We start from the raw sequence: 576716 nt of genomic DNA on the forward strand, positions 1-576716 counted from the left end.
CAGGACCCTGAGACTGATAGTCCCCAGGAACAATGGGGAGAGGCCAGTGCTCCAGGTCAGCCTGAATGACAGGGCGAGCAGGCTAATCAGGGAGTCAGGAGGCCAGGGAGGTCCTGTCCTCCATGTGAGCTGGATTTTGCCTGGGTCAGACAGAGTGGGGGCCAAGCTAAGCAGAAAGCAGGGGCCCAAGCTGAGCTGGGGAGCAGAGCTGTGCCAGATCCAGAGGGACTATAAAAGCAGGCCAGAGAGAGCAGACCCTGTGCTGGGAGCAGAGCTGCATCCCCAAAGCCAGAGGCACAGCCCAGAGAGAGCAGACTTGCCCTGGGAGCAGAGCTGCAGCAACCAGAGTTGCAGTGCTGAGACAGAGTGGTGCAGCTGGGTGCAGTGAGCAGCTGGGGAGACCAAGGGGGACCCTGGGCAGCAGGCCCAGCACAGGGAGATGCCACAGCCAAGAGGCTCTGCAGGCCAGGCTTGGATCATAACCCTGACAGGGCGGGGGCAACACTGGGAAGAAGGGTCCTACCACTTAGAGCCTGAGAGCGTGTGGCCACCACCAGAGCAAGTGTCCAACCCGCAGCATCCCTGCAGCAAAGCCAGGGTCTGAGAAGAAGGCCTGGGACTTGCAAGGAACAGACTGTGAACTGCCCCGACATTCCAGAAACACTGTTTGTGATGTTCCCTGCCACAGAGCGGGTTGATGTGTTTCCTTTAACCTTTCCCATTTTTCCTTATTCTTTTTAAAAATGAATTGTTATTTAAATAACTTGCATTTGCTTTAATTTGTATGTAATGGTTAGTGGGTCAGAGAAGTGCCCATTGCAGAGAGAGTACCCCAGAGTGGGGACACCCTAGCCCTTGTCCTAGGTGACCACAGCAGGGTTGGTGGTCGAGCCCACCTGGAATCCTGAGCCCAGCCTTGTTGGGGTTATGAGAGGACTCTGCCAGACAGGAGAGTGGAAGGGGAGTTCTCAAGGGCAGGGAGGCCACTGGGTAAAGGAAGTGGGAGCGAGGACTCGGATCCTTTCGCTAACCCACTTCACCGGGGTAGTGCAGAAACCAGGAAAATTCCCCACAATAATGGGACTATTCCCCCGCTTACATATGTACACATTTATTTTGAGGTTTTGGCAATTAGAGAAAGAAATATAGAACTGTCCTTGACAATATTCTGGAAAGATCTTACAATTTATTCCACAAATCTCTATATATCTTTTATTAAGGTCTGTTGTTATTTATCAGGGCAAGTTGGACTCTATATAATTTATATTATGTATAATTTGTTGCAGTTAGAGTTCCAGAATCATCCAACATGGGGCAGCAGTTGCCAAATCATGGCATAGGAGAGTCACTTATTTCCGTCATTACAAAAACATTGCATTTTGTATGTAGGTAGAGAGAAATTACTAAAATGGATCAGTGGGAAGATGGAGGGGGAGATGGTGGTGGGACTTATTTTCCAGATTATATTTTATTCTTTGTTTTATTTTTTGGAAGAGCAGACTTGATGTGGAGCTGGAATGTTTTACAGATTCTACTTTCTTGGTTATCTTGCAATCTAAACATTAATCTTTTTGGTAGGCTGCAACTTCTGATTACAGCAGAGATTCATTCTCTAATTATTGGAGGGGTTTTCAACACCTGTGGATCATTTTGTTGGTTGTTTTAATATCAAATACCATATTGAAATGTTCTCCTAAGGAAAATAGATTAAAACTCACTGCATTCATTTGTTTAATGAAATAAAATGGTGTTTGGTATTAGAACTCTCACAAATTCTGTGTTTTAGTCCCCAAGTTACCTAGATTCCATGCAAGCTTGGAGCCCCCTTAATATTTATTAATAACAATTATTTACATCCGAAATACAAAAGTATGTCAGTGAGATTACAGAGAGAGTTATTTACGCTAAAAGCATGAATCCCAATACATTTTAAATTTCCTGCATATATAATTTTTCTGTCTCTCTCGTGTGCTCTCTCTTGTTTTGGATCTTTTCACACATTGTGTCCCACATTTGGGCCCTGGAAGGTTGATAGATATGCTCGAGGTACACAAAGTTTGGAGGTGAATAATACATTTCCTTGAAAGTAGCATATAACTGTGGCTTTTTTGTACATATTGGAATATTAATAAAACAAGCAAATGATTTATGGCTCATTGAACTTTCTACAGTTTTGAATGGACTTTCTCTACCCTGTATCAGTTGGCTGTTTGCTTCAACCCCCTTCAGCTCCCTCCTTCGCAGTCTATTTACCTCAGCCCCCCTTCCTTTCTGTATCCCCTTTCCCTTCTTTCTATTTAGCTAATCCGCTCCTGATTAAAACCTATTCCCTTAAAAAGAATTGTGGAATATGTTTGCCACCATCACATTGTGCTTGTGTGCCCAGTTCTGTTAGCCAGCAGTATGTTGCCTATTACTGTTATTTGTCTATTGACATCTTTACAGTGTGCTCAGCATAGAAGCAAAATATGGCCAGGTTAGAAAGAAAAATAAGTTATTGAAAAATAGTGAGTAACACACATTCAAATCACAACCACAGAGTTAAACTTTATTAAACTTCAGCTGTTTCAGTGTTGCATAAGGAACCTTCTAATATTGGTTTGGATTTGTCTCTCTGTGTGTTGAGGGAAGAAGACTAATAAAGTGGTCTATGCCTTGTAAATATGCCAACATTTTTTTCATTTTGGGAAAGTAATCTGGTATCAACTAGATCTAAGGGAATGATTCATAGCAAATAAATTAGCTAATTAATTTTTTGCTATTTTTCTGTATTCAGAATATCCAAAGAGATATTGTGATTTTTTTAAATCAAATTTATTCATTTCATGAAATTTTAAAATCAAATCAAATCTGTATTTGTCTATGTAAAATTGAAGCTACGTGTTGCTTATTTGTGACTGGCAAAAGAGTCGCAAAGTGTTAAAGAGGTGCAGGAGTGCCACTATAATTAGGGTTGTGTCATGACATGTTTAAATGTCGACATTTATACGTCATCTAAATTTGACGTGCTTAGTTGGATTTCTCCAAAATTTGGTTCTGCCTCATAAGGTGTGCAGAGTAGAGTTAGGGACTCAAATCTGGAGTCATTTGAGTCAGGGTTCCGGAGACAGAAGCCCCAGAAAAAACAAAATAAAATAAAAGTTTCTAGGGTTTTTTATTTATTTGTTTGTTTTTGGTTTGATTTTTTCTGTAGTATGGTTTGGTGGTTTTGCTCAGCTCTAGAGATCAAACTATTGATGAATTATGGATCAAAATTGACTCACTCAAGTGTTGCCCAAGGTACTGGAAGGGAGTTGCTAAATCTTTGGGTGATCCAAAATGAGAACAGTATTTAACACAAGTGTACATTTTTACACTGAATATGCAGAAAAACATCTAGAATGTTTCCATTTCTGCCCTTTTGTATGCATTAAATTTTTGTAAGTGCTCTAGAATCCAAATGCTTAATTGGATTGCTTTAATGTGATGCATGGGAGTTTAGGGTATCCATTTGTGATCCAAATTCGGGGTCATTTGACTGAGGGGCTACTGAGGTACAGGCCCCCCTCCAAAAACCAGTTTCCTTCCTTGCTTTGTAGTATTAAACTGAAAGGTACTAATGATTGGCTAAGTCATAGATTTTGGATTGCTGTGAACTCGCCCTTCTATTAGCATAACTAAAGATAAATTAATCACATCCCCTTACCTAAAATGAAAGGACTAAGTGACTGGGGTTGCTATAATTTGTGAGTCAGGAGCAGCAATTTTATTCTTGGGAAATGTAATTAAGTATTTTTTGTGTGCAGAAACAGACAAGTGAATGTCTGGGAGGGGACAGGAGGTTATTCAGAGGGAGAAGTGTGGGGAAATAGGCAGAGAGGGATTTGGAGCTGCAGCAAGACAAGGGGGGATTGGGGAGGAGGATAAATGAGGGAAGATGGTTGGGGAGGTGAGAGAGGTTGGGGCCTCAAGTGAAGGAGGTATAGCATCCCCAGCTCTGCCAGTGCACCTCAGCCACTTTGCACTCCAACCCTTCTGCAACCCAATACTATTTCACTGTAACCTAGTTGTCCTTTGCTTGAGGCATAGCATATCATAGAATCATAGAATATCAGGGTTGGAAGGGACCTCAGGAGGTCATCTAGTCCAACCCCCTGCTCAAAGCAGGGCCAGTCCCCAATTTTTGCCCCAGATAACTAAATGGCCCCCTAAAGGATTGAGCTCACAACCCTGGGTTTAGCAGGCCAATGCTCAAACCACTGAGCTATCCCTCCCCCCGAGCGATAATATGAGTCAGGTTATAGGAAGGGGAAGTAATGGCAACAGAAACATTTGTATATCAGGGAGTCAAGTCTTCAGGGCGGTGAGTTCCCTGCTTGTGATGGGGAGACCTAGGTACAGTAATAGGGAGGGGGCTAGGTTTGAAAGGGGAATGCAGTGAATGGGTCAGGCGTTCCAAAGCAGGACTGGGGAAGCTGGTGTCGGGAATGGGGATGGGAGTGGCTGACTCTGTATGCTAATTGCAGACTTGATGTGTAAAACTACCAAAATAACTACCAACACCTAACAATATTATAAAAAAAATATAAAATTCAGTCACAAAAAAACTACGTTAATCTAGAGTTAAGTTTGTTTGGTGGTAGGTCATCGCCTTGCAGAATGCTGAGTTAAGCAAAATTCAATAGTCTGAAAACCAGGAAATGCACAGTTAAGGTTTGTAACGGGGTCCCTACAGGGCCCTCCTGGCTCCTGCCCCCACTGGGCTGAGAAAGTCACACAGAGACCTTGATGCAGTGTTCACCTAGTGCTTTTATTCACAGGTTGTGTTCTCACCACCTTTCCACCATACACTTAGTTCCCTTCTTACAGTCCAACAGCAGGAGAGAGGGGGCAAGCTATCTCTCGCTGCTTCCCCTCACTGCCTTTCCTCTAGTACAGCTTACAGCCTATCCAGCTCTTCCCCGGCTTCCTCCCCCTGGGGCTTTTATCCAGCCCCAGCCTGATGAGGCAGCAGCTGTTCCAGCTTTCCCAATCAGGGACAGGTGATCTACCCAGCTCCAATTCACCTCCCTTTATTGGAGTTGGAGTGACAGAGGGTTGGCTAAGCAGTTTTCTGCTTAACACCCTGTCAGAAGGTTGCTCAAGCAACCTTAACTCTGCCCTCTTTCAGCAGTGTGCCAATACACCCCGTTAACACACATACCTTTAGTCTACCAACTCCAAAGTTGCTGAAATGCACAAGCTCTTGACCTCTTTTTACAACCCATTCACTTTCACCACAGGATTCCATCTAACACCTTGAAAGGATAAAGAGGAAATAAACCAACAAACAAAAAAGGTTCCCCAAACCACCTTCCGTCTTTTCCCCAGGAGCTATCAGTAGCTAATGGAAGTAATTTGCATATGCTCCAGATGTTGTCAGTGTGTGAGGTGTTAGGTCGTCGTTGATCCCTCAATGTCGAGGATGACCTCTTTCACGGGTTTTATTTTTCATGGGTCCTTTGGTGACTGAGGCTCATTGGCAGACTTAGCAGGTAGTGTTGGATGACAGGTTTGGGTCATGATTGCTGCATGACCATTGTCTTTCCTTTCTTTTATGGTGTTTTTCTGCGACCAGGGCAAGGCGATTTTCCTCTCTGGATGTTCTCTCTCTGACAAGTCTTTGCCAGTTATCCCTATCCTGGGCTGCTGTCTCCCAGTGTGTGGTGTCGATGTCACATCTCTTGATGTTTATCTTGTGGGTGTCTTTAAAGTGATTCTTTTGGCCTCCTTGTTTCCTTTCTCCTTTGGTGAGTTGGGCACACAGCAATTGTTTTGGTAAGCATACATCAGGCATGCGCCCACAGTGCCTGCTCCACCTCAGCTGGTGCTGGATAATCAGGGCCTCAACACTGAAGATGTTGGCCTCTGTGAGGACACTGATATTAGTGCGATGATCCTCCCACTCTTGCTGAGGATCTTCCGAAGAAAGTGCTAGTGCTGGCATTGCAGGTTTTTCTGGTGTTTTCTGTAGGTCATCCAAGTCTCACAGCCATAGAGGAGAGTTGGGATTATCACCACTTTATAAACTAAAAGTCTAGTATATGTTCCGATGTTGTTATTGTTGAACATCCGGCGAGACAATCTGCCAAAGGCAAGGCTAGCAAAGCGAATTCTGTGCTGAATCTCAATGTCTAGGTCTGCCCTCTGTGAGAGATGGCTGCCAAGATAGAGGTGTTAGGTGTACCTGCACTAAATGGTGGTGGCAGTAATTAGGCCTGCTTGGTAAATGTGTGTGATATGAGATGTATAGATTACTTTGAAGTGTGTGACAGAGCTATGACTGTGATATGAGGAGATATGTTCTCCACCCTCACGTTTTTGAGGAAAGGGAAGAGGTGCATATGTGCCTTCACGATGCAGTAGCTATCATTTTAAATCAGAATTGTGTAGGTTATGTCAACAGCAGGGCATAGGGCTTTTATTATGAAGGGTATTGTCAGCAGTGAGGTAGAATATGAGAAGATCTAATGCTTTAAAGTGGTTAAATGAAAGTGAGATGGTATCTGTGAGTAAGTGTAAGGAAGTTGTAAAAGGCTGTGAAATGTTTCTTATATTGTACACATGTGGTATTCTTTCTGGAGAGTTGGCTGAGTATGTGTGTACACCAGAATCTGGAATCTCATGAATCTTAAACTGCCGAGGACCAGTCATGTACATGTCTAGGCATTGCTCAAAGATGTGGAGGAAAGGTGACAAGGGCAATCTTTCTTTTTTCTTCTCCTTTTTGTGTTTTAATAGTATTAGATGGAATCCTGTGGGTGACAGTGACTGGTTTGTAAAAGGAGGTGAAGAGCTTGTACATTTCAGCAACTATGGGATTGGCAGAGTAAAGGTACATGTGTTAATGGGTCATTGGGTCATTGCTGAAAGAGGGCAGAGTTAATGTTGAATGGGCAACCTTAACTGACCATTTCCTTGTATTCAGAAATTTGAGTTTTGCTCAACTCAGCATTCTGTAGGAGCATGACATACCACCAAGCAAACTTAACTCTACATCAATATAGTTTTTGGCCATTGAATTATTTCTATACTCTGATTAGATGATTTTTATGGTTTACAGTCAGGATTTGGACATGAATGCTCTCAGGTTGAAAGAAAAGGAGTACTTGTGGCACCTTAGAGACTAACAAATTTATTTGAGCATAAGCTTTCGTGAGCTACAGCTCACTTCATCGGATGAAGTGAGGTCTAGCTCACGAAAGCTTATGCGCAAATAAATTTGTTAGTCTCTAAGGTGCCACAAGTACTCCTTTTCTTTTTGTGAATACAGACTAACACGGCTGCTACTCTAAAAGCTCTCAGGATGGAATTTTTAAATTGTCTACCTCAGGTATCTGAATGTGCAAATTTAATATCCTTTTTATGAGTGTTTTGGCTAATAAAAATTGCAAACACAAGTGTGGCTTGAATATGGGTAAAGCAAACCGCTAAAACAAATCTGAAAAAATATTTATGCAAAATATTTTCTAAAAAATTATGTTTAACTCTTATATAGAATTTTCATCTGCAGATCTAAAAGTGTTTTACAAATGTGGGTTAATAGTAAGGCTACGAGTCTGTCGTTGAGGTCATGGATTCTGTGACCTCCATGACTTGTGAAGCTGACCCCAGGGCCACTTGAACAGCTGGGACGCCACTGGGGCCAGGCGCAGTGCTGCCCCAGAACAGCAGCAGAGGTGCCCTGGTCTGCCTCCCACCCAGAGCAGCAGTGGGAGGGGCCCTGGGCCGCCCCCTCCAGCATCAGCAGTGGTGCACTAGAGCCGCCCCACCCCCCTGAGCAGCAGCAGCAGTAGCAGCAGCGTGCACCAGAGCACCTCCCCCACATTCCCTCCAGAGTACCTGCAGCACCCTGAAGCATCTAAGATTTAGTCAGGGTATTTATAGTACAAGTCATGGACAGGTCATGGGCCCGTAAATTTTTGTTTATTGCCTGTGACCTGTCCATGACTTTTACTAAAAATACCCATGACTAAATCATAGACTTAGTTAATAGCATTTTTCAGATGGGGAAATTGAGGCCCAGAGCTGTTATATAACAACTTGCCCAAGACCAGACAGTGAATCGGTAACAGAGCCAAGAATTGAACACAGGCCTCTTACACATAACTGCACAAAACAATCAAAATATATTGCTTCCATGACACTAGGACCAATGATCAGCAAAAGTCATGTCTGGAGACAAGTAAAATTCTTAGTGTGTTTTATTGTTAAATTAAGAATAAAGCATCATCCTAGCTGGGAAAATAAAGAAACCAGTGTTTATTTGGGCAAAGTACAAACATTACAATGCTACCATAGAAACAGATCATTTGTAAAACTCCAGTGAAATTCCGTTTGCACAAGAACACATAATGAAGAGTGTTTAAAACTTGTATTTGGGTGCAAATTAACTTCTCCAAAACAATCTAAGTGCAGTAGCAAAAATTTAATACTCATTAAGAGCAATGATTATATTTAAGTAATTAAATTGTTATTGTATTTAAATAATTAAGTGCTTTTATACAAAGGGAGTGATCCAGGAAATAAATTTAAAGCTGAAGTTCTGTTCTGAAATCTCAGGATTGTTCCTTTTATTTTTTTCAACAGCATGGGTTCAGGATGGAGTTGTCAGTCTTAAGTTAAAATTTCCTGGCTTTTTTTAAATTTTGGTTTATGTTTAAATATCAATATTTAAACATAGCTTTACAAGCAAATCAACCCTATAAACCCTTTTGTCAAAGGTTGTATTGTGCATAATCCATCGTTTATCAGATACCATATAACAACTTGAAACAAGCCCTTCCAGGCTATTGGTTCCAAACTAACATAATGCAGTCTCTCTCACCAATAGAAGTTGGTCCAATATAAGATATTACCTCACCCACATTGTTTCTATGATGCAGTTTTAAGAAGCTCTTTTTCAATTGCCCTTCCAAAATTCTTTATTTTCCCCTGTTGTTCAAACAGCATTGCCTCTCTGAAAGGGCTCAGAACTGCTTTCTCAGTGCACTCTGAGAGATTCAGCTCCGGGCTGAGACTTACAGATAAGTGACATGAATCCGATGAAGTGAGCTGTAGCTCACGAAAGCTTATGCTCAAATAAATTTGTTAGTCTCTAAGGTGCCACAAGTGCTCCTTTTCTTTTTGCGGACACAGACTAACACAGCTGCTACTCTGAAACCTGAGATAAGTGAGAGCGAATGATTTCTCTTTGCTACTACCCATACTCTAACATTGTGTTGTAGTGGGCCTCACTTTCAGTGGCAGAAAGCAGCAACTGGCTCAGGCTATGTCTACACTACCATTTATGTCAATATAACTTATATCGCTCAGGGGTGTAAATAAGTCACTCCCGGAGTGACATAAGTTAACCCACCTAAGTGCCAGTGTGAACAGTGCTATGTCATTGTGAGGGCTCATTAGGGATGGATTAATTAAATAGACAGGATTGCTGAGTGGCTCCACTAGAGAGCTTACACCAGTGCAGCTGCAAGCTCCATAGTGTAGCCATAACCACAGTTTTCTTTTTGGGTCTGATGTAATCAATATAACTGATCAAAAAAGTTGTTTGAAACATTTTCCTGGTGGAAAATTGTGTTCTGTCAAAATTGGGAAACGATTGATTCTGCTAGTATTTTCTATTAGGAAAATCAAACTGAAATGTTTTATTTAGAAATGTTGACCTGACACATATTAAACATTTTTGTTTCACCTGAGCCACTGTGCTGCATCATCGGTGTTATAGTTCCATGTCCTTCCTACCCCCAGGTCCACTATGGGCTATCTCCCATGATGCACTATGCTTTCTACAAGGCTTAATTTGTAATCAAAGTGGTGCTGGTGCTCAATTTTTTTACTTTCAGAACTGATGCAGCAAGCCCAGATGTACTGGGGCTATGAACTGCCAAGCCTAGACATATCGGGGCTCAGCCCTGGCAAGCCCTGGCACAAATTAAACACTGGCTTTCTCCCTGTGGTTGAACCACTAGGATTCCTCATTAGAGTTGTGGATTCTGAATCAAAACTCTTGAGAATTTTTCATTCCATGGAAAGTGGCCATCTCAACTTTCCATTCCAAATTGGGACAAATATAAATGTCAAAATATCGGAATTTCCTGTGGAATGGAAATTCTGTTTTTTGTTTTTTTTAATCAGCTTTAGTAATCACATACAGTGACTCAAGATCTAGAAACAAAGCCTCCTTTCCTGGAATCTGGTTCTTTAACATACAAAATATATTCTAACACTTGTACCAGAACCCCCACCTGCCCATGCTTACTCCTTGGACTTTCACAGTCTTCTCCTTTAATCAGGGTTTCTCTAGCCCTACCCATAGCTTGGAGAGATTAATCTATGTATGTGTAAAACTTCAGACAAACAGAAAGGCTGAGATTATTCCCAATTCCCATTAATTTAAAGAGAAGTGGGCACCTACATCCTTTTGGCAGTTTGAAAATCTCAGCCAAAATGGGTCTCAATTGTAATTTTTTTTTATGAACATGAGAAGACCTGGGCAAGATCCTCATCTAGTATAAATTGGCACAGGTCCACTGACTTCAGCTATGCTGATTTATGCTGACTGATGATCCCATCCTAAATACTAAATATATCAAGCATATGATGAAAAAGATATTTGATCATGTGTTTCCTGGACAGCTCAAAATATGGAGGAGAGGGCACTTTAGCTTTGTGAACAAGTTCAACATTTTAAGTGATGATTGACTGCAATGGAGCTCTGCTGATTTACACCAGCTAAGCGTCTGACCTTGTATCGTAATGAATGCTATTGAGATCATCTGGGTGATTGTTTACTTTTTTATAACACAAGCAAAGGGACATCTAACAAAATGAAACAGCAGCACATTTATAATAGATAAAAAGGAAGACTCTTTTACAGAGCACATAATTAACGTGTGGAAAATACTGCCACAAAATATTTTGGATGGAAAGAGAGTTGGATTCAAAAAAGGATTTTACATTTCTCTGGATATTAAAAATAACTTCAGTTATACAGTCTATGATAAAAATATACAACTGGCATCAATCTTCATGCTTCAGGACATGAGTTGACATAAACTGCCCCAAGTTTTGTAGAAAGTTTCCCATAGGTTTAGTATTGCTTCATTACCCATTATGCAGCAGGGTGGGGGTGGGAGGAAGAAGTTTCCTCTAAAGTATATGACACTGGACACTGTCCAATTAAATGGATTATTGGTCTGATCTGAGATGGTAATTCTTAAACCATTAGGACAATAAAGGGTTTTGCCAGATACCAATTCTTAGGATTTTTAGGCAGTTTAAACAGAGCTCTCTTTTCGATTATTTTCAAATCCTGTGTTGTGCCTGAAATTTCAGCCTACAGCCTTTCGCTCCAGTTCACTGGAATGCACCCAGTGATCATTTGATGCTGATGTTTTACTCTGACACTGTGCTAACATGATGTACTTAGGATGGAGAAAATAGAGTGCAAAAAACTCTTCTGTTGTTTAAAAATATTTGAATCCAAATCTAAACTTTGCTGATAGCTGAATCTTTTCTTTTTGTGATTGTTGGATCAGATAGGCTTTTTATCCAAACTATTTATCCTAATCAGCAGTTGGAGGAGAGGAATGTTAAATAAACTATTTTAGTCTGATTCTTTCTCTGGATGTTTACCAGGCTGTTGACAAAGACCAGAGGATGTTTAATGACTTGGTGCGGAGAGCTGAAACAGAATTGGGGATCACATTGGATGCCTCTTATTTGCTTTCTTTCACAGTGCAACAAAAGGAAAATTATGACAGACCACCTCTTGATACCCACTTTGATTAAGAAAATGTATCCTGTTCCTTGTCAAGAGTTCAAGTCTCCCACATTGAATAGTATAAACAGTCTCAAATGAAGCAAAAAAAAAAAAGGCAGATAAGACTCAGATGTCTCTAACAGAGAATCTTATGCAGTCAACAGAAGAAACTGACGAGAAACTGACCTCAAAGTAACTCTCATGTAGATCTGGGAAAGTTTTAAAACTTTCTTGGAAGCCCTTTCTTTTACCACCAATTTCAAACTTCCAGTTTGGTGAAGGGAGCAGTGTTCTCCACATCTGACTTCTGGAAATCCCTTGAGCTGATGGCTTTTAGACACACAATCAGGAACTCATTACTTTCTTGGAGCTGTAAGTCTATTTAATTCTGCCAGCTGTCATATAGAAATTCATCACAAAAAGAAACCGTAGAGCTCGATGAGATTTTTTTGGAGAATGGTAAGTTTGCCAAAAAATTCATTTTCCAGGACACCGAAACTATTTGCGTTTCAAATTCTAGTTTCAGCTGAAAAAACTTGAATACACAATTTTCAGAAATGTCAGAACGATTCTTTTAGAAAAAATAGAAATGCAGTCTCAAAAATGTTGAGTTGAAATTAACCATTTTGAAACCATTTTAATTTACATATTTAATTTACAGTATGTTCACTGTAACTTCTTTATCAACATTTACACCAGCAATAGCACGGAACTTACAGCCCAGGGTGAATGGTTAACATGTATAAGACACTTTGTATCGTCTGAGCTTGCGCTTCTCTGGGGCCCACAATGTAATTTAAACTGCCGCAGGGGCCTAAACTATGGCAGCCTCACTGGCCGTCTATCGGCCTCAGGGCCTTCTGGAAGCTCAGCAGCACTGTGTGCTACAGATTTGCCCGAAACGTGTCCTCACCCCCAGCATTACCCCTTCCCTGAAGTTTGCGAGAGAGTTCTCAGAGGGCAGCCTTATTGGTGTCTTCATCAGTTCCTGCACCAGAGTAATCTTCCCCCAGCTGGATTTGAGGGTTTTAGATCCCCTAAAGGGCCAACGCACCATAATGCAGGTGTAAAGGGAAGCAGAGTGAGAGTGTGATCTCACCCACAGTCTTCTCATGGATAACTAGTCAAGAGAAAGAAGGGCTAAATAAATTGTTCACCGCAAATAGCTTTCCCTGCTCAAATCTTATGGTTTAGTGCACTAGTCTGTTCACCAATTTCTTAGAACCTTAATGTGTTTCCTGAAATTTCAAAGGCTGGACATCTTGAGTTTACAGTAAACCTCCAGACAGAATTTCCAGCACGCTTTTGTTGCTGAGTAGTCTTTATTATAGATGCATGGTGGAAAAATAACTATTAATTTTATGCAATACATGTGGTAGACATGTGGCTGAAAATGACAGGGGATTTAAAACACTACAATAGAAAATCAAAGGAATAAGTCAAATTAAGCAGGTGGGCTTATGCTGTTAGTGAGAGAGATGAATCTTAATGTGGTAGTGATATAATAATTTCGCCTGTTAAATCCGTTCCAATTCAGGTGTAAGATTTTGTAATTTCCAATAAAGGGGGTGAGAGAGGCAAGGTAGGTGAGGTAATATTTTATTGAACCAACTTCTGTTATTACCTCACCTACCTCGTCTCTCTGATATTCTGGGACCAACACAGCTACAACAATATTGAAAACAATAAAGGGTTTTAAACTCCACATCCAGTAAGAAAAATATCATGCAATGATTGTATAGATAAAAGGGTAAGAAATAATAGTTTCATCCCAGGGAATATGAATGGCTAGTATATTGACTGGGAGTGCATCAGTGCGAAAACCAGGACCGGCTCTATGCACCAGCAAAGCAAGCACGTGCTTGGGGCGGCACAATTCCATTGCCGGCATTCCGACCATCCTTTTTTTTTCGCTTGGCAGTTGCACTCTCAGAGCTTGGGGTGGCAAAAAATCTAGAGCCAGCCCTGGCAAAAACTAAGGGGAATGTATTTCCATATGTGCAACAAGGAAGCTGGCTGATTAAATGAAATTGGGCTCAGCACTCCTGTTCCAGTTCAGGTGCTCACACTTGGGCCTATTAAGCGGCATGAGGCAACATGTAGGGGGCTATCAGAAGCCTGGTAAGAAGGAAAGGGTAGGCAGGAGAAGCAGATGATGTCAGATGCTACAGAGAGAAGATTAGTCCTGGGAGAAGGCTGATGGCAGGAGAGAAATGATTTTGCTAAGCTAGACAGTGAGGGCTGAAAGTGGAAAGGGAGATACCTGCTGGGTCTGAGCTGCAGCCTAGGGCCAGATAGGGCTGAAAGAAGGCAGAGCAATGGAGGGGCTTACCTGCTAGTATCACCTTACTGGAGAGCTGTATCTTGAGGAACAGTGAGAGGGCCAGGGAGAGTGAGGGAAGCTTCCAGCAGAGATGCTGGGGGAGTCCCTGCTGGGAAGAGCAGGGTTGTACCCTAAAAGCAAAGGTTGTCCTAGCAGAGGAACGGAGACGGATTGACAAAGTCCAGGTGTGGTGGAAGATGCCAGAACGTGGTATGTGACCAAGAGGCGCTGGGTTTTTCTGGGGTTTTTAAGGACTGCTTGCACTGGGTGATAGAGATTATGCTGAGGGACTTTTGCACTGTTTTGTTAATAAATTGTTGATGAACTGGAGGATGAGATTCCATGGAGTTACTGGGGACCTAAAAGAGAAACCGAGGTGAGGGGCCACTTGCAAGACTGTCCTGAGGCCATGAGGTGGCGCCCAGGAGGAGGCCACTTGTTTACAATCTGTAATGTGGAATTGCTTTCTTTGGAAACTTGTAAAACAGACTATTCAGAACTTTGATTTAGAGGTGAAAGGTCAAACATTATAAATGTGATTAAAGATAGGATCACTTCAGACGTACTGATGATTCCCTATATGGGCCACTATTCTTATATTGATACTTAACGATGGGAACACTCCTGATTACCCTATGAATACTATTGCTGAATCCAAGGTGGGTTTGAAATCATTGGGAATTCTGCAGGAGTAAGGTAATCAAGACTTGTTCCATACCCAACAGGGTCGCATACAGTGTCTCAAAGGCCCAGAATCTGCTGACTTCATTTTTGGTGCCAAGATAGTACACTCTTTGAGACAAGGAATATATGTTGTTATGCTTGTACAGCAGTGAGCACATTTTTCTATATTCAGCACATAAAATTAGCTTTTTTGATTACATTTAAGTGTAACCCCCCTTTCCTTCCTGGATTACTTAGGAGCCGGCAACACTCACCTGTGTGCCTGATGTTGTTGATACCCTGAGTATCTCAGTGGTGTTGTTGGATAGGTGGAAATCCTCTATTCACCCTCTTGCTGCAGTCCGTTTACTCCTAAAGGAAGTTAAAATTGGTAGTGCCTCCACCTGGCTGGCCCCTGTGCACACTCAACTGTTGCCTTGGGAACCTCCAGGAATAAAGCTATTCTAATAATAAATTATATATAATCTGTGGTATGGGTGTAACTCAAAAACAGCAGTTATAAATAATATACATCCAGTATACTTAAATTAGAGTTAACACACCTTTACTTAATAACTTAAAAAAATCAGGGTATAACAGTCTAAGATTAAATGTCACTACCAACTTAAATCCACAGGGGACAGTTGAATAAAATCAATTAGCAAATATAGTATACAATAATAAATGAAACTTATCTAACTGGCATTTACACTGCCACCATTTACCCCACCCTGGAGTGTACATTCCTCTGAATTTCAGAGTCCTAGACGCTTGCGTGGGCACGCTTGAAGATCCACAGCTGGAGACAACACTCTGTTGGTTCTGTGTATCAGTCCAGCCAAGGCAACAAGCTGCACAACTTCTCTGAAGATTGGAGTTCGCCCTACCAAATGTCAGCAGCTCTGGTTTCTGGTTTGATGGGATGATCACTCTGCCTCTCCTCAGACTCAGTCTCTCTGCTGTGCCCCTTCCCTTGCAAGTACTTTCCCAAACGATAATCACAGGTTTCAGAGTAGCAGCCGTGTTAGTCTGTATTCGCAAAAAGAAAAGGAGTACTTGTGGCACCTTAGAGACTAACAAATTTATTAGAGCATAAGCTTTCGTGAGCTACAGCTCACTTCATCGGATGCATCCGATGAAGTGAGCTGTAGCTCACGAAAGCTTATGCTCTAATAAATTTGTTAGTCTCTAAGGTGCCACAAGTACTCCTTTTCTTTTTCCCAAACGAGTGGGGGTTACTCACAGTTCCTTCACTGCAGGCCCCCCTCAGTCAGCTCTAGGCACAGCATTAGTCTCTGCCCTGGCTCCAGTGAAGCCACCAGCAGCTTCTGAGGCTCCCTGCTCGATCAGAGTCCCTGCAGACTCCCAGCAGCAGCTCCCGGTATGGGCAGAGCTCCACACCAGCAATCTCACTCCCTTTTCCCCAAAATGGAATCCACTGCCTGCTCCCCCTGCAGGAGGAAGAATCTCCCTCTTTCCCCAAGGTATCATGGGAGTTGTAGTCATAAAGGCTAGATTGTGGCACACAGGCTTTTCCCCTGGAACATTCCCAATAAAGCTCAGAGGCCCCTCAAGTAAAGGGTGCCAACATAAGGAGAAAAGATTTTGGAGGTTTTTTTAATTTAGAAAAGAGAAAAGTAAGGAAACATTACAAATACGAAGACATTTTTGATCAGGATACAGCAAAACTGTTGCTCCAGAATCATTTAAACTCATTCAAGGGTCAGTAACTGAAATTCATCCTAGTTAAATCTAACTGTGGAAAAGGGCAATGGAGGCCAATGTAGTTAAATGGGGATGTAAAGATTAGTATAGACAACAAGCACAACATGTTTTTAAAATACAAACAGCCTCTAACAGAGGTGGATTGGGCAACCTCTACAAATACATAGAAGCAAGTTAGAAGGGTTAACAGAAGAGGAGAAAACCACTGGGACATTGAATTGCAGAGGACATTTCAATTGAAGACTTAGTCTATCCTTCCAAATACACTGTTTGCAATAATAAGTAAATTAGTCCACTTAAAGTAGTAGTGTTAAATAAGAGAGACATGATATGAAATGACAAATTGACAGACATTAAACTAAAATGAATAACTTGAAAGAGTGGAAGGATCATATCTGCTATGGCAGTGACCAGAGGACAGTGTAAATAGGGTTCAGGGTACCAGGTCCTGCGAACATTCAGTGCAAAGACAGAACAGATTAAATGTTTAAATTGCGAGGTGAGGGTCTGTGCAATTTAATACCAATTTAGGTAGTTGGGTAACTAACTGCCTGACTGTGTGTGCACAACTACCAGATTTGCCACCCAACTGTGGCAAATGCAGTTTGTACTTAAAAAATGGTGAGTGGGCGAATGCTGCCATGTTTCTTTAACCATTTATGAAGGTTTAAAGTGTGGCTAAAGTCAAGCACAAATCCAAGGCAGTGTTTCAAATTAAATAAGGGATCATGAGTATAGGTTGTGTTGAGCAAAGTGATCTGAGTGGTTACAGGGTGTTTTACATCAGCTGCTTGGGGCTTGTGAGGGGATAATGAGGAGAAAGCTTTCAGGGAAATATTCAAAGGCAAAATGGACAATTAGTCCTCCAACTCCATTAAAAGTAAATAGGATCTGAATGCCTAACTGCCTTTTGGGCTTCTAAAAACTTCTTACTTTACCTTGAATTGGCTAATGAGATTTTATTATATAACCGGTAGCAGCGGCGTTAAAAGGCATTCCAATGATATTGAAGTTTGCAGTAAGTCTTGTCAGATGTTCACTCTTACAAACACAGCACATTCACCTTCTAATTAGTACAAAATATGGAACAGGGCTTCTTTCCTTAAAGGTAGTTAATTAAACTTCATAACACCCCTGTGAGGTTCTCCTGTTAGGTAGACTATGTATTGCTATATCTATTTTAAAGATGAAGAAATTGAGGGCCAGAGAGATTAAATGACTTGTCCAAAGTGACGTGGAGAGTCAGTTGCTGTGTTGTAGTAGCTGTCAGTCCTAGCATAGGAGAGACAAGGTAGGTGAAGGTAATATCTTTTATTGGACCAATTTCTGTTGGTGGAAGGTACAATCTTTTGAGCTTCAGAGTTCTTCAGGCCTGGGGAAGGAAACCAGTCAGTAGTGACCTAAGTCATTATCACATGAAAGATGTTCAGTGGCCTACACAAAATGTCCAGTTCCTATAGACCAGGTGTTTACATCAGAAAAGCCCCTTGAGCAACTTATACTAATTTGCATTATTCTTGACTGTTTCACTAGCGGGGCCAAACACTGAATGAACTTTGAGCCTGACTCTCCTGCCAATAAAGAGGCATTTTGAGGAAGCCTATACTGTTCTTATTGTTAGGGTTGCCAACGTCCTAACTGCACAAAGCCGAACACCCTTGTGTAAGGAGGGAATAGTCCCGCTATTGTGGGGAACTTTCCTGGCTTCTGTACTACGCCGGTGAAGTGGGCTAGCGAAAGGATCTGAGTCCTCGCTCCCACTTTACCCAGTGGCCTCCCTGCCCTTGAGGACTCCCCTTCCACTCTCCTGTCTGGCAGAGTCCTCGTAACCCCAACAAGGCTGGGCTCAGGATTCCTGGGGGGCTCGAGCCCCAACCCTGCTGTGGTCACCTAGGACAGGGGCTAGGGTGTCCCCACTCCTGGGTATTCTCTCTCTAATGGGCACTTCTCTGACCCACTGACCATTACATACAAGTTAAAGCAAATGCAAGTTATTTAATCAACAATTAATTTTAGAAAAGAATAAGGAATAATGGGAAAGGTTAAAGGAAACACATCAAGGAAACACTCTGTGGCAGGGAACATCACAAACAGCGTCTCTGGAATGTCAGGGAGTTCACAGTCTGTTCCTTGTAAGTCCCAGGCCGCCTTCTCAGGCCCTGGCTGTGCTGTAGGGATGCTGTGGGTTGGACACTTGCTCTGGTGGTGGCCACACGCTCTCAGGCTCTAAGTGGTAGGACCCTTCTTCCCAGTGTTGCCCCCGCCCTGTCGGGGTTACGATCCACGCCTGGCCTGCAGAGCCTCTTGGCTGAGGCATCTCCCTGTGCTGGGCCCGCTGCCCAGGGTCCCCCTCGCTCTCCCCAGCAGCTCACCGCACCTAGCTCCGGACTGCTCCAGCTGCACCACTCTGTCTCTGTACTGCTGCTGCTGCTCTGCCTCCAGCTCCCTGGGCTGCTTCTTTGGCCCCTCTGGCTCTGGTTGCTGCAGCTCTGCTCCCAGGACAGGTCTGCTCTGCAGGCTGCTTCTGGGACTCTGCTCCCAGCACTGACCTGCGTCCTGGGCTACTTTTTGGCCCCTCTGGCTCTGGTTGCTGCAGCTCTGCTCCCAGGGCAAGTCTGCTCTGTCTGGGCTGTGCCTCTGGCTTTGGGGCTGCAGCTCTGCTCCCAGCACAGGGTCTTCTCTCTGTGGTGTGCCTCTGGTCCCTCTGGATCTGGCACAACTCTGCTCCCCAGCTCAGCTTGGGCCCTGCTTTCTCCTTAGCTCAGCCCCACTCTGTCTGACCCAGGCAAATCCAGTTCATACGGAGGACAGGACTGATTAGCCTGCCCGCCCTGTCATTCAGGCTGACCTGGAGCATTGGCCTCTCCCCATTGTTCCTGGGGGCTGTCAGTCTCAGGGTCCTGATTCCCCATCGACCCTTCCCCCTTATTAGTACTGGGAGCTAGCAACTAAAACACCCCCCACTGAATGTTAGTAAGGGGGCAACAGTCCCCTCACACTTGCCCTGCCCCCTGCTCTGGCCCTTCCCCAAGCTCCCACCCCTGCCCCACCCCTTCTCTGAAGCCATGCCCACTCCAGCCCCCATCCCTCCATTGCTCACTCTCCCCTACCCTCACTCACTTTCAATGGGCTGGGGCAGAGGGTTGGGGTGCAGGTGGGGGTGAGGGCTCCAGCTAGGTGTGCAGTCTCCAGGGTGAGGCCAGAAATGAGAGGTTCAGAGTGCAGAAGGGGGCTCCAGGCTGGGGCAGAGGGTTGCAGGCTAGGGCCTGCAGGGTAGGGCCAGAAATAAGAGGTTCAGGGTGTGGATGGGGCCTCCAGACTGGAACCAAGGGATTTGGAGTGCAGGAGCGGGCTCAAGGCTGGGACAAGGGGATGAGGTGTGGGCTCTGGCTGGGGGTATAGGCTTTGGGGTGGGGCCAGGGATGAGGGGTTTGGAATGCGGGAAGGGGCTCAGGGCTGGGGCAGGAGGTTGGGATATGAGAGGGAATGCGAACTCTGGGAGGGGGCTTGGGGCTTAGACAGGAGGTTGGGGTGCAGGCTCCAGGATGGAGTTTGGTTGCAGGAGGGGGCTCAAGGCTGGGACAGGTGGTTAGGGTGCAGGCTCTGAGAGGGAGTTAGGGTATGGGAGGGGGTTCCGACCTGGGGCAGGAGGTTTGGGGTGCAGGCTCCTGGTGGGTGGTGCTTATCTGAGGCGGCTCCCAGTCAGCAGCGCAGCGGAGCTAAGGCAGGCTCCCTGCCTGCCCTGGCTCTGCACTGCTCCCAGAAGCAGCCAGCATGTCCAGCCCCTAGTCAGAGGCATGGCCAGGTGTGTGCTGCCCGCACTCACAGGAGCCGCCCCTAGGGGCAGTGCGCAGAGCTTCCCTGGCAGCCCCTCTGCCTAGGCACTGGACATGCCAGCTTTCCGTGGAGTTTCACAGAGCCAGGGCAGGCAGGGAGCCTGCCTTAGCCCCGCTTCGCCGCTGACTGGCCTTTTAACAGCCCGGTCAGCAGTGCTGACCGGAGCCACCAGGGTCTCTTTTTGACTTGGCATTCCGGTTGAAAACCAGACGCCTGGCGACTCTACTTGTATGGAAAATTAGACGATTTTAACCTTCAGTCTTGTTTGATTAAGCAACATTCATAGTCATTACATTCCCTTTGAAAACTAAATAATTAAAAAAAAATCTGGTTTGATTCCACATCTGTTTAGCTGCCTTTTTCTCCTTGACACCCTGGTATGCCTGGATTGGTGCCAACTCTCTGCATTTTATTTTTTGCTTTTTTTAAGCATTATGTCACAATGAAACCAGAGAGATCATGTAATAGATTCACTCCTCTGTTACCTGTTATCTTGCTAGTTCCACAGCTTGCAAATCCTCCATATGAGATTCACATATCAACACTGCAGTAGTCTTCAAAGTCAGTTTGACACAATATAACAAGCCTTCTGAAACTAAAATTAATAGTGATCTTCATAACAGCAATGGTACAAACTTTATTTCATTTCTTTAAGATCTGCATAACTTTCCTTCTGAATATTTTAAGACTTATTCTACTCTTTTTTTGAGAATTGGACTGACCTGTATATCAATGTATGGTACCTCACACAGGAGAGAATGCATGTAAATTTAAGTGTGCAATCAATTCCAGAGCCCCCTTTGAGCTCACTACAGCATATACACCTCAATTTATGTATTGTGTAATTAAAGACTATATCACAATGTGTACACACAATATTCTTTTAAAAGAACATTAAGGTTGAAAAGGCAACCACACAAAAGTTAGGAAATGCTAGAATTTAAGTTGCCTTGTTCTGTGTACGCTTTGTGACAGTCTTTAATTACAATATCACATATTGCTTTTTCCAAGGAACGCAGGAGGGACAGTTCACAGGGAATGAGGCAGCTGCTGAATATTTCTCTTCATCATTCGGTGTGTGGTCCCATACTTTATTTACTGCACATCATTCAAACCCTGCATTAAATATGGAATTATTAACTTTATTACAGTCTCTTCTATGGCACTTGTTAGCATACTATATGAGCCTCATAAACATGAATGAATGAATGAATTTATCTTTTGAACACCTCTGAGGTAGGAAGGGATTTGTATGGATGAGGAGGCGAGGCCCCACAAGTTTAAACCCATAATTTACAAAAGTCACCACTAATTTTAGGTGCCCAACTTGAGACAGTTGTGGCCTGACTTTGCAGAGCCCTGAAAATGAGACCCAGAGATCTCAAGCTGGGCACCCAGAAAATGAGAAACACAGTTAGGAGCCACCTGTGAAAATGTTGTTTTAAGTAATTTTCCCAGAATCACATAGGAATTCTGTGGAAGAAGCAAGGATAGAATCCAGTTCTCTAAGTACCATTTAACTGCATAAGCTATGTGACCACTCTTTCTCTTCCTGCAATCCCCAGCCTAATTCACTAAACCACTTGCAACTTCTGTAATGAGTGACGCTGAAGTTATTAATTATGGAATACTGTTCCATTTCCAGAGTACCTTCCACCCTAAGTACTGAATAATTCTAACAAATTTATTTGAGCATAAGCTTTCATAAGCTACAGCTCACTTTATCGGATGCATAGCTCACGAAAGCTTATGCTCAAATAAATTTGTTAGTCTCTAAGGTGCCACAAGTACTCCTTTTCTTTTTTGCGAATACAGACTAACATGGCTGCTACTCTGAAACCTGAATAATTCTAGGCATCCTGTAGAAAAAATTATAGGTGATCATGGAAGTAAATACTGTATCATAACACATTCCCAGGGGATGGGGGGTATTAAGTAAGGTTGACCTTAATACTGGCATTTCCTAAATTTTGAGTGCTTGACTTTGAATCCTTAATGTTTTAAATGTATATAAATTTTATTGTATGTTGTGTATATATACAAAAACATATTGGGTGCTTATTTATATTGACATAGGGTAAGCAGTGCTTTTAATTGATGGGTTGGCAGGGATGGTCTAACTTCAAACAAAACTTTCTCCCCATTTTTTTGTTTTGTTGAAATAGGAGGGGAGGGGAAAACTCCACCAAAATAAATCTTTTCGTTGGGGGTGGGAATAAAAATAACATTTTATTTCATGTTGTATGTTGCATTAATCTTTGTATCTCCCTGAGCCACCACATTGCCTCCTGGGAGATGCAGTTCTGGATCCTTCATGCCTCTGTTCTCTCCCATGGGCTCTGTTCCCTGTCTGGACTATATCTCCCATGATGAATCACAGTCTGTCCCTGAAAAGAAAAGGAGTACTTGTGGCACCTTAGAGACTAACAAATTTATTAGAGCATAAGCTTTCATCGAAGTGAGCTATAGCTCACGAAAGCTTATGCTCTAATAAATTTGTTAGTCGCTAAGGTGCCACAAGTACTCCTTTTCTTTTTGCGAATACAGACTAACACGGCTGCTACTCTGAAGTCTGTCCCTGGAAGATGTAGTCCTCATGGTACATCTTAGGAGATGGCCTTGCTTCCTGGCAGGACTCCAATAGAATATGTTTTCTTATTTCATTACAAATTGACAAACATGACACAACCATGATTCAGGAACTCTGAAATATATAATTTGGAAATGTTTGTTCTAATTTTTAAATGATTTTTGTCCCAATTCCTGATGAAAACAAATGTTGAAATATCAGAATTTCCTATAAGATGGAATTTCCATTTTTTTCAATCAACTCTGTCCTATACAGATGGCAGAACAACCAACTACATTGAAAGATCTCCAGACCACATTTAGACATACCATCTTTTTTATTGTTATTCCTTTTTATTTTTTAACAATTTGTTCTCTAATTCAAGCTCTGTGTGTGGACTGGACTGGGTCTCAGTAGAGTAAAGACTTCAAGAGTTGTGCAACATTGTGGGGGTCCAATATGGATTGCTGCTATTCTCTATTTTAATAACAACTGTTTTCCCTTAGCATTTTAAAGATGGCAGTTGTCAGTCTTTTTAATTGACCTGCCCATGAAGTGAGAATGCTAGGTGCAGTTGATACAAAGGATGCAACAGAATGAACTCATAACATTAATTATATGACTGGAGTCTATTTCATTTACAGAAAATCATTTCTCTGTGATTAGCCAATAGTCCCTAAATTTGTATATGTTTTTCCATCACCACCACAAGCCTTAGTCTTTTCTATAGCCTGTTTCCCTTTAAATGCAACTTCAGGCTCGAGTTCACACATCTTTCCATAGCTCATACTATTCTTGTAGTCGTGCCAATTGCCTGACAACACTTTTGAAAAGAATTAATGGGGTAAAGTATGCACAATAATGATACAAAATTCAGTGTTTTTGTGGTTCCTCACAATAGGTTTGATTGCTGTGCATTCACCTACCAATAATGCAGAATAAGTACCAAATGATTTTTAGTGTAATTATCTTTTTAAAACCATATCGTTACAATTGTATTAGCCTAACAGTTACATATTCTTATACAATTCTCTCATCATAATGTCCTTTTTAAGATGAAGACTCTTACAAGTGCATCCTCAAGAAATCTGAGTTCTTTGCTATGGCTTTGGCATTGCGTTGCTGTCTTCCCTCAATGCATTATTTTACTTAGGTTAGACTTGTTGCAAACATACAAATGTGCACTCTGAGCTTTTCTGTGCCAACTGGCATAGCAGCAGCTCTCTGGGTTGGCAAGAGACTTGGAAACCTGGTCCAGGACAGGCTTTTGGGGTCTCCTTTTTCAGCCATTTAGAACCCAAATTATTGATGTCACATGTACAGCAAAGAATACTCCTCAGATAACTGTTATGAGATCAGCTTTTCTTTAGTTTGGGATGCAGAACTTGGAATTCAATATCTTTCTTCATCCACAATAAACATACCGCTCTGCATTCCCTATTTACTGTATAACCCCACATGCTACCCTTTTAACACCCTGTTTAGCTTCACTGCAATGTTTCTTTTAATCCTCTGTGACCCAATTACAATATGCTTGATCTATATGAGGAAGGTTATTGGTTCCACTTCTATCTTCTATTGTCCATTCCTACTCGCTAGCTCTGATGGTGTTTACATTGTCCCAGGAATATGCTTTCTTTCTCTGTCTTCTTTCTATATAGGTGCCATGATAGGAGTAACACTTGACAGCTCAAGAATGGAAAAGCAATTCTGTATGATCATATACGCAGGCCTTTTAGGCTTTTATATTTATATTTTACATTAAAGGAAAAATGTTTATTACTAGCATGAAATGAGAAATGAATCCTTTGAGCACAAACATGTGACAACCTAGGACAAGTGTATGAGGCAAACGTTCAAATGGAGCAATTATTTCTACAAACCAGTACAAAGTCAGAGAACCTTTTCTGGGGTTTTTGCAGGGCAGAAATGCTGTTCTTATATATTCTCTAAGCACAGGGTCCCTCTTTGAACTTATATTGAAAGACAGGACTTCCAATGGTGGCAAGTTAATATAAATAAAACCCAACATTCATGGCTTGCTCCTGAACCCCAGCTCTGCCTTTTGGGATGAGGGAGGAAGAGGTCATCATTTCTTTATTTCATTCCCCAAAACATTGCCACTTGCAAGCATAGATTTCTTAGTGGGCTCCACAGTATAACTACTAGCAAGTGATTTGGTTACCATGTGAAAGCAATCCATTACTCTGAGGAGAGTGAATTTATTCTATAATTTTAATTATGTATAAGGTCATATGCCATGGGATTTATGGCATCCTGAAACAGTCACTGGATCTGTTATTGAATCTCCTGTCCTTGGCCCCTAGTTTGTTCTCTAGAATAAACACCCTTTGCTGCTTGCAACAACACTTTCTCCCTGAAGGCTTTTTTTTACTGACTCATAGCTCCTATTCTTTCTGACTCTGTGTCCTTTTGACTTTGCCATAATACTTTTTCAGTTAATGTGTTCTAGGTAGCTTCTTGGACCCTCTTCCACTCTGGTTCAATACTGATTGGTGTGGATTCCCCTTCTCTTCTGACCTGTTTACAACCTTCCCATGTTGTGTCATGTTAGACTTAGTCCCTATAGTCTCTGGGACAGAAATCGTGTCTTTACTCATTTATTAGGTGCTTAGCGCATTTCTTGGTGCTTGAACAATAATAATCATGTGGCTCCCCCCAAGGTCAGTTAGCAGCAGTTTCTTTCTAACATTGCTAATTATCCTGCCTGGTGGGAAACTTCTATACCTGTTTCTACTTTTAGGTGTCAACTGACAGTTCAGATCCCTTACAGTTCAGTCTTCTCATGCAATGTTCAGAGTTCTTGTGGCACCTTAGAGACTAACAAATTTATTTGAGCATAAGCGTTCAGAGTGGTTTTTTTTTTCCCTGTGGACAACTCGGCAATTTCACATGGATCATCTCCAGGTCCGTCCCTAGGTCTTGCTGCTTTTCAGCCTCCAGTTAACAAAGATTACAAAAAAGAGGGTCATTGTTGCCTCTGTTCCCTCTTGTTCAATTTGGAGGATGTTCTGGCAGGCAGTCAGCTTCAGTGAGTCCTGGTGATTTGGCACTGGTCTGAGTTCTGCTTACTTCCCCTCTCAGGCACACAGGCCAGGAAAATGTTGTAATGCAGTTTCTTCCCTCTAGTTAGTCCTTGGAGATTCCTCCTCTTCAGCCTCAAGTGCAGACATTCAAATATTGCCTTTCTTTGCTGTTTTTTAGCTCAGAGTTCTTGTAACTTCCTGCCTGACTAACAGGTCCGTCCCCTCCTTTTCACTCCTTATAGGAGCATGAGGTCATGATGAAGTTGTTTACTCATAAGTCTGCTTCCAGAAACCCTTGTCCTTTCAGTTTGTAACCTTTTAAACCCTTTCAGGGCTCTCAAAGTTTTCAGTACAGTTATTTTTCTTTTGAGTTTTCAGTTTACATTATAAATCTTTTTATTTTTCTATCTGCGTACTTGAGTGCAACAGGATTTTTATGCAAACATGAAAGACCGAGAAAACAAATATTATACAAGAGACAAATATACAGGAAAAAGGAGACTAACCTTCATTTAGTTTAACAAAAAATGTAAGTGGATGGGGTGGGTGGGAAGCTTCCAAAGAGCAGCTATAGTGCCACAAGCTAGTTATAAGGGCTAAATTTGTAAGAGTCTTCCAAGTTTGCAGGTGCAATTAATAACTGGTACAAATGATGGCATTTGGAAGCCCATCTACCTTGTTTGCAGTTAGACATGCAAATATTCTCCTTTGCATCTGTAAATCTGTGCTCACAACTAACTCTAGGTACAAAATAGCAATTATAAACATGGAAGTTGTTACAGAATTTGACCCTAAAATCTCTTCTTTGCCCTTTTTGTATGTTCACATAGGTCTGGAACCAAAATGGAAAATCAAAACTCTCTGACTCTAGAAGAGTGGGAATGATGTTGGGAGCATGTAAACAGAGACATTGTAATGATCCATGGGTCTTTACCTGCAGTAGACTGTTTACCCTCTTCTACTGGGAAGAGAGCAACCAGTATACAATCCTAGCTTAGTCAGAACACAGAAACTTAGTCTCTCAAGGCATGTCCACAGATCAGAGAGAGAGCGAACAGTTGCTAGATATGGAAATGCGATAAGGAAAAAAGAGAGATCTTTTGAATAATATAAGCCAAAACAAAAAGGTTTCCCTGAGAGTAAACTTGAAGTTTCTTCCAAGCCTGTATGAGACTGGAAAACCTGATAAAGCAAATAATTTGTTTGAGCTTAAAACCTATAATCAATTTTGCATCCTTTACAGCATGGCATCTGAGGCCTTGTCGTCCCTTCAAAAACAGGTATGTCCTTAACTCAAGTTAGCTAATGCAATTTAACTAACTCAAGGTAAAATCCTAATGAAGACAAAGTAGTCTGTACTTTTCGTAAGAGTTAACAAGTCAAGTTAAATCAGTGGGGGAGCCTTTGAGTTAGGATTGCAACTTTTTTTTTTTTTAAGTGAAGACAAGGCCTTAGAGCCAATCTGAAGGTCACTACATGTATATCAAAAATTTGGCTACATCTCCAGGCATATGGTTGTGGAATTTGATTCCCCCTCCCCCGCTTCTAATGCCACAGGAAAGAAATCAGCTGTGCAAAATTCTGCTCTCAATTTCCTCAGGCAAGTGCAATGAATTTTGATGGCCAAGAAAGATAGTTATTCATTTTCATCAAGCATCATACTAAAGTCTGGGAGGAAAGGTTTTTATGCTGGTAAACTTTCATGGTATCTTTCAGTTGAAACCTGTTTTAACTGAAGAATATGTTGAATAGTTTCTCACTCGAAGCTTTTAGAAGCTTCAAAATGTTTCCTGAAACAATTTTAATGCTATGGTCTCACCTTCACTCCATGCTAGCAAAATGCTATTGGCTTGGTTCTAACATGTTTCTCCTGAACATTTTGGACAGCACTTCCCTCCATTCCACCACCCAGTGAACATATTATTAACACATTCTAAAACCATACTGGCAGAGGTGAAGAAAGTGGGTCATCCCTGGAACTTGCCTTCCTTTTTCTGAGAGGTCTTAGATTATCGTCCCGAAAGCTCTTATGCACTCGCAGACCCTGCCATGGACACAGGGTTCCATTCTGTCACTCCTCCTGCCCAATGTACTATACAGGCCAATAGGGGAGACTGAGGTGTTTGGGCTGCAGTATGTTAACATTCAGTTCTGTACCTCCTTTTTGTCAGATCTTGGGATGCAGCTTCTTTTCTTTCTCACTACCCACAGGCCTCTGCAGACAGGAAGGAAGAGAAACTGGTCTGAATGTGCTCAGCTCTTCATCTCATATATAAGGGTGAGCTGCTGAGTCTTGGGGTGGAGCCAAAGCCTACTAGGCCCATGAAGCATGCAGCATAGGTCCTTAGCAGGAGAGTAAGCACTGTGAATACCCCCTCTCACTTGGGGGTCTGTGAGAGAATAGGATTTGTTGGGGTAATAACACTCTTTAGAGGGGCTTCCTGGGAGCATCATGTGTGATGGTGTACCTGAAACAGGATTCTAGGTGGCTTCCCACTCACATGGATGATGGTACTCCCAAAGGGGACACTTCCAATGGGCTTCCCTTCAGATTATGCATGAGCCAAGGAGAGTTTCAGGGCCACTCTTGGGAGATGATGGCAAGTGGGTGGGCTTTCTGAGGCTTCCCACATCCTGTGGGTGGTGGTGTCTGGGCTCAAGTTACATGGGGTGGGGGCCTAATCAAACTGGCATGTAAGGAGCCATTGATGTGTTTTGACTGGCCCTACCTTCCAATAACCAAGTGAGGAACCTTGATAAGAACAAGTTAGCTGGAATACATTCTAGATAAAATAGAGTTGATTCTAGTTGGAAGAGGAAGGAACTAATTACACTGACATGGTTTGTGACTGCTCTGTCTATTGAGACCTTATGATGAACCTTTTTAATAAGAGCTACAGTCTCAGGATGCTTTTGGACTTGACAGCACTTAGCGAAATGGTCACTTGTCCCACTCTTCCTCCTCCCCCCCCACCAGCGGTTAGTGATGCGTTTGTGGCCTTTCCTTGCTGATGAGGCCCTCGCTACATCATTTAGGTTGGACTACAGTAACATGTTGCAATTGGGGACTACTAAAAAGGTTCAGCTAGTACAGCTTAGTGGATTTGTAACTAGCACATATATGCATAGCAGTAGTTGCACATTTTAGTTGTATATTTTTAAAGGAGTCATGTGACCAAAAGAATTTATATTTTATGTGGAGGTTCCACAAACTCCTTCTAAATCTCTCTAACTATTAAATTTAATTTTGACAATACCATTATGATATAAAAGAGTTTCCAGCATGCATTCCTTCCCCAATCTGATTTATATATACTGCCATGCAAAGTGTCAGCCACGCCATCTGTCTCCCACTTGGTAATGCAGTATCTAAGATCTATTTGATATCCTTTTTTAATGATATTTTGATAGGTCTTTATATCACTAGCCAAATATAGTGAATCAGATCCTGAACTCTTCACTCTAGTCTTCCATGGGACATTTGCCTGACTAAAGACTTCAGGATTGAACCCAATTTGAGAATAAAGTTTTTTACGACCTTGTCCCCAAACATTTTTGTTTCTTGTGTGGCAAACAACATTAATAGGATTTAAGGATTTTACTGTAGTAACTTGAATGCCAGGTAGACCCAGTTTTGCAAGTGTAACAGGTGATGGGTGCAAGTTTTTACACTTCTTATAATGTTTGTTACTCTTGGTTTAGGGACCAGCCATGATCAAGGTCCAATTGTATCCCACAACCACAAAGTAGTACAGTCTTTGTCATAAAGAGTTTATAATCTAATAGGATAGACAAAGGATAGAGGAAACTGGTGTAACATACAAGCAAAAGTGATTGATGTGATTGGCCATCACTTCAGTTTGATGAGATTTGGGACGGGGGCAGGGGAGTTAGTTGGATGAGGTTATAGCTAAATGGGAAGGGAAGGGAGAGGGCTATTGAAGGGAGGGGTTTTGAGGGGAGTTAACAGGGGAGTAAGGGCACAGGCAGATATGAAGTGAGACTGAGGTGAAGAGGATGGAGAGAGGGGGTGGGAGGGGTTGGCAGAAATAGCCAGTCAGCTCTGGGGAGAGAATATCCTATCAAAGCTGTAGAAAATAATCTGATTATATCATCCATGTTCACTGGTCCCTCCCTTAGTCTCTGCCTGACTCCTTCCACAGCTTTTCTCCAACCTCTCATTGTGGGCGGGAAGATAGACTCCATGAATCTATGGCTTTCCCCTGCACAGTCCTGTGGCGTGAAGCGGGGCTGGAGGCGAAGTGTGACCAGCAGGGCTATCACTGTTGTCACATGCTGCTTTCCTGCACCTCAGTTTAACTTTTTGATGTCTTTCTGTCTTTTTTGAAATTTTTGGAAAGCATTACACCATCAAAAAGGGGTTGAGAATTCTGATTGTAGGTGCTAATAACAGTTTCCAAGCACCTTCAAAGACAGAGAACCACACCGCTGCATAGTAAACAAACATGCACATACAATATACTCAAACTGTAAACAGTATTTGGAATATTTCTTAAGTCTTTACCTAAATAGCTTTTGTTTTAAATCTATATGGTTTTTCTCCCAAAACAGACGAGCACCACTCTGCTGTTGTTACCATATACATTCATGGATTGAAAGTTTTACTTGTGCCATCTTAGAGACTAACAAATTTATTAGAGCATAAGCTTTCGTGAGCTACACCTCACTTCATCGGATGCATTTGGTGGAAAAAACAGAGGAGAGATTTATATACACACACAGAGAACATGAAACAATGGGTTTATCACACACACTGTAAGGAGAGTGATCACTTAAGATAAGCCATCACCAGCAGCAGGGGGGGGGAAAGGAGGAAAACCTTTCATGGTGACAAGCAAGGTAGGCTATTTCCAGGAGTTAACAAGAATATCAGAGGAACAGTGGGGGGTGGGGTGGGAGGGAGAAATACCATGGGGAAATAGTTTTACTTTGTGTAATGACTCATCCATTCCCAGTCTCTATTCAAGCCTAAGTTAATTGTATCCAGTTTGCAAATTAATTCCAATTCAGCAGTCTCTCGTTGGAGTCTGTTTTTGAGCTTTTTTGTTGAAGTATAGCCACTCTTAGGTCTGTAATCGAGTGACCAGAGAGATTGAAGTGTTCTCCAACTGGTTTTTGAATGTTATAATTCTTGACGTCTGATTTGTGTCCATTCATTCTTTTACGTAGAGACTGTCCAGTTTGGCCAATGTACATGGCAGAGGGGCATTGCTGGCACATGATGGCATATATCACATTGGTAGATGCACAGGTGAACGAGCCTCTGATAGTGTGGCTGATGTGATTAGGCCCTATGATGGTATCCCCTGAATAGATATGTGGACAGAGTTGGCAACGGGCTTTGTTGCAAGGATAGGTTCCTGGGTTAGTGGTTCTGTTGTGTGGTGTGTGGTTGCTGGTGAGTATTTGCTTCAGATTGGGGGGCTGTCTGTAAGCAAGGACTGGCCTGTCTCCCAAGATCTGTGAGAGTGATGGGACGTCCTTCAGGATAGGTTGTAGATCCTTGATGATGCGTTGGAGAGGTTTTAGTTGGGGGCTGAAGGTGATGGCTAGTGGCATTCTGTTATTTTCTTTGTTGGGCCTGTCCTGTAGTAGGTGACTTCTGAGTACTCTTCTGGCTCTGTCAATCTGTTTCTTCACTTCAGCAGGTGGGTATTGTAGTTGTAGGAATGCATGATAGAGATCTTGTAGGTGTTTGTCTCTGTCTGAGGGGTTGGAGCAAATGCGGTTATATCGTAGAGCTTGGCTGTAAACAATGGATCGAGTGGTATGATCTGGATGAAAGCTAGAGGCATGTAGGTAGGAATAGCGGTCAGTAGATTTCCGATATCGGGTGGTGTTTATGTGACCATCGCTTATTAGCACCGTAGTGTCCAGGAAGTAGATCTCTTGTGTGGACTGGTCCAGGCTGAGGTTGATGGTGGGGATGGAAATTGTTGAAATCATGGTGGAATTCCTGAAGAGCTTCTTTTTCATGGGTCCAGATGATGAAGATGTCATCAATGTAGCGCAAGTAGAGTAGGGGCATTAGGGGACGAGAGCTGAGGAAGCGTTGTTCTAAGTCAGCCATAAAAATGTTGGCATACTGTGGGGCCATGCGGGTACCCATCGCAGTGCCTCTGATTTGAAGGTATACATTGTCACCAAATGTGAAATAGTTATGGGTCAGGACAAAGTCACAAAGTTCAGCCACCAGGTTAGCCGTGACAGTATCGGGGATACTGTTCCTGACGGCTTGTAGCCCATCTTTGTGTAGAATGTTGGTGTAGAGGGCTTCTACATCCATAGTGGCTAGGATGGTGTTTTTAGGAAGATCACCAATGGACTGTAGTTTCCTCAGGAAGTCAGGGGAGTCTCGAAGATAGCTGGGAGTGCTGGTAACGAAGGGCCTGAGGAGGGAGTCTACATAGCCAGACAATCCTGCTGTCAGGGTGCCAATGCCTGAGATGATGGGGCGTGCAGGATTTCCAGGTTTATGGATCTTGGGTAGCAGATAGAATACCCCAGGTCGGTGTTCTAGGGGTGTGTCTGTGCGGATTTGTTCTTGTGCTTTTTCAGGGAGTTTCTTGAGCAAATGCTGTAGTTTCTTTTGGTAACTCTCAGTGGGATCAGAGGGTAATGGCTTGTAGAAAGTGGTGTTGGAGAGCTGCCTAGTAGCCTCTTGTTCATACTCCGACCTATTCATGATGACATCATCAAGGATCTACAACCTATCCTGAAGGACGACCCATCACTCTCACAGATCTTGGGAGACAGGCCAGTCCTTGCTTACAGACAGCCCCCCAATCTGAAGCAAATATTCACCAGCAACCATACACCACGCAACAGAACCACTAACCCAGGACCCTATCCGTTGCCAACTCTGTCCACATATCTATTCAGGGGATACCATCATAGGGCCTAATCACATCAGCCACACTATCAGAGGCTTGTTCACCGGCGCATCTACCAATGTGATATATGCCATCATGTGCCAGCAATGCCTCTCTGCCATGTACATTGGCCAAACTGGACAGTCTCTACGTAAAAGAATGAATGGACACAAATTAGACGTCAAGAATTATAATATTTAAAAACCAGTTGGAGAACACTTCAATCTCTCTGGTCACTCGATTACAGACCTAAGAGTGGCTATCCTTCAACAAAAAAGCTTCAAAAACAGACTCCAATGAGAGACTGCTGAATTGGAATTAATTTGCAAACTGGATACAATTAACTTAGGCTTGAATAGAGACTGGGAATGGATGAGTCATTACACAAAGTAAAACTATTTCCCCATGGTATTTCTCCCCCCACCCCACCCCCCACTGTTCCTCTGATATTCTTGTTAACTGCTGGAATTAGCCTACCTTGCTTGTCACCATGAAAGGTTTTCCTCCTTTCCCCCCCCCTGCTGCTGGTGATGGCTTATCTTAAGTGATCATTTTCCTTACAGTATGTATGATAAACCCATTGTTTCATGTTCTCTGTGTGTGTATATAAATCTCTCCTCTGTTTTTCCACCAAATGCATCCAATGAAGTGAGCTGTAGCTCACGAAAGCTTATGCTCTAATAAATTTGTTAGTCTCTAAGGTGCCACAAGTACTCCTTTTCTTTTTGCGAATACAGATTAACACGGCTGCTACTCTGAAAAGTTTTACTTGTAACACTTGCATTACAATGTAAAGTTTCAGTATTACATTCTATGCTTTAACAAATGCATATGAGTATATTCTTCCTCCCCGGTCTTATTTCAGAGATGATTTCAGGCTATCATGTACCCTAAAAAATATTGTGTGTCACTCAGCTTTCTTCACAGTTTGGGGGGAGGGGGAAATAAACTGCAGTGTCAGTCATTAAGCTCAATGGTTTAAGCATTGGCCTCGTAAACCCAGGGTTGTGAGTTCAATCCTTGAGGGGGCCATTTAGGGATCTGGGGCAAAAATTGGGGTTTATTCCTGCTTTGAGCAGGGGATTGAACTAGATGACCTCCTGAGGTCCCTTCCGATCCTGATATTCTATGATTATCTAAATACTCATCCCAGTAGCAAACAAAAGTCCAGTGGCTGCTAACAGCATTCAGTCCTTCATTTAATAAGTGACTGGCTTTTGTCAGCTTGTGTATACTGGCAACAGTGACTGTATTCAAAAATCATGTAAGGCCCCCCAAAATTCATGAAATATTTTTTAAATCTCATGAGTTAAGGCAAATAAATAAGGGTTTCTTTTGATTTATTGTCTGCTGTATGTGCCTTTAGGGTTCATATTTTTAACCCTTTCCTCTGCAAGTATGAGGGCTTAAAACTTTAGAAAAAATGAAAGCTGGGATTCTCATGTCTGCCTAGGACTCCAAGAGGCTGGCGCTTTAACAGGACCACTAAACTCTCAGGACTCAAAATAAAATGGCAAGAGTTGGTTAAATTGAAAATACATAGCCTATAGCCAAAGGTTACAGCTTTTGAGACCCAGCGACACCAACACCTTTCATGAGGCAGGTCTTATTCTTCTGTCAAGTCCATTGATCTCCCGATAACTCCTGTATTTGTGACTATAGCTGAGGAGAGTACAGTAATACTGTTTTGCAGAGGATTTTGAGATTTCAAAATATGGCTTAATTCCGATTTGGAACAAAAATAAAAAAATTAGGAAATTCTCCATGAAATAGAATTATTATTATCCTTCCAGCTCTGTTGGGAGCCCTGGCTCCAAGGCAGCTGCCTAGGCTCCTGGCTTCCTGGAATGTAGACCCGGGCAAAACATTTTTGCCTGAATGGAATTTCTGTGCAATATGCTGTTCTGTCAAAGCTGAAATCTTTCATGGAGACAGAACAGTTTCCACAAAAATTGCATGAGGAGGGATTTTGGGGGGGAATGAGAGGTGAGACAGATTTTAGCCTGGCAGGCTGCCCACCAAGGAGCTGGGAGCAGGGACTCCTAGGACTTCCAAACTGTCAGCTCCCCATCAGCCCTCCAAATGGGCTGCTGAGGAGTGAGGTGAGCAAGCTAGTAGGAAACCCAGTAAAGTTTCAATACCTGCCTAGCAGGCAGGGGTCTATCAGAAACTGGCCTGGCTTCCAGCAGAATGTTGTTAAAATCAATGCAGGCCCACAGAATGTTTCAATTTCAAAGAATTGGCAAATTTTGATTAGAAAAAAAATGTTTCATTGAGATTTTTCCAACCAGCTGCATTTATAACCACTTACATGCATGAGCTGTGAATATGTCAGACATCACTAAATGATGGCTTTCTATAAAGAGACTCAAAGAATACTACTGAGCATACCTACTAATCACCACACCCTTCTTCTAGATGTTTCCGGGCCCTTCTAGTTGAATTCAACTATCTGCATATGTGCAAAGACAAGAGATTCAACCAATGTCTCCAGCCCGCTGCTGCTCCTCCCTTTCTTTGGATTTAAAAATAATACAGTGTTGCATTATCAGGCTTTGGGCTACAGTAGCAGCAATGAGTCATTTTCTAATTTTCTAACATTTGCTAATGTGGATATTTCAAAAACTCCATCTGGGATTTTCCCTTTTCTGGTGGAATCCCCTACAGCTCTGACCTCTCTGGGAAGTTTCATATATTCCACTGTCTCCAGCAATTACACCTATGATATAATTCCCAAATCTACCTCTTCATCTCCTCGGTACAATACTCTAGCTCCATTGGTCTCTCTGATACCTCTTCATGGATGCCTTACCATCTATGGATAGTAATTCTATGCTTGAAAAATAAAGAATATAGCAGTAGGGATATATTACCGACCACCTGACCATGATAGTGATAGTGACTGTGAAATGCTCAGGGGGAGTAGAGAAACTATTAAAATTAAAAGGAGTACTTGTGGCACCTTAGAGACTAACAAATTTATAATAAATTTGTTAGTCTCTAAGGTGCCACAAGTACTCCTTTTCTTTTTGCGAATACAGACTAACACGGCTGCTACTCTGAAACCTATTAAAATTAAAAAATTTCAATAATAATGGGGGATTTCAACTATCCCAACATTGACGGGGGACATGTCACCACAGGATAGGATGCAGAGATAAAGTTTCTTGACACCTTCAATAACTGCTTCTTGGAACAGCTAGTCCTGGAACCCACAAGAGGAGAGGCACTTCTTGATTTAGTCCTAAGTGGAGCACAGGATCAGGTCCAAGAGGTAAATATAACTGAACTGCTTAGTAATACTGACCATAACATAATAAAATTTAATGCCCTGTGGGGAGGAGGTAAAGTAGCTCACCCCAGTAGCGTTTAATTACAGAAAGGGGAACTACACAAATATGAGGAAGTTAGTTAAACAGAAATTAAAAGGTATAGGGCCTTAAAGTGAAGTCCCTGTAAACTGCATGGAAACTTTTTAAAGACACCATAATAGAGGCTCAGTTTAAATGTATACCCCAAAATTAACAAAAACATAGTAAGAGGACCAAAAAAGTGCCACCGTGGCTAAACAACACAGTAAAAGGAGCAGATAGAAGCAAAAAGGCATCCTTTAAAAAGTGAAAGTTAAATCCTATTTAGGAAAATAGAAGCACAAACTCTGTCAAGTGAAGTGCAAAAATATAATTAGGAAGGCCAAAAAGGAATTTTGAAGAACAGCTTGCCAAAGACTCAAAAAGTAACAGCAAAAAATATTTTAAATTCATCAGAAGCAGGAAACCTGCTTAAAAAAAAAACAGTGGGGCCCCTTGATGATCGAGATGCTAAAGGAGCACTCAAGGATGATCATGCCATTGTGGAGAAAGTAAATGAATTCTTTCTATCGGTCTTCACAGCTGAGGATGTGAGGGAAATTCTCAAACCTGAGCCATTCTTTTTAGGTGACAAATCTAGGAACTGTCCCAGATTGAGGTGTCATTAGAGGAGGTTTTGGAACAAATTGATAAATTAAGCCACAATAAGTCACCAGGACCAAATGGCATTCACCCAAGAATTCTAAAGGAACTCAAATGTGAAATTGCAGAACTTCTAAGTGTGGTATGTAGTAACCCATGACTTAAATCAGCTTCTGTACCAGATGACTGGAGAATAGCTAATGTGACGCCAATTTTTAAAAAAGGCTGCAGAGGTGATCGCAGCAATTACAGGCTGGTAAGTCTAACTTCAGTACCAGGCAAATTGGTTGAAACTATAGTAAATAACAGAATTATCAGACACATAAATAAGGGATCTCACAAAACTGGGTGCTGGGAACAAAATAGCAGATGAAATTCCAATGTTGATAAATGCAAAGTAATGCACATTGGAAGACATAATCCCAACTATACATATAAAATGGAGTCTAAATTAGCTGTTACTACTCAAGAAAGAGATCTTGGAGTCATTGTGGATAGTTCTCTGAAAATATGCACTCAATCTGCAGCTGCAGTCAAAAAGATTAACCATGTTGGGAATCATTAGGAAAGGTATAGATAATAAGACAGAAAATATCATATTGCCTTATTTAAATCCATGGTAAACCCGCATCTTGAATAGTGCGTGCAGATCTGGTCGCCCCCTCGCAAAAAAGATATATTGGAAATTGAAAAGGTGCAGAAAAGGGCAACAAAAATGATTAGGGGTATGGAACAGCTTCCATATGATGAGAGATTAATAAGACTGGGACTTTTCATCTTGGAAAACCGATGACTAAGGTGTAATATGATAGAGATCTATAAAATCCTGACGGGTGTTGAGAAAGTAAATAAGGCAGTGTTATTTACTCCTCATAACACACGAACTAGGGGTCACCAAACGAAATTAATAGTCACAAGGTTGAAAACAAATGAAAGGAAGTATTTTTTCACACAACACGCAGTCAACCTGTGGAACTCCTTGCCAGATGATGATGTGAAGGCCAAGAGTATAAAAGGGTTCAAAAAAGAACTAGATAAGTTCATGAAGGATAGGCTATTAGCCAAGATGGGCAGGGGATGCAAACCCATGCTCTGAAGTGTCCCTGTCCTCTGTTTGCCAGAAGCAGGGAATGGGTGACAGGAAATGAATCACTTGATGATTACCTGTTCTGTTCATTCCCTCTGAAGCACCATTGACCCTGTCAGAAGACGGGATACTGACCTAGATGGACCATTGCTCTCACGCTGTATGGACATTCTTATGTACCACCACAAACTCAACATTTCCAAAATAAAATTAGTCTCCCTTTGCTGCACCTACCCCACACTCTCACCTCTTCCTCATTTTCTGTTACTGGCAAGAGCACCAGCAGCCTTCCCATCTCTCAAGTTTGCAAGTGAATCATCATTTATAATTACTACACACATCCAGTAAATACTCTCATTTCTCTCACTGCTCCATGTCCAAAATGCCCCCGTCCTTTTTTTCCTCCACTGCCAAAATTCTGGTTCTCCTACTTTGACTATTTGTAATTTCCATTCCAGTCCTCCTCTCAAGTCCATCTGCTGCAAAAATTATCTTGTCCTTTCTCTTGACCACATTTCTATGCTGGCTTCTACTGAATTCAAGTGAAGTTCAAGTTTTTCTTTTTCCTCTAAATTTTTGCTATTTTATTTTCTCCTATACCATATACCAGTGCATTTTCTCCACTAAAGCTTCTGCTGAGTACCTCTTTTTGGTACTTTGTTTCATTTCAGCATCTTTCATTCTTCCACTTCATCCTATATTCATGGATCCACCTCCCAATCAGCATACATCAAGCATCCTCTCCTTCCTCTTCACAAATATTTGACAGATTCACCCATGTAGTCAACCTGAGAAGAGCACTTGCTGTTGTTTATCTGCATATGGTGCTGTTCTAACTCAAACCTGAAGGCTGTTAGATCTTCAAGATGGAAGGTTTGAACTGTGTTTTGCACAGCCAATCCTATCTCAGCCACGTACACTGACTTTTATATAAATAATAATAAAATGTATAGTTTTAAAAATTTCAAATCATATCCACAAAGTAATGCAACAGAGAGCCATAAGCCCTTACTGAACAGGAAACAATAGCTCTCTCTCCTTTTACTTTGAAGGTTCCTAAGGGCTAATAATGTATTAGCTATACTACCTAGGTTTTTTTTTAATTGCAATAATATTGTTTTGTAAATATTATACCATCTGGTAAAATGACATATTAGACTGTCATTTCATCTCTGCAAAGTGATAATGTTTGTGTATGCTCAGATCTGTTAAGCTTAGCAGCCCAAATTCCCAAACAGAGCTTCTGGAATCTGCTTTCTGAGATTAGCAGTGCCCTCTCCCCTGATTTAAACAAAAATAATTGGAAAGGCACATGTACCAGCTTCCAGTTTATAAGAGTTCATTTATTTGAAATCCCCTGAGTTCCTCCAATTAGAAAACAACTTTTTGACTTAATATCCTTCAATTGTTAAAAACTTGCGTCACTGAGAGATCACAGTGAAACGTAAAGGTCCCAGCACATTGGAATTTGATTGTGAGGGGATGTGATTGTTCCACATTTAGACTGGAAAGGGTTAGGAACTCCGCTTCCCAATGTGCTTAATGAATGAAAGGAAAATTGGACCCTTGAGCCAGAGTCAATGACCTAACTGAGTGAAAAATGTTTGCAGGTTAACAAGGGCAACTGTTCCTTGCTATAATTCCCACTGGAGGTGAATGACAAAAAAGGCCAATAAACCTCAGACTTGATATTATTTATTAACCTGTTTTCTTCCTAGAAAAAGACCTTACTGTAGATCTTGGAAGACAGCAGAAAAAAGGGTTATTTGGTGAAGGAAAAAATGACCAAACAAATGCTCACTGTGTAGAAAGATTAAACAATGTAATACTTTGAACTCTTTGTGATTAGTTAGATTACAAGGGATCATCTTTGCCAGCATTCTTAGGCTATCATATTATAAATAAGGTTGTGGGGGAAGTATGCTAATTTAAACAATATAAATACAAAATGTAACTGGATGTGACAGGTTATATTGTTGATGCTCTAAGTCGGAAAATACAAGGAAGTGGCATGCTTTCATGTTATGTCTTGTTAAAAGCATTGCTTCATGATGTGCTGATGCAGCACATCTGTTGCTTTCTTTCCAAACACTCAGGAAGTAAAGTGTGGGCGGTAATAAAATGCACTCACATGGATTTGAACCTATAAGGCATCAGATGATATAATTTACTTCATGGACCTATGAAAAAGAATACTATCTATATTTTGTTGTCTAAAAGGGAATAATCTTGAGGTACTCTAAGGGCTTGATCGTACTTCCATTAAAATCAATGGAGAGATTACTACTGATTGCAGTGAATACAGGCCTGGCTGGGGTTTAACAAAAAAATGAGTTAAACAAAATAGCAGGGCAAAAACAGAGGATCCAGAAGAAGCATTCACATAAGAGTTCAATAGTATAGCAGTGCTAAAGCTATCTTTTGAAACTTTCTAGATAAAGTACTATTGCAGATCTAGAGACAAGGTAGACCAGTCAGGAGAGAGTTTAAGATCCTGACCCAATGCCAATTGACTTCAGTGGGCTTTGCGTTGGGCTCTAACAGAATAGACAAAGAACATATTACTTCCTGCATTTGAAGTGTCCAAACTGGAGCAGTTGCAGGCATTCTGCAAACCATATGTCAGTAACAGTTGAGGACCTGATGTAGGAGAAAGGAAAAGATATTTGCACCCTGAACTCTATATAACATACAGACAAATATGACATTAATGCACTGCTAAGATTCTAGTGATAGTAGTTGCATTTGATTTGTGGTGAAAACCTTCATTGATTCCTTCCCTAGCTTGCTGAATAACCAAATATAAAAAAGAAGAAACACCATGAAGTCACTTTGCATTCTGGGTTAGAGAGTGCCACCTTCAGACTCATTCCCAGAAAAGTATAATGGCCCAATTTCTGTCCTTAGTTACATGTGTGCAATTCTCATTGTGTTCACTGGGAACTGGGCATATGTATATGAGGACAGAATTTGTCCTTTACCTCTTAGATCAAATAAATAATTGTGATAACGATAGAACTCTGCTTTTTAGCTCAGGGAGTATTAATAAAAGGGAACATGAGAATAATACAACTTCACTTTGAATTTTTATCTTCTTTCCTTTTGCGTAGTGTAGAAGTTAGAAAAATTATATTTTAAACATTGATGTTAGTGCACATTATAGTTTAGAGGAATACTCTAAAACACAGTGAACTGTAGTACTAAAAGTGCTTCAAATTGTTGGGTTTTTTTAAACATAAATTGTTTCTTTTGGGTCAATTTTTAAAGGAACCTCACCTCACTCTTCAGTGTTGTTTGTGCAAAGGCTGGCAGTTAGAACCAAAATTTTCAAAGGTATCTGCTACTTTTAGGAACCTCTGTTTCTGGCTGCCCACTTGAGACACCTTGAATCTTACTTTGTTCACACATGCTGAACCCTCCAGGTCTCAATGCCTTCAGCTGAAATCTCAGTATGCTCAGCATCTGTGATAATCAAGCCTTAGGTATGTCAAATTGGGCAACCAAAATTAGTGGACACTGGAAAATGTGGCTGTAAATATCTAATTACCTGATCAGAGGGTGCAGAGATAGGCAGTACACCTGGAAAAATATGGAGGAATAAGGGCTGAAAAAATAAATAGGTAAGACCATAAGCATGTCCGGAAAACTAATATTCAGATATGGATGTGATAGTGGGCTGCAGCATCAGAAAGGGAGAGATGAGTTGGCAGCCATTTCAGGACCTTTGTGGCTATGTTTGGCCCTGAACACCAAAAACTAGTGTTTTCATGGCTGATGATGCCCTCCATCAGTAAACAAAATGAGGTGATGATAATTCTGTTCTGTTTTGCAAGTTTCACCTACAGTTTTATTTTCTCTTCTGCTGTATTTTTCTTGCCAGGGGGTATAAAAGTTAATAGCCTCTACTATAAATACTACTATAAATACTACACATTGTCTTAGTACAATATCTAAGCTTTGTTATATTTAACCTTTAAAAATTAAACTTCCAAAAAGCATATTATAGCTAGTTTTTGTCATCCATGATAAACATTGTTTTCCTTGCAACATTTTGAGAATTTCTCAAATGATACCAGGTTAATAGCCTTTGTTCCCACATTAACAGGAACCAATGTGATATACATACACAAAAACAACACCAAAAAATAGTTTCCTTCTTTTCTTCCCTTTATTTTTTTTTCAGCAGGGCAACTGGCCCCTTTAAGAGGGAGTGGGGTCTAGTACATCACCCGTTTTATTGAGTCTGCTGTAGTGTTTGACTACTCATACTCAACAATGAGCCAGATGCCCCGGGGGTGTAAGCAGAAATCGTTTCATTGACCTAGAAGAGCTACACTGATTTACGCTCTGAATCTGGCCCAATATAGCTGGTGTCCAGCTCAGATGCATTTCTCACTTCAAGGGAAAATTAAGAGAAAATGCTCTCGATTCACTTTCACCTGTTTCACATAGAGTCACCATTACCGCTGGATACTAAGTCCCACCTTTACCTTTTCCTTCTGTTTTCTTATTGGCAATTTAAATTGACTGTGAATGTATGTGCTCATTTTTGTTAGTTTCCAAATAAAGTGGGTGTTAAGATGAACAACACATTTAGCAAGAGGAGCAGCTGATGGATAATATGGTTTGAGGTAGAGAAACACCTCTTTGGGAAAGTATCCTAGTTACTAACTGTAAAAGGACGGAAAGGGTAACTTTTGCTGTGGAGAAAAAGTCATAAATAAGTGAGAGGTCAGAGTATCAGCTATTTGTATTTTAGCTGAATTGTTATTAAATCTAGCTCTGAATTTGATCTTCCACAGCATCTTTCTCATTTTTGAATGCTGGGAATAAATTACTCATGGGGAACTGACATTTTACCAGTTTTGCTCTGAGTATAATAGTGAGTGGACTATCGAAACTACTATTTAGCCTGTTTGTTGATGTGAAAAGCCTGCTGATCTTCTACTCTATGGATTACCAGGAGCCTACACAGAGGTTTGCTAACCTGCTTGTGGAACACATCCCTTTAAGGTGGTAGGGTTATTATTTCAGAGTTCTAAATATTGGATGTAATTGTTGGATGTAATTTTAAGGGATTGTAGCAATTTTTTTCTTCCTTTTAAATTTTGTACCAACACTTCTAGGAGAAAAAGTTAGAAAACAAAAAGTTAGAGAGACAAGGTGGATGAGGTAATATCTTTTCTTCTGTTTGGTCAGACAGAGCTCTTCTTTAGGTCTGGGAAAGTTACTCTGAGTGTCACAGCTTGTCAAAAGCTTGTATCTTTCACCAACAGAAGTTGGTCCAATACAAGATATTACCTCACCCACCTTGTCTAATATCCTGGGACTGACGTGGCTTCAACAACACTGCATACAACAATTAAAAAGTTAGTGATTGTGGACATATTATTTCATTCCTCCATCAATTCAGTTCTGTTTTTAATCTGGATTGTTGTAGGCAACTATTCTATCATTTGAATAATGCCATTGGATATTTTGGAGGAAAATTAAAATAAAACTGAACAGATAATATAGTTCTGAAACATAATCCATGTGCAGTAAACATACTCTTTTGTCACGTTTTTTTCCAACGAAAGTGCCATATTACTTCCTAGAACCTGGACAGGGTACTTTTCCCAGGCAAATAGTGTGTAAACTGAAGAGTCCCTGAAAGTTCATTGACACAATGTTCCATAAAAGTGTTATAATGACTCTAAATATATACCTATACAATAATTGTTAGGTTTCCCAAATATCATATGAAACAAATATCACTACATATGTTTGCAGTCTTACTGCCATAGACTGTGATATTGTTTCATAAGGGTCTTGTCAATTCTTGGATAGGAGGCCACTAAAGAAAACCCAAATACTGCAGGAAATTATACTGATTCTGGACTCAGTACATGGTATTTTTTGGAGGGGGGGGTCTTACTGTTATTGTGAGATTTAAAGTCAAGATCCTGACTACACATGGTCATTAAAAAAAATCCTATGGCACCTGGCACAAAAATTGAGGTGGGAACCCTAGTTTTCTGTTCAAACTGGAATCAGGTGCTTATTAGAGACGGTCTGAAATATTTTGTTTCCCACTCAAATTTTCAATGAAAACTTTCATCTTGAGTTTTTGATGTAAACTTGAAATTGAAAGATTCTAGCTAGAAAACAAATGATTTTGGCTGAATATGGGAGTTTTAATCCCTCATGAGAGTTGCAGTTTGCTCCTCGCGTCCCTGATCTCCTATGGGCCAGATCCCTCATTGGACTACATCTCCCATGAAGCACTATGGGTTCCCCTTTGATAAGGCAAGTTGTACTATAGGGGGTCCCCAGCCATGGTTCATTGGGGGAGGTGTAGTCCAGAACACAGCCCATAGAGAAAAATGGGGACACAAGGAGCAAACTACAATATGAAACACCAAAACTCCTATTTTTGGTTGAAATCTTTCAGCTTTCATCTGAAACACTTGACAAAAACTGAAATTTTCTATAGGAAGCAGACACTCGTCAGAAATCAATTTCCCCTTGGAAAAACAGTTTTGACCGAAAATTTTCAGCCAGCCCTAGTACAAAATTGCCCTTTGGACGGGCTCAGGACAGAAAGTGAAGAAAGCTTTGCATAATAAAGCTGTGCACTGTGCTGTCAACCTCAGGTAGGGTTCCTATTAGAGTCATAGACTTTAAGGCCAGAAAGGACCACTAGATCATCCAGTCTGACCTGCTGTACATCACAGTCCACCAACACCACCCAGCACCCGCACACTAAACCCAGCAATGGAAATGAGATCCACAGGAGACTAGACTATTATGTGCCTCAGGCAGAGACTAGGAGGGACTAAGGTGCACCAGTGCAATGGCCGAGAAATGATTAAATGAGAGAGACCCATTCAGGGCTGGGTAAAGGGAGCCTTGTGTGTATGAATATTGCCACAACCTTCCATCCAACTGTGTGCTAAACTCAGTGACATAAATGTGAATTTCACATGCAGACTGACAAGGTATGAACTCTGTTTTATGAAGTGTGTTGAGTCCTCAGGATCTCAGCATGAAGGAAGTACGTATTCCCCAGAAACCTTAACAGTTTCAGAATAATTACTTTCAATATTCATGGGTTGTTTAGTATTCTCCAGTTCATAGATACCAGAATCTTTCTGTCCCCCGGTGCTTGGTTTTTCTGACAGACTGCATATGCTTTTGCCTTGTTCCAAGCCTGCTCTTGTTTCTGATTCCTGCTTTGACCTTGGCTCTGGTCCCCAGCCCAACAACTGGGCATGACTGCCACTGCTCCAACCACCAGGTTTGACTGCTGCTGCTTCAACCATGATTTAGTTGAAGGATGATTTAGTTGGGAATTGGTCCTGCTTTGAGCAGGGGTTTGGACTAGATGACCTCCTAAGGTCCCTTCCAACCCTGATATTCTATGATAAATAGTTGTGGCTGTTACAGTGAGCCATACAAACTGCCTCTTATCCTGTTTGCCAACAGTTACTAGCATGCTGTGTCAGAGTATATTTTTCATTTTTAAGGATATATGTGGGGTGGTGCAGTATCTCTAGTATGTTATTTCTGAAATACTGATTGTCCTGAAAGAAAAGGAGTACTTGTGGCACCTTAGAGACTAACAAATTTATTAGAGCATAAGCTTTCGTGAGCTACAGCTCAGAGCTGTAGCTCATGAAAGCTTATGCTCTAATAAATTTGTTAGTCTCTAAGGTGCCACAAGTACTCCTTTTCTTTTTGCGAATACAGACTAACACGGCTGCTACTCTGAAACCTGTGATTGTCCTGAGTATCTTTTGCTGCTTGTAGCTCTTGTGTGTGCAACCTTAATTCAGCCCCTCCTTTCTCTCTCACCCCCACGCATGCATTATGATTAGAGCAGGTTGGAAATTTTCTGATGGGATGTTTTTCTGTTGGAAAATTCAGATTCATCAAAAGCAAAACCTTTAGTGCAAACATGTAAATGGCGATGAAATTTTGTTTTGGGTGGAAAAATGAAAAAAGTGTCCAATTATGTAAAAATGGAACTATTTTATTTTTTATTTTGAAATTACTCTCTATTTAAAATTTTCTTTGTTTATACCATACATTTTTATTTGCCAAAATTTAAACTAAATGTTTTGATTGTATCAAAACAAAACAGCTTGATTGACCTGAAATGAATATTTTTCATGTTAAACAGAAAACTCAGTTCCTGCCCAGTTCCACTTATACTTGTGATCATGAAATTAAAGACTTTTTTTTAAAGTCTTTTAAACCACTGCCTCATTCGGTGCATAGAATGGACCTGCTCTTGGAATGAATCAGCCTTCTGAAGGAGATTCTCTGTAGGACCCATGTTTCATTTGTTGCTGAAGTTAGAAGGTGCATAATGAATGAGGCAGGGGGCTACAGGAAGAGAGGACAGTCTCACAGTTCAGGGAGTTGAATATTGTCTTAGAGAATTTTATTCTATCCCTGCCTCAGAATTTCTATGTGATCCTAGTCAAATCGCTTAAACCAAGCTTTTTATAGGTGTATTTGTCATTTTCTCACTTGAGATCCTCAGGTCTGGTTGGCAGACCTACTGAGCACTCACACAGCTACAGTTGAAGTCAATGATATGTGCTTTGAGCATATAAATGCTATATAATGCTAAGTATTATGAAAAAGCAGGTCCTAGATGTCTAAAATTGGATACCCAAAACTAGTAGCTACTTTTGATCTTAATCTCTCTCTGTCTCAGATCCTCACTGTAAAATGGAGCTACCCCCCCCCCCGCACCACCACACATGCACACACACACCGATCCCATGAGGGTACTGAGAAGATCAATTAGTAATCTTTATGAAGCATGAAGAATTGGAGATGAGCACCATAGAAAAAGTCCATGAGTAAATTAACAATTCTGTCTTCAGAACAACAGCAAATACGGCACATAGCCACACATTGAACAGCAAAGAGAAAACAAAATACTGAATTAAGTGAGCATTGTCCATTCATAGCACTCAATGAGGCAGCGGTCCTGTGGAAAAATATCATGTTATTATCTAACTTGCTTTGTAGACTAGACCTGAGTGAAGGAGTTCTAGACAGTATTGCTGTCACTCCTGTGGTTTACTAGATGGAACCTTGGGATTTGGCAAATTGGTGTATTCCCCCACCTCCATTGGGCATATGGACACTTGCATGCACATACACATGCATGCTAGTGATTAAAACCATTTCAGTTCCCCCTTGCTTGGGAACATAGACATGATTTTAACTGTTCATTGTCACCTGATTCAGACCAGGCTGAGCAGTACCTCTCAGCGCATCCCTTATTCTCAATTGAATGCTCCCTACCGGGTCCTGTGGTTCCCTTTTTGCAAAAGCACTAGTGCATACTACTGCTGCTATTGTGAACTTTCTTGTAGATAGTCTATCATCTGAGGTGACAGCTACGTTGGTCCCCCGTATATTGAGAAAAGGTGAATGATTTCTGATGCTACAAAATAAGTGGTGAATATTTGAAGAGTAGGACATGGACATGGTATTTGCATAAATCTCACTTCCAATCTTCACATCAGTCTTGCCATACTTATCGGTGTACCAGCCTTACTATTAGTCCCAGAATACTACTTCCAGAAAGTAACTCATCGCTTCTGGCAATCACTATTGTTTGACAGTGACGTAATGCTCAGGAACATACCTTTATTTGCAGGCAGGGCTCTGGGAAATGACATGAAGTTATTGGCCAAATAGTTTTGAAAGGCACAGGTAGTTTCTTCCCCAATGAATTACTGCCATATTGACCAGAGTCAATTCCATTCTACACATACATGTTCAACTTCACACACAGTATCAAGGCCAAAGTATAGGCCCAGCTGCTGCAAAGACTGAAGCATGTATTTTCATAGAATCATAGAATCATAGAATATCAGGGTTGGAAGGGACCCCAGAAGGTCATCTAGTCCAACCCCCTGCTCAAAGCAGGACCAAGTCCCAGTTAAATCATCCCAGCTAGGGCTTTGTCAAGCCTGACCTTAAAAACCTCTAAGGAAGGAGATTCTACCACCTCCCTAGGTAACGCATTCCAGTGTTTCACCACCCTCTTAGTGAAAAAGTTTTTCCTAATATCCAATCTAAACCTCCCCCATTGCAACTTGAGACCATTACTCCTCGTTCTGTCATCTGCTACCATTGAGAACAGTCTAGAGCCATCCTCTTTGAAACCCCCTTTCAGGTAGTTGAAAGCAGCTATCAAATCCCCCCTCATTCTTCTCTTCTGCAGACTAAACAATCCCAGCTCCCTCAGCCTCTCCTCATAAGTCATGTGCTCTAGACCCCTAATCATTTTCGTTGCCCTTCGTTGTACTCTTTCCAATTTATCCACATCCTTCCTGTAGTGTGGGGCCCAAAACTGGACACAGTACTCCAGATGAGGCCTCACCAGTGTCGAATAGAGGGGAACGATCACGTCCCTCGATCTGCTCGCTATGCCCCTACTTATACAACCCAAAATGCCATTGGCCTTCTTGGCAACAAGGGCACACTGCTGACTCATATCCAGCTTCTCGTCCACTGTCACCCCTAGGTCCTTTTCCGCAGAACTGCTGCCGAGCCATTCGGTCCCTAGTCTGTAGCGGTGCATTGGATTCTTCCATCCTAAGTGCAGGACCCTGCATTTATCCTTATTGAACCTCATTAGATTTCTTTTGGCCCAATCCTCCAATTTGTCTAGGTCCTTCTGTATCCTATCCCTCCCCTCCAGCGTATCTACCACTCCTCCCAGTTTAGTATCATCCGCAAATTTGCTGAGAGTGCAATCCACACCATCCTCCAGATCATTTATGAAGATATTGAACAAAACGGGCCCCAGGACCGACCCCTGGGGCACTCCACTTGACACCGGCTGCCAACTAGACATGGAGCCATTGATCACTACCCGTTGAGCCCGACAATCTAGCCAGCTTTCTACCCACCTTATAGTGCATTCATCCAGCCCATACTTCCTTAACTTGCTGACAAGAATGCTGTGGGAGACCGTGTCAAAAGCTTTGCTAAAGTCAAGAAACAATACATCCACTGCTTTCCCTTCATCCACAGAACCAGTAATCTCATCATAAAAGGCGATTAGATTAGTCAGGCATGACCTTCCCTTGGTGAATCCATGCTGACTGTTCCTGATCACTTTCCTCTCCTCTAAGTGCTTCAGGATTGATTCTTTGAGGACCTGCTCCATGATTTTTCCAGGGACTGAGGTGAGGCTGACCGGCCTGTAGTTCCCAGGATCCTCCTTCTTCCCTTTTTTAAAGATGGGCACTACATTAGCCTTTTTCCAGTCATCCGGGACTTCCCCCGTTCGCCACGAGTTTTCAAAGATAATGGCCAAGGGCTCTGCAATCACAGCCGCCAATTCCTTCAGCACTCTCGGATGCAATTCGTCCGGCCCCATGGACTTGTGCACGTCCAGCTTTTCTAAATAGTCCCTAACCACCTCTATCTCTACAGAGGGCTGGCCATCTCTTCCCCATTTTGTGTTGCCCAGCACAGCAGTCTGGGAGCTGACCTTGTTAGTGAAAACAGAGGCAAAAAAAGCATTGAGTACATTAGCTTTTTCCACATCCTCTGTCACTAGCTTGCCTCCCTCATTCAGTAAGGGGCCCACACTTTCCTTGGCTTTCTTCTTGTTGCCAACATACCTGAAGAAACCCTTCTTGTTACTCTTGACATCTCTTGCTAGCTGCAGCTCCAGGTGCGATTTGGCCCTCCTGATATCTTTCCTACATGCCCGAGCAAAATTTTTATACTCTTCCCTGGTCATATGTCCAAGCTTCCACTTCTTGTAAGCTTCTTTTTTATGTTTAAGATCCGCTAGGATTTCACCATTAAGCCAAGCTGGTCGCCTGCCATATTTACTATTCTTTCGACTCATCGGGATGGTTTGTCCCTGTAACCTCAACAGGGATTCCTTGAAATACAGCCAGCTCTCCTGGACTCCCTTCCCTTTCATGTTAGTCCCCCAGGGGATCCTGGCCATCTGTTCCCTGAGGGAGTCAAAGTCTGCTTTCCTGAAGTCCAGGGTCCGTATCCTGCTGCTTACCTTTCTTCCCTGCGTCAGGATCCTGAACTCAACCAACTCATGGTCACTGCCTCCCAGATTCCCATCCACTTTTGCTTCCCCCACTAATTCTACCCGGTTTGTGAGCAGCAGGTCAAGAAAAGCGCTCCCCCTAGTTGGCTCCCCTAGCACTTGCACCAGGAAATTGTCCCCTACGCTTTCCAAAAACTTCCTGGATTGTCTATGCACCGCTGTATTGCTCTCCCAGCAGATATCAGGAAAATTAAAGTCACCCATGAGAATCAGGGCATGCGATCTAGTAGCTTCCGTGAGTTGCCGGAAGAAAGCCTCATCCACCTCATCCCCCTGGTCCGGTGGTCTATAGCAGACTCCCACCATGACATCACTCTTGTTGCACACACTTCTAAACTTAATCCAGAGACACTCAGGTTTTTCCACAGTTTCGTACCGGAGCTCTGAGCAGTCATACTGCTCCCTTACACACAGTGCTACTCCCCCACCTTTTCTGCCCTGCCTGTCCTTCCTGAACAGTTTATAACCATCCATGACTGTACTCCAGTCATGTGAGTTATCCCACCAAGTCTCTGTTATTCCAATCACGTCATAATTCCTTGACATCACCAGGACCTCCAGTTCTCCCTGCTTGTTTCCAAGGCTTTGTGCATTTGTATATAAGCACTTGAGATAACCTGTTGATCGCCCCTCATTCCCAGTATGAGGCAGGAGCCCTCCCCTCACAGACATTCCTGCCTGTGCTTCCTCCCGGTATCCCGCTTTCCCACTTACCTCAGGGCTTTGGTCTCCTTCCCCCGGTGAACCTAGTTTAAAGCCCTCCTCACTAGGTTAGCCAGCCTGCTGGCAAAGATGTTCTTCCCTCTCTTCGTAAGATGGAGCCCGTCTCTGCCCAGCACTCCTCCTTCATGGAACACCATCCCATGGTCAAAGAATCCAAAGCCTTCTCTCCGACACCACCTGCGTAGCCATTCGTTGACCTCCACGATTCGACGGTCCCTACCCAGGCCTTTTCCTTCCACGGGGAGGATGGACGAGAACACCACTTGCGCCTCCAACTCCTTTATCCTTCTTCCCAGAGCCATTTTCTTTAAGTGCATAAAGTTATGCCCAATGTGTGTGTCTTTGCAGAATTGTAGCCTTAGTTTCAGATCCCCATGTGCGTCTCCCAGCACTTCAGTTTGCTGCTGCCTTTTTTCTTTTCTTCTTTCAAGTTTCATAGTTTTAAATCAATACTTTAAAATAGGTTTGTACACAAGGTTTGAGCCGTTCTTCTGACTTATTAAAAATACAGTAGTACCAGAAAGTATAATGTGACAACAAATACTTAATGTGATTTTTTTCAAGCCCTACAAGGAATAGAATTTAATATTGTTTTAAAATGTAGATGGGGAGGAAGCTCAAAATCAAAGTGTTCTCCTGGCACATAAATTACTACTTTTTTGCCATACATCAAGACAGACATTAAAAACAACTTTATGAGATTTTAATTTACCACGATTATTCTCTCTAGTTCTTAGAGCCTCTGAATAGTATCCTAATGCTAGATCATATTTTTGACAACAGAACACCAGATATACTGTAATGACTTGGCATTCAGTCTTTTGGAACGAAGGCCAAAACTGGCCAAATAAATCATTCCTCACTAGCAAGCAGCAATGATTGTATTGTAAACTTTGGATAAATCTGTGATATTACAGAAAGCAACTGTTTTTCAATCAACTGACTTTAAAAAATGTTAAAAATCTATGGAAAAATGTCCTATGCTGGAAAAACACCAGTATGGCATAATGCTACCAGACTCTTCTGTATTGTTACAGAATAATGTTTAACAAACCGAGATAACAAATTTTCTCTTCATTATGATGATCAAGTTAAGGTGAGTATGCCTTATGGGTAACCTGTACATATTTTAATAGAAAATGTTAACTTAAACATTTTAAACATCCTATAGAACATAGTAGGGAGTTCCTGCTGTAGAAATCAATACGATGGTTCAAAAAAGACACATGCTTTAATAGGTAGCTACGGAAGGCTTTAAATATCATGGCTAAACCCTTGAAGCTGGCTTTGTAGTCAACAGGAGACAGTAGTCGAATACTAGCTGATATACTTATATTATTATTTATTTAGTGATCATTTGTATTACTATAGTGCCTAGAGGCCTCAGCCAAGATCTGACTCCATTGTGCTAGACACTGTACATAGATAGATATAGTCCGTTCACTGAGGAACGTACAGTTTAAATAGCAAATCGCTTGAGCAGCAACCAGTAAGCAGACAGTCTGCTATTGCTCTTTTCCTTTAGTTGGGGAACATGGTGAGTTGCCAGAAGAAGGGATTCTGGGGCAATTGGAAGGAGTGGTTTACAGTGGCCATGTGCCTGGGGCCCTGGGAGAAGCGTGGGATTTGAAGGCAGTCAGCGACTGCACATTGGAATGTACCAGCTGCTGAAGTTTTAGAGCAGTAGTTCTCAAATTTTTGCATTGGTGACCCCTTTCACACAGCAAGCCTCTGAGTGTGACTCCCTCCCGTAAATTAAAGATAAATGTTTTATATTTAACATTATTATAAATGTTGAAGGCGAAGCAGGGTTTTGGGGGTGGAAGCTGATGGCTCACTACCCCCCATGTAATAACCTCACGATCCCCGAGGGGTCATGACCCCCCCCCCCCAGTTTGAGAACCCCTGTCTTAGAGCCTTAGCATCTGAAGCACCTACAGTGCTTCAGCTGTGATGCACCTAGAGTGTTGCCAAGGACTGTGTTGAGACAAGGTTTGTTACCACAGCACTTCAGAGACACTGCAAAAGATCTACAATTACAGCTGTAATGTGGCCTCTTTCTGAGTTACTGCTGCATTCAGTCTTGGGCCTCAAGCCTAACAATCCAGCTGAGTTGCAGTGCCATGCTAGTATGATAAACAGTTGCATGTGACAGAATGTGGAATTGTCAACCATCCCTCCACATATGTAGACTCATACTTTCATCTGTTCTTGTGGTGCCTTCAATGTCAATGCAGGAGACACCAGGACCACAGCTAATCTTGTATCTTCTTCCCTTTCATATGAAGTTTTCTCTCAAAGCATAGATGGTGTCCCTTCTGAGCACTATTCTGTGCTTTGCTAAATATAAATTCATAAACAAATAAACCATGCAACGTGTATGTATTATATTTAGTTGAATGTTTGTAAACTCCTTTTGAAAGTGAAAAGTGCCCTCTCAATGCTAGATATTTATAGAGAAGCCATCCTGGAATAAGATCCATTGTTTGCCAGAGGAAAGTAATTACATTTAATAGAAACTGGCCTTGTTTTGAAGCCTCCCTTGATTTAAAGCCACAGTGGAAGTAATTAAATGCTGCAGTGATGGCTGCTGAATGAATATATATGGTATAGAGCAGCACAGGTGTTCTTCACAAAGAGAGTCAGAAAGCGGTCTTAACTGTCCTATGTCAAGAACATACCTCCTCAGAGCACAGCAGAGTGTTTTTAATTTTTAAAAACTGATTTTAAATTATTACAATGTAGACAGATTAGTAAGAGTTGGTGTGGAGGAAGCAGCAGGACCAGAAAAATGCTGGTGGAAGAAACCATTGAGGCAAGCAGCCAACAGACCCCAAGACAATTACTGACTGACTGATTGCAAACAACTTTGCAGGTGAATAGAAAATAAGGAATCCCTAATATAAGACATAGTAACACTTCCATGACCAGGGCAGTTATTGTGTATATTAATTATAATAACTGGCCTCTGATCAAAACAAAAATAGACAGACTGATTGAATGATGTCACAGAGAAAGGGGAATGAGTGAGGGATGTGCCTTTGGTTGCTGTTAAGGTCTGTTCCTTGTCATTTGGATCTTATCAACCACTTACAAAAGCAGCTGCTTTCTTTGTGGGTTTCCTGTCCTGGTACCTTGCATAAGCATGTTGGCATTATTAAGTTCAGAGAAGCTCACTTTCTCCTGCTGAAGGCAGGACATTGCTGTTCTGTGCTGGTTGTGCTTGAGGCTGTGACTATAGGATGGTCAAGGTTCAGGATAGAATCTGGAGATTCAGTTAAAGGTGGGAAACAATGGTGCCGGGGTGGGTCATTAGCTAATTACTTGGGGGTTGATGCAACAAGTAAGGTGTTGATTCAACAAACCATTTGTGGTGGTGGTAGATCCTGGAGGAAAGTGTCATTCCAAACAATAGTGTCTGCAGTGGTGTGGGGATGAGTGATGAGGACAGAGTGTTGTTTCAATGGTTTGGCCTAGCAAATGCCTGACAATGTCCATAAAGGATGCTACAGATTCTGCAAGCATGCTTTTAGAGCAGGGGTGGGCAAACTGGCCTGTGGGCCGCATCCGGCCCACCAGCCATTTTAATCTGGCCCTTGAGCTCCCGCTGGGGAGTGGGGTCTGGGGCTTGCCCTGCTCCAGTGCTCCAGCCAGGGAACAGGGCCAATGGGAGCTGCAGGGGAGGTGCCGGCAGATGGGGCAACGCGCAGCAGAGCTTCCTGGCCGCACCTCTGCGTAGGAGCCGGAGAGGGGACATGCCACTGCTTCCAGGAGCTGCTTGATGTAAGCGCTGCCTGGAGCCCATCCCTGAGCCACACACCCCCTAGTGTTCCAACCCCATGCCACAGCCCTGAACACCTCCTGCCCTCCGAACCTCTCAGTCCCAGCCAAGAGTCCCCTCCTGCACCTCAAACCCCTCATCCCAAACCCCACCCCAGAGCTTGCTCCCCCAGCTGGAGCCTTCATTACCCCCCACCACCGTTGTGCCCCTGCTTCAGCCCAGAACCCCATCCTGCACTCCGAACACCTCAGCTCCAGCCCGGAGCCTCCTCCTGGACCCCAAATCCCTCAGCCCCACCCCAGAGCCTGCAGCTGGAGCCCTCAACCTCTCATCCACACCTCACCTTCCCTGCCTCAGCCCAGAGCCCCCTCCCTCACCCTGAACTCCTAATTTCTGGCCCCACCCCGCAGACCGCACCCCCAGCCAGAGCCCTCACCCCCTCCCACACACCAACCCCAATTTTGTGAGCATTCATGGCCCGCCATACAATTTCCATACCCAGATGTGGCCCTTGGGCCAAAAAGTTCGCCCACAGCTGGGTTAGAGGGAGATAGTATGGACAGGGCACTGGACTAGGACTCAGGAGAGCTGGGTTCTATTTCTGGCTCTGTCACTAGCCTGCAGGGTGACCTTAGACAAGTCAACACTTTCCCCTGTTTCCATTTCCTTACCAACACAATGGAGGTAATGATACTTGCCCTCCTTTGTAATGTGCTGTGAGATCTATAGTGAAAAATGCTATACAGTAGATATTTGTTATGCTTTGCGATGTTGCTCTGGAAGAGAATGCATGAAGGTATCGCTCACATGGTCATGCTGCAAACCATACACAAGCTACGGCCAGGTTAGACCAGGGATTGGCTCTGTGTTCCAGGGCTCATATGGAGTTCTCCCTCCCCTTAGTGTTCCCTTAACACTTCATAAGACAAACAATTCCCTCAGTAAATTCACCAAGAGGAGTCTGGTATCCTATGTGCCCCTAAAAATCACCAGATGGAAACTATGCTGCAGTAGTGGGGCCTGTGAAGAAGTTCAAGAGCTGTTTTGACAGCATGGGACTAGGAGTGTGCTTGTACTTGCAGCGGACGGCACGAGAAAAGAGAGATTACAAATGAGGGGATGTGTATCAGGTGGAAAGGATGCTAACGCCAAGACAGGATGGGATGAAGGGTCTTGTAGAGGAGTTAGAGGTGGAGAGCAGGTGAGATATCTAAGAGTTGCCTGCAGTGAGACATGAGGTGATTGGAAAGCTTTTCAGACCTTGCATTAAACACACGGCATTATGCAGCTGCCTATTATAGTGACCAGAAAACAGTAGGCCCTTTGCTGGCACTTAAAAAGCACACACGCCAAGCAGATTTCAGTCTCTTTGCATATTCATAATGTGCCACCTTATTCTCACATAATATCCTTTCAACTGAATAAGCATGTCAAGACACACCAGGAACATCCAGCCACAGGATAATCATGTTTACTGGATGTTTCTAATTTGACAATAAGCAGTGAATTGGTTAACTGTGTTTGCACTTAATTGTTCATATTTTATGCTTCAAAGCTGACACCCTTTTGAGATGAATGGGGGAAGTTAATTTCTCTTGATGCTATTGTTTTTAGCCGGTAAGGATGAGGACTCCACATGATGAAAGTACGTTGGTTTATATTGTCAAGGTTATCTTCCCAACCAGAAGCTAGAAACTTCCTTTATTATAAGAAAACAAAAGCATAAATTCTGGGAAATAGAATAGAACCCTTGACTATTCCACATGAAGATCCTAAATCTTTAGGATTCATGAATTTGCCACCCCTGCAGTTTTTCATTGTCCCAGGTTCTGAGGTATTGTGGCCAGACCACAGCATGATTTCCACTGATTGGCTGATAAAGACATCACATACCCTCCTAAGAAAAGAAAAAAGAAAAGAAAAATAAAGTAGGCATTTTTCCTTCGAAGTGTAATCTTCAGAAAAAAGTAGCAGTGGTGGTTATTAGTAGCAGTGTTTTTATAGTGAAGTTGGCACAGCATAAAAAGGAGAGGGCTTTGGTTCTGTTCTTGGATCTGTCTCTTACTGGCTATGCAACATAGGATAAATCACTTAACCTAACTGTGCCTCAGTTTGACCCCTGGAAATGAGGAGGATGAGGCTCACCCACTTTTTGTGAAGTGTTCTGTGAGCTAGGCATGAAGAATTGTAATGTAATTGCTAACTAAGGGCCAAATTCTGGTACCTTTACCCACACTGAATAGTACCGTATTCCCCAAGTTGTCCCATTGAGCTCAATAGGACTCCTTGAATGAGGTACTCTTCAATGTAAGTGTGGCAGAATCAAGCCTTAGTATGATTTTTGGATTGGCAAAAAACAAAAGTGAACAAATTCCTAAAGTTCTAGCTTTTACTTTTTTAACAAGACTAAAGTGATCTGAGAATGAATGAACCTGCAGGATAGTGGCTATGTCACTGTATCTTTGAAGATATCCACACTCTATCTTAATCATCGTATACATCTCCACTTACCTGTATCTCATCTGTAATATTACCTCTGGGATGTCAGGAAAATAGCATGCAATGTCAGCTCTGTACTTAAACTGTAACCAAAAAACCCTGGGGAGCTATCAAGTCATCAGACTTTAGTACTGAAAACATAACACCAGTTTAAGTAGAGCTACTCAAACTAGGTCAAATTACAGTTGGATAAGGTTTTAGCGAGCCAGAATTCAGAGAGATTTTTCAGGCAAATTCACAATTGTCTCTGTTTGTGACCCAGCTCTATAACATGTAAACTCTTTATAAGTTGTGTAATTAAAAGTTAGATACACCCACAAGAAACCCTCAGATCTGAACTTCTCAGTTCTCTGCTATGCAGAACTCATATTAGTGGACCTGAAAACAAGGACTGGGGGATTCAAAATCTGGGTCTGACTTTACAGTCAGGGATGTTTGGATTTGGTGTCTTGAATTCTGTGCACTGTAGAGAGAGAGAGGTTTGAATGCATCTCTGACCTGTGCCTAGATCTGTGGTATTGGGTCAGCTCCATCACCAGTAAAAATCCTCCCTTTCAAAACTGAAACACTCACATTTCAGAGGTCTCTACAACTGTAAATTTTTATCCAAGGTACTAATATGGTTCCCACTACCATAGTTTCTGAACAGCTCACACTTTTTAATATATTTATCTTTACAACAGCCCTGTAAAGTAGGGAATTTTGATTTCTAATTTACAGATTGGGAGCTGAGGTACATGGTCAGTAAGGGACTTACCCCAAGGTCACACAGAAACTCTGTAGCAGAGCATAAGTCCCAGACTGGTTCCCTGACCATTGCCCTAAACCTCCTCATGAAGAACTGCTCTAAATTTATGAATTAAATACTGTTAATTGCCTAGGTGCAACTGATCATGGTCTAATTTCACTTGCTATGTACAAACAGAATATTGTCCAACTAGTAATATATATATTATTCTCTGTGTGTGTATTGTGACAAAGTTCCTCCTCTACCTTGGTGGGTCTTGCGCTTATTGGAGGATTTGCTTGCCTTGGAGCTTCACGGCAGCCCTCAGTTTGGCCGTTTTCATGAGCCCACAGTCCAGGTCAACTCCTCCTGTGTCTGACCAGGAGTTGGGAGGTTTGGGGGGAACCCGGGCCCACCCTCTACTCTGAGTTCCAGCCCAGGGCCCTGTGTAATGCAGCTGTTTATGCCTCCTTGAACAGTTGTGTTACAGCAACAACTCCCTGGGCTACTTTCCCATGGCCTCCTCCCAACACCTTCTTTATCCTCACCATATAATCTTCCTCCTGGGGTCTGATAATACTTGTACTCCTCAGTCCTCCAACAGTATGTGTTCTCACTCTCAGCTCCTAGCACCTCTTGCTCCCAGCCCCTTACACACGCATCACAAACTGAAGTGAGCTCCTTTTTAAACCCAGGAGCCCTGATTAGCTTGCCTTAATTGATTCTAGCAGCTTCTTGATTGGCTGTAGGTGTTCTAATCAGCCTGTCTGTCTTAATTGTCTCCAGAAGGTTCCTGATTGTTCTGGAACCTTCCCTGTTACCTTACCCAGGGAAAAGGGACCTACTTAACCTGGGGCTAATATATCTGCCTTCTATTACTCTCCTGTAGCCATCTGGCCCAACCCTGTCACTATATATATATATATATATATATATATATATATATATATATAGGAGAAGCTTTGTTATCTGGCATGTTGGGGGAATGGGGATGCCGATTAGTCAAAAATTCTGGTTAAGTAAGAGTTATACTTACAAATGGAGGGAAGGAGTTTGGGTAAAGGAGAGTTTGGGGGCTGGGACATGGGAGGGAGTGCGAGGTACAGGCTCTGGGAGGGAGTCTGGGTATGGGCATGGGCTCAGAGCAGGGGGTTGGGGCATGGGAGGGGTTTCAGGGTGCCGGATCTGGGCGGCGCTCAGCTCGGGTGGCTCTCTGCAAGCAGGAACATGTCCCTACTGCTCCTAGGTGGAGGCGCGGCCTGGCAACTCTGTGCATTGCCTCCGCTCGCAGGTGCCACCTGCATAGCTCCCATTGGCCGGGAACCGCGGCTAATGGGAGCTGCGGAGCCAGCACTCGGGGCAGGGCTGAGGCAGCAAATGGATCCCCTGTGGCTGTTCCTCTGCCTATGAGCAGCAGGGACATGTTGCCACTTCCGGAGAGCCATGCAGAACCAGGTAGGAAGCCTTCTGGCCCTGCACCAACTGGACTTTTAATGGAGATATCAGAAATGCTGGTTTCTAGAGCTTTATGGTTGGTAAAGTGCCAGATAACACAGCTTTTTCTGTACGTGGTGCTTTTAAAAAGGACAGTTTCCCAAACCTGTAAACAATTGTATAAAATTGTGTAGAAGGAAACATAACATAAAATGTGAATTATAATTGAGAATTGTTTAAGTATGCTTTGTTAGGTGCCCAAAAAGAAACAATTCCACAATCACAAAATAAGTTGGCTTTGGTTTAAAAAATATATATATCCTAAGAAAGTGAAGGCAGCAATAATAAATAACAAAAGGAAAAATGGGGAAGCAGCAGTTAGGAAATGCAGACAATTGATAAGGGAAGCTAAAAGGATCAATGAAAAAAATCTGTGACAGCTAGGGTTAAGAACAATAAGAAGGAATTATCTAAATATATTGGGAACAATCAAAATCCTATCAATATATAGGTCTGATACTAGACAGAGTGTGAAATTATCAGTTATGATGCAGAAAAGGCAAATATTCAATAAATATTTCTGTTCTGCATTCAGAAAGGAGGAGGAAGCTTGGTTGTATAAGCAGGGGAATATCAAGTGCGATTAGGGAAGTGGTATTACCTCTGTATACATAATTAGCTAGACTATTACTGGAGTACTGTACGTGTGCAGTTCTGGTGTCCTTCATAAAAGATGTTGCCAAATTGGAAGGGGTTTAGAAAAGAACTATAAGAATGATTTGAGGTCTGGAAAGCTTGCCTTATACTGAGAGACTAAAAAAGCTCAAAAAGAAAAGGAGTACTTGTGGCACCTTAGAGACTAACAAATTTATTTGAGCATAAGCTTTTGTGAGCTACCACTCACTTCATCGGATGCATTCAGTGGAAAATACAGTGGGGAGATTTATATTCATAGACAACATGAAGCAATGGGTGTTACCATACACACTGTAACGAGAGTGATCACTTAAGGTGAGATATTACCAGCAGGAGAGCGGGGGGGGGACCTTCTGTAGTGATAATCAAGGTGGGCCATTTCCAGCAGTTGACAAGAATGTCTGAGGAACAGTGGGGGGTGGGGGATGGAATAAACATGGGGAAATAGTTTTACTTTGTGTAATGACCCATCCACTCCCAGTCTCTATTCAAGCCTAAGTTAATTACATCCAATTTGCAAATTAATTCCAATTCATCCGATGAAGTGAGCTGTAGCTCACGAAAGCTTATGCTCAAAGAAATTTGTTAGTCTCTAAGGTGCCACAAGTACTCCTTTTCTTTTTGCGAATACAGACTAACACGGCTGCTACTCTGAAACTTAAAAAAGCTCAGACTGTTTAGTTCGGGTTAAAAGGTGACTTGATTGTGGTCCACAAGTGCCTATATGGGAAAGAATTCTGATTGTACACAGCTCAATAACCTAGCAGAAAAAAGCATAGCAAGAGCTAGTGGTTGGAAGCTAAACCTAGACATATTCAGACTAGAAATAAAACATTAATTTTAAATGAGACAACTTACCTAGAGATGTGGTGGATTTGCCATACTAACAGTCTGTAAATCAAAATGGGGTGTCTTTCTAAAAGGTATGCTATAGCCCAAAGAGAAGTTGTGGGATGATGTAGAAGTTATTGGATGAGGTTCTGTAGCCTATATTGTACAGGTATCAGATCAGATGATCATAATGACCCCGTTTGGCTTTAAAATTGATAAATATATGAAAGACGTAATGGTGGCCTTTACAGTATAAACTAACACAATCAGAAGGACTAGAATGTTTTTTAAAAGAAAGACAGAAGGAAGGTTAAGACACAGGACTGACAATGAGAAGATCTCATCTGCTACAGACTTCTTATGTTATCTTCGTGACGTTGCTTGGGACTGTGCATAGTTGAGTCTACCCTGCTATATGGTACTGTAAAAATCAGACACGTTTATACACAGGTCAAACACCTAACTGGCCAATTGTGTACACAAATACAGGATTTGCATGTGCAACTGGATTAATTGTATGTGCAAATTAGGCACATAAATTATTATAATTTTTCAAGAATCCTAAAAGGTCCAAGACCCACTATAGAAACAAATTAGTGAATGAACTCAGCTGAGAAGAGTGACAGAAAATACTATGTAAGTGCAAAGAACATATTTATTCATTAAGAAAACTAAGGCTACATCTACATTTGGAACTAGGGGTGTGGTTCCCAGCTCGAGTCGACATACTTGTGCTAGCTCCCATTGAGCTAGTGTCCTAAAAATAGTAGCTTAGCCATAGCAGTATGGGCAGAGGAGAGTGGTGGCACAGGCTAGTCAGCCCGAGTACTTACCCATCGGCTCATGCCACCACCCATGGTATCACAGCTACACTACTATTTTTAGCACAGTAGTTAGATGAGAGCTAGCACAAGTATGTCTACTCAAGTTGGGAATCATCCCCCATTCCAATTGTGGACATCACCTTAGTTTCTCATGTAATAATATTTTGGAATTCCTATTATGAAACTTAGTATTAATAGTATTTTATGTTCTGTAGAAAGGGGTCAAAAATGTAAACTTGAACCCAGACCTGATTACCAGAATGTCAGTGGAAAAACTAGAAATAGATGCAAAAATGCATAGATTTGATCTGTCTGCAATACGGTGCAGGACTCATATCCATCTATAATGTAATTTAATACACTGTTTTGTCATTATTGCAGCCACAGGCAGGCCTCTGCCTTTTTAGTTATAATACATAGATAAATACATTTAGTTTTTTGCTCATCTTTATTATAAGAATATGCCTCTGTTATATTTCAACCCTTCTTATTAACACATCCTCACCCTTCTAGAGGCTTTTACCAAGGAACTAAACTCTTCAGCTCGCTGGTTACAGATACTTCATGTCATCTATTTTTATGTCCTTAAGACAGCTTCTTCAACTAGTTTCAGAGTAGAAGCCGTGTTAGTCTGTATCCGCAAAAAGAAAAGGAGGACTTGTGGCACCTTAGAGACTAACAAATTTATTTGAGCATAAGTGAGCTGTAGCTCATGAAAGCTTATGCTCAAATAAATTTGTTAGTGTTTAAGGTGCCACAAGTACTCCTTTTCTTTCTTCAACTAGGTATCCCATCTCTCAGGGCTGTTCCTGAAAGCTTTTATTATTTACATCTCTTGATCTCCTCTATGCTTCCTTCCAATCCTCTCTTGTCAATACTTTGCTGGATTTAGGATACTCCTGGAGCTTGGAACTTTTCAGGAAACAATGATTTTCTGCGATCATGGCTTGAACTACCTTTTCCTGCTATGTTAGTTTTATTAGCATGAAAACTGTTTGGTTATTCTAGTGCTTGGTTAATTGGGAATATGGAGCATATAAACTGCTAATTTAATTGAGAGAATTTGGGTACTTACTTCCAAGTAAACTGCTCCACATCAGCCTTGACTATCTCTGAACAGACTGGGCCTGGCACAGAAAGCTCTCCAAGCCCTGCATAGCACAGTTTTGAGGGCAATGCAGTCTTGACAATAAATCATCCAAGCAGCTGCCTGTAGTACTGCTCCTCTCCTCCCAATGGGAGGTCTGTGGATGTTATGGAATTGCCATGAGGGAGTATTTTTCTGGATCTGGATTCTGAACTGACTTTTCTCCCCCCTTTCCCCCCCCAGAAAAATTTAGTACCTTTTGGCGATCTGGAAGGGGATTGTGGAGAGTGTTCCAGCTTCTCCTGTTCTACATTGGAGGATTCTTTTGCCTATTACAGCCCTTAATTTCTCCTGGCAACTTTTTCTGTTTCAGAGCTGTCAGTCAGCTGTGCAGTTCAAGGGACATGGCCCCCTTTATGGCTGTTACCTATCAACCAGAAGGAACCTGCTCCTTTGCCTCACCAGCAAGGGGGTCAGGAAGGTAAGAAGTATCTTGTTCTCACCTACTTCCATATGGTAGATAACAATCTATGCTGAATAATTCATGTGTGTGGCAGGTTCATGCATAGCTTAGTGAGTGAAGGAGTGAACTAATAAATGAACATGGCTAGCGGAAGCAGGCATATAAATCTTTCAAGATGTATTCCTTCATTTTAATGGCATACCTCAGCGCATTGGTCCAGTCCAAAGTAAATCCATAACAAGTCATAGCTGGACAAGATTCTGTGAGATTCTGTTAGCAATCTGTTATGTCATGTTGTTCGAAGTCTCTAACACAGAAGTCCCTTGTTTAAATGACTGTGCTTTATTTGGCCCACTGTGTCAAGACACAGGGGAGTGTGGCCTCTCACTACCAGATCATGAACATCATTCCAACATTGTGTAAATGTTCATAAACACTGTACTACTGCTTGTTGTAATGTAGTGAAGATAATTCTGCTCCCGTTTATAGTAACTCATGTAATTAAAAATTAATATAGGTTTAATTCATAATTTTATTGTGATGAAATTGCTTTCCACTATATAGCAATATGTATTGGGTCCTTTTTTTTCATGGCAGCTTTGTGCGTTAGGACAGGCCATTTAGGGGAAGCATTTGCAGCAGCCCTGGCTGTAACTTGTAAGGCAATAACTTTAGTGATGCTGTGCCATGTTCATTACCACTGGTGCAGACCCTGGAGGAGGCCCAGGTCTGCTTGGAAGGGGAGTGTGGTGCAAGTCACTTACAGAGTGTCCTTTCCTCAGAGGGAGACCTATAAGCAACAAGCACTGCCCCCAAAGGGAGGCCAAAGGATGCACTGATTCAAACACATGCTCGCTGTACTGCCTGCTAACTAACTGCTCTTGAGATCTCAGTGGAAGCCAAAGCATCCCTCCTGAAGAGGAACCATAGAAGAATGTGGCGTGGAAACACAGATCTTAGCATCTCCTAAACTAGTGGGCTGAATCTAGCTCTTTATGCTTAAGAACAGCTGAGCAACTGTAAATCTTAATGCACCATGAGATCTTTCTCAGAAAATAATTGTTTTTTAAGATTCCACTTCTCTCTCTTCCTGACCTTCCAGCTCTTTTATCCTTTGTGAGTAACCAGAGTGCCATATACACATAGGACTAAAGCAAATTAAGAGTGACTCAGAAAATGGGAATTATCTGGAAAAAGCACATTCCTCAGGAACACAGTGTCATAGAGACTTGATTATTTCTTCTTGTGGAAGGAGCCAAGGTGTTTTATGATACCATGCAGTTGCAGCTAAGATTGGCTTGTAGCCCAATCAACTAGTCATTGCTTTCCGGTGTATTTCTGTATTGGACTTTTGCTGAAATGCCCACAAGAGATTTAGGTAACTCTGCAAATGCTTTTGCCGGTAGTGAGTGTTAATATAATTTAAAAAATCTGTTCTTCTCCCACCCTTCACCTCTCTTTGTAAAAAAGTAAATCATTTGAAGGCCATTTTCAGCAAACACCAGCTTGTTGAATTTCTAGAAACGTCTATAGTTTCTCTATTTTTGCAATGCTTTATAACATATCACAGGAATTCAAAAAACAACCCAGAATGCTTGGTAGTTTAGTATATTACAATGCTATAAATCCAAGTATATCAACTGCAAGCCCTTCAGAGTACACTAAAATACTTTAAGGGCCAAAATATGCCCGCTCCAGTGAAGATAGTGAAGTTGGAAAGGGTGGGATAGGAGTCTTTTTACCCTGCTCCAGAACCCAACTGCAAGGGCAGCCACAGTTTATTTGGTCCTGCTGCAGCACAGGGGGATGGACTTGATGAATTCTCAAGGTCCCTTCCTGCCCCACATTTCTATGATTGTTGGGCTGTTGCTGCTGCATAAGGGAAGTACCCCAAGGGGGTGTATCTGAGTTGGGTGAGCAGAGCCAAACTCGGGGGGGGGGAGGATGTTGCATCTTTTAAAAGCACCCACAGTGCAACTCCTCTCTCCCTCTCCAGCATGCATCTGACTCTCAAGAGGCATAATTTAGCCCAGGGTTGGCAACCTTTCAGAAGTGGTGTGCCGAGTCTTCATTTATTCACTCTAATTTAAGGTTTCGTGTGCCAGTAATACATTTTAAGGACTCTTTCTATAAGTCTATAATATATAACTAAACTATTGTTGTATGTAAAGTAAATAAGGTTTTTAAAGTATTTAAGGAGCTTCATTTAAAATTAAATTTAAATTAAAATGCAGAGCCCCCCAGACCAGTGGCCAGGACCCGGGCAATGTGAGTGCCACTGAAAATCAGCTCTCAGACCGCCTTTGGCATGTGTGCCAGAGGTTGCCTACCCCTGATTTAGCCCAACTTTAATTATCAAAACCCAGAAAACTCATTGTTAAATCTTCTCACTCTATTCATTACCAAGGCTACTGTACCTGGGTACTATAGAGCATAACATTTAAAATATTATTCTGGTGTGTTCCTGTTATACTCACAATGGGTACAGTGGTCTAAGTTAAGAATGGAGCGTCACTGGCCATTAGAAAAACATTTAGAATTTGTGACAGTCTGTATCCCTTTTTACAAGACTACGATAACTTTGTACAATATATGTCTTGTGAGGTATTATTTGAAAACTCATGATTTGCGGATCTTTATTGTCCTGGTAAAATATGTGTGGCAATATTGTATTCAAAGTTATAAGATTCTACTATATGATGTTACTAAGCACTTGGCTACACTTGCAAGTTACAGCGCAATAAAGGAGCCCCAGGCGCACTAGTTCACTACCCGTCCACACTGGCAAGGCACGTAGAGCGCTCTGACTCCACGGCTACAGCGATGCTGGTACTCCATCTCGGCGAGTGAAATAACGTTTGCTGCACCCTCACTGGAGTGCCACGGCACCAGCGTGAACGAGGTGTTGCTTTACTGTGCTCTGATCAGTCTCCAGAAACATCCCCTAATCCCCTTAAGTCAAGTAGCCACTATTGTCATTGTTTGGAATCGGCTGTAGGAATGCGGCTATGCCATTTGAAAGCTCTGTTTCTGTCAGCTGGCTGCTTTTCTGCTCCAAGAAAAAGCAACCATTAGTGTGGAATGCTGTGTGTGAGAGAGAGAGGTGGGAGGGTGAGGGGGGGTCTGCTGCTGTCTGAACTTACAAGACAGCATGCTGACATGCTCTCAGCCCTCCAAAAACCCACTCTCTCTCTCCCCACATACACATAACACACTCCCTGTCACACTCCACCACACCCACATCTCCCATTTGAAAAGCATGTTGCAGCTACTTGCATGCTGGGATAGCTGTCCATAATGCACCACTCCCAATGCCGCTGCAAGTGCCACAAAAGTGCCACTCCAGAGCACTCGAAGCTGTCAGTGTGGACAGACTGCAGCGCTTTCCCTACTGCGCTCTAGGAAGGCTGCTTTAACTCAAAGTGCTCTACATCTGCAAGTGTAGCTATGTCCTAAGACTTATTCCAAATCTGGGGAAGCAACCACAAACCACTTCCTCAGAGACAAAAAGGCAAACTGACACCTCAGTCAGGTGTCAATGAAATAAAATGGACTATCTCCTGGTGAAGTGGCCATTCTTTGGCAGGAAAAAGGGTGTGAATGAGAAAGCTCCATTTTGGCAAAGAAACAGCTGGAGGATCCCATCCCCACAGACTTGCTGTCTCCTGAACATTAACTGGAGATGATTTTCAAATAAAAAGAGAACTATAAGAAAGGAGAACAGATGTCCCAAAAGATCTCTCCCCTCAGCTTTACTCACCGCATCAACAATGCTTGATCCTGGCAGAAAGAAATTCAGCCAGTTATACTGCTAGAACATGTGGTGAGAGAGAATTTGCTTAGAATTCACTTAGCTTGTTAAGTTAGGTATTAGTTTGCATTTCACCTTTTATTTCGTTGTAAACAATTCTGACTTTTATGCCTCATTACTTGTAATCACTTAAAATCTATCTTTCTGTAGTTAATCAACTTGTTTTATTGCTTTACCTAAACCAGTGTGCCTGGATTGAAATGTTTAGGAAACTATATTTAAGATAACAGGATTTGTGCATACCATTTTCTATTAATAAAATGACAGACTTTATATGAGCTTGTGTTGTCCAGGAGAGGACAAGACACACATTTTGGGGGGGAAAGTCTGGGAATGAGAATTTGCTGGTATTTCTCTGCAGTTTATTTCATGAGTGGCTAGCTATAGCACTCATACAGTACAGCTGGGAGTGATTTACATGCTGGAGGTTGGGTGTGAGCAGACCAGGAATGGTTGATCTTACAGCGAAACAGTGTAAAAGGCAATCCAGATTGGAGACTTCAGAGGACAAAACTGATCAACAGTCCAGATTGTACCTTGGGAAATGTCACACAGTTATTTAGGAATCCTGACTCAATGGGTATCCAAAAAGTTTGCCTCAAAACCTTTGCACTCTCCATTCCATACATAAAATGATGTTGTACCAAGTACTGACTTAGCAGCAGCCAGAGCCATTGGCATGGAAACTCAGATGTGGAGAAAAGAAAAGGAGAGCAGTGAGAAGAAACATGTGCGAAGTCAGGTCCAATTCTTGAGAAACTTACCATCCGCATTCCTGTGTAGGAAAGGAGGAAAACAGTAATAAAAGATAACTGGTTAGAGCAGTGTTATTTCCCAGGAAGTAGGCTATTTCATTTGTTCCTTTTCTGAACTTTATGAGAGGGATGTTTGAAACACAGGCAGAGGGGCAATGTGAAATAAGTTGCAAGAAAAAAAGATAAAGCCATGAGGTTACATTCACCCAAAGTGGTACCTGAAGTACAAATTGTACTGGTGTCAACTTTCTATAGACAAGAGAGTCCCCTCCCACACTACCTGAAATAGACTGGCATGTCCTGCAGATATTCTGGTATTGCATATGGTTATATAGTAGTAGAGAGGATCCATTTCCATTGCCTAGGAAGCAGGTAGAAGAGAGTAAGGGCCATTTAAGTATTAACCTGTGGTCTGAGTACTTTACACACTTGTTACAGGGAGAGAAAGGATTTTGTTTTCTGGGAGTCCCTAATGAAAGTGGAGCTCCTAGAGCAGGGTGGATGGTCTTCAATTACTTTTCTGTCCCTAGGCACTAGTTGAGACAGTCAAGACTTTTTCTTTTAGCATCCTAAACGGGTTGTATGTGACACTTACTTTTCAGTTAAATTATCATATTTTTCACAATCTAAACTAACCATTTAAATTATAATTATTGCAATGCCCTCCAACAGCTTTTAATAGAGTCTCTTGCTTGCAGCTTGTTTAGAATGCAGAGGCACAATGTTCACTGAGTTGGATACTATTTTGATCCAACTTTTATGACCATCACATGGCCCTTAACCCTGGCTGCATATTAAGTAGTGTATTGGATTTAACGTGACACAGCCTGGGCTGTTGGTTGCATCTGAAGCTAATTGTCATTTGGCATGGCATGGCATTAGGATGTGGAGGCTTACTGTACTGTGGAATCCATCTCATTTCCTCTCTTCCACTTTTTGTAACACCCTAAACCCTTTGTTTTTCCTCAAAGGTGTAAAGTCAGGATTGGGAGAAGGAGTTGCAGAGCAGCATACATAGTAAGAAATGAGAGCAGAGAGGTAAGGGAGGGTGAATTATTGTAGTGTGTCAAAGGTGAGGAGAAGGAACTTCAAAGTGATGTAGTAAGAGAAAGACTAAGCCAGTAATGGGACTCCAGGCAATTGGACAACAATGGGACAATATAGAGCACTGGGGCAGAAGAATAGCACTGGTTTAGAGGGATTTTGGATGAACAAGAAGGGATAGGGTTGACAAACAGGTGGTAAGGATACAGACTCCATTTAAAGAAGATAATACATAAATGTCAGGAATGTAGTCAGTTAGAAAGACTCTTAACCCACTTTCCATTTATGCTGGATTTAATAGCGACTAAGTCAAAAAGAAAATTTTGGCCCCTAGTTATTCTTTACAAGGAAAATGTTTAATCAAACAATTTAAATCAATGATCCCAGGCAACATTTATTTACATTATGTACAGTTTCTGCAAAATATACCTTTGAACATGACAATGCAGAGCAAGCTCAGCACATTTTGGATCTGTGCATCCAAAAATGGGAGCCAGCACACTTGGAATACGGCAAAAGTCAGTTGCACTATTGCTCCAACAATTCAGAATTTAACCATGTTCCCAACACATTGAGAATGTCTATATGTCCATGTATTGTAGGGGTCAACTGAAGTTGGAGACCACCCCAATTGGGCTGGTGTCAGGTGTCTTGCTGCAAATATGGACTCAACTAGTAATTTGTTTGTGTGTAAACTCCCCATCAGGTATTAAAGCACCCATTTTGCAGACACCTGTTTGAAGACTGTTGATTCCCTTCTCTCCTACACCACTTTTTCACCTGTGTAACTCCATTAAATCCAATGAAGAACCTCCTGATTTACAGCACTAAGTTATGTCATGTTAATTCCCAACGGTGGATGGGGTTCTATGTATTCTACATTTTGATGATGTAGAATAATTTTACAATGTAAAAGAAAACAGGGATTGTTCTCCAGAATATTAGGCCTTGTCTACATGCAGGAGTTACACTGGTTTAACTATAATCAGTTTTTAAACTGCTTTTGGTTAAACTAGTATAAACCCCCTTGTCTTGGTAGACAGTTATTTCAGTGGCTTATTTTGGTTTAGCTTAATTTATTGCTGTTTGACTTGGCTTATACTGGAATAAGCCTAGTGAAAACCCAGAAAGGAGTGTCAGACAGCCTTTTGCATCAGAGATATTTTGCTTGTTGTGTAAACAAGCCCTCAGTTTTCATTTAAAAAAAAACATGTTTCTAGCTTTTATGATTGTTGAAATAACCTTGAAAATGTTACCTGAATTCAAACCAACGCAGGAATGTCTGCCTGAGTTTGCAGACAGCCAGATACAATAACTCTAAGAGAGATGAACCTATAGTAATTCCATCTAGTTCAGCCAACTTCACAGCTGGAATGGTCTGCAATGATTTTAACTTTGTTAGAAGATTCCTTGTCATCTCACAAAACTTATTAACTCTATACCCCTATTTTTTTCCTCAATTGTGTATACTCCCAGGAATATGAGAACTGCCATACCTGATCAGACCAGTAGTCCAGCTAGGCAGGGTATCCTGGCTCCAAATGCTTCAGAGGAAGGTGTAAGAAAACTCATAATATCCTGCTGGTAGGGGAAGTTTCATCTTAGTTTCATGCAGTTTTTTGGCTAGCTAATGCACTATGTGTTTATATCCCTTTTATCTTTTTATCCTATCTGTCATCTATCATGTATATCTATTGTTTGAACTATTCTCTACAGGTTCAGCCATAAAGGTCACAATAGGACTTAGGTCATAAGTCAAACCAGATCAAAAGCTATAGTGTGCCAAATGTTGTAATATAATTCATGCTAGTGTATATAGCACATACATAAAGTGATAGCTCATGTTAGGACATTGCCTCATATTGCTCTTATAGTGCTACAGCTCCCCTAAGATTGTTACAATATCCTTTTAACTTTCTCATGGATTTGCCTAGCTGTGAGTTATTTCTGGCCAGTGGAATGTACAGAGTTACCTTTTGGGTATTATTTAAGCAGGCGTTTTGTGATTTTGCCAGAGATCTTTTTTGCAGGAGTCAAGGTGTATATTGTTTCCCTAGTTTAAAAGGAGAGAAGGGGGGGGGGGGAACTGAAGATTTACACTTTGGCGTAAAGACATATTGGGTATATGATCCCTTGGTCACAGCAGGGATATGCAGGAGAAGCCATATTCAATCAACTTTAGGTGCCACAATTTTTTGTACTCCACCTTAAAACAAAAAATAAACAACTTGCAACCTAATACTTCTGTTTCTGGTGTTGAGGGATGCTGTTTTTTATTTTATTTTCTAAATTCTGCCACTTATGTTTTTGCTCATTGTTCTGTTACTCTTGGATCAGAAAGAGATAAAGAATGGAAGAAAAACCCTCTGAAAATGATCCTTTTCTTATTGACTCTTCACCCTCCTCTCACTCTTTTGACTTTTCTCCCTTTGGGTGCATAGTGGAAAAGTCATTACTTGCATGTGGAGGAAAAAGCATTTAATGAATCACAAAATCATTCAATTATTCTTAAAAACACTTCATATCACACATTTTTTCCCAAGTAAAGTGTGCATTTTTCACATTTAAATGGTACATAACTACCTTACACAATGAGTCCCTGGAGTTAGAGACATTTTTACAGAAGGGTTCCAGAAGTATATACAGCATTTTGATATATGTCAGCTTTAAAGACCCTATATTTAAGATGCAGAGTTTCCTTCTCTCTCTCTGCTGTCTTTCAACAATATTTATGCAAAGGTGCCTTAGTGTTGTAGTGAAACTACCTAGCTTGTACCGTAGTTAGATTCATGTGCTTTGCTTAGCTCAGAGTGCTGTATTACCATATGATAAATTTCTAGTGATCCTTAGCAGCTGATGTGGTAGCCATAGTATTTAGAATTTTTGTAATGAAATATCTGTTTATGAAGGACTGTAGGACTAGAAGTGAGAGACTTCCACTACAAGTCAAATTATTCTCAGTTGTTTGTTGGGTCTGATTCTACTCTCATATCAACTATTCACAAGTTTAATTCCACTGATTCTATAGGAGTTACTCTGGGTTTATGCACAGTGTAACTGAGACAAAATCCATCCTAATCTGTTTTTATTTTCTGGTCCTCTTCTGCTCCTTTTTACTCTCTTCCCCCGCCTCCCGCCGCCCCACCCTTGAGTTTTTGTACAGACTTTAGCTGGAAAAACCTCACTTTCTAAATGTTATGAAGATGTGTGCTCTGTGTACAGCAGGGCCAGGTAAAATTCAAGGAGTTTGAGAATTTTGCAAAATTCTCAAACTGTTGGGTTTGCAAAATTAGTATGAGGGCCAGATCCTCAGCTGGTGTAACTGGGGATAGTTTCATTCACTTCAGTGATGCTATGCTGATTTATACCAACTGAGCATCTGGCCTTGCATTTGTAAAACCTTTTTTCTCCCTGTGATTTAAACACACTTTTTCCTTAGTGATTCAGTTTTTAAAACAATCCTTGTTTTACTAGCAGATTGGAATTATTGGACTATAATAGGGATAGCAGAAAACTGCCACCCTCAGAAAAGGTAGACTGACATAGTGAGTGCTATAAACATGATATATTTAGACGAGTTACAAGGGAAAGAGAAAAATTCTAAAGAAAAAAATGTATCATTTTTTTCAGTCTTTCCTATCCAAAATGTGAATGCAGAAACTTTCATGGTTGCAGTCAAGTTTTCAGACTCATGGTTTTCTTGGAAGGTACAAAAATTGGGCAAAATGAGTTACCTATCCCTATACTACTCTGTTTCAGTTAAACAGTAGGGTGTATTAGAAAATTATGCACTATTTCCTTTCATTTCTCTGGAGTCCAGAGGGAGTTTTAAATTTACTTAGCTGTAAAATTTACAATATTTCACATCGCAAGACAAGTCTTTTAAATTCACTCACATATCACTAGTCTGCAATACTAATGCCAGAGGCATAATGATAGACATACATTTAGACTGTATTAGTTCCCATAGTGTGGGAAAAATCCTGGTCATATGCAAGGTGACATTAAAGGGAGAAACTTCTTTATGCAGCAAAACCAGACTCCACATGCAGTTGATTAATCCTGAACTGGTTGAGTCTGCCCTAGAAGGCCAGAAAGGAGGCCTGCAATTGAAGTTGTCATGGTTTAGAAGGCCAAAAGGGACCATCCTCTAGTCCGTCCTCCTGTGTAACACAGGCCAAAGGACTTCCCTGAATTAATTTCTCTCTGAACTGGAGGATATCTTAGAGAGAGCATCCAATCTTGATATAAAATGTTCCAGTGATGAAGACACCACAGTTAGTAAGACATTCAAATGATTAATCACCCTCTTTTTTTTTTTTTTAAATAGCACCTTATTTACTTTCTAGTCTGAATTCATCTAGCTTCAACTTCCAGCCATTGCATCTTGTTATACTTTTCTCTGCCACACTGAAGTGCCTTCTACTATCACACTTCTATTCCTCATGTAGGTACTTCTAGACTGTGATCAAATCATTAACTTTCTGTTTGATAAATTTAATGGATTGAACTCCTTGAGTCTATCACTATAAGGCATGTTTTCTAATCTTTCAGTCAGTCTCATCACTTTTCTCTGAACCCTCTCCAATTTACTTCAGTTCTGGACACCAGAACTGGACATATTGTTCCAGTAGCAATTATGCCAGTGCCAAGCAGAGAGTAATACAATCTCCCTACTACTTGATATTCTCTTTTATAATCCAAGGATCACTTTAGCCCTTTTGGCTGTAGTGTCGCACTGGTTGCTCATGTTCAGCTCACCACCCACCATGATCATTTAATTTTTTTTTTTTTAAATTTCCTGAGTCCCTGCTTCCCAGGATTGTGTCCCTATCATGTAAGGTAGTATGGCCTACATTTTTGTTACTAGAGGTGTAACTTTACGTTTAGCCATATTGAAATGCATATTGTTTGCATGGGCCCAGCTTACCAAGCGAACCAGATTGCTCTATATCAGTGACCTGTCCTGTTAATTATTTACCACTTTCCCCACTGTTCATGTAATCTGCAAATTTTATCTGTAATAATTTTATTTTCTTCCTGGCCATTGATGAAAATGTTAAATAGAGCAGGGCAAGGACCTAGATCATTTGCTTCGGAGCTATCAATGACTCAAACTACTAAGGCCATTTTAGATTGTCCTACTTCCCCTTCTCCCCTTTTGCCTCTGTGATCCTTCCTAAATAGGTTAGCGCCATTGTTAGTCTCTAAGGTGCCACAAGTACTACTTTTCTTTTTGCGAATACAGACTAACATGGCTGCTACTCTGAAACCTAACCCAGTTATGCAAATCTTCCCAACAGGTTTCAGTAATATCAACCACATAGAATTTGTGCTCATGAATGGTTGATTCTAATGCCTCTTATTTATTAGTCACATTCCTAGCATGGGTGTAAAGACAATTAAATAATTTCTTTTTATGCCTCTTGGTGCTTTGATTAATTTTGTTCTTTACCTTGACTTTTTTTGTCAATGAGTGATCATTTGTTTCCCCTTTCATCCTCATGTTTTTTGTTTAAGTCAGTGAAGCTAGGACAATTTACATCAGCTCAGGATCAGCCTTAGCATCTTTCTCTTGACTTTAATGGGAGCTGGATGAGGCCCTATACACGCAAATAATCTTCCTATTAACCTTTAAAGTAAAATGTCTAGATCCTTGGAATCATGTGTACAGCATAAGATTATTAAATACATAAACAGTATTCAGATTTACTGTAATACATTTGCATTTACAGGAGTAAAAATATTTCACAGCAAAACTCCCAGTGAAATCATTAGGGTCAGGATTTGACCTCAAGTATGTTCAAATCTTCAGCCACCCAGCAACTTCTCTGACAAAGGCTAGTCCAATATAGTGACTTTACTCCACATCAGACTCATTACAGAATTCAGTTCCTGGGCCACAACTCCAAGTTATCTCCCCCTGCATTTAATCATGTCCTTGGAGAGATCGTAAACAACTGAAAAACTGACTTACACTGAAATACCTCTGTTCATCTTTATCAACTTTTGCTACAATACTTGACAGAAAATAATCCCTAAATATGGTTTGAAACAAATATTTGTATTTGCATAACAAATCATTCTAATTAGGGCTGTCAAGCGATTAAAAAAATTAACCACGAGTAATCGCATGATTTAAAAAATTAATCACGTTTAATTGCACTGTTAATAATGAATACCATTTATTTAAATATTTTTGGATGTTTTCAAATATATTGATTTCAATTACAACACAGAACAAAGTGTACAGTGCTCACTTTATATTTATTATAAATATTTGTGCTGTAAAAAATAGTATTTTTCAGTTCAACTCATACAAGTACTTTATCATCTCTCTTTATCATGAAAGTTGAACTTACAAATGTAGAATTATCTAGAAAAATATAACTGCATTCAAAAATAAAAATGTAAAACTTTAGAGCCTACTAATCCATTCAGTCCTACTTCTTGTTCAGCCAGTCATTCAGACAAACAAGTTTGTTTACATTTGCAGGAGATACTGCTGCCCGCTTCTTGTTAACAGTGTCACCTGAACGTGATAACAGGCATTCGCATGGCACTGTTGTAGCCAGCGTCGCAATATATTTATGCGACAGATGTGCTAAAGAGTCATATGTCCCTTCATCTTCATACCACCATTGCAGAGGACATATGTCCATGCTCATGATGGGGTGTGCTCATTAGATCCAAAGCAGTGCAGACCGATGCATGTTCACTTTAATCATCTGAGTCAGATGCCACCAGTAGAAGGTTGGTTTTCTCTTTTGGTGGTTGGGATTTTGTAGTTTCCACATTGGAGTGTAGCTCTTTTAAGACTTCTGAAAGTATGCTCCACACCTTGTCCCTCTCAGATTTTGGAAGATGCTTCAGATTATTAAACCTTGGATCAAGTGCTGTAGTTATCTTTAGAAATCTCACATTGGTACCTTCTTTGTATTTTGCCAAATCTGCAGTGAAAGTGTTCTTAAAATGAACAACATGTGCTGGGTCATCATCCGAGACTGCTAAAATATGAAATACATGGCAGAATGTGGGTAAAACAGAGCAGGAGACATACTACCTCTCCAAGGAGTTCAGACAAAATTTAGTTAACGCATTATGTTTTTTAACAAATGTCATCAGCATGGAAGCATGTCCTCTGGAGTGGTGGCCAAAACATGAAGGGGCATATGAATGTTTAGCATATCTAGCACATAAATACCTTGCAATGCCTGCTACAAAAGTGCCATGTGAATGCCTGTTCTCACTTTCAGGTGACATTGTAAATAAGAAGCGGGTAGCATAATCTCCTGCAAATATAAACAAACTTGTTTGTCTGAATGACTGGCTGAACAAGAAGTAGGACTTAGTGGACTTGTAGGTGTTAAAGTTTTACATTATTTTGTTTTTGAGTGTAGTTATGTAACATTTATAAGTTGCACTTTCATGATAAAGAGATTGCATTATGGTACTTGTATGAGGTGAATTGAAAAATAAGATTTCTTTTATCATTTTTACAGTGCAAATATTTGTAATAAAAATAATATAAGGTGACCACTGTACACTTTGTATTCTGTGTTGTAACTGAAATCAATATATTAGAAAAATGTAGAAAAAACATCCAAAATATTTAATAAATTTCAATTGGTATTATATTGTTTAACATTGTGATTAAAACTGTGATTAATTTTTTTAATAACTATTAATTTTGAATTAATCATGCGAGTTCAGTGATTAATCGACAGCCCTATTAATATAATCTGAATTGAACGTTTTAGGGTACACAATTATGCTTACCATCTTTATGTACAGTCACATTATAAAATGCTAATGAAAGAGAAAGGACTTTACAGGAGAGAGGGTAAAAAATGTATATATTTTGACTGAAAGCTCATTGTGATGGGAACTGTCTTACTGTACACACATATAGCACAATTTCAATACTACAAATAATAAATATTAAATCTCTAAAATAAATGAATAAGAATACAGGTGTTAATCTGCCAGTGTATGGTATATTGCCCACTCATACAGATCCTATGCCAAGCACCTTATTTTTTTTAGTAATCAATTGTGTATAAAGCAATAGGTATGCATGGCACTTTTGAAAGGGAGTAAAGACATGTTGGGACACTCCAATCAACATTAATGAATTAACAATATATTTGGCTTTAACATGATAAAGCGAGAGGGAGCCTGAGTGGACAGAAACTAGTTGCATTTTGTAAACAGACATTTCCTACCATTTAATGTGCATGAAACACATTGGTTGCATTTCTTATCGGGTCCTGGAATTACTCATACTAGAAGAGAGATGGAAAAATCAGCACAATGGTGCCAAAATGTAAACAGCAAAAACACTTACAGAGAACATTCATACTAGTAGGAACACTTTGAGAAACCCAGAATTGAATAGACATGGGCCCACATCCACAGAGGGGTTTAGGCACCTAAATCTGAAATTTAGGTGCCTATATTCCAGTTTTAGGCACCACGGTGATCCACAAAACCCCCTGTCAGCTACCACCTAACCCTGTAGGTACCTAAACTCACTCAGTTTTTAAATTTCGATGGTAAAGGTTCCAAAGTGCCTAAGTCAGATTGGCAGTGACCTTGGGAGGTTTTTTGCCTTCCTTTATAGGATGGATGTTTGAGCGACTTGCCAGGATTATCTGGGTGTATCTCACTTAAATCAGTTCCCTGCCTTTGCGGGGGCCTTGGGCACTGGTACACTTCGATCCCTCCTCTTCTGTGCCTGTGGCACATAATAGTCTAGTCTCCTGTATATGGGAATACTTTGTCTCATTTGGCTTGTTAGATTAGTGTGCAGGTGTGAGATGGTGTTGATTGCCTGATGGGGAGAAAGGATTTGAACAGTGGTCTCCCACCTCCCAGATGTGGGCCCTAACTGCCATGCTATAGAATCATTCTCTCTCTTGTTCAATGATTTAATTAAGTATATATACAGAGCGAAACAGCTTGAACAAGAAAGACTGAGGGAAACCCATATCAGAATATCCCAATATCTCCTGAGAGATAAGAGACCTCTGTTCAAATCCCTTCTTCCCATCAGGTAGAGGGGAGAATTGAATCCAGGTCTCCCATATCAAAGTGCTCTAGCCACTGGTCTTAACCATTGTAATGTAGGCACCACCACCAGATCCCATTTTGTGTGAGGTGAGATGAGGAGATGAGGCAAGGCAGGCACATAACACATTATTGTCTAAGCTCCCCGACTCCAGGAAAGAGGTGCCCAACTGCATGAGAGGGGCGGGGCTTAGGACCCATCCCTCGTTATCTGCCATTGGTTAGCATAGGTAGGAAGCCACCTAGCATGCAGTCTTTTGTGGAGCCTATTCTCAGGCATCGGTCTCTCCCCATGCATTGTATATGGAACCTAGGTGCCTAATTCAGGATTTGTGGATCCCAATATTGTTCCAATGATTTTCTAGGGGTCTAAAATTTAGCCAATGCCTAAGTCCCTTTGTGGTTCAGGGCCATGGATAGTAAAATACCCTCTCACCAGTGAAGACGGTCCTTGAGACATTGACTGAGACATATTGGATCTGTGCTGAACAATTTAGGCGTAATCTTTGTTCTTTCTTTCCTCATGAGCCAACTGAAGGGAAGCTGACTAGGACCCAGAGCCAGCAAAGGACTGAAGTAAGTAAGTTAAAAATGTGCTCAAGTCTTTTTCTGGCTCTAGGCATTTATCACTACACATTAAGTAGAACAAATCGCAGGCCACAAATTACCTCTCTTGAGAATAATGTAGAAAGACTCTTGGCCAGGTTCAATGGCTGACAGATGCAGGAGCGGTGCAGAATGAGGTTGTGGAATGGCATCTCTAGGTATACGAGATGAAAGATCTCTTGTGATGCATGTTGATAAGTACTATGACAATGGAGAATTTGGAGAGAAAAATCAGATGCAATCCTAAAGCCTAACGTGATCATCTCCTAGCACTGAAAGGTGGACATAGTGGCTTTTGTTACTAGAACCTTTGCTGATCATCTAATAATCAACCTTAAAAAAAAGCAGCTTTGTTTATTTATAGAAAGGGGCTGTGGAATGTCTATTTGGAGAGCACAGTACACATTTATAGAATCCATGTCTGATATAAGAAGGGGAACAGCAAGGAAAGCATCAAGGAAAAAGCAAGATATGCAGTATTAGGAGAAAAAAATCCTTTTTTCGAGCCTCTCCAATCTCATGCAAGCCAAGAAAAGAGATCTAGAGTTTCCAAAAATTTTTTTTTTGATAATTAACACCAAAGCTGCACTATCTAATCAGAAAAAATTAAAGATCCTGCACCAGAAGATAGCTTCTAGAACAGGGCATTCTTGGGGTCAAAGTAAAAACCCCAATTCTCTGAAAACAGTAAAGTTAATGGTGACTGAACTCTTAAGTCATTCTTTGAAACCTTGACAACAATCCAGGCTTCTTCCTAACCCTTTGTTTTCAATCAGAAAGTCTAGGAAACGTTGCTGTAATATGAATAATATTAATATTTCCAGTACCTGTAATGGGGATACTACTAGCTCAGCATATGACATACTAATCCTTTCATGCAAGCTATTTGTTTTGAATGTGGCCATTTGATGAGGATTCTTCAAACTCAAAGATAGTGTATATGATTTTTTATTTAGTCTGCGATCTCCCCACCCCCACCCCCAATATACGTCAACATACAAACATTGCAAGAACTAGAGAGCAAATTCAACCCTCCAATAATCTTTATAAATCAACTGTTCTCTTAATAATCCCTCATTCTATAAATGCCTAAACTAGAGAAAAATTACTGGCAATACTAACAGACTCAATATCTTTGAAGATGATGCTGAGCTGGTTTAACAACAATAGTTAACTAGTTATATAGGAAACCTGAGAATCAGGAATAGAGTTAGTTCCTTTAAAATTGAAATTTTACCCTTTCCTTTCTTCCCCATCCTTAACCTAAGAGTAAAATTTCCCTCACAAATCTGCCTTGCATGGTAGACCTTGTTTCTGATATTCCATTCTCCCTTCTTTATGTGTGTGGAACTGCCTTTGATACCAAAGAGATACTGGCACATCATGCTCTCTTGGTAGACACTTGCAAAATGTTGCTAGATTAAATAGCCAGGGACAGCAGAATTTTAGTTGTGATCCACCAAACAGATCTGAGAGAAGCATATTGCTCTAAGAGAAGATAGACTTTCAAGATATGTGGTGCTATAATGGGGGATGAGGACTTTTCAATTCTAATCCACCCATTCCGGATGAGAGAGACTGAGCTAATACCCTCGTGTATGGTGCATTGCATCTAGCTACGGAAGTAGTGTTAGGGTGGAATTTATGGACTCTAAATTGTTTGCCAGGAAATGTTTACTAGCTTTACACAATAAATGACTGTGAAAGCATATCCCTGAGTTTAATGTGATATGGCTATTTCCTTACACTTGGTACAAAGTATTATGAATACCAATAAAGGAAACTTTAAAAAAATATAAAACAAACAAATAATTCATGTTCATATTTATGGGACCTAGTTTGGAAAGGTTTGGTTGACTACAGATTGTACAGGGTAAATTTATTGCACTCACCTCTGAATCCATGCCATGCCCAACATATCAGAAATGATATGTACAACTTATTTTTAGAGCCAAATACTCTCATCATCAAGGTATATTTTAAAAAAAGAAGCTTGTTGCCATAGCTGCAGTGTGTCATATACAATGAAGAAGTCTACATGCATAAGAGAAGGCTAGATATAAACTCCAGAAAACAAGTGCAAAACTCCACATTTAGCAGGATAAAATGTCAAACAGTTTTGGACTTCTCTTCGTTACAGTTTGGAATCTGGAACTCTGTTGCACCTTATCTGTAATCTTTTATCTTCTACAGTTCAATGCTATGCTAGGAACCAGTGTACAGTTTTACAGGATATGTTACATTAGATACTTTGGAAAATGCTTCACAGAGTGAGAGTTGCTTTTCCTGGGTAACGTGTATACAGTGCTTACTCTGACAATTCCCATACATAAAGATACAGAGTAACAGTTTTAATTTCAGAGGGTTTTTTTCTTTCTGCACAGTGTGCCTATGTAACAACTCATTACTATTGAGAAGAGAATAGACCCAACAGAGTTTGTTTTGATCATACAATAGGTTTTGAGGAGAGTAAGATGCTGGCATATTTTTTGCCTGTGTGAACACGTGTGTGTGTGTGTGAGATTTTATATAAACAATTTAACAATGTAATTTTCAAAGATTAATTAGGCATTTGCATTTTCTGTAAATAGAAATCAGTAGCATACCTGGTTACTCCCTTCCATAATGCTCTGCTCTATAGACTCATAGAATTGAGTTGATTTATAAAGGTAACTTTAAAGAAATGTCAAAATTAGAGGTCTAATCCTGCAAACCTTTGCACATCCATAAATCTGATATCAGCAATAAGACCTCATTGGGATTTTGGGGTGTGCAGGAAATTCAGGATCACTCCTTTAATGTATTAATAAAAGCAGTTTAGCTGCTGGACTTTTTATTAACATTTTCATGTTAAAATGCAGTTTTCATTGTATGTCTTCAAATCACTCTGAAATAGTAATTATGTTTAGTTGATGTTTTTTATTTCCATTACACTTTAACTATGGGGCTGACCCAGTAAAGGGCTGAGGGTCTCCTGTGGAGTGAATGTGAGTAAAAAGGGCTCAGCATTTTGCAGGGTCAAGCTTAAGACATTTTATAATAGAAGATATTGGGAGGATGAATTATTTTAGATTTTATTCATAGTATACACTAGGCTAGTAATGGAGATTTAGTAGAATTTTGAGAAGAAATAATTCTAGGATACAGTAGGATCCAAAGAACTTAACCCAGTGAAGGATTAGCAAATATACAGCGCAAATTTTATCTGAAAAGTTTTGGTGACAGCAAAAGTTATTTGTACACATGGGAGTTTGCATAATTGGATGCATTATTATTATTTGACATTTTAATTCAAATTCTTGTTTCAAATTAAGAGGTTAGATAAACAAGATTTTACTGTAAATAATAATTTACCACCATATCACAGCCAGTTCCTGCTGCCTATAACAAGTTTTGTGGTGGGGAAATCCCAAATGCACGCAAAGCAATTTACTTGACTAGTGTGCTATATTACTTTTAGAAAGAGCTGCAGTATTTGGTGACATGAAGCAAATGCCACAGCATTCAGTATAACATAGCCAAAACACTGGTGTTTCTCATGCCTTTTCCTTTCATTAGAGGCATGTTATGCACCACCAGATGCTGCAATCTAGATTTAGGGGCATATACTAATCTTGCACACACAGGAGTTGCATATGTTATGAGTTAATTCCTTTTTGTTGTTCTCTCTTGCACATGGCATTTTGAAACAGTTAAATACATGGAAAATATTTTTAGTTTGCTGTATTTTAATGCTTGTATTGAAATATTCTGATTACTTATTAATGAAAAATTAAATCCATTATATATGCGCTACAACAAAATGTATGAATGACCCCAGGGACAAACAGTGCTCGAGGGAATTACACAAATCTGGATAATATCCCTGAGTGTTGGGTTTTGCATTCGAGTCCCAAAGTATCTGAAATGTGTGTAGAATCGTGTTTTGTTATTTGTATTACAGTTGTGCCAAAAGGCCCCAAATATGATCATTATACCTTAGTGTTAGGCACTGTACCTATATCTAGTAATAAACAGTGCCTGATCCAAATAGCTTACATAAACCAGAGTCATGCCTGTTGATGTTCCCACTGAGGATGTCCAAGTGCATTGCCTTTTAAAGCAAAAGAAGTGACACAGATATCATAGTGTGTCTGTTTCAGGTGCTAGTAGAGTATATGCATAACTATATATTCAAATATTTGAGTGAACAATAGTCTATTTAGGGACCATGTGGGAACACTGTAAAAGATACATTTCTGGAGAATATAGGTACTCCTCCAAAGGATCAACAATTTTAGGACTAAAACTTGACTAAAGTCAAGACACAAAAGCACATGCCTAACTCCAACATAAGAATGGCCATACTGGGTCAGACCGAAGGTCCATATAGCCCAGTATCCTTTCTTCCAACAGAAGCCAATGCAAGGTACCCCAGAGGGAATGAACAGAACAGGCAATCAAGTGATTCATTCCTTTTTGCCCATTCCCAACTTCTGGCAAACAGCCTAGGGACACCATCCCTGCCCATTCTGGGCATTCATTTATCTAGTTCTTTTTTTAATCCTGTTATAATCTTGATCTTCACAACATCCTCTGGCAAGGAGTTCCATGAGTTGATTATGCATTGTGTGAAAAACATACTACTACTTTTTTTTTTAACTGCTGCCTATTAATTTCATTTGGTGACCCCTAGTTCTTGTGTTGTGAGAAGGAGTAAATAACACTTCCTTATTTACTTTCTCCACACCAGTCATGATTTTATAGACTTCAATCATATTCCCCCCCTTAGTCCTCTCTTTTCCAAGCTCAAAAGTCTGAGTCTTATTAATCTCTCCTCATATGGCAGCCATTCCATACCCCTAATAATTTGTTGCCATTTTCTGAACCTTTTCCAATTCCAATATATCTTTTTTGAGATGGGGCAACACATCTGCACACAATGTTCAAAATGTGGGCATATCATGGATTTATATGGAGGCAATATGATATTTTCTGTTTGCTTTTTTGACTGCCGCTGCACATTGAGTGGATGTTTTAAGAGAACTATCCACAGTGATGCCAAGATCTCTTTCCTGAGTGGTAAGAACTAATTTAGACCCCCCTCATTTTATATGTATAGTTGGGATTGTGTTTTCCAATGTGCATTACTTTGCATTTATCAACATTGAATTTCATCTGCCATTTTGTTGCCCAGTCACCCAGTTTTGTGAGATCCTTTTGTAGCTCTTCACAGTCTGCCTGGGACTTAACTATCTTGAGTAGTTTTTTATCATCTGCAAATTTTGCCACCTCACTGTTTACCCCCTTTTTTCCAGATCATTTATGAATATGTTAAATAGGACTGGTACAGACCCCTGGGAAACACCACTATTTACCTCTCTCCATTCTGAAAAAGGACAACTTATTCCTACCCTTTCTTTCCTATCTTTTAGCCAGTTACCAATCCAGGAGAAGACCTTCCCTCTGATCCCATGACCGCTTACTTTGCTTAATAGCCTTTGGTGAGGAACCTTATCAAAGTCTTTCTGAAAATCTAAATACACTATATCCACTGGATTCCCCTCATCCACATGCTTGTTGACCCCCTCAAAGAATTCTAGTAGATTGGTGAGGCATTGATTTCCCTTTACAAAAAACCATGCTGACTCTTCTCCAACAAATTATGTTCATTTGTGTGTCTGACAATTTTGTTCTTTACTATAGCTTCAACCAGTTTGCCCGGTACTGAAGTCAGAACTTAAGTACAGCAGAAGTCTCTTTGGTTCCAATGGGACACCTCACGTGCTTAAAGAACTTTGCTGAATTAGAAACTCCAAAATGCAGAGATGATTTAGTATTCTGGCATTTGCAGATTGAGCTCTTTTTGCACATCTCATACTAGATGTCCTAGAAACAGAAGAAAGTTCTGCCATGCATTTCTTAGTGAAATGGCATCCAGCTCTACCTCTTTATCTTAGCAAACCACCACTAGAGCTAAACTAAACTAAAAACAACATTAAAAAAAAATAAAAGGAGGACTTGTGGCACCTTAGAGACTAACAAATTGATTTGAGCATAAGCTTTCGTGAGCTACGAAGCTTATGCTCAAATAAATTTGTTAGTCTCTAAGGTGCCACAAGTACTCCTTTTCTTTTTGCAAATACAGACTAACATGGCTGCTACTCTGAAACCATTAAAAAATGTAATGTAATGTAATTAGGCTCATGCTACTGGCTCCTTAGTTAATGAGATAATGAGCAATTAGTGCTCAAGACAATAAGAATCTTGCATGCACTTGAGCATAGGCCGCATCTTCTTCAAAAGTTAATGTTTAAACAAACTATTCCTTCATACTGCGTTTCCCGCATCCAGTGTCTGCTGTTAACCTAGAGACATTTGTGTTTGGAATAGATGAAGCAGGTATGTGTAAAAAAAAAAAAAAACAAACCACACACCACACATACCCTTGTTAGGACTTTATTCCCTGTAATGATTATTAGCTTTGGTTCCAATCCCACAATTGACTCCACTTAGTAAAAACTGCAGTGGACATAAGTGGGGCTACAGGAAGCCCCAGGGCTCTGCCCATGCAGAGCAGATTGCAGGATCAGAGTCTAAGCTCTTATGGGCAAAAACAGTCTTTGTCCTGTGCTTGTACAGCACCTAGCACAGTGGCGTACTGGTCCATGACTAGGGCTCTTGGATTCTACAGTAATACAAATAATAAAATAGTCCTGTGGAGCTAGTGATAATTGTATTTGAAGAGTTCACAATCAAACCAATAGCTGGTAACATTTAGGTATTTTACTTATTTATTCTTGGTCCGTATTTCTCCTTTCTCAAACTCCTGCAATTAACAGTCTGAATGGGTTGGAAGACACTAAGCAGGGGCTACAGTACTTGTCTTTAGCCTGTAAATGATGGATCAGATTAGTGGCCATAGGGTCATTACACATTGCCCTGCTAAATTCCCTTAACTGAGAGAAGCAAGTTATTAAGTGTGCCCCCTGTCCTTGGTCCCACAACCCCTGGAAAAAAAAGTCACCTGAACAACAGCACCAAAAAAATTTTACAAAAAGGAAAAAGGAGGACTTGTGGCACCTTAGAGACTAAAATTTATTTGCGCATAAGCTTTCGTGAGCTACAGCTCACTTCATCGGATGCATATGATTCCGATGAAGTGAGCTGTAGCTCACGAAAGCTTATGCTCAAATAAATTTGTTAGTCTCTAAGGTACCACAAGTACTCTTTTTGTGTGTGTGTGTGTGAATACAGACTAACACGGCTGCTACTCTGAAAAAATTTTTAGGTACTGATAATGTTCCTCTGTAGTTAAACTTATATATGTAACTTGGGTAAACTGCATATTTTATCCATTAAAGAGATATAAATCTTCTGTCAAAATATTTGACATACAAATATTTATCATAAAAGCCATCTGTAATTTAGATTTTTGTTGATAATTTCTCATGATACAAAATATACACCAATTGCTCAATGCAATTAAAACATAAGTACTGTTTCACATACAATGTGTTCAAAATACATTGTTAGCCACCATGATTCAATAATTTTTTTAAATGAGGGCTCCAATAAAATGTCTTTTTCAAAAGCGATAAAAACTGAAATCCAATACCCAAGCAGACAAAAAAACCCCTGCATAATATGCAAAATTACATACTTTGAGTTCCTCAGTAATATAGTTTCAGTAAAAGCATTAAATGTGTATATACTGTGTCAAAATACGCAGTTATCAAATAAATTGTTTTAAATGAATCATTCACTTGCCTATACATGCATATTGAATATATGTCTAAATATTAACAAGGGCTGTATAGTATTATACAAACAAAAATAGGCATAGATATTTTGATAGCCATTTCTCAGTTCAAAATTTACAGACCTGACATGATGCTAAAGAGAAAAATCAAGCAGTAAATTGCAATATAATGTATAGATCTGGAAATAAAAGGATATTGTACAAGACAATAATGCTTGGCACCAATAAATTATTCACTTAAAAAGCAAAAACAAAACCAAAAACTCCCAAACCTTGTTTTAAAAACAAAAACAAAACAAACAAAACAAAAAAACTAGTTTTGAGGTTTTTGAGCATCCTATGTGTGACAAAAGGCGATGATTTAAACTCCAAAGAAATGACAAACTTCAAAGTGAAGATGTGAAGCATCAGATATCATGAACATTTGAAAAAAAAGTAGGAAATTTATTTTAAATTAAAAAATAAGACATTTTGCTTTACTGAATGGATTGTGCTGGTAATAAACTTTAAAGATTTAATACAAACTTGTAAATCACTTTCCGTGAGGGCCTTACAGTTTAGCACAGCTTTTATGAAAAATACTAAGTGTTGTCATAAAAAATTTTAAATGCTTGGAGATCATGAAAATTAGAACAAAATTCAAGTTTATCTGGGAGATGGAGCAGTAACTACAGATCCATTCTCCATACTTTTATAGATATTTTGTAGGGGATGTTTATTTGCTTTTCCCCAAAAAAATTATGTCTGACAAGTGTTATACTATGGCATATGCAAATATTAATGGTAATACATCCCACTAATACTTCCCACAAATGCAGTGTTCAGATTGTGTGCTATGGTTTATGGAGATGGCATTTTCTTACCCAAAAATTGCTTTTACAATTAGGTACAATGAAAATTTTAAAGCATAGTCTAGATTTATGAATGCTAACTGTGATCTTTATCCCCTTTTAACTCTACACAGGGATTCACTGGTTCTCAAATCAACTAATTATTCATTTTATGGGCAAAGATTCAGTTATAGGCAACACAGCATCTTTATGTTTTAATCAATGGCAATATTACTTTATCAGTTATATCTGCTGCTCTTTGTTGCACGACAGGGATCAATATAAGCAAATAAATGTTGCTTCTGGGGGAATTAGGCAGAACCCCCCCACCTGAAAATAAACATCTGTTGTGAATCTGTATTAGCTGTAATTTTAAAATAATGGTGCCTGCCTTGACCAAGTTGCTGTGAAAAAATACACTGATGATAGTTAAAAATATGCAACACAATAAAAAGTCATTTCACTTTTATAACCCTTGGGTACAATGAAACCTATTCCTAAAACAAACAAATAATTGTTAAGCTTTACATTTATTGTTAAGCTTTATATTTAGACATTAAGGGTCAGATCCTCAGCCAATGAAAATTGTCATAGCTCCATTGACTTTAATGAAGCCAGGACAAGTTACACCAAGTGAGGATCTGGCCCTATAATGTTTCCATTTATCTAATTTTACTGTAATACAGATGTATGAATAGTCTGCAGCCCTGCACAAATGTGAAACTTTCCCAATTAATAGCAGAGCTATCATCATTAAAAAAGTTATCAGTGTAGCCTAAATATACAGGGAGATAATGGATACAACCTTTGATATGAGAGGCTGAACTGCTGTTGATGCAAAAGAAATTTTACATTTACTCATTTTTCATATAATCTATTTTATTTTATTTTTTTACAATAAATCAAACTAAAATTAAAAAACCAGATGCAAGCATTAACCTTCTTAGAAGAGCAGAAATGACATCTAAAACGGTGTTGGGTCCAACTGTTTTATGAGCTAGATGGTTTGCAGTTTTCATATATCTAAAATATTCTATTTGTTTCCCTTGGCATTAGAAGCTTTGGGCAAATTTGGTGGCACTGACTTAACTCATGATTTTCTCAGATATGTAGCGATCAAAGTGAAATGACTTTTTATTGTGCTGTATATGTTTAATCATCATCAATAATAACTAGGTATTATAGAAAACTATAACATTAATCCAACCAATAATGTAGAAGTCCAATGACCATGCACATTTTTCTTTGCAGAATTATTTCAATAAAAAGTTTTGTATTAGAATGCTCTTGATTGAAAACTATGTTTTCTTAATTAACTGAAGCTGGGAGATTGATTACACAGTCACTGGCACAATCTATACAGTATTTATCAAATCTGGGAATGCCTTACTTCTGGTAAATTTCAGTAAATGTTGTAAATGACTAATTTGTTTTAAAAGTTGGTTACATATATTTGTGTTTACTTTCATTGTTTAAAACTGAAGCATAATGGCCTTGAAAATATTTTCATATGGAGCAAGCACATTCTTGTTTGCTTCCATTAAGAACTTGAAAAAATTATAATGCTCTGTTTTAGAACTTGTGTATTTATTAGGAGAGGTAGAACCAACTATAATTTACTCACCAATAATCATAATTGGTTATGAAATAAAGCATGAGTAATTGTATGACAACTAAAGAGTTTTCAGTTTTTCCCTCTCTTCTTTTCGCCCTTTGGATCCTTCTCTTCTCCCCCCCCCCCCCCCCCCCGAAATGCTATTTGACTCTGACTTCTATTTCTTTTGGAAATTTAATCTTCCTTTTTCCCCACACTTCCTCTCATTGTGCTTCATTTATTTGCTTTTTATTGTAGAGAAATTGTACCAGTGTCCCTCAAATGTCTAGAATTAAAAACCCATTTTTCATATTGCATTTGATCTGGAACAATAATTTTTCTAACCCCCTTTCAACTGTTTAGATATTTTATGGCTCAACTGTGTCGGTCTCCCTCTCTGCATTTCTATTTTTCCCCTTCAAGACTCCTCGTTCCACTTTTCCAGAGACTGATTGACAGGAACAGGTTGGTAAGAAACTTCAGGACATGTTGTTAACATCTGACATTGTGGAAGAGAACTCAGCCCAATCGCTGGGCACGTAAAGGGAAGTGGGAAGTTGCACCTATTAGAGATGAAAGGAACTGTGTTTGGTCGTTATTTACAAGTTACCTGAAACAAAAAACTCAGCTGTTTATTTCAGGAGAGACCATTTTAATGTAAAAAACAAAGTCTGCGGTTTCTGTTTCTATCAATAAAGTGACGATTCTAGCGTAACTTGGATTTACCTCGCAAAACAATCGAAAACCCAAAGCACAATATCTCAGTTATTGTTTAATGAGTCTATCTGAGGATATTCTTTATGGACAACACGTCTGTTTTCACAGCACTGGGAGCTAACAAAACAAATAATAGCGTAGCCATTGCATTTTCTTTGTACTCTTCCTTTAATATTCGGTTTCAGAGTAGCAGCCGTGTTAGTCTGTAAATGCATCCGATGAAGTGAGCTGTAGCTCACGAAAGCTTACGCTCTAATAAATTTGTTAGTCTCTAAGTTGCCACAAGTACTCCTTTTCTTTTTAATATTAGAGCACACATTGAAACGATAAGCACAATGAAGAGCACAAAATGTTTCATCAGTGTGGTAACTGTAGATTTCCTTCCCCGCCGAAGAAATATGAAGTTTTGGACAGTCACAGCCGCAGCAACACTCACGGTCTGGACACCACAAGTTTAAAAGAGCACTGTTACAGAGAAAACTTACTTAAGAATAATTTTTTAAAACATTTGATTAAAGAAAAGGGGAGGGGGGAAATCTTACCGTTTAAAGACTGCTGCAGGTTCTCGCTCACTCTGAAACTGCAGGGAAAAGTGGAGCAGCTGCTGAACAAAAGTTTTAGATTTTTTTTTTTAAAGAAAGTCTGCAAAACTAATTTCCCACAAAATAGGGCTCAATTTCCGTTTAAGAAACTAGGTCTTGCAAATCTCATTCAATTCCTGATTTTTTCCAATCGCAATTGACATTCATTTTATCTTTCACACGTGGACCTAAGAATTTAGACTTAAATTGCAGGAACCAAGTGGTCTCGGAATTCAGGGGGGAAAGAACGAGGATTTAAGAAAGGGAAAATATTTATGGTACTGATCATCACTTGATTGTTGATCAATAACACTTTAATTTAAACCAACTGACTGTCATGTTCGCTGTCACCATTAATTCCATGAACCATTTCAAAAGCATATTTAAAATTTTCCAGACACCTGAGACAACGAAAACAACAACCAAGTGAAACAAAACAAACTTCCAGATGCAGAGACTCGAAAGCGGTTTGAGATCCTGTTTTGAAAGAGCAGAAAGCAGGGAACTGTTGTCTTTCATTGACCTGTTTCTGCAGCTCATTAACCGCCGGTCATTTCATTTTAAAACAAACGCCCTAACATTTCAGATCTAGTTGCACCCAAGCGCAAGTGCAGAAGTATCTGTGCTTAATACAGTTAATATTTTAAGACATAATCTTTGCAGCGGAAGACGCGCCCTGTGAGCGGAACAAATGAGTGACACGTCTGTTGCTGTAATTTATTAATCAGAGGGAATTGAAGTGGCAGGAGCCAGTGTGGCTATTTGCAGCAGTTTCAATTTATCAATGATAACCTGGCTGCCATTCCCATCTGCGCTTAGTTCCTTGTGGGGGACTGATCATTGCTCTATTACCGAGACAAGATTATTTCTAATCGCTTTAGGGAAACATTCCTGTTAACAGAGGAACGGCCAAAGGAAGTCAAGGGGGATGTTTGTTGACAATACACCTGGGACTGCAGGTGAGGATGCCCGGAGGTTTGGATTTGAAGCTGCCTCCTCCTTCACCTCTGGCCCTGCTCCTCTTCCCCCCCCCCCCCCCCCGCTTTCCTCTGGAGAAGGACAATCCCCTGCAGGTCCTGAACTCCACCTGCCCTTCCCCGTAAACACCACGGCTCGCCAGGAAACACTTATTGAAGAGAGCGACTGCCCGTGAGCAGGATCAGCGGGGGACCAAATCTGGCTGCGAAGGGCAATTGACGGGGAGGAGGGAGTGAGACAGCGCTGGAGCGCCAGCCCTGCATGGAGCCTACATCAGCCTGCGGCCCCCCTGCCTGTTTGAAAGGGGGCCGCGTGTTCACAGAGGTATGTAGAAAGCGACGGGGACGGTGCGGTGCAACGAAGCGCCACTGTTACTTCTCCGGAGCTGCAGCTTGTCACGTGCTGCCCGCCCCAGGGCCCCCCGGGGAAAATCATCTCCCGCCTGTGCCAGACGGGGATGAGCTGCCCTTCAGGGCTGCAGCGTGTTGATGCAAAGGGCTCGGCTCCCTCACTGTGCCGGAGTTTTGGAGGGAGTTTTTGCATGTGGTCAGTCGCTGTGTTGCTAAGCCAGCCCCCAGCTCACATTACACACTACTGTATTTATAACCTCTCCGAGCCGTTTCCCCCTTCAAGCAATTCTCTGGGACCACCTTCTATTGGCTTTAACCTCTCCCACTTCTTGACATCTGAGTAGCTCTGAGAAAGCTCATCGAGGTCGAGCGTGTGTGTGTGTGTGTTTGTTTTTTTTTGTTGTTGTGTTTTTTTTTTTTTAATGCAACGGAGACTGGCCACTAGGGCTAAAGACCTGGATTATCTGAGCTCTGCTGCTGAAAAGTGTGTCGTTGCCGTTTTGGAAAAAAAAAAAAAAAAAAAATCCCCAACCAAGCCCTATCTGTTTACAGTGCAAGTTGACAAAGGGTGGTGGAGTTGGATCCTTCCTAAACTCTCCTGCCTGGAACCTGAGACTTGCATGCCATGGATCACACGCTCTTTGGCTGCCTGCGCAGCCCTCATGCCACCGCGCAGGGCTTGCACCCGTTCTCCCAGTCTTCTCTCGCCCTGCATGGAAGAGCTGACCACATGTCCTACCCCGAGCTGTCTACTTCTTCCTCCTCGTGCATCATAGCGGGATACCCCAATGAAGAGGGCATGTTTGCCAGCCAGCATCACAGAGGGCACCACCATCACCACCACCACCACCACCATCACCAGCAGCAGCCGCACCACCAGGCTTTGCAGACGAACTGGCACATTCCTCAGATGTCTTCTCCCCCCGCCGCTGCCAGGCACAGCCTCTGCCTGCAGCCCGACTCGGGAGGTCCCCCGGAGCTGGGCAGCAGCCCCCCAGTCCTGTGTTCAAACTCCTCCAGCCTGGGCACGAATACCCCGACGGGGGCTGCATGTGCTCCCGGGGACTATGGCAGGCAGGCGCTGTCCCCAGTGGAAACGGAGAAGAGGTGCGGCAAAAGGAAAAGCGACAGCTCAGGTAAAGGCTCGTCCTTTGCTAGCCTTGCGGGTGGGGGGCGCGCGCTTGTGGGGCGGATTTTCCTAGAGAGAGGGGGGTCTAGAGAGAAGCCAGGGGCTTGATGGAGGGACTGCCCTTCCCGGCCTTAAGGCCCCCCTTTATCCCAAGCCTTTCTCTGAAGACAGCAGGCTTCAGAGAGTCACTAAAGCCGCGCTCGATGCCTCCATCCTAAAGCAAGTTTATCGGGAGCATGGAAAAGAGAGAGCACGTGATAGACCGTGAAATCAATTGTGAGCAGTTGCCTACGGTCAGGAGGGGAAATGTTTGTAGGTTTGATTAGTATTTAGCATCTGGTATTGCGGTTCCTCCCTCCTTCCCCTCTGTTTCAAGATTCACAAGATAGCGCTTTCCCACCCACATTCCCCTTTTGAGCCAGTGAAACACATTTCTGAACGCTTGCACAATCTTTGGAAACTTTTTCTTAGAACTGGAACTTTTCTCATGAATGCTAAGTATGTGTTGCATTCTAGGGTGCGTGTCTGTATAGAGCTAGTGTATTACACAGAGTATAATTCGTTATGGGGCATGAATTGGAATTTATAAATCACCATGCGGTAAATCCTATTTCTACAACGCTTAGTATTTCATTTCATGTGCTTGGGCTTTGAGGAAGACTTTGCTGGACTTTTGATACACTGTTTTTGTTTTTGTTTTTGTTTTTTTTTTAAGAAGGTGACTTGGGATGTGCATATTTGCAGCCTATACAGAACGGTGAAGCTTTATAATACTTTGAGTTTTATATGCCACAACCGAACAGATTTGGGTTTCCAAAGTGGGGAAAGAAACTGTCAAAAAATCCCATACTAACAAAAGACAATGATCAAGGGGCAATACGGTAGTTGCAATTGATGGCATTTTTATTGTACATTCAAAATATTGAAAATGCAAGAGCAGACATACAACAAAGCTGTTTTCTACTAGTGAAAAGAAAATGAAAGGATTTTCCAGATATTTACTAAAGTTCACAATGGGAACCATGACCTTGATTCACTTGAAATGTCATTAATCAGGTTTTTAAAAGCTACAGAAAGCTTGCTCATTTTTAAACTGCTTTTTGCAGTTACATTATATTTTCTTCTTTGCAGTTCTCCATGTCAGTTACATTAGGGAAGTTTTACAACAAAACAGGATAGGTTTGTAGGATTTTACTTACTGTTATTATATAGGCTGGAAAAAAGTTCTTCGAAGTATAAAAATCTGTCATTCACAGATCCTTGCAAGTTTGCTTAAAAAAAAAAAAACAAACCACACAGTGAAGGTATAATTGCAAATAAAACTGCATCATTGATCATGTGAGGTCTGAAGAATATTTGATTTTTTTTAACCTGAGTTTTTAAAGGGAAGTAATTTTATGCTGGGTTGTCGGTTGGATCAGTAAATTTGTCAATCATTTACAAATGTAGAAAATTAGAAGAAAGCACAACTGTGCTTCACAATACTAGGGAATGTTGATGTTGCTTTCTGCATTTTTGCAATGCAAACACACAAATCCATGGGCCTTAGGTGGGACTCTGTTGAAGTCAATGGAATCCTTCCATTGACTTTCATGAGCATTGGACTGAGCCTTTAATCATGATCATGATGATATAACAACTTAGTCTGGAGTTAACTTTCTAAGACAATGTCTGAACACAGCCCCAAAATCATAGTACAGTATACAATCCTCACTCCTCCCTCCTCCCAAAAAAATCAACTATGTTCATGTATTCTGAATGGCTTGATCTAACAAGTCTCCTTAGACAATGATGCAATAGTCAGAATATTTTCATTATTTTAGAAGAATATTGTTTTTAGACCACATATTTTACCATCCCATTATTTTGTTTTAATCTGAACTTCTGTGCTGAATATTTGATATCAGTGTAATTTATGGCAGCAGATCTCATTTTTAGGTCAGTCAGTGTATTTCTGCAGTTACTGGCGGCAATTGCAGTTTGTTTTTCTATATTTAACAAGGAATGTATGTGATGGATCCTTCTTTTTGTTTCCCGAATCAAATTGCCATATGCCATAATTGACTTTTTTTATTTAATACTGATCATTTAGAGAACTTTTGGCCCCCTTCCCCACTTTTAAACTTCTTTAGTAAATGTTTACAATTAATTATCAATTTAGAGTAAATAACTAATAAGTAAACAAAGAGGCTGTTCAGATATAGCATCAGCAGTATCAGAAACTAATTAATTAAGCACTAGTGCATATTTAGCGAGATACTTCCATGCCTCTAGTTACCATTTAAGACAACAGAATATTTTGGGGATATGCCTATGTTCTGAACATGTCCCCAGTTTTTAAACTAAATTAGCCTTGGGGCCACCCCAGTTTTGCGGAATCTGGCTTTCATTAATATAAACTGTTGACATCAGAAATGTTAACTCATAAAGTCAGGTTTTGACAGTTGTCTATTCTAAAGGAACCAACACAACGTCAATTAAAGCTACATGCATTATTTTTATTTCCAAAAAATGCTATATTTATTCGCCCTCATAAAATTGTCATGAAAATTTCCCAGCGAAGACGCGCATTTTTTCATGTTTATCTTTATCATGATGACAATGGGGGAGAAAAAGACTAATGCTATTTTATACCTTTTTTTTTTATTATTTTTTTGTATACTTTTGTCATAATTTTGTTCCTTGCTTAGAAACCAAGGTGAAATGTGCCTTAGAAATTATTTAGGTAGAATGACTGACTGACTGATTTTTGGATCCCACACTGGGGCCTGAGCTGGCTGGGAAATAACTTCTGAAGATAATGTTCAATAAACTGCTGCATAAACATGGAGAAACTGTCAACTCTGTATAAAAGATTTGTGAATTATATGATGAGTGGGAAATGCCTCTTAGTCATCTCTTCCTGAATGCAGCAGGCCAACCTGCCTGAGCCCAAATGTGGGACCGTAAACCAGCATGAGGGGATATACACACAGCCCTTTAAACATTGTGAGCTCATTTCTTTCAAATAAACATTTCTGATGTCAATAACTGTAGTAAAAATAAGATGCCACAACATTATGATGTATGCTGCAAACAAATTTAGTTCTTTTAAAATGCAGTAACAGCCAAGATATTTGAGTACTAATGCGAGGTAAATAAAAAATGAATAAGAAATGTATCCCTAAAATGTGTTGTTGCTTTATATGGTATGAGTTCTTCCATGAGGTATAATTTGGATTTTTTTCCCTCTCATAAATGACCTGCGACTTCTGAAGCCATTTAATTTCACCAATGTAAAATAACAGGTGTTGTTTACAGAGGATATAAAACAAGTAACAAATGCAAAACTATTATAGTGGTTGTGTAAGTCAGTTTATTTGTGTCTAAACTTTCTTAAAACATCCATGATTTTAGGAAAGACGTGAGCCCAGATGCACCTTGGAAACACAGTGTAATCTGGATTTCATGTGAAAGCAATTAACTTTCTGAGTATTTTAGGAAGTCTAAATTTCAATAGGAAAAATCTGAAAAGCTCCTACTATTCGGGGGAGAACTTTACAGTATAACTATTAAATATGCAACAATCTACATGGATTGGGATATCTATTAGGCTACATTAATATATATTACAATTGAATATATGAAGATGTGCTACTGTGTACTGAAGCCCAATGCCATTTTAAAATGCCATTAAGTATGAAAGATATTTTTACATCTGACACACAAAGATGCAGTATAGAGTGCCGAGATTTACAGAGAGGTTGATGTATGTACCTATAGCTATAGGTTCATTTACATTTTTTAAAATGAATATAAAATGCCATCATACAAATATAGTCTATGATGTGCCTTCGAAGAAACTGTTTTTAAAATCGAAATACCATAAATGTACTGTCTAAAATCACATCAAAGCAAGTCATTTTGATAAATGACTGTAAATAGTGTGAATTCATTGGTTTCAATGACTTCTGATTGCTCTCTAAAACATTTCAGAAAGAAAAATGAGCTGCACCCGCATAATCAAAAGGATTGTGTAACTGATTCATCAATGTGTCCATACTTTTCAGCAAGGTTCTAACGGAAGCAAGAGAAATACATGCTATTGGCTGAAAACTTTCTCTGGAAAGAGTTAATTTACTAATTATGTTTGGGATGTAATATCAAAACATCACTTATCATGAAGGGAAAATGTCAAAATATGTAGGTTATACAAATCAGAGGGGTATGTACCAAATGTGCTGAAGTCAAATTGAATGATCATGCTATTTTAAAGAGAAATATAATACAGATGATTCCTTATCAGAGACTAGTGTTGCATAGTGCATTACTTAGTGGATAGTTTTATTGGACAAAATTTACAGTAATATGTTCACTTTGCTCTCAGGAAGTATAATTAACAAAACAGAACTGTATCTTTCATAGATACTAAAGTATATTTAATTCATACAATCTAAAACTCCTTGCTCTTAGCAAAATTACAGGTTTACTATATTTTAGCACATCTCTTTGCATTAACTATGAATGGAAAATAGCATACGGTCATACCATCTCATTTGAATTGCTATCTGTATGGATGTAATGAGATTAATTTGTAGCTACAAACATTTATGTCCTCCCTATTCCCCTATTTAAAAAAAACAAACAAAGATATCAAGGCCTCAATCCAGAAAAACATTTAAGTATGTGCCTAACTTTTTGAGTTGTTCCATTGCTTATAGTTAAGCACATACTTAAATGCATTGCTGGATCAGGCCCAGTTTTTCTTTAATACACCAACAGAACTATGTCATTTTGTCTTGCTTTATATTAGCCAGTACCCAGTCTTACAAGTAAAGTCACTGAACATTTTGTCTCCTAATATTGCACTCCTTATGTATCCATCGTAGAGGCAGAGAGAGATGCACATACACACAAAGAGATACAGGAAGTGTGAAAATATATAAAGAACTGGAAATTTTACAAAAAACAAACCATTTAAAATTCCATTTTAAAAATCACAACAATACATAATTTTTAGGATTTTAAATTTATTGGAAAGTGGAAGGGCAGAGGGGAGGGGAAAGAGTACCAGTTGCATAACTGAAACACAAATTCCAGCAATAGCAACAGAGTAGATATCAATTTAGGTATCACCTAATAGTTTGAAATCACCTAAAATTGTATTTAATGTTGTGATTTTTAGCACTAGAGAATAAGACTCAAACTAACAGATCCTATTTAGAGAGTAATTCTAATGTTCATAGTTCTTACGATAGCACCTGAGAAGCGAACATATGCCTTGGGATTTTTTCTTTTTGTTCTTATTAGACATAAAATAACAACTAGTTTGTAATCTCCAGAGTGTTTTAAGTGCGCTCATTCATCTGAATTCAGTTAGCCATTTTGGAATCTTCATGCTTTACATTTTTATAATGCATTGGTCTTCATGCACTTGATTCTGCCCATTTGAAATCAATGGGAGTGGGATCAGGCCATTCATCTTGAAATTCAAGGCAAGGTGATCACATTCACTTTTATACTGGCCTTTAATAATCATGCATTTTATACTGCCCTTTAATAGTCATTGAGCATTTTTCCGTATTATCTCTTATAAACTTAGCCGTGGGTCTCGAACAAATTTTTGCTGTGGCTCAAAAGTCATGGTGGCCAGACTTGAAGTCCACGATGGTCATACTTGAGAATCACTGGTTTTACGTACAATGTGAGTGTTTCCTGTATAGTTTTTTCTCCTTTGGTAAGATGTCCTGTACAAGCAGTTTTCCATGTCCAGATGTGGCACATTAACAGAATGCCTTAGTTTGTTAGAGTGAGGAAAGCTAAGAATTCATCAATGAGTCATCAACTTAATGAGGGGTTTTTTTGCGGGAATAGTTTTCCACATGCCTGCATCTTTGTTCTACTGCTCAACGTTTTTATTTATTTACGCAAATCAGTGGTACTGCTCCTAACCATAAAGTTGTTTTGTGCATGTTTGTAGTATTGGGGACCAACATCTTTGATTATTCAAACAGAATGAATTTTTAAAATCTAATTTATGTGTTTCTTTATATGTTGTGGGTAAAATCCTCCCTTCACTGAAGTCAATGACAAAACTCTCATTGACTTCAGTAGTGGCAAGATTTCACCCTATGTGTTTACTTTATACACATGACTCAGGTCAGGCAAGGAAAATAGACTGATTATTCTCTCTTATGGCTGTAGTTCTGGTCATTTTCTGATTCTTGCATGCTAGTACTACACACCTTTTGACAAATGTTACAGAGGCATGTTTATTTCACAAAAGAAAAACTGGATTGTTTTAATTTTATAGAAACATTTATATACTTAGAATTTATAAATACCTATTACATCATCTACATTTTGGGACAAATTTGACTTGATCATATCCCTTTAAAAATATTGCTTTCATAGCCAAGATGTGAATCGTATACATACTTTTCATTCGTTGCTGTTTTTTTAAAAAAAATATCTAAAATGTCCCTGGTATTGTATAGACAGCTGCATAATAGTATATTAAGATTCACAGACTGATGCAGTAGAGTGAAAAACAGTTCATAATAAATTCTTTATAATAATTTTGTGAAAATTACCGTGCTGTTTATCCTTTACTCTTATGAATGTAGATTGCTTCTAAATTGTACGCTGACATAATGGTCAAAGTCCTCCTAATTTTAAAGCTAGGACATTAACATAATACTCATTACAGATCAAAAAATAGGACCTGAGGGTAAAATGTTGGTCTCATTACAGTCAACAGCAAAACCTTCATTGACTTTAATGGTCATGATTTTGCTCTGAGTTTTGGAAGGGCCTCAGACTTTGTGCCAGAAAATAATTTTGGATGTATTTTATAGCACTTATACAACGTGATTTGAAGGTGCAAGTGTTGTACAGCTGCAATTATGTGCAGGTGCAAGAAAATCAGAAGCTTCTGAAAATCAGAAGCTAAATGTTTTAGTTCTTAACAACTGAGTAAACTTAATGATCCAATCCTACATGCATTGAAGTGCAAGTCCCACTGACTTCAGTACGACTTTCACTTCAATTTCACAGGGAGCAAGTCCCGCTTCGATATCTTATTGATAACTACTTATACATAAGCCTTAGAGTATTGGGAAAAGGGACCCTTAAGTATATGAAAAATAACAAGAAGCTAAGAATATTTATTCAGTTGAAAGAAAAGTTCTTTTGTAGGTTAACCTACATTACAGTTTACATTTCTCTTTAACTGATGAAACAAAATAGTTGGCCCAACAGAGGATGAAATAAGTCTCAGAGGAATGATTCAAATAATTCAATTACTATGGAAGAGCATCATTTTACTAAACCAATAAAATCCAGTGGATTATGAAACTCCGAAGGACAGCCAAAGAAACTTTTTAAAAAAAAAAAAAAAAAAAGCTGCTTCTTGGACAGGAGAAAAAAAAATTGGTTCACTAATATTATTTATGGCAAGTAAAGTATGAAAAATTAGATTTGACACCCATTACCGCAGGTTGTGCTGCAATGTAGGTGCAATGTTCGTTTTTACTGTCCCCACTATTTGATCTACAATAGCTATTTTTAATTTTAGCAACTGAGCTTTAATAAATACTGCCACACAGCATCTCTGTTACGTGCTCTTGGAAATTTATCCATCACCACTGTATCTAATATTTCTACTGCTGAAGGCCTTCATCCTACAAAGATTTAAGTAAATGCTGAACTTCACACATTGCAAGTGAAATCCTGGCCCCTTTGAATTAAATGGAAGTTTAGCTATTGACTTCAATGGGACCAGGATTTCTTCCTGGTAGCAGCTGCACTGACTTTGATAGCTCTACTTACATGCCTGGAATTAAGCATGTGCTTAAATATTTTGGTGAATAGGGGCTTTAGTCTCTGTCTTACATATCCAAAAAGCAACAGTTTTATTCTTTGGCCTTTCTGAAAATAAATACTAAAATCTGTTGGACATGTGATCTGACTGTACAGATGAAAACCTAAAGAAAGTTGAAGAAACAGTGGTGGGATTTTTGTCCTGTCTTTCAAGAGGGAACCAAAACCAAACCAATCCAAAACAACAACTCTGGAAAGGTTCCCTATACTCGGGAAAATTCCACGAGGTTCCCTTAATGAGATTCCCACAAATGTTTCTTTCGAGGATGGGACTCTAATGGATGCTGCAGGGAATCCTGTACAACCAGCTGTCTCTGCCCTTAAACGGGATTCCATTTCCCTAGCACAGCGATGCTCCATGCAGGAGATAACCTAGCTTGGGGCTCTACTACATTTTCATGCATTCTTGGGGTGTTGGTATGGAATGATGCATATTCCCCACCCTCACAAGCTCCCAATCCCTTGCCCTGCCCAAACGTGGATACCAGATCTCTCCGAGATCTCTGCATAAGGTGTTGGGAGAGGGGACACTGTTGAGGAGGTGGCAGATGTCACTGCTCCTGCCGCTTCCCTGTGGGCTCAGAGAGTGTGTCATGGTGGAACCCCCTTTTCATACAGATTGGGGGAACAATTTGGCCCATTTTGTGCAGGCAAAATATCCAAGATGGATAAATAATTATCTATGGCTCTGACCCAGCAAAACCCTCAAGCAGATATTTAGATGTGTTTAGGCCTGATACAGTTTGAATAACTCCTTGTGTTGATTCCTAATTCTTCTGTAAGCTTTGAGCATTTCTCCTATCTGTCTACATAACTATTAGGCCCCATGACTCTAGTGACTGAGAATGTGCACATCATTCCTTACACACTTATTAAACATATATGTTTTTTTTCTTTCTCAGCTAACATGCAGTGCATACTACTGAAATTAAATTACAAATAAAGAAATATAATCAGCTTGTCCTAAATTTTATTTTTAAAAAGACTGTTCATTAGAAAGGAAAAAGACAAGGGAAAAAATTCTTTAGGTAAAATATATAAAGCTCAAAGTGACTGTTAAATAAGAGGTTGAGAACAACTATTCTGGGCTAAAAGAAAAGGAGTACTTGTGGCACCTTAGAGACTAACAAATTTATTAGAGCATAAGCTTTCGTGAGCTACAGCTTGAAGTGAGCTGTAGTTCACGAAAGCTGATGCTCTAATAAATTTGTTAGTCTCTAAGGTGCCACAAGTACTCCTTTTCTTTTTGCGAATACAGACTAACGCGGCTGCTACTCTGAAACCTGTTGTTCTGGGCTAGATTCTCAGCGCATGTAAATTGTCACACCTCCATTGGACTCAATATTGCTACACTGACTTACCCCTGCTGTGTGACAACTTCTTAGTGATGAACTGTACAAAAACCTTTTCCACTGAAAGAAAACAGCAGTACCACAACTATATAATTAAAATATGTTAATATGAGCTAAGGGTCCTTAGCCCTCAGCTCACTGAAACGTATGTCTTTGAAAATCAATCTTCAAAAAACCCCAATTGAAATTCTTCAAGCTGCTCTTGCTGAAGTAAGTGGGAACCAAGAGCACTGCAAGCTCTAGTCTATAATTAGTAATAATGTCTTGCTGCTACAACAAAGTTTAAAGTAACATGTTGATGCAGTTATATTATTGACTATATTCTTGTTTCAGAAAAATTTTGGATTTGTGCTGCAGTTAAGGCCTAATCCTGCAGGAAGTTAATTTAGCCTTCTCAAGGACTTCAGGAATCAGGTCCTTACTGTGTGTTTTCTATTTTAAAAAAAAAAATCTTTGAGGTAGATTGTTTGTTTGGTTTTATGCCTTAGAGAACGTAGCACCTTTTTCATCCACTCAGAGAGGGAACTGTGTTTTTACATTACAATTTGTCTTAAAGGGTAATGTTTATGTGATACTGACCTAAAATCAATAAAGAAATGGAGAGACCAAAGACTATGTAGGACTATGTAAATGTTTGTCAATGAATGCAAGGTGAAACAAAATTAACTATGTATAGGCAGCATAAGAGAGGAAAATAGGAGGGTTAATTAGCGCTCGCAAGTTCTTTGAACGCTATAAATACAAAGTATTATCTCTTTTTAAAGTTAGCATTTTGTATGCTAATGGTAACGTGGAATTTAGTAATAATTCCTATAATTGGTCTTTAAAAAGACTCTCTATATTAAGTCATCCACATTTATGGAATTATTATTTTAAAATGTTAGTAGATCAAATATCTTTAAATGTAATTAAAATATTGGTGTGAAAAAACACAGAAGAAAAGCTGGAGATCAATGCTTAAATATTCAGATTTGGTTTAAATTATGAAGGACTAATCTGCCAAACTTCCCTGTAGGTTTTGTATTTTGAATTTTACTTCCCTTGTTTCCCCCACCCTCAACCCTTTTTATATTTTAATATGTTACTACAGTTTTATAAGAACAAACATCTTTATTGCTTTAATATGAGTGAATGCAGAGAAATCTAATACTATTAAACCTCATATTTCATGGGTTCCAAACTGAAATTTAGATGTAAGCAAGGTCTCATTTGAGAGGGAGATTTTCCATGCCAACAGGAATTTAACATTTTGGTTTTTGCAAACATATCACCAGGGCTTTGCCAGACACAACACCCAAACAAACACATCTTTTTGATGGAGCTAATATGTTTCAAGTACAGTGGCTAAACGTGTTCAACAGCTTGACTATGTTTACTGAAATATCATTTATAGACAGCTCTGATCCTACAGGGTTTTCGGAGATGGTGGGGCCTTCAGCAAGGGGCTGAGTGATTTCAGTAGGACTTGGATTGGGCCTTTTGTAAACTGAACTACACACCTGCTCCTGTAAAGCCCTAAACCTGAAAACACTTAATAGTGCACTTAGCTTTACTATCATGCACATGTAACCAACATAGAAGGGAGATAAGTCTAAGATTGTATTGGATGCGATTTACTTACCAATTCTGTGCTACAGAAATCCTCTCTCTGACTTGCAGAGACCATGAATTCATATCCTTGCGAGAGACTACAGATGGGTTTTCTATAGGAACCATCTAAAAAGTGGAAATTATAATAGGATTCACTTTTTTCTTCTCAGGAATCCAATACCAGTCTTTAACACACCCCCCCCCCCCCACACACACACAATGAACAGTGTGAACTTTTTTCCTTTTTTTAATTGAATAACTCTTCAAAAATAAATCATTACTCACAGACTGCTAGACTAGCATCACTAACTAGAAATTTGTTGTTTTCTTTTAAAATGAAGAGTCTGAAGCAGAGCCAAACCCTAAAATATATATATTTAAACCTCACAAAATAAATAAATGGATTGGGACTTTTGCCAATCAGAGATCTTCTGCTTTCACTTAGGTCATGACAACTAGGTATAGACAGAACCAATTTTTTCAGCATGTATGATACTAAGCACAAACACAATGTCAAATATACACACGCGCGCACACACACACCTGACAATTGCTGCAGCTGTTAGGTTCAGTGGAGTGATACGACTCACAAAGACATTAAGCCTGTAGCCTATGATTTTTCATTTGTGGTATTTTCCCAGTCTCAATCCCAGTGACTTCTGTAAAATTACTGGAAACTATATTGAGATCCAAGCTACAGATTCAGTCTGGGTTATCCCCACAGTTCTGTCTTTTCCATGCTGGGCTGGGCTGTATCTGGCTAGTGCGCAAATCAAAATGACTGCCAGTTATGTACCCCGACAGAGCTTGCTACTGACTGGTCAGGAGCTTCCAGTTTCTAACTAAGAGTATAATGTGTGTACTGGAACGTCTGCCCTTATTGAAAACTTCCATGCCAATTTCAGAGCATGATTAGCTTTCTGCACTCCCTCTAGTGTGCTTAAATAGCAACTTTTTGTTTGCAGTGACTCAAGCCTCTAAACTGCCATTTTGTCTGAGAATGTTTCCATCTCCACTCGGAACAAGTAGAAACAGCAGCTGTGATTACAGCAATAAGACTTTTGTGGCTGAAGACCAGAAAAAGGATGGAGGCAAGAAGAGATAAGGGGGTTACACATAGTCTCAATGGTACTACTCACAGTAATAAAGTTAAGCACGTGTGTAAGTGGTTGCAGGATTTGAGCCTGTATCTGTGGCTGTTCTGTCATTGACTTTAACTTTTTGGCTAAGAAATTTTTCCAGTTATACTACCTGTATGGATGGATCTCAGACAAAAATATTCATTATGCAGGACCTTATTTCATTTTGTGTTTTTCAAGTCTGCCTCAAGAACTAATTTGAAGTCTTAATTCACAAAATATATAAACATGGAGGCTGCATTCATGTTACCACTGAAACATGATTGACTTTATTATATACAGAGAAGTGAAAAGCATACAGCTAAACATGTAGCAAGGGGGGTAGTTTTAATGCTGCCCATGATGCCTGCCCTGTGCCCATATCTGACAATAGCACCTTGTTCATATACCAGTAAGCACCTAAAATGGATTGAGGTGAAATCATCTGGGTCCAAAAGGCACAGACCCTATGAGGACTATATGGGAGTCTGCTGGATGAGTAGCGTCCTGGGGCACTTGTGCATTTCCTATGTTCTGCAGGAAAGATCTCTGTGCAAGATCTCCATAGGCCCCGTGGATGACCCCATTGGGACAGGCCAGGGGAGAAGCTGCAGTATCTTGTGTAACTGTCATGGTGGAATGCTGCCACTAGTTTGCCTTCAGCCCTGAGTAGGAGAGGGTTGAATTTAACCTGCCCAATTTTTCCATCCTCTACAGAGCTCAAATAGTCAGGCTTTATGTGGGTAGAGTTGAATATGAAATAAATACAGAATTTCATCCCTTCCTGTGGAAAAACTTACAGAAGGAAGAAGTACTCACAAAACAATCCAAAATGGATGTGTGGGGAAACCTAAAGCATTCTCCTTACAAGAGAAAGAAGAATTAACTGTATGGCAAGGGCATGACTTCATGGTTAGAGGATCTATGCCGATACTGCAGATCTCCTGACCTCCAGCTGTGTAGCTGCTTTGCCATTGGTTCCCTAGTCAAAGGCTATGTAATACCTCATACTTTGAACAGGGTTGAAGCTGTGGATTGGAAGATATTATCCGCCACTCGGGTTTGCGATGTGGGGTCATCTTTGACTTCTTTTCTCCTCCCATACACATCCAGGCTGTTTTGCTGCTTCTTCCTTCATGTGATATAAAAAATCCAACCCTTCTTTTCTGTCCCCATGTCCATGCTCCGGTCATCTCTGTCTTGATTACTGTAACTTCCTCCCTGACTCCAGTGCTGCCAACAGCACATAGTAGGAAGTTATCCAAGAAACCCTGAAAAGTTGCTATTTAAGCTTTCAAAGTGTGTCAAAAATCTCACTAAACAAAATTTCCACAAAATTCAGCAGCAAACTATATGTATATACATGGGATGGTAAAATTTTCATTACAAACACAATACTGAAATAATGTATTATAGAATTTCTGTACATACTAATCCCTGAAAATGCTTTTAGACTGTAAGTCATATTCTAATAGGAGTTTGTCATAGAGATTTTAAGTGCATAACTGGGTATGTCCTCAGGAGGAAGCACATTCCAGGGCTTGGGCTGAGAGGCTGTGAATGAAAGGAAGGGTTTGACTCAAACTCCTGGTGGCAGAATAAATGCTTAGCAAGTAACTGGAGTTTAGCTTCGTTCCTTGCTGGTGGGGAGGGGGTAAAAAGACCGATCTAATGGGGAGGAGAGGTGGAAGAGAGGAGGAGACAACTGCCCCAAGAGGAAAAGTTATGATCTTCTGCTTAGTAAAAACAGTTAGTGACCAGGGCGGGCGCTACTCCCTGGGCGAGGGTGATGCAGGAAAAAACAGTTGACAACAGATCTTTGAATCTTTTGCCGCTGAAATTATTAAAATCTCCTCCAAGAAGCAGGGAGCCGGCTTGTCTAGCTGGGTGATTCCTTGTGACTCTGATGAACCTGCCCCATTAGCATTCTGCGCTCACCCTGCCTGGGTGAGAGGACACTCCCAGCTGCTGAACAGAAAGCAGCAGCAATGCTGGGCGCTTCCTCCTCGGCTGGATAGTCTTGGCAGCTGGGTTTATTTTGGTATAATTTACCAGCTCCATTGGTGTGTCTCAGTTGGCAGGGGGCTGGCAAGGGGTTTCATGGCTGTCCTGGTTACGTGGGGCAGGGCTGGGGTCCCCCATACTTCTTAACTTGGTATTTGGCTGCCCCTTCAAACCTCCCTTTGCTTTTTGCACATTATTTTCCATAATTGCCACTGCTGCCTACAAGCAACTACAACAGTACACTGCCCTCATCAGGTGGGTGCTGCTCACGTCACATCTGGTTAAGGTTGTGTAGATGTAATGACATTGACTTGGTGTGCAACAGAATGTGGTAAGAAGAGCATTGAATGGATTTTATTAACACTATTGAGCTGCTTGTGAATGATTTTTGTTACCATATAAATTGGCGACTTTCTCTGAATATCACTGTAATCGGCAGTGAGAGTCGCTGGTCGCTTTGACGCTTATTTGCTCGCAAGGTAAACTAAAAAGTCACTAAATCGAGCAACAAAATCGCTAAGTTGGCAACACAGCACTGAATTCCACATTGTTCCTGCTAAAATGATCCCATCTGTTGATCAGACCAGATTACTTCCCCCATCATTCTTCCACCGGCTCCCACTTGCTTATCTATTCAACTGTAAATGTTACATCCTCACCTTTAGGACTCTGCACTATTTTACCTCAGCCTACATCTCTGATATTGTTTCTCATCTAATCCTACCTTACCTTCTTTGCTTCACCTTGTATGCTCACTTCCTTTTCCCACTCACCTTCTTATACCTTCTTCTGTACTGTCCGTATGCTTGAAATGAACTCCCAATTCCAGTGTACCATGCTCTCTCATTCAGTCCTTCCTAATGCTCATATCTTTCATGGGGTTTTACAATCCCAGGTTAGTCAAATGCCTCCTGCACCTCAACATTATATAAGAAAGAGAAAGTAACCCCCCGCCCAAAAGTCAACATTTGTACATCTGCCATTTGTGTTGTCTTGGCTCTCTCCTATATTTCAAGCTCTTCAGGCTAGAGACAGTTTATCTTGTATAGCGCTAAGCAAGGTGTTAATTGTGGAAGTAGCTACAGGTGGACTATGGGTCAGAGACAATGAGGATGATTAATATTTAGTGCTGATAATGTGCTTAGAGATGTACAATGTGCAGAAGAAAAGTGTTTGCAACTTCTTTTCTCATTCTTTACAGAGCCAATGGTGCAAAAATGGAAGTTATTTCCCTGAAATTCAGCCTTTAACTCCAGCCTGTTAGATGATAATTCCTGCATCCTAAGAGTAGGAAGGGGGGACCTGCATGGAGAAGAATGAAGCTTCACTATAGGTGGAATGAGAATTTGCTTAACTAATAGTCTTCTTCTCCATTACTCTGTAGGTGGAGTTTCACAACTTGAATAAAGTAAATAATTTCACAACTCCACTTATGTACTGTGGTGATGCGCACATTACAAATGCACAGACAACTTTGGTCAGTCTGTCCACCTTATCTAATTGGGCAATAATCGGGTTCCACTATAGTATTCCATTTTTGTATGGTTGCAGAGCAATTTAATTTTGGGGAAACTTGCTCATGATATTTTGAATGCTTAGGATTGGCAATTCTGCAATTGCATTAAATGTTCAGAAAGTTTCATTGCAATATCACTTAAGTGGGTGTAAGGTGGCATTATAGGAAAAAATATATTAGACTTGAAACTCTGGAGACCTAAATTCACAGGGGAGTAGTTCACGGGCAAAAATTGGGGATTGGTCCTGCTTTGAGCAGGGGGTTTGACTAGATGACCTCCCGAGGTCCCTTCCAATCCTGATATTCTATAAGATTGGTAGAACAAGAACACAAAATAGACTGTGGTCCAGCTAGTCCACAATGTGCTTTTTTCCAAGTCCCAAAACCACCATACAATTTAACATAACTTTCAGGCTCAGTCAAGAGGATTCTGTTCCAGGACTGAAATAACCAGTGTGCTGCACACCAGGATTGAGGTGCATTTGCAGAGCAGTATGAAGACACATTTACAGGTTTTGTCTGAACTTTACTGGCCTCTGGGTAATGATGCATCTAATAATTTTGATGAGTGGTAATTTCATCCATTGAAAAAGCATAGAAAGCAACATCATTGCCTAATTTGATGTAGACACAGCTGCAAAATGAAGATGGAATTAAGCATCAGGCTGCAAGATGTATTAAACCTTAACACAAGGGAGGGGCACTACCTGCACATCATTCATACAAGGCATTTAATTGGTTCCAGTATGGTAGTTACAGGGCTCCTTACCATATAACTCATAATGCAAAGTATGATCTCTTCAGTTACCCCCCCCCCCCCGCCCCAGACTCAGCTCACTGAACTCACCTCACTCAACTCACCATTGTGGGGTGAGGGGGACAGAGGGTGCAGCAGGGTGGGAATCTCAGCCTGCAAGGGCCACAAGGTCTGACCTCAGCCCATGAAGGCCACAATCCTATATGCTTAAGGCCCAACACACAAATCTCAGCTCTTTTACCTCTGGAACTGTTCATTTGATTCTCTTAACCACATTGCAAACCTTCCGCAAGTTGCAACAAATAAACAACTCAACCCCTGTACCTCTATTGGGTACTCAGTGCATTCCTACTTAGCCCACCTGAAGGTTCTGTGAGGAAGGCAAAAAAATTCCCTGATCCTCTGCCAATTGGCCTATGGGAGAAAAAAAAATCCTTCCTGACTCCCTAAACAGGTGATTTGGCTAGACCTGCAGCATCTGCTAGGCCAGATTCCCATTCTTAGTTCAGGTGGGTAGGGTGGGCTGCTGGAATGGAGTTAAAAGAGGCTCCACACAGCCCCTGAGCTGGGCTAAATTCTGGGAGCTGAGGAATCCTAGTCAATCAGCACTCTCTGCTTCATCTGGCCAATGGGTACTAGAGACCCAGGGAGAAGCTACCCTTGATGAGTGTCTCCCTCCCTTGCTACTGGGACTGTCCACCTTTCACTGCTGACCCCATCAAGTTCCCTGACCTGTTGATGAAGGTGGTTGGCATATTTTATGAAATGGTGAGTAAAACAAACACAGGAGCACGTCATATGAATAACTGGCATTTCCCATTATGCATCTTGGATAGTCAAAACATTTCAAAAGCCAAAAAATCAAAGATTTTGTACCTTTTTTTTTTTAAGGCTGACCATAGAGATTCTTCTGGGCATATTGAGCGTATTCATTGCTGGGAAATAGAAAGCTAGAAATAGTTTTCTGGGACAATTAAGTAATTTAATGCTAATAAAATTGTGGGTAACACTATTATAGCAATTAAAAAAGAAATTTCCAGATTTCTGAAAAAGGTGACGGACAAAATTTAAAAAAAAAAAAAAAAAAGCCACAGGAAACGTTTTGAAGTCACTGGAAAAAGAAGATATACCTTACTCCTCTCTAATCCCAAATATACATAAGGAAGAGATTAGGACCCTGACTCAAGAAAGCACTTAAGCGAGTGCTTAAAATCCATTGACTTCAGTGGGAATTAAGCATTTCCTTAAACAACCTTCCTGAACAGGGCTGCTTTCCTGAATCAAGGCCTAGGTGAGATAATTTGCAGGATCAAGGTTCTGCCCACCTTTAGGAAATGCTGCAAAGACTCTCTTGTTGCTAAAGCTTTTCTGTCATACCAGAGTGATATCCGAACACCAACCTTCTTCCCCATTCTTTAACCAAAAAAACCCCACTGTAGTCCAAGCAAAGCTTTCTATAAACCAAAAAGGGAGAAGAGCCAGAGCCTCCATGAGGTCCACTAGGGATTTCATTATTTACAGTCTAATTAACATGGAAGGTACTCAGATATTATTGTGATAACAGGCAACGGGACAAAACCTAAGATAGCTAAGTGAAAATAGAACAGGAGAAGAACTCTAGCTACTGTATAAATATGAAGGTCTGGTTTTCACAATAGGCTTGATTCAAGTGTCACTGATCAAGGAAAATAGAAAACATTTTCATGAGTACAAAATGGTTTGGAAAAGCCATAGCACCCCTTTACACAAGGATTTTAATACTTAACAAACTTGAATAATTTATTTAAATAAGTGACAGGCAGGAATGAAGCAGTGTTTTAAAGGACAGAGCTCAGGGTGGTTTTCAGTACAGTACTACAGAAAGGATAATGTATCCGGTTAAGCAGTATGGTTCCGATTATGAAATATTCGTTTTGATTTTTTAAAATAGCTTGCATTGATGAATATCCATTGGAAACTGTTCCACAGTGCAATAGATCTTGCTTTCAGGAATTTTTTCCTCATGTTAATCTTGTTGTTCCTGATTTTATCTCATTTCTGCTAGTTTTATGCTCTAGGACTATCCTAAATAATTACTCCTCTGTGTGCACCCTCTAGATATTTGCAGACAGTTGACATGTGCTCCCTTCACTAACCTCACTTAGTTAATTGGTGGCTATTGATTCCTACCTTTTTAGTTTTTCCTACTGCGTCAGTCATCCAGCTGCCTAATAATTTTTGTTCCTTTTTAACTGAACGCTATCTAATTTGTCTCAGGATGAAGCTAAGAAAGGACTTGGCGCTAAGGCAATTCAGAAAAAAAAAATCCTTTAAATAGGTTAATTTATATATATGGAACAAAGACCAATAGAAGCGGAAACTGTGAATATTTAAAAAAAAAACAAAAAAACAAAAAAAACCCCTGTAACTAGAAGGGGAAAGTATTGCATGGTACAAATGCTAAAAGGATATATATGAAGAGCTCTAGGTTGGCTATCTGCCTCTTTACATCCCCAAAATGTTGCTAAATTACTATATATGAATTAGTTAAAGAATTTTCTGCCAGTAATATTTATTCATTTCTCAAAGCAGCTTTCTTTCCTTCCAGTCTGAAAATCTTCCACCAGTTGTCTAGATCCTTGATTTTCACTGATTACTGAACTATAAATCATCTGCAGCTTTATTGGTCTTTAGGCTTTCTGAAATGAAAGTCAAGTTGTTTTCTTACAGGTTTCTCCAAATTACATAGTTTGATTTGTCGCTAACCTGCTAAAAGGTGCTTATCCTAGGAGACTTTAATATTCACTATGGTAACTTTGCATATTTACCCTGCAGGAATTCTTAACAATTTTGAACTTGTTTCTCTTTCACTGCTTCTTCTCTACCCATTTCAGGCTATAACTACGCAAAGGGGTGGATAGCACAAGAAATCTCTGTTCTTCTTTGCAGCCCCATGCATGGTCTAGCACAATTACAGTCTGTGTTCTCTTGAGCTCAGGAACTGAGCCCTGTTACTGCCCTCAGGTGTCATAGTCCTGCACGCAGACCCAGCCAGAAGGAACCTTCTGCAGCCTTCCAGGAGGAGTAAACACATAGTGGTATTCTATGCACCAGAGAACTCTGGGCAGCACTGTGTTTCTCTTGGGCACAGTGCCTCAAAAACCTCCTGTTAGGGTGGTGTGGCTTCACACCACCCTAACAACACTGGTCTATGTCCTAATGGCAGGATCTGGTCTTAAAGGTTCGCATGTTCTTGGTTTCATTTATTCATTTGTTGTGCAGCCTTCTGGTTTCTCTGCATTTTCACCGCTATTGATTTTCAGTCTACTCTCTTCATCCTCTAAGCTGTGAGTATGACTTCTTCAGTGCCAAATAAGGTGGGTTCATACTTCTTTATATGTTAGCCCAAATATGATCGGAAAAATTAGTTATCGCTTTTCTTTTTATAATGACTAATTTGTCTTTGTCTGCTAATAATCAAGTTACAGAAAATGTTGTAAATAGTCTCTGAATGGACATTTTGTTTAATTAGTACTTTATTCACCGTAGTAGTAGTATTGTTATTAGTACTTTTATTAAGGATTTGAAAAGGTAGGAAGAGCTGGCAGTAAACTGAAGGAGCATTGGAAAGTTGGTAGCTGAAATATTGTTTAGATTCATATGGAAGGAAAGAATTTGGGCAGATGATCAAAAAAAAAAAGCACGACTCTGCAGCTACAATTGTTCTTCATTGTAGGTGCCTAAATGGGTACTTCTGGGTGTTGAGTTCTCTCGTGTTAAGGCAGCTTTTGGACTCCAACGTTTCTGTTCAAGACTATAGGTTTATGATCCATAAGTACTTTTCTCATTGTCTCATTTTCCAGTTGCCTCGCTCCTATATCCTTTATGCATTTGCTCTTGTAATGGCCTGAAATTTTTAATATATATTTAGTGCAACCCCAAGAGCTTGCCTTGAATTTAAAGCAAGAACACCCCTTAGGCAGTTTAAAAACACTCCAGTTTAATGCCAGTCCTGGTTAATGAGGACCAACAACTCCATCCTTTAATGTGCCTTCAAGAAGTTCCCTTAAGAGCGCAGTGTGGTCAAAAGATTTGACATAACATATTTTGCACTAACTACCAGACCAAAAGACATTACAGAAAACATGTCTATTTATGTGATCTCTGGTGTTGCTGATTTATAAATGACTCTTTCCTATGTCATTAATGGTTATGCTAAGGCCCCTGTCCTCCAAAGACTAAGCACATGCTTAACTTTACATTCTGTTCTTACTGAGGTCAGAACTCAATGGGACTACACATAGTGCATAAACTTTAGCATGTGTTAATGTTTGTAAGGTTGGGGTTAAATCAAGATCATATAAAAATATAGTACACACTCAGATGACATCTGACTCTTAGTTTTCACATATACTGTTAGATGTGTTTAGCATTGCAAACATTTATGTGACAGTAATGCTAAAGGTCCCAATTGCAATTGGTGTTCCATTGTGCTAAAATGTTGTACAAACACATAGGAAAGCCTGGTGCTTGGACCAAAAGGCTTGCTTATAAAATTGTATTTATATTATTTATATTCATTATTGTAATAATGAAAGATAACCATTCAGAAATTGAAACTATTTATTTAGCTCCGGTAGTTTTGTGGGGGGGTGGCTGTAAGAAATACTCTTTCCATTTATTCTAAAATAGGCCTATAATTATCTACATATTGTCCTTTTGATAATTTTGAGCCCATTATTGGCAGGCTGGGTCTAACCAACCAGATGTATAGAGGTGAGGCAAAGATATATTTCTCTGCCTTTACAAATATTACAGCTTCTCTCCAAATGGTCAGTTTGTTTGGCTGGTGCACAGTCCCCGCCACACATTTTTTCTAAAATTGAATCCAGATCAAGTAGCACTCCTCATTGATTGGATCTCCTTGACTGGCTTGATCACCATTCTTCACTCCTATTGAAAGTGGGCAGTTGCCAGTTTGCCCACGAGCCTGTCTTGAAAATCTCCTGATGTTCTCCTTAGCTCTTCGATGCCTTTTTCAAGTGACGTAAACATGATTGATCTGTTGTCGTTAGAAGATTATAGCAAAATGCTATCAGTAGTATCTGGATTTAGAACTGTGGACTTTCTTTGGCTAACTTTTTTTTTTCCAATTTAGAATGTGCACTTCTGTTTCAATGGGTCTTAATACATTCAGAACCTCCCCACTGTTGAAAACTCTGCTGCTTGCCTTCTCTTTGGACTAAGTTTGATTAGCCATATTGTACAATTTACATTGGCTCCCACTGAAGTTTAATATTTATATTCATGTTTTATTGCTCCTATGTAAAATTCTCCACTGTCTAGTTTCCTAGCTATGGGAACTATTGAGCCATATTGTGAAATCTCTCCCCAAGAACTAAGAATCTCTCTTGTATCCTAAGATTTAATTGGAAGGGATCAGACACCCAGGTGTCTTTTGTCTTCATCACGGACTGACCCTTTGCCAGGAGATATTCAGCAACTGAATTCTCTTGCTGTGATTTCAAGTCTAGATGTATTGATGTAGCTTGGTACAGTGGTTATTGCGTTTCTGTATAGCACATTGGGAAAATGTGTGAAGGGGCTATATGGGGGTGGCCAAACTTGGCTCGTGAGCTGCATGCAGCTTTTTTACAGTTAAATTGGGGCTCCCGGAGGGCTCCCCCATCCCATTCTCCACCTACCAGTCTAAGGGGGGGGAACTTGGGGCTTCTGCCCTGTGGCAGAGTGTTGGGGCTAGCGGTTTCTGCCAGAAATGACTGGTGCCTGCTGACAGTGGGGGAGGGGGCACAATTTAAAGGTTCGCACCCCCCTATAGCTTGAGTCATGCCCACTCCCCCCTAGTCACACCCCTCTTCTTTCCTTCAGCTCCCAGGTGTTAGCTCTGCATGGAGAGGTAGCTTTAGCTCCATGGGGAGAGGCAGCAGAAAAAGTAGCAGCCCTCCCTACATATCCCAGCTGTTTGCTGCTGCCTCTACCCAAGGCACAACCCCCAGCTTGCTGGCTCCAGCAGCTGCTGTGCAGGGAAGGGGCCCAACAGCATCATGTGACTGAGCGGGGCCCAGCAAACCCTGGCAAAAATGGGGTGGGGGGGCATGTGACTCCATGTGTCCCCCTCACACATCGCCTCTGACTTCAGCTCTTCAGGGTGGGAGGCACCTGCCAGGACTTCAGCCCTGCGGGGTGGAAGGAATGCCCCAGCTTTGGAACTTCTGGAGCTGTCGTATGTGGCTCGGAGTGTTAGTAAATTTGGCCACCCCTGGGCTATATTAATGTACAGATTAGAGGGGAGTGGATTAAATGGGATTGAATTTCTGGAATGCACAGCATCACCTCGTACTGTGAGCTCCTGTACTGTGGTTAGAGCCCAGGCTGTATAGCATGAAAATTTTTTTGTGATGTCCATTTAACCAATAAATCTGTCATCACTGACTGGTCTCCATTTCCTCTGAAATAAACAAATCACTTTTAGGTTCTTTGAAGTAGTAGACTACCAGGAAACCCAAAAGTCACTTTTGCTTCATCCAGTGAGATAAAGTAGTTAGTAAGTGGAAATGAGCTGCAACTGAAGGAGCCTCAGTGTGCTCACACCTGCTAGAATGTACAGTGGGTTTTCCACACAGCAGGAATTCAAACAAACCTCAGATTATTGCATTCAGTGAAAGTGAGTTTGCCCAGCCAAAAAAATGAATTGCTGGGCTCTTGGAAACTACTTTAAAGAGCTAATTTCAGAGGAACATAGGAAATTTGAAAATGGGAGGAATCCAGGGAGCTCATCTAGGTCTGTCTCATCTATTGAGTCACTGTATTTCTGTCTTCCAAATATTTCTGATTTCCATTTTAAACCAAATAGTTGCTCCTATTTCTTCTCTTGGTATTTCCTTCCAAATAGTACTTCTCTCTGTAATAATAATTTCCGTTGGTGGCAGCTACTTTCACATATAAGTTTGTCCAAGCATTTTGAAACTAGTTAAGATAGCTGTATTTCATTTGCAGTCTCCGTTCACCAAAAATTTGTGCAACTAACTAAAGGTTTCCTCTTTTATCACTTCTCTAGTCAAGAATATTGATTTCTGAATGCCTCTTAAATCCTTATGTCTGGTTTCTCTCTGATGTACCTTCTCCATTTCTTATAATATCCTTTTGAAAATAAACTAATCAGACCCTTGCACAATATTCTTAGGAAGATTCTTATTGCTGGACCTGTGTGACGCATTTTGCTGATGAAGTGAAATTCATCTTTTCCCTGGTTTGCCTAAAAGTGAATGAACAACGTCTGTGTTGACGTTTCACAAGATTTTCCACTACATGATAGCCAGAGTTTTTTTTTTTATTAGTGAAAGCTGATGTTTGATTTGTACAAATATCTGTGAACATGAAAAATGACTAAAATTTCTCCTGGTAAAATCTCACTTAAACGTAAAAATCAGTAATAATAATAAAAGAAAACTAGATTTTCATTGCAAATGACTTATGAGTGGCATTGAGGCCCCTAAAGTTCTGGCTTGCAAAGAGCCTCTCCCATGGCTGGGAAGCTTCTTCTTAAACCAGAAAGAAGCACAGGAAGTTGTCTGAGGAGCTAGAGGAATGTTTGGTTGTTTGCTACTATGTACCCTGCCTACTTGCATGATTCCTGAGCCCCATCTTCCTGTCTGGTCCCAGTTCCTGCTTTCCTGCCTCACCCCAGGTCCAGTTCCTATGCCTCATTGCTGACTCCACCTTTTACCCCTGGCTTGGCACCTTTGTCTCTGACTTTCAGCTTGGCACCTGACCCTGGCTCTGGTTCCAGGCTCCTGACTATTAGGTTGGACTCCCATGCTCCAGTCCATACACACACTTGCCTATTAAATGTACCCATTTCCCACCCCTACTAACCAGTTCAATGCTCCTCAACTGTGCATAGGTGATAAATATCTGCTGCTACTGTCCTGGGCCAGTTGGTATGAGTATGGATGCTAAACGTGTGCTGGCAGACTAGCTGTTCCTCAGGAATTCTTTGACTGTGTGGCTATTTTCTCCTCAAATGTCACCCCAGATTCTTTGTCCTTTAGGTTTTGGCCATTTGTACCTGTTACTAAGGTCCTGATGATTCTCCAGACAACAAATACAAGAATAATTTTGTGCTTTATAATAAAAAGAGACTAGATTTTCTTTCCTTCTTTATGGATAAACTAGAATCATAGAATATCAGGGTTGGAAGAGACCTCAGGAGGTCATCTAGTCCACCCCCCCTGCTCAAAGCAGGACCAATCCCCAATTTTTGCCCCAGTTCCTTAAATGACCCCCTCCAGGATTGGACTCACAACCCTGGGTTTAGCAGGCCAAAGCTCAAAGCATTGAGCTATTTCTCCCCGCCAATGTGCCACCACATTTCATAGTAGTGAATTCCATGTTCTCTAGGTATAAAATTGGTGTACTCTTGAAGGGGGAATAAAACACATTAGAAGTAAAAGTAGATCCAGGGTAAGATGATATAAAACCAACTCAAAGAGTGCTGCAAAAGCTGAGGAATGTTCTACAGTGCTCAGACCAAGCTCAGAAAATTTTTGTAAAAGCTTGAAATAACTTGGGGCTCCAGTCAACAATATATATTGCTTGGCTCTCATTTAACCATCTTTAATAGTGTTTTTTTCAATAGAGAGCAAAAATGAGAAAAAGCAAGACGTGCCTCTCTATCCATATACATGGCATTTTAGTACCTACAGAATACACCACTTGCCCACTGACCAATCAGAACGTTTGGACTACTTCCCAGTTGTAATATTCACCCAAGAATCCTTTCTCAAAATGAATATTCACATGCTTTGAATAAGCTCCAAGTGGTGTAGAGGTAATTTTGGAAGTACAGTGGCTCCAAGCTCACCTGCTGAAATATTTTTAAAAGGACAGTGAGGAGTGACATTGTTTGGGTGGAGGTTCAGGCTTGCATGAGCCCTAATGGATCCAGAGCCATAACCTGGGCATCGAAAGAGCCTAGTAATTCAGTTTATACAGAATGAAATAGTGGGAGTAAGGAGAGAGAAGAAGAGAGAGTTTTAAATTTAAAATCCAGGTGAATGGAATGTAAGTGGGAAGACTTGAGGAAACGAATGACAACAGGGACAATCTGATAACACATGATGCCTTTCTCTTGCTGCTTTCTGTTTGACATTTATTTTTTTATTCTTTTCTTTTTTTCCCTACCTTAGGTCAAATGATTCAGCTCTTCTCTGTCATATTTGCACTGCCCACTACCTAAACCAGCTCTTTCCATGTAAAACATTAGCCAGCAATTAATAAATGATCGCTGAGTAGTGTACCTATGAGAAAGTATCTTTGCTCAGTCATGTGAATTTTCCCACTATTTCATTCCTTGGCATCTGTGTGGCCTTCCGAATCAATTGGTAGGGTTTTCAAAAGCTATTTTGACTACTTTTAAATGTGCTAAAAATAAATGTGGACGGAACAAAGAAATCTAAATAAGCACAGGTGTACCTTTCAGGAAGTCTGAAAAAAATCTCTTCAGGGATCTTGAGCTATGTCCTTAGATGATTTATTTTTGTAACTGCTAAATCACCTCATTACAGGAAGGAAGAAAATGTGAAGGCTATTAAACACTTAGCCCTACATTTTACGAACTTTGTGGGGTTTTAGCCATATGATGACGGTTAGTATATAGGTCTGTTTGTCAGCCTGGGTTAGAATTTTCTGTTTGACTTTTTGATATTCTTATATCTTATATGAATATGTGTAAACAAAGGACAAAGACTGAGTATGTTGTTTCTGTGTAGTCAAATGGATTTGTTAGTATAATGGGAACAGATAAAAGCGGTTAAAGTGTTACTTGGTAAGATTGCCTCAACCCTATCTCAAGACAAGGTCAAGCAACCGGTTGGGAGGAGCAAAGGAGGCTTGGGGGAAGGTATAAAACACTAAAAGACCAGAGAAATGCCTGTCTCTGACTGCAGCACAACTTCACTCCTTACCCCTCCCAGGAGATACGAAAGAGGTGGGATGAAGATCCCAATTCACGACCCTCCCAAACGGAACATGACCATAAATTGTAAGGGGTGTGACTAGGGGCATGCATTGCAGGTATATCTGGGTCTGCTAAGAAGGGGGCGGGAAATGGGAAATGAGAATAGCGAATGGGGAACGGGGACATAGGCAAGGCTCTGTGGCGTCAGAGCTGGGAAGGCGGACACGGGTAAACACTCTGCAGTGTCAGAGCTGGGAACGGAACAGTGGGAAACAGACTCTGCCGGTGTGTAGAGCTATGAATGTGTTTTGTTCGGAACTAACCCCCAATAAACACTGCACTGCCTGCACTTCGGACTTCTGGTCTTCTGCTTTCTGTCTGCATGACAAGAACCAGAGGAGGAGGTGAAGACAAAGCCCTCTAACAATGACTACAAGAAACTTTCACAATTTTAAATCTTGAATAACACTGAACATCCAAGGGTTTGTTTTAACCACTGATCGACTTAGCTGAGTAGCTCTAAAGTTGTATGCAGTGTTGTTGTAGGTGTGTTGGTCCCAGGATATTAGAGAGACTGGGTGGGTAAGGCAATATCTTTTATTGGACCAACTTTGGTTGGTGAGAGAGACAAGCTTTCTAGCTTACACTGAAGGAGAGCTTTGTGTAAGCTTGAAAGCTTTTCTTTATCACCAACCAAAGTTGGTCCAATAAAAGATATTACCTCACCCACCTTGTATCTGTAAAATTTCTGAAGTTATAAACAGTGCACCAGGGGAAAATTCACTTAATTTTCAGATCAAACATCTATCTATGTAGTGTGGTGTGGACTAGTGCTGAGGAGGGATCAGCAAACCAGTTCAAATAATACTAGAACTTCCATCCTTGTACCTTGAACCATATTTAGAAATAACAATAACAATTTCTTTCTCTGATTGTGTTCTTTCACAGCCTGCAGAAACAATGCTTTAACTAGTTTATAAACTCTTTTTTTTCTTGTTTGTGGTGTGTGTATAAAACTTACTGAGGGCAAGTTAAGTTGGAGAAATTAGTTTTTCATTTAGTTCGGAAAGTGTTGAGCTCTGTGGTGCTCTAAATGCAGATTGTGTGAAAGTTCTGTCTTCTGCATTCATGAGCCTCATGTGTTATTCAATAGTTTAATTGTTATAATGGAACATTGTTGTTGTGGGAGGGCATGATCTTGGAGGGAGAGACTATTTGTCAGGTAGATAGGGCTAGGTCTGTGGAGCGTTTTAAGATACCAGGACAGAGACCGTGAATAGATGCATTCACTGGGGAGCCAATTCAGGGAGCAGAATGGTAATATGTTCATGGTGATCTTTGTTGCTAGATGGACTACTTCTGTGCTTTGTTCTAGGTAGTTTTTTGAGGCTTCATTCCTAGCTACGAGTTGCAGTAAGTCGTACCTAGAGGTCACGAATGTGTGGACTACCAATGCCAGGTCTGTGCCCAATAAAATGGGGAACAATATTCTGGCCAGTCATTCATGAGAGTGGGAGTTTACCACCATGGGTATTTCGGCAACCAATAATGCCGAGGAGTCTAAAAGGATCCCAAGGGCTGTACTCTGACTTAACTATCTGAGGGCAGATACCTTTGATAGTGGGGGAAGTTATAGGGGAGGCAGGTTCTTTAAAATGCTTCCTTCTTCCTGCCAGCAACATTCATTTGTGCCTAGGTTCAACTTTCACCAGCTGCTCTGTCTCCAGGTGCTGATTTCTGCTTGGCAGAAAAAGCTGGAAGATGGCACTGCTTGCTTCATATTGATGAAAGCAGCTGAAGAGCTAAGTATTATTTGTGGTGCTCCAGCCCGTGTGGTCTCATCAGCAATCCCAATGGCTTCACAGAAATATTAAATGATATGTGGGAGATGGGGTGGGTGTTGTGGGAATCAACAACTGAGGGCTTTGGAGGTGGAGAAACACTTATTTAAAATGACCCACAGGTTTGATCTGAGTAGGACCTGAGCCATTTCAGAGTGTTTCCATTTAACCAGCAGCTTCTTGGAGACAGGTCAGGTACATTTGATCAAGGGTATCAAATGTTACAGAGAGGTCCAGCAGGATGAACGTGGATATTTTTTCTTGTCAGTGGAAAAGAGATCGTCAGAATAACAAATGCACTCTCAGTGTGCCCAGAACTGAATCCAGACTGAGAAGGATCCAGAATACTGGCAGATAACAGGCGACTGGAGAATGCTTCTTATTAGAAAAAGGAGGTTATGAACTGTGTGGGAGTTCTCTGAGCTCTCCTTGTCCCTCTGTTCTCTTCCCCCTCCCGCTATGCAGAGCGAGCGAACGCTGCATGGCTGTGCAAGGGCTACACACAATCTAGCCTATATAAGAGGAAAGTATTATTAATTGTAACTGGGTTTTAGAAATATGGTTAAAATATATAAAATACCACTAAGAAGAAAAATAAGGAAAAAATGGTTTATAAAATACTCAGTACAATTTCTTTTCTGCCTCAGTTTTTAAAATAATTTGCTTGCTAAATATCTCCTGTTCACCCTGGGGGGCTTCAACAGGGGTCATTTTTTGAATCTGCTCCGAGGAAAAGAGTAACCTAAACATTGATAAACAATTTTATTAGTAAAAAAAAAAATAAACATTTGTCTAAAAATAAATGCCTAATAATAACAATTATATTAATGATCAGTTATAGCCCTGTACTTTCTGTTATGCTTATATGATTTGAGAAAGTGTTTCCATTCTAAGCCCCAATTTTTGATGACTTGGCACTTCTGCCCCTTCCCCCAGTAAATGCACTTTTTTTGGTTAATCAAATTTTGAAGTAGGAAAAAGATCTTTTCACCACTTTTGAGTTCTCTTTATTAAAATGAGCTTCTATAAATCAGTTTATCACTATTGACTTTATTAGATCTATGCTAATTTATGCCAACTGGACTGGTGTTGTCAGATTTTGCAAGAAATGTAAGACATTTTGGATGATCCTCAATTGATGTAAATTGTTGTTGCACTTCTAAAATCAATGTAGTCACTGATTTACACCAGTTGGATCTGGCCCCAACGTGTTTTTTTGTTTTGTTTCTGTTTTGTCTTTCTTGCCTTTTCTTCCCCATCTTTTTCCAGACTACAAATGAAAACACATCTTCTCACCCCTGCTTATTACTCTTCTTCTCTTCTCTACTTGTGGGCTAAACTGTACTTCTTAGGCGTAACTCTTCCTGGAGGATTTCAGAGTCTCAGCACGCCAGCAGAAATACCCGGAAACATTTTGCCTAGGAGAGACAGAATGCTTCCCCAGCATATAGAACGACTGCAGCTGCTGCTTCAATTCTTTGTGATATGCAGCTTGCTGCAGGCCTGATCCATGGGCCAGTACAGAGCAGGGATGTTGGTCATGTCACTACGTTGGCCTCCCATCTACTTCCTTCTTTGTACAAGTGAAGAAAGTTCCTAGCATCCCATGTCATCTCTTTGCACAGCCACAGATGGGCTATGCACAACATCGCCTTCCATTATTATTTCTGTAACTTCATTATTTAAATATGAAAAGCATTTTGTGATACAGTTTGTATGCAAAACAACATATACAGTTGTGTTGTATTTAGAGTCTTTGGCCCATTCCTGCAAACCTTACTTAAAGTTAAAGTGAGAATTTCCATTGTCTCCAATGGGATAAATTACAAGAGTGTGACTACTCGCATGAGTGAGGGTTTGAAGGACTGGACACTTTGCTATCCTTCAAATCTTTCCTTAAAACCCGACTTCTGCTGTGAGGGCTATACTGCATACAACAGTGACAAGGCAGATGGTAAGCCATGAACCCAATACATTTCACCTATTATAATCCTCTGATTGTTATCTTTTGCACCCCCTGTCTGTCTCCAGCTCTTTCCTCTCATTTTTTTATTCGTGTCTAAGCTCTCTTAGGCAGGGACCATCTTTTGTTGTATGTATGTATATATGTGCCTAGTATAATGGGCTGGGGCCTCTAGACAATATTACTATATAAATGTATTATTATGCAGCTGAGCCACATTCCATTTAAGAATAGCTCTCGCCATTTCAATGGAAGGGTTGTTTGTTTGTTTTTTACTATTGGGTACAGGCACTAAATGTTGCCTAATTTATATATTTTTGTACTTACTCAAGCTACTTAGCTACTCAAGGCTGCTTGTCAATAGTCAGTCAATGTAGATATTTTAGTCCCAGCCTATCTCTAGTTAATATTATTATTCCTATTTAGGATAAAAAGAGTATAAGGTCCAATCCTGCTTGCCTTACTCATAGGAGTAAGTTGAGCCATTGAGTTTAATGCCATTGAGTTTAATGGGCCTGTTTGCCTGAGAAGGATGATCAGAACTTGAGCTATAAATTGTATGCTGTATTATTTTATATTTTAGACTCTTTTTTCCGTCCTTTCATATCCCTTGATATGAAAGGATATTCTAATCTAATATGATATTCTAATCTTACTTTTTCAGATCAAATGCTTATCCCAGCACTTTTGAAAAGAGCACTCTATAAAACCCCACCATTAGTCCACTAATCTAAATGAACCATTCTATCCCGAAGTGGGTTAGCACCAGATGTCTTTAAAATAAACAAACAAACCCTCTCCCCCGCGCAAAAACACTGCCAAATCCATGATATTTTTTTATTTCCCGAAGCAAGGTGGTGAAACACCATGAAGAAAAAATCTTTGCAGATATGAGTGGATTCAGGGTGTTGGGAAATCTGCTTCCTACATAGTTACATGTAGGTTGCTTAGAGCTTTAGATAACTGATTACACCCACAAATTGGCTACTTTTCTTTTTAAGGGGCTGATCTTGCATCATCAAAGTGAATAAGAATCAATTTAATTTTTTTATTTTCATATAGAACAAAATAAGATTAGAACATTTGCAGTTATCACTGCATAACCTTACACTAATTTTACTCTTTCACTCCAGAGCTAGACAACCAGCAGGCTCAGAGAGTATTGGTCTTGCAACAAATTTTAATCCCAAAACAGTTCTGCCCACTGACTTGACCAATGACATGATTCTCAGCATTGGTAGACATGCATCTACCTTGAAAAGGGACACAAGTTAATGTTTGTCTACACACACTCACTCACTCTCACTCTTACTTTTTTTACGTGTTGTGTCAATGATCAGAAATAAACTGAGTTCAATATTTGTTTTAAATTGGAGATTTGAGGCTATGGAAATATCTAGTGTTCTTTTAAAAAAGAATGGGGAACACTTCCTTTACTGATGATCTCAGTCATAAATGCTATAATACCAGAAGAGATTAACTGTTTACTCGGACGCATGTTTACAACTGAAGAGATGTTGCTACATATTTTCAGTGCCCCAGAGGCCTATAATTCCTGTGAAAAACACTGTAACAATGTAAAAGAACTGAGTACAATCTTTCAACAAGTACCATTTTTTTTAGAAAGAGTAAGCTATATCAGAGTCAAACTATGTTCAATCCAAGGTCTAAAAGAAACCTAAACCCCAGTTGCTTTTGTTTTACTTCCTTGGGTGTCTCTGGGGACTGAACAAATGAAAGAAATAGACACAGGTTTTGCTAGTTGTACAAGTAATATAATGTGAAGTGTCTAGTACCGAGCAGCTGAATCTAAGGAGAATTCTATGTTTTTCTTAAGTAACATTCCTAATTTTGATCATTAATACCAGGCACTGGCAGTAATTCATCATCACTTCCCCACTTATCTTTATGTCCATCTCAAGGTGCACCAATAATATTAATGAGGACCATTTCCAGTGGTAGCCTAATGCAGGGTGGATTTGATTTAAATCACTACTCAGGAAGACTCGATTTAATCCTGGTTTTCTACATAAAAGTGCATTCTTGTTCGTTGTTATAACCTTAATACATATTCTTCACAACCCAGAGATAGATACAGGTTTCATTTTTAGAAGGTACACACGATACATTTTTGAGTGATTTATTTTGAAAACTTTTCAGATTAGTTTTACAGCTATTTCAGAAAATGAATGATTGTTTGGTTATTTCATTTACCAAAGGTAATTGAAGCAGCTATTTACAAAGTCATTGGGAGGTGAACTATCTCCAGTTCAACAGGTTAATATGTGGAGGATTTTCTTCCCATGCTGTATTGGGAGGAGAATATCACCAGACAGACATTTCAATTGTTTGTTTTATTTAACTAAAACAACAACGTTATGTGTTGTGGATTTTTTTCTTCAACAGTGAACATATATTATTTTTACCAAAACAAGCATATGTCCCTCGCTTCTCACATTTATCTCCAGACTTCTTCTCCTTGTCCAGATTTATTCCACCCATAACAATCTTCTTTTCATTGAACTGTCTGAAACTTTGCACTTTTAGAGAGAGGTAAGGGATTGACTCTGTGTACACAAATTTGCAGAGGGACAATAGGGTTGAAGTCTATTATTTCTCACCTTTATATATTATTTATTTTTGTATTTAAAAACATTTTTTGCTGTTAACAAGCATGTTGCCCCTGGAGACACAAATCCACAGTTTGAGAACTGCAAAACTAATCATCTCTGATGGTATCTTCTAGACTGAGCACTGAATCCCATTGGGTAGATAGAAAGATTAACCTAAATAATTTATACAGAAGCCTGTGGAACCCCATAAGATTGGGTCCCTAATCCATGAACTATTGGAACTCATTTACAATTTTTTTTAAACATTACATGAATATATTGTGTCATATTATAGAATTAGAATTTATAATCTCTATTCCATGATGAGATATCTTTGAGCTATAATGTATCTTAATTAAAATCTTTAGATAGGTTTTTTCCTCAAAAAGCATTTTATCAAAAAATCAGTTTTAAATTAAAAAAATCTGATTTTTTTTCATTTTTTTTAAAATAATTGATTTTTATTGACCCTGGCCTAATATGATACCACCAGCTAGTCTCAGATTTGGTTTGGACTCATGACTGTTTCATCCTATACCAGTGCAATATGCCAGTGTTATAAGGCTGGGCAACCAGGAGAGAGAGAGTGCACCATTCTCAGATTTATCCTTTACTTTGAATGAAGGTATTGTAGATTAGGAAGTAGAGAGTACTGGCCAATGAACTGCATTATTCTTTCAGGTTAGCTTTGTTCTTCTGTGGATGAAAATTTTGGGGTGAAGATCTTAAACAGTTCCTAAATTACCACGAAGATAAATCAAAGCCACAAAGCTTAAAAATAAATAAGACATACATAAACAGGAAAATATTATACAATCAACTGTTTTAATTGGGTGGAAGCTTCATTGCTGTGGTGATTTAAAAGTGGGCTGGACAAAGCTCTATATTATAAGAAACAATCCTATTAAATCTTTCATCTCTAACCTGTATGATTCATTGTGTTTCCAAGATAGTAAGTTGTATACCCCTGTCTCACCAACTACCATGCTGTGATAGTATTTTCCCATAGCGCTGAATCCTCATGCTTTTGACTTTTGAATCTTTAGTTTTAGCTACTGTATACTCTGTTTCAGAGCAGGATGCAACTTAAAAGCTAAAGGACCATAGACTTGCTAATAACATTTGGTAAGTTTTCACAGCATCCTCAGTTTTATGTCCTTTAGGGACCAATATCCTACATTGTCAACAGATGAGCTGGATGATCATATAGGTCTTTGTCTCTAATTTCTCAAAAAGAAAAGGAGTACTTGTGGCACCTTAGAGACTAACAAATTTATTTGAGCATAAGCTTTTGTGAGCTACAGCCAAGTGAGCTGTAGCTCACGAAAGCTTATGCTCAAATAAATTTGTTAGTCTCTAAGGTGCCACAAGTACTCCTTCTCTAATTTCTGTGATTTTATGTACTAAGGTAAAAAGTCTTCCTTTTTTTGCAAAGCAAGGGAGCCCCAGATTTTTAAAAAAATATAGATTTTTTTTTTTCCCATATGAAAGGAGAGCAAAGAAATAAAATACAGTTGTTGTTTTCTCTCACAGAAAGTCACAAGCGGTGCTGAACTTCAGAGTCAAATTTGAATGCAGATTTGTTCCTAACTTGCCAGCCATCCCTGCAGGGAGCCCCTCAGAAATTAGAATTTTGGGTGTTGAAACTGGATTGTTTTTAGTGAAGAATTAAATTACCCTTGTGCTTTTGTTTTCAATATTAAAGTCTAATATGGAGAGAAATCAAAGAATGCCTTCACAACTCATGTATTACATAATGTAACCTTTCATTTCAGTGGTAGCAGGATATGTACAGAACATTCTAGGCAGGGCAGTTTTCTTATACAAACTTAACAATTTACTTCTGCTAGACTTCTGAATTTAAAATGAACACATTTAAAGGAAGAATAGCAAATTCTGTCCAGGATTGTTAAATTATATAGGATTTACTATATTTGACATGTGTTGTCAGGATACATCACTAACACATTACATTACCAGGAATATTGGCCTTTCTGCTGCAACCTAGATACTGTATGCTGTAAGAATGGTACAGAGGAAGTGTCAGACTATCTTACTTAACATTCACATGCCATGTAGAATCTATTGGATAAATAAATATCTTTGAGAAAAGAGAGTTAGATTTTACTTTCATATTAATGTGAGACCATGGAAAGACTTTGTTACTGCAAAAGAGCTGGAAATAAAGCTGTGGATGAAACAGCCTTTCTATTTGATTTAAAGACTTCAGATGTAGTCTAATTGTTACACATTCTCAGGTTTTTGGTTCCAAAACATGTTCGATATCTAAGGGTCCTTTTGAGAACTGATCCTGCAAAACTGTTATACAAGTGCCTTTGTTTGTAAAGAATCAGGTCCTTATTATTGTACTTTCTCTTTTTTATAAATATTTTAAAATTAGGAACACCTATTAAATAGTAATAAAGGTGGAAGTCTCTTTCTGCCCATGACCTATTTTAGATTACTGAAGACAATCTCGGCCCCTGAGTCAGTACATCTGTTAGATGACCGATACTGTGTAAATGCAAATACATATGGTATAAATACTGTGCCGAGAAGATCAAATAATTATCAAATTATCATTAGATATACTTGAATTTTGTTAGCATGAGCCTTCTCTCTCTGAGATGTATTGTGAACATTTTATTGTGTTATATCCTTAAAACAATAGGAAGTACCCTGAACAATTAAGCTGTGGCTTTTACTCAGATCAGAGTTGAAAGGTTTTTTTTAATTGCATGCTGCGGGTGATTTCAGTTGTGACAAATTATGAGCATTCCTTATATTGCTAATCAAGGAGAAAAATTCACATAAAAATGAACTTCTGATTGTGAAGGTAATAAAATAGGTTTATTTTAGGTAAATAGAAAATTTTAAGTTTCTTTTGAATGAGCACTATTAGTTTGAGTTCTTATCTTCTTTACCCAATGTCTTTAGGAGAACTACATTTTTTTTAATGCCATAAGCATTTTTTTTTCCAGCCTACACATTTGTATTTTTCAAACATCTGAAAAATTCTCTGGATTTCTTTTCTAATGGATTCTGGTATTTAGACTAATCATTAAAGAAAAAGAAAATGTGACCAGTCTTAAAGTATCAAGACATACAACTTAGCGTCAAACAACTGACAATCAGGACATCCTGAAGTATGCATTTGATATCCATCAAATACTAATAGCTATTTTTAGTAGTTTTAAGTGAAAAACAAATGCCTTAATACTTAATAGGAAAACATTTTTTTCAGATGTTTAAACTATTGATATTTTATAACCCTTTTTATTTTGGGTTCCCCTAAAAAACGGGTAATTCCATTTATTTACATGTGGGAAAGTACTTTTCACTGTTCCTTTTTTTTTTAAATTATTTTTATGGTTAGTGTTACACTTCAGCACAATGCTGTAAAAGTAAACTGTGAATGAAATAGTAGAATACACACATACGGGTAACCCCCATTGATTTTAAAAAAGAAAAACAGATAACGTCTGGGCATTTACTGAAGTACATTTATGAGCACAGCTGGCCTTTTTGGCTACATTTTATGCCTTCTGAGGGATAGTAAGATTTACAAAACACGTGAACGAAACACAGACGTGCACATACACATATGCGCACAAATATAGGGCATTCTGTGATAAACCAGAGAGGGATTTCATTTTTGTCTAATGCCAAAATATGCTATTTCAATAGGTAGCCCACATTTAACAAATGAAATCAGCAAGGCAGAAGATTAACGTGTGCTATTCACAAAGGGAGAAACAAGAGACTGGAGTCTAGACGATGAAACAGAACATGATTTGTGAATGCAGGATTAAGTTAGATACCATATATACTTCTGAGGCAAGTTATGAGCCTTTTAAAAAATGCTTTAAAAAACTCACTTTAGGCAAACTGCTTACAACAAGAAAGGGGAATCAGCAGGCTAATGTCAAGTAGAAAGGTTGGATTCTAGATTCACTACAACAGCCGTTTTATTCTGTCACATGCTTGGCATATATAAAATTTTCATTACATCATTAAGAAGTTCCAACAAAATCTGTTCCATGATAAGTGGAAAATTTCTTTTTAGCTAGTTTCAGACATGGGGGAAAATTATATTTAAAAATGTCACCGTGAAATAGTTTCTGGTTTCCTGTGGCTGCAAAGTAATTCTTAGAGAGAGTTAAACAAAGTGGAATTGTTGATACAAATTTCTGTTGTCCTTTGTATAATATCTCAAGGACAGGCTTTTGCAAGAGAGCAAGTAAGGCAATATGGAGCCCTAAAGAAACTAACCATGTTGAACTTTGCAAGTGTTTCAAATTTTATTGCTAAGTGTAGAAAAATTAAAGCCTGAATTCTTTGGCGTACGTACAAGTTATTTATTTTTTGATCAAACAGGAGCTAATCAGTTTACAATAAAAAATAATAATAAAAAAGCAAACTTGAAATTCAACAAGATCTAAGCCTGTTAGAAATGTATGTTTTTGAGGAAAACACTGTTAATAAGAGCCTAAGAAAATACCTATTTTACTCAACTCAAGACCACACTTATAGTCCTACAGAAAGCAAACCAGGATTTGTAACAGAGGACCAAATTTTACCTCTTACACTGGTGCAATTCAGGAATAGTTTCACTGAAGTTATTGGAATTGCTCCAGATTTACATCAGTGCAACTGAGAGCAGAATTTGGTCCATTTTCTGGAATTAGCAAAAAATTATATTGTTTCAAGTCTGCTTATTATGGTGTTTATGCATTCTGTAGTACAATCTGGTGTATGAATGTGATCTAAAATTATTACAATAGGTATTCGCTTTCTTACTATCTTGTTATGTACCATACATTTATATACAGCACCTTACGATAAGAGAGGGCACTATGCTTTCAGTCTTGTTCTAAAGCTATTGACATTAGTTAGCTTAGAATCAGGTTAAGGAGGCCAAACTTCCCCCCAACTTCTAAAAGCTAGAAGTCCAATTGTATGTGGAAAAGTGAAACTATGGATAAATTTGCCACTTTGGCATTTGGAAACTGAATAACTGGGGTGAATGCATATATAAAGGATAGGTTACGTGCACAGTTACCCAATTTGCACACACAATGGCACTGAAGATAAATGTGTTTTGCTCTTGGACCATGAAAATCCCACCCATAAGATCTGATAGTTCCCAACTTACAGGGTTCAGCGTGAGAGCTTTATGCCATTGGAAAGCGGAGGTTCCTGGATTTTCAATGAATTACGCAACACTTGCTTAATGCCCTTTTATTTTCCAAGATACTGGAGTTTAAACTTTTGGCCAGTTATATACAGCAAAAGGGCAGGTTAGCTAATTTTTTAGAGGTTTCTAAAATGGATTGGTCATAACTTCTCCCTTTTTCCAACTATACTTTTGGACTCTTAATAGTAAGGCAACCTGACTTGGCAGAAAAATATGAAAAATAGTTCCAATAAAACTTTAAAAATATGTCAGATTTTTTTTAATGTAAAATATATGGAATATGTGATGGGATGGTGGTGTATAAATTTTTACTGGCACTCATTTGGAATAACCTACATAATTCATTTGTGATTTCACCATTTGTGAGCATACAATGCCTATTCAAAGGGCCTGCTGACAAAATCTTTTCTTTTCACTGCACTGCCATGTATTTGGTCTATACCTAATATCATGCCATCAGGTGGGAGTCTGTACAACATTTTTTTTTCCTACTCCCTGTCTTAAGCTCTGTAATTGTTGCTGACAATATATTAACTAATTGACGCTACAAGAGAAATTCAGATTGCTAGAGTTTATATAAAATGAAATGATCTGAACTGTGTTTTTTTTTGGCTAGTACACAGACGCTAATCTACCTGACTCTTGTGGGTGGAAAAAGGTACACTATTATGTAGCTCACTGACTGAAGTTATAAAATTTATAGAATATACTTTCTATTATGTGAACAGTTTAGGTCCCTTCCCAATGAAAAAAAATATATGTGGTCTTTTGTCAAACGCAAGTCCCAGACCACAGCATATGTTGGCTGCTCAGTAGGATTTTTATCAGGACAAAGGTCTGTCTGCTGTGTGAGCCCAAAATGGAAAAAAATAAAACCCAGCTTTCCATCAGGGAGATGTGGAATTGCTGAGAGGAAGGAGCGATCTTGTAAACAAGTTCTATGCAGCGTACACTTTGTTCTCTTTCTAAACTGGGACCAGACCTCTCCCTATGGTTCATAGTACCCTAGAGTCTCCACAAGCCATGCTGGAGAAAAGTCTGACTCCCTAAATATACAGAGAGTGAGACAGGATCCTTAGAGTGCTGGTATGGCTCCTGCAAAGAGAGATCTCACCAGATTTTTTTGCTCTGAAGACTAAAGGGGATCACTCTTTCATCGATCCATCTCCATTTCTGCACCTGCTGCATTTGTCTAGAGAGATGTGGCTAATCTTTGGGGTCATTGTACCCCTCTTCATTTCCGATCTCCTTTCAAGGTGGAATGGGAGTATTCCCTTTGGATAGCAAACAGTCTCTTGTATACTCACTGTTTCTGCTGTTTAGTGATTTCCTAGATACCAGCTGTCAAAGCGATGCACACACTAGAAGCCTCTGATCCTGCAGATAGTGAATTTCCTTATGCCCCACGGAGTCTCACTGATTTCAGTGGGACTTGATGGAGGGGCATAAGGATTTGCTCACACAGATCCCTTTGCAGAGAGAGAGAGAGAATGTGTAAAATAAATAAAAACAATAAGAAATGCAAGATTTGAACTGGTTCCAGAAATTCACCATAAGGGAAAATACTTCTTCATACTTTGCATAATGTAAACCTTAGATTCTCAATAAATATAACTGAAAAATGCATGTGTTGGTACAAAGAAGTATAAAACAGGATACAGTTATCATGTTTGTATAGTTTACATCTTCCTTCATTCCCTTATGTTTTGGTTCTTTAAATAATTGAAAATACTATTTTAACTATAATTTTCTCCCTTTAGAAATCTTTTTTGTTTATTCAGAGGAAGCATCAGTAAAATACACTGTAATTTTGTTTTTAAGTAGGAAGCTGTTCCTAATAGAAAATGGAAAAGGGTTTGTATACTTAAAATTATTGTTTAAATCTTTCTACTTCATATACATTTTGTAGAACTGAGATATGTTATGTCATGTCTGTCTTGTGGAAGTCTTCCATGTGCAGCCTTTCATATGCACCTAAGTAAACCTTTCTGATTTCACGTACGCTGCTAGACCAATCTTTACTCATTAGGACTTGCTGGTTCTCGGTGGAGAGATGGTTTGTCACATAGTACTAGCTTTCCTTATTTCCAGCTGCTAAAATGACTTTAAAGACAACTAACACTAAAAATAAATATGATCTTAATATCAACAATCTCCACAGAGACTCAGACATTATACAATGGTCAATGGGAGGAATGTTGTCCCCACAATCCCAAATGGCGGTTAGAGGTTCCATTATACAATCTCCCTATTAAGATGAAGTCCACACTGTGTTTAAAAGAGAGGGAGAGAGCAAAGAGAACCTTTAGAATCAAACTACATTTGTTTCCATTAATTTACAAGACTTCTCAAATATCAACGTCCTGCACACAGTTAAGCTTGTGTAATGTCACGCGTGTGAGTAATCCAATTGACTTCAATGGAGCTCCTCACATGAGTTAAGTCATGTGTAATGCCGACAGACCCTGGTCCTCAGTGGGCGGGATTGAATCTGGGACCTCTGGAGTTAAATGCATGAGCCTTTACTGCATGAGCTAAAAGTCACATGGCTCTTAGCCAAGGCTGTAGCAGACTCATCAACCACTAGCTGGGCTAGATGCCAGTGGAGGGGGACAGAGTGCCACACCAAGCAGGCCTGGGTTATGCATGCACAGGCTTAAGTGTTTGCAGGATTGAAGCAATAGATAAAAAGATATATGTCAAGGGTAGCCAAATTTACTGACCCTCCGAACCACATACTTCAGAAGTTGGAGAGCTGAAAGACGCACACACAACCCGCCCTGCGGGGCGGCCCCTATCGGGACTCAGGGCTAAAGCCCCAAGACCACCCCCCTCCCCGTGTGGCAGAAGCCTCTAATTCCACCATCCTGTCACAGGACAGAAACCTCAAGCTCCCCCACCCCCAAGTCTGGTAGGTGGAGAATAGGGGGGAGTTTGTGTGGGGCTCCACGAGCCACACTATAACTGTAAAAGAGCCGCATGTAACTCACAAGCAACAGTTTGGCCACACCTGATATATGTGATATACAGATGTTGTTGGGTGGATAACTTGAACTTACAGAAATACACCCATTCCACATAGGTACTGCAGGTACTCCTAAAAGCCTAGACATCACAATGGTAGTGAATCAGTGTTTCCAACACTGTAACGTAATTCCTGGACTGCCACTTTCAGGAGGCAGTAATAACGAAAAAAGTTGGCAGCCGTGGAAGGTAGGTAATGGCATAGGACAGTTTATAGTATGTTTCCAAATATCCATGTTTTGCTGAGTCAATCTACAGTTTTATTGAGAGGGGATATGAGGCTGTCTTTTAAATTGTAAATTGTCACAGGCTGATTTAGAAAGCATTAACTCAATAAGCCAATCAGTGTTTGCTTTCATTAGTATGAAAATAAGATTTCGTGTAATTTTGACATCCTACAAATGCTACTGTGCAGATCTGCCTATTTTCACATGTAGGGTTGTTAATTATGGTAATGAAGGAGGAGTTGTTTTTTCAAATATTTCAAAGAAGAATTCGGTAAATGTCTGTAGTAAATTGCTGCTCCAGCAACATCTTCAGTATTATTGACCAGTTTAAGACTCTATTCTTTTTATGATGCTCTCGGATAAGCTAATCTGTACTGCCTGTACACAGCAATATAAATCAGTGCAACTCCATTAATTTCAGTGAAGTCACACTGTTTTACGCCAGGTTAGAGTATGAGTTATTATATCTATAGAGTGGACGTATTCAAAAAGAATGCAAGTTGCTTGCTTGTTTTTAAATTAGTATCTCAAGATGCAGAGATATAGCAGGATTTAGTAATCCTGCTTGCAATAGGAAAGTGGGAAAGTTTGCTGGGCAACTAATGGTTTACCCGTCAGCTTTTGCATGGTTTAGCCCTTTATTTAAAACTCATACAAGAACTCAGTCTGCCTCCTAAGCTTTCCATCCTACACTTTTGCATGCTGTCCCATATGGTGTAAATAATGCAACCAGCAACTGTCAGCCCAGTTCCGTTCCTATTGTAGTCACTGGCAAAACAATAGGGTCTAAACTGGGACTATATGCCAATGTTTTGCTTGTACACTGAAAAATTAGGGCATTTCATATTATCGTGTAGACAGGGACTATACAAAGCTAAAATATCAGAAATGGTCAGGCCATGCAGTGTGTGGTTAAAAAACCAAAAAAAAAAAAACCCAAAAAAACCCCTGCCACTAAAATATGCAGTCCTTTGTTAGGGGAAGAAAAATGTATTTCAATTTTATAATTTTTGAAGCTATTTATCAAGGAGACAAACTAAATTTTCATTAAGTTTTATGCAATTAATGTCTTAGAAAAAAGTAATAGGTATTTGGCACTGAACGACATACCACTGTAGAATCCTGTTGATGTTTAGAATCTATAAAGCTTTTGTTTACAAGATAGTGGTTTAAGTTACTGTGGAGGAATTAAACTAGAAAGAAACACTCCTTCATGCAATGTTAAGTCACTATGAAGTAACAAGATTGTCATGATAAGATATTTGTATAGATTGCTCCATTTTAAAGTAAACAGTGTGTAGTAGTTGTACTCTACAAGCACTTGAAGACCATTATAAGAAAGTATGCAATTAAAAGTATTTGGTTTATACAACATCACAATAAAGTTACAATGAAATATACATGTGGGAATAGATTGTGCAACTTTTGTGTTGGCAAGTGCTTTGTCACATCAGAGAGCTCACAAATTTCGATGAGACTAGTTGCTGGAGTAGATGCTTATCAATATGAATAAGAGTTACACAATCCAGCCCTTAAAAAGAAAATTTTAGGGGCAAAATTCTGATGGGCCTTTTTCCTGTAGAATAGTAAGTACATTTCTCCTTGAGTTGTCCCATTGAAGTCAATGGGACTATTCATGAAATAACACACTGCTCAGTGTGAGTATCGGTATCGCAATCTGACCCTAGCTAACCAGACAAGTATCTATGAAACCTCTAATTAAAAACCAGCAGTTTTATTTATTTTGATTATTCTTGCATGCAGAATTTTTTTGTATTGCAAATACTAACTGAAAGTCCACTTCCATTCATAAAGCCAGGGTTTGGCCAGTTGCTGAAAGAAGCCAAGCAAAGGGTGCACACTTTTCATGTTTTTACATATGATTTTGACTTTGTTCTCTTTAGAGCAGGATTTTTTTACATTACTGCTGGGTTGAGCATGCTGGTGGAGTGCAGTAATTAAATAATGTGGCACAAAGTAAATATTTGTTCTTGTTAGTGGCCTTCTTTCAGTTACGCTTCAAAAGCAAAGATATCAAGGTGGGTGCTATTCATGAAGAATTGCCAACAGGGAATTCATATGCTTTCTACATACTGTGGGGCAGATTTACCACTGCATTACTACATTTTTATCAGGGTCTAAAGTATATGTGGCATGACTATTTATTTCACTATGTAATGGTGCTGGGAAGAGATGCAGGAATTTTGGTAGTACCGTAAGAATGAGGTTGACAACAATAAGAAAAGGAGTACTTGTGTATTCTTTAGAGTAAAATAGAAAGCTAACTTTTGTGTCAGAGTAGCACAGATAGAGATGGTCTTTCATAACCTTTTTTCCAGTCTTTGTTAAACAATATACTAATAATTTAACCAAGGTAACATTCCTACCCTCAGATAACCCTCTGTACAATCAGTCACACCTTAATGATATTTTTCCAGATAGTACATTCTGCCATCAGTGAACCAGCACCATCTTAATGTACTGGGTGAAATTATGGACCTGGAGTTCTAAAAAGCAGACAGAACAATCCTTAGAGGGTGATTTGTATGTTTCACAATAGTGTCAGGCTATTTGTATTAGCATAGTCCCAAAGAGCAAAGGTTTACAAAAGAGAGACTGTCAACCAACCAGTATCTGAATACTGGCCTACCTTTTCTGAAAGTATGTCTGAGTTTGAGGGTGGGGACAATACACAATGTAGATTACTGTGTTTGACGTAACGTGTTATGGACCCAGATGTAAATATGTTGTGTATTTTGGGGGGAAAGGAGTGTAATTTAAGTTCCCACTAGACTTTGTTCTCTGCCTTTACACCTACCATTTGGCATAGGCTCTAGCCAGTAAAAGAAAACTGAGGGTGGGTTGTGTGTGGTTGTGTGTGTGTGTGGTTTTTTTTTTTTTTGCCTCAATTGCAACAGCTGCAAAACAGATGTAAGCTGACATGAAATCTGCCAAAAATCTCTTCCAACTTTCCCACCCATTTTCCACCAAGAGAGAAACCAGTCAGGTGATATGAACATAGTCCTTAAGGTAACAAAAAAGATGGGATCTCCCAATCTTGCCTTTTTAGAGACTGTTAAAAAAGAAGCATTCCAGAAAAAAACACCCCTAGATTTACTATTATGGAAATTAAAACAACCAAAGTTTATATTGGTAACAAGTCCAAAAAACATAATTCTGTTTAGCCTGAAATTAATAGGGAGAAAAAGAGAGATTTGTGCATAAACCACAATAAAAAGCACTGAAGCAGAGAGAAAATCAAAGGTCTGTAGGAGTTTATAATTGACATGACACCTTCTAAATCCACCACATTTTCAATGCCTGATTTTTGAGTATTTATTTTTTTAGATGCCTTAAAATGCTACGTAGAACCCCATTGACTCAGTCTTTGCCAGCATAATTACTATGCTGTGTAATTATCTTAAACTACTTTTAAATAAACACACCGATATACACCTTTTGGGTATTTAACTAACTAAATTTCAGAATCAAACAATACAGTTAGTTGATGTTGGATTTGAAACTTGAGTGATGTCCAAACCTTTGTTTCAACACAGTCCCTAGAAGTTTAATCATTCTGTTGTGTAAACGTAGTTACTAAGAGGAGTGTGCTTGGTGTCTAACGTTTCTGTGTACTTTTCCAATTTTAGCATTTAGTTGTATTTGTATTTATCATGTGTTTTTTCTCAAGGTTCTTTGAACATCACATGGTGCTATAGAAGATATAAATGTTTAAAATAACTTTGAACACAATTTAACATTTTTCTCATGCCTTGTTTATGAAATCAGAGATTCATCAGGAAATATACAAAAGATGAACTAATTCAGTCAGATTGTTGATAACAAATTATTACTTAGTCTGAGTTTTCTCAGCATTTCCAGTGACATGAAGAGAGTAAATGTTGGCACAATGAAAAGACTAGCAACTAGAATTCATGATGGGGTCCTTCCTTGTATTCACTGAACATTCTTAAGGCTACTAGCAATAAATACAAAGAAAAATTAATTTAATCTCTCACCTCTAGAATGTATGACTCTAGCACCTAAAGATTACTGTGATGAGCACCATAGGAAACCCTAAGCAGCCAAAGCCCTCAGTAGCTGTAGGAGCTGTGGCAAAAGTGATTTGAATTATCCCTTAAGATGCAATGGTTTTGCTGCTGGTACTGCAGCCAAGCAAATTAATTTAAACTGCCCTACTGGTAGATAACTATAACTATCATTATATGAAATTGTAAAGAGGCTTAGGCTGTGCTCTAGCAATCAGTGTGTGCATGAAGAGTCACCAAATAAGACAGTACACACTCTAGAGTGCTGTGCCCAGCCAAAGAAAGGGGTGCATGACAATCTTTGAAACATATTCATTGGAAGCATCCAACATGGCTTGCAAATCAATGTGAAGGCCAGTTAAAGCATGCTTTACCAAACACTGAACCCTCAATGACATCAGCTGTCTGTGAGAGGCCAAAAAAAAACCAAAACAAAAAAAACCCTCACAAAAATGCAGACTTTACCAATGTGCCAATCTGCCAATGAAAACATACTGCTGACAGAACTACTGCTGCCAAAAATGTACAGTGTGACATTTACTAGTATCCAGTAATGGTAGGAACATCTAAATAACAAATTGCCCCAGCAACTTTAGTTTTACACATGATCTGCGTGGGCTAATGTTACTGGCTGTTCTAAACCCACCATTCAGCCTGCATGCTAGCAAGCATGATTAGGAGAAATACTTCTTATGTGCTTGTGTGATAGTTACATTTGCCTCTTTGTGCACAGTATCCTAGGGGCTTTGGATTTAGATTCCGAATTGCTGACTTTCACAGGTTTAAAACCTAAAGTTTTGACTTTGACCTACAAATACCGTTATCCAAAGGATGACTTGTCTCACTGAGATGTATTTTTTTTTATCATTAAGGTTGTACTGCATTCTTAGTTCATTTACTGTTCTCGGTGAGCATCCATATGCTTGCAGTAAAGAATTGCCATCAGTGTCTTTCCCAATTGCCATGGCACCAAGAATTACTTTCTGCTTAACTGTAGGTGCTACTCTGAAGCATACTTCTCAGAAAAAAAAAGTCTTAGAGACTTTGACAGAACGATGAATGTGTCCAATCTTAGAGCTCATGCCATGCAGAAGGGGAGGGATTTTTTTTCCACAGGAACTCAGTGTTATGCAAAAGATTTTTAATCAAAATGATTCTTCTACTGATTAATACGTGTGCATACCTGGAGTTGTCTCCTCTCTCTCTCTCTCTCTCTCTCAGAATATTCCTTTTATCATAATTGGGAGACATACTGCATGAATCAAGATGAAAAGACCCCCTTGTTTATGGCCTTTACGTCCTGAGCATTTCCCCTTTTGCAGGAAGTCACTATTAACTGCCTTGAATTAGGGCTTCTCTATATTGGAAATTTTGCCATTTTAACTATACTGGTAGAGTTAAAGTACCAAAACCCACCTACTGTGGACATACTCATACCAGTGTAAAAGTGCATATACCTGTATAACTTATTCTAGTTCAAGACTGAAATAAGCTATACTGGTATAAGCCCTAGTATCACCACAGTTATATGGATATAAAGGTGCCTTATAACTGCATCTGTAAAAACATGACACCCTGCCACTGATATAGTTATATCAGTATAAATTTTCTAGTATAGACCAATCCTCAGTGTTTAATACTAAAGAATGAAGCAGTGCTTAAATACTCCACAATCAAACTACCATTGTGGTTATCAACCTTATGAACAACATTGCTGCAGTTCATGTAGGATCAATGTATGTTCAGAGATATATAAGGAAAGAGTTCATGCTTGTGCAAGATGTCTTCAAGTCACCAAGGCCTGATGAAATTCATCTTAGCATACTCAAGGAGCTGATTGAGAAGGCATCTGAGATATTAGCGATTATTTTCTAAAAGTCATGGAAGACGGGAGAGATTCCAGAGGACTGGAAAAAAGCAAATATAGTGCCAATCTATAAAAAGGGAAATAAGGACAAGCCGGTGAATTACAGACCAGTCAGCTTAACTTCCATACCTGCAAAGATAATGGAACAAATAATTAAGCAATCAATTTGCAAATACCTAGAAGAGAATAAGGTTATAAGTAACAGTCAGCATGGATTTGCCAAGAACAAATCATGTTAAACCAACACAATAGCTTTCTTTGGCAGGGTAACAAGCCTTCTGGATAGAGGGGAAGTGGTAGATGTTGCATATCTTGACTTCAGTAAGGATTTTGATACTGCCTCTCATGACCTTCTCATAAACAAACTAGGGAAATACAACCTTGATGGAGCTACTATAAGCTGGGTGCATAACTAGTTGCAAAACTGTTCCCAGAGTAGTTATCAGTGGTTCAGAATCAAGCTGGAAGGGCATATCAAGTGGGCTTGTTTAGGGATTAGTTCTGGGTCCAGTTCTGTTCAATATCTCATCAATGATTTAGATAATGGCATAGAGAATACACTTACAAAGTTTGTGGACAATATCAAGCTGGGAGGGGCTGCAAGTGCTTTGTAGGGTATGATTAAAATTCAAAGTGATCTGGACAAACTGGAGAAATGGCCTGAAGTAAATAGGATGAAATTCAATAAAGACAAATGCAAAGTACTCCACTTAGGAAGGAAAAATCAGTTGCATACCTGCAAAATGGGAAATGACTGCCTAGGAAGGAGTAGTGCAGAAAGGGATCTGAAGGTCATAGTGAATCACAAGCTAAATATGAGTAAATAGCGTAACACTGTTGCAAAAAAAGCAATCATCAGTCTGGGATGTATTAGCAGGAGCGTTGTAAGCAAGACACGAGAAGTAATCCTTCTGCTCTACTCCAGGCTGATTAGGCCTCAACTGGAGAATTGTGTCCAGTTCTGGGTGCCACATTTCAGAAAATTTGAGAAAGTCCAGAGAAGAACAACAAAAATGATTAAGGGTCTAGAAAACATGACCTATGAGGGAAGATTGGAAAAAATTGGGCCTGAAGAAGAGAAAACTGAGAGGGACATAACAGTTTTCAAGTACATAAAAGGTTGTTACAAGGAAGAGGGAGAATTTTTTTCTCCTTAACCTCTGAGGATAGGACAAGAAACAATGGGCTTAAATTGCACCAAGGGCAGTTTAGGTTGGATATTAGGAAAAACTTCCTAACTATCAGGGTGGTTAAGCACTGGAAAAATTGGAGGTTGTGGAATCTCCATTATTGGAAATCTTTAAAAGCAGGTTAGGCAAAAACCTGTTAAGGATAGTCTAGGAAATACTTAGTCCTGCCATGAGTGCAGGGGACTGGACTAAGTGACTTCTTGAGGTCCCTTCCAGTCATACGTTTCTATGATTCTAAGTGTAACTATCACTTATAATCCTAAAAAGATGGTTTAGGCTTCCATCTAAAGGGATGCATGGAGAATGCTCAGATAAGGATTCAAGCATATGGAATGAGATTTGTAAATTACACATGGACCTGAATTGGGGTGTGGCAGAGCTGCAAAGTTGAGGAGCAATTCCAAGAAGGAAATGCAGTGTGCATGCCAGCATGCTGAAAATTTGGGGGAGAATTATGCTTCCTGGTGGCGCCTCCAATTGGCTGATGCAACACACTCTGCAGGCTAGTACAGAAGGAAGAGGGGAGCATGACTCAGGTTCCTTCCTGCCATTTTTGAGGTAATTTGCACCCTAGGTTATTAGGAAGGAGCTGTGCTCCCCTGAGAACAGGGGACTTAAGTTTTGTTCAGCTCTTTTGCTTTCAGTGGAGCAGTGGGAAAAGGCTGTTTTTTACCTCTCTCCATTCTACTCTCACCTTCTCAGCTGTACAGGGACAGGACACAGTCTCATCCATAATGAGGTACTGGAAATTTATATTTTGCATCAAATAAAAACATTTCCCCTTATTCGGTTTACATTCTTATATCCTGGCCACCACCATGATATCACTGATATTGGGTTTAGTTTTGTTCTTTAAATTACTCCATTAGGATTTGAACCTATAGCCTGTGGCAGCATAAACCTGTGACTGTAGCATTGAAACATTCATTAAGATTTCTCACTAATTTGCACAAAAGCCACTGATTGGGTTTTTTTTTTTTTCCAAGCAACAGGGTAATACTGACCCTAAACCCACTCGCATTCTACTCTTATAAACCTGCATAATTGTTAATAGTTTTGTTATTGGGCTCAGTGGTCTGGTAGGCTATTTCAAGCATGCTAATGACTCATCTGACCTAGAACGTCATAGAGAGACTCCTTATGCGTCTGCCCATTTGGAAATTGATGCAGGTTTCTATTTAAATCAGCAGCTGAAGTGTGAATGTATCTGTGACATTTTTGAGATGGTTCATGAGGCCAGGAGTTGACAAATGATTCTTATGCTGCACGCCTATTAATGTTGAACTTACAGGTATTGTGACATGCCCAGATTTGAAAAAGATAGAGCAAAAGACATGTTATGGGACAAAACTTTAGGAACATCAACAATCAGATCATAGCATTTATTCAAATGGGGCCTGGTTCAAAGCCTATTGATGATAATGGAAAGACTCATTGACTTAGTAGCTTTGTATCAGACCCCTGATATTTTTCTGTGAGAGTAACTGAAACTCTGAGGGTTGTGAGAGGATTTTCATTGTTGTGATCATGGCAGAGATAATTTCCCTGCATCTGCAGCAAGAATAGTTTAGGGTATGGGCTATGGTGGCAGCACTACTTTTTATTGTGTATCTAAAAGTTTGGGGGTTCATGGAATGTCTACTTCTGGGCATGCTAGGGGGAAGCACCTTATGATTCTTCAGTCGTGCTCATCCATTTCATCATCATGCTTTTGACTGGATTTCACATGTTCTTCTCTTATTTATTTTATTTCTATAAAGCTGTAATTGGATAAAATTGAAAGTATGCCCTCTGATAGGTATAGCTTTGCTTGACATGTTAGTGAAATAATAGAATAGAGCCAACCCTTGACATGCCATCCAGTAGATCACTAGCTAGAAGCTTCAGCCTGTTCAGTGCTAGTTCTTTAGTTACATTCAGGATTCTTGGGAAAACGCCTGCCACTCTGCTCTGTGGCAGTGGAGGGTCCATTAGTATCAAAGCCAGTGTGCTTCTGCTATTCTAGGGCAGGGAAGTTTTTGAGGTGCTCATGTAGAGGATGAGCACAGGGGTTTAGTGCCTGTCTGTGGGGTTTAGTTCCTAATAAATCAAACCCTTGTCATAACTTTCACTTTTATCTCTCCTTTGTTTCAGATTCCCAGGAAGGAAATTACAAATCAGAGGTCAACAGTAAGCCTAGGAAGGAAAGGACAGCCTTTACCAAGGAGCAAATCAGAGAGCTAGAAGCAGAATTTGCCCATCATAACTACCTGACCAGGCTGAGGAGATATGAGATAGCAGTAAATCTGGATCTCACTGAAAGACAGGTACTGATGGAAAGTAATAGATTTTGAAGTGTTTGTTTAATATTTAAAACTAACAGCAGCAGTCACTCTCCCCATTTGATTTACCCATAGATATGTTAAAGTGTAAAATGAAAAAAATTAGAGGTAATGCTAAAATGACACACATGTATACTGCAAAACAGTGTTGCTGTGAAACAGATATTTATAAATTCAGTTAACCCATTGAAACAGACAATTAACATCAAGGAATCAAGTAGTGTATCTGCCAGAATGGAATAAATGGGTTTTCAGGTTGCCCAATGCATCTCTATTTAAAATACATCCAATCTTCCATTCTGTGCAATGGTTTGTGGCTAAATATTTACAGGCATTGTGACAGCTGTCCACCATCTATTTGCTCTCTGAATCGTCAAAAATCACAGAACAATCTACTAGAGTTGGAAGGAAGACATCACAGAATGGCCAAACCATAACTAAGGCTTCCATTTGAAGCATAGTAAGCAGTGTGTGAGTTTTCACACCTGCAATGTTTTGATGGTTTCAGAGTAGCAGCCGTGTTTGTCTGTATTCGCAAAAAGAAAAGGAGTACTTGTGGCACCTTAGAGACTAACAAATTTATTTGTTTTTGTTTTGATGACAACTCTGCTCTCTTCAAGCTATACACTTTTAACAGTTATTCGCTAAAAAGAAAAAATGAGATTTAAAAAAAAAACTTTAAAAAATTGTTTAAAAGAGACCAAAACCCCCTTATTGTCAGTCTCTGAGGCAGGGATGAGAGGGTTGAGAAGGAAACAGAATCAGTGGGGAATTGCATCTGAACTCCCAGAAAAGGTGCTTTTATACACAAAAGGTGATTTTGAAACACAAAGCTTCATTTAGTTATTCCCTTTTTGCTTTAAAGCTCAACTCCATCAACTCAACTGGAAGTTTACCCAACTATTCACCACATTCTGGCTATATATTTTTTGGGGAAATTTTCCATTCTCACATTACCAGTAGTGCAATTCCAAATGTGGCAGCACCCATGGGAGCACCAGAATGGACAGAGTACAGACCTTTACCATCCTGTCATCTTACCCTGCTCTGTGAAGTAGGAGGAGACAGTGGAATTTCTCATCACTCTTCTCAGTTTCCTGCTCTCAAGCCCTCATTCTGCAAACACCTAAGCACATACTTAAAGTTTTTTTGTCCATAGTCACATTGACTTCAGTGGAATTAGTCATGTGTTTTAGTTAAGCATGCACTTAAATGTTTGCAGAATCCAGGCTCAACACATTAATGTTTAAATACGCACATTTTCAGAAACATCCAGAATCTTTCATACAACAATATTGATTGTTGAAAGCATTTCATCCTGGCCTGATTACATACCTGAGTTTGTTGTAATCTTCCTCCCCGAGGAACAACCTAAATTATATCTGAAATGAAAATCAATAGGTACTCAGATAGCATGCTGATGTGTGCAGTATAAGAACCTAAAGGTATTAGCAGGCTCTCCTGATCATATGCAAAATGTATGATCACTAGCTGGCATGCATTAGACAGTGGGTACAGGGATGTTATAAATATGAGAGAGACATTTTATAATATGCAGTAACATTCATGCTAACTAATTCTGGTGGTCTGCTCAGAAATAAGACCATGCTTCATGAAACCCTAAACATTAGAGGCTAATAAAGACTGGTCAGTTATTCAAAACTTAATTTACATTTTCTATAAATAGTACCGCTCCAGACCCATTTTATACATGTGTGCGCGCATGCATGCAAATGAAACAGGATTTTCGTTGGGAGCTTCAAAGACATGTACATAAAATGGCATTCTAAGTTTACCTCTCTGTCTTTATAATGCATATCTATTATTTCATCACATCAGCTAGAAGGCAGTAATTTGTTTATAACATGAAGATAATAATGCCAGATAGCATTAAAAAACGCTTGTCATTCCAGTGGAGTTACTTTCTGTTATTTTAAATATGTTTCAGAGTAGCAGTCGTGTTAGTCTGTATTCGCAAAAAGAAAAGGAGTACTTGTGGCACCTTAGAGACTAACCATTTGTTAGTCTCTAAGGTGCCACAAGTACTCCTTTAAATATGTTTGTTAGATTTATAAATTGTGCCCTTTAGTATCAAATGCAAAGGGAGATTTATTATGGTGGGGAAAAATAAATAGGAATATTGATCTCTAAAGGCTCAATCTTACCATCCTTTCTCAAGCAAAACACCCATTGAACTCAAAAGACTTGATTTTCAGTTACAGTCTTTAGTAAAAACTGTAGCAAAGTGTTCCCTACTTGTCTTTTGACAGATCTATAATTTGTGTGTGTTTATGTAATGTGATCATCCAAAGATCCAACATTATCCACTTTCCTTAATTCCTTATGTCTTAGGAATTTAAAAGAATATATTTTACAAGAAATTGCCTTTCATCTTGCCAGGGACTGGACTAATTGAGACTAGGAATACTGAGTTGGTTGCACAGAAAGAATCAGTAGAATCTAAATCTGAATTCTACTTGAATGTCTTGAAATTAAAAATCATAGCTGGATTCCATAGAATAGTATGAAACAAATGTCAGTGTATTTATTTTTCTTAGACTGATCCAATATCAAGTACATGTTTGTTACTTCCCCATGACACTTCCCTTTGTATTTAATTCTTTTTTTGTATTCACACCATAGTTTGGAGGTCTGGATGAAGGAGATGCAGGGTGTTTCCTGAGGATTAATGATCAGATGGGAGAAATCTCAGCCAGTAATCCCCAGGAAGTAGCCTGAGCTGAGTTCATGATTGCTATTATCAGCTGGAAAATGGAAATAAGTAATTACAAAAATAGGTGCATGGTTTTTCTTAATGGATAATACAGTTTAAAATGGTATGTGTAGATCATGGCTAGACAGAATAAAATATTGTGCCAAATCCCCTCCCTCTTGTTCTGTGCTGGACATAGATGCAGGTAGATGTCCTGACGTTAGGAGCCTGCACCTATTCCTCTTCTGGGTCAGGCTTGGATTTTTCAAACCCATGAGTGACATAGTTGGGTCAACCTAACTTTTTAGTGTAGACATGGCCTAAGCATGTACACTGAGTTACAATGCTACATGGATTTTTCCTCGTAAGTAACAACAAATAAAATTATTGAATAATAATCCACGATGACCTTTAACTGGTTCGCCACTGGCAGGGTAAACCAACTGACTTCAATTAAGTTGTGCCTACTTACAACAGCAGTGGAATTAGCCCAGCATTATAGAGTGGTGTGACAAAACCATATGATGAGATGATTCTGTGTTCCAAAGGAAATTAAGTTTTTATTTCAACATACTGTACAGGGATAGCTAGATATGAACATATGTCTTTGGAAGTTCACTGGGAGAAAAAGCAGTCTTCTGAGACTGCTAGGTCAAATTAAAACCTCAGACTTCCTTTGCTACACAGTCATGGAGAGGAATGTGAGGGGATACTTTGTAGCAGATGTGTAATGTCAGTGCTAGGCATTGATACTTGTGATCACCTCTTGTAATTATAATGAACCCATCCACATAACATCTGAGCATAACCCTTCTTGTTAATCACATGTGGCACCTGGGCTGCTGGGAATGCTGATGCTTCCCTAGCATTCTAGCACAAAGGCCTGGATAGTTTCAATCAGGAAGGGAAAGCTTTTAAAGGTTCTGCATGAAATACATGTATGAAATTTTCCGTATGAAATACATACACAGCAGCACCGTGACTTATAGCTTTATGCCTTTCAGTCAGAAAGAAAGAGGGGGCCATATACTGCACTGAAGATGTCCTCTGTTGTCCACAACAAAAAGGTGATTGGCAAGGGGATGAAAACCTAGAAGCACATTCCAGTATCCTTTTGCTTTCTGAAAATTGCATATATTGGGGCAAATTTTGTTGTCACTGCCACTGTTGTAAATTGGGGACATCTTCATGGAAATCGGGTGAATTACCCTGGTGTAAAATTGGTGTGAATAAGACCGGAATCAGGCTTTCTACTTCTAAATTGTAAGAAAGCCTCTAAGAGTGCAATTCAGGGAGTCAACAGACCTGATTCTCCCCTCATACTAGTTTTGCATCAGTGCAGCTCCACTGACTTCAACAAACGTACTCCAGGATTACACTGCTGTGAGATCAACATTCATTTCTTCAGTGCAGAATCAGAATATTTCTTAAATACATTCTATTCTATTGTTAACTGAATGAATGTTAACACCATACCAGCATCCACACATTAGCATATTATTGTTGTTGTTGTTATTACCTCAGTAGCACCTAGTAGTCCCAACTGAGATCAGGGGCCTATTGTGCTGGGTGCTTTACACACATTAGGAAATAAGCTCTTCAGAGAAAGGACTACAATCTAAATAAAAAGATAGACATTCTCATGTAGCCCAGCTCATTTGGCCTGGTTTCCAGAAGTAATCTCTGCATACAGCAGTACTTCTTAGAATGATGTGACCGTGCTGGAGCATTGGCATTTGTGGCATATACTATCATTTCCCAAAACTTCTGCCAAAGGCTGTTTTCCCTGGAGAATGCTGTTCAACATGTGGTACTCATTTTCTCTGACTAGGTTAAGATGTGGGTTATAACACCTATGCCGACCCCAGCTGTAGACCCATCTATATCTGAAAGATCTTCAGACCTTGGGGGAATGACATTCTCTGTGTAAATGGACAATCAAATGTTAATGTTGGATAATGCAGCAAAGAAAAAAAAGCAGAGGGTATTAGTTGTATTAAACATCTCCACCAAGAAATTATGTTTGTGAACAGAATTAACCACTGATGGAATTAATTACTTTACATATGTTGTTTTTACTAAGATTAAGTAAAAAAGCAAACATCAAATTATTGTACAGCGTCAGAGAGGCAAAAATAAACAGCGGAAAGATATTGTCAGTCATCCTAAAGTTACCTCTTTCAGTTAGTTCCCAAGATGTGGCAGATGTGAGATAAATCATGGGGCCCATTATCTTAGGAAAGCTCAATCTTCCTCTTGACCATGATGATAATTTCTACCATACGTTACATCTTAAACAGGACATCAGCACCCAACACTTCATAATTACCTTTCTGGCACTTAAAACAAACATTAGAAAAACATATGTTTTACTGTATTTAAAAGCCCATGTAAGAGTGGCCAAGTTTCCTACTAGCATCAAAGCGAGGCTCAAATTGAATTTCCAAACAACTTCTAAGGTCAGCACAAATATAAATTCCTGGTGGAAGGACATGTTCAGAAAAAAAAAATGTGTAAAGGAGCCAAGTCCTGATTTTTGTTGTTTGCATGTTAGGCTATGTTATTCAGAATGTCAACATGGAACAGGAGTGAGCGTGATTTGTATGGCACCCTAACAAAAAAAAATATAATTGAGGGTTTCAAGAGAGGAGTATCAAAGAAAATTACTTTGACATCTCAAAGTCCAAGATATTAAGAGTGCACTTCAAGAGCATTTAAAACACATATGGTGGCTCTATTATCACACTGTAAAAATTCCACCAGTATAGGTGCCTATAATTGCTGCGCCATCGCCTATAGAGTGCACTCCCAATCCCTACTCAGCCAGCAGTTAATAATTTTCAGCTGGCAGGCCTCTATGTATTCTGAAGAGCCAGTTAGTATAAAAAATCTCTTAGGTCCCTAGACATTTGTAACCTTGACAAGCACATTCTTGGCTTTTTTGTCCATCCAGATAAACTTGGAGAAGGCACCATCCAAACTTTTTAATATCTCACTGTGGGATGAGGAGAGGAAGCAGCTGCAGTGGGGTATAAGAGGTGTGGCAAAATGGACATTTTTATAGGGTCGATCCTGCCAAATATAGAAAGAGTGGGAGATCTTTCCACCTCACAAGATCTTTTTTTGCGCAGAGCTAATCAAAGGAGCAACGTTGCAGTTCTTCAAGCTAGCTAAGGTTACCGGAATAAACAGTTCAAATATGTAATGCTTCTGTTTGCCAATGTAAATGGAAAATCCCACCTAGTCAGATTAAATTCCACTGAGGAGGGCTTATTTTTTGCTAGTTAACCTAAAGTCCCAATATCTGCCCAAAATCCATCAATCACTTACAAAATACCCAGAATCAGTGTTTCTTGGTAGGTGATGAGGAAAACAGTTTGTTAAAATAAAGAAGGGCTTTATGCTCTCTTGTCTGAGTTCTACCTAATGAAAGTCTTTAGTCTGTCAGTTTATGAAGTGGTGCCAGTAGTTCCATGAGTAGATAAATAGGAATGTCAAAAGAAGTGCCTTTTTAATGTTTAATTCTACAGGAAAGGTAGGCAAACAATGATTTATCATATAAATGGGAGGAGTATATGTACAGTATCTAGCACAGTGGGGCTGTTGTCCTGATTCATGCTTTTTTTTTTGTGCTACTGCAATACAAATAATAAACAATAATAGAAAATCCCCATTACAGAGGTGTCCTCCAAACAAAGGTCACTCACTTCGTAGTAACAAATGACTATTTATACTTGGTTAAAATCCTTTTTAGCATCTCAAGACTGAGTGTGGGATCCTGCAGTCCTTACTCAGAGCAAACAACCTTTCTAAACAAAGTTAGTGGTTGATTTGCTGGAGTACGGACCATCTTAACATAGTTAATCAATATCCGTCTGAGGTACCGTATTGTCGAATCTTGTCTGAAAGTCAAACGCTCATTCCAAACTTCCACTTATTCAGCATTGTCCACATATGCTATAAAATTTGAGTCTGTGTGATGAGCAGCAGCCCATGGCAGCGAGTCTCCAAGCCCAGGTCAGCAGATTTGGGCTTGCGGGGCTTGCGCTATGGCACTACAAATAGCTGTATAGACATTACAACTTGGGCTGGAGCCTGGGCTCTGAAGCTAAGGGATGGGGTTGGCCTGTGTTCCTCTAGATTGTTCATTGTATCTAAAATAATACCCTTAAAATAAAATAAAATAAAATCTAGTGATACTTTTATGTTTGTCTGTAAAATAATTACAAAAGAGCATTACAGTAATTCCATAATTTCTTTCTTCTGTAGAAAGAAATGCTCCTGGAAACCTAAAATATATCTAATGGGTAATTTTAATACATAATTTTGACTTGAGTAATTATTTACTTTTTAAACAAAAGTTAATGGTAAAACTTCAAATGATGAATTTACTTTTGCTATATAAATTGGGAGTGAGTTACTGGTTATAATTCATTCACAATGGGAGACCTTATTTTCAAAAATTCCAGTGCTTCAGTGGAGCTCAAGGACAACTGCTAGCCATGGACAGACTCTTACATCTGCGCGGAGACCAATTACCTTCAGTGGGGTTCTGGGCAGGCAGAATGGTCTTCCTGTGCCAATCAGCTTATGATGGGATTCGGCCCAAAATTCAAGGATTGTTCAGCCAATGCTTCTGTTAAAGCTAGCTTGTGCAAAGGTGTTGTGGAAGAGGTAGGCCAATGGGTGTCCTCCCGCATAATCCCGCATAGAATCATAGAATCATAGAATATCAGGGTTGGAAGGGACCCCAGAAGGTCATCTAGTCCAACCCCCTGCTCAAAGCAGGACCAAGTCCCAGTTAAATCATCCCAGCTAGGGCTTTGTCAAGCCTGACCTTAAAAACCTCTAAGGAAGGAGATTCTACCACCTCCCTAGGTAACGCATTCCAGTGTTTCACCACCCTCTTAGTGAAAAAGTTTTTCCTAATATCCAATCTAAACCTCCCCCATTGCAACTTGAGACCATTACTCCTCGTTCTGTCATCTGCTACCATTGAGAACAGTCTAGAGCCATCCTCTTTGAAACCCCCTTTCAGGTAGTTGAAAGCAGCTATCAAATCCCCCCTCATTCTTCTCTTCTCCAGACTAAACAATCCCAGCTCCCTCAGCCTCCCCTCATAAGTCATGTGCTCTAGACCCCTAATCATTTTCGTTGCCCTTCGTTGTACTCTTTCCAATTTATCCACATCCTTCCTGTAGCGTGGGCCCAAAACTGGACACAGTACTCCAGATGAGGCCTCACCAGTGTCGAATAGAGGGGAACGATCACGTCCCTCGATCTGCTCGCTATGCCCCTACTTATACAACCCAAAATGCCATTGGCCTTCTTGGCAACAAGGGCACACTGCTGACTCATATCCAGCTTCTCGTCCACTGTCACCCCTAGGTCCTTTTCCGCAGAACTGCTGCCGAGCCATTCGGTCCCTAGTCTGTAGCGGTGCATTGGATTCTTCCATCCTAAGTGCAGGACCCTGCATTTATCCTTATTGAACCTCATTAGATTTCTTTTGGCCCAATCCTCCAATTTGTCTAGGTCCTTCTGTATCCTATCCCTCCCCTCCAGCGTATCTACCACTCCTCCCAGTTTAGTATCATCCGCAAATTTGCTGAGAGTGCAATCCACACCATCCTCCAGATCATTTATGAAGATATTGAACAAAACGGGCCCCAGGACTGACCCCTGGGGCACTCCACTTGACACCGGCTGCCAACTAGACATGGAGCCATTGATCACTACCCGTTGAGCCCGACAATCTAGCCAGCTTTCTACCCACCTTATAGTGCATTCATCCAGCCCATACTTCCTTAACTTGCTGACAAGAATGCTGTGGGAGACCGTGTCAAAAGCTTTGCTAAAGTCAAGAAACAATACATCCACTGCTTTCCCTTCATCCACAGAACCAGTAATCTCATCATAAAAGGCGATTAGATTAGTCAGGCATGACCTTCCCTTGGTGAATCCATGCTGACTGTTCCTGATCACTTTCCTCTCCTCTAAGTGCTTCAGGATTGATTCTTTGAGGACCTGCTCCATGATTTTTCCAGGGACTGAGGTGAGGCTGACCGGCCTGTAGTTCCCAGGATCCTCCTTCTTCCCTTTTTTAAAGATGGGCACTACATTAGCCTTTTTCCAGTCATCCGGGACTTCCCCCGTTCGCCACGAGTTTTCAAAGATAATGGCTAAGGGCTCTGCAATCACAGCCGCCAATTCCTTCAGCACTCTCGGATGCAATTCGTCCGGCCCCATGGACTTGTGCACGTCCAGCTTTTCTAAATAGTCCCTAACCACCTCTATCTCTACAGAGGGCTGGCCATCTCTTCCCCATTTTGTGTTGCCCAGCACAGCAGTCTGGGAGCTGACCTTGTTAGTGAAAACAGAGGCAAAAAAAGCATTGAGTACATTAGCTTTTTCCACATCCTCTGTCACTAGCTTGCCTCCCTCATTCAGTAAGGGGCCCACACTTTCCTTGGCTTTCTTCTTGTTGCCAACATACCTGAAGAAACCCTTCTTGTTACTCTTGACATCTCTTGCTAGCTGCAGCTCCAGGTGCGATTTGGCCCTCCTGATATCTTTCCTACATGCCCGAGCAATATTTTTATACTCTTCCTTGGTCATATGTCCAAGCTTCCACTTCTTGTAAGCTTCTTTTTTATGTTTAAGATCCGCTAGGATTTCACCATTAAGCCAAGCTGGTCGCCTGCCATATTTACTATTCTTTCGACTCATCGGGATGGTTTGTCCCTGTAACCTCAACAGGGATTCCTTGAAATACAGCCAGCTCTCCTGGACTCCCTTCCCTTTCATGTTAGTCCCCCAGGGGATCCTGGCCATCTGTTCCCTGAGGGAGTCAAAGTCTGCTTTCCTGAAGTCCAGGGTCCGTATCCTGCTGCTTACCTTTCTTCCCTGCGTCAGGATCCTGAACTCAACCAACTCATGGTCACTGCCTCCCAGATTCCCATCCACTTTTGCTTCCCCCACTAATTCTACCCGGTTTGTGAGCAGCAGGTCAAGAAAAGCGCTCCCCCTAGTTGGCTCCCCTAGCACTTGCACCAGGAAATTGTCCCCTACGCTTTCCAAAAACTTCCTGGATTGTCTATGCACCGCTGTATTGCTCTCCCAGCAGATATCAGGAAAATTAAAGTCACCCATGAGAATCAGGGCATGCGATCTAGTAGCTTCCGTGAGTTGCCGGAAGAAAGCCTCATCCACCTCATCCCCCTGGTCCGGTGGTCTATAGCAGACTCCCACCATGACATCACTCTTGTTGCACACACTTCTAAACTTAATCCAGAGACACTCAGGTTTTTCCACAGTTTCGTACCGGAGCTCTGAGCAGTCATACTGCTCCCTTACATACAGTGCTACTCCCCCACCTTTTCTGCCCTGCCTGTCCTTCCTGAACAGTTTATAACCATCCATGACTGTACTCCAGTCATGTGAGTTATCCCACCAAGTCTCTGTTATTCCAATCACGTCATAATTCCTTGACATCACCAGGACCTCCAGTTCTCCCTGCTTGTTTCCAAGGCTTTGTGCATTTGTATATAAGCACTTGAGATAACCTGTTGATCGCCCCTCATTCCCAGTATGAGGCAGGAGCCCTCCCCTCACAGACCTTCCTGCCTGTGCTTCCTCCCGGTATCCCGCTTTCCCACTTACCTCAGGGCTTTGGTCTCCTTCCCCCGGTGAACCTAGTTTAAAGCCCTCCTCACTAGGTTAGCCAGCCTGCTGGCAAAGATGTTCTTCCCTCTCTTCGTAAGATGGAGCCCGTCTCTGCCCAGCACTCCTCCTTCATGGAACACCATCCCATGGTCAAAGAATCCAAAGCCTTCTCTCCGACACCACCTGCGTAGCCATTCGTTGACCTCCACGATTCGACGGTCCCTACCCAGGCCTTTTCCTTCCACGGGGAGGATGGACGAGAACACCACTTGCGCCTCCAACTCCTTTATCCTTCTTCCCAGAGCCACGTAGTCCGCAGTGATCCGCTCAAGGTCATTCTTGGCAGTATCATTGGTGCCCACGTGGAGAAGCAGGAAGGGGTAGCGATCCGAGGGCTTGATGAGTCTCAGCAGTCTCTCCGTCACATCACGAATCTTAGCCCCTGGCAAGCAGCAGACTTCTCGGTTTTCCCGGTCAGGGCGGCAGATAGATGACTCAGTCCCCCGGAGGAGAGAGTCCCCGACCACCACCACCCGCCTTCTCCTCTTGGGAGTGGTGGTCGTGGAACCCCCAACCTCAGGACATCGCATCTCATGCCTCCCAACCAGCGGAGTCTCCTTCCGCTTTCTCCCCCCAGACATATCATCTGGTCCACTCTCCGCATTGGTACCTGTGGAGAGAACATGAAAGCGGTTAGTTACCTGTGTCTGTGTTACTGGAACCCGGACATTCCGCTTACCTCTTCTGGAGGTCACATGTTGCCAAGCTTCTTCACTGGCCTCTTGGCTCCTCTGTGCAACCTGCTCTATATCTTTAGAGCTTTGTGCCCCTAGAAGGCTATCCTGAGTTTGGTCCAGAAAATCCTCAGTCTCTCGTATACAACGCAGGGTCGTTACCTGTTGCTCCAGACCTTCAATCTTCTCTTCCAATATGGAGACCAGCTTGCACTTTGTACAGACAAAGTCGCTTCTGTCCTGTGGAAGAAAGACAAACATGGCACATCCAGTGCAGGTCACAACAGCTGAATTCCCCCCTTCCATATCACCTACCTACTACGGAGCTTCCTCAGAGACGTTGGCAAGATGTAAGCCTCACTGGGCTCACTCCAGGCGAACTCCCAGGCAAACTCCTGCTGTGAGCTGCTCTGCTGTCCCCGCTGCTCCGCTGCCGCTCAGCTGGTTCGCGAGGCTCCGGCTATTTTTAAACAGCCAGGCTTCCCTGACGCAAACACACAGACACCCTAATGCCCGCCCCCTGCAGGCTAGCAGCCAATCAGACACTCACTCAGGCTCCCTCCCAGCAAACACACGCTCGGATACTTCCTCAGCAAGCAAACACACACACTCGGATACTTACCAGTCCCAGGCAAACTCCTGCTGTGAGCTGCTCTGCTGTCCCCGCTGCTCCGCTGCCGCCATCTCTCAGTAGACTTGACCAGGACCAAAAGGAAGCACAAACTGTACTTTTTTTTTTTTTAGGTTGGCATAGAAGCTACATTCCCTAGAAATTCCAGCTGGAGAGGTGATTGCTCTGTACTGCAACTTTGGAAAGTGATGACTTAACATCACTGTTGAGTTCTAAGAAAAGTGACACGTTTTGTCAGTCTAAAAATCAAACAGAACAAAAACTGAAACAACACATTTCTGAAACTTTTTGTTTTAAATATCTTTGGAGATTCACTTATGGATCCTTGTGGCTATATATGGAGGAAAAGGGCTATTTGTTATGCTAGGTACTTACAAAATGTAGCATCCATTTAGATGGTCATTTGTATTCTTTGGGCCTGGTCCATTTGAAAATAGCTGCAGCTTTCTGAGCCACGCCAGCTGTAAAAGACTGGATGTTGACTCTGCAGCCAATTTACTATCAAAGATACAAGATTGGCCTGCTTTGGAAGTCAAGAAAATTCCTCCAGTTTTGAAGGAATGAGCTGTGGAGACGGTTAAACTGAATGGAAATGAGGGTTCTTCCTTCGTGGCCTATGCGAAGGCTTCTCAAGCTATGGAGCCTAAGAGGTCTGCAGAGTTGTCATGTTTCTTGGAGCTTCCCTCCTTTAGTACTAAACTGACATCATAGAGCAAAGTGAGCACATTCCTCCAAGAATCCTGAGTCCCGATTCCCCATTGCCTTGGATTTATGCGTCATTTGCACCTGTACTAACTGGCTGTGAAATGCTAGCAAACCGGAATTCTCCACTTACACCCGTAAAAGCACTTTATTGTACATTTACTCCATACATGTGTAAATGTCTGCGCAAGATGAATCAGTGCCATATTGTCTAAAATGACTCTGTCCCACCAACGGATTTTTCAGATTATGTGTAAGCAATTTTTACTTAGTCTGAACAGTAAGAACGTCAGAAAACCAAACTCGCAACTTCAACTAATGTAACAAATCCTGATATAGTGCAGTGACTGTACATACAGAAGTACACTATACGAACTGGATCGTGACAGGCCCTTGTGAAAATGCATGGTGGCAGCAGAGAATTTGGCCCTTTGGTAGTAGGTAAAACTCTGGCCTTTCACAAGTATTTGCTATTAACAATAGTGCCTACACCACTGAAACAATAAATCAATTTCCAGCCCCTCATATTGCATCCTGCCCCCTGATTACTGTGGAGTATTCCTTAAAATAAATCAGCCATAGCAAAACATTTCTCTTTGGTGTCTGCTCCCAAGGAGATGCTCAACACACGGTCATATGGTCCTCAGCATATTTAAGCAACAGCTTAATCATCAGTCTGGGAGACGTAAATACTAAACAACTTGTCGACTAATGGAAAGACTTTCATGCCAATGAGCAGATGTGCCTAATAGTTGCTGATTTAGAAATAGAAATAGTTGCTAATGCTGTAATGTAATGTAGCCTTCATTTCCCTTCCCTTCATTCCCTATATATATACACTACACATTAAATTGAGCTATATACAACAGTGTGTGTTGTGTATATAATGTTGTTTGCAGTTATATTATATATAGAGAGAAAGATAGAGAGGGGAAAAGTACACATAAAATATCTTGTCTTATATTTTTAAGCACATGTTCCTGGGTGGAACTAATTATCCTCAACTCCCTCTAAAGTCACTGGAAGTTGAGGGCTCCTCACAGGAATACTCAGCAACCTATAGGATCAAGCTTTCAAACACAGACTGAATGCTGTAGCTTTAAATTGCTGTAGTACTATCCAGTTCCCCTATCTCCCCCCCCCCCCGCTGGTTTACTTCAGCTTGCTCTGACTGCCTACATCCCCCACCTTCATTTTCAATATACCCATTATGACATTTCAAGCAAGACACTTAACACTTTCAAAGGTGCTGTATGTTTGAAAAGCATTGGCTTCTGTGAATTACAATGAATTGACACTCAAAATTCTTCACACTTCCTGCCTAGTACTAAAATGTAGCTGGATCATGTATCAGTACCTATTTCCCTCCCATTATTTACTGTTCACAAAATCCAAAGGAAGTTCAGATTTCAGATATCTGAATCTGATCTCTAGAGGAAATAGCATGTGAAAAGCTCTTCTCATATTATTATTCTTATATTATTATTAGCACATGAACATTAAAGGCCTGATCTATAACCTGTTGAAGTCAATGGAAAGACTTTCATCGCCTTCACTGAGCTTTGGATCAGGTCTTCAGTTATAAAGTGTTCTCTCATTTAGCAAAGCAAGTAAGATTAATGGTACTTTGTGTAGTAAATAGATTGAGAAAATTAAAATCAAAATGAATTGCAATTATTTTTAGTTCTGTATCTCAATACACTTCGTTTTTAGCATATATATATATTTTTTTTTTACCAAACAAGAAAAATATTTCTACATTTGAAGTTATCTGGGTTAATCATTTAACAAGGTAAATTTGCCTCAGAGATGCAGATTATTTATTATCATCATTAATGAAACATTAACACAGTTATTGCAGTTCTAAATAGTTACAAATCTGTGTTTTGTTTTAAGCTGACTGCCTTAAATAGTAGAGATTTGGCACCAGATCTTAAACTCTGTAAAATGGAGCAAGTAATACATACTCACCTCACAGGAGCCCTGGGGATTAAATTCACCCCTGTAAAGAGGGCCAGCACTACTTAAACTGCATTTTGAGGGATTACTTAGGATATAAATGGTGAATAGACTTTTGGCTGTCCCACTTGCTAGTGTTCACTAGTTATTGGGCTTAGTGATCTCCCATGGAAGTCAACAGTCCAGATCAGAATTGGGCCAGATCTCATGCAGTTGAGAAGCTTGAAGAAGAGGTGTAATTACATTGCCTCAATGTACTTCAACTTCTAATTTCTTCTAGCTGCTTGGTGTTAAATTGCAGCTTCTTAGCCTCTTTTTACACACTGCTGGAACAGATATAAAGTAGGTCTAAGGGAAATTAACTGAATGTAAGTAGTAGGGGCAATTTACATGACTTTATACATCAACTCTGAATTTTGCCCTAAGGAAGATAAAGAGGGAAGTCTCAATTGGTTTAATTTGCACTTTCTTCCAGTCCTGTGCATGTGTATGTTAAACCAATGGAGACTCCCTCAGGCATATTTATTTCCTTAGTCTTACAGCCAATTTACTTACTTACCAATTTACACCTTAGTCTTCCTTAGTCTTACTTACCAATTTATACCTCAACTTAAACACAACCTCAGAATTTGGTCCTTTTATGTTTGAAGGTATTTGTCTTTCCATTGTTTGCCCTTCACTTTCATAATAAAATTCTAACATAGTCATAGAAATTAGAGAAAATAAAGAACCATTAGGGTTACCCAGTCTGTTTCCTCACAATGCAGGATAGCTCCCTATAGTACATTTACTAAATATTTGTCCAGTCAAGTTTTCGTTCCCCACAAGATAGGGCTTTCCACCACTTAGCTTAGATGTCACAGCTATTCAGCCTTTCTTAATTTCATCATCTTATTCCTAGTTATACTTTCTCATACTGCCATAAATAATTCATCTCATGTCTTGGTGTGACTAGACTTCAAATGTTTGTAGAATGTTATATGTATGTGCTCCCCTCTCTGCTTACTCCAAGTCATTGTTTAGCCAAGCAGTATCTATTTGGATCTTTTTAATCTGTTTTCATAAATCAGTCACTCCACCCTCCTTATCACTGATTGGTGAATGTCTGTCTGTAAACAGCTTCAAATTTCTATGTTTTTCTGGAAACAAAGTGCCCCAGTATGAATGCATTATCCCAAGTGCAGGAACACCAAAGCCTGACAGAACAGGGCTATAATTTCTCTACTTAGGCAACCATGTCACTATCTATGCTTTTTTCCTCTTAACTGCTTCATCCTATGACAACCTCATCTCTAATTTGCTGTCTACTGTCACTCCTAGGTCTCTTTCAGCATTATTTCTTCCCATGTTTCTATGTTGTGAAGTGTTTTTCCCCAGATGTATTAGCTGGAGTTTTTCCAAGTTAAGTTTAATTTATTTATAGCTTGCATGTATCTAAATCTGTTTGCATTTTTCTGTTGTTAGTGGTTTTCCCAACACCTCCCACTCATCTTTGATTCTTATTAATGTGGCGGTTTTCTTGCTCTGCCAAAACATTATTGAGGATATTAAAGAAGACAGGATCTAACACTTTGTGATACCCTATTAGACACCTGCTCCCAGCTTGATATATGGCTGTTTATTAGTACCTTAGTTTATTTTATACTGCTTATGCTCATGTTAAGTTTACATGACTGTATTAATATCCAAATCTATGTGAATTAATTTTCACAGACTGATTTTATTATACAAAATCTCTCTTGTATGTTTTCTTCTAAATTGAGAATCCTAAGTGTTCTTTCCTCTTAATATATGTCCTGGGATGTTAGCAATGGAAGTTAGACTTGTGGAGTCGCAATTGGCAGGATCACTCTCATTTATTTTCTGAAGATAGGTTTAGTTCTTCACTTGCTTTTCTTCAGTCTTCTGGTTCTTTCCAAGTTTTCAATCACTCTTCATTTAAAAAGAATTGTCGGTGGCTCCAGAAGTTTAATTTTGTCAGTGCATATGATCTGGTATGGATCAAGTCATTCTAAGTATTCCTTTACCTGCTCTTTATCACTAGCTATGTTTACAATATGTTCATTGGTCCTAAGGACCAAATCCTGCTTCCATGCATACTACTAAAGCTGCCACAGGCAGAGGAACATCATGGGTGGTGGAAAGTTAGTGGCAATATGCTCCACACGCTCCTGACGATAGAAAAGGAACAATCTGCTCACACACATTTTTCCCCCTCCACTCCCTTAATGACTGTTCCTGATCTGAGCATGCTTGCAAGAGTAGCTGGGGAGGTCTAGTCGAACTGTCAGCTTCACTGATTATTTTGCCTCTAGAGCTTTGGGCCTCCCAAATAGTACTAGGATTTTGAAAAGGGCAATGCAATGGTCTACTTGCAACAGTTTTTTACACACATACAATCTGAACTGTGCAGGATAGTAAATGATTTTGCCCAAAGCAGATAGATAAGATATTATGCAAAGAGTGGTTTCTGCAAAACAAGGTGAATACTGTGATACACTTTTGACAATATAGCATATTCCTTGATCTCTCAGAGCTGCAAAAATATCCTGAGAGCATCTTTTTTATATCTCAGTGGGAAGATTCCCATTGACTTCAGTGAGCTTTGGGTCAGCTCCATAGCTCCAAACACTACAGGTTTATTACAGTGTTTCGCACCAGTGCTGTAGTGTCTTTTACAAGGGGAACTTCACTGTAAAAAAAAAAAAAAAAAAAAAAGACATCTGTAACTTCCCATAAAGAGCTGTCAGTACAGTACAAATATTGTGTTTTTATGAAGACACTGCTTTCATGGAAGTCTCTGATATATGGCCTAAGTATGCTAATTCCCAACATCATGGCAGCCAGTCATAAATACCTTCCCTTTACACTCATTTGACTTTACTAGCCAGATTCTTTTGCCTTTGATGAGTAGTCTAAAGGAAAGGATGTGCATGGATTTGGAGCTGTTAACCAACCTAGAATCATTTTGCTGTATTCCCAACTGATTGGCTTTAAGAGCTCAGATTAGTTTTAACACAACATCCTAAGTATAGTAAATAAATAGAAAAAAATGTGACTTTAAACATCAGTTTTGTTGCTGTACAATTCTAATGTATCATTCAAAACAATGTTAAAGGCTAAAGCCTGTAAGATTTCCTGGACATACAACATAAATTCCTCAAAACATCCATTTGTGGTTCTATTACTGATGTTGTACAATGTGTCCTGCTGTGACAGCTCCTTGGCATTACTTTCAAAGCTCTAAAATATATTCCACTTATCACTGCAGAGGAGACATCAGCATTCCAAGCTCTCACTTCCTTTCCAAGTGAGAAGTTACCTCATGCTGTAGAATTTTCTGTAGAACTTTCATGTTAAGAGACCCAAAGATATGTTTGGGACACTCCATTACAGCAGTAACTCTAAGGGTGTTAAAATAACTATTTTTTCTCTTCTTCCATTTTCATAAAATACATTTACTTTCAATGTCAATGGCATATGCTGATTTAGAATCAACTGAGGATCTGATCTGATATATGTATAAGAGTTCTCATGTCTCTTTTAGTCTGTGGGCAATTGCAAAAGCAGATTGCCTGCAGTTTGCAGTGCTTAGTAGCACACCAGATTTGCAGGAAACAAGTATTCTCTTATACCAAAAAGGAAACCAACAACAGGGATTATAGTAATACGTATGTGAGCCAAAAAGGGAAGTCATTATCAATATTTATTATTTAAAAATTTCTAATATGGCCTTGCATATATCGGGGAAAGGCTTGAGAGGGGGCATTGAAACTGGAATTGACCGGTTTAAAAAAAATGTACAGTTGTTTCTTATTCTTCCATATTCTTGTTTTTGAATGAAAATTTCTTGTTTCATTGTCCCTTTTCCCAAGTACTTGGCATATTCCGAAAAATACTTAGAAAAAGATGAAAAAAAATAGGAAGGAAAAGTGTGGTTCTGTGTTAAGGCACAAGACTGTAAATAACATAGAAGAGAGAGGTTATTTTCTGAGCTCTCTATTAATTTGTGTCTGTTGTTTCCCTGGCCTCAGTTTCCTCATGTGCAAAATAGGGATGATATTTATCTCACAAGAGTGTTAATGTATACATGTCTCTAGGGAGCGTTGAGATCCTCCACTGGAAGGCATTGTAGTAGTGCTAAGTATTTCATGTAACCATATTAACTTATGACTGTTACAGGGGTTCTCAAACCTAATTGCACCGCATCCCCCTTCTGACAACAAAAATTACCTACACGACCCCAGAAGGGGGTCCGAAGCCTGAGTCTGCCTGATTCTCACTGCCTGGGGGAGCCAGAGCCAAAGCCTGAGCCCCACTGCCCTGAGTGGGGAAGGGGTCAAAGCTGAAGCCCAAGGGCTTTAGCCCCAGCCAGGCGGCCTGTAACCTGAGCCCTGCAACCCAGGGCTGAATCCCTCAGGCATCGGTTTTGGCTCCGGCTCCCGGCAGTGAGGCTCGGGCTTCAATCCGAGCCACAGCAAGTCTAAACCAGCCCTAGCAACCCAATTAAAATGGGGTCATGGGGTCTAAACCAGCCCTAGCGACCCACAGTTTGAGAATTCGCTGTCCATTCCTTCCCCTATTGTTCCTTACCCTCACGTTTTACTTCATGTCTAAAATTAGAATGTCAGCTCATTGGAGAAGGCAAGTTTCTTTTGTATTTGTTCTGTAAAGAAACTAGCATCCTGTTGGGTGGTACACAAATAATGATGCTATTATTTATTAGTGTTACAGATAACATCATTAGCCCTCAGTGACCATGTCTTTGTTCTTATTTTAAGGTAAAAGTTTGGTTCCAGAACAGACGAATGAAATGGAAGCGGGTAAAAGGGGGCCAGCAAGGGGCAGCAGCCCGGGAAAAGGAACTGGTGAATGTGAAAAAGGGCACACTGCTTCCCTCAGAGCTTTCTGGAATTGGTGCAGCCGGCCTCCAGCACACGGGGGACTCACTAGCGAACGATGACAGCCATGATAGTGATCACAGCTCTGAGCACGCACACTTATGATACACAAAGAGAGGATCCCAGCTCCGTTCTCAGGAAAGAAATGCTATGATGGCACGCCTTCCCCGGGCATCGTTTACGTATGCAAGTGACTCTGGCAGTGATTTTTTTTTTTAAAAAATGGTTATTAAAAATTCAAGCTTATTGTGTCTGCTTTTCTTGATTTTTTTTAGATGGTTTACAGTAATTGCCATGTCTTAGAGGTGCCTCAAGAGTGGGAAGCGGAAGATGAATTTGCTTTGAACATTCCAGATTTGTTTGTCATGTTTATGGACAGCGGGCAGGTATTTTTGCTTTAGCTTGCACTGAAAATTACATTGCTTTCAACAGAGGTTATATTCTGAAAAACCACAGTGCCACAAAATCACTGTCTAGTGGATAAGAAACTTATTTTAACTCTGTAAATATTTATCTTACAGCATTTTCCTGTCTTCACTAATTTTAGTAATGCATTAATATTAGCTGATGGCAATAATCACTCATGATGATAAACGGCTTCTTGTCTCTTTATTTTTGTTTTGTTGTCCCAAAAACAGACAATACATGTAGACACTTGTGTTCAAGTAAAGAACAATACTGTAATGTCTGATAGGGCACGTCCTTGTACCACAGACAAAACAAACCTTATGTTGCATTTACTCTCAACTGCTGCTAATAGGGTATTATTAAACTTACCTTGCTCCTCAATTCTTCTTATCTTATAACTGCCAGAATGATTTTTAGGATCATAAGGATAGTCCAGTGACCTGCCAGAAATAACATCATGTTCCACTCGTGTTAGGAATTTATTTCCACCTCCCCCACCCCCACCCCTAAAAATGTACACGTTACTTCTACATCCTCGTTGAGTATGTTGGGAAGCATTCAGCAGAAGTATTGTTTCTTCATCTTCTGATTTTAAAACCAGAAGATAAGTTGAGTTGGCTGCTTATGTTGGTAGAAATCAAAATTATGATGATAACTCTGATACTATGTCCCAAGTGTAAATTTAAGATGCATTACAGACTTGTGTGTACATACAGGCGAACACCAAAAATCAAATCTAACAAAACATTGATTGTACTTTGTAAAGAAAAAATGTTTAATAAATGATCCTTTTTAAATAATTCTGGTCTGCCTATAGTGATTTAATGGGAAACTTGAAAGTGTTCCTTTAAAAGTGCTAAGTAGCTCTAGCTTCACGAATCTTTCTAAACCTTGTTTTGCTTTGGGCAACATAAATCTATGTTTTCAAACTTAAACTTGATCTTGGATAAACCTTCTGCCTTGATCCATTTGGGAAACTCCTTCCTTTAGCAGGAAAAAGCAACCCTCAGCTAATGATGGCTTCAGCCAAGAACAACAAGGGCACATTAAACCATTTTCCAAGATCTGAGGCAAACATTAAAGGGATATTTTGTCATAGAATATTAGGGTTGGAAGAGACCTCAAGAGGTCATCTAGTCCAATCCCCTGCTCAAAGCAGGACCAACACCATCTAAATCATCCCAGCCAGGGCTTTGTCAAGCCGGACCTTAAAAACCTCTAAGGATGGAGATTCCACCACTTCCCTAGGGTAACCCATTCCAGTGCTTCACCACCCTCCTAGTGAAGTAGTGTTTCCTAATATCCAACCTAGACCTCCCCCACTGCAACTTGAGACACTTGCTTCTTGTTCTGTCATCTGCCACCATTGAGAACAGCCTAGTTCCATCCTAGGGTAGTCATGGGTTGTGGAAATGGAGAGAGAAAAAATGGTAACTGCCCAGAAAGGTTATGTAAACTTACATTACCTTGCCTTTATAAAATAAAGCTGTTCAAGACATAAAGTTATTGGCAACATACCTCTTCACCAAAAAGGTAGGAGATTAATGGGGATGAAAATAATAAAATAAGCCAGAGCATCCAAAGAGAAATCTTTAAGCTAAGTACCAATTAGCATTTACTGAAGATTAACAGTCACGTGAATCAAAAGAATCCTAGACATGATCAAGAACTTTTCCAGTCCAATTCCTTTCTAACTCAGGTTTGTTCACTATTACACACTAACTAGTCTTGTGATCAGTCTAGTTTAAATGTCCAAGTGATGGAGCATCCACAACTTCCTTTGGGAGACTATTTCACATTTTAGCATTACCCTATAGAGCCTAACGGATCATAAAATTACCCTATATCTATCAAATGCCCTCGCCACACAAAATGATTTAGATGGAGTTGGATAAGGAGGAAATAATAAAAAAAAAATACACATCAATACCATTATTACATGCAAATAATGACAGAGTAAAAGCATACTCTTATTTTGACCTTCATCTTCCCTTGTGCCTTTTCTCCCCACAACTGTTCGTTGCTGTCATTCATATATGTCTAAAATTAGACTGCACATTTTTCAGGATTGAGACAAAGTCTTGTATTTTGCTCTTTAAAATACCCAGCACACTACAGGCAGTGCAAAAATAATAATTAGCGATGTAGGACCAGTTTCCACCACCCCATCACACTGACTAGTACCTTACTTTGTGAGGAGCTTCACTGATTTTGGTGGGGACACTTGCAGAGGAAGGTAGCATCCAATGTGATTAAGGGTGGCAGAATCTGACTCATAGTGATCTCGCTGCCAGGAAGACTGTCTTGACATTAAGGAGATTCATTTTCTCTCCCTTAATTTCATCCCATTACTCTAAATTCTAAAAGGTGATGACTAGTAACAACTTATTACTTCTAGTGAGAGAAAAATGATACTCGGGTATGTTTTTTTTAAGCCAACATGAAATATGCCGTCCCTCTGTATGATTGAAGTATGAAGTCAGTAGGACACGTGTACAGTAAAGTGTGTTCCACAGAGTTTGCAGGATAGGGCCATGCATTTTAAAATAATCTGTAAAAAGAAAAGGAGTACTTGTGGCACCTTAGAGACTAACAAGTTTATTAGAGCATAAGCTTTCGTGAAAGCTATTAGAGCTTATGCTCTAATAAATTTGTTAGTCTCTAAGGTGCCACAAGTACTCCTTTTCTTTTTGCGAATACAGACTAACACGGCTGCTACTCTGAAAATAATCTGTAACGCTTTAAACACAAAGGTCCGGATTGTATAAATAATACCATGACCAGCGTTCAGAGAAGTTTGGAGGCCAATTGCTACAGGATAAACGCAGGCCTCAGGAGTGATTTGTACCAATCAGGGTATTGGAGGGAGCAGTCCTTCGGCCTCACCAAATGCAGAGCTTGATACTGTGTCTAGCCCTTACACAGAAGGTACAAAAAAATAGGGAAGGCTCCTTGCACCCTTCTCCAGTCATACCTGCCAAAGGACCCAGCACATTGTGGCTAAAACCTCTGTAATAATCTGTTTCTCAATTCATAGAGTTCAGCAACATGACTGTTAAGCACATCACTGGCAACAACTAGAAAACCCACCGAAACGTACTTCTGGCCATGCTACATTTGTCCATACAACTTAGATGACTGTGATGCCATAGCCGCCGTTTCAAAACTGCACTGTCCTAGCGATCGTTAATTATTGTGAATGATTCACCAGAGCTTCTAGGGATCCAATAATGACAACAGAAGGAGAAGGGTTAGGGAACTTCCCCCATGATCATAGGGAGCAGCAGACAAAAGAACCTGCATTGTATGTTTTAAAAACAATTGACCACGTCCACTGCCATTATACAGTACTTTCAGTTCAAGGCTTACGATACTCCTTGAGCCCCAGCACAGAAGGAGTTACAGGAAGAATCCACTTCCCTGCTTATCCCATGAGTGACCTGGAGTGAGGCTGTACAAACACACAGGTTGTAGTTGTGGCAGCCCCCAGGAAAGGGGTTGCCGAACATTGGCAAGGCCTCTGCTGGCTGTGAACAAGTGTACTGGGTTGCTTTGTTCTTTCTTTGAATCCCCTGGTTGCAAAGACATGGTCATTGAAGTGAGTGGGGTTACACACAGTACGTAAAGATAAGTATGTATGTAAATATTAGTAGGAACGGAGCTCTTTTGCATTAATTAAGCCAGCCCTGAGACCAGGGCTTTGGTTTGAACTTAATTTGAGGTTTTATTTTACTTTCCCTAGCTAGTCTATCTGCCCACTGGTTTATAGGACGGGATTAAGTACATTTAGCATTTTAACCATAGTATGTATGTGAGAGGTAAGTCTTTATTTTACAGATGGACAAGATGAAGCACGTAGAGATTGTGACTTTTCCAAGATCACATAGCCATTCAATGGCTGAATCAGGAATGGAACCCAGCAGAACTGGCTTTCTGTCCCTGGCTCTACCCACTAACTAATGAGCTTTCCTGCATCTGAAGACATTGCACTCTTATGGTTTGTGGGAGATGCCATGGTATAAGTTAAGGACAAAATGTCAGCTTGAGCCTCCTTTCAAATGTCCTAGCTTTAGTCAACTTGTGTCTCTTGTGTGAACGTGTATTTAAGCTGGCACAAATCGAGCACATGCAGTGTTTAAGATATAAGATTCCGGAATTTTTTAAGAGTGATATTTAATCAGTTATGTGCTATATGGCTTGAAAGGGAGAATTTTGTATGTGCTATTGTATGTGTGTGGAGATATCTTGGTTAGCATTCATTTGCTTTATGGTATATTTATTTAAAGTCACTTTGTGTTTAGGGCACACTGGGTTTTTTTCATGCTTTGAGGGCATTTACTGGTGAAGGCCGCATAGTGGGGGATAGATATAATAGTAATTTATATCTGTTAATCAGGGCTGTTGGACAGCACAATCAGAGCTTATCAGTGTCACCTGTACAACAAAAATATTCAAGGAATGTTAGTCTCCTATTACATTATTTAAAAAAACCACATCAATGTATTAAGGAAAAAAATGGTATCTTCTCCGATCAAATTTATACCACACTACTAACTCGCCATTTCTGGTTTTCTGTTCCTTCTCAGAATATTGATAAAAGCCAAAAATACTCAGAAATAATCAGTGCCACATTCAGAATGAATGCAAATTGATTATTGTAAGCAAAAAAAAAAATTTAAACAGTTTTTTAATTTAAATTAAATTTGAAATGTATAGGCTATGTTAAGGTGTACATTTATTAGTTATTAAAATCATTTAAATTAAATGTAAAATATATTAAGCGATACATGTTTGCTGCCAAGTTTTAAAGAAAGTCAGACCACTGAACTGGAGGAAGTCACTTGCTAAGCATTTGGAACCAGTGTTTATTGACATGCTAAACCAGCTTTAGAGCTACAGTAGCCTCTTCAGCGGTTGCAGGGAGAATTTTTCTTCATTTCAGTTTATTCAACTAGTACAGTTCAATGGATAGTTCATTCAAAGTTTAAAAAACAATTGGGAGTTGAAAAAACAGGAAAGCCTGGTATTTCTCTTCGAATCTATGAATTAAGACTAGGTATGAGAGGATCAGATCTACTAATTCTAAAATTGTGAAGGACATTGTGACCAGAAACTATAGATAACATTTCCTTTGTTTAATAAAACAGTTAGTTTTAAATGCAAAACATGTTTTGGAAACTTTTTTCTCTTATGCATCCAGCACATTTGAGGTAGTTATATTTAATAGTAATTTTAAACAACTAAAACACTGGTTTTATGCATTTTAATTGACTGTGGATTTCTGTCCAAATAGAGCTTCACACAAATGACAAGTAAAAAATTAATCATCTAATTAATTAATGCATCATTCACTATTTTCTAACATAGTAAAAAAATGTAAAAATTAAGAATATGACTGCGAATTAAGCTATCTATGTGTTTTAAATAAATATAGTATACTGCCTTGGTAAGCAAAAAGAAGTACCAAATTTAGAGAGAAGGCTATATTTAGTTGCAAATCAACATGTTTTAATGGTTACTAATCAATGAAAATCAACCTTTCTTTAAGAAAATAGCTAAAAAAACACATTGCAAAACACAATTAAAATTGAAGATTTAAATCAAGTTTCCTGCTGACTGATTTAAATCATGATTAAAATCGGTGATTTAAATTATTTTGATGTAAATCAATCCACTCTGATCACATTTATTCCAGAAATCTGCAACCCACTTTGACACAATTGTCTGTCTGTGTAGAGAGACCCAATATTAAATTAATCAAGGGTATTGCACGTGAGAATGTAAGTGTGCTGGCAGGGCTATGCTGTGTCACACACACACACACACACACACGCACACAAACACAACCACACCCTCTTCAATTTTTTCTCAGAAGGGTCCAAAACAGTGTCTAAAAGTTTAGATCCAGATTTTCAAACATGCCTATCAGCTCTGCTGATTCTCAGTGAGAGATTTTTGGGAGCTGTGCAGTTTTGTAAAGCTGGCCCCGATGTGACAGAAAAACACAGAGAATTTTTCCTAATGTCATAGAATAAATTATTAATTATTATATCACTCATAGTGCATTAAGCGCTCTCTACTCATGTAAGAAGACACCATTCCTGTCCTGATATCTGAAATACCATAACATAATTTTCATCTTTGGAAATTTTATGCAACAGTTGCTTTTTTTTTAAATGACATTGAGCATGTTTTGTTTAATAACTGTATGTATGAAAAGTCCAGTTGAATGACCCAAGTAAAGAACTTGTTATGTGGTACAGGGAAATAATAATCATTAGCTTTTGTACAGTGCTTTTCTTCTACAGATTCCAAACTACTTTTAAAAAGAAAGGTAAGTATCATTATCTTCCTTTTACAGATGGGGAATTGAGGCTCAGAAAGGTAAATTGATTTGCCGAAGGTCACCTGGCAACAGGTAGTACTCTCTTGACTCTCAGTCTAGTGCCCTATTAACTGGTCCACACTGACTTGGTTTTGATGTACCATTTGCAGAGATTATTGAGATCCAGCACACCATGGCTGGGGTGAATGCAAAACTCTTTATTTTCAATTTACATAGATGCTTACCTCTTATTATATGTGCCCTAGTGGCTACTATCGATAGTGGCTCTAAACATTCCCATATTCACATCATTTACCCCCATAAACACCCTTGGACCTTGATGATAGCCTGCTTAAGTCACACCCTTCTGGGCAACATCCATGCTTCCCTTGGAGAGCACTTGGGATCCATGCAGGAGAAAAGTGAGGGAAATGAGCGGAGTGATTGGGAGTATGCACATCACCCCCACTCACATACACACTATGGCCTTTCAGACAGGCTGCAAGATAGTAATGCCGAGCTATGTTATCTTTCGACCAGATTACTTGAGTGGTGGGGTTCTTCTTGTAAAGATAGGTCCCCAGGTTAGCCACTGGCTATAGAGCCCTTATAGCAAGATTCAAATGGGAACCAAGCTGTTAGGAAGAAATGGGAAGGAGAAAGGAGTGTTCTGGGGCCTGGAGCATGGATGGCCCGACCCTGCCACTGATCTCTCAATATTCATGTGGCTCTTAAGGCTTGTCTACCCAGGAAAACGATACCAGTCTAAGATTGGAAGTGAATTTAAAGTGTGGTAATTATACCCATATAGCTCACTGTGGAGACATTCTTGTTCTGAGATAAGAAGGCCTTTTGCTAGTTAAGATTACAGTGCTTTGGAAACAGTTTTTAAGATAACCCCCCCCCCCCCCCAAAAGACACTCTTATCCAAGAATAGGAGTGTCCATGCAGGAAAGTTATAAAGACATAACAATAGTGGTTTAACTATACCTGTATAACTGGAAGTCACTGTATAGGCAAGTCCATAGACATCCACTGCATTTGTGGACAAACACCATATACCAATGAAAATATCAGTGATAAACCTCCACAAGGAGAACCTCATGGAGAAACTCATTCCAGCAGATCTGCCCATTGAGGAAGGTGATGAGGCCCTTCTTAATTTACAGGAAATCCCACCTGGTGAAAAAATTACTGGCCTGTTGGCATGTTAGAAAGTGTTTTATGATCACTCATTGCTTGTCATCATATTAGAGATTAAGCAACCCAGCAATGTTATTCCTTATTCTTAAACAAATACAACATGATCTTATGTCAAAAATAAGGTATTTGCTTTACGAACAATATAGAAATGTATTGGCCTCAGAAGTTTCACTAATATAAATGTTGTGTTGTAGCAGTGAATTATAAAATGGTATTTTAATATCCTTTGCTGCTAAACAATAGAAAACGGTATTTCTTTTCAGAAAAAGAAGGCTAAATAGCGAGATGATTTTGATATTATATTGCACCAGTTCTGCTTATCTTATTCAATTATGGTAGCATAGCGTGCAAAATAATTATTTTAATATATAATGTATTGTATATTATAGGTTTGCATTTTTTTTAAATATAAAAGTATACACTATTATGGCTAACAAAATAGAAGGGCATTCTTAGCCATGATATAACCAGGCACAATGCCATACATTTACACCTGGGCTAGAATTTGGCCCTAAGTATTTTATAACAGTTTTTTCAAGAGCAAAATTTGCAGATCCAATAGAAGATATTTAAGTGCTATTTTTACATTGTAGTGTGATATATTGTCAGAGAGTTGTCTAATTGATTTCAAATGCTATGAACTTAATTCTCCAGTCCTCTAGAAGGTCTATGATTGATTTCTATGGGAGTTTTGCCTGCCTCGTGACTGCCTGACTAGTTTCTGTGTCATTTTTGTGTGCTCTGTAGAAACTCATTCACATGGTAGCTATCAAATCCAAAAATGTTTTGAATAATATGCAGGGCAAATATCCATTAACCATAGGTAATTTTTAATATCTGTAGACATTTAATTTCTCTGGATATTTTTATACCTACCCATGTCCAATACTGATATTTTTTTGGTATTGCCAAAAATATAGCTGAACATACAGACACAATTTACTACAGTATACACTATTTTTGTTTGCTTATGGATAGCAGTTTTTTTTAAAGTGTGCCTGTTTTGAACATTTACCAAATTATTTGCCAAGCAAGTCACATGTGCAGCTGAAAAAACACCTAAATGTATACTTGCCAAGGTAAAAGTTTATCTTGAATAGTACCCTTACAAAAAATTGCATGTCACTGCCATAGAAATATCTAATCCATCAAGGGAAAAATGCCAAATATAACTAGAACCCATAAAGAATAATTTTGTATGTGTATTTCTGTGATTTTTATACATGCTTGCACAAAAACATTGTGGAGAGAAAATGTTTGCACAATCTTTTAATTCATAAAGCATGCCAAGTGCAATTTAGATTTGCTCCTCCATATAGTATATTTGCTTAAAATGTTTGATTTCCTATGGTTGAATATTGACAACAGTATTAAAGACTCCTTTTATAAGTAATGCTTTTGCAATAAGCAAGTAATAACTATTTCTTATAAGAAAACAGTGGGCCTGATCCAAAGCCCATTGAAGTCAATGGAAAGATTCACATTGATTTCATTGGGCTTTAGATCTGGCCCAAAATACACACACCAGTTTCTACTCAGTGAACAGTGCAGAATTAAGAACACAGGGAAAGAGTTTCAAAAGTGCCTCCTGCCTTTGGGTGCCTTAATTGAGGGTCCTGGTTTTAAGAGTGTTCTGAGCACCCGTCCTCCAAAAAATCAGGGCCCCCTTATGGTACTTTAAAATGGGCACCCAATATCACTGGTCATGTTTGAAAATCTTGCTCAGGAGCTATTTTATTGCTCTTGGTTATGATGAGAGTCTTTTAATATTGGGTTCCTAGAGCTGGCAAGTCATCCTTTATTATTGAAATATTGATTTCAAAATCAAAATAAAAGAAATGTGCTATGGTGCTTGGAGTTTCCTTCAGAAATAATCTATCATATCATTAGATAAGAAAAAGTAAAGCACATTATATAGGGGCAGTTTTAACAGATGTTCATATATGGTTAGGAAAATTTTTTTGCCTTCCACTCAGATGTCTGTCTTGAATTTCTCACAGTTTTTGCAGACAGTTTGGCTGGCTTCCAACACACATCGTTGCCTGTCTGGTATGAAAAATGCCATCTGTGGTATATGAAGGTCCTTCCTTTAAAAGTGGACAGCTAATTATATTCTGGGCAGGTGGTACCAAAGCGAAGTGAGGTGTCAAGCATGGTATAACCTTGGAATTGTCTAAAATTACCATATTCTGTTGGGAAAATACAGCATACCAGAAACTGAAAGGAATTTAAATGTAGTCAGCATACAGCTTTCTCGGGATTCAGATGACAGTATACACTGTAGTGACATATTCAAAAATTTTAATAAGGTTAAAGTATGTGAGTTGAATCACATGTACATTTCCCAAAACAAATATCCTCCTTGGCTCTTATATCCTTGATTGCAGTTCTGTTAAGTGTACACTATAACCTTCAGAAAATTCCTGATGTTCTCACATTTTTCAGACAGGGCAAAATAGAGGGGTGCGGGGTGAATTTCTTTCTGAACTTTAATGGCTTGGGAAAACTGTTTGTTGAAGAGAAACAAAAAGATGGCTGCATTGTGTGAATGACCTCTGCAAATTCAGCCTCACCCTGCAAACACCCATACTTTAAAGCATTTTTGAGGATGAGTAAGATTTTTGGTTGGCCAGAATCAACACACACCCCATACTAGCTTCAGGGAGAAGATGAAGCTCTCTCCTTCCCACTCAGCTGATCTACAGGAGCCCCAAAACCCAGCACAACCACCCTTGCTGCCTCTGACTTTACAACAGCTAATCTGGTTCCTCCAACTCCCTCACTTAGCATCAGCCCCTTTCTACAGGAGATGAGGCCTCACTACCCAGCTGTTACAGCACTTGCCCCTCCCCTGCAGATGAGTGTTATATCAAGGGTTATATCAAAGTTTTACGAGCATAAGCACAAAGTCTCGGAGCTTATAGTTTAAGGTGGTGGTATATATTTTAAAATAATTAAGCTAGGTGGAGTTTTGGGCCCATTCACCAAATGTTTACCCTGATGTTTGGTAATGAGGTTTCAGGTTGTTTTGTCTTCCTTCAATAATTTGATTCACTTTCTGTGCAATCTCATATGGAAAACTCAGCCCAATACTTACAATAGCCTGGTATAGTGGTATGGTAAGGAAGCAGTGATGGTGAACTATTGTACAAATGGTACTGTTCAGTTTTTGCTATTCCTGATGCATCTGGATGATTTTGAATTACCAATCTTCCACACTGAAGAGCAGTTTTACTTTGATAAAGGACTGCCCTGGTGTTTTCAATATCATGCTTAGTCTCTGACTTTCTTCGCATCTTGCGATAATGAGATGTACACAAAGCACTGGTATGCTGCATTATTATAGGTTTCCTTTTTGGCTGAGCCAAACTCCTGTTAAATGTTACTGTGGAATCTTGAAAGACTAGCAAAAGGAGAATTAAAGACCCAACAACTGCACTTAGACAACCTTGATGAGGCTGGAACCAGGATCTGCTAGAATTAAAACCAGACTTCTCAAGGCAATATTTATCAAAATATCTCAGAGATGTTATGTTAAACAAACCAAAAAAAAAAATAGCCCAGAAACATCACTTTGCGTCCAAGATTTATTCTTATTGAAGGCCCTAATCCTGCTAACACTTGAACATGTGAATTAGCCCATAGAGTTCAATAGAGCCATTCTTATGAGTAAAGTTAGGCTATGTCTACACTACGCACTTTTAACGACAGAGCCACGCTGCTAGTCGTGCTGCTAAAAGACGTGCAGTGTAGGTGCTATTTGTCGGTGGAAGAGAGCTCTCCCGCCGACAAAAAACTTCCACCCTGAACGAGCGGCGGTAGCTCTCAGACAATGTACTGTTCACACTGGTGCTTTTCATCAGCAAAACTTTTGTCATTCGGGTGTGTTTTTTTCACATCCCTGAATGATAAATGTTTTGCCGACAAAAGTCCAGTGTAGATAAAGCCTTAGTCACACATAACATAATGGTTAAGCAAAAGTGGAAACCAGGGGTGGGGAAATGAATTTAAATCACAACTATTGTTATGTTGGAAGGTGTTAATGTCTTCCATCAGTCACAGACTTGGGTGAAATCAATGGGTATACTCAGCACACTTCACTCAGGCTAAATGAAGGAGCAATGTAATGCCCTTTTGCATAGTGCGAGCTGAAACAATACATGCCACTGCTCAAGACTGGTCAGCATGACCAGGCCTAAGTAAAAACTAATCCATGGGTGCTGAGGAATTTTCCTGAGGCCTAATTGCAAATGTAGAAACTGGGTCATTGATTGGTTGCATGTGTGTGTCAGATGCAGAAAGACGTGCAAGGCCAGAGAAGCAGTGGTGAGTATGAATGATCCTGAGAAGGGGCAAAGACAGAGCTCATTGGGATACAGGACTGTTTGAAACGCAGGCTTGGAAATTGTGAAGAAGGAAACTACCTCCTGCCGTTTATTCCTACAGTGTTCAGGTAAATAAACAGGATTGCATCAAATAAATACCTGACTCCTGTAATCAATTTCTCACCCTAAGAGAAACAACCTGGCAGGGCCAGGAATATTGGCTAGCCATTTGGGTCAAGAGGCAAGACTACTATAACATGAACAATACAAATATTCATAACATACTGCTATAAAAAGTATCCTTCCACCAACTGTATTTTTAGGAGATACCTTGAGCTACAAATACTATAAGTCTGTTTAAAAGAAAAGCTTCTGTTAGGCTTTGTCTATATACGAAGTTCGTGCTGGTTGAGCAGGTACAACTGTGTATGTTCTTAATTGGGTTTAAACATAAACTAATATAAAACAATTTGAATTGGAGATTATGCACTGAATTTTGAAACCAATTTAGTGAAACCAATGCAACTTCCATGTTTAGATAAACACTTAGTGACACTGATTGTGCCCAGAAAGTAACAAAATGGAAGACCACAGATTTTCCTACAGTAATGGCATGGAAAATAAGTCACTATAAAGAGAATAGCTTTAAACTGTCCACCAAAATAGGAATAAACCAGTGAGCATCTCAGCAGATTACACGGATTTGGCTGAATTGTGCCGTTACATATTTACATTTCTAGGCCTCAGGGAAAGGATAGGAGAGGTTAAGTTTGTTTGTTGTTTTTCCCTCCATTCCTTTTTTTTAAATTAGGGTCTATTGTTTCCATTATGTAATAGATCTTGAATCATTTTATCAAGCTTGAGGTATTGCATGTTTTAATTTTGGTGTTCCTTTTATCGTTTCCAATGCTTTGCTGTATATATATTCTCTTATATGAATTACTATATTGATCCTTGAAAATGTAATTTAAAGAAAAGACAGAATTTAATGATGGTCCAGATATATTTTCAGAGTCAGACATGCAGTGATAGGACCAATTATCATGTGACTAAATTTCTGGTTTTCCTGTGCAGATATTTTTCTTCTTAACTGCACCAGTTTATAGTGGGCTGTTGAAGCCTGATTAGTTAAATGTGTAAATTATGGGCAGGGGAGGGAAAGAACGGGATCTAGAAATTTGATTGCTTCCCATTGTAAACAGCACACTTAGAAACTTCACAAAAATCACATGCTACAGTTCAAAGAATAAAATTTAAGACAGTCATAAATAAAAAAAGTCACTCTAGAGACAATTCAAGAGGGATGTTGATAACTTAGAGAGGGCTCAGAGTAGAGCCTGGAGAATGACTGAAAGGATTGGAAAACATGCCTTAGAGTGAAAGACTCAAATCTGTTTATCTTAACAAAGATGAGGCTAAAGGCAGACTTGGTAAATCTAAGTAGGGAACAGAAATTTGGAGAATAGATATCTTATCATAAGGGCTCTTCAATCTAGCAAACAAAGGTATGGCAAGATCCATTGGCTAGAAATTCAATCTAGACAAATTCAGCCTAGAAATAAGGTGCAAATTTTTAACAGAGAGGATAATTAATCATTGTAGCAATTTATCAAGGGTAATAATGGATTTTTTCTCTATTCCAGCTCTTCACTGTTAGTGACCCTTTATTTGTCTGCATATCTCTGAGAGTTTTTCCCTCCGGCGCTATGCCAATATCAGAATTCTCTTTGAACATACATAATTGGGTTCTTGTGGTGTCCTCTGTGTTGGTTTTTGCCTAATGTTTCATTTTTTGGGGTGGGATGAGAGTGTTTTCAAAGTTAGGAGTAGCAGCCATGAAGGAAAACTTGTTCTTCTTCTTAGAGTGTCCTCTGCATGGTCCCACTCGCGAGATGCACCCATGGATGCGGCTCTGATGGTGATACCTCATAGCGGTGCTTGTTGAAGCATTCAGTTGCACTTCCAACACCTCATCTCTCCATTCCTGAATGTTCTGAGCGTGAAACTATAAAAGGGGCCACCTCACTTCCTTCCAACCACAGAACAGAGGGATGTGAACCTCTCCGGGTCCATCACACACGGATTCTTCTCTTTAAGAGAAAATCGTACCTTAGTGCAATATTCTTCTTAGGCCTTAGTTCTAGTGTGAAGGTTAGTGTTTCTGGTTCATCTTTATTTTTAAAAGATAATTTATTTCTTAGGTTAGATTAGTTAGTTTGGAGTTTATTTCTGATCACCGGATTCATGGCAGATCCAAAAGCTAAAAGATCTGGCTTCGAGAGCTGTATCCCTTGCCTTGCAGTCTTCACCGCATCAGATGTCCATACCAGATGCCTGTCATGCCCTGGAGAGTGTCACTCTCCTTCAAGGTGCTCAATTTGCAGCACTTTTACCCCGAGGGCTTGCAGAGAGCACCAGAATAGACTATAATCTGGGGACATGTTTTACAATTTCACAAGTTGATAGACAGAATGACAACAATGTTGAAACTTACTTTGGTCTCAACAGAAGAAACCTCCCACCCTGTTTTTGACATGGAGCTAGTAAACAGGAGCAGCAAATAGGAAGGTTTGCGATGGGTGTTTTCCTGTTTGTTAGCGTGTTGGTTGTTATATGCTTGTTTGCTTGCTGTGCCTGCTTAATTTAAGTTTAGAGTGTGGTCTGCTTGGGGGGGCTGTGTATTTGGTCTACTAGGCAAGGCTGAGAGCTTCCTAACAAGACTCTAGCCTGTCATCCTTTGATCTCTAATCCCTTTAGGATCCCTTGGGAGCAGGGCTAGCTCAGGGAGAACAGGGGTTTAAAAAGCCAGTTCATAAGTGACCAGAGGAGCTAGTGAACAGGGGCAACAAAAGGGAGTTTTGCAAGGGAGTTTAGAGAGGGAACGTAAGAGCCAGATATACCTAATAAACATTCTGTAAACTTAGGCCAATTACCACCCCACAAGAGGAAAAAAAATCCATGCACAAACAAACAAAAAAAATGATTCCAGAGTAAAAATAATGCAGGAAGAAGTGCTGGAATTTTTTAAAATCAAGATGGATATTTTTTCTAAAAGATATGCTGCTCTTAGTTCAAACGGGAAATAATTCAGGGAAGTTCTATCGCCTGGGTTATACAGTAGGTCGGATTAGATGATCACAGTGATCCCTTCTGGCCTAATCTATCAATCTTCTTTAAGGGATTTAGGAAATTTGGTGGGCTGTGCTTGGTTAATTGAGCAGCTATACAAAACAAGTTCTGTCTATAATTGTAGGTGATGGTATCATCCCAAATGTGTAAATCAGCATTTAAGAACATACGTCATACAAAATTATTTAACATCCTTTGAGGCATTCTCAGTACCTTAGCAACTGGCATAGGCAAGACAGTCAGTGGATATCATGAGGATACCACATATGGTATCAAAGGATAGAATCGGTTCAAAAATTGACCCAGGAATACAGTTGCAATACAACAGCAGTAAAGAATCAGCTACAAGTGCAGTAATGTTTTTGATATTGTATATATAAACTTTAATCTAAAGGAATCCCAAATTCTTATACAAATGATTACACAAATATTCTATAAATAACACTGCCCAATACTGAAGTGCAGTCATCTCTGGGGTGAAACACAGTAACTGTCCAACTGGTCACAGAGTAGTTAGGAGAAGAATGTAAATAATAATCAAACAAAATTACATTCTGCATACTTAAATACTCCTGTAATTATTATAATTACCCATCTTGGGACTAATACTCTTGTGAAAAGTAGTTTGGAACTTCACTGAGCACAAATTGTCTGGCCTTCTGTTGTACACCTCCTCTGAGGGATGGCATGTCACCAGTACAGTAACCATAACATCATGCTGCATTAGATCAATATTGACTCACTCAAAGGTAGCAGTGCCAGCTTCTGAATCACCAACATGATGCATAGTAAAAGCTAGGGTTTTCCCAGTGGTCTCCTTCCATTCAAATACTGACATGGTCTGACCCTGCATGACATATGAAGTGGGTGCAGTTCCCCTCATCTTGATCTAGACCTAGCTATTTTTACTAGTATTGAGTAGTATGTTATTCTGCTAGTAGTCCCGCTGGGCATGTCTACACTGTGATAAAAACACCACTGGCACCAAGTCTCAGAGTCTGGTCATCAGACTTGGGTTTGCAGGGCTCAGGCTGTGGGGCTAAAAATAACAGTGTAGATATTGGAGCTTGGGCTGGAGCCTGGGCTCTGAGACCCTCTCCTCTCATGAGATCTCAGAGGACTGGGCTCCAGTGTAAGCCTGAACACCTACACTGCCATTTTATAGCCCTGAAGCCTGAATCAGCTGACCTGGGCCAGCTGCAGCCATGCCTGTCTTTTATTGCAGTGCAGACATACATACCTTCTGAAATTAGTTTATTCGGTTCAACCAGCCTATTTACAGAGCACTACTCAGTGTGAGTAAGAATAAGCGGTCATAGACCTTTATTAGTTCGTTTGAGCTGTTTGGAAAATGGAATTTTTATCCTGCAGAAAATGTTGATATTTCAAAACTAGTTTCTGTTCCAAATCAGCAAAAAGAGCCATAATATTGAAAAATATCCATTTCTAAATGTCAAAATGAAAAATGCTGTTATGTTGACTGAAATTAAAAGTGTAATTTCAAATTGACATTTTGATATAACTTGTTGTTTCATTTTGAAACAAAAAATGACACTGAATGTCAGAATGAAAACTCTGGTTTTGAAATGTCAATCTGAAATAAAAATTTTCTTGCCAGAAAACCCAGATTTTTCATTCGAACTCAGATTTTTCCCATTAAAAATTTTGGTTTAGATTAAACTGTTTTTCAGTGGGAACACTTTCCACACACAAAGTTTCAACCAGCTCTAGCCCCAATGCATTGCTATGTTTGCTTAGTTTTATGCTGTACTTCTTTTGCTGTAGTAGTTTTAAAAAAATTGAGCTGCATTTCTAGCATGGGATTGAGATATTTCAGTTCACCTTATTTTCAAATCAGAGCATGCATTCTCGTAGTGTCATATGGGGTACCAGAGCTGAAGGAAATTTGCAGTTTGTTTAGAGTGCTTCAGCCAATAATACTGTAATATTGCATTATAATTTTTGAAACCTTTATTTTATTTTAGCGATAGTGACTACAGCAGTTCATTGTTCTTTTTGATAAGATTGTGATCCAATGGGACTCTTTTCATTGATTTCAGTGGTTTTGGATCAGGCCCTACAACTGGCAACCCTCTGCATTTGTGTATAGTTCATATTCCAGGACTAATACTTAGAAAGAAAGCTCATATTTCACAGTTAACACTAACCTATTAAAAACATCTTATATGTCTGTGATGCACCTGGAAGGATGATTTATGGGTAGCTGGTACAAAAACATACTTTATAATCACAGTAAGAAATAGTGCAGGCAACATTGTATCAACATTGTTGATTTCAGTAGAATCTCAGAGTTACGAACACCAGAGTTATGAACTGACCAGTCAATCACACACCTTATTTGGAACCAGAAGTATGCAATCAGGCAGCAGCAGAGACAAACAAATAAACAAGCAAATATAGTACAGTACTGTGTTAAACATAAACTACTAAAATATAAAGGGAAAAAAGCAATTTTCTTCTGCACAGTAAAGTTTCAAAGCTGTATTAAGTCATTGTTCAGTTGTAAACTTTTGAAAAAACAACCATAACGTTTTGTTCCGCATTTCGAACATTTCAGAGTTATGAACAACCTCTATTCCCGAGATGCCTGTAACTCCAATATTCTACTGTAAATTATTTGCACATCTTTTTAGGGCCCAAACATGACATCTTTTTATAGGCAAAACTCCTATGTGACTAGATTCTGATTGGTTACACTGGTATATCCAAAGTTAGTGGATGGTTTCAGAGTAGCAGCCGTGTTAGTCTGTATTCACAAAAAGAAAAGGAGTACCTGTGGCACCTTAGAGACTAACAAATTTATTTGAGCATAAGCTTTTGTGAGCTACAGCTCACTTCATCGGATGCATTTGGTGGAAAATACAGTGGGGAGATTTATATACACACACAGAAAACATGAAACAATGGGTTTTATCATACACACTGTAAGTAAAACTATTTCCCCATGTTATTTCTCCCCCCACCCTCCCAGTTCCTCAGACATTCTTGTTAACTGCTGGGAATGGTCCACCTTGCTTGTCACCATGAAAGGTTTTCCTCCCCCCCCCGCCCCCTTGCTGGTGATGGCTCATCTTAAATGATCACTCTCCTTACAGTGTGTATGATATAACCCATTGTTTCATGTTCTCTGTGTGTGTATATAAATCTCCCCACTGTATTTTCCACCAGATGCATACGATGAAGTGAGCAGTAGCTCACAAAAGCTTATGCTCAAATAAATTTTAGTCTCTAAGGTGCCACAAGTACTCCTTTTCTTTTTACGAATACAGACTAACACGGCTGCTACTCTGAAAACTGTAAGGAGAGTGATCACTTAAGATGAGCCATCAACAACTGGGGGGGGGGGGAGGACGAAAACTTTTCATGGTGACAAGCAAGGTGGGCCATTTCCAGCAGTTAACAAGAACGTCTGAGGAACAGTGGGGGGTGGTGGGGTGGGGTGGGGTGGGGAGAAATAACATGGGGAAATAGTTTTACTTTGTGTAATGACTCATCCACTCCCAGTCTCTATTCAAGCCTAAGTTAATTGTATCCAGTTTGCAAATTAATTCCAATTCAGCAGTCTCTCGCTGGAGTCTGTTTTTGAAGTTTTTTTGTTGAAGGATAGCCACCCTCAGGTCTGTAATCCAGTGACCGGAGAGATTGAAGTGTTCTCCGGCTGGTTTTTGAATGTTGTAATTCTTGATGTCTGATTTGTGTCCATTTATTCTTTTACGTAGAGACTGTCCAGTTTGACCAATGTACATGGCAGAGGGGCATTGCTGGCACATGATGGCATATATCACATTGGTAGATGCGCAGGTGAACGAGCCTCTGATAGTGTGGCTGATGTGATTAGGCCCTATGATTGTGTCCCCTGAATAAATATGTGGACAGAGTTGGCGAGTGGTTCTGTTGTGTAGTGTGTGGTTGCTGGTGAGTATTTGCTTCAGGTTGGGGGGTTGTATGTAAGCAAGGACTGGCCTGTCTCCCAAGATCTGTGAGAGTGATGGGTCGTCCTTCAAGATAGGTTGTAGATCCTTGATGATGCGTTGGAGAGGTTTTAGTTGGGGGCTGAAGGTGATGGCTAGTGACGTTCTGTTATTTTCTTTGTTGGTCCTGTCCTGTAGTAGGTGACTTCTGGGTACTCTTTTGACTCTGTCAATGTGTTTCTTCACTTCAGCAGGTGGGTATTGTAGTTGTAAGAATGCATGATAGAGATCTTGTAGGTGTTTGTCTCTGTCTGAGGGGTTGGAGCAAATGCGGTTATATCATAGAGCTTGGCTGTAGACAATGGCTTGTGTGGTGTGATCTGGATGAAAGCTAGAGGCATGTAGGTAGGAATAGCGGTCAGTAGGTTTCCGATATAGGGTGGTGTTTATCTGATCATTGCTTATTAGCACCGTAGTGTCCAGGAAGTGGATCTCTTGTGTGGACTGGTCCAGGCTGAGGTTGATGGTGGGATGGAAATTGTTGAAATCATGGTGGAATTTCTCAAGGGCTTCTTTTCCATGGGTCCAGATGATGAAGATGTCGTCAATGTAGCGCAAGTAGAGTAGGGGCATTGGGGACCAGAGCTGAGGAAGCGTTGTTCTAAGTCAGCTATAAAAATGTTGGCATACTGTGGGGCCATGAGGGTACCCATCGCAGTTAGTGGAGTGACCACAGATTTGTATTGTAATCTTGGGGCTTGATTGGCACCTGCTGCAGGAGGAGCAAAAGGGGAGGAACCCCCTGTGAGATTTTCCTCACAGAGACTTCTCCCTGACCATTTCCTCTTTGCTCTGCTGAGAGCTGGCTAGAGGGCAGTTCCGCAAACTGATGGATCTTGGGGGCTCAGCAGGAGTCAAGGGGCATCACAAAGAGGTGGTCTTCAGTGATAAGTTTATATTTATTAATATTAAAAGGCCTAATCCAAAACTCACAGCAGCAAATTGAAGATTTCAATAGGTTTTGGATCAGACCCTAAATCAGTAAGCATTGGGGAACAGGTAAATAAAATCACACAGAGAAATGTACAGACATCTTGATCACAGCTGCTATAAAAGTTATTCTACAGCATTAGAAGAATTCCTCACAACTACATATCACTGACTACATTCCATACTTATGACATTCCATTATGAAAGTCTCCATGCTTCACAAACATAAAACAAGATTAGAAACATTCATGAATAGATGGAATCCTGTTAATGACTTTTGGAACTAAAATGAAGAATAAAAATATGTATTTCATAACAAGTATGTTTTGTAATATGTAATTCTCTTACTTAAGTATGTGTGGATATACAGTTGTGATTTCTATTACTCTTTTCATTTTATGTAAATAATAATAAACAAAAAAACCTAAAATCTTACCCATTGTTAATGTGGGACATAAAGTATATTTGCAACTTGCATCAGTCATATTCAGTAAAGTCATTTATAACTGTAAAGCTGTATTGGTCTGTTTTCTATTACATCCCCCCCAAAAGCCTATGTTAAAGGAATATTAAGGTTACAAAGTCAAATATTCAAAAGTTGGAAATGCCAGAATTCAGGTTGCTTGTACAATTTTAATTTGTCCCTTTTGTGTGTGAGCATTACAATGAAGTCTTAATTACTTTATCACATGGATTTTCTTAAGACCCCTGGCCAGACGTCTGTATTACATTCTGTTGTTCCATTTCATGCCTGTATTTATTTGGGTTTCTTTGTAATCAGTTCATAATAGTTTTAAAATGATTTTATGTTTGGTAAAACCATATTATGTTTTTTGTCTAAACATCAGACTTTGGTGAGGGACTTTGTCAAAGGCTTTCTGAAAGTCCACATACAGTATATCCACTGGATCATGCTTGTCCGCGTGTTTGTTGACACCCTCAAAGAATTCTGATACATTGGTTAGGCATGATTTCCCTTTACAAAAGCTGTATTGACCCTCCCCCAACAAACCATTTTCATCTATGTGTCTAATAATTCTGTTCTTTACTTAGTTTCAACCAATTTGCCTGGTACAGAAATAAGGCTTACTGCCCTGTATTTGCCATGATCACCTCTGGAGCTTTTTTAAAAATTTGGAGTCGTATTAACTATCCTCCAGTCATCTAGTACAGAAGCTGATTTAAGTGATTTACATACCACACTCAGTAATCTGCAATTTCATATCTGAGGTTTTTTCAAAACTTTTGGGTGAATACCATCTGGTCTTCATGACTTACTACTGTTTAATTCAATTTGTTCCAAAAGCAACTCTACTGACACCTCAGTCTGGGACAGTTCCTCAGATTTATCACCTAGAACTGATCAGGTGTGGGAATCTCCCTTACATCCTCTGAAGTGAAGCTGGATGCAGATAATTCATTTAGTTTCTCTGCAATGGCCTTCATTGAGTGCTCCTTTAAGACCATGATCATCCAGTCGCCCCACTGATAGTTTTGCAGGCTTTCTGTTCTGATGTACTTAAAAAAAATTGCTGTTAGTTTTTGAGTCTTTTGCTAGTTGCTCTTCACATTCTTCTTTGGCCTGCCTAATTGTACTTTTACAAAAAGAAAAGGAGTACTTGTGGCACCTTAGAGACTAACAAATTTATTTGAGCATAAGCTTTCGTGAGCTACAGCTCACTTCATCGGATGCATTCAGTGGAAAATACAGTGGGGAGATTTATATATACACACACACACACACACACAGAGAACATGAAACAGTGAGTGTTACCATACACACTGTAAGGAGAGTGATCACTTAAGATGAGCTATTACCAGCAGGAGAGCGGGGCGGAAGAAAACCTTTTGTAGTGATAATCAAGGTGGGCCATTTCCAGCAGTGGACAAGAACGTCTGAGGAACAGGGGGGTGTAGGGCTGGGTAAATAAACATGGGGAAATAGTTTTACTTTATGTAATGATCCATCCACTCCCAGTCTCTATTCAAGCCTAAGTTAATTGTATCCAGTTTGCAAATTAATTCCAATTCAGCAGTCTCTCGTTGGAGTCTGTTTTTGAAGTTTTTTTGTTGAAGAATAGCCACTCTTAGGTCTGTAATCGAGTGACCAGAGAGACTGAAGTATTCTCCGACTGGTTTTTGAATGTTGTAATTCTTGATGTCTGATTTATTTCCATTTATTCTTTTACGTAGAGACTGTCCAGTTTGACCAATGTACATGGCAGAGGGGCATTGCTGGCACATGATGGCATACATCACATTGGTAGATGCGCAGGTGAACGAGCCTCTGATAGTGTGGCTGATGTGATTAGGCCCTATGATGGTGTCCCCTGAATAGATATGTGGACAGAGTTGGCAACGGGCTTTGTTGCAAGGATAGGTTCCTGGGTTAGTGGTTCTGTTGTGTGATGTGTGGTTGCTGGTGAGTATTTGCTTCAGGTTGGGGGGCTGTCTCCCAAGATCTGTGAGAGTGATGGGTCGTCCTTCAGTCAACTGCTGGAAATGGCCCACCTTAATTATCACTACAAAAGGTTTTCTTTCCCCCTTCCCCCTCCACTCTCCTGCTGGTAATAGCTCATCTTAAGTGATCACTCACCTTACAGTGTGTATGGTAACACCGATTGTTTCATATTCTCTGTGTATCTGTGTATATAAATCTTGTAACTGTTCCTTTTGTTTTGCGTTTAACTAGGTTCCTCATTTTTGTGTAGTTCCCTTTTCTGTATTTTCCACTGAATGCATCCGATGAAGTGTAGCTCACGAAAGCTTATGCTCAAATAAATTTGTTAGTCTCTAAGGTGTCACAAGTACTCCCTTTCTTCTTGCGAATACAGACTAACACGGCTGCTACTCTGAAACCTGTACTTTTACACTTGACTTGCCAGAGTTTGTTTCTTTCTATTTTCCTCAGTAGGATTTGACTTCCAATTTTTAAAGGATGCCTTTTTGCCTCTACCTTTTCTTTTATGCTCTTGTTTTGCCATGGTGGCATTTTCTGGTCCTCTTACTATTCGTTTTTATTTGGGGTATATGTTTAATTTGAGCCTCTATTATGGTCTTTTTAAAAAGTTTCCATGAAACTTGCAGACATTTCATTCTTGTAACTGTTCCTTTTGTTTTGCGTTTAACTAGGTTCCTCATTTTTCTGTAGTTCCCTTTTCTGATTTTAACTGCTACTGTGGTTGGCTTCTTTGCTATTCTCCCTCCCCCTCACAAAGATGTTAAATTTAATTATGCTACAGTCGCTATTACCGAGCAGTTCAGTTATATTCACCTCTTGGACCAGATCCTGTGGTCTACTTAAGACTATATCAAGAATTGCCTTTCCTCTTATGGGTTCCAGACTATTTGCTCCAAAAAGCAGTCATTAAACTAAAGGAGTCTAGAAACTTTATTTCTGCATCCCATCCTAAGGTGATGTACCCAGTCAATATGGGGATAGATCCCCCATTATTAGTGAGTTTTGTATTTTTATAGACTCTTTAATCTCCTGGAGCAGTTCACAGTCACCACCACCATCCTGGTCAGGTGGTTGGTAGTATATTCCTAGTGACATTCTTTTATTATTCAAGCATGGAATTTCTATCCATAGAGATTCTATGGTACAGTTTGATTTATTTAAGATTTTTACTATATTTGACTCTATACTTTCTTCCACATACAGTGCCACTCCCACACCAACATGATCTATTCTTTCATTTCTATATATCGTGTGCCCTGATATTACAGTGTCCCATTGATTGTCATCATTCCACCAAGTTTCTGAGGAGCCTATTATATCAATAGCCTCATTTAATACCAGGCACTCAAGTTCACACATCTTAGTATTCAGACTTGTAGCATTTGTATACAATCACTTATAAAATTTGCCAATATTTAGTTGTCTGACTCCATGTGATGTAATTGAGTGGGACTCTTTTTAATTTGACTGTTTCTCTTCAGTTCCTACCTATACTTTATCAACTTCTATCCTCTCCTTTTTACTAGGTTATAGAGAATCCCCATTAATAGATCCTCCCTTATGGGATGTCTCTGTCTGAACAGTGTGCTCCTTCACACCTGTCATCTTTCCCCAGCTTTAGTTTAAAAACTCCTCTACTACCTTTTTAATTTTACATGCCAGAAATCTGGTTCTGTTCTGTTCTGGTTTGGGTGGAGTCCATCCTTCCTCCTAATAAAACCTAAAACTGAATGCACTGTGTGTCCCTAGTCCTCTGACTGCTCAGTGCTGGGACTGGACAACAGGGGATGGATCACTTGATGATCACCCTGTTCGTTCCGTTCATTCCCTTTGAATCATCTGGCATTGGCCATTGTTGGAAGACAGGACACTGGGCTAGAAGGACCATTGGTCTGACCCAGTATGGCCATTCTTACATTCAAAGGAGGAAAAGACCAAGAGGGTATCTAAACCATCCCCCTAACTTTCCAGGATTGTTCTTTACAGTAAATTTTCAAGTGCCTTGTTCTGTCTAGTTTTAAAAACACCCCAATTCAGTAGTCCATCCGTATTCAGCAAACTGCATAAGATTGTACGTGTAGTTAAGTATGTCTTTAAATATTTTGTTAGTCTATCTGAATACAGAATTCCACATATGAGTACTATAACCATGTGGATACCAAATTGTGAAACATATTGTTTTGGTTATAACAACATAAACTGTCATAATCATCAGTTAATTAGTTGTGTCCATCTACTCTAACTATTTCATAATGTAAATTACTTTGATGTGCCAGATAGCTTCCTTTTTCTTGAAGAATGTGCTAGCATGTGCTCACAAAAATACAGTTAGAGAATACAACACTTCTAATCTTGGCATTCCTAGTAAATTAAATTAAAGAAAAGCCTTTAGAAACTCAAATCCAGGAAATCATGTGGCCCAGACAACACATCAGATGAGATGCTGGAACACAGCACCTAGCATCTAAAGTATCTTCTTCTAAAACTCTTTAATAGAACTGGATGAAAAATGAAATTTCCCTCTTATGAAAAAAATTGAATTTTTGAAAAAAAAAATTATTCTGAATCAGGACAAAAAGTCAAATATTCAAATCTTTTTGTGGAGAAAAATTCTGAAAAAAGTCCATTTTGGGAGCACCAAAACTGAATTTTTCAGGCTGTCTGGTGGACTGACAGCAAACCACTGTTATGTTAAATTGAATGGAATAATAAATGAGCCCAGAAAATCAAAAGGTATTAATGTGACCCTATCACTGTACAACACAAAACAGTTAAACATGGTTTGGTGTTTCAAGTACAGCCTCCTTAGTCCAATGGCAAAAGCCACCACTGAAAAACTTATAAATCTTTTATTAAAGATACAAAAAAGAAAAGAAAAACAGTTAAAACATTTGAAATGTAAAATATTAAGTAAGCCTTTCATTTTAACCATATCATTTATTCCCTTTCCCTTTAGCAGAAAGTTGTTATGGGGGAAAAATCCCTGTCTGCCAGTCTCTTAGATGCTATTAAAGATGGTATTAACTGTGCTTTTTGGGAGAAAGAGAAGAAGTTAATTGAGATGGGTAGCAGCTGCTGTTGCTAAAGTCTGATCCTACTTTCTTGAAGATAACCAAGACAAACACACAAAAGGGCAGGGAAAGAAGAGCAAAGACAGAAAATGGAACTTCTGTCTCTGATGCCTACTTGCAACCTCACTGCTGGAGACACATAGGCACAGTACATGGCCTTATCAACCACTCTGAGACCTGACAAACTTGCAGCAATGTTAGGTTGTCTAAGACATTGCTTTTAGCTGCCTTTCTGGCAACAAGCTCACAATAATTGTATTGCAATAGATGCAGTCTTGGCCGAAGAAGTCAGAGTCATATTAAACAAAAGACAAAATCAGAGAGATAGTAAAGAGAATAAATAAGGTGATGGAAAGAAAAGGACACATGAAGGAGGAGATAATAGCACAAACCCAAGTCTTATATCCCATGTGTTGTTCAGGATTTAGCCAGAGCTGGTGGAAGTGGCAATGTGTCATGGTGGACTCCAGAGTCCTGGAGAGGGTGGGAGTAGTAGCCATGATTTTGAAAGCTCACTCCTTTCAATCTACCCATCTTCCCATCACCACCATTTTGATCCTACTCCCAACTCTCCTTTTTAAGGACTTCCAAAAGTGGGTGAGGGATGGAAGAGCCCATCTCTTCATTATTTTTTCCACCAGTTAGGCCTAATTTCCGACACACCAATTTTGGTCTATTAATATCCAGTTCCTTTCTCTTCTTGTTTACTAGTCATAATCTTACCACACTCATTGGGTGGATTCAATAGATCTTTTTGTTTGGACTAATTCAGTCTTCCCATCTTTAACCACTGGCTGTCATTTCTAAGCAATTTTATGAACCAGGCCAAGCTGGACTTTTGTTACCTTGGACAATTTAGAGTACAGGCCTCTGCACTAAACCAGCCAGACTTGTATTAAAAGTTTCTATGGCATTGACACAGTCCTATGAAACTATCTGGTTCTGTAGAATCATCATTTTCTGACAGAAGCCTAATTCTGTTTAAAAAAAAAATTCAACCAACTCTGTGTTTAACCCAACTTCTCAGTCTGGATACTTCCCTGAGATCAGATAGACTATCCCAATATAAAAAACTGGAGATGTTCTCAACTAAAACTACTACAGAGTTATCTGTTTTAACAGCAACATCAACAAACCTCTGCAGCAGCATCAACAAAAGACTAACACAGTATCTCACCAACCACAATATAATACATGAAAGCCAAATTCGTTTCCACCTGGAGAAATGAACCACAAATCACAGATGCTCATTAACAAAAATGTCAGAAGTAAAAAAAGGGAAAATATTTACCTGCTTCATGGATTTTAAAAAAGCTTTTGACTTAATCTTAGTCTAAACCCAGAAAGGAGAGACTGCCCAGCCATCAAAATAGAGGAGAAACTGAGATAGACACTTTCTACACCAAGGTCCCAAATAAAAGAAGCATGAGAGAGATTTCCTCAAAGAATTAAATTTTTTAAAATATGTAATCAAAGATCAATGAGGAAAAACTGTGTCTGACCCTCAGAGAAAGGAAAGAAATGGTAGACATAGCATCACACTACGTAGCAACTTGCCACTGGATCAGGAATGGACAGTAATGATAAATGGACACAGTGAAGAAAACCCCAAATATAGTGTGTAACTTTATTCTGGATAGGTCATACCAAATCCTGGCAGACACCTGAGTGGTCCTATCTTTTTTTTAAAACACTTTAGCTACACTTGTATAACTTACCATGCCAATAATGTCTCATTGAATTGATAGCCTATGAAAAGTCATACCTGAACATCATTCTACGGTAACAGTCACAGGCAGAACAAAGAGATGGAACTAGACCTTGGATTAGCAATAACTTTGATGCATTATTGGCCACTTGGCTCAAAGATGACTGATGAATATCAAGCATATTCCCAGTCTCCAGGTGCCAGTGCTGTAATAATAATAATAATCATAGTAAAACAAGTGCTGTCCAAAATGGAGCTTTTCATTGGCAAAGGGAGATTCTAAATTACTTTGCAATACCTGGCCAATAATAAATGTCATGCTATATAACACTTTAAAACTATATATTGAATAGTTGGAATAAAAATGTATAAGAAGTCTTTCCCCTCCACTATTCATCATTCACTGATTTAAAGTTTGTTTCCATATTCAAGAATAGCATTAAATAATTAAAGCAAACTAGTCTCAGCTCAGGACTGGATAGAATTCAGTCTAAGGCAGACTGTAGTGTCCAACCCACTTTCCACCTGTCTGAATTCCTTTTAAGAGTTTACTATTTAGTGCTGGTACAGTACTGTGAAGAGACCCAATCAGGAAGTGTCTGGGCCTGCTCTGTTCCTAGAGTGGGTGGAACATAGTTCTTCAGAGAAAAGAAAAATATGATCTGTCTACAAAAAGAAAAGCAGTACTTGTGGCACCTTAGAGACTAACAAATTTATTAGAGCATAAGCTTTCGTGAGCTACAGCTCACTTCATCGGATGCATTTGGTGGAAAAAACAGAGGAGAGATTTATATACACACACAGAGTACATGAAACAATGGGTTTATCATACACACTGTAAGGAGAGTGATCACTTAAGATAAGCCATCACCAGCAGCAGGGGAGGGAAAGGAGGAAAACCTTTCATGGTGACAAGCAAGGTAGGCTAATTCCAGCAGTTAACAAGAATATCAGAAAGAAAAGGAGTACTTGTGGCACCTTAGAGACTAACAAATTTATTAGAGCATAAGCTTTCGTGAGCTACAGCTCACTTCATCGGATGCATCCGATGAAGTGAGCTGTAGCTCACGAAAGCTTATGCTCTAATAAATTTGTTAGTCTCTAAGGTGCCACAAGTACTCCTTTTCTTTTTGAGAATACAGACTAACACGGCTGCTACTCTGAAACCTAAGAATATCAGAGGAACAGTGGGGGGTGGGGTGGGGTGTGGGGGGAGAAATACCATGGGGAAATAGTTTTACTTTGTGTAATGACTCATCCATTCCCAGTCTCTATTCAAGCCTAAGTTAATTGTATCCAGTTTGCAAATTAATTCCAATTCAGCAGTCTCTCGTTGGAGTCTGTTTTTGAAGCTTTTTTGTTGAAGGATAGCCACTCTTAGGTCTGTAATCGAGTGACCAGAGAGATTGAAGTGTTCTCCGACTGGTTTTTGAATGTTATAATTCTTGACGTCTGATTTGTGTCCATTCATTCTTTTACGTAGAGACTGTCCAGTTTGGCCAATGTACATGGCAGAGGGGCATTGCTGGCACATGATGCCATATATCACATTGGTAGATGCGCAGGTGAACGAGCCTCTGATAGTGTGGCTGATGTGATTAGGCCCTATGATCTGTCTACAGATAATCTTGGGCCAGTTCCCTAATCTCCTCTAAGTAGACCAAAAGCTTTAGTTACCTTGTTTCCTGGAATGATCTATTAGTCAACAATAGAATTCCAGTCTTTAGACACAAAATACTTCTATGTTTTTGATTGCAATATAAGGATAGAAAACATCTAGTTTCCTATTTTAGTTTTTTGTAGAGCCACTGTTTGCGGTGAGCTTTACTAGTCATTGTTTGGGAGGAGAGTTAGGCCCTCTTCTATAGCAATATTATTGGATTTTTTTCCCCCACTCCTCTCTTTTACAAGTAAATCAGCTTGCTCCAAGGTTTCGAATCTTAAGCAGTGAGCATTCAGCTACATTCACAGCCTGAACAGTAGTGAGCTCTGGTCAACCTACTGTGGTTGACACAGTGTTAGTGTAGACACTGTATAACTTATGTTGACCTTAACAGTCCTCCAGCAGCTGTCCCAGAATGCCTGACATGGACTGCTCTGGTCATAATTGTGAACTCTGCTGCCCAGGAGTCACGGAGACCAGAAGCCACACAGCCCTTTAAAAACCCTGCATATTTTTAAATGCCTTTTTCTAATTGCCCACTTGGTGAACATCTATCAGCTGTCTCTTGTTGTGCGCAACTGCCCAACAGCATGGACGGCCAGTGACCCGGCTGTTGGGGGAAGCTAGCCCTCGGCCCCTCTCCTTGGGCTCAGAGCCCTCTCCTTCTCCCCCACTCCCCCGCAGGAGCCCAGAGCACCCCCACCACAGCTCCCGGCACCAGCACCCCAGTCCTGGTGCTCCCAGTGGGGCAGCCAGGCCCAGAGCTCCAGGCAGCGTGGCTGCACCTCCACCAGCCTCAGAGAGCCCTAAATCCCTACAGGAGGCAGGGCAGTGAGCCCCAGCCAGCCTGGGCCAGCCAGGTCAGAGTGCTGTGAACCACAGGAGGGGGCCTGGCCTGCGGGTGGAGCATGGGAGGAGCCACATTAGGCTGTTTGGGGAGGCACTGCCTCCCCATGCCTATGATACCCGCCGCCCATGCCCAACCGACAATGCCACTACACACTCCAGACACATTCCTGCCTGGAGTAGACAGGAAGTATTGGATCTCCTGAGCCTCTGGGTACAAGAGGCTGTGCAGACCTCGCAGTCATAAAAACATGGATATCTACCAGCAGATTGCAAGGGGGATGCAGGTGAAGGGATATGACAGGGATCGCAGCAGTGCTGCGTGAAAGTGAAGGAAATGTGACAGGCAAATCAGAATGCCAAGGTAACAAATAGTTGATTTGTTGCTGAGTCAGAGACCTGCCACTTTTGCTATGAGATACAGGCCATACTTGGTAGAGACCACACCAACAACCTGCAGTTCGCTCTGAGAAGCCCAAGGACTCTGCTGTGAAGAGTGAAGAGGAGGATGGGGACATACAATTTGGGGTTCCAGGTGTTCTGCAAGCCAGGATCTGTTCGAGATTCCATCCCAGTCCAGTCAGCCCTGATAGCTGAGCTCGGGTAAGCCCAATGCAGGGGAAGGAGCCTTGGGTAAGTGTGTGAATGCATTTCCCACTACTCTGTTTAAATGTTCAGATGGTGCCCGACCCCAGCAGGACAACAGGACACAGGTATCAACTTTTCATTAAGCTACTCATTCTAGAAGAGGTATCTGTACAACAAAGAGGTAGAGCTGTTATTGTTCCTCTCTAGAGTTAGGCAGGGGAGTGGGTGTGGAGCAGTTTATTTATGTACACAGGGATGTCCCTTGAATCCTCCTGAGAGATCTCAATGAAACTTTCCTGGAAGCATTGTGCTGTCCTCTCCCAAAGGTTTCTAGGGATGGCAGATTTATTCCTTCCTGTATGGAAGGATACTTTCCCAGGCCGTCCACGATGACCCTGGCAGGCACCACTACAGTAAATGGGCTAAAGGTAAATGGGCCCAGGGTGGATTTGGAATGTCAGCAGCAGCTGTGCTCTCTGTGCCTTTATTCTAGCCCATACCTGGTTTTACTACTTCCTGATATTTTCCTGATTTAATTAATTCCTTTCTAAATGACAACATAATGGCTAGCCCTTGTAATCCTCCTTAGTGACTGACATGTCTTGCCTGAGTGTCATCAAGTGGGGCTGTGATAAACCTTCCCCACACTTCAAAAGCAAAAATGAAACATCAAAAAGTGAGCGTGTGCCTGGTGAATACAGCCAAGCTCAGAAACAGAAAATCAAAATATGTCTAGAGATTAGAGCGAGTAAAAAAATGACATTTTTTCTTAAAAATTATTAATCAACATTTTCTGATTTTCCCAGTATGTTGTTCACTCTCTAAGAAGACCAACCCCTTGCAAAATAGTGCGGTTTCTCTCTTTAGAAGTAGCTGAGAGCTCAAACACGTAGACCTGGGGGAACTGGACCTGTACTGTCAGTGACTTTTGGAGAAGCGAATGGGCCCGGGGGGCCGAATGGGCCCAGCTGATGTCTGATATCCAGAAGAAGGGAAGTGGTTTAGTGTAGCCGGAGCTATGAAATGCGCCCCAAACTTGCAACAACAGGAAAAGCAAGAGCTGAACCCTAATGAGTCACTGAGCAATTACAGGCTGGCCATTCAAAAGGGCTAAAATAAACAAGAAATCCAACCGGAAGGAGAAATCGAGAAACGAACCGTTGCCTTGTCTCTTCTTTTTTATATCCGAGGCCTGGGGGAGCGTGTCCAGCGTGTCCCCAGGGCAGGCCGCCGGTACCGGCCGGGTGTGCTGGCCTGGAGGGGAGGCATGAGGGAACGGCGGGCTCGGGCTCGGGCTCGGGCTCAAGCTCAAGCGGCGGGGGAAGGGAGCGGGCTGCGATATTCACTTGCTCAGCGGCTTGGCTTCCGCCTCTTCCCCGCGGACGGACTTTCGCCCCGGGATTCTCTCCCCTCCCTATCGGCAGGGAGGCAGCCGGAGCCATGGACGGCCCCGCAGCTCCGCAGGGAGGCCTCTCGGGGTCCCAGCAAGTCCGCATGATGCTCTATGCCCTGCAGCCCCATGAGAGCTCCTTCCCCAGCCTCGAGGAGGTGCCCGATTATGTGAATAAGGTGAGAGCATGGCGGGGAGCTGGGCTAGGGACAGGAGATTTCTCTCTGCCTGTCGTCTCCCTGCCCGCCCCTCTGTGCCCCTTGCATCGCCCTGCCTGCCTGCCCGCCCGCCCCTCTCTCTGCGCCCCGTGCCTGGCCTCGCCTTCCTCCTCTCTGCCCCTTGCAACTCCCTGCCTACCCCTGTGCCCCTTGCCTTGCCTCACCTGCCCCCTCTCTGTGCCCCTTGCCTCGCCTTACTTTCCCCTCTCTGCCCATTGCACCCCCACCCTGCCTGCCCCGGGCTCTGTGCCCCCTGCCTGGCCTTACCTGACCCCTCTCTGCCCCTTGCACCCCCACCCTGCCTGCCCCAGGCTCTGTGCCCCCTGCCTGGCCTTACCTGACCCCTCTCTGCCCCTTGCACCCCCACCCTGCCTGCCCCTGGCTCTGTGCCCCTTGCACCCTGCTGGCTCTGTGCCCCCTGCCTGGCCTTACCTGACCCCTCTCTGCCCCTTGCACCCCCACCCTGCCTGCCCCGGGCTCTGTGCCCCCTGCCTGGCCTTACCTGACCCCTCTCTGCCCCTTGCACCCCCACCCTGCCTACCCCTGGCTCTGTGCCCCTTGCACCCTGCTGGCTCTGTGCCCCCTGCCTGGCCTTACCTGACCCCTCTCTGCCCCTTGCACCCCCACCCTGCCTGCCCCGGGCTCTGTGCCCCCTGCCTGGCCTTACCTGATCCCTCTCTGCCCCTGGCACCCCCACCCTGCCTGCCCCTGGCTCTGTGCCCCTTGCACCCTGCTGGCTCTGTGCCCCCTGCCTGGCCTTACCTGACCCCTCTCTGCCCCTTGCACCCCCACCCTGCCTGCCCCTGGCTCTGTGCCCCTTGCACCCTGCTGGCTCTGTGCCCCCTGCCTGGCCTTACCTGACCCCTCTCTGCCCCTTGCACCCCCACCCTGCCTACCCCTGGCTCTGTGCCCCTTGCACCCTGCTGGCTCTGTGCCCCCTGCCTGGCCTTTCCTGACCCCTCTCTGCCCCTTGCACCCCCCTGCCTGCCCTGGGCTCTGTGCCCCCTACCTGGCCTTACCTCCTCCATCTCTGTGTCCTTTGCACCCCCCTGCCTGCCACATTTCTGTGCCCCGGCCTCTCCTTCCCTGTCCCTCTCTCTATGTTCCTTTCCCTCTGTCCGCCTCTCACACACCAGCTGCCCTTTACAGCCCTTCGCTCTTTTCTCTGCTTGTCCCTCTCTGCTTGGATTTCACCTGCACGTCAGTATTACCAACCCCAGGCTGTCCAAAATTCGTCTGCCTCCCTTCCCCTAATGAGTTTGCCATAAAAATAATGAGATTTTAAAATGCTGCCTTTTTATTTGCCTTCTAGTTTCTGAGCCTTTAGGGTGCACTAGCTTCCTGTTTTCAAGCTTTCTGCAACCTTGGGGGCTAGGAACTTTTATTGTAAATGAAAGCTGAGATTTCCATGCTATCTCTTGGTACTAGCAACTGAGGTTTTAAGAGAAACCTCAAATATTGTGAGACTGGTGATAACACTGGAAGGTTTGACAATATGTGGATATAATGGGTGAAGAATTAAAATGGATAGCTTTAATATAAGGGGAACAGATATTATTTTCTCATAAGGAGTTTGAGATAGTACTGTACCCTGCTTCCCAGAATATGCAGATAGATTCTCTGCCCTGAAGAGCTTGCCACCTGGCTGGGACAAAGAAGAAAGGAAGTGACTGTTTCCATTTAAAATAATGAAGATAGTTAAAATGAAGGAGAAAAAGAAGTTTTGGGAAAGTCAGCTCAGACTTGTTTGTGCCATGCACACCCCAGCTTTAGTTAACTTTCAGATGATTTGTTTCACTCTTAGAACCAGTCAAAGCCTTGCTGTACCAGATTCTAGGGTTGGATTCTTTATTATTTTATTATTGTTATCAGTAATGCAGGAGCATCCAGGAGCCCCAATTCGAATGGGGCCCCATTGTGCAAGGCATTACAAGTACGTAGGCCATGACTACCCTAGAAAAAGTTTACCCATATAGCTCTACCTTTTAGTATAGACACAGTTTATGCTGGCAAAAGAGTGCTTTGGCCAATATAGCAAAATAATCTATATAGGCAAAAGCATTTTTATGATGTTATAACTGCAGTGACACTGGGGCTTTTCCCAGTATGTTTTGCAAAAAAAATTACACCCTGCAACCAATAATGGCAAAAGTTTCGATGCTGGGCATAGTAATGACAAGGCCTTTCCTTGAGGAGCTTACAATTTAAAGGATAATATAACAGGTGGATGAGACAGCAAGCGATTAAACAAACGGATTGTTGGGGGAGTGAGTGCAAAATAAAGTACTTTAGTACAAGCAAGCTGTGTACAAAGACTTGGAAAATTTATCAGACCAACTTAAGTGTTTCTGCGGGAGGGACTCATCCAGTTGGCAATGTCTTCTAAATCACTTGAGTATCTCCAGCGCTGCTGCTGCTGTTGATGAGTAGAGAGGGGGAACTGCAAAACTGAGTGCTGGGTTCCTTTTAGAACATGAAGCCTAAACCTATTAGCTACCCCTACCTTTAATATCAGCCTTTGTTTATAGCAGGATTTTAAAGTAGTGCTTTGTGGAGAAGCTAGCCCCTGTTTCTCACCAAAACTTCAGGGAAAAGAAAGGGTGTTTGGATACCATTTGGGACACTGGCCCTCGACCATACTCAGGGGTCCATTTTTCCATATCAGTTTGTGGATAACTGAATTTGGAAATTCCTCTTCCCCTTAATTACCAGAAGGAAAAGGGAAAATTCTGTAAAAAGAAAAGGAGTACTTGTGGCACCTTAGAGACTAACAAATTTATTAGAGCATAAGCTTTCGTGAGCTACAGCATGCATCCGATGAAGTGAGCTGTAGCTCACGAAAGCTTATGCTCTAATAAATTTGTTAGTCTCTAAGGTGCCACAAGTACTCCTTTTCTTTTTGCGAATACAGACTAACACGGCTGCTACTCTGAAACCTGGAAAATTCTGTGTATCTTTCTTCCCACATTTCAGGGTATCTGGAATGTTGCAATAATAGACTCGGCTACTCAACCCTTCTTCCCAGATTCTATTTCTTGGATCCTCTTCTGGTCCCACAATTGGGCAGCTCTAAAGCTTGACTTTGTTTCTGCTCATAGCTTTCACAGCAGGCAGCAGCACACTCTACTTCAGCTACTTTGAGAAGGTATGAGCAGCAGCAGAGACTCTGAATGTCTGTGTCCAATCTCAGGAATACGTAGTACTGCTAGTCTCAAGTGTTCAAAAATCATGAGTCGGCCTCACCCCTGAAAAAATCATGAAATTGGCTTGAAAAATGTTGAGGGTTTTTTTGAAAAGTGGCTTTCTTTTTATTTGCGTTCTGGTTTGTGTGTCTGCTGAGTGCACTCAGTTTATGTTTTCAGGCTTTTCTGCTCTACCATGAGAGCTAGAAACTTGTATTTCATTTTAAGTGAAAGCTGGGTTTTTCATGTAATAAGCTTACAGGTGCTGTGACTAAGAAAACACCAAATAGTGTGAGATCTCAATAAAATCACGAGAGTTTGGACAGTGAATATAGTATTGCATCAGTTTACATTTGGTTCATATTGAGAATATTATTTTGCATCAAGAAGGATTTTTTTAAAATGATACTTTAAATTCTGCAGAAATTGATGATTTAAGTGCTCACTCAACAAAGATAGCTTCCTCCTGAATGCTGAGAGAGAGAGTGGATTGTTCAGGCTACAGATTAAGGCTAAATGGAGTTCTTATCAATCCCAAACCCACTTAAAGTATTTCTGGTGGTGTGGTGGGCAAAAAGGTGGGAACTGGAAATGGATCGGGTGAGTTTGAAACCTAGACTAGTTGATCTCTTCGATCTGCTTTTTGACAACAACAAGATTTGTGGGAGAGGAACAGCAGTTGACTTGGATTCAGACACTCAGATCCATAAATGAGAACTGTTTACTGGCAAGCCTTGATTGGCAGGTGGGTAAGACAATATGAATGGTGCCACCTCTGCCTGTCTGACATAGCACTCCCTGTTTGACAACCAGGGAACATTGTCAGATGGCTGTGTGTGACATAATCGCACAATGGGAAACATATGCTAAAAGTGGTAGTTGTAAAGGAGTTGCAGTAGTGACAAGCGTGTACAAAAGTCAAATATTTTAAGCAGCGTAGTTGTTGGCTGGTAAAACAAATAGCTATGCACAACATAACCATATGTTTCCTATTCACCATTCTCCCTTCATCCTTAAAGGGCCCCCAACTGGTGTCCTTCTCTGGGTCTATGCAATTTGCAGTGCTGCACTTGCTGCTCCATAGCTCAGTCCCATACTATAGTATGAAGGCGTGGATCTGGCTTCCGGTATTGAGGTCAATGATCCCTTATAAGGACTGGACCTTTAATGAGCCAATTCTTCTCCCTACTGTCTACATACTCATTTTTTTTAACTTGTCATTGAGCTTTGGTTGAGAGGACGGGAAATGTTTGATATAGCTATTTTTCTAACAAAATGCTATATTTTTAATCATATCTCAGAAAAAAATCATGTTTCCTATTTAGTATTGAAGCAGGTGATGCAAAAACAAAAAAAGGGAATATGGTTTTATTGAGAATTGTCTAGGATTGTTGTATTTCAAATCAAAAATATTTATGGCTTATTGGTGCCAAATTATCAATATTGTATGTACCTGTTTAGGTTTGTTCCAGGAAGGAGACCTTTGAGGCATTTTGTTGGCTTTCAGTCATTGGATCTCCATTCTTTCCAAAAGGTTTCACATTATAATTTAGAGTCCAGTCCTGCAAACACTCACTGTTTGGCATAGTGCTTTAAAAACTTCATTGCAACAACTCGGGTCATAGTCAAGGCCTGTATATTCCACTACCGTGGAATTTGTCACAGAATTCTTCCCTTCCCTCATATTTGAGAAGATAATATTGAAACTGGGATCAAGCGTTGTGTTGCCTTCTTAAGACTTCCCACAGCAGGAAAAAATATTTCTGAATGGTTTAAGCCACCCACATTCATCTTGGTTGGCTGTTCATTCTGTATCCTAATGAGGGAAGTGTAAAGGTCTGTCTTGTTATCTATTTGACACCAGATCCTTTGGGCAGAGACACTCATCTAGTGTGCTTATTCTGCAATCCCTGCCTGTCCCTTGTGCCTTCCGAGTTCCAAAAGCCTCAAATGACACGTCCCCAGCTGTGCAAACCTCCTGTTTCATTCCTGACAGCATCAGTAATAGAGGTATAACATTTTGTACAGCAGTACAAAAATCTGCTGTGCATTGAAAACTGGAAATGAGGGGAGAATATAAAGCAAATTGAATTCAATATAAACATAAACAACAGGCGCTGTGAATTAAACTCTGCCTTAACAGTAGCAAATAATGTGTTCCATTTAAATGTTTGCAGGATTAAGTCTTTTAATCTGGGCAGAAATAGCTGATGGTACCAGATCTGATTTTTTTCATACTCTTGAACTCAAACAATGACCTCACAAACTTAAGCAAGCATGATCATAAGTTTATCTTAAAATTCAAGTTAAAATCAATGGAACTATGCCAATGTAAATTTTTAGTTCTTCAGTGTTTGGTGTCTTGAGATCATTATTTTTTCCCAATGAATCACATGGTAAAATGCCCATTCATTCACTTGCAATCTGAAGATGCTGCTGGTATGGCTGGAAAAGGATTTCGGCTGTACAAAACAATCTATAGCTCTTACGGAGAAGTCCCTGTAGTCAAAGTCAGCACTATCCTCCCGCCTCCGTTCAAAAAGACTAAATGAGAAATCATGTTCTATATGGAAGTGCCATCCAGAATGAGACCATCTGGAAAATTTGTGACAATATATATCAAGTGTTTATATGTAAACAAGGACATGCAATAATCAACTCAAATTTGTTTACAAATGAAATCAATATATATTTATTCAACTTTTCTCAGATATAATTTTTTGTATTGTTCATATCCATTTTTGACATGAGTGTAGTTAAAATTTTCACACCTTTACATCCTCTAGACACAACGATAATACAAATAATAATGAAACGAAAAGGCTTGGGGAGGATCATTCTAAAATGTCATTGTGGTATCTTCTAACATATGATGCTATTCTGAGTATCCTGCTTGCTATAGTGTTCAGAAATTTATGCAGAATTCAGTTTGTGTTGTAACTGCTCTTCTCCTCTTTTCAGGCTACGCCGCTTTTCCTTGTCTTGATGCTGTTGGAGTTTGTTGTCAGTTGCGTTTGGAAGCATCAGGCACCAGGGAGGATCAATGATAGCATAACTTCTGTTTCTGCAGGAGTCCTGTCTCGACTTCCAGAGTAAGTATGACTGTTGTATTGGCTTGAGTCATTCCTCATTTGGAAGGAAGGGGAAGAATTGCCTTATAAATATTTTAAAAGGTTGTAGTTAACCCAAATTAATTAGTCAAGAGGTGGATGCAGCTTTGCCAAAAAATTGATTTTGCATTAACAAGGTGTAAATTTCTTTCTGAAATGTAATAGTAAATTTAATATTTAAAAGATATTAACTAAGTCCAACTCTATCTTGAAATCTCTGGGGGCTTCAGGTATTGAGGAATCTGCGACTTTGGTTAGGTAGACTGCTTCTTGTGTTACAATACAATGTATATTTAAATCTGTTTTCTTCTGTTAGCTCTTGGGCAAGAGCAAAAAAATATACATATCTTGTTTCCAGTGGTCTATTTAAAAGGAAACGTATGTTGAACTAATAAGGATAGATGATAGATTTCTCAACATGGGCCTGATCCAGTGACCATTGAAATCAGTGGGAGTCTTTTGTTTAACTCCAGCAGGTTTTTCATAGGTTTTTAAGGCCTGAAGAGACCACTGAGAGTCTAATCTGACCTCCTACATAACACAGACCATAGGACTTCCTTTTATTAATTCCTGCTTTAAATTCAATAGCTGTGATTGAACTAGACCATATCTTTTAGAAAAACTTCCAAGCTTGATTTTAAAATTCCCAGTGTTGGGGTGGGGGGGGGGGGAGAATAGCTCAGTGGTTTGAGCATTGGCCTGCTACAACCAGGGTTGTGAGTTTAATCCTTGAGGGGGGCCATTTAGGGATCTGGGGCAAAAATTGTGGATTGGTCTGGCTTTGAGCAGGGGGTTGGACTAGATGATCTCCTGAGGTCCCTCCCAACGCTGATATTCTATGACTCTATGATTCATATGCAAGTTGTTTCCTATGATTGATTACCATTGTTAAAAATTTGCACCTTAGTTCTAGTCTGAATTTGTCTAGCTTCAACTTCCATTGGACTTTGTTATATCTTTGTCTTCTGGATTGAAACAATCTGTTATCTCATTTATGTTCCTTATGTAGGTATTTGTAGACTGTGATCAAGTCACTCTTATCTTTTCTTTGATAAACTAATTAGATTAAGTCCTTCAGTCTTTTTCTATGAGGCATAATTTTCAGTTCTTTAACCACTCTCGTGTCTTCTCTGAACCCTCTGATATTTCAACATCCTTGTAGTGTAGACGACAGAACAGTGTTTCAGTAACACCACTAACATCAATGTTAAGTAGAGTTGATTTAACCTCTTCTCCTGATATTCCTCTATTTATAAATCCAAGGACAGCATTAGCCCTTTTGGCCTCAGCATCTCACTGGGCACTCACATTCAGCTGATTATCCACCATGACCCCAAGTCTTTTCTGGAGTCATTGCTTCCCACGGTAGTTTCTCCATCCTGGAAGTATGGCCTACATTCTTTGTTCCTAGATCAGGGGTTCTCAAACTTCATTGCACTGTGACTCCTTTTTGACAACAAAAATAACTACGTGCCCCCAGGAGGGGGGCCGAAGCCTCGCTCCCCCAGGTTGGGAGTCAAACCGCGAGCCCCACAGTCCTGGCAAAAAGCTGAAGCCCAAGGGCTTCAGTTCCAGGTAGGGGACCTGTAACCTGGCCCTGCCGCATGGGGCTGAAGCTGAAGCCTGAGCCTCACTCGGCTCTGGGCAGTATGGCTCAGACTTTGGCTTCAGCCCTGGGCCCCAGCAAGTCTATGCCAGCCCTGGCAACTCCATTAAAACAGGGTTTCGACCCACATTTTGAGAACTGCTGTCCTAGATGTATGAGTTACATTTGGCTGTACTGAAGCACATGGGCCAAGCAGTCCAGATCATTCTGCATCAGTGACCTGTCCTCTTCATTATTTATAACTCCCCCTTTTTTGTCATCTGCAAACTTAATTAGTAGTGAGTTTGTTTTCTTCCCAGATGTTGATAAAGATGTTAAATAGCATAGGGCCAAGAACAGATTTCTAGGTGATCCCACTAGAAACACAGCTGCTGAGTGAAGATTCCCTGTTGGCAGATGCATTGAGTTAGACAGTTTTTAATCCCTTCAATGTGTGCCATGTTGATGTTGTGTTGTATTTTAATTTCTTAATCAAAATGCCATGCAGTACCAAGTCAAATGGTACTGGACTTACAGAAGTCTAAATATATTTTATCAACACTATTAGCTTTATAAACCAAATTTGTAGTTTCATTTAAAAAAAAGCTGTCTGGTTAGTTTGACAAGATTTATGGCTATGGTTTTGGATCAGGCCCCCAGAAAGTATGGACTACATGTGGTTGTTTATTTCAGTTTTCAGGAGCAATAGCCTTAGAAGTTGCCATTTAAAGAATTAAGCAGATACATAGAAGATATCAGCTAGCTCTTTCCCAACACAGCCTACACAAATTAGAAATATTCAAAAGAAGTTTGCTTAATTATTTGGTTGGTTATTTCATGTTACTATTTTTTCAAGATGTTAATTATATCCAACATGTTTTGTGTATCAGTTTTTATATAAACAAGAAATTCTTTCAGTAACTGATGAGCAGTGAAAATGACTGTATAACTGAGAAACCTCAATCAGATCTTATTTATGAAATCCAATATACATTTTCAGTTGGAATTAATGTTGTTTTCTAGAGATTCATACTCATCACAGATTTACCAAATCAAATAACTGTATTTCTGATTTGGAAAGACCAGGGCAGATTATGATTATGAAGGTCAGGGTGTAAAAGGAAGTTAGCAGTTTTGGTATCATGGTATAAGGAAATTAGCAGTTCAGGTACTATGTCTCACTTTTTATTTTAAGAGCACTATAATTCACCAGATTCATCCATCCCTGTAAAAAAATATTTATTAAGAAAAATTGCATTGTATGCATATAGCTCAGTTTTGCAAGGTGCTGAATGCTTTCCTCGCAGTGGCACTCAACATTTTGCGGGATTTAGCTCTGTGAATGCTATGCACGTATTATTTTGCAAGGATGGGAGAATTTGGTAAAGTGAATGACCACTGAGGACTCTCGGCACTTTTCAGGATCTGGCCCTTGGTGCTGGCACTGGCACTGAAGTAAATAAGTATACTGTACTAAGATTCTCATCCAGGTCACAGATTTAAAAATTTTATTAAAGTTAATGTTTAAAATCAAATTTACACAAGTTAAGAGGGAAGGTATTGTACATCCGGGGTCGGACTTGGGTTATGGGGGATTGCAAATATTGGTTACAAGGTTCACGAAGTACATGCATATCACATAACCAACATAGATCCAAATTGGGGTGTGGTCGGCGTTCTCGGTTACTCGACCTAGTACTGTCTGTGTTCTGTGATGTGTTCCGTGTAGACGTCTCTGGACTACCTGATGGTGTTGGACACCATGAGCTGTCCCAAGAGCCGGGCATAGCGTCGACCAACTCCGCACGCTTTCAGTACCGGCTTGTTGTGGGGGGTCCCATGCGCCCAGATCTCCCACAACCTGGGCGTGGATCTGGACCTCGTAGCCCTGGACTCTCTACTACTATGTGAAATCTGGGAACACTTTAGCTCTTTTCACAGTTGTTTTTTCAAGCAAGAACTGTGAAAGGCTTTTAGCTTTCTGAGAGTACATTCACAAAGCAGTTACAAATCATAGAAGTTAGGTGTTAATTGCCAGTTTCTAATGATGAATGCTTGGCCCAACACTGTTTTTATCAGTTAAAGGAGCTATGGACATTAGATAGACTAAACAGGACAGAACTGAAAAGGAGAACATTCTGTCTCCCTCCCCATCTGCCTTTTGGTGGTGTAAAAGAATTGGGATTAAAAAAAAAAAAAAGCACAAATTTGTTGCTGAGCTTTCCCCTTCAGTCAGTCGCTTTTCAGCAAGAAAAGGGTAGGGAAATCTGACAGAAACTGCTAAAACAATATTTCAGCAGAACCCACAGCATCAGGGGAAATCCTAGTGCAAATCATTAACAGCTGAGGGTTAGATTAACACACCATTGATTGTATCCTCTCCGAGGGACTAATTTTCATTTTCTCAACTAGCTGAAATGGTTTGCCACTTCCTTAAAAAAAAATCTGTGGTTGAAACTAAAATGGTGTGCTTCAGCCTATTAATCCATTAGTTAGAATGAAGCTTCAAATGCGTCATCACAAAGAGGTTTTTGGATTATGGGGAAAATGAGAAGTCATGAAAACCAAATTCAGTCTCTGAGCATAGTTTTCCATTCCACAATCTGGGTAACAAAAGTGTAGCAGACCTGAGGGAAAAATTTTTATTCTGTGTTTTGTACTTCATTGGTAGAGAAAATGAAAAACACAAATTGTGGGAATTAGTATGCCATATACAGGCGCTATATATATATAATATATAATTTGTGTATAAGGGAAAAATCTTATCAAACATGGGAGTGCATCTTGCTTGTAAGCCCCCACCCACCCCGACTGTGCAGCATGTAATAGAGATGCTTGTCGTGGATACACTACTACTTGCAACATAACCTGTACACTTTTTAAAAAAACAATTTTTTCCTCATACCAAGTATGATATTTGATGGAAAGTAGTTTTTTGGGGGGGGTAAACTGATTGGACTTATTGAACTTGATTCCAATGTGAATAGAAGTTGCAAAATTTTGTCATTAACTTACATGTTGTTGGCCAAAAAATATTTTGAGAACTTTTATTATACATAATTATTTCCCTCAACAAACTGCTGCCAGGATGCCTGAAATGTTGCTATTTTTTTAAAATATATTCTCCCAAGAGAAGTCTTATTCCAGATATAAATATCTACTGACCAAGTATGTGTATTATTTCTTACTGGTCCATTTCTCCTGTTAAAGCAGCAGAATATAAATCAATTCAAAATGTGTTTGGGGGATAATTTAGGTAGGTACATTTTCAAACTAGATGGAGAACTCTCAATTTGATGTGCAGCTCCACAGCATTCATTTATTGTTATATACACACACATACATACACAGTTTTGTCAGTCATGTCTGCAATGGAATTTTCCATTCCAATGAGAAAGGTACAGTTTATCAGACTCTTTTTTTTAAACAGAGGAAATTAAAGTTATTTGAAATATTGTTAATGTCCAGAAAAAAGAGGGAAAAATGCCTTCTGGATTTTTCATACCATTATGTGTTTCATAAGATTTTTCCACCTTATTTGTAAAATTTCATGTAAAATTTAAAACCTAGCAAGCATAATTTCCAGACTTTTACATGTCAAGGGGGCTTTCTCCTCCAGTCTTTCAATAGTGGAGATTGATGTAATCTGAAAGTGTGAATAAGTGAAACTCCAGGCCATAATGGTCAAAATGGAGTAGACAATCTGTGCTCTGAGAAGCTTCCATTGATTTAGAGGCAGCGAGCCTGTGTACATACATGTGCTGTATGTTCACAGCATGTGCTGGTTTTAGAGGGTACCTTAAAACAGAACTTGATTTCTAAAACATTTGCAACTCCTAACTTATTGATCACTCCTACTAGAGGAAAATGTGCAATTTTCAGTTCCCTGGTATCTTTGTTTCCATTTCTCTATTTATTAGTTTTACCTTGACTCCACACAAAAGTTACATCTCTTTAACTAAAGACATATTTCTAAATTGATCTAGTTAAACTGATGTGTAGAAAAGCTTAATTTGATTTAACTCTGGCTTTTACTAGTAAGATCTAGTAAGTCAGCAAGGAGTCGACTTCAGCTAAATTGATACAAGCTAGAATTAAGAGGGTCTGTGCAAAAGTTTACATCAGTTTAACTAAATCAGTTTAGAAATATACCCTTAGCTAAACCAATGGAACGTTTTGCAGAGATCATGTCTTAGAACATCAATCATTGTGAATAACTGCATGTGAGCCCAGTTCTGTACCTATTGAACTCGATCATTCACCTTGGCGGTTGTGGGTGGACCCTGTGTTTGAAAGAAAACCATTAGTTCTGTTTGTTCACACACATGGGTGTGTAGGAACACAGATTGTGAGCTCTATTTCCTGGGATTTGAGATGCGTTTTTATTTGTTTAATAACCTTTACTGCTCAAAAAACCCACATTCCAGCCCCTCCTCCCCAATCTGTTTTCCAAACCAGGTTATATCACACTGAATTATATTACATATGTTCTTATTCTTCATTAAGAAAAATTGGCTCAGTTTGCGTACTCTGCAAAGATGTAATGTAATAACTATATGGTTATATTAGTGTGTAGAGTACTTCACTGTGTAAGACATAATATATTTACTAGATAATGTATTAAGCACAGTCAGTATTCCACTAGATGGAGTACAGGAGCAGCAGTTTTAAAGGAAGCCAACCTAATTTGCTGGGTCAACATCCCGAAGTCCTGGAAACTAGAAAAAACGATTCCTTAATTATTTCTAAAATCAAACTGTACAATTTAAAAATAATAGACTTTCAGAGCTGCATATAATAGTGTGAAAAAAGTGAACTGTGGCTTTTTCAGACTCAGGAGCCTGACCCAAGCTGTTGATTTAGAAAATCCACATGAACATGTAAATATTTTTTCCTCATTTCACCATATGACATAAAATAATGATTCATTACAGTTATTTCATTACATTTTTAAAGGGCTGTTACTCATTTTTGTGGTCTCGGAAAAGTCACATGAATTTGTTCTGGGCTGAATGGGACATGTCCATCCCTCATTCCCAACTGGTGTATATCATAAGTATATGATACTGGTGAATGACATGTGCCTGATTCTGGTCTCACCTACAAAGCATTGTAAGCCCATTGGGTTCAGTGGAATCACTACTGATTTACAATAGTGAAAGAGCAGAATCAGGCCGTAGGTTGAAAGAGATACTGAATGAACATTGCTATTTCTATAGCATCATATATGTACATGGAGCTCATATATAAATGCAATTATTAAGACAATTCTCTGTGCAGGATTGTAGTCTAGGAACCCATCCTGCAAATCCCAAAGCCTTTTCTAAACATACAACTTGTGCCGGTTACCCCAGTATAGTTAAAGCAGTACAACCTCCCTAGGCCTACGCAGTTTTGTCAATAAAAGTTAGCTTTTGTCGACAAAACAGCGGAGGTGTGCACACTGAAAAGCCCCTCCCGCTGATGTAACTCCCCTGCTATGCTGACATAATAAAACCACCTCGACAAGTGGCATAGAGATTTTTGCGATGTAGTTAAAGCAACACAGCATCAGTGTAGATACTGTTCTCGGTTATGTCACCCTAACTGGCCTCCAGGAGGTGTCCCACAAAGCCCATCTTGACCACTCTGGTCAGCAGTTTGAACTCCACTGCCCAGAAGGTACACGGGTATGTGCCCCTCCCCCATTTAAAGCCCCAGGAATTTTTGAAATTCCTCTTCCTGTTTGCTTGGGTGTGCGCAGTTCACACAGCATCTTCCCAATTGACCATGCCTATGCTGCTCTCCTGCTTGGAGCCCACTGGAATTATTGGATCTGTTGAGTCTATGGGGAGAGGAGGCTGTGCAGTCACAGGTTAATTCCAGTTATTGGAATTTTGATACCTGTGGGCTGATTGCTAGTGGATGAAGGAGAAGAGGCACGAGAGGGACATGCAGCAGTGGCATGCTAAAATCAAGGAGCTGCGGCAGGCGCACCAGCAGGCAGGGAGGCTGCACGCCATCCTCAGCAGTGACCCCACCTCCACCGCCAAGAGCCCCGTGGATACTTTTGGGGGACTGGAGGCAGCGGCCAGTGGACTCAACCCCAATGATGAAGCGGTGGAGGAGGAAATGGAGCATGTAGCAGGGTTGTCCGGTGGTGTGGCAAGTCAGGACCTCTTTTTCACTTCAGAGGGGTCTAACCAGTCCCAGCACTCTGGCTCTGGCACACGGAATGCAGTAGAGGGGTGCTCTGGTAAGTGCTCATTTTGCTTTGATACTGCATGGTGAGAGGAGATTGCGCTCTTGTGTACTTTGTTATATGGTAGAGGAGGGATAAGGGACAGAAAGTAACAGAGCCTGTCCATCTATGCAGTGGGGACATGGTGGAAAAGTTTGTTAATGTTCACGGGGATGTCCTGGGAATTCTCCATAGAGATCTCTAGGAAACTTTCCTGTGGGTATTCCGCAAACTTTCCTGTGGGTATTCTCTGCCGAAGGCTCTTTGGAAGAGCTGTCTTATTTCTCTCACCACTGTAGGAAACTTTGCCGTGCCACCTGGCAATTATTTCTGCAGAGATCAAAGCACCACACATATGAGCAGTGTATGGAGCTGGTCTGAAGCCACACTCTTGCAGGAGATGTACCCTTGCCTCCTGGGTTACCCTTAGGAGTGAAATACTGGGTTTGATTACCCTAGCCTGTGGAAAAGGGTACCAATATTTAGAATAGTCTCCCTAGCCACTTGTAGTAACTGGCTTAGCAAACCACCCTTTGTCCCTTCTTGCCCATTCCCCCTTGCCAATCCTCCTGCCCAAAACTCACCATTATTGGGACTCGTGCCAACCTGTTTTCTAGTCAAGGGACAGTGAGAAAGAGGTGTGTGTAACTGTCTCTGTTCATTGTTTCTTTGTCTTCTGCAGATGTACCCTTGAGGACCCACTCCTGCACACCAGTGGAGCGCCTTCATCAGATAAAGTGGCGAACCCGGAAGAGTAAGGAGGATATGTTTCGCGAAGTGCTGCAGTCAACAGATGCAGCATATAGTGAAACAAGAGTGGAGGGAGACAATTAATGACTGAGGGTGGATATCCTGGAAAGGACACAGGGACAGGAGTGGATGATAAAGCTCCTGGAGGGCCAGACAGAGATGATGAAGTCTCTCATTACCCTGCAATCTGAGCACATCCGTGCACAACTTTCCCTGCAGCTACTACAGAACTCTGGTCCATGCCCTCGCCAAACTCCGCACTGCATTCTTCACGTGTTCACAGTTCCTCTCAGTACCCCATGCACTCCATATCTAGGGACTGGTTTCCCAACGAAAGCTGGAGTACACACAGCTGTGAGAGCCCTAACCATGAGACTGTTCCTCATTCAAACATCCTCGGTTTGACCAAAAATTTGTTTTGTCCTGTTATTAAACTTAAGTCTTTGAAATAAAATGAATCTTTATTTGTGGCATACACACATCAATCATTGCTAGCTTTAAAACACAGTGGCTATAGGTAGGAATATTTATGTAGTATGTAGTACAATTAACATTCAGAAATCATGCACTATGGAGTAATTCAAGACGGCAAGTAAACATTGCCTGGCCAAATGCATCACATAAAGACACGTTACTGAGAATCGTTGTCAAAATGCTCCTTTAAAACCTCTCTGCTTCGAATAGTCTTACAAGGGCAATTAGAAGGGTGCAGTGGATCTGGCTACTCAAAGCCGATCAGCCTCAATGGTCCACCCCGGGGAAACTTTTTCCCCCCCCGTTGCTTCGCAAATATTTTGCAGAGCACAGCAGGTCGCAATGACTATTGGAATATTTTCCTTATTGAGGTCCAACCAGCCAAAAAATCAGCGCTAGTCACCTTTTAATCGACCAAAGGCACATTCACTGGTCATTCGGCACCTGCTGAGTCTGTTGGTGATGCACTCCTTGCTGTTGTCAAGGTTGCCAGTGTAAGGCTTCATGAGCTACAGGAGCTATGTGTAGGCAGGGTCTCCCAAGATCGCTATGGGTATTTCCACATCCTCCACTGGAATCTTCTGGTTTGGAAAAAAAATTCCCATGTACAGCTTTTTATACAGACCAGTGTTCCTAAAGATGCAAGCATCATGCTCCTTCCCTAACCACCCTACGCTGACAGTGAAAGACCATGTGCCTGAAAGACCATGAAGAAGTAACTTTTTCGGTTTATATACTTTATCAAAAGATGGTCAGGGGTCAAAATTAGGATATGTGTTCCATCTGTCACTCCTCAGTTAGGGAATCCTACTGCCTCAAAACCATTGATTATTTCCTGCATGTTAAAAGAGTCACAGTCCTTTGTAGCAGGAGGCAATTAATGGCCCTGCATACTTGCATCACCACAACCCCCATGGTGGACTTCCCAACTCCAAACTGATTTGCGACTGACCAGTAGTCTGGAGTTGTCATCTTCCACACAGCAATGGCCACTTGCTTTACCACTGTGAGTGCAGCTTTCATTGTGGTGTCCTTGTACCGCAAGGCAGGAGTGAGCTCTGCACACAGTTCCATGGCAGACAGCACGGCAGGCATCACTGATCTACTCTCTGTTTCTCAACTCATGGAATACTGCAGGACCAGCCAGGTTGTGTTCTTAACACTCATTACCATACTGGCCAGTAGCTCAGGATTCATGCTCTCAGGTAGTGGTGGTGGATGCACAGTTTACAACATCACAAAATGATGTAGGAAGCCCAGGTAATGATGAGACCAAAAGAACTGCATCATGAGATGGTGATCTGTTCCCAAAGCTCCTAGCGGCAGAGGTTGACAGAGGATGGCGAGTTGCACAGTGGGATAGCTACACACGATGCAACGCTCTCTCTGTCGATGCAAGAGCAAAGGACACAGTCTGCCAACACAAGGAGCGTTGCATGGACATGCACAACTGATGTTCTTAAAGCGACTTATGATAGTCAACATAACTTACGTAGACTTAATTCTGTAGTATAGACATGGCCCTATTGTGGACACTAATATTGGTAAAAATAAGCTTATACTGGTAGAGCTTACTCTATACAGGAAGAGGAATAAGCTATACTTGTATAAACATATATACTGGTAAAATTGTGTCTACATTAGGGCTGTACTAGCATAACTGAATTGGTACAGAGTGGCACATAGTAATACCAGTACAAAGACTGTGTAGACTTATGTCAGTAGGCTTTGCTCACATGAATAACAACACTGAAGTCAGTGGGACTATTTGTGAGGATAAAGATGATTTGCATTAATAAGGTTTTTAAGAGTTAGGTGTTAAGTTATAATGGGATAGCAAGAGATGACAGAAGTGTGTGGAAAGAATGAGTTTTATTATAGTAAGAGATCATGAGAACTTTTTATTTCTTATTCCCCAAACAATAGTATAGACTATTGTTTTTTATTCCCTCTTGCTCTTTATGTATTAAATTAACAGTTTGAGAGAGTGAAGTCTGACGGGAATAGGTGTGGTGGAATGGAGGTCAATGCTGGAAGACAACAAACTATAAAATAGAAGATCTGTATGAGTACTCAGACTTGCCACATGTTTTGCTTTGTGATAACATTTTTTTCCTTTGAGGAGAATTGGGAATTTGAATTATTTAGGCTAAAATTCCAGAGAATAAAATCGTATTGGAGCAGAGGTTTGGTTCAGCTTCAGGGTCTAGTGCAGTGGTTCCCAAACTGGGGTTTGCAAAATGTTACAAGGGGTTCTCGGGGGGGGAAAAATCCCTAATGGCAGACAGAGCTGTCCCTAGGGATCCCGGGCAGCACAGGGCCAGCAGCCCGGAGCCCCTGGACTTCCAAGAGCTAAGCAGATCAAAGCAAGCGTATCTATCACACTGAGGAGATTTAAACTTCAAGACTCCTTATAAAAAATGGAAATGACGGTGGATATATTTTGCTGTTTTTAAAATTAAATAGGCAGCTGTATTGTTTTTAAAATTATTATGAAGAACAAGTTTAAGCTTTGTTGTAACGTGAGTTGTGAGCCTGGACTGCTCAAGGACTGAATGCTTTTGTAGGAGAAACTCTTTGAGTTGGCTTCTTAAATCCCTTCATGCTGTTTCACATCTGATACTCCTTGATGAAACATAGGAGCCTAGTCTTACAACAGGTTTATTCAAACTGATACAAGCTATGAAAGTGAGATCTTGGAAGAGTGTGGCCATTTTCATAATGTAATACAAATACTGTGATGATAAATAATAATTAATAGCGTGTAATAAGCATGTCACAAAAACAAATTTTATATTTCCAAGATCACTGCTTTTATAATTTATACTCCGGTAAAGGAGAATATCCCTGAAAATATTCATTTTTAAGGGGGGGATTCGTGAGACTTGACATTTTAGTGAAAGGGATTCACAGGTTGTTAAAGTTTGGGAACCACTGGTCTAGTGGGAACGTTTTTTGAAAATGTAGGGTGCTATTTCCTGTAATCAGGGGCTTTCCAGAGTCGTCTGATGATTTCCCAGTTGTATCGTTTTGGTGAATTATTTTTAGCCTTGGGTTATTTCATGACTGGTTTTCACATATTAAGAATGGGAGAGAATCATATTCATCTTGCTGATAGAAAACAGGGAATAGAACTCCCATAACTCCCTCTCCCCTTCCCTCCACCTTGCAAAAAGTTTGGCTTTGTGCTAAAGTGTGAAAAAAGCCTTGACTGTAGTATGTCAGGCATATTTCAGCTCGATTTGTGTCAACCCTAATAAGTCAGTTGACAGGGTAATAAATTGGGTGTCTGTTCAAACCCTGGCACCTATACAGGAAATAAAAGGGGATTTCAGTTGCAGGCAGGTTCACTTTGTTTTGCAAATGGAAGTTTTCACAAAGCTTCTCCTCTCCCTCCCTTTTAGTGAAGTCATATTATTAAAATGTTTATTCCATTTTGAACTGGAGCCAGTTTTTCGTCTGGAAAAGAAAGCTCCATAGTGTCTTTTGAAATGTAAAGCCCTAACCTTTCCACTCTAAAACAAAGGCTTAGTGAGCTTTTAATTATTCGTGCATCCTGATGTATAATACGTGTCTGAGTAATTGCAGTTTATTTAAAAGAAATTGTCTTTGTCCTGCTTTTTGAAATTCTGCAGTGCTGTCGCTTTGTTTCTTCCTGTAATTGATTTGCATGGTTGATCTTCACAACAGAAGCATGGGAATCCTAAAAAAGCCCCACAAATATTAACATAGCCTTCATGATCGATTTCAAAATTGCTTGTTTCATGACATAATAAACTAGTAGTTATGGAGGGATAGCTTGCAAGATAAGAGGTGACCGTGCTAGTTACACAATATTGACAAGTCCTCCTTCCCTGGAATAACGTACACAAGTTTTTTTACCTTCATTTCTAGCGGTTCTCGAACTGTGGGTTGGGACCCCTCTTTTAATGGGGTTGCCTGGATTGGCATTAGACTTACTGGAGCCCGGGGCTGAAGCCTGAGCCCCACTGTCTCAGGGCCGAAGGCCAAGGGCTTCAGCCCTAGGTGGCAGGGCTTGGGCTTTGGCTTCGCCCCCCAATCTAAGGTGGTAGGTGTCGGGTTTAGCCTCCCCCGCACTCCAGGGATCATGTAGTAATTGTTGTCAGAAGTGGGTCATGGTTCAATGATGTTTGAGAACCACTGACTTAAAAAAAACAGACCAAAATAGTTAGGAAAAGTTCATAAAAGGGAAAGGAAAAGGGGAACTGGAGAATGCGTTGTAATTTAAGTAAAGTTAAGGAAATTGGTTTTAGTTAGCCTTGAGAAACAAGGTATTCACAATAAATTTATGCTAATGGAACTTATGGGCAGTGTGTGTTATCTGTCACCTTCTGCGCCCAATCCTGAGAGGGTATGGATCTGTTGCAACTCTTAGCTTGAGAGCCTTGCTTTTTAGTTCAAGCTATAAAGTCTCTGAAGGTCCCACATTCAATACATACCACCAACCAACATGGTAGCTGTCCTCTGGATTTTCCTAGAATGTCCCCTTGAGATCTGCACTGGGAACGGGATATCTGTGCATGGATTTCCCTCTTCTGCTCAGATGGTATCCTTCTTCCACTCTCCACACAGATCTTGGTGCTTCAGGCCCCACACAGGTTGTTCCACAGTGCTGTGGCCCATGCTAAGGGGAGGGGGGAAGAGGGTGCACATTATCCCCTCCCCTGGTCCTTTGCTGCTTGCTAGACCTTCTTGCAAGGAGCCAATTGACTGTCTTTCCCCTGAATAATACAGGGATATCTCTATGAGGTGAGCTGCATATGTGGATTGTGACTTCATTCACCAGAATTTTCTCTCATGTTGCTTTTGTTATCTGGCCCAATGGGGACAAGATGGTTTAGAGTGGACACTAGTATTAAAACAAGTAGCAGTAGCTTAAAGTAAAGGACAAATGGAATTTTCAAATAAAACAACAACAACAGAACCTCTGATGATTCGGGTAATTGGATAACAGGTTGTCTATAATAGTAAATTCAGCAGAGGTGCTCAAAATGAGAATAGATAAGTCTATGGAATATACAGGTTAGGAAAGACCCTCTCTCTCTCACTCAGGGTTTCATGCTGCCTGATGCAGAAGGCTGGACTAGATGGCCCAAAATAGCTGGCCTTCAATTCCAACCCTATTTATGATTAAAAACTATAATACAATTATGGGAACTAAACTGTCTTCAGTGATTTTAAGAAGTTAAACTTAGGGTTCAGAGAAAAGGAATTAAATCTTAAAAACTCTGAGCAACCTTTGAAAGTTGTAACTGAACACTAGGTCTGGACCTTTCTATTTATCACACTGTAAAAGAAAAAATCAAAAATATTTAGCTCAGCAATTTCTGATTCTTCTGAATTATATACTGATATGATGGATTACTCTTCATTAATTATGGTAATCAACTAGTGTCATGTGCTACAGATTTGTGGTTTGAGCGTAAAGGAAAAATAAGCAGATTCTGACTTCTAGTTAGAGTTGTATATTAAAATGTGTTGCCAGGTTAGTTTGAGTTTTTACACCTTGGCGTCAGCTCATGGAACAAAAGGACTCAAGGGGAAATGCTGAAAGTTGATCAAAAATGGAGGAAATGTATCAGTTCACATATATTTCGATGTACTGCAGAAGCATTATATGTTAATAAAAGGCAGAGACTCAAGTGAGAAAACAGTATGTAATAACTGATACTGTATGTTGCAAGAGGTGTTTTAAATTTCCTGGTCATTGAAAAGATGTTAAGAAATACCTTTTGTGTCTGTGTTTGAATAGCATCAGTTCCCTTCTGACCTGTTCTGAAGGTGATTAAAATTTATACTAAACCTTGCATATGCCTCATATTGCAAAAATCTGGTTTGAGACATAAAATCATCTTTAGAAATATTTCTGTTACATGGCTCTTATGAAAGTTAAACATGTTCCAGGTGCATCTGTTGCTACTTCTGCGCATAGCTAAAACGTTTTTGAAAGTGGCAGGTACACCTGCCATTGCTGCTTGCAGTGAAATTCTCAATCTACCAGCTGCCAAAATGAGGGTGAGCAGACTTTCTGAAGTGAGAAAACAGGACAATTGTTGCAGGGATAGTGGTGAAGTGCAGATCTGTTTTGGCAGCTGATGATCATAATTAGGGCCCTACCAAATTCACGGTCCATTTTGATCAATTTCACAGTCCTAGGATTTTTAAAATAGTAAATTTCATGATTTCAGCTATTTGAATCTCTACAGGGTGTTGTAACTGTAGGGGTCCTGACCCATAAAGGAATTGTAGGTGGGTCGCAAGGTTATTGTGGGGGTGTTGTGGTACTGCTACCCTTATTTCTGCGCTGATGCTGGCCATGGCGCTGCCTTCAGAGCTGGGCGGCTGAAGAGTGGAGACTGCCGGCCGGGAGCCCAGTTCTGAAGGCAGAGCCACCACCAGCAGCAGTGTAGAAGTAAGGGTGGCATGGTATGGTATTTGCAAAAAAGAAAAGGAGTACTTGTGGCACCTTAGAGACTAACAAATTCATTTGAGCATAAGCTTTTGTGAGCTACAGCTCACTTAGATTCATAGATATTAAGGTCAGAAGGGACCATTCTGATCATCTAGTCCGACCTCCTGCACAGCGCAGGCCACAGAATGTCACCCACCCACTCCTATGAAAAACCTCACCCATGTGTGAGCTATTGAAGTCCTTAAATCATGGTTCAAAACTTCAAGGAGCAGAGAAGCCTCCCTCCAGTCAACCATGCCCCATGCTACAGAGGAAGGCAAAAAAACCTCCAGGGCCTCTCCAATCTGCCCTGAAGGAAAATTCCTTCCCGACCCCAAATATGGCAATCAGCTAAACCCTGAGCACATGGCCAAGATTCACCAGCCAGATACCCAGGAAAGAATTTTCTATAGTAAATCAGATCCCATCCATCTAATATCCCATCTCAGGGGATTTGGCCTATTTACTCTGAATATTTAAAGATCAATTACTTACCAAAATCCCATTATCCCATCATACCATCTCCTCCATAAACTTATCAAGTAGAATCTTAAAACCAGATAGATCTTTTGCCCCCACTGCTTCCCTTGGAAGGTTATTCCAAAACTTCACTCCTCTGATGGTTAAAAACCTTCGTCTGATTTCAAGTCTAAACTTCCTGGTGGCCAGTTTATACCCATTTGTTCTTGTGTCCACATTGGTGCTGAGCTGAAATAATTCCTCTCCCTCTCCTGTATTTATCCCTCTGATATATTTATAGAGAGCAATCATATCTCCCCTCAACCTTCTTTTAGTTAGGCTAAACAAGCCAAGGTCCTTGAGCCTCCTTTCATAAGACAAGTTTTCCATTCCTCGGATCATCCTAGTAGCCCTTCTCTGTACCTGCTCCAGTTTGAATTCATCCTTTTTAAACATGGGAGACCAGAACTGCACACAGTATTCTAGGTGAGGTCTCACCAGTGCCTTGTATAATGGTACTAAAACCTCCTTATCCCTACTGGAAATGCCTCTCCTGATGCATCCCAAAACCGCATTAGCTTTTTTCACAGCCATATCACATTGGCAGCTCATAGTCATCCTATGATCAACCAATACTCCAAGGTCCTTCTCCTCTTCCGTTACTTCTAATTGATGCGTCCCCAACTTATAACTAAAATTCTTGTTATTAATCCTTAAATGCATAACCTTACACTTCTCACTATTAAATTTCATCCTATTACTATTACTCCAGTTTACAAGGTCATCCAGATCTTCCTGTATAATATCCCGATCCTTCTCCGAATTGGCAATACCTCCCAGCTTTGTATCATATGCAAACTTTATTAGCACACTCCCACTTTTTGTGCCAAGGTCAGTAATAAAAGGATTAAATAAGATTGGTCCCAAAACCGATCCCTCAGGAACTCCACTGGTAACCTCCCTCCAACCTGACAGTTCGCCTTTCAGTAGGACCCGTTGCAGTCTCCCCTTTAACCAATTCCTTATCCACCTTTTGATGTTCATATTGATCCCCATCTTCTCCAATTTAACTAATAATTCCCCATGTGGCACGGTATCAAATGCCTTACTGAAATCTAGGTAAATTAGATCCACTGCATTTCCTTTATCTAAAAAATCTGTTACTTTTTCAAAAAAGGAGATTAGGTTGGTTTGGCATGATCTACCTTTTGTAAAACCATGTTGTATTTTGTCCCATTTACCATTGACTTCAATGTCCTTAACTAATTTCTCCTTCAAAATTTTTTCCAGGACCTTGCATACTACAGATGTCAAACTAACTGGCCTGTAGTTACCCGGATCACTTTTTTTTCCTTTCTTAAAAATAGGAACTATATTAGCAATTCTCCAATCATTCGGTACTATTCCTGAGTTTACAGATTCATTAAAAATTCTTGCTAATGGGCTTGCAATTTCAGGTGCCAATTCCTTTAATATTCTTGGATGAAGATTATCTGGGCCTCCCGATTTAGTCCCATTAAGCTGTTTCAGTTTCGCTTCTACCTCTGATATGGTAATATCTACCTCTATATCCTCCTTCCCATTTGTCATGCTACCATTATCCCCAAGATCCTCTTTAGCCTTATTAAAGACTGAGGCAAAGTATTTGTTTAGATATTGGGCCATGCCTAGATTATCTTTAACCTCCGCTCCATCTTCAATGTTAAGCGGCCCCACTTCTTCCTTCTTAGTTTTCTTCTTATTTATATGGCTATAGAACCTTCTACTATTGGTTTTAATTCCCTTTGCAAGGGCCAACTCTACTCGACTTTTAGCCTCTCTCATTTTATCCCTACATCTTCTGACCTCAATTAGGTAGCTTTCCTTGCTGATCCCTCCCATCTTCCACTCCCTGTATGCTTTCTGCTTCTTCATAATCACCTCTCTCTAAGATGCTTGCTCATCCAGCTTGGTCTACAACTCCTTCCTATGAATTTTTTCCCCTTTCTTGGGATACAGGCTTCCGATAGCTTCTGCAGTTTTGATTTAAAGTAATCCCAGGCCTCCTCTACCTTTAGATCCATAAGTTCTTCAGTCCAATCCACTTCCCTAACTAATTTCCTTAATTTTTGAAAGTCAGCCCTTTTGAAATCAAAAACCCTAGTTGCAGATTTATTTTTGTTAATCCTTCCATTTAGTTTGAACTGAATTAGCTCATGATCACTTGAGCCAAGACTGTCCCCTACAACCATTTCTTCTATGAGGTCCTCGCTACTCACCAAAATTAAATCTAAAATGGCATCCCCTCTAGTCGGTTCAGCAACTACTTGATGAAGGAATCTATCAGCTATCGCATCTAGGAAAATCTGAGCCCTATTATTATTACTAGCACTGGTCCTCCAGTCTATATCTGGGAAGTTAAAGTCTCCCATGATCACGCAGTTTCCATTAGTATTTATTTGATTAAAGACATTAAAAAGGGCTCTATCCATATCCAAATTAGATCCCGGAGGTCTATAGCACACCCCAAGCACTATCGTAGGAGAGGCTTTACTAGTTTTCTTCCCCAATGTAATTTTTGCCCAGATGGACTCTGTCTTATCCATTGCATCGCTTCTTATTTCTTTACATTCTACCTCATCATTGATATACAATGCTACTCCACCCCCTTTAACTTTGTTCCTGTCTATCCTAAACAGCACATACCCTTCAATACCTGTAGTCGAGTCATGACTACTATTCCACCATGTTTCTGTTATTCCTATAATATCTGGTTTCACTTCCTGCACCAGTCGCTCTAGTTCCTCCATTTTGTTACCTAGACTCCTCGCATTGGTGTACAAACATCTTAATTTTTGCTGTTTGGACTCGCTCACATTTTGTACCCTATTAGGCACAGTCATTCTACAGCCAGTATAACCTATTAGACTAGTATCCACACCGCCCTCGCTCCTTATATACATTCTCCTACCCATGGCTGTATCCTTTCTTACTTCATCTTCTTCCCTCTCAATGCTAAAATCTGGCGTGGAGATTTTCTGGACATCTCCCATCCATCTCCCCCCAATTCCTAGTTTAAAGCTCTCTTTATCAGTTGTGCCAGCCTCGATCCTAGAAGTCTCTTTCCTTCCCTACTCAGATGAAGTCCATCCCGAGAGATCTGACCTCTGTCCATGAATGCCTCCCAGTGGCCATACATCCCAAAGCCCTCCTTATAGCACCACTGCCTAAGCCATCTGTTGACAGTCATAATCTTGTCAGACCTTTGTTGCCCTTCTCTAGGAACAGGAAGGATCCCGCTAAAGATCACCTGAGCCTCAATTTCCTTAAGTGTCTTCCCCAGCCTAGCATAGTCTCCCTTGATACTTTCCAGCGAGAATCTGGCTGTATCAATTGGTTCCCACATGAAGGATAATTAGGGGATTCTTTCCCACTCCCTTTAGGATCCTTTTCAACCTCAGGTCTACATCCTGTATCTTAGCACCCGGAAGACAGCACACCCTTCTATTCTCAGGATCAGCTCTAGTTACAGGCCTGTCTATTCTTCTCAATAAAGAGTCCCCGATCACATAGACCTGCCTTTTCCTGGTGACAGTGCTATTCTCCAGTCTCTCCCCTGTTCCCTCTGGCTGCAAGTTCTTTCCATTCCTATTTTCCCTTACAATCCTTTTCAACCCATCCTGTATCCTCCTGGGGCTCATATTTGGTGTAGTCTCCCTTGACTCTTCCCCTTTTTCTATAGGACTAGCCTCTCTTCTCTTCTTCCTTACCCTTCCACCTTCAACAAGTACCTGCTGAGACCCTTCTTCATTTTCCAACTCTGCAAACCTGTTCCTAAGCTCTATTTCTCCTTCACTAGCCTGTCTTTTTCTCTGCCTGGTTCTTTGAGTCACATGTTTCCACTGACCACTTTCCTCATCCAGTCTCTCCTCAAAATTCCCCAGCCCTGCTTCCATCTGTGAGTCTGAGCTTTTCCCTTCAGATACCTCATATCTTTGCTCCATCATCTGCTCAAACCCCATCCTAAACTCAACCAGACTTTCCACCTGCATCTCCAAACCTCAGATCTTTTTCTCCATCAGCTCTATCAGACAACATTTCATGCAGAAAAAACTCTTACCAGTTCCCCCCTCCAGGATCATGTACATACCACAGCTTCCACATCCAGTCATCCTCAATGTGTCTTTCACTACAGGAGTCACTCCCACAGCTGCCTCTGTATCTGTCATCTCCTTCCCACCTAAATCCTGTTAATCTGGGAAACAGAAGCCACACCAAAAAGACCACACCCCCACCCCCAAGAAAAAGCAAACCCCAAACAAGCACCAGAATACAAACTCCCCTTGCCAACTCCCACTCAAACTCCCCTGTTTAGAACTCTATTTGCTAGCTCCTGTGCCACTGCTGACTGGCTGGCTACCTTTATAGGGCCCCTAGTCAGAAGCCCCACCCCCTAAGCAGGGCTCAGCTGCTCTCTTAGCACAAAGCCCCACCCCCTAATCAAGCTCAGCTGCTCTCCCAGCACAAAACCCCTACACACACACACAAATACTAAAAATACAAAACCAAGTACAACTACTTCATCGGATCTTATGCTCAAATAAATTTGTTAGTCTCTAAGGTGCCACAAGTACTCCTTTTCTTTTTTGTGAATACAGACTAACACGGCTGCTACTCTGAAACCTATGGTATGGTATTGCCACCCTTACTTCTGTGCTGCTACCTGCAGAGCTGGGTCCTCAGTAAGCAGCTGCCACTCTCTGGCCACCCAGCTCTGAAGGCAGCAGAGCAAAAGTAAAGATGGCACTGTATGGTATTGCTACCCTTACTTCTGCTCTGCGGCTGGCGGGGTGTTGCCTTCAGAGATGGGCGCCTGGCTAACAGCCGCCGCTCTCCGGCTACCTGGCTTTGAAGGCAGCACAGAAGTATGGGTGGCAATACCATGCCCGCCCCCAAAAAAACCTTGTAACCTCCCTACAACTCCCTTTTGGGTCAGGACCCCCAATTTGAGAAACGCTGGTCTTTCCCATGAAATCTGTTTAGTATAGGGTAAAAGCACACAAAAGACCAAGTTTCAACGCGGGAGACCAGATTTCACGGTCCATGACGTGTTTTTTCATGATTGTGAATTTGGTAGGGCCCTAATCATAAAGAGAGAGGTCTCCTCTTTCTCTCAGCTAAGTAATCCTTCCACCTTTCTTTCCCTAAAGCCCTCTGCCTTTTCAGAATAAAAATGGGGACAGGTTGCTGCTCTGTTTGCTCAGTAGTAGCTAAAGTTTAGGACTTTCAACTGGGTTGGTTCTTCATTAATAGAAAAAATAGCAGTATAGAGACTCATGGTGTTTCCTTCTAGTGTTCAGCTAACTATTGTTATGGCAACAGGTGCTAATGTCAGTGATGTAAAAGCATTTAGGATGAAAGTCTCCATAGAAAGAGTTAAAATGCAGCCTTTACACCCAAAGAGTTGTTAAGAGGACAGAGTGAGTTAAACCTTTTTGAGATTCCTTTGTGTTACACTGTAGCTGCAGTGCATGATCCTGTGTTAGCAGTTTCGGTCTAAAGGTTTTCCCAGGTATAAAGCCTGGGAACTGAGGGAGGAAAAAGGAAGTATGTGATAGGCAGGGGAGATTCCAGGAGAGACCTAGGTCCAAGACAGCTTTTGCTTGGTGACAGAATAATAGTGCTTTTACTGAAGTTTCTGCAAAAGGGAGTTGCCTATATGTAGTTGGTGACCACACCGCTGTTCAAGGAAACAGAAATTGTGTACATTTTGTAAATTAATTACACCAAAAATACCCTGGTTTTGCATCACTGATTTCTTCTTCAACTAAGAAACTGACCTATAAGGTCCAAAAGTATGCTACCACTCAGCAAAGATGTAACAATATATTCACAATCCTGATTGCTTTGAACAAAAATGGGAACGACAGCAGCAAAGTTTCACAGAGGCAGTTTCCGCTACAACACACAGTCTCCGGCCCTTTTAGCCACTAGTTTATTTTCCTGTAACCTTGTGTCTGACTCCCAACCATGGCCTAGAAACCCTTGAGCCCAAAACTATGCTTTCTTCAACCACACAAACTCTTTTGTACTGAGTACTGAGTGAGGGTTAGGCCAGGAATGACTGGGAGTGTAATTAGCCATTGTCCAGCAATGCAGCAACACAAAAGAACTCAGCGAACTTTTGTCACATTTTTCCTTTTCCCTCACTTTCTCCTTTGCACTTCCCCCTTTTTTTCTCTATCCCTAATCTTCAGTCCTGCAGTACTCCTTCCATCAGTCTTTCTAGCGTTTCCCCTCCTACTGTCTTCCTGCCACACACATTCTTTCTTATTCATCCTTAGTCCTTCATCTGGCTATGTTAAATGTATAATGAAAATATTCAGTGTGTTCAGATTTGCCATGGAATTATTCAAATAAGAATAATAATTAGTAGCATCCTAAAAGTATTTCTAACTTGTAGATTAAAAATGAGTTTCTCCCAGTCACATGAATACCTTGTGTACAATACCTCTGTGAATACCTCTGTGTACAATAAATGTGGTCAAAGAAACTGTCTAAAAGGCTTTAGATAATTTGAAGCCAAGAAGGGACTGAAGATCTCCAAAGAAATAAAAAACACTAGAAGACTTCAGGTTGCAATGGAGAAAAGGTTGAACAGGATGGGATTGTGCTATTTTTTCAGTCTTGGCTCACAATCCTTAGTCAATAGTGGCATTGGAGTCAATGATAATATTGCCAGAATAAGGCTGCAGGATTGGCCGAGTGGCTTTATATGTTAGAAGAAAACCCTGCAGACTAAAAAGTACAAATATGCAATATAACAGATCTATTACTCTAATTCAGAAGGTTCTTGAGAAAACTGTTTTGTTGTATATTTCAGTGTTGTGTCCAGAAGCCTTGAATTGACTACCTACATCTATGTGTGGGATAACTACAGACTCTTTGAACTGCCATGGGACTCACCATGGACCTGGTATATGACATTCCTAGGAGTAGACTTTGTATACTACTGGTTCCATCGCCTGGCCCATGGTAGGACTTAAACAGATTTTTCATTTTATTTGCTTGTATACATATTCCATTTATGTATTCTCAAGGTTCCACTAAGAGTCACTTGAACTTTGAGTGGGGGAAACTGATTTTATAGTTTTTTTTTATAATATGGATGTGAATGTAGTAAAATGCAAGACCTAGAATTTTAAAAATATTGCTCCTATGCTCATAGAATACCACAGAAGGAAAAATTTGGGAGGAAATATAGGTGGGACATGTATCTTACATGTATTGCTCTAATTTGTGCTTCCGGGATTACTTTAATATTCTGAATTGAGTGGTATAATGGGTTGACTATAAAAGTGTATCAGCATACTTCATTATAATTTTTTATTACAGTAATTCCCAGATCAAGCCAGATTCCTTATGTTAATCACTGAACAATAAATACAGAATCTTTGTTTACAATGCACACTTTCAAAAAGGGAGGGGAATGAGAAACAACATATAAACAAAGTACTGGTAGGCACATAGCTTGTTAGTTTAATCTTTTAAAAAACATGTTCAGTTTGTACCTAGTTATTAGGAAAGGGCAAAGGTTAAAATATTTTATGCCCAGTTTTTAAAAATGTTTTGTTTATATTAAACTATTAAATATATAGTTACTTTAATTTAACCCTTGCCTATTTCTATTTTTTTTTAAATGTATACTTAAAAAAGATTCTCTCTCTCTCTCTCTTATAAAAGAGAAAAATGTAAGGTTTAAAAAGGATAAAGCTATTTTTTACTCTCATGATAGGGGCCATATAAATACTTAGGAATATTGGATAGATAGGTCTTTCTGTGCATATTTTTTATGGAAATGTAGTACTTGTGGACATATCTATCTCTTCAGCTATCTACTTATATGACTCTCCAATTACCACAGTATTTTTTTCTGATCTTTTCTCTTTCTACATTTGAAAATGTTTTATAGAAATCCTAACATATGGGCTGATCCAAATCCCACTGAAGTCAAAGGAGAAGCAGTCTATTGTCTAAAGGACTTTGGACTGTGCTCTGTAAGGCACAACCCCCTCGGTTCATAAAAGCATTGATGCATCTGGTGTTAGTTTTCTAGAATGCAGGGAAAGCATTAGCTGGTGAAAATAGATCAGTGGAAAATATGGAAGGAGGTAGGAAATTAGTTTGGGTGGCTGAACTGAATGGGAGTGAAGGATGGTCTCTGATCAGGATTTAGCACAATGCTGGGTGGATGCTTAATTAGGAAGGGAAGAAGATAATTAGACAGACAACAGTGATATGGGAGGAACTCAGGAGTTCATTGGGGAGAGAAGTAAGTGAGGAAGTGGATGGGAGCTAGAACAATGCTAGGGGAAGGAAGAATATGCTTCTTTGTGAGTAGCTAAGTTTGGTGTGTGGGAAACTGGGAATACATGTCACAAAAAATGACATCAACAGTACTTGGGAGCATTAGATCATAGTGCTGAAGATTGGAAAAACGCAAAGGACATTCCCATTTCTTTTTAAATAAAATTTCTATTAAGTGAAAAGTATTACTAGAAAAATCATATGAATGGATCTGAATTTCCTCCCATTGAAGTTGGTAGCAAAACTCCCATTGACAGTAAAGAGGGAAGGATCAGCCTCTAAATATCTAAACACATTTAGTTAATTTCTTTTTGAGAGTAGCTCTGAAGGTCATCCAGCTTCTGTTTATGCAGAGAGGGAGAAAGGTATTGTGTTAATACCAGCTTGTGATTCCACATTTTTAGGATTTGTCTATACAGCCCCACAGTTAAGTCTATGGGGTATTTCAGAGTGCGCTACATGTTACACTGTAACTCTCCTGTGTGGATGCTGTGGGCACAAACTAAAAGGTATGTAGTTCATATTAATGTAGTCCAACTGGAAAGAAGACTACATTAATGTGAACTACGTACCTTTTTAGCTTTCACCAACAACATGAGCATGGGGGAGTTATACCTCAGCACACTATTGCATGCTGCAATTCAGACCCCCATAACCCAAACTGCAGGATTATGTAGACGTAGCCACAAAATGGATGACACTTGTAATTAAAATGTAAAATTCCAGTTCATACATAATAATCCGTAAATGTAGTTCAGAAAGTTGTTCTGTTGCAAAACACTGGTCTAGTCCAAACAATGTTGGTGTCATAGAACCATGCTATATAACTAAGTTCATTATCCTTGAAGGTACTGTAAACTTGCTCAATATCAGCTCTGTGCTCCAAATCACGTAACTGACACCACATTCTTATAGAAACCAACTTTACATATAGACAATGGATTAAACAACACTCTGCTCTTTGAAAAAACTCAATATCGTAATGGCAAGATTGCTAAACAATATATTACTTCAGAACTGGCTAAGCAAATCTAATGAAAGAGGCACTTTTTAAAAATAAAGAAGGAACCCTTCTGGAAAAACACTCACCACCTTGATATATTTGGGCACTGAAGTGTAATCGTGAGTTCAAAAGCTCTTTTTGATTGTAATAGAACTTTAGTCAGAGCCCCCGTGGAATTCAGGAATGGGCCTTACAATGGTGATAACAGTTGTAGGAACTGTATACCCAAGTAAATGCAAAGTGTATGAATTTTAAAAGATATGAATGATGGCACTAAAGAACTATGGCTTTCCTACATTTGAAAGTTGTTTCATTATTGATGTTTAAGATAAGACAGTTGCACCTAGCATTATGATTTAAATTCATTCTGTTAGGATTCAGACTATTTGGGGAAAGAATCCAAACAATTAGAAATTCAGATATTTCTCTTGTAAAAAACAAAAACAAAAACCCAGCCTTTGAAATAAAATCAAGCTTTGACTTAGTGTTTGAGAAGCTGTTTTCCTCTTTCCTATGTGTGTGTAATAGCCATTATCACAGACTGAATTTACAAGTGTACTGCAAGGACAGGATACATTTCTTTGATGTGATCTTACTTTTCAAAGGATGTGCTACTCTAAGTGTCCTTATGTGTATGTGTTTCATTGTTTGCAATACTCGCTAAGGAGCTTGAAAATAATCTTTTTTACTACTTAATTGACCTCTTCTGGGGCCAGATTCAAAGCCCACTGAAGTCAATGGGAATAATTTCCTAACTGTGGATTTTTTTCCTTATGTTTTTAATGGATTTAGTTTGACCTGTTTTGTTTGTGGAATAACCTCACTATGGCCTAGAAACCAGGTTTGCTAGGTTTTCTGCTTCAGTTTTCAGGAAAGGATAGGTGTGGGATTGTATTACTAGATATTTTTAATCCAGGTACAATCCCCACCAAATTATGCACTTTTAAGGTAATTCAAATATAGATCTGAGTATGCTGGATGATTCTGACATTTGGAGCCATTTCTGATCTCAAAGCCTGGAACAGGGACCTTACAGTTTCTTTCAAATTTAAATTGTAAATTGAACTTTGATAACTTTCTGCTTTTGATTTTACTTTTCCAAGTAAAGGACCCAGGGCCAGAGGGAGTGTTCCGTGAGGAATTCTATGCAGGGATTCCCCAAAATTGTCTGGTCATAAAGGGGTGGAGGTTTGCCCTTCTCCTGCCTCTTCAGAAAAGGACATCAGGCCTACCCCACACCTTGAGCTTTCCCCAAGTATCTATGGGAGGACACTACAAACGCTTTGGTTCTCAGAGGGCATGCTGCTTCTGCTCTCTGGGGGATAAGGCTCTTTGGCAGCATGTCTCCCTAGGACATCATACTAAAATGGGCTTTATACTGGCTAGGGAGCCCCCCATGGATCCCAAGAGAGACGGTGGTTATATGGAAGGGGTAGTACAGCCTGCTGTAGTATTAACGTTTCTGGTTTAGTTCCACAGGGCTGGAGAAAGGATGCTGTGCATTCCCCGTGGCCCTGGCTTGTCCATTTAGCTCACAATTTTCACCCATTCCCCCAACAAGGATGTTTGGTCATGTGGAGAGGACTTGATTGGGGAGGACGAAGGGATAGTGCTGATGTAGCCTTCTTTGAAAAAGAGGAGTAACCCATGTGTGGATTGAAGGAGGTGGTATGCCACAATCTGCCCCAGAGAGAGAATTGGGGATTCTGAATGTACAACAATGAAAGCTGGACCAGTGCCCTAGTCAACAGAGGATACCAAGTCTAGTACTAAGTTCATTAAAGGATATTTTCTTTTTTGTATCAGTGAGGACTGCAAGTTTTTGATAGAAAAGCGTAACACTTATCATAATGTGTTTGCCACCTCTATTGCTTTGGAATTTATTGTCAAATCTTATGGCTCTTATTTATCTGACCCTTTCTTGCCTTTACGTGCTGCCTCTTATCTGTGGCTTCTCACATTCTCTGAAGTCAGCATAATGTGAATGGCTTGTGAGGCAGGACCTGATATAAAGGTTAATGGAATATTGGAAGAACTGTAAATTTAAAGGATTCATTATGATTTATGACTGTTAATTTGATAAACAGCAATGTAAAGTGGTGTGTGACTTTTGTGATTGGAAATGTGATCAGAAAAAAGAAGATTCCTCTCGAGATCCAAAAACATTCCAACTTTCTTGTACATAGCAGTAGCTCCAGATTTTAAACATTGTCCGTTTTTTATACGATAAAATAAAACTGACCACATGAATGAACACCAGTATAATGATGTTGAGTTTAGGAGTGATATTTGAGATAATGCAGATTGAGAAAAGTGTGATCCTAGCCAAATAAAAATAGAAAACATGGTGAGGTGTAAAGCATCTGGGTAATATTCGGCTCTCATTCTTCAGGGCACAGTGGGAACTTCTTCTGATTGCAATGGGAATTGATCCCCAATGATAAAGGGAACTATATGTGCCTTGTAGCAATTCTTTACCTTTTCATAAATAAGATTTAATCTCCCCCCATAGACAGATATCAATTTCAAAGCAAATGTACTTAAAATATTTTAGCTTATAAAGAAAGGATCATGTTGAATGTTAACAGGCCAAAATATTACCCTTCCACACGTGCATACAGACAAATAAAATATTTTTTTATTTAAAAATGTTAATCTGAAAACTGTCAGCATTCCAACCCAAAGGGTAGAACTGTAATGCTTTGTACTTGCAGTTATAATGTTTGTCCAATAGATTTCATTGTGCCGAGACTTCCAGAAAGGGAGTAATTACATAAAAAGATAAGAGTCCAGCTTGTTTTGTTTGTAGTTTGTTACTGTTCTTCCTGTTGCTTAAAAAGGACTGTGGATCCCTATATTGTGTCAGTAACAGAGTTAAAGTCTCTGCTCCGAGAGTGGTTGACTCACCTAAGATGCCGAGTTCGTTGTGATAGACAAAGATATCACTATTCACTACCTTTTCCTAAGTGTGAGCAGAATGGCGTCCTGCGAAAATTATTGCCCATCCCTGATCTATAACAACTTCTTCTGATGTGCTTCTAACTATCTATAACTAGATACTACTCAGTTTCAGAGGTGGGGTTTTTTTTTCCACCAAATGCATCCGATGAAGTGAGCTGTAGCTCACGAAAGCTTATGCTCTAATAAATTTGTTAGTCTCTAAGGTGCCACAAGTACTCCTTTTCTTTTTGTAGATACTACTCAGTGTCACATGATTATAATATCTATTAATCATTTATTAACATTTTATAAACCACTTATAAATGAAAATTTAATACAAAATGTGACCTAGATTTCCTTCTGTTCCTCTCCTCGATGGCTAACCTGCCTTCTCTGCTCTTCCCACTTCATTAGATATCTTTCCCTGCATCACAGGGTGTGCTACCTACTATGGAGCGGTGAGAAAGAACACATTTGGGTAAAAACATGCCCTGGCTAATGTCCTGCTCTCTCTCCAAAATGTGCCTGGCTTTAGCAAAGTATTTAATTAGCTTCCACAAACTTCTTTTCCTTGCCTGATCTCAGCCCAAGAAGCCCTGGAATGTGATTCCTTCTGAGGACATAGTCAATTAAGAGGTAATGACATTGACGTGGTGTGCAACAGAATGTAGTAAGAAGAGCATGGAAGGGATTTTATTAATACTACTGAGGTGCATGTGAATGATTTTTGACTATAGATATTGGTGACTTCTTTCTCTGAAATTGGCAGTGAAAGTCGCTAGATTTGTCACTGGTCACTTTGACACTTATTTTCTCACTAGGGAAACCAAAAAGTCACTAAATCTAGTAACAAAGTTGCTAAGTTGGCAACACTGGAAGGGAGTCATTGAAATGCTATTTCGCAAGGGTCCTGCCCAAAAATAAGGTTGACGGGGGTCCAGTTTTCAACTGGAAAGTCCGGTTGAAGTGGGACTGGTACAGTGTCTGGTCAGATGTACTGACCCGACCCCAAAAGTCTGGTTACCACGATTGGAGGGAAGCTCCAGGTCATCCACCCGTGCTAGACCCTGCTGAGCCAGGACCGCCTCTTACCTGAATATCATGGGCAGGCAGGCTCTGTGTCAGGGGCTGCAGCTCCCATCCCAGCCCCGAGGGAGTGGGAGCTCAGCTTGGTGTGGGGGAAGGGTGGAGAGGATGGAACGATGAGGAAGTGGGAGGGGGAGAGCAACGAGACATCAGGGCAGGTCCTCGAGGGAAGAGGCAGGACGGGGTAGGGCCTCAGGAGAAGAGGTGGGGCAGGGCGAGGTTCCAGTGCTCCTGCTGTATTGTCCAGTTTTCAGAAATTAGAAAGTTGGTAATCCTGTCCACAAAACTCCTGATTGTGGGGAAACATCCAGTAACACTGATTGGCTAGGAAGCTCTGTTTAAACCAGAAAGGCACAAGAAGTTGTCCAACTAACTAGAGGAAACCCTAGCTGGCTACTACTATTATGGACCCTGCCTCCTTACCTGGCTGCTGAGCCCTGCCTTCCTGTCTGTTCCCAGTTCCTGCTTTCCTGCTGCACTACAGGTCCCTGCTCCTATGCCCTATCCCTGACACTGTTTCCAGCTCTCACCTCTGGGACCTGACTGTCTCCAGCTCCAGCCTTTGACTTGGTACTTGATGTGGTCTTCTGACTCTAACCATTAGTCCTATCTGCCCATGCCCAGGTCTTTCTAGTTAATTACATATTTGAAATGACTACTGACTTATAAAAATCCTAAACTTTAGCTAGTGCTGCCCTCTAGTTTGCCTGGGAATTTAAAAAAGAAAAAAGTAATAATTTTTGTTCTGTGAATGGGGACATGGGTTTGAAAGCATCTAACTTACTGTGCATAGAAACGGTTCATTTGACATACTTTTCCAAGTAAGCTGCTGAAAACCTATGTAAATGGTGCCTAACACTTGTAGAGCTTGAGCTATTAATGTACGTGAGCAAGAATCTGAATTATTCTGGATTTGAGAGTTATGCTTTTTACAATTTTGGGTTTTTGTTTTTTTGTTTTTTGCTTGTATAGGGTTTTTAAAAATGAATCCATTACATTATATACGTCTGTAAATGTTATCCAGATGGGATATCATGCCTACAACATTCTTTCAAACAGGCAATATCATAAAACTCTACCAGAGAGTTTGTATTTTGGAATTTCAGCTAATTACCCAGTTGAAGGTATCACAGCTACATTGTTCTTCTCTCTTCCCTTTCTGTCTGTCCGTATCTTTGTTTGTATATTTCTGCAAAAGTGTGCGGGAAAGATTGATATATGGAAACCAAAGTGGGGGTATGTGTAAAACCTTGATTTCCTTGATCCCGTTTAAACCTATGTTTAAGCTGTGTTGCTTATTTCAATTCAGGATATTTCATCTCTATATATTTATCTAAAATTGAATTGCCCAATAATACCTGTCCATTGAACAAACAAAGTGTTTAAGTCACAGGATTTCAAGCCTTGTTTTAAGTAAATGTACTTCTCAAGATAGATCTGAAAGGCCTGGGGGTGTGAAATGGCACAGTTAGTTGCAGTGCCAGCTTTACTATACTAGCCTCTCTCCTGACCTAGAAGCATGCTTGAGATAGCTAGATGTTGAGAGAGCTGCATGTTGATTTCATCTGTACCTTTCTGCTGAAACTTCCAACAAGGTTGCCAAGTGTAGTGGTGGTTTTGTAATGTGGAAATTTGCTTTTGAAGAATTAGACTGAGAAGAAACCCATTCCACATAAACCATTGAACAGCAGTGGTAGCAATCTCTGGTTTATACAAATCTCAAGTAGGACTGGTGACCTAGAGAAGTGAAAGGGTCTGTCTTTATCACAGCTGATGGCCCTTTGAGGCATCACCCAAGCTTTCTGTAATGATAACAAAGTAAATGCTATTCTCCTGTTGCACTAGCAACAGGCAAAATGCCTGCTCTTTATTTATTGCTCTGTTTCTCTGTCTGTATAGCTGCAGCAGCAACAGTTTGCATGGAAATGCACAGTAATGAAGACTTATCTTGGTTAGCCCCATTGCTTTATGGCAGCAGTTAGCTAACATGGTATGATGATAAACAATGCTTTTGCACTTTTAAAATTTCTATAGAAGTGCTTTACAAACATTGCTGAATTTAGCCTTGCAGCAATCTTGTGAGATAGATAGGAATGTATTAATAATCCACGTTTACAGATTGGATGTGTATTGCCTCTTTTACATCATTCTGAAAGGTTCTGGGGGCGAGGTAGAGTCATGGACTCTGGTGAGGAGTTGGGCTGTTGTAGAAGGCTCAAAATTCCTCCCTCAGGAAGGCTCTTAGGGCTCTTCTACACTGGCACTGTACAGCGCTGCAACTTTCTCACTCAGGGGTGTGAAACCCGCAAACCCCCTCCCCCCCCAAGCACAGCAAGTTTCAGCGCTGTAAAGCACCAGAGTAGACAGTGCACCAGTGCTGGAAGCCGCACTCCCAGTGCTGGTAGCTACCCCCCTCATGGAGGTGTTTTTTTTTTTTTATAGAGCTCTGGGCTCTGCCACAACTACACAAGCTAAGTTAAAGCGCTGCCATGGCTGTAGACTAGCCCTTACGCTGTCTCTTATTTTGTGTTGCATATACAAGTAGAAGTTCTGTCTTTGCAGTATCAGAGTCAAGGATTTATCCAGAAATTAGAAACTTCCTTATGTTTAATGCCAGTGAGCAGATGTGATAAACTAGAAACAAAATTGGACATATCATATTGTTCCTTTCCTTCAGCTACTCTGAAAACGTGAATCTGAAATTACTGTGATTTCAGATAGTTTTTCAGTGTTTCTAGATATTTATAGAATTGGAAGGTTCTGTGACTTTTTTTGGTATGAAAAATTGTTTGAATAACTGAAATTTTTTCAAGAGGCTATACAAACCCAAATCACATTAGAATTACCTAAAACATGATTTGGCCTGGCTGTGGCTAGAACCTCACGCTAATAACTGACTTGTCTACGTTACAGTTATAAATATAAAGAACAAGAATAATAATAAAACCTTAATGAGTGCCTTTGTAAATATAAAAAGTGTGGGTTTGTTACTATGAATAAATATCCTAGAATGAGCTTTGTGAATGAATACAAGCACAATTTCTTTTATTTTAAAATGGCAAGCAATTCCTTTCAGCATATTACTCAGATTTTTTGAAGCTGGGTGATTGTGAAGATTTCATTCTTTGATAAAATTCTAGTAAGACCATCAGCACTTAGAATCTTTTTTATACATTTTAAGATTAATTAAATTTAATGACAATTAATATTTAAAATGTGTATGGAGCAAAGAAAATATTGCTGCTTCTTGGCCATGTTTTTTGCATATATGTTTTCTCCAATGCATCTTTATTGCCTTAATTACAAGTATTTAAAACTGCCAAAAATACTTTTTGAGCACAGGAAAGGCAGTCTTTTCCCAGGACACTCTGTATAAACTGAGAGTATATTGTTGGAAGATGTAACCTGAAAAAAATGACTAAACCAGATATTTTTTTCCTTTCTTCTGTATGTTTAATAGCTAGGAATATGATTAGACTTGTTTTGATGTCACTTTTACAGTCTGTTTTTTTCAATCCCAGTCCAACTACACAGGAAATTTAAGTAATCTATATTAATTCTCAGTTACATTTGAGGATCAGTAATTCATCAAGGCAACTGTTGAATGGTTTAAAAGTGAAATTGTTTGTTTAACCTTTATAATCAAATCACATGCTTAAAACATAACAGAACACAGGCAGATTATTATGAAAAGATATTCATGATGCAATCTCTCATATGCAGTAATACAAAGCTATATTAGGAGATCAGCATGTGAAACTTCAGGTGAATTGGCTTGTCTTTAGTGAAGTTAGTTTAAAAAAAGCAAAACTTGAAATTGGAAGATGGCTTAAATTTTGACTATGAAATAATTGACTAGCACTCTTCTCTAGTTAATGTACTTTTTAAAATAAGAACACAATGAAAACAATGCTTAGTTCTTATGTAGCCCTTCTCATCATTAGGTCTCAAAGTGGTTTACAAAGGAAGTCAGTGTCATTATCCCCATTTTACAGATGGGGAAACTGATGCATGAGAAGGTGAAGTGATTTGCCCAAAACCAGTGGCCAACCTGGGAATAGAACCCATATTTCCTGACTCCCAGTTTAGGTACGCCACACTGTCTTCTCCCTAATTTTATCAATTAAAAAGTAATCTAGATTACAACATGTGGTGTGGAACCAAGTTAATGTTTTTGTGGTGATTTTAGTATTTGAATTTCTTGTTTTGCGTTTTTAAAATCTTAATATTTCATTAATGTAGGATTTTCCTCATAATATATTAATAAAGTACATAAATTAGTCTTTATTATTGTCTAGGAGCTGAGGAGTTTATTCTTGAATTTACTGTCTATATTTATTTTTAATCCGTAATGTGTTTTTATTTTAAAGTCTATTTTAGGATCTAGCAACATTTGCCATATATTGGAAATACAATCACATAATAAATACAATCACATATGTATGCACTCTGTGGCTGCAGAAGTACATATTCACAGACTGAAAACCACAGTCAAAGGAATCCAAACTGCTTATTTTTATACTTACTGGTATCCCAGGGAAAAAGGTAAAGATCAGTTTATAAAACCTGGACAAAAGAAGGATGTAACTTTTTCTGTTCTCCCTTGGGATGAATCTCAGCTGAAATAACTGACAGTTTTTGGACTTACAGAAGGAAATGATGAGGTAAGATAAATATCCAGATGTTTTCTGGCCAGATGTATAAGCTTACATTTTGGAAGACATGAATGCTATACCTGTGTCTTCTGAGAGGAAGTTGTAAATAGTAAACATACAAACTCTTTATCTTTGCAGTTCTGAAAAATTTTGAGTTTCAAAGTAAAACTTCAAGTTATATCTTTTTGTTTTACTTACCAAATAGCTTCATGAGAAGAGATCTTATAACCAACTTCCAAATATAAATCTGTACTGTACAAGAGTTATTTTTTTTTAAATAATCATTATGTTTGTAAGGCTAATTTGACACCCTTGGTTCATTGTTTTTAATATAGGGAAGATCTAGCTTACAAAAGTGTCTTGGTTTTCCATCACAAGGAAATAGGTGTGCCATCTTTTTGCAAGTTTCCTATGTTCTATTCCCATGTTTCAAGCCCTTTATTTACCAAAAATGCAAAGTTTGACTTTTACCAGTCTTTCACCTTTTACACTGATTCTCTACTTCTCCCACCTAACACACAGATCTGTTTCTTTTCAAGTAAATTGTTAGAAGTGGCTCCCTGCACATGCAGCAGTAAAGCTCATCTCAGTCTGTGCTTGTTTTCAGAGTCAGGGAAAGGGGAAAGAACAGCCTCGTGTAAGTCATGTAAATAAGTTAGCTGCTAGGACTTATGAACCAGATGTAGTAGCTCCAGGAAAAAATACTAGATTTGAGGAATATTCTTCCCATATGGGAAGAAGTATCTTAAAATTGGCAAAGAAAAACAACTCCCTAAAAACTTCTAGGGATAAATTTTGAAAAGTGGCCTCTAAATGCACACCTATAATTTTTGCCCATGCATTTTTGATCGTTAATACCATGGAGGAGACTTCTCTGTCGGTGATCAGGAACAAGAGGCCCTTGGCATGACTGTAGGACTGAGGTGAAAGTGACCCCTTCTAGAATGCAGTCAAGTTGTTACTGCCCAGACCTCCCTCTTAGGGCTGGAATGACTCCCATGGCCTGCATGGCCCAAGAGAAGGGTGAATATCAGAGCCTGGATAGGAACTGACAGTTCATGAGAGATGATGAACTCATGTATAAAAAGTCCTCACTCCTAGAGAAGCTCCAAAACAAGCATGTGCAAATCTGTGTCTTTTTTGTCTTTTTGGGCTTATGCCATGGGTTGCTCATTCCCTGGGCTAGATGGTCCTACTGCAACTGCCAGAACATGCAAGCTTGCATGGGGCCCACAATTTCAGGTGGACACAGCCTTTAGTTTTGTAATTCATTTTATTTATTTAAGTGTTAAAATGTGCCCAGCCTATGCTGTGCACATACATTATAAAAATATTAAAACAACAGTTAAAATAAGGACCCAGTCTTCTTCCAAAAACAGACCTTCCAAAATTCCACAGCTCAAAACCACAGATTCTTCCAACCAGAATCTCTCACCGACTTACTCATTCCTCCCTAGAGCCCTGGGAGAACAAATAGCCCCTGCAGCATGACCTAAAGGCCACCAATTCCTGGCTCTGTAAGCATATACAAATAGTGTGCTTCATTTTCAGTATAATCCTGTGTAATGCTGCTACTAAGACATTATACATAGACAAACCAGAGGGAAAGGGATACAATGTACAAGTAAGGTGATCAGGGTAATACCAGGCACGCACCTTGCTAGCTCCATATCTTTATATAGAGACAAGAAAGAGGAGAGGAAAACTGAGAGATAAAGAGAGATGATAATGAACAGGAAGAGTGAGGACAGTCAACTGAGAAGCTGCAATGGTAGAAGTGGGGTGGGATGAAAAGGTAACAACAACCAATAGCAATACAGTGAATGAGAGAAAACATACAGTCCAATTTTTCAGAGTTGTGTGGAGGACTGGAGGCTGTAAAGGTTCTTCCTGTGCCAAGGGGAGTTGCAGCCGCTATCTTCCATGTGGGGGAGGAGAGAGGAGTCTGCTGGGCCGAGTGCTCCAGGTGGGTCCTTCACAGTTTGGTGGTAAGCAATACAGGGGGGTTGAAGGCCCAGCCCTACCCTCTTCACTCTTGGATGTGACGAATTCCCCAGGACATGGGGATTTCCAGAGTCTGTCCCTGGCAAACTCCTCCCGTTTGCGGCTGATGTTTCCTTATGTGCAGGGGCATGGAAAGAGTGGAGATTACACATATATTACTTGGTTTGGACAATGTCAGTTAGGATGGCGAAACAATAATGTGTGAGGCAGCTCACAAAGCTAGTATGTAGTGACAGTATCACCAGCTCTGTCATTTGCAATTTGATCATTTGGAGGTTTTTAAACCTTCAAGTGATCTCCCTACTCCTGCTTCCCGCCTTGATGATTTTCAAATTGGCCACCTTTTCCTAATTTACTTTCCGTAAGGTTGAAGCTAAGCAAAATGTACCGGGGGAATATCTGTGGCAGAAGCACAATGTTACCAACTTCAAGTGCTCAAAAATCCTGAGCTGGCTTAAAAATTACATTGATTTTTTTAATGGGGAATTTTTCCTTTGCTTTCTGCTATCTGAGCCATTAGGGTACACTCACTTCCTGTTTTCAAACCTTTTCCCACCACCACAAGGACTGGAAACTTACTTGAAAAAATAATGAAAGCTGGGAATCTCATGCAACTGTTGATTACAGAAATTGTGCCTTTAAGAAAAATGCCAAAATATCATGAGACTCATGATAAAATTGCAAGGGTTGGTAACTTTGGAAGCAGGAGGAGAGACTGAGAGGGTTGGGGGAAGCAGGAGGAGACTAAAAGGAGCACAGGGAAATGTGTCTAGTGGCGGAGCAGAAGAGGGCTGAAGGTGAAAGGGAATGTGGGGCGATCAAGAGGTGACTGAGGGTGTGAGGAGGAGCAGGAGACAGAGCAGGGGGAAGATGGGGCCCAGGAGGAAGTCTAAGGGCAATGGCAGAATGTGAGGAGTGGGAGGGAGGTGCAGGAGGAGGGCGCGGATAGTGATAATAACAGGAGATGGGAATGGATAGAATCAGAGCTCCTGTACTCTAGCGGTGAATGGTGAAATCTCAGCCCATTTCAGTGAATAGGAGTTTTGCAGTTTCAGACAATAGCTGGGATTTTGCCCCAGAATTGGGAAGTGGAGTCATGAATGCAGCCAGCTGCGAGGCCTGTATTTTTCCATGTGCATTTAAGATTGAATTTTGAATCTGAACTGATCACACAGCTTGTGGGAAGACAACTTCTTCCCCAAAGGGTCAAAAACCAGATAATTACGCCTCTCCTCCACCAAGTTATTTTTTAAAAACCTCATGATTTTAAGCCAGTTCAATTATTTTTTGAATGTGTGCAGTTGGCACTCCTGGGTATCTGCCTGGAAGATCAGGCAAACTTATCCTCCACTTTGCTTCTCATAGGTGACATGGCAATAGAGAGTGTTCAGGAAGGATTTCAGTGTAGTATTTTCTTCTTAGCAGTGCATCCATTCAGAGATTTAACTTTTTAGCTTCATTTAGACATCCCTGAACAGATGCACTATTGATTATTAATATACTGCACTGAGAAGTATCATGAATTTTTCTATAGGAATAACATCTAACACTTAGTTTCTTTCATGCTGAAAGATACCTCAATGTTTTACAAATGTATCAAATTTGTACAGAAACTATGTGCAGAGATCATTTCATCTACCTTTGTAGCAGAGCACAGTTACAACACAAACTTTAGGACAGGAAGTGAAGAATAATACTGTAATCAGTTGAAATTGCAGGGGAATTTATTTAGTCAGAATGTAATTATGGAAGGCAGAACTTGGTCAGGAAGCAGGATTAACTTTCCTGCTCTTTTGAAAAGTGCCAGAGGATTGTTAATAGCTATAAATGGTCAGGATGTTGGTTTTATGTATCAACCAAATGATAGCACTTGCAACAGAAGGGTGCACTTTAATGTTATGCTGAGAATGTTATGAATTGCTTAATTTCTGACTCAGTGATAAAGATGTATCCTAAGGAAACAGGATCTAAACTTCCTTGTGCAGTTTAACTTACTTGAAGGTCTCTTGTCCAAATATCGACCCAATCCTTATTAGTTTGTCAGATCTAACGTGATCACAGCACATTTGTTACGTAGCTGCAGGCTTGAATAAGGTAAATAGGAAATTACTTCACCAAATTTGGATCCTCTGATGTAAGCAGAACACTTTTAACTATGTCTCCATGGCACAAGGAAATGTTGACAGCTGTTTGACTGCAGGGTTTCTTTCAGTTTTTGCCTGTTTTGCTACTCAGACCAAATATGCTGAATTCTTAATTCAGTGCTTTATGGTAGAACTACATTTTTCCCTTTGATATGTTGTATATTTGGGTCTATATGCCAATCACTGAATCCAGTAGTGAGATAAATGTTTGTCCCCTAGTGTTTCAAAATAGTATCTGACTCACCCTAACATTGGTGTAATTATGTGGCCATTACTTTGCACATTATGTTGAAAATATACACTTCACAGTTTCAAGAAGTAATACAATAGATCTTACTTCTGACAAAGAAATAACAAGCACGAGTAGCTACTAAATATTGACAGTCAAAATCCACATGCAGGGAATAATGCCTACTTTAGGCATAAATTTGCTGCATCTGTGTTTTGTTCTAAGGAAACTTCGCTCACCTTAACTTTGGAATGTTAACTGAAACCAAAATATTGCAATCCACAAGTCTGACTCAGGTAAATGCTATATTGATAGCTGCTTTGAATATTTAACATTAACAAGGTCAAAATGAACCACAGTACAGCCCTACTGTATAATACAGGTTTCAGAGTAGCAGCCGTGTTAGTCTGTATTCGCAAAAAGAAAAGGAGTACTTGTGGCACCTTAGAGACTAACAAATTTATTAGAGCATAAGCTTTTGTGGGCTACAGCTCACTTCATCAGATGCATTCAGTGGAAAATACAGTGGGGAGATTTATATACACACACAGAGAAATGAAACAATGGGTTTTATCATACACATTGTAAGGAGAGTGATCACTTAAGATGAGCTATTACCAGCAGGAAGGGAGGGGGGGAAGGAGGAAAACCTTTTATGGTGATAATCAAGGTGGGCCATTTCCAGCAGTTACCAAGAATGTCTGAGGAACTGTGGGGGGTAGGGTGGGAGGAGAAATAACATGGGGAAATAGTTTTACTTTGTGTAATGACCCATCCACTCCCAGTCTCTATTCAAACCTAAGTTAATTGTATCCAGTTTGCAAATTAATTCCAATTCATCAGTCTCTCGTTGGAGTCTGTTTTTGAAGTATTTTTGTTGAAGGATAGCCACCCTCAGGTCTGTAATCGAGTGACCGGAGAGATTGAAGTGTTCTCTGACTGGTTTTTGAATGTTCTATTCAGGGGACACAATCATAGGGCCTAATCACATCAGCCACACTATCAGACATCAGCTGTAGCTCAGGAAAGCTTATGCTCAAATAAATTTGTTAGTCTCTAAGGTGCCACAAGTACTCCTTTTCTTTCTACTGTATAATAGTTATTCCCATACATCAAGCACATAGTAATTAAACATTAATTTTAAGCCTGATGTTACTCTTCAGGCAAGTCAAATTTAACTAGTGACTTAACAAATTTAGAGATACAAAATTATGTTTTAGTTTTTAATCTTTTGGATTGAAATGAGATTAGACTTTTTAAAATGCATTAGCCAACTGATGTTAATATTTTGGATAGATTATTTTATTTGGCAATTTTGAGATTTGGATTTATTTTTTTAAAAGTCCATATTAGATTCCTTTTTTCTCAAGTTATTGTTTTAATCATAATCTAAATATATTCCCTTAATACTATGATCTGCTAGGTTAATAAAAAGAAAAGGAGTACTTGTGGCACCTTAGAGACTAACAAATTTATTAGAGCATAAGCTTTCGTGAGCTACAGCTCACTTCATCGGATACAGACTAACACGACTGCTACTCTGAAACCTGTCATTAGGTTAATAAAGTACATTTGAAAATGTAGCTCATTCAAAAGATTAGACAATATAACAATATATGTGCAATTTATTGATTCATGCAGTTTAATGTAAAATTAGTACTGTAAAGGCTTGTTTGAATCTGCTATTGAAAAAAGCAGACAAATTAAATTGATTGATGGTACTACAAGTGACCTTACTATATCGGTACATTTTATAATATAGGGTGAAATAACATTCAATACTCTGCCCATTTAATGATCTTTTAAGGGTTAATATAGCTTTTAACATGTACATCAGCATAGATTCCAGTAAGCAATGTTGTTTACATCAGATGTCCATTGGCCAGTCCTTCTGATCAAATAGCATATTGAATTCAAGAGTAAGAGTGTGACAGACCCATATCCTGTTTTAAAGAAATATAACAGAAAGCTAACATCTGCCTGCTTGGCTTCATGTGGTGGAGAAAAGTTTAGTAGCAAGTTACAAAATGTTAATCCTTTGTGCTCATTAAAGTATGCCTGACATTGTGAGCACAATTCTATGGTATTTCTTGGAGTAAGACTTTCCAAGCCTGTAAAGAAAATGTTTTTGCAAGGAGCCTTTCTTTGTCCTGACATTTGAATGAGAACACAATTCATCATGAATCTTTTACTCTTCCTCTTCCCTTGGAGAATAATGAAAGGAGTCCATTCATTGCAGTCTCTTGGTGTTTTCACGGAAAAATCATACATAACAGTCCATCAGCACAAGCCCACTCCTCATCTGAAACATGAGTAAAGCTTGGAACTGGAGCACTTTATGCCCATTGCATATTTCTACCAGTGGGCTGGACTTTTGCCATTGTTAATAATGTTGAAACTAGAACTGATATCTCAGAATAAAAGAAACAGATTATGAAAAAAATATTTAAAAAGAGCAATCCTGTAGGCACTTGCTTATCAGGTAAACATACCACACAGTTATACTGGAAAATGTGTAATTGTTTAATTATTATGCAAAGCTTTTTTTTTTTTAAATGACACTAGAAAATGGCCTCTTCTCAATTTGGAGGTTGAGAACATTCCTTAGGGAGCTGTGACAGGATGTTTTCTGTTAACCTCTTTTTAATTTTTTTTCAACTAAACAAGGAAAACCATTTCTTACCGGTCATTGTTTCCTTATATGTCTAGGTAATAAAGTTGTATCTAAGAAAGCAGTTGCTAGAAAATTCTGTTATCTATTTTGAATTTATGGAAACTGTATTTACCTGGTGTTGAAAAACTGAAGAATTCCTCCAGAAGAATGTCACAGCTATGCTAGTGCCAAATAAATCTAGTGGTGTGTAGTAGACATGGATAGTAAAAGACTTCATAAAAAGTGGAATCTAGCTCTAAGGGCTATACTTGCGAAACATAATGTGGGATCTGAGCTGCATGACTTCCATTACACGCAGCAAGAGTGATGAGGCTGTAATCCCATTTAAACATTTAAAAATATTACCTGAATGTAAAGTGCTACTGTACCTACTGTATCTTAGGGTATGTCTACACTGTAGGTTAAACCTATGGTCAGTGGAACTCTAGCCCACTGGCTCAGTGTTTGCAAGTCTGGGTTTAAGCTTCCACAGTGAATATTGACCCTAGGTTTAGAATTTTTGAACCTGAGTCTCTGGCATCTATGTTGCATTTTGCAATCCCAAGTCAGACAAGCCTCTCATTGGGTTTTCTAGCACCCTCCACAGCCTTAGCCGCTCTCAACCTTTGTTCATGGTTCAGTGTGGGAAAACCTGACTGTCCAGCCTTCACATTACAGGAAGTAGTCACAGCCTGCTACACTCAGCCTGTAGAGCTATCTTTTGGGTCTGCATTCAACTGAAGCCAGAAACATGGAGGATTTGCCATTTGAAGAACTTGTCCTGCTTGAGCGATCACTCCTATTTCAGGAAACAGACAGAGCATCCATAAGATGCTGATGGACATTATGGCAGCATTTTTGACCTATCTAAGGAAGAGAAGGATGATACAGATGTAGCAGACTCACATTAGCTGATGCTGATCATGACTCTTAAACAGCTGCTGATACATCCTATGTAGCCCAGCACATCTGGAGCAGAGCCACAACCGTAGACTGGTGGGATCACATTGTCATGCGGACCTGGGATGACCAGTAGTGCGTTCAAAACTTATAGATTCATAGATACTAAGGTCAGAAGGGACCATTCTGATCATCTAGTCCGACCTCCTGCACAGCGCAGGCCACAGAATGTCACCCACCCACTCGTATGAAAAACCTCACCCTGTCTGAGCTATTGAAGTCCTTAAATCATGGTTTAAAGACTTCAAGGAGCAGAGAGGCCTCCCTCAAGTCAACCATGCCCCATGCTACAGAGGAAGACGAAAAACCTCCAGGGCCTTTCCAATCTGCCCTGGAGGAAAATTCCTTCCTGACCCCAAATATGGCAATCAGCTAAACCCTGAGCATATGGGCAAGATTCACCAGCCAGATACTACAGAAAATTCTTTCCTGGGTAACTCAGATCCCATCCATCTAACATCCCATATCAGGGGATTTGGCCTATTTACTCTGAATATTTAAAGATCAATTACTTACCAAAATCCCATTATCCCATCATACCATCTCCTCCATAAACTTATCGAGTAGAATCTTAAAACCAGATAGATCTTTTGCCCCCACTGCTTCCCTTGGAAGGTTATTCCAAAACTTCACTCCTCTGATGGTTAAAAACCTTCGTCTGATTTCAAGTCTAAACTTCCTGGTGGCCAGTTTATACCCATTTGTTCTTGTGTCCACATTGGTGCTGAGCTGAAATAATTCCTCTCCCTCTCCTGTATTTATCCCTCTGATATATTTATAGAGAGCAATCATATCTCCCCTCAACCTTCTTTTAGTTAGGCTAAACAAGCCAAGGTCCTTGAGTCTCCTTTCATAAGACAAGTTTTCCATTCCTTGGATCATCCTAGTAGCCCTTCTCTGTACCTGCTCCAGTTTGAATTCATCCTTTTTAAACATGGGAGACCAGAACTGCACACAGTATTCTAGGTGAGGTCTCACCAGTGCCTTGTAGAACAGTACTAAAACTTCCTTATCCCTACTGGAAATGCCTCTCCTGATGCATCCCAAAACCGCATTAGCTTTTTTCACAGCCATATCACATTGGCAGCTCATAGTCATCCTATGATCAACCAATACTCCAAGGTCCTTCTCCTCTTCCGTTACTTCTAATTGATGCGTCCCCAACTTATAACTAAAATTCTTGTTGTTAATCCCTAAATGCATAACCTTACACTTCTCACTATTAAATTTCATTCTATTCCTATTACTCCAGTTTACAAGGTCATCCAGATCCTCCTGTATAATATCCTGATCCTTCTCCGAATTGACAATACCTCTCAGCTTTGTATCATCTGCAAACTTTATTAGCACACTCCCACTTTTTGTGCCAAGGTCAGTAATAAAAAGATTAAATAAGATTGGTCCCAAAACTGATCCCTGAGGAACTCCACTGGTAACCTCCCTTCAACCTGACAGTTTGCCTTTCAGTAGGACCCGTTGCAGTCTCCCCTTTAACCAATTCCTTATCCACCTTTTGATGTTCATATCTGCATGAAGAAAGCTACGTTCTTGGAGCTTTTTGAGCAGCTCGATCCAACCCTGCAGACTCACAACATATGCATGAGGGCAGCCTTGTTGGTTCAGAAGCCAATTCCTTTAACCATCTGGAAGCTGGCTACCCCAGACTGCTACAGATCCATTGTTAATTACATTGATGTTGGAAAGCCAACTGTAGATAGAGTGCCTCAGAAACCTTCACCACCAATGAGGCATGTGATTTACCCAAATGTGGTGGGTATGAAAAATATCCCTGAAGTGATTTTTAGTTTTGAGAGAATGAGGTTTCCAAACTGTGCTGGGGTCACTGATGGGACTCATATTCCCATAGTTTGCCCTTCTCAAGGAGCACATGAGTACATAAACTGGGGAAATAGTCCATTGTTATGCAGACCCTCGTGGACCACAGATGCCAATTTATGGATTTTGATATTGGCTATACTGAAAATTGTACCTTCATGGTCAGGCAAGGATAGTATTCCCAGCAAATGACATTGTCATAAATGGAGTTACTGTCCCCACTGTTATATTAGGGGACCCGAGTACCACCCTTTCGCTTTGGCTTCTGAAGCCATATCCTGATTTTAGAGGGCCTGGCAAAAGACTCACAGCAGGGGTAGAACTGTGGTTGAATGTGTGTTTGGCAGATTGAAATCCCACTGGTGCTGTTTACAGAACCATTTGGATTCCAGTGTCATCAATGCTGTTCACATTATTGTGGCTTGCTGTGCTCTTCACGATGTTTGTGAAGCCAAAGGTGAGCCATTTGCCCCTGAATGGACCAATGACAGTGATGGATTGCTGTAAGTGCTCTGATCACAACTGGAGCAGGATACACCTGGGTGATAGAAAACAGGGATTCTCTATGCTCCTACATTATGGACTTGCGTGGACAAATTGAAGAGGAAAAATAGTATGTTTATGAATGTGTACAGCAGTGTTAACTGTAGATGAGGAACTATCACTGTTCGCAGTGAATTGTTATAATGTTTTAATTATGGATGAGATGACTGCTTATGAAATGGGAGGTGCACTGTATGGCAAGGACTGTGGATTTTCATTATGGATTGATGTAAATAGATATACTGAAAAATTGTGTTTGGAAACAATTTCTCAGTTGTGCTGTATTGTGTTTATCTTTATTATTTGAAATACACGTTATATGATGTGATGCAGTGATGGTAATAAACTTTCTTAATAAAATGTCATTATTTGTGAACATGGCTGTATTACAAAAAATAACATTGAAGTATTGCCAGGCAGGCCAGTGCTATTACACCAACAAAACATCCGTAATAAACCAATAACAAAACAAGTAATAAAACAAACATTGAACAGTGCAAAAAGTGAAACCTGGTGCCAACAAATAAATCCTCAGGCTTTCCATTCTCCTTTCACTTTCCTGGGAATTTAATACACACTTGGAGCTTCTGCTGCAGGAGGGTGGAGGCCTGCAGGAGGGGTGAAGGACTGCAGGGGGTACCTTTGATCTGTCCTGCTACCGTTAAGTCACAGTTGCATAGGCCACTCAGAAGTGGAATTGTCCAAATTTTTCCTGATCTGCAGCACATGGTACCATGGAGGGGATTCAGGACATGGTGTGAGTGCAGCAGGATCCTGTTCTCTTTCAGCCACTAGTACACACGGCCTTTCAAACTGTGCTCTATCTTCTTCCCTCAACTGACATTCCTACTCCAGAAACTGCTGCCCATCGCTCCTTGCCTGCGACAATTCTGTCCTCATGCTCTGCAACCTGTCTGTGCCTTTCCACTTGCCGTGAAAGTATTGCACCTAGTTCAGGTTGTCTACCATAAGCTCATCGTGGAAATGCTTCCTCTTGGATTGACATGTGACAGTTAGAAATCCCAGCCTCCTGCTGTAATGTGGCTGAACAGCCACAGTACAAGGGATTGCAGAGGGATCTGAAAGGACCTGAAAGCAGACATCAAACAGTGCAGTAATGTCCCATTATTTCACAAAGGTTCAATGATCCCAGAGAAAAGTGCCTTGTGCTATCTCAAGGTCAAAAAAATGATACATAAGAACATAAGTACAGCCATACTGGGTCAGGTACTTCAATGACAGGTACTTCAGAGGTAATGAACAGAACAGGTGGTAATCAAGTGATCCATCCCCTGTCGCCCATTCCCAGCTTCTGGCAAACAGAGGCTAGGGACACCATCCCTGCCCACACTGGCTAATAACCATTGATGGACCTATCCTCCATGAACTTATCTAGTTCTCTTTTTTTTTAACCCAGTTATAGTTTTTGTCTTCACAATGTCCTCTGGCAAAGAGTTCCACAGGTTGACTGTGTGTTATGTGAAGAAATACTTCCTTTTGTTTGATTTAAACCTGCTGCCTATTAATTTCATTTGGTGACCCCTAGTTCTTGTATTATGAGCAGGAGTAAATAACACTTCCTTATTTACTTTCTGTAATTCTGATACTCTGTAAAACTGTGCTTCAGTATATTGTAAGAGGAAAGCTTCAGTAGACATTGAGGCTTGGGTTTTGAATCCCCTGGCATAGTAGTAGGGGAGGGGGGACAGTGACTGAGAGATTCCCTCTATACCACTTGCACAAGAGGGAAAAAAAACAGACCTAGTTCTCCCTTCTTCTATATTTTCATAACTTTTCCTTTATTTCATCTGTTAACTATCAAGATATAGATTTTCAACCTCTTTCATATCATTTCTGCAACTGTTATCACCTACAACTCGTCTTCTTTAGATACCCACCAGAATTCTCTTCTGTGGCTGCCAAGCTGCTTCAGAGGTATTACTTTAAAAGGTCCTACCCTGGCAGGAATTGGCACAGTATTTATAGAGAACCTTTCCACTTTCTGGTGTCTGAGGAGAACTAATTCCAAGTGACTGAACCAATACACTTCGACAGAAGGCATAACACAGGGAATGGCAGTGAGCCAGAATCCACCAAACTGCTAGTGACCCCCATGTGACCTTTAGGTGAGGAACTGCTATGTTAGTTATGGAGATGTCATAATGACTCCGTAAGTAAGATTGTGTTGAGCTTTTCATTTTGGCCAGGATTAAAATCCCCCTCCCCTCCTTTTTTTGCCCCTAAATGATTGAATATCATCACCAAACTTTACACATTCTTTCAAGCCTAATTGTTTTTTTTAAATATGGTTTACTTCTTTAAAAAAAAAAAAGACTTAGGAGGCAGTACTTAAGTGTTCCTTTATTTGAAATTTGCGTTGAGGTGCAAACTCCAAATCCCAAACTACTACTCTCTCTCTCTCTCTCTCACACACACACACACCCATCACATCTGCTCTGCAATGCAATTTGCACATTTCTGAATATAATATTTTCTAAATTATTCCCCTTATTTTGCATAATATTTATAGTTCTACTCACAGCAGTTAAGTATGGACCCCATACTTATGTGGCAAGACAGGCAAGAGAATGAGTCTTTTCTCTCCCCCCCCGCCCATGCCAAGCCCCCAGGGTTCAGTAAACATCTTTCCCTTCTGAAAAGCCAGTGTCAGTCTGTTTAGCCTTTTGGGCTTCTTGACTGATCAATTACAGTAGCATGGCTGGTAGCTTTACTCCTGAGGCAGCCTTAGAAACAAGTCTCCGTCTCTCCCATCACCCGGTGTGCCCCATTATGTTGGGACGGGAGAAGGGTGATATGGAGATGTGTCTCAGCAGCCAAGCTACCAACCTGACTCCTCAGACAACTGAACTAGGAGAGAGTCCCATTCTGATGTGCCAAATGAGGCTCATCAGATGGGCACTGCTGGTAGACTGGTTGCACAGACACCTTCAAGTCGCCTTTGGAGCAATTCTACACCTCCTCCTCTGCCTTGGGGAGGATTCCCATGTATTTCCTGGCTTCTGCAGAGAGATTTAGCGGTCTGTGTGCTACCAAGTTTGGGTTCTGGATCCCTTGGTTTAGCCCCAGCGTATAAATCAATGGCAATATCCAATATCAGTATAGCTATAAGAATAAGCCAAAAACATTTGAATAAAGTCCAGTAAAAACAAGAATATTAAAGATAGAGAGAGCAAGAGAAGGGAAATTAAAAGGTAGATTTAAAATTGGAATGTTACTAGATAAAACCTTCTCACTGTAGGCAGTCTCCATCCGGGTGGATGAATGTCATGAGCACAGTGCAAGCTGCAATGTCACACTGAGCAGAAATTTGCTACTGTGTGTTGTATGGATCCACTGAAGAAATAAAACCTTTAGAACCATACAGAAATGTCCTCAGCCCATCACACTGAGGCATGTCTGAATTTAGTATTAAACTACTTTTTTTGCTATTATTATATTTCTTTAAAAATGAACTGAAAAGACTGGAGAACACATTTTTATTCTTTATCTGCCGATGACCTCATTAAAACATAAAATAGTGCAAGGTACATTTCTTTTTAAATTGTGCTGATTTGTACTTGTAATTCTTAAACAAAAACCCCACATTTATTTCGCAAAAGCTTTAACGACACATATTTATGGTAGCATTTAATGCATTTAATACTCTGTAATATTTGTTAATATATTCATTATTAAATGTTAAGATAGAGATATGGGAAGAATTTGTTTTAAAGCTCTCTTACATGTGGGGGTTTAGGTTAAAATATTCAAAAAGTCATATGCATTGCTGTAAAAACGTATGGTAGATGTCTTCATAAAAATCTGTTCCTCATCTATAGTCTGCCAGCACAGTGGATCAGTAACCAAAGTTCCTTTCACTATTTCATATCTCTGATTTATAAAATGAATAAATATGAAGCTAAATTGCTGTTGAATGCAAATGTTTAGTGGGAGAGAGTAGCACATTTTAATTTAATGAGTGCATTAGTATATTTAATTTTCCAAATGGCTAGAGAGATGCAATAATACCTTGTACAAACATGGTTTGCTATCTTCTGACCTCCACACAGTGCATATAAAATGAAACTATTTTTCATCTTTAACAAACTGCAGAAACTGAAGTATGGAAAATTCATTCTGTGCTTCGTCAGTGACTGCAAGTGACTGAAGTAGCATAAATAAGCTTGTCTCAGAAGTCACTCATCAGTAGGTTGTTGGAAACATTAATCCCACACCAGAACATGGTGAGTAATTACTATAGTGAATTATTTTTGTGACATCCTGAACAGTCTGTAGTCATTGACATTTATTTTTACAGCATAACGTGTAAAAAAATAATTCAGTTAGTAATTTTTGTTAATTTATAGTTTCTATAATCCTCCTTGCTTTTTTTTTTAAAAAAAACAGGGTCCAGTAATTATTTTATAGTGATACAGTAGCAAGACTTCATGCCAGTCACATAACTAAAGCTTGTGCAAAGGTTGAGTAGCACAGTAAAACAAATAATTGGGAACAACTTTTAATTTGAAAAACATTAAGAACCTGAGACAAATGTACACAAAAACAAAGACTGTCATGATTAATATGTCGGTACTTAAACACAATGGGAGATTTAACACTTTCCATTCTAACAGACTATATGCATATGCGTTGGCAATAGTTTGAAAGACTGGGTTCAAAAGTTTGGCGCATAGGACAAATATTTTATTGTACGTCTGTCCATATTAGAAGAGAATACCTGGCAAGTCATTGAGCCCTTGAATGGATTAATCCTTTTATGTGGCATATTTTCAATTTTAAAATGTGAACCATAGTCAAATAAAATCCTGTATAATATTGGAGGTATGAAGCCAATAGAGTTCCATAGAAAGCTTATCATTGTCCACAGATGCGTCTTTAAAATCTAAAGTATAAGTCACGTATATGATTACACATCAACCTACACTAAACCCGCTTCTGTCAGGTAACCTGCCGTTTGTAGTGAACATTTCAAACTATCACCAATGTTTTCAATATATATATATTTTTGAACTCTAAAGATAAATTATATTTAAGTCTGGGGGATATTTTGGATACCTGTGGATTTCTGAGCCGGTCATGCTATGAAAGGCTGAAGACAAAAGACTTTCTGGCTTGATAACCTACCCAGAAGACAGACCAGCCCATTGAGTTAGACCAAAAAGAAGTCCCCATCACTCTTTAATCCCTGTGCTTAATCCCATGCAGCCCAGTAGAATTAAGGTACTAAAGGAAGATGTGTGGACCTGGATCTGACCTGAGGGCCCATTTTCTGTTATGTGAAAGGTGGGGTTTTTTTTAAGTGGATTTAGGGGAGCTTCACCTTCTCACCTCTGATAACTGGAACAGTGTAGGGATGCTCCTGCTCTAGACTCTGGAGGATAGGCAAGCACCATCTTTTCACAGTCCCCTCTTATTTGGGAATGCAGGTAGGAAAATCTTCAGTCTGATGGCTCTTACTTCATCTTGCTCTGGTTGGCAGAAATTAGTCTGTCAGCTAGGAAAATATAGATGCCTTTGGAAGGCACAGCCCCTTTTAAAACCGTACCCAATGACTGATATTTTTGTCAGCTATGGAAGGAAACCCAGCCTCACGTTAGGACAAGCACATTTTTCAGTGTCATTGTTCAAGCATTTGTGTTGGACAGAGTCATGATTGTGCCTCTAGGAATGTGATAATTTAAGGTAGGCAGCTGTCTAATTCCCAATGGTCTGTTATAAAGGTGACCATATTTCTAAAATAAACCATAAGATACTGCAGTGGCAACTTTTATGTAGTGAATTACTTGTATACTTTTTTTAAACAATGAGTACTTGTGTTGCTTCTACCGGCTTCTGATTCAACAGCAATATGTACATACATCTCAGAATGGAAGACTTTTCCCAGTAACTTGTGGTATGTTTACACTGAAGCTGGGAGTGAACGTCCAAGCCTGAATAGACATGCTTGTGCTAGTAGCTCAAAATAGCTGTGTGGACATTAGAGCTCTGGCAGAGGCGTGAGCTAGCCGCCTAAGCTCGGACCCAGGGTGCAGGGAGGTCCAAGCTCAAGCCTCCTTCAGTGCTGCAATGTCCACACAACAATTTTTTGTGCACTAGCACAAGCCCCCCTATCACATGTCTGTCTCTCTGGCTGGCAGGCTTGCTCCCAGCTGCAGTGTAGACATGCCATTAGTGTTCAGAATCATAGCACTGTGAAATGTTCAGGCATCTTTACCATTCTATTTAAGCTAGAGAACAGCTGTGATAAATTATACGCTTATCTGATTTTTCTCCAAATTGTTCATTACAGTGAGCGCTCGTTCCATTGGACTGTTTTGTTCCTGGTAAGCAGAGCAAATTCTGCTTGATGCAGCAATAAATCTTGAACAAACATTTTGTAGTTATAAAATATATGGAAAAACTTTTGTAGCTACTAGCCCTCAGGCAATTCTGAGTTGAATAAGGGCCCCTTTAAAAAAAATTACAAGGGGCATCCATATAAGGCCAAACTATGGGACAGATTGCACATTAGCATCATGATGTAAGGGAAGTTAGCCCCCCCCAAACACCTGCATGGCCTCTCTACTCCTCCTGACACCCACCAGTGGGTGGAGCCTTGATTCCTTCTGTCAATTTTTATCTGGGTCATAGGAAATAACTTTCTATTTAGTAAATGACAGGCCGTGGCCCTATCATGCTGTTGGATCTGTGCAGGTGGACACTTACTCCCATATGGAGCCCCATTGAAATTAATGGTCCTCTGCATGTGCATAAGGCTCACTTATGAGGATATGATGGTAGAGTCAGGGCCAACATGTTTGATATAATGAATACAACTTAATACTCAAACTGATGTGTCAGAAAAAATAAATCATTTTGCTGTGTTTTGATACGAGAGCACACTACAGACTTCTGTTTACCATATAGAACATTTTGCATTATGTAGTGCTTGTGTTTTCTTTTTTACATTTTTTTAATGTTGTTGATTTCTATATTCACTTTAAAACTTGATGTAAATTCCTTATGCCTTTTTGCTTTTAGAACTGTGCCTTACCAATAAATGTTCCTCGCAGATTGTTCAGTTTATAGCACAGAATATTACTTTTTTATTAGTAATTGCACTGCAGATTATGATGTGGTGGAAAAAAAATCTATTCTTTTCTTAAGGCATAAAACCAAGTTCCTGTCTGTTTTGCGGATGTTAAAAATCCCTTGACACTCAAGGAAGAAGAGTGGGAGTATTAACTCTCAGGAACCCTTGGCTAAGTACCCATGAAAAGACTCTTTCTTCTCCCAACACAGGGGACTAAACTTGTTAAGAATGCTCACTGTGAGAGGAACACTTTAATAAATAAAATAAATTTAAGAACATATTCTTTGGAGCAGGAGGAGAGCAATGGAAATCAAATCCTGCCTTTTATCTCTTTTAAGAGTGATTACAGAGTAGGACAGCTTATTTGAGGATTTGCCCGAAACTCTAAGCATGAACTGCTAGGGAAATAATGACTGCATAGAATTTTTTTCGTACGTATTTTTACATTTTACACCTTTGGGAGAAGTCTTGTATGTATTTTTTTCTCCAGATTTTTTTTTTAACTAAAACACTAAATCAAAGGCAGTATCAAAAATCAAAAACGTCTTGGGCTCAGATGTAGACCACTTCAAAGAAAAGTAGCTTGCATTATTTTAAATTGCGAGAACTTTTAGTCAAGTTCATTGTCCTAAGAAGTTATTTCAAATTATTAGTGCCTCTCATAAAAATAAAAAGGTCTTGCAGTGAAATTTCACTCGTTACAGTCTGTGAAATGGTTTAATATGTTTGCACTGAAGGTTTTTTAGGAACTTTGTCAGACTGACTGTTTTCCTGGATGAGATCTTCTGAGGTTAAAAGCATCTCTAAATCTTAGTATACCTTCTCTGGATGCAATTTGCTACCCTTTCAGTCTGGAGCAGCTCTTTGAAAATATCAGTTATCTTAGATGACATAGGGCTGACAGATACCAGGAGTTAGAGCTACTGTGCCTAAAAGAATTGATGGACACCCCTCACTGGAACTGGGGGCTTTTGTGTGCTCTGGTTGTTAAGACAAACACAAAATGCTTCTGCCAAGAGAGGCCGCCCTACAGAGCTGTGGATAGATGTTGTTATTTTTAAGAAGAAGCCCTCTGGTGATATAACAGGGCTGACCCTGTTAGTGGGGGCTTCATAAATCTTTCTCAACTGAAAGTTCCTGGCCGTGCAGGTTGGAGGGTGGACAAAAGAATCAAAAGAGCCAGGATGTGAAGTCTCTGTACTGTACATGTGAGGATTGCCTATGGGACTTTGCAATAATATAACAATAGCCAAGATTGCAAGGCACAGCTTCAGTTCGCTGCCTGCTTTCAACTGCTTCTAATAACAGCTTTAATTTTACATTCCTCATGTTATTCTACATAAAATCTCAAAGTTATATTGGTTCTTTTCAAAGTTTTAAAGAAAACCCAAGAAATCTTTTATAGCCTCTCTCTTTTAGTAAGAAACTCTCTATTAAGAAGTGGTGGCCACAACATAAAAAGAGGTAATGGCTGGAATATAAATGATGGTGACATGTATGATTCTCCATATTTTAGGAGATTCCCACTATCCCATGTTGAAAAGAATTCCATAAAATGTCAGATCTGTCTACAGTGGATGTTTTATCATCCCCATGTTAACGTTTGTTAATCATTTATTTGTAGATTTACAGTACAGTAGCTTCTGAAATGTGAATGATGAAGCCTTTCTTGGAGGAAGCTGATGAAATACCAACCTTATAGCCCAGAATCAGGCTGTGGAACCTACCTAGTGATCCCAGAACAAATATTTTTATTCCATCTAATGAAGCCATGGGCAGGCAGAATCATTTGCCAGCTGCAAACAGGTGACATCGCAAACAGAACTACAATTTTTAGTTCCAAATACAGGACTTTGGTCATTTCAGTTAGCTTGCAGAGGTGGACAGGGTTTTTGCCTGAATGCAGGCACCAACTAGAGGCCGACATCGTCCATAATTCTGAGCCCTTTACACCTTTCCGTGTGGGACAGAGGTCCTCCTAGTCACCAAATATATCTGGTGCCAAGGGGGTTTTCTGTGTAGCATAGGACTGTTGAATTAGCTCTACACTGCCTCCTACAGACATGACATAGGGATGTGTCTGGAATTCTCTGTGCTCTGGCTAATCTGGATCACAGGTGGCCTCTGAGGGTCAGACAGTACAAAATAGAATAACTTACATTAGGGGCTGTTCTGGTCCTTGGCAAGCCCAGAATTTTGGAAACACAACAGTGGTATAAAGTCACCTTGGCTACCTTCCTAATGGGCTATGCCTCCTGCAAGGCATGGTGCAGAATCTGCCCCTATGTCCAATCTCTTTTTCATCCCCCAGCTCTGGCCATTTGCTATAATATTCCTTACCATTAGGAGAAGTGCTTGGATGAGGATAATTAGAGCAGCAGCTCTTAATGGAATGCATTTAATATCTCAGCACCTCTCAGGAAACAATTCAGAATGCTACAACAAATATAAAGTTGTTGAAGATATTGTATAATATCTGTAAATAAATAGGAGAACTCTCATTAATAAAGTGGTGCGTTTGGAGGCAGTGAAGTCAGTAGGTTTCATTTGGTTCAAACAGGCTCTCTGAATTTCAGATAACAACCCCCCACTGCAGCTCACAGCTTCTTGGTGGGATTTATCACACAGAGGGGCTTGCTCTCACTGATTTTTACTCTGGTGTGTTTACACTGACTTAATCTGAGTTACTCCTTATTTACATGCTGGTGTAATTGAAATTAGAATCAGGCCCCTTGTGACTGCAGGTCTGGGAAAAGACCCTAGGAGTCCTTTACCACCTTTAACCATTAGAAAATGCTACCACTTGAAGCAGAATCTAAATGCAGTTTAAAAATGAAATGGCTTTATTTAGGGTGGGCACGTAGGCCCAGATCCTTTATGGTATTTAGGCACCTTTGAGGAGCTGGGTTATAGAGCCTACTTTAAGGGCATTTAAAGTGAATGGTAAGACTCCAATTGTTTTCAGCAGACATTGGGTTAGACCCATGAATCATGTGGGTGGACCTTTTGTATATTAGCTGTGCTATGGCTAGTTCTTCTTTCCATTTTAACGTTTGATCACACCATCATTCCACAAATGCAGAACTTACATGTTTTTCCTTCATATAAATCACAGTGAAAACAAACAAGCAGCTCTTGTTTGGAATTTAAGTAGAGTTCTTGCAAGAGTTTTGCTCAAGAATGCAAATGTACACAAGGCTAATAAAAATAAAATAAAATTGATATAAAACTTCATTAGGATTCCCTTTCAGAAACCCAATTGTCAGTGAGATCTAGTTCTGTGTCTTATATCTCAATGGTCGGAGGAAGGAAAGGAAAGGAAAACATAATGGGAACCTTTGGAAAGAAATAGTATTGAAAATACTCTAACTTGCTAGTGTATACTTATGATCTGCATTATGGCACTAACAATATTTTGCCACGAATACAGTAGTTAGAAGTGAAAGACTGGGACGAAACTGATACCCCTGATGCTACTATCCCCTTATATTAGAGCCTGAACTGTTTCAGTCATCCTTTTAAGGGCAGGACTGCCACAGAAGAAGAAATCGTACATACCTACTATGTATAAGGCAGAACATACTATCTCTCTAAACAGAAACATTAACAGTTCATATCCGCAGTATTTACAAACATGGACATTTCTTATTCATACATGAACATTTGCTACACCATCTTAGAAGAAGGACAAGAAAAGATTGTTTTGGTGAAGTAGGCTTATTTTTAGGTGTGAGGTGCCCTTTCTCAGCATTTCAGTTATTCCCTGTATGCTGTTTGTCATGGATATATTTTCTAGAGATATCATCCATATCCATCCATTAACTTGGAGCTCTAAATGGAAGTAATGAAACAGAATGGAACCAATAAAATGAAGTGAGTAGAACCTTGCTAATTTGACTGAAAGATCAACTGCATTCGTGATTTAGAGAATCACTGTGGATTACAGGTTTTGCAAATTAACAAGCAATTGAACAAATGTATTTTTTTAAAATAAGGGTAATGCATCAGATAAAATACTTCATTTGTTTCACAAGTAAAGTTTTAATTTTTTGTTGATCACTAATAATGTACTAGTAAATATTCTGTAGCATATTTTGCAAAGGAGTGGGACCAAATTTTTCTCTAATTTATACCTGTCATAAATATAAAGGGAAGGGTAAACACCTTTAAAATCCCTCCCGGCCAGAGGAAAAACCCTTTCACCTGTAAAGGGTTAAGAAGCTAGAATAACCTCATTGGCACCTGACCAAAATGACCAATGAGGAGACAAGATACTTTTAGAAGCTGGAGGGGGGGGGGAGAAACAAAGCCGCTCTCTCTCTGTCTATGTGATGCTTTTGCTGGGAACAGAACAGGAAGGGGGTCTTAGAACTTATAAGTAATCTAGCTAGATATGCATTAGATTCTGTTTTGTTTAAATGGCCGAGAAAATAAGCTGTGCTGAATGGAATGTATATTCCTATTTTTGTGTCTTTTTGTAACTTAAGGTTTTGCCTAGAAGGATTCTCTATGTTTTGAATCTGATTACCTTGTAAGGTATTTACCATCCTGATTTTACAGAGGTGATTCTTTTACTTTTTCTTCTATTAAACTTCTTCATTTAAGAACCTGATTGCTTTTTTCATTGTTCTTTAGATCCAAGGGTTTGGGTCTGTGTTCACCTATGCAAATTGGTGAGGATTTTTATCAAGCCTTCCCCAGGAAAGGGGGCGTAGGGTTTGGGGAGGATTTTGGGGGAAAGACGTTTCCAAGCAGGCTCTTTCCTGGTTATATATCTGTTAGACGTTTGGTGGTGGTGGCAATAAATTCCAAGGGCAAACGGAAAATAGTTTGTACCTTGGGGAAGTTTTAACCTAAGCTGGAAGAAATATGCTTAGGGGGTTTTCATGCAGGTCCCCACATCTGTACCCTAGAGTTCAGAGTGGGGAAGGAACCTTGACAATACCTGTGCCACCACCTTCACATCAAAGTTCACAGAGGGTACATGGGAAAAGAATTTCAGCCACTAATTTTTAGCAATAAGAGGAATCACTACAGCCCTGTGCTATTCAGTCTGTACCAAGAAGTTAAAAAACTCACTATTTGTATGTGTACAGTGCAAGATTAGTGACATGCAAAATGAAATGCGGTTACTGTACTCACACTAATTGGTTCTTTAAGACAGAAGACAAGTACAAGAATACCAGAAGTGTTGTTACATTAGTAATATGAGAGACACTTGGCCAAATTCTGATCTTTTACAAATTCTTTTACACTGGCATGAATACAGAATAACTCCTTTGACTTGAATGGACTTATTTTGGATTTACAGTGGTGTATCTGAGCACAGATTTTGCCCCTGTGGCATTACTCTGGATTTGCACCAATGTAACAATGATTGGAATTTGCCTACTGTGTGATCCTGTGTGTCATCCAACTCTCTTGTCACCTGCTGGCATGTGTGGTACTTTCATGCTGCAGATAGGATTTTCTTGTTTAAGAAGCTGGGGACCTTTCATAAGATGGGTAATAATCAATAAATCATGTGTTAGTTGTGGCTGTTGCACATATCAAGTCATATTTCTATGTGTCAGTGCCCAGACTGTTATAGGGTATTCACGTGTTTTTATTGCTGTACCTTTTCAGGCTCTTAGAGCCAGTTTGAGTTGCGTTTTGGTTCATAGTAACTTAGAAAAATCAATTCCCCTTTCCTTCTGCCAAAAGAAGGAAATGGAATGAGGAATTCAGCAGAAAACTTCACTTACCAAACACCTGTGGTTGCATGGTATCTGTGTGTTTGCCAAGGAATCATCGCTAGCAAATTGTGAAAGTTAAACAAACTGCATTCCTGTGAGTTACCTCATTACCTGTGAGTCAGATGACAGTTAGCTACACAGGCCCAGATCTTTAAAGTTAATGAGGCATTTCTGTGCTCAGCATTGCAACGCCTAATTGATTTTGGGCCTAAATCTCATTTTCAAGAGGGATTTAGGCACTTGAGTTTAATCCCATCAACTTTAGATGGACATCCGGGGACTTACATTTTTTAATATAAGAATTAAATGTACAAGAAACAATTTTCATGGTACACTGCAGAGAATGGACAGTTTCTTCACCTTTATACACTGCATATTTGATCGAGGTTTTATATAAAATAAATTAACTCCTTAAACAGAGACGTTAGGGTATCTTAGCATCAGTTTTCAAGAACACACACGTTCAGTAAATGAAATGCTCAGAAAATACCAGAAAAGTCAGACTGCACTTCAGGATCAAATTTCCTGGACCCACCCATTGTTCAGTAATAAATAACTAAGTAGGGAGGAGGAACCATAATAGATGTAAGATAAAGATGATTTTGGTATACTTTATATCTAATGATTAGGTAGTGAACTTAAAAGAGAGACCATTGTGATTTAATCAAAACAATTGCTTGAAATTTAAATGCTGTTACAGACAAGTAATTTTTTTTAAATTGATGTGAGAGCCTGCATTTAATATAAAAAACAGGCTCTTTTTCTGGCATAGGAGTGAGAACAGTAATGTGGTCAGTGATGACAGCTCATGATCTGTCCAGTGTCATAGGATCCGATGGTTGTTTTGGTTGGCCGGCTTAGTGCAGCAAATTTCACAGGATTTTGTACCCATTGACTCCTGGTGAAGATCTGAGGTTAATCAGCAGAAAGAAAATCAACAGTTATTCGGCATATTACTTGCATGTACTGGGCTCTACTGTTTTTTGTAAAGTTTATTAGCTACTTTAATTTTTTTGCTGTAAATATTTCACTGTCTGATCCAGAACAAGTCCAGAAACCAATTTTAAAAAGTTTGTATGGTGTATTTTAAAATTGTAGCTGAGTATAAAAGTAGAAGCATGTTCAAGTTTCTTGGGCTGCATTGATTTCAATGAATTTTCAATAGCTTATCTTAGATTTAAAAACAAAATTGGTTTCACTGACATATGAAATTTCCTTCTTTAGAGACCTCTCATTTAGTTGTTCACATTATACTATAAAATAACAGATTTCCCTTTTTCTCCGCTAAGTGTTGGGACAAAGTTTGTTTCTGAATGCTTAGGAAATGGTCTAATTAATGCACATTTTAAATCCTCTTTCACACTTGATACTCACCAAGAATTCTCAGTTGCATAAATAGGAATTACGGTATATAAACTTATAAAAAGGAGAATACTAGATCTTGAGCTGAATTCACTTGGTTAGTTCAAGAAATGCCTAAATTCAATTGAAATAAAATTGCTGGTTAATTGTCATCTTAATCCTAATCTATTTGTATGACCCTCTCCACTGTAGTATCTCAGCACTTCACAAACCAGATAAAAAATATTCTTACAATCCCTGTATTCAGAATAGCAGCTGTGTTAGTCTGTATTCGCAAAAAGAAAAGGAGTACTTGTGGCACCTTAGAGACTAACAAATTTATTAGCGCATAAGCTTTCGTGAGTTACAGCTCACTTCATCGGATGCATTTGGTGGAATGCAGCGGGGGGAGGGGGGGAAGGAGGAAAACCTTTCATGGTGACAAGCAAGGTTAGGCTATTTCAGCTACCTTGCTTGTTACCATGAAAGGTTTTCCTCCTTTCCCCCCCCTGCTGCTGGTGATGGCTTATCTTAAGTGATCACTCTCCTTACAGTGTGTATGATAAACCCATTGTTTCATGTTCTCTGTGTGTGTATATCAATCTCCCCTCTGTATTTTCCACCAAATGCATCCGATGAAGTGATCTGTAGCTCACGAAAGCTTGTGCTCTAATTAATTTGTTAGTCTCTAAGGTGCTACAAGTACTCCTTTTCTTTTTGCGAATCCCTGTATTATTACAGTTCCTGTGGACACATGGTAGACAAGAAGAAATAGCATTATTGTAAATATATCTTTTAGTGGAATATTTTGTTAAAATATAACCCATAACTTTTTTTTACGAGTAAACTGAAGTCTAAGCAAACTCCTTAAATATGCAGTATATCTAATTGTACATTGCTGTGTCAAAAAATCCTGTATTGTAAAAAGTGTTCAAATAGTTGTGATTCTCTTCTGCAATACAACTTTATATCAAATATTTAAACTTCCCATACAGTCTGTACTTTTTAAATGTTTGCTATAGAAAAAATCACCCTTTTAAGCTAAAATTTAGTGGATCGTAGAACGGTAAGATTAGGGCAAATTTTATGTATGAAAATTAGTGGCCATACAGAGTGTGCACCGAAGTTGTTCTCTCAATAATCAACAAAAGCTATACTCAGGACCAGAAAATGTTCTTAAATTGATCAGTTTCACTTTTTGGATTTTACAAGAAACATCAACCCTTGTCTTATAGCCAGAGAGACTTGGACATAGGTGGTGTATGTGTAGATTGTGTTCCAACAGCATATTGTTGTCACTTTCAGATCTCGCTGAACTGTTTTAAATGGCACTTGTAATTGACTTTGTTGGTTGCAGGGAATCCTTGGCTTTGTGTGGGTGCATAATAGTATTAATTGGTATCTCTACAGTGTGGCCAAAGGAAAGTGTGGGAGAGTGGTGGGTTTTTAGGTGTGGTAAAAAGGCAAGGAAGCTGCTACATTGCTCAAATGGCAAATGAGCTGATTATTATCACTAAAACACCTGAACATATGTGCTTACCCAAATAATTTAAAACTAAAACAAAACAAAGTGCCAGACAATATAACCACTTTAACATGGGCACAAATGCATGGCTCTGATAAACTTCTTTTTTAATGTGTTTCAAATAAGTTATATATTGCCCCTTTTCCATTACTTTCAAAATAGTGCATGGAGTGTTAACTGCATAACTCCAGTTGACACTGGGAGGCTTCCTTAGTGATGAATTTTAAGAGGACTTTTATCATACTGGTATTACTTACGTTATTTCACAAGTATTTCTTCAAGCATGTATAGGCACAATGCCAAAGTTACTAGCTGTTCTGTAGCGACACACAATTAAAGACATATACGGGCTACTAATGTGTATATTTATTCCATACAGATTGAAATAAGATCATTTGTCTTCCAAGAGGTGCTGGACACTGTTCCAAGGGGGACTTCTGGTTTCAGCTTGGTATTGCTGACTTTCATGCTAGAGATGAGTAACTCTGAGATGCATTTTAATATTGACAATGTAAAGTGATCTGGTGTTAGTGAGGTCTGCAGAAAAAGTAAGAAAAACAGGATTGGAGCCAACAAACCTCTCTGGATTTAGTGAATATTATTTTCAGAAAATCACCAGATCTGATCTCCAGAAGTCAGTGTATATAATTTGGAATTACCCTATTTTAAAGGAGGCAAACTAAGAATGATACCAACTTTTTAATGTAATTTTTTTTGTTTAATCTATAAAATATATCCTTTTTTTATGGTTGCAAGCGGAGAAACTGCATTTATTTTCTTTGTCTCAGGAAAATAATAAACTACAGACTTGCTAGGCATCCAAAGCTTTACAAGTGAATCATTACAATTAAGAAAAAAAAACATTCTCCAAACTTTCCGGGATACCAGTCCAACAGACAGCAGGTAGTATGACCTGCCTGCAGATGGAGACAGGAAACACACAAGTTCGGTCAAGCCTTTTCTAGAACGATGCCATGCTACTCTCGGAGACCATTTATTCATTTACACAAGTTGTTTTATTTAGCAGTGTATGTTACAATTATTTTCATATTTACAGCATGACTTAATTTATAGTTGTCTTGGGTTATAACGTTTAAGAATGATATGGCCCAATAGAATACTACTTATACTGTCCTATATCCACTAACCTCAATGTTCAAAAGTGATTAGTAATTTTGGGTGCTTTGATTTTGGTTGCCGAGAACTTTCTTGAAAATGAGACCCCTTTCAGAAACTGAGGCACCCAAAATCACTACTCAAAATGTAGGTCACTGTCTCTAAGCAACCAATAACAATCACATAGTTATAATTCTGAGATTCCGTAGAAAACCCATCAGCCATTAAGCAATAGGCAGCAATGCAATTTTGGTCATGAGCTAGAGGGGGACAGCCTGCTGTATTTTGTCTTCATAACATTATTATATTATTAGCTAACATTAAATATTTTCTGTGAAACCTGTTGAGTACAAATTGGGGGGACGGGGATGGATGGGAATTGAGCTTGTAACCTCTCCTACTCATGAGAAAAATTGCACAAGGCCAGAGCTTGCTATCCCAAAGAGGAATTAAGAGACTTACAAACTGTGGCAAAGTAATCTGCAGAAGGGAAAGGGAGATTCCCCTGCTCTCACCAGGGAAGGGTTTTTCTTTAATTGTCTACAGATAAAAAGATGGGGAAAAAGTCTTTAGAGCCATTCAACCAAGACCAGCAGCAATCCAATAGAAGAAGTAGCTCTTATAGCAATATCACATCAATACTCTGGGGGTAGAACGTGACCATCTACTGAGAGTCGGATCCCAGGTCTGCCTCTACCTGCCCCCTGAGCACAGCTGTACAAGGAGTGCTCCTGTAAAAGACTCAGTTTAGTTCCACTCAGTGCAGCTTTGTGTGGCCCTCTGCAAATCCAGATACCGCCTCTTTTGTTGTGGAACTGCACTAGTTACACTGCCAGAGAGTAGAGCAAGGGTTAGGATTTTCCTCTAGTGTAAGAGCATAGTATTATGGTCAGTAAGGAGCAGAGGTAGAAGTATAATCTCATGTCTCCCACTTCTGTTATTAATCCACAAGGCTTGTGTTTTTAGCATCACGAACACAACTTCCTTCTGTGACTTTTTTGAAAATGTGAATTTTTGCATGAGTAGCGCTTTTTTTTTTTGCACACTTCACTGCAAGTAATCTTCAGTCCTTGAAATGATTTGAAATTACCAGTTTCAAAGGGGTAAGGGATGCAAAATTATGCAAATGAAATGGGTGAAAATATTCACAGTAATTTTTTGAATGTATTTCCATCATATGGCCCCGTTCTCTTTTGGATGAGAACATTTTCTACACAACTAAAATCTGGGATTTGTGGATTTTTTGTTTTTGTGTTCGTTTGGCTGTTGTTTTTTTGAGAGTGAGCATGAGAGAGGAGAATAAGCTAGTTTGCTGTTATTCTGTTTTAAAAGTGTCACTGAACTTTAACTCTTATTATTTAGTTACCCATCACAGATGCACAGAAAGGATTTCAGATTAATATCTCCTCTGAAAAACGGCGTCTCTGAACCTACACTACTGCATTCCTTCCTCTTTTGTACTGCACTGCAGCATCAGCATTTTGAAATATATTTCAACATTTGAAAAAGTATATTTGGAAAAGTATTTTGCACTGTAACGTATTGCAAATTAACACAAAACTTTTGGACAACCAGCTCTGTAATATGTCAGCTACACAGAACAATGTCCAAATAATATTTCTGCTTCGACTTAAACCCACCAAAGCAAGGAAATCCAGAGCTGCGTCTGAAATTCCAAACTCGGGGCCTGATTCACCCTATATTCAGGGATTACGCTGGTGTAAAACTGGAGCAATTCAATGGGGAATTAGGCCCAGGGACCCCAAATTTTAACTCTCAAGTAAAAAGTAACAACACAAAAATAATCCCCAAACCCACCCCTAACAAATAAGTCATATTTGTGAAGAGCGGTTAAGACTACACTGTTTGTCTGTGTCCGTCTTAAACAGAATTCTTCCTTTGTCCAAAGCCAGCAAAGCAGGTAAGCGTGGGTGTAACTTTAAGCACATGCATAGTTCCATTTATTTGTGAGTTGGTCTTTGTTTAATTATATTTGAGTTTCTTTTAAAAGAGCAAAGGTAGTTAGCTTGCACGATGATCTATTTACTTGCGAATTTCTATTTAAAAGAAATGATGAGTAGTCCCACATGGGCCTATGTAAAATAAAGCACATGCTTGGGGCCTCAAACATTATATATTATATTCCTTCCTATAACACAAGTAGCTGAAAAGATTTGTTTTCCCCATTTCTTCCAAAAAGTAGTTTGATCCCAGATTGAAATGCCATATTCCAAATTTCAACTATAAGATGTTAGGAAGAGGAATTTTTGGCTTGTCTGCTTTGGTCCAGCAGCAAGGACAGGAGTGGGCAAACTACGGCCCGCAGGCCGGATCCGGCCTGCGAACCATTTTAAGCTGGCCCGCGAGCTGCACCAGTGGCTCGGCCCCACTCCAGTGCTCTGGCTGCGGTGCTGGGTCGGGGGATGCACCACGTGGCTTGGCCCCGCTCCGGCCGAGGCACTGGGTTGAGGGCTGCACTAGCGGCTCGGCCCCGCTCCGGCTGAGGCGCTGGGCTGGTGGCTGTTCCATGCTGCTCGTCCCTGCTCCGGGGCTGCAGCCGAGGCACTCAGTTGGGGCCGCACCATGCAGCTCCTGGAAGCTGGCAGTGCGCCACTCTGGCCGCTACGCGCTCCAATGGAAGCTGCAGGGAAGGTACCTGAAGACAGGGCAGTGCACAAAGCTGCCTGGCTGCGCTGGAGGGTAGGAGCCGGAGAAGGGACATGCCACTGCTTCCAGGAGCCACTGGAGGTAAGCGCTGCTCAGAGCCTGCACCCCCGAGCCTCTTCCCACATTCCAACCCCCTTCCCCAGCCCTGATCCCCCTCCCGCTTTCCAAATCCCTCGATCCTAGCCCGGAGCACCCTCCTACACCCTAAACCTCTCATCCCCAGCCCTACCCAGAGCTCGCACCCCCAGCCGGAACCTGCACCCCTTCCTGCACCCCTTCCCCAGCCCTGATCCCCCTCCCACCCTCTGAACCCCTCAGTCCCAGCCCAGAGCACCCTACTACACCCCAAACTCCTCATCTCCAGCCCCACTCCAGAGCCCGCAACCTCCACCCCACCCCCCCCGCGCTGCACCCTCAATTTTGTGAGCATTCATGGCCCATATAATTTCTAATCCCCTATGTGGCCCTCGGGGCCAAACATTTTGCCCACCCCTGAGCTAGGAGAAAAGGAGAAAACCCAATCCTGACTTGGGTTTTCCATAACACACACATGAAAAAAACAAACAGTGGACATTTTAAAAGTAATACAAATAGGAGATTATAATACTGGTAGATGATTAACTCTAGAGTTCCAACTTGTGCGCTGTTATAATATTCCTTTCAGCAGTAAGAGAAATGCCACATTAGAAAATTACAGTGCTCTCTTCTACTGGACCTGTGGGATCTGCTTTTCATTAGTAATTCATCTACTAACTGTGTAAAAAAATTTCACACAGGGGAAATACTTTTTATTATTACTATTATTATTATTATATTTATTTATTATTTTATTTTTTATTTATTATTTATTTAAGGCTGAAAAGAAACTTGCAGCCTCTTTTTTCAGAGTAAGAAAACTGCATTTTTTTTTTCAAATTTCCTAGCTGGTGCTGCTGATTCTTTTGCATTAATCATGCCACTTTGTAATTTAACAACTCTTCTAATATGTAAGGTATCATAGCCAGAGAATTAAAATGACTAGTTACAGGCAAATATTGCAGACCTCCAGGGTACAAGGCCAACATCCAGCCTTGATCTGCTAATTAAGTGTACTGGTAAATGCTGTAATTCTTACCAGGGTTCTGACCCTGGAGTCTGATCAGATCACATCTTTGCTAGTAGGTGTCTGATAAATTTGAACCACTCTCTGCTTAATGGAAGGGAGAAAGCACATTTTCTCTTGTGACAGTTCTCCAGCATAACCACCTGCAACCTTCTGTATGCTGGAGGTAGATCTGTTACTCTACTCCTCCTACACTGTCTTGGCTGACTATGGGGATTCTCTGCTATTTTAGACCTCTTCAAGACATGAATGCCTTTCCCCATCAATAGGTACAGTGTGCCTGCCTCTGTTGCTTCTTGTAACCTTTCTGAGCAGCAGAAGAATCTGCTGGGATGGGTTGCTAGCACTTAGGGGGACACAAATAGAATTCAAAATTACCTTGACAAATGGGAGAATTTGTCGGAAATCAACAAGATGAAATTCAGTAAAGATAAGTGCAAAGTACTTCACAGAGGAAGGATATACGCCTAGTTTTTTTAACCTTTCCTCATAGGTTTGCTAAATATGTTATCATTTTTGTTGCTCTCCTTTTGACCCTCTCCAATTTGTCCACATCTTTCATAAAGTGTGGTGCTCAGAACTAGACACAGTACTCCAGCTAAGACCTCACCAGTGCTGAGTAGAACAGGACAACCTGCAGTGAGAGAGGGGACTCTGGCTGCATTACTTTTTTTGCAGATCCCTCCATTATGGAATGTAGGGGAAGGACAATTCATGGCCCTAGTCCCGTGTATCCCTGGACGGTCAGAAGATTCTCAGTAAAAACATTGGGAGGCCACAGGCGCACAGTACTGCTGAAAAATTATGCCACTTTTACTTAGATACTCAATGGCAGCTTTAGGATCCTAATTTTAGGTTGCCAGGTTTGAAAAGTTCGTATGTATAGATATAGTATAAAGTTTTCAGTATTTCTTTGAATCAGGCCCATAGAAACCATGTTCAGAAAATAAATCAGATCTGGCAAGTTAAAGCAGCCCAGATAAGCATACCTTAGTATAGACCCCCATGAACTTTGAACTCCATTACCTCCTAAACCCCTGTTGGTGGAACTTCCAAAGAATGTTCCAAGGGCAATATTTCTAATAAAAGAAGATCTTCCCCAGATTTTCCCCTGAGTTCTGAAATAGCTGTACAACCCATAGTCACTAGGTTCCAAAGTTAATGGATGAATGATAAAAAATAAAGTGTTTAATGCTTGTTTGTAATTTGAAAATGTTGGCTCTAACATTAATAGCATAGTCTTTTTTGATTGTTCATAGACATAGATGCGGAAATATTTCCTAATGAGAATCGAATTTTTAAGACATGAAAAAACCCCAAACCCGAATCCCACATTGTGATTTTCCCAGCACCTCACATCTGGAATGTGTAACTTGCTCAACCATAACTCCTGTTCTGGTGGAATGTTCAAGTGAAAAAGTGTGCATTTGTCAGGGAGAGGGAGAGGGAGTGGAGTTGGCACTGATACAGGCATTTCTGGTGCTTTAGTTCAACTTTGGCTTTTTCTTAAAGAAAAAACATAGAAAACGATCAATAGCTGTTTACCAAAATCCATGAGAGCTCAAGAGCGCACAGCTGGCCTGTAATAAGGATTGACTGCACTCTGTGTTGTCCAGTACACTTACACAGTTTTTTCTTTTAAACAATCAAAGTGCATTAGTGCTGGGATACACCCTGATCTTGGGCACTGAATAGCATTTTTGTAGTTCTGGATAAATTAACAAAGGTGCTATTGAGTCAGAGTCTCCGTTTGCAGTCCATTACACAAAATTCAGAATTTCAGTAGTAGTACTTGAATGCCAAATTGGCAAAACATTACATGAAATAAAACAAAAACTAAAGGTAAAACAGTACACGTTGCCTTCCAACAATATTAAAGCTTAAAATTATTATATTGTACAGTACACTGGAAAACAGACATACACTAGAAAGCTAAATGCAAACTTCACAGACAAAATTATATGTATCCCTGGTGCAGCTCCATTGAAATCAGTAAAGTTATACTGAGGATGACTTTGGCCCTGTGTTATTTCTGGCCAGCAAGATAAAAGTCCATACATTTATGGAAGTCTTTGCAAACATACTCTATCTGAAATCCTGATTTATCTAGTTTCAGAGTAGCAGCCGTGTTAGTCTGTATCCACAAAAAGAAAAGGAGTACTTGTGTCACCTTAGAGACTAACAAATTTATTTGAGCATAAGCTTTCGTGAGCTACAGCTCACTTCATCGATGTTTTGCCAGTGAACAAGTCCTAGTCAGTTACAGTGGTTTGCATGAATATACCCCTATAAAAAGCAAACATTAATCTGAGTGGAGAATAGAAATAGCCAGGAAAAGATCAGTATAGCACTTGAGTGGACAATCTCAACTTCTCCCAATAGGAAATAAGAAATACCTCAAAATTTGATTCTTCTCCTTGTTTTTGTCATTCAAGTTATTTAAGAAGTATATCAGTGCCCTTATGTGTCCGTTTAGCAGCACTACCAGCAGTGGCTCTCATATACCTACTGTGTCTCCTAGATGACCAGGGTTGCTATCAAGTTGTGTTTTGCAAAACTCTTGATCTGAACAAGAGTTATATTTGTCTTCTCAGCGTTTCAATGGTTTATGCCAGGCCAGCACAATGTCAAAGCAAGTGCTAATGGGTTACACATGGTTTTCCTTTTTCTTTCTGGATCAGATATGGTAAAATGCTTATATAGTACTCACTGTATTAAAAGTGCTGCATGACAATGGCTGCTGTCTGCTGGCTTCATGCAGTTTCTGAGGCTCTGTTTTGGTCGTCTGAACAGAAATGCAATATGTGTTGTTCTTGTTGCTGATGATGTAGTTGTAGTCATTTCATATTCACATCCCCAGGAAAGTGCTTAATGTAATTGTCTCTGTAAGCAGTAAGTGATCTTACTTTACTTTTATCTGTTGCTTCTCTTCACATAATATGGTTGAAGGGATGGTAACATTTTCTAAAGTCACTAAAATGTCTTGTGGAGAGAGGGGGCTGTAAAGGAGATTGCATGAGCCCTGACATCTCAGTTTATGTGGTCACACCTGAGTACCATATAGAGGAGATTACTATTCGGGTTCCTACTATTCCTAGTTTTCTTCAGCAGTTGCACAGATTATTTTATATCTGGGTGGACAACAGTTAGTATTCCCAATTTGCTTTAATTTTCGGTCACTCCTCAGGTCTTTACTTGGGTCAGTATTTGGTTCATCTGCCGTAATTACCAAGTCAATATTCAGGAAAAGCTCCTATTAAAAGCAATCAGCGAGGATTACAGGATTTGGCCCATAAAGCCCACACACATGAGATTTTAGAGAAAGATTTCTGAATTCCAACCCCAGATATGGTGATCAGTTAGACACTGAGCATATGGGCAAGACACCTGGGAAATAATTCTCTGTAGTAACTTAGAGCCCTCCCCATCTACCGTCCCATTTCCAGCCATTGGAGATATTTGCTAATAGCAGATGCAGATGGGACATATGCCATTGTAGGCAACCTCATCATAGCATCCCCTCCAAAAATTGTCAAGCTCAATCTTCTAACAAGTTAGGCTTTGGCCCTCACTACTCTCCTTGGAAGCTTGGAAGTTTCGTAACCTCACTCCTCTGATGATTAGAAACCTTTGTCTAATTTCAAATGTAAATTTGTTGATGGCCAGTTTATATTCATTTGTTTTTGTGCCAGTGCTGATCCTTAATTTAAATAATCTCCCTCCTTGGTTTTTATCCCTCTGATATAGAGAGCAATCATATTTCCTCTCAGCCTTTGTTTTGTTAGGCTAAACAAACCAAGCTCTTTAAGTCTCCTCTCATAAGGCAGGTTCTCCATTCCTCTGATCAGCCTCGTAGCCTTTCTCTGTACCTACTGCAGTTTGAATTAATCTTTCTTAAATGTGAGAAACCAGAAATGCACACAGAAGGGATAGTTCATAAGTGAAGCCAAATTTTCCTTTCAAAAATTTAAAACAAATGAGCTAGAAATTCTCAAGGGAGAAAATAACAAGGATTCAGTTATGCAGACTTGAGAGTACACTATACACTGATTGCTAATCAAATGGTGGTACTATAACACTGAATTAAAAGAAAAAAAATAAAAATAATCATGAACAGAAGAGGTCAGATTCTCTAGTGCACCAGATTTCTGCCACACTGGCAACATAATCTAGCCCTAAGGACAATTTAACCAACTCGGGGAGATCCGTCAATAACAAGTAGCCTTTGTAGCTGGAGGCAAGGGGGCATGGCTAGGATGTGTTGTCTGTTGGGAGCTCAGATTTGGGATGTGGCTGAAGGCTGATACAGCTGAGTCTGAAGAGGATCGTAATGGGAGCAGGAAAGAATCCACTGATTGTCCTTCATGTGAGAACAAATGATACTACTAGATTCTTGCTGGCACACATCAAGGAAGACTACACTGGGCTGGGGGAAATGCTTAAAGAAATGGAGGCTCAGGTGATGATGTTCAGTGGAGGAGAGCAAAAGAGAGACAAGACTATGATGAACGACAGATGGTTCAGGCATTCCCTTCTGGAATTTTTGGAAACCTTGAGTCCCATCAAGATCCCCATTCACAGTTGGATCATTACCTGTTCATCTTTTTATTAATACTGAAGTTTTGGCTGAGAATAGAATTGCAAAAATATCCTCCCCAAAAGCCATAGATCAAAAACCTAAACTGGGTTTTACATGGAAATATATGTTCTTCGTCCATCACTTCATTGTTCAAAAAGTTATATATTAGGAACAGTGTTGCTTTATTGTTGGATAATCTCTATCTTCAGCTACTAAAACAATATTCAAGATTCCAAATTCCATGGCAAGCCATGCCAAGGATGGTATAGAGTTTGTGTCATCTTGTCTGATGAGAAAAGATTAAAGTAAAATCTAACATGATGTTCTCATTGCTACAACTACCTACAGTGAATTATGCTTATAAGAGGCTCAAGTAATGGTAGGTTTGTATTGTGGTGTTATGTTGATGTGATATTTTTGTTGTAGCATTAAAAGATACCATAATGCATGATGGAAATGCTGTGTCTAGCAGCCCCTATGGAGTGCAAGGACCAGATTAATTAATTGTTAATTAAAGCAAAGTTCTCCTCCTGCCACTTTTCTGTATATAGTCAGTCAAGCTCAATATCGTCATTTAGGATTGGATTCAGAATTCTAACACTAATAATTTTTGTTTAGGGAAAGGAGAATTTTTGGGAAAACGGAACTCTTCCAAAATATTTTATTGTAGCTTTAAAAAGCACAAAGCTTAATATTAAAACATTTTAATTATTTGGGTTTTTTTAAATAAAAAATACCCAAAAGGAGGAATCTTCACAAAGAAAAACAAAAGTTTTGATTAGGTAGAGTCAAGGTTTTTTAAAGTAGAGTTGGAAAATAACTGATACAGAGAAACTTTATTGGAAACAGTGTCTTGGAAATTATGGAGACTAGCTGTCACTGAGAGAAAAAATTGCACATATATATGGTTTAATTTACTGTGGTCAGAGGCTCAAGAAGAAAAGTCTAAAGGTAGGGCACAGAGCAAAGTCCCTTTGCTTTTTCTATGCATGCTTAATATAGCACTAGTATCTGAACATCAATCTGATCTCTGAAATTCAAATTGGCTTAAGAACATAAGAATGGCGCCACTGGCTCAGGCCATAGGTTCATCTAGCTCAGTATCCTGTCTTCCTACAGTGGCCAGTGCCAGGTGCCCCAGAGAGAATGAACAGAACAGGTAATCATCAAGTGAGCCATCTCCTGTCCTTCTGCAGACAGAGGCTAGGGACACCATACCTAAAAGCCATTGATGGAGCTATCGTCCATGAACTTATTTAGTTCTTTTTTTTGAACCCTGTTATAATCTTGGCCTTCACAACATCCTGTAACAAAGAGTTCTACAGGTTGACTGTGCGTTGTGTGAAGAAATACTTCATTTTGTTTGTTTTGCCTATTTGTATCTGTTGCCTATTAATTTCATTTGCTGATCCCTACTTATTGTGTTATGAGATAACACTTCCTTATTTACTTTCTCCACCAGTCATGATTTTATAGACCTCTATCATATCCCCCCTTAGTCATCTCTTTTCCGAGCTGAAAAGTCCCAGTCTTATTAATCTCTCCTCATACAGAAGTTGTCCTATACACCTAATCATTTTTGTTGCCCTTTTCCAATTCCAATATATCTTTTTTGAGATGGGGCGACCACATCTCATACAATATTCAAGATATGGGCATACCATGGATTTATATAGAGGCAATATGATATTTTCTGTCTTATTATCTATCCCTTTCTTAATGATCCCAACATTCTCTTTGCTTTTTTGACTGCTGCTGCACATTGAGTGAATGTTTCCAAAGAACTATCTCTTTCTTGAGTGGTAACAACTAATTGAGACCCCATCATTTTATATGTGTAGTTGGGATTATGTTTTCCAATGTTCATTACTTTGCATTTATCAGTTGAATATGGTAAATTGAGGCCTTTAAAAATGGGAATGTAAACTGCTGTTGGGTCTACAACACAATAATAAGAAAATGACACTTTTGTAAGGTTGACTAAAGAAAAGCACAGAAACTTGGAAATAGCTAAGGCAATGACAGGATCTGGAACTATACTTCAATGGTGCTAATTTCTAATGTACAGTAGGACAGTCAGATACTAACAGTTAAATACTAAAACCCTGATCCCGCAACTGGTTCTGTGCATGTAGACCACAGCTCCTGCACAGAGGCCCAATTTTATATCAGTGGGACTCTAAGCCAATTTCAAGATCCAGAGCCTACTTAATTGTAGTCCCTGCACACACCTGCCCTCTAGGGCTCTGCAACGATCATACACTCTTATCCCACCACCTAGATACTTAAGAACTGCATAGGGGAAACAGAGGCACCCACACACTATTCAGAGGAAACATTAAGAACAGTTCCTCTTCGTCACATCTCTCCCCCCTTCGAGATTGAACTGAGCGGGATCACTGGAGCTGGTGACCTGGGGAAGTTTGAAGCCACCAACATTCCCATGAATGCCCCAGCATCTCTCCCATTCCTTGGTGGGAGTTACACCAGGCCCTTCCAGTTTCACGCCCTCCCTTAGGTCGGGGGTGGTTGATAGCACTCGCATGCCGCATGCGAAGTGGGAAGGTTTATGTGACCCGTGTCCTTTTGCCACCCCAAAACCCCTGGGGGTCAAACTGGGATCAGATCTTCTCCCAGCACTCCATTCTGGAGGCCTGCAATTCGGGCTCTCTTGGTTAAGAGCCCCCATCTTGATCTGGGCCACATACTGTTCACTTACAGAACTAGCATGGAGACATCCCTTTCTCAACAACCTTGTCTCCCCAACAAGCTGGCCAAACACAGCCACTTGGTTATAGGACTGTTTAACTTTCTTAACAGCTTTCACTTCATCTGAGACCTTCTCCAAGCTATCCACACTGGATCTTTCAACAGGAAAGTCAGTGGCTTCATTCACAACAGAAAATTTCTGGCTGTAAGGAACTGAAACTGTCTTGATTAAATCACTTTCACACCCTTCAGTTGCAGTAAACTGCTTGCAAATACTACCATGAGGATTCCTTTCCCTAGGGCTTTTCTATGCAACAATTCACCTTTGACAGAAACTCTGCCCTTACCCTCTTCACCTAGGGCTTGCTCTAGAGGAACACTTTCCTGAGCAACAACAGACTCTTTCTGGTTGCCACACACAAGTTTGGGAATCTTTTCCTTCTTGCTACAGGTTTCCACACCATCAGGAGGTAACACAATCAAGTCACCTTTATGCTCTCCTTGTGCCCTGCTAGGATCTCACCCTGATTAGACAGAGTTGCTACACCCTTTCCCCACAACACACTAGCAACAGGCAAAATACAAGCACCAGAATTGTCTGGTCTCTGGGATTTTACATAGACGCTAACTGGATGCGACCTAGTTACAGGGCCCTTCTCCCTAGCAGACACAAACTTAGGACCATTCCCTTCCTGGGCTTTAGTTGAATCCAGAACCAACTCTGAGACAACTGCACTATTCTCAACCATCACAGGCTGAAAGGCCCCTTCTGTCTGCTTCACAGACTAAGAAGTACCAGACACCATTTCTCCTTTACCAAACACACAGCTTGGTACCATACTAAACTCATTACCTCTAACTTTTTAGAAAAATACCAAAATATATTTTGATGTAGGAAGGAGGAGCATAGTTGAAGTGTATATGTATGTATGTATGGGAATAATGATACTACCTTTATCTATTTTGTTTTACTTTAACCCTGTGAATGGGACTACTCAGAGGATGTGAAGTCTTAGAATCAGATTCTTAGTATGTATACTTGCTTTTTGTATAGAATTGTAGAAATGTAGGACTGGAAGGGAGCTCGAGAAGTCATCAAGTCCAGCCCCCTGTGATATGGCAGGACCAAGTAAATCTAGACCATCCCTGACAGGTGTTTGTCCAACTAGTTCTTAAAAACCTCCAATGATGGGGATTCCACAACCTCCCTTGGAAACTTATTCCAGATCTTAACCAACCCTATAGTTAGAAAGTTTTTCCTAATATCTAACCTAAATCTCCCTTGCGGCATATTAAACCCATTAATGCATATTTTAAGACTGGAAGTTCTGTCTGGTAGCCCATACTTACTTACGCTGAAGCTGCAAGGTCAATGCAGATTTTCAGCCTTCCTTTTTGAATTCCATTGCTTTTGTATGGTCCTGTGTATATGAGCACTTGTCAATCTATCCCGCACAGGCCTGCTGCATGCTAACTATCCATGTGGACCCTGCTGCTGTGCTCTAAAAGTTCCCTAGTATACTTGATCTACCCCACTTTGAAATGGGACTAGATTAAAGTGCCTTTTAGTGTGCAGAAGCAGGATCTACATGGACAGTTAGTGAGTGGTGGGCTAGTGCAGGGTAGATTTATGCCCCGGTTTACTATGAACTAAGTGTCAATATAGAAAAGCCCTGTGCGTTCATAAGTACCAGGCTATGCATGCTCTCAGCAACCAATAAATAATGTTAGATCTTCTGTATTACTGAACCATAGGACATATTGCCCCATTCATTTTTATGCAAGACCTCTCATTGATTTCAATGTGGCTGAATTTACAGTATGTATTTATAGTACTTATTTTTAAAATTTCACAATCCAGGCCACATACAGTAGAATTAATTTTACTAGGAATTGTCTAACTCAGTTCCCTTGCATCACACTGATTATTTACCTCTAAATATTTAACTGAGATCATCATACTTCCTTCGGATAAAAAGAAAACAAAGACGTTTTGAACTCAGTAACTGAATGGTTTAAGTAAATAATATAAAAGACGTTATAAAAATAGACTTTTAACATGATAACCAGTTAATATTTCCTTTGATTTTCGGTATTAATATGTCCTTTGTTCTTGTCTATTGGATTAAATCATTAGACTCTGATCTTGCAAGTTTTTCTGCATGGGCACAGAGATCCACCCATATGGATCCTGTTGCAGTGTTGGGGCCACACATACACAATTTGTGTGTGTTCATGTTTATATGTAAAGGGTTTGGCTTATTCCTCACTTCAGATGGCCCACCGCAACTTCTCCATGATGGCCCATCACAACCTCACCTGTCCATTTCTCTCACAACATATCCCTCAATCCAGCCTTGTGAAATTCTGCTTGTCTGGGGGAAGTACTGTGTGTGTGTGTGCGCGCTCCTGATTGTCATAATAAGGGTGGGTGCATAGATGTTGTGCTTGGTTTGATGGTGTTTCATGACAATTGTGAAAGGCTGCCTTAATTTTAACAGGCTATCTCAGCCGTCCCCTTCCTGTGACCCTGCCCCTTTCAGCTCCCCTACTCTAAAAATGTTTCCTAGCAGAACCCAGCAGGTCTTTTATATATAAAATGAAATTTTGTATTGCAGCTGGTGTTCTCATCAGATGTGCAGTAGGCTCTGGGGCTCATTCATTAATCTGAAAGAGTGGGTGTCCGCAAATCCCTACACACACGTTTGAAGTTTTAAAGTGCAGTTGTACTCTGAAGAGTGACTTTGTAAAAATGGGATTTGGGGGAATCTATGTTCATTGTAGCTCATTGATTTCTGCATAAAATACACTTGCTTTACAACTAAAATGAGAATGTTTACATAGAGTACAAAAAAATAAAATTTGACATATGTACAGAAATCGGATTCCACTGGGTGAAGAAAAAATTATCGGATGATTGTTCATATCCATTCTAACATATTTTTGCATACAGGAGATCATTCTTATGGACCAAAATAGGCATGAGGCTGAGCTCACTTACACTGCTTCCACATTAGTGTGACTTCATTGACTTCAAAGGAGCAACTTCTGATTTACACTGTTGTGAGATCAAAATCACCCAAAGCATCCAGTGTGTTGCCTATTGCCTGTCTTTCTGTGTTCCAGATTCCGCCACCTATTGTAGCTTTGTGTTATTCCTCTGGCATAAAGCATTTGCTAAGTCATCTTGACTGGCTACCAACAGATTCTCCTGGCACAAGTGAATCTCTGAATGGCATGGAGCTGGAATAGTATCAACCTCTTTTCCTGTCAGTATAAAGGGCCATGGAGTTGCTATTTCTGTCCAGTCCCTAACTACCATAATGTGGGATCCTTTGTGGGATCATTACCAGCTCTCATAGCTTACAGCTCTGGCAGGCTATAAAAGATGGAGGCTTGGAGATGTGTCTCTAAGCCTTAATATTAAAACATGGATTTCTAGATATGCTGGCTCAATTACTGCAGTGCTTTGTGTTAGAAAACTCAGTAACTGGGAGCTGTATTTTGAAACTATCTTTTGTCTTTTTTGATGTGGCCATCTTTGGTATATTAACTTTTCCCATCATGATTCCTCCAACATTTTGCTGGCCAGAAAGAATTGGGGGAAAGAATGTTCTTTTTTTTCCCATTGGTATGCTATAAGGGATCTAGCTTCTGCTAGAAAATGTTAAATTAATATTAAAGTGGCATTTTCAAAGATAACCTTTCCAGTGGGAGGTAAAGGATCAGTCCTAGTGATTCTTGGGCAAATCAGAGCCCTTGATATGCTTGATATGTGTGAACATTGCTTGAAAAATATCCTGTATGCAAAGAAGCTTGTACATCTCTATACAGCTTAATTTTAAAGTGTGTCATACTTGGTGCACAATCAGGGCAGCAGGAAATCTTTGTGTGTGAAAATTCCATGGAACATAAGGACCTGTCCTTCGGGTCATGCAGTTGACAATCTCTGGACAAGGTCCAAACATCCATAGGATACCCAAAGCTGTGAAATCAATACATTTTTGTTTAAGAAAGTTTGCTAGCGGTGTTTGGGGTTCCCAGAGAGACCCATTATTTTACTGGCTCTGTTACCTCATGTTACCATAGTCTTGCTATGCATTACAGATAAAGTTCAGAGTAAGGTTGAAATGTTGTCCTCGATACACCCTGGTGTGTTTAAGTCTTGTAGAAGTCCTTGGAGAGCATATTGTGTTTGCACATACTGTGTATGCAGAGCAGCGTGATCTAATGATCAAATTTTAGCCATAATTTTGCACAAGTCCTGGATTTCCCCCCTTTTAAAATCTCAAAGTCAATGTCACTTTAATACAATTCTATGTTAAATTTGATCTTTTTTAAATGATATCAAAATGGGGGGAAAAACCTATGAAAGGGGAGTCCACACTGACACAATATAGATTCTGGTATAAGTTTAGACATTTTCCAGAATTGGCATTCTTTTTCTGATTAATCACAATGATTTTACATGGGCATTGTATTCCATGGAAACCTTCAGTAAATTAAGCTTTCCCCTTAAATATCTACCCTCGTGTTTAAAATAGTACAAGTAGCTAGTCTATTAAAAATCCTAATATAAAATAATAACTGGGTGTCAATGTAAATGCTGTTTATAAACACTCAGTTTGTGTTAAAGTTATGTCCACATTCATTTGGAAAAAATGAAAAAAGCCAGGTCTTCGTATTTGTCATGGGCTTAGTCCCTAAGTGCTTTGCTGCTTTGGAGCCAGAGTGCTCAGCACCTTGCAGGATCAAGTCCCATCTGAAGAACAGCTTGGGAGATGGAGGAGGGAATAGTTCCTGCATTTACCTTGTAGTCCAGCTTCCAGCTGAGAGCAGATTCTTAATGCTAGAAACAGTTTGTGACAGAAATGCTGAAGCAACCTCAAAACAATGGTGAAATATAGGGCAATAGTATACTGCAGAAATACAGAATAAAGTAATGAAAAAGATACCACCTTATCTGAATTTAAAGAAGGCTGTCATCAAAGTTTGTTAGAAAAAATTTCACAAGATGAAAATGAAAATTGTTCAGTGCAAACTGAGATCTAATCATGTGCAAACTGAGATCCCGTCATGCACAAACAGATCCTCCCTACCCTCATACTTAGCTCTCCCCACTTTAGTGGGGACCTGCATGGCTACATGGGTCTGCCAGTTACAGGATTAGGGTCTAAATTTGCTTTGATACTATTGGTCTGATTCCTTTGCAGTTCTTAATGCAGAAAGTAAGTTGAGTTTAAGAACAAACAATACAATAAGATCTTGAAGTCAACCAGTCTTACTGAGAGTATTATGAGAAAATGTTTCTGTTATGTAATTTCCATTTCGCACACAAACTAAAACTACACATTCATCCGTTGGCATATTAAAGGCATATGAAATATTGCAACCCTGTACATGTATGTTAAAAGAGCCATATTTACTTCTTTCCTCAGAAGACCACACAGAAAGAAAGCAGAACCCTGCATAGCATCTTTTCAGAGCCCCATGATCCTCTCCACTTTCCTCTTTTATTCATCTCTCCCTCCCAATATCCTGAGCCTGCTCCACATCATGAGATATGTTCTAGTCCCATATGCTATGTGCAAGCAGAGAGAAGCAAGTGGCCCAGAATAAATAGCACAGTTAAAACATGCAAAGGCAGAATCAAATCAGCATAAGAAACATATACAGGATACTAACATAATATTTAGTCAGATGATCACATACTGATTATAAATGTAGCCTTTAAAAAAAAGTTAAAAAATTACCTTTCTGCATATTTTACTACATAATGAAATTTTCAACTGGATTCCTTACATTTAAATGTTTGGTGGTGTTTTGTTGTGGTGCCGAGATATAAATTAATTGATATAATGAGCATAAAGCAGATAAATGTTAACCCATTTATGAGTTGTGAGATTAAGAAATGCTATAGTTAATAGATGTGCAAAAGCTAGTATCAGTGCACAATGTGAGAGAATAATAAAAACACTTTTAATTTTTATGGCCCTGACTCAGCAGAGCACTTAAGCATGTCCTTAAAATTAAGCACATGAATAATTACATTCTCATACACAAAAGCACTTGAGCACATGCTTAAGACCTGCTTAAATCAATGGTGAGTCAAAGTTAAGCACCTTTGTAGGAGATTTGCTAAATTATGGTTTATAATGCCAATGGTGGTACATATCCAGAAATTTTTTATAATGGAAATATTTAAATATTTCCATTATATAGTAGCTATGAATATGATGTGGCATGCAGAAACAGAATAATACTAGTTGAAGGCATTTCTTTGCCTCATACCTCACTAATAAGCAGGATCTGGAAGTAGGCATGTACCACTGTAGAGTATGGGATGTGAGATGGTGTTATTTCCTGCCTGTTTTTGCAGTGTTTGAAGCCCCCACACTTAGACATCAAAGTCATGGTTTTTTTAGTCCCTTTTGTTGCTACCAGTGCATAACCGTGGGAGCTTGGCAATTATAGAAACAGGGCCTCATGTTCCTGTACCTGGAATAGCTACTTCTGGGAATGCTGAGTGCAGGCAATAGCCCATTAACTACATGAGCATCTAATCTGCTCAGTAGATACTTGTTAATGAATATATAGAGCATTGCAGAGCAATTTATAAGACTTTTATAAGGAGTAGGATGTGGTAGTTTCCTGTACCCTATTTATTACTGCTGATGATGAAAAAATTATGGGGGAATATTCAAAGGCACAAATAGGAGCAAACAGCTACCTAGTGCAGTCAGTAATAGTATTAGTATGCACATTGCCCTGATTCCCGACTTTTTCCTACCCTTGCTCATTGCATCATATCTAATTGTAGATCTTCAGAGCATTAGACCAAGCTTTGTACTGGTTCTTTAGAGCATCATATATTTGTGGGACTGTATGCATTATAATATAGATCCCCTAGGAAGACATCTTTTTCAGTATAAAAGCATCAATTGTCTTACTGCTTAAGAACTCTTAAATATGCTTTATTTTCATATGGGAGTGTAGTCTTTTGAAAGAAGTTCATGCAAATGGGAAGTTTCAAGATGTTAAATTTCTTCTTGCACCTGTGAAATGCCTTCCTGAAGTTGAATTTATAGGCTCTGTAGTCCTTGACCCATGTTAGATGAGGGACAGGTTTAAGACATGGTTGGTACAGTTGAAGAGTAGTTATGTGTCATGCAATCTGTGTGACTGTAGGTTAGTCATGCCCATTAGATTTACTTCTAGAGTTCAGGAGACAAAATTAATTTGTTTGATGCAGGAAGTATGGTTTAACTTTAGATGTTCCTTTGTATCTAATGGCACTTAATTCAGTAGATTGTTTGTTTTTTTCACCCTTTCTTTTTCAATGATTTATGTTATAAAACACAGGACTTCTTCTGTTACACCTAGAGATTTCTTCTCTGGGTAAGTAGCACTGTAAATTATTAAATACAGCTACAGTATCATGATAACTTTTAGTGTGATGGTGAAGTGAGAACACTGATTTTATGTAATTTGAGTCAGAAAAATCTGAACAGATAAACTATTTGCAACTTTTTGCAGCTGAATAAGAACATAAGTAATATTAGTAACAGAAAAAGGCCATCTGGTCCAATTTGCCTGCCATTTTTTGATTGATTATAATCTTAACCACCTACACTTTAACTGTACTCCCTCCCCAGTCCCATCCTATTCCAGAAACAAATATATCTCTCTTGAAAACCTTTATACTCTTTGCTTCGCTAGCTCACTCTTTCCTTATACCTTTTCATATAATCTGAATAATTTGTATTATTATTTGTAACACAGTAATCCCCAAACATTCCAATCATATCAGTCTCCTGTTATATTAAGTGCTGTACAATGTGTAGAAACCTAGCAAGAGACATCCCTGCCCAAAGAATTTATCCTCTGTTAAGAGAGATGCAACAAGTGAGTGTAACAAATAAACAGAAGGAGTGGAGGAGAGGATAAGATTAAAAGTCATATGATTGCATAGACTAGCCATATGCACAGTATACAGGCACGAAGTTTTCTTGTGGTACCAAGAATGTGAGTCACCGTGTTCCCCCTGCCTTAGCATGAGAAAGAATTGCTGGTGCTAACATGGGTGTCAGCTCCCTGACACTCCCAGTGGTTTAGCCACCCAATATCCTCTGGGCTGTTCCAGCCCCTATTTTGCTTTTTAGATTAACCCTTGGTGTACTCCAGTTCCTGAGCTTTTCTGAAAGGTCCCCCTGTAGTGTCCAATCACTGGACACTCATAGTAATTGCCAGGTTTGTTATTCCCAAGAGAACAGTAAACACAACTAGATTAGTACAATTCAGGGTCAGGTCTTTTACATAACCACAGCACAGAGATATATTTATAGTGAAACAATTGTAGTTTATTATCAAAGACTTAGATTTAAGAGATACTGAGTAAGGATAATGGAAACAAAAATGGTTACATTGATAAAAAAAAGTAGAAAATGGTTCTTAGAGTCTAAATTTAATTTTAACAAGCTAAAATCCTTACCTACAGCAGTTTCGCCCTAAGGCTTCCTTGCAGCACTTCTCCAACCAGGACAGCTTAGGATCCTGTTTTCATGTATATATTTGCACTGCCTTATTAGTTCCTCAAATAGAGGATAAAAATGGTGTTCTTTTTGAATTCCTCCTAAAGTTCACTGTTTTTGCCCCCCGAAGTCAGGATGACCTCCGTGATTCCTTTCCTAGGGTTCTGGCTCCAAGATGTTGTCCTATACTCCTGTTTGTCCCATATGCAAATATGCTTCCATTGTATTGATTTATAATGCTTAATTTATATGTGGCAGAGAGATACACATCTTATCTCAGGTTTCAGAGTAGCAGCCGTGTTAGTCTGTATTCGCAAAAAGAAAAGGAGTACTTGTGGCACCTTAGAGACTAACAAATTTATTAGAGCATAAGCTTTCGTGAGCTACAGCTCACTTCATCGGATGCATTTCATCTTATCTCCTGTGTGGAAGAAACCTGTTCGTCAACTCTACCTGGGACATTGGTTTTAACATGCAAGTTTAGTACATCTACGCAACTTCTTAAATATCATCCACACATACATCTCACAATGATAATAAAGATCAGGATGCTATAAACTTTTATTAGACACCTTACATAACTCTGTGGATTAGCAGCATGTTGGGTGCTGAGTGTCTTTTTCCACTATTAGGGTCCTCTGCCAGCAGAAGCTAGGCTTGATCCTGTGATGAATGTAGACAAGTTGTTTAACTTATTATAAATCTTGAGAGCTCCCATGCCCTGTATACAGATAACATATGCTGCCATCCAGAGAAAGAAATTTTAAAACATTATAAAACTTTCTACCTACAAATATGTTTTCTATTAACCACTCTGCCCCACAGCCCCCACCCCCTTTATTTTCTGTAAAAGACAAAGATTTGGTGCTTGTTTTTTTCTTTAACTGTGGGAGGAGATTAATGGCTGTAGAATAACAGACTACGTCTTGTGTATACTGGAGTTTTAATTGGCACAGTCCACCTAAGGAGGGCAACAACAGACTCTGCTGGAACAGTTCTGAGCCAGCGGTCTCAGAGCAACAAAACAGCTATTTTAACATTTATAATAGTCATACACTAGCCAGAGAATAATACGACAATGATACTTTATAAAATAAAGGGCTGTTTTCCTTGAGGAGATCTGCTTATTATAAAAATTGTTTAGGTTAACGTCTCCCCACATTTTAGTATGTTGCATTTCATAGCTTTAATGATAAGTTTCTTCTTATTCAATATATAGCCAGAGTAACAGTCCATCCCCGCTCTGAAATACTAATCTCAGGTTATGTTTGAGGAAAAAAGGTAAAAAATCTGTCATTTAAATGAAACATTGGAAGTTTTTACTCAGCTCGTTCACAAAAAGCCCCTTTTCCGCACTTGATTAGGGTTACCAGCTCTCCAGTATTATTGTAGAGACTCCAGGAACTAAAGAGTAATTTTTAATTAAAGATTATGTCATGTGATGAAATCTCCAGGAATACATCCAACCAAAAGTGGCAACCCTACTTGACACCCCCTCATTCCCTCTCCTCCCACCCCAAATACCTTCTGGCTCAGAAACCCAGCTCCATCCTGCTCATTGCACCCACCATTCACTCTCCAGTCACCAGTTACTGGGCCTGGAAAAACTGGAGGATGGGGCTATAGGTGCAAGCAGTTTGGAGCACGTAAGGGGAGCTCCATCCCCTTTCTCTGAGTGGTTAATATGAATTAGTCCCACAGAAATTTGTGTGTATTCCCGGCTCTGCACCACTCCTGTTCCCTCTACTGCCTGAACAAGCCTGGTGTTCCAGTGTTTCCAGGCATCCCTGGACTCCCCCAGGGGCAGCAAGTGGTACTGAACCTGAAAATATAGTGGCCAAACTGCAGTCTATCTATAATATGTCTTCCATGGCAGCACTGGGTGCAAGACCCACCTGAGGAATAAGTCAGGGTAGAATTTGCCCCTCAGACTTCTTTGCATGCTTGTTTACCCACTCCACCTGCAGTACCTACGTAACTATATTTTTAGGAAAATAGACTATTACCACTCCCACTTTTTCATGATTGAAGTGCAAGACCAGATGATATCAGCAATCATAGCGTTCCAGTAATAGTTATTGGGCCAAGCCCCCTAGTGTGGTGTGCCAATTTATGCCCCATTGCCAGCTGATCTTAATGCTGGTGTATCTGGCTATGGGCTCTTATGCCCCTAGTGCAGACATAGGGGATGTGGTTTGAGAAAAGAGATGTGGCTTGAATGGCCCCAAAGCTTAACTGATCCTTGACCACCACTTCAACAATTTGGGATCATTAAATTAGAGCAGCCCTCAGGCTGTTCTAAATTATATCTGGGATTAACCCTATGCAGCAGATCCAGAATTGGGGAAGTACAAAGGTGAGCTTTACACCACCCTAGCAGCTTTACTAACTTGGGCTGTGTACTCCATGGCAGGAGCTGAAGATCTGGTGCATTTATCTAGCCCATGTGTCAATATGGTTTTCATCACCATGTTGTCTGAGTGATAATCTCAGCTGCACAGCAATTGATACAGCCTGGAGTCATGTATTACCTGAAGGATGCAGCAGTCAGTAGTTTAATGAATGACACAGAAAATCTGGTGTTGTGTATGTGGTTTTGGAAATGGGCGTAGATTATAGGAATTGTCAGTAATGGTAAAGAAAGTGCTGTCTCTGGTGCAAATTCATTTGTACATGAAATATACTGTAAATGGGCTAGTGTGTGACTACCAAAGTGTATAATGCAGGAATTGTTGTTGTTTGGATTCATGTTCTCTCTTGGAAGAATAATTTATGGGACATTTGCACAATGCCTTCTTAAATATTTTTGGGTGACTTACAACCCTTGCGGTATATCTGATTAAATGTCATATTTGAGTTCAGAAGGTTAAAGTCCTATTGTTTTGGTTGGGGTTGCGTATATTGAGCTTGTTCCAAAGCCCATTGCAATCAGTAGGAGTCTTTATGTTGAATTCAATGGGCTTTGGATAAGGCCCATATAGTGATGCTCCACTTAAGCTCTGACTTTTCCAAGGTTTACAAATCTAAAAGCTCCAGTAGGTCTGATATTGAAGATAAATGGATTTAACTGAAATAATTAAAAAAGTTCATTTAATGGGAGAAAAAAGAAAGAAAAAGATACATTTTTGATTATTTAAACTATTTTGTGTTAATTTTTTTAAAATGTGCCACCTACCTTATTAATTGTTATCAGACCACTGAACTATTTTGGGGGGTGGGAGGTATGTAATTAGTTTATTTTTAAAAAATGGATGGGAATTTTAAATACATCCAAAACGTTGTAAGCTTTTAATGCCTATGATCAGGGCATACAAACCATAAGTGAATGTGGTACGTTGAAAAAGGCCTAAATCCTGAGGTCCATTGAAGTCACTGGATGATATTGGCAATTCGGAATATATTTGAAAAATGTGTATATCTGAAGGGCACAGGATTTGCACTAGCTGATACTAGTGCAGCATGTGGATTTTGACCCTGTTCTATGTTTCCATTTACCTTAAATGTATGCTAATCAAGCTATTTTTTGTCCATGTAGGATTCACTGTACTCTGGGATATGTATAATTTTATGAGTTATTAAAAGTAAATATCAAAGATTAATGTCTTTCATCCCAGGATCCCAAAGGATCTCTGGAGTCTGCTCTTGCAATTGAAGTGAAAGGTTGAAGGGATAGGTGAAACTTTGACTAAGGAAAATGGGGCAAACGCCTACTTTTACAAAAACTGCCTTGGAATCTTTAGGCTTGGAAGGCATTTAAGCACCCAAACCCCACTAAATTTCAATGGGCTCCGTTGAAAATTCAGTCTGTATGTCGATGTATAGGAGACAGGAACTTGGTTTAATAAGCCATCCAAAATACTCCCAAAGAGAAAATTGTGTAGAATCCGTGGCTCTGATTCTCTTCTCACTTACACTGGTTTTATACTTTGTAATTCCATTGACTTTGATTTTTCAATGTTAAGTCTCAATTTTATCTGTTTTGGAAAGAGGAAGAGCTAAATAAATTCTACTGGAATTTGAACTATCAGAAAAAAGCTATATAAATTTCCCCTGATTGACACCCCTCATTGTGTTTAGATGTTGGCGGACTATTATTTATTACAATTTGTCATTTTTTGCAATTTATCTCCTAACTTTCCTTGAATGTGGTGCTTTGTGGGGACAAATAAGAAACATGAATGTTACTTGAGTTAATATCAGTCATTGCTTCTTTCTTAATATCCTGTAGCTTTATGTTGCTTTAAATGTATGCACAGTCAGAGGTTTGAACATTGTGGGAAAAGGATTCACTGGCATCCAATCCTGCCATTAAAGTGCTTCCCATCTGAATATTGGCTGCCAAAGTATGTGGTATCCTGCAGAGCAAGAGGATGAGGACATAGATTGCAATGAAGCCGAACAGTTTGCACTTCCTAGCAGTGACACCAGACATCAATCTTTCATAGAGACAGCCTAGAATACAGGAAAATAAGAACCCTCAGAAAAGAACAAAAGGAGAATTATCTTCTCTTTTTCCATTTCATTCCAGTAGTTTCCTTCTAAGAGCCTTCAGGATGAATATGTTTTCAAATTCCATAGGCTGACATTTCAGTGACTCAGTTTTTTAATGTAGCTTGAAGAGGTAGAAATGTAAGCACTCTGAAATACCCAATTATTTGATTTTTAAACTCCATTTAATTTAGTTTCAGGTTTTCATATCATTGGGCTATGGAGCAAAGTGCTAATTTGGTCACAGTTAATGTTTCTCACATTGATACTACAGAGTTTGACATTAGCATTCAGTAACACCAAGTTATATTATGCAGCTTGGCGATACTCCAAAATTCAGACTTGCCAGTATAGTAATCAGCCATATTTGCAAAAGCTTTGAATCAGATTTGCAGTTGCTGAAAAAAATGGTGTCGCTCCTTTGATTTCACTGGAGCTATGTTTGTTTATTCCAATTTTCACTAGCTAGGGATTTTATCCTTTACATTGAAACTTCTTGCAGGTTTTTATTTTAATATATAAATCTGGCTTCACCAGCAGAATTGATTTATGGGCATTCAATTAATGAGCCATATGCTCCTCTTTGTAGTAAAAAGGTGTGGAAAGAGCTAAGAGCTGCAAAAAATTGCTACATGAATGAGCTGCATGAGTTAATACATACTGAATCACTCCATCAAAGGGGAAAAAATAAACTTTGCAATAACCAGCAGTGGGTGTGGCTAGAAATACCCACTGAAGAGAGAAATAACTGAAGATTTTGGGCCAGATCCTGGGCTGCAACTGTGGAATGCTCAAAATAGATCAGAGTGTTGGCAAAAATAAGGTATTAAGCCACTATTAAATCAGTCTTGAAGCTGCCCTGGCACTAGTCCATTCCCTGGTATAAATCACAACAGACTTCAGACTACTGTGGCCAAAGGGGCCTTGGGCTGTTATGACAATCAGGGTTTGCTGGAGAGCAGGGATACCCTAACTATACCCCCGTATGTGCAGTTGGGATAGGAAGTGGCATAGGTCGCTATGGTGGCTCCTCACTATTTGAAGATCCATCCTTATGCTGAGGAAATCATGTAGGGGTTTACATAAGCCAGCATTCGGACACTTATTCCCCTGGGATGGTACAAAGCTGCTTCAAGTTACCAGAGAATCAGGCCTACTATCTTGGGGAGGATTTGAAACACTGCACTTCCAGCGTATGGGAAAATTTATAGTAGGGGACCATAGTATACAGAAATAGGCAGCAAAGTTTTCTGAGGCTGGGGAAGACACTTATGGAAATCGAGGCTCAGGTGATCTTTAGTGGGATTCTGCCTGTTCCTAGAGAAGGGAAACAGAGGTGTGACAAGATTATGACTATCAACAGATGGCTTAGGCAGTGGTGCTATAAGGAGGGCTTTGGGCTCTATGGCCACTGGGAGGCATTCATGGACAGAGGACAGTTCTCTCGGGATGGACTTCATCTGAGCAGGGAAGGAAATAGACTTCTAGGATGGAGGCTGGCACAACTGATTAAGAGAACTTTAAACTAGGAATTTGGGAGAGATGGTTGGGAGATGTCCAGCTAATCTCCACGCTGGATTTTAGCATTGAGAGGGAAGAAAATGAAGTGAGAAAGGATACAGCCGTGGGTAGGAGAATGGACCTAAGGAGGAAGGGCAGTGTGGATACCAGTCTAATAGGTCATACTGGCTGTAGAATGACCTTGCCTAATCGGATACAGAATGTGAGCGAGGCCAAACAGCAAAAATTAAGATGTTTGTACACAAATGCAAGGAGCCTAGGTAACAAAAGGGAGGAACGAGAGCTACTGGTGCTGGAAGTGAAACCAGATATTATAGAGATAACAGAAACATGGTAGAATAGTAGTCATTACTGGACGACAGCTATTGAAAGGTATGTGCTGTTTAGGAAAGACCGAAATAAAGGTAAAGGTGGTGGAGTAGCACTGTATATCAATGATGAGATAGAATGTAAAGAAATAAGAAGCGATGGAATGGATAAGACAGAGTCCGTCTGGGCAAAAATCACATTGGGGAAGAAAACTATTAGAGCCTCCCTTTTGATAGTGCTTGGGGTGTGCTATAGACTGCCAGGGTCGAATTTGGATAGGGATAGAGCCCTCTTTAATATTTTTAATGAAGTAAATACTAATGGAAACTGCGTGATCATGGGAGACTTTAACTTCCCAGATATAGACTGGAGGACAAGTGCTAATAATAGTAATAGGGCTCAGATTTTCCTAGATGCGATAGCTGATGGATTCCTTCATCAAGTAGTTGCTGAACCAACTAGAGCAGATGCCATTTTAGATTTGGTTTTGGTGAGTAGTGAGGACCTCATAGAAGAAATGGTTGTAGGGGATAATCTTGGCTCAAGTGATCATGAGCTAATTCAGTTCAAACTGAATGGAAGGATAAATAAAAATACATCTGTGACTAGGGTTTTTGATTTCAAAAGGGCTGACTTTCGGAAATTAGTTAGGGAAGTGGATTGGACTGAAGAACTTAAGGATCTAAAGGCAGAGGAGGCTTGGGATTACTTTAAGTCAAAGTTGCAGAAGCTATCGGAAGCCTCCATCCCAAGAAAGGGGAAAAAATTCATTGGCAGGAGTTGTAGACCAAGCTGGATGAGCAAGCATCTCAGAGAGGTGATTAAGAAAAAGCAGAAAGCATACAGGGAGTGGAAGATGGGAGGGATCAGCAAGGAAAGCTACCTTATTGAGGTCAGAACATGTAGGGATAAAGTGAGACAGGCTAAGAGTCAAGTAGAGTTGGATCTTGCAAAGGGAATTAAAACCAATAGTGAAAGGTTCTATAGCCATATAAATAAGAAGAAAACAAAGAATGAAGAAGTGGGACCGCTAAACTGAGGATGGAGTGGAGGTCAAGGGTAATCTGGGCATGGCCCGATATCTAAACAAATACTTTGCCTCAGTCTTTAATAAGGCTAATGAGGATCTTAGGGATAATGTTAGCATGACAAATGAGAATGAGGCTATGGAGGTAGATATTACCATATCTGAGGTAGAAACGAAACTCGAACAGCTTAATGGTACTAAATTGGGGGGCCCAGATAATCTTCATCCAAGAATATTAAAGGAATTGGCACATGAAATTGCAAGCCCACTAGCAAGAATTTTTAATGAATCTGTAAACTCAGGGGTTGTACCATATGATTGGAGAATTGCTAATGTAGTTCCTATTTTTAAGAAAGGAAAAAAAGTGATCCTGGTAACTACAGGCCTGTTAGTTTGACATCTGTAGTGTGCAAGGTCTTGGAAAAAATTTTGAAGGAGAAAGTAGTTAAGGATATTGAGGTCAATGGTAAATGGGACAAAATACAACATGGTTTTACAAAAGGTAGATCGTGCCAAACCAACTTGATCTCCTTCTTTAAGAAAGTAACAGATTTTTTACACAAAGGAAACACAGTGGATCTTATTTACCTAGATTTCAGTAAGGCGTTTGATACCGTGCCACATGGGGAATTATTAGTTAAATTGGAAAAGATAGGGATCAATATGAACATTGAAAGGTGGATAAGGAATTGGTTAAAAGGGAGACTACAGTGGTTCATACTGAAAGGTGAACTGTTAGGCTGGAGGGAAGTTACCAGTGGAGTTCCTCAGGGATCGGTTTTAGGACCAATCTTATTTAATCTTTTTATTACTGACCTCACACAAAAAGTGGGAGTGTGCTAATAAAGTTTGCGGATGATACAAAGCTGGGAGGTATTGCCAATTTAGAGAAGGATCGGGAAATCATACAGGAGGAGCTGGGTGGACCTTGTAAACTGGAGTAATAGTAATAAGATGAAATTTAATAATGAGAAGTGTAAGGTCATGCATTTAGGGATTAATAACAAGTATTTCAGTTATAAGCTGGGGACGCATCAATTAAAAGTAACGGAGGAGGAGAAGGACCTTGGAGTATTGGTTGATCATAGGATGACTATGAGCCACCAATGTGATATGGCCGTGAAAAAAGCTAATGCAGTCTTGGGATGCATCAGGAGAGGTATTTCCAGTAGAGATAAGGAGGTTTTAGTACCGTTATATAGGCACTGGTGAGATCTCATCTGGAATACTGTGTGCAGTTCTGGTATCCCATGTTTAAGAAGGAGGAATTCAAACTGGAACAGGTACAGAGAAGGGCTACTAGGATGATCCGAGGAATGGTAAACCTGTCTTATGAAAGGAGACTCAAAGAGCTTGGCTTGTTTAGCCTAACCAAAAGAAGTTGAGGGGAGATATGATTGCTCTCTATAAATATATCAGAGGGATAAATACCGGAAAGAGAGAGGAATTATTTAAGCTCAGCACCAATGTGGACACAAGAACAAATGGATATAAACTGGCGATCGGGAAGTTTAGACTTGAAATTAGACAAAGGTTTCTAACCATCAGAGGAGTAAAGTTCTGGAATAGCCTTCCAAGAGAAGCAGTGGGGGCAAAAGATCTATCTGGCTTTAAGATTAAACTGGATAAGTTTATGGAGGAGATGGTATGATGGGATAACATGATTTTGGCAATTAATTGATCTTTAACTATTCATGGTAAATAGGTCCAATGGCCTGTGATGGGATGTTGGATGGGGTGGGATCTGAGTTACTACAGAGAATTCTTTTCTGGGTATCTGGCTGGTGAATCTTGGCCATATGCTCAGCGTTCAGCTGATCGCCATATTTGGGGTCGGGAAGGAATTTTCCTGCAGGGCAGATTGGAAGAGGCTTTCGCCTTCCCCTGTAGCATGGGGCCTGGGGACACTTGCTGGAGGATTCTCTGCTCCTTGAAGTTTTTAAACCATGATTTGAGAACTTCAATAGCTCAGACATAAGTGAGAGGTTTATTGCAGGAGTGGGTGGGTGAGATTCTGTGGCCTGCATTGTGCAGGAGATCAGACTACATGATCATAATGGTCTCTTCTGACCTTAATATCTATGAATCTATGAAAATCTGAGCTGAAGCATGTGAAGCTTCAACACTGTGCACATGGCCTCTGCATGCTTTACCATCCTCTAAAACTTCTGTCTTTTTCCTAACTGAGATGTGGATTTCTGATAATACTAAGTTAATGCTGCTTTGGGATAGTTACCCTTTCAATTTTTTCCCCACAGATGGGGAAATTTGTTCATTTAGCCTTTGGGGTAGTGGAGATTGAGCCAATGTTGATTGACTTTTTTGAATATCTGCTGTGATTTGTGGAGTTGATAGCATGGCAGGGTGGGGAGTTACTATGGCATAGCTGCAGTCTGCAGTATTATCCTCCAGCAGCCACATGGAGACTCCCATACAGTATAAGTTAATATTGACTTTGTCTGCTCCTCTGATCTCATTATATCTCGGAAATTCTGCAAGTTTAAACTATATCTGAGTTTTCTGAATATTTCTTGCAGTCCCCTGGGATTTTGCTTTAGGGGGAGACGATCTGCCCCTTTTTCCCCTGGGCAGTATATGTAATACTTTGGCTTTCCCTGAGTCTTCCCACGTTTCCTCCTCCCATTCTTTCTGGTTTGAGTTTTGCAGATCTTTTGTGTGGGAATGGTTTTGTGTTTTCAACTGGTATGGCAGCAGATCAAGCAAGAGGTTTTGGCTGGTGCACAGCTTTTGGAGACAGGTTTTGTACTAGGTTGCTACAGCTTTTGGCGTGCAAACCATGGGAGCATATAGCCCAATGTACTACTTGATTATAAGTTAGCCCACTCACTGAATATTTTACTGACCACATATAGTAATTTAAGAAGAGGAAAAAAAGCAGAGATAGTTTTGAAAAAAAGGACAGAAAAAATACCTCTTTTCTCATCACAAAATAATCATGCATTTGAAACTTCCTTTTGAAATTTGTTCATTACATTGGTGACAAATGTTAATTGCTGAATTACTTTGTGCTGCTCTATCATGACATGTTATACAGTAACTTTACTATTGAATGTGTACTAGTCATTGTGTGATATAAAAGGCGATAACCTGGATGTTAATTTGTGTCACCACTACACTCTGTCAGAGAAGAATATTGCTTTGCACCTTTCATCTCAGTATTACAAAATGCTGAATAAACAATGAAGCCTAAATTGTGCTTCTTGCGAGGGGATGGTATGGAGTTGCCCCACCTCACCAGGGCCGGCTCCGGGCACCAGCGAAGGAAGCAGGTGCCTGGGAAGGCACTTCGTCCGTCATCAGGGTGGCACGTCCTGGTCTTTGGCGGCACTTTGGCAGCAGCTCAACCAGGCTTGGTTTTTTATTTTTTTTTCCTTCGTCGCTTGGGATAGCAAAAAAGCTGGAGCCGGCCCTGCACCTCACCTCCCTGCACAGGCACAATTCTTCTGGGAGTGCAAGCCAGTGCAGCCCCTGCTACATGCTTTCCCAGAGTGCAGCGTGCATGTTCCTCTCATCAAGCCATGCAGACTCAGCTTTGCTAACTGATGCCATCTTCTACTGAGATGAGCATCACCCTCACACTAGCCTGTAACAAGTCTGCCTCCTTTCAACGTGCAAGGACTGGCCCTGATCAGAAGAACAAGGTGAATGGGACACTCCTTGCATCCTCTTTTTTTGCACCCATGCAGGACCATATGCAAGTGCTGGACCTAATTAATTTATCCTCATAAAGTTCCTATGAGGCACTGTCAACTGCTCTTGGTGCAGTCTTTCTCAGGGTCCCAGCTTTTTCCCAACTGGTCCTCTTCAATTTGTCTTTAATTAGATCAGTCCATAAACTCTTATTTTACATTGAATCTATCTGCCCTTAAACTCCAGGGCTTGCAGTCTCCTTGTAGGTTTTAGAGTAGCAGCCGTGTTAGTCTGTATTCGCAAAAAGAAAAGGAGTACCTGTGGCACCTTAGAGACTAACAAATTTATTAGAGCATAAGCTTTCGTGAGCTACAGCTCACTTCATCGGATGCATTTGGTGGAAAAAACAGAGGAGAGATTTATATACACACACACAGAGAACATGAAACAATGGGTTTATCATACACACTGTAAGGAGAGTGCTCAAGAAACTCCCTGAAAAAGCACAAGAACAAATCCGCACAGACACACCCCTGGAGCCCCGACCTGGGGTATTCTATCTGCTACCCAAGATCCATAAACCTGGAAATCCTGGACGCCCCATCATCTCAGGCATTGGCACCCTGACAGCAGGATTCTCTGGCTATGTAGACTCCCTCCTCAGGCCCTTCGTTACCAGCACTCCCAGCTATCTTCGAGACACCACCGATTTCCTGAGGAAACTACAGTCCATTGGTGATCTTCCTAAAAACACCATCCTAGCCACTATGGATGTAGAAGCCCTCTACACCAACATTCCACACAAAGATGGACTACAAGCCGTCAGGAACAGTATCCCCGATACTGTCACGGCTAACCTGGTGGCAGAACTTTGTGACTTTGTCCTGACCCATAACTATTTCACATTTGGTGACAATGTATACCTTCAAATCAGCGGCACTGTGATGGGTATCCGCATGGCCCCACAGTATGCCAACATTTTTATGGCTGACTTAGAACAACGCTTCCTCAGCTCTCGTCCCCTAATGCCCCTACTCTACTTGCGCTACATTGATGACATCTTCATCATCTGGACCCATGGAAAAGAAGCCCTTGAGGAATTCCACCATGATTTCAACAATTTCCATCCCACCATCAACCTCAGCCTGGACCAGTCCACACAAGAGATCCACTTCCTGGACACTACGGTGCTAATAAGCGATGGTCACATAAACACCACCCTATATCGGAAACCTACTGACCGCTATTCCTACCTACATGCCTCTAGCTTTCATCCAGATCATACCACTCAATCCATTGTCTACAGCCAAGCGCTACGATATAACCGCATTTGCTCCAACCCCTCAGACAGAGACAAACACCTACAAGATCTCTATCATGCATTCCTACAACTACAATACTCACCTGCTGAAGTGAAGAAACAGATTGACAGAGCCAGAAGAGTACCCAGAAGTCACCTACTACAGGACAGGCCCAACAAAGAAAACAACAGAACGCCACTAGCCATCACCTTCAGCCCCCAACTAAAACCTCTCCAATGCATCATCAAGGATCTACAACCTATCCTGAAGGACGAGCCATCGCTCTCTCAGATCTTGGGAGACAGACCAGTCCTTGCTTACAGACAGCCCCCCAATCTGAAGCAAATACTCACCAGCAACCACACACCACACAACAGAACCACTAACCCAGGAACCTATCCTTGCAACAAAGCCCGTTGCCAACTCTGTCCACATATCTATTCAGGGAATACCATCATAGGGCCTAATCACATCAGCCACACTATCAGAGGCTCGTTCACCTGCGCATCTACCAATGTGATATATGCCATCATGTGCCAGCAATGCCCCTCTGCCATGTACATTGGCCAAACTGGACAGTCTCTACGTAAAAGAATGAATGGACACAAATCAGACGTCAAGAATTATAACATTCAAAAACCAGTTGGAGAACACTTCAATCTCTCTGGTCACTCGATCACAGACCTAAGAGTGGCTATACTTCAACAAAAAAGCTTCAAAAACAGACTCCAATGAGAGACTGCTGAATTGGAATTAATTTGCAAACTGGATACAATTAATTTAGGCTTGAATAGAGACTGGGAATGGATGAGTCATTACACAAAGTAAAACTATTTCCCCATGGTATTTCTGCCTCCCACCCCACCCCCCACTGTTCCTCTGATATTCTTGTTAACTGCTGGAATTAGCCTACCTGCTTGTCACCATGAAAGGTTTTCCTCCTTTCCCCCCCCCGCTGTTGGTGATGGCTTATCTTAAGTGATCACTCTCCTTACAGTGTGTATGATAAACCCATTGTTTCATGTTCTCTGTGTGTGTGTATATAAATCTCTCCTCTGTTTTTTCCACCAAATGCATCCGATGAAGTGAGCTGTAGCTCACGAAAGCTTATGCTCTAATAAATTTGTTAGTCTCTAAGGTGCCACAAGTACTCCTTTTCTTCTTGTAGGTTTTGTCTCCTTGTAGGTTTCTCAGAGGCAGCCTGGCATGGGGCTGTTGCCCCTCTGCTATCCCAGGCCTTCTGCCTCCCTTTCCCTCTCTGTTCCCCCTCCTTTATAGCTGGGTTTATTTTCTTTATTGGTCCCAGTTGGGTGCATGTCTGCGTGATTGATAGTTCTGGCAGCTCTGCAGATTGTAATCAGCCTGATTGCCGGTAAGCATGGAAGACTCTCCTCTCCCTTCTGCCTATGCTCAGTATGGGGTTTGTAAACTCAATTACAGGTACATAAACTGAGAGAAGTTAAATGACTTGCTTGAGGCCACACAGTGGAAGAGCAAGGATTAGATTCAGTGGAAGAGCAAGGATTAGAACTCAAGACTTTACTTCTAGTCTTTGAGTTAAACACAATATTAATGTTAAATGACTTAAACACAAAAATGTTGAGAACATTAAACCCATCAAACTAAGCCTTTGAGTAGGGAAAAAAGTGTCTGATTTAACATAAAGACAAATAACCAGGTTAAAATGCAATGTACGTCAGCACCTCCTCCGTCTCCCGGACAGATGTAGTGCTGTACAGGCTGGGATACACTGCGGAGATATATAATACATATACTCCTTTGGGTGCGTGAATAGTACACTCTTCCACATACATTCCTTGGGTCAAATCCTCCTCTCATTTAAACCTGTGCAGCCCTATGGTGGCAGTGGTGTAACTGAGGGAAGAATTTGACCTTGTGGGAATCAAATTTGTGGTAGGAAGGATGTGGAGGCTCTCTGTGAATAAGGTATTTTAGCATTATTTAACAACAATTTACAAGACACAAATACGGTAAAACAGTTCCAGCCCAGAGGAGCTAAGGGTATGTCTACACTACATTTCAAAGCCCACAGCAATGAGTCTCAGAGCCTGGGTCTACAGACTCAGACTTGCAGGGCTCACGCTATGGTGCTAAAAACAGATGTTTGGGTTTGTGTTGGAGCTTTGGCTCTGAACTCCAGGGAGCAGGGTGGACTGCAGCATCAACACTACTGTTTTTAGCACCATAGCATGAACCCCGCAAGCCTGAGTCCATAAAATCAGCCTCTGAGACTCCCTGCCACAGGTTTTAAAATGCAATGTAGATGTAGTCTGAGAGTCTTACAGATAGGCAAAGACAGACCAGACAAATAGGGAGATCGATAGAGATTTTGACTTAGAGCATGACTCTCTCTCTCTCTGCCCCCCCACCCAATCTAATGTTGATGTGGAGATGGTAGTTGACTATTGCACCTTACTGTGTGTTGGTAGGGCAGAAGAAATGAGACTTCAGGAAAGTTTTGATTTCAAAGCAGTTGGGAGCCTCCCTCCATTTCATACCCATCTTTTGTTGCTATAAGATAACTGTCTCTCCATAAGATATAAGCTATAGGGTAAAGCTCAAATGTGTTCTATCTGTGTGCTTCATCCAGCTCTTATGCAAATACGGCACTCAGCAGGGAGCATGGATCTCTGAAAAAGTCTGCATTAGACAGCAGATTTATTCATAAGACAAAGAAGCAGAGTAGATCAGTTGTAACTCGGCAGGTAGATAGTGGATCAAACCCATCTTGTTTTTCCAAACAAAAGCTAATAGCTAGATACTAAAATGTTTCCTGTTTACCACAGTAATCTTAAACCCATCCATGCGTTAGCTACATGGAATGAAGAAGACAGATGGGAGTCCCTAACACAAGTTGTAATTGGTCTGTTTGGACCTCTTTGCTTTTCCTTTGCAGAAGGGTCTAAATCCCACAGAGAAGGGTCTCACAAATGGAAGAGGTGGCTGCAAAGTTTGCTCCCCCATCATATTCCTCTTCAACAACCACTGTTGGGGCTCTGCTTAGCAAGGCCATGGGAGAGGGTGGAGTCAGGAGACCAGCCATTTTATGGGCCTGTTCCCTTGTAATTGCAATGCAATATACTGAATGATACCCAAAGCATTGTAGGTTACTGCTCTTCATTAACAAATTTATTAGAGCATAAGCTTTCGTGAGCTACAGCTCACTTAAATTTGTTAGTCTCTAAGGTGCCACAAGTACTCCTTTTCTTTTTGCGAATACAGACTAACACGGCTGCTACTCTGAAACCTGCTCTTCATTAGGTACTGGTGGACTCTCAGAGATCACACTAGGTGGTGGAGATAGGGAAATATCTCACTACTGGCCTGGGTGGTCATTAGCCATTCATCATATGGTACCTTTGTGATGTAGTACACATAATTGTAAATATTCTCAATTGTGTACTGTTAGATAAGTCAGATGTTTCTGTTTCTGACTGAATAATGTATGCACCTTACCCCACAAAAATAACAAAGATAGAACAAAATTAGATTTTGAATTCAAATAAAAACATCCCTCCATTCACTTGGCCATAGCCATGACTGCTGAAAAGAGACAATCCAAAGCATAGCTTTAGGTTATCTCATTATGTGGTATACAAATATGCTCCACATTGTCTGCACACTTTTGTTTTTTTATTCCAAAGCCTATGGTTGAGCCCTCTGAGTGAAAAAACTTGAAAAGAAATTGTTCATCTGTTCAACAGAACTGACACATTTTTACCTTGCTGGTGTTTTTGGGGTGTTGTGAAAATGGCTGTTTTCACCGACATAGCTTCTTGAACAGACAACAGTTTTTATTGGCAAATGCATTTTCTCCTGTTAAACAAAATATGGTGAGTTGTGTATCATGGTGAAAGGTGAAGGAAATTAATAATGAAGGGCAATTTGAACTTACTGTGTTGTGTATTCTTAAGAGAATCTTATGCCTAAGATGAGCAGTGTCAGCCATACCATGTGATGGTAATGTCCATCACATGCTGAAAAAGCACAAGAACAAATCCGCACAGACACACCCCTAGAACCCTGACCTGGGGTATTCTATCTGCTATCCAAGATCCATAAACCTGGAAATCCTGGACGCCCCATCATCTCAGGCATTGGCACCCTGACAGCGGGATTGTTTATGCTATGTTTGCTCCCTCCTCAGGCCCTACGTTACCAGCACTCCCAGCTATCTTCAAGACACCACTGACTTCCTGAGGAAACTACAATCCATTGGTGATCTTCCTAAAAACACCATCCTAGCCACTATGGATGTAGAAGCCCTCTACACCAACATTCCACACAAAGATGGATTACAAGCCGTCAGGAACAGTATCCCCGATAATGTCATGGCTAACTTGGTGGCTGAACTTTGTGACTTTGTCCTCACCCATAACTGTTTCACATTTGGGGACAATGTATACCTTCAAATCAGCGGCACTGTGATGGGTATCTGCATGGCCCCACAGTATGCCAACATTTTTATGGCTGACTTAGAACAGCGCTTCCTCAGCTCTCGTCCCCTAATGCCCCTACTCTACTTGCGCTACATTGATGACATCTTCATCATCTGGACCCATGGAAAAGAAGCCCTTGAGGAATTCCACCATGATTTCAACAATTTCCATCCCACCATCAACCTCAGCCTGGACCAGTCCACACAAGAGATCCACTTCCTGGACACTACGGTGCTAATACGCGATGGTCACATAAACACCACCCTATATCGGAAACCTACTGACCGCTATTCCTTCCTACATGCCTCTAGCTTTCATCCAGATCATACCACACAATCCATTGTCTACAGCCAAGCTCTATGATATAACCGCATTTGCTCCAACCCCTCAGACAGAGACAAACACCTGTTACTGTGAAGAACCCTTCTGTGGATTGGGGAGGGAGAGGAATATTGTGATCTGACCCTCAATTTTTATTTAGTTTTCACTTAGTTCCCACACTAATTCTCCATGAAGTTACCTGGGAGTTGGAGCCACTGAATTCAGTGGGAGTTTTCCTGAGCAGACCTCTGGATTTGGCCCTTCATAAGTAGATTTTAGGGTTGGGTTTTTTTTGAGACATTATCCATCAACTGTTGCATATAATACTTTAAATCATAACCATTGTTCTGATACCTATTTCTAAGTTTATTGTGTTCTGCTCAATTAAATTTTTCAGCACAGTTGTTAATCATGCATGACTAAGAAAAAATGAAACTGTGTTTTGTTGAAGCTTTATATAGCTAGCACCTCAAATTCCATAAGTGCATACTTTCCTTGGTTATTTTGGGGAATGGGAATGGAGAGGGTTGGTACAGATTTTGGCCATCTTTTTTATTATCTGTTCTTTTAAAAATAGGCATTGGGTGCACGTCTACTTTTTACCCTAAGGAAGGGGGAAAGACTGTGTTTTACAATTATATTTTCATCAGTAATTTGTCTTCTCTTTGATTCATGGAAATTTAAAAATATTGCCACGTAAGCTTTTCTGAGACACTTCAATTTCTGTTCCTGATGCTACTGATTAGTGAACAATAAGTTATTTTCCTTGGTCGGTCTTTGAGACATATTTGTATTTTACAGCGTATTATTTGTAGCTGGATATTGTATAATAATAACAATAGATTGATGCCTAGATTCAGGCTTCTTAGTTACAGTTATAAACTCTTGTTAGTGTAAATGCTGCTATTTATTCTTTCATTACTGGTCTTTCCTGCTGTATTACAGAAGATGCAATTCTGCAGAGCAGGATAAAAACTTCAGTTAAATGCAAGGGGAGTTTCAGATCATTATTGCAGAATAATGCCTTGTCTTTAAAATGAAGCATTCCCCCACTTGGCTACCAGTTATCAGTGCAGACAAGACAGAAAATATTAATGTTTTTTTCCTTTTTTTCTTCTTCAATTTTGAGGCCAAATCCTGCAGTCCTTAGGCGAAACTCTCCTTTATCAGGCCTATACTCGAGCAAAATAAGTTGTTTGGCACTATTTCCCAAAATGAAAACAGATTGCAAAACCATAATAAATGTTGCGATTTCATGGAAATTATTCGTTCTGTCATATTTTTGCATCTCCTCCAATTTCACTGTAATAGTTTGGGAAAGCGTAAATGACAGATTTTGACTCTTTTATAGGTAAAAGCTAATTGTTGCTGTTAAAGGTGACATTTGAAAAAAAATACTGTTAAAAAAATTCTGATAATTCCAAGCTTGATCTTTTGGATAATTTTATAAACCCAGATCTGTTGCAATACACATGGGGACAGTAATGTTAAACTGCTTCAGATAAAAAAAAATAGCATGAATATTAGTGGTGGTCAGTTTATTCAGCTAAAACAGGATAAAATTCATTTCAGATTATTGGCTCTGCCCTTTGCTATTGTGACTAGATAGAAAGTGTTAAAAATAGGGACACTTTTTTTTCAAGGATGCCATGGGCGGGAATACTTGCGTATATAAGACAAAGCCCCTAATATCGGGATGATCCCGATATTATCAGGATGTCTAGTCACGGTAGCTCTTGCTCCCAGTGAATTCAAGGTGAGTTTTTTCCATTAACTTCAGTGAGAGCAGGATCAAAGATTTTATGTTGTACTCCATTAAGATCAGAAAATATTCTTAGACTGAATTACTCATGGCAGTATTGTTTGTTTTTTTCTAATACTGCTCTATTGTATTTCCAACTTACTAATCTTCCAAATCGATCGTCTCACATTTGAGAAGATTTTTAACGTGCAGTTAGCCTGCTCATTAGATTAAGAGGCTTTTTAAATGTTAAACTCTGTTAATAAAATGTCATTTTAGTAATTAGTTTTGAAAACCATTTGACCTTAACCAGAATGAATGTAGACTGTAAAAATCAACACAGATTCCCTTCCTTGAACTTTTCACAATGCTGAAAAATGACTGAGGGAAATAAGGAAGATCCAGTTACTGTACCTTGTTTGTACAGCTGTACTTCATTGAGTGAAGGCTTGTGTTACACACAGTTTGTGATAGGAAGTAAATGCTTTTAAAACAACTAAGACGACAGGTTTTTAACCTCCACCTTTTTAGATTCTTTGTTCACTCATTTAGCTTCTGTCAAGGTCTTGGGAAGCATTTCAAATACAAATTATTACACAGTATTGAAGCTCACCTGAATAATTCATCTCCTAGTGAGTTCATTAAGGCAGCGTGCATTAAGATGTCTCTTCCCCCCGCACCGACCCACAAAAAAAAAAAGATGACAAATGTTAAATAGATTGCACACTTGTTACTTCAGGAGAGGAGACATTTAAGGAATAAAGGTTTCTCAGATTGAGTGTTACCTCTTTTTTGTGATAGTTTAAATTATAGTTTCAAGACAGCTATCATAAGGATTTTCAAAGACGTGGAGGACAATCAGAAATGATGAAGTTGCCTTATAAATTACTAACTTGTCACAGTTCATTAGATACAGAAATTGTAATTTTTAGTGTACAAGGCACTCTGTTATTTCTCTAGTCCCTTGAAATGATGAAGACATCTTGAGATTCATTAAGGTGTTTGATTTGGCATCCTTTTACTTTACAACTATGTGTTAATCATCAGTCCTGAACCATTTGACATAGTTTTGGCACTAGATAATTTCAAAGCATTTGAATACACATTTGTAAAATCATGCTTGTGCATGGGATCCCAATATCTGCCAAAGGCAGTTTCCTAATTGTTCCAGTGAAACATTGCCATTAGTGGGGTGGGTTTAACTGGCTGTCAGCCAATCAGTTTTCAAATTCTGTATCAGCTGAGACTTTATGTAAATTTCACCCCTTTAAACAAATGTGACCTTTAATTTAGTTGCAAGCTAAAAAGGCACCTTATGGGGCTGCATTAACCACCTACCTTCTCATTATAGTGTAATTAAGACCTTCCTCACAGCCTCTTGCTATACATCTGATGGCCATGAAAGATTTTGGTTTTCCTTTCTGCTTGATAACCTCCCACTTAAGACTGTCCAAACATCTTTAGATTTTCAAAGTTTCATCGCAACAAGGTCACCTAGAGTGGCACTTAAAGAAAAAAATGCCTTGGTAAACAGTTAGTAAAAAGAACAGGAGTACTTGTGGCACCTCAGAGACTAACAAATTTATTTGAGCATAAGCTTTTGGGCTACAGCCCACTTCATCGGATGCATAGAATGGAACATATAGTAAGAAGATATATATATCTACAGGGAATATGAAAAGGTGGAGTAAGAGGCTAATTAATTAAGATGAGCTATTATCAGCAGGAGAAAAAAAAACTTTTGTAGTGATAATCAAGATGGCCCATTGCTACTCTGTAAACAGTTAGTGTTTCTCTATATTGCTCTGAAACATGCAGCAAATCAAAAGTGTTATGCCTTTGGGGCATGTGACCTACACTAGCCTCACCCAAACCTCACCATAAAACAGTGCCCCAGTCACTATCTTTTGACTGAATCCAAAGTTCTCAGACAGTAATATCTGAATGCTTCGTTTTTCCATTTCTTGTTAATAGGCAGACAATGGTCATGTCCTTATGGTGTGAGTTTCCAGGTGGGCTTGAAGACTGAAGTGTTCCAGAAAGCCTTTTAACAGCTACTATTTAAATTGTTTCTTAACTCATCAAGCACTAAAACATTTTCAATATCCAAGTCTGAAGGAAACCTGAAGTATGGTACATGAGCACACAAATGCAAAACAAATGAATGCACACCAAATTCTGTCCCTTTGAAGTCAATGGCAAAATTCCTAGTGGAAGCATAATTTAATCAAGGCTGCCATCCCCTGACCCTTCATCTCACATTCTCTTAAAGCCTTCTGCTTTTTTTTGTAACCCCATTCTTCTGCTCCCTCAGCAAGTAGATTACTACCACTTGTGTCCACTTACCAATGTTTAACCTACACCATTCTCTTCATCACCTCTAAATTCAGCTCTGAAGGTGAGTTTTTATTAACTGCCATATTATGATCAAATAGCAAAGTGTAAATTTTGAAATCACTTGCTTATAGGTTAAAAAAAAGTCATGAGAGATGAATGTTCTTTCTTTCGTGCTTCATTAGAAATTATGTGTTTTGCAGAGGTTAATATATTGTGGGCAGCACACCAAGTACATCATAGTTCTGAAGCTTATAACTTATCCACAGCACTGAGACAATCTGCACTGCAGAGATACTCTTCTTGGGTAAGTTATGCAAAATGCAATAATATAATTGAACTTTATTAAAAATCACTGCTATTTAAAATCACAGCTATTTAATTTTGTCTGAAGGAAAACAAAATATAAGTCAAGAAAATGTTAGACACAGAAAAGCACAGCGCAGAAAGGTAATTTGAGGCATCCTGAGGATTATGTGAATCAAAAATAGGTATGCTCACACTCTCATTGAGATGTGTGAAAAGGAGAAATAAAGACAACTTTGAAGAGGACAATTATAGTCCCAGGCTTTCACACATCATAACTTTCTAAACACCATGAAACATATTCTTCTTCATAATGCCAGCATAGACACGGAGTAACAGCAGTGAAGATAATGGACTTACTCTGGATCTATGCTGAGATAAATGAAGGCATGGGGAAAGCTGACAGGTACGGAGGAACACGTGGTTCGGACAGAGAGAGGATCCTTGGGGAGGATCTACTATTGGAGATTCTCTATGTCTTAGTAAGGAGGAGAGCATGGAAGATAAAATACTGGTAGGATCTGATGAGAAACATTCAAATGAAAAAAGTCTCATTCAATTACATCATGTAATGGGAGACCACTAAAAAGTGACAAGTTTTTAAAGTGCTTATATACCAGTGCTAGAAGTCTATATAATAAGATGGGTGAACTAGAGTGCCTTGTATTAAGTGAGGCTATTGATATAATAGGCATCACAGAAACTTGGTGGGATGAGGATAATCAATGGTACAGAGCAATACTACAGTACAAAATATATCAGAAGGACAGAACAGGATGTGTTGGTGCGGGAGTGGCATTATATGTGAAAGAAAGCATAGAATCAAATGAAGTAAAAATCTTAAATGAACCAAATTGTACCATAGAATCTCTATGGATAGTAATTCCATGCTCGAATAAGAAGAGTATAGCAGTAGGGATATATTACCAACCACCTGACTAGGATGGTGATCGTGACTGTGAAATGCTCAGGGAGTTTAGAAAGGCTATTAAAATAAAAAACTCAGTAATAATAGGGGATTTCAACTTTCCCCATATTGACTGGGTACATATCACCTCAGGATGGGATGCAGAGAGAAAGTTTCTTGACACCTTAAATGATTCCTTCTTGGGGCAGCTGGTCTTGGAACCCACAAGAGGAGAGGCAATTCTTGATTTAGTTCTAAGTGGAGTACAGGATCAGGTCCAAGAGGTGAATATGGCTGGACCGCTTGGTAATAGTGACCATAATATAATTAAATTTAGCATCGCTGTGGCAGGTGGCAAAACACCACAGGAGCCCAGCACTATAGCATTTAATGTCAGAAAGGGAAACTACACAAAAATGAGGAGGTTAGTTAAACAGAAATTAAAAGCTACAGCACCAAAAGTCAGACCCCTGCAAGCTGCATGGAAACTTTTTAAAGACACCATAATAGAGACTCAACTTAAATGTATACCCCAAATTAAAAAAAACATAGTAAGAGAACCAGAAAAGAGCCACCATGGCTAAACAACAAATTAAAAGAAGCATTGAGAGGCAAAAAGACATCCTTTAAAAATGGAAGTTAAATCCTACTGAGGAAAATAGAAAGGAGCATAAACTTTGGCAAATTAAGTGTAAAAATACAATTAGGAAGGCCAAAAGAGAATTTGAAGTACAGGTAGCCAAAGACTCAAAAAGTAATAGCAAAAAATTTTTTAACTATATCAGTAGCAGGAAGCCTACTAAACAACCAATATGGCCACTGGATGATCCAAATGCTAAAGAAGCACTCAAGGACAATAAGGCCATTGTAGAGAAACTAAATGAATTCTTTGCATCGGTCTTCATGGTTGAGGATGTGAGGGATATTCCCAAACCTGAGCCATTCTTTTTAGGTGACAAATCTGAGGAACTGTCCCAGATTGAGGTGTCATTAGAGGGGGTTTGGGAACAAATTGATAAACTAAACAGTAATAAGTCACCAGGACAAGATGGTATTCACCCAAGAGTTCTGAAGGAACTCAAATGTGAAATTGCAGGACTACTAACTGTAGTCAGTAATCTATCATTTAAATCAGCTTCTGAACCAAATGACTGGAGGATAGCTAATGTGACACCAATTTTTAAAGAGGGCTCCAGAGGTGACCCTGGTAAGTCTGACTTCAGTGCTGGGCAAACTGTGTGAAACTATAATAAAGAACAAAATTGTCAGACACATAGATGAACTTAACTTATTGGGCAATAGTCAACATGTTTTTTGTAAAGGAAAATCATGCCTCACCAATCTATTAGAATTCTTTGAGGGGGTCAACAAGCATGTGGACAAGTAGGTATACTCCAGTGAGTATAGTATATTTAGATTTTCAGAAAACTTTGACAAGGTCCCTTACCAAAGGCTCTTAAGCAAAGTAAGCTGTTATGGGGTAAGAGACAAGGTCCTCTCTGGAATCAGTAACTGGTTAAAAGATAGGAAACAAAGGGTAGGATAAATGATCAGCTTTCAGAATGGTGAGAGGTAAATAGTGGTGTCCCCCAAGGGTCTGTACTGGGACCAGTACTATTCAACATATTCATAAATGATCTGGGAAAAGAGGGAAACAGTTGCAAAATTTGCAGACGATACAAAACTACTCAAGATAGTTAAGTCCCAGGCAGACTGCAAAGAGCTACTAAAGGATCTCTCAAAACTGGGTGACTGGGCAACAAAATGGCAGATGATATTCAGTGTTGATGAATGCAAAGTAATGCACATTGGAAAACATAATCCCAACTATACATATAAAATGATGGGGCCTAAATTATCTGTTACCACTCAAGAAAGAGATCTTGGAGTCATTGTGAATAGTTCTCTTAAAATATCCACTCAATGTGCAGCGGCAGTCAAAAGAGCAAACAGAATGTTGGGAATCATTAAGAAAGCGATAGATAATAGGACAGAAAATATCACATGGCCTCTATATAAATCCATGGTACACCCACATCTTGAATACTGCGTGCAGATGTGGTCGCCCCATCCAAAAAATATATATTGAAATTGGAAAAGGTGCAGAAAAGGGCAAAAAATGTTTGGGGGTAAGGAATGGCTGCCGTACAAGGAGAGATTAATAAGACTTGGACTTTTCAGCATGGAAAAGAGACAACTAAGGGGGGATATAATAGAGGTCTATAAAATCATAACTGGTGTGGAGAAAGTAAATAAGGAAGTGTTATCCTTCTCATAACGCAAAAACTGGGGACCACCAAATGCAATTAATAGGCAGCAGGTTTAAAACAAACAAAAGGAAGTATCTCTTCACACAACACTCTGTCAACCTGTGGAACTCTTCGCCAGAGGAGTTGTGAATGCCAAGACTATAACAGGGTTCAAAAAAGAACTAGATAAATTCATGGAGGATAGGTCCATCAATCGCTATTAGCCAGGATGGGCAGGGATGGTGTCCATAACCTCTCTCTGCCAGAAGCTGGGAATGGGTGAAAGGAGATGGATCCCTTGATGACTACCTGTTCTGTTCATTCCCTCTGGGGCACCTGGCATTGGCCACTGTTGGAAGACATGATACTGGGTTAGATGGACCTTTGGTCTGAGCCCATATTGCTGTTGTTATGTTCTTCTGTTCTTAACTGGGACCAGTGGGAGAATTGCCTGTGAAAGGACTGGATGGGGTGCTGTAGACAGTCCCAAGGTCGATGCTGGCACCAGCTTTCAAACCAAATTACAAGGTATATTAGCCTGGAGCCATGGGAAATCAAACTAAGAAGTAATGATCCTTGCTTGCCTTCTTTTACGTAAACATATAGCAATAGGTATATTTATATTTAAAAAAAAACAAAAAAACCCTACACCCTACCAAAACAAGACACTCCATTACTATGCAGGCTTCTCCCTCTGGGGAGAGGATGGGAGGACAAACAATAAGTGACAAATGCATTGTCAAGTTGCTTAATGCACTACTGGCAGGCAGTCGGATACCACAGTGATGCATGTGATATAGAAAGCTACATAGACTAGAATAGAACTAGTTAACATCATGGTGTGCATTGCTCTTTCACATCTGAGAAAAGCAAATAGAGATTTAATGTTTGTCTTGTAGGTGGAATTGTCTAGATCTGTGGTCGCCAAAGTTTTTGGATCACGCACCCCCAGGGCCAGCTCTAGGGAAGCAAAAAAAAAAAAAAAATGAAGAGCTGCTGCTGGCGTGCCACCGAAGATGGAGCGGGGAGAGCTGAGCTGCCGCTGGCATGCTGCCGGCAAATCAAAAGTCCGGGAGAGCTGCTGCCGCCATGCTGGTAGCGCTCCTTCAGCAGCGCTCCTCCTGCCGCTCACCCCAGGGATGGTCTTGCGTGCACCCCATTTTGGAGACCACTGGTCTAGATTGTGTAAAAGCAAGGGTGAAAATTATCTCTTTCTGAAGCATAGCCATCACTTGAACACACGTTTTGTAAATACCCATGCTCAGGAACCCCATGCTAATTCTTAAAGAACTACCATTTTCTGAACTGCCTACATGAGGAAGAATCGTGTGTGTGTGTGTTTGCCTTTAAACATAATCGAGTGAAAGGTTATTGTTAGTCTCTAAGTGATATCTGATGTCTCTGAGCTTATGCAATTGAAGGCAGTTTGACATCTCATTTTGTTGAAGCATATGAAGAGGCTTGTGAGAATGTTGTGGTGGATAATGTGGGATTGTGGGACTGTTCTGCTGCCAGCTCTGTATGTGTTTTAAGTTAAACATTATAAGATAAATCTGTATATTAATCTGGGTTGAGTGTATTGTGTGGGTTGTGTGCAGGCTGACTGAAAAGATATGAAGGGAAAGAGAAGAGAAAGACATGCTTTAAGTGCAAGCAGTGGTGTGAAACATATTCTTGAACTTTGAATCAAATGCCTATAACTTTGTCATGTGTGTAGGAAACATTTGTGTTAGTCCAGTGGGTTCGAAGTAAAGAAGCAGATCTCTTCTTAGGCTGAGAGAGTGGTCTTGAGGCTTGCGCTGAGAAGAAGACCTGGAAAAATGGTCCAGGGCCTATGGCAGAAGCACAGATTTTAGGAACTGTTAGAAACTCTGTTTCTTCTGTTTGGGAGTTTTCACCCCTCCCCACATCAGACACTTCTACAGGTGACCCTTACAAAAACATTCTTTACTGGATACAGCTTAAATTGCAAAGTAGCATACAAAACGTGCTGTGTTGTCAATCTTAAATTGACCTATAGATTTATAGAAAGATCTTTCCTAGCTCACTACTTACAACAGAAATCCATATATTCGTCACAGAGGGGGTTCAGAGTAGACTCATAAATATGAAGATGATTCTTAATTCCTTTCCACATCATCTATAAATACCATTAAATTACCCATGCTACCTTCAGGTAAAAGGAGATAATTAAACATGTCATGAGAATAATACAGTTGATTGCACCAGTGTCATTGCACTGGGCTCACCAAAACCTTGCCTGCATGCTGCTCCTCCCGTGACCTTTGCATAAGGTGTCTTTTGAGAAGTTCCATGTAAAAAAGGCAATAATTCTGTGCTGCTTTATACCTTGTGTAACCTCTTGCATGGAATGTGAAATATTACAGAACATGTCCCAAAGAATCCAACTCCTCTGTAAAAATGCCACCTCTAGCCCACTTTTATTTATTTATAAGGAAATGGGTTCTTAAAAGTGCATGAAGTAAACAGTTCAAAAAAATCAATGAAAGAGAGAAAGTTACTTGGGAAAAAGAAAAGGAGTACTTGTGGCACCTTAGAGACTAACAAATTTATTAGAGCATAAGCTTTCGTGAGCTACAGCTCACTTCATCGGATAAGTAAGCTGTAGCTCACGAAAGCTTACGCTCTAATAAATTTGTTAGTCTCTAAGGTGCCACAAGTACTACTTTTCTTTTTGCGAATACAGACTTAACACGGCTGCTACTATGAAACTTGGGAAAAAGTGCATGGTGTTTTGCAAACACAAGGTTATGTATTCAGAAAGACCCAAACAGTGGAACTATGGATATTAATTCTACTCTGTTTTACAATTAAATATTTTCATTTTGTTTTCATTTAATAAAACATTTGTGCCAAAATCTCAGCCTTTGAGGATCAGAGTGATTATAATAAAATTGCAGATTGTCTTTTTTCCTGATGTTCTAACCATTCTATGGTTTAATTATGCAGAAACATAACATGAGGCTGCTTACATGAGTGCACATAATAACTAACAAAGTAGAAACATTTCTGTTGCTTGGAGGAGCAATGAAACAAAGCAATGGAGAACCATCAGATGTGGCCTTTGTATTTATTGCTCTAGTTGAAGGAAGTCTGTGTTTTTAGAAGGACCTTATTGTGTCAGCTATGTGCAAAACAGACGCCTTTTAGTCTATTTATTTCCCGTTGGAAATTAACTCCTTAGATATTGAACGCTATATAAATACTTTCTTTAACTTGACAGTACCAAGACAGTCTGAGTTCAAGATTCTTACTACCTCTATCAGCTGCTTCTTGTGGTGCTCCATCCATGAGTTTTGTAAAATGGCTTACAGGAGTCTGACAATGGACTTTGCCAGTTCTACATATTGCACGGTTCAGATTTTTAACAGTGAGGGTGATCTACCATTGGGATAATTTACAAAGAATTGTGTTGGATTCTCTGTCACTAGCACCTTTAAAATCAAGTTTGGATCTTGCCCACCTGCACTTAGTGTGAAGCCATCTTGTCTGTGCTTGCTGTGGGTCAGCTCCCTGAATCTCCCGGTCTTTGGCATCCCAGGCACTACATTCTATGCCTCCACTGGCTTCATTCTCTCTATACAGGTAGCGATAGACACAAACCAAGCCCTGAATACTTGGAGCATTCCCTGTAATGTCCAGCACTTCCACTGAACACTCTCAAAATTACCAGGCACCTGCTGTTCCCAAAGGCACAGTACACACCAGCTTGCAAGATTCAGCTCAGGACCATCACTTTATTTAACACCACAGCACCTAGATATATTCATATATAAAACAAGAATAAGTTTATTTCCAAAGAAATACAAAATAAATTCACAACACGCTTTCTAGAGACTAAACTTAACTAACAATTTACTATCTTGTCTAAAGAAACTTATTTCACCCAAAGTTCTCCAGCATTTTCAGCCAAGCCTGGTTGAGGCCCTTTTTCATGAAGCAAATTCACTGGCCTTTTACTTCCTCAGTGGAAGGTGCTAGGGTGACTCCTCTGTCCCCCTAAATATACTCAAACAAGCCTGTGATGTACACCTCCGGATAGGGTTCTCCCTCACTCCCTCCCTCTGCTTTTCTCTTTCTGTTCGTTTCTTTCTGAAGTCTTCAAACCCTTTATTTTCATTAATTTAAGACTAGGGATAGGAGACCCACTGTGAATGAGAGGATACTTAATTAATGTGTAAACACTTAAATGGCTAACCATCTCTTTCCTGACAGAAAACCTGTTTTTTCACCTTTACTGATAACTATTACCTTGACAGAGACTTTAAGAACATATTTTCAGTATATACACATAATTCCTTACACAACATCCATACATGTGTTTCACAATGATTTTGATGATGAGTGTGACACTGGATTTTATATGAGACCTCACATGACATTCTTTGATGAATTAGAATGTACATATCCGACTCCTCTGCACCCCCTGCCAGTTAGCATTAAGAGGTTCTTAGGTCACAGATATGCTCTAGGACTTATTTCAGGGAAGTTCTATAGCCTGAGTTATTCATGTTAAACTAGATGATCACAATGGTCCCTTTTGACTTTGGAATCTATGCATAGGGAGCCTTTCTGTTTTGCCACCAAAAGTCTCTCACCTATGCACTTATCCATTCCCCCATTTTTTCTGAGACACATCTCCTGGATTTTATTTTGTCTAGAAAAACTTCTCTCCCTAGCCCTTACTCCACCTGTCTGTTGTTTCATACTATGTCAAGTGAAAAAACCAGTGAGTTAAATCTTATTTGCAAGGAAGGAAGACTGAACTTTTTTTGGATGTGAGGGTCCCAGAGTTCTCACTTAATGACGTTATTTAAAGAGCCATTTGAATACCTAATTCAATTCAACCTAATACCTAATGTGAAAACTAACATGATATTATTCTCCATGTATGACAGTAGTATCTTTCCTAGGTAGGCAAGTTATTTCAAGGCAGTATGACAAAGAGAATGGGATATTTAAGATCAGCAAATACTAGAAGCATGACAGCTGTTTTAGTTATAGCACATTTTTATCATCGTTAGAGTCAGGAAAATATAGTAGTTATTGTCAAATATATGCTTATAGGAGTATTGTCTAGTGATCAGAATAAGAATTTTGGAGTCAGAAGTCCTGGATTCTCTTACTGCCACTGCCACTTGCTTGTTGTGTGACCTTTGACAAGTCATTTATGTAAACTTTTTGTATCTCCCTTTACTACTCTTAGTAGTAGTATAATAGTAATTATTACTATCTATTATTTTTCTATAATATATATCTCACAAGAGGTGTTGTAAGGTTCAATTAATGTTTATAAAGTCCTTTGAGATCTCACATGATATATAATTGAAAGTATTTACAATATATGAAAAATTTTGAATCATAAACACATGTATATTTTCTCTCTCATATTTCAGGTTTTCTACTTGCCTATGGCTCTTTTTATTCCTCCATCAGTATATGCTGTTCATCTCCAGTTTAATCTCCTTTACCAGTTTTGGATACATACAGAGGTAAATCAGGTTTTTAAGCCATACCTAAACAGTTTGCCTGGAGCAGTGTCCTGGAAATCCACTAGCAGCTGATTTATTGTGTAAGAAAAATCTTTGTCTGACTTCTTTAAGGAGAAACATCTGTTCATTTTTATTTCTTTTTCACAATATATATTGCAAAGTTTATAAGAAGCAATGAGGCCAGTTGGTCCCAATTAGATTTAAAAAAAATTAACTGTAAAGAATCAAAACTTTTTACTATTTTAATACTATATTTTCCTATCTCGCAGCTTATTAAATATTTCTGGCTGATATTGAAACTTATTTCATTTCTAAGATACATATTTCAGTAAAAACAGTTAGAAAAACAATACTGCTTAAATATTTAGTTTTGATTTAAAGGTCTCTCCCAGATCACATCTAAATTCTCAAATAAAAACACATTCTGCAATTGTCTGATCACCGTATTTGTGTGAGTGCACTTGCATGTATATATACACAAGCGCATGTTGGTGTGAACTATAGCTATGTTTTACATACTTATAAAAGTAATAACGCACTGTAATTAGTAAGGAGATTCCCACACTTCTCAAGTACTTGAAAGGGGCTTGGCTTTAAGCCTTCTCGATCACACTATACCCTAGATGTCTATGGCTATCCTATGTCACATATGTGTAGCATACTGCCCTGTTGAGCTGTTGATTGTCTCTGCCATCAACTTCAGTTCTTCGGTTATGCAGCCTTTTGTTGTGCCGTTGTCACTCAGCTTTGGCAATGTGTCATGGTCATGTGTAGGATTAACATTAGACTATGTTTACTTGAAGTGCATGGGATGGGCCATTGGTAAGTTGTTGTTACATAGTCAGTGAAAGAATATGATATACTACTTTCCTGCTGATGGCCGCCATCACTTCTATGTGGCAGAAGCATTCTGCGAAGTGCCAGCATTCCACAGAATTGTATTAGTCACATGGCTCAGTACTTGTGGTGCATTTTGTTTCTTAAGCACTTAAAGTGAAATGGAAAGGTCTGTGCATCACTTAAGTCCCACTAATCCCTTAAACCCTTAATAGGATTTAAGAGGGATTTATATGGTGCATTGGCCTTGTGTTGGTGCTCTGCACAGGAGTGAATTTCACTCTTAATTAATAATTAGACCCCTTATTAGTAGATTATTGAGACACTAGAAAATTAGTTCGTCCTTTGGAATGGTCACAGTTCTTTGTTTAAATACTTGGATCTGTTTAATGTAGATATTATTAATACTGTTAATAATTATTAATAATTAACAACATGTATTACATTTAGTATCAGCTTTGTTCATAACCCTGTTATGCTAGGCAATAGACAAAAATAGTCCCTTACCTGAAGACCTTAACAGACAAGACAGAAAAAGGGAGGGGAAAATGCAGAAACCAAGGGGCTATTGTCACTTTCATTTATAACTATGACGATATTGTTAAAATGTTGGTGTAATTGCTGTGAACGCGCACTATGGGCACGATCCTGCCAGGTGCTATTTCTGTGAGGCTTGGAGTGCTCTGAATTTTCCCTGACATTGACCAGAGCTGAGGGAGCTTTATATGTCTACGCTTGTCTGTGCTAGAGAACTTTGGTCTTGCAAAACCCTTATGATGCCAGTTACACCCACAGAATTACTACCAAACGTGCAGAGGTGTTCTGCATTGTTGGTACTGTACTGAGAAAAGCTAAACCTGTGGCCACTGCTGTGTCAGTCTACACCATTGCAGCGCTAGTCTAGAGGACAAGGGTGGCAGCTGCAACAGTTCAGCTGGTTCTCCCATTGCTATATTGCAGTGCCGTGTCTGTCACTGGATCCTCATGAAGAAACAAAAAAAGTATGTTGTGTATTTTGAAAAACAAGAAACTTCACAGGAAAAACATTTAACCGTACTGGGAACAGTGGGATAAGTAATCCCCATGCAGTTCTACTGCAGTGGTTGGAAGGAGTGCGGTGTGGAGTCACATGTACACATGAAACTATAGGACTAGTATACTCTTAATACACCACTGCTGTTCCACCAGTGCAAATTGTAACAGTTCAGTTCTCCAATGTAGAGCACTTCCCTATCAAGTCCAAAGTTTTCTTTTAGAGACATTTCGCCTAAATGTCTGCAAAGGCAGGATTAGGCCCTAAGTAGACACGGAGAAAAATACTATGAAAGCTTAATTTTAAAATTCTTATTCATACACATTATCTGTTTCTCCTTAAGAAAAACAAAATACGCCCACTCTATTGATACTGTTTTGTTCCATAATTTTGAAAGATTAGTTTAGGTTATGCACTAAATATTAGTACAGGTTGTGCTCTAAAGACAAACAATTTCATCTTTAGTCAAACAAACGAACAAAACTGAAATGATTTTTGAGTAATAGGAGAGAGGAAGGAAACTGACTTCTGATGGAGGTTTTTTTTTATAACTTGCTGAGAATTAAATGTGTATTTTCAAATTCAGTAATTTAAAAAAAGATAGAGAAGAGATCCTTCTGCACTGAGACTTTGTGTGCCACGTTTCAGTCTGGAGCAAATGTTTATTGCTGAAGTACAAACTCCAACCCTTCCCCCAACTTGAACTTAGTCTTTCCATTATTACATCACATGATAAATGAGGTTGCTTTCAACATCATAACTTTCAACTTTCATAAATTTCAACTTTTCCTTATCTGTAGTAATAGTTTCTGTTCAGCTTTTCAACCAGAAGAGCAAACAGGATCTATTTTATTGTAAATCACACAGCTCATGTATTTTTGTGATAACAACATACTAAGTCCTGAGGGTTAAAAGTGTCTACTCTTTGCATCCCAATTGGACTAACTCAGCCCTCAGATTCCCTGTCCATATTCCTCCAGCCTAGTAGGTAGGCACTTACATTTGACCTTTTATGTAAAATAACTACAGTTTTTTAAGCATTATAAATCTGAAGACTATACTAAACTGTTCTGCTTGTTACAATAAAAAACAACAACCTCGTACCAAAATCATAATGGGCTGTTACAATGAATAAAGGATTCCTGCTGTTTATAAAGAAAGGCTGCAGGTGTTACAGTGGCAGAAATGGAGGTAATTTTATTCAGATGTTGCTCTGTGACAGATGTGAACTATATATTTATATTCAATTGTGTACTTCCATTACAAGAATCTCTTTTCGGAGGGTTATCTCTATTGCAAGGTTAAATCAAGTACTGAATGCTATCAGAAAGTCCCTAAAGAAGCCCTTTGTAATAGATAGATGGCTCTCACATTCCTAGGATTCTGAAATAACTCTCATAATTGTGTGTTTAATTCATGTTAACAGTATTCATTAACTCATGTTAAAGACAAATGTTGAAAGAATGAAAATACATTTTTGTAATGCTGCATAAGGTAAATGAGTTAAGGGAAAAAAGGGCCCAATCTAGCTCCGTTTAAGTCAATGAAGAAACTCATTCAGTAGGACTAAGATTCAGTCCTTAATGAATTGGTAGAAATGCCTATCCAATTAAACCATTCTCACCTGAAACGAAGAGAGTAAAACGAAATTACCTTGGTCCAAAAGCATTAAACTACAACTTTTCAATAGCCACAAAATGTTTCAGTCCAGCTACTAAGAGACAGAATTACTTTATTTCAGTTTATTTTCATAGGTGATTCACAAGGTTCACATTAAACTATATCCTTCCATGATGCCTTTACTTGCGCCAAGAAATTAGTGCTGTTTATAACCTGACTGTGGAATGCAGAAGCTAGTTTCTGTGGGTTTAGCTGTCACTCCATGGATGTCAAATGGTATTTGGAAAGCAGCAACTGAATGAATCCCTGTTAATAGTAATTGTGGTGACACATTATTCTTTGCCTGTTTGATCTTTGACATGCATTAGTTTCTGCTTAATTTGCTAACTTGGGGAAAGATTGTGGGTTGCTCTACACAGCCACGCATGGAAGTAATATTGCCATAGGCGTCTCTTAGTCCTCTGTGCTGTCTTCTTGCATCATTGGTCTGCATAAGGGGGGAAATGAAAGCGTATGGGGACATTGCTACTAGCTTCAGATGGGTGGGGAGAGGCCCACGCATGGCAAGGGTCTTGACTCTGCCCTGTGCCAGCTGCCATGGAAGGAATCTGCTACTGTCATTTGCCAGTTGTAAATTAATAGAGAGAAGGTTAAGGGGTGACTTGTTTACAGTCTGTAAGTATCTATATGGGGAATAAATATTTAATAATGGGCTCATCAGTCTAGCAGAGAAAGGTCTAACACAATCCAATGGCTGGAAGCTGAAGCTAGACATATTCGGAATGGGAATAACAATGAGAGAATTAACCATTGGAACAATTTAACAAGGGTAGTGGTGGATTCTCCATCACTGACAATTTTTAAATCAAGATTGGATATTTTTGTAAATGATATGATGTAGGAATTATTTTGAGGAAGTTCTATCGCCTGTGTTATACAGGAGGCCAGACAAGATGATCATAGTAGTCCCTTCTGGCCATGGAATCTGTGAATCTATTAATGACTTCCTGCCTTGGAGCTGGGGGGAGCAGAGGGGAAGCAGGGAAGGAGTTGTGACTGTGTAAGACCCTTGCACAAAGCCCGCAGAGTGGCAGATGAGTCTAGGGTCGTTCAACAATGATGATTACAAATGTAATCATAGACTGATAGAAATTAGAAATGGACTTATTAGTAGGGTTAGTTGAAAATTTTCTGTCAAAACTGTTTTTCATGGGAAAATTGACTAAATTTTATTTTGGGAAAAGTATTTGCTTTCTGCACAGAATTTTGCCTTTTGTTGAAAAAATGATTACCTGAAAACTGAACTCTTTCAGCCCCAAACTGAACTATTTAGGTCAAAATGTTTTGATTTGGAAATGCTGCTACAGTATCTCATGGGAGTTGTAGTTGAGGCACCTCATGTCCCCATTGTCCCTGAAGGGCCACACCACGCAACTGGACTATGTCTCCTATGATGCACCATTGCCAGGGACTCCTGGCATGACCTCTCCAAGCATGACCTCTCCAAGAGGGGAGACCATGGTGCTTTATGGGAAATGCAGTTCAATCAGGGCTTATGGAGGAGAATGGGAGCATGAAGCACCTAAATTATAACTCCCATAAAGCACCACAGGGACATTTCCAAATTGAAATATTTTGTATTTTGCTGATATTTTTCACTATTCAAATTTGTGCTGTAAAACTGATTTTTTTCCAGGTCATCTAGGCCACCTGCCTGGCACTATAGCATTGTTCTCTACAGTATGTCTTTTAATGCTTTTCTATTCTTTGGTGGCCAAATTGTAGCCGAGGTTTGCACCTATGAATACACCAAATGAACTGCAGTCAAAGGGAATAGCTCTGGCTCCCTTAAAATCTCCAGTAGACTATTCCATAGTATTTCTGCACGTGCTCTCTTTGGGCAGGGAGGAGTTGGTGTGGTAAGGCACGACCTGTAGGCATGTTCTGTGTGTGCCTCCTGCATAACTCCAGCCCCATGTCCCATGCTGACATTTCAGGAAGCATTTGAGTCTAACCACTTCAGTACAGTAAATCCATCCAAACTAGATTTTCTTTAGATTATCCTAGTTCTGAACAGGACATAACTTGTTTGAGTACAGGTGCACAACTGTGGCAAAATCCTGAAGCTCTTGCCTGGGTAAACTCTCATTTGAGTGTGAAATGAAAAGAAACTGAGGGCCAGATTCAGAAATACTTTCTTACAGTTCTAAATCCAAACTTAATTACAATATATGGTCAACAACCCCCCCAAATCATAAGTAAAATACACACTGCTAGGTAAAGAAGTACAATATTGCACCAAACAACCCAGTAGTTATCATGTAATTGCTGAAAGTTTGTGTGTGTATGTGTGTGAGAGAGAGAAGTGTATGTTTAAGGCAAACACATATTGCTTATGGTATCTCAGGAAACCTATTTGGGACACAGATCTAATGGTCAGCACATAAAATAATCATAACATCTGACTTGGAAGGCAGCAATAGCATATGGAAAAACAGTAACAAAACATTGGATATTAGAAAAATTACTCATTTATTGATCTCTAGATCCCAGTCAATGTGATCACTTCTTTGTGAATTTTATTTTTCATATTTATACATTCCTTATCTACTGTGTCTGTGATACTCCCACGGAAGTCAGTGGAAGTTTTGTATGCAGAATGATTGCATGAACAGACATGTATATAACTAATAATTCATATCTGAAGTATTGTTTTACATAATCAGTTTCTTAATGGAATACCATCAGGTCAGACTGGTCTAGAAATGTGTTTGCTAAATAAATAAATAAAAACAAAAATAGCTTTGAGAAAACATTAGGCTAACACAAATGTTTCCATTTAAAAAAAATATTTCCTGTGAAATAATAATAAAAATTCCCCAGTCATGTTTGCAGTCCCAACACTGAAGTTCCGTGCTAGTAGGTAAGAATCTGAGGGTGTGAACTTGCAAAGGCTTATGCATGTGCCTTAGGGCTTGTCCACACATGGAGCTCATCAGGAATACCTATTGCACTTTTAATTCACACCCTTCCTTAATCCAAACTAACTTTCAAGTGTGGACAAGTCTTAACTTTATGCATTGTGGTTTGTCCCAGTGAATTTAATGGTACTGCCGACAGTGAGTAAAGTTAAGCATGTGCATAAATCTTCACAGGTATGCGGCCTTCAAGTGGTATTGAATGAATCTGACTAAAAACAAAACTGAAATTGACTAGGCTGTTTTATTGTGCAAGTTGAGAACTATGCAAAATGCAATATAAACACTGAAAAATAATCTAAAGTAACAACATGAGTGAGGTAATATCTCTGTAGCTTGAAAGCTTGTCTCTCTCAACAGCTGAAGTTGGTCCAATAAAAAATATTACCTCATTCACCTTTTCTTTCTAATATCCTGGGACCAACATAGCTACAACTGCATACAATAATCTAAAGTGTTATTTGTAAGGACATTTTAGATATCATTGTTAACTTGACAGTCCCTCTGTCACATGAAAAGGCCACACATTTTCATATTAGTAAAGAGATTGATAAATTCCAAGGATCAATCTGATAACTTTTGTGTAATCAAGGTTGTATGAGAAGAAAATTTAGCTATTATGGAGCTCAAGTGGTGAACAATTAATAAAGAGAGCTCTCCTTTTTGTCTAGTCTCAATAAGTTAGTTCCTTTAGCAGGGGGGAAAGTCCCTGTTTCTCCACAATTCAAGACCTGGAACAAGAAAGTTCTGCAAATAGGTGTGCCTAGTTCTGTTTGGTATGCCCAACAGAAACCATATGTAGACAAAGAATGTCACTAAGACTGGAATAATTTAATGGTATCTATCATTTAGAGCCTGAAAACATTGACATTATTATAGTTTGATGTTTAAAGTTGTACCTCTCTCACCCTTATTAATTCAACCTTAACTGGGCCTCTTATAAATAGGCCACATTGCGCTGTAGTTACTGTAAATATTTTGGAATTGTGTTGTTTCGTGCAATCTTTTAAAACATTAGGAAATTACTTTAACAAACACACATTACATTAAACTAATTACCATTGTGAGCTTGGTGCCTGGATGGATCATACTGAGAATGCCACACTCAGGGCAGACTGCAAGAAATAGTGCAGACAGTCCTTCAAACTGGTGGTTTATTCTATAATTAGGTTCACCAAGCCAGTAACAAAAGAGCTCTTTCATATCACAGTGGTTAACAAGAAGCCAAACACAGTCTCCTTTAGGTATTCCAGCCATTGGCTCCCATCTAGACAACAAAATCTAATATAGTGAGACGTTATTAAAGCCCTCTTCACCATAAATCAAGTTTTTCCAATCCTGAAGTATCAAGCACATTACTCCCCAGTAATGTGGGGAGTACAATGTCAGATCTTACCCAAATACACGCTTACAACCAATCCTTAATAACTAAATCTAAGATTTATGAATAAAAGGAAAATAAAGAAGTGAGTTATAAATGGTTAAAAGATCAATATATATAGATGATTTTCAGTGTTCATAGATCAGGGTCATAGCAGTGATGTTATATCTGCTGGCTTGTAAAGTCTCTCTGTTATCAATTCAATTGGTTATATTCCAATAGGCAGTTCAGGTGTAGAGTCTGTTAGAGTTTTTTCCATAAGAATTCCAGGATAACCCAGGTAACTACCTGAAGACCTCTGTCCTATGGCTTAGATCTTCCGTGTTAAAAGTTAAGTGGACCTAAGATGAAAGGATCAGGCCTGAGGCTTCTCTTTTATAGTTGAAGAAGCCTGGGCTCTGACAGGCCACTCTACACATGGACTTTGATAAAAGTGAGCGGACAGTTTGTGATCTCTTTTCAATGGGCCGTTCAAACTACCAAGATAGTTCACAGGTGGTTTACTATGTGGAATTACAAGTTTCAAGGAGAGATGAGGACAGTGATATTATTATACCACAAGTTCCATCTAAATGATAATTTCCCCTTCTGATCTCCAAGTCTATAGAATAAAGTATTGAAGCATTATAAGATGGGAACAGGACTTAGTGTCTACAAGCTAATTAGATCACATTGTTAGATTTCTAATAGGATGCAGGTAAGCACAGATGCATTTAGCACTTACTCCTTGATTCTCTAACAATAACGGCAAATGGGTTAAAGATTCTAGGCTACTTAACATGGCTTTGATAACTGTCTACACGAAATGGCTCCATTTACCACTGTAATACTCTTTTGATATGTCCTTAAGAGTTGCTTACAGGTCACCCAGCTTGCTGATTTTTTAATCCTTGCTTGCCCAGCATCAAATTGTATAAAGAAATACTAAGCTCACAAAATAAAAATCCAGTCCCACTGACATTTTACAATTTTATATTTAGAGACCCCAGCCACATCAGACAGTCACAGCAAATCGACAGCTTATATTTTAATATATTTAATAGGGAAAAAAGAATAAAAAAACCCCAATGTAATGTGCTCTCCTGATCACTACAGAGATATGAGGAGATGTCAGGAGCAGTCTGCTTTCTCCCTCCCGGAGAGGGAAATATTGTATTTATCATAATGATGCTCACTCATAGCCTCTTTCAAAAATAGTGGAACTGGCAGAATTTCTCTGACTAATTGACCTTCTTTTTCTAATTATTTTTCTGCTGGAAAAGAGAGATCCTTAACTGTAAGCTAGAATGAGTGAAAATTTTCCATTTAATATATTTTGGAGAAAAAAATAGTTGTTTTTCATATATAAAAATTTTAATTTTATTTGAATTTCTGTGATTTTTCAACAAACTGGAAAAATGATGAAAATGGAAATTTATCATTTTTCAAACTACTAAAATTTATCAAGAACTGTCGGGTTTTTTTTGTTTTATTTATTTATTTATTTATTTGTTTGTTACTTTTCTCCTGCCCTTCTCTCCCTTTTTGCTCTATCCAATTTGCTCTTGGGGAAAAAAGTAGGAAAAAAAGGAAAAGAGGGAAGTTAAAGGGGTGAAAAAGCCAGAGGAAGAAAAACTAAAGCTAAAAATTATTTGCTTTTCACAAAAACATTTTTAAAAATTTTCAGTTTATGGTAGAAAAACACCCCCCCCCCCCGAAAACTAAAAAAGTTCCAAAGTCCCTGTGGTGAAAGAACTGGAAATTTCCAACCAATTCTAATGAAAGCCTTTTTTCAAAAACTGACTCTGGTTTTGAGCTGAATGAGAGTTAGACAGACAATGTACAATGCAATTATATGGGAACATATTTTCTTTTACCAGGGTTTGGAGTATGGTCTCTTGAATTCAGTATTTTTTTTTTAATGACAGCAGTAACCAGTGAAAGAGATAAGAGGGACAGCAACAGGCTCTGTGAAGAAATTCTTACATCAATATACACTAATTTCAGCACTATAATGTTATACTAATTTTCCCTATATAGACCTCCGTGAAGTGGAGTGGCTCCATTAACATCTGGGTGCTTTTCATCTTCCTTTTGCTTACTGTACTATCAGGTGATTCAGGGGAATGACGCTTGGGTCATTGAGAGTAGTAAAATGTGTATGCTTCTTATCATGTACAAAAATTATGCAGTCAGTGAAGGAAGTGTAATAATAATAAGTCATAACTATCGGACAAATTCTGAGAAGTGTTGAGCACCTGTCAATCACATTATGCTGAACGGTGTTGCAAATGCTCAGCTCCTTACAAAATCTGCCACATTCACTTATAGGGGCCAAGAATTTCAAAAGTGACTAGGGATTTTGGTGCTCTCAGTTTTCAGGTGCCCAACCTGAGAAATCTTAAGAGGGCCCTGACTCTCAGAGGGAAGTACTCAACAGTTTCTGAAAATCCAGCTTCTTTAAGGTGTCTCCAGCTGGTCACCCAAAAACAGAGACTCCCCAAATCATTAGTGACTTTCAGAAAGCTTTCCCATGGTGTCATCTCCAAATGTCTTTTAGATGCCTGGCCAAATATAACTAACACCATTACTTCATGAAAATGGCAACACATCTCAATAAATCCTGGATGCAAAAAAACAAATCCCCAGTAACTAATTTCTCAGGATATGATAAATAAAACAACCATCTGTCCACATAAAACTGTGAAAGTAACTAAAAAAACATTGTTTTTCCACTGCAGGTAAAGATTTTCTGCTGTTGTGGCTACAACAGCTATACCATGGGAGAGAAAGGTAGAGGGTCATGTCCTTGCCAAAAAACTCCACCTTCTGTCCTCTTGATATTGTTTTATGAAGCAATCTTAGTTCTTGCCATGAGACATAAGACTTCAAGGAGACTGTGCTTATATTAGTTAAGGTTTTAAGTCCAAATAAGGAATTTAAAGGGCACTCTCTTTATAATGGGCTGCCAATACAAGTCCCAGGTTATACTGTGCTACACAGAAATACAAAGTGCAAAGGACTGCACTTTAGTTAGGTTGGAACATTTGTCAGATGTGGGTGGTTTTAAACTGAGTCAAAGGTGTCTAGAGCACCCAGTCATATTGGAAGGCCACACTTTCTTGAGTGTACATAAAGCCAATAAGTCAGATCAAGTACATCTTTCACATTTCATGTGACGTGTTCATTAAGCTGAGGAGGGGTAAGCAAGCTGCCTAGTGCAAGTTCTCGTGGAGTTTGTTTGAAACATTTAACTTCAAATAGTAGTACTGAAAAAAATGACTGTTCTCATGTGCTCACTCTCTCCCTTAGTTGCTCCACTTAAAATGACCAGTTAATGTAGGTTTTCTATCATTTTAGTTGGTCATATTGATTGAAATAACACACACCCACTAACACGCTCATCTACCCTTAAGAGAAGGCTGAATTAGTAATTTTTTCCAAAGAGAAGTAGAATCCTCTATTGAAAGTGTTAACTGAAATATTCACATCAAATGCCAACTTGATTCAAACCTTGACCTCCTGGTTGAGAGGTAAAACAACTATGAGTGACAACAATCTGCCTTCACGATAATTTATTATAAACACATTTCTAAAGCCTGTGTGTTTATTATATAAACATACCCTAAGCCTGACTATCCATTAAAGCTCGGCTTTCACCTCCTTCTACAATACAGATTTATCAGAAATTCACCCCCTATGAAACTCTTTATGATCCCAACAGGCCTGATTCCTTCAGCTTGTTTTATTTCCAAACTATAAATATTGTTTTTTCACTCCTCGGTGTGGAAATTTGGCTACCTCCATATTACATGCTTACTGGAGTAGAAAACTGCCTAATCAGATAGGAAAACAGTTGGCGGTGTATAAATCAGGGTTTGCTGAGGATTTCAAAGTGTGAAACTGGGCAGACGAGCGCATATCCTAGGAGTTCTGCCTTTCCCTAGCTTCCCTGTAGAGATTTCACATGGCAAATATGGTCACCAAGGCCATCTGTATAAATACATGGGTGTGTTGTCTTGAATTAACACAACAGTGTTAGTGGGGAATTTAATTATTTTTTTTATTTTAACGTTTCCTCACCAGATGGTCTCAAATGTAAATTCATCTACAAATAATAATAATAATCCTGATCATCTTGATTTTTGTGAGGAAATTGATAGTAATAAGTGCTTGAGTACCAGCTAGACCAGCAAATGAGCTAATCCTAGGTTCATATTCATCCATGGTGAAATTTCCCTGACAGCAGTGGCATTGAACCAAAGATGAATTTGACCTCTGCCGTCTGTAGGTCAGTAATGCTGGGGTAATTGAACCATCACTGAGTTATAAGCAGTCTCTCCTAGACTTATGGTGAAAAATTCCCTTTTGTCACAAATGGTTTTACTGTAACATTGCCTGTTTTACTCAGTCTACATTCTTTTCTACATTCATGTCGAAATAGAGCTGAAATAAAGATTCATGTTGTAGTGGTGACAGGAGGAGTTGTTACACAAGATGTAAAGTTTCCCTTGGATTTCATGTCACGATTTTTTCTCATTATTTAAACAAGAACTGCATTGAAGTGGTGCAGGTACGAGGCAATAAAGATTTCCCTTGGTGCTGACAAACCTTGAGACCGCAAATGGAGGTGCTTACATGCCACAAGAGAGGTTGCTGCATTTATGTTCTTTTCCTCCACTCTACGTTTTGCTGTCACAAAGGAAACATCTTTATATAAATATGTTCCTATATAAAAATTATATATTTCCAGTTATGTACCAAAGCTTTATTTCATTGCCAATACATTTTGATTAGTAATACATGGAAGGAGTTTCTGAGGATACAGCTTGGAACCTGTCAAGTGTATTAAACTGGTGTTGGGGAATTACTTTAAAGTATATTCATTGTAATTCTATTATGTTGTGTAGCAATGGCTAAGCACAGAGAGGTACTCTGTTTGTTAAAAAGAAATCAGATTCAGAATACATGTTTTATGAAGAATTCTGAATGGAGCTTTTGTAAATGGCATATTTAAGATACCTGTGCATTTGGCTCATAAGCAGTTTATTTCTAAAGTCCATTTGCAAGAGGACGATCAAATAAGAAAAGGAGTACTTGTGGCACCTTAGAGACTAACAAATTTATTTGAGCATAAGCTTTCGTGAGCTACAGCTCACTTCATCGGATGCATTCGGTGGAATTTTCCACCAAATGCATCCGATGAAATGAGCTGTAGCTCACGAAAGCTTATGCTCAAATAAATTTGTTAGTCTCTAAGGTGCCACAAGCACTCCTTTTCTTTTTGTGAATACAGACTAACACGGCTGCTACTCTGAAACCTGTCAAATAAGACTTTTCTGTGGCTGTGGGTTTTTAAAAAACAAACAATGCAACAAGCAAAATGGACTTCTATTGGAATCCCGCAGTTCATCTATGGGTTGCTGATAGGGGAATTGGGGTGCACATGGTGTGCTAATTCAGGGAGGAAAAATTGGAGACAGGACTTGATTTAGAACAGTAGGTGTATGGAAGGCAAACACAGGCATAGGAAAACAGCCATTTTGTTCAAAATAGGGATGAGGTCACAGTTGGACAACATATTGGACTTTATTTAACATAGTAGCAGCTATTGTTTTGCTGCATTTCCAAAGTAGCTGCAAAAGGATATTGCAGAGAACAGGCTTATTTTATATATACACCCTTACGTATGAGCTGGCATGTTTTATATACACTCACTCACACTTACATACACTCTCTCACACACGTGTGTGCATACACACTGTCTCTCCCCCATATCCTATATCCTTAAGTTTCTTTTTCGTACCATCTAATCTTTTGATTCTTAGAAATTATGAATTTTCAAAGGCAGAGATCGAAGACCAGAAAAATTTCTTGTGCTGCATCCATCCGTTTTCCTTACAAATGTTTTTTTAAAAAGTTCTTTCATGGGAAAACATTTTCCTCTTAAATAATATGAAATTTTACAGCAAATTCTGGTTGTTCCATTTCTGACTGATAGAGCAGATTGAAAAATGAAAATCTATTTTCACAAAAAAAATCCAAATTTGAATTCAAAGTGTTTGAAACAGACCATTTAAAAAAAGTAAGTTTTTAAATAAAAAACTTAAATGTTATTGAAATCTTTTAGAGAGACAAGTGGATGAGGTCATATCTTTTATTGGAGCATCTTCTGTTGGAGAGAGAGACAAGCTTTAGAGTTTACACACAGCTCTTCTTCAGCTCTGTGTAAGTTTGAAAGATTGTCTCTCTAATAGCCTTGGACCAACATGGCTACAACAATATTGAAATCTTTTGTTTACTGAAAATCCTATTTCCGGTAAATGAAAAAAATTGATAACCATTATGGTAACACTTTTAAATTAAAAACAATTTTTTTGAACAGGAATGAAGGTTTTTTGTGGAAAAACAAGAATGTGGTCATTGTTTGTGAAAAAAAATTTTAAAAGGCAATTTTTGAAAATAAAAATCTTTTTATTTAAAGTTTCAGACAATGCTAGTGTTTGGGATAGATAGTTTTATCTTTACAGTAGGGTAGAGCCATAACACGAGAACAAGGGATTATTGCGACTGATATTACCAATAGCAATCAATGTCTTACAAGGAGCATAACTGTACAGAATCAGGATGTGGCAATATGTCTGTGCTAGGAGCTGAAGGTTTTGCTAAAGAGACATTACACTACCCCTGCTGTACAGGTGAAGTAACTGCTACTTCACATACTCCTCCTTTCCTGTTTTTCTCCTGCTAGCTCTTCATTCTTGAGGAGATCATTATAACTTGATGTGTTCATGTTTAAGATTGTTGCGCGTTTATTCTTGTACAGTTAAATCCTTTTATCCTCACTGAAGTGAAACTCCCCTTGACCTCATTTGGTGAAGGGGAAGACAGATCCTCAGACTGTAAATTGTCAAAGCTCCATAACTAAATAGTGTACTCCATCCAAGAATCTGTCCCTGGGAGTTTTGCCTGAGTAAGGATGGCAAGATTTGACTCTTAGAATCCGATTCAGCAAAAATGTCTGGCTTCTTTGTCATGCACGACTGCAGGAACCTTGAAAAATGAGCTTTGCAGATATGTGTTTTTCCTCTGGAAAATAATCCGAGAGTGTACACAAGGATAATATTTATAAAGTAATTGTAATTGTATTATTTAGTAAGAATTCACAAAAGAGGTAAATGAAGCAAATGAAGTTTCTAAAATTAGTATAGGTTTACTTCTAGATATTAGGTGAAAATGTATTTTTTGTTGTATCTTTGCAGAAACTTGGGTTTATGTTTTGCTGCTCTCAACATGTCAGGCATTTGTTAGGTCGGGGTCTGCAAATCTTCAAGAGCTTTTTAGGTTGAAAATAGAATACTTGTGATTGCAATCGTAGAGAATATTTTCATCAGTGTGTCACTACTGTTTCTCTGCAGTAGAGGTGAGTGTGGTTGAGCATTAATCATTAACAATGCAAACTTGCAAATGTCATTGCTCAAGAAAGACTGTTCTACAGCTTGGGGTTATTATCATGAAAGATTGCATTTTCCAAAGAAAATACTCTCATTAACATTAGTCATATGTATTTATTTAAAATGTTACTCATATTCCTGAGATTCCCTAAGAGGCAGAAGACATGGAGTATTACTTCAGCACACTTAGGTACAGTACAACCTTTCAGAGGATAAATTTTATTAACAATTTTTGTGTACCGATTTAATCAATTGGACATTAAAAAATGTTAAGGTATCCACTTTGCCAATGACTTGTTACAACCTACCTGTAGACTGAGAGTTGAAACCACTAACCCATTTGCATTGTGCTCCCCACTATGGTACTCTAAGTTTGGCTTAAAATATATATATATATATAAATATATATATATATATATATATAAATATTTAGTTAAAATCATATTGAAACTAAGTGTGTCATAGTTAGGTGTGGTCTAGTAGATAAATCACTTATCTTTCAGGTGTTGGATTGAAGCTCAAGCCAATTCTTTGATTCAGATTATATTAATTTAGTAGTCAGTTCTCACATAGTTTGAAACAGTGGGATTTGCTGCTTGAGAGAGAATGGAAACAGAGCTAGCCTGAATGATGAATTGTTTCTCACCCTTAGGTGGTCTTTTCAGGCTTGAAATTATTTGGAGACAGCATTTGGAAATTCACATGTGCCTGCTTATGTTGTCCTTGGCTTGTGAATATAAAATATAAAATACGCTTTAGTATTCCAGCCTTCATATGCAGAACTTTCCCCTCACACCTGTGGGAGAGGGGAGGCTGTGACAGATAAAAACCAGTAAAGTTAGAGCATTCTGCAGCTGAACCAATGTGCCAGTTTCCATACTGCTTTAATTTTGGCTGTACACCACACCCAATCTAGTCACTGGCCATCAGCAGTTTTTGTTGGTGTTTATTTTTACACCGTATATTCAGCCAGGGAGAGACCAATAAGTATAAAATGATTCTCTTCTTCCCATGTGTACTTCCTCCTGATGGAGGATGAAATCTGTCCACAAAAGCTTCAGTTGATGCATTTTGAGCAGAATTTTATCTTCACTTACACAGGTGCAGTGGCTATAAGCAGAATAGGGGTGCCTTCAAGTTTAAGGGTCTGATCCTGTAACCTTACATGCAAACCTTACCCAGCTAGACCCATTGAAGTGAGGGTATCTACTCTCATGGGCAATGACTGCCTGCCTCCCTATCTTATCTGGAATCTATCAATTCCATCATTATGAAGATATTACAGAGCACCGATCATTGTAGTGTTTAAGCATGAAATACAGTAATTAGGTTCACACAGAAAACATCCGTAGAGGACGACATGACAGATTCTGCTCTTCACATTTCCTAGGTTCTAGGAAGCTTTACTTGATAGATTTGTTGTTTTTTTTTCTTTGCTAATGGATCACAATGTCAAGTGATAGGTCATGGAAAACAGGTATTATTTTGGAATGTGCTCTGAAGACTAATACATTCTCCTCAGAAGATGAGTAGTTTTACTTATGGGAGTGAGCGTTTCTGGAACAGACTCTAATGGAGGTGATTTTGCAGCCTAGCCTAGAATTACATTTAGTCTCTGAGGGGCTCAGGTGACAAAGGCTACATGAACAGGTAGCAATTGTATGAATAGAGCCCTATGGAATCATGAGCAATGTAATAAAATTTAGATATGCCAGCAATTTATTTTATATATTAAACAATTAAGCATAGAAAACAATCCCAATTGTAGTTCGCATTATGGTGATTTTACTATACACAAGTGTCATAAAAATTCCTATTACGTAGTAGTTGACAATAGAATATAACAGTTTTAGTAAGTTATGTTAACTTGCATAGTGTTCCTTTGTGTAAAAACCTTTCCAGATGCAGTTCTCTTGTAAGGGAAAATTGGCTTCCTTATGTGTCTCCCCTCCTCCAACTTTTCCTCCTCTTTTTGCTTGATTTTGATTGAGTCCATGCCAATTTATTTACAAGATAATTTTGTTTAAAGGTAGTTAACAACCTTGGACCTCTGGAGCTGATTCTTAATACTCCCAGTCACCACAGAGTTCACCATGGTAAGCAATACCATGTCATCTGATTTTCCCTTGTTTGTTTTCTTACTGTCATTATTTATATTCTATTTAAAAGGTACAGAAAGGAGGAAATGTGACTGGTGTTTAAAAAAACATTATAGGAGGATCAGTAATGATCACTCTAAGTTTTCATAAGGATTTTCGTTATAACCTTTTGTTATCAGTGAGTTATAACTTCAAAACATTTCCATCTCAGACTGACATTTTTCAGATTTGATCTCTGTCCAAATGTGAATTACTGTGGACAGTTTGTGCAAAACAATTCAGCGTTTGTAAATATGAGAAGTGTGATGGGAATAGCAAATCCTTCTGTCTCCATTAAAAATAAATAAATATGGTAACCCATTTTCAACTGTTCTTGCACCTTAAAGTCAAACACTCAATATCAGTATAGAATTGGCCTTGTTTTAGAAGAACTGTATTTGGCTGTTCCAGTTTTCATTTCACTGCATTATTAAAAAGCCCATTTTGCGCATATGCAATACAACTGATATTACTCTTTTCATAATTTTCATCAATATTCAGAGTAAGAGTAGGCTGTAGTATACACATAAGATTGGTTAATTTAATGGCATAGTGAAGAGTGTAGGGAAATTCCTTGACTTTAACAAAGCTTTTGACACGGTCTCCCACAGTATTTTTGACAGCAAGTTAAAGAAGTGTGGGCTGGATGAATGGACTATAAGGTGGATAGAAAGTTGGCTAGATCGTCAGGCTCAACGGGTAGTGATCAATGGCTCCATGTCTAGTTGGCAGCTGGTATCAGGCGGACTGCCCCAAGGGTCGGTCCTGTGGCCAGTTTTGTTCAATATCTTCATTAATGATCTGGAGGATGGTATGGACTGCACCCTCAGCAAGTTTGCAGATGACACTAAACTGGGAGGAGAGATAGGATACAGAGGGACCTAGACAAATTAGAGGATTTGGCCAAAAGAAATCTGATGAGGTTCAACAAGGACAAGTGCAGAGTCCTGCACTTAGGATGGAAGAATACAATGCTTCGCTACAGACTAGGCTAGGCAGCAGTTCTGCAGAAAAGGACCTAGGGGTTACAGTGGACGAGAAGCTGGATATGAGTCAACAGTGTGCCCTTGTTACTAAGAAGGCTAACGGCATTTTGGGATGTATAAGTAGGGGCATTGCCAGCAGATCGAGGGGCATGATCATTCCCCTCTATTTGACATTGGTGGGCCTCATCTGGAGTACTGTGTCCAGTTTTGGGCCCCACATTACAAGAAGGATGTGAAAAAATTGGAAAGCGTCCAGCAGAGGGCAACAAAGATGTTTAGGGGACTGGAACACGTGACTTATGAGGAGAGGCTGAGGGAACTGGGATTGTTCAGTCTGCGGAAAAGAAGAATGAGGCGGGATTTGATAGCTGCTTTCAACTACCTGAAAGGGGGTTCCAAAGAGGATGGATCTAGACTGTTCTCAGTGGTAGAAGATGAAAGAATGAGGAGTAATGATCTCAAGTTGCAGTGGGGGAGGTTTAGGTTAGATATTAGGAAAACCTTTTTCACTAGGAGGGTGGTGAAGCACTGGAACGTGTTACCTAGGGAGGTGGTGGAATCTCCTTCCTTTGAGGTTTTTAAGGTCTGGCATGACAAAGCCCTGGCTGGGATGATTTAGTTGGGGATTGGTCCTGCTTTGAGCAGGGGGTTGGACTAGATGAGCTCCTGAGGTCCCTTCCAACCCTGATATTCTATGATTCTATGAAATATGCACTGAATAAGGCGGGGCTCCAGAGGTGTCCCTGGCTCCTCCACTGGGTAACTTAGAAAGATCATTCCAAAGGTAAAGAGCAGAGATAATAAGTAGAACAATAACAGGGAGATGGTGAAACTTAATTTACTAATCTGAACCATGCTCAAATATAACTAAATATACAGGGGATGTTGTGGCTATTTATTATTGCTATGTGTTAAGTGTTTATGGCACTGTATAGACATTTAAAAGGGTGGGGTTCTGTAAGTGTCCAATCCTGCAAATTTGCATGAGCATTGGCAGTCCCATTATGCCAGATTCTGTTTTCATTTTCGCTGCTATAAATCCAGAATGAGCCTGTCCGCCCTGAGTCTAGTCATGTTCACATGAGGTTTAACAATTTAAAATTCCATTGACTTCAGGTAAGTTGGAACAATGATGAATATGTTTTTACCCTGAGCTATATTTTAGTTATCAGATGTGAGGCGTAAGAAAAGTTATAGCTGGTTAACAGTGGAAGGTTAGCCACCTCCTATCTCTGTTAGTAGGTAAGAAAATCAGACTTACAATAAAAACTCCTACTTCAACTGAAGTTTGTAGAATTCATAGATTTTTCATAAGTGCACTCATTTTTTTTATTGTTATAGGCAGAAATCCTTACTGCATTGACAAAAATTATGGTGGTACCCTCATTATTTGGGATAGAATTTTTGGTAAGTGGAATAAATTGCTGTTGCTAATGTTAATTAATGTTGTAAACAGGAAGTTTTATCCTCTTTCGCTTGATTATTTTTTCTCCTTCCAGGAACATTTGTGGGGGAAAATAATAAAGTTATATATGGCCTAACACACCCAATAAATACATTTGAACCTTTCAATGTTAATTAATGTTGTAAAAAGGAAGTTTTATGCTCTTTCACTTGATTATTTTTTCTCCTTCCAGGAACATTTGTGGCAGAAAATGATAAAGTTATATATGGCCTAACACACCCAATAAGTACATTTGAACCTTTCAAGGTCCAGGTAACGTATTTTTTCTTACTGAACTTATATATTTTAACATGAACTTATATTCAAAAGAAAGGTACATTTCTGAGAGACTGGAGGCAAACTATACTGTACTATAGATTGTTCTGTAATTATTTGAAGTGTTTACTGTAACTCTGGCAAATGTCAGTGGTTTAAACCATTTAATATAAACTACATATAAAATATTTCTGAAAATCTCAATTATTATCTTATCATTTCTTGCTGTAGTATATTTTAGTGTTCTCATAAAGATGAAGGGTTCAGCTGTACACACTGGTGGTGAAAATGCAATGGGTGAAAATTATTCATGTTGTGATGCCACTGAAGTCAGTGGATTTACAAAAGGGATGAATTATGTTCATGTAATGATTAGTCTTTTGCCCTGCTAAGTTAGGACAACATTTTTTATGAGCAGATGGTAGAGATACAAACTGTATTTTATTTGTTACATATATATCTGCTCCAAATATTGCTCTTTTAAAAGCAATTCCCCAGTCTAATGTCTTATGTAATTTGTTTTTGACACATCTATTCATTACCTTTGATATTCAGGATATCTCAGAATGATTTATTAAACAACGAATTAATGTTACTATTGGCAGTAAATGCAGAAGCAAATGTGCTCAATAAAAGCTGAGATACAGTTTGAACATTAAGAAAAGGAGTACTTGTGGCACCTTAGAGACTAACAAATTTATTTGAGCATAAGCTTTCATGAGCTATAGCTCACTTCATCGGATGCATTCGGTGGAAAATACAGTGGGGAGATTTATATACACACACAGAGAGAACATGAAACAATGGGTTTTATCATACACACTGTAAGGAGAGTGATCACTTAAGATGAGCTATTACCAGCAGGAGTGGGGGAGGAGGAAAATCTTTTATGGTGATGATCAAGGTGGGCCATTTCCAGCAGTTAACAAGAACGTCTGAGGAACAGTGGGGGGTGGGGTGGAGGGGAGAAATAATATGGGGAAATAGTTTTACTTTGTGTAATGACCCTTCCACTCCCAGTCTCTATTCAAGCCTAAGTTAATTGTATCCAGTTTTCAAATTAATTCCAATTCAGCAGTCTCTCGTTGGAGTCTGTTTTTGAAGGTTTTTTTTTTGAAGGATAGCCACTCTCAGGTATGTAATTGAGTGACCGGAGAGACTGAAGTGTTCTCCAACTGGTTTTTGAAAGTTATAATTCTTGACTTCTGATTTGTGTCCATTTATTCTTTTACGTAGAGACTGTCCAGTTTGACCAACGTACATGGCAGAGGGGCATTGCTGGCACATATCACATTGGTAGATGCGCAAGTGAACGAACCTCTAATAGTGTGGCTGAAGAGTACCCAGAAGTCACCTACTACAGGACAGGTCCCACAAAGAAAATAACAGAACGCCACTAGCCATCACCTTCAGCCCCCAACTAAAACCTCTCCAACGCATCATCAAGGATCTACAACCTATCCTGAAGGACGACCCATCACTCTCAAAGATCTTGGGAAACAGGCCAGTCCTTGCTTACAGACAGCCCCCCAACCTGAAGCAAATACTCACCAGCAACCACACACCAAAAACACTAACCCAGGAACCTATCCTTGCAACAAAGCCAATTGCCAACTGTGTCCACATATCTATTCAGGGGACACCATCATAGGGACTAATCACATCAGCTACACTATCAGAGGCTTGTTCACCTGCGCATCTACCAATGTGATATGTGCCAGCAATGCCCTTCTGCCATGTACATTGGTCAAACTGGACAGTCTCTACGTAAAAGAATAAATGGACACAAATCAGAAGTCAAGAATTATAACTTTCAAAAACCAGTTGGAGAACACTTCAGTCTCTCCGGTCACTCGATTACAGACCTGAGAGTGGCTATCCTTCAACAAAAAAACTTCAAAAACAGACTCCAACGAGGGATGACAATTATCCTTGCCTCTTTTCACAAAACCCCAAAAATTGTTTACCTTCTACTTGTTTCAAATCTCATTTAAAAGATAATGGGGATGCACAGTATGAGAATCAGAACAGAATTTGGTCCAGTGTCTCTAAAGCAGCAGTTCCCCTTATAACTGTATGGCAGTCTGATCCCTGAGCCTGGGTCCTGCTGTGGTATTTGAACCCTCGTCCTGGCCCAGAAAAGTGTCTTCTACCAATAAATTATTCTGATCCCTGATGTGAAACATGGGGGTTTGTGAGTAGCATTTACACCTAGAAACAGTTACACCTAGAAGATTACATTCAGAACTGTTAGTGAACCATTTCTGCATGTTCACTGGAATTTTGAACTCTCAGAACCTCTGAATATCTGTCCCTTGGTAAAGCAGCGTAAAGTCTATGTTTTGATAAATTGCTATTTTTACTAATAAATATGGACAATTACTTATGTCTTTGCAGTTATGTCACTTGGTTTATATGTGGAGCACATTTTGGGCCACACCTGGATTCAGTAATAAGCTCTCTGTAATATTCAAAGGCCCAGGTTGGGGACCAGGAAAACCTAGACTCGGCCTTCCTGAGGAAATCCCAGTGGTAAATTGAATATATAGAAGTCTTTCAGTTGCATATAATTTACTTGCCTTATTAGTGCTATTGGATCAAGTTTAATAACTCTACTTGTATCATCTTAAATTAGCAGTATTAAAGAAGAGGGAAATGAAACAGAGACTTAAGGAAATGGAAGTTTTAGCAGTGTTTTCCATTTATATTTGAATAAAAAAGTAGACATATATAGACTTTTACACTTCAAAGGTCTTTTCATCATTGGAGAGAAATTTTCAAACGTTTTGCATAAAGTAGCACTTAAAAACCCTTTATTTTACTCTATTTTTCACAATAGATTATGCATATATTTTGATAACATCACTCTTCTACCTTTCTCTCCCATATTCCTAAGTGACTAGTCATGTGCTGTTAAATATGTCCCTTAATCACTTGGTATTTGCAATTAACATAAGTACTAAAGGATAACATGAAATATAATGAAGACTATTATCTGTTTTGATACATGTAGATCACTGGAAAAGAGGTTCCATTCAATCCCAAATTGCCAATATATCTTTCTGTCTATGCAGTAGTACATTTTACCTTGATGCTGGGCTTTTATGTGGACCTGTTTGAGACCCAGGCCGTAAGTAATTCACACTTTTAGTGAAATACAGTGTTTGATGTTAGCAAAAAAATGTCTGGTGTGAGATGTTTTTAATGTTAAAATTGAAGTAATAAAACAGACTCTGTAAGGGCCTGATTCTATTCTCACTTATGTTGCTACAGTCAGGGGTAACTCCACTGAAGTTAATAGAATTGTACTAGTTGAAAACCAGTGCAATAGAAATTGGAATCATGCCTCAGAAATGTGTCTATAATGATGAAACTAAAATATACTCTATAATATGAAAGATATTTTTCCCCTTCACAAACAAATTTGGGATTAAGGTTTTCCCCCAATATCAAGAAGCCTCTTTTTTCCCCCTTTAATTCAGATATTTATCAGCCTGCTCTGCAGATTTTAACATTGTTACATAGCTATATAAATGCATAAAGTTTAGGATAATTCACGTAAAAAGGTAGAATGAAGCCCACTTATTGGAATTACAGATAATAGAATTAATGTCAACATTTTTTAAATGAATTTGGGTACTTGAGTTTCTGGTTGCCCAATGGTAGAAATTTAGAGGCCTGATTTTTTTTAGAGGATAAGTGCTAGGCACTTTCTAAAAATCAGTCCTCTATGAAATGTCTGAAGTTGGGCACCTAAAAATGTAGGCTTCCAAAATCAGTAGTCACTTTCAAAAAAATCAAAAAATCTTGGCCAAAATATTTGTGTCTGTTCTCAAATGCTCCTTCTCCAGTACATGACATGTAGGGTAGGAAGATGGTCTGAAACTGCAACAAGAAGTTGGGGTCTGCATGGTGGCAAGCTATATGATATGATCCCAGGGCACCATATAGCCTCCCAAAGCCATTCTGTTCCAAAAAGGTAAAGTCTGAATAGCACACAAAATAGAGATTGTGTCATTCTGGTGGGAGAAGAGTTAAAGAACTATTTCCCTGCATAATTTAAGTGAAAAAAATTAACTCTGCTTTAACTAGTCTCAACTTATTCTGCATACCCTGTGACCTCGCCAGAAGATCACATATGTCACAATGGTTTGGGGATCCAAAGGTAATATGGTTCATGGCTGTGGTGCCATTTCTGAGGGAATGGGCTAGAGCTACAGTACATATGAGAGAGAGATCAGTTTCTAGTGTTATGTATTGTGCATCTCCAGGCTATGAATGATTTTCAGGCCATGTCCCCTGCCACCAGTAAATCTGATTGACCTAGGTGTGCATGCAGTGGGTCTTTGCAGCAGCAAGAGCTATAGTGTATTGCACATGAATTTCTCCCTGGTTTTGTTTTTTTCCCCCCTCAGGAGGGGGAATATGTGGCCCCAACTATTTCTTGTACTATCATTTACAACTGCAGCTGTTTAAGAACTGCTGTCAAAGGATTAAAGAAAGTTTAAATAGAACCACATACCCTTTAACATTATTCTTTCAAGTTCCACAAATGAATCATCCTGAAGGTTCATTGTTATAAATTTAAAGTTGCAAAATGAGCAGAAAATGACTTGCATAAAACATAAGGTAATGGGGTAATAGTGATAGGAGAGAAAAGAGAAAACAGGAAGAGAAGTGCCCACATTTCAGAAAATAAATGCCAAAGAAGGTGAAGAAAGCAGTGCCTGACAGAAGACCAAGTTCCTGGATCTTTTTAAAAATACGGAGGGGAAACTGTCACAAGAAGAGAACACATATATGAATAATGTAACTTGGCAAATTTTTCATTTAGTATCAGTTTTCCTGTACATTGAGTTATGAAATGGTTATAGACACAACTGGAACTTTCTGCTTGGCTACGAATTATGTCATAACCATGGCATAGCTCCATAAATGGAAAGAGCTAACTGTTTTCCTAATTTTGGGGGAATAAGTTCCATTTCATAATAGCAATAAGACACTCGAGCAGCACACAGTTATTACATTCCTCTTGAGATTAGAGTCACTCAGTCTTTGGTTTCATGTCCTTTAAAAGTGTTAAGTTTTTCCATACACAGAGAGCGGCCATATACCTTCAGTAGGAATGACCTTTAATTTAATTTAAGAAAACAGCAAAACAAGAAAGAAGAAATTATCAATCTTCTGCCAGAAAGAGCACATTGTCTTTCTTTCCTCCATAGCACTCTGCACAACATTCTGAGAATAAAAGTTACTGCTGAGCTCTGCATGCCAAGGTCTGAGCGAAAGTTCACTGAAGTTAATGGGCTTTGGATCAGTCCCAGAGAAAATGCTAGAAATGTAAAACTGCAGTATGTTAAAAACAAAAAAGTCATCGCAGTTTCATAACTATAATCTACTACAAAAATCATTCAAAGTATATCTTAATCAACACTTTCTGGAGTGTTTTATTGCTGATTGATACTATAGCACATGTTAATATGCGTACTTTTGTTAGATTGTTAGTACATGAGCAGTTTTGATGAGACCAAGAGAAAAGATAAGATAAGAACACGTCCCTCAAAGGCTGAGAACACAATCGTAATCTAATCCAACAGGACATCATTGCGTGGTGTACGTCATACTGTATTTTTAAGCACTCACAGAAGTTTTAAGGGTTTTCAGTTAAAAGCCTCTAAATGGAGCAACTTAACAAAGCTACCTCCTTAATACTGAAACTGAATTCTGCATAGTGCTGCTAGATGAGGAAACATAAAATGAGGTACAGATAGTCAACATTTGGTAAATTCTAAAGAGTGCCAGCCCCTTTCATAGAGGCTGAAGCTCTGCAACATGCCAGGATGAGAAATACTTTTGTGAGACACTTCACAAAAATAAAATAATCTAAAACCGTTTGAAATGTAAAAGTAAATTTGGAAACTGACTCTTATCTAAATACACATTCATTCTGAACAGTGTATTTATTTGGTTTGAGTAAATTATTTCTTCTTTACTAAAAAATATTCTGTGGTAGTCTGTTGATTAGGAAGCAGTGTAAATTTCTTCCCCAAATTCCAAAACTCCTTTTCTTAAACTTTGTGACATTTTGAAAGCTTGCAATGAAATCAAAATCCAACAGAAATATTTTTTTCTGTTTGATTGCAGCCAATAACCACATTGCAAAAGTTGTGGCTGACTTGTAATTGGGGATCCTGCTGTGGTCCCACAGGCTTCTCTGTTTATACAAATACTGTAGTATATAAATACTCATTTATTTTATCTAGCCATGCATACATATAATTTTTGGAGTGGAAAGAGGATGCTTGCAGTAATGCTAAGATATAAAAGGCACATTCCTTTCTCACTGCAACTTGCAATGCACACATTTAATATATAATGCTTGGTTTAGTGAAATAATCTACTGACTTTTTTGTTGATCTTGGTCGATTAACACTTAGGAAACTGATGCTCAGCTGCCAGGGTCCACTTCATGGGGAGATACCATGAAACTAGTTTGAAATGTAAATTGAGGAACCATGCTAGGGAGTAACTGCAGAGTTAGAACTGTGAAAAGAAAGTTATAGTCGTTAAATAATAAACACATTTACACTATGGGCTGATGTTCTCAATGTTTCTTGTTACCACAATATATTAAAATAAATCTGTTATTGTATTACAAGATATTTGGATGCAGATTACTTTGGTTTATTGTAAGTTTAAAAGACAGCCCACGGTATCACTACAAATGTGGGAATGCATTTTTGCTATGCGAAATGGCTTGAATGTGGCACTTTCCCCCCATCTACTGTGACATACTGCACATAACGCACCTGTACCTGCCAGCAAAGTCACATGGTTCACCCTTCACCATTTCAGAAAGTAGAGCACTTTGAGAGTGAGAGACAAGTGATGCAGTATATATTCTTCCTTTCAGCATGTCTACATAGCATAAGAGCGTCAAAATAGGTTTGACTTGCAAATAATGGTGATCTACAGGCTCTCCTTCTGTCAAAGGACCTGCCTCAGGTTTGACAAAGGATACAGATGCCATTACAAATTATACTTCCCAATTGACAGAGTTGCTGAGAAGAAAGAAAAAATGGTACAAGAAGCAGAAACTGTGAAGTAGACAGTTTGTACCTGTTTTTCCCTGCTTTCTTATTGTATATGAGCAAGGGCTTTATATATGTGAACTGCATATCATTGTAATCCAGCTGCTAAAAGCTTGGGTACCTTTGAGTCTATTGTTCATGATATATAAAGACTGCCTCTGTTCGTTTTCTTGCTTTTATGTTTTTACTTTAGAAATATATTTATACTCACTTCTCTTTGCCGGAACTTAATAGTCACACAGGTTTAAAGCTAAACTGCATTTAATTCTCCCTTTGCAAACTGAGATTAGGGACAACAGAAGGACAATTCTTGGACGACTGAGTCCCAATCCTGAGAAGATTTACACACACACTGTAGGAAACTATTCGCATGAGTGAGATTATGCATGTATATAAATCTTCACAGGATGCCATCTGTATTTTCTCCTTTCCCCTGTGGTGGGGAGCAAAATCTGCAGTTTAGTTTACAAGCGGGGTTGACACCATTATTTAGATCCTCTCTATCTCATGTCAGGTCCATCAAACAGAGGCAAGTGGGGACTAGAGCTAGTCAGAATTTTTTAAGCGAAAAGTGGTTTCATGGAAACTGTTAACATCTTTAAAATTTTCATTTTTTTCCAAAATATTTTCCCTTTGTCTATTGAAAACTATGTTTTGGTAAACAAACAATGTTGATAATAATTTTGATAAAGAAGTCATGAAAAATTTTGAAAAAATGAAAAAAATGCCTCCATTTTGAGCCCTGTGAATTGCAATTAAAAAAACAAAACAACTGGCTCTCATGTGGACACCCTCGTATGGTATTCCTGACATTTCAAGTCCATTGAAACTTATTTTTTTTCTCTTTTGGGGAAGCAAAAGTTTGAGACCATCTTTATACATCAGAAAGGAGAAGTAAACACATAAGTATATTAACTCTTGATTCCCAGTGTGCTAACAATGCTATTTTTCTTTGAGTGCTTGCTTATGTCCATTCCATGCTTGGTGTGTGTGCGCTTCATGCACAGTTCTCGGAGATTTTTCCTTTGGTGATATCTGTTAGGCTGGCTCTAGCACCCTCTGGAGTCACACACGTATGTGCTGGTATAAAGGGCACCGCCATCCCCACGCCCTCTCAGTTCATAGATTCATAGATACTAAGGTCAGAAGGGACCATTCTGATCATCTAGTCTGACCTCCTGCACAGCGCAGGCCACAGAATCTCACCCACCCACTCCTACGAAAAACCTCACCTATGACTGAGCTATTGAAGTCCTCAAATTATGGTTTAAAGACTTCAAGGAGCAGAGAAGCCTCCCTCAAGTGACCTGTGCCCCATGCTACAGAGGAAGGCGAAAAACCTCCAGGGCCTCTCCAATCTGCCCTGGAGGAAAATTCCTTCCCAACCCCAAATATGGCAGTCAGCTAAACCCTGAGCATACGGACAAGATTCACCAGCCAGATACTACAGAAAATTCTTTCCTGGGTAACTCAGATCCCATCCATCTAATATCCCATCTCAGGTTATTAGTCCTATTTACCCTGAATATTTAAAGATCAATTACTTACCAAAATCACATTATCCCATCATACCATCTCCTCCATAAACTTATCGAGTAGAATCTTAAAACCAGATAGATCTTTTGCCCCCATTGCTTCCCTTGGAAGGCTATTCCAAAACTTCACTCCTCTGATGGTTAGAAACCTTCGTCTAATTTCAAGTCTAAACTTACTGGTGGCCAGTTTGTACCCATTTGTTCTTGTGTCCACATTGGTGCTGAGCTGAAATAATTCCTCTCCCTCTCCTGTATTTATCCCTCTGATATATTTATAGAGAGCAATCATATCTCCCCTCAACCTTCTTTTAGTTAGGCTAAACAAGCCAAGATCCTTAAGTCTCCTTTCATAAGACAAGTTTTCCATTCCTCGGATCATCCTAGTAGCCCTTCTCTGTACCTGCTCCAGTTTGAATTCATCCTTTTTAAACATGGGAGACCAGAACTGCACACAATATTCTAGGTGAGGTCTCACCAGTGCCTTGTATAAAGGTACTAAAACCTCCTTATCCCTACTGGAAATGCCTCTCCCAATGCATCCCAAAACCGCATTAGCTTTTTCACAGCCATATCACATTGGCAGCTCATAGTCATCCTATGATCAACCAGTATTCCAAGGTCCTTCTCCTCTTCTGTTACTTCTAATTGATGCGTCCCCAACTTATAACTAAAATTCTTGTCCTTCTTACCGCCTGTGACAGTTGCTGGAACGCCTCTTGCTGTGGCAAGTCTTCTTTCCCAGTGGTTTGGACTTTCTCTGTTCATATTTGTATAGTTATTGTAGTTAGTGTATATAGTTCTTTGTTAGAGTTACTATATATTGTGGTGTTAGTTGCTGTCCCTGTTGTCAAGGGGCTTTTTGCCTCAGGGGCTGGGCATGCCCCTTTCCCCGGACTTCAACCACATGCCTTGTGTGGCAAGACGATGCCAGTTAGTGACCCCACACACTAGTTGTCTAAAGTGTCTGGAGGAGCCTCGCATTACAGAGAAGTGCCAGATCTGCAGGGACTTCAAACACTGCATGAGAAAGGATAGAGATATTCGGCTGAAGGCCATTCTTTTTTTTATGGAGACGGCCTGATTCTGAGCAATGTTGGACCTGATTTCCAAGGTCATGATCCACCAAATAATGACTGCTTGGGTCTGTGCCAAACTATTGGGTCACGTGGCAGTATGTACCTACGTGGTGCAGTATGCAAGGCTGCTACCTCAGACTCCTACAGATGTGGCTGGTGTCAGTCTATTCCTCAAGCAGACATCACCTATACTCAATACTTATGATCCTGCCTCCAGTCCTTGCTTTGCTGACCTGGTGGAGAGACCCAGAATCCATAATGGAGGGGGTACTGTTTGCTGCCTCTGTACCATCAAGAACTCTAGTCTTGGATGTGTCAGACCTGGGGTGGGGAGCCCATGTTAGCAATCTCAGGACCTGTGGTCCCAGCAAGAACTCTCCCTGTATATAAACATCAGGGAACTGAGGGTAGCATGCTTGGCTTGCCAGATGTTCCTTCCCCAGATCTCAGGCAAAGTGGTGCAGGTCTTGATGGACAACACTGCATCAATGTTTTACATCAACAAGCAGGAAGGGGCTCGATCTTCAGCCCTGTGCCAGGAGGCCCTCTGGCTGTGGAACTTTAGTGTGAAACATGCCATTCAGTTCGAGATGCCACATTTCCTGGGAGCCTGAAATGCACTGGTGGATTGCCTAAGCAAATCCTTTTCCAGTCGCCATGAGTGGTCCCTTCACCCAGAGATCATCAGTGTCATCTTCCAGAAGTGGGGGCCTCCCCAGGTGGACCTGTTCACCACCACACAGAACAGGAAATGCTACCAGTTCTGTTCATTGCACAGGCAAAGCATGGGTTCCCTCTCCGATGCCTTCCTGGTCTTATGGACAGACAACCTGCTGTACATCTTCCTACTGATACCCTTGGTTCACAAAATCAAATGGAACAAGGCGAGGGTTGTCCTGCTAGCACCAGCGTGGCCACACCAGCATTGGTTTGGTGCGTTTCTGGACTTCTCAGTGGCAGCTTCACTTGCGCTCCCGCTCCAACCAGACTTGAATTAATAAGACCATGACTGGTTGCTTCACCCAAACATTGCCTCCCTGCACTTGACTGCATGGTTGCTGCGTGGCTGACCCCTGAAGCGCAGGCCTGCTCTGATCAAGTTCAACAGGTCTTCCTAGATAGTAGAAAACCTTCCACTAGGGCTACCTACCTGGCCAAGTGGAAATGTTTCACTTGTTGGGCAGTTGAATGGAATCTGTCTCCATCCCAATCTTCTCTGCAGTCTATCTTCGACTATCTGCTTGCCCTAAAGCTTCCAGGTCTGGCTCTCTTGTCTGTTAAGGTTCACTTGTCAGCCATTTCAGCCTCCCACCTTCCAGTGAATGGCAGATCAGTGTTCTCTCATGTGATGATGATCAGGTTTCTCAAGGTGTTGGAAAGACTCTACCCTCAAAGTGATCTCGACATGGGACTTAAACCTGGTCCTGTCGAGGCTCACGACGCCTCCCTTCAAGCTGTTAGCATCATGCTCCCTACTACTTCTCTCTTGGAAGGTCACTTTTATTGTGACGATCACCTCAGCCAGAAGGGTCTCAAAGATGAAAGCCCTGACATCAGAACCCCCTTATACGGTGTTCTTCCAGGACAAGGTCCAGCTGCGCCCCCACCTGGCCTTCCTACCAAAGGTGGTGTCACAATTCCATAACAACCAGGACATTTTTCTGCCTGTCTTCTTTCCAGAACCTCACAAGAACACTGAAGAACATCAGCATCATATGTTGGATGTTAGGTGGGCCCAAGCCTTTTAGACTGAGAGAATTAAGCCAGCTCCACGCAACTCTTTGTAGCAGTAGTGGAAAGGATGAGAGGGCTACCTGTGTCATTCAAAAAAATCTTGTCCTGGATAACCGCCTTGTCCTGGATAACCGGCTTGTTACAAGCTGGTGAAGATTCTGCCTCTGGCCATCATGACCACTCATTCCACAAGAGTCCAGGCTTCGTTGGCAGCATTCCTCATGCAGGTACCAATCCAGGACATCCACCGAGCTGCAAACTGGTCGTTGGTTCATACCTTCGCTTTTCACTACGCCATCACCCAACAAGCCCATGATGATGCCAGCTTTCGGAAAACAGTGTTGCAGTCAGCACGTGCATGAGCTCCGAGCCCACCTCCAGGGGTACTGCTTGTGAGTCACCTAGCATGGAATTGACATGAGCAAGCACTTGAAGAAAAAAAGACAGTTACTAACCTTCATTTTTTTTAAGCAATATTTTTTTCAACTGCCTGTACCCTCTGGGGAAACATTGCAAAGCTGCAATGACATTATGAACAGGAAAAAGAGCAGGCTGGCTTTCATATTTATTTAGAAAAAATAGCTATTTGCTTTTGGGTACCAGTATGAAGGCTTCAAATAATTTCAGGGGAAAAACGGTAATGAAAATTTTAAAAAAATATTTTGAAGACTAATCCTATGAGAAGAATTATTTTAGGAAAAATCTGATTCTTGCAGCTTCCAAGAAGAAAAAATAAGTTTAGGGAGTGGGCTGGAGAATTTGGCATGGGTTTTTTTACATATAAAGTTCAAAGTATCAAACTACTTTAAAAGGAGACACTAATGTATAATTGAGAGTGAAAGGTCAGGCTGCTCCAGTGTCATGTTTAGAACCCAATATCCCTTCAGAGAGTTACCCTAAATGAGTAATTTGTCTCTTTCTTGTTTTTACAGACATTATCACAGGTAACTCTTCTCCTGAGGATTGGCTACATTATCCTGACATTGACCTCCATTGGATTCCTTATGGAGCAAAGGCAAGACATGAAACGTTTTCTTTCTTTTCTTGTTTCCTGGTTGTGAGGGGGAAAAAAAGGATCTATTGGCTACCACAATCACTTATAAAGTATGGCAACCATTTAAATATCAAAAGTCTATAATGTTAATCAAATGCGTGCACTTCCTACTTGCACATTGCAATATATGGACCAAATTGTCATGAACTTATAAATAGTATGCAGCACCATAAGTAATCCAGTTGGAGTCCATGAGAATTCTTTTGTACTGTTGGGCTACTCAACATGAGTAAGGACCTAAGAAATAATGGAAAACAACTGTAGAGAGAAATGGTATTCATCCTGCCTGAAAACTATGCAGAAGAAATTATTTATATTTAAATACATGGTTATGTCTTCATTTAACATTCCAGTGACAATCCTGCTCTGTTTGACATTCATTATTCAGTCAGAGGTAAATACTTTCGATCTTTACACACTAAATTATTTATTTCAGCATAGGGAAAGAATTTGGTAATGTACAGGAGAAGTTCAGAATTTATGCAGCTAAAAATGTGGATGGGTGTAAATAAAGGAAAATTAGAATTGTGTAAAGATAGGCTCAAATTATTCATTAGGAATTTTTCATAATTTTGCCATGCCCATTCTTACCCTCAACTCTTGTATAATAAATAATTGACTCCACCAATAGGGATTAATAGGTTACAGCTTTATTCAGAGTTTCCCAGGCAAAAACTACATTAAAATAGAATTAAGATTGAGAGTATATATATCAGTAATTTAAGATAGAACACATTACCCAGATGTCAAAATTATTCCCAAATCAAGTTTACTAATCCAGAAAATTCAGAGCTGAGGTTTTAAATAGTAAACTTTAAATCAGATTTATAGTGAAAACTCAATTGCAATTGCATATTACTACAGTGCCTTGTTCTGTATTCATGTTTGTCACTGAAGTACGCAACAGATTACATGCAAAGGAGAAAAAACTGAACATTAATTTTAATTCTTAGTTCTAGGCCCAAAGCAGCTAGTTTGGAAGCTGTCCGCTGCTCAGTCTTTCTCGTTCTGCACAAACTTAGTTACCTGAAAATATACATTGCTTCCTTGGCATTTACTTATGAGGTAAGATATTTGTTTTTAAGAGTGCTGCATGCAATTTGTAGACCCTAGGGATTCCATATTTTTTGTCCTTTTCAGAAAATGAATCATTTTGCCAATTTAAGATTATGGGTTGCCTTTAGAGGTATATATTTTGGATCCATATTTTTGACTTACAATTGATCAGAATTTGGGAATTTTTTTTCTTAGCTTTTTATAATATTTCTCACACATTTTGAGGCTTTACCATAGGAGAAATTGTTAACTGTGGTTGGTACCTAATGTATCAAATAAAAAAAAGTCAAAGACAACAATGTGTTATCCTGCTAAGCAAAAATAATATATTTCTGGCCATGAACTTTGAAAGAAATACCCTCACCTGCTGCCTAACCTCCAGATTTAATTTATTCCCAGATCTTAATTATTCTGCAGGATTTGACAACAGCCCAAAGGGGCATGCTCAGTTATCATGGTGTTGAGATTGACTTTGTGTTGCCTGATTTCACACTCTCATTATGACACACCTGTGTTTACTGTGTATGACTTTTGGTTTCTCTGCACTTGAGTTTCCCAAAATATTGGTGTATATTTTACATTAAAATGATATTTTCATACGACTCCAAACTGTACCACATTCTTAAGAAATCTGTGGTTAGTTTCCAGATGAGGATATGTTAGGGTTGTGCAAGTCTGCTTTTATGAATGGTTCACTGCATTATTGAGAGATTGGTTAACAAATAAAGTTTACTTTTGGGTTTGGCCGGATGATGATCTGAAGGGTCCAACGCAATCATTTGACTGTATGATAGCTTTATGAAGTGCCAAGGTAACACACATCAAGCTATTTAGTATAAGTGAGTTATTTAAGAAGAATGCATTAAACATAGTAACTTAGTGTTTTTAATGTAGTGGGGGTTTTAAGAATAACAGTTTCAAATATTTTTTGTCTTTCCCTCAGCAAGAGAAAGTTCCTCTAAAAACTAGGACACATATGTATCTTTTGGTTTAGAAACAGAAAGATCAAAGGCCAGATCCTGAAGTGGTCTAAATTGGCATAGCTCTGTCAACTTCAGTGGAGTTACACCTTAGTTAAAGATCTGACCCCCAAGATGTTGTTAATTGGGTGCTTCTGTAAATAGTACCAATTTTATTGCCTTTTCTCTGACAGCAGGCAATATCACCATGGAAAAATATATTATTCTAACGTTTTCCTCCCTAGGACAGGAAACAATTGTTAGACAAAATTTAAAGTTGGTTAGCAAAGTGTCACTATTTAGAAATTATTTTGAACTTTTTGGTAATTGTCATATTGGTGTCATAGCCTGGATTTTAAAATCAACAAGTGTCTTTTAATCAGTGTATGTCAGAGTTAAAGCCCATGTTTTATGGATTTCATGAAGGCTTTTGTTTTAATTATGAATGGCCTAGCATTTGGGAAAAAAATTAGTGTACATTGAATAAACTAGTGTAATAGATATTTTTTAAACATCAAATTAATTGTCCAGTGTTTATTTGCTTCCCAAGGTGTGATAGGGCATTCTTAGATGAGGATCTATAAATAAAGCTTTTTGGAAGTCAGGACTCTGGTCACTTACAGCACTCAGGGTTAGAATAGGAGGGAGTTAGGTAGTGAACTGGCTTTGGAAAATTAGAAGGGATCACTGGTACTTGTGGAGAAGGGGATGAGGTAGTTAGCTTATCAGCTGGATAACTGGGAGAAGAAGGCAAGTAGTTAAAAGACTGAGCCAGGCAGCAGGAGGGGGCTCCTGCTAGCTACTGCTGCTGTTGCTATATGTGTGTTATACCTGGAGCACAAAGGCAAAACAATAATAAAAATATTTGGTGAAGGTTGTCTGGTGGACTATGTATGATGTTTAGTCACTAGGGGGACATACAAGCCTGGGTTTCCAGGGATGGAAGGGGACCTACTTACAAATGTCAGGTCAGCTTGCTCCAGTCTTGTGCCTACCAGATGTCTCCACCTTCTAGTGCCCAAATAGTGACTTCAGACTCTCTCCCTGCAGCTCCCTCTGCTATAAACTTCCTAGCTTTATGCTAACCAGCTTGTTCCTGCTCAGCTGGGCTTCATGATCAATTAAGCCTGTCTCTCCGTCCAGGTGCAATTAGGTAACAAAATTGGCCTCTTAGGCACACATTAACCCATTCAGAATCTGAGTCGGGTACACACATTATCACACAAGAATTATCACCTGATTTGGTATACACATGCAACTCAATGGGAGCTATATGAATATAGCCTTGACTTATGTAAATATTTTACTTATCATTCTTGCAGGCAAGTAAGTGTGTGTGTGTGTGTGTGTGTGTGTGTGTGTGTGTGTAAAAATATAAGTAAGATAAGGTTCAGGGAAAACAACAAAATATTCATAATCTTTGTTTCCAGGACATTGTCCTGATTAGTTCTGGAGTAATCGTATAGTTTCCTACTTCACCGTGTAAAAATATGCAATAAATAACATGTAATTATTTTCTCTTAATATTAATTTTTTCAAAAATCTATTTTGTTTCTTATTCTTAATCTATTTCCTTCATTAAAGTATTGACTTCCTTCATCTCTGACTAGTTCTGTAACTCATTTTCCCTTCCTTTCTCTCTTCCCTCTTCTCTTTTTGGTTATTTCTTTCTGCTTTCTTCAGTTTTTTTCTCTGTTTTCCTCGTACTGGCCTTCCCATTTGATTGCTTCTCTGGCCCCTTTTCTTTTTGTCTCCCTTCTTATTTTGTACTGGCTGGCTAGTCATCATTGGTAGTATCTCATGATGTTTTCTTTGAAAATATCACAAGAGCAAGTGTCATCCAAGTAATTTGCTAGCGGACAGACCAGAATATGAAACAGCAGTTGTAGTTTCTTAAAGTTAATACAGGGCTTGTAAATTGCCAAACTGATAGCACTGGAAACCTCAAGTCCTCCATTTACTACAGAACAGATATACTATGGGTATGTTTATACTGCAATTAAACACTTGAGGCTGGCCTGTGTCAGCTGACTCAGGCTTCTGGGGCTTGGCTGCAGGTCTGTAAAATTGCAGAGTGGGTATTAGGCTCAGGCTGGAGCCTGGGATCTGGGGCCCTTCCTCATTGCAGGATCCCAGAGCTTGGGCTCCAGCCCAAGTCTGAGCATCTATACTACAGTTTTCTAGTCCCTCAGCCCAAGCATCACAAGCCCAAGTCAGCTGACATGGGCCAGCCACGGGTGTTTTATTTCAGTGTAGACATACCCCAAAGATATGGCACGGTTTCTCATCTTGCCCTTCAAGGGTGCCATGATCTAGAAGGTTTACCTTCGTGAGTAAGAAGATATTTTATTTTACCTTCACATTCAGTTTCTGGACTCCCTGCTGGGACTGTTAACAAAGGATGGTAATTTGTGATAGTGGGTTTTATGATGCAGACAATCACTCAAAAAGGACTGAGATCACGAAATCATGCAAAAAAGCTGTCAAACAGATTTCAGATGGCAGTAGTTTCTGATTGTTACTAATCTGGGTGAATTTGAAACCAGTGACCCAAAGGTGAAAAATTTAGACTTTTTCCAGAATTCCTCAGATCCTGAGGTTAGGGCTAAGGGAGATCAGTCAAAACTACTCATTTAACCTGGCTATACATGTACAATGATATATTGTGACACACCCAAACGTTAATCTGTCTAGTATGTGAAATGATTATCCTTACTTCTGCCACCTTTGTCCTTGCAATTTTTCATCTACTCATCCACACATCCCTTTTTCCCTCACTCTCTCGCACACAGACAACAGTCTTATTCACCACTTGAAACAGACATTAATTCAATCATTTTAATTTACTCTTTTTAATCTGAAGTACACATATACACACACTCTTTCTCATTCTCTCACTTTCCCACATTTAATGTACCCATTACAAAATGATTTTGTGTAGCAGGTATAGATTTTTGTGGTGGTAGTTTAAATTTCTCTTACTCCAAAGTCTATTAACTCACTTTGTAGATATATAAATGTCTTTTTGGATGCTGATTTAGGAAAATTAAGAAAACTAGTGTAAATTGCAATATGCATGATGACAATATTCTGTGCACTTAGAATGTAGTGGCTAATTCTGTCCCAGAGTTCATAAGTCTATGCTGCTCATTGAACCAGTTCTGTAGCAGATTCTGTTTGCCATACACTATCCTGAATCATTTGAAATGTGCATGGGTAAGTATAAACCTTATTCATATTTATTCTCTTGTAGTCAAATATGTATTACACAAAAACTGAGTTTCTGCCTGAAATGTGTCAGATTCGTGAGATTTTAGAGCTGTCAGGAGATGGATCACAACAAGGAACAAGTATCAATTCCTCAATGCCAGATTGTTCTCTTCTGCTTTATCATTACAACTTCATGTTTGTTGTCCTTTATATATATTCTTTATGTCTTAACACACATCCCCACACCAAGGCTCCCCTTATGCCCTTGTTAGAGACTGATTGTGTCTTGTAGGCATAGACCTTTGCTGGGGTGGTGCAGAACCATTCTGCCTCAGAGATAGACTAGTTGGTCACATATTGGCAGGCACTCTGCCTTCTGGTGTTCTCAAGTGTGCAGTAGGTGAATGCATCTTCTGGGTGATCAACCAGTTGTTCTGGCCAATGCATAGGGGAAGAAGAATCATAGGACTGGAAGGGGCCTTGAGAGGTCATCTAGTCTAGTCCCCCGCACTCATGACAGAACTAAGTATTATCTAGACCATCCTTGACAGGTGTTTGTCTAACCTTCTCTTAAAAATCTCCTATGATGGAGATTCCACATCCTCCCTAGGCTAGTTATTTCCAGTGCTTAACCACCCTGACAGTTAGGAGGTGGATTTCCTAATGTCCAACCTAAACCTCCTTTCCTGCAGTTTAAGCCCATTGCTTCTTGTCCTATCTTCAGAGGTTAAGAAAAACAATTTTTCTCCCTCTTCCTTGTAACAGCCTTTTACATACTTGAAAACTGTTATCATGTCCCCCTCAGTCTTCTCTTTTCCAGTCAAAACAAACCCATTTTTTTCTATCTTCCCTCATAGGTCATGTTTTCTAGACCTTTCATCATTTTTTGTTGCTCTTCTCTGGACTCTCTCCAGTTTGTCCACATCCTTCCTGAAATGTGATGCCCAGAACTGGACACAATACTCCAGTTGAGGCCTACTCAGGGCAAAGTAGAGTGGAATAATTACTTCTCGTGTCTTGCTTACAACACTCCTGCTAATACATCCCAGAATGATGTTCACTTTTTTTGCAACAGAAACATGCCCCCTCCTTTCAGTCACTCTCCACTGCCTTTGGAAAGCTGTGTGTATCTGGTGGAGCAGGAAGGAAGCATCCCTTTTTCTTCCCAGAGAATAAGAGCTACAGTTCTGGAAGGCCCTTATACGGACTGAGTAAGGGAGGTTACTTTATGAATGTCATTGGCCTACCTACATAAGACCTAAGCAGAATCTGACCCTAGTATATTCATATTCTGTACTACTTTGGGCTGAATGAAACACTATGGAGGCTATGGCTTTTTTCTCAAGGTGCTTTTAAATCAACATTGTTGACTTGAACCTCTGCGTTAATTCTAATGTAACTGAAAGGTTACATAAAGTATAGATGTGCTTTGATCTATGCAGTTAAATAAAACAAGAAGATTATCTGATTAAAACTGTTGAACAATTGAAGATAAGGTCTCGGAAACAAATGTCTTCTCCATATTAGGAGTAGGGCATTTTGGCTAGTAAAATTAGGTGCACTGAGTTCTAAGGTAGTGATTTTAAATAAACCATTATAAATGTAAATGAATTATGTTTGGTATTGGCACTGCTCCGAGGGTATTTCAAGGAGTAATTGCAGTAATATTTAAATGATTAGAAGATGTTGAAATTATAATGGATGCTAATTTAATTTGGGTTAGGGACCTTAAAGAACATATTGAAAAACTTTACATTTTTTTCTGTGCAAGTTTTTCTGTGAGGAAGATAAACTTAACAGAAATTCAAGTCAAAATTTGTTCCAACTGAAGCTGTCTGTATTAGACTTGAGCTGAGTAAAGAGGTCTTAAATGATCTACATTAAATTAAAACAATATTGAAATGCTCACTCCACATTTTAAGGTATCCTGACTGTGTTTTATTGGGATCATTTGAGTCATTGATGCAAAACTTGCCCATTAATAGCTGTGTAAAACCTCTGAGCATGGTGTGAATGGGATGTTTTCAGAAAGCTGAACATACTGACTGATGTAAGTGCTCATACAGTTAATGATGAGCTCTGTGCTTCCCTGCAACCAACCTGACTATGGAGGGCTTTATTAGCTTTTATAGATACAGAACATTGGTAACAAAACCTTGAGATATGAGGCCATGCTTTTAAATTTTAAAAACTCTGGGTATTTCTACACTGCACTACAGTGCAGACTATGGGGGTATGAATTGCACACCACTCCAGAGAGTTGCACTTTAACTGCCCAGTGTGGGTGCTGCTGGAGCGAACTAAAAGGTGCCTAATTCACATTAACATACTGGGTCAATTTCTGTTGGTGAAAGAGTCTTGCTTTCGAGCTCCACAGAGATCTTCTTCCTTGTTTCTTTCACCAACAGAAGTTGGGCCAATAAAAGATATTACCTCACCCACCTTGTGTGTCTCATAGCCTGGGGCCAAAATGGCTACAACAACATTGCAAACAACATGTTTAAAATAAAGTATTTCTGTTTGCTTTTCAATTTGACTCAGGCATGGGTTGTATACGGATTAAAGAAAAATAAGAGTTTCGGAAGGTATGTAAAACCTCATGCTTCTGGGCATAAGCCAGCTTCTAACTAATGAAGAGTAGAGAGAAACTTTCTTGTGGTCAGCTTGTTCCGCAACTAACCTCTGCAGCATCTTTCTAGCATCTTCTTTAGAAGCAGCTGGTGCTGAATGCTGGTGGAGACAGGATTCTGAACTAGATGGACCACTGCTCTGTTCTAGAGTGCAGTTCCTGTGTTTCTAACTAATGTGTTAAGTAATTTGTCTGGAGAAAAATATAGAATGGGTATCTATTTAAAAGTACTGCTTTGCACTGTACTTCTTACCTCACAGCAGTTCCTCTGAATGTGATGTATTACCATACTACTGACTTGCGACTTCTTACATCATGCAGAGACTTGCTGTTACCTCACTTGTTTGTTAATGCAATTTACCAGCCTTAGAACGGAGACTTATGACCATTGATTTAAAACAAACCTTTACTCACAAGGAATTATTTCCACATCAACCTTAGTTTTCTGCTCTGTGGAATTTTTGCTTTGCCCCTCATTATGATCATCTGTGCCACATTTCAAAATGCAGCATATCTCATATTTGGCTTCCATTAGGTTGAATGCTCCATACCCTGGGCTATGATTTATGACTTCAGCATTTATGCAGTCTCCATGCACTAACAAGGTAGGCTGGTGCATATGAAATATATTTTAAAAATGAAGGTGGAAGGAGGAGGGATGGGAGGAAACCCTACAGCCTCATGATAAAAAGCCTTGTCAACACATATGGAGCTAAACAAACACAAGTTGTAATCTTTATTTTATATGTTAACTTTGCTCATAAAAGTCTGCCATAGTGTGTCGTGAGCATTCAGTGGGCTGAACTTTTAATATTCTTGACAACTGCCCTAAGAGGAATAATGTCCCTTAGAAAAAGTCACAGTTAAACCTGGCAGTAGATTAAGTTAGTTTCCATTTAGGTATGACAGCAGAGTCATTACTGGTTCTAGCCTGAGCCAATGTGTGAGTCGGCTTCACCACCATCAACTAAAGACTATGATGTATGGTTCCAGATGCTCTGGCCAATTGACCGTAAAATTGCTCCGCGTTTCTGGCAGAGCAGCCAAGCTGGAGCTTTTTAAAATCTCCACTCCCCAAGCTCAACACCCTCCTCCCTCCCCCTTCTTCTTAAAAGCTCCTCATTATTCTTCCTCTGCCCCCTGATCTTAGCAAAAAGAAAAACTTCTGGAACCAATTAGAAATGTCTGCACTTGATGAGATTTGCACGTGAGTTTGGAATTGTGAGGCTTTGATAGTGTCAGCCAACAGCTGCAGTTTCAGGTGGTAAAATCTTGGAAGGAATTTTCCAGGGTTTATTTACAATCATCAAATAAAATAAAAATCAAGACAACTTGGAGACCATCTAATGTGCCATTAAAATGAGGTTGGAATTGGATTATGTATTTATTTCATCTGAAAAAAGTAAACCAATGGTTTACTATCAGGATCTTTTCAATTACCTTACAATCAAGACTGTGTCAAGCGGTTGTAATAAACCAACAAAATATGACCTGCCTGCCATAGGTTTAGCTGTAAAAGAAGCATCTGCTATTATTTTTGTCACTTTAATTGCTTGACAAGTCAAGGAGATAGTCAGGGCTAATAGAAATCAGAAACTTTGCATAAAAATTGAAAAAAAAAGTAGATTCTTCCCTTTTGTCAAATATAATGGGGAGAGGGAGAGGAAAGAGAAACACTTGAAGACATAAATGCTAGCAACATACATTTGAAAATGATGTATTTCACTTTTAATTAATCTAATATATGTGAAAACCATTATTAGTAAGTTGATGGTACCTATCTATTTGTGAGCTGAATTTTGTGGCCCTTCTTTAGCCCAAGACAGTTAGTGGTTGACTAATGCTCTTATGTACGGTTAAGTTTATGAAGTCAACAACCATGGAAAATGAGGTTATTGAAGTACAGTTATCCTCTTAAAAGTTTCAGAGTAGCAGCCATGTTAGTCTGTATTCGCAAAAAGAAAAGGAGTACTTGTGGCACCTTAGAGACTAACAAACTTAGTCTCTAAGGTGCCACAAGTACTCCTTTCCTCTTAAAAGTGTCTCTGAAAAAATGACATTGTGGAGTTTATTTATTCTCTCGATAATTTCTCTTTCAGATTTGCTTGGTTTATAAGTCAAAGAATGATTTTTTTAATTATTGGCCAGCTCCGAAAATCAAGCAGTATTTCCTTTCTCCCTCTTAAAACACACAAGTAATAAAGATTCGGCAATGAGCACTTAGGCCTCAGTTGTACTACTGCCTCTACACAGGTGGAGCCTTGCACCTGTACAGATACACTGGCTGACAGTTTTGCTGTGGATGCACAAATCCATTTTGTCCTTCACAGCTGTATTGATTCTGAAGCCCTCGAGCTAGTAGACAAATGCCAATTATTTTGTGCAGGACATGTTTTTAAGTTTTCTGTTTTTTTGTTTCTTTTGCCCAATTTCCCAATATTTTTTAAATGAAAATTTGATTACTGATGTTTTTCTGTTTTATCAATTTATTTTGAGTATTTTGGGTAAAAAAAAATTGCCAAATACAAAAAAGATGGCAGAAAAAAATTGATTTTTTTAATTAAAAAAATGTAACCGAAATGTATGTTTTGGTTGAAAAGCTATTTTTCATCATAAAAAAAATAACCTCCACAAATTATTTCAGCCAGCTCTATTGTGCATTAGCAGTACTTCTTTGAGTCAGTAAAGGAAGGATTTGTTTCTCACACTGGGAGCAGATATGTTGAAGTAAGAAGTTGTCTGTTTTATTTTATTTAAATATGTAAACACAAAAAGATTATCTCTCTCAGGCTTTAGCTGCCTATGACCGGTACTTTAAAAATACAGTCCAATTAAGACTAAAATAGTAGTAGCAAAACAACCACCTTTCTGAAAGCAAGTCCACTATCAGCACTGGTGGTGGGGGAAGGGAATTGCAAGGACTATAGCCACCCCAAAATTTTCCTTAGCCCACCCCCATAGCCTCGCTGTAGCAGCTGCTGCTCTCTAGCTACCCATCTCTGAAGGCAGAGCAGCAGCTGCTGCAGAAAGCAGCAGCTGCTGGCCAGGCACCCAGCTCCAGCAGCGGCAGAGAAGTATGCTTGGGTGGGGGGGGGCTTGGGTGACCGAAAGTAGCCCCCGGCATGTGTTCCTGCCCGCTCTCCAGGGCAGGTGAAGGGTCCGGGACTCCCCACAGTGGCCTGGTCTCCCTGCCCAGGCAGTTTTCACCAGCTGTGAGCAGCTAGCACACCGCAGTGCCCGGCTCTGGCTTCAGGTTTCCAACCAGGCTACAGAAGGGGAAAGGGCCATGGAGGAGACGGGGCCTCGTGGTGAGTGGGGGCACAGCTGCTCCAATTTTCTGTCTGGCCCACCTCAGCCCCCCCCACCAGAAAAAGGCTGGCATCGCCCAAACTGAAATTTCCTTATCTCAGCTTCCCAAAACCATCATTTTCTCCAAGTGAAAACCTATACCTAAAACCCCACAAAGCATGACCATCCCTAAAGGTCCTTTGTGTTATGCCCAAAGAGCATGGTCTGTTTTGGACCCAGCAGGAGTGCATTTCAAAATCAAGGCCCTCTCAGAGAATGCCCTGCCAACAGCATCTTCTCTCACGTGTTAAGCGAACTCCACATCACATGCTATGGCACACCTCACCTGTTCCAGAGTCATTTGGGGAGCAGGGCTGTCTCTCAAGTAGGCAGATTGCTGGCCATTGTGTCCTCCATAGGTCAGAACCAACAGATAGGGCAGATTCAGGGGCATTGGTATCATACTCGCTTTGAGACACTGCTTAATGATCATGCTATTGCCCTCTGCATCTTCTTCAGTTTTAGAGTTGATTTAAACTGTAATGCTATGTAAAGAATTTTGCAGTACTCTAATTTGTAAGTGACAAAGGCATGGGTAATGCGAATGAAATCTATTTACCCAAAAAAGGGGTCACTGCTGCTATCTGTTTCTCTTACTGCCAACCTGCCATCCTGCTCTGGATTATATCTCAGCTAGCTCATGCTCATTCAGACCCCAGTCACACCTGTAAATGGAGGGAGACACTTGACTGTAATTCCTGGGTTGGACAAAGTAGACCGGGGTGTCATCAGCATAGATATTTATTTAAATATTGAAAGTACTGCCCCAAGGCCTCTTCACTACCTCTTCTAGCAGCAGCTTAACAAATTAAGTGGGAAGGATGATCTCGGGAGGAATCTTGTAGCACTTTACAAGAGCTCTAAGGCAGAAAAGCAATTACCCTCGTGGTGACTTTCCAAGACAAAAAGAACAAAGCCATTGCAAAGTAGCTCCATTTACTCCCACACAGGTCCTCAAGCAAGTTAACAGAATTCCCTGTTCAGCAGTATCAAAGGCAGCCAATAGATCTATCAGTATCAGTGTGGACCCTTAGCTATCACCTTGATAAGATTCTCAGTCAGTATAGTCTCTGTGCCATAACCAGGTCTGAAGCTGGCCAAGGAGTTCTGAGGCATCTAGATGCGCTAAAAGTAGTCATGCCTCAACCTTGTCCATAATTTTAACCAAAAATGGAAGGTTGGAAGCAGTTGACCGTAGTGTCAGCATCAAGTCATAGTTTCTCTATCAAATGTACTACATGTGCTTTCTTAAGAGTGCTTCACACTCTGCCATCATTAAAGGAGACATTGAAAACCTCTATCATCAAAGGAGCCAACATTTCCCAAGTTCATCTATAGAACAAAGTTCTCCCAATATATCCAGAGCCCTCAGTGAAAAACACTGGCCTTAAACTCAAGCAGATGAGACTTTCCCCTGTCCTCTCAGGATCATGTTCTGCCATCATAGCTGCAGCTAACTTGGTCTGAATTTACCCCTCAAACCAACAAGATGTTTCCTCACAACAGAATGTTTGAATCACCCCTCAGGAGAAGACAGCCTGGATTATTAAACTGACTCTTCTCCACATGTAATAAAGCAAGATTTTGCTGATGCTGGACGCAACGAATCATGACAGTTTTGAGATACTCTAGATCAGGGTCTCAAACTCGCGGTCTGCGGGGCCTGCAGGGCTCCAGCAGTTTTGGGGCTGGGTCTCTCCCTTGGCCCCACCTGCTGCCCCCGGGCGCACTCCCCACCTTCCCCTTGGAGGTTTAAAAGGGCCCAGGGCCCTGGCAGCTCAGCGGAGCTGAGCAGTGTCTGACTGCTCGCTCCAGTGGCTGCTGGCCCCTCCCTGAGGTCCCGGGGTGGGGCGGGTGGGGCTGTGCCTCCGTGCACTGCTCCCTCCCTGAGGACCCCTGCAGCCAATGGGAAGCTGCAGGGGCAGTGCCTGGGGGTAGCAGCATGTAGAGTCTCCCCGGCCCACCCTGCCTTGAAGCCCCAGGTAAGCGCTGCACCCCCCCCACCACCTCCCAGAGCCTGCACCTCCACCCCTTTCCCACACCCTCCCTCCTGCCCCCAAACTCCCTCCCAGAGCCTGCACCCCCTCTCACACCCTCCCAGCCCCCAAATTCCCTCCCAGAGCCTGCAGCCCTTCCCCACACACCCCCAGCTCCCAAACTCCCTCCCAGAACCCAACCTCTCACCCCTTCCGCACCCAAACTCCCTCCCAAAGCCTGCACCCCAATCCCTTCCCTCAGACCTCCTCCCCCACCCAAACTCCCTCACAGAGCCTTAAGCAGGTTGAGGGGGGGGAGTTGTTTTTTGGGGGGGTGGAGTTTTGGGGATGGGTTCTGGGTGGCATGGGTGACATTATTGGTCCGTTGGGAGGATTTGAGGACTAGCACTGGCCCTAAGGTAAATTGAGTTTGAGACCCCTGCTCTAGATGCCCTTTCCTCTTGATTTGATGAAGAAAACTGAGTGTGAAAGAGAAAAATAAAAATTTAGGTCACTTCATTGTATCTGGGTCTTGCAAAGATGTGTAAGGGGAGAGGGTGGGGCAAGAAGCCTCCTGTGACCCAAGGATCTTTTAATGCCAACTGGCAAGAGTGTGCAGAGACCTTATAAGAATTTCCTGATCTTGGTATGTATATTCGGGTTCACCAAAGAATGTCAAGTGAGGTCTCAAATGAAAGCCAGTGTCACACTGGGCATGAATATCATTGCAAAATGTATGTACAGATACTATTTAAGGAGTTTGTATATACACCAAAAATAGGTTCTTACAGTCTGTATCCAGACATTAGTCACCAGCAAGGTGAAAAACAGATTTTCTGTCAGACAAGATGTTTAGCCAGCTATCTATTTACTTGTAAATTGAGAATTGTCTCATTCACAGTGAGTCTCCCGGCACCTATCTGAACTGAATGCGCATGAAGGATTGTAAGCAAGAAGCTAATAGGAAGAGAAACAAAGTGTGGGGAGAGAAACTTATCTTGAAATGCAAAACAAACATTTGATTGAGTATATTTTGGAGGATAAAGGGGATGCCCAAGCACCCTCCATGAAGGAATAAAAAAGACAGTGCTTTGGCTTCATGAAAAAGGGGCCTAACCAGGCATGGTTAAAAATGCTGGAGAGAACTTTGGGTGAGATAAACTTCTTTAGACAAGAGATTAAAGAGAGTAACTTGTTAGTTATGTTCAGTCTCAAGAAAGCGTATTATTTTGTTTTATGTATAACCATTTGTTTCCAGGATTCTGACTCACTATTACTTGAATCGCTGTTCTTTGATAATAAACTTAGGCTTGTTTTAAATATATATATCTAAGTGCCATGGGATTAGGCAAAGTGCTTATTTTGAGTTGAATCTTATATGCTGGTATGTACTTCCCTTTTGGGAACCGCAGGCCTGGTAATTCTGTGAGTGTTCGGTGGATAAAGAGGCTGGACCCTGCAGGGTACATTCTGAGTATTTGAAGTTTGGTGTATGCTTCTCACTACCTGTACAGAGAGCAAAGTAGTGCTTGTGCTGCCAGAGGTTGTTGGTTACAAGGAGATGATCTACAGCAGGCATGGATGGACAAGTCTGCTTCACGCTAAGGGCAGGTAGTGGTGAGATGCCTCACAACCCTGAGGAGCATCACACACCCATGCGCAATTCTCCTTTTACAGCAACCAGCAAATCTGGGTGGCCACCTTAGGTGTGTTTCCTGTATGGGTCTGACCTTCTAAGCTAGCATGTTTCTTCACCTGGCAGCAAGCCACAACAGAGCACTTGTATAGTAGCAACATCCAAGTTTAGAAGAAGATTGTTTGTGGGAGGGGGCTTAAAATACTTCCACAGCATAGTGTGTATTTTAACTACAAAGATAACAATTGATAGTTGCTAGTAATTACTTTCTTCTAATAAAAAAGGATATGTCCATTAGATTGTTACTGAAAATGCAGATGACATCGTAGACCTAATGGGAATGACTCCCCTTTTAAATTATTTGCCTAATAGCAGCACCTGAAATAACCATAGAGTTTGAAAGCTGTTTCATGACATGTAGTCAGCTGCATACTGATTTCTAACCAGCTAAATGCCTCTTGTCTAAAGTGGGAAATGGATCGATCAGCTAGACTCAAGCTGTAGTTTCTGTGATTAATTTTACGTTTTGCCTTGCCATATTTGTCATTCCTTTCCTGGAGATCTGTTTGATATGATGTTTAGAGTCAGGAAACATAAAGAAAACAACAATGCTATATTTATTTTTGTGTTTTGAATGTTACGCAAGGAAGAAAGAATGTTTAAAAGAGTTTCCTTTTCTTGCCAATGCCAAATAAAAATTGCCTGATGAAAGAAGATTAGCAAATGTTGTGTTTAACAACTGGTTCCCCAAGCACAGAATACATAAAACACTTTGTATGTTTAAAAGTTGGAAATAGGTGTTTTGAGGGGAAAAGAATATACAAAGCCCTAGTTATTTACTAATACCCCACTTGAGACAGGCAAAACAATGGAATCACCTCCCATGGATGTTGAGAGTGATCCCATCTGTCCTGACAGAATTGGTTTGGTTTATCTTCATGTGGAGCCTGTGTAATGCTTAGATAAGATTGTTTATTTTGCTGATTGAGTGCTAATATACAGTTGGAAATGCTCGCTTCTAGATTGGAAATTTTAGGTTATATGGCGAAGAGGATGCGATATTTTATTTTAACTATTACCTGAATTTGCTGCACATCTGCATATGACTATAAATCCCTGGCATGGACTCGTTTTTTCCCCACTGTTGGCTTCAGAATGTTGGCTACAGAAAACAGGAAGAGATTAAGTAATAATAAAAATGGCAGTTAAATGTGTGATTTAATAATAAATTGAAAAGAAAAGAAAGGATACATTTTTATTTCTCTCCTTTTTCTCCTTTGCCTACAAATAACCTAGCTAGATTATAAAACCTTTGGGACAGAATTGTGTCTTCTTGCCTGTAAGAAAAATGCTTGTCACACTTGCAGTGCTATCTAAATAATGAATAGTAATCATCATCATCAGTTAAATTCTACAAACTGCGTGTCTTTTGAATTTATTTTATTATTACCTTAACACTCAAATGTGGCCCACCAAATAATTGCCAGGTTCAGCAAGACTTGACCTCCTTTTATCCACATGGATGGTTTTATTTATTTTTTAAAATTTTCTGTGGGTTTTAACTAAGTACACTATAAAATAGAAGGCAAGATTCTGTCCTGGATCTACCTCCACCTCTGACATAGACTCATTAGGTCAAATTCACTACTGGTGTTAATGGATTCACCAGTGATATTTCCGATTATAGACAGTTAATTGGTCCATTTGTGTTATTAGTGCATGTTATAGAGTCTTGCCTCAGAGCAAGCCCCACATGCGCAGAAGCGGTGTTGCTGAGATTCTTGCTCTGCAGTGCCCTCTTTTCCATCCCAGTTCCATGAAGGCTCTGCATTTCCATGGCTTGCTTTGTGGCAGGGTCACCTCTCAGTCCATTCCCCTTCTGGGCTTAACAAAAAAGTCCCAAAATAAGAAAACCCAAAGTCTAGTGACCGCTACACTTAGCCGTCAAACCCCACTCTTGATGCCTGTACCTCCTCTCTTGCTCTGGGGAAGAAGTGGGGAGACTGGTCTCACCCTCTCTTCTGGGTTCCAGCCAGTGACCTTGGTTTAGGTGGCTAAGGACAGTGCCTTCAATCCCTCCACCTGGACTGCTCCTTCCTTTGTCCTGCCGGTTGATGTCTTCACTGGGTCTGCAAACTCTGCTACCCTTGCCTTACATTTGTGGATCCTCACAGTTTCTTTTTTGCCAGCTATGGAGGGTGATTGCACTTCCTGTCCCTCTTGAAGCATCTGGGAAATAGTAACTGACTTTCTCCCAAACACTACTTATTCCCAGGCCCATTTTCCCATCTTGGAATATCTCTTCCATCTTTGTAAATGAGACCTACCAAAAACTTGAAGGGGCCACGTCATGTGACAGGGATGGGCTGACCTAGGCTACACTACCCTTAAGGGAGCAGATTACCCTTTCACTGTGTCACTTCAAGTCAAATTTACAAAGAGCCAGCTGTTTAATTGGATCTGCTAAATCATGAATAAGAGGGAGGGACTCGTATACCATAGATTAATAAAAAAAGGGGGAGGAATAGCTTAGTGGTTTGAGCACTGACCTGCTAAACCCAGGGTTGTGAGTTCAATTCTTGAGGGGGCCATTTAGGGATCTGGAGAAAAAAAAAAAAAATTGGAGATTCATCCTGCTTTGAGCAGGGGGTTGGACTAGATGATCTCCTGAGGTCCCTTCCAACTCTGATATTCTATGATTCTATGATTAATCTATCAGATAGAATAATATCTTGACAGGGAATTATTGACAAAGGCTACAGTTACAAATGCTTAAGAATTATGGAATAAGCAGATAGAGTTATGGATTCTAAGGCCAGCAGGGACCTTTGTGATCATCTAGTCTGACCTCCTGCATAACACAGAGCATAGAACATCCCCAAAAATATTTCCTAAAGCATATCTTTTAGAAAAAAACATCCAATCTTGACTGAAAACTTGCCAGTGATGGAGAATCAACTACCCCTTGGTAAATTGTTCTAATGGTTAATTACTCTCAGCATTAAAAGTTTATGTCTTACTTCCAGTCTCAATTTGTCTAGCTTCAACTTCCCAGCACTTGGATCATGTAATACCTTTCTTTGCTAGATTGGAGAGCCAATTATTAAATATTTGTTTCCCTTGTAGATACTTCAAGTCACCCCTTAACCTACTCTTTGTTAAGGTAAATACATTGAGCTCCTTGAGTTTATCACTCTGAGATAGATATTGCTGCAGCTACTGAATAAAATCTCCCCAAATTCTTAAATTCACAGGGATTGCAGAGACTAGGGCTGGAAAAAAATAGAGAGTATTTTTTGGTAAGTTTAAATGTATAAAAATCATTTCTTAAAAAATCCACAAGTTTTTGAAGTCTGTAATTTTTTCCACTTTCCCTTTTCCTCCCTTTTTTTATATTTCCTTCCGTGCCCTGCTCTCCCTCCCCCCCGCCCCCAACCACACATACTCTTTTCTTTCATGTTACCTTTGGAAAAGGAATTTTAAAAAGAGAATGAAAAATTCAGTCCTCCCTGCCACTTTCAGCCTTCACTGAAAAACTGGAAAAGTTCAAAAACCATAACTTTAAATTTGAATAATAGGTCATTTTAATTGAAAAACCGTGAACAGAAATATTCAACCATTTGTAGTAGAGACAGAGATGTTCCCCTGCAGGTATATGCTGGTATCAAATGGCCAAAGCACCTCCAACATACTATGATCCACTGAGTTATTGCTACCCTCTTGGGGCATCTGTCAGAAGCAGCAGAGTCATGGCAGTACATTATCCTACCCATACGTCAATGGTCTGAATTGGCCAATCAAGACCCACAGCCTGTCATGCTCTAGTTCCAATGCTATATGCACCCTTCCTATTTCACTTTGGTAAGTAGGAGAAAGATCCCACTGAATATTTGCCCTCATTGTTGTCAGCAAGTGATATGATGGCCTGACCATGAGAACCAAGAATTTTCCCATTAGTGGTGAGGAAATAGGTCTAGTAATATCTTACTTATGTTAAAATCATGGTGGTTATGTAAAAAAAACTTTTCAAGCTGAACAACAACCCTCAGTATTGGCAAGACTTCAGAGACTGAAATTCTAATCAGTTTTTCTCAGTTGGTGATTGCCAGCATACGTGGCATGTAACTGAGCTCCAGGAGAAGTAATACATTGATATTAAAAGGTAAGTGCAGGGAGGGGGTAAAACCTTTTACACTTGACTTTCTTGGAAACAGATTTGGAAGGAGATAGCCAAGATTCCCTGTTCCATATTTCCACCATTTATTCTTGGAGTTTTTGATACATCTTATGCCGCATGACTAATCCAGGTACAACAGTTAATTTTGCCCTGAAAACTAGAGTCTAATTTATAGCTCTATTTGAAAAATTGGACCTTCTTTAAGAGTAGCGTATTTCGTAACTGTCAGAAAGGAATGTTTGATAGCCTGGTCTTCCTAAGGTTACAAAGTGCCATGACATATTGGAGGTCAAGAGTTATCCATCTTCCTTTTTATAACTCACTGTAAAATGAATAGCCCCACATCTCCAATCTCACTCTGCTTTCAAGATCACCCTATTATTATTATTTATTTTGGGCCTTAAAATATTGTCCCTACTAATGTCTAGTAAAATTTTACACATGAAGTAATCCCCTTGAAATCAATGGGATGACTCATAGAGTTAAGCACTTCTCTATGTAGGCCTGAACCAACTCCTATTAAAGACCATGGAAAGATTCTCACTGACTTGAACAGGAGTTGGATGAAACCCTATGAAGGAATCAGGCTCTGTGTATTTGGTGCACTACCACCGGTGAATTCTACAAAATAAACAACCAGAAAAGCAAACAATAACATGTATATTTTCATATAATCTTATTTTCCATGCTATCATTCCCTTAACCTGTGGTGTTCTATTTTAGCCCCTTAGAGGAAGCTAGTTTTAGCTTCAATTTTGTTATGTAACCTTATGCAATCTTAACTTGAGGTTTCAAGAGTCTTTCTATAGTAATTATAGCCTACTCTGTATTTAAGCATTTACTAATTTCCAAGTTCTTATAATAATTAAAATTATATTATTCCTATAAAATGCACACCTATATGACTCACATCTGTTCCTCCCAGTGATGATAATAATAAGTAGCCATTATATACTACTTTTCATCAGTAGATTTAACACTAAAGGCCAGCAGGCCCAACTCCTGGCTAAAGGAGATTTAGGAAAGTGAAAAATAGAATCTTTAGTGGATCCAGGTTTATTTTTTTGGCTTTGTAAAATATCTCTGGCTTTCAGGACCTATTAGTGTTAAATAAAAATCAAAAGCATCAGATTGCAAAACTAACAAAAATTATAGCTGTGAAAACAGCATGCAACCAAAACTGGTCTGCTTTCTTGGCTTGTCCACATGAACCCTCCACAATCAGTTACTTCACCCTCTGCTGTTATATTTTGATCCCTGTATGGATGAAATTACATGGTCTTCATGATTTTAGTTTGCTTTCTGCTGTGCAGTAATCTGTACCATAAAATCCCATACAAAAGCAAATTACAGCTGAAAAAACTGTATTTATTAGATAGTGTTTCTTAAAAGGCAGAGTGGAGGCATATTTACCAGTCTGTGCTGATAGCATAGGTTATAACTGGTGGTCGGTCAATGGAAACATTTTAATGTTCTGAGATTTTCATTTGGGGACAAATTCAGGCTTTAGGCTGCATGTATTCTTATGCTTGAAAGAGTGTCATATTGCTATTTTATTTGTTAAGTGCTGCTGATGTGCTTAGCACTGAACAAAAGAAAAAAGACAGTGAAAATATTGAATTAATTTAAATGGAATCTATGGGCCAAAGGTGTTAACACAGTCACCATCCAACATTAAAGAATGTTAAATAAGGTCCAGGGTTTGGTATACGGAGATCTCAGCCTGCTCAATACATTGGCAAACACCATTAAAATCATTTTAACCTTTTATTAAAGATACAGAAAAGAAGGGAAAACAGTTAAAGTATTTGAAATGTGAAGTATGAAGTAAGGCTTTCATTTAACAACATTTCTTGTTTCATTTTAACAACATTTCCTGCTGAAAAGGCTATTAAGTATTATTATTATTATTATTTTATTATTCCATTATTTTATTTTATTATATTATATTCATTAGCAATAAAGTTTTTCCTCAACATTTGTTTGGAGCATCCAAAACTACAGCTTCTCTTAATGTTTGACTAATGCCAGTTTACAATGTTTTCTTCTCTGGCATTTCTCTGTTACAGTTCTGAGGCCTTACTCAAGTCCATCTTACTGAAACAAAATAGGTATTGCTAGTCCATCTCTTAAATTGATTTCAAACTGCTAGCTGTGCCATTAGACTTCGATCCTTTCTTTCATGGTAATTGTCACCATGAAATGTATAATTAAAGTATATTCTGCACTCAAGTACCTTTTGGCTTTTGTAAAAACAAATTTAGAAGGAAACCCACCCTTTCTGAGATTTGTGCAGATTACATACACTATTAGTAGTCTTCACTATGTGCTTTGCTGCCATCAAGTGTAATTATATCATTATGCAAGTGTAACTGTTGACGTACTGCTGTTTTTAAGGTGTGCCAACTTTCTAGAGCTCATTCTTGCAGGCGAGATCCCAGAGGACTGAAAAAAAGGGCAGATATACTGTCTATTTATAAAAAAGGGAATAAGAAAAACCCAGTCAGCTTAACTTTGGAACCCGGAAAGATAATGGAGCAAATAAACAAAAAAACAAACAAAAAACCAATTTATAAGCACCTAGAAGATGATAAGGTGATAAGTAACTGTCAACCTGTATTTGTCAAGAACAAATTGTGTCAAACCAACCTAATAGCCTTCTTTGACAGAGTAACAAGCCGTGTGGATCAGGGAAAAGCAGTAGATGTGATATATCTTGACTTTAGTTAGGCTTTTGATACAGTCTTGCATGACCTTCTCATAAACAAACTAGGGAAATGTAGCTATAAGGTGGGTGAATCACTGGCTGGAAAACCATGCTCAGAAAGTAGTTATCAATGTTTCATAGTCAAGCTGGAAGGGCATATTGAGTGAGGTCCCGTAGGGATGTGTTCTGGGTCCGGTTCTATTCAGTATCTTCATAAATGGTTTGGATAATGGCACAGAGAGTACACTTATGAAGTCTGAGGATAACACCAAGCTGGAAGAGGTTGCAAGCACTTTGGAGGACAGGATTGAAATTGATCTTGACAAATGATCTTGACAAACTGGAGAAATTACCTGAAATAAATACGATGATATTCAATAAGGACAAATGCAAAGTACTACACTTAGGAAGGACTAATCAATTGCACAAATACAGAATGGGAAATGGCTGCCTAGAGAGGAGTACTGCAGAATAGCATCTGGGGGTTATAGTGGATCACAAACTGAATGTGAATCAACAATGTAATACTATTACAAAAATTGATCATCATTTTGGGGTGTATTAGCAGAAGTGTTGTAAGCAAGACGCAAGAAGTAATTCTTCCACTCAGCATTGATAAGGCCTCAGCTGGAGTATTGTATCCAGTTCTGGGCACCACACTTCGGGAAAGATGTGGACAAATTGAATAAAGTCCAGAGAAGAGCAACAAAAATGATTAAAGGTCTAGAAAACAAGATCTATGAGGAAAAATTGAAAAAAATTGGGTTTGTTTAGTCTAGGGAAGAGAAGACTGAAGGGGTGAGGGCATGATAACAGTCTTCAAGCACATGAAAGGTTGTTATAAAGAGGAGGGTGATAAATTATTGATCCTTAACTACTGAAGACAGGACAAGAGGTAGCAGGCTTAAATTGCAGCCAGGGAGATATAGGTTAGACATTAGGAAAAGCTTCCTAACTGTAAGGGTAGTTAAGCACCGGAACAGATTACCTAGGGAAGTTGTGGAATTTTCATCACTGGAGGTTTTTAAGAACCGGTTAGACAAACCCCTGCCTGGGAGGGTCTAGATGATACTTACTCCAGCTTCATTGCAGGGGACTGGACTAGATGATCTATCAAGGTCCTTTCCAGTTCTCCATTACTAGGATTTCTGTGATTTTTCATCCAATAATTTTCAGACTGCTCAACTTTGAAAAAAAGCTAAGTATTGCATGAAACACTTCATTTTACATTAACAGGAGATGTACCTTTTAGAAAAACTCTGGTTTCGTATATTTATTGAAGAGTGTTTGCCTTGTTAATTAGGTAATTCCTCTGAAGCTTAGTAACCATTTTTCCTCCTTTTTTTTGGCTGTAAAGCAACCTGATGACTTTACCATTTTTTCTTGGTGTAAATAAATCCATCTATAATCCAAACAGTGTTGTTAACCTTGTAGTTAGTGTAATCAACCTAGATATCAAGAAAAAACAGTTTTGCAAAATAATTGTCACCAGTGGTAGAAAATATCTCACTTATTGAACAAGAAATATTTAGTGGGGAAAATGATAATTTTCTTTTATTTACTTTTCTTTAATGCCTTAGGGTCCTGATCCGTACAGTATTGTTATTAGGAGTGTGATGCTAGGCGGTTCGAAGTAACCTCAACTCCCAGTGACTGGCAAGTCACTACTGAACGTCCATGGGAGATGAGGGTGATGAGCATTTTGCAGGACTGGGCCACAGATAAGAAGATAGTTAAAGATATATACCTTGTACAATAGCACTAGAACATGCTGCTTAAAATAATTTTGTTTCCTTTATCAATTAAAATCTTCAAAAGTTCATTAACTGAAGACTTCAATGCAGCAGTTAATTTAAGCAAAAAATGAAATAAAATGAGCAAGAATCTTCTGAGGGAAAGAAGAAAATAATGTATTTGATTAAAAGAATGTTGTTCTTTTCTATAAAGAGAAATTGCCAGACCCACAGGTATAATATAATATACATATACCTTTTGACTTCACTGGAGCTATGTTGATTTGCATTTGCTGAGTATTTGTACAAAAGTATAGATATGAGGCTTTCTGGAAACTGGGCCAGAACCTGGTCTATGATAAAATCCCATTTTGTTTCTCTGTCAGTACAAAGAAACTTTAATATTATTCTAAAGAGTCAACTGAGCATTCCTGTGGTACAGTGCACTGTGCTCTGCAGATTCTCCCCATAGCATAATGACTCTTTGTGGGGAGTGTGCTACATGCAGGCACAACTTGGAGCAGCCCCGAGGCTGCTTTAATTAATGCTGGGGGAAAACCAGCTGCTCTAGAGAGCCACATCCTGCAAAGATGACTTAAAGCATAGAATCATAGAATCATAGAATCATAGAATATCAGGGTTGGAAGGGACCCCAGAAGGTCATCTAGTCCAACCCCCTGCTCAAAGCAGGACCAAGTCCCAGTTAAATCATCCCAGCCAGGGCTTTGTCAAGCCTGACCTTAAAAACCTCTAAGGAAGGAGATTCTACCACCTCCCTAGGTAACGCATTCCAGTGTTTCACCACCCTCTTAGTGAAAAAGTTTTTCCTAATATCCAATCTAAACCTCCCCCATTGCAACTTGAGACCATTACTCCTCGTTCTGTCATCTGCTACCATTGAGAACAGTCTAGAGCCATCCTCTTTGAAACCCCCTTTCAGGTAGTTGAAAGCAGCTATCAAATCCCCCCTCATTCTTCTCTTCTGCAGACTAAACAATCCCAGCTCCCTCAGCCTCTCCTCATAAGTCATGTGCTCTAGACCCCTAATCATTTTCGTTGCCCTTCGTTGTACTCTTTCCAATTTATCCACATCCTTCCTGTAGTGTGGGGCCCAAAACTGGACACAGTACTCCAGATGAGGCCTCACCAGTGTCGAATAGAGGGGAACGATCACGTCCCTCGATCTGCTCGCTATGCCCCTACTTATACATCCCAAAATGCCATTGGCCTTCTTGGCAACAAGGGCACACTGCTGACTCATATCCAGCTTCTCGTCCACTGTCACCCCTAGGTCCTTTTCCGCAGAACTGCTGCCGAGCCATTCGGTCCCTAGTCTGTAGCGGTGCATTGGATTCTTCCATCCTAAGTGCAGGACCCTGCACTTATCCTTATTGAACCTCATTAGATTTCTTTTGGCCCAATCCTCCAATTTGTCTAGGTCCTTCTGTATCCTATCCCTCCCCTCCAGCGTATCTACCACTCCTCCCAGTTTAGTATCATCCGCAAATTTGCTGAGAGTGCAATCCACACCATCCTCCAGATCATTTATGAAGATATTGAACAAAACGGGCCCCAGGACCGACCCCTGGGGCACTCCACTTGACACCGGCTGCCAACTAGACATGGAGCCATTGATCACTACCCGTTGAGCCCGACAATCTAGCCAGCTTTCTACCCACCTTATAGTGCATTCATCCAGCCCATACTTCCTTAACTTGCTGACAAGAATGCTGTGGGAGACCGTGTCAAAAGCTTTGCTAAAGTCAAGAAACAATACATCCACTGCTTTCCCTTCATCCACAGAACCAGTAATCTCATCATAAAAGGCGATTAGATTAGTCAGGCATGACCTTCCCTTGGTGAATCCATGCTGACTGTTCCTGATCACTTTCCTCTCCTCTAAGTGCTTCAGGATTGATTCTTTGAGGACCTGCTCCATGATTTTTCCAGGGACTGAGGTGAGGCTGACTGGCCTGTAGTTCCCAGGATCCTCCTTCTTCCCTTTTTTAAAGATGGGCACTACATTAGCCTTTTTCCAGTCATCCGGGACTTCCCCCGTTCGCCACGAGTTTTCAAAGATAATGGCCAAGGGCTCTGCAATCACAGCCGCCAATTCCTTCAGCACTCTCGGATGCAATTCGTCCGGCCCCATGGACTTGTGCACGTCCAGCTTTTCTAAATAGTCCCTAACCACCTCTATCTCTACAGAGGGCTGGCCATCTCTTCCCCATTTTGTGTTGCCCAGCACAGCAGTCTGGGAGCTGACCTTGTTAGTGAAAACAGAAGCAAAAAAAGCATTGAGTACATTAGCTTTTTCCACATCCTCTGTCACTAGCTTGCCTCCCTCATTCAGTAAGGGGCCCACACTTTGCAAAGCATCCTTTGCTTCTCCCTGCACTCCAACTCCTTAGCGATCCTGAATGGAGTGCTGATGCAGGTGAGGATCAGGACACATGCCTTTAATCATTGTAATACAAATTTATTTTGAAAAAGATTTTTCACACCAATGGTATCCCAAAATACTTTCCAGAATATTTACAGAGATAACAAACAAAAAGTACTAACTACAAAGAAATTAGGAGGAAGAATATAGCCACAGAAGAAAAGTTTTCAGATGAGATTTGAAAATAGATGCAATGTTGATGAAGCAGAGGGGTACAAGAAGACTGGTCCTGATGGCAAGAGATGAGGAAGAAGAAAAGTGGTAAAATTGTGAAAAGGGACATAGCACAGGGAGAGGAAAGGGGAGGAGACAGCATCCTAGTTTGTGAGGTAGGTTGGAAATGTCTAGGGAGGTTTCTAGAAACAAGAGAAATATTGCTAGTCAGAAAGAAAGGGTAAACAAATAATCTTTCAGGAGTGCGATAACAATGGATACCCATAGGATTTCTAGCATGCAGTTTTTCTGATAAATGAAGACAGCACTAAGATTAAGATGAATACTGAAACAACACAGAAATAATTTGAGTATTTTTAAATAGGCAAGTTTGGTGTGATTTTGAAAATGTAAAGCGCCATTTTAAGCTTGACTCTGCTAGCTAGTGATTTCTTAAATAAGAGAGGGAACTGGGGTGGACATTTATTTATGATGAGAGCACATGTGCCAACTCTTTTCCAGGGTGTGGTATGCTCTTCATGCTGTCACAACATCTGAAGCATATTGCATGTAATGGGGAGGATGAGCCACAAGCCATTCAGAAATTACTGTGCCTGAAGAATCAGTTATAAACTCTCACTATTAAGAAATTAGGTATGGTGTGATTTTTACATAATTGATATTATATGCAAAGATTTACATGGGCAGAAGAGAATAGTAGTTGATTAAAATTGGGATGGAATATTAAAAAAGCCAGCCAAAATTACAAACTGCTTGTAGAGCGGTGCAGCACCAGGAGACATTTGGATTACTTGTTACATTTATTATGATGTTTTTCTTATGATGTGAACCTGTTAAAATAGCTGTAGTAGTTTCTCCATGAATTAGTAAAAAAAAATATTTTGGAAATTCTTGTATTTGGTGTGGAGGGATCTATTTTAAATCAAGAGAAAAACATTACTAAGCTACTAAGGAGAAGTGTGAATGTTGTGATTGGCTACTGCACCTAAACCTGCAGACAGGTAATATGTGGAGTGCAAATGAATTGCTACTGTATAATTTTAAAATTGTAGAGGTGAAAGCTAAAAAAAAATATTTACCTATACATGGTATAATGAATCTTTATTGGCAACTGTTATTCATAGACTATTTGAAAGGCTGTGTTGGCCAGACACAAGTTATTTGGCAGAGATTTAGCCTAAAATATATTTCCAGAGCCTGTCTGAATAAGGATGCTGGCTGATTTACCCTGATTTCTATTCCAGGTGACAAATTTTGGTCCAAGCATATGAGTGACCAAATATTTTCCAGTGGAATCTGGGCACTGTAAAATTTCTGAAGCTGAATAGAAAGAATTGCAGGACTTGCTTAAACTATAATAGCCTCTGCATACCAGTGTGATGGCAAAATATTTCCACTTGGACAACACTAGGGGTAAATGCAGTGAATTAAACAGAACATTTCTGTTGAATGCTGGTGGCATTTTATTATCACTTGTCAATGGTGTGTTCTCTTAGATAGCAGGTCACGATCACTTAATTATCTTCTCCTTTAGTTAATCTCCAAAAGAAAATCAAGAAGCCACCACTAAAAGCACTGGTAACTGATTATCAGTTGCCACCAAAGCAAAGATCCCCAGGCCAAACTAAACGAAAGCCATACCATAACCATATTAGCTGATTTGTTTTTTTCTGTGCAAAATCAATTAAGAAATAGAGCAGTTTCCATTAGTTTATTTATCTTTCCTGGAGCAATTACAGTTGAATATGCTTTCCCAAACTACATAAATGTGGAGTCTCCCCTTGTGACAGGTTGTTTAAATTTATAACATAAAGCTAGCATTTCCATCGCCAATAAGAGCCAAACAGACATTTAATTATGGTGCGTGACATTTCTGACTAAAATAGAGCCAGCAGGCTTGTCAGACAGCTCTCATTGTTCATGAATTTTGAACAAATTGGGGATCTGTGAATTTATAGCCAAGGTTTTCTCTACTATTGTTTAAAATAGCACACATGGAAAACACACCATGGGTGTGTTGTAATTCAGCTTTAATGATGTAACACTTGGTTCCAGTCAATAGTTGGAAGATTGCAGTAACATTGGTTCAGTGGTTCAGACATTGCATGTTCCTTAGCAATTATAGTTCAGATTTCAATAATGGCTGTTGGCGGGATATCCACAAGTGAAGTCATAGCAATTTTGAAAAAGAGCTAATAAAAATACACCTGCCTTAAAGTGGAAAATGACCCTTTAACATCACTGCTTTGAAGTGGGGTGAAGCCCACAGCGCTAACTAACAGATACCTCAATATATTATGATACAGTAATCCACTCCCCTAAAGGTGGGCAGGAATTGAAGTATGTAAAGGCTGCAATTTTCTGGTCACATATTTTTTAGGCACTATGACTTCATGAGGAAAGAATGGGAATAATGAGGTGATAATAAAAACTGGAAGGGATATTAGCTGTAATGCTAGTAATATATGAAAATTAACTATCACAAATTGTAACTTGACAGTGCTAGAATTTAAGTGAACTATGAGGAGTCAGTCAGTCAGTCATTAATTTTAAAAAATTCCTCATTTAAGTAAATTAAATTCACTTTTGTTAGCTCAGTATATATAGTTTTGTAAGGAATCTTAAGAAAAACATTTAAGTAATATTTGTCAAAGAATGTTTCAATTTATTTTGTTAGGGGATCATTTTGGCTTTATCAAAATTCTAGCTCAGCTACTGAATATTTGCACTCTTTAGTAATCCTCATGGTTATTTAGCTAGACAGGCAGATCTAGCAGAGATTCTTGGTGCTCTTCTGTTGAGTGCTTGGTGAATAAGCTTTCCATGCTTTGACTTATTTTTCATTTTAAGAAATATGAGTGGGTTTACCCTTTGGCAGATAAGGTCATTTGGCATATCTTTTCAGGTCAGTCCATACTCCACTAGTTATAAGTAGAGCTAGTTGAAATATTTTTATCAAAAAATATTTTCAATGAAAACGGGGGAAAATTTTCCCAGAATTTTTTTAACAGCTCTAGAGACAGGACTGGTAATAAGGACTTGGGGTTCTATATCTGGTTCTACTACTAACTCATTTAGTGATTGTTTTGGCAAGTCATCTAACCTTTCTTTGCTTCAGTTTAACTACCTGTGAAATGGGTATGATAATGCCTACCTCATAGTGAGTTTATTATGCTTAATTAATGACTGTTCAAAGAACTTGTAGATTCTTATATGACAAAATATGTATAAGACATGGTGTGTTAGGAAAAAATGTCCAATGCTCATATTTATGTTCAACACAAATCTTCATGTTCCCCCCTTTGGCATACATATCCCACCATAGAGATGATTGAATACTCCCTTAGTCCTGCAGTTTTTGTGCAGTGAAAATTCCCCGTGAAGCTTTTAAATAAGGCTTATATAATTAGGCCCTAAATTTAGGTCTTCAACTGTTCACTGTAACTTGATTTTATACAAGTGCTTTCTAATCACTTGGTTTCTTATTGGTGAATCTTAAATGCAACAAGGGTTGTTGGCATTCAACACCAATCTACAAATAAATCAAAGCAGATCTACAGAAATGGCATACCTTTTCTTCATTTTGATTAGAAGGGTATAAGAAATTAAAATGAATATGTAATGCCTGGTGCATTATATACACTGCAACATACATTTGGAAATCAATACGGGGACACTCATCAAATTAATCAGTACATTTTGTTGAAGAGGTAGAAAACATTGTGCAAACCAGAAACTTCTTGGAGACTAAACTTAAAGCCAGCCCCAAAATCCCTGACATACATATGCTACAATTGGATCTGCAACCGTAAACATAAGAACATAAGATATATTATAGGCTGGTTGGTTTTCCTAAAGACAACTTCAATTGGACTTCCACTGAATAATCCTAAATCTCCTCCAACCCATTTGGAGGCAGAGACTGCTGGGCTCTCCTTAGCCCCAATCTCTCCCCTACAGGGGTGTGTTCTGGCTGGGGAGGTGAAAGATAGGGGTCACTTCTCCCCATGCTGGTCTGATCAAACACTATCCCCTGCTAAAACAGGAAGGGACATTCATCCAAAGGGCATCAAGTGACTGTGGGCTAGATTCACAAAAGCACTTAGGTTTTGTGATGCTGAGCACTTTTAGGCATCTAGAAACTTTTAGGCACCTAGAAATTCACAGGAATGCACTGTGATTCACAATGCTTGAGTTAGGTGCCTAGACTTCTACACAATGAATTTTGAGGGACAGGTGCCTTAGAATGTGATCCAGAAAAGCCAGCATGTTAGGCAGAGGGCTGTATCCTCGGCATCTAATTCCAGGCTGCAGGGAAGCACCTATCTCTATTTGCAATTCTCAGCTGTAAACCTTCTTTGGAGTTAGGAGCCTAAGGTATTTTCTTCAAAACAAGGGGAGTAGTGGAGGGAAAGGAGGAGGAGTTCCCTCATTCGTTTTAGCCTTGTGATTAAGGTACTGTTGTATTAATTTAGGTGGAATAAATGAGCCAAAGATGTTAACATAACCCAATCACTGTCCAATGTTAAACTGTTAAAAAGGTTTGGGATTTGGTATACTTCCTGTCCTATGGCAACCACACCATTAAATATCCTTTTAACTTTTTATTAAAGATACAGAAGATGGTGGGGATGGCAACAAGGATGCTTGTTTCAGTAGCTTCTGTCTGTTCTTCACTGTTTTCTTATCAATGTCTCTTTCTTTAAGGACCCACAAGGGGGTCTCATCCCCTCATTATTTTGTCCACCAGTTAGGACTAATGTGTGACATGTCAACTTTGGTTCATTAACTTCCAGTTCTACATCTTCTGTCTTTATGATATCAACGTAGTCCTTGAGTTATATCAATGTGGCCTTTTTGTTTGACTAGTTTAGTCTCTCTTTGGTTCTTTTGCACCTGTTTATAACATTCACTTCTTTCCATGAACATTCCTTATTATAGGTTATTGTAATATCTTTCATATACATTTTTACAGTTGATCTTACAATTAGGTTAAATTTGTAGGCCCAATTAGCACAATAGTACTCACCCAGGCTGGGAGACCCCCAGTTCAAGTCCCCCCTCCATCTGATGAGCAGAAGGGATTAGAACAAGGAGCTATCACCTTTCAGGTGAATGCCCTGACCACTGGGCTGTGGGATGTAGGGCTTACTCAGTCTCTCCCATTAAAGCTCTTCCACAGTGAATAAATAATTAAAGCAGCCATCTCCAAACATTTTATGTCGTGCCTCCATAACCCATAATGTAATCTGCCCACCCTCCCTACCTTCCCCGCCCCCCGGAGGCCATGAGCAGGCCTGGGGGCCAGAGCTGGAGCTGGCGATGGGGCTGTGGCTGGGAGCAGAGCTGCAGCCAGAGCTGGGGCCAGGAACCGCAGCCAGGAACTGGGTCACAGTCAGGGACCAGGCTGCAGTCAGGGCCAGGAGCTGGGGCTGGAGCCGGAGAAGAGCTGGGTAGCACTCCCTCCCTGCTCTCCCATGGTGGCTGGCCAAGGCCAGGAACCACAACCAGAGCTGGGCCAGAAGCCAGGAGCCATGTCTGGGAGCATGATGGGGAGCTGGGCCGTGGGAACTGGGCCACAGTCGGGGCTGGAGCCAGAGTGGAGCTGGGTGGCACTCCCTCCCCACCCCGCTGTGGGGGCCAAGGCTGGGGCTCTAGCAGAGCTGGGGGCAGAGCAGGGCTGGGAGGTGCCTCCTCTCTGCCTGCAGTGGAGACTGGCCCAGGCCCTGCTGCACCCCAACCCCTGAACATTCCTCCATGTCCCTATAGGCAGGCACACCCCACAGTTTGGGGACCACTGATTTCAAGAGTCATTTGGGCCAGAGAGAGTGTACAAGCATGGGAATGATTGTTAGAGCACTCATACAGGATGTGGGAGACTCAGAACACTCCTACTGCTCCAGTGACTCTTTCTCCTCCTCTTCCTGAGCACACCAACTAGTTCAGGCCCCACATGCAGCATTTGGATGCCTGTCTTCCCTGGTTTGTGAATTGCTCTGAGACAGGAAGGAGATAGGCATTCAAATGCCTAGAGTGAGGCAGCAGTGTGCATGCCTGAGGCAGAAACATAAGTGCCTAAGGAAATTTTACAGCAAAAACGTAGGTGCCTACAGATTATCTTCATTAGAAGTTTCCTAAATAGCAGTGGAGCCGAAAACTGGGATTTAGTCACACCACGTTTCAGCACCTACATCTGGGGTTTACGAGCCTAAGAACCTTTGTAAATCTAGGCCTATGATCCTTCAGAGACTTACAGATGTGTTTAACTTCACATCAAAGGGACTATCCAGATATACACGTTTAGCCTTATGTAAGTCCTTGCAAGATCAGGACCTATATTATCCTCTCCTCTAATCTTAGTCCTTATATAGGTCCTCCTTTTTCATATTGGCTTGTGTGATGGGGTTTAATCCCCATAATATGCAAAGCAAGGGAAAGAACCCTAATTAGTCATGCTCCTTCTTCTGGGGGTGATTAACTAATTGCCTCCCAGCCAGAGGCAGAGCTACGCTTTATAAGTAGACTGAGGCACCCCAGTGGGAGAGGGGAGAGTGTGTACATGCAGAGGACACGTGTTATTGGTGGAGAGAAGCCCTGGGATAGGTTTAACAGACAGGAAGCAATGGAGGAAGAACACTACAGGAGCAGGTTAGGCTCCTGCTGTAAGGCCCACAAGGGAACTATAGTGAAGCCAGGGGGCGGGGAGGGCTATTACTTTGAAGATTTGTTTGGACTTTTATTTAGACTTTTATGTGACTTGGTTGGTGGGCCAAGCCAGAGAACACCCAGAGGTGGAGTAGGTGCAGGTTGAGGCAGGCCATTGCAGGTCCAAGGGAGAGCCCAGTAGGCGGTGCAAAGTCAAGGACCCCATGCCAGGCTGCCAGCAGATCTGAGGGGGCACCCATGAGGAGAGGATGTGCTTATAGCCTGAAGAATTGAAAATTCTCTAGTACTACTGAGGTGGCTTGTATGTTCAAGCTCATCTCTTGTATCTTCCCTAAGCTTTGATCTTTGCCCTCAGTTTCTTAATTATTTATGGTTCATAATACATTTGTATTCATTCTATAAAATTGGACAAAGTAGTTAAAAATAAAAACCTATGTTTCATCAAAGCCCTTACCATACTAACAACTTTTATACTAGTCCTTCTTTCTGTAACAAGGCAATAAAATAAGGAATTACATATGAATGTTCATTTGTACTGTGGCTCTTTAGGACTGGGCATGGGTTCCCGTTTCTATTACAGGATAAAAAAGTATATGAATCTGTATTTAATGTGTGAATGTGAATAACAAAGAGACTTTATTCAAATCCTGATTTGGGAGGAGGAAAATTGAAATCTCCTTAGTCAAAAGATAACTTTGAAAGTTTCTAAACCACTGTAAGAATCAAGGATTTTTTTAATTTGTCAACTGCATCACTGTTGTCTCCTCTTTAAACTGAAGAAAGTATACTTTCTGTTCTTGTCAGTCATACGGGCTTTGTTACTCTGGGTAAATCTGATATTTTAGGAAGTTAATCTACTGTACCTCTAACAAACTACAGAGTGGAGTTGTTACATATTTCACAGCTGAGGGGTTTTTCTTTGTAGGATTGAAGTGTGTAATTTGCATCATGACTTTGAAAATGAATTGCTATTGAGTCTTGATGCCTGCCAGCAGTGGTTTTCATTTCAGGTTGTAAAGCACTACGGTGAAACAAATATTGGGAAGCTCACTAAATTTTTTCAGCTGTAATATCTACATTAGCCCAGAATATTATGGTAAAATATTTCTGGATTTATTTTTCCTGTTATGCATGGAACCTAACTCTTTCCCTCTGAACCATTTTTGGACACTTTATGGGCATTTTCTATCTTTAAAAAAAGCCCTGTATTTTCCATACCATACTTCAGATATACAAAATCCATCATATACCAAAATAACGGATGCTTTTTGTTTTTATAGTTAAAAATATTAACATCCAGTTGAAGGATTGTTTGGGTCCAGTGTAACATGTATTCTGCCTGTGGAACTTTCATAGGTTCTATAACTCCAACTATAATGGCACACTAGGCCAAAATTAGAGAAAGGGGAGTACAGGACAATATTTATAAAGAAAAACTTTTTAAATACTTATCTCATTTCCAAGGATAGAAGTTACTAGCATCTAAATTGTGACTATAGATATGCACTCGTAACTCTGATTGACTTCAGAAGGAGTTAATTGCATGTATCTGAGGAAACAATTTAGCTTTAAATGTAGGAATTGAATTATTGCACATGAGCACTGCTTTACTCATTTCCAACAGGAATCTCACCTGGAAACTGAACCATGTTTGTCTGTTCCACGTGTAGGTAAAACATGCTTTTAAACTGAGTTTAGATGAAATTGAACTGGGATATGTTGTAATTAAAAGTATCCCTATGACTACACTATATCAAAAGAAACATGTTTGTAATTACATAAATCCAGCAGAAGATATGAGCTGGAAAATATGTATAAGTTAATATTTCCCTTTCCTGCTGAAAGTAGATATATACTTGTTTTTCAGCTGTGCATGAGGAAAGTGGAAAGGCAGGAATACTTATTATTATTAGTTATATGTTCCCTGCATGATTGCATTCCTGTAAAACAGAAAAAAGCCCAAAACCTGGTTCCAGAAAAGATTTTGAAATATTAACCTTTTTCTAGGGGAACTAGTTCCATATCAGTGAAAGTGACCATATCACTCTTATCCTGTGTATTTCCTCTGACTCCTTAGTTCTGCTGCATCAAGTTGAAATTTCTTGTCTTAATCTCCAAATACTTTCAAAACCGAGCCCCTCCCTATTTATCCTCTCTTGTCTGTTAGTGCATCATTCCTGCTTCTTCTGCTCCATCAACAGGGCCAGCCTTCAGTGTCTGCTTGAATGCTTCTTCCACAAATGTCTTTGTGCTTTCCTTCCCACATCACTCCTTATGCACTGAATTGTCAGGACTGGGATGTGGACAGTCTGACCTACCAGATGGAGCAGGGGTGGTCATACCTAGTGGTCAGAGGCAGAGTGCAAGCCAGGGATCAGAGTCCAGGAACCAAGCCAAGGTCAGATCTAGTGCAGCAACCACTCAGGAAGTTGCTCAGACAACTTCCTGTGCCGCCTTCTTAAATAGTATGGCTTAAATCAGGGTTTGGCAAACTATGGCCGGGGGCCACATCCGACCCTCCAGATGTTTTAATCTGGCCTTCAAGCTCCCGCTGGGGAGTGGGGTCCGGGGCTTGCCCCATTCCGCGCAGCTCCCAGAAGCAGCGGCATGTTCTCCCTCTGGCTCCTACACGTAGAGGCAGCCAGAGGAATCCGCACACTGCCCCAGTCCCAAGCACCACACCCACAGCTCCCATTGGCTGGGAACTGTGGCCAATGGGAGCTGCAGGGACAGTGCCGGCGGACAGGGCAGCGCACAGAGCCACCTAGCCACACCTCTGCTTAAGAGTCGTAGGGGAGACATGCTGCTGCTTCTGGGAGCTGTTTGAGGTAAGCGCCGGCTGGAGTCTGCACCCCTGACTCTCGCCTGCACCCCAACCCCGTGCCCCAGCACTGATCCCCCTTCCACCCTCCGAACCCCTTGGTCCCAGTCCAGAACACCCTCCTGCACCCCCGAGCCCACACCCCCAGCCAGAGCCCCCTCCCACACGCTGAACTCCTCATTTCTGTCCCCAACCCAGATACCGCACCCCAACCCACAATTTCACAAGCATTCATGGCCCGCCATACAATTTCCATACCCAGATGAGGCCCTTGGGCCAAAAAGTTTGCCCAACCCTGACTTAAATAGTGTGGTCTGGCCCGTTGGTGGGAGCGGTCAGCATCCTCAATCAGGATCCTTGTGGGCAGTGCCTCTGGGAGGGGTCAGAGGTCTGCTAGCTCCTCACTTCCAGTAGTTCTAGGTGAGCTGCCTTTGGTGGCCAGTGTGTGATGGCTGTTTGGGAGCCCATGGATGCATGTTTGATGCCCTTACAGGAATGCTGACACTGATCTAATCCCAAAAGCTACTCCTCCAAATCCTTTCTCAAGACCCACTTTGACCATGTTGCCTAAAAGATATCAGCTAGTGTAGAAAGGCTAGGCTGAGGGAAAGCTGATGAGCATTTATCTGATTACAAATCTTAAATGTAAAAACTATCTGTCTTTTGGGCATATTGTTTGGCATTTTTGATTGTAAACTCTCAGGTGGTGAGAACCCTATCTATCTACCCTCAATGTTTGTGTAACACCTAGCACAAGGGAGACTGATCCTGCTCATGGCCTCTAGGAGCTACGGTTATATAATTATATAATATATAATAGTGTATATTTATAATATATAATTATATTCATAATATTATTAATGGTAATATAATAATTATATTTTAATAGTATATTACAATTCTACAGCAGTAGGCTCATCCCTGTGGCCCTGATCATTCCACAGTTAATGACACGAAGATGTCTTTAGAATGTCTCTGGAGGGAACTGCAGTCTCTGTGACACTGAACCCCCTCCTTTTGGCCATGCAGAGAATGCTTCATTGGGGCTAGGAAGAGGATCATAGAATCATAGAATATCAGGGTTGGAAGGGACCTCAGGAGGTCATCTAGTCCAACTCCCTGCTCAAAGCAGGATCAATCCCCAATTTTTGCCCCGGATCCCTAAATGGCCCCCTCAAGGATGGAACTCACAACTGTGGGTTTAGCAGGCCAATGCTCAAACCACTGAGCTATTCCTCCCACCATGCATGTAATGGGTGTACAGTGTGTGTGGTTCCTGTCGTTCTCCCCAGGAAATCAGCAGGGAATCAGCTCCAAAGTTATTGCTGCCTAGGGCTATATCAACATTTCTGTGGAGCCCTTCTATATTATGGAACCTTCACTTTGGGGCGGGGTGGTAGTGAAGGCAGTTGCTGGTAGGGGAAGCACTGATTGGATTTGTTCTGAGAAGGATAGGAGAGAGGCTTAGGAGGCAGAACAGGGTTTCCATGTGGATGGCACTGGCCTCTGGCACATGAAATCTATGTTATTGGCCTGAACTCCCTCCCTGGGGCCAAATGCAGCCTTCCTCATGGAATGATCTGGTGGAGGTTTTGACCAGGGAATCATGCAGAGATCATTTTCTCTTACACAGGCTTTTCTGTATGGGCAGGAATCTGACCATATACACTTATTGCTTCTATTTTTCTGTGTGTAGTGTAATTCTACAGTATGTGTGCTTTGTAAGCTGATACATAAATGGAAACTGGTATGGCAATTGTACAATAAGATGTCTAATTACAAAATACTGTATCATAACATTAGGGATACAGTAGACTATCTAGACCAGTGTCTGACTAACGGGAGCTAGTACCAGACACATCAGAGGAGCAAAAGAGAGTGTAAGTTCTTGTATTTAACTACATGTTTATCACCACAAATCAGATAGATAATTTAATATTAGAATTTCCGCCTGTAATGATTGTGCCTGCAATTTTGAATCTATAACTAATTTCAAGTACAGACTCATAGCTATGGAACTGGAGACCAGATCAAGCCCCTTTCAATGCTCTATATTTTCCTGGATATGCATAATAAAATCATTGCTATCTTATTATATGCACCAGGTATATGCCCAAATCGGTGAGTTTTAGGTATAGGTCAATGGAAAAAGACCTCCATATTGTAGTCATTTCAATTGTAAATCAGATGTATATTTAACTTTTTTTTGTTTTAAATGTCTTATAAACATGGTGCTATGGGTTTCAATGTTGTATCTTTTATATGTATACCGTAGCATAAACCTGGCTGTCTGACAAGGAGGTGTCAAAACAAATGGCTGGAATTAATTACCTTTCAAACGGAGTAAAAGTTAAATTGGAATGCAGAGCCCTAAGGAGCTTAAGATTGTAATACACTCTTGTGCAGCTCTCCAAGTTATGGTTCATTAGGTGTATAAATAAATCTTTGCAATACACTTTGGCAGTGTGGAAGTAAATTGTCATTTTAAATTAAACTCTCATTAGAAAGAGAATAAAAAATGTTCAGTAACTTAAATATGTTTATTTTTGTACTGGTGTCATTTCATTCAGTTAACCATCAGTTTTCTGTGGTCACCTGAACAACAATAACAAAATCTGAAATGATTATATTCATTTTGGATTTTAAACTTTCTTATACATCTTCCCACTGTTGCAAACCCAAGGGAAAAGAATTCCTTTATTAAATCTGAGGCCTAAAATTCCACTGCCTCAGCTCTTAAGAGGATTTTAGAGAATGAAGAACTCCTCCTACAAGGGAGGCTAAAGAAGGGAAAAGTAGACAGTTTACAGGCCTTGTGGGATTAATAAGTCTTCTCATATTCCTTGGAATCTCACTGAACTAAAGTTACAGAGTGGCCATGGAGACCAAGGTCTTAATGGCTCTTGCTTTCCTGATTGCATGGTTAAAGTGGAAAATGTAATTTTTTGGAGAGTTAATGGTGCCTTTCTCTTTTATCTTTCAATATTGTTAGTGCATCTGTTTACTGTTATTAGTGTCAAAATCATTACAGAGCCACAGCCATGGGTTAATATATTTCTTTACCAGAGCAGAAGCTTAGTAATATGAATGATACAGTACAGATTAGTGAAACCGATATATGTTGCAAAGTGTTTAAAATGTTTAAAGTGTGTCTGTATTTGTGGAAGAAAATTATGGAAAAATGTCCATAATTAATCACAAATGCATGATATCTCTCCATGCCAGTAACACTGAAAGATCAAGTATGAAGGAGTTAAAGGAATTTTGTGTACTCAGACTTTTAATTTGTTGATGACTTTAAACAAAAGAAAGCAAGTGACCTTTAGAGTACAGCAGAAGGGTTGGGTGAACTATAATAAACCTAGCTGGAAAGGGAAGGGGAAAGGGAGGGTCAGTTGAGACTACTTGCAAAAGGGGGAGAGAGACTTTGGGGAAAGAGGAACCAATGAAGGAGCGCTTTCCAGGGCAGCCCTATGTTGGAGGCAGCTAGGAAAGGGTGGGGAATAGAATACCAAGCCAGAGAAAGAAACGAGAGAGAGAGAGAGAGAGATTAAGGAGAAAACATTCAGGGAGAGGACCATATTTGTATCCCAGGAGTGTTTTAACAATAAATAATTTTGAATTCGGAGATGGGCTGAGAGGGGAGGAGACAAAGAACAAAATGGCTGAGCATACAAATGCATGGTATAGAAACTACTCTAAGTGCCACGGGTGACAGAAAATAAAGGGGCATAAAGAGGGAATATTCCTAAGGGTGAAGAAATGGGAGAAAATTATTCCCCATGATTATTCAACCTGGATATGTGACCATCTTAAAACAGGCAATATGGCACTCAGAAAGGAGAGTCTGACAATTTGCCCCTGGAAAAGGGACCATTTTTGAACCTGCAAATTTAGCCTTATTCTGCTGCTTCTGAGGGGAGTGACTCCAGATAGGGGGCGCTCTCTTTGGCTGAGTAATCTGGGAGATTTGTAGTAGTACTGTGGACTGAAGAGAGCCCAATACTTAGAAATGTTAAAGAAAGTATTACAGATGTTTATATTACACTAAATTGTGGGACCCGATTCCTTCCTTGCACCTTGTGTAGCTATTTACACCTGTGTGAAGTTGGTATAGAATACTACCATTCCAGTTTGGTAACTTTTCATAGATTCATAGATTACAAGGACATTGTGATCATCTAATCTATCTTCTGTATAACCCAGGGCAGATCTTTTAGAAAAACATCCAATCTTCATTTAAAAATTGTTACTGGTGGAGAATCCACCACAACCCATGGTAAATTGTTCCAATGGTTAATTATTCTCACCATGAAAAAGGATGCCTTATTTCCAGTCTGAATTTGTGTAGCTTCAACTTCCAGCCATTGACATACGTTACATCTTTCTCTGCTATACAGAAGAGCCCATTATTAAATATTTGTTCCCCATGTAGGTACTTATAGACTGTAATCAAATCACCCCTTAACATCACCTTTGTTAAACTAAATAGATTGAGCTCCTGGAGTCTATCACTATAAGGCAAGTTTTCTAATCCTTTAATCATTCTCATGGCTCTTCTCTGAACTCTCTCCAATTTATCAATATCCTTCTTGAATTGTGGGCACCAGAACTGGACACAGTATTCCAGCAGTGGTCACACTGGTGCCAAATACAGTAGTAAAATCACCTCTCTACTCCTATTTGAGATTGCTGTTTGTGTAACCAAAGATCGTATTGGCACTTTTGGTCACAGCATCACACTGTGTACTAGTTCATTTTCAGCCGATAATCCACCACAACTCTCAGATCTTTCTCAGAATCACTGCTTCGCAAGACAGAGCCCCCATCCTGTAAGTGTGGCCTACATTCTTTGTTCCTTGAGGTATACACTTACATTTAGCCGTATTAAAATACATATTGTTTGCTTTTGCCCAACACTAGAAACGCATTCATTTGATAATTCCCCATTTATAATTAAATTTTGAGATGTATCAGTTAGCCTGTTTTTATCTATTTAATATGTCATGTTAATTTTGTGGTTTTTTAGGGTTTTTTTTAACAAAATGTCATGCAGTACCAAGTCAAATGCCTCACAGAAGTCTAAATATATTACGTCAATACTTCTGCAGTTATTAGACAGACATGTAATCTCCTCAAAAAAACATATCAAGTTAGTTTGACAGAATCTAGTTACCACAAACCCATGTTGATTGGCATTAATTATATTACTCTCCTATGATGCTTTATTAATCAAAACCCGTATCAACTGCTCCACTATCCTGATGTTAGACTTACTTGCCTATACTTACCTTTTAAAATATTGGCACAATATTAGCTTTCTTCCAGTCTTCTGGACCTTCCCCAGTGTTCTAAGATTCATTGAAAATATCAGCATTAATGGTCCATCAAGCTCCTCAGCCAGCTCTTTTTAAAATCTCTTTGATGCAAGTTGTCTGGATCTGATGATTTAAAGGTGTCTAACTTTAGTTGCTTTAGTTGTTTAACATCCTCCAGAGATACTAGTGAAATGGAAAAAGTGATATTATATAAGATGACAGAACAGAAATACAGAACAGTAATATTTATTAACACATCTGACTTTTCTGCATTATTATGATTGATAAATTCTACCATTTCCAGCTAGTAATTAGGATTTTTGTTCCTAATATATTTAGAAACACTCCTTATTGTCCTTAACTCTACTAGTTGTAGATATCTCTGTGTGTCCTTTTGCTTCTCTTATCAGTTTTCTACTTTTCCTAGCCTCTGAGATATATATATATTTGTAGCTGTCTTCACTTTCCCTCTAAACCAGGTTGTTTTTTTTAATCAGTATGGCCTTCTTCCTCAATTTTGGCTTTTTGAGCACCTAGTAAAGTATTCTTAAATAATTCCCAATTATCATTCACATTTTTCAGATTGATTACATTCTTCCTCCCAGATGATTTGGCTCATAATTGTTTTCAGCTTTATGAGCTGTTTTAAAGGACCTAGTATATATATCATAGGTCTGGACTGCATTCTGACTGTACATTTTAAATATGATCAAGTCATGATCACTTGTACCTAAACTGCCATTAATTTTTAGTTTTGTGATCAGTTCCTCTTTACCAGTTAAGACAAGATCTAGTATAGAATTCCACTATGTTGGCTGCAGCACTGTTTGAATTAGGAAATTGTCATCTTATCTCCATCTGTTGGCACTCAGTTTGTACATGTGTAACTGACTAAAGAAGGTGTAAGGTGGACACCTCTGCAAAGAAGTTCTTTATTTGGAAAGGCAGAGAATGCAGTAGAGAATGTAAATTTCTATATGTAAAAACGAATTACATGAATCAGTTTTCAAACTTGCATACTCTAATAGGTATTTATGTGTACTTAGCATACTAATACTTACAGGACTATAAAACTCCACTGTTTATTCTGGTAACATAGCAATTTCACAGGAAATCCGCCATTTATTTATTTATTTATTTAGCTGGAGATGCCTGAGTTGACGGATGGGAAGTTGAGAAATGTTAAAGAACTGATGGTTTTAAGTCAAAAAGGAAAAAAAATGCTGAGAAATACTACTCTTCTATGGATACAGCAGTGCTTGACGTTACTAAAAGAACCCTATTTTGTATGTTATCCCAAAATCAGAAATCTAGATTCCTAGGAAAAGACTTACCTACGCTTTTCAATGTGACACATAGTCACTGACACAGTGTAAATATACACAAAAAAAGAAACAGGCACAGTCATGTCATAATTCAAATAGTTCCATTCACCAAAAGTTAGTAAACTGCACATGCACGTATTGTGGTTGTGGAACCCAGCGCTGCAACGTGCTGTCATTGCTTATTCTTGCTATTAGAAAGAATGTTGTCTGCCTTTGGGTCAAAGTACATCAATGAGGAACAGCCTCTTTCTTGTGTATTTGCACTGCACAAACATTACATAATTTTCCTAACAACCCTATAATGTAGGTCATTAAGTGTATTTCTATTTTACTTAGGGCATGCAGGTGAATGAAAGACTAATACTTGAATGTATTTTAAGCATCAGGCCACAACTTTTACTCACTTAATACTGGGTAGAGGCAGTACAAGCTCACCCTTCTCGCTTAAGTGGGTCCAGTGCAGGGTTACCACCAAATAACCAAGAACCCAGAGTAGACCTCTCAGCCTACCCCTTGGGACTCAGCTCACTTCTCAGTCCTTTTAACGCTCCCCCTATCCATGAAGGGAGTAGTCAGTACCAAGGAGATTCTTCAATCTACAAAGACTTCAGGCTTTCCCTTCTCCTTAGGGTCTCATTTGCCTCTGTGAGCTGGCCCTTTTAGCCTTTATCCACACTGAGGGCATCAGCGATTAGTTTGGTTGCTCCCCCACCTCCATCCATAGTGCCTAGTATCTATTTCCCACTTAATCCAGTCCCTAAGACTCCAAAGCCAAATACCACACCTTGCATCTGACAAGTGCCCTCAATCATCCTTAAAAAGCTCAAGATCACTGATTATCCCTGTGTGTAGTATCACCAAATCACCTGCATCTGAAAATACTCTGGCAACATTCCAGTTCACATTCTTCTGGGTAGAGATGGTTGAAAGTGGGAATTCCATTCAATAGGACTCAAAGAAAATAATTCTGTTTCAGAACAAAAAAGCAGAATTTTCTAATTTCCCACAGAAGGGAAAATCTGAAGGGGAGAAAATGTTCTGGAAATAATTGACACATTTTTGTTTCGAACGTTTCTGAAAGACATTGTGCCTGGGAACCCAAGTCATAAGGTCTCCCAGCTCAGCCTGAGCTCTCAGGGCTTCCAGTTTCCTGGCTCCCTGTCATTCTGGGAGTCTAGAATCCCTGGGTGTTGCAGCTGAGCCAGGTGCCTCACAACTGGGGAGCCATGTCCCTGTCTTCTGTCAGCTTGGTGGGGCGGCCCCAAACCTGCAGACCCTAAAATCCTGTACTCCCAGAAGCATTTCAGGCAAGCTGGCAGGAAACCAGGCAGGTTTCCAGTGGAAACCTGGCTGTGTTTTATTGGGAGTTTGATGACACTGATACATTTCTGTGAAACATTTAGGTTTAGAAAAATTGGCTCTTTCTGACAAAAACTTTGCTTTGTTGGAAAATTCCCAATCAACTCTAGTTCCAGGCCCTATCCATACAAGCTGGTTTGTTGGCTCCCCGCCAAATGTGCCTCACAAGCATTTCAGACCAGTCTTGTGTTCGGCCATAATTGCCTTATTCTTCCCATATCCCTCTGAATCCTAACTCTCAAATTTACTCCATTGCAGGCTCTGAGGTAATTTGCTCCAAGATGAATAACTAGGACATTAGGTGGTTGTATTCGCCCATCAATGAGAACAGAAAAGGGATGAGCTGATCCCATCACTTGCCCCTTCTGCCGAGCCATTGAAGGCAGATGGCTTCAACTTTGAAGCTCAGGTGTGATCTTTCTTCCAGTCTGATCCTTGTAGTCCCAATGCATTATAGGGTTCCAGTGGGTTCAGGTGTCAGCCTTGCTTCTGTCATCTATTGTAAACACAGACAGACAAGGTTAGTTCACACTGTTAGCCTGCCCCAGTAACCCATCAGTGGGGTGAACATTGGTCCTATAACAGTTTCCAGAGGCCAAGTGCCTGGGACCCTCTGATGGTCAAAACCCTCCAATGCTGTTGATATCATTTCTCCAGTCCTACAGGAGTGCGTGCCAAAATTGGCTGCTTTGAGACCTAAGCAGGCCAGTGCCTTTTTCTTTACAGCACCAAACTGATACCTGCTCAGATAGTGGCCGCTACCATGTACAGGTCCTATCTCCTGGTTTGGTATGGCTTAAAAGGCTTTGACTGCTTTCACAAGACATACTCATTCATCTGAGCATTCCCTTAGCCACGAAGGCCCCTCTGCTGGTTTGATCAGTCTGGAATCCTTCGGTTTCCAAGAAATTGCTCCTTGTGGAAACACATGCCTGGAGCTGTGCCCTATCACCTGTTGCATAAGTTCCCTAACCCTGACAGCACAAAAAAATTCCACATTAAATGCTTATTTAAATAGAAGCACCTCCATCTCACAACTGCCCACCTTAAGTAAAACTTCTAATGACGCTAAAAAATCCTGCACATTTATGGTCATTGTCCTTGCATCTATTATGTCCGGATCATCCCTCCAAAGGTTCCTTAAAATAATCCTATACAAAGAGCTGCAAATCCTGCCAGCCTGCAGCAAAATAGCAGCCCAGCAAGGGGATCAGATACTGTGGACAAAGCCAATACACAGTGCACAAGAGATACCACATATTACAGGAAGATCAGGAATCCTTCCTTAATTCTAAATCCTATGAATTTGACAAGACCAGTCTTGTAAACCCTGAATATACATGTGACAATGGAGTTTCCTGCCTATCTTAAAGCTGTCAGGAGCCACGTTTCCAAAATTGGTAAGGTGTTGCCTGCAGCACTCAGCTGGTGAACATCATAGAATCTGTTGTCCTGAAATTGGCACTCTTGTCAATGCCACTGTCTATGCCAGGAATGTGTACTGCACAGAAAAAAATGTTAAGCAGAAGGCAGTGTAACACAAATGGCCTTACCAGTCTTATTATCCATGTTGACTTTGCTGTTAATTAATAAGGTGAATCACTGCCTGATTGTGACACCAAACTCTAACCCACTTATTCCTGAATTCCTTACCTTAAATAGTGATTGCCATCAATATAGGGAAAAAATCAATAAATGGAATATTCCTTAATGACATTGTGCCTGGGAACCCAAGTTGCGAGGTCTCCCAGCTCAAAGTGCTTGGCGCTCTGGTGGCATCTGACAAATAAGCATCATTTCTTAGGGTTGTAGCTCTGCCCGCTGCTAGTCCAGTGTCTATAGATGGGCTCCAGCTGAGGGAATGCCGGGACTGTAATTTCTTGATATCCATTCTAGAGCTCTAATTTTAGCACACTAGCTCAATCAGATCTAGGGTATGTCTCCTCGAGCTGGAAATTACACCTCTAGCTCCAGTGTGGGTGTATCCTGAGACTTCTGGCTCACAGAATGAGATTTGTCATCTTTGTGATGAGTTCATCAATGGATGCTCATGTCCATTCTAACCTCTTTCTAGTAAGTAAGATCTTACAGCTATATGATAGGAGTGGCCAGACTGACTTAACAGAGAGACGCTACCTCAGCTGAGGAGCTGCCCTTCAAACTTTAGATTTGTTCAGTCTCCGAGAGCCTTGAGTTCTATTTTTACTGTAGGTTTTATGTTGCTGTATATCAAGAATTCAGGTGATTTGCCCAGGGTCAGATGCCAGGGTCAGTGGCTCATGCAGGATTAGGATTCAGGATTTCTTTTGTCTTCCAGTCTATTGCTCTAGCCAAGCCAGTACACCATGTGGCCTTCAGTTTGTTTGACATCAGCCCTTGTTGCATTAGTGAGTATATCTCATGGGCGAAGGAAGAGAGTCAGCTTTACTGGCTACGAGGGAATGAATAATCTAGGCCTGAATGTACCTGCTTCCCTGCCCTTTTATGTTTAGAACATCCCATGTGTATAACTGTGAACAGAGGAGACTTGATGAAAAACTCAGCAAATGTGTGTTTTTCATGACGAATTCCCATTGTAAACAATTAGCATTTTCCTGCTAGAGTTGATCTAGGAGCTTACATCAGGATCATGACCTTTCTGTAATGTCCCTGGGTGGTTGTTGGGTGTTGAAGCAGGTCACAGAGACATAACCCAGGAGATTCCATTTCATTGGCGTGTATCACGCCCAGTACCTGCATTTCCTGGTGTGGATGCTACCTGGACCCTTAAAGGCACAGTCCACTACACTTTCTGCCTAAGCCCAAAAGGGAGTTTCTAGGGTCACAACCAGGAATTGGATCTGATTGCTCTGTAAACACATGAGGCTTTGTTGGGGTGATAACATTGTCTGTGGTGCATAAAGGCTAGTGAGGGGGTGATGACAAAGATGCCACAATCTTAATGGCTGCGCAACTGAAGAAGCACATCGTTCATGGATAATTGCTGTGGAGGAACAAATGCAGAAGGGACACATGCTCAGGGTTTAGCTGATCACCATATTTGGGGTCGGGAAGGAATTTTCCCCCAGGGCCTCTGCCAATCCAGAGGCCCTGGAGGTTTTTTGCCTTCCTTTGCAGCGTGGGGCACGGGTCACTTGCGGGAGGACTCTCTGCACCTTGAAGTCTTTAAACCATGATTTGAGGACTTCAGTAGCTCAGATGTAAGTTAAGGGTTTGTTACAGGAGTTGGTGGGTGAGATTTCATGGCCTATGTTGTGCAGGGCGTCAGACTAGATTATCATAATGGTCCCTTTTGATCTTAAAGTCTATGATTCTATAACCTGAGCTCCCAAGGTGTCCAGATTTCTGGCTCCCTGTTATTCTGGGCGATTAGAAGCCCAAAGTGTTGCAGCTGTTCCAGGTGCCTCAGAACTGGGGAGCCAGGACCCTGTATCCTTTGCACGTGGTGAGGCTGCTCCAGAGCTCCTGACCCTAAAAGCCTGAACTCCCAGAAACATGTCCCTTGCCCCTGTGCTGTCCACTCTTTAGGCCAATTCCATTGAGAGTGCATTCTAAAAACAAGACCCCCAGAGGCATTTGACTGAACCTAAGGCTCTGTTCCCAGCATCCAGTCAAATTGCTAGATCAAAACTCCATTAAACTGTTCAATAAATGTTTCCCAACACTCCTGTAAAGGAGGTAGTTATGTATTATTATCCCCAATTTATAGATAAAAAATAAACACCAAGTAACTTACTTAAGGTTTGCCCAGATCATTTCTTATTATATATCATGTTCTAGCTGTAAAAGGATGTGCAACCAGTGGTTGATTGATTAAGGCAAAAAGGGACCTGGATCTAATCCAATTGAAACCAGAGGGTCCTCCCATAACAAATCCTCCTTCCCCAGAGAAATCATGTCCATGCTTTGCATTTGCTTATCTGATTCTCACAAACTATTTTCTGAATGTAATGGATATAGTTTTAATTAATGGCTAGGAACTGTGCTTTCTGCTGATAATCAATTTTCTATTTAAACTTATTATTAAATTTTATATGAATGTTGCAGCATAATGCATACAGTAAACATTGGCACGGCGTCCTAACTTTGAGAGCTATTGCATCCAGACTAAATCCAAGGCTAAATCCAAATTCTTTTAAAATGTGTTCTGTTAGTTTTTCCATGGAAAACAAATGAGCTCCTTTTAGTATGAGTTCTGTTTCTCCTCTTACATGATTTGGCCCAGAAGGTTTAACAATACTTGGGGCTAGCAAATAAAAGTGCACACACTGAATAAGATTATAAACTAATTCACAGGAATACACGTTATTCAGATGTCTTCTTTCTGCATGTAGTGACAACAAAAATCATCAATCAAATCACATCTCCTTCTCCTTCAGTTGATGTGTGTGGGGGAAGTTAAATCACCAAGAAACATTTTAAAAATCAAATATATGACAAGAGGGTCCAATGCAGCAGCTTTCTACTGGAGTGAGTAGTCATTAATAACATCTGTCACTAATACACATCCACAAAATAAACTGCTACCACAGAAGGAAAAGAAAAACAACAAACATAAAATACACACAACCCAAATAATGGCATTAAAAATGCATATGCTACACATCAAAACTTATATAATTTGTGAAAAAACAGCTTCAACTTCCTTTCCAAAATCTCATATATAAAACACATGGGAAAACTGAATCAACATTCTCCTTTCTCTTCACCTTCACCCCATGCCAAGATCTTCACACTATTCTTCCCTGTCTCCGGATGCTCAGATTTCTGGAGGTCTGTCTTCCTTTTTTCATTGTCCCCATCAGAAATCCTGAAGGGCCTATCAGATTCTAAGTACTCTTTCAAACCTTCTGAGCCCTTCCTCTTCTATCTCTCTATGTTCCTTTGACCCCATACACAAACTTTCTTCTCCTGAGCCTTTTCAGAACTTCCTTTTGCTGTTTTTGGCTGCTGTTGAGATTTACACTGTATGGACAGATGGCTGAGATTCCTTGTGATTGCAGAGAGTAGGGACCAGCAGGCTCAGAGAAAGTCCTTGCACACGCTTTGACCGACACATCCAGATTTGTCATCTTGTGGGCTGGGCTGTCTGCCATCTGATACATGCCCCTCTTCTTTAGGTCACCTGGGTCACATGAGGTAACTACTGAAATATTATTTGAGGTTGGAGGAAATCAACCTTTACCCCAGGCTGAAATCTTTTCTTCTGGTGTGACTGGCCAGCAGAAATAATAGATATGCTCCACTAGGCTGAGAAACGTAGGGGATTCCTGCAGGCACTCCGTCTGTGTGCTGGCACCCAGGCTAACAATGGCAGTTTAGGTCAGGAAGGATCAGAGTCATCAAACAGTTAAGCTGTGAAGCAGGAGTATAACCAACAACCAACAGTGTACTAGCACACATGGTGGTCTTTTCTGCCAGTGCTCCCTCCTATTCCCCAGTCCCTGGGGTAGACACAAGCTCTCTCTGACTTTGGGCTCCCACCATGTATTCTTGGATCCAAACATTGAGGACAGCATGGGACTTGATTCTGTGGATGTATGGATCCTGCTTTAATCCACCCAAGAGGGAATTTCCATGAATGCTAAATGCAGATACATAAAGCAAATTTCAGAGTAGCAGCCATGTTAGTCTGTATTCGCAAAAAGAAAAGGAGTACTTGTGGCACCTTAGAGACTAACAAATTTATTAGAGCATAAGCTTTCGTGAGCTACAGCTCACTTCATCGGATGCATTTGGTGGAAAAAACAGAGGGGAGGTTTATATACACACACAGAGAACATGAAACAATGGGTTTATCATACACACTGTAAGGAGAGTGATCACTTAAGATAAGCCATCACCAGCAGCAGGGGGGGGGAAAGGAGGAAAACCTTTCATGGTGACAAGCAAGGTAGGCTAATTCCAGCAGTTAACAAGAATATATGAGGAACAGTGGGAGGTGGGGTGGGGGGAGAAATAACATGGGGAAATAGTTTTACTTTGTGTAATGACTCGTCCATTTCCAGTCTCTATTCAAGCCTAAGTTAATTGTATCCAGTTTGCAAATTAATTCCAATTCAGCAGTCTCTCGTTGGAGTCTGTTTTTGAAGCTTTTTTGTTGAAGGATAGCTACTCTTAGGTCTGTAATCGAGTGACCAGAGAGATTGAAGTGTTCTCCAACTGGATTTTGAATGTTATAATTCTTGACGTCTTGAGGATGTTGAGGATGTTGATCAGGTGATTCCGCAGTTTCTTTGAGAGTGTGTGGCACAAGCTGTCAGCATAATCTGTGTGGTATGTAGATTGTAATGGATTTTTTACCTTCAGTCCTTTCGGTGTGATGTCCATCTGTTTGCATTTGGAGAGGAAGATGATGTCTGTCTGTATCTGTACGAGTTTTTTCATGAAGTTGACAGATTTCCACTCTATACACACTCTCAAAGAAACTGCGGAATCACCTGATCAACATCCTCTACAGCAAACAGGGAAAGATTAAGAATGAGCTCTCAAAACTGGATACTCTCATAAAGAACCAACCTTCCACACAAACTTCCTCGTGGCTGGACTTTACAAAAACTAGACAAGCCATTTACAACACACACTTTGCTTCTCTACAAAAGAAAAAGGCCACTAAGCTATCTAAACTACTACATGCCACAAGGGGCCACAACAATGGTTCCCATAACCCACCCAGCAATATTGTTAATCTATCCAACTATACTCTTAGCCCAGCAGAATAATCTGTCTTATCTCGGGGCCTCTCCTTTTGCCCCTCCACCCCCACGAACATGATAAAGTTCTGTGGTGACCTAGAATCCTATTTTCGACGTCTCAGACTCAAGGAATATTTCCAACACACCTCTGACCAACATATTAACCCAGAGAGACCTTCCTACCAACACTACAAAAAGAAGGATTCTGAGTGGACTCCTCCTGAAGGTCGAAACAGCAGCCTGGATTTCTACATAGAGTGCTTCCGCCGACGTGCACGAGCTGAAATTGTGGAAAAGCAGCATCGCTTACCCCATAACCTCAGCCATGCAGAACACAGTGCCATCCACAGCCTCAGAAACAACTCGGACATCATAATCAAAAAGGCTGACAAAGGAGGTGCTGTCGTCATCATGAATAGGTCGGAGTATGAACAAGAGGCTACTAGGCAGCTCTCCAACACCACTTTCTACAAGCCATTACCCTCTGATCCCACTGAGAGTTACCAAAAGAAACTACAGCATTTGCTCAAGAAACTCCCTGAAAAAGCACAAGAACAAATCCGCACAGACACATCCCTGGAACCCCGACCTGGGGTATTCTATCTGCTACCCAAGATCCATAAACCTGGAAATCCTGGACGCCCCATCATCTCAGGCATTGGCACCCTGACAGCAGGATTGTCTGGCTATGTAGACTCCCTCCTCAGGCCCTTCGTTACCAGCACTCCCAGCTATCTTCGAGACACCACTGACTTCCTGAGGAAACAACAGTCCATTGGTGATCTTCCTAAAAACACCATCCTAGCCACTATGGATGTAGAAGCCCTCTACACCAACATTCCACACAAAGATGGACTTCAAGCCATCAGGAACAGTATCCCCGATACTGTCACGGCTAACCTGGTGGTTGAACTTTGTGACTTTGTCCTCACCCATAACTATTTCACATTTGGGGACAATGTATACCTTCAAATCAGCGGCACTGTGATGGGTACCCGCATGGCCCCACAGTATGCCAACATTTTTATGGCTGACTTAGAACAACGCTTCCTCAGCTCTCGTCCCCTAAAGCCCCTACTCTACTTGCGCATCATCTACATTGATGACATCTTCATTATCTGGACCCATGGAAAAGAAGCCCTTGAGGAATTCCACCATGATTTCAACAATTTCCATCCCACCATCAACCTCAGCCTGGACCAGTCCACACAAGAGATCCACTTCCTGGACACTACGGTGCTAATAAGCGATGGTCACATAAACACCACCCTATATCGGAAACCAACTGACCGCTATTCCTACCTACATGCCTCTAGCTTTCATCCAGATCATACCACTCGATCCATTGTCTACAGCCAAGCTCTACGATATAACCTCATTTGCTCCAACCCCTCAGACAGAGACAAACACCTACAAGATCTCTATCATGCATTCCTACAACTACAATACCCACCTGCTGAAGTGAAGAAACAGATTGACAGAGCCAGAAGAGTACCCAGAAGTCACCTACTACAGGACAGGCCCAACAAAGAAAATAACAGAACGCCACTAGCCATCACCTTCAGCCCCCAACTAAAACCTCTCCAACGCATCATCAAGGATCTACAACTTATCCTGAAGGACGACCCATCACTCTCACAGATCTTGGGAGACAGGCCAGTCCTTGCTTACAGACAGCCCCCCAATCTGAAGCAAATACTCACCAGCAACCACACACCACACAACAGAACCACTAACCCAGGAACCTATCCTTGCAACAAAGCCCGTTGCCAACTCTGTCCACATATCTATTCAGGGAATACCATCATAGGGCCTAATCACATCAGCCACACTATCAGAGGCTCGTTCACTTGCGCATCTACCAATGTGATATATATGCCATCATGTGCCAGCAATGCCCCTCTGCCATGTACATTGGCCAAACTGGACAGTCTCTACGTAAAAGAATGAATGGACACAAATCAGACGTCAAGAATTATAACATTCAAAAACCAGTTGGAGAACACTTCAATCTCTCTGGTCACTCGATTACAGACCTAAGAGTAGCTATCCTTCAACAAAAAAGCTTCAAAAACAGACTCCAACGAGAGACTGCTGAATTGGAATTAATTTGCAAACTGGATACAATTAACTTAGACTTGAATAGAGACTGGGAATGGATGAGTCATTACACAAAGTAAAACTATTTCCCCATGTTATTTCTCCCCCCATCCCACCCCCCACTGTTTCTCATATATTCTTCTTAACTGCTGGAATTAGCCTACCTTGCTTGTCACCATGAAAGGTTTTCCTCCTTTCCCCCCCTGCTGCTGGTGATGGCTTATCTTAAGTGATCACTCTCCTTACAGTGTGTATGATAAACCCATTGTTTCATGTTCTGTGTGTGTTTGAATATAAATCTCTCCTCTGTTTTTTCCACCAAATGCATCCGATGAAGTGAGCTGTAGCTCACGAAAGCTTATGCTCTAATAAATTTGTTAGTCTCTAAGGTGCCACAAGTAATCCTTTTCATAAAGCAAATTGTTTGTAAATCTAATTGATTTTCTAATTTTGCCAGCACACAATGTTGCTATGTGCTATTTTTATTGACTGCAGTAAGTTTAATAAGTATCAGAGTAATGTTCAGACAGGAAATAAACTTGAGCCTTCATCTCTTATTCCAAAATTATATCTCAAGGAACATTCTGGCATACAGTTCATTTGAAAAGATTTTATTCAGTAATACCTGAGATACTGTAAATGCATCCTTAATCAACTTTAACCTAGCTGTTGACAGATGTGTAGAAGTACAGATGGAACCATATGCTTGCATTTATGGTCATACAAACTGCAATAAATCAAAGTAGGAAAATAATAAGAGATGGGAAAAAATTAATTTCAGGTTTGTTTTTTGACCAAAATTCTCCTGTTTTCAAGTTTGTAAAACTGGAGCAATGTTGTAAAATTTTGAAAATTTGCAGTGATGTTTGGTGCATCATATTTTACAATACTTGGATGTTTGTAACAAATCAGAATGTAATTTTTGCACAAATAGTCACACTTGTCAATTTTGAAAAGGCTACTGAAGGAAGAGCTCCCTTCTAAAAGTTACAGGGACTAATGGATTAGGTATAGAATTGGGAAATCCTGAGTAATAAGGCCACATTTTCTTGTATCTCTAAGCCCAAAAGGGACCACTATGATAGACTATTTTGACCTCCTGTATACACCATAACATTTCCCCCAGAAGTTCAATTAAATAATTTATTTTGGAAACATATCTAATCTTGTTTCAAAGACTCCAAGCAATATTGAGTCCACCACCTCCCTGATAAACTGACCCAATGTTTAATTATGTACCTTGTTAGGAAATTGTGTTTTAGTTCAAGTTTGAATTTATCCAACTTCTACTTCCAGCCATTGGATCTTGTTATGCTTTTGTCTGCAAGACTGAAAAGCTCTCCATGATCTATATCTTTTTCCATATGTATGTCCCTAGACACAGTGAACAAGTCACCTCTCAACCTGCTTTTCAATAAACTTAATAGATTGAAGTCCTTAAGCTTCACATAGTAAGGTTTGTTTTCCAACCCGGGTCATTTTTGTAGCTGTCCTTTGAACTTTCTTCAGTATTTCCATGACCTTCTTCAAGTGTGGACACAGCATTCTAGTGACAGTTATATCAATGCTCTATACTGATGCAAAAGCACTTCCCTACTTCCTCTTGATATTCCCCTTTTTATACATCCAAGGATCACATTAGCCTTTTTAGCTCCGTATTACACTGAGAGCTCACATTGAGGTGGTTATCTAAGATAAGTTCTAACTCCTTCTCTGAGTCATTGCTGGCCATTGAGACTTAGGCGGTGGGGGACCAAGTCGACTCAGAAAATGGTGCCTCTGGGCCCATCCAGCTGCACTGTCACGCAAGCAGGGAGTTTCTGATTGTCTTTCTTCCTGAGTGCTTCAATGAGAGCTGCTCCAAATTCCAAGTCTTCATGAATCAGTGCCACCTCTTGTTCTTGCTTCAACTGCAGACGTATGCTTCCGACCATACTGAGGTAGATCTGGTAGTTAGCGTGCTGACGGGGAGGCCTTTCCCCGTTGAAAGCCAATAGTCCAATTCTGTCCAACTATGATGCTTTTCCAGTGGGCAATATCAACCATCATCAATGACCTCAACTGTACCCATTATCCAAAGGCCTCCCTGCAGAAATGCCAAAAAGGGTCAGGCACAGCCCCTTCTTGTGTCCCACCATCTTGTATCAGACAAAGAATGGAATCAGGTGGCCCAGTTACAACAGTTTCGATGGGGTTAGTGGGACAAGCCTAAGGATGAATTGGCCTCAGTCAAGACCCAAGAAGGTCTCAGTGCCTTCATAGACCTTGTTTTCTGTATTGACAATTGTCAACATGAGTGATGGGCAGAAAAAAGAAGGGCATAAGAACTGTGCCCCCCACTGTCGGATTGTACCCAACCGGTTGAGCTGATGCAGATAGACCTAATCTGCTGGCAATTTGAGAGAGCTGGTGACATATTAACTTGTGTTACTACTGTGGCAAGTTGGGCCACGGTATCTTCATTTGGCCCACAAGGAACCCAGTCCTGAAGAATCTGGGAAATGAGCCAGCCCAGATGTGGTGAAAGGGGACAGCTTGGGCGTCCTGACAGAGTGTCACCCTGAAACTCCAACTGCGGTCTTGACGGGGACATGCACTAGCTCCCATTTACTAGCACCACACCTACAACTTCCAAATCCTGGAGCATTCCCAGCCACTTCCTCCACAGCAGGTTATTATTGACTCAGGTACAGCAGACTTTATCAATGTAGAGGCAGCCCGAGCATTAAAGATTCCTCTGCAGCCCAAGCCCATTTCAGACCTGGTAGAGATGATCGATGGGTCCCTCTTATCATCCAGGCAATGACCATGGACTATTCCTTTCAAAGTTACTATCCGAGGGCATCGAGAGACCCTACAGTTCAGTGTCATCCGTTCCCCGCACGTCCCTCTGATCCAGAGTATCTTATGGCTGGCCCTCCACAAACCCCTTATCTGCAGGCGTGAACAAAAATTTGGATTCCTGTCTGAATTCTTCCAGCAGCACTGCTTGATCCCAGAAAATGGGCAGCATGCAGTAGTTTTCCAATAGTTGAATGCTAGGGTAGCTGGCCCAGCAAAGTCACCTGCTGATTCCAGTCCTCGACTTCGATCCAAATACAATGACTACAAAGATATCTTAGAAAAAAAGCACTACACCTTGCCCCGATACAGGGTCTATGTTTGGCCAATTGAGCTATAACCAGGGGCAAGTGTTCCAGTCAGGTCTATATACACCATGTCAGAGCCTGAACTAGCCGAGTTGCACTCCTATCTTCAGGAAGCCTAGCAAAAGACTTTTTATTTGTAAATCCACCTTGCCTGCCGGGGCACCAGTCCCCTTTGTTGATGAAGTCTCCTACTGTGTGTTGCATATTGAGGCCAAAATCAGGTCACCATTAGAAACCAATGCACATTACCACTAATCCTGGAGAGAATGGACCATGTGAGCACTGCCCAGGTCTACCCAAATTTAGAACTCCAGAGTGCATACAACCTAGTACATGTTATGGCTGGGGACAAATGGAAGACTACCTTTTGAAAATGTTATGGTCGCTTCAGATATCTAATAGTGCCCTTTGGGTTGGCAAATGCACCTGTGATATTCCAGCATTTTATTAATGATGTACTCTGGGACAGTCTGGACCAATACATGATAGCTTATCTGGAAAACATACTTATTTTTTCGGATAATGCCCTACAAAAAACAATACACGTCTGTTCCGTCTTGAAGAGGCTACGCCAACATGGTATCTATGCTAAACTAGAAAAATGTGCCTTTGATCAGTCCTCCCTAGAATTCCTAGGGTTCATCCCATCTCCTGCTGGTATTAAAATGGACCCATGCAAGGTAAAGGCAATCTTCAGGTGGGCAGCACCATGGAATGTTTGTGAACTACATACTTCGTGGGTTCACAAAATTCTATTGACAGTTCATCCTGAAGTTCTCTGAGCAGATTGCCCCTCTCACTGCCCTGCTTTGAAACACCACTTTCTTCTTCGAATGCTTGCTCCTGTCCATTCCACATTAGGGGTGTGTGCTCGTCACATGCACCGGTGCCAGAAGTTTTTCCTTTGGCAGTATCCGTAGGGGAGCAGCTCTGGCGCCCTCTGGGATGGCACCCACATGGTTTGGTATAAGGGGCTCCACCAACTCCCCCCACCCTCAGTTCCTTCTTGCCACAAGTGACGGTGCACTGAACATTCGCTGCTCTTACTAGCATTGCTTAGGCTTCGTTTATGTGAACTAGAGTTCTTGTAAAGTTATTGTACATAGTTAGTAGTTGAGTTAGTTAGCCCTTAGCAGTAGTAAGAGTTTTGTTAGTCCCTTCGGGAACATAACTGGGATATGGGGCATGCCCCAGTCCCCAGGCCTTAAGCCCTGCAATCGCTGCAAATGTCCCATGCCATGAGTGATCCACATCGTAGCTGTCTAGGGTGCCTCGCTGAAGGGCACATAAGTGATAAGTGTTGAATCTGCAAGTCCTTGAAACCTAGGACTAAGAAAGAGCGTGAGATCAGACTCAAAGTGCTCCTGATGGAGTCGGCACTCACTCCAGCCCCGGAGCAAAGATCCAACTTGACATGCAGCACCGCGGCATCGGTGCATAGCACCCCGCCAGTGCCCGCACTGATCCCCATCCACGGCCCTGGTGAAAAAGTTGAAGAAGGCCGGTCAGGGACAGTCTCCTACTCCCTGCAAGGGGAAGGACAGGGCTGGGGGCGAGATAAGATCCTGTGCCAGGTGGCTCATCTCCCCCATTGGAAAGTCGAGCCTCAGCTCATGTTAAGTGATGCAGCCCACCCCGTTCCTTGCCTGGAAGCCTGGACACAGAGGCAGGCCTTCATCAGCTTCAGGTACCATCAATGCCTGAAGCGCTCCAGGCAGCGCAGGAAATCCTGACACTCCTGGTGCCCAGTGGTGCCCAGACTTCGGGATAAGCCCACCTTGGGACCTTTCCATCTGCCCTCACCCCAGTGGTACCGTTCCCCATTGTGGGGGACATCCTGCCTCCGTTCACCTTCTCGAAGCCATCATGCCTCGGAGTTAGGGAGGCAGACACATCAGAGCCCTCTACAGTCACTGGACCTTGGGCACTGGCAGCGGGATTTGCGGTAGACCTCGCCGGTTACCTGGCGCAGACCCACAAAGGCATGCGCTCCCCAGCAGGAACGTCAGGACCAGCCCTTCGCATCACCGGAATGCTGTTATAGATCCCGGGAACGATTGGAGGACCAGAGCCATGGGCCCCTCCAGTGATTCCCGAGATGGGTGTCACCATATTCGAGGGTCCCCCGGCGCCTGGCCCGTGATACCTCCAGGTCCTGCTCCTCGAAGCGCAAAGCATAGATTGCTGATCTCCTATCATGGATCCGCCAAGCGCCGCCAGTCACCGAGGTCCCCACGGAGGTGAATGTCCCGCTCAGACCAGTCCTCCTCTAGACACGACCATGATTATTGCCAGGCATGGAGTCGCCACTCCACTGCATCCAAGTCCCTGGATAGCAATCGCTCAGTATATGGCTCCAGTAGAAAGCAAGGCTCCACATCAGCAGGGCAGCCTCTCAGATACTTGGTGCCACCTGCGTCATTGGTACCGAAACCTGCCTCATGGCCCCACGCCCGATGGCTCGCTCTGTGGTACCCCTGGAACCCATGGAGGTTATCCCAGTCCTCCCAGCCTGCCCACTCAGTGTCAGGAGCCTTGGTCAGGCCTGTGGTCTCGATGACCCAACTCCATCCGGTTCTTGAGGCCCCAGGGGATAAGACACCCCACAAGTCCATGTGGACCAAGGGGAATAGCCTTCTGGATCGCCAGTGGGTGCCATGGAACCCGCAGTACCAGCCTCATCCTCCTCGTCACTGGACAAGGCCATCACGGAACCCCTTCACCTGGTTCCTCAGGATGATGCTAAGGTGCACCAGGAGCTGTTGAAGAGGGTCGTGTCCGACTTTGGCCTGGAGGCGGAAGAGTTGGAGGAGCAAGCAGACTCCTGTTCGACGTCCTCTCCTCCACAGCCCCTGCTAGGGTAGTCCTTCCGCTTCACGAAGGGGTACTGAAGATATCCAGCGCCTTGTGGCAAACCCCCGCTTTCTGCCCCCTATTTTCAAACAGGCAGAGTGTAAGTACTTTGTCCCGACTTAGGGGCACAAATACCTTTACTCCCTTCCTGCCCCAAATTCCCCGGTGCTCGGGGCAGCTAACCACAGGGAACTCCAGGGGCAACCCGGAGCTATCCCAAAAAATAAAGACTCCAGGAGACTGGACTTGTTCGGATGAAAAATTTATTCCTCATCTAGCTTACAATTGGGGGTGGCCAACCACCAGGCCCTCCTTGGCTGCTACTAATTTAATATGTGGCAGTCCACGACCAAGTTCAAGAATGCCCTCCTAGAAGGTTCCCATAAAGAATTCCGGGTGATCCTTAACGAGGGCACGGCTGCTGCCAGGGCGGCCCTTCAAGCAGCATCTGACGCTGCAGACTCCGCCGCCCGCACCATGGTGTCTGCCATCTCCATGGGGCGAGCATTTTGGCTTCTCCTCTCTGGGTTGTCCTCTGAGGCTCAGCGGTCGATTCAGGACCTCCCCTCCGATGTCCAGGCCCTGTTTGTGGAGCAGACAGACAACAAATTACATGGGCTGAAGGACTTCCGAACCACCCTATAAACCCTGGGGCTCTACCTTTCAGGCCCAGCATGTAAGCAGTTCAAACTGCAACTTCCCCGGGGCAAAGGAGCAAGCCCCAGCAGGACCCACCACACAAAAAGCCCAAGGGCTATAGACAGCGCACAAGCCACCCATCCCCACCCTCTGCCCAGTCGGGCTCAACTCATTCCAAGCAAGGAGCTAAAAAGTCATTTTGAGGGTACGCTCGAGGGTAACCTACCAGTCTACTTCCTAGATCCGATTTTCCCAATTTTTTGCAACCGCCTTTCCTTTTTCCTCCTGGCGTGGTCAGCGATAACTTTGGACTGCTGTGTCCTCAGTACGGTGGCACACGGCTACACCCTCTAATATATTCCCACCCACCCTCCCTTCCCACCCCTGTTCAGGGACCCTTCTCACGAGAGTCTTCTGGAGCAGGAGGTTCAGGGGCTCTTACAGCTGGGGGTGATGGTCCCACCTCTTTACCAGAACAAGGGTTTTTATTCCCAGTATTTTCTGATCCCAAAGGCCAAGGATGGTCTGCGTCCAATCCTGGACTTGTGAGACCTCAACAGATACCTAAAGAAGCTAAAGTTTCTCATGGTCTCCCTGGCTTCCATTATCCCCTCCCTGGATCTGGTAGACTGGTATGCCACCCTCAACCTGAAAGACGCATACTTTCATGTAGCGATCTTCCCAGGACACAGATGTTTTCTCCGTTTTACGGTTGGTTCGGCGCACTACTGGTTTGCGGTCCTTCCGCACAAGCACCAAGGATGTTTACCAAGTGCATGGTGGTAGTAACAGCCTACCTCAGGTGCTGGGGTGTCCCGATTTACCTGTACCTTGATGACTGGCTGGTCAAAGGCAACTCCAAGGCTCAGGTCCAACACAGCGTCACTGTACTACAAGCCACATGCCGCTCCTTGGGACTACTGGTCAACCACGAAAAGTCCATGTTAGTTCCAGTTCAAAGGATAGAATTCATTGGGGCTGTGCTCAACTTGACGCAGGCGAGAGCATTCCTGCCGTTAGACAGGTTTCAGGCCTGATGGACCTCATCGCAGAAGTGTCTGCGTTTACCTTGACAACGGCCAAGGTGTGCCTGCACCTGCTAGGCCACATGGCAGCTTGCACATACGTAGTCCGCCATGCCAGGCTCTGCATGTGGCTCCTGAAGCAATGGCTGACGTCGACCTATTCCCAATCCAGGGACCACCTGGAAAAGATCATAACCATTCCTAAGGCGGTTTTCACCTTGCTGCAGTGGTGGACCGATTCCGAGAAGGTCCTGGAAGGAGTCCTGTTCGACAGTTCCACTCCATATGTCGAGCTAGTGTCAGATGCTTCAGACCTTGGCTGGGGTGCGCACCTCGAACATCTCCAGGATATGGACCCTGGAGGAGACAACGTTACACATAAATGTCAAGGAGCTCAGAGCAGTTCGGCTGGCCTGTGGGGTCTTCCTTCTGCACCTGTCAGGAAAAGTGGTGAGAGTCCTGACAGACAATATGGCCTTGATGTTCTACATCAAAAGGCAAGGAGAAATGCGCTTGTCGGCTCTCTGCCAAGAGGCTCTCCCTCTCTGGGACTTCTGCATCAGCCACAGCATCCATCTGGAAGCCGGTCACCTCCCCAGCATCAGGATTGCCCTAGCAGATCATCTCAGCAGGGACTTCTCCTCTCACCATGAGTGGTCGATACATCCGGAGGTGGCCTGCATGATCTTCCAGAGGTGGGGAACTCCCCAAGTAGATCTGTTTGTCACCAGGTGAAACAGAAAGTGCCATTGCTTTTGCTCCCAACAGAGACTGAGCAAGGGCTCTCTCTCTGATGCCTTCCTCCTGTCGTGGGCCGAGAGTAGCTGATGTATGCATTCCCTCCAATCCCTCTGGTCAGCCGGGTCCTAGTAAAGATCAAGAGGGACAACACACAGGTCATCGTGATCGCCCCTGTGTGGCCTTGCTAGCACTGGATCAGCACCCTTATGAACATGTCAGTGGCCCCTCCTTGGCCCCTTCTCTACCACCCAGACCTGCTGTCACAGTATCACGGTCGGCTCTTACACCCCAACCTCGAGTCTCTACACCTCTCAGTGTAGATGCCCCATGGTTGAACCCAGAGGAGCATATCTGCATGGAGGAGATCCAGCAGGTCCTCCTGGGAAGTAGGAAGCCATCCACGAGACTAACTTACCTGGCCACAAGGTACAAGGTTTTCCCGCTGGGTATCGGAGCATGGCATTTCTCCCTCACGTTCTTCAGTGTAGTCCATCTTGGACTACTTACTGCAGCTTAGGAATCAGGGTCTGGCGCATTTTCCATCAGAGTGCACCTTGTGGCCATCTCCACATTCCACCAGCCGATCCAAGATTAGACAGTCTTTTCTCATGATATGACTGTCAGGTTCTTGAGGGTCCTCGAGAGGCTTTACCTGCAGGTACGGGCCCCTGTCCCACAGTGGGACCCTAACCTGGTCCTCTCCAGGCTAACGACCCGCTTTTCAAGCTGCTGGGGTCCTGTTCCCTTTCCTACTTGTCCTGGAAGGTCACTTTCCTGGTGGCGGTGACATCAGCGAGATGAATCTCAGAGATTAAGGCCTTGACCTTGGAACCGCCTTATGCAGTGTTTTATAAGGACAAGATCCAGCTGCAGCCCCACCCAGCCTTCCTGCTGAATGTGTTATCTTCCTTCCACATGAGCCAGGATGTATTCCTGCCTGTGTTCTGTCCCAAGCCGCACAAGACTGCTGAGGAGAGGCGTCCACACACACTGGACTTCTGGAGGGCCTTGGCTTTTTACTTGGAGAGTACCAAGCCTTTCCGTAAATCGACCCAGCTCTTCATCGCTATGGCAGATAAGATGAAGGGCCTTCTGGTTTCTTCGCAGACGACTTCCAACTGGATCACCTCTTGCATAAAGACCAATTACAAGCTAGCAAATGTCCCGCCACCGCCGATCGTCAGGGCCCATTTGACTAGAGTGCAGCCATCTTCGGCAGCCTTCCTGGCACACATCCCGATCCAGAACATTTGTAGAGGTGTAACATGGTCCTCGGTCCACATGTTCACGTCTCATTATGCCATCACTCAGCAGGCCAGAGATGACGCTGGGTTCGGCAGAGCTGTATTACAATCGGCACTGTCGTGAAATCCTACCCACCTCCACGGGAACTGCTGGGAGTCACCTATTGTGGAATGGACATGAACAAGCACTCGAAGAAAAAAAGACAGTTACCTTTCCGTAACTGGTGATCTTCGAGATGTGTTGCTCATGTCCATTCCATGATCCACCCTCCTTCCCCACTGTCAAAGTTTTCGGTAAGAAGGAACTGAAGGTGTGGGGAGCCAGCGGCGCCCCTTATACCACTCCAGAGCCACTCCCGTACGGATACTGCTGAGGGAAAAACTTCGGGCACCAGTGCACGTGGTGAGCACACACACCTAATGTGGAATGGACATGAGCATCACATCTTGAAGAACATCAGTTACAGAACAGGTAACTGTCTTTTCCTCTGGTCTCCTAAGGCTCAGAAGCCTTTGAGCAATTAAAACTTGCATTTACTACTGCTCCCAGGTTGGTCCACTCGACACCATGTAAGCCTTCATCATCATAGCAGACACTTCATACTTAGCAAGCAGAGCAATGCTATCCTAAAGGCACAATCCTCAACAACTGCTACATCCATGCACCTTGTATTCCAGGAAACTCACACCCATGGAGCAGAACTATGACATTTGGACTCCTGGTAATTAAGACCACTTTTGAACAGTTGGTGCCTCTATCTAGAAGGGACCCAATTTTCTGTCCAAGTGTACACTGACCACAAGAACCTTAAATATCTGTGTATGGCCCTCAACCAACGACTACTTCGGTGGACCTTATTATTTTCACACTTTAATTTTGAAATGTCCTATTGCCCAGGAACCAAAAATAGCAAGGCTGATGCTTTGTCCCAGAAGGACGAATATTATGCTTTCCTAAAGGACTTGAGCCTGAAAATTTCCTGTATCCTCAAGCCTCATAACTTTCTGGGTGCAACTCTCTGACAAGATCTTCTCATCCTCATAAGATCAACCTTGGCCCATAAGATCCCTCCAGTTGAACAGGGAGCCATAAGTAAAGAACTAAATGACGTCAGAGATAAGGAAACCTATGTAAAAGGGCATATATAAGTTCCCCCTGGGCCTCCGAGGACTATAGCCCTACAAGTGTGTCATGACTAACCCTGGTAGGACATTTTGGACACTTTAAAACTCAGTGCCTCATCTCTTGTGTTTTCTGGTTACCTCACTTGAAGGCCACAGTGCAGGCCTATGTGGCTTCTTGCAATTTATGTGCCTGCTCCAAGGTGCTGCATAATAAACCCCTGGGACTCCTGCAACCCCTCAAGATTCCACCTGTCCCCTGGTCAGCCATTGCCTCAGATTTTGTAGAACTACCCAAGTCCAATGGGTTCACAACCATTCTGACAGTAGTGGACCACCTCACAAAGATGGCACATCGCATCCCCTGCACTGGCCTGCCCTCCTCCCAGGAAACCAGTTGGGTCTGAGTGGACCAAGATGTCCATCACCATGGCCTCCCACAGTGCATCATCTCCGATAGTGGTGCACAATTTATCTCCCACTTCTGGTGAGAAGCTTTCCAGATTTTGAGCATCTGCTCCTCCTTCTCCTTCACCTACCACCTCAAACTAACGGTCAAGCAGAGAGAACCTACCAGATCCCAGAGCAGTATCTTCGATGCTACATAATATTCCACCAGGACAATTGGTCCTTGCTTCTGCTTCATGCTGAGTTTGCATACAGTAATGCAGAACACGTGTCAGTGGGGCAAAGCCCTATTTTTTTTTAAAAAATTATGGGCTCCACTTTTGGTTCTACCTGGAGCAACCCACAACTTCCCACAACCCAGCAGCTTTGGACCAGTCAAACCCAATATGACGTAAACATTCACCTGAAGGAAGCAGAGAATAGATACCAACAATATGCAGACTGCTGACAGCAGGAGGGGCCCACTCTTTCAGTAGGCCAGAAAGTATGTTTCTCGATGAAAAGCCTACACATAAACAGGCTGTCTCACAAATTGGACTATCATATCCATGGTCCCTACCAAGTTCACTGGCAAATTAATCCAGTTACCTTTTAATTTGACTTGCTCTCCTAATACACCCACTTTCCTACATATCATTCCGGAAGCCCCAGCTTCTAGACCCATTCTTTCACTCCTCCCAACCACCCACATCACTGGTACATGTTCAAGATCACAAGGTGTACATCATCCATGAGATCCTTGGTGCCAAAATTAGATGAAGTAGACTCCAGTATCTTGTGGATTGGGAAGGCTATGGTCCTGAAGAGCACTGCTGGGAATTGGTGGAGAATGTCCATGCTCCTGACCTGATAAACATCTTTCACAAAAACCATCCTGGAAAACCCAGCCCATGCCTGCCTTGAGGGTGCACTAGAGGAGGGAGTTAAGTGAAGGATCAAAGGCCTCAAATCCAGCTACCCAGGCAGTGCTCAGACCAGAGCTGCCACTCGCAGCTCAACTGAACAACTGTAGAAGGGAGCTAGCAAAGCACTATCTCACAAAGGGCCCCACCCGTGAATGTCCTGATTGGGGGAAATGTCCAGCACCACCAATTGGCTGGGAAGCTCTATTTAAACCAGAAAAAGGCACAGGAAGTTGTCTGAGCAACTAGAGGAATCCCTGGCTGGCTGATACTGTGTACCTGGCCTGCTTATCTGACTCCTGAACCCTGCCTCCGCTTCTATCCCTGTCCTCCTTATCCCAGACTCCCATATGTGCCTGGTTCCTGTGTTCCTGCCTCACTCCAGTTCCCTGCTCATACACCTTACCCCGGGTGCTGTCTCTGGCTCTGACCTTTGGCTCCGCAGCTGGCACCAGCTCTGACTTCCGGCTCGGTGCCTGGCCACCCACACCCCACTCCTTACAGTTTCCTTTATCAATCAGACCTGGAATCTTGTCGAAAAAAGATAATAGGTTTATTTGACAAGACCTACTTTGTATTAAAATCATGTTGGCTAGCATTAATTATATTTTTAGTTTTTAATTCTGTGTTGATATAGTCCAAAATTAACCATTCCATTATTTTGCTTGGTTTTGACATCAGGCTAATCAGTCTATAGTTTATTGTCATTCCTTTGCTCTTTTTAAATATTGAAATTACGTTGCAGTCCTCAGATCCTTTGGAATTTCCCCAGATTTGTTCAAAATTAACATTAGTGGTTCAGAGAGCAACTTAGCTAATTCCTTTATGTAAGTTATTTGGGCCTGGTGTCTTGATTTGAATGTGCTTCATTTTAGCAGATGCTGCCTCATGTCCTCCTTTGTTACAGATGGTAAACTTTGTTTTCCATTCACAAAATCATATGGAATGGATAGATCCTCCTGCTTTGTTCGAAATACAGAACAGAAATATCCACTGAACATTTTTGCCTTTTCTGCACCACTATGTATGATTTTACCATCTGCATCTAGCAATGGATCTGTGCCAAACCTAGAGTTCTTTTTGTTCCTAATGTGCTTTTAAAATATCTTCTTATTGTCTTTAATTTTATTGACCATTGATATTTCATTGATTCCTTTCATTCCATTATCAATTGCCTACATTTTTTCATTTTTTTAAGAGTAGCAGCCGTGTTAGTCTGTATTCGCAAAAAGAAAAGGAGTACTTGTGGCACCTTAGAGACTAACAAATTTATTAGAGCATAAGCTTTCGTGAGCTACAGCTCACTTCATCGGATGCATTTGGTGGAAAAAACAGAGGAGAGATATATATTCACACACACAGAGAACATGAAACAATGGGTTTATCATACACACTGTAAGGAGAGTGATCACTTAAGATAAGCCATCACCAACAGCAGGGGGGGGAAGGAGGAAAACCTTTCATGGTGACAAGCAGGTAGGCTAATTCCAGCAGTTAACAAGAATATGAGAGGAACAGTGGGGGGTGGGGTGGGAGGGAGAAATACCATGGGGAAATAGTTTTACTTTGTGTAATGACTCATCCATTCCCAGTCTCTATTCAAGCCTAAGTTAATTGTATCCAGTTTGCAAATTAATTCCAATTCAGCAGTCTCTCGTTGGAGTCTGTTTTTGAAGCTTTTTTGTTGAAGTATAGCCACTCTTAGGTCTGTAATCGAGTGACCAGAAGATTGAAGTGTTCTCCAACTGGTTTTTGAATGTTATAATTCTTGACGTCTGATTTGTGTCCATTCATTCTTTTACGTAGAGACTGTCCAGTTTGGCCAATGTACATGGCAGAGGGGCATTGCTGGCACATGATGGCATATATCACATTGGTAGATGCGCAGGTGAACGAGCCTCTGATAGTGTGGCTGATGTGATTAGGCCCTATGATGGTATCCCCTGAATAGATATGTGGACAGAGTTGGCAACGGGCTTTGTTGCAAGGATAGGTTCCTGGGTTAGTGGTTCTGTTGTGTGGTGTGTGGTAGCTGGTGAATATTTGCTACAGATTGGGGAGCTGTCTGTAAGCAAGGACTGGTCTGTCTCCCAAGATCTGAGAGAGCGATGGCTCGTCCTTCAGGATAGGTTGTAGATCCTTGATGATGCGTTGGAGAGGTTTTAGTTGGGGGCTGAAGGCGATGGCTAGTGGCGTTCTGTTGTTTTCTTTGTTGGGCCTGTCCTGTAGTAGGTGACTTCTGGGTACTCTTCTGGCTCTGTCAATCTGTTTCTTCACTTCAGCAGGTGGGTATTGTAGTTGTAGGACCAACATATTAACCCACAGAGACCTTCCTGCCAACACTACAAAAAGAAGGATTCTGGGTGGACTCCTCCTGAAGGTCGAAACAGCAGCCTGGATTTCTACATAGACTGCTTCCGCCGACGTGCACGAGCTGAAATTGTGGAAAAGCAGCATCGCTTACCCCATAACCTCAGCCATGCAGAACACAGTGTTGGCAGGAAGGTCTCTGTGGGTTAATATGTTGGTCAGAGGTGTTTTGGAAATATTCCTTGAGTCTGAGATGAGTACCCGCATGGCCCCACAGTATGCCAACATTTTTATGGCTGACTTAGAACAACGCTTCCTCAGCTCTCGTCCCCTAATGCCCCTACTCTACTTGCGCTACATTGATGACATCTTCATCATCTGGACCCATGGAAAAGAAGCTCTTGAGGAATTCCACCATGATTTCAACAATTTCCATCCCACCATCAACCTCAGCCTGGACCAGTCCACACAAGAGATCCACTTCCTGGACACTACGGTGCTAATAAGCGATGGTCACATAAACACCACCCTATATCGGAAACCTACTGACCGCTATTCCTACCTACATGCCTCTAGCTTTCATCCAGATCATACCACTCGATCCACTGTCTACAGCCAAGCGCTACGATATAACCACATTTGCTCCAACCCCTCAGACAGAGACAAACACCTACAAGATCTCTATCATGCATTCCTACAACTACAATACCCACCTGCTGAAGTGAAGAAACAGATTGACAGAGCCAGAAGAGTACCCAGAAGTCACCTACTACAGGACAGGCCCAACAAAGAAAACAACAGAACGCCACTAGCCATCACCTTCAGCCCCCAACTAAAACCTCTCCAACGCATCATCAAGGATCTACAACCTATCCTGAAGGACGAGCCATCGCTCTCTCAGATCTTGGGAGACAGACCAGTCCTTGCTTACAGACAGCCCCCCAATCTGAAGCAAATACTCACCAGCAACCACACACCACACAACAGAACCACTAACCCAGGAACCTATCCTTGCAACAAAGCCCGTTGCCAACTCTGTCCACATATCTATTCAGGGGATACCATCATAGGGCCTAATCACATCAGCCACACTATCAGAGGCTCGTTCACCTGCGCATCTACCAATGTGATATATGCCATCATGTGCCAGCAATGCCCCTCTGCCATGTACATTGGCCAAACTGGACAGTCTCTACGTAAAAGAATGAATGGACACAAATCAGACGTCAAGAATTATAACATTCAAAAACCAGTTGGAGAACACTTCAATCTCTCTGGTCACTCGATTACAGACCTAAGAGTAGCTATCCTTCAACAAAAAAGCTTCAAAAACAGACTCCAACGAGAGACTGCTGAATTGGAATTAATTTGCAAACTGGATACAATTAACTTAGGCTTGAATAGAGACTGGGAATGGATGAGTCATTACACAAAGTAAAACTATTTCCCCATGGTATTTCTCCCTCCCACCCCACCCCCCACTGTTCCTCTCATATTCTTGTTAACTGCTGGAATTAGCCTACCTGCTTGTCACCATGAAAGGTTTTCCTCCTTCCCCCCCTGCTGTTGGTGATGGCTTATCTTAAGTGATCACTCTCCTTACAGTGTGTATGATAAACCCATTGTTTCATGTTCTCTGTGTGCGTGTATATAAATCTCTCCTCTGTTTTTTCCACCAAATGCATCCGATGAAGTGAGCTGTAGCTCACGAAAGCTTATGCTCTAATAAATTTGTTAGTCTCTAAGGTGCCACAAGTACTCCTTTTATTTTTTCATTTGTAATTTATATTCATTGCCATTAACTTCCCTTTTTTTCTATTCTTTATATATTGATTTTCTATGTATTTTAACTGCTTTCACAGCTCCTTTTGGGAAGGATTTTTTTTTTGATCCATTGTCCCTTTTTCATGGTTGTGGAATCGTGGCTTTTTGGGCATTCAGTAGGATGTCTTTGAACAATTGACCATTTTCATTAACACTTCCAACTTTAAATTTTATGTTCCCAATCAATTAGGTCAACAATTGCTTTAAGCCATTTGTCACTGACTGCCCATAATATTTTGCACTTATGCATCTCATTAGAAACATTATTTAGTTATTCCAAATTAAAAACAAAATATATGAAGAGAATTTTAAGGTGCTACAGTTAGTCACTTTTAAGTCAGGGAATGACAAATACAAGATTGCACTTTATTTCCTTCTGTGTATGGATGTCTTTAATTATGTCCTGATCATATCTAAGAATATTTCTCAAATAGCATACTATATCACACAACGTTATAGCTTTAGAGACGTGTAGCGTCTTGTAATTATTTTTGGCATTCTTGTTTACTTATCATAATATTTTTATTAATTTACACTTAATTGCATAATTTTGATCAAAGTACGTATTTAATTTCATACAGCACTGTATACTTTCTTTTCAACCAACAGCCCAACATGATTTGTAATAATACTGTGCCTATAAACATAATTAAAATGGTATAATTAAAACACTGTGGCACGATTCTGTTAATTATCAAGCTAATTTAGTTGCACACACATTGACACCATAGTCAACCTTAGGTCCAGTTTGGGAGATGAATCAGTTAATCTAACTAAAAAGGTGCCATAGTTACTGTGCACAAAGCAAAATCTAATAGCAATTATCTTTTATTATTATTGTGCTAATGAGATGGAAGTTAGACGTCCTAATTCTGGTTTAGAGGAGTGAATTATTTTTAATTGTAAATATAAATTTTCTAGAGAACACTCTAGACATGATCAGAAGTGCTGTGGTTAACCTCTAGCAGACATGAAATGGCCTGCAAGATTGACCTGCCTCTTTAGCTATAGACAGCGGTGGTATTCAATGGAAGCCATCTACTAGCTTCTCTCAGTTAAAGGAAGGGAGCCAGGAAATGACTGGCTAATGTCTGATTTAGAAGAAAAACTATTATGTGGGAATTAAAAAATTAAATTGTTCTTTCAGCTATGTCTTCGGGAGAAATTGTTTTAGCTGAAAAATAGATTCTGACTTTCACACTGGAGCAGAAGACTGAGGAAACCACAGGAAAAAGGCCAAAATTTTCAAGAAATAGGAATCTAAAGAGAGATCTCTAAAACCATTTTTAGGGTCCCCAGGGTGAAAATTTCTAAAACTCCTAAGTGATTTAGGAGCACTGAAGTTATTGGGCTTGGACTGAGTCCCATATGCACTGACATAACATGCTATGTGGCCTGTGTCACTAACCCTGTGTCTGTATGCATAAAATAATATAATTTAAAAAAATCTTGCAGGCACCTTAATCCTTTTTTAAGAACTGCACTCATATCAACCCTAAGTTTCTGAAATATTCAGATATTCTTTAAAAAATAAATAATATCTCCAGATTCTGGCATGGAATGGAAGTGCTAAACCAGCATAAGAAAGCAGTCATTCTTGTGACACTTTTTAGGTCAGTTTTGCAAATTGATAGCTTAATTTCCACCCATAGAAGTTCTGGCTGTGCAATCAGTACAGAACAGGGTCCGTTATTCATGTACTTTGGATAGATTTTGGATGTCCCAAGATTCTAACATCTTGAGGATTGTTCATCACTTACATTGTGCTATCCTAAAGCATGAAAACTTAAATGATCAGACCAATACATTTGGCTTTTTTCCCTTAGAGAGCTTTCCAAATCAGATTTTCATTAAAATGATTTAGAAATAGAAAATATCACATTTCCGCTCTACATGATGGAATCAAGACATTCACACGCTTCTTGTGCCTGCTGAAAGTCCAATAACTGTTTTAAATTAGAAATCAACAGACATGAGTCAGTACCAATATATCTGGAAAGTTAGAAACAAGCACGTTTTTTGATGTGAGGTTAACCCTCTAGAACCTTGATTTTCTTTCCTCTCCTCAGAAAGTGCCTTTCACATGTGAAAGTTCTAAAGACCACTCAACATTCCATTAAGCTTTAAGAGCACTTACATTTATCTGTTACCATATACATCATTCTGAAATCAACCGTAGTTATCCCTGCTTCAGGCCTGAATTTGGCCCAGGGTTCATTAATGTAGCCCTCAAATTTCAAAAGTGTACAAATTAGGCATACTGACATTATAATTGATATATCTGACATTTGGCTATAATTGATTACCTAGTTTTCCCATTAACTGAGAACAACTGGGAAGTCTGGAGGCCTCTAGGTCTGATGTGGTAGCAAATAAAAAAATAAGTTGTTTCCATTAGCTACAAACATAGTGAGTTTTTTTAATTCGTACTATTATTTATTTAAAGGGAACATTCAACTTGACAGGGTTTTTTTTTTAATTGATAAATTAAAAAAATCAATTTCTGATGAGTACCCTTGAAATAGCGTGCCCGGCATTTTAATAGAACTTCCTTTTAAAATCATTTTATATCTTGTTTATCTTTAAAAGCGGCTGTTCACCAAGGGAGAAACTGAATGAATAAGCCTGGAAACAGTTCATTCTCCTGATGATGTCAATTGCACAACGTAAACAAAGCAGAAAAGTTAGACACCAATATATTTTTTCATTAACTTCTTTATTACCATTATTGTTGGATTTTGTAAGTACAGTAAATACCTGATTTTTCAGACAGAAAAGTGATTTTTAGTTTAACTGTTTGCTGATTAGGAATATTTACTAGTAAGTGCACAGTTGAATATGAATATTAAATACATCTGGAAATTCAAATATGTTTGACATTTCTGGGTCAACAAACATATGGCATTGGGAAACTGACACAATTTTAGAAGCAGAGTCAAAAGCATATAAATTGAGTATTCCTAAAGCAAGGAACTCCAGAAAGTCTTATATAAATAGGAAGCTTCCCAGTGAACTTATTGACACTTGTAAAAGGGTGTTGAGGATCTGGAAAGAGTTCAGAGAAAAGCTATAAGAATAATTCAAGATTTGGAAAGCCTTTCTTAAAGTCAGAGACTGAAGAAGATCAGTCTATTCATCTCAACAAATGGAACATTAGGAGGTAACTTGATTATGGTTTATAAGTACCTACATACAAGATCCATAACAGAAGCAGAAAGTAGACAAATTCAGACAAGAAATAATAAATTGTTAACAATTTACCAAAGGATGTGATGGATTCTCTATCACTTGAAGTCTTTAAATCAAGATTGGATGTCTTTTGAAAATGTATGCTGTCATTCAACCAGAATTCATGGACTTGATGAGGAATCACTGATGAAATTCTCTGACCTGTGTTATGCAGGAGGTCAGACTAGATGAACATAATAGTTAAGGCTACATTCTAGTCATGGGTATTTTTAGCAAAAGTCATTAAAAGATCATGGGCAGTAAACAAAAATTCATGGCTTATGACCTGTCCATGACTTGTACTATCTACCCCAATGAAAACTTGGGCCAAGGTGGCCGCGAGTTCTCTGGAGGGGGTGGTGTGGGAGCACCATGGGTGGTGGTGGGGTGGCAGCATGCAGCCTGGGACTCCTTCTGGTGCTGGGACAGGGGAGGGATGGCAGGGATGGCAGGCTCCATACCCAGCTCTGCATATCCCTGCAGCGGCTAGGGGGGCTAGGCACATGGCCCCCCCGACGAGCTCCGGCTCCGCAGCTCCCATTGGTCAGGAACTGCAGCAAATGGGAGCTCCAGGGGTGGTGCCTGTGGGTGGGGGCAGTGCGCAGAGCCCCCTGGCCCCTCTGACTAAGAGCTGCAAGGACATGCCGGCCGCTTCTTTTATTTTTAAAAAATAAAAGTCAAAGATGAACTCTCCAAAATTGCAGTCAAGTCAGAAAATCTATTTGTACTTTTTAAAAATCCTAAAAAGCACAGTTACTGAAGTGGGTGAGTAAGGATTACAAGCAACACATTGCATTCTCCCCTGCCATTTTTTTTTTATTAAGACAGCAGAGCTTTTGAGTGTAGGTTGCACGACTTGGGCTTGGTTTTGTCAAGTCTCATAAGCTAAACTGCATTGAAAAGGAAATACAGAATATTTATGAAGATGTTGTATCACCGAGTACCTTTTTCAAGATTTCTTGAGCATGGCAGTGGTATTTAACATGTCCAAAATATTTATAAGTAATTTGTTTATTACAGTAGCCATAACTTTTATCTACACATTAAACTACAGTAATTAAGATATCACTCATTGCACCTTAGTTGCCATCTGATTTTGAACTTAATTTTGAATGACAAATTATAAGCAATAAGGACTAACTCACATGAGAATCAATTAATTGGCATTTGTCAGGAAGATCATAGAAAGCAATTACAAAGCCAGAAGGCAACAATTCTTGGAGATTCTTAAGTATTGTGCTACCTGGAACACAAACAGCAGGCAGCAGAAATTCTGTTAACTAGACATTTTCCCAGACCTTCTAAGGCAGAAATCAAAGTGATTTTTTTTAATATAGCTAGATTTTTCCATATTGAATTAAACAAATTGCAACCCAGTAGAATCACATAACCTTTGCCTGCATTTCATTAAAAATGAATCTCTCTCTTTTTATGAGTCTATACTGGGTACAAACAAAATAGTATCATAGTATCCTGAAAGAAACTGTAATCTAATACTAGAAACAGTTAAGACTTGAGTATTGCAATTTGCTATATATAATATACATAGTGTGCAAACTGTGGCCATGATCCTGCAAAGACTTCAACGCATTTTTTTAAAGATTTCAGAGTAGCAGCCGTGTTAGTCTGTATTCGCAAAAAGAAAATGAATGCATCCGATGAAGTGAGCTCAAATAAATTTGTTAGTCTCTAAGGTGCCACAAGTACTCCTTTTCTTTTTACATTTTTTTAAAGTTATGCATGTGAGTAATTCCTAAAGGCCCAATCCTGCTACGTACTTCTGTGAAATAAATGTAGTGTGCTGAGTATAATTTCCTTTATACTTGTTCTCATCATACCACAAAGAAATCTTCTGCACTTGACTATCTCATCTCTGGAACAACAAACATGCTGTAGGTCAATTTAAGGGGCATACAGTGTTGTCTCCTTCCGTGTGCAAGGTAATTCATATGCATTTCAGTTTCATGCCACAAAATTCATGGATTTCACTTGCATACTTTTATCCACTGAATTGAAATGATTTTTGCAACACAAAACCAGCCACCAGGCCAGAAGCCCTCCACAATACAGCACTAGTCTGGAATATATTTTGCAGCAGTCAGGCTAAATAATCACTTGCTTTCATGACCACTAACATTCAAGAACTCTGCCTCTCCCTGAAAAAAGTGAATAAAACATTATATGGTACCAGATGTTTTAAGTAATGGCAGAAAAGTATTTTCTTTTATTTTATATTTTTTAAACTGTTCATTCTAAATAAAAATTACTTTGGTGCAAAATAAATAAATAAGTAATACAAAGTTAATTAAATAGTAAGTGGGGCCAGACACTATCTCTGGGATTTGCCAAACTGACCCCTGCATTTTGCAGGACTGCTTTTGTCAGTGCATCATTTCTGCTCAGGTTTATACATAACTTTTTCTTGAATATTCCCAAAGACTTTCCACTTTGTATGTGAGATGACTTTCAATCACACTCCATGAAAGCATAAACCTTGAGTATGATTCGGTGGCCTTGTTGCGTGATGGGTGCTACTGTTTTGTAGAAATCCCCAGTTAATCTGTCCCCAACTCTATCTGTCCCAAGATATATTGGAAAAGTAATTCTCTCTGTACATGGAAGAACAGAATACAGTATGTTTCAGAATTTAAACCCAGAAACAAAAATCTTTCAGGTTCACCAAGTTAGGTCCAGTGATTAAGTCTGCTGAAAGGGAACAAGGTCTAGTGGGTAGTGGAGGGACATGTAAGGGTAGAGTAAAAAGAAAGATCCGAAACAAGACCCTCTATACCATGCTCGCTAAAATCAAGCAATTACTGATACGTGGGAAATGTGGGCAGAGGAAAACGTCTTCTGCCAGGACCGCTGGGGCAGAGGTGAGCTCACTCTTTAATTACTGGGGCTGTGCCATAAAATTATAACAAAAGAATGTTAACCTTTGCTAACATAATTGTAACATTCCAATAAAATAAGGAGCCTAAATACCCACAGCTTTGATCTCTTACTACAGCTGAATCCTTTTGAAAGCTTTTAATGTTTGTTTAAATAAAATCGAGTTAAAAAAATTCTTTAAATGAAAACCAAACCTGATTCATTAGATGTGAGCCAAGTTGCTTACACGGCTACATATCTGCTCTCAGCAGCTGCTGCTCCTGAAAGAATTACCCAGAGAGAGTGCGGAGATAGAGTTTGGTATGACATTTACTGTTGAGTGATGACTTGTTTCACCGCAGTACATGATTTATGTTTTTGACTCTAAAGGGTACATATGGTTATCTATATTGGAGGCACTTATGCACCCATGACATGTGAGTATTCAGTATAACTGCACCCCTGAGCATGACTCCAGCGGGAGTTATTCTTAGCTTGTGGTGGGAGCACAGATCTCTTTATGGATGAATTTTTTGTATTGTTACCCCAGTGCAAATTCTCTCTGTCACTAGCACTTTCCTTTTGTCATGTGTGTGTGTGCACACATACAGGAAAGATATAGCTATACAGAATGATAAGCAGCTCAGAAAATGTGCTGATATATATTTTATTGGTTATCCACACTTTTTGGGTGCATGATTGCTTTCAAATGCCTGAGTTATGCAGTCATCTTACATAACTACACTCCCTGAGGTGTCATAGCTTTAGTAAAGCAAATTCATTGATGTTCACTAAATGGGGGGAAAAATACAATGGGCCAGATTCTCAGTTGTGTGACACAAAGGGAGTGAGAACCTTCTGCAAGTCCCCTGCTGGGAACACTTGCAATATGGGGCTCCCCAGAAGGCCTAAAGTAATTCCTGTGCCTCCCTCTTGCAGCCCCCAGTGCAAGGGACACATCAAGGCTGGGAAGACCAGCCAGGAGTGTGGCTGGAGAGCCATGTGCTGTGGCAATCCCCAGGTGACTACGGACATGAGGCCATTAGCCCTGATACATTTTAGAGCAACCCTTAAGCTATGATACCTTGTGCATGAGGCTAGGGAGAACATCAGGGAGCCATGACCAGCTCCTTCACAGTGGCCATCTCTGCAAAACTCAGGCTTTGTCTACATGCAGAAGTAGCAATGGTTTAATTCAGTTTGGTGCAAATCCCTGGGCAGGCACACTTCAGTTTAAGAATAGTTTATTGCAGGTTAGCTTAAACTTGTTCCCACTTGTAAAACGAAATCAACCAGGTTAAACCAAAATAAGAATGGCTGCCCATGTGGCTGCCCATGCCATTTTAACTGAACCAGTTTTAATCACACCATAAGTTAAACCTGGGCAACTCTGTCATATAGACAAGCTCTTGACATTTTGTTTTTAGTTGCAAAACTTTTGTTTCTCACAATTAGCCTGTTTCAAAATTCAGGAACTTGTTGAAGAATAAAGGTATAGGTTCTGTTGGAGAAGCACCACACACAGGCCACCTCACCATCTGCAACATAAGAGTTTTGATAATGCAGTTTGCTAGATGCTTCTCATGTTACACTGTAAACAGCTGTTAGCTTGTCAAAAGAGAGTAGGGCGAGTTTAACTAGTCACCCTTTCAGAAAAACCCATTTGTTCTTTTGTTCTTTCTTTGCAACTGTGATTAGCTTAAAGCAAGTAGTCTTATTTTCTGTGCTACACTGTTAGTTTCCATTGGAATAAGTGCAGCACCGAACAGCAGAATGCTCAGAACTCTTAAATTGCACAGCTGGAGCAGAGCACTGAAAATGATTCTCCAGCAACTCTACAGAAACAACTTACAGTGAAATCTATTAGTTTGTGGAATAGTCTCCCTGGAGTAGCAGTAGAAGCTCCATCCCTTGGGCCATTTAAAACATAACTATACAAGGCACTAAGAAATGTAGCATAGCGAACTTCTCTTCACTGATGGGGAGATGAGACTTTTTCATCTCATAACTCATAATTTCATGATTCTAATTCTTCTGGTTTCAACAATGGACTACTCATGTGTGTAAAGATACTCAGGGCCATAAGTGTTTGCAGGATAGGGATCTAAGTGTGGGAGGGGAAAGATAATGACATTATGGTTCCATTAACCCAGACATTTTCCGCAGAGTGAAGGTAATTTTGTAATTAAGAAAATATATGAAGTATATATATTGTTATATATGTTTTGTGCTTAATTGAAATGTGCCTCTACTAAATCTGTTGCTTTAAAAGGTTTAAATGTTCAATGGGATTATTAATGTGTATAACTATTGCAAGATCTGGGCCTGAGTTAGCATCTCTCTTTCTCCTTTTTCAGTCTTGTGAATAGCCCACCTGAACATAGAGTGATGAGACAGCGGTGTCGAGATTGTGAATTTGTTGTATTTATTCTTTGCATTAGGGCAGTGCCCATAGTTTCACTATGATAGTCATAATAAAAACGTATAACAAAGAGATGGTCCCTGCCCCAAGGAGTCTGCAATCTAAGGCTGAGATGCTATAAATAAGGAGCAAGATGAATCAGGAGAGAATCTAAGCAAGATCCATTTTTTTCAAAGTTACATATATTATTGAGTCATTACTTTTAATAGATTAGGGCACCCTTTTGGAGGGTTGACTTTTACAGAGCGGATGTGGAGCCCTGATTCGGGCTTCTATTGGAAGAAGACTAGAGAATGTCATCATGTTTGTTGTTTCTGTTTGGCTATTGTGGGAAAGCTTTTACCAGTTTCTAATTGTGTCTTTGATTGCTGAGGGCAAAATCCTGGTCCCAATGAAGTTTTGCCACTGACTTCAATGGAACCAGGCTTTCACTCTTGGAGTATACTTTTCTCATAGCTGTAAAGGTTTGTGGGGTATGGCTGATGGTTTGTGTAACTTCTATGGATGTGTAATGGTTCCAGGTTGGCTGGGTCTTTAAAAAAACAACAACAAAAACAAAGAAAACACTTTTAAAAGGGGGGATGAGGGGGTTACATAACTGTATCAGGGTTTTTTCCCCTTATATTCAAGTATATATTGGATTTTGATCTGCATACAGAAATCAACCAAGCCAACAAAATAACCCCACTAAATCAGAGCCTAACTTGTGTTTCTTTATACTGAAGGGCTCTGTTGCCAAACAGAAAGCAGCCAGTATGTTTCCAGGTGGAATTCAAGGTGTTTATTTTATCCTATAAAACCTTAAGGGGTGGATTTTCAAAAATACTTGATGTCAATGGAAAAACCCTCATTGGTGTCAATGGGAGCAGAGTTTAAGACCATACTGACTACCCTAAATTGTTTGAGACCTAAATGTTTTGAGACCCACCCCACTCCTCTGCTGTAATGCCACAGATGAGATCAGTTCAGGCATTTGAGGTGGAGTTCATGTTGTCATAAATGGGAGGGGCTGGTGGTAAGACATTTTTCAAAGAGGTCCTCAGCTTAGAAATTTGCTCTCCTAATAATGGTCTGCCAGAGTCTGGCCTATGAATATCCAGGAGGTGCTGCAAGGCCCATCTTTTCTTCAGTCTTATGTGCTGGTATGTATTTATTTTAAGTGGTGAGTGATAATCATTGTGTTGAAATATTTTTCTGGCATTAAGAGATGTCAGGACCCCCAGAGCTTTGAATTCATATCCTAATTATGTTTTTAATAAAAATAAATAAACTGTCACCATTTAAACAATTTTCAAGATTATTAGAATGAGTTATCACAACCTTATTATAATAAAAAGAATCCTGCTGATTATCAGTCAAATCTATAACACAGTTGTGCTTATGCTCTTTTTTATTTTACTAAATTAATCATCGCGTATGTCCATGAAGCCTGCTTTTACATGTAGTATAATAAAATAATTGTCACTTTAACTTGGGGAATTAAAAAAAAAGGAGTACTTGTGGCACCTTAGAGACTAACAAATTTATTAGAGCATAAGCTTTCGTGAGATCCTTTTTTGGATCCTTTTCTTTTTGCGAATACAGACTAACACGGCTGCTACTCTGAAACTTGGGGAATTAAGATGATTATACGAAAATGAACAATTTTGTGATTCTCAGTGTGAGAAGCTGACCTTTTAAAAACCATTTTAACAATGCTTAATGTGGTCATGAATCTTCTCAAATCTTTAGTGTTGCAGTTGTTTGTTGCATATAGTATAATAGTTCCTCCACAAGTCATCTTTTGTTATAGGGAAATTTGGCTTGGGACCAAGTAGAGCTTTGGAAAACTTTTAAGTTTGAGATACTGTCTCACAGCTGAAAAGCTCCCCAAAGTGAGGTGATCCCAGAAGAATGTTTCCCATTCTCTAAAACTCTTCCAAATCATTCCTTGTAGCTCTAAAATAATTAAGACTTAGGAAGCCCCAAGAGGTCTTTTTAGATCCATGCAAGAAGTTACCCTAGTTCAAGTAACTAAAATCTGACTCCTCCTCAGCCAATGAAACACAGAACCCCTCTATTTGTTCATGTAACCTAAAGAGACTTCTCCAAAATGTCAAAGCCTTTAAACTTTAATGGATTCAACCTTAGTACATGTCCAGAGTTTTGATTGCATTTGTTGGGGATCAGGCTGAGGTATTTGTGTAAGTCCCGAGAGTAGAAGAGGTTTTGTTCCCTACAATATGGTGTAAAAAAACATACTGCACTTGGTTTAGAAGTGTGAATGATGATGAACTTAGTTAGAACAGAAGAAACTTTTATAGGCCCACCAGCTACTAATAACAGCACATCCTTTTGTATCCAGCAGAACATTGTGTATAATTTCTGTAAACACACCCTTCACCTTGTAAGAAAGGATGGTGTGAAACAGACATTTCTTTGAAAGAGTAGCATGGCCAAGTATTTATGGAGGCTAGTTATTTTATTACTCAATTTAAAATGGTATTGTGGCTTCAAGATGAATCTCTCTGAAACACCAGACTGAGATATCAGAGAAATAGTAACATTTCTAGGAAACATTTCTGGATCCATTGGGGAAAAAATTAAGTGTTAGGGTTTTACTATTATATTAGAGTAGATTTAGTACAATGCATATACAGACTTCATATAAGACATGCAGAATGAGCAATGGACCCTAGCCCTGGATTTTCAGTTTCAAGTGCTATATTAAAAATTGTTACACTTAGAAAAGATAAATCAATCCATGAAAATAGTAGTAGTATTACTTTATATTATTGTTATGCTGCACTCATGACTCCATTGTACTAGCTGTTTTTTATACACATAGTAAGAGACAATTCCTGCCCCGAAGAGTTTACAATCCAAACAGACGAAGTGGGGAAGGAAGGAAGGCTTAGTATCTCCTTTTTACAGATGGAGAACTGAGTCACAGAGAGAATAAGTGATCTGCCCAATGCAACAAAAGGAGTCAGTGGCAGTCCTAGGAATTGAACCGAGGTATCCTAAATCCCAGCCAGTAGTTTAACCACAGGATTATACTTCCTCTTGAGTGCTAAATGAGAAGCATTGGCTTGTGACTTCTGACTGGGTTAAATTTAACTTCAGCTTTTCAATTTATGAATTAATCATAGTTGACAGAAGGCCTAGATACATGTTATATTTATAATTATTACTACTTCTGAGATCCACATAGAGAGTGAAGACAGTATTTTATGATGTAGAATCAGATCTGGCTTTGAATCCGTGAGTTTCCCACACTGCAGGTAAAAACATTGCCTGTAAACTGCAGGTATGAACCTCATTGATCAGCTGAAGCTAAAATGACTGTGTGGAAGAGCTGACGGTTCAAAATCTAGTATACACTCATCTCCAAGGAGCACTAGGTTGGTTTGGATTTTTGAGCAAGGAATCTTTGGAAAAGTTGAAGCAGCCAAAGGTCAGATGGAATAGATGGCTACTGGGGAAGGATGGTTAATCACGCTCTCCGTGAATACATGCTAATATATATGGTAGAATTCATCATTCTAAGAGATTCAGAATGTTGGTGTTTAACATCAGACTGAATGTTCTCACAGAGAAGTACAAGACAATGGTAATTTTTAAAACTTCTCAATCATGGAAAAGAAGGTGTAAGTGAGCACTTTGGTAGTCACACCACTATCTGGGGCAAAAATAGGATAATCCACTATATTTCCATTAGCTCTTCTAATTTGTCTATTGAAGAAAGAAATATTTGTTTGAGAAGGAAAAGGTTACTCTTAGCTTTGTTCCTACAATAGAAATAAGGAAACTGAATAAGAAAAGCTTCAGGTTTTGTTTTATTTTGTTTTCTTTGTTTTTATCTCCATTTACCCCTCTTCCTCCTTTATTAAACCTCTTCCACATAGCCAGCCAAACACCCTTTCACTCATCAGACATTCACTTACACAAGCTATATTTAATTCTTCTGACTTTCAGCGCCATTCATATCTTTCACATTCCTTTATGGCAGTGCACCACTTGCTCACTCTTCCTAACAAGAAACACACATAACGGTTAAATAGCAGAGTTCAGCACCACACTTGCGTCACAGGTCAAGCAAGATCACTTACATTCTTTATGGGGGTCATTTATTCTCTCTGGGTGGGATGTGACCTTTTCTTTTTCATAAAGAGGAAACAACCCCAGATGCTCACCACTCCTTGTGCAAAGAGGTTGCTAGTTGGTACTTCTTCATCTTTCCTTGTAAACTTGCAAAATAACCAAAGACGCGTTTGCAAAACTAGTTCCACTAGTTACTTTCACTGTTTTGACACTAATCCAAACATTTCACTTAAACACCAGTACACCTGATGTTTGCAAAAATTTGAAAGATACATTGTGAAAATATTCTCTTCTGTTTTTTAATAGAATTGTGTCAATTGCAGAATGGTTTGGTTTGGTTCTGTGGCATTTCGCAGGATATATTTCTTTTGATGTTTCATGTTATTTGTCACTCCCCTACATAGTTTTATTTACAACTTTTAAAATTAAATGGCTATTCATTTCAAAATTTTGCATGGCTTTAATATAAAATAAAGTGATACTCAAGTGAAATCATTTCTGGAGGGCGGGAAAATTATATCCATCACAATTTTCCATTATCAATGCAAAAATGAGCTGTTTTTTCAATCGTGCAAAAACATTGTTACAAATATTTCCACTATTCTAAATTTTAGGATTATTTTAAAAAATAATTGTTAATATATGCCTGTTGTCACATGAATGAATTCTCTGGTCACACTTTAAGAAGAAGAGCATCACTATGACTTGCCCTCAGGGAAGTAAAGATAAGAATGATGTATTTCTCCTAGTCCACCCTTACAGTGGATGAAAGGTACACTTATGTGATAGGGCACCAGGAGCTTGCGTAGGAGCCTGCTTCTGTTCCGTTCAGATATGCTTTAGTCAAACACAACTTGTTGGCTGCAGTGCAGGGATAACTGGGTGAAATTTAAGGGCCTGTTATGGACAGGAAGCAGACTAGATGATATAATGGTTCCTTCTGACCTTAGAGTCTGAATCTGTTTCTAATGCTCCTTTTCATGATTGATTTTTTAACATTACATAGTGCTATAGCTAATGGACATTCTTCTTTAGCTCAATTAGTAGTTTTTGTTGTAGAAACATGCAGGTTCAGATGCTGTTTATATGATGATTGTGATGTCTATGCCATATGTATGCAGTATGCTGATTTGTTACAGCTGAATTCCTTTTGAAAGCATGTCTCTGACTGTGGCTTTTGCATGGGCCTTTCTTATGTCTTAGCATTTTCATGGCTTGTCCTGAAGCAATGTTTTGTTGTTACATTGGAGTTAAATTTGAACATTGTCACTTTTTTTCAGTGTAATTTCATATTCATTAGATACACAGGTCTGACCAACCAAAATTAGCATTTCCGCTTTGAAAACACTGTTTTTAAAATACTAAGATTCAAATGCCAACACACAGCATTCTCTCAATCTCCTTTAGCAGGGCCAGAGCCTGTTCTCATTTTCAGTGGTGCATATTCAGAGTAACTCCGTTAACTTTGATTGAGTTATTTAAATTTAGATTGGTGTAACTGAGATAGGAATCTGATTCACTGATTTAACATTGTGTTGTATATATCAGTGTTGCCAACTCTCATGACTTTATTGTAAGTCTCACAATATTTTTTTTGTTTTTCCTTAAAACCCAGTCCCTGTTGTTACGTGAGAATCTCAGCTTTTGGTTAAAAAAACAAGGTTTCTAGCCCTCGTGGTTGAGAAAGGAAGCTGAGTGGGTCTGCTGCTGGGCAATAAGAAGTACAGCAGAATTGCTATACTTCGATCCAAACCAAACAGCAAGCCACTTGCATAGAAGCCTGAGAACAGGCATATCCAAGTGAACTATTTCAACACTCTGAGACAACATTCAAAAGAGCCTCTGAAATGGTGTATAGGATATGAGTACTCAAAACTGCATATGCCAACAGACACGCACATTTTTCTGTTTTCTGTGAGGTTTTTTTTTTTTGTATGTGACATAAGAGTGTCAGAAGAATCTTCGAAAATCTGGCCCTTTTAAATTAAGCCACTTTTCTGAGTGGGAAGAGCCACAAATTCAGCACAGATGAGCATGCTTACTTCTGCATTGGTATGCCAGGAGGGGATGGGGAGTAGCATTGTCTGTAGCAATATTGAATAGTATGTCTGAGTCAGCAGGTTCATGGCCCCAATGTTGCACCAGTATCTGTAGCAAGAGGCACTGCATGTGCATGCCCCTCAGGCCCCTGGAGGCATTACATTAATTCCTGTATTGCACTGCTGTAGAGCACAGGTTGCTCATCTTCTCCCTTTTCTTCATAGTGCACATATCCATAATTTTTCTGTAACCATACCAGAGACAAAGTCTTACAAATCACATTCACTCATGTTTAATTCTGAAAATCTGCCATCTTGGAATAAAATGCATGATCTTAAACTAAAATAGTTTGGGGGTATAATAGGTTTGTTAAATAATAGCTAGTGCACGGATAAGTTGGCAAATAGTTCAATTTAATAAAAATGTAAGTAGTGCAGGAGATTGTTCACATCTTTAAACTGAACAACTGTGTGCAACCTTTGAGTGTAAAGAAATGAAATGCAGATACCTAGAGAAGCAACAGAGACATCATCACGCTGTCCCCACACTTGTATCACATTTTAATCCTGAAAGAGCATGTTCTTCTTCAAGTGATTGTTCACGTTGATTCTAATCAGGTGTGTGCATGCCGCGTGCACGGTCGTCGGAAACTTTTTGCCACAGCAGTTTCCATCGGGTCGGCCAGGGAGCCCCATGGAGTGGCGCCCCCATGGCACTCAATATATGACCCTACCCACCCGATGCCCCTCCAGTTCCTTCCTACCATTCGTGGTGGCATTGGAACTGCGTTTTCCTTGCTTGCAAGTGTCCCCTTAGCCTATTACTTAGTCCTACCCAGTTGTTTGTTTTGTAGTTAGTTTCTTGTTATCTGTAGTAAAGATGAAGTTAGTGAGTGGGTTGTTCTCCACTCCCCCTGCTTTGGGCTTTGGGGCATGCCTCAAGCCCAAGGATTTAAATCTTGCGGTGTCTGCAAGAAGCCTATGCCCAGTAGTGACCCTCACGACTCGTGCCAGAGGTATCTAGGGGAGGCGCATCAGTTTGAGTGCTGTAAGATTTGTAAGGCTTTCAAGCCCAGGACTAGGAAGGAACGCAACTTCAGTTTGAAGCAGATGTTAATGGAAGCTGCACTCCGTCCAGTGGCACATGATCGCCAAGCCCCGGGCTCGAGCTCAGTGTGCAGTGCCCCGGCATTGATCTGTGAATCGGTACCGAAGAAGGACTCTGGTGCTAGAGACCCTCGGTACCAGAGATCCCCGGCACCGCAGCATGGAGCAGTGCCCCAGCACCGGACAACATCCACTGTGCCCCACAAGTGCCATGAGAAGGGTGACAGAGGGTGCTCTCCTAGGAGAGCGAGACCATCCGGGGAGACTTTCCTGCCTCAAAGGAAGGACTCAAATTCCAAGCAGCAAGAGCCCATGCCGTCAACTCCGGCGCCCCAGTTGGCACCGTCGAGCCTGGCACTCAGTGACTCTCCCGCAGGGCAGTGCTTGGTGGAGGAGTTGGAATCCCCATCCACCCCAGACACTTTCAAGGCTGCAAAGGAACTTATAGAAAGTACTGCACCTCAGCCCCTTGCTGTTAGAGAGAAGCCTCTGGTACTGCCATGACAGGTGCCATCTTGAGACAAGCCCGTGATGATGAGGCCCTCTTCTTCGCTGGCCCGGCACCATCTCCAGCACCATTCCCGTCTACATCACTGCAATGCCCCCCGGCTCCAGCCTCAGTACAAGATTGCCTGGCGCAGGGAGTGTGATGATCTGTGTCTCCAGCACCGAGGTGTCAGCACTGATCACGGTCACCCTCTTTCAGCCAGCACTGAGACACGGCACTGGAACACAGGAGCCATTCTCCAGCACCGGACTTGCGGCATCGGTCTTAAGTCGCAGGACAGCCAGCACCGATCCGCTACACGAATGTTGTGGTTCTGATCCACTGACCACAGGCTCAAAGATCATCAGCACTACCATGGTCGTCGTCCTCGGGATCCTTCGACTCTGAGGCTGACTTCTATTACTCGCGGCACAGTAGATACAAGTCAGATAAGCGCCAGAGACACGCACAGCTGACCTGGCAGCCACAGTGGCCACCCGCTGCGCAATGCCCTTCTGGACCCCCATGGCTTTCCATCAGGCCCCAGGTATCCCTTCCAGGGTTTCTAGGTCCATGACCTCGGGGCATCATCCTGCATGGTCACTGGTGGATAGACTTGCCCCTCGTACTACAAAGGCAACCCTATCCAGACCGCCCCCTCATACTGCAGAGGGGACAACCGAACCAGCTCCAGACCCAACCATAGTCCAGGTCACATCTGACCTTGCCGAACGACTGGTCACCAATGCTACCCAGGAGCTACCTGGGCACATAGTGGGCCAGAACGACCCTGTACCCCCACCTGCCTCGTCATCATCTTCGTCTGATGAGGTGGTGGCAGGAATGTCAGCTTCATGTACTCCTCCCATTGACCAGAGGGCACACCAGGACTTGCTCCGCTGCGTTGCCTGTAACATGGGCTTACAAGTGCAGGAAGCCATCAAGTCAGAGGACCCAGTGGTGGACATTCTCGCTCCGGAGGCCCTTCCAGAGTGGCATTGCTGGTCATTAAAACTATAATTTGCAACAATTATAATACCCTGTGGCAGACTCCAGCCTCCATTCCACCCACCGCCAGGGGTGTGAAGAGAAAATACTTTGTTCCCTCCAAGGGATAAGAATTCTTATTCTCCCACCCACACCTTTGCTCTCTGGTGGTCTCGGCGGTAAATGAGAAGGAGCATTGGGGCAGCAAGCACCGGCTCCCAAGGCTAAAGAGGCCAAACATATCGACCACTTTGGCAGGAAAGATTATGCCATGGGGGGACTACAGCTGAAGATAGCTAACCAACAAGCTATCCTCAGCAGGTATAATTTTAATTCGTGGGACTCCATGTCCAAATACAAGGAGTATCTCCACTGAGTTGAAGGCTGAGTTCTCAGCTTTGGTCAAGGAGGGAAAGGCAGGACCAGGACATCCCTACAGGCCTCCCTTGACTTGGCTGACTCTGCGGCACGTACCATCTCCTCTGAGGTGGTCATGAGGAGAATTGCATGGCTCCAAGCTTCTGGGCTTCCACTGGAAGTCCAGCAGACCCTGTAGGACCTTCCCTTTGAGGATGCAGAGCTGTTTTCAGACCAGACAGACTCGAGGCTCCACAGAGTAAAGGACTCCTGGGCAACTATGAAATCTCTGAGTATGCACACTCCTACTACCCAGAGAAAACCCTTCAAGCCTCAGCCCCAACAGCAGCAGAGGCAATACCAATCCCTCCCAAGGCAGGATACATACTGCCGTAGGGGCAGGAAAAACAGACGTTCCCTCCCTCAGGCCAAGGGCAGGGCCCGACCAAGCCATCATCGGGGTCCAAGCAAGGATTTTGAAGGGACGCCTAAGGACGGCATACCCCCACTTCAGGCATCTATACCATTCATCCTGGACTATCTACTACACCTTAAGCAGGAAGGCTTGGCTGGATCATCCATCAAAGTACAGCTCGTGTCCATCTCAGAGTTCCACCCGGGAGAGTTGGGGTGCTCAGTGTTTGCCAACCCTATGGTGGGCCGTTTCCTTAAGGGCATGGAACAGCTATATCCACAGTCCCAGCCACCAGTACCGGGTTGGGACCTCAACCTAGTCTTAGCTAGACTAATGGGAGCTCCATTTGAGCCACTGGCTATGTGTTCCCTGCTGTATCTCTCATGGAAGGGGGCCTTTCTGGTTGCCATCACATCAGCCAGGAGGGTGTTGGAGTTAAAAGCACTAACCTCCAACCCCCCCGACACAGTCTTCCACAAGGACAAGGTACAGCTAAGGCCTCACCCAGCCTTCCTGCCCAAGGTGGTATCCCAATTCCACATCAGCCAGGACATTTTTTCTACCAGTTTTCTATCCCAAGCCACATGCTAATGCACAGGAGCAGAGGCTTCACTCACTAGATGTGCAGAGAGCACTAGCATTCTACATTGCGTGCATGAAGCCTTTCAGGAAGTTGAACCAGCTCTTTGTATCGGTGCCTAGATGAAGAGACTTCCAGTCTCCTCACAACGCATTTTTTCCTGGATTATAGACTGCATCTGTACCTGTTATGACCTTGCCAAGGTCCCAGTCCTGGGTATTACAAGAGCTCAAGCCTCATCCATTGCTTTCCTGGTCCAGGTGCCCATCCAGGAGATCTGCAGAGTGGTGACCTGGGCCCCAGTGCATACATTTGCCACTACTATGCCATCATCCAGCATGCTAGAGGCCACACAGCTTTCGCCAGAGTGGTGCTCCAGTCAGTGATTCCTTAACTCCGACCCCATCCCCATTGGCGAGCTTGGGAGTCACCTGATTGGAATCAACGTGAACAATCACTTGGAGAAGAAAAGATGGGTACTCATCTTCTTTTAACTGTTGTTCTTCACGATGTGTTGTTCATGTCCATTCCAATACCCACCCTCCTTACCCTTTGTCGGAGTAACCGGCAAAAAGGAACTGTAGAGACGTCGGGTCGGCAGGATCATATATTGAGCACCATGAGGGCGCCACTCCATGGGGCTTCCTAGCCAACCCGACGGGAGTTGCTGAGGGGAAACGTTTCCGATGACCGTGTACACGGCACATGCACACCTGATTGGAATGGACATGAACAAACGCATCTCAAAAAACAACAGTTACAAGAAGGTGAGTAACTGTCTTATCCTCAATTTCCAGTAATTCAGTAACTTTGTTTTGCTGTTGCATTGTCCAAATCAAGCAAAGATCCCCTTCATTTTGTTTTCAAATGTATATGCTCTGAAAAAATGTACAAGACAAGAAATATTTGTTGATTTTTATACTGTACCTCAGAATTACATTTTTACAGCTTCCATCAGCTTTGGCAAAGTAGAGATTAGTTTGATCCAACTTCTGAAGCTGGGAGTTAGTCCAAAACACTGGTAGTCAGAAATCTGCTAAGTGTATTGGTGCTATATTACCTGACACTTTTGGCCCTATTTTGAACATTTTTATATACTCTTTATATTTTCTTGTGTGTGTAGATTTTTTTCCCTAATGTTAGAGTCAAGGAGCATTTTCACTTAGTGTCTTTTCCACATAATTAAATGCATTGTGCACTAGTTCCCCAGCCATAGCCATACACTTCTGGGGGTATTCAGCCAAACAAATGAGTGGAGTTGGCTCTAATGTGGACATTCCCAACTCTCTTGAGCATTTCATCTTAATTAATAAAACAAACCTGAAAATTTCTGAAATGTTTATGCTTACAAGGCCTTTTTTTCCACCTCATCAATTTTCTAGACACCTGAAAACTGATTCTGGGTGGAAAAAGTGAGTCACCAAATCTGCAGACACATACAGGCATTAATAACGCAAGTATAATCCGTCAAAAGTAGAAATGGTCAAATTATTTTATGAATAACATTTACCACATTTTGAGACTTTTCATTGAATTATTATTTGTAAATGAAGTTTGTCATTTAACTAGCGCCATCCAAGTTTTCAAATAAGATGTATAGTCAACAAGCATATAGTCAATGAATAACTCTGGGTCTCTTAACAGAAAAACATTTGCCATGCATATTTATATGTAAACTGATTTATCGAGATAATACAGTTAGATTCTAGTTTTAAATTTGAAATTTGGGGAACTTAGTTCCTATTTATAAATTTGCTGAAGTTCTGTAGATGTCATCTTAATTTTACAGTGTGTCAGACATTGTGTTGGGGAATATGCTCACCTGTGTATGCTGAGTACAGAAGTTCTTGAGCTATTTCATATGTCATGCTCATATTAGATGAGCTCACGATCCAGCCCTTGGAATCCTTTAAGAAGGAATAAAGTTATCAGTCCTCAAAGGCACGAGGACAGGTGTTAAATAAGAGGAAAACCTGCACAAAATACACAGATTTAAATAAAAAACAGGTAACATCCAACAACAAGCTTTCTATGTAAATGTACTAGTCACAAATAAGGCCCAAATCCTTGGCTAACTATTTCCAAACATATCTGATCAAAAAGTGGGTAAATAAAGAAATAAATAGCTATGAGATAGAATGCCATCTATCTAAGAAGGCTCATACATACATTGAAACATAAGACACACACAAGCCTCAATTAAGGCTTCATTTCAGTTCCCTCAGCAATGATAAGGCACCTAAAAGAAATTCAAAACTTTTCAAATATTACTTTTCTATGTATACAATTTCACTAGTTGCCATAGTGATGTTATGTGGAACATCCCCTCAGACTTGCAGTCTTTCCGGAAAGCTGTAGTCGACCCTTGGAAAAAAGTCTGAAAACCCCTGAGCTAACCAATAAATAAATAAATTGATTACATAAAAATGGAAGGAAAACTTTTCTTATCTAGCAAAAATACTTAATATAAATATTATTACCTTCAGGGTGAGATAAGAAAACTTACATTAGTCTTTAATATCCCAGTTGTACATTATTTTGCTTTATCTATGTCCCTTTGATGCCAAAACGGTCATGAATGTGGATCTTTATATGCAATACAAGATATGAGGAGTTTGTTAATACTTCTATGAATTGAGAGTTGTCACTATATTTTATGGAGTAATCGTCATTGTGCAAAGACAGTGGAGAAATGGGAGAGAAAACTCTAACACAGTGACAACAGAGAGAAGGGTGGGAACCACTGGTGGTAAGGTTTAGGTATCCAGAACCCTCCCCCATCCCCCACCCCCATACAAAATCCTCTATAAAAACATCAAACCTATTAGGAGGTAGGTTCTGTGCATCAGGAGGACTCAGTTTTCCTATTCAAAATGAAAGGAAAACTAGCTCAATAGATCTCGCTACGTATAATGTTCCATATAGTATATTTCACCAAATGGATGAGGGTAGATGGTGGAGGAGTCTGATGCCATTGTTTTGCCTCTGATCCTGCATGACTGAACTCAATGGGAACTTTGTCTTTGATTTCAATGAGCATAGGATCAAGGGCTTAGAGAGGAAACTACTGTACAATAGTTTTCAGGTTTGGCTCATTGGAATAAGTTTATTTTCTCTAAATTATCATCCATATTTTTGCGTTGTTTATTTTTGTTTTGTTTTTTGTGATTAGATGAGTTTCTCCATCTTCAAAATAAATACATTCTTCTCTCAGCCAAGAACATTGGGGTAGCGGAAACTTCTGAACCACTTTTTAAAAAGCACAATAATGAGAAATAAATCTAACTCAGATGACTTTGCCAATTGATTGCAAATGTTTTCAGCTAATTCTCTACGGTTTTCCTCTTGACACCAACACAACCTCCCACCTACTCTAGGCTCTCCCCATTGTTAATGAGAACTCTATATCACATGGATAAGTTAGGCTTTCACCTCCAGCTGCCCCTATATTCAGTTTCCTCTAAACAACATTGGTTTTCTGTAGCTAAAAACTGTTTTTCACATTTAATGAAATTCACAAGTGCATTGAAGGAAATGTGATTTTTCTACCCCCACAATTTCAATAGCAGAATATTCCTTTAAAAGGCAAATTACAGCAGGGAATAATTTTGAACACAAACTGGAAATATAAAGACAGGAAATGAGTCTCTGACCATATAACTGAGTTCATAAATGGACCCTTATTTTGGTATGAAATTAGGCTTTTACAGTAAAAAAAATCACTTATTTAACAAAACCATTCTCTGTTTCATCACTGCAGGAGCATGTTTCTTTCTAATATATCATTTAGTCTATCAAACTGTTTCCAAACAATTGAAATGCTGTTGGCACTGCTTGAGGTTCTATACCTTTGTCAAGATACCAAGATTCTACAAAAAATCATCTTAATTCCTAATCTACTGTGTACTAGAAAGATGTCTATAAAACAAGCATTTAAAATCAATATGTGATGGGAATACATTCTTTCACAAATGGTAATCCTAAATTTCATCAGTGACCCTTCTGGTTTATGTTCCTTTATCCATAGTTTCCCTTTACAATTATTACAAGCACTTCTGCATTTAACAACTGTTCTGATGCATGCAAGAATATTGTTCTGTTCAAATCACAGAGAAGCCGGATATATTACAATCCATTTAATTGTTGTCTAGATCAAACACAGCATTATCCACCTGGTACAATTTTTGCAGACATGACCACAAAACCTATGTCTCTCATGTCACAAAAACCATGCTGGACTGTGATGTCAGCTATCATTTTTGGAGCTCCCGTATCACTCCTATCTTAGAAAAAAAAATCGCTGCCAACATTGATGAGGGAACCCATGCTAGAACCATGATAGCAACTGTCATACTTGAATATAGTTGCTTGCTAGCATGGTTCCAATGGTAAGATGGAAAAATGTAAATCACTTGTTGCTTTTTGATTTGACTTTTCTGTTAATCAATAAATCTTAGACATGTAGATGAAAGACCTAGAAGAAACATGGGGTTCAGATTGATTCCATTAAATCAGACCTTTCCCTGAGATCTCCAGATTTTTGTCTTGTTAGGCAGTAAAGTGCATTCCCAAACTTACTGCTTCAGCTCAGTTTCTTACCCCTTTGTGGAAACACCTTCCCCTTGACCTCAATCTCAAGCTTTGAAGAAGAGGAGTTGTGCCAACCGTGCCTCTACTAGACTCTCCAATTTAAAATCCCACTAGAGAGTTAACATGCCTTCAAAGTGGAGATTCTAGACCCCCACATATTCTCTTTAAAAAGGAAGAGGAGATCCAAAGGCCAGAATCACTGGGAAGTGGGGGTCCAAAATCCTGGGAGGAGGGGGTGATGATGGATGAGAAATATGACTACTTTGAAAAGATAGCTCAATTTGGAAGGTTAAATGTAGTAGGCTTGATGAATGGGTAGGACCTCTGTAGATTCAGATTTAAAGTTCCAATAAACAACCAGACTAAATCTCTGAGCCTTAGGAAATTTGTTTATAGCTGCTAAAAAGACCTCCCCTTCCCTATAGTATAAAAATATTTTATTACTGTCAGCCTAGTGGTATTATGGCAAATACTCAGCACTACCAGGTGTGAGACAGAGGACAATGAGACATCATTCATTGTACAACAGAGGGAGCAGTCTAAGTTTTTGGAGAATTTGTTGTGATATAATTCTCATTAGCCAGCCTTTATTCCATATCTAGCTCTGACAGGGTTCAGAAGTGACAGGAGCAGAGAAAAATGAAAGTTAAGAGAGTAACATTACAACGGTCGGATAAAAAAGGAGCATGAAAACCATAAAGGCCAACATAATATACTCAACTTTCTAGCTGTGGTTAGCTGCAGAGAAAGAAGGTATAGAAAAAAATGTTGTGGGAGAGACTGGGCAGAGGAGCGTGTTAAAGGGAGGCTTTGCATTTTACATTTGATAATGGAATGGACAGTGCTTTCCTTTCATATTCTTACTATGCACTTGAACATGGCAGATCAAAAAGCCACCAGTTGTATTCAATTGATGTTTTTTAATCATCAGTATTACAGGAAGTATGGTCTGAGAAGTGATCATATTCCTTCTTCATTTAATTTTAGTTTAAAAAATGGTTTTGTCTGCATATCATGCTAGAATAATTTTTCTTTTTAGATATCTCAGGTCTGAATGGCATTTTAGTTACTCTTACTTAACGAGTCTTTGAGAAACATAAATATATGCTGTCATAAATATAAAGGGAAAGGTAACCACCTTTCTGTATACAGTGCTATAAAATCCCTCCTAGCCAGAGGCAAAACCCTTTCACCTGTAAAGGATTAAGAAGCTAAGACAACCTCGCTGGCACATGATCCAAAATGACCAATGAGGGGACAAGATACTTTTAAATCTGAGGGGGGGGACAAAGGATTCTGTCTGTCTGTGTGTTGCTTTTGCCAGGAACAGATCAGAAATGCAGCCTTATAACTCCTGCTAAGTTAGTAAGTACTCTAGCTAGAAATGCGTTAGATTTCCTTTTGTTTAATGGCTGGTAAAAGAAGCAGTCCTGGATGGAATGTATATTTCTGTTTTTGTGTCTTTTTGTAACTTAAGGTTTTCCCGAGAGGGATTCTCTATTTTTTGTATCTGATTACCCTGTAAGGTATTTACCGTCTTGATTTTACAGAGGTGATCCTTTTACCTTTTCTTTAATTAAAATTCTTCTTTTAAGAACCTGATTGATTTTTTCATTGCCCTTAAGATCCAAGGGTTTGGGTCTGTGTTCACCTATACAAATTGGTGAGGATTTTTATCAAGCCTTCCCCAGGTAGGGCTTGTGGGGATATTTTGGGGGAAGACATCTCCAAGTGGGCTCTTTCCCTATTCTTTGTTTAAAACACTTCGTGGTGGCAGCATACTGTTCAAGGACAAGGCAAAGTTTTACCTTAGGAAAGTTTTTAACATAAGCTGGTAAGAATAATCTTAGGGGGTCTTTCATGCAGGTCCCCACATCTGTACCCTAGAGTTCAGAGTGGGGAAGGAACCTTGACATATGCATGGAAAGATGAATTACACTTTTTCTGGAAGAAAACAGACTAGCCTGGATAACGTCTTAAACTTATTTAAATATGGTTCTCCTTTACTAAGTTTTTAGAGGAAATAAATGTCTTCTTGAAGAAAATATAGTAGACTGAAAACATCTTAAACTTACTTAAATATGCTTTTTTTTGTGTATTTTATGGGGAGGGCTTCTTTTATTAACTCTGATCCAAATTCTACCAAGTGGTATGCATGCAGCTCCCATTGATTTTGTGCATGTAAAATATAATAGCCTTTGTGTAAAATGTTAGGGTCTACTGTAGATCTGTTCCAACTCCAACACTGTGGTAACCAACCAATACAACTACTTAAAAATCAAACAGTTACTTCTTATCCAGTATTAGATTTTTTTAAACATGAGGTTCTCATGAACTACTCCCTATTATATGTTTTTTAGATAATTTAAAATTCAGTGACATCTTTTCATTATACAAGAAATATTCTGTTACTCATATTCCAATCACTTCCTATTTCTCAAGTAACCATGAGAACTTAATTTCAGAGATGTCAAACTCCAAAGCATCACTACTGGAAGTACTTTCTTTCAGAATCAGAATTTCTTTTATTGCTGGATGAATTTTCCCTGAGATATATTTGAAGGGTATAATCTTAACTTTCAGTGAATATTGCAGCAATTTGTTCATTTGGGGCATAATGATAATTATAAGTAGTGCTACTGAATAAATAATAAATTCAGGTTCTATTTTCTATTTAACGGCAGCTGTCTAATTTCAGGCTAGTATAATTCCTTCACAAAGAACTTTGGAACAGATTTTTGAAGGTATTTAGATGCATAGATGTCTAAGCACATTTGAAAATCCCATTAGGTGCCTATGTTCATCTTTAGGTGCCTAAATACCTTTAAAATATCTTCCCCTTTGTTTAACTTGGTTAAAGTTACTCAAGTGCATTTCTTGTCAATGCAATCCCTAAAATTCCAGGATATCATCAGTTAAACTAGTATCTACCTCTGGGGTTTTTTGGAGGGCATCCCCTCAAGGGTATCATCTTCAGGTTGTGGAACAGTGCTGTGAAGTGAAATACAATCGCAGAAACAGTAATACTACTTTATTACATGATTTGATTTGATTTGATTTGATTTGGTTGGCCTATGTGAATGGGTTCAAACCATGGTAAAACAATATTTAAGAGTAGATCCTAGTTCTAAATAGGTTTTTCACAGTTTCTCCCTGTCAGGGTTCCCTCCCCACTCTGAAGTCTAGGGTTCAGATGTGGGGACCCACATGAAAGACCCCTAAGCTTATTTCTACCAGCTTAGAGTAAAACTTCCCCAAGGCACAAACTCTTTGCCCTTGGAGGGTACGCTGCCACCACCAAGTGATTTAACAAAGAATCAGGGAAAGGACCACTTGGAGTTCCTATTCCCCCAAAATATCCTCCCAAGTCCTTATACCCCCTTTCCTGGGGAGGCTTGAGAATAATATCCTAACCAATTGGTTACAAAGTAATCACTGACCCAAACCCCTGGGTCTTAGGACAATAGAGAAATCAGTCAGGTTCTTAAAAGAAACAGAACTTTATTAGAAAGAAAAAAGGTAAATACACCTCTGTAAAATTAGAAGGGAAGCTAATCTCACAGGGCAATCAGATTTAAAACACAGAGGATTTCCCTCTGGGCAAAAACTTTAAAGTTACAAAAAGAAAACCAGGAATACACCTTCCTCTCAGCACAGAGAAAATCACAAGCCAAAACAAAAGTAAACTTACACATTTCCTTGCTAGTACTTACTAATTCTAATGGAGTTGGATTGCTTGCTTTCTTGATCTCTCTCCGGCAAGCACACAGAACAGACAGACAAAAGCCTTCCCACAGCCCAGATCTGAAAGTATCTTGTCCCCTTATTGGTCCTTTTGATCAGGTGCCAGCCAGGTTACCCTAGCTTCTTAACCCTTTACAGGTAAAAGGATATTGTGCCTCTGGCCAGAAGGGATTTTATAGTACTGTACAGAGGAAGGTTGTTACCCTTCCCTTTATATTTATGACAGTCCCCATCTACAATGACCAGTTAAATTATGTTATAATCTGGTTTATTGCAACCAGGTTTGAACACTGTTTTTCAACACAGTTCCACTGAACAGTGATGCAAGAAGTGTCTGTGCTCGCATTTGGCCTCTTTGCAGATCAGTAGGAAAAGGCTCTTTTTTCATGTATATACCAAACAACTTCTGTACTTTTTTTCCTCTACTAACTTAAAAACTCACTGCAGCGGTTATCTTAGTATTTTCATACACCCTGTCCTTAAAATCTTTAAAATGCTCTGAGGTTCAGAAGAAGGGTATACTCACCCCTTTCCATAAACTCTCTGCCTCATATCAGGACAACCCTCTCAATGACCAAATCCATTAGCAAGTTCCAAAACTAGCCTCCATTCCAACCCAAACCCATTGCTCTAAAACTTTCTTCATGTTAAGTGTATGATCCCCCTACCAGTTGCCAGCTGCTTCCTTCTGACCTTTCTGCCCTAGCTCACCCTTAAGCAAGACTCTAGATCTTCCCACAAATTTCCGCTCCAGGAAAGTGTCATGCTACCTCTGTTCTCCAGCTACTGATTCCTCCCACTAACCCCATTGAGATCCCAGCCATTAGTACACATTTCTGTTTCTATGTGTCATCGAGCTGGAATTTAGACAGTGTTTGCATGGTATATTTAAGTTGAGAGGGTGGGGACCATTACTACATTTACTCTTTATAGGGAGGAATTTCCTAGTGATCCACTTGGATGCTCACATTTTCAGTCACAATAACCCATTGAGAGAATCCCCATATTGAGAGAGAGAAAAAGGATACAGAGAAAGAGAGGAACACCAGGGAATTATGCTATGACAATGGACTGTAATTGATGGAATTGAAGACTTGGGGCTGGATCCTTGATCCCATTAAGGCTTCTTTATATTGCTTCAGCAGGGCAAAGCAGTCTGAAGAACAGCCTAACTTGGGAATTCCAGCATCGGGCTGATGTAGCTGACTCAATGATAGCCAACATGCTCCCCTCCACCACCTAGTTATTGGGGGTGTGGTCAGAGAAAAGGGGCGATTGCCAGGAATCCCTGGACCTTAGTGATCCCTGACTGGCAGGATAACCCTGTGGGTGATTTTATAATTGATCCAATTTACAGCAGCGCTGACACTGCCATAAATTGCTCTTCAGAACTGGCGGGGCAGCCCAAAGACTAGTAGGGGAATGGCATAAAGGTGGACATCTGGTTTGTGGACATCTTTGTGCCTTGTTCCCGAAATGCATAAGGTACCAAAAAACTGGTTGTGAAATTTTGGTTCAAAGAGTGCGTCAGGGACACAAATTATCACAAAATCTTTCTCTGCCCTAAAGAAAAACTAACAATGATGTCTTTTCAAAAAAAATAATTTTCTCTAAGGGTAAAAAATGATGAAAGGAACATTTCAATTATCAGCGCAGGCTGTTCAAGACGAGAATAGAATTCTTCAAATTAGCTAGCTCTTTCTACATATATCCATTGTACCAGAGTTTCTGTTATTGCTGACGCAGTAAAGTGATCAGATTGCTCTCTCTAGAACATCATTATCCCAGGATAAGGATACATTAAATTCCTTCAGTCTATTTGGATGCTTGCTATTCCTTTTGAATGCCTTCCTACATTCCAATCAATACTCATATGCTTAATTTGCACGTGCTAAAGTGCATGACTCTGTTTGGTCCTTAAAGGATTGCAGATGTGTATAGACCTCACAGAGAATATCACAAATCTGTCATTCCTCCTTTAGTTGCATGATTTTTCAAGCATTGTATAGATACAAATAATCTCATTGTCTTCCCTGAAAATCTTCCTGCCTCTGGATAATTAACTTTCCTTCATTCAGGGTAAATCAATTACAACATTGAAAATGCAAAGCTAAATCATTCTTACAACATGGAAAATGCCTCTGTTTGTGCAAACTCTCTCTGATGTACTCTTGTTTGGGAATTATATCTTGCCTTTGCAGGAGGATTGGATTTGATTATATATGTATTTTTCCCATCTCCAGCTAGTTGATTATCAAGTCAGCGGTTGACTTTCTTCTGAGTCACAGATTTTTTCCAATTCTGTTGAACTTCTCACCTTTTCCCTGGTTCTGTCAGAAGTTGTATTTTGGTGCGCTGAATACTTGTCTTTAATCGCACCTTAGATGTTATATACACTCCTCCACTTGCCTGGCCTCTCTGACATTAAACACTTTTAGAAATGCACTTACTTGTTCTTTAGTTATCTCTGGCTGCTGTATTCCATATTTTCTCTGTATTTCATTCAGAGGCCCCCCAGTCAGGAGTGATAATACAAAGATGCTGACAGTAAAAAGCAAAACAGATGGAGAAAAGAAGTAGTAGTCAGGGTAGCGAGGAGAGGAGGAACAGGCTCATAAAATGCCATTATCTTTCAAGTGAAAAAGTACTGAGAAAATAAAAAAGCTAAACTATGAAATACTGTGTGATCAGAGAATCAGCCCCACTTTAATGTGTTATAATGAACTCTCCTGTTGAAAACTCAAAGAAATTTGTCTGATATTAGGGTCCATTCTCCATATTTGGATCTGAACACAACCTCAATCCTTTATTAGTATTATTATTTTTTAGATTTGAAGAGAAAGTATATCAGGCCCAATTTGTATTCTGACCAGAATAAAAGAATAAAAAGCAAATCTGAATGTAGAGCAGGAAGCAGCAGTTTTCACTATGGCAGTTTTAAAGTAAGAGTGGGATGGAGAGGAATGAGAGTCCCCAGGGACCTATTCATTTGTTAGGAATTCTGCAAGAGCTTCTTAAACTGACTACAGAGCATTGGGAGTCTGAAGAAGCCTAATGGAATTCAGGCAAGTGGCATGAAATTCCACACAGCTGTCTGTGCTGCATGCAAGACCTACCTAGGCCTGCACCTCTTGTAAATCCAGATTATCCTCTACACTTCTGCAATCAAAGCGAGCCCAGATCTGGTGGAGCTAGCTTGTGGGAAGTACTGGAAAAAGGAGATATACTCCCTTTCTGAATCATTATCCCCTGACCCATCACACACACACACCTTGCTTCAATCCAGATAAATTTTCTCTTTGGAATTCTGTGGAGGTTTATTGGGCAGATACAGAACAAAGGAACTACCTCCTACATGGTTATGACATAAAATGTTAAAAAAAATTGATCAGCCACAATCAGAGATTTTCATCACCCGTGCTCTGGCTCCCTTCTCTTCTATTTTGGCTCCACTTAAATTCTCTAGCTCAAGGGTGTGGCCTAGCGAGACAAATTGAGCTAACAAGTATATGGGATTGTCCCATGGTCATTATAGTTGGAATGAAATTCTGATTCAGAGGATTTGACATCCACTTGGATTTTAAAGTCATTGAGCACTATCATCCACTATCATACCACACATAAAAAGACCTGCTCATTGAGGATACCTCACAGCACAACAGAGTGTCTAATACACCATAACAAGTCCCCATTTAACTCTATTCTAGGACTCACATGGTAATCCATTCTTGATTTAGATAATAACTATGTCAGTTTTCTGAAGTATTGGAACTTGGTAATGATTGCTAGAATTACTAGTGTAATTTATTTACTTCTGAATTTTAACTAGTAGAAATAGAAATGCCATTTATTTAACAAAAAGAAAAGGAGTACTTATGGCACCTTAGAGACTAACAAATTTATTTGAGCATAAGCTTTCGTGAGCTACAGGTCACTTCATCGGATGCATTAGTCTCTAACGTGCCACAAGTACTCCTTTTCTTTTTGCGAATACAGACTAACACGGCTGCTACTCTGAAACCTATCATTTATTTAACAATAAGTTTTTAAAAATAATATTTTGGTACATCTAGTTTGTCTTTCAGCAAGATACTTTGCTTGCATACAAGAACTATACTAAATTCAGGTCTGAGATGTGTCCAAAACTTTTATGACTTTTGAGATAATAGAATGTCCAAGTTGAATTCAAACTGTTTAAATGATGATTTAGTTGTGAACGATGATTGATCTGACATACAAACAATATTTTTTTTAAATTGCAAACAGTTTAATTGCAGTAAACCCTGTTGATTAGACCACCACTTAAACAGTAATAAAAACCTCAGAAACGGGTTATGTTCATTCTGAAAATAACTCTGCTGGAACACATGATATATGATTCAGCATAGTGTGATCTTTTTTAAATAACACTTCATCATTACTAGTACACCTCTTCAGCTAATGAGCAGATCGTTTAAGTGTGTAAAAGGAAAACAACTTAAAAGAAAAGCAATAACAATTGTTTTACGAAACCTTATCTGGGCTTTCATCTGTGGGTTTTTTTTTCCAATCACTTGAGTCCCAGAGATGATATTAGTAAACGCTAAATATTATCAAGCTGACTCACTTCTTATGATGGTGTGGTAATCATAGATAGTACAAATTGTACCTCTGGTTATGGTAAAGTTCAAATAACAGCAAGTCTTAGAACAGGCGTGTCTTGTATTTGTAAACAATATGCAGAAACCTAAAGCTAAAATGAAAAGCCAGTAGGTCAAATTTATCTCCAGTGAAACTCAGCTAGAGTTACACCAGGAACAAATCTGGCCCATCTGTCAAACATATCCTGGGAGGTTTGCTGTGTAAAGCAATACTAATGAACACCACTAGCAGCTAATTTATTCATCATTCAAAACATCACCATTGAGTATACAAAACCAGCAACACTCACTCTTGCAATGTTAGTGAATTTGGATACAGAAAGTTACGTTTCTAAAAATTGGCATTTTGAAAGTGTTAGGGCCGGTCTTCATTATGGGGAGATCAATGCTGCTGTAATCGATGCAGAGTGCTCTCTGGACGACCCAGTTACTCCAGCTCCCCGAGAAGATTAAAGTAAGGTGATGGGAGAGTGTCTCCTGTCGAAGATACCATAGTCAGTCAACCTAAGCTACATTATTCACATAGCTGGAGGACCGTAACTTAGGTCAATTTACCCCTGTAGTGAAGACAAGCCCTTAGTGTTTAATTAATTTGATGGAGGCATTTTTTCATAGAACATGTGTACATGTATATATGTGTGTGTGCGTGTATATATAAATTCAAATTGTAAAACCAGATTTTCAGAAATATGCAGGTGTATAACTTTCTTGGGCTTAGTAATTGCATATGCAAATCACCAGTTAACGATTTAACTGGCTGTTTACATTTGTAGTTAGCACATTTGCACATGACTTTGAGGTAACTGTCATACATAATTGAACAAATTTGGGTTTTTTATCTCCAATTAGTATATTTTCTAGTGCTGTTGATCCTGTTTTGTGCCATTGGTTGCTACCGTGATATAACTAAATAGAGAGGGTCAAAATGATGAAAAAGATTGTCACCAAAAAAAATCTGTTGAAATTTCAAAACTATTGACTAGCTCTATTATGATCTAGCAGTAGTAAGACCAAAGTTAAGGTTACAGACTGAATTTACAGAATCTGAGCCTCAGTGTCTAATCTTTTTTCAGAACATGTTTTTTGTAAACATGCCTTAGAGAATCTGATAAATAATAATATCCAAAACATACTCATTGACAGTCTATCCTGTGCCTCTTGGGGCATCTCTACACTGCAGTTAAAAACCTGTGGCTGGTCTGTGCCAGCTTACTCAGGTTTGTGGGTTGGGCTATGGAGCTGTCTAATTGCAGTGTAGAAGTTCAGGCTTGGGCTGGATCATGTGCTTTAGGACCCTGCAAGAGGGGGACTGAACATCTACACTGAAGTTAAGCATCCTCTTAGCCCAAGTAAGCATGAGTCAGCTGGCCCAGCTGCGGGTTTTTAATTACAGTGTAGACATACCCTTAGAGTCACATCACAGAACTGACAGGCTGGGCAGATGAAGGACTAAGGTTGCTTTATGTCACCCTCAGCCCTTCTGATTCTAGGCTGTTCTGGGGTCCGGAACAGCCTCTAGTGTAATTTATACAGAGGTGATCTAAATTACAGCAGCCTGTCCCCGCCTACTTCTGGGCAGCAGCGTAGCCCAAATTCTCTGCCCTGCCCTGCTACCTGCAGCCTTGCTCTCAACACACACCTCCCACCTCCCCAGACATTCTATTGGTATGCTCCCTATGTCACGTTTCCCTGGGAGTCTTGGGGTCCTGATCTGGAGAAATTCTACCCCAGCTGCAACTGACGTTTTGAGAGCCCCTTTACACTGCTCAGATATTTTGTGCATAGAATGGGGTCTGGGGGTGTCTCTCTATGATTTTTGTCATTATGCTAGTGCAGATGGATAATATAAGTCGACTAAAGAGGGGGAAAATAGGAAGTGAAGTGTCACGAGATAAGTTCTTAATTTTGTACTATAAAAGATCTGTCCACCTAATTATGTTGGCTTATGTGAAATAATGGAATTAAGCACTAATATTATGTGATGCGGGAGACATCCATATGCAAGCTACGGTCTCATTGTTTAATAATATGATTCTGATTAAATTCTCCCCACAATGCACATTCTCTCTGTGTGTCTTTCTTTGTCTCTTATTACAATTCTGAGAAAAGAAGGAGCATTTTGTCAGTTTATTACTTTAAAATTTGTCACATTTCAGCTGTTTGGTTTGTAACTAATATTCATAGTACACCAGACCAAAACAAACCATGCAGGAGAAGGATTGAGCGCAGCACCCAGCCAATCAGGAAAGGGTTTATTGGGAGAGCCAATCAGGAGAAGGCTTGCTAGAGCAGCTGATATATAAAGGACTGCTCAGCAGAGCAAGGGGCATCCTCTTCCTGGAGGAGCACGAGCACGAGCACCAGCACCAGCACCGCAGCAATAGGGAAGCTTTTGGCTGACCATGGCCAGACTGGGCAGGGAAGGTGCTCGGGCTACAGGGGAATTGGCCCAGGGAAAGTAGGCAGCGGGAATAGGAGCAGGGGCAGAAAGTGGCTGCCAGTTATAGGGTCCATGGGCTGGGACCCAGAGTAGCATATGCGCCCTGCCCCTTACTCCTACTTGCCAATGAGGAGAAAGGCCTAAATCCAGACTGCAGTTTGCCCCTGATGCCAGGGGCTACACTAGAGACTGCAGTTGGCCATTGAGACAAGTGGAAGGACTGAGGACTGCCTGTGCCCCGAAAGGTGGGAGACAGCAGGCTAGGGCACAGCCAGAGGGCCATGTCGTGAAAAGGACAGCGTGGTCCGGGAGCAACGTGGGTCCATATGGTGGAGGAAGTGGAAGTAATGGTGAGTGAGACACTACTAATAAAAGGCACCCTGGTGGTCCAAGAGAACTAATTACCAGCATGATGAGCAGGAAGCACTGCAGTGGTGGGTCTGCACAGTTACAATGTTGAATTTAAACTGTTTTTAAATACTTCAGATAGAGACACACACACACACACACACACACACACACACACAAATCATCCCTTCCTCTCTCCCCCTCCCATTGTTAAGGTGAAGTTAAGATTGCAGTTCAGTGGTTTGAATGCATATTACCTTTGATGAATGTTAGAGTTGGAAATGTATACCAGTGCCCTGATTCAGCAAAGCATAATGCTTGGTAAATTGCTGGACCTGGAAGGGCCCAACACAGAGATGGCCCAGTTGGCATTTGTCAGCTTTGTCTGCTCTGTAAATCCATCTTTAGAGAAGTGCTTGTGTCATTGTCTAAGCTGTGCATGTTTCAAATACAGATGTGTCTGTTCTGTTTTAGATTTTGTTTTAGATTCTTTAGCATTCCTAAAGAATTTTGCTATAGTTTGATCTGAGTTCCTTATAGTCAGAAAGTATTGGTTTTGATTTCAACTTCCAGAGATAAATGTCTGTTGTTTTTCCTGTCTGTGAACACATTTTTTTGGAGGGAAAAAATCCTCTAAAATTAGACAACAAAGGAGACAGATGAAATCAACTGGAAATGCAGTCCTCACAAGAGAGGGAATTGTTCTATTTTTGTTTCCTAATTCAGTTATTATAATGTCTGAAATCTGAACTTTATCAACTGCAAGTAGTGTGTGTGTGTGTGTGTGTGTGTGTATGTATGTGCGGGGAGGAGGGTGAGAGAAATGTGTGTTTGAATGTGTTCCATTTTCCCATAACTCCAGTTAAGGCATATGATAAAATTATCAATGAAATGTCCTAATTTGATCCTTAAGCAAAGAGATGTTGCCCTATGAATCATTTGGGTTTGTGGGAGGCAAAAATGGAGCTAACAGAACAGGAATGGGACCCAGATGTTTTTTTGGGAAGCTGGTTGCACTGTAGGCTGTGTGCATTACCTAACGTAGGCGACCATATGGAAGAAAAGGTTGGAAACATCCCATTACAAGTCATATATCACTGAGTTGACAGCACGGATTCCAGCTTGTTTTTATTTAAATCATGAAAGCATCTGTCCAGCTGTATTAAATTTAACCCTTTTTTGAGCAAATGAATTTAGTTTAATGCAAAAGCAGCCAAACTGTTTGGTGGGCTCACATCAAAAGCAGTGTTAGAGGGGATCATATTTATTTTTGGCCCATAATTCACTCTCATGACTACAATTGGCTAAGCCTATTGCTGAGTTCCAGTGAAGATGGATAAACCCTAATAAGCCTCTCATACTGGGGAGGACACAGAGTAATGGTAAATATCAAAGCTGGTATCGAGCAAGGGTAAACAATTGTAATGCTAGTTTGTATGGGCATGTGGGTTGTCTTTAAATTATTTTCGTTTTCATTTTTGGCCACCTTTTATTATAAGCCAATAGAAATTCTTCATATTTACTATCTTATCCCCTTCCATCTCTTCCCCTTTTCTTGACTTACTATTATTGTTTCCTTCTTTCCTAACTTTCCCTCCTCCTATCTTTCTGTGCTTCTCTATTTTCATCCCATTCCATTTCTCATCTAATTTCTTCCTCACAATTTTACAAAAAACATCTAATCTTGATTTTAACAGATATACTGTATAATTATTTCAGGGAAATTCTGTGGTCTGTTTTATACAGGAGGTCAGATTAAATGATCACAATGGTTCCCTTCTGGCCTTGGAATCTATGAATCTCTCCTCTCTGCTTTTCTCTCCCCCTTCTCCTTGTATCTGACTCATCTCTTTTCTCTCTGTCTCTTCTGACTTTATTTCACCCTTTCTATCTGATAGATGTGTCTCCCCTCTTGGCTCCTCCCTTCCCTGCTGCTCCTTCTCTTCCTTTACACTTTTCTTTGCTTTCCCTCCTCACTGTATTTATCTTTCCAAAAGACTCCTGCTCTCTACCCACAAGAATTGTGACCACAACATAAGACCTCCAGGATGAAAGATGTAGAAGGTGAATATCGATCCTTTCCATCCCTTCTATCTAGAACCCAAGCCAGCAGCCTGTTCTTCTTTCATATGGCTTGGGTAGGTAGCAACAATTACAAATTTATATCTAGATTTGATAGCTAGCACATTGCCGCAGCAGTGAGCTGATGAATGTATTTCAGGCCCCAGCAAAAGAACAAAGGGGACACTAAGATACGATGTGCTCCGTTGTTTGTGCCTGGTAACCACTGTTGCGTACAGGTGTTTGCCTCATTTTCCATTTAAAGAGGGTCCACATCTCCCATGAGATGTCCTGATGCAAATCAATCTGCACCAGTCTTTCTGACATAAACAAACCCGGTGGTTCCTTGGCAGGGTCAACAATGAACTGTTTGTTTTGAGTGGCCAAAACGCTCCATGTGGCTCTCCATTGAGTCTCAGCATTGAAGTTGAGTGTAAGGGTCTTTCATGCAGTTCTGTAGGGTTTTTTGGGGCCAGTGGGGGAGGAGCTTGGGTTGGGAGAGCAGCAGAGGCACAGCTGGAAGGTTTCCTCCTCCTCCTCCTTCCTCAGCGTCTGGCTTGCAGGTGGCAGGGAGGAGGGTGGAGTTGCTATTTTGCAGTGTGGAGTGTTGTCAGATGTTGGCTGAGTGTGAGTGTTCTCTAAGTAAGCTGTCCCAGCTCTGTGCAGATAGCTGACACAGCAGACCTAGATCTATCTGCCCAATGAGACCTCCAGATGTGGTTTAGTATCGAAGGCACCCAGCCTGGTTTATTGTTGATGAAGCACGGTACTGATATCCTGCAGACTCTACTGGACCACTAATACATTTATGCCTGTCATAATGGATCAGCTCAGTGAATGACAGGACTTTTTGTTCCCCCCTAGGCAGAGGTAAAAGTAAGCCGGTCCGGTCCGGTCCGGCACACTGGCAAGAACCAGTACGCTGTACCGGACTGGACCAGCTTCCCCAGGCTGGCACTTTAAAAAGCCCTGGGCTCCTCTTTAAAGTGCTGCCCAAGCCCTGCTGCTGGAGCCCCTGGGGTATTGGCAGCAGGGCTCTGGCAGTGATTTAAAGGGCTGGGGCTCTGGCCACTGCAGTGAGCCCCAAGCCCTTTAAAGTGCCTCTCCCCCCCCCCCCCGAGCCCCACTGCCGGAGTCCCCAGGGCTCCTTGCAGCATCCGGAGCCTCCAGGCCCTTTAAAGCGCCACCTGAGCCCTGCTGCCACAGCCCCGGGGTAGCAGTGGCAGGGCTCCAACAGTCATTTCAAGGGCCCGAAGCTCTGCTTCAGTAGTGGCGGCTGGGGCTACTCAGGTGTGATTTAAAGGGCCTGGGTATTTAAAGGCCCCACCTCTTCCAGTTGAGGCCATGCCTCTTCCAATCGAGGCCACGCCCCCTGCTCAGGACTCCGGAGTACCAGTAAATCCTTTAAGTTACTTTCACCCCTACCCCTAGGCCACACAAAGACACTGTCTCTGACACCCCCTCGTTATACACCAGTACAAACAAGTTACATATTGCCCCTCTGACATGGTAAGTTACCACTCTTTATCTTGTACGTGTTGGTTCAATCAAAATATCTCTATCCATCAGACTGTCATCCTTACTTTATCTGTAAGAGAGGTCAACATGTTCCTATTATCTTTGGGGAGTGTGTTTTGTACCATACTTGATATTGGGGTGTTCTGGTACCACCCCTCTGAAATGTGCTTGCATTAGTGTGCGGTGCCTAGTACTTCTTAGGAATGTGTGTATTTTTGCAATACCAGTCCTACTCTTGCCAGGTTCCGTGAACTGCAAGCAGACATGTTTTATAACAGGGCCTGACTTCTGCTCACAGCCTCACTTTTTTGCTCACTTTGTTTTATATTAGCAAGACTTGTCCACTACTTTAGTTTAGGTCTCAGGCCTCAAACCAGGCCCCTCATACCATAGGACCTCAGGCTCTCTCTTTTTACTAGAGGGAATATTGGGGACCCCCCCCCCACCCAGTGCACTGAGCTGTCCTCTCCATCACGGTTCCTGGCAGTGGAGTGTGGGTATGCTGTTTTGCAGTGGGGGGGCTGGGGACCCCTCTTCCCAGGGCACTGACTTGTCGCTTTGCCCCCTCCCATCTCTGCTGTCTGTGCCAGGAGCCACCTCTCTCCATTGCAGGCTGCGCATGGTGCCCACGCCAGCCACCCATCCCTTGCCAGGGTGAGTATGAAGCTGCCAGCAAGAGTGTCCTCAACCTGTCCCCAGCAGCCAGGCTCGCACAGACATTTTGCCCACTAGGGGCTCCCTTGCCAAACCCAGGGTCCCCCTGCCCCATTCCCCCAAAACTTGGGGTTCCCCCAACTCCCTCCCCACAACAAGGCTGCCCCACCCCTTCCAAAACACCCTTAACTCTTCATAAACCACAGCACACCCCACCCCCTTCATCTCCCCATGAGCCATCTGTCATCAGTGTCCTCCATCTTGGACCAAACTGGTGTCAGTGTCGACCCCTCTGCCTCAGGGCCAGGCTGAAGTTCTCTGGGGAAGAACCCCTGCTCTGACTGGGGTAACAGGTTCTGTCTCCTTCTCCCGCCTGATGCATGAGAACTGGGCCCTGTGGCAATCCCAGGAGGAATGTGTCACACCTGCCTCTGCTGATGTGCAACATCAAGGGACCTTAACCACCCCCACCACCAGCCCCACTGGGGGGCAGAAGCCAGGGGAATCGAGCTTATTGTAAGGGGGTGGAAATGGCTCAATTTGGGGGGTAAGGTCAGGGCTTTTGAAACTGGCTCTGCAAGGGAAGGGGTGCTGGGCATCAATGGGCTGCACTGCCTTTGGGGAGGAGGGGTGGCACCTGCCCTGAGGGCACAGCACTAAAGGGCCCAGTTGGGAGGAGAGTAGAAAGATGCACTTCATTAGTACTGGCCCCTGTGTTGGACAGGGCCCCCTGCTGACTCCAGCCCTTGATCCCCATCTGCTTTTCCTGTGCAGTCTCTGTCTGGCAGGGCAAGTGGGTGGGCTGTGTGCCCTGGAGCTTCACTGAAGGGCCAGGGTCAGGAGAGGAGTGGAAAGATGCACCCCATGTGTACTGGTCTGCTTCCCCACCCCTCCCCCCAGTATAGAAGTCAAACTATGCCTATGGGCAGAGGGGTATCTTGAACTAGGGATTTCCTACATCCCATGTGACTGTTCTAACCACTGGGCTAAAGGTTATAAGGGGAAGCTGCCTCTCCTTCTGTTCCCCCCCCTTTCCCCCAGCTGTTGGTGTGGAGTTAGGTGGCCTCCAAGGCCACCTACTGGATCAGGCCCCACACTCTGGGGCTTAGGTGCAATATAGGCATCTGGATGCCTAGAGTGAGGCAACATCGCACATGCCCAGAGGCAGAAACTTAAATGGCTAGGGGACTTTTACTGAAAAATGTAGGTGCAGAGCAAGTTTAGGCACCTACTGGCTTAGGCAGCAGCCAAGGTGGAGTTTTGTAAATTACAGTGGAACCTAAAAACGGGATTTAGGTGCTGTCCCTTCATTAATCTAGCCCCTTGCCTCTGACCACAGGTGCCGACTTTTCCCTTTCCCCAGGGGTGCTGAACCCCTGCTTCATGCCAAGGCCCCACCCCCTCTCTGCCCCTTCCTTCACTCTGCCTTTTCCCGCACCTGCTCCGCCCTCCTCCCCCAAAGCTCTGCCCTCGCTCCACCTCTTCCCACCCCCACTCCACCACCTCCCCTATTAGCTGTTTGGTGGCAGTGCAGTCCCCAACAGCTGATGAACAGGGATGGGGAACAGCTGTGGCTATTTTTTTTTTTCCTATGGATGCTCCAGTTCCAGAGCATCCACAGAGTTGGGACCTATGCCTGTAACATTGGGAGCGGAGGTAGTCAGAGCAATTATGGTGCTCTGTACATTTGTTAATTGTATATGTACACGTGCTCACACTTCTGCACTCATTAGAGTACTTCTGTTCAGAGTGCAAGTGAGGCAGGACGTGGTCCAAAGTGCTTTTTTTTTTTAATTATTTGGTTTGTTAGTTGGTTGTTTTTTGTTGGAAATTTTAGCAAGATCATATTAGTTTATTAAAATAAGGCAATCCTTGCTACTGCAATGACAAAAGGTTGGTTTAAATGGTCTACAGCTGTTGCAAAACACCGATAGGCAAAGCCTTGATGTATGTATGTTACCATTTTTGTTTAGGTTTAGTAATTGTTGCTTGATATTATTTTAATATAGAAAATATATAGCCCACAGAGATGTTGTACTGTTGGATAGAGTTAGGTGATTAATGCAAAAAGTTTTCCAGGAATATTCTAAAATTTTTAATGAATGCATTTGTCCCTTTTGTGCAAACGAGTTTTAATAGCAAAAATGCTTATAAAAAGCAAATTGTAAACTCAAATTTCCCAACAGTAATTTCAAATTACATAATGAACATCACTGAGGTTAGGAATTTTATAGCTGAGTTCACAATTTAAAATTAAGTATTATTGTTTACTGGTTTCTTAGATTATCCAATCTGTAAATCCAAACAGTAACACATGACTCAAATAACTAAGCGACAACAGGAGAGATTTTGACTTTCAGATGTTACATCTGGTCCAGTAACCCACCGTGCAGTCACTGTACAGTAGAAAGTGGCCCCAATCACTAGGTATCACATGCTTCTAATCCCCCTGGGTGTGAGTAGAGTCTTAGACTATAGGGCACACTTCCAGGTAAAATTAGGGTTGCCAGGCGTCTGGTTTTTGACCGGAACACCCCATCAAAAAGGGACAATGGCAGCTCCAGACAACACTGCTAAAAGTCCAGTCGGTGGCACAGCAGGGCTAAGGCAGGCTCCCTGCCCTGCCTTGGCTCCTCGCGGCTCCCAGAAGCAGCCGGCATGTCTGGCTTCTAGGTGCAGAGGCGGCCACGGGGGCTCTGTGCACTGCCCCTGCCCCGAGCATCAGCTCTGCAGCTCCCATTGGCCAGGAACTATGGCCATTGGGAGATGTGGGAGCAGCACCTACAGGAGTAGCCCCTGCAGGCACAGGCAGGGCACAGAGTCCCCTGGCCCCTCCACCTAGAAGCTGGACATGCCAGCCACTTCCAGGAGCTGCCTGAGGTAAGCACCGCTCGGCCAGAGCCCACACCCTGAACTCCCTCCCGCACCCCAACTGCCTGCCCCAGATCAGAACCCGTTCTTGCACCCTATCCCCTCATTCCCAGCTCCACCCCATAGTCTACACCCCCAGCTGGAGCTTTCACCTCCTCCTGCACCCCAACCCCCAGCCCGTGCCCCCTCCTGCACCCTGAACTCCTCATTTCTGGCCCCACCCTGGAGCCCGCAGCTGGAGCCCTCACTCCCTCCCACATCCCAACCACCTGCCCCAGCACAGTGAAAGTGAGTGAGGGTGGGGGAGAGTGAGCGATGGGGGGAGGGGATTAAGTGAGTGGGGATGTGGCCTCAGAGAAGGGGCGGAGCAGAGGTGGGGCCTCAGGGAAGGAGCAGGGCAAGTGTGTTCGGTTTTGTGCGATTAGAAAGTTGGCAACCCTAGGTAAATCTGAGGTTTGTCAGTGTTTGAGGCTAAGCATAGTCCTTCCTGTCCTCTCTCTGTCCACATGGCCATAATATTGGCTCACTGCACAGAGCGGAAACCTGCTCTTAAATAGTATCTCTTTTCTCTCCACCTCCTGTAGAAAGTTCATTGTTCCATGGCGTGGACTTCATTGCTGTTGAGAGACAGAGTCTATTGACCTAGACTGCTGTGTTGATGGCTTCTTAGTAATAGGCCTTCAAGGTATCAAGCATCCTCCTGAGAAGGGCAGCTGTCTGGAATATAATAGGCTGCCCTCAAACAAGTTTAGACATGTTCAATACATAATATAAAATGGAGTTCATAATTTGATACAGACAAACCCCACTCTGTCACATCAAATATTTTTGATGAACAGTTCGTTATTGATTTGCAAGCCAAGAATTATCACTAAAGAGATTCACAAGTAATTTTGAACAATGAATAAGTTTGAGAGCTCAATTTGTTCCCAGAAAAAGAGGAAAATTGTTGTATAAAGTATTCCTTCTGAATATAATAGTTTATAGCATCTCTATTACAGAGATTTTCAATCCCATAAAGGTACAACATTTTCAAAGAATTTATGCAGAAAAAAGTGCAAAGCCAAATCAGAGCTTACAGTTTTATTATCCTTTGTGTTTATAAATCCTCATTACTACCTGTAATAAGGCTCCTGTCATATCAGGCCCACACAGGAACCCCAAAGTACATTTTTGACAGAATAATGATAGATACACATGCATTCACCTAAACCCCACATATACAGATTTATAATAGGTGTCATAATAGACAATTTATTTTCTTTTTAATCCAGCACTCACTCCTCAAGACTCTCAAGTTTAATTTCCGCAGCATCATGATGAAACTCCCACACGATTTGCTTTTTTTAATGAATACAGCCCAGTGCAATTCTTCATAAACAAAAAAATTAAGTGAGGGTGGAGGAAAATCTTTATTATAATTTCTAAATTGTTTGTGTAATAGGCTTGAGGAAATCATGATGCTAATGTTAGGCATAGTATTTCTTTCCCCTTTGTTGTACCTCATCTTACATCTCTGTTGGTGTACAGACAATAGTTTAGTTTTTTCAGGATTTAGATATCTGTCCATCTATCTATATTGTACCAAATTAAATCTCTAAGAGAACAAAAGTGACACAAATCTCTAAAGGAAGAAGTTTATTAAATCTGTGTGTGTGTGTGTGTGTGTGTGTACACACACACACACACACACACACACACACACACACACACACACACACACACACAAAATAGTGTGTGTGCGTTGTGAATATTGTCAGTAACAACTTTTTAAAGATAATACTTTCCAAGGGTGTTACCCAAGTTTTAGATTTGTTACCACAAGTTCAAATGCAAAATATAATTATGCATGTACACATACATATGCTCCCCAAAGTCTCTTCTCAGATCCTTCTCAAGATACACTTACACTGCAGCTTTCCCAGCTTGGGCAGACGTACATGTCCTACGTCTGCTTGAGCTACCATGCCAAAAACAGCAAAGTGGCCTTGGCAGCATGGGAAGCAGCTTGGTCTAGGCACTGAAGTATTTTCCTAGGATCTCGGATGGAATTGTATTCAGGTGGGCGGTTAGCTTGATCCACTGTGCATGCCATCATATGACACTGCTCTTACACGCTAGCTCAAGCAGAGTTAGTGTGTCTACATCTACCCACTGGGGGAATTATATCTCCCAGGTGCAGTATGGACATAGCCATGGTCTCTGTGGAATGGTATCCAACCCCCTTTTCAGATTCTTAAATTTGGGAAACAAGTGCTAGACCCATGGTCTCCTTCAAACTCCCCTTGAGTCTTTGCAATATCAGTCTACAATTGTCACAGCCTGCAGTGGGGTGAGAGCCTGCTATCTAAATCCAACAAATTGGTAAAGTCCCTGGAACATAATCATTACAGCAGACCCTTCTGGTCCTTGAGCTACACCACCACTGAGTTCTTTAGTCTAGCTTTGACTCCTCTCCTATGTATAAATGTCTCAGCCTCCTCTTGAGTTCCTATTAGTTACCCATTAGTTACTCCAAGAGTGTATGTCCTGCCGGGCTCTTTTGCCCTCAGTGGAAATCACCAAAGTAGCTTCAAATTGTTAATGAGCACACTGAGTGCCCACCACACCCAATTTCTGGATGATTCTGACATCTCCAGCAGTCACCTTGCCCAGCTCCAGGCACAGGGCAAGGAGGGAGGAGAGAAGCCATTTCCAGGTGGCGCAATGCCCCAAGACTGGAGTATAAGAAACTTTTATCGAGGAGATCCGGCTGTCATTGTTCCCCCACCCCACTTTGAGACATTACACCAGAAATAGGGAGAATTACGTGGTGGCACTGGAGGGTTGCCTACACCAGCCCTGAGATTTTGGGGTTTTGGAGAAAAGAACTATAATCAAACAGTAGCCACACCCCAAACTGAGACATCAGGTGGGGGTAAGAAGTGGCCTAAAGAAAGGCGAATTTGAGCAAGGCCAAGTGTAGGCCAGCCCACGCTGTCATACTTTCAGGACACTGGTCCGGGACCCAGAGAAGAGGGAGAGGCCAGGACCTCCTACCTATCCCACATTCCCCCACACCTAGCCCTGCGACAGACTGAACCAGGGCTTTATTGACAAGGAAGCCAACCCAGCTGTCTGGGGATTCTGGACACATAGGATGAAAAGAGAGATTGGGACAGCAGACCCTGACCACTGAGCCTGCTGATCAAACTGACAGTCCCGCTACACAATCTAGAACTGTTTGAAAACCTGATTTGATTATCCATATGAAAGACAATAAACAAATTCTTGTTAGTTTTGAAGTTTTTCTCTCTCTCTAAACATATACACACACACATAATTTGTAATTCACCCATCATTATAGAATTGAATCGAGGTACCCAGAGAGTCTTCACAAAAAGAAAAGGAGAACTTGTGGCACCTTAGAGATAGAGATATATCTCTCTACCAATGTGATATATGCCAGCAATGCCCCTCTGCCATGTACAGTGGTCAAACTGGACAGTCTCTACGTAAAAGAATAAATGGACGCAAATCGGACATCAAGAATTATAACATTCAAAACCACTTGGAGAACACTTCAGTCTCTCTGGTCACTCGATTACAGACCTAAAAGTGGCAATACTTCAACAAAAAAAACTTCAAAAACAGACTCCAACCAGATACTGCTGAATTGGAATTAATTTGCAAACTGGATACAATTAACTTAGGCTTGAATAGAGACTGGGAGTGGATGGGTCATTACACAAAGTAAAACCATTTCCCCATGTTTATCTCCCTCCCCCACCCCCCCACGGTTCTTCAGACATTCTTGTCAACTGCTGGAAATGGCCCACCTTGATTATCACTACAAAAGGGTTTTTTTCCCCCACTCCCCACTCTCCTGCTGGTAATAGCTCACCTTAAGTGATCACTCTGGTTACAGTCTGTATGATAATACCCATTGTTTCATGTTCTCTGTGTATATAAATCGCCTCACTGTATTTTCCACTGAATGCATCCAATGAAGTGAGCTGTAGCTCATGAAAGCTTATGCTCAAATAAATTTGTTAGTCTCTAAGGTGCCACAAGTCCTCCTTTTCTTTTTCCGAATATAGACTAACACGGCTGCTACTCTGAAACCTGTCATTATGCAAGAAAGAAAATCTTCAGGTTGTTTCATTTGAAGGAGCCAACCAACCATTGTATCCACAGGTGAGGCCTAATCCAAAGGCAATTGGATCCAAAAGAAGTACTTCAGTTAACTTTAAAGGCCTATGTCAAATATCTGTGCAAGAGTAAATCATTATTTTGTAGAATTCATTACGGGACTGTGACTATTCCTTCTGTGGGAGGAGAATCTTACCAAGATCCTTCCTGCTCAGTTTTGCACCCTTTGCAAGGGCCTCTCACAGTCATAGCCTTCCTTCTTGGGGAAGTTCAGGAAAGACTCCCATTAACTTCAGTGAGATCATGATTAGTCCCATAATAAGACATAAAAATGAAGAATTCAAATCCATAGTGCTGCAGCTCAAAATCCTGTGTATAATCTCTTAAAACATGTACAAGTTAATGTGTATATTTAACTAATAAAAATCACTTTCACTAATAAACCAAAACAATGTATTAACTACCATTTGTGCCCAACCTTTTCTATGGTACTTCTTTATCTTTATCGTCCATTCTCCCTGAATTTACATATATATCATGGTAACCTATGACATCCCTCTCTCAGAATTATAACCTAGTGATTTTTTTCTTATTTCGTGAAGTGAGACGGAAGCTATTTCTGTTTTACAAATATTTCCCATGCTATTTTTTCAAACCATCCTGCCTATCCTTTATTCCAAAATGATTTTCCTCTAGTCCTTAAAATATCTGTTACAAATCCCTTCAGAGATGAACCACTCTTGTCCATCAATAACTGAGAATAATTCCCTTAGCAATCAGTAGAGGACACAGATGTCATGCTCTGAGCTGACTGTAATACTCTCTCCTCAGGTTTGATCATCATCTCTTATCACTATACTACCACTATTATTGCTATATAAGTCTTATATAAGATTACCTTGCTGCCAAGCTGTTTTACCCATCTGGACATCATTTGGTTTCTGATGCAATTTTTACTCCTATGTATTTGTGACTACAGTGAAGCAAGAATAGATAGTTGAATCCTTTTCAGTTTTAAATGGCTGGGGTCTGCTCCTGTATCCTTTAGGTCAGTACTTCCATAGACTTCAGTGGGTCCTCACATCAGTAAGGCCTACAATATCAGGCCCTACTTTATAAATATACTATTTTTGTCAGAGATGGATGTATATCCTTATTGCCCCCCAAGTCGATGATATGCATGATACCACTGTGATGCTTTGGGGAACTTGGGTGTTGACATTCATTGTTTGTTACTTGCAAGGCAAAGTTTGGACTGGAAGAGTCCTGAAGAGTTTGCTGGTTGTGTCAAGGACCAGACAGACGTCTTAGCAGAAGCAAAAATCTCATTTGCTGATGCTGAGAGGGTTAACACAGAAACTCATAATTCTGGGAACCTCAGCAGATTGTCACAACAAAATTCATTTTCCAAGTTTTCTTTGTGGTTCAAGATTTAAATATTCAGGCTTTCAGGAAAAAAAGTAATGTTATACAACTTCTAAAAATATGCTTTGGCTGACATAGATGTATAACTGCAGAAGGACCCCACACTGATACTGCAGAAAAGACCTCGAAATAAGTGTAGCTTTAAAAGACTTACTGATCTGATAAGATTTAGTAGAAGGACAGCTAGGAGATAAAAGGAATTAATACTGGAGAATATTTTTAAATAAATGAAACTAGAGAGACATAATACTATGTCTGTTAATTAGATGTCAGCAAAACCATTTTGAAGCTTAATAAATGAATACTGGTTATAGATGAAAAATGTGGCATGCTAATTTAAACTTGAAGAAAGATTTGGGGCTTTATTCTCATTTACACTAGGCTGCCGTATGTCATAGGCCTCTTTACACTGTGAGAGTGACGTAAAGGAGCCTTAGCGTAAATGAAATGTTAGGTCTTAATTTAAGCACATTCTGTTTTCACAATGCCGAAACACCAAACTAACACATCAGTCACCTCTTGCTTCCTTACCATTGGTCTAACAGCAACATGATCAGCTCCTTTGCCTCCTCTAGATCTTTGCCTATTCAATTAAAATTACTACAAGCTCCATCCCTACATCCTTTCCCTTCCAAAAAAGTACCCTTCCCGGCCCAGAATCACTCACCCATAAGGGTTCTGTCCTGAGTGACAGCAGCCCTTCCCAGTGCCCTATTCCTACAGTAACAATTCTGTGCTTCATCTACTTGGTTTCTTCTATCTTTGAGGGTGTGGTGCCAGGCTGCATAGCTCAGTTGAACCAAATTGGCCCCAGTTCTGTTCCTCACATTTGGCTGTCCTTGTGGTCTAGGAATGACCACTCTAGGTATGACCACAATAGCTGGAAAAGTTCCCTGGACAGCCCCCAGAGTAGACCATCCAGACAGATTCCCAGAGGACATCTGCAAGGAAGTCATCAAAATTGTAATTCTGGCAGCTGAATCTTGACAAGACTGGGGCTTGGGTACCAGCTTGGGAAAGCAGCAGCAAAGCTGTCAGTGCAAGTACCCTGCTATCCTTTTCCAGCTGTGGAGTCAGATAAATGTGGAGAAGATGTCTCTCTCTTGGTCATGGTTGGCAGTAGCAGGAGTTTCATTGCACAACAGTATATTTGAACAAAATGTTTTGATGAGCTGTGGAGAAGGAAGGAAGAAACTGCTCCATGGCTGTTTAAATAGCCAGTTGCAGGTCTCCAAGGAGATGGCATGAGACATCTTACCTGGAGGGTGCCTTGTCTAGCTTATATTTGACACACTTCAACACTATCCAGCAGTCTCACAGGACCAATATCCAGGAGGGAGCACCATGAGATTTTTAGCTCCTCAGGAGGCAGGAAGAATCCATTCACTTGAAAAAGAATCTTTTGGTCCCTTCCCTATGGCTCCAGTGCTTCAGCCTCTGCAATGGAGGAGCTGAGATCAAACATCCCTTTCATTGATCAGTGTTGTTGCAGTAAGCAATGACTGCTTGGTGTGGCACACTGTCCCCCTCTAGTGATAGCTAGGCCAGATAGAGATTGCTGAGCCTGCTACAGATTTGACTAGTAGAGAGGTGTGTTTTAGCTCAGCCAGTAGCAGCTCATGCATTAAGAGCAAAAGGTCCTGTGTTTGATCCTCGCTGCTGATGACCTACCCTGGGGCATTGGTGTTATATTATTTTACATTTTCTGTTGCACCGCTGGTGCAGAATCGCATCATCTTGCTTTGCGATTAATTCTTCTGGAAGCACTACACATGAAGTGCCTGGATCAACACATTCTGATGGTGCTGATAATAATCAGCACTTTCATGGAGCTTTTTGTACTTAAATAATTTTCAAGCATTAACTAGCCCTCACAGTATGCCTGTGAGTTGGTAGATAAGTGTTTTCTCCCTTTTACCTATGGGGAAACTGAAGCAGAGGTAAAAGTTTCCTAAATGAACATTTCAGGATGGCAGCCAGGAGCAATTGTTAGCCTGTGCAATGGAGGAGCAGTTTTTAAAAAATCTTTAAGGTGAGTTGCAAGCTTAAGTGTGTGCTAGAGTCTTGCTTTTCTCAAATGTTGCCCTACAGCATATGTCTTTTCAGCCAGGGTGATCTCTGTTGGTTCACAAATGGATGCACCAATCTGAAATCAGTTCATTTTCATTATTCACATTCTATCCTGCTATATGCATATCAGATATAACTATAAGCAGTTAGATCTTGGGTGACCTTTCATGAATTATCAATGCATTGCTTAAATTTGTTTAATTAAACCCAATCTAGAAAATACTTTAGATGTCTAACACTATTTGGGGAGGGGGGAATTAAAAGTGTGTGGAGGAAAGTTAGAATAAGATTACCTGATAACATTGTAAATTGTCCAGATAAGGGATTCTGCTGAAATTTGTGTCTTGTACAGCTCTCATCCGATTCTCATCTCTTAATAAATAAATGACAATAATAACCAAGTAAGTGCAGTAAAATATAACAGCCAAATTCATAGCTGGTGTAACTCCATTGAAATCAGTGATGTAGCTGGTGCTGTAAAATATAATAGGCCAGATTCATAGCTGGTGTATCTATCAGTGTGCCTTCATTGTCTTCAATGAGCTAGATTAGGAATAAATAAGGCTCAACATTTCAAATTCAAATGCACATTTTAACCTTCATCCTGCAATTAACATAAGAAACTAATCTTCTCTATGCAAAGTGGATAGGATATATATGTAAAATAATGTTTCTTTATAAGTTTGAGATCTTTTCCAGTAATATGTACTATCATTTTTCTTGGAATAACCTCTGCTTTCATAATGAAGGACTTTATCCTGGTTATTAAAGGGATAACTTGAGATGGGGAGTGTTAGGGTCTGCTCACTTTTTTGCTTTTTTTCTTTTCTTTTTTAATAGTTTGAAAGACAGAAAAAATTCTTTTGGACGTTTTCAATGTTTATGTAATTAGTACCCATGTTGCCAAAGCTTACTTAAAACAGCTGGATGCCTGCTGCTTTCCTCCCCCTTTGTTGGAACTGCTGCCAGAACAGGTAGTCAAAAACGGAAAGTAGGGAAAAATTCAGGCATCTGTGCTCTCTCTCAGGAAAACAGCTGTGGCTTCCATAAGAAGCACTCATTTTTTCCCAGCAGCCAAGACTCTGGATACCCTTGGGTCCTCTTTTGGCATGGCTAGCCAAGTAGGATGCAGTTTATGGCTTAGAACTTATGAGAGAAACCATTTGGGCAGTCCCATCCCTGGCAGAACGCTGAGAGAAATTCTCCAAGCTGCAAGCCACATGTGAGCCTCTGACCTCTTATTAGCACACCATGGGAGAGGTTAACAATTGTTGAGACTTCAAGCATCCCTTTGACATACAAATAAAACAATACCAAGTAACCTTTCCAAGGCATAAGAATATTCTGATGAAGTGAGCTGTAGCTCACGAAAGCTTATGCTCAAATAAATTTGTTAGTCTCTAAGGTGCCACAAGTACTCCTTTTCTTTTTGCGAATACAGACTAACACGGCTGCTACTCTGATTTCAGATATAGTGTCCTTTCAAATATAGGATTCAATAGAAAAAAAATCTTGCAATAGGAAAGTTGATATATTTCTCGAAAAATAGAACCTGGATTTTTTTTGTTAAGATTTTTGTGATCGTTAATAGTATAGTGGTGTTTAACTTTTTTAAACATAAAATTAATCATGAGATACCAACAGATTCTCGCACCATTCTTAGGTCTTGCATGATATAGTACAGATACATGAGAGTGGTATTCTTAAATGGCTGGAATAAGGTAAGAAATACATAAGATCAGCTTGCTGGTAAGGATGTGACTGATTGATCATGTAATTAGAAACTGTATTATAATATACTGGTATGGGAAAATTGATAATGAAAAGCTGGTTAGAAATTATTTACATGAAGCTCTTCATAGAATGGGCTAAATGTAGAGAGCCAGATCTATCTATCTTAGGTACATTGATGCCATCCATTACTGTAGTATCTGAGCACCTTACCATCTTCAATGTATTTATCCTCATAACAACACTTCCGTGAAGTAAGGAAGTGCTGGTATCCCCATTCTACAGATCAGGAACTGAGGCACAGAGAGATTAAGGCTATGCTTACACTTGAGCAGGGGGTGTGATTCCCAGCTCGAGTAGACATATTCACTCTCATCAAACTAGCATGCTAACAATAGAAGTTTAGCCACGTTAGCATGGGCAGCAGTGGTACAGGCTAGCCACCTAGAGCACAAACCCATCCATACCCTCTGAGTATGTATTCAGTGTAGCTAGCTGGGCTACTGCTTGTCCGCGGCCCAGACACAGCAAACCTACTATTTTTAGCAAGATAGTTTAATGAGAGGTAGGGAAGGCATGGCTATAGGAGCTGGGAATCACACATACACCCCCAACTCAAAGCCCAACGCATAGACGTAATCTAAGTGACTTGCCTAAGGTCACACAGAAAGTCCATGGCAGAACAGAAAATTGAACCTAAGTCTGTCAACTCCCAGAGTACCACTTAAAGAGGATTCTCCTGGCCTGGCGTAATCTGGTGGTGGTAGATAGCTGTCTGCTCATCACCCACTCCCTTCTTACTGGTAGAGTACATGTCAGAGTCATGACAAGAGTGGGGCTGAAACACACTGTAGCTGCTCTAACTTGTGACGGGCTGGTTCAGGCTTGTCCATCCCCAGGGGAAAGAGAAAAGATAGATTAGAGCCAGTTTTGTTTCCCCATCTCAGCTGTGCCAAATACATTTGAGGATTGACACCAGAGTGCCTTGCCCAAAGCACCCACAAAGGCTGGATACAGCACCAAACCCAGATAGTCACTATGAGATGTTGTCTAGGTTAAACATTCTCATTTCTCTAGACAGGGACTCATGAACAAGCTGATCCCAGGGGCCAGTTGTTGGAGTTGAGGACTTCCTTTCAGACTATGTCTACACTATAAACACTAGCAATTGTAGTGTGGACATTTCCTATGCCAATGGAAGGAGTTTTTATGTCAACGTAGTTAATCCTCCACTCCGAGAGGCAATAGCTAGGTCAATGGAAGAATGCTTTTGTTGACCTAGTTTCATCTACACTAGGGGTTAGGTCAACCTAACTAAGGTGCTTTTGGCACACAATTTTTCACAGCCCTGAGCGACATAGGTAGGTGATCTAATTTCCGAGTGCTGATCAGGTCTCAGTTGCAAAGTAGCTGATCAAAAGAAGCTTTAGTAGCTTTGCCCATCTGGATGTAGTATGCTCAATACTGAGAACAAGGGTGTGATCAAGAAGAGGTGACTTTTGGTCTGAGAAGTTTCCCAAATGAGAATTACAAGGGCCATGACAGGACATGAGAACAAACAACACGCTGAGAGTAGGACAGAAAGAAAGAGACCAAAAGCCAGAAAGAGAGCTGCTTCTCCAGCCCTGCTGTTGGAATAATCCAAACACATTTTCTCTGCCTTGGAACTAAAAAATACTCACAATTTACTGTTCTTAGCCTTGCAAGGGGTTTGGCCTTCAGGCTGGGATGTGTCTTGTCTGTCTAAAATTTGGATGTGTATCTTCTATGGCAAAATTTTCCCTTTAGAGCATCAGTGAATATTGGCATATTTCTCTTCTCTTCGACTGTCCAAAAGGCTTTTTGTGCAATGTAGACCACTTTGACTAATCTCCTTTTTTCAGTGAAATGCTTAACTTCGTTTTGCGACATTTTGGATTTAAGGACAATTATGGTCTCACATGAACTTCTCTCCTGGCTTGGTTTCCCTCAATCTCATTCACTGTGCTGAAATTCCCTTCCATTTGTCACTCAATTGCTTTATCCCTTTCTTCACATTCTATCCCTAGGTCACACTTTGCCTTAGTCACTGTAGCCAGCTCTTTTCCACCATTTCTCTTTGACATATGCAGCAGAGTTTTCCTGTCAGAGATCTAATGTCTCAGAGCAATTATCTGAGGTTGGGAACTCTTTTCCACCCAGGAATAACCTTGTTTTGGGACTTGAGGCATACAACCTTTTCTCAACAGGGTAATTAAGTGAGTAGAGATCTTTTGCTTTGTAGGCATCGGATCATTCTCTCTCTCTCTCTCTCTCCCTCCTTTCCTCCTTATCTCTCTCTCCCCCCCCCCCCCCCACCATTCCAAATAGCTAGTTCTTGGTCTTGTTCACCAGCTTTAGTTTTGGCTTCTATCGCATGTACTGTCACAATGGCACCACTCTGAAATGACAATACATTTACATAAATATTATTATTGCTAACACTGCAACCTTTCATTGTGAGATTGAACATTGTTACATCATTCTCTTTTCTAATGGTCCTCTTCTTAATAGATTATTAGGGAAATATTGTACTAGCTGGAAAGAGAAACAAGACCTATTTACTCCTAGGTTTTTAGCTATTGCTCATAAATATTAAGTATTCAGAGAGTAGAACCCAATCCAGAATTCTGTAATTTTAGAAGTTCAGTCATTTTACTGGAGTATGCTATATGCAAGTCATTTTATTGTATGAGTTATATGATGTGGTGATTGCAACAATAGGTATATGGACGGGTTCATCCTTAGTGCCAATCCATTTAAGCGAATTTGTCCCATCATTCCAATAAAAGTTCATTTCCCAGAAAAGAAGGATTAAGAAATATAGTATCTAAATCTTTTTTAGACCCATAAACCTTACTGGCCAATAGCCCTAACTCTGTCCCTGGCAATGTACATGTTCAGCACTTCTTGTATATAGTATTGCACAAAAAACAATTCTGAATGTGATTAACTATCAAAACTCTGCAATAAACTATTGACTAAACTAAAATTAATTCCATGTGTCTTCATTTAAAGTAAAAAACTGCTCTTCATACATAATTTAGTTAATATTTTATGAATATTTCTTCTCAGGTGTGTCTGTTTTACCCTCTCTCTTGTGTTGGATCATTATAAGTGATGCAGTGATGTGCATATAATTATTCTTCAGCTGCTGACAGGCATAAAAGTAAATGACATGTTGCATCTCAATGAGTGCATTTCCTGTAAAAATATTTAAGAAAATAAACTCCACAGCCTTTGTAGTCAAAATGGAATGGGACTGTTTCAAGTATTGCATTTCTGCAATGAACAGCTTCTAATAAAACTTTCAATCTCACTTGGCCTGTTAATGTACAGCAAATTAAATCAGTATGTTTACTCATGGAGACATTTTAAGGTTTTGCCTACTTGGCTTCTATGAAAGCTTTATATTTTAATTTTACAATATTTTAAATCAAGTCATATTTGTGAGAACTATTGGCAGTCATCCGTTCCTGTTGCTTCTTAATCTTAGAATTTTAAGTGAAACTGAAAAATAGAAGATTTAAAACAGAAATGAGATATGACATTCTGCCTTTGCTACCTTTGCTGAGCTGTGATCATAGATAGAAACCCCGTACGTTTCTCAGAGTTGCTTACCAGTAATGGTTTGTTAGTATATTAAAAGCACGCATTCAGTACTTTTCATCTTCAATGAGCATGAACTAATTTATGTTCCCAACAATCTGCTAAGCAGTAATAGGTCAGTTGAGGGCAGTAAGATGAATTTGTTAATAGTGAATCTGCTGCTGCTCATCTTTTTTGCCCACTAGGGATATTAGTGCCAGTAAAGGATGATATATTTTTCACCTGCTGCTATTGGATGTTCTTGCCAACTCTTGGGATTTTTATTGCAAGTCTCTTGATGTTTGGTGTTTTCTCTTAATGCCTCAGCTCCGGGAGTCATGTGGCTATATCAGAATCTCAGCTTTCATTTTAAAAAAGTAGATTTCTAGCCCTCATGGCTATGGAGGCAAACTTGAAAATGTAAACAGTTCAAAAACAAGAAGGTAGATAAAATGACCCCCCCATCCCCCCCAAAAAATAATGAATGAAGAATAAACATGATTTTTAAAGTACTCTCCTGATTTTTTTAGAGCTTTCTCATGATTTTTTGAAAGCTTGGAGTTGGTAATGCTATGGGACCCACCAGGTGTAAGAGCCTGCTTTGTGAACCATGCCATCAGGGACTGTTCCAGGGCAAAGACTGCGGTAGTACACCATTCCTGTAAAGGTATAGTAAGTCATATATATTATTTCCCTTGTATAGACAGGAAATTTTAGACAGACCAATCCAGTGAGTTAGCAAGGTCACAGAGTATATTTTTGCAGTACACTTTTTACCTGCCCGTTAATATAAGGGATCAAAGCTGCTCCAATGAGAGTTTTGCCAGTGACTACAATCAGAGCAGGATCTCTGGTTACTTTGTTTACCAGAATTAAACATTCAGAAAGGCGAGATGAATATAAAATGAGACAACTTTGTGATATAAAAGAGTTATAGAGCACTGTCTAAAGTTACAAGTTGGGCTCCACCCTGTTTTTCTAGAAAAGAAGATAATAGCAAGGCCTGATAGAAGAAAATTCCATGATACTATTTCAGAGTAGCAGCCGTGTTAGTCTGTATTCGCAAAAAGAAAAGGAGGACTTGTGGCACCGTAGACTAACAAATTTATTTGAGCATAAGCTTTCGTGAGCTACAGCTCACTTCATCAGATGCATTCAGTGGAAAATACTGTGGGGAGATTTATATACATACGCAGAGAACATGAAACAATGGGTTTTATCATACACACTGTAAGGAGAGTGATCACTTAGATGAGCCATCACCAGCAGGAGGGGGGAGAAGGAGGAAAACCTTTCATGGTGACAAGCAAGGTGGGCCATTTCCAGCAGTTAACAAGAACATCTGAGGAACAGTGGGGGTGGGGTGGGGGGGAGAAATAATATGGGGAAATAGTTTTACTTTGTGTAATGACGCATCCACTCCCAGTCTCTATTCAAGCCTAAGTTAATTGTATCCAGTTTGAAAATTAATTCCAATTCAGCGGTCTCTCACTGAAGCCTGTTTTTGAAGTTTTTTTGTTGAAGGATAGCCACCCTCAGGTCTGTAATCATGTGACCGGAGAGACTGAAGTGTTCTCCGACTGGTTTTGGAATGTTATAATTCTTGACGTCTGATTTGTGTCCATTTATTCTTTTACGTAGAGACTGTCCAGTTTGACCAATGTACATGGCAGAGGGGCACATGATGGCATATATCACATTGGTAGATGCACAGGTGAACGAGCCTCTGATAGTGTGGCTGATGTGATTAGGCCCTATGATGGTGTTCCCTGAATAGATATGTAGACAGAGTTGGCAACAGGCTTTGTTGCAAGGATAGGTTCCTGGGTTAGTGGTTCTGTTGTGTGGTGTGTGGTTGCTGGTGAGTATTTGCTTCAGTTTGGGGGGCTGTCTGTAAGCAAGGGCTGACCTGTCTCCCAAGATCTGTGAGAGTGATGGGTCATCCTTCAGGATAGGTTGTAGATCCTTGATGATGCATTGGAGAGGTTTTAGTTGGGGGCTGAAGGTGATGGCTAGTGGCGTTCTGTTATTTTCTTTGTTGGGCCTGTCCTGTAGTAGGTGACTTCTGGGTACTCTTCTGGCTCTGTCAATCTGTTTCTTCACTTCAGCAGGTGGGTATTGTAGTTGTAAGAATGCATGATGGAGATCTTGTAGGTGTTTGTCTCTGTCTGAGGGGTTGGAGCAAATGCGGTTATATCGTAGCGCTTGGCTGTAGACAATGGATTGTGTGGTGTAATCTGGATGAAAGCTAGAGGCATGTAGGTAGGAATAGCGGTTAGTAGGTTTCCGATATAGGGTGGTGTTTATGTGACCATCGCTTATTAGCGCCGTAGCGTCCAGGAAGTGGATCTCTTGTGTGGACTGGTCCAGGCTGAGGTTGATGATGGGATGGAAATTGTTGAAATCATGGTGGAATTCCTCAAGGGCTTCTTTTCCATGGGTCCAGATGATGAAGATGTCATCAATGTAGCGCAAGTAGAGTAGGGGCATTGGGGGACGACAGCTGAGGAAGCATTGTTCTAAGTCAGCCATAAAAATGTTTGCATACTGTGGGGCCATGCGGGTACCCATCGCAGTGCCGCTGATTTGAAGGTATACATTGTCCCCAAATGTGAAATAGTTATGGGTGAGGACAAAGTCACAAAGTTCAGCCACCAGGTTTGTCGTGATATTATCGGGGATACTGTTCCTGATGGCTTGTAGTCCATCTTTGTGTGTAATGTTGGTGTAGAGGGCTTCTACATCCATAGTGGCTAGGATGATGTTTTTAGGAAGATCACAATGGATTTTAGTTTCCTCAGGAAGTCAGTGGTGTCTCGAAGATAGCTGTGAGTGCGGGTAACATAGGGCCTGAGGAGGGAGTCTACATAGCCAGACAATCCTGCTGTCAAGGTGCCAATGCATGAGATGATGGGGTGTCCAGGATTTCCAGGTTTATGGATCTTGGATAGCAGATAGAATGCCCCAGGTCGGGGTTCCAGGGGTGTGTCTGTGCAGATTTGTTCTTGTGCTTTTTCAGGGAGTTTCTTGAGCAAATGCTGTAGTTTCTTTTGGTAACCCTCAGTGGGATCAGAGGGTAATGGCTTGTAGAAAGTGGTGTTGGAGAACTGCCTAGTACCTGTTGTTCATATTCCGACCTATTCATGATGACGACAGCACCTCCTTTGTCAGCCTTTTTGATTATGATGTCAGAGTTGTTTCTGAGGCTGTGGATGGCATTGTGTTCTGCACGGCTGAGGTTATGGGACAAGGGATGCTGCTTTTCCACAATTTCAGCCCGTGCACGTCAGCGGAAGGATTCTATGTAGAAGTCCAGTCTGCTGTTTCAACCTTCAGGAGGAGTCCACCCAGAATCCTTCTTTTTGTAGTGTTGATAGGAAGGTCTCTGTGGGTTAATATGTTGGTCAGAGGTGTGTTGCAAATATTCCTCGAATTGGAGACGTCAAATAGGATTCTAGGTCACCACAGAACTGTATCATGTTCGTGGGGGTGGAGGGGCAGAAGGAGAGGCCCCGAGATAGGACAGATTCTTCTGCTGGCTTGAATAGAGACTGGGAGTGGATGAGTCATTACACAAAGTAAGGTTTCAGAGTAGCAGCCGTGTTAGTCTGTATTCGCAAAAAGAAAAGGAGTACTTGTGGCACCTTAGACTAACAAATTTAGTCTAAATTTAGTCAAAATTCGAGCATAAGCTTTCGTGAGCTACAGCTCACTTCATTGGATGCATTTGGTGGAAAAAACAGAGGAGAGATTTATATATACACACACACACACACACACACACAGAGAACATGAAACAATGGGTTTATCATACACACTGTAAGGAGAGTGATCACTTAAGATAAGCCATCACAGCAGCGGGGGGCGGGGAAAGGAGGAAACCCTTTCATGGTGACAAGCAAGGTAGGCTAATTCCAGCAGTTAACAAGAATATCAGAGGAACTGTGGGGGGTGGGGTGGGAGGGAGAAATACCATGGGGAAATAATTTTACTTTGTGTAATGACTCATCCATTCCCAGTCTCTATTCAAGCCTAAGTTAATTGTATCCAGTTTGCAAATTAATTCCAATTCAGCAGTCTCTCGTTGGAGTCTGTTTTTGAAGCTTTTTTGTTGAAGTATAGCCACTCTTAGGTCTGTGATCGAGTGACCAGAGAGATTGAAGTGTTCTCCAACTGGTTTTTGAATGTTATAATTCTTGACGTCTGATTTGTGTCCATTCATTCTTTTACGTAGAGACTGTCCAGTTTGGCCAATGTACATGGCAGAGAGGCATTGCTGGCACATGATGGCATATATCACATTGGTAGATGCGCAGGTGAACGAGCCTCTGATAGTGTGGCTGATGTGATTAGGCCCTATGATGGTATCCCCTGAATAGATATGTGGACAGAGTTGGCAACTATTTCACATTTGGTGACAATGTATACCTTCAAATCAGCGGCACTGCGATGGGTACCCGCATGGCCCCACAGTATGCCAACATTTTTATGGCTGACTTAGAACAATGCTTCCTCAGCTCTCGTCCCCTAATGCCCCTACTCTACTTGCGCTACATTGATGACATCTTCATCATCTGGACCCATGGAAAAGAAGCTCTTGAGGAATTCCACCATGATTTCAACAATTTCCATCCCACCATCAACCTCAGCCTGGACCAGTCCACACAAGAGATCCACTTCCTGGACACTACGGTGCTAATAAGCGATGGTCACGTAAACACCACCCTATATCGGAAACCTACTGACCGTTATTCCTACCTACGTGCCTCTAGCTTTCATCCAGATCATACCACTCGATCCATTGTCTACAGCCAAGCGCTACGATATAACCGCATTTGCTCCAACCCCTCAGACAGAGACAAACACCTACAAGATCTCTATCATGCATTCCTACAACTACAATACCCACCTGCTGAAGTGAAGAAACAGATTGACAGAGCCAGAAGAGTACCCAGAAGTCACCTACTACAGGACAGGCCCAACAAAGAAAACAACAGAACGCCACTAGCCATAACCTTCAGCCCCCAACTAAAACCTCTCCAACGCATCATCAAGGATCTACAACCTATCCTGAAGGACGACCCATCACTCTCACAGATCTTGGGAGACAGGTCAGTCCTTGCTTACAGACAGCCCCCCAATCTGAAGCAAATACTCACCAGCAATCACACACCACACAACAGAACCACTAACCCAGGAACCTATCCTTGCAACAAAGCCCGTTGCCAACTCTGTCCACATATCTATTCAGGGGATACCATCATAGGGCCTAATCACATCAGCCACACTATCAGAGGTTCATTCACCTGCGCATCTACCAATGTGATATATGCCATCATGTGCCAGCAATGCCTCTCTGCCATGTACATTGGCCAAACTGGACAGTCTCTACGTAAAAGAATGAATGGACACAAATCAGATGTCAAGAATTATAACATTCAAAAACCAGTTGGAGAACACTTCAATCTCTCTGGTCACTCGATCACAGACCTAAGAGTGGCTATACTTCAACAAAAAAGCTTCAAAAACAGACTCCAACGAGAGACTGCTGAATTGGAATTAATTTTCAAACTGGATACAATTAACTTAGGCTTGAATAGAGACTGGGAATGGATGAGTCATTACACAAAGTAAAACTATTTCCCCATGGTACTTCTCCCTCCCACCCCACCCCCCACTGTTCCTCTGATATTCTTGTTAACTGCTGGAATTAGCCTACCTTGCTTGTCACCATGAAAGGTTTTCCTCCTTTCCCCCCCCTGCTGCTGGTGATGGCTTATCTTAAGTGATCACTCTCCTTACAGTGTGTATGATAAACCCATTGTTTCATGTTCTCTGTGTGTGTGAATATAAATCTCTCCTCTGTTTTTTCCACCAAATGCATCCGATGAAGTGAGCTGTAGCTCACGAAAGCTTATGCTCTAATAAATTTGTTAGTCTCTAAGGTGCCACAAGTACTCCTTTTCTTTTCATGATAATACTGTGATCGAAGATGAAATGCTTGTGGGTGGATGAATCCGTGTGTGTGTTGCTGGGATTTGTAAGTTATAATGATGGCTGACAATTGACAGCTACAAAAGATATTGGGTTCTTGGAATGAATTAGCAAAACCATAAAGCCTAAGCTTGGACCATCTACTGAAGTTATTTTAATAGGTTTTATGTATGTGTAAGCAGAAAGTTTTGTTTTGTTGGGGTTGTTTTTTGTTTTTGTTTTTTTAAACAGGAAACTGCCTCAGAGAAAATCAGATATTATTTGGGTTTGGAAAAGAAGTTTATCTCCCAACATCAATTTAATTATTCAATTAATCCAACATATTTTAAAGATGAATTAGGAATGTATGAGTGGAGTAAGGACACTTACTGGATGAAATAATCTAAATATATATTGCAATACAATATTTTCAGGCAATCTTCAGACTGAACAACAAAAACAAGATGCAGAGTTTTTTTTTCATTTGTTAGCAGAGTGCAGTGTTGATGCAATCTCCACCTTGCATTAACTCACGTTTCATTATTGCTTCAATACAAGATAAAAGTAAAATCTCAGAGTCCCTTGGAGATAGTATTAATAGCAGAACAGTGGTGGCAAAGCTTTCTGTTCCCGCTTACAGGTACAATCAGAGGATCAGCAATAGAAGTCAGAGCTTTTGAGGGACTGTCAGTGCAATAATTTGAGGGGGAATGGCCTTTCCTCTACAAATAAACTGTGTCAGTCAAAAATAAGAAAATATGAGTTTTCTGCATTCCAAATTGGTAGATATCTTTGGAAGACTTTAAGTGGGGATTGTGTTCATGCAAAAAATCCTAACCTCGATTTTGTAGTTTAGAGACTCTTTTGCGAGGCACAGTAGCCTTGTATTTGAAGCACTGGCTTGACATGCAGGAGATACAGATTCAGTTGCCAGCTCTGCCACAGACCTGGGGTGAATCAGGAATGAGGGCAAGTCATGTAGTCTCCCAATCCTGCCTCTGTAAAATGGGGGTACTAACATTTCATGTGCTCTTTGAGGGCTATGTGTACAGTGGCTAGCACAAGAGGTTCAGATCTTAGCTGCGGCCTTTTGAGGCTACTGTAGTACTCCTTTAGTAAACAAGGAGAATTTAAAGCACTCCAACATAGTAGAGAAAAGGTCTACGTAGCATTTTCCTCTTACTTTTTCATCATTTGTTAGGAATTAAATGTAAAGCTAATGCGCTATGCTCTATAGCAAGAAGCCACTCCAGGAGTGAACTTCTGGTGCTCATCTCAGTTGGTTGAAGAGATATAGCTTTCAACCTTGTGCATCACAACACATCCAAGGCATGCACTAATAGCCTACTAGTGCACATGCTATCAATGCTTATTGCTATATTATGAACCGCTTGGAGTGTTGAGAAGTGATTTAAACAGGACCTAACTAGTTAACATACAAAAGGAAGAGAAAGGCTTGGTCTACATTTAATATTTAGATCGACATAACTGTGTCGCTTGGGGTGTGAAAAAAATCACACACCCATGCACCGTAGCTAGGCCAACCTAACCTTCCATGTAGACACGGCTAGCTCAATGGAGGAATCAACCAAGCTGCCACTGTGTAGGGAGATGGATTACCTTCAGCCACAGAAAAACCCTTTCCAGTGCTGTAGGGAACCTCTGCACTATGGCACCACAGCAGCATAATTAGTGGCATAGCTGTGCCACTGTAGCGCTCATAGTGGAGGCAGGGAGTGGAGTCAACAAACTACTTAAGCCCAAGCCTAGCTATAAATTCCATTGAAGCCAATGGGACTGTTCATGTGCTGAAAGTTAGGCGTGTGTTTCAGTATCGTGCTGTATTGGGTCCTAATGTCTTAGCTCTTCAGCGCACCAAGTATTCCTGTGAGCTGCCTTAGTTCTCATTGAAATCAGTGGATGCTGAAGGTACTTAGCACTATGCAGTCATGTGCAGCACCTTAGAGGATCCAACTCCCCATTCTCTAGAAATGCCCGGTCTGTACAATCGGAGTTGTACTGTCTTTTTCTAAGAATTGCAAGGGAAATACAACTTTAATACAAATCAAAGTGCCACTTTAAACTGAATGCATGGTCTACCCCCCAAAAAAGGCAAAAGAAACTTCTACTTCCTTTCCCAACCTATACACTTCCAAACCCTGTAGCCAGCACACAGCCTGAGAAATCGGACTGGGCATTGGGGAGATGAAGAGTGAGGGTGGAAGGAATTCCTCTCCTCCTCCCCCAGTTGGTCTACAGGCACTATTATAGCTTTTTAGTCACAGCAATGTCTGAGGCCTCTACGCTCCACCTCCACATGGGAAATGGCGGCTTGATCTGCATTGTTGCTGATCTACTAGGACTGTGTTGCTTCTCTGCTGCCCTGATGCTGCCCAGCCCCAAAAGAGCACACAGGAAGTGCAGACCTATGCCCAGTCTTTCCAAATCCTGACTTCCAACAGAGCTGCAGCAGGTCTCCTGCCTAGATGCATCTCTTTTCTCTCTCTTCTAGCTAACTCTGCCCCCTCCAAGTGATTTATATGTAGAAGCAGGAAGCTCACTGTAAAACTAGTGATCTGTGCTAGTATCACAACCAATAAGCTCATGTATTTGAGGAATCTGGAGTGCTGTGCCCAAACACTATCTTATCCTTGTGGAACACTGTTGTATCGCCACTTAAGTGTTGATCTGAAAGTTTACACTCATGTTTATCAGCAACTGGCCCCCTTGAAAAAGATGCTAACAATGGCTTTATTACTAGTATAGACAGAAAAAAGCCATTTTCAACATCTTGGCAGAAAGCATTTTTGAGACCCGTTAAAAGCAAATCTCAAGGACTCTTTCTTTAATGATTTTTAGAAAACGTTTACCTTGTCTACCTCAGCTGTTAAACCATTGCCAGCACCCGCTCAAGTGGAACCTAATGCTGACAACTGTCTTCAGCATCATGTCAATTGCCTAATGTGGATAGGGCATTAGTATCATACCAAACCTACCTGTGCAGGTGCAGTGAAGATTATTTTAGCACTAAGAAATAAAATATTTACTGAGAGTATATGCTGTGATTATAGACATAGACCTAATCCAGAATGAAACAGTATACAATCTAGCAATTGTAAAACAAGTATGATGCACATCTTCAGACACAGACTATGCAGCACCATTGTGATCAAACGCTAAAAAGGAAATAAAAACCCTATGGAGGATATGAGACTACAGTTATCCCACCCAAAAAACCCAAACTCCACCTTTTATACATTGACTGGATCCCTGCAAAAACATAATTAATGCTAACTAATCCTGGAAATGCATATCCGAAACATTGCTACATAAGGGACTGTGGTTTTAAAACCGTTCTGGTAAGAGGTCTTGGAGAGACATAATGCATGCCGGGTTTTTATTTTTTTTATTTTTGTTACTATTGTTCTGATTCAGCTGCCATGCAAACATCTATTTATGTTAAATAAGTTTTCCTCATTCATCAGTGTAAACCAGAGGTAATATGATGGGCTATTTAAAGCATCAGTTGTCAGCAAAAAACTTGTAGTACAAAAGGGGAAACTTGACTTCCACTAAGAATTTTAGAACAGTTTACAATCTTGCAAATTTAAGCCCTAATCCTGCATTGAGATTTAACAGGAGCATCCCAAGATTTCATGTGTACTAAGAGCCAAAATTTGCAATGTCCTTGTCCAATGAGCAGTCCTTATCTGCATTAATAGTTCTATTTAGACTAATGTGGACAATTTAAATAAGTAAGAGAGTTTGTATGAAAAGAACCTAATGAAAATATGGACGTGTTTGAAAGAGTGTGCCCCCTTCCATCACTATAAATAAGAGATATGAAGTTTAATTTCATAGTTATCTGGGTAATAATACTACCGCAGTCACTGGTAGCAACTGCTAAAATTAGGATTGTAAAACAGTTTCCATTATAAATCTGTTTTCACTGGCTATAGCATTCTGAAAAATTTATCTTTTGGGCTAAAATGTTCCATGCACGATTGCTGCCCACAGTACATTTTTTTTATTTAAAGTCTGAGAGTGAAACTGTCAGCTGTTCTGGGAGAGGGGGGAAAAAGTACTTTCCCACTGTTTAAAAAAAAAAACAAAAAACTAACCATGCTTTTTTTTTTTTAACCAGACTATGACAAAAATGTTTGAGCTTTGAAAATTGGCATGTAAATTTTTAGTGAGGGGCAAGGAATAAAGAGTCTGGACAGGGAATGGCAATTTCCAGGTGATTAGTCTGAAAAGTACATATTGAGTCTATACAGCAGAAAATGTCAGTAAGCTGCAAGGTGGGTACTACGTGGGAGGCACACTATGCATGCTTGAACAGTTTAGGAAGTGTGCATTTTCCAGAATGTGTTCAAAGGTAGCAGTCGGGTACATGTATGCTCTGTCCTGCTGTCCACACCCTTTATTCTCCCCAAACTTTCTAGTGTTATTTTAGTGTGATCACTAGATCATACAGTCTGCTCAAATTTTTCAGGCTCTGTTGTACAGAATGTACTGGAGGATCCAGAGAAAATTAAAATCTATGACCATGCAGCAGGCTTCTGCTCAGTTCCTCCTGTGGTTGGCTCAACTGGCTTTAGGTCAGCTTTGTGGCAGTGGAGCAGCACAGAACTGTTGTGATGCCGGGGTGGATATGGCCCATTTATATTCTCTGCAGTTTTTTTCCCCACTAGTGCAGCCTTATAGTTTCATGAATGCAGTACTTTGCATTTAATATTAGCAACCCTGAATTTAGTAGGCATTGAATCAATATTTTTTGTAGAACTCTAAAGCCAAGCTAATTCTGCAGAGTGTGATTTGTCATTCTGGATATAACAGCTATAATTAGAAATAGTCCCCCTCCAGCATACGTTGCATTCTTTAACAAACTCACAGTAAAGAGTTTAATTTAAAAAAAGAGAAGAAGGAACTGCATCACCCCATTTAAAAATACACCCATGATTTTTTTTTCCAACTTATAATAGTAATAACAATCTCAGCTGCGGACATTTCCTGGGGCTTAATGGCCCGTGGCTGTACTTCAGGTGATCATATTCTACCAGCGGTCATTAATCCCCTAGAAATTCCCTGTTCCTCAGTCATTATTGCTTAAATATGTTTCTTCTCTAAATAAAATACTTCTATTTTTAATGGATCTTCCAGGGATAGATGTGTTCTTTCAGTGGTAGGGACTGAAAGAAGTTTAGTAACATGTCAAGGAAGTGCAAACTATGAGAAGGGGAGAAAAACTCTTTCCATTGAATTCCTAAAGCCTGTAGACTCCAACATCTATTTTTCATAATTTAACAATATGCCTGGAATTTTATATTGATGTCTCTTGGGAGAGTTCTGTTTTTTATCAATTTATCATAATTACTATATAATTTTTAATTAAGAAAGCTTCTCTAATGTTTTTCACTCTGCTCTTTATATTGTAGGTTTTATTTTCACTCTGCATTGCATTCTGGGGAGTACAAATTATGAAGCAACTGATCTCCAATACAGCAAAACATCAGTGAATTATGGAAAGAGCCCTTTGGAATATGCTTCAAAGTTGCTTGAAATAAATTGATGGTGCCTCTTTCTGAAACTCAAGCATTTCACACAGGCTAGGTAGGAATCATGATGTTTTATGAAGGTTTGAAAGATGTATTAAAAATGGTCATCTGGTTTTATTTGATCCTTTAAATATTGATTCTCCTGTTTACCCAAGTTAAATTTAAGGTCCCTATATTTTTTTCTTGTGCTTTCACAGCACTTTTTTTTTACATTCAAGGGATCACAATATTCTTAAAGCATGTAAAAATAATAGCATTTTTCAATCACTTTAGTAGTATGTAACCATATGTGGAAAGCATTCTTTACAATAGCAATAATTAAAATCATATTTGTTGCAACCTGGTAGTCTCCATAGAGACTAAATCTAAAAGAATGTAAATGTAAATTTTTCCATAATGATTGAATTACAATAGAATCTCAGCGCCATGCACAATTGTGTGTTCATAACATACAACTACATAAGGATGAGTAGTTGAGACAGGAAAATGATTTAAAACAGCATGATACAATAACTCTGATTTGTATTAATTGAATTTTTTTCAATTAACTAGATATATCATGTGTTGTGTAATGCAGGCTTGCAGCTTAGGTTAATTTGTTTAAGGAGTACATCCGCATTTACCAACAACTTTAGGACTGACCTCACCAACACTGACACAAGCAAGTTGCTCCATTGACTACAGTAACTCCTTTCACAAAAAGAAAAGGAGTACTTGTGGCACCTTAGAGACTAACAAATTTATTAGAGCATAAGCTTTCGTGAGCTACAGCTCACTTCATCGGATGTATCCGATGAAGTGAGCTGTAGCTCACGAAAGCTTATGCTCTAATAAATTTGTTAGTCTCTAAGGTGCCACAAGTACTCCTTTTCTTTTTGCGAATACAGACTAACACGGCTGCTACTCTGAATCCTTTCACAAAGCGTTTGCAGGATCAGATTGTTAATTTCTAGTAGCCCTGACCCCCACCCTCACTCCCAGACACACACACATCAAAGTGATCCTAAGGGAGATGAATCTATTGTCCTGTGTGAGGTGCTACTTTGATTATTTCTAGCTATATAGGAAAACTGGGGGGGGGGGGAGGCTCCGAAAAGCAAGATGGGTTGTTTTTCTTTCCTTATGCTTTTCCAACTTTTAGTGGTTCCAAGACTAAAAAAAGAAAATACTTAAAATCAAGAAGCTAAAAAACTTTAGGATGCCTTGCAAGCTTCAAACTGGTAAAAATACCTAGATTAAAATGTAGTTTGTATTGGGTTTTTGTTTTTTCATTTTTCTCTACAGTACTAGATGTAGTATTAGAGAGCTCAGATGTGCATAAATATCCTTGTTTTAGTCAACCCACAGTTTTAGACTTTAGCTGTAGCAGAGAATTGATGCCAGCATTTACAAGTTGGATGCCTTTAACTGGCCACCTAACTCTATCTTTAAATAAAATGGGCTTGATTTTCAGTGGTGTGGAGCAGCAGGCCTATTTTTTATCCAAAATTTTCCGTCAATTAGAAAGTCAGATTGCTTGTGCCTATCATCTGGGGCTATGCTCAATCCCTAAAATATGTTTAATTGGGAAGACGGGTGTCAGTTTGAGTAGAGATGAGTCCAAGACCTTTCATAAAGTGTGGGAATGTTTGTATCCAGGGTTTTGATTCAGACCCTTTTCTAAAAGATGAATAAATTGTTCCTTGGGAATGTTAGAAGTATTCAGATTAAAAGTATTGGGTTTAAACCTTTAATTCATAAATTTACTCATACATTGGTAGAATTCTAATCTCTGATTAAGAGATTAGATAAATGAAATCAAATATTTCTAACTCGGATTGTGGAAATGTGATCTAGTTCTTAAAACACAGGCATAGTAGCCAACAAATCTAGGTTTTATTCCCAGTTTGTGACCTTGGCCATGTAACTTCTTCACTTCCTCCATTTTCCCATCTTTGAAATGGAGATAAAAGTACCTACCTCACAAGAGTGTTGCGAGGTTTGATTTAAATGATGTGGGTAGGTACCATGGAGATGAGTGTGCTATATTATTGCTAAATGTCATACATTTTACATTGAAATGTATTCACCCATCAGTAGCAATCTTTGAAAGCTCCAAAAACAGAATAATCTCACTAGGGAATCTCCAGAAGGAAAGGAAAAAAATGGCCGATTGAGCTAAAACTCCGCAGGTTCCTATAATGTTGGTTGCAGCCGATCTTCAGGTTCCCATGTTTCTGAATGCATTGTGTGCACTAGAAATCTGTATTTGATATGTGTAATATTGAAATAGCCAAATGACTATTTTAATCTGATTATAATTTATTAAATTAATTTTAAAATTACCATAACCAGTGTCATTTATTTATATGTAGTAGTGAAAAGAACATGATGTCTAAAAGTAATCATAGTTAAGACTTTGGACTGTTAAATTATTTCACATTTAACATGAAAATCTTCAGAATTCACAGGAAGTATCCAAAAATAAATTCAGTAATGCAAAGAAAAGGAAGTCAGAAATGTAAAAAGGTAAAATAATTTATGATGGAATACCAGAACTGGATTCTGTGCTGTGCCTCCTGGATAACTCATCCTATGTGGAGGGGCAAAGGTGGTTTTATGCAAAACACTCCAGCAATTGCCTACGCCACCCCTTCCAACTTGCAGCCATTCTTGGAGCATGTCCAAATACTGGAGTCTGTGAGGTATGGTTGCTGTAGGGCTGCCTGCTCTAAATCACCCTACTTCCTATATAACCCTGAGTTTAAGAGTTGAGGTCAAATTATTAGATGTCTGCGTTCTCCCATTCCTCTTTAAATTGCAGTGTGCTGTAGTTATTTGGAAACATTTCAATATTCTTTTATTACTCTTTAATTTCAGTATACACATTTGCAAGTGAATTTTCTTAAGTTATCGACTAATAGCACTGAGCAGAAGAAGACCCATTCAAAGGCTTAAGATGAATCAGCCAGCGAGGGAAAACCCCTCTCACACATTAGCAAGGGAGACAGTAGCTTTGGTCACATAATACCTTGTTAGCCATCAGAGAAGGGGAAATGATCACCTTGTCATAAGGTCTCTGTTTCTGTGTAATCTAAGAGGCTTCGGAGTCAGTGTCGGCCAGTGAATTGAACAGAATTAATTGATTAAATTAATTGAATTAATTAAATGTGAACTGTAAATATTGCTGTGTGCTAATAGATGAAACAAGCAGTGCTCACTTATATTTTGGTTCTTCTTCTTTCTCCCCTACCTCCCTACTTTTTTTAAAGGGCCCGTTGCTCCTTTTCTTGGCATTCTCCATATGCTTTTTATTTGAACAATTATCTGGAAATGGCTGATATCAGATGAATTCTATGAGGGCATCTAGTGAGCAAAATACTATTGCAGACCTTATAGAATTTTTATGGGTAACTCTTTTTCATAAAATGCAAGCATCTCATGTCCCCGACAACTCAAATGTTCTGCATGTAGAGTTGCTTTGAGCTCCCCCTGCTGCTATTTCTTTTCTTTCTGTCTAGGAGATAAGTCATTCTGGTGGACAACATTTTAAACTCCACTGGGATCTGGGCAGAGCTGTACAGGGCATGTTAATAGCTGCCCTTTGACTGGTTCTTTGTTCTATAGACCATGACAAAGCCGGTCAAAGCTGTTGGGTGTTCTCAGCAGATCCGCGGGCTCTGTGTGTCCCCCATTTTCCCTTTCAGGTTTTTACAATTTACCCTAAAATCAATAGGGTTCTGCCACTGATGTCTAGGATATTCCCTGAAATTTTGGAATGGATCAGATGTGGTGTTCCAGAGTTATCCTGTTACATACCAACTAACACAGAAATCCATCAAGTTTAGTGTAGGGCCTCGCTTTGCCTGCGCAATCACTCATAGACTTTAAGGTCAGAAGAGACCATCATGATCATCTAGTCTCACCTCCTGCACATTACAGGCCACAGAGCCTGTAATAGACCCATAACCTCTGAAGTCCTCAACTCGTGATTTAAAGACTTCAGGTTACAGAGAATCCACCATTTACTTTAATCTGTGTTCTCCACTCATTTTTTACTCCCTAGTTTTAAAGGGTCAGATTCTATTCCCAGGCTGGTTACTTTTTGCTACTCAGGTGGTGCAAAGGAGCCAGTCTGGCCACAGTTGGCCAGGTGAGAATCCTCCCAGCAAAGGTGAAACACTCGGGAGGATTTTGCCAATTCTTACAATTTTGTCCTGAGTCTTGCTATGTTTGATGTTTTTCTTAAAGCTTCACCTCCTAGAGTCATGTGATTACATCAGAATCTCAGCACTCTTTTTATATTTTAAACAAGTTTCTAGCCTTCTAGGTTGCAGAGAAAAGCTTGAAAACATGAAGAGTAAAGGATCAAAAGTGAGAAGGTAAATAAAGAGTCCAACTTTTTTTTTATTCTCATACTTGTTAAGCCATACTTAAGTCAATTTGAGGCTTGCCTCCTGATTTTTAAACTCTTTGGGTTAATAATACTGGGTGCAAAACTGTGAGAGCTGTCTCCTGTTCCTACCATGCTCCTTTGCCCCAGTATAGAGGGATGTGTCACGGATTGGAGGGAGGCAGAGTACAGTTGGCATATAGCCCTGATCCACAGATGGCATGTCATCTCTTTTGGCCTGGGGTTGGCACAAACTGGCCCACAGAACTGTCTCAGCCATCCAATACCCCTGCACTGAGCAGATCTCAGCACAGGAGAGAATCTGAGCCATAATATGCTGTATTATCTGTTATATCACATCTTTATGTCTGGCACTTTCTGCTCATCTGGATGCCTATAGGCTTCTGCATTCTAAGTTTCTACATGGGAAGCAGGTGTACAAATATTGAAAATTAAACTGCAGATGTAAAGCCGAAATAAGGCATCTTGTATAGTGGATCGGCACTTCTATTTTAAAGTCAGGGCCAATGGAAAGCTTGGCTCAGACTTTTGTCATCTTTGCCCCAACTATGGAAAACAGCAGAAAAATGTGGAAACATTGACTAAGTATGATCTGCTGAGTGTCCTTGTGTTTATGGTTTGGCATTGAAAAATCATACAAAATCCTCTTTTTTTCCTACCTCTTGCTATTTTTAAATACTTCCTTCTCTATTCCTTCTTGTCTTCTCATTTCTCTCTCCATTTATGTGTATTGTGTGTGTATATATTTATATATTTCTATAAAATATACTGGTCCTCTTCTGCCTGTTATGATTTCCCATGTGTGGAAGTACATGAGGACGTGTTTCATATCCACATATGTTAAATTTTGTACATATGTTATATATGTGAGCTTACTACAACAATAAAGATGGCCCCTTTCATAATAGTGCATATAAGTCTAGATATACTATTATGTCCAATATTCAAAACACAGAGTAAGCTACTTGTAGTGTTCGCATATATTGCATACATTTTTGCTTCACATGTGCCTGCCTGTTTTCATCTTATGGTTCCTCCTTTATTTCCATCTCAGCATTATAGCACTGTCCCTTTCCCTATTCATCCTCTCCTTCTCCCTTCTCTGTTCCTTCTGTTTTCTCTATGCCTCAGGATGTACTGCTACAGATTTCATATGCAACCTTTGAACATGAGGAATTAGTGCAGGGAAGGCAGGCAACCCAGTAGCAATAATGTTTGATTAAAAGGAAGAAGAAAATCATGGAGCATTTCAAACACTATTGAATTTGTGATTTTATTATGACTTAGGTTTTTCCACAGTCCTTGAATGTGAGCACTTTATCAGCACATAAATTGCAATTTCAAAAATGTTTGCCAGAAATGGAAAAAACTATATAAGGAGAGTTTAAAGTTCAATTTTCAGATTCAAGAACTGTCTGTTAGCATATTGCATATGATCATGTTTCTCTCTGGCATGGAGGATAAGAGTCTGCCCTTTGGAGAGAATGAATTAACTTTAGATCAAGTAATAGGAGCTTATGGTTTTAGTTTTGCGGGTGCTGGGTTCTCTGTCCACTCCTGACTGGGGTCTGTATTTATGTGGCCATGGACTCATTACAGCTATTCATTCTAAAAGAACAAATTTGTTTCAATTCTGATTGTACCTACAGTGGGGGAAAGTGGTTTTTGTGATGGGATGTTATGCAGAGCAGCAGCTGAGATGTTTATTAAAGCTCTTAATTTTGGGAAACAAGTTCACCAAGTCTTGTGCCTTTTTTCTACCCGCCATTGTAAAATGGCTTGCTCAATGGTGTCTGAATGAAGGACTGAAAGATGATGTGTGGGTGGGAGAACTGGAAGTAGTATTTTTGAGGTGCTGGGTGTGAGGATGACTGAAACTAGGTTGGGTTTTTCCTGCATCTCCTTTTAATTAAGCACGTGGTCTTAACTTGAGTTAAGAAGTTCAGATTGATGCATAGAGAAGGGGAAATATATCCAGGTCCTGCCTATCTAATCAATGTACACTGAGGAGCCTTGACAATTATTTACTGTTTCTACCAATATTCCCAGTGGATGGATAAGTAGCTTTCAAACTGGGACCAACTTTCAGAATGGCAAAAATGAAGTGGGCCCACTGTACCACTGGCATTTCTAATCCACTACTCAACATAGTAACTAGGCAGCAGGTGACCACTAGCAGAGCTAATTTTTCCTCACACCTTGCCCTCAAGGGAAAAAACCCACCAGGTGCTGAGAGCCAGCAGAAGGTCTAGGGACCACTTGTCCCACTCAAGCCCTATTTTGAGTACTTAAGTGATGCAGAGCCTTTGTGCAGGCCCTCTGCATAGGGATGCATTTCATACAAAGAGAACAAGAACTGAATCCTGGCTCACCCTTACTGAGGTGAATAAGGGAGGTCAGAGGATTAATTGGACCATCTCCATCCTTCCTATCTTTGCACACTCATGGAGAGGCAGCCAGAATCTTCATCATAACGTACAAAGATTTTATTATTTGTATGCATATGTTCTTAACAATAAAGAACAATGGAGTAAATATAACAGTCTATTGTATAGAAGCAGAATTGTTTCTCAGTAGTGGATTTTAAAAAACTTTTTGTTGCAAGAGGCTTTCTATCTGTTCAAATAATTAGGAACTAGATAAGGTGCCAGCATATGATGCCGAAGAATGCATATCTAGTTTTGGATTTTGTAGGTCCAATAAAACTTCTTGTGCGCTGCAAATTGCTTCCTCTCTGCAGCTCTTTATATCAGCTGTTCATATTTTCCATGAGAAGTTATGAGGTCTTTAAGAACCAGCTTGAGACTCTGCCCATGCAAATGCACAAAATGGTTTAGCTGATGGGCTTAAATGTTGCTGATTTTTTTGCTATCATTCTAAACAGTCTATACAAAATGAAATTTCAAATCTTCTCCCCCACATTTCCACACATGGCAACTGGAAGGTGGGGTTTGGAAGCATGAAGAGACAGGGGATTTTTGCATAGTGTGGGAAAAACAGCTGCATAGCGTGCAGCAGACCACCAGCAGTGCATTTGGGGAGAGAGGATCATCTGGAGGAAAGGAGTAGGAGGATGACCACTACATGAGAAGGACAGGGAGTAGCTGAGAAAGGCACGAAAGCGAATAGTATAAACTCCAGTTTACCTTTTCACTGGACATCTAGGCTATTTCTACACTACGCACCTTTTAGTGACACAGCCGTGCCGCTAAAAGGTGCACAGTGTAGCCGCTCTTTGTTGGCAGGAGAGAGTTCTCTTGCTAACAAAATTAATCCACCTCCAACGAGAGACAGTAGCTTTGTCAGCACGCTTCGTCGGTAAAACTTTTGTCATTCAGGGGGTATTTTTTTTCAGACCCCTGAACAACAAAACTTGTATCAACAAAGTGTAGTATATACAAAGCTTTTATCTTCAAACAAAAGGTAGCATTAGCAGAGGAAAGCAATGTAAAAAGAGCAGGCACTGCAGGAAGAATAGCACTTGAGCAAATTATTCATATCAGATAAGACTTGTGGTCATTAAAGATCCTCTGGTGCTTTTTCATCAGCACACAACTGTTTAACCGTGGTGCTCTTTCCAAATCTGGGTTAGGAGCATTCTGTCTCTTAAATTGTCCATGCAATTTCAGCTTGATATGTTGTGAGGGTTTTTTTTTTATTCCTCGACTTTAATTATTATCACGTTGCTGTGCATGTTTAAAAATCTGCCATGTTCCACCACCCAGCTGGCTGTATTTCATTGGTGAGTGGATATATACTGCACATTCTGCAAAACAAGAAAATGGCTTTTCTGGTATATTACATGGATTTTCCACTTTTACTCAAGTCAAGGAAATGAAATGTGCTGGTGGCTTCGGGGAGTCTACGAATACTTGCAGTGCAATTCCTTGTGCTCCTGCCAGACTCTGCTCTACTGGGTTTGTAAACCTGTTACTGACAATATGCTGGGGCCTCCACAGCACTGGCCGTTATTGCTGTGAGGATGAGCATTACCTAGCAAATTTCTCCAGGCCCTTTCCCAGCACTGCCAGCATGAGTATTACTAAATGTGCTTCAAACGTTGCCAGGTAGTCTAGTAGGAGAAATACAATAGTGCTGTACATTTATTTTGATGAGTTTTCAGATGCACAGAAATAACAAAAATATAGAGTAGGATTTTTATATTTTACAGTATTTTGTAAATATATGCAACCAGATGTACTGTATGATATAGCAGCCATTAAGATGTTAATCTTTGCCAATTATAACCCCACAGTTATTAGAGGTATTTTTTATTCTAAATCTAAGGGCAAACTGTGGTAATAGCCAGTACCACTGTGTAGTAATAGCAAATGTAGACCACTGTATTCTTGATTACATATTCAAAAGAGTAACACAATATACCAAATTCAATCCTACAGCCTGTACTCAGTCATAATTGTCAGAAATATAGGTCACTATCTTTATGGTTTTTTCCTGGCGATTTTCTGGAAAAGAAAGTTCTGTAGAGATCTAAATAAGCAGCAGGATATTCACTACTAAATAGTCTACCTTAGGATCTGCTTTTCTGCTAAGGGGATCTCAGAACAACAAAAACATCAGTGCCTGCATCTCTGTATGGTTAAAGAAGTTACATCAGAGCCCTGATATGGGGACCAGTAGATACACCACTGCAGTTTGTCAAAATCTAATGTGTAGAGTTTTGATTACCCACGTATATTAGGTTGTGGTCAAGAAACCAGCGTCTTGCGGAGAACAAAATTATTATACATGACCCACGAAAAACAAAAGAGAAAGCTCATCACTCCATTCCCAGAGAGCTGATCCCAGTGTTGCATGACTGCAGGTTCCACGTCTAAGAACTAGAATTATGTTTATTCTCTTAATTCTATATATATAATAATTTTGTTTTCCGCAAGACTCTGATTTCTTGCCCACTATATGGGGGTAATCAAAATTCTATATATATTTTTGACAAACTGCACACAGTAGGTAATAGCACTAAGTGTCTTTCTTCTTGCTATCTATCCCTCTGATTATGAAGAAAAGGGGAAATGAGCCATAAAGGCAGGGAAATGTGTTCTCAAGTCATGTTTCCTGCCACACAATTTAATTGTCTAGAGAAGTATGTTGAATGTTATATTTACAGCCTGAAGTCCTATCAGTTGTTTCTTTTTCAGCTTGTTATAGTTGTGACAACTGTGGTCCCTCAATGTTGTGCCCCTGCACCAGTGTAATACAGATGGAAGCATAGAGCAGATAGTTCCATTCTGTATGTGACTTTTACAGTGCTGCAGCAAGCGATCGTCTGTGGTGGTGTTGGCTGGTGGGAGCACACTGTTCCTGATGCTTTATTACTTGTGTTATTGTAAGGTTGGGTACCATTCTCACATCTTTTGTGAAGAAACTTCACAAATGTGATAATCAGTCAGATCACAGGATCCTCCTGCTCGATATGGGGCATCCGTACAAGAGCTCCATCAAGGGATTAGTACAGCTGTGCTGTGCAATTTCAACAATGAAAGAGATGCTTTGTGCAAAGCATCTACTATGCAACTGAAAGAGATCACCCAAGCAAACTGTTTGTTTTGTTGTCCTTCACTCAAAGACAGGATACCTACTTATTCTCAAAGATAAAGCTCCTATCTGAGCAGCAACATATCTGAGATGATTGATGGGAAAGAAAAGAGAAGCTCCTTCTTTGAAGTTAGGTGGCAGGTGAAAAACCGAAAGAGAAAGCTCATCGCTCCATTCCCAGAGAGCTGATCCCAGTGTTGCATGACTGCAGGTTCCACTTCTAAGAACTAGAACTAAGTTTATTCTCTTAATTCTAGATGTATAAGTCTACCTCTTGTTGGAAAGTACCCAGCTCTCAGCAGTCTGTGCTTGCTTCTTACATCTGTTCTCAGGCATAGTCTTCTCCAGCTTTCGAATTGATACTCTTTTTACACTGTCTGGAAATTCCTGTTCGGGTTTGGAAGAAATTTCTGACACAGGTTAAGACTGACAGAAAGAACATATTGTCCGGCTACTCTGGAAGATACACAGGAGGCAATGGATGTGGTTTAGTTAGGCCACAAGTGTATTCACTTAAAATATCTGGGACCACTCTGCAATAAATTGTACAATGCAGGTAATCATCATTTCCTTAATCATTTCCACATAATTCCCAATCAGATCCTAGTTCTCCCACTGTTGGGGCCTTGTGCCTTCCTCTCATATGAGGTGAAAGGGGGCTAGAAAAGGACAGAGGAACCCCTAGCCCACCTTCCTCAGCTCCCTTAAGGGATGTTTTCCTTTAAATCCTTTCCCAATCCATTTTATCTGATAACTATATCCCTTTCATACAGAGAATCTGCACTGGACATCTGCCACAAGGAGGTACCACCAATTATGCTTGGCTTCCTTCCCCACCCTCATCCTAGGTTCCTGTAGGGAGCCAGGGTGGCTTCCTTCCGAACCAGAAGGTAAAGAGCCACCTTCTCAGCCTGAGAGGGCGGGGCCAGACCAAGCTTACTCCAATCCCCGGAAGGGGAGAGGTGGAACAGGAAGTACAAGGGGCGGGGCCCTTTGCCCACTGAGGGGAGCACCAGGGAGGGAGACAGACAGACAGACAGACACAGGCTGCTGGCTGTTCCCTCCGGACCCTGCTGCCGACCCAGGGGAGGCCCTGGGCCAGGAGAAACCTGACCCGGAGGAAGTACTGAGGTGACCAGGACTGCCAGCCGCCGAGTGCCTGGAGGGACCAGGCTGTAACCCGGGCCAGTGTGAGCCTGACGCAGAGGGGGAATTGGAGCTGCCAGCAGCTGAATACCCGGACGAGCTGGAGGGACCGGAGGGGCCCCTTGAGAGACCGGGTAGGAAGTAGCCCAGGGGCAGAAGTGCACAGTGTGGTGGGTGTGTTTGGTCAGGGTGGCGCGGATGGTTCCCCGCTGACCCAGTGGCAGGACCCTCTCCTCCCTCCAGTGTCAGGGCCCGGGCTGGAAGGCAGTGAAGTTGGGTGGGCCTGCGTTCCCCTACCCCGGCCAACCCGCCTTGGGTAGCAGAATCCCGAACGCCGCACACTCAGGCCGGTGCTTCCCCCGGCCTGAGGGGCGCGCCGCAGACTCTGGCCGGCACACCTTCTCCACTAATTCCCCAGTGACCGAAAGGTGTGACTAAGGCCTGCCAGTGGGACAGTAGCTCTCCATCGCCCCTAGAGATTGAAACCTGTCACAGTTCCCATATATTCATTGATACCTTCCTTTTTCATGGACGTGAACAATATTTGCGTCCACTGTCTGCTCCCAGGCTGCCAAAGAGTGCACATGGAGCATCAGCCGGTCCCATAGCAATGCCCCTCTTTCTATGCTAGCTCAGAATTCCCTCATCCCCTACGCTCAGCTATGAATTTCCCAACAATCCAAAAGCCCACTTGTATGCCCAGAATACAATGCTGTGCCTGCAGATCCACACCATCACTCACTTGGCCTGTTTGCACAATCTTGACAGTGGAAAAACAAGAAACTTTTCTCTCATTCCCTACTGCAGCTCTCATTTACATACTGTATACAGTTGAATGGCATTGGCCAATTGCCTGAATCAACAGCAGCCCCTATCTGGAACGATTGGGAACCAAATTATTTTGCCAGTAGGCCCAACTTTCTGAAAAAGCCCTTTCTGGAAACCGTAATAAATTAATATGTTGTGAGTATGTAATAAATTAGTATGCCCCATCACCATGAATAAAGAGGGGCCCCTCTTCAATGTGTCTCATCCTATATAAGTCCTTAATATCCTTACTGGGAAAATCCTTTCCCTATTCTCCTCCTGTAGCATTATGGACTCATCTTACTCCCTCACTTGGTTTTCAAGCTCGTTCAGGGTTAAGACGACTGATTGTTCCTCCCATTGTGAAACCCTCCACTCCAAAGCCCTTTCCTGAGGTGTCAGGCTCTAATTCGAGAGTCAGACTCTAAAAGCTTAAAAACATGCTTCCAGGAATGCAACCTTGAAGAAGGCTACCTCCTGTCTGCTTCTGCATATTTGGCTAAGAAGTTGGCCCCAAAAACCTAAGCATCTGCACAGTGATGGGATGATGTAGATCCTCTCTAGGGCCCAGTCCCTAGGCCACCCTACTAAAAACCTAGTGACTAAGAACCCGCTACAAGGATCTGAGTAACCACTCATCCTACTGGCAAATATAAAGCTTGATAGGTGACTAGAGATGGTAGATGCAGCCCTCAGGTTCCAGAGAGACCATGTATTGCATTATCTGGTCTTCCAGAATAGGTGATAACATGGACAGGCTCTTCCTCCTCCTGAAATTGCACAAAATCATTGGAACACATGTCATAAGCCCTAAATATTTGTGGTGAAACTGAGTTATGTACTGCCCCATGATACACCCAGGCTCCAGTCGTCTGTTCTAGTTCCTTGTTGGTGCCAGGACCCAAAATTTGTCCACCTAAAATCGAGACAGTGAATCAGCTATACCATTATCAACCCCATGTGTATGTTAAAATTTAAACACTGTAATATGAGTGTCTTTATCACCCTCATAATCCTGCATGATTTGGAAGACTGGCAATTGGTAACATGTACCCCAGCAATGTTGTCACTCCAAAACCCCACTCTTTTGTTTTCAAAATCTGTTCCCCAAATAGTTAATACCAAAATGTGAAAGAATTCCAGGAATGTTGTATCCTTTACTCTACCTCTGTGTGTCCAATCTGAGGGCCATTTCTGGACACACCCACCTGCCTTGGTAAAATACTCCAAAATATCTTCCTTCCAATGCATCTGAATGAACCTGTAAATCTGCTTCTATTGTCCATTTGTCCCTTTAAAAAGATACTCTATTAAATTGATTCATAAACTGTTCCCAAATGCCCAAATCCTCCTCCTCTCTTTATTAATCATTATATAATTGAGTTTGACTTTTCCCACAGTGACACTGACAATCTGATACTAAATGCCCATCCCAGGGCCACCATTTAGCATGCAAAGTTAAGATGCCAATAATAGATTGTAGCTCCCATTGTGTAACCTTGCCCACTTTACCCTTTGTAATCAACCCCAGAAGTTAGCTGGGGCATTGTCTAGATATACCAGCGCACATATTTAACTCAGTCCTCAGATAGGTCATCTTTATAGAGAGCCTGTCTGTTTTTTCATCAGCCAGCGGTACCCTCAACATACCAGCCAGGGCCTGGAATGTGGCCAGTAGGCTGGCACACTCCTCAGAATCTGCCCTACATACAAACAAGAAGTCATCCAAATGGTTTACCACCTGGTGTCAACCAGACTCCTGCACCACTGCCACCCAGTCCAGCATTGTGTTGAATTTTTCAAACACTGAGCAGGAGATGACCAATCCCATTGGAAGTGCATTATCAAAAGAAAACTGACCCTCAAAACAGAAACACAAGAAGTTAAAATCAGAAGGATACTCTGGCAGTAACAGAATAACCAAATTCATGTATATTTTGCCAACGATGCCTCTAGGCCACAGGTCCTAACCATGCGCACAGTCTCATTGAAGGAGGAATAGTGCACTGCAGATAATTTAGGGCCTATCATATTAATGACAGGTAGTGGATCAAGCAGTATTCACCAGGAGCCTTCTTAGGAACCAAGCCCAGGGGAGATACCCAGAGAATATAAGAATGGCCATACAGGGTCAGACCAAAGGTCCATCTAGCCCAGTATCCTGTCTTCCAACAGTGGCCAATGCCAGGAGCTTCAGAGCAAATGAACAGAACAAGTAACCATCAAGTGATCCATCCCCTGTCACCCATTCCCAGTTTCTGGTAAACAAAAGCTAGGGACACAATCCCTGCCCATCCTGGCTAATAGCCCGTTGATGGACCTATCCCCCCACGAACATCTCTAATTCTTTTTTGAATCTTCTTATAGTCTTGGCCTTCACAACATCCCCTGGCAAAAAGTTCCACATGTTGACTGAGAGTTGTGTGAAAAAATACTGCCTTTGGTTTGTTTTAAACCTGCTGACTATTAATTTCATTTGGTGACCCCCTAGTTCTTGAATTATTAGAAGAAGTACATAACACTTCCTTATTTACTTTCTCCACACCAGTCATGCTTTTATAGACCTCTATTATATCCCCCATTAATTGCCTCTTTTCCAAGCTGAAAAGTCCCAGTTTTATTAATCTCTCCACATATGGAAGCTGTTCAACAAATCATTTTTGTTGCCCTTTTCTGAACCATTTCCAATTCCAATATATCTTTTTTTTTTTAACCCTTTTTAGGTCAATGACTGAATGACCTTGCAGCTCCATGCTCTCCCAAGCCACACCCATTTTGCATCTGTCTCCTGAACTCTACTGCACCTCTACCACACCTTGGTGTCATTTCAACTCACCCCTGCCAAAAGTGGCTGTTTCTCTTGCTGGTCTCATGCTCTGCCTCCTGGATCCTAGAGGTAGCTCATTCCCAGTTCTGGCTCTGCTTGTCCTGTAGCACCTGGTAACTCATGAATTATTGCTGAAACGTACATGCATAACTTCAATCGATTATTGGCCTGCTTCCCAAAGCCTTAATGCTTGCTGTCCTGCACCATGGGGTAAGGGGTCCCCCTTTGGATGACAGCCCGTGTACCCTGTACTGACTGAGATCTTGTTGCCTTAGCCTTGTCCCCTCTCCCTTGTGTAGGAGAAAGGAATACACCTACCAAAGACATGCTTCCAACTGATCCTGGTAAAAAAGGGCTTCTCCAGGGCTGCATGGGGTATAAATACTCCTCCACTCTTGCAGTCAGCTGGAAGGGCAGTAAAGTGACCCTCTCCTGACCGGGCTCCAGCTGCCTCCTGCACATCCCTGAAAACCTCCCACCTTCTTCCCACTCCTTGTCCCCTCCCATTTGTAGGAGGAACCCTTAAAAGGGCAATGACCCTTTTTTGCCAGCCAGCCTGCACCCCATACGCGCACACAGTGAAGGCTGCAGTGAACACATTGTGCATAATGTTCGGCTTTCCTGGTAAGGGCCAAGTTCTGACTCAGTGTACATGAGCATGGTGCCATTAACTTGAATGTTTGGTTTGTTGTTCAGTTTGGTTCTTTAAATTGTTTCACTTCCTACAGTTCATTAAATGATGATTACAATCAAAATCATCATAATGTGTTTTAACATACAACTACTGCACTGTAACATTTGTTTGCACTCTAAGAGGTGTTTTTTGTAAAATTAACTACATTAAAAAAACAAATTTCTCTTCAGTGGGAGCCCCAAAGCTGTCACCACACTGAACGCTGAGTGTAGCTGGTAATTTACTGAATTTCATTTACAGTTGCCAACAGCCTTTCTATGTTTGTTCAGGGGCTTCAGAGCTAGACGAATAATTTGCAGCAAATAACTTATTCAACTAGCCTTGTCTCTTTCCCTTTGGCCAAACTGTCTGCAAACAGAGCACATGTTTCACAAATGTATTTGTTACTCAAAATTATTTCCAAATTCCTTCTTCTGCGGCTTGGTTCACTGTGAGTCTTCACTAGGTCAAGTATGAGCTATTTTCATTGAACACCTAGATCTCATGGTGTGTTGTTGTACTTTGATGGATATCAGTGCGCTCATGGCAAATTTTACAAAGCTTGCACAGGCTCAAGTGCCTTGCTGGTTGCTCCTAATGGGACTTAGCGTATATTTGGGCACTTGCAGATTTTCAGAAAAAGTTGCCATGGGTATTCCCACAAGGTAGGTCAGTGGGTAAGGAGCTGGCCATTCTTCCTGGATTTTTAAAAGTGCACACAGGCCTCCCCACCCCATGCACCCAGCCAGTTGTTACTGGTGCAATCATCTCAAGGAGGCATAAATTAAGTTATTGGGACACCAGATAATCATTGAGAAGCCCACTCAAATCAATTAAAAACACAAAAATAAATAGGTGAGAGAGAAACAGAGATTTTGATACACAGAGAGAAAATATAAAGTTTCCGGAGGGAGAGATGGGGGGTAGGCTGGCCCAAAGGAGGAGCATTAGCTTTCTCTGTTTTCAATCAGCAACAGCATGATCTTTGGCCACTTTTGTAAACTAGCTCTGAACTTACTTTATTTGCCAGCTTTGCCACAGCCTGCCTATTTATTTCTGATATCTCTGTTTCGTCTTGATTGTTAAAGAATCCCATAAACTGCAGTGAACCACAAAGCAGACTTCCAAAAAGGGATCCTTGAAAACAACAAAGCAAAACAAAACACTACTTTTCCCTGCAGTGGAAAGATGATTCAATAGGGCTCAAACTTGAAAAATGGGCTAAAAGAAAGGAAGGGTCAGCTTTTATAATAAAATACAAGTGGGAAAGAGATGGAGGGGTTAGAGGGAAATTGATTTTTGGTTTATTTTCAGTGTCTCATTCCATCCTACGTATTGGTAGTTCCTGCTCCTATAGTAAGGTTTTAAGCAACAGGATAGTGTTGCATTTGTTGTTTGCATCTCTTTACTTTGATCTATAGCTCATTGAATTGCTTTGTCTTGTTAGAATCTGAAATATGCCTTCAAACAAGGCTTTTCCCGCTGCCTTTTTCTTTGACAGCATTACACAACTGGCTCTTTTCTATTTTGATACTGACATCTATTGGAGCTTTGAAGAATATTCCTTTGAAATATTTATTTTTTTCCAGATCATAAAGTAAATACCAAGGAAAATAAAAATCTCAAGCAGAACAAAAGCAAATAAATTCATTTCAGTGATAGAATTTGATCAACTGGATACTAATATTTGGTTTTGTATGTATACGTCTCTGCATGTGTCAATATGTATCTACAAAAGATGGCAATACAGTCGTAACTAAAGAAGGCCCAAACTATACAGTTCAAATACGATTTTGAAACCATCATACCAGAAATACAGGTAGGTTTTTTGTTCAGCCCATAAAAGACATATAAAGGCAATATGAAGTTAGTATCTGGATTTAGATTCCAAACCCTTCAAAGTTCAAGGGTGTGCACATTCTTAAGCTTTGATTCAAGGCCATTTTTAGCCTTAACCCACATACTTTTTAAAATAAAGAACTGTTGGAGCAAGAGTGATGGCTGTTATTTAAATTTATGATCTTTGTTCGTGCCACAAGCTGTATTACTGAGGGACATTTGTATTTCAGATGGGAAAGATGGAACAATTCATAAGTCAGACAGATAACTTCAGAACTTCATCTTCACTTGATGTAAAAGCAACCAAAAATGAAAGCTGGTTTCAATTCTAACATTCATTGCAATTCCTCCTTCACAGGGCCTCCACTATTTGCCTTTGGATAAGAGCACTATAGCCTGGAGGGCAATCCTGATGCTGTATATGCAGGAGATGCAGGTCTAGTGGAAGCCTTTGTGTGGGTGCTTTTCAGAAGGACAAGTCTAGTTACCAATTAAAGAAGTTCATGAAACTTAGACAGTGAATTTGCCAGTTATAAAGAAAAAAAGAGAGTAGCAATTAGCAACAGCCAGGATTGGGGGCAAAAGGAGAGAAGTTAAATTCTTGAGCTTCAGTTTTATGGAATCAAAATTTAAACATGAATCTCAGCCAACAGAGCCAAGTTTCTCCTGGTATCTCACCAAAAACCATGAAAACCTACACATTTCACATCAATTTACAGCAAAATCATAAGTTTGCTTGAAATTATGTCAACTCTCCTGGGCTGTCGTAAGTCTTACAATATTTGGGCTTGTCCTTAAAGCCCCCATTCCTAGGGTCATGTAATTACATGAGAATCTCAGTTTTCATTTATAGAAAGTCAGTTTCTAGGCCTATAGTTGCAGAGAAAAACTTGCAAATGTGATCCGTGGCACAAAAACTGGAAGGCAAAAAAAAAGTGCCAAAATCATTTTTCAAAATCTCTTTATTGTTAAGACAAATTCATGATTTTTGGAGCCTCTCTCATGATTTTTAAATGTGTAGGATAGGCTACTGAAATGTTGTGATTTAAACTTAGATAGCTCTTACCATGGTCACTATTGAAAAGTCTGCAATTGTCAACATTTACTGTGTAGTGGTTTCTAGGATACCACCCATTTTTATGTATGTGGGATAGGAAATAGCACTGGTATGCATTGACAAATGTAGGCTTTTTAATGGCAAAAGCTTTATACATTTGTATCAGTTATATTGGTACATTAATTTTTAGTTTCTTTAACAACATATCAGACCTGGGTCAAATCTACTCTAGTTGAAAATCTTGTTTTTACAATAATGACTAAGAGAGATTCACTGCAGATATGCCAAAGCAAAGTGGGATACTTACTATGATTTTTGCATACCAATATCCAAAAACACTATTCATTCATAAATGTTTTATAGCCTATTGAGTGATCAATTTAAAATTAATGAGGCTTTATTAACTTGACTAGATCTCTCTTGATCTAACCAATTTCTCTTGACTAGATGATTACTCAAAACTTGTTATTTTGCAACTGCTCAGTTCACATGATAGGGTGTGGATTTTATTTATGTGGTTTAATCCTTATAGATGCAGTCTACTGGTTTTACAGCTTCTGAATTGGTTTATGTTAAATTTATTGAAATGTATTCCCTTCACAGACACGTTGAGTTTTGATATAAGGTACCACTGAAATTAGGAGATTACTCAATATTCTGATTCACTTTTTTCCTTCTCCCAATTTTTCTGCAGTATTTGGGATGTCATGCCAGTGATTTAGTTTCCCCAGGCATCTCAATAGTAGCTTAATTATACACTATGTTCTACTTTTCACTGAGATCTCTCAGGATGTAGTTGATTTTTAACACCGGATTCTTAAATTTTTTTAACACAAATAGTTTTTGCACCTAAAAATAATGCAGCTTGAATAAAAAAAGGTGTAACAATTTTTTGTTTTCTGTTAATTACTGTTAAAAACAAATTAAGCAAGGCTTTATATAAATATCCCTATATTTTCATATTTCATATTCAGCTAGCAATGAGTTAAACATGCTGGTTGCTGGCAGTTCATTTTTTTTTTATGCTTTTAAGAACCTAGACAGAGGCTTCTCCCTGTCAGAGTATCTGCTACTTTGATCTCCTTCAAGTCATTGCCTGATAATGCATTGATCCATTCGCTTATTGCTGCCAGAGTATTAGACACGTTTTTCTAGTTGCTAAGCAGCTAGATACATTAATCATAGGACCTTGTTAGTTCCCTCCTACTAAACTGTTGTTTTTTTCTTGCAGTATTCTTCTTTTTTAGAATGATAGTATGGTCAGACAATGAATTTAACTAACAAATTAGAACAATATGATGATTTTTTATTTCAGCTGTTAGAAGTCTGAATGAAGAGGTTGGGCTAGATTTAGAACACCTGGTTCACCTCCCCAGAGCCAGAGAGGTCCTTTACACAGAGGAAAGGAGGATTCCCCCTTAACTGACAGAAATTGGTGTTTCCACAGTGTCCTCCCTCAGGCTTTTCACTAGTGTCAGTGAGCTAGAGCACCTATAAAACCTGCGGGGAATTCTGCAGAACCTCTTCAGGCAGGAGCTGCTGTGCGGAGGTGTTCGTGCACAACCTGGACATCCCCTCTTCTAGTCAATACAACCAACTTTTCATCATCCTAAAGGGTTGTAGCTTCATTGGGAGTTAACAGAAGCCCAAAAGTTGGTTGTTGAACCCCATGATTCACCTACCAGGGAAAGGGGAGCAATGTAAAAAATCTCTGTAGATCATTAACAAGATCCAGTTGTTAGGGCATTAGCTTAAGAATCAGGTAGACCTGGATTCAGTTCTTTGCTCTACCACAGATTTCCTGTGTGACCTTGGGTAACTCACTTAGTCTTTCCGTGTCTCAGTTCCCTATCTCACAAGGGTGTTTATTGTGGTGTGCATAGTTTGGCCACTACATCACTGCCTTAGTCATAGAATCATAGAACATTAGGGTTGGAAGAGCCCTCAGGAGGTCATCTAGTCCAACCCCCTGCTTAAAGCAGGACCAACCCCAACTAAATCATCCCAGCCAGGGCTTTGTCAAGCCGGACCAAGTCATGGGACCCCTTCTAAAAGCAGGATCAAAGTTCATTACTGGAAAAAAGGTATACAAACACCATGGTGAAGACTGCCTGAGTAGACAGAACTGTGGTAGTGATTTTGTGAGGAAGATGGACCACCAGGTATTGGAATAGGGCCACCAGCTCATTTGGCATAATGATCTGAACAGCTGCATTATATTAACAGCATTTCATCACTGACTTTGGTCAGATCCAAACCCATGACCTAAATGTAAAAAAAATCTCTATAGATCATTAACAAGATCCAGTTGTTAGGGCACTAGTTTAAGACTCGGGTAGACCTATATTCAATTCTTTGCTCTACTACAGATTTCCTTGGGTAAGTCACTTAGTCTTTCTGTGTCTCAGTTCCCTATCTCACAGGGGTGTTTATTGTGTTGTGCATAGTTTGGATACTATGCTAATGGGGCCACATAAGTACCTTACAGCAATGTCCTGAGGTTGTATTTTTAAACTAAGCTTTTTGTCTTTACTGTGGTAATAAAAAATTAATTCTTCCTAGTAATGTGTATTGTTCGATGTTTTAAGGATGTGGGGGGAAGAGGAGGACCTTTAAATGGAATGTTGTGGAAAACTGTCCCTTTACAGTGTTTCATTTTATTGAAAACACACTTTTAATTCGTTTATTTTTGCATGTATTTGCTGTATAGGTGTGCTAAATGGGTAAGTCCTCCTGATCGTTAACATTCCATTGGTTAATTGAAATGGAGATGGTTACCAGACCTACAGAAAAGCAAAATAATACTCTGCAAGGGAATACTGTGTCCTTGAAATGAAATTATTATGCACAACTTTGCTTTTGTTGCTAATTATTTTAATCATTTACACTGGTGTAAATCTGGAATAATTTACCTCAGAGCTCTTTACATTTCCTGATACTTTACATTAATTTCAAGCCAATATTGATTTTGATGGACTCCTAGTCCCAAGGCTTTTCATAGGTACTCTTTACTCTGTATCTCACCCATTTCTCTTGGGGCCAGGTTTCAAGTTGGTTCATATGGGGTTCAGTAACTCTGTAGATGTAACATCCTCTGCCTATGAGCATTTAAATGTTGGTCTTTCAAAATGACCTGTAAGATTCCAACATTACCTCTAACCATATTGCATAATTCTGTACCATATGTGTCTGAATTATTCTGTATGTCTTTGCTCTAGACTGTAATCTCTTTGGAATAAGGACCATGTTTTATTGCCAGTTTCACTGGCACTTGATAAATATTAAATTATAATTTATAATACATCTATTTTTTCTCTTGCATATTAACTAATTCAGTGTAATTTAAACTATGCATTTCTTCACTGTATGTGTCTAGGGCATTATTTCTACTCCAGTGCATCACTTTTCACTACATTCAATTAATACTCATTTAATTTCCTATTCCGCCTTTGAGCCCATTTCCCTAATCTGTCAAGATTATCCTGTAAAATAGCTACATCTCTCTGAGTCTTAACTACTTCCCCAATTTTAGTATCATCCGTAAAATTTAATGATCCGGTCATATTACAGCTTTGTCTACATCACTGAATAAAATATTAAAGACTGCCAGTGTTAATCTAGAGCCCTATGGGACTCCACTCCTCACCAGCTCTATTTCCACCTTTAACTCTAACTCTCCACTTTCTACACACTAACTAGAGCCTTGATCCTGCAAGTGACTCTCTGGGCAGATTCCTGCATTTGTGGGGAGCACAACTGAAGCTAATGAGGCTCTACACAGGGTACAGATATCTGAGCATGCACAACAAATTCCAAGTCAGGGACAACAGATAAGCACAGATGTGAACACTCCTCACATTGAAAAGAACTTGATATTCAGATCTGAACTTTGTACCATAAATCCATCTTTAGTACTGTCCCCCATTTTAATAATTAATTACCAAACCCATGCTTAAGGACTTTGGTATGATCCATCCTTTCAAATTTTGTCTAAGGCTTTCTCATATCCAGATATATCAAATCTATTAGATTCCCTAAACCAATAGTTATTTCATTTTAAAATGTAATTAGATTTGTCTGACATGATTTGCCCTTTTCATATCCATGACTCACAACTATTAAATTGTACTTGCATTACTGTAACTTATAAATATCATCTCAAAACCATTTCTTCACTTAAGAGCCTGATTTCTGTGCACCCTCAACTCTAGTTACAGGCAACCAGGAGTTAAGGGAATTCAGCATCTTGCACACTTTAGCAGGGATGTTGGATTTATAGGTCTATAATTTTCAATCTTTTTCCTAGAATTTTTACTTTATATATTAGGACTGTACCAGCTCTTTTCTAATCTGTTTTTACTTCTCCAGGATCACAATACTTCTCACAAATAATGACACAAATATTTGATCCCTAATTTTACATGTTACACAAAATGTGACCCTATTTAATATCTTGTTCTCTAGTTACTTCTCTTATCTAAACATTTATTTACTATTTTTCTCCAGTAAATTCTGTTTCCTTCAGTTATCCTCGTTAATATCCTAAAATAGCCTTATCTTATTTATTCAGGATGATACCTGTGCATGGTGATTTTATCTGTTCACTATAGTTTGATCCATTAAGTTCATTTTTATAAGTAAGATATAGTTAAGGCTGCCAGACACTTCCATTATAAGACTCTGTTTTCAGTTGCTTCTAACTTTTTTGTCATACTTTTACCATTTGAGCTGAATTTTCAGAGCTGGATATTCCACCTCAGGCTGAATTGTTTGACTACGTTTCAGCAAAAAAAAAATTTTCAGCTGTTTCTGAGATGAGATTAGAGAAATATGTTTTGCCCATATAAAATAAAAATCTGGTGACTTGTTCTTTGAGATGATCTAGCACATCCGGGTTTTAGAGCAGAGAATTGAAATTTGGCCTTTTTGTATCAGGGATGTACCTTTTGCCATCCCTGTGAAAATCTGCTCAAATTCAAACAAGTTATAATCCTTTGAAAATGTAGACTGGCTAGAGCTTCACAGCTAAATTCTCCAAAGATTCTATCTGCATTGAGTGTGCTCCACCCCAGGGATACAGGGGCTAAGCAGGAGTTTCCCAGCAATTGCTGCTCCCAGCTGCTGTGGGCCAAGCACCAGAAGGAATATCTTAATGCTTTTCCTGCTGGTTCCCAGGCAGCATGGAGACAGAAGCCACATGATCTATATGTAGAAAGAAAAGGAGTACTTGTGGCACCTTAGAGACTAACAAATGTATTAGAGCATAAGCTTTTGTGAGCTACAGCTCACTTCATCGAATGCATCCGATGAAGTGAGCTGTAGCTCACGAAAGCTTATGCTCTAATACATTTGTTAGTCTCTAAGATGCCACAAGTACTCCTTTTCTTTTTGCGAATACAGACTAACACGGCTGCTACTCTGAAACATGTTTATATGTAGAAAGGAGAAGAACTGAATCTGGGGAAGGGCGGGATAAATTGGGACAAGAAATATGCAGGAAGGGGTGGAAATTGGGACTGGAAGCTGGTGGGGGAGCAAGGGAGAGTAACAAGAACTTGGAGTTGGGGTGAGGGAAACTGGGACTGGCTAGGCAAGGAGTCTGGGACTAGGAGATGGAAGGGGGAGGAACTGGGAGAAGTGAGACTAGCCTGTGTGCTGAAGGGGGCAAGAGTCCTGGGGGAGGGGGAGGGGAGCAGGAATAGTATGTGATCACCTAATTAAAGACTTCATCATAATGCATGAGCACAAACACCATCTTAATTCTGACTTTTCCTAACTTTTGGGTGTTTGACTTTGCAACCTTTTTTTTTTTAATCATAGGTGTTTTTTGTGAATAGTGTATTATATAGGCGAGAATTTTCAGATGTGCTCAGCATTCACAGTTGGGGCCAGTTTTCAAAAGCACTCAGCTCCTATTTAAGCACGAAAATAAGTGTCTGGATTTTCAGAGGAGCTCTCCATGTTGGGTGCTAAACTCTTGAAAATTTGGAAGCGTCACTGTAGGAGGTGCTGAGTGAAAAACATTTTTCAAAATGTGACCTTTATTTTGGAGCCAAAATGGAAACTGAGCTCTTCTGAAAATCTGGTCCCAGTTGTTAGCACTGAGCACTTGGAAAATCTGACTCTAAACTCTTTGGGTTATGTGGCTCATAGCGCCTAAAGTGTGGTAGGCACTTTACATAACTATAACAGAAACAGATACTGTCTGAAAGAACTTAGTCTAATTTAGGCATAATATTACAAGTGATACTAGAAGAAGGAGGCTATTGGGAAGGAAGAACAAGGGTTATAATAAAGATCATGGGATAGTGAGTCTATGATTCTGAGTTATCAGTACTCCATACTAATTAATACAACTTTTAGATACAGTGCTGTTAATGTCACCGGCAAAGATACCATTTGCTTCCTAAGTACATCTCTCATACTGAATCTGTACATGGTCTTCACTCTGAAGGAGGATGAAAAACCTCCTTTGAGGCAGCAGTATGCTCTCATATCCATCTGCTAACAGAGGCATAACAGCAATAAAAAATTCATTCCCCACTTCTTTCCTCAGAGATTGAAAGTATCTCATTCACAACAACTCAAAGAATTAGACTGAGGTTTTCAGTGCTACTCATACTGTGTCCTAATTATCCAGATCCTTCAAAAATGAAAAGTAGGATTATGTTAAAATTTAAACAATTCATATAGATTAATCAGATTGTAAAGATACATTTCCTTTAAAAAACCAAAGTAGGAGAATATTACCAAGAAGAGGAAATATATCAAGCATGTTGAGGTTTCCTTTTTTCGATTACACATCTGCACTCAGTGTGCACTCCTGCCAATATAAAATATACAGTATTATCATCTAATTACTCTGAATCCAGGTTAAGAGCAGAATATCCAGATAAAAATATCGGACTGGTACAGAGAGAATGTATGATGCATTCGCTGCACGTAAATTACCCTTGATTAAACTGAGATGCTGGCACCATAGTTTTATCTAGTGAAAGCAGCAAATACTATACAGCATACCAAAATGAAGAGTTTTAGAAATGAAATCAGTGGAAGATGAGGATGCTCAGAGCCCAACCGGAAGAAATAAGATCAAATCTCTGGTAGTTACCATAGTGTAATAGACCAATGGGACAATTAGTTTCTGAAAACAGCCTGTGCCAGATGTCTTAAAAGGTGAAAATCCCCAGCAATATACCTTGATTAAGGTTCCAATCCTGTTGAGCATTCTGAACTACCACTAGGCTTGTGAAGCTGGTGGGGGAGGTTAGGAAATGGCTTTCATGTCTCCAGACTCCTGTAGTCTTCCCAGTATTGTGCCCAAAAACTTGGGCTTGGTTTTGTGAGGGATGAATTTCACAGTCAGCCCCCAATCCTGCCAACACTTATGCACATCCTTAACTTCACTACCGTAAGTAGTCCCATTGATTTCAGTGGGATTACACATGGTAATAAAGTTAAGCAAATGTATCAATGTTTCTGGATTGTGGCCTAGGTGAGAAGGCAGTATGAGGATGTGTCTTTCTTTAAAACTGTAGCAGTATTACCCACTTAAGCATTCAAAAGTGAGGTAACATCCAAAAAATATTGCCACTAAAAACACACACTCACTTTGGCTTCTGATTTGTGAGACTTCAGGGGAGGATGCCTGGCCCCAATTTGTGTGTCATCATTCCAGGTTCAAAACTCAAGTGTAAGTACACAAATGTAAAGGGAGATTCCACTTACCTTTCCCTAATTCCTGGACTGGGGAAGCTGCCATTCAGTTTATCTATTGTTGTAGACTCCCCAACTTCCTCCCTGTCCCACTAAGTCTATTGCCCTCTCACAATATTATCTATGCTCCTCCACAGTCCCCTGTTCTACATTTTTTTTCTCCCCTTTTCCCTGCATAGTGTTCAAGTACTTTGCATTTTTCCCTTTTCTGACCCCTTTTCCTTTTCTCCTCAACTACCTCCTTTTATCCCATATTCCTCTGCACCTCCTTATTTTCCCTCTGTACCCCACATTCCACTATTCCCTCAGGTTCCTGTCAAGCTTTTTAACCATAGTGCACATGGGGCAGCCATCTTCCCTTAGGGTATACCGGCTTCAGTCTCATTGAAAATAATAGGAGATGGTGGCCATTGGTAATAGGACCAGCTTCACTTACTTCTACAAAGGTTTTCAGGGAAATGGTGCCCACCGCAGCTGAGAGGAGTCTATGGCTTCAGGCTACTTGAAAATGATGGGAATGGGGGTGTAACCCACTTGGGGTTTAGTGAGCATGGCTCCTTTAAAACTTTGTCCTGAGGCAGAGGGCATGCTGATTGTTCCAAGAAGAGGAAGTGCTGTTTGTTCTAGAGGCGTAGGGAGAGGGAGTGTGTGTCTGTAGCTCCAGACATGAGGGCCTACAGCGAGCAGGCTCTCAAATAGAGAAGCAGCCGAGAATGTGCCCAAATCCTGGGAGGGACAGAGTGGCCTCTTGGGGACGCCCCAGGAGAGGAGCCAGGAGGAGCACTGTGCCAGGGAGGAATCACCCAAAGAGAACAAACTGGAGCTGGACCTAATATCACTGTTGCCCAGAGCTGTATGGGGCTGTGAGTACTGGGGCTTGTGACCTTGCACTCGGAATAAGGAAGGAGTCTGTAAGCTAGGTAAGTGGGGAGGTTGTCGCTCTGTGTGGGTTTGCAGATAGTGGCAGAAGAGGGCACTGGACAGGTTTGTTGTTGAACGTTTACTGGTGCCAAAGACAACAAGGAGCACCCAAGACTCACCGACTGGAACTCTGCCCAGGATTCCTGGACACTGAGGATAGACACATTGCTTGGTGTCTGCCCTTTCATATTGTGGTACCACTGTGTCTGTGGGGCCTCATGCTTCCTCTATATCCCCCTGTTGTTTTTTTTCTCCATTCGTCCCTCTGTGAATAAATATTTGCATTGTACTATTCTGCTGAGTATGTGTGTGTGTGAAGGGAATTTCCCTGCCATGTTCCTGAGTATGCCTTTTGTTGGCCAGAGCTGCCTGGAAAGCACACTCCATCTTGGCCACAAAGGTGCTAAAGTTACACTTGGTGGCCCATATGGGGACAAGCAGTACACACATGCACAGAGCTATGTCACACACCTTGGGCTGTCCTATACAGAGCAAAGAGACACCTGAGTGATATTCTTCTCAGTCAAAAAACACAACAACAACCATGGAGAGGGGATTACTAGAAGACCTGTGCCAAGGGGCATAGATCTCTGTAACTATCTCTGTAAGGTTGTGCTGGTGGCGGAGTTACCAGAAGACATGGAACCAAATGAAATTGAGGAGAGCCTAGATGCAGCAGGAATACTGGAGAGAGTGAAGATCCACACCTGTATTTACAACTGTGTAGGGAAAGTCATGGTAGCTGTATGTACTCACTCCAAGGAAGCAGATCTTGATAAGATGCCCAAAGAGGTGCAAGTGAGGGTACCCTCTGGAAAATTCTATGGCCAGAGAAATCCTCTACTAGTGTGCCCATGTCACTTGAGGTGGAAACTTTCGTGCAGAAACTGCGAGCTCTGATGATGAATGAGAAGTGGACATGAGAGGAATTAATCTTGACTTTAGTATAGGCTCAAACACGTGCAGCACACAACCTGGTGGAGTGGACAAAAGAGCTCAAAGATGCATTGAAGTTGGCATATGAAAGTGCACCATACAAGTGTTTACATCCTTTCTCAGGAGTGTCACCTGTACCCTGAAAGGAGTATGATTATGAGACCTGGAGGGATTTTGCTTTGTCCCTTGTCCAAGAGTGGGAATGTTCTGATGCTGAGAAGCAGAAACATGTGCTTGAGAGTCTGAGGGAACCTACCATGTGAATCATCCGATTCCTGAAAGACTCCCAACCAGTTGCAATAGTGCAAGACTATTTAGCCACTCTTGAGAATGTCGACAATGCCACTCATAGTGCTGGAGATCTGTACTATCGTTTCCGTCACACCTGTCAGGAGCCCAATGAACAATTGTCAGATTCCATCAAGAGACTAGAGGATTTACTGCAGCAGGTAGTGTGGAAAGAAGGAATCCTGACCAAGCACATTGATTCTGCTAGGTTGGACCAGATCCCTTGGATCACTCAACAAGATGGATTGATGTTGTGGCAACTGCAGATGAGGGAGCAGGCCCAAAACACTCTCCCGTTCCATGATCTCATTTGAGAGATGCATGAAAAGGAGCAATTGTGGCAGGTGGACACAGTGGTGCAGCCAAAGAAGGCACAGAGTTATACCACTGCGGTACTCGGAGAAAAGGAGAAGGCTCTCAGAGATTTGACCCAAGAAGTGGCCATGAGGAAGGCTCAGACATATTGTGCCACCCACAAGAGGGGAGAGTAGCAGGAGAGGTCCCCGAATAGAGGACCAGTAAAGGGATGGTAGCCTGCGAGGTTTCTGTTACCACTGTGGGAGAGATGGACACTACGCCTTGAACTGCCAGAATGAGACAGACCACGCAAGGGTATCTTGGAGATGGCAGCAAACCATGAGGGAGCTTCAGGGAAAAGCCAAGCAGGCTTGCAGGAGGAGCAACCCAAGACCCTTAAATTCCAAGGCTCCCAGGAAAGACCACAGACGAGGGTTACCCGGAAGGGCTGGTAGGATCCCGCGCTGGTAGGATCCCAGGCTGTAGTGCCCATCTGTACAGAAGGACAACTTTGTGAGGCGTTGCGCAGATCGCAGGTCACCATACTTTTATGAATATAGTTATGGATATGCTGAGAGGCTGGTTTAAGGTAACTCTGATTAGAAAAGGGATTTTATCTAATATGAAAGTGTAAAGCCTGATGTTGTTTATTTTCTGTATAATTTGTAAATGCTTGCTTTCTCTTACTATTTCATCTTGGAATCTATGGTTTTTCTATTAAGTAAACATTTTGTTTATTTTTATCCCAAGTAGGTCTCTTCTGTGCAAACTGTGTGGCGCATGTATGCCAAAGTGAGCTGGTAACCAGTGGGCTGGTTTCATGTCTTCTGGGGTGATGAACCAGAGGGCAACAGTCAGAATATCTGGTGATTAAGAACTTGGAAAGGACGGATATGGGGAGACTCAGGACTGGAAGGGGTATAGTATCACCCTGCATGGAGTAACTGGGCTTGTTAGAGCCAGGGTAAGACCTTATGCTTTTGGGCAGGCTACTGGTGTCTGAAAAGTGAACCATAGCTGCACAGCATAAAGGTCCCCCAAGACAGACGGTGACAGAATCCCTTACTGGTCTGCATGGACCCCAAAACATCACATCATCATATAGCTTGTCAAAATCAATCTGAAGGCAAAGAATTTCACTCAACTTCTCAATATCAAACTATTACACTTCATTGTCCACTCCAGAGGACTGACATTTGTTTGTCTTGAAACAGATGTCTTGAAATAATACCATTTCTGAAGCTGTGTGAAGCATCTTAATAAAGACTTTTCTGTTTCCTCCTAAATTTTACCCTATTTGATAGACATTGCATAATTTGTCCTCTTTCCTTCTGTTTAGTTTGGAATGAAGACCTTCCATGTCACATTTGGCATTGTTGCATTCTTGTTTTTGAGTGCTTCGTAAAATACTCCCAGCAGCTAGTGCCAGAAGTAAATGTAACAAAGAGGAAGAGACTCCTGATCATCCGCACTGAATGCTTCCATATAAACTTGGCACATGCGTCTCTCTCCCCACCCCCCGCGCACACACTCAAAAACAAAATATGCCTTTTAAAGCAGGCCACCCTTGTAAAACTCATTCTATCTCAAACAGAAGGGACAGCCACCTTGCTGGCACATGACACCAAAGTTTCTTATACTCAATTTCTACAAAAATGAAAAATGAATGGAGAGAGTCCATCTTCTAGTAGAGGAAGAGAACTCACTCTACAATTTCAGAACAAATCATTCAACGTCATAACTCAATGTGTCATGCTGTTTTTAACACGGTTGTGAATTACATGACATTTGTAGTCCACCTGAATATTCTGTCATTCAGTTGTTTCAGCTTCTAGTAAACTGATCGTTTTTTCTCAAAATTAAGAGGTGTTATCAGCTACACAGGATGGCATGCAGTTTATACTAAGGCTGTTTTCTTTAACTTTTGAAATGTTTTCAGTAATGACATTATTTGTCTTGTTGTAATCATCATAAAAATCAAGTAAACAATTTGTAATCCCTGGCATCTCTGAAAAATAACTAACAGTTATCAGGGAAAACTTATTTCCCGTATGCGAGGTGTCCAATCCAACTGAGAGAAAAAAGCACCAACTCAAGTGCTTTCAATTTCAATTTCAGTGTCAAAACAATTTCAGTAATTCTAGTTGCTTTTGTACATCTGAAATATATTTAATTTAATTAATTTATTTATTTATTTTGCAATATCTGAATCTGGTAGAAACTTTGGAAATAATTTGTTACCAGAATCTTGACTAGAATACTTTAAATGATGAAACGTACAATTGTAAATTTCTCCTATTTCTGATGCTTTCATTAGATTTTCCTGAGGTTGGTTCATTCTTTCTTTTGCAAAAACGATGTAATTTGAAGTGGTGTCCATTTCGGATTTTTCTTGGTATCTTTGTATTTACATTCCACATGAATGGTAATAGCTCTTCTTCTCCCTTTATATTTAATGTAAAATGTTTAATGATACAAAATGCATTCAGTCATAAATTCATTGATTTAGAGAAGCCAATTTTTATGCTCAGGGTCATTGTCATCATAAGTACAGTAGTATTTTTGCCTTTTCATAGTACCTTCAAAGCTCCTATATTTTGAAGAGCCATCGCCAAAATCATCCATTTTGAAAAATGGATCTTTTCCTTTTGAAAGTGCAAAAAGCTGTTATTGCTCATGAGCCATAGTTATGTTTGGTCGCTATGAGACAGCACTGACTTCACGGTACATAACTTGAGTCTCAGCACCAATCCAAAATGAATGAGAGAGGGCAAGCACATATTGGACTGACATTTCTACACCAGCTGGACTAGAAAGTACCCAGGAATATATGAAATTATTGGAAAGCTGACAACAAGATAAATTTGATTTACCATTCAGTAATCATTTTGAGAATTCCCTATGATTTTTCTCTTGAGTTGCTTGCAGCAGTGTCCAGGAGATTATTCTTTAATTCTTGGAGACTACAGGACAATCCTGGAGGATTGGCAACCCAAGAGCAACAAGAAAACAAAACAACCAGAAAAGCATCCTTATAATTCATAATATTTGGCTGATTGGATTCTAAATGTAACTTGGCTGTTAATTTAGCCTCAGTGGCTCCACAGCAAGTTTGCAGAAAATCCCTTAAGATACAGTGGTAGCTGGCTGTAGTAGTTTCCAGCACAGCCTGTCTGGACAGACCTCTCTGGCAGAAACACCTAGGAAACCACAGGAATACCAGTAGAAAAGGGCACAAAAGTGCCTGAGCTAACTCAACCCTGTGAGTGGCCGGTCAGCCATACCCCACTGCTTTCTTACTCTTTTCCCAACTCAGTCCTGGCTACATGAGAGGGGGAGCAGCCCAGACATGGAGGAGCAACCAGGTGGTAAGGGGCCTCTTGATCTATCTCCATACCATTTCCCCTGACCCTTTAACAAGGTGTGAATGAGCCCTGCTGGTCTCACTAGAGGATTCACTGAAACAAAATGGCTGAACCATGCAACTAATTATGTAATAGTGTATTATTCACTATGGGTGTGTCTATACTGAAATAAAAAAGACTTGCAGCATCGAGTCTCAGAGCCAGGGTCAACTGGCTCAGGCTCACAGAGCTCAGGCTATGAGGTTATAACGTTGTGTGACTGGAGCCCCAGGGGAACAAGCTGAGGTCAGTCAATTAGGGTGAACAGAATGAGGCAGACCATCCCCAAAGTTGGTGGATATTCCAAAACTTGGATATACAGCACAAAACAGCTTCTATAACCTCACTGGTTACCCAGAAGCCAACACACAGTTCCCTTAAAGCAACCCAGCCTTAGGCCTCCACCCAGACACCCAAGCCAAATATGATGAGGATTACTGAAAATTTTATTCATCATATAAAAAGTTCTACCAATCCCAAAGGATCGGACACATTACATCCCAAGTTAATGAATATTTCAGATCTTACCCAAATACATGCTACAGCCAATTCTCATTAAATAAACTAAAATGTATTAAAAAAGAAAAGAGCGAGTATTGGTTAAGAGATCATTATACTTACAGACATGAGTACAGGTCTTAGTAGAGATGATAAGCTTTATAGCTGCAAAGCATTCTTTCAGAATTAGTTCATAGGTTATAGTTCAATGTTCATATTCAGGGTGAACCCAGGTTTAGGACTGGAGATCTCAATCTTGCATTTAAGCTTCCCCAGTATGAAGCATCAAGCTGATCTGAGATAAAAAGGATCAGGACCCAACTCCTTTTGTATACAGTTTCAGGCCTTCTTTGACAGCTCGGAGTCCTTTGGCAAACAATAGGCAATTATGGAGTCTTTTGAAGTAGACCTATTTCCTAAGCATCACCGGTAATTAGCTACACAAATTAACATAAGGCAATTTATCCTTTAGGCAGTCTATCACAAACTTTAAAGAGACATATAGACAATGACATTATTTCATCCAAGATTCATCTAAATGAATCTCTGAATCAATAGCTACAGTGACGGACAGGAACTGTCTGTTTACATGGCTAACATCTTAACAAGATATGAGCACACACATACAATTAGTACCACCTCTAATTTTAACAATATAGGTTTGCATTTCAAAGTTCTAGCCTATCTGCCATGGAATGGCCCTAATTACCATTCACATACTTTTCTAACATGTCTGTAAAGATTGGCTTTGCATCATTTAGCCTGCAAGCTGCTTAACCCTTTCTGGCCATATGTCACACTGTATATAAGATTCATTGCATTTATATAACAGTGATACCAACAATGATTTGCATAGCCATATTTTAATTAGATAACATCACACATTGCAATATAGATTTCAGGCTCAGGCTGAAGCCCGGGCTCTGGGATTCTCCCTGCCTTGCAGGGTGTCAGACCCTGGACTCTAGCTCAAGCCCAAACATCTCCACCACAGTTTTATAGCCCTGCTAGCCTAAGTCAGCTGATCCAGGACAGCCATAGACTTGCCACAGGTCTTTTATTGTAGTGTAGACATACCCTATTGGGCTCAGTGAGGCAAAGTGGCTGCTTCACCTGAAGGCTTCCCCTAACCCTTTCTCAGGCAAGGGCTTAGAGAGCTTCCATAGAGGTCAAGGAGCCCACTCAGGGATCATCTCAAAAGAGTTAAAGTTTCTATTGTTACCCTTATAGCTGTGGAGGTAGAGCTGGGTGAAATTGTTTGACTGAAACATCTTTTCAGCGAAAAATGCAAGCTTCAACATTTTGTGAATTTATGTCAAATTTGCCTTTTTTTTTTTTGAGCAAAACAAACTGAAAAAAATCAAACATTTTGGAAATGTCAAAATGAAACATTTCAATCTTTGGATTCAAAATGATTTTTTGAAATTTCATTCAATTTTGTTTTAATTTTTTTTTAAAAGACATGCTCACAATTAAAATGAATCTATATGTTGCTGGCACAAAATGCCCAAGGCAAACAACAGCTGGATTCGTTGCCTGGTGTGTGTCGCCCAATAATCACAATGGGGTGGAGAAGTAGAAAAGTTTATTTGAAGCTTTAAGCAGTACAGGGAGACAACAATCTCAAATCCTGCACACCAGTGCAAGCAGTTACACATATTTTATACATTCATTCTTTAGCATACTTATCCAATAGCAAGCTGCCCTGAGTATCCATATAGCCAATCCGGTATACCAGCCAGTTCCCCTTTTTCCTCTTATCATCTATTCCCCCATATATGGAGTTGTTTGTTCAGCATTATCTAACATTCCTGTCCTGCTTGACCTAATCTTGCTCCAGCCAGTCTGCGCCTGCAATACACTGTTGCAAACTTCTCAGCGTGACCGCTGTGAGTGTCTCCGGGCAGAAAAGGGAAGGGGGGGCCATCTGGGCCTAGAGCGAGGGGGCTTCATCGACACTCGTGGTTTTCCATCCTCTTGAGTTACCTAATGGCCATGCCCGGTGTCCCCAACAACTCCCTCCTTTGAGAATACTCAACAGCCTTGTCTCTGAGTTTTCTCACTTGGGCTCTTATCTTTTTATAAGGGGACTTTGCATAAGCACTTTGTGATAGCCCTGAAGGGAATGCATTGCCATGTTTTTTTACAAAGGCTCTGACACATGATATTGCACAACATAACACCATCAGTACGATTAAAACAGGAAGAAAACTTTTCAACAACAGACTAAATAAACCACCAAGCCAAGATGACAAACCCCAGCCTGAAAACAAGGTTTGCAACCAATCACTCTCAGGGGCAGTGTAAGTAGCCTGTGCTCCGGCTCGGGCATGGGCCTCAGCCTGTACCACCTTATCAGAAGTCTCATAACTGCTGTCATTTACATATACACAACATCGGGACCCGACAAGGGCACAAACACCCCCTTGGGATGCCAAAAGGTAGTCTAAGGCCAGCCTGTTTTGGAGGGAATATGTTCTGAGCTGCTGTACCTCCTTGTTTAATGTTACTACTGCTGACCCTAGATCACGAATCGAGTCCTCTAATTCTAAGGCTACTTTTTCAAGCACCATTTGAAGCCTTACAATATAGCAGCCTATGCATGCTATGGCTGGCCCGGTAATCAGTGGCACAATTCCCAGTATGGAGCACCCTATAAGCTTTTCAGTTGTGAGGGGATTCTTAGGATTGCCCTCCAAGGCCGCATTGAGTCGCCGCAGGGTCTCTTCTTGTGACTCAACAGAGGTATCTCGGGTATTCTTAATCTTTCTTTTGGGCAGTGTGGTGGTTATTGAAAGATGAGGAACTCCATAAGCTATATAACAGCTACCTTCCAATTGGCTGGCAATACCTTGTAAGCCTTTCGGCCACATACAAAATAGTGACCCTGTAGGGCCCAGTAAGGGCTGTTTCTTAGAGGGATTCCTGGGATATTTAAAGCCGCTTTTCCAAACAATTAATATGCCCCCAGGGGGGCTTCCCATCCTCCTGAGTGGGTACAAGGGGGGGTATTCCTAATTGTGCCATTCAAATTGCACTCGCCATAAGGACCGCTGCAAACCCACCATTGGCCTGATATAGTGGAAATATTAACTGAACAGCAATTTATATTTCCTGAACCTCCTTTTGTGGAAGGATCATTTGTAAGAGTTTCCCCAAAAGGAGAGGAACCATTACATCCACACATTTGACCTCCCCTCTCGGTTTTTATCCAATATCCATCAGCCTACTGTGTAATAACACAAGAGCTCCTTCCCACAGGATGCCTATAGTGATCAGATAGGTTTCGGGTAAAACAAAACACTCCCTCAGTGAGCACTGCAACTGAATACTCCTGATCCTGGTAGGTAGCTTGCTGCAAAGAGATCTTATCCCAGAACAGTGAGTCCGTTCGATTTCTACTTTCCTGCTCTTTGGTGGCGGCTAATTCTGCTAGGGTTAAGGGCAGCATGACAAGGGGCACTGCTGTTCTGGGGGAAAGTGGAGTCGGAGCACACACCCAGCAATCAGTTTGGTTTGTTAAAGTAGCAACATGGTGCACAAGTAAACAAAGGAATTATGTTTCCGGTACGCACAGTTTAAAAATAACAGCATAGAAAATAACAGGGTTACACGATTAATTATTACCGGGGTCCTCCCAGTCCAGGGTTTCCAGGTTTTGAGTGGGCCCATTTTGGCGCTAAAGTGCCCGCTGTTTGTGTCTCTTAAACAGTAACCTTAGCCCAAGATCGTCACTAGATGAGGAGTCAACGGGGTGGACGGTCCACTGCTCTGCTGATGAAGGGGTGGGTACTGCCTTCAGACGCGAGTGATGGATCCAGTTCTTGTGTCGCTCGACCTTTGCCGCCGTATGGGAGATCAGCAGAATGATGTAGGGTCCTTTCCACTTTTCCTGGAGAGGCTCGTCTTTCCAGGTGCAAACAAGCACAGAGTCGCCGGGCTGTAAGGAGTGGACGGGAGAGTCCAAGGGAAGAGGCTGGGAGTCTTTAGTATACCTGTGAAGAGACAAGAGAACAGAAGACAGGGAACACATATATTGAGACAAAAAAACATTACCCAGCTCCCACTCCCCTGACAGAACCGGTGTGCCATTCATAGGCCATACCCTCCCAAACATAATTTCAAAGGGACTAAGCCCTAATCTACCCTTTGGGAGAGCGCGGATGCGGAGCAGAACGAGGGGTAAGGCATCAGGCCATCGCAGGGAAGCTTCTTGGCACACTTTTGGAAAGATGTCGTTTAAGGGTCTGATTGGTACGTTCTACTACGCCGCTGGCTTGTGGTCTCCAGGGCATATGGCGTTTCCAGGGGATCTGCAAGGCATTCGAGATGCTTTGGATGATCTTTGTTGTGAAGTATTTCCTGTTGTCAGATTCCATCCAATGGGGAAGTCCGAAGCGAGGAATGACCTCCTTAACAAACTTAAGGGCCACCGTCCTGGCAGTGCAATTGCGGCATGGGAAGGCTTCTGGCCATCCGCTGAATCGATCCACTAAGACAAGGAGATATTTGTACTCTTGGGTCCGAGGAAACTCAGTAAAATCTATTTGCCACACCCATCCGGGGCCCGGAGTGGGTTCCAGAGCAGCGGGTGGCCCTGGATGTCCTGGTCGGGGGTTATTCAGTCCGCCTGTACCTGGTAGCCAGGGGTTGGAGTCCAGAAGTTATAAAGTATTTTCCCATCAGTTGGATAAGTGCTTCCCTGCCAGCATGAGTGGTTTGATGTAATTTCTGTAACACTGGCTGGATCAGGCCCTTCGGCCTGGTACCTTCCGGGGAATGGAGCCATCCTTCCTTTTCCTGGAGACCGAGTTTGTCAGTTAGCTGTCTCTCCTCCCCAGAGTACTGCGGGGTTGGAAGCTCCCCCACGGATGGGATAAGGGCATGCATATGGGCATTCTCAGTCTGAGAGGATATCAGGGTGGCTTAGCCTCTCTATCTGCCCGGGTGTTACCCCTGGCCACATCTTAATCTTCCCTTTGATGGGCTTTACAGTGTACCACCGCCACTTCTGAGGGGAGTTGTATGGCTTCTAGGAGCTGGAGGATTTGGGGCCTGTACTTGACTGGGGAGCCTTGAGCTGTCAGCATTCCTCTTTGCTTCCATAAACCAGCATGAGCATGTAGCACTCCAAAGGCATATTTTGAATCGGTAAAAACATTGACCTGCTTTCCTTTTGACAATTTAAGTGCACGGGTCAGGGCGACTAGTTCAGCCAGCTGGGTAGAGGTCCCAGTGGGCAAACCCTTGGCTTCCACAGTGTCATGGAGGGTTACGACAGCATAGCCCGACCTCCTTTGCCCATCTATCACAGCGCTGCTACCATCAGTATACCACTCATGATCTGCGTTTAGGAGGGGTATATCTTTTAAGTCCGGATGGCTAGAGTATTGGGCATCTATGATCTCTAAACAATCATGTTCCTGTTCCTAAGTCTCCGGTAAGAGGGTGGCGGGGTTAAGGGAGGGGCAAGACTGTAAGGTGACTTCAGAGTTCTCTAGAAGTTTAGCCTGGTACTTAGCCATCCGAGCCTGGGTGAGCCAAAGGCCTCCCTTTGCATCCAATAAGGCTCGGACCATATGAAGGGTATATATCTGTATTGTCCCTCCCAAAGTTAGTTTCTCAGCTTCAGACAGCGTCAGGGCTGTGGCTGCAACTGCCCGCAGGCACGCTGGCCATCCCTTTGCCACTTGGTCCAGCTGCTTAGAGAAATGGGCCACGGGACGTTTCCATGCTTCCAACAACTGTGTGAGCACTCCTAGGGCCACCCCCTTTCGTTCATGTACATACAACTGAAACGGCTTAGTGAGATCCGGGAGGCCCAAAGCCGGAGCTTCCAGCAACTTCCTTTTCAAGATTTTAAATGCCCTGTCGGCCTCTGGGGTCCAATAGAAGGGGTCATGATCTGCTCCTTTTACACAATCATACAGGGGTCTAGCCCACAGTCCAAATTCCCAGATCCATATTCAACAGAACCCCGCCATGCCCAGGAAGGCTCTGAGGCGTTTACGATTAATGGGAACGGGAACCTGGCAGACAGTCTCCTTCCTCTCATTGGAAAGCTGACGCTCCCCCTGCCTTATGTGGAACCCCAGGAATTGTACCATCAGGAGGGCAATTTGAGCCTTGCTTCTTGATACCCGATATCCTCGGAGGCCAATAAAATTCAGGAGACCCACAGTGGCTTTGAGGCATGGGGTTAGGCCCACTGTAGCAATTAACAAATCATCTACATATTGAAGAAGAAGAGCCCCTTCCTCGTTGTTCCACTCTTCCAGATCCCTGGCCAAAGCCTGGCCAAAAAGGGTGGGGGAATTTTTAAATCCCTGGGCCAATACTGTCCAGCATAGTTGCTTTTTAACCGTTTTGTGTCCTCCCACTTGAAAGAAAAGATTTCTTGGGACGAGGTATCTACGGGAATAGTGAAGAATGCATCTTTGAAATCGAGGACCGAAAAATGGGGATACTGGCCTCCTACAGAAGCCAGTAAGGTATACGGATTCGGAACCAGGGGGTGCAGAGTTTTAACCTGTTCATTAACCGCCCTCAGATCCTGTACCAAGCGATACGTGCCATCAGGTTTTCGTACGGGCAGGATGGGAGTGTTCCAGGCTGACTGGCATTCCCGGAGGATCCCATATGTTAGGAACCAATTTATAGTGTCCTGTAAACCTTCTCTGGCTTCCCTCTCAATTGGATACTGTTTAACTTGCACCGGGCCTTTTCCTGGCAGGAGCTGAACCTTAACAGGGACTTGATGGGTAGCTTTTCCTGGGACCCCCACTGCCCACACTAGAGGGTACACCCGGTCTTCCCACAGGCTCCATTCTGTGGCTTGCATAGCTGAGGGCTCAACTGTAAGGGTCCTGATCCATGCATTCTCGGGGGGTAGGGTAAGGGTTATTTCGTCTTGAGTAAACTGCAAGGTGGCGCCTAGGCGACAAAGCAGATTCCGTCCCAGCAGAGGCGTCGGGCACTCGGGGAGATAGAACTATATCTCACAAGCTGGTCTATTTCCCAAAGCGCGTCTGCTGGGCATACAGTGGGCACTTGGTGCCTCTGCCTGTGACGCCCACCATGGTAAGGGAGTCTGCTACCGGCAACTGAAGGGGTCGATTCACGGCAGTTCGTGCCACTCCAGAGTCCACTAAAAAGTCTATTTCCGAACTTCCCACCCGCATCTTTACTCGGGGTTCTGGGGGCAGGGTGGTCCGTCCCCTCTGACACCCGTATTCCTGTTCCTCCATTGCCATCATAGGGGCACCTCCTTTTCCATTTCTTTCTGGGCACTCATTCTTCCAGTGTCCCTCTTGTCTACACAAGGCATACTGGTTGCGACCCAGTCGTCTCTCCTGCGGGCCCGGACATCCGCGTCCACGGCCCCTTCCTCCCTGGCCACTTCCCGTAGTGCCGGTCTGTACCGCCGCTACCATCATCCTAACTTGCTTTTTCTCCTTTTCTGCCTCCCTTAGACTATAAGCTCGGTTTGCTGTCTCTAAGATTTGTGCCATGGTCATGCCCATTAGATCCTCTTTTTTCTGTAACTTTCCCTTAATATCAGGGGCTGCTCTGCTCGTGAAAATTCCCTTAATGATTGCCTCAGTTTCCTGATCATCAGGGTCTGCATTGGTGTTCTGTCGAATAGCGTCCCAAATACGCTGTAGGAAGGCCCTTGGCTTTCCCTTAGATCCTGCATTACCTCATACAGTTTTGCCCAATTATTATGTCGGACAGCCGAGTGATGGAGTCCATGCAAAAGCAACTGCTTATAGGTGGTAAGCCGGGTCATACCCGCAGGATCATTTGGGTTCCACCTGGGGTCTACTTGGGGGACCTGCTCATCCGGGTCAGGGACATTATTATGATCCTGGTCGTACTGTCTCTGTGCCTCCTCCCTTGCCTTGGACATGACCTGTTGTCATTCGACCTGACAGTAAGGTGCGCAGGAGGACGTTGCAATCGTCCCAATCCAGCTTATAGCTGCTATGGCAGCCCTCAAAAACTGAAATAAACCTACTCGGGTTGGTAGAAAACTCCCCTGCCTGTACTTTAAAAGCAGCCAAATCCATAGGGTTAAAGGGCACATGAGTATAGATCTTCATAGTCGTGGCCAGACGCTCACCCATGCCAGTATGGGAGATCTTGGTTTCGGTAAGTAAAGGATATAAGCCCACTGTAGGGGCCCTATCAGGCGGGGGCATGGGGGCCGAAGGGGACACCAGACCTGCCATTACAGTTGGGGTGGGGGTCTGGGGACTAACGTTAGCCACTACTGAACCAGTCGGAGTCAAATTACATCGCTGTAAGACATCTGATTGATTCCACAAAGCCAAAAACAAATGCGCATACAGATGTTCGTTCCATTTCCCCGTTCGCTGACAGAACAAAAGTAACTGGAGGATCGTATTGTAATTAATTGACCCTCCTTGTGGCCACCGCTCCCAGTCCTCTAGTTGATATTGAGGCCAGTCAACTGTACAGTATCGTTTTAATTTATTCTTAGTCATCGGATCCGATCCAAATACCTTCCAATTTGCTAGGATACACTCTAGGGGCGTACACTATGCCCTCCCTTCCGAGCTCTATCCCTGTCCCATGCCTACAGGGTAACTCTGGCCGTCCCCAGGTTCAAAACAGAGCAGACAATCCGGATTTCAAAAGGTTCCTCCTTTATCCGAAGGACCGGTTCCCCACCGTCACCCGCAGCACTTCTTCACTTATCAGGCACGTTGCACCGTTGTGCCCTACGGGGCCGGTTGGGCTATGCCCTTTCGAGGCCCCCGGGAATCACACTGGTGTGCACTGGGTGTCGGTTGGAGTTCTCACCTGCCGGTCCCCGCAAGGGATCCGGGCAACGCTTGTGTTGTAGCCTCTAGCCCACTCAGGGATGCCAAAAACTGTTGCTGGCACAAAATGCCCGAGGCAAGCAACAGTTGGATTCATTGCCCGGTGTGCGTCGCCCAATAATCACAACGGGGTGGAGAAGTAGAAAAGTTTATTTGAAGCTTTAAACAGTACAGGGAGATAACAATCTCAAATCCTGCACACCAGTGCAAGCAGTTACACATATTTTATACATTCATTCTTTAGCATACTTATCCAATAGCAAGCTGCCCTGAGTATCCATATAGCCAATCCGGTATACCAGCCAGTTCCCCTTTTTCCTCTTATCATCTATTCCCCCATATATGGAGTTGTTTGTTCAGCATTATCTAACATTCCTGTCCTGCTTGACCTAATCTTGCTCCAGCCAGTCTGCGCCTGCAATACACTGTTGCAAACTTCTCAGCATGACCGCTGTGAGTGTCTCCGGGCAGAAAAGGGAAGGGGGGGCCATCTGGGCTTAGAGCAAGGGGGCTTCATCGACACTTATGGTCTTCCATCCCCTTGAGTTACCTAGTGGCTATGCCTGGTGTCCCCAACATATATGTAGGGCATAGAGCAGTGGTATTCAATTACATTTTTCTGGAGGGCTGGTTAAGGCAATTGTGTTGCTGGCAGATCTGGTGCCAGCTCATGCCATGGTCCTTAAGTCTCAACTGAACACTGACAAATACATAGGTGGAAACTGGTCTGGCTCACTTGTGTGTTGGTATTGTTAAAATAGATGTTAAGTTTACAAGTATGTGTTTAGACTTTTTATGAATGTCTTGTAGGATGCTGCATGAATTAATCTCATTTATAAAATCTGTACTCCATGTTATAAGGGGCTAGTAACTGATTGCATTGCAATCTTCTGGCCCTTATGCTCCCCTGCTGGTCCCAACTGCAGTGTCCCTGCACTCTGGCCTGCCTCTAAGCACCCTCCCCACCTCCATCTAGGCTGACTTGGAGGATACTCTGCAGCCAGGGAGGGAAAGGGGCCACCTGGCAGGGGAGCACAGGGAATGGATCCGCTCCTGAGGGCCTTCCATCTGGCTTACCAGCTGTTACTTCGTGCTCCACTCAGGGGGCTTCATTGTAAGGGTGTCCCTGCTATCCAGCTCCAGCTTGCCCCATAGTCCTGGCAGCTCCAGCCTCTGCACCACCCTGCCAAGTGGCCTCTAAACCAGCAGATGCCAGCCTGGGCAGGTGGGAGGGCACTTGGAGGCCACTTGGAGGCAGGTCAGTGGGGGGACACTGCAGCTGGGACCAGCAGGGGAGCACAGGTAGCTGGAACCAAGTAGTGAGGCTGTCCGTCCAGCAACAAGCATGATAGAATAGCTGATGTCCTGTGGGCCAAATAGAAGGCCCTGGCAGGCAGGATTTGGGCTGCAGGTTGCTAATTGAAGAACACTGTCATTAATGTGGATGGATCTGGTCAAGGCAAAGGCAATATGTATTGTCAAGGAGCTTTCAGTGGGACTTAGGCACTTTTCAAAAATTTAATCCTTACACTGGTCAGTGTAGGGCGATTGAGAGAGAATATTCAGGAATCTGTTTTAATCCAAAATAGTTGTTTTCCTTTAATATAGCTCTGATAAAGGGGATTGAATCACCATACTCTTGTCCAGGTGTTTGTAGTTTCCCCATTCACCTCAATGAGTGTAGTCCTGCATGTCTGCCACTGCGGTGCTGTCTAAACCTATAAATCAGTCTCATGTGCAGCTCCATTTATCTGATTCAAAATGGTGTCTCCCAGCAGTAAGCAGGTGCTGCTGGCTTCTTCTCTGCTCCTGAATCCTGAGGAAATCTGAAACATTGAAGGCAGTTCCTGTGTTACCAACTCTAATGCTATGTGGAGCTCACTGAGTTGTGTCATTACATGAAAATCTCAACTTTCATTTTTTTAAAAATGTAAGTTTCTAGACCTCATAGTTGTGGAAAAAAGACTTAAAATGTGAACCTTTAAGGCTCAAAAACCAGCAGGCAAAGAACCCCAAATCAAATGCTTGGTTACAATAAACTATGGTTTTAAAATAATCTCATTGGGGGGAGAGGGGAGTTGACTCCAGATTTTGAAACACCTGGGACTGGCAATGTTGTAATTCCCTTTTTGGGGAGTATTTTTCTAAGATATGAGCACGCTCACTTTCTGTAGAGTAGTGGGGAAGTGAATGGAGAGGCTCAGCTCAACCTAGTTTTCTACCCCCTCTGGCTATGTTAAGCTATTTTATGGAAGCTGTTTGAGGTAATTGGGATACTCTTTTGGGAAGGAGTACTTGTGGCACCTTAGAGACTAACTAACAAATTTATTAGAGCATAAGCTTTCGTGAGCTACCGCTCACTTCATCGGATGCATTTTTTTCCACCAAATGCATCCGATGGAGTGAGCTGTAGCTCACAAAAGCTTATGCTCTAATAAATTTGTTAGTCTCTAAGGTGCCACAAGTACTCCTTTTCTTTTTGCAAATACAGACTAACACGGCTGCTACTCTGAAACCTGTCTTTTGGGAAGAAGCACCATGCAATGGGTAGGGCATCAGATGGAGTATCAGGAGACCTGTGTTCTGTTCCTGGCTCTGCCAGTGATAGCCTGTGTGATATTAGGCAAATCACTTAGCTCCTGCTTTTTTGGAGGTTCTAGGCACTCATAGCTCCATCTGGGCTCAATAGGAGCTGTTGGTGCTTGGCTTCTCTGAACTATCATGCCATTAAACCTCCGTATGCTTCAATTTCCCAATATGTGTAACAGGGATACTGATACTTAGCTCAGTAAAGCCCTTAAGATTGCAGGAAGAAAAAACTATAAGAATGCTTAGTAGGAATATTGTATTGTAATATGAATTAAGCCTTCAGTGACTTCCTCTTTCCTAGTGGTTAGTTGTTCTGTTATACTGTTTTAGAGATAATACGTATGTTTGATACAAAGTAAGACTTGGCAAAAGAACATTTAAAGGTACTCTACAAAGGCTGACTTATTTAGGATTGTGCTGTTTGTTCCCTTCCTTATGATGTGTTTCTTGAAAAGTGGTGAGCTTTCTGCTTGTATTTTTTACCGTTGGGAATATCAAGAATGTCAAGTCGGGCCTTCTAGTTTTGCTAAGGAATTTGTTAGATGTCTGAGATTCTATTTATTGTGAGCTCTTGCTTCTTGGACAGAAGCACTGAATTTTTATCCTTTATTCAAAATATTGTCTGTTTCAGTTAAATAGCTGTTAACAAAGACAAATTAAAACAAGTTTTAAACGGTCACATTAAAAACCCCTTCTCCTCTCAACTGTGTACACTGTGTTTGAATTCGTGATCTCATCACCTGACTAGCTCTTCAGTTATCTAAGAGTCTTGAATGGTTAATGAGACCTATGTTTCTAAAGTGTAAAAAAGAGAAAAAAATTATATTTTTAAAACTTATTGGATTGATGTCATGAAGGAAAAAAGGTCCAAGCTCAATTTATCTTTCCCTCTTCAAATCACCTTTAATGTGTAATTGTATTGCTCTCTATATAGGAATGAATGTAGCTATTATTACAATACATCTGGTTTCCAGGATATTCTTGACTAAAGTTTATATTTTTCAGTATTAAGAAAGTTCAAATGAGAGAGGAAGGAAAAGCATTCCAAATAATGTTTAAAAAAAATATTGGCATTCAGTGTGCCCTTGACAGAGCAAATTATTTATTTCTATACGCAGGGACTAGTTCTAGAAACTCTCCAAATCCCTTCATATAAATTTGCTTTCTGCAGATTACACTAATGGATTTGTTTTCCAGTGGGGTGCAGGTGGATAATTCATCAACCAATCCTCAAAAGTAGGAGGATGGGTTTCCTTCCATTTAATTATAATACATTTTACAGTAGCTTCCACTAGAGCCAATTTAATAATCTTCTCCATTTCAGCTAGAAAAGATGCCGGACCAACGCCCCCAGTATTCCCACAGGAAGAGTCTGGAGGTGCTTACTTGAAATTCTTCCTCACTAGCATGAAATGATTGAAAAGGAACAAGTTTTAAAGTTTTTTGAGCAATTCTAACAGTGTGGTTAAGCAGCCCTTATATAATTGTCTTGGGAAAATTGTGACTATCGGACCCTTTCTTATATGATTTTGAAACTTAGCTCTCTAACAAAATCCTACTCTTTGCTGACCAAAATTAATGAAAAAAGGTTTTTGTGACTCATATAAACAGTGTATGTGATTTCTTGAAGTTGCTTTTCATCCAGTTCGCTTCCAGAAGAAGCAAGGTGTTTGCTTCAAATTGCTAGCTTTGGAAGCATTTGTTCTGGTCTGCCAGTGTTTCACTATTCTAGCAAGTCACAAGATGTCAGATCTTTAGATGTGGTACTCATCTGATATATTCAGTTCTCAGTTGTTTGTTTCACAAAACCTAAATGTTGGTTTGTCACTCAGCAAATGTTGCAGGTTTTTGGGGTTCATGCTGTTGCAAACATCACAAAAATTTCTGAACTTATAGGAGAGGCTGCAAGTCCAATAAGGCACCCGGTATCTAAAGGTGAACACAGCCTTTCAGCCAAATGAGCCGATATGAACTTAACTGTTACTTCCTATTGTGTCTCTCTGTCAACCAGTGTTGTCTTATATGTGTTGTGTGTCAGCTTGTTTATCCTTGTTCAAGTTTTGATCCCAGCCAGACACTGGATAAACTGATCAGCTCACCCTTTGGGGTTCAGGAAACAGATATTGAACTTGCTTTAATCTTCCTTTTCAAGACATTTCAGCCCAAATTGCCTAATTTTCTCCTGCAATAGCCTTGCATTCATATTGAACAGGGAAGTGACAATCTTGTAGTACCCCCACAGGAGATCCCTCACAGAACAGATGAGGAATTGCCCAATACTTCTCTCTGGATTCTTTCAGAGAACAAAAGAATAGAGCTACACAAAACTGGCTTAGCTGCCAGCGTCTGCAGCTGTGTCAACGCCACTTCTCAACTGCCAAAAGCCTCCAAGTCTGTGGACGTTATTCAACAGCTCTTATTCCACCTGGGAATGGAGAGTTATTTTCCATTAGACGTTGCCTTCATTTTAATAAAAGAGATATTAGATTCTGTATTACTGGTCTAGTGGGGTTAAAATGACCCTTTATAGCCAAACTATGATCCCATTTGGAAATCTGTTGAGGCTAACGCAGGTGGGTTGTACAGGCTAGTGAAATCCCAGTTTGGAGCATTGAAGCATCTGGAGAAGACACTATTTCCACACTGCAATCACGCAAAATGATTTGGCTTACCTGTTGATTATTTCAGCCCTGCCCTACACATCTCATGGGTGTATGAAGTTTAAAGTTATATAACATACTGAGAGAAACAACTCCTACTAATGCCTGTATGGCAGATCATTTACTAACAGAATTAGATAGAGCAGGTATGTAAAAATTTACTGAACCTGTCATGTGGCTGGATCAATGGGAAGTTAGGCTGAATACCCAATACCGTGAGGCAGTAGCATCAAGAATGACCCAGTATTCTAGATCTTCCACCCTAGAATTTCCACTCCCATGGAGTATAGCAACAGTTGTAGAATAATTAGGAATACCAACCAGCAAGCAAACATAATGATTTAGGCATAATTTTAATCACCCTTTGTGAGTGACTCTCTGAGCAAGTGACTAAAACATGTGAAAAAGTTCTTCAGCTCCTTGTATTAGTCAGAGCCACAGTGTCACATATTTTTCTCAAGATGAAAACACTATTTCTGGTTTAGGGTACTTGAATTCCATGATTCCATACATTTTTGTTCAGATCAAGCAATAATACAGGATGCAGGGGCTCTATTAGCTATTGTCTAAGTACCACACTCCTCTCGTGCAGCTTCAATAGAAAAATGTCATTACTAGTAATTTATTGATAACACTCCTAAACGGTAGCTGGACTGACTTAAAGGATGCTCAGAGGAGGCCAGATTTTTAAAATATTATTGTCTTGTGCCTATAGGCCCTGATTTGTGAAAGGTCCGTAAGATGTACCTAATTTTAAGCACGTGAGGTAGTCCCATTTAAATCAATGGGGCTACTTGCATGCTTACGTACCTTGCTGAATTGGACCATAATTTGCAAATGCAGTTGATGTAATTTAGCTGTCTACCTGATTTGCATGTGTACTTGTGTATTCAGATATTCAAATTACTTAATTGTGGACACATAAATGAAGGCTGGATTGAGTCTCTGTTCAAAGTCAGGCCCTTAGTTTTTCCAAAGAGCAGAAATTAATCAGTCAAATGATTAAAGTATGTATTACTCTTTTTTTTTTTTTTTTTGACAATTAAGGAACAGTTCATAAGTATTTGCAGTTGATTTTCATATGTGGAAGCTTTCCCTGAAAGATGCAGTTTCCAAAGAATGTTTGAACAACCAATTTGAATCCATTTTTTAAACCATCTACCCTCTCAAATCAATTAAATTTACACATTGAAATCAATCTGTATGCAAATGCCACATGGCTAAAGCTGTGTAAGAATAAATGCTATTGTTGAACATCTTATATTTTTACAGCTTTAGGCTCTCATCCTGCAAAGACTTTTTTAAATGTTCTTAATTTAATGAACTGTGAGTACCCTCATTGACTTATTAAGTTAAGTAAGTGTATGTAAATTTTTGGAGGATTGCAGCCTTAGTGAGAGATTTTGCTTTCTCCTTCTCTGGGTACTCAGGTGCTATGGTGAAATTTTCTGAATAAAAAGCTTTTTTAATTAAAAATTGCTTATAAACTTTTTGGGAAAAATGCTTGACTTTTTCTCTTTGCAGTATTTTATCAAAAATTTTTACTGAAACCATAATTTTAAATAGCTATTGGAATATTTCATTTCCTGAAGACCAGATTTTCAACAGATGAAAAAGTCAATGTTTTCAATTTAAAAATTTCACAGAAATGGCTTCATTTTGATAAGTGTGACATGAAAACTTCAATGTTGACTTTTGGTTCCCTGTTAATCTCTATCAGATACTTTCAGGGACAATTCAAGGTCTTTTTCACAAACAGCAGGCCAATTTTCTCTGAACTTCCTAGGACAAATTCATAATTTTGTTTTGGAGATAAAATTAGCTATTTTAATTTTAAAACATTGTTTTCTTTTAACTAGAAGGGACAAGATTTCATTGTGAAATGTATCAATACTTCTGAAATCAACTTTGTACATAAATAGTTGCTAACTGAATGTTACTGATTTAATACAACTTCCCTCATGATGCTGCAATGCCAATTTAAATAAAACATTAATGCATGTTTTAGAAAGCTAAATCTGCAAATTTGAAATTGGTTTTAATAATGACGAGGTTTCCACAGTTAAGTCCAGCAAGGAATTGGACTCTGTTGCTGAGAAACAGTGTCTTGCAAATATACACATACTTCATAGGATACATTGTCAGTGCATATGGGACAAATAAAAGCCATTTGGGAAGAAGTTCAAAAGAAATGTTCCAGTGACTATTGAAACCAAAGACCTTCTGTCCTAAAATGTAAGGAAAATTTAGACAAAATGAGCATATTCCTTTGAATACCCATTAGGCCCAGAAGAATTTGTATTCCAGACTTGATCAAGCTTTAATAGAGATAATGGTGAGACAGCTCCATAAAACTGCACATGCTTCTCCAGGGAATCTCTTATGTTCCAGGGAAGGGACCTGAAATAGAAGCACCTTTAAAAAAGTATTGTTTAAAAAAGTATTCATTCACATATGACTGAAATTATGCTCCATTCCAGAAAGGCTTTTCCTTACAGTAACATTTGGCCAATGTTTCAGCCTTAGTGCGAAAAATGAGTTATTTCAGTTTGGTCTGTCTTATAAATTGTAGTTTTAAAAGTTACATAAATGTTTATACTGTGGGAATTTTAATTTTGAGGTTCCATATAAAATGCATTTTAACCATTACAGAGCCTAGATCATCTTTGGGTGATTTTATTGTCCTCTAATCATGTTCTATTTAATTATATAATTAATATATAAGGACAGCACTCTCTTTACAAAAAAGGTACAAGTGAGCTCGAGACACATAGGGTGGACTTCATACAAGAATGGAGCACCTCATGCAAGGTCCTCCATATTTAGGGTTTGGAATTATGTGATTATATGGTAAGGGTTACTGCTATACATAGGTAGTAGCATAGGTATAGCAGGTAGGTATTTACACCATCCCCAAATAGGTCAGCATTGGGAGGAGGGACTGTTGAGGTCATGCTATAAGTGACTACTAAGTGCATACTTCTAGTGGTCCAAACCTCTCGTATAGTAGGGGATGCAGACAGTCATTAGCTAGTATTCCAGTCAGCAGGCTGCTGTAGCAGTAAGGAGAGACTGTGTTGCATTCCTAGAGCCTGCTTGTAGTTTGGGGGATGGTGGATTCAGTTCCCTCTCTCGAAAGATCCTCGGAGTTGCTTGCACAAAGACTGATTACATAGGCTTTGTGCAGGAGAATGTAACTGAATGTGCATGGGTGAGCTTGATAACAGTGTTTATGATAAATCTGTACCTGGGTGAGTTATGGAACCATGATTCATAGGTGACTATATGAAGCCCACCTTCCTTCTTTTTAAGGAAACAAAATATGGGAACGTTGTATGTGTTAAATGTCTGTTGTTTGTTTTTACCCAACCACAGGTGCTACCTGGCTTCTAGAGATTTTAGTAAAAAGAAAAGGAGTACTTGTAGCACCTTAGAGACTAACACATTTTTTAGAGCATAAGCTTTCGTGAGCTACAGCTCACTTCATCGGATGCATTTGGTGGAAAAAATGAGGGGAGATTGATATATACACACACAGAGAACATGAAACAATGGATTTATCATACACACTGTAAGGAAAGTAGGTCGGAGTATGACCAAGAGGCTACTTGGCAGCTCTCCAACACCACTTTCTACAAGCCATTACCCTCTGATCCCGCTGAGTTACCAAAAGAAATTACAGCATTTGCTCAAGAAACTCCCTGAAAAAGGACAAGAACAAATCCGCACAGACACACCCCTAGAACTCCAACCTGGGGTATTCTATCTGCTACCCAAGATCCATAAACCTGGAAATCCTGGACGCCCCATCATCTCAAGCATTGGCACCCTGACAGCAGGATTGTCTGGCTATGTAGACTCCCTCCTCAGGCCCTACGTTACCAGCACTCCCAGCTATCTTCGAGACACCACTGACTTCCTGAGGAAACTACAGTCCATTGGTGATCTTCCTAAAAACACCATCCTAGCCACTATGGATGTAGAAGCCCTCTACACCAACATTCCACACAAAGATGGGCTACAAGCTGTCAGGAACAGTATCCCCAATAATGTCACGGCAAACCTGGTGGCTGAACTTTGTGACTTTGTCCTCACCCATAACTATTTCACATTTGGGGACCATGTATATCTTCAAGTCAGTGGCACTGCGATGGGTACCCGCATGGCCCCACAGTATGCCAACATTTTTATGGCTGACTTAGAACAACGCTTCCTCAGCTCTCGTCCCCTAATGCCCCTACTCTACTTGCGCTACATTGATGACATCTTCATCATCTGGACCCATGGAAAAGAAGCCCTTGAGGAATTCCACCATGATTTCAACAATTTCCACCCCACCATCAACCTCAGCCTGGACCAGTCTACACAAGAGATCCACTTCCTGGAGACTACGGTGCTAATAAGCGATGGTCACACAAACACCACCCTATATTGGAAACCTACTGACTGCTATTCCTACCTACATGCCTCTAGCTTTCATCCAGATCATACCACTCGATCCATTGTCTACAGCCAAGCTCTACGATATAACCACATTTGCTCCAACCCCTCAGACAGAGACAAACACCTACAAGATCTCCATCATGCATTCCTACAACTACAATACCCACCTGCTGAAGTGAAGAAACAGATTGACAGAGCCAGAAGAGTACCCAGAAGTCACCTACTACAGGACAGGCCCAACAAAGAAAATAACAGAACGCCACTAGCCATCACCTTCAGCCCCCAACTAAAACCTCTCCAACGCATCATCAAGGATCTACAACCTATCCTGAAGGACGACCCATAACTCTCACAGATCTTGGGAGACAGACCAGTCCTTGCTTACAGACAGCCCCCCAATCTGAAGCAAATACTCACTAGCAACCACACAACAAAACCATCAACCCAGGAACCTATCCTTGCAACAATGCCCGTTGCCAACTCTGTCCACATATCTATTCAGTGGACGCTATCATAGGGCCTAATCACATCAGCCACATTATCAGAGGCTCGTTCATCTGCGCATCTACCAATGTGATATATGCCATCATGTGCCAGCAATGCCCCTCTGCCATGTACATTGGCCAAACTGGACAGTCTCTACGTAAAAGAATGAATGGACACAAATCAGACGTCAAGAATTATAACATTCAAAAACCAGTTGGAGAACACTTCAATCTCTCTGGTCACTCGATCACAGACCTAAGAGTGGCTATCCTTCAACAAAAAAGCTTCAGAAACAGACTCCAACGAGAGACTGCTGAATTGGAATTAATTTGCAAATTTGATACAATTAACTTAGGCTTGAATAGAGACTGGGAATGGATGAGTCATTACACAAAGTAAAACTATTCCCCCATGGTATTTCTCCCACCCCACCCCCCACTGTTCCTCAGGCTATTTCCAGCAGTTAACAAGAATATCTATCTTGCTTGTCACCATGAAAGGTTTTCCTCCTTCCCCCCCCATCACCCTGCTGGTGATGGTTTACCTTAAGTGATCACTCTCCTTACAGTGTGTATGATAAAACAGTTTCATGTTCTCTGTGTGTGTATATATCAATCTCCCCCTTGTTTTTTCCACCAAATGCATCCGATGAAGTGAGCTGTAGCTCACAAAAGCTTATGCTCTAATAAATTTGTTAGTCTCTAAGGTGCCACAAGTACTCCTTTTTCTTTTTGCGAATGCAGACTAACACGGCTGCTACTCTGAAACCAGAGATTTTAGTGAAATCTTTAGAATTGGCCTATAAATCTTTTTATACAAAACTCCCCTGAGCTCTACAACAGCAAATATGTGCTCATAACCCAATTAAGAGGAACATTCCTTAATTTATTGGTTAGATCTTCAAGTATAGGTCTCAAAGTTGTACTACATAATATGCATATATATCTGCAAACAGGGACAGAAATAGCTAATTTAAAACACAACTTTGTGCATGTTATTTCATGCATCAATGAGATGTACATTTACCAGTCTGGGCACCAATAATCCCTTGTCTGAAACATTATGGACTCTATTTGTTACCTATGGTAATTGACACCTTGACCTTAAGTGCAGAGAATTCTTTTAAGATGTATCTATCCCCTTGTAACTTGCTTCTATGAAACAAGCAAATCCCATTTCCTGAACACTTTCTTTCCCCGTTCTCAGTAATTACCCCTCCAAACCTGGTCTTTCCCTTCTTTGCCTTTTCCTTATTATCTACAGACCATTACCTATCTAAGATATTGTAACTTAGATCACTTGTCTTTGCATGTTCAGAAGATAAATGTCTCTAAGTTGTTAAGTTATACTTTTGTACTATACAAATAGTGTTATGTGAAAGTATATTGGTATTAATGTGACTTGGGAACTTTGTATACTTACCTATTTATTTTAAAATGACAAATAGGAACGTTTTAAAGCTCTGGGGACTGGAAAATCTATCACTGGAGGTTTTTAAGAACAGGTTGAACAAACATCTGTCAGGGATGATCTAGGTTAGCTTGGTCATGCTTCAGCGTGGGGGACTGGACTTGAAGACCTTTCAAGGTCACTTCCAACCCTACGTTTATATTCTATCACTTATTCCAAATTTTGAGCATCCCCTTGAGACTGATGAACAGTAAGTTCTCCCTTCATTGTATTCAAGGTGTTTTATGGGTAAAGCATTATATGTAGGTTGTATATGCAGAGATCTTCACCCTCTCTTCAGTGCCTTTATGCTACATAAAAGGGCCAGGATGGCAGAAAGAGCCTTCTAAGCTCTCTATCCAATAGAGGGGGGATTCATTCAGTGCATTAATTGCAGAAGGCAGCCATTAGGCTGCCCTTCAAGGACATCTTTGCAAGCCCTGCAATAGGAGTGTTCTGGGGGCAAGAGAGCTGTGTAGCTGCAGCACACTGGGGAGGCTACGATAATTTACACCTGTTTCTAGGGAAGTTGAAGTTAAACTGGGGACCTCCCCAGCTGCGAGAACAGCACAGGATTGAGAGGTGCAAAGGTGGCTTAAGGCCATCAAGCTACCTTTCCCTCTGGGCTGTGATTTCAGTAGTGTACCTCTAAGAGTACAGAATCTCACCTAGTGTGAAAGATACCATGTATAAATAGGCTTCATTTACAGTTAGGGAATCATCATGGCAAAGAGACTTTTATTTAGCTGAATCAGGTAATGTGTGCCAAGACATCATCTAGGAGCTCTATGATTGGTCTGTTTAGGTGCCATTTGGGAAGCTAATTGAATGACTAGCAAGGGAATGGTTACCAAAGTCATCCATGTATAACATAGATATGTCTACACTACCTGCTGGATCGGCGGGCAGCAATCGATCCAGCGGGGGTCGATTTATCGCATCTCATCTAAACACGATAAATCAACCCCGAGCGCTCGCCCATTGACTCCTGTACTCTACTGGCACAGGCGGAGTTGACAGGGGAGTGGCAGCAGTTGACTCACCGCAGGGAAGACACCGCGGTGAGTAGATCTAAGAATGTTGACTTCTGCTATGTTGTTCACGTAGCTGAAGTTGTGTAACTTAGATCGATTCTCCCCGTCCCAACTCCCCCTCTACCCCCCCAGTGTAGACCAGGCTTAAGATAGTGAAAGGGCATAACCACTTTTCTGAAAATTCAGCTTGAACTGTGAAAATATCATTTGGCTATGTTGTAATATTTTGCTATCTTCCCATATTTTCACCATACAAAAGCTGTTTTCGATGTCACCTTTGGTGCAATCTGAGGCTACTAGGCTGAGCAGGGAGTTAAGATTTAAGTCCTATTTTTCATTCACTCAAAAACTTTCTTCCTGATTAGGTCAAGTCTCTAAAACTCTGGTCCTTGGTTTCCCTATGTGTAAAATGATGAGGATAATGGTGATTTACCAATCTTTGTAAAGCCCTTTGAGATTGATGGATGAAAAGATATTTATTGATACAAGTGCTGCGTACTTTTTCCCCATTTTGTGAATTTTGTACTTACATCATTTTGACTTTGTGACCTCAGTCACATATCCAGCTGTAATACTCCTCTTTAACCCTTTCTCCCATTTAATCCCTTAATTGCAATTTTTATGAGTTGAGACTTTATTTTTCTCCAGGAGAATGCAGCACTCACAGGCCTCCTGAATTCACCCTTAATGCTACTTCATTGATTGGCTAACTGCCTACAAAGGAGGTACTCAAATAGGATTATTTGCAACTGACTGCCAAGATTGCATGACATAAACAAACTCTTATCTTCAAACTAGGGTTTACAAGTTTGATTTCAAATCTGGATGTGTGTCGTCACCTTGCCAATGCCAGCTCAATAACATACAGGGTATTAATTTTTCTGATACTTTAATAATAATAATAATAATAATAATAATAATAATAAAGCTAGCATGTAAAGATGGGAATGGTGTACTCAGAGCAAATTACTAAGATAAAATTCTGTTTTCTTTCCTACACTTCTAATTCTGTAAGTAAATTTTTGCATTCATGAATCTTGAAATTCATTTAAATGTTAGTCTTTATTTTTATTGTTATTCCAGATTGCAATTTCCTGAAGCCCAAATTCTCCAAATGTTTATAGTGCATGTAATATTTTTATCAGCAATGAAGCACCATTGTGGTAGATGTTAAGAATATTCTTGCACATTTGCACTTTATCAAAGTATTACAATGATCATAGTAAAATCTGTATATTTCATAAAGCTTTCTCTGATTATCCACTGAGCAATACTGGGGTAATTATTTATTTGGGTGATAGAAATTAAATGGGACTAGAGAAAAGTGGAAATTTCCAGAAAAATAATAAACTTTCAATTCTACATGTCTTTTCAAGTCACAATTGAAAATGTCTTTTTCCATTGACTGTATATGTAGTCCCTAGAACTGGTTAGAACAGTGCCATGTAAATCAAAATTTTGAAGAAAACCAACAATAAACTTGTTTTATCCCCCCATTTTTCAATTAGTTTTAGTTCTTCTACTGTCTATTGTGTAATATTGCATACATTATAAATGTTTTATATAATTATGTAAATATGTTTCTGTTCACAACTCATTGATGTTAAAGAGGGACTAAACGTAATTATCCAGTCCATCTGCAAATATAGGATTGTTCCTTATAATTAATTGTACTGTGGGGTAGTTGGTTTTCCCCCCATTATCTACTCTTTATGTAATTCTGTAATATGTTAAGTATGTGCTTTCTTCCTATAGAAGTCAGTAGGATTCTGTTATGGAAAAAAAAATTATTGGTTTGATCCAAAGTTGATAGACTTCAATGGGTTTTGGATCAGGCGCTGAATGTACCATGGTTTGTATTGCGTGGTTTAAAACTAAGCTTATTATCTTTTACGCCCAAAACAGTTATTTATATTGATTGTGAGATTTAGTACATGTATTTAGAGGCACATCATGCCTATCTCACTCAGTGAATTAAATGGGATGACTTATCTAAACAAGATTTTTGCTCAGGATGTCTGCTATGATGAGAAGGGGGTGATTTTTTTTTTAAAGCAAGTATTTTAGAGAATTCTGTTTGAATGAGGTAATGGAGAAATTTCAGTATCATGGGCAGGGAGACCCCAAAACCCATCTGTTGCAATGAAGACACCATGCACTTGCACTGTGTGCAAGGACTAATCGTAATTTTTTCCCTTTGGCAAAGGCATAAAGTGTTTTTCAGCAGTTTGTGATGCTCCTAATCACATCATAACTGCAACTGCACACAGCATATTGTAATACCACCTGCCAAAGTCTCTCACTCACCTTTGTGAAACATTTTGTACCAATTCTGTTCTTGTCTATTTCAGCTCAGATTTGTAACCTGTGAAAGTAAATGGAACTTGTAAGGCAAATACAGCACATAGAACCTGAAATTTAAAATAAAGAAATCACAGTGCAATAACAGAATAAGAGTGGAATCAGTGTAACAATTTATAATTTTTTCATTTCAAAGGAAAAAAATGCTCATACTTGGGAGCTAGCTAACCAGAGGGGACAAAAATATTGATCGTTATTTAGGTCAAATGCATAGCTATGAAGAATTGGAAAAATAGTTGAGAAAGAAGTGAAATATAGTGTCCTATAAGCACAATAAGGAAGACACCCATCCTCAAAGCTAACAGTGCCCCTCTGACAAATAACCAGAGATTTTAACAGTTGACAGTAAAATCTACCTTCAGAGACGAGGCTCAACAACACATTGATGTGCCTGTCTGATCTCCACTTACCTTATTGATCCCCAGAATTATCTGGAGCAGTGGCTAATTTTCCGTAAAGTAATGCAGTGAGATTAACATATAGGAAAAAATAGGTTCTTGTGGCACCTTAGAGACTAACAAATTTATTTGAGCATAAGCTTTATGCATCCGATGAAGTGAGCTGTAGCTCACGAAAGCTTATGCTCAAATAAATTTTAGTCTCTGAGGTGCCACAACTACTCCTTTTCTTTTTGCGAATACAGACTAACACGGCTGCTACTCTGAAACCAGGAAAAAAGATGTTGTTCATTTTTTTTTTTTAAAAAAAGAGAAAATTAAAGTAATATATGGATGAATCAAGTCTAATAAAGAACCATCATGAAACTTCAACTCAAATTAAGCCCAAACAGAAACTCCCTAGATGTTTGAGTTACTTAAATTACCATTTTAACACTATGATAAATGAAGGGTGGGGGGGAGGGCTAGCTCCCTTTTATGGACACCCAGCCAATTAGCTATAAAGTCGCTCTTGGTGGCTTTTCTCTGCTTCCTTTCCCTGTAAAGGGTTAAAAAGTCCCCCAGGTAAAGGAAAGGAAGTGGGTACCTGACCAAAAGAGCCAATGAGAAGGCTAGAACTTTTTAAAATGTAGGAAAAAACTTCCCCTTTGTCTCTGTTGTTGTTCTCTGGGAAAGAGGGGAACAGGGAGCAGTTATGCTGTGAGAAGCTTTAAGCCAGATCTGAAAACCATCAGATCATATCTGAAACTACTTTTAACAACCAAATATGTAAGTTTATCGGGAATGTTTAGAAAGACGCGGTTCGGTTTATTTCTGTTTTTCTTACGGCTATGGACTCCTCTGTGTTAACACCAGATGATTGTGTTTGCTTGTAACCTTTAAGCTGAACCCCCAAGAAAGCTATTTTGGATGCTTAATTTTTGGAATTGCTCTTTTGAAATCTAACAATAGCCTGAGTTTTCAGATATGTTTTCTTTCTTTCTTTAATATTTACCTTTTTTAAGAACAGGTTTGGATTTTTTTTTGTGTTCCTAAGAGGTTTGCACATATGTTGTTCAATTAGCTGGGGGCAATAGCTAATTTCCTTTGTTTTCTTTCTCAGCTCTTTCCCGGAGGGGGTGTGGGCTGAAAGGGCTTGAGGGTACCGCACAGGAAGGAATTCCCAATTGTGCCTTCCTGGGTCTCAAGGGGGTTTTTGCATTTGTGTGGTGGCAGCATCTACCCATCCAAGGTCAGAGAGAAGCTGTAACCTTGGGAGCTTAATACAAGCCTGGAGTGACAAGCATTAATTTTTAGAATCCTTACGGGCCCCCACCTTCTGCACTCGAAGTGCCAGAGTGGTGATTCAGCCTTGACAAACAATTTTTTTTAAATTTTCACTTCTAGTTTCTGCCCAGAAATTGGAAATGCTGAATTACTATGTGAAAAGTACTCCCCTGGAAGTCTGAATGGAAATAGGACTTACTGAGAAACTCTCAAAGTCTATGCTCTTAAAATTCCTAGCCAAGTTTTGCTGAAATATAGGGTGAGTTTGTGCTGCACGTGCAGAGAGCTCATAGCACAGGGACAGGGAGTTTTCAACTACTTTTACATTCTTCCAATGTTTGGGTGTTCTGTGGGCCAGAGTAGGAGCTGTCTACCAGCCTGTCCCTGCCTGCCTATGCACAGCATTCTGCCCAGAATCTCTCTATTTTAGCTCCAACCTCAACATCCAGGGCTGTCCTTACCCATACGCAAAGCACGCAGCAAATTTCCTGGTGCCTTGTGCAGCTGCATGCTGCTCCAGACCCTGCTCCGGCTCTTCCTGCCAGCCCCGCCCCCACTTCCCTGAAAATTGCAACCAGGCCACACCCTGCACTCACCGTGGGGTAAGTGGAGCAACCCAGCCCCAGCCTGCTCCGCTCCCCTGGCTCCCAGCCACGCCACCGGCGAGTGCTGGGGAGAGGTTCCCCTCTCCCCTCAAGCCTGGGAGTCAGGAGAGCAGAGCAGCCTAGGGCCCCAAGCCTCCGCAGGGGGCCTGAGTGAGGCCTCAGGTCTCCGTGGGGGCAAGGGGAAAGGCTGGCCACTTCCTGCGGGAAGTAGTGACCCAGCCCCAGTCTGCTCTACTCTCCTGGCTCCCAGGCTTGGAGGGGAAGGGGGGAACCGCCCACCAGCACTTGCCGGTGGCGCGGCTGGGAGCCAAGGGAGCAGACCAGGCTGGAGCTGGATCACTCCACTTTCCACAGGAAATGGCCAGCCCCTTGCGGAGGCGTGGGGCCACTTCTCCCTTCCCCCCCGCCCCTCGCTCCTCCCATGGAGGCAGGGGAGCTGCGTAGGGCACCAAAATAGCTTGGGATGGCCCTGCCAACATTCCCCTTCTATCTCAGTGCACTCCCTATGCCAGGGTTTGCATGGGGTTGCATGTCTTCCACAGTCCCCGAATCAGGGAAATAGTCCCCAGCCAAATTTGGGGAATTTATTTATTTATTTATTTATTTATTTATTTAGAGCCCCTTTACTTGGAGCACAAGATCTGGAGCAAGGATGAGACACTCAGCCAAGAGGTTTAGATAAAAATGCAAATTTATGGATCATAAGCTAAACTGTACTGACACTCTGCACCTTCTAAGGTTTGTCTACCATTGCTTAGTCTAGGGTTACCACACGTCTGGGTTTTCCTGAACACAGCCTCTTTTTTGAGCTTCTTTTCTCTGTCTGGGTGGATTTTTCAAGTAACAGGAAATGTTTGGGGTTTTACCAGAGCAGACAAGCTGCAGCTCAGAAGGATCTTGGCTTGATCCGCTTCCTGATTGGTCCTTCCCTAGTATCCGCAGCTGATTGATCCATTCCCCTGCAAGCCACAGCTGCCAGATGCCATCCACCCAGGCCCCAGCTCCCAGCAGGAAGGCGCTAACTGATTGTTGTCGCTGCATCCTGCCACTGTGCCAGGGGGCAACGCTGCTCCCCACCTCCACTGAGTACCCCTGCCACAGGTAATTCCTCTCTTCCCCTTCCCTCCTTGCCCCAGCCCTGTCTTCTTTTTGGGAACCTGAAATATGGTAACATTAGCTTAGTCAATAAGCAGATGTATTTAGAATTTCCTGGCTCCAACTGTCATCCCTGAAGGAATCTGGGTAACAAGCTCAGTTTCAGGCAGAAACAAACTTAAAATATCATTCTGCTCTCAAAAGTGACTTTGTAAAATGGCCATCTCTTACTCTGCAGATCTGGCTTGTGTAATCGGGGTCACATCTGCTTGCTTTATTTAGCGCTTTTATTGGTGGTTGCTCTTGTTAGTTCTGCAGAGCCAATCTAGTTGTGGCCTGGATGCTGTTCCTTCATATGCATGATCAACAGAATTGTTAATTAAGTTCCAGGTGGGTGAGGTAATATCTTTTATTGGATCAGCTTCTGTTGGTGAGAGAGACAGGCTTTCAAGCTACACAGAGCTTTATTTCAGGTCTGAGAAAGGTGCTAAGAGCATCATGGCTAAAGACAAGATTGAACAGATAGTTCAGCATAAGCAGTTAGCACATATTCTAAGGGACTATTCAAAGTGAAGTGGCCCATTAACACCCCTATGCTATGACTATAAGTATTAATGGGCCGCTTCACCTTGAATGGTCCCTTAGAATAAAAGATATTACCTCACCCATCTTGTCTCTGGAATTTCCTGGGACCAACATGGCTACAACAACACTACCTACATATGTCAAAGAATAGTGACCTGTTAAAACCCCCTTGCCCCAGGGTTTTTCCTGACTTCTTTTCCCCCTATGACTGGAGAGATGTTAAGTGGGTTATAGATTGTTGTAATAAGCCATAAATCCAGCATCTCTGTTCAGTCCACTTCAGTCTCTCCGGTCACTCAATTACAGACCTGAGGGTGGCTATCCTTCAACAAAAAAAACTTCAAAAATGGACTCCAGGGAGAGACTGCTGAATTGGAATTACTTTGCAAACTGGATACAATTAACTTAGGCTTGAATAGAAACTGGGAGTGGATGAGTCATTACACAAAATATTTCTCCCCCACCCACCCCCCCATTGTTCTTCAGATGTTCTTGTTAACTGCTGGAAATGGCCCACTTTGCTTGTCACCATGAAAGGTTTTCCTCCTTCCCCTCCCCTCCTGCTGGTGATGGCTCATCTTAAGTGATCACTCTCCTTACAGTGTGTATGATAAAACCCATTGTTTCATGTTCTCTGTGTGTGTGTGTGTGTGTGTGTGTGTGTAAATCTCCCCACTGTATTTTCCACCGAATGCATCCGATGAAGTGAGCTGTAGCTCATGAAAGCTTATGCTTAAATAAATTTGTTAGTCTCTAAGGTGCCACAAGTCCTCCTTTTCTTTTTGCGAATTCACACTAACACGGCTGCTACTCTGAAACCTGTTCAGTCCATGAATTTAAGATACTAGGATTGTCTTTTAAACATGTTGTGCCACTTTTCTTTGAGAATGACGACTGTGAGGTCAGATACACAGTGAATGCTTATCAATATTCTGTGGGGGTTCATTTGAGAGCATAGTGATTGTTTGAGTTCACCTCCATAGTTGTTGTTGGAGCATTTGCACTGGATGAAGTTCACCACCTGTTGCGATACCCATGGATCTTGAAAGATGTGTTGTGAGGGGTGTTGATCATCACAGCAGTGGAGATATATCTGCAGATTTTGCATCTGTTGTTCTGGCAGGATCTGGTGCCGCTTTGATTTCATGTGTCCTGGTCTATGGGACCTTGTTTCTGATGAGGAGCTTGGAGAGTTTGGGGGTTGTTTGAAGGCTGTAAGAGGGGTTCATGAAACATTTATTTTAGGATGGGGTCCTCATGAAGTACAGGTTTTAACTGTTTGACGATACCCCATATGGGTTCCGGTGTGTGGTGTAGGTGACCACAAGAGGTGTGTGGTCAGAGGGGGTTTATTTCCATATTGAAATAGGTTCTCTTGGGTATTTGGGTGGTCCATTCCATGATGTTATCTACTGCTCTGGTGGTGTGTCCTTGTTTAGTGAATGGTTTTTAAGTGTGTTAAGGTGTATATCCTGGACTTTCACCTCTGAGCATATTATGTGGTATCTGAGTACTTGGCTATAGATAACAGATTTTTTTTGTGTGTTGTGGGTTACTGGTTCTGTGAAGGTATGTTTGGTGATCCATGGGTTTCTTTATGCATCCGATGAAGTGAGCTGTAGCTCACGAAAGCTTATGCTCTAATAAATTTGTTAGTCTCTAAGGTGCCACCGGTACTCCTTTTCTTCATGGGTTTCTTGTATATGGTTGTCTGTAGGATTACATTGTAAAAGCTCATCATGATGTCCAGGAAGTTGATACTAGTGTGGGTGTTCTGGAGAGAGTTTAATGGATGGGTGGTTGTTGTCAAAGTTGTGATGGAAATCGGAGAGAGAGTTTAGGTCATCTGCTCAGATGCTAGTTTCATTGATGTATCTCAGATATGTCATTGGTTTCATGGTGCATTTGTCCCAGAAATACTTTCTCAAGATGCCCAAAGAAGAGGTTGGTGTATTGTTTCTGGGCAAAGGGTTCATTCTTATGTCACTGTTATGGATGAGGATAAAATGGATGAGTTTGGCAATGTATTTAGGATGGATATATGATTGTTGTTCATTATCTTGTAAATATTTGAGTCTGGCAGTGATGCCATTATTGTGAAAGATGTTGATGTACAGGGAGGTCACATCCATGGTAACAAGGATGATGATCTGTGGGAGGTTGTTGTTTGAGTTTGTGGAGGAAGTCAGTTGTGTCCTGGAGGAAGCTGGCCATTTGTGTGGTTAATGGTTTGAGGATGGTTTCTGAGTCTCGCTATTCCTTCAGTCAGAGTGCTGTGGCCAGATATTATGAGTCCGCCAGTGTTCCCTTGTTTGTGTCTTGGAAAGCATGTAGACGGTCCCTAGGGTGGGTTCATGAGGGATTAGGTGTAGAGTTACTCTTGCAGTTTTTTAGGGAAAGATTTAATATATCCTTAAATTCCTGAGTAAATTGTGGTGCGGGGTCATTTGTGAGTTCAACTCTCTATTTCACTTTTCAGTCCTTATCCTCCAAGAAAACCTGCATAATGACTTCATAAGATGACCCTGGGAGCTTAAATTGCTAAATACTAAAAATCATGGACTAAATAGAAACACTGGATTTATGACTTATTACAACAATCTATAATCCATTCCCCTCCCCCATGCTTTATTTCCCCTTTTTCCCTATGACTGAAGAGGTGTTAAAGGGCCACTTCACCTTGAATGGACCCTTGAAATATGTGTTAACTACTTATGCTAAACAATCTGTTCCACCTTGTGACACTCAGAGTATCTTTCCCAGCCCTGAAGAAGAGCTCTGTGTAAGCTTGAAAGCGTCTTTCTCACCAATAGAAGTTGGTCCAATAAAAGATATTGCCTCACCCACCTTGTCTCTCTAATATCTAGAGACCAACCTGGCTACAATAAGATAATAATAATTTCTGGTTAAACTAGACCATACTTTTAGACAGACATTCAGTCTTGAGTTAGATTCCAGATGATGGAGAATCCTCTACATCCCTTGGTAAACTATTCCAAATGCTTAATTACCACAACTTAAAAATTTGCACCATTGTCCAGTGTGAATGTCTAGCTTCAACTTCTAGCTATTTGATGTTATGCCGTTGTCCCCTAGATTAAAGAGTTCTCTATCAGAAATCTTCTCCTCATGTGGATACTGAAGGTCATGGTCAAGTCACCTCTTGATTCAACAATGCTCTTTCTTGAAGGTCACTTCTCAGAATAGAACTGTTTTTAAGTGTCTTAACCATTTAACTTCAATGTGTTTACAATATTCAGTGGTCAGGAAGATCTGTCTTTACTTGGACCCAAATCCTGCAAACACTTATGTATGTGCTTCAATTTTCACACACGAGTAGTCCCATGAGGCTCAATGGAACTACTCGCATTAATAAAATTAAGCATGTGTATTGAGTTTGTAGGATCTGGGCATTGTGTAGAATGTTTACATTTTCAGTGGTTCACTGATATTTAACTGTGCATTTCCCACTGATGATGATGTGACTCACAGGGTGAAATACTCCTACACCATATTAAGAATCTAATGATACGTCTTCATAAATATGAAAAACCAAAATGATATAGAATATTCTTTTAGGTACTAGAAGGCTACATATTAGTAGGCTAAATCCAAATCGGATTCATCTTTCAATATTCTAGATCTGCGGATTCCTGATTCAGTTACAATCAACCAAGTAAAACATGGCCCATGGCTAAACATCAGCATGGATGTAAGATGCTAGGAAAATGACTGACATCAAAGATTAAGGTTAGATTAAACAAAACACAACTGCATATGCAGCGGGCTGGATTTCTGCCAAAAGAGAGAAAGGACTGGGCAGAAAATGGAATAGCTTAACCCTTTACATATCTCCAGATATTCTGTAAAAATATGCACACAAGAAAGCAATGGTGTCATGGCAATAATTCATATATTGTATGTATGTTTGCTGCTACACTGGAAATAATGGTTTCTGCCTTGCAGGATGTGTAGTTATTTACACCTGTATAAAGTGACGATAAATGGCTGTCAAATCACAATGGAAATATTCTTCACCCACATTGCACAGGTGTAAATGCGCAGAGCAGAACTGGGCCAAAAAAGCAGAAAGTATTAAGTGATGCAATGTGATACACCAGTGGTAAGACCCTCACCCCTGCTCTGTCCTGTTTTACACCATGTAAAAAAGACTTGAGCCCCATAAATTGTCCCTAAATGCCCAATTGCTGGCTAGGGAAGGATTTCTCAGAATATAGTCACTGTGGTAGAGAGCTGTAAGTCTATCTTCCAAAGACGACTCTGCAAGCTGTTGTGTAATAGGTGTGGTAATCTGTGCTGGTGCAGGAGATGCAGCATGTAGTGCTGCAGATATTTTGGACAATGCAGCAGCTCTGGAGGCTTCTGTACATTTTAGTTCTCCAGGACTGTTACTGACACACCACCAGGGCTGCGAGTTCTTTGCTGTACCTCTTAGATAGGGATTTGCTTCAGACTCCTAAATGTACATAGAAGAGCAGTCACACCTCAAATACATTTGCAGCACTGTCTTTGGGGCTTACATAGTAGCTTCTTTACTTTAACCATTGCTCAAAGGACACTTAACAAGCTAGGGATAGTTTTTGGCAGAAAGGCCACAATTTTGTTTGTTGAATAAACATTAGGAATGGAAATACACAAATAAGGAAAGGAGTACTTGTGGCACCTTAGAGACTAACAAATTTCTTTGAGCACAGCTCACTTCATTGGATGCATTCGGTGGAAAATACAGTGGGGAGATTTATATACACACACAGAGAACATGAAACAATGGGTTTTATCATACACACTATAAGGAGAGTGAAATAAGGGGAATGGATGCAGCCTTTGCAGCAAAAGATAGCTGTAACTGCTCAGTTCAAGCATGTTTGAATTGGCAGATCCCAAGATCAAAATGGCTACTTAGCTAGGGACTTTCTGATGTTGGCTTGGCCATGCTGTTTAGACCAAAGGCCATGATCCTTCCTGTAGAGAGGATTAGAGCTGCTATTGAGAGAGACTCCAGGCGCTCTCTGCAACTGAGTGTCTTTAGTTCAAGCTATCCAATGAATACCACAATTATGGGAGATATATGCCCCTCTCTACCTACCATCCCAATCCAAGCAACTTACCCCATGCTGAGACTATATCTTCTCCAAAGTTGTGACAAAACATACTGACGATAACACCATGGTTAATCAGCATTGCAACGTTAAATGTCAATACAATGTCCTGAGGAAAATGTGCTTCCTTCAGCCTTGCTGTCCAATGAGTGGGTGGGAAAACCTTGCTGCTGCAGAATAGGAGTGTAAAATGATGGTGGTGGAACAAACAGTTCACCCTCCCAGCTAACACCCTCCCAGCTAATCACAGTGTTCCTTAGAGCTGAAAGAGAACTTTTGCACAGACCAATAAAAGGGTGGGCTATGATTGGTGGGGAGGTGGCAAAAAGCTGCAAGTTTTGCTGGATTATTTCCCCTATCCTTGCAAGTCTGTGTGGAGTGGACAAAAGGAGCATTAAGGGGTGGCTGATAAGTACCTCAGTTTTATGATAAAATATTTTGGAAAGAAAAAAACATCTTCTCTAAAAATGGTGCAATAGTGTTGCACCTAAAGGGTGAATGTGGTTGATGAATGGGTTTAGAGAAAACACTTTTCAGCTGGTGGTAATGCAATATCAGGCTTTAATGACTCATAGGTAGAAGTGTAGAGCTGTAGTTGCAGGACAAACAACATGTCAGAGAACCTTTTGTTTCACCAGTAGAGTGAGCAATATAGCTGTTTCAGCTCCTGTGCTTATTCCTGGTATTACAAAATCAGTGCCAGAGAGTGCTGTATTTCAGGATACTGTGTCATTTAGCATATGCTAGAGCTAGGAGGTGAGTCTCTATGAAAGGATCCAAGAGCCTCAGAGCTTAAGAGATGGTCTAAAAAAATTGAGGGAATTTAGTGTTCATGAAAGTTAAAGGACAAGCCTTTAAGGCAGCTTTGTGGTTACTTGGTGCTGCGGGAACAGCACAAAACAGCTGGACAAATCTAATTGGGGTGCTCTTTGGTCAAAATGTCAGATGGCAAAGGGCTCCTGTTACGTAAAAGTAAACCCTAGTAGGCCTGACCAGCTCAATACACTTCTGTGACACTAAGCACACCTGTACACATACCCTACACATCTATTATCATAATCTCTGTACAATGTATGCCTTGGGAGGTATCACTTGAAAACTAATAACTCACTGTCATTAATATTCTTGCATGATGTACATACACAATTTGTATTAAGAGTTAGGAATGTATGCTGGAATTATGATTAAAGTGTGCCATGCCAGAGGGAGTTGGTAAACAGGTCTGTCCAGGTCTTGAATACAAATGAAGCAAGGTTGACCAGAGACAATGGGATTGCAATTTACATGTGCTGTAAACAGAATAATCAAATCTCATAAGGTGGTTGGAGGTCAGCATGTCTGGACCAGCTTGGTTATCAGGCAATTAAGGCATATGGGCATGCAAGATAAACAAAGTTATTAACTTGTTACCAAGCTAACAAGTGGCAGAAGAGATTGGAGAGGGAAGCTTGGTCTGGGTTTTACTTTTCAAAGAATCCATTTCAATGGTTTACTGGCTTATAAAGAAAGGGAGGGCTGAACTTCAAGTAATAAGCAAGTGCATCAGCTGATTGTATACAGTATTACTGTATTATGAAGTGTGGTCTTTTCCAAAAGGTAATAGCACGCTGGTGATTGATATCATTGTGAAATGTCTATATTAACACTATGTAAAAACTCTGTGTAAAGAGTTATGGATATTCATTTGTACTGGGCTGTACAATCTACCCGGACAGGAGGGAATGTCATTGAACTTGCTGGGAGATAAGCAAGGACAGGAGCCATATTTGGTATTCATCATTAGACGGATACAAGAGGCCAGAGTTCTTGCAAGCTGAGAAAGATGGGTACTTCAGTCAAGGAGGTGTTGAATCTCTGGAACTGAAAATAGGTAAGAAACCTGCTTACGCAAAGATCTTTCACTTAAGACGACAAGGGAAGTCAGTACCTTATACTTTTGTGGGAGGTCCGGACTGAGGAAAGTCAACCATGGCTAGGAAAACTAATGATTGGTTAGAGAAGCCATTTTGAGCAAGGTCTGTATTTTGCTAGATTAAGTTTTAGATTTTAAATGCATATGTTCACTTTTATTTGCTTGTAACTTTTTCTAACTTTATTCCTTTTACTTTGCATCACTTAACCTGTGTCCTATTGTAAATACATTTGTTTTATTTTACTATAAACAAACTCAGTATGGTGTTTAAAGGGAAAGGTGTATTCACTCCAGTCAAGTTAATAAGCTGACGTGTTTTTGTGTCTTTAGAGGAACAAATGACCCTTCTTATTTGTCTCAGCTGCCCAGGAGAGGGCTGGACACTTCAGGGCACATGGTTTTGGGGAAATTGGGGACTGTGAATGTGTTGGAGTCACCCTGCTGGTTGTAAGCAAGGCTGGTGGAAGCTGAAGTGGGGCTGTAGACAGGCTGCTGGAATCACAGCTGCTGACCCAGGGCTATCTAGCACACAGACACTCAGGGAGTTACCAGCATGCTGTGAGCAGCCCAGGTTGGGAGCTACAACAGCAAAATATTGTAAGGCATCCAAAGTCACAGTGCAAGGTATGATACAACCCCTGACTGGTCTGTATTTCCCCGCCACTCCAAACTGTGACACCCTGTGGTAACCTCACACGCTACTGTCATATTTCTTTAAAATGTGTCCTGTAGTATGTCATTTGAAAGCTAATTACATGGTTGTCATTACTATCACAGTGAAATGTCTGTAAGAATGCTGTATATGAAATTATGGACACATTTCTGTAAACTGTCTGGAAGGAAACCTATTTTGCCTCCATTGTTGAAGGGGCAAGACAAACATTTCCCATGCAAAAGGAGCAGAGAGAGGTCAGAGACATTTACATCAGAATTTGAAAGAGAAACATCTGCATCAGAAATGCTGGGGGGACATGGTATTGGCTCAACAGGGGATAGTGGGGCTGAATCCCTGGAGTTCTTTCTGGCTCTGGCCATTAGGACAATGAAGTTTGGGAACATAAGGAACTGCTGACAGACTTAAGGGGTATCCATCTCCTGAGGGAACAAAGAAACCAGCACTTTGATTCTGTGAGGGTTGGATCCTGGCTGGAACAGTCAGGCTGAAGAATGCTACCAGTGAGTAAAAAGCTATATTAACCAAAGCTATTTCTTGCTAGAATTAAGTTTTAGACACCAAAAAGCATGTTGTTTTTTTTCATGCCTGTTTCATACCGCTTTCACTCTTGCATGAAATCACTTAAAACTATATGTTCTTTGTTGTTAAACTTATTCTCAGTTTTACTACCAACTATCTCTGTGCTGTGGGTTAAGGTGGAGTGTATAACAGCAACTGAGCTAACAAGCTGTGGTGTACTGGTTCTTTGGAGGCAGCGAACTTGGTGTTACCTTGGTGAATGTTCAGTAAGTGGATATGAATACTACAGAGGAGATGGTTTTGGGGTGACTAGGGACTGGAAAGGTTGTTGGGGTCACCCTGCAATGAGTAATTAGGCTGGTGGAAGCTCAGGATGAGACCTTTGTGCTGTAAGCAGGCTGCTGGTGTCAGGGTTCTGAGCCAAAATTGCACAGCCTAAGGGCTACAGATGCTGACGGAACTCTCAAAACATCCCATTAATATCTTTGCTTGCCCAAAATATTAAGGAAGAGAACTACTAGGTAAAAATCTAATAGTTTGAGGCCAGGTATCCCAGTCAAGTAGCCAATTCCTTATTAAAATCGAGAGGTCGTCTGCCTGGCTGATCTGTTACAAAAGGCTTGTCTACATGGGGACAGTCAGGAAAGTTAATAGAAATTAACTAAAAGTGCAAAGCTACAGTGAACAAAGGCCACTTAATTAATGCAAGTGTTCGCACAAGGTTTAATGTGCTTTAATTTATGCACATTATTAATGTGTCTTAAATGTATTGAGATTCCCTAGGCAGGCAAGCCCAAACTCTTTGTTGCCATCCAAGTATTAACATTTGAGCCATCATGCAAGAGCTATGTACATGGGCAAAAGAGAAAAGGCAACAATTGTCCACCTGAAATTAGCAAGATTTAAGTGGGAGGATATTTTGCATCCAACCTCTTACCAACTACTATTCCATTTCACTGGTGGTGACTGAAAGTGATTGCTATTGACAGTGTGAACAGGTGACTGCCTTTACTCTGCTTCAAATACAATCCAAACTCATTGCAGTGGGTCAGAACTTACCCTTCCAGGAGATTTGGTTTCAGTCACAAAGGAGACTTAAAATCGAATATCATGAAATCCAGCCCAAGCTGTCTCCTTATGTTTAGCTGCTCCCAAGGTTCCTCCCCAAGGAGTGAGGAGCTCACACCCCCAATTTTGTCTAAAGAGCCAATCCCGCTTGATTTATATGCAGACAAGATAATGAGCCACTTTCAACAATGAGTCCACAAAACTCTCCTAAATCATATTATTTTTATTCTAAATAGATGGTTATATTTTTACATCCTGTCAAGATATTAATTGCTGCTGAGAATGCTTTAATTGGAGGAAATTTATATTCCCACGCTGTTCTATAACTTTCTCTTTCAAATTGACATCAACTGTAGTTCTTATAGATTAGAAACACTGTTTATTATAACTATCACTTGAAAAGAGAAGCACTTTTCCATAGTTACTTCATGGCCATCTTTAGTTTGTGAATCCTCTTTGACATGGGTAGTAGATCTGGAACTTGCAGTACAGTTGGGCTATACCAATGACTAAGTTTTCATTTTTGTTTCCTTAGTCCATTGATTTGTTGTTTTGTATCTGAGATGGGATCAACAGGGCTTCAATGTATTTAACTGTTAAGAACAAAATTAAAAAGCTGAAAGTATTAATGAGGTGCACAGGAAATATTTTAGTACTGAGGTACTAATGTGTGGGTAGGTGGGAGGAGTGGAGTAGTATTCTGAATACCTTGCATTTCTTTGCTAGTGAATTGATAGCCCACTAAAGGGAGGTCTGGAAGAATGGTGCACTTTGAAAATAAATTTCAAAATCGGAAATGCTTGTATCAAGGGCATACACAAGGCCTTTAAGTAACAAGTCGCTTAATTGCTCATAAGTAATAAATGAGACTCCTGGTTCAAGATGCTTTCACATAAAGGTAGGCTGAGAGAGTCTCTCTTGGGATTTTTTTAATGATGGAGTGTAATATTAAGTTCAGCACAACTGGACAAGAAGGGAGGGCAACATAATTTATCAAAGTGATATGACCTGAGTTACTGGAATTCTTTATACTTGGTTATTAAAACTTTTTTTAAGTGTGCCAAATTCAGGCTACAAAATGTTTCTCAAACGGAGAACCAGTGCATCCATATATACTGAGGAAAGTCAGCAATCCATAGCATGAAGCCAGGTAACAAATCCCTAATTCATATATAGGCTTCTTATCACTGATTATTTTGCAGAAGGGAGGCTAAAATGAATTCCTGTTGGATTCCTTTTAACCCTTCTCCAATAGTAGGTGTGGCTATTGAGCAACATTATTCCTCCGGCTCAGGAAGATGATGCTTCCATTGTTTCAGTAGCTCTAACACTTGCCACCCCTCTACTCACTTGTAGAAGCTAATCAGATCATGGGGTAGCAGTTTGGGGAAGACGACATTCTCTGTGCTGCTTCAGTGGCCCTGTCCCCACACAGTGCAAGAGGATGAGGAGTGGACAGAGCTTTGACTCAACCACCCTTTCACCATTGTATACTATATTAACCAGCTTGCCAGGGAAAACGTATTATAGGAGGTATCGAGCTGGCCTGATTCTCATGGTAAAGCCATGACTCAGCCCCAAGAGAAGCAAAAGAATAATTTAGCTTTCTATAAGTCATCTTTTTGGATCTGTTTTGTCATTTTCATTGTCTTTTTCTGCCCTTTTTCTAGAAGCTCTTATACCTCAGACTAGTATTCCCTGCTGTATGTATTTGGTGACATTTCCTTTAGTGCAGGCTTCATTTTATTGTATTTTCTTCAAGCAGTTGTGAATAATTCATTGTGTTTAGTGAGCTATTGGTTATGCATGTGTAAAATAAAATAGTTCATAGCATGAAATTCAATATAAGCTATTTATGCACTTCTAATAAATATATAAATCAACAGTAATTCTCAAGACCAAAAGTTCCCAGCACCGCGAGAACCACAGAAACACTATTAACGGGGTCCCTTAGAAATAAAACTGGTAAATACATATCTGCAATTTTATAACCCTTCCCCAGTTTTTCCAAATATAACGGTAGAGCTGGTTTCTGATAGTTACACCTAACCCATTGAACATCTTCAGAATGAAACTTTGTTTAGGTCAATGCCAGAATATCCTTCTAGAAATTCTTCTTGGTACTTAAAATCCCCAGTCACAACTGAATGGTATTGTGCCACATCTGACATGCTGAATTAAGTTAGAGGTTGTCTGATGACAAAAGCAGTGGTGTGTGTGTGTGTGTGTGTGTGTGTGTGTGTGTAATGTGACTCCCAGCTCAATGACCATTTGTGCTGCTCTGAACTGTCTCAAAAGGAAAATTCAGCCAGCACCAGGAATTCCTCTGAAGGAAGGATATAAACCCAGCATTGCTGGCTGTACACCACCCATCTCCCAGTCTCAGGGGACATGGCTAGGGGCATGAGGATGGCATTTCCACCACCAGTAGAGTGTCTAGGGGACCGCTCTAGCCATTAGCATTCTAGTAACTAAAAACTGTCTCTAGGCTGCTCTTAATTAAACAGGGTTCATTTACCTCTGGTTAGATTGTGGGTTCAGGGCAGCAAATTTTCCCAGTTACCTCTGGTCCTTTGATGAGCATAGTATGGCTGAACCCAGGGATCTGGCCCCTAGTGTCAGACGTGTGTTTGTACGTAATAGATATGTATGTAAATATCTCCGACATCTACGTGCTTTGCCCTAGCAACTTGTACATGTTTCCCAGTAATACTCCACAGGCAACACCCCCCAACTCACAGCATTCCCCTCCCCCTGCCCCCAGTGACCTTCAGTCTCATTTGGCTTTAGCAATTACTGTACCTTAAAGCTCTGTAATGCAAGTGAGTGGAATGCAAGTGTTTGCTATTTCAAAAAGACAAAAAGGTTTTAATTGCAGCAGATGCTACTTATATCCTTTAGGAAACTTTTTTTTCTGAAAAATACTTATTTCTTTTCGAAGGTCTAGAAACTTTTTTGAAAAACCAATGCTGATGGTTTTATACATAACTGTGATATATAGGGAAATACTGTGAAAGGCATACTCAATATTCAATGGAGATTTTCTCCTTCAGAGGAAATGTTCTATTGGAGGCATAAAAATGTGTATTTAATGTCTCTTCTTTGATGAAACTCTATTGAGGAAGTATTATCATTACTGTTTATAAAACCTTCCAGTTCAATCTCAAGCAAAGGAACTATGAAATAATCCTTTGTTGATTAGATTAATTATATAAGACCTCACCTACTTCTGTCATATCTTTGGTGTGGACACAAGCCTGGATACTCATTGACCTACATTCTGAGCCTTTTGAACAAACGGTCTTCCCCACACAGGTACAATATTTAATTTACTGAATAATATATTAGATTTATTCACATAATTAAATGTATGTTACCACCACTATAGCAAATAAATAAAATTAAAAAAAATGGAAGAACAAATGAAAATGTGCAAGGAAGCAAATACAATTGTTCCATAGAAAACACACTTGGATCCTGAAAGCATTAAAGGAATAAAATGATTGATGACAAAGCCTATCATTTTATTTCACAGTTGTTCCTGCATTGTGCAGCACATTGCGAATCGTAATTTATTTGGGGGCAGAGGACCCACATGTGCAAACAGTAAATCAAATTCTAAGCATGAAATTTAAAAGTTCTGAAAAAAATGAATAGACACTTTATTATAAAAAAAACAAAAAAAACAATTATAAATGAAAGCTCTACTTCAGTTTCTTTATTATAATGAGGCATACCAGATCCTAGATCTTCCTTGAGTCATATAGAGACCCCACTTAAGTGAGCACGATTCTAGAATATTAAAGGCAACACTGTTGAATTGTGCAGAAACATAACATTCATAATTATAAATAGTCTTAATCAGAGATTTATATTCTGTTATTGCATGGAAAATTGACATAACTAATGCCTTCTAATGTATCTTGGAGTTACCTTGGATAATTCGCTGGACATGTGTATATATATTTTTTTGATACTGTCAAATTAAAGGAAGAGGTATTAAAGCCAATCGCAGACAAAACAAGGATCCTCTCACTGGCCTATTCTTGGGGCAGTGCATGTACTCACAGACTATAAAATTACAGTCTAGTCCTGAGCCATTTGGGGCCTGATCCAAAGTCCATTGATGTCAATGGCTCACATCTTGTATTTCTGCAGCCAAACTTAATAGTCATAACTAAGCAGTTACAAAGACACATCCTGCAGCTTTTTAAATCTCTAAAGAGTAGAGAGCACATACAGTATTCTGAGTAAGTTTTTGCTATTGGTGTTGCTCTAAGGTGCTCTAATAGTGAGTGATGCTGCTGTTACTGCCTCTGAATTAGCCTATTTTCTTGGCGGAGAAAAATCACCAGCCCGGTCATTTATTGTTTGCGTCAAAACTGTGTTGTGATGATTCTTCTATGGCAACTTTATTGAGATTAGGAAGAAAATATTGAAAGGGTAGTGTGAATGTTCTTAGGCTTTTCTTACTTCAAAATTCAGCCAAAAAAAATAGACAAGTGTGTTTTTGTCATGAAAGTTGCTATAGATGCTTCTCAAAATGGCAAGATGAAATTCTTCAGTCTTGTTTTTCATGTTTTCAATTAAAAAGATAAAATAGAATTTAGGGCCAGAATGGATCATTATCATCATCTAGTTTGGCTTCCTGCAGGACACAAGTTTTACATAATAATTCCTGCATTGTGCCTAGTCATTTCTTCTTTTTTGGGACTACATGATTGATCATCTGACTATGAATTAGAAATGTGAGTGAATTAGTTCAGTACATAATTCTGACATGTCACTGTTTTGATTCATTATTTGCTTATGTTGCATATAGTGAAAAGAATTGTTCCATCTTAACCATGGCAAAAAAACCACATACCAAGACTATTTCACCCAAAAGTTCACCCAAGCAAATTACATTTTCTGTTCTGAGTACAGTGATGTCCTGCTAGTATTTTAGCAAGGGGCTCTCATAAAAATGCTATCAGTTTTCCTGGGATGTATATATTAAGGTGCATGTGCTTTCCCAGAATTGGGTCTTGAGAATCAGTTAGTTTTTTATTTTATTTTTTATTTTATTGTAACCAAAAGCTCCGCTGTGTCTTGTAGCCATTATTAAATGGCATGATTACTGGAGCTCCCCCATGGAAATATGGAGTGCACCTTTGCCACACTTCAGAAGATGCAATGTAGCCACCAAGGGCTCCTCTCCTCCCTTGTCTGACCACCAGGGGTGCCCTCAGGAAGCAGTCTCTAAATCCAGTGAAGGACAAAGGCTATGATTTTGTTTGGCCCCTCCACACATGGCTTAAGGGAGGGAGAGGTTCTTGTGCATTTCCCCTCCCACACACACACCTAATTCATACAGAGGGATGGCTATATTCTGACCCCAAATAAGGAGGTAGCACCACTTGAAAAATAAGTTTATATTAAGTTCATTTCATGGAAAGTGGTAATACTTTGATCCTGGAAGATACTCTGTTCACATTGATGATACAGTACAGTGTTCAGCTTTAAATGTGAAGGAGGGTGAGGTGAAGACCTTGTTGGGCCAATAGGCATCCTTGCCTAATATTGTGGTGATTCTATTATTTTGCATTATCTTCCCTGTTAATCCCCTGTGCAGACAAGCCCTTAAAGACTCATTTCCTTTCAGTCAGGGTAGATGAGCTTTGCTCTATAATCAGAGGCTTAAAAAGGGACTGGACTTTTCTGAAGGAGAGCAACCCAAATAAATCTCTTCAGAAAGAGGCTGCAGGCAAACATGTGGAGGAGACAATGGCATAGGGAGGAGAGATTCCGGTTTATTAGGAACTGGAGAACCTTTTGGGAAAGAGAGCTATACGGGAAGGAGGAGCTCCACTTAAACCAAAACAGAACAGATTGCTGGCCTGTAAAATTGAAGAGGTTGTAGAGGAGCCTTTAAACTAAGGGCTGGAGAAAGCTGATTGGTGTGGAGGAGCACATGGTTAGGACAGACGCATTCCTTTGGGGAGGATTTATTAAAGGGGTTACTCAATATCCTAGTAAAGAGGAGAGGATAGAAGTTGATAAAGTATAGGTAGGAGCTGAAGAGAAACAATCAAATGAGAGTCCCATTCAGTTGCATCACATGAAGGCAGACAACTAAATATTGACAAATTTTGTAAATGCTTGTATACAAGTACAAGAAGTTTAAATACTAAGATGGGTGGATTTAAGTGCCTAGTATTAAATGAGGATGTTGATATAGTAAGCATCACAGAAACTTGGTGGAATATGATGATTAATGGAACACTGTTATACCATATATACAGGAATGACCGTAGGTTGCATTGATGGGGGAGTGGCACTATATGTGGGAGAAAAATGTATAGTCAAATATAGTAAAACTCTTAAATGAATCAAACTGTACCATAGATTCTCTATGGATAAAAATTCCATGCTTAAATAATAAGAGTATAGAAGTAGAAATGTACTACCAACCATGTGACCAGGATGGTGACAGTGATTATGAAATGCTCAGGGAGGTTAAAAAGGCTACAAAAACAGAAAAGTCTGTACTAATGGGAGATTTCAACTAGCCCCATATTGACTAGGAACATGTCACCTCAGGATGGCATGCAGAGATAAAATTATTAGACACCACTGATGACTGTTCTTGGAGCATAGTCCTGGAACTCACAAGAGGAGAGGCAATTCTTGATTTAGTCCTAAGTGGAGCACAGGATCTGGTCAAAGAGGCAAACTATTAGAATTCTTTGAGCATGCCAACAAGCATGTGGACAAGGATGATCCAGTGGATATAGTATACTTGGCCTTTCATAAAGACTTTGAGGAGGTCTGTCACCACAGGCTCTTAAGCAAAGTCAGTAGTAATGGAATGAGAGGACTTTCCCTCTTATGGATCAGTAACTGGTTAAAAGACAGGAATCAAAGGGAAGGAGTAAATGATCAGTTTTCATAAGGGTGAGAAGTAAATACCAAGTCTCCCAAGGATCTGTACTGGAACCAGGACTGCTCAACATATTCATAAATGATCTGGAAAAAAGGGGTAAATAGTGAGGTGACGAGGTTTGCAGGTGATAGAAAATTACTTAAGATAGTTAAGTCCAAAACTGAATACAAAAAGTTGCCCAGTCACCCAGTTTTGAGAGATCACTTTGTAACAAAATGGCAGATGAAACTCAATGTCGATAAATGCAAAGTAATGCACATTGGAAAACATAATCCCATCTCTCTCTCTCTCTGTGTTATATATATATATATATATATACACACACACACACACACACACACACACACACACACACACACACACACACACACACACACTGATTGAGTTTAATACCATTCAACAAAGAAATCTTGGAGTTATTGTGGATAGTTCTCTGAAAGAATCTGCTCAATGTGCACCAAAGGTCAAAAATGTTAATATTAGGAAAGGAATAGATAAGACAGAAAATAGCTTAATGCCATGTAAATCTCCATGGTATGCCCACACCTTCAACACTGTGTGAAGTTCTGGTTGACCTATCTCAAAAAAAAATATTAGAATTGGAAAAAATACAGAGAATGGCAACAAAAATGATGAGGGGATGGAACACCTTTCATATGAGGAGAGTTTAAAAAGACTAGGACTTTTCTGCTTTGAAAAGAGACACGGGGATATGCTAGGGATCTATAAAATCATGAATGGTGTGAAGAACGTGAATAAGAAAGTTTTATTTACCCTTTCACATAAAACCAGAACCAGGGTTCACCAAATAAAACCAATATGCAACAGGTTTAAAACAAACATAAGGAAATACTTCTTCATACACAAACATAGTCAACCTGTGGAACTTGTTGCCAGGTAACGTGAAGGCCAGAAATATAACTTGGTTGAAAAAGGAATTAGATAAATTCACCAAAATGGTCAGGGATGCAACCCTATGCTCTGGGTGTCCCTAAATCTCTGACTGTCAGAAGCTGGAACTGGACAACAAAGTAAATTCACTTGATAAAGCGACTTGTTCTGTTTATTCCCTCTGAAGTGTCTGACACCACCAGCTGCCAGAAGACAGGACACTGATGGACCATTGTTAGATGGACCATTGTTCTGACTCAATATGTTCTTATAAACACTCCAAAGCAACAAATTTCTGTATCTGAATTTTTGATTCACTTAATTTGAACGACTCCTCCCATGTTCTCTAAAATAAAAAAAATAGTGATTCAGGACATGACTAACTTGTTTTTTGTTTTCTTTTGTTTTCCTATTGAAATGCAAGAAAAAAAATGTGAAGTCCTCTCTAAAGAGGAAGTGTTGTTGTTGTTCCCTTTTATGTTAAGGAAAATTTAATGCTATGACTTGTGTGAATTAGACTCAGGACTCAGAGGGTAGAGTGACCAGATAGCAAGTGTTGAAAAATCGGGATGCGGGTAATAGTTGCCTACATAAGACAAAGTCCCAAATACCAGGACTGTCCCTATAAAATCAGGACATCTGGTCACGCTATCAGAAGGAGAGAATAACTCCTGTAAATAAATAATAAAAAGTCTGCTGAAAATTGATTTCCTCCAAATACCCTTCCTTTTGGGGGAGAGGGGAGGTTTAACTGCAGATTCTCTCTTTCCCAAGCTATTAATAGCAGCTATATATATGCTGTGATAACATCTCAGCAGTCACTCTATTATTTTCTTCATTTTTTTTTCCTTTTCTTTTTTTCTTGCCTTCTTGCACTTCTGGGGCTGTCTGGCCCATTTTAGACTAAAAATAGCTCTGCTGCTGCTGTTAAATGTGATGAATTCGTCGCCCACACACTTCCTGCTTAGAAGCACAATCTCGTTTCTTTCTGTACTTCCCTAGAATTTCAGGCAGCAGGATGCTGCTAGCACAAAGTGTATTGTTCAGAGGGAGATGATGTAGGGAGAAAAAGGGGCTTTATATATATGAAATGTTGCTTAATCTTTATTCCCACTATGGTCTCCTGAGGTTCATATGTGTTTATGTATGTGTGTGCGCAGTTAGTTATAATTGTTACTTAGTAGGGGAATATTATCAATCTCTGTTTATTGTTTTCACACAGGGCCCAGATAGAAAACAGCATTACATGGACTGAGAAAAGATTTGCAGGGGTTTGCTCTCAGAAATAATTATATGAGGTGATTTTATACCTATTGGATTAATGACAAAATGATAGTATAAGATTTTAGTTGGAGATTTGAGCAAAATTATAAGGGTCCAGTAAGATATAGTCATAAACATCTGAAGTGCTTTTTTTAGAAATGAATTCTGATCCTCTTGTAATAAGGAGTTTCAAGTAACTTAATCTCATATTTTGTCAGTATTTTTATTGGGTATATTTAATCAGGAAGACTAGATAATTAATATTGAAAGTGTAGTTTGTTTCAGATGAAATGTGGGAGAAATGGCACTGTGAGAACTATGTATGTTTTGGAATGTGAGGTTTTAAAAAAAAATCAGATTAAATAATAGCACAATTTCAATTTTTTGTAGGTAAAAATATTAGTTTTCAAATTTAAAATTTGGGAGGGATTTCAAGTTTTATGAGGAAGTTGGTGCTGTTATGCAAGCATAAGAATCACTCATCTCTAGGGTGACCATATTTCCCCATGGTGAATACGGGATACCTGATAAAATTACTTGTATTCAAGCAAGTTCAATGGCAATCAGAACTACGCAATACAAACGTTCAAATTGACTGAGCCCCCATTAAAAAGAAATACTACCTTCCTGCCACTCCCCTGTGGCTGAAAGCAACTTGTCGCTTCCTGCCCACCCAGTGTTGAAAGGCAGCCAACACATCCAGGCTGCTGCTGGCCATGAACATAACCTAGCTGCTTCCTGTCCCCCTGGCTACGGGGGGGAGGGAGGTTGGCACATGCAGGACTCAGCTCCTCCTGGCTAGCGCCCTGGGCCAGAGGGTCTTGGGTTTCCCAGGGCATCAGCCCAGCCAGAGGCAGTGAGGGAAGGAAGGAGCCTGCAGGCCAGGCTGCTGGTGAGCTGAGCACTCTGACTAGGGGCCGGTTCTCTGCACAGTGCTGGGAACAGAACGTGCCCTGCCGGGGGGGATATGGAGTAGCAGGGGGACTGGAAGGGCAAAGCAGGGAGAGGTCAGCAAGAGGGGGAGCATGTAAAGGGCCGATGGGTGGGCAGCAGAGGCAACACGTAACCGGCTGCCTCCTGGTGTCTGCCCACACTCACCAGCCACCATAGCGCGCAGCTAGCACTAGCCAGAAACAGGACAGAGGATGGGGCATGTTGGCCGAAAGCTGGCATGCCGCGGCGGAAGCAGTCAGCCCCACCATCAGCTTTGTACACCCATCCCCATTGTCAGCCACTGGACCCCTGCACCCACAGCTGGTGGGTGGGTGGCTGATGAGCAGGAATCTGGCCAGCAGCAGGACCCACCAGTGCTGATGGGGGCGGGGGAGACAAAATATGGGACAATTTTCCCGTTTTTAAGAAAAAGTTGGGACACATACAGGATGGCTTAAACATGGGACTGTCCCTTTAAAAACAGATCTGGTCACCCTACTCATCTCAGAGTTAAAAAAAATATTAATACATATATTACAGTAATGAGTTTACTTGACTAATCAATTGGAGCTTTACAGTTGCATTCCTTGTGTTGATTGATTAAGAGGCTGCTTTAATTTCTAAGAAATAATATTTACATTCATTGCAAGGGCTACTTACAAGTGGTGCTGGAAGGACCTTGACACTCGCCTTTGTTGTTGCAAAGCTGTGGTATCCGCTAAGGCACGAAAACTCAAGTAGCATCTTTTGTGGTTGCAGCAGATCTTCATTAGCCAATTTTAAGCTCTTTTATTTGCAAGCTAGCTAGAAGCCATCAATTAAAATCTTAGCTAGTAACCTTTTGGTTGGCTTGTGATTCAGCATCCTCAGCAAACAGCCCACATAACATAGTGACTGGAGATGTGGTGGTTTGTTTGAATTGCATGTTGAAATTGAGAACAACAGCACAACTTCTCTTATTCAGCTCTTTCATGTTCCATGGACCTTTAAATAAATCTCATGCGATTTTACATCAAATGTGTAAAAATATGTTCTCAAACTTTGCCATAGTAAGTAAGAGAGACCAATTCTTCAAACCCAAAATTTTCAAGAAGCTATTTTTAACATGGGAAGAACTCATTGCAAACCTATAGACAAGCCTGGTTTTGTCAGAAATTTAAAGAGGACTATTAGTGATATTGGAAAATTCTTTATTAGCTGCCCATTGTGACTTTTCCTAATGAAAGTGGATTTTAATTTGAAATACTATACCAGTGAGTAGGCGCTTCATAAAAGCTTGATGATACCTAGATAGAGCAAGACTACTTCAAGAGTTAGCATATGAAAAAAGAATTCTAATTTGTGAAAAGAGTGAATTTGAACCAAGCCTAAATTTGTAGTTTGTCATATCTCTCAGAACACTTTAAACTCTAGAAGTGGTACCATTTTAGAGGTGAAATGTTCCATAGGTTCTGAGTCATTTCTGATCTTCCATCAGAAGTTCCTGTTGGGGACACATGGCAACCTAATCTTCACATCTGAATTTCTGTCGTGCATAAATGTATTTCAGATACTTTAGATAAGTTGTTCTCAACCCATGGCTCCTGAGACACTTGTGCCCCAATCTGCACACAGCTGCGGCCCATGTGACATCCTCAGGGCCATACAAGTTTTGTGTGTGTGTGTATGTATATATGTGTGTGTATAGTGTGCCCACATAACACACAGAGAGGTGCATATGAGGCCCACGATGGTTGAGAATCACTGATTTAGATGCTCATTGGTTACTAAAAAAGGAAAGGAGTACTTGTGGCACCTTAGAGACTAACTAACAAATTTATTTGAGCATAAGCTTTCGTGAGCTCACGAAAGCTTATGCTCAAATAAATTTGTTAGTCTCTAAGGTGCCACAAGTACTCCTTTCCTTTTTTTGCGAATATAGACTAACGGCTGCTACTCTGAAACCTGTCATTGGTTACTGTCCAAGGTACTGTATGATCTTTCCTGAAAATATAATAAAAGGGGAGTTTGTCAGTTTTAGAAATACTTGCTCTTGTTTTTTATTAATAAATTACACAGATTTTTATCTCAAATAGATCACTTAAGCTATTAAGGTAGTAAGTCATTACATTTCTCTTACTACTTGTTAGCCATATTTCCGAAGTTAGTATTAATTTCTGTGTATTTAAAACACTGATGCAATAAAAAAACATGTCAAATGACATTAAGTCAAGCCAACATTTTCAAACCTGAGAGCAGACTCCTAAATTCAAGTTTAGGCACCTAAATAAATGGCTTGATTTTGCTAATATGCAGAGCATCATGAGTGGATGAGAATCCCAAGAGATGGGAGGGGATTAAACAGATGTGAGCCTAGACAGAGACATGGGCTAGGAATAAGGAAATGAACTAAAATAGACAGGGAATAAAGGGAGAAGGTGTGGGCATGCTAAAGTTAATGATAAAATCTAGGGAATAGAGGGAAGGGCAAAAAGAGAATAGATGGGACCAACAGATGGGGGAAAGAGTAGTAATGAGATGGAGAACAAAGGAAGCCACCTCCTTTTCTTAAATTATCCATTTCCTATTATATCTGGCTCATTCTCTAAACTAGTGCTGCCACACCCTCTGGCATGCTACTCCGACCATATTATCTGTGTTTGTATCTTCTCCAGCTCCATCCCCTTGCCTTACAGTTCTGTCTCCTTTTCTTGCCTTGCTGCATCTTGATCTGGCCATTTCACTCTGAGAGGTTGACTAAATACATCATTTAAAATGTTTCTCCATACAGCTAGCCTGGAGCAGACTGTACTTAAATAAATCTCCAGCCTCAAAAGTCTTGGTTGCATTGGGCAATACTAAACTCAGATTTGAGTCATCACTTCAGTGTTAGTGAAATGTACTCATTTAGATAATAGCTAAGTGTCTGAAAAGTTCGGGAATGAGAAGGATATGCTGCTACAGGGCAGTTGGCACACAGTGTTTCTTGGGGTATCTCCTCCCTACCTATTTGGACTTTTGCCAATACAACCTTTACTATTTTATCAGGCAGTTAGTGGAAATCATGGCCTAGTTTTATATTAGTTGTCTTTTCTGAAGTCAGTTGGTATTGTACAATGTTTCCAAGATTCTTTTAAATAGCGTGAAAAATAGTTCAATATTTAAAGCTGATATTCCCTCACAGGACCCGACCCCGCCCTATGAGGACAGTAACATTTTAATACAAGCTTTTGTAGCAATTTCGACCAGTAGGCTGTGCTGTCGCAGTTCTTCATTCATTAGTTTGCTAGAGGTTATTCTTTTATTATACATTTCTGCTTTTCTAAAACGAACCAGGGTCTTTGCATCACTGTGTTGAAAAGTCCTTGAACTGGTTTCCTGAGAAATATTATCATACCAATTTGATACCTTATAATTAAGCTACCATCATGACTGATCTTCAATGTCTACTTTATATCATGGGCACTATCAGGGTGGGTAATTTTTAAACAGCCCACATTTTATGGCTTAGCTTGTGAATGCAAATCTTTCTGCTGCTATGTTCTCTACCTTTTTAGATTCTCAGGAGCATAAAATTCAGAATGTGAAACATTTAGAGGTTTAAGGCTAGCAGGCTGACACATTTATTAGATTGACTTTTTTCCTTCAAAACAGCTCAATTTTTATTAGATTGCATGAAGCACTCTGAGCCCTTTGTGCCCTACATAAGGCAAGGTGTATTAAATTAGATTATTTTCTAAAACCAAAAGAGAAGAAATTGAATTGGCTCTAATTGTTGCAAATTAAATCCTGAAATCAAATCAATTTTGTTTAATTTCAATTATCAATAGGGTGTAAGGGGATTGGATCATATAAAATGAGCATGAATAAGGGCATGCAGAGAAATCATCTATTTGAACACATGGAAACATTTAAAAAAAAAATCTATGATCCCAGATTGCTACAAACCAGTGTTCCCATATTGGAGGGCAGGAGTAAATGCTCAAAAATAAAACTATTGTACAATCCTCAACATTTGCTAATGATGAATTTAGAATTTGCTTTAATATTTGTACTATAGATTATTGACCTTGAATACTTGATAACCACTGACCTGTTCTGTTTGCTAATTTATAAATGACATTTTCTATCCATTTTTCCTTTTTGTCTGCCTTCTGAATTCAGATCAAATATAGAATCAATGGATACTTCACTGCATGTTGGATTATGATGCATTTTGTTTTTGTTGTTGTAACATGATTCAGTACCCAGTGTAAGCTCCCCTGTTTTTGTAATGTTGAAAGGTGCTAATAACATGCTCATTAGGAGTCATTAATGTATAAGCATCCAGACCCTCCTTAAGGAAATTGTGTGGGTTAACAGGCTCTCATTTAAAGGACTCAGACATATAAAGTTCTGATGTTCCTTTGTCTTGCAAAGCAGCTGTACAAAAGGAGGTTGATGCCCAGGCTTCCCCTTGAAGACCTTATTGCCCAAATGGGGAGCTTTAAACTAGAGGGCTATAATTGGGTGGCCCAGCCTGGAGACAGCAGCAGACAATGACACTATACACATGCTTACCTCGGTTTCCCTGGGAATCCACCTTTACAAGGGAGTATTGTCTTAATGGCAAATGCAAACTCTTATTAATATAACATGAATCTACAGATCGCTTGTAGTAAAAACAGTTCTCAAATCCCCAAAATAAAACAAAGTTATAAAGCTGCAGCTCTTTAATCCCACTCAGAGGTCAGCTTTCCTCCATCACCCACCCAAGAGTCATTAACCACACTGTCTCAGTTTCTTTGGTCCCTGTTCCAGGTCCCCAATCTCAAGGCCTTTTACCTGAGAGTTCCAAAACGAGTCTTCTCCCAAAGGCCAAGTCAGATCTCCCATAAGAGCACTCCCCACAATGTTCCACTCAGCCAGGCCTTCTTGACTGTGAGTCCTACCCCTGCTCAGAGAACATTCCCTCAGGGCTAACCCCTTGTTCTGGACTCATCTTCCTGCAGCCCTCCACTCAGGCCTTCTGCAAAGGGGCTTCCAACAGTGTTCCTCCTGTTAATGTCCCTCCTGTCCAGTGTTCCTCCTATCTGCCTGTTAGCCCTACTTTTGCTCCTGGGATCCATCCTCCAGCATGGGCCCTCTTGTTTTGGGCTCATCTTCTCCTAATCAGGCGCTGATTCTTCCTAAGGGCTTCTCCTTTAACTCAATGAGGGTTCCCCAGCTGTGGCTAGTCCTCACCATCAACCTTTTGCTCTTCCAAATGGCTCTCAGTACCAGCTGTTTTCTCTGACTGCTGCTTCTCCCTCGATCTCTTTTCTCCTCAGGCAACTGTCACCTGCTCTTTTATGCCTGCCTCTCTCAGGGTATGTCTACACTGCTATGTCAGCCCAGGGTTAGTGAGACCTAGTCAGCCCACCCATGTTAGGGAACCCTGGGCTTGAGGGTCTACTTTGTATTTTAACCCTAGGTTAAGAATTTTCTGACCCATGCTTGAACCTAGGACCCTGGCATCCATGCTGCAGAGTACAGACCCAAATCAAAGTAACCATATCCTAGAGTACTTAGCACCCCTCTCCCCTCAAAATGTGACTGCTCTAGCCCTAGGAATGTGATGCACTATGGGAAAACTTTACTGCCTGCCCTGCATGTTACATGGACGCACCTCCCTTTGCAAAAGGCTTAATCGGTTCACTCACCACTGCAAACCCAGGAGGCTATCTGATGGTGTGCTCGCAGATCAGTGAGTAGAACATAATGGGTTAATGCTGACCTGAGCTGTTGCCATTTGCCAAGGAGGGTAGGGGTCTTCCATTTTCAATAGAGTGAATTGCAGATTGTTGGGATGGAGAGGACTAAGGCAGTTGTCCCATGGAATTGTGGAATTCTTCTGGGTGACTCCTGGGACCCAAGTCGAGCATGACTGTATCTCTACACTGAAAAGCAATAGGGACTAGACCCTGGGTCTTGGTTTGACTTGAGCTCGGAGCCTCTAGCCCAGCAGAGTCCTGGGACCCTGGGTTAGCACAATTGCAGTGTAGGCACAAGTGAGGAGGGAGGGTTGGCTTGAGTCTTGGCTCAAGCACGATTTACATTGCAGTGTAGACATATCAGGCAGCTCTGATTCACAGGGCACAGGTATCCTCTTATGAGCCCAATCGGGGCAGCTGATGCATGCACTGATTTCTTCCTTCCTTCTTAACAGGCCAATTCTACCCTAATTAAATAAGGGGATTCCTAGCTGTCAAGTTCAGGGACTGGAGCTAGAATAGAAAACTGGTTAAGACTATACATGTTTTATCCCCACCTCTGCTAAGGGAACAGGACTTGTATAATGCTGTAAATAAACAAATTACATTATGAAAATGTCTAACTCTGCATCACCAATTTCTTAAAGTAAGAAACTGACCTATGAGACTCCCAAATCTGCTACAGCTTAACAAAAGGACACCATTATTTTAGGGCCAAATGCTGATAACCTCTTCTGTCCTTCTGTGGAATGCTGGTGATGCAGTGGAAATGTTATGGATACACCACACGGGGCAGCCCATGGAGAGGCCAGCTATGGTTACTCTGCCATCCCCATGTAGAGGAGAAAAATGCAGAGCTACATGGTGTCTTCCTATGGAAATGTGGAGGAAGGGCTAGGCAGCATGGTGTTGGGGTAGTTGACCAATAGGTGGGCAACCAATAGGTCGAAGCCTACCCATATAAATCGCATACAGAAACTTCAGCTTTCCACCTCAGGCCTTGGGGAAGCTTTGGGGAGGCCTACACTGGCAAACCTCTCATAAATCCTGTGCTCAAAACCTACTTATTTGACCCTAAAGAAGGCAAGGCTGTTCTTGCAGAAATGCAAGTCCTGTCAACCTGCAACCAACTATGGGTTTAGACTCTCCTTGTGCATCCTCATCACCAATGGCTATAGGTACTTAGCTAATGAGCAAGAGTTGGGGGTAGATTTTTTTTTTGTTAAATGTTTTGCCTGTATGTATTGTCTTTGTCACCTTTGTGTGAAGTTGCGCAAACATGCTGGGTTTATAGACCAGCTTGGTACTTTGATGGTTCATGCTCCCTCCTTGTAACCTTTAGCACATTGACAGCCTATGCCATCATAGCGCACGGAGTGGGAGCTTGAACAGAGGATGTTCAATGCTCCATCCCTGCACTAATATTGAAAACCTTCACATGAAGGGTACATCTGACTTGCAGCTGGGGGGTGTAATTCCTGGCTGAGGTAGACCTACATGAACGAGATTTGTTCTAGCTATCCTGTTAAAAAAGCAGTGTAGCCATCATAGCTCTGACTTACTTTCTGAATATATCCTTTGTGACTAGCCCGACCTGATACCTATGCTGCTGTGATAACACTGGTGATATTTTTAGTATGCTAGCTTGATCAAAGCTAGGGTACATCCATCTACCTGAGCTGGGAATTACACCTCCCAGCTGCAGTGTAAATGTACCCCAGAAGATCAATATGGGAGGCAGCTTGTGGAAAGGGGTTAAAGCGAGGAAAAATGACTAAAAAACATTCATAGACAAAAAATGTGAGGCTGGACTTTAATTATCTGTTTTAAAGGGAAGCTAATCCATGGGGAAGGTTGCTCATCACTCTTCATTTTACACCATAGTGTTGCTCTGGTAGTTATACGCTTATTTAACCCGGAGTACAGTTGCAAGAGTAGATTGCACAGAAATAGCATTGCCTAGTCAAGCAACACTGATGACAACACCTTGCTGTGAAACAAGATCTTTGAGAAACTCAGTTGTTTCGGTTCAAAGGGATTTGTGTGAAACATACATACAGATATAGGGTCACCTTGGTTCTCGCACCTAAATTTGCTGAGAGTTTTGGGTTCAAATGAATGTGAGAAGTCAGCTTAAACCATCAGATTCTGCTTGATTTCCAGTCCAAACTAGAAGAGAGCTCCCAGTTGTGCATGATTTTCCTCCCAAATTTACTAAACCCCCACCCAAATCAGCTCCTTCATGAAAGTTGAAACCAAGTAAGTTGGGCCTGGGTTTGGGGTTTCACTAAGAATGTTTCACTCAGTTCTTATTACAGTTTAAATATTCCTTTCTCCCACTCCACTTTGTCTGTTTTAAACATATTTAAATTGAATGATGCACAGTATAATTATAATGGATTACAGTTCTGTGAAGGAAAAGGGGGCAAGTATATCTCTTGGGTGCAATCCTGGCTCCTTTGAAACCAGTAGGAGTTTTACCATTGACTTCACTGGGCCAAGGTTTTGGTCCTTGTGCAAAAGGGGGCAAGGGACACATTTGGAGCAAAAATGAGCTTGTTCTGCATTTGAATTGAAATTCCCTACTTGGAGTAACCAGAATTTGATTGAAATTTGAATTCCATGTGGACGGGTGGCTGGCAGGATGGAGTTCACCCACCTCTAATCTAAAAAGAGGTTGTGGTGGTGTGCAGTCTTTACAGTTTATGGATTAGAATAGCAGTTGATGCCCATCCAGAACCACTATGTAGGAGATTTGGGCCACTGGATCCTTAGTCATATATTCTTTGCTTTCTTCCCCATCCCAGCCCACAATTTTTCTCTCTATGGCCTTTGTTTTCTGAGCTGGCACGAAACCCTGCTCCCCTCCAATAGTGGCTTATGTAAGGCACAGGGCTTCCACCAGTCCTCTGCACAGGAGTACATTTCTTTCATAGGGAACATAACTAATAATAAATATCTGATTTAAATGTGAACTGATTCATGTTCTGAGTCTCTCTTAATAAGGATCAGAGAGATTCTCTGGTTCCTTCACCCTCTGGTATTATTAAATCTTTCAGTATTGGATGTCTCCTCTTAATGGAAGAGTGAATATTTATGATTTACTGGTGGATTTGTATTGGTTGGAGTATTTCTGGCAAGTAAAGGAGTATTTCACATCCATTTCAGAGTGCAATGAAGCAGTAACTGTTTTTTTGTTTTTTTTACAGATCAGCTAACATCTACATGCAAGAGAGTAACTAAGCAAACTCAATCGGTTTGTAGTAAATATTCATTGAGCACATATAAAAAAATCCATAAATTCATGCTTGATGGGGAAAATGCAATTCTACTCAATAGTCAAGCATAATGTGTCATAACGGTAATGTGCATATTGTATGGTACATTTTTTACTCTAAAAACTATTCTCCAACAGTGTTATCCCTGGGTGGAGCTAAAATATCCTGTAGTATGTGATACCAGACAAATGAGACAAACATTTTTTTCTTTGCTTCATTTAATCTACTTTCCCCAGAAGGTATTAAATTTCATTTATACACAAAACAAATGGTGAAATTAAGATCCCCTGTGTATTTCCCTTAATGTACCACAGACTTATTAGATTTTCAGACCTTAATAAAACAAAAGTTCACAAATGTGATTAGGAATCAGTGCACATCTAATGATACACAATTTTTCCAATTTATTTCAAGCAGGAATTAATTTTAATTCTCTGCTAGAATGACATTGGTTTTAGATTTTTTTTTAAATATTTTGAATAGAAAATGTGTTATGAAACAATGACTCAGTAATAAAAATGTTTTGTTTAATTATCTCTGATTCCCTAGTTAGGTAACAAGATTGCCAGGATGTTACCAAACTGAAAATGCCTCTTTAGCAAAACCAGAAAACTAACAAAAGCTTTGAATATCATCTTTGTTTCATATTTGCACCGTGATAGGACTTGTGAAGATGGCTAGTTTCCAAGAGAACTTTAAATAAAATATACATGAGTTAACAATCACTGTACAAGTATCAGAGTAGCAGCTGTGTTAGTCTGTATTCGCAAAAAGAGAAGGAGTACTTGTGGCACCTTAGAGACTAACAAATTTGAGCATAAGCTTTTGTGAGATACAGCTCACTTCATCAGATGCATTCAGTGGAAAATACAGTGGGGAGATTTATATACATAGAGAACATGAAACAATGGGTGTTACCATACACACTTAGCTTATGCTCAAATAAATTTGCTAGTCTCTAAGGTGCCACAAGTACTCCTTTTCTTTTTTTACTATACACACTGTAACGAGAGTGATCACTTAAGGTGAGCTATTACCAGCAGGAGAGCGGGTGGAGAGGGGGAAACCTTTTGTTAGTGATAATCAAGATGGGCCATTTCCAGCAGTTGACAAGAATGTCTGAGGAATAGTGGGAGTGGGGTGGGGGGATAAAGATGGGGAAATAGTTTTACTTTGCGTAATGACCCATCCACTCCCAGTCTCTGTTCAAGCCTAAGTTAATTGTATCCAGTTTGCAAATTAATTCCAATTCAGTAGTCTCTCGTTGAAGTCTGTTTTTGAAGTTTTTTTGTTGAAGAATTGCAACTTTTAGGTCTGTAATCGAGTGGCCGGAGAGACTGAAGTGTTCTCCGACTGGTTTTTGAATGTTATAATTCTTGACATCTGATTTGTGTCCATTTATTCTTTTACGTAGAGACTGTCCAGTTTGACCAATGTACATGGCAGAGGGGCATTGCTGGCACATGATGGCATATATCACATTGGTAAATGTGCGGGTGAACGAGCCTCTGATAGTGTGGCTGATGTGATTAGGCTCTATGATGGTGTCTCCTGAATAGATATGTAGACAGAGTTGGCAACGGGCTTTGTTGCAAGGATAGGTTCCTGGGTTAGTGGTTCTGTTGTGTGGTGTGTGGTTGCTGGTGAGTATTTGCTTCAGGTTGGGGGGCTGTCTGTAAGCAAGGACTGACCTGTCTCCCAAGATCTGTGAGAGAGATGGGTTGTCCTTCAGGATAGGTTGTAGATCCTTGATGATGCGTTGGAGAGGTTTTAGTTGGGGGCTGAAGGTGATGGCTAGTGGCGTTCTGTTGTTTTCTTTGTTGGGCCTGTCCTGTAGTAGGTGACTTCTGGGTACTCTTCTGGCTCTGTCAATCTGTTCTTCACTTCAGCAGGTGGGTATTGTAGTTGTAAGAATGCTTGATAGAGATCTTGTAGGTGTTTGTCTCTGTCTGAGAGGTTGGAGCAAGTGCGGTTGTATCGTAGAGCTTGGCTGTAGACAATGGATCGTGTGGTGTGGTCTGGATGAAAGCTGGAGGCATGTAGGTAGGAACAGCAGCCAGTAGGTTTCCGGTATAGGGTGGTGTTTGTTTGTGACCAGTCCACACAAGAGATCCACTTCCTGGACACTATGGTGCTAATAAGGGATGGTCACACAAACACCACCCTATACCAGAAACCTACTGACCACTATTCCTACCTACCAAGTTCCTACTCTGAACTTGTTTTTCCTGTCTTTACAATGCACCGTCAATAATTCCAATCTCTAAATATACTGTGTAATTTGTAAATGCTATAGCATTTCTAACTTGACTAACAGGAATTCTTCACAGCAGAGGCTCTGTTGTCCTGGGGAGCAATTTTAGACTTTTTATGTAATAATTCACCAATCAGAAAGTGGGTTTGAGAGAGAGATTAAAACTGAAAGGTATAATTATGAAATTGAGAATAGTTATAACTTACAAGGCTGGGATATTCTGTATAGTTCTTACATGTGGTTAGTTATAGATAGTTGGGATCTGTATATAAAGGAGTAGTAAAGATCTCAGGAGTTACCAGTCTGATTGTCTGTTTCTAGTTGCTATTAGCAGATTATTAATGGCAATTCTCTAGTTATAGTCTTCCTATAACTTGATGACAGGTTTCAGAGTAGCAGCCATGTTAGTCTGTATTCGCAAAAAGAAAAGGAGTACCTGTGGCACCTTAGAGACTAACAAATTTATTAGAGCATAAGCTTTCGTGAGCTTGCATCCGATGAAGTGAGCTGTAGCTCATGAAAGCTTATGCTCTAATAAATTTGTTAGTCTCTAAGGTGTCACAAGTACTCCTTTCCTTTTTGCTATAACTTGATGTATCACATTATCTACATTATTATATAAGATGCAAACAGTGATGTTTCTGCCAAGCATACCTATCATGCATTTATTACTTTGTGCTTAACTACTTTATGTAATTAATATAATGGGATTATTTATTTTGGTTTTCGTTTTATGCAATCTCCATACCAAAATGTGTCCATCCAAGGTCTGGGCACCTTTGAATACATTTAAAAGCACAAGAACGTAGGATATACAGGGTAAATATTGACCAAACCTAGTAGTATACAAGCCAAAGATATCAGAGTATGGTTTAGAGCAGGGGTCGGCAACCTTTCAGAAGTGTTGTGCCGAGTCTTCATTTTTTCACTTTAATTTAAGGTTTCACATGCCAATAATACATTTTAACGTTTTTTAGAAGGTCTCTTTCTATAAGTCTATATATTATATAACTAAACTATTGTCTGTATGTAAAGTAAACAAGGTTTTCAAAATGTTTAAGAAGCTTCATTTAAAATTTAATTAAAATGCTAATCTTATGCCGGCGGCCTGCTGCCAGCCTGGGGTTCCATTCACCTAGGCTGGCAACAGGCTGAGCGGGATCTGCAGCCAGAACCCCGGCTGGCAAGGGGCTGGCAGCCAGAACCGCAGACTGGCAATGGGCTGAGCAGCTCAGCCCACTGCCACTCAGCCCGCTGTGGGTCTGGGGCTCCATCCGCTGGCTCCTGCTAGTGAGGGTCCCGGCTGTCGGCCCCTCTCAGCCCACTGCTGGTCTGGGATCCTGGCCCTGCCCACATAGAGTGGGTACCTACTTTCTCCCTGGTTCTAGCCCATTCTCTTCCTCTCTCTCTCTGCACTGAGCTGAGGGTGGGAGTGCACTGAGCACAGGGCTGGGGGTGAAGGAGCAGGCTGGGGGTTAGGGTGTAGGGTCTGACCAGGAGTTAGAATGAGGGAGGCGGCTCAGGATTGAAGCAGGAGGTTTGGGTGTGGAGTACTTACCTTGGCAGCTCCCATTTGGTGCGAGGGGTGCAGATGGGAATGGGGGGGGTGCAGGAGCTCCCATTTGGTGCTCAGGGTGGGGGGTCAGAATGTGGGGGGTGCAAGAGTCAGGGTATGGGGGGTGCAGGAGTCAGGGCAGGGGGGCTGCGGGTGTGGTGAGGGGGTGCAGGAGTCAGGGCATGGGGTGTGGGGCGGCCGGGTATGTGTGGGGGTGCTGGAGTCAGGGCTGGGGTCATGGGGGGTGCAAGGGTCAGGGCAGAGGGCTGGGAGTGTGTGTGGGGGGTGCAGGGGTCGGGTCAGGGCAGGGGGCATGGGTGTGTGTGGGAGGGTGTAGAGGTCAGGGCAGAGGGCTGGGGGTGTGGGCTAGGGTCATGGGGGTACTCCCAGCCCCCTGCCTAGAGCGGCTCATGGCAGGGGGCTGAAGGGGATATGCCCTGATTCCACCCCACCTTCCCCAAGACCCCATCTCCAACTCTTCTCCTCCTCCTCCCCGGAGCAGCGAGCGCGCTGCGGCTCCACTTCTCCCCCTCCCTCTCAAGGGCCATCAACTGATCGGCAGCAGGGAGGGAGAGGAGGATGGGCAGGAATGCAGCATGCTGGGGGAAGAGGCGGGGGAGGACCAAGAGGCAGCTGGCAGGACCAAGCTTCTTCACCCTGCCCCCGCTGGGGGGGGGGCGAGCAGAGCAGGCAGGATTTTTAATGGCATGTGGCTGCCTGCCAGGGTCCTGGCCTGGGTTCGGCAGTGGGCTGAGCAGAGCTGGTGGCTGGGGCCCAGCAGGCAGCAGCGTGCCATTAAAAATCGGCTCACGTGCTGTCGGTTGCCGATCCCTGGTTTCGAGTCAGGTTGATTTCTGTTTGGTCAGCATTTTAGGACTAACCATCTTGCTGTTTTTGCATAGTTGACACAACACTATTCATATCTTCTATCCATGCTGCTCACTTTCTAAAAAAAAGTTCCTCACCAGCAATTAACTTCAAATGTGGAACATAAAATATTACTGTTGCTGTTAAAATTCTACATCCAGAAGAGGCTTAAATGACTGCTAAAGAATACTAAAGGAACTACTTTGTCATTATATTTTTAAGATTCTATCGAGAAAAGCAATGCTAAATTGAGCCACATACTTCAGTGTGTATAAAGTTGAGGATTTGCATAATAGAAACAATTTGTAGATACAATTTCAGTCAGGAGATAATTTTTGTGGGGTAAGGGAGAGAATTTCATCAGCCACTTGTTTGTAAAACAGGAAGTGAACCTGGAAAACTAAGCTGACAAGATACTCCATTAAGGAAAGGCTTGTTAATAGTTGACAATAAGGAAAATAGTAAAATAATTAGATGTGCTGCCAAGCCCCATTGTCTTGGAGGATGAGAGCCTAATTCACTCTGGCAATATTCAGAAACTAATTAATCCTTTTCATTACCAGATACATTCACAACTCATGGTCTATATTCTTTCATTATTGATTTTACAGTTCAATCAGACTTTCTATCTATTTTATATCAAACAGACATAATCCAAAGAAACAGACTACCTAGTACTCTGAAGCATTCCTTCTTTTCTCAGGTTATAGTGTGTTTCATATGGAGATTTATAGCATGCGGGGGACGACATTTTTTCCCTCCTTCTGCTCTCCACGTGTGTTGGAAGTAAATCATGACTGATGGTCTCTGGAAATAAAATAGAATAACCCAGATTTAATATAAGTAGAGAAAACATTGCATGCTGTGTGAGCACGCCACGTTCCCTGACAAGCTGTACTTTCTAGAAAGACAACTACAGCTATTTTTAGATGGCACTGCAATTTTTTTACTTGGGTATATTATTTTTAAAAGGATACATTCACTTTTCATGTTTTGAAGCTTCCACTTGGAAAGAGAGAAATGCAGAATTAAAAAGACCATATACTTGTTTATAGCATTTTTATATTCATTCCAACTTTTTTCAATTTCATAGAATCATAGAATATCAGGGTTGGAAGGGACCTCAGGAGGTCATCTAGTCCAACCCCCGCTCAAAGCAGGACCAATCCGCAACTAAACCATCCTAGCCAGGGCTTTGTCAAGCCTGACCTTAAAAACTTGTAAGGAAGGAGATTCCACCTCCCTAGGTAACGCATTCCAGTGTTTCACCACCCTCCTAATGAAAGTTTTTCTTAATATCCAACCAAAACCTCTCCCGCTGCAACTTGAGACCATTACTCCTCGTTCTTTCATCTGCTACCATTGAGAACAGTCTAGATCCATCCTCTTTGGAACCCCCTTTCAGGTAGTTGAAAGCAGCTACCAAATCCCCCCTTATTCTTCTCTTCCACAGACTAAACAATCCCAGTTCCCTTAGCCTCTCCTCATAAGTCATGTGTTCCAGTCTTCTAATAATTTTTGTTGCCCTCCGCTGGACGTTTTCCAATTTTTCCACATCCTTCTTGTAGTATGGGACTCAAAACTGGACACAGTACTCCAGATGAGGCCTCACCAATGTCAAATAGAGGGGAACGATCATGTCCCTCGGTCTGCTGGCAATTCCCCTACTTATACATCCCAAAATGCATTGGCCTTCTTGGCAACAAGGGCACACTGTTGACTCATATCCTGCTTCTCATCCCCTGTAACCCCTAGGTCCTTTTCTGTAGAACTGCTGCCTAGCCATTCGGTCCCTAGTCTGTAGTGGTGCATGGGATTCTTCGTCTCACTTATCCTTGTTGAACCTCATCACATTTCTTTTCGCCCAACCCTATAATTTGTCTAGGTCCCTCTGTATCCTATCCCTACCCTCCAGCGTATCTACCTCTCCTCCCAGTTTAGTGTCATCTGAAAACTTGCTGAGGGTGCAATCCACACCATCCTCCAGATCATTAATGAAGATATTGAACAAAACCGGACTGAGGACCAACCCTTGGGGCACTTGATACCGGCTGCTAACTAGACATGGAGCCATTGAGCCCGACAATCTAGCCAGCTTTCTATCCACCTTATAGTCCATTCATCCAGCCCATACTACTTTAACTTGCTGGCAAGAATAGTGTGGGAGACCGTGTCAAAAGCTTTGCTAAAGTCAAGGAACAACATGTCCACTACTTTCCCCCCGTCCATAGAGCCAGTTATCTCATCATAGAAGGCAATTAGATTAGTCAGGCATGACTTGCCTTTGGTGAATCCATGCTGACTGTTCCTGATCACTTTCCTCTCCTCTAAGTGCTTCAGAATTGATTCCTTGAGGACCTGCTCCATGATTTTTCCAGGGACTGAAGTGAGGCCGCCTGGCCTGTAGTTCCCAGGATCCTCCTCCTTCCCTTTTTTTAAAGATGGGCACTACATTACCCTTTTTCCAGTCGGCCAGGACCTCCCCTGATCACCATGAGTTTTCAAAGATAATGGTCAATAGCTCTGCAATCACATCCGCCAACTCCTTTAGCACTTTCGGATGCAGCGCATCCAGCCCCGTGGCTTTGTGCTCGTCCGGCTTTTCTAAATAGTCCCGAACCACTTCTTTCTCCACAGAGGGCTAGTCACCTCCTCCCCATGCTGTGCTGCCCAGTGCAGTAGTTTGGGAGCTGACCTTGTTCGTGAAGACAGAGGCAAAAAAAGCATTGAGTACGTTAGCTTTTTCCACATCCTCTGTCACTAGGTTGCCTCCCTCACTCAGTAAGGGGCCACATTTTCCTTGACTTTCTTCTTGTTGCTAACTTATCTGAAGAAACCCTTCTTGTTACTCTTAACATCTCTTGCTAGCTGCAACTCCAGGTGTGATTTGGCCTTCCTGATTTCACTTTTGCATGACCGAACAATATTTTTATACTCTTCCCTGGTCATTTGTCCAATCTTCCCCTTCTTGTAAGCTTCTTTTTAGTGTTTAAGATCAGCAAGGATTTCACTGTTAAACCAAGCTGGTCGCCTACCATATTTACTATTCTTTCTACACTTCGGGATGGTTTGTTCGTGTAACCTCAATAAGGATTCTTTAAAATACAGCCAGCTCTCCTGAACTACTTTCCCCATCATGTTGTTCTCCCAGGGGATCCTGCCCATCAGTTCCCTGAGGTTGTCAGACTGCTTTTTCTCAAGTCCAGGGTCCATATTCTGCTGCTCTCCTTTCTTTCTTGTGTCAGGATACTGAACTCTACCATCTCATGGTCACTGTCTCCCAGGTTCCCATCCACTTTTGCTTCCCCTACTAATTCTCCTCGTTTTGTGAGCAGCAGGTCAAGAAGAGCTCTGCCCCTAGTTGGTTCCTCCAGCACTTGCACCAGGAAATTGTCCCCTACACTTTCCAAAAACTTCCTGGATTGTCTGTGCACCACTGTATTGCTCTCCCAGCAGATATCAGGGTGATTGAAGTCTCCCATGAGAAACAGAGCCTGCGATCTAGTAATTGCCGTTAGTTGGCTGAAGAAAGCCTCGTCCACATCACCCTCCTGGTCCGGTGGTCTATAGCAGACTCCCACCACGACATCACCCTTGTTGCTCACACTTCTAAACTTAATCCAAAAAGAAAAGGAGTACTTGTGGCACCTTAGAGACTAACAAATTTATTAGAGCATAAGCTTTTGTGAGCTACAGCTCACTTCATCGGATGCATTTGGTGGAAAATGAAGTGAGCTGTAGCTCACGAAAGCTTATGCTCTAATAAATTTGTTAGTCTCTAAGGTGCCACAAGTACTCCTTTTCTTTTTGCAAATACAGACTAACACGGCTGCTACTCTGAAACTTAATCCAGAGACTCTCAGGGTTTTCTGCAGTTTGATACCGGAGCTCTGAGCAGTCATACTGCTCTGTTACATACAATGCAACTCCCCCCACCTTTTCTGCCCTGCCTGTCCTTCCTGAACAGTTTACATCTATCAATGACAGTACTCCAGTCATGTGAGTTATCTCACCAAGTCTCTGTTATTCCAATCACATCATAATTCCTTGACTGTTCCAGGACTTCCAGTTCTCCCTGCTTGTTTCCCAGGCTTCTTGCATTTGTGTATAGGCACTTGAGATAACTTGCTGTTTGTCCTGCTTTCTTAGTATGAGGCAGGAGCTCTCCCCTCTCGCACTCTGCTGCTCGTGCTTCCTCCCGGTATCCCACATCCCCACTTACCTCAGGGCTTTGGTCTCCTTTCCCCAGTGAACCTAGTTTAAAGCCCTCCTCACTAGGTTAGCCAGCCTGCTTGCGAAGATGCTCTTCCCTCTCTTGGTTAGGTGGAGCCCATCTCTGCCTAGCACTCCTCCTTCTTGGAACAACATCCCATGGTCAAAGAATCCGAATCCTTCTCTCTGACACCACCTGTGTAGCCATTCATTGACTTCCACGATTGGACGGTCTCTACCCAGGCCTTTTCCTTCCACTGGAGAATGGACGAGAAAACCACTTGCGCCTCAAATTCCTTTATCCTTCTTCCCAGAGCCACGTAGTCTGCAGTGATCTGCTCAAAGGTCATCCTTGGCAGCATCATTGGTGCCCACATGGAGAAGCAGGAAGGGGTAGTGATCCGAGGGCTTGATGAGTCTCTCCATCACATCATGAACCCTAGCTCCAGGCAAGCAGCAGACTTCTCAGTTTTCCCGGTCGGGGAGGCAGAGAGATGACTCAGTCCCCCTGAGGAGAGAGTCCCCGACCACCACCACCCACCTCCTTCTCTTGGGAGTGGTGATTGTGGAACCCCCAACCCTAGGACAGTGCATCTCATGCCTTCCAATCGGCGGAGTCTCCTTCTGTTCCCTTCCCTCAGATGTATCATCTGGTCCACTCTCCGCATTAGCATCTGTGGAGAGAACATGAAAACGGTTGCTTACCTGTATCTGCATTGCTGGTACATGGACGATCCCCTTTCTTCTTTAATACTAGTATGGTTAATATTTAATCTGTAGGGCGATTTGCAGTTTATTGCTAATAACATGTAGGCTCTCAAATCC

The 576716-nt window shown here is 40.6% G+C and overlaps 2 protein-coding genes and 3 long non-coding RNA genes across 7 annotated transcripts; 4 read left to right on the plus strand and 1 right to left on the minus strand.

The window, feature by feature from the left end:
* Positions 1-76837: 76837 nt before the first annotated feature.
* On the minus strand, positions 76838-90018 carry LOC119850465. The gene is made up of 4 exons (XR_006279381.1): positions 89751-90018; positions 82365-82419; positions 78389-78527; positions 76838-76936 (listed from the first exon to the last, which is right to left on the minus strand). It is a non-coding gene; the product is annotated as an uncharacterized LOC119850465 (long non-coding RNA).
* A 195-nt stretch (positions 90019-90213) lies between these two features.
* MEOX2 (mesenchyme homeobox 2) lies at positions 90214-162906 on the plus strand. 2 transcript variants are annotated; one of them, XM_043509229.1, is made up of 4 exons: positions 90214-90748; positions 91670-92253; positions 142505-142677; positions 161878-162906. In XM_043509229.1, the coding sequence occupies exons 2-4, from the start codon at positions 91743-91745 to the stop codon at positions 162100-162102; spliced, it is 909 nt and encodes a 302-aa protein (XP_043365164.1). In that variant the 5' UTR covers positions 90214-90748; positions 91670-91742; the 3' UTR covers positions 162103-162906. The 2 variants fall into 2 exon arrangements, with proteins under 2 accessions (XP_043365164.1, XP_038246773.1); XM_038390845.2 differs by having other exon boundaries at positions 90215-91091.
* Positions 162907-193770: 30864 nt separating this feature from the next.
* AGMO (alkylglycerol monooxygenase) lies at positions 193771-479292 on the plus strand. 2 transcript variants are annotated; one of them, XM_038390693.2, is made up of 13 exons: positions 193771-194215; positions 200398-200528; positions 223369-223520; positions 302660-302763; positions 311336-311431; positions 328743-328809; positions 331179-331244; positions 331475-331554; positions 333955-334089; positions 334571-334687; positions 343926-344008; positions 345001-345112; positions 478413-479292. In XM_038390693.2, exons 1-13 carry the CDS (start codon positions 194087-194089, stop codon positions 478491-478493), a joined length of 1353 nt encoding a protein of 450 aa, XP_038246621.1. In that variant the 5' UTR covers positions 193771-194086; the 3' UTR covers positions 478494-479292. The 2 variants fall into 2 exon arrangements, with proteins under 2 accessions (XP_038246621.1, XP_043365165.1); XM_043509230.1 differs by having other exon boundaries at positions 193773-194215; positions 345007-345112; positions 478413-479291.
* LOC122458992 lies at positions 365038-390013 on the plus strand. Its single transcript, XR_006279382.1, has 4 exons — positions 365038-365540; positions 378769-378776; positions 382055-382060; positions 390001-390013. It is a non-coding gene; the product is annotated as an uncharacterized LOC122458992 (long non-coding RNA).
* Positions 479293-521505: 42213 nt separating the features above from the next.
* Positions 521506-534788, plus strand: LOC119851636. Its single transcript, XR_005291315.2, has 3 exons — positions 521506-521666; positions 532371-532424; positions 533046-534788. It is a non-coding gene; the product is annotated as an uncharacterized LOC119851636 (long non-coding RNA).
* Positions 534789-576716: the final 41928 nt, after the last annotated feature.

The sequence above is a fragment of the Dermochelys coriacea genome, chromosome 2 (genome assembly GCF_009764565.3).
Source record: "Dermochelys coriacea isolate rDerCor1 chromosome 2, rDerCor1.pri.v4, whole genome shotgun sequence".
Classification (NCBI taxonomy): Eukaryota; Metazoa; Chordata; order Testudines; family Dermochelyidae; genus Dermochelys; species Dermochelys coriacea.

Coding starts and splice junctions, on each gene's coding strand:
- AGMO (XM_038390693.2), top strand. CDS start 194,087: ATGGACGGCCCCGCAGCTCCGCAGGGAGGCCTCTCGGGGTCCCAGCAA. Junction 328,810..331,178: donor TCACCACAGAGTTCACCATG/GTAAGCAATACC, acceptor TTATTGTTATAG/GCAGAAATCCTTACTGCATT. Junction 334,090..334,570: donor TTCCTGAGGAAATCCCAGTG/GTAAATTGAATA, acceptor TGATACATGTAG/ATCACTGGAAAAGAGGTTCC.
- MEOX2 (XM_043509229.1), top strand. CDS start 91,743: ATGGATCACACGCTCTTTGGCTGCCTGCGCAGCCCTCATGCCACCGCG. Junction 92,254..142,504: donor AAGGAAAAGCGACAGCTCAG/GTAAAGGCTCGT, acceptor CCTTTGTTTCAG/ATTCCCAGGAAGGAAATTAC. Junction 142,678..161,877: donor TGGATCTCACTGAAAGACAG/GTACTGATGGAA, acceptor TCTTATTTTAAG/GTAAAAGTTTGGTTCCAGAA.